At 41.7% G+C, this 463,999-nt stretch overlaps 24 protein-coding genes and 3 long non-coding RNA genes across 42 annotated transcripts; 12 read left to right on the forward strand and 15 right to left on the reverse strand.

The window, feature by feature from the left end:
- The first annotated feature begins 7,583 nt into the window (after positions 1-7,583).
- On the forward strand, positions 7,584-16,497 carry LOC146691575 (galectin-9). Of its 2 annotated transcripts, XM_085431436.1 has the most exons (6): positions 7,584-7,970; positions 8,961-9,007; positions 9,227-9,763; positions 9,843-9,931; positions 10,046-10,217; positions 15,510-16,497. In XM_085431436.1, the coding sequence occupies exons 2-6, from the start codon at positions 8,966-8,968 to the stop codon at positions 15,666-15,668; spliced, it is 999 nt and encodes a 332-aa protein (XP_085287562.1). In that variant the 5' UTR covers positions 7,584-7,970; positions 8,961-8,965; the 3' UTR covers positions 15,669-16,497. The 2 variants fall into 2 exon arrangements, with proteins under 2 accessions (XP_085287562.1, XP_085287563.1); XM_085431437.1 differs by lacking the exon at positions 7,584-7,970 and having other exon boundaries at positions 8,923-9,007.
- A 618-nt stretch (positions 16,498-17,115) lies between these two features.
- On the reverse strand, positions 17,116-41,747 carry LOC146691576 (mitogen-activated protein kinase-binding protein 1-like). Of its 2 annotated transcripts, none has more exons than XM_085431438.1 (33): positions 41,532-41,747; positions 40,173-40,264; positions 38,072-38,134; positions 37,927-37,984; positions 36,505-36,675; positions 36,092-36,229; positions 35,674-35,856; positions 34,483-34,643; positions 34,096-34,285; positions 33,557-33,694; positions 33,274-33,464; positions 33,106-33,197; positions 32,869-32,994; positions 30,578-30,648; positions 29,371-29,492; positions 29,201-29,276; positions 28,974-29,085; positions 28,817-28,880; positions 28,556-28,666; positions 28,231-28,388; positions 27,959-27,996; positions 27,521-27,721; positions 27,301-27,434; positions 27,019-27,140; positions 25,659-25,853; positions 25,280-25,346; positions 24,630-24,785; positions 24,221-24,372; positions 23,290-23,892; positions 23,099-23,186; positions 22,814-22,896; positions 18,852-18,937; positions 17,116-17,390 (listed from the first exon to the last, which is right to left on the reverse strand). In XM_085431438.1, exons 1-33 carry the CDS (start codon positions 41,625-41,627, stop codon positions 17,157-17,159), a joined length of 4,572 nt encoding a protein of 1,523 aa, XP_085287564.1. In that variant the 5' UTR covers positions 41,628-41,747; the 3' UTR covers positions 17,116-17,156. The 2 variants fall into 2 exon arrangements, with proteins under 2 accessions (XP_085287564.1, XP_085287565.1); XM_085431439.1 differs by having other exon boundaries at positions 24,221-24,375; positions 41,532-41,680.
- Positions 41,748-43,002: 1,255 nt separating this feature from the next.
- mgab (MAX dimerization protein MGA b) lies at positions 43,003-68,702 on the reverse strand. Its single transcript, XM_085431441.1, has 22 exons — positions 68,504-68,702; positions 65,420-66,621; positions 62,882-63,335; positions 62,622-62,727; positions 62,266-62,379; positions 62,037-62,153; positions 59,587-59,700; positions 59,005-59,410; positions 57,222-57,399; positions 56,800-57,028; positions 56,487-56,659; positions 56,108-56,303; positions 55,793-56,022; positions 54,797-55,045; positions 54,270-54,531; positions 49,390-50,009; positions 48,976-49,073; positions 48,842-48,887; positions 48,551-48,709; positions 46,240-46,351; positions 45,348-46,031; positions 43,003-45,248 (listed from the first exon to the last, which is right to left on the reverse strand). The coding sequence occupies exons 2-22, from the start codon at positions 66,583-66,585 to the stop codon at positions 44,380-44,382; spliced, it is 6,582 nt and encodes a 2,193-aa protein (XP_085287567.1). The 5' UTR covers positions 66,586-66,621; positions 68,504-68,702; the 3' UTR covers positions 43,003-44,379.
- A 4,143-nt stretch (positions 68,703-72,845) lies between these two features.
- Positions 72,846-73,772, reverse strand: ora6 (olfactory receptor class A related 6). Its single transcript, XM_085433486.1, has one exon. It carries the CDS (start codon positions 73,770-73,772, stop codon positions 72,846-72,848), a length of 927 nt encoding a protein of 308 aa, XP_085289612.1.
- Positions 73,773-77,556: 3,784 nt separating this feature from the next.
- Positions 77,557-106,556, forward strand: LOC146691579 (bromo adjacent homology domain-containing 1 protein). 2 transcript variants are annotated; one of them, XM_085431443.1, is made up of 7 exons: positions 77,557-77,659; positions 95,266-97,059; positions 99,287-99,645; positions 99,920-100,079; positions 100,219-100,298; positions 101,981-102,072; positions 102,322-106,556. In XM_085431443.1, exons 2-7 carry the CDS (start codon positions 95,286-95,288, stop codon positions 102,509-102,511), a joined length of 2,655 nt encoding a protein of 884 aa, XP_085287569.1. In that variant the 5' UTR covers positions 77,557-77,659; positions 95,266-95,285; the 3' UTR covers positions 102,512-106,556. The 2 variants fall into 2 exon arrangements, with proteins under 2 accessions (XP_085287569.1, XP_085287568.1); XM_085431442.1 differs by lacking the exon at positions 77,557-77,659 and adding an exon at positions 86,431-86,662.
- A 3,449-nt stretch (positions 106,557-110,005) lies between these two features.
- Positions 110,006-119,228, forward strand: LOC146691580 (uncharacterized). Of its 2 annotated transcripts, none has more exons than XM_085431445.1 (7): positions 110,006-110,273; positions 115,262-115,456; positions 116,021-116,150; positions 116,903-117,004; positions 117,444-117,475; positions 117,575-117,601; positions 117,899-119,228. In XM_085431445.1, the coding sequence occupies exons 1-7, from the start codon at positions 110,114-110,116 to the stop codon at positions 118,171-118,173; spliced, it is 921 nt and encodes a 306-aa protein (XP_085287571.1). In that variant the 5' UTR covers positions 110,006-110,113; the 3' UTR covers positions 118,174-119,228. The 2 variants fall into 2 exon arrangements, with proteins under 2 accessions (XP_085287571.1, XP_085287570.1); XM_085431444.1 differs by lacking the exon at positions 110,006-110,273 and adding an exon at positions 113,483-114,880.
- A 3,578-nt stretch (positions 119,229-122,806) lies between these two features.
- Positions 122,807-171,129, forward strand: evlb (Enah/Vasp-like b). 3 transcript variants are annotated; one of them, XM_085431448.1, is made up of 13 exons: positions 122,807-123,290; positions 153,920-154,088; positions 155,988-156,165; positions 163,169-163,235; positions 165,760-165,830; positions 166,009-166,256; positions 166,421-166,518; positions 166,672-166,711; positions 167,075-167,126; positions 168,033-168,090; positions 168,175-168,235; positions 168,354-168,411; positions 170,049-171,129. In XM_085431448.1, exons 1-13 carry the CDS (start codon positions 123,286-123,288, stop codon positions 170,084-170,086), a joined length of 1,143 nt encoding a protein of 380 aa, XP_085287574.1. In that variant the 5' UTR covers positions 122,807-123,285; the 3' UTR covers positions 170,087-171,129. The 3 variants fall into 3 exon arrangements, with proteins under 3 accessions (XP_085287574.1, XP_085287573.1, XP_085287572.1); XM_085431447.1 differs by lacking the exon at positions 122,807-123,290 and adding an exon at positions 135,143-135,983 and having other exon boundaries at positions 166,675-166,711; XM_085431446.1 differs by lacking the exon at positions 122,807-123,290 and adding an exon at positions 135,145-135,983.
- A 1,357-nt stretch (positions 171,130-172,486) lies between these two features.
- Positions 172,487-177,732, forward strand: yy1b (YY1 transcription factor b). Of its 2 annotated transcripts, none has more exons than XM_085431450.1 (5): positions 172,487-173,215; positions 174,393-174,555; positions 175,621-175,681; positions 176,105-176,263; positions 176,593-177,732. In XM_085431450.1, exons 1-5 carry the CDS (start codon positions 172,669-172,671, stop codon positions 176,773-176,775), a joined length of 1,113 nt encoding a protein of 370 aa, XP_085287576.1. In that variant the 5' UTR covers positions 172,487-172,668; the 3' UTR covers positions 176,776-177,732. The 2 variants fall into 2 exon arrangements, with proteins under 2 accessions (XP_085287576.1, XP_085287577.1); XM_085431451.1 differs by having other exon boundaries at positions 174,405-174,555.
- A 13,801-nt stretch (positions 177,733-191,533) lies between these two features.
- Positions 191,534-209,642, reverse strand: lrfn5b (leucine rich repeat and fibronectin type III domain containing 5b). 2 transcript variants are annotated; one of them, XM_085431452.1, is made up of 6 exons: positions 209,577-209,642; positions 201,713-202,628; positions 200,762-200,936; positions 195,103-195,436; positions 193,847-194,147; positions 191,534-193,719 (listed from the first exon to the last, which is right to left on the reverse strand). In XM_085431452.1, coding segments are annotated over exons 1-6 (2,418 nt in total). In that variant the 5' UTR covers positions 209,579-209,642; the 3' UTR covers positions 191,534-193,029. The 2 variants fall into 2 exon arrangements, with proteins under 2 accessions (XP_085287578.1, XP_085287579.1); XM_085431453.1 differs by lacking the exon at positions 209,577-209,642 and adding an exon at positions 207,835-208,449.
- LOC146691584 (sterile alpha motif domain-containing protein 15-like) lies at positions 209,581-212,690 on the reverse strand. The gene is made up of 3 exons (XM_085431456.1): positions 212,150-212,690; positions 211,928-212,026; positions 209,581-209,826 (listed from the first exon to the last, which is right to left on the reverse strand). Exons 1-3 carry the CDS (start codon positions 212,261-212,263, stop codon positions 209,653-209,655), a joined length of 387 nt encoding a protein of 128 aa, XP_085287582.1. The 5' UTR covers positions 212,264-212,690; the 3' UTR covers positions 209,581-209,652.
- An 82-nt stretch (positions 212,691-212,772) lies between these two features.
- LOC146691585 (methylmalonate-semialdehyde/malonate-semialdehyde dehydrogenase [acylating], mitochondrial) lies at positions 212,773-223,181 on the forward strand. Of its 2 annotated transcripts, XM_085431455.1 has the most exons (12): positions 212,773-212,832; positions 213,134-213,178; positions 215,051-215,125; positions 215,560-215,721; positions 215,808-215,886; positions 216,730-217,032; positions 217,311-217,432; positions 218,151-218,340; positions 218,445-218,626; positions 219,207-219,386; positions 222,104-222,202; positions 222,339-223,181. In XM_085431455.1, exons 1-12 carry the CDS (start codon positions 212,797-212,799, stop codon positions 222,441-222,443), a joined length of 1,578 nt encoding a protein of 525 aa, XP_085287581.1. In that variant the 5' UTR covers positions 212,773-212,796; the 3' UTR covers positions 222,444-223,181. The 2 variants fall into 2 exon arrangements, with proteins under 2 accessions (XP_085287581.1, XP_085287580.1); XM_085431454.1 differs by lacking the exons at positions 212,773-212,832; positions 213,134-213,178 and adding an exon at positions 214,135-214,174.
- LOC146691586 (uncharacterized) lies at positions 216,973-218,477 on the reverse strand. The gene is made up of 2 exons (XR_014915076.1): positions 218,424-218,477; positions 216,973-217,071 (listed from the first exon to the last, which is right to left on the reverse strand). It is a non-coding gene; the product is annotated as an uncharacterized LOC146691586 (long non-coding RNA).
- A 120-nt stretch (positions 223,182-223,301) lies between the features above and the next one.
- On the forward strand, positions 223,302-233,209 carry entpd5b (ectonucleoside triphosphate diphosphohydrolase 5b). 2 transcript variants are annotated; one of them, XM_085431460.1, is made up of 15 exons: positions 223,302-223,549; positions 224,159-224,304; positions 225,679-225,899; positions 226,360-226,439; positions 226,648-226,791; positions 227,290-227,365; positions 227,807-227,842; positions 228,152-228,240; positions 228,329-228,411; positions 230,106-230,167; positions 230,533-230,634; positions 230,907-231,050; positions 231,359-231,415; positions 231,599-231,714; positions 232,976-233,209. In XM_085431460.1, the coding sequence occupies exons 3-15, from the start codon at positions 225,680-225,682 to the stop codon at positions 233,057-233,059; spliced, it is 1,293 nt and encodes a 430-aa protein (XP_085287586.1). In that variant the 5' UTR covers positions 223,302-223,549; positions 224,159-224,304; position 225,679; the 3' UTR covers positions 233,060-233,209. The 2 variants fall into 2 exon arrangements, with proteins under 2 accessions (XP_085287586.1, XP_085287585.1); XM_085431459.1 differs by lacking the exon at positions 224,159-224,304.
- znf410 (zinc finger protein 410) lies at positions 232,890-249,834 on the reverse strand. The gene is made up of 12 exons (XM_085431458.1): positions 249,725-249,834; positions 249,349-249,435; positions 249,211-249,262; positions 248,954-249,086; positions 245,821-246,003; positions 240,874-241,095; positions 238,211-238,367; positions 237,101-237,282; positions 236,511-236,600; positions 236,235-236,354; positions 234,981-235,100; positions 232,890-234,033 (listed from the first exon to the last, which is right to left on the reverse strand). The coding sequence occupies exons 3-12, from the start codon at positions 249,241-249,243 to the stop codon at positions 233,933-233,935; spliced, it is 1,341 nt and encodes a 446-aa protein (XP_085287584.1). The 5' UTR covers positions 249,244-249,262; positions 249,349-249,435; positions 249,725-249,834; the 3' UTR covers positions 232,890-233,932.
- A 3,512-nt stretch (positions 249,835-253,346) lies between these two features.
- On the reverse strand, positions 253,347-258,759 carry cipcb (CLOCK-interacting pacemaker b). The gene is given in 5 exon segments (XM_085431462.1): positions 253,347-255,163; positions 255,165-255,994; positions 257,219-257,391; positions 257,491-257,651; positions 258,364-258,759. Coding segments are annotated over 4 exon segments (1,161 nt in total). The 5' UTR covers positions 257,600-257,651; positions 258,364-258,759; the 3' UTR covers positions 253,347-255,114.
- A 5,277-nt stretch (positions 258,760-264,036) lies between these two features.
- On the reverse strand, positions 264,037-270,863 carry LOC146691590 (vascular endothelial growth factor A-A-like). Of its 2 annotated transcripts, XM_085433489.1 has the most exons (8): positions 270,768-270,863; positions 270,528-270,621; positions 268,367-268,394; positions 268,079-268,275; positions 267,218-267,285; positions 267,067-267,112; positions 266,918-266,987; positions 264,037-264,553 (listed from the first exon to the last, which is right to left on the reverse strand). In XM_085433489.1, exons 2-7 carry the CDS (start codon positions 270,585-270,587, stop codon positions 266,964-266,966), a joined length of 423 nt encoding a protein of 140 aa, XP_085289615.1. In that variant the 5' UTR covers positions 270,588-270,621; positions 270,768-270,863; the 3' UTR covers positions 264,037-264,553; positions 266,918-266,963. The 2 variants fall into 2 exon arrangements, with proteins under 2 accessions (XP_085289615.1, XP_085289613.1); XM_085433487.1 differs by lacking the exon at positions 270,768-270,863 and having other exon boundaries at positions 270,528-270,725.
- A 3,707-nt stretch (positions 270,864-274,570) lies between these two features.
- actr10 (actin related protein 10) lies at positions 274,571-290,324 on the reverse strand. The gene is made up of 13 exons (XM_085431463.1): positions 290,111-290,324; positions 289,055-289,127; positions 288,879-288,961; positions 288,674-288,782; positions 287,699-287,806; positions 287,453-287,520; positions 287,198-287,277; positions 284,391-284,426; positions 283,730-283,809; positions 283,549-283,622; positions 283,294-283,375; positions 275,716-275,917; positions 274,571-275,543 (listed from the first exon to the last, which is right to left on the reverse strand). The coding sequence occupies exons 1-13, from the start codon at positions 290,185-290,187 to the stop codon at positions 275,362-275,364; spliced, it is 1,254 nt and encodes a 417-aa protein (XP_085287589.1). The 5' UTR covers positions 290,188-290,324; the 3' UTR covers positions 274,571-275,361.
- A 2,534-nt stretch (positions 290,325-292,858) lies between these two features.
- armh4 (armadillo like helical domain containing 4) lies at positions 292,859-302,007 on the forward strand. 3 transcript variants are annotated; one of them, XM_085431466.1, is made up of 8 exons: positions 292,859-293,215; positions 294,323-295,227; positions 296,476-296,847; positions 297,385-297,537; positions 297,665-297,817; positions 297,997-298,028; positions 298,473-298,607; positions 298,737-302,007. In XM_085431466.1, the coding sequence occupies exons 2-8, from the start codon at positions 294,345-294,347 to the stop codon at positions 298,809-298,811; spliced, it is 1,803 nt and encodes a 600-aa protein (XP_085287592.1). In that variant the 5' UTR covers positions 292,859-293,215; positions 294,323-294,344; the 3' UTR covers positions 298,812-302,007. The 3 variants fall into 3 exon arrangements, with proteins under 3 accessions (XP_085287592.1, XP_085287590.1, XP_085287591.1); XM_085431464.1 differs by having other exon boundaries at positions 292,860-293,215; positions 298,473-298,622; XM_085431465.1 differs by having other exon boundaries at positions 292,860-293,215; positions 294,326-295,227; positions 298,473-298,622.
- A 1,992-nt stretch (positions 302,008-303,999) lies between these two features.
- Positions 304,000-309,587, reverse strand: naa30 (N-alpha-acetyltransferase 30, NatC catalytic subunit). Its single transcript, XM_085431467.1, has 4 exons — positions 308,530-309,587; positions 307,723-307,846; positions 307,458-307,513; positions 304,000-305,681 (listed from the first exon to the last, which is right to left on the reverse strand). The coding sequence occupies exons 1-4, from the start codon at positions 309,358-309,360 to the stop codon at positions 305,544-305,546; spliced, it is 1,149 nt and encodes a 382-aa protein (XP_085287593.1). The 5' UTR covers positions 309,361-309,587; the 3' UTR covers positions 304,000-305,543.
- A 7,405-nt stretch (positions 309,588-316,992) lies between these two features.
- LOC146691594 (uncharacterized) lies at positions 316,993-345,815 on the reverse strand. The gene is made up of 3 exons (XR_014915073.1): positions 345,761-345,815; positions 345,535-345,606; positions 316,993-317,328 (listed from the first exon to the last, which is right to left on the reverse strand). It is a non-coding gene; the product is annotated as an uncharacterized LOC146691594 (long non-coding RNA).
- LOC146691595 (homeobox protein OTX2-like) lies at positions 323,794-328,516 on the forward strand. Of its 2 annotated transcripts, XM_085431469.1 has the most exons (4): positions 323,794-323,854; positions 326,202-326,299; positions 326,549-326,700; positions 327,106-328,516. In XM_085431469.1, the coding sequence occupies exons 2-4, from the start codon at positions 326,203-326,205 to the stop codon at positions 327,730-327,732; spliced, it is 876 nt and encodes a 291-aa protein (XP_085287595.1). In that variant the 5' UTR covers positions 323,794-323,854; position 326,202; the 3' UTR covers positions 327,733-328,516. The 2 variants fall into 2 exon arrangements, with proteins under 2 accessions (XP_085287595.1, XP_085287594.1); XM_085431468.1 differs by lacking the exon at positions 323,794-323,854 and having other exon boundaries at positions 325,881-326,299.
- A 6,338-nt stretch (positions 345,816-352,153) lies between the features above and the next one.
- On the reverse strand, positions 352,154-361,666 carry LOC146691596 (E3 ubiquitin-protein ligase pellino homolog 2). Its single transcript, XM_085431470.1, has 7 exons — positions 361,316-361,666; positions 357,510-357,639; positions 354,848-354,949; positions 354,230-354,424; positions 353,442-353,627; positions 353,129-353,334; positions 352,154-352,959 (listed from the first exon to the last, which is right to left on the reverse strand). The coding sequence occupies exons 1-7, from the start codon at positions 361,393-361,395 to the stop codon at positions 352,575-352,577; spliced, it is 1,284 nt and encodes a 427-aa protein (XP_085287596.1). The 5' UTR covers positions 361,396-361,666; the 3' UTR covers positions 352,154-352,574.
- Positions 361,667-371,015: 9,349 nt separating this feature from the next.
- arf6a (ADP-ribosylation factor 6a) lies at positions 371,016-373,985 on the reverse strand. The gene is made up of 2 exons (XM_085431471.1): positions 373,707-373,985; positions 371,016-373,571 (listed from the first exon to the last, which is right to left on the reverse strand). The coding sequence occupies exon 2, from the start codon at positions 372,880-372,882 to the stop codon at positions 372,355-372,357; it is 528 nt and encodes a 175-aa protein (XP_085287597.1). The 5' UTR covers positions 372,883-373,571; positions 373,707-373,985; the 3' UTR covers positions 371,016-372,354.
- A 1,954-nt stretch (positions 373,986-375,939) lies between these two features.
- prpf39 (PRP39 pre-mRNA processing factor 39 homolog (yeast)) lies at positions 375,940-383,164 on the forward strand. 2 transcript variants are annotated; one of them, XM_085431472.1, is made up of 15 exons: positions 375,940-376,050; positions 377,334-377,774; positions 378,074-378,267; positions 378,403-378,528; positions 378,711-378,829; positions 378,978-379,145; positions 379,529-379,709; positions 380,131-380,238; positions 380,329-380,493; positions 380,962-381,088; positions 381,228-381,496; positions 381,639-381,823; positions 381,938-382,021; positions 382,311-382,422; positions 382,534-383,164. In XM_085431472.1, the coding sequence occupies exons 2-15, from the start codon at positions 377,366-377,368 to the stop codon at positions 382,621-382,623; spliced, it is 2,337 nt and encodes a 778-aa protein (XP_085287598.1). In that variant the 5' UTR covers positions 375,940-376,050; positions 377,334-377,365; the 3' UTR covers positions 382,624-383,164. The 2 variants fall into 2 exon arrangements, with proteins under 2 accessions (XP_085287598.1, XP_085287599.1); XM_085431473.1 differs by having other exon boundaries at positions 381,938-382,012.
- A 1,487-nt stretch (positions 383,165-384,651) lies between these two features.
- On the forward strand, positions 384,652-386,302 carry faua (FAU ubiquitin like and ribosomal protein S30 fusion a). The gene is made up of 5 exons (XM_085431476.1): positions 384,652-384,735; positions 385,423-385,504; positions 385,593-385,737; positions 385,892-385,947; positions 386,080-386,302. Exons 2-5 carry the CDS (start codon positions 385,430-385,432, stop codon positions 386,203-386,205), a joined length of 402 nt encoding a protein of 133 aa, XP_085287602.1. The 5' UTR covers positions 384,652-384,735; positions 385,423-385,429; the 3' UTR covers positions 386,206-386,302.
- Positions 386,303-386,754: 452 nt separating this feature from the next.
- On the reverse strand, positions 386,755-388,884 carry fkbp3 (FKBP prolyl isomerase 3). The gene is made up of 7 exons (XM_085431475.1): positions 388,753-388,884; positions 388,384-388,485; positions 388,206-388,307; positions 387,703-387,838; positions 387,479-387,546; positions 387,308-387,405; positions 386,755-387,079 (listed from the first exon to the last, which is right to left on the reverse strand). The coding sequence occupies exons 1-7, from the start codon at positions 388,855-388,857 to the stop codon at positions 387,025-387,027; spliced, it is 666 nt and encodes a 221-aa protein (XP_085287601.1). The 5' UTR covers positions 388,858-388,884; the 3' UTR covers positions 386,755-387,024.
- A 54,395-nt stretch (positions 388,885-443,279) lies between these two features.
- On the forward strand, positions 443,280-447,605 carry LOC146691601 (uncharacterized). The gene is made up of 2 exons (XR_014915077.1): positions 443,280-447,183; positions 447,258-447,605. It is a non-coding gene; the product is annotated as an uncharacterized LOC146691601 (long non-coding RNA).
- Positions 447,606-463,999: the final 16,394 nt, after the last annotated feature.

A 463,999-nucleotide genomic window follows, 5' to 3' on the forward strand; every position in this document is an offset into this window, starting at 1 on the left:
ATTGCTAGTAGAGTATATTAGTGTTGTGATACTGCAGAAATTGCTATTGATGCAATACCAAGTAAATAAAGGGCCAGTATCAGTACCGATATTGATCCTTTTACCCTATAAAGGCAGCACACAACAAAACACACCTTTTAGATTTTCATGTGTTTTGAAACTGGGTTTGTTGGAGACCTGGAATGTAAATGTGTCTGTCTCCAAAGCATTTTGGGTCACACTCTGTTGTTTGAATGTGCTGTAGGCTATTAAAAATAGACCTAGTAGTCAACACAAGAAGGTTCAAACATTTTAGTGCATTTTTGAAGTATATTTTTTAAATTTCCAATAATAATAATAATAATTATTTCTTTAACACAGTTCATTGGGTTACATACTGAACTTGGAGGATAGAAAAAAGCATCGATGCTATCACACTAGTATTGATTCAATACCAGTACCAGTGGTTGGTATCAGTACTATCAATATTTGAATTGATCCCCTCACCTCTGGACTATATACCTGATAAGAAGATAAGCTAAAGTACTGGCTAAATAACATTAGACAAATAATGTTGAAAGTCAGTTAAAAGTAACGGTTAAAATCATAATTTTAAATATTATACAGAAGCTAAAAAAATAAATATAGCAGAGTGTAATGGTTGAAATATATAAAAGTGATGGTAAACAACTGAAATTTGCAGTGATTGATAAAATGCTAGTAATAAACAAATAGCTGAAATAGTTAAATAAAGTAATGACTGATAAGTTTCTGCCACCAGGTAATGCATGGAAGCTAACTTGGTTACATTACATTTCAACATTTCATTTGATTGCAAATGTCCTCTTGGCCTACATAATATCAGCTTTTAGTCCACAGGGTTGTGGATTACAAGAAATTTAAAAAAAAAAAAGAATGACAATATCAACACAATTAATCCTTTGAAAACAGACAAACAAATACAGGAAAAGGAAAACAGTGAAGCTATGTCAGAGGTCCTTTACTAATAGCAAGCACTGTAAAAACAAAATGTAATGAAAAATGAAGCAATGAAGTTTCATACACTTTAAGAAAATTCTCTTTTAAGTTGTAATTTTAGGAAGCTGATTTAGGCAGGATGATAGAAGCAAATATATCAGTACAGATGTTCTTCCAGTGAAAGCTTTAAGGACACACACAGTGTGACAGCCTCTGCCAGCTCCCACTGTGTCACAGCCCTCATTGATCTTCCATCTCTTTTTCTGACATGTTGTTTGTAGCACGGGGCTCTTCCCTAGACTATGGTAAGCGAATATGGAAGGGCAACAGCCACTTTCTGCCACTCACAGCACATTCCTTATGTCTGCTCTGCTCTTTTAAACTGAGTACTAGAAGGATAGTGGAGGGAGAAAGCATCCATAATGCAAGATCTGCCTCTTTGTATTGCTGTTAAACACTTGGATCAATGAAACAGTTGCCAGCACATGTGTTTTATCACCATCTTTCTTCTTCTTCTCCTTCTTCTGTACAGATGAAGACTTTAAAACTGTCCATCTTTCAAATATATGGTGTTGGAGGTGCATTCCTGTCCTCACTACACACGTGTGCAACATATGTCAAAACCATGCTTACAAACGTAAGCAAACCCTTCAAAAACAGTTCCTCAGTATTAACTGATTTCCTGTCCCACTGATTTGGCCTTTTGTGATCAGATCATACTGCGCTTGCCTGCTCTGTCTCCCACGGAGATTGCCACCATCCATAAATCTCTTTGGGGACATGCGAGCTCAGGTTCTCAGCCGGGGAAACACCCTTTCAGAAGACTATTCCAGGATATGCGACACTTATTATGGGGTTTACAGACAGCCACATCTGTCAAAGGAGGGGCGGTGGTGTTTTTGGATGGTAATTGAGCTTTCAATCATAATAAAATTGAATTGTGGACAGAGCTGCATCCAGGATGGAACAGCTGATTTACCATCTCTGGAAAAAAAAAACACACACACACACACAGACACACTACAGCTTTGAAGTGTGGTTAAAATTTGAGGGTGATAGCAAGATTTGGGAACTATGCCATACTTGGATGGTGAGGCTGATGAACTGGATTACACTGCTGGGGAGTTTAATAAATTGTACTGATATTTTGACACGACTGGACTAAGTTGTCCAGAAGTGGACTATAGTAGTTCTGGAAGAAAACTCCAGAACTACTATGTTTACTGTGATTTCCACAAAGGAATCAGCTGACCTGAAAAAATGAGCCGATCCAATGGCCTTTTTGAGATCAGGGGTTTGCCCACCACATGACTGCAACCTCCCCAGTGAATATTTGACACCTCCATCTAGTGGTGGATTGAGGGAGTACGCAGGTCACGACAGTGCAGCTGCAGGAGTTCTAATGTGGGTTTTTGTTATTCTTGGAACATCAGCCCAGGCATCTCTGTTTGAATAATGTGATTTTTTCTGATACTAAACTCATTTCACAGTGGCCCAGATATGATGTTTGGAATTTCAATGCACATACATAAACATACTCAGGTTTACACACACACACACACACACAAACATGCTACTGTCCCCATGGCAACTGAAGCAATAACCGTGTATTTGAAACCATCTCCCTCACTCTTACTCCACTCTTACACACTCTTTGATTTACTCTCTCTTCTTCACTCAGTGTTTGAAGGCACAACACCATCTTTAGCTCTTGGTGAGAGCCACAGGTTATTGCTACCGGATGGAAAACTACTCCTCTGACTAAACACTCCAAACCATTACCCGTTGTAGGATTACCACGAAGAGGTGTCTCATTCCACACATTCAGTTTTTTTTTCTTGCACATGTAGTTGGAAAGAAGGGGCAAAGAGACAAAAGTATAAAGTTGAGGGCAGTACTCATCTGACAAGCGTTGAACCCACACTTGGAACAAAGCCCAGAGCTTATCAGAGACTAATGCCACCGTTGTTGCTTTGGAAAACCCTGCTCCTGCCAGTATGCTCTCTTCTGCCTAACAGCAGCACGCCTCACGGTTTCCTCCTTTTTCTCTCAGCTACCCCATTGGCTGAAACTACAACAAGAGATCTCCTGCAAGTGACATCATTACTCCCTCTCCCGCTGAGCAGCATATGTCATGACCACATGGTAAACTTAAATGAAGAGATGTAGTTTGCTTTCTTATTCAAATATAGCTATATCTGTTACAGTTGCATTATATGTGAGCTGCAGCTTTTGTTTTCAGACTTGATTGAGGAAGCAAATGTCAGTTCATGCCCTGGAGAGGCCAACCAGGAGAGGAGACATAAACTAAATGTTATTGATTGTTTCTTTGGAAGTATCCTATCCTCTCACTATGCAGCCCAAGCAACAACAAAAAAGAAGAAGTCTTCTGATCCTTACAGGAATACCCTTTTTATATAGCTATAAGGTGGTAGTAAGTATATGAAACTTCTCCTTTTGCCCAGCTGCTTCGAGTTTGAGCTTCACTTTTAACAGCAAGTGTTCACCCCTCAAAGGTTATCGTGGCTTATTCAAGCACAACGGCGCTTCGCTTTAGCCAGTTAGCACATTTAGAACATTGCTTTAGCTTAGCATTAGTTAACATCTGACCTTCAGAAGGCATCTCAAACTGTAAGGTGTCATTTTTAAACCAGTTTTCCCACCTGGGAGCAACAAAACTAGGCCTAAATCTTAAAAATATAAAAAATCTTGTTACAGCAGACAAACAAGGTCTGGCCATCTGATGAATGAAAATCTACTTTTGTGTTCACTTTTGTTTCTGTTTTGGTCTCCACCAACTCATAAGACAGGCAGTGTGAATTCTATAGAGCTTTTTTTTCATTGTTTGGTAGTCATGCTTGACAGAGGAAAAGTGAATCATCGAAAAGAAAATCAGCCAGTAAAAACTAGAACTTTAAATTTTACTAACAAAAATCATATTCTGCTTTAAATGTCACCATTTGATTTAAGTGTGATAAATATATAATTTAATCAAGATGCTGATAACTATAAAATTACTATTCAGTATGTTTTGCCTTGTTCACTGTTTGTTGTAATGAGCTGAGCAACAATCCTGTTGGGCAAATGGCAAACATTCATCTATTTGTTATCTAATTGTGGAAACTATTAAAAATCAATTTTTAAAAAAAAGCTACACAATTTGCCTTGTAACAGCTTAAATGAGATGACGAGACATTAGGATTTAATCAGCCCAGATGCTCAATTTAACAAATTCTAGTGCTGCCACACACACATACACTGCCAGAGGCTGCAACTTCCCCAGACTGTCCAACGTGACACTGTAGAGCCGCTGGGCTCCTGGGGTTGGCTGCTCTCAAACACTCATGAAGAATTAATGATTGTAAATGCAAGTTAACACGTGTGCCCGAGTGCATGAAGGCAGAACACAAAATGATGCAGAATCAGCCAGTTAGTGTTGTTTCTATGCAATTTATGATGTGAACTCGTCAAACAACATAATAAACATTTCAGAGATTAGCATGTCACTTTAACAGCATATAGCATAAGCATGAGATAAAGCGTTAAAGTGTGTAGTTCAAAAGTGTTAAACTCTTTGAAGTTTGGAGTCCGGTTAAAACCAGCACAAAGTGCAGGCTTTTGTTATTTGTTATTAATATTCTTGACGTAGTTTGGAGCACAATTATTATTTTTATACATGTGTATTATTTGTTTCATTGTTTAGTAAACTGGTGTAAATGTTGGGTAGGAAATATCAAGTGAAAAATGTGTTTGATTGCAAGTTTATTTTGTTTTCTGGAAAAAAAATTATAATATAATTAAGTAACATTATATTGAAAATCCCCATATATGATTCCCTATATGCTTATACATGGTCAAGCAAGAGGCATAGTGTTAAATAGCTCTACATAGTTTTATTATCACTTTGACCTTCACGTCATTCTGTTGATCTTGAAGGAGAGATCAAAGGTCAAATGTGACAAGACATTTAAAATCCTTATGTCAACAACACACACCATTAGTGTATTAGCGTAAGTATCATCGATTATTAAGTTATAAGGCTTTTGGTGGATGTTGGGCAAATTGACATGCAAACACTACCAAAAACATAACCTCCTTGGTGGAGGTATAAATGACGCCTTCAAATGTATTCCTTTAATTTACTTTATTACAAGTATGCACATGTTCCCTTTTAATGAACCATTAGTTTGCAAACAGATGATCAACAGCGACGTCTTTGTACCATTAAGTCTTTTTTTCTAAGTTGAGTTTGCATTCATGCACATGCAAATATTAATTAGACTGATTGGATTTGCATAAGCACAATTTAAAATACTTTCAAATTCCATGACTGTCTCACTTTGTAACCCTCACAGCAGAAGGAGCACCGCATGGAAAAATCAGAGCAATTGTTGAGCATTTTTATACATAGTAAGCCATCCAGTTGGCCAGATTGAATCTTAGGTGGGTCAGTTTATGTTTGACACCCCTGGTGTTGGTGTTTAATGAGTAAGTATAAGAACTATGATTATAACTTTTAACCTTGGAGTCCACACACAGGTTGAATATGCAATAACCTGCACACAGGAAACACTTAAATACTGCTGCAAGCCCTGAGAAATGCAGTAGACAAATAATGCACTGTGTGAAAGACATGGACTGTAGCTGAACTTAGTTCGTTGCAGTGGTGAGTGCACTCATTTGCATGAGGGTCAACCTTTCCCTGCATAAAGGAAACACTTTGTGATAATACTTAATGTTACCGACTGCCCGTGTTTCAACAATAACTTTTACTTGCTAATATTTCACAAGTACCTCGGCTGCTTACCTGAAACAAAAACGTAACCTTTTGACAGTCAAAGTTAAAGAAAGTTAAACATTTTCACTGCGTATCGCTAGATAGAGTTTGAAATCGCACACCCAACCACAGAATCTCAGAGGTTTAAGTGTCTGCATTCTAAGAGTTTCTGCAATTTCTGACATTTTTCAGCTCAGATGATTGGTAATCTAATAAGGTTGCGGGGACAGCTATAGCGATTGTGTGAAGCCACATGTTCAAGTGTTATTTGTCATGCTGCTGATGATTAAGTGGAGATTTATTTAGCTGGGTGTGAACCTGAAATCTCTTAATATTTATAAATGCTGAAAGATGTCAAACAGTTGGTTTGTCCACTGTAAATGTAAAAAAAATGTGAGACTGGAAGAAGGGATCACTCAGTCAAAGCCGAACTGAAACCAGCAAACTATGCGAGGGCCAAACCAAAGCAGCACTTTGTGACTTTAGTCGTAAATGCCCGAATCAACTAGACGTACAAAAAAACAGCACTAAGTTTTGACTCATTTCTCTTTGCCCTGTAATTGTGTTCTGTGTTGCCTACAGTGGTATGGCATGAGTGGTTTTCTCACCAGTTCTTTCCCTGACACTGTTAGGAATCTGGGTGTGCTACTTGACAGCTCATTTAAACTTGACAAACAAGTATCTGCTGTCGTTAGATCTAGTTTCTACCAACTTCGCCTTATTTCCAGGGCCAAACATTACATCCCGCACAATGACTTGGAAAAGCTTATCCATGCCTTTGTTACGTCACGACTAGATTACTGTAATTCACTTTATTATGGTCTCCACTCTACCCTTTTACATAGATTACAGACAGTCCAGAATGCCGCTGCACGCATTCTAACTAAAACTAGGAAGTTTGCTCACATCACTCCCGTCCTTGCTGATCTGCACTGGTTGCCTGTGAAATTTCGTATTCAATTTAAAATTCTGTTGTTTACTTTTAAAATTACTAATAACACAGGGCCAAGTTATCTTAAGGAACTCTTAAATTCATATCTTCCTACGAGGGCCTTAAGATCCTCCTCACAGTCATTGTTGGTTCAGCCCAGATCTCGCTTGAAGTCTAGAGGTGATCGAGCGTTCGCTCTAGCTGCACCTGAGCTGTGGAACAGTCTCCCGATTGGCATCCGGGCGTCTGATTCTATTCAATCTTTTAAATCACGGCTTAAAACATATCTGTTTGAACTTGCTTTTCCTACCAGTTAATTTCTCGCCTTGCTTCTAGTGTGTTGTTCTAATGTTCTAATGTGTCTGGTTGTTTTGCGTTGTCCTGTGCTGTCAATGTTTTCCATCACTGTGTTTGATGGTTCAGCTTTACAGCTTTACTCTGCTATAGCTCTGTGCTATAGTTTATTCTTATTAGTGGTTTTTACCTGTGAACATAATCTCACACTTATATGACTCTGACGTTATAGTCTTAATTATTTTATTATTTTATTGTTGCGTTGCCTATGTCCTCTATCACTGTGTATGACGGTACAGTTCTCTTTGCTACAGCTGTGTGCTATTGACTGTTCCTATTAGTGGTTTTTACCTGTGAACATAATCCCACACCTATATGATTCTGATGTTTTAGTGTAAATCATTTTATTGTTTTATTGTTTCATGTAAAGCACTTTGGCATGCCCCGGGCTTTTAATGTGCTCTATAAATAAAGATTGTTGTTGTTGTTGTTGTTGTGTGTTACACAGTCCCATGACTGCAAAAAACAGGCCATTGTGCTGCCATTGGACCTAGTTTGAGTAAATAAAGTGGACACAACATTTGTCATAGGCTGTACATTTCACTGTTTTGTAATGCCTGAAACTTTAAGACACGATTCAGTTTTGTCTGATTCCCCTTTGCTTTATGTTAAATTGCAGTTTTAACATCCTCTTAAGATCACCACACCTTTCCTTTTAACAGCTTGCGACTTTTTAACCCTTAAGTTTAGTTGACACTTAGTTTAATGAAATGGCATTGATTAAAACTCGTAAAATGGTAATTGAGCTGCAATATATTTTTTCCGCACATAGTTTTGACACGCAGGGAGGGGCTTTATTCTGAAAGTGGAGTGATAGAACGAGGAGGGGCCAAACGAAGAGAGGATTTAAGGCTATAAAAGACTGTTTCTGTGTGCTCCAAGTCAACGTTTTGCCTTAAACCACAGCACATCCTGCTCCTGTGTGCACCTGAGGACTAGAGCAAAGTTGAGGTAACTTCCATTCTTATTTTTTTTTATCTGCTGCAGTGTCTTTTTATGTAATGGATCAGAAACGGCACACTCTAACAGGTAAAAGGTGAAGTGAAAAATTCTTTCCTGGTCTGGGTCCTGGGAGAGCTTTGCAAATGCTGCTCAAAATCTTCTTCTCTAAGACAAATAGGCCATAAAATGTGCTCTAAATTTAAGAACACAACAAATTTTAATAATAAAGATATCATTTAACTGTAACTCATCAGACTGATTAATGTTGATTGGTTATGATAAAGGTGGCAGGAGTGGACAGGAAGTCCAAATCAAGGACATTTTTAACTTCCTGTCTGAAATTTTACATTTTATGACAACTTGTGCACTATTATCCATATCTGACTTATTGACTGTAGATTAAATGAAATGTTGTTATTATTTCATAGCAACAGGAAACATTAAGAAGCAAACAGAAAGTATAGTTAGTTTCAATCTGCATTGAAAAAAGCTGTAAGGTTAACAACGGAGAGTTATTGTTACTGTGCATTCCTTCTTAAGTGCATATAAGTCACCGTGTTGACCCAAATCAATGTGCCACTATGTTTCTCCATGACTCAAGATGTTTACTGTGGTCATCAGCCAATTACTATGTCTCGTGGTAATGGGTAAGCCTTAATTATCTGCGTATAGGAAGTTGGACAATCTTCCTGTTCTACCGTGTGCTGACATCTTGAAAAGCTGTAGAGTCCTCTGGTGGTCACCTTGTGAACTCTGCTGTCAAAGCACAGTGTGACTACAGAGCATGTTCCCAGCTTGTAAAATAATAATGATAATATTTAAAAAAGCTTTCTTTTCATGTCTCTCTCATTTGATATCAGTGTTTGCAACTGCACACTAAGATTTAGCTTCTTTCTATCTCTATAAAGTCCTGTTAGGTTGTTTTTTTTGGGTTTTTTTTTTAAATTGTGGTTTAAAAGGCTAAAATCAATAAAAGCTCCATTAATTTTTTTCTGACAGGCAGCATGGATGTAAGTACTTCATCAAATTCTCAGATCTCTACTCTGGTAAGAATGAGTGCATTGCATTCTCCTCTGTTATCCAACCTTAATGTAAATGTATAACTTTTTGCTTATGTTTGCAACTTCAAGTTGGTGTCCTCCATCGTGTCCACCTTCTCCCTCCCACGTATTTCCATCTTGGCTCCTGACCCTTCTCTTTCTCCATCCTCCTCCTCCTCTCCTCCTCCTCCGCCTCCTCCTCCTCCGCCTCCTCCTCTGTCTCAGCATTCTGATCCTCTGTGTGGCAGCTGCCCGTCCTCTGGTTCTGCCCCACAGGCTAACAGCCTTTGGCCCAGCCTGTCACCTTCTGGAGCTGGATTCCCCACTTGGCCAGGACAGGCCACTCAACCCGCACCGTGCTGGACAGGCCAGCCAAACACACCCTGCTGGCCTGGGATGCAACCAGCTCCAGTCTCTGTCCCCACTTCAATTCCACTCCAATCTCCCACTCAAGTCATAACACCACCTCCTGCGCCAACCACAACTGTAGTTCCAGCTCCAACTGCAGTGCAGCCCTGTCAGCCTTGCTGGCCAGGCATCCAGTACCAGCCTCCTCAGCCACCAGCTCCAATTCAAGTTCAAGTCCCAAATCCAACTCCAACTCCAGTTCCAGTGCCTGCACCTGCTCCCAGCATCCATCCAAATGTACCAGGCTGGCCTGCAAATCCCGGCTGGCCCTATAACCCGGGACAATCAGGATGGCCTAGGCAGAATCCATCCATCATGCCTCCCCACTGGCTCCCACCCACATCTGGACCTCTAGTGAGTCAAATGCAAGGAACCGGGTGTGTTAGTTTGCTGCCAGGCTGTTTTACTGTGCTCCTCTCTCTTTGCTGTTTAGAGCGTGCCATACAACTTGAACCTGGCCCGAGGGGTGTATGACAAAATGATGATGACGATCTTGGGCTATGTGAAACCTAACGCTAAAATGTAAGCCTGCGTCTGTGTGCCCTCAGTGTCTTTGAAAAACGAGGTGGATTTCATGTTGCATTAGGTTCTTGAGAGCATGTTTTCTTTAGTCTGAATCAGTCTGGTCTCCCGCAGGTTCACAGTGAACTTCCTGAGAGGCAACGACATCGCCTTTCACATCAACCCCCGCTTCAACGAGGCGGGCAAGCAGGTGCTTGTCCGCAACCACAAACTGGGTGAACGCTGGGGTGCCGAAGAGAGAGACCTGAAGGGTCCCTTCCCTTTTGCGCTTGGGAGCCCTTTTGAGGTGAGTGGCAGTGACCGAAATTAGATCAGGGCAGTGGGCTGAAGCACCCATGAGAGGCTATATTGTGTTGTATTAATCGTTGGATCGCTTCAGAGCACAAAACAAACTGAAGATCACTTTTTAAATCATTAATCTCAATTTTCAGAAGTTTAAAACAATTCTTACATTATTAATACTTTTAAAAACTAATAACTAATTAGATGAAACTAAACTAAAACTACTAACGTGCAATAAAATGAGTTTTACTGCTGATCCTTGTGCGTTTAACTGACTCTAGGTCACTTTCTCATGGGAAACGTTAGGCCTCGAAAAAATGGAAAGGGTTGGAAAGTCGTTTGTGCAGGCGGGTCCTAGATAAGGGAGCTGCTATGCTGCAGGGAGGCTCCTGGAGGTCAGTGGGGGTCTCATGTTGCTCAGTAACATCAATAACACTTATGTTTAACAGGCATCGTAAAGAGGAGACTAATCTGTGGAGCTGATTCTGTCTTTGTGTCCAACGGTCCTGGGTTTGTGTTCACTCACATCAATAACACAATGTGTTAACAGGCACTCGTTACTGCTACTTCTTCTAATAACTGATTTGGTGACATTATAATGTGTACTATACAGTACATACAGCAGAAGTGAGCTTTGATCTGTGCAGCATCACTTACATGTCAAATTGTAATACTTTGTGTTGAAAAGACCAATTTTACTTTACTTCTGTTAAACAGTAAGTCTCATTTTTTGTTCTTGTAAAATTAAAAACAGTTATCACGGGTATCACAGCCATGAGGCAGATGCAGATAAAAGGAGCCAGGAGGTCAAAAGCTGGGAAATCTGTGGCACTCACGGGTCATTCTATAACCATGTTTTTGCAATTAGGCTAATTAATAATTGTGTGCTCAATTAATTTTCAGTGATCGCAGATTTTTTTTTTTTTAACTTGAAACCAGTGATTGCATGAGAATTCACTTTTGCTGCTCCTCCTCCTGGGCCTGCACTTTCAATGAGTTTTCTCTAAAGTATTTGTTTTACAATGAGCATAAGTGGAAATAACACTGCACTTTTCAACTTGACATTAATTTAATTAATGAGAGGTAACATATTCTAACTGAACAATTCATTAGGTACACCTTGCTAGTATCTTGTTGGACCCCTTTTGGCTAGGGTTAGGGTCTTTGTGGCAACTAATACAAGAAGGTGCTGGAAACATTCCTCAGAGATGCTGGTCCATGTTGACACAACAGCATCAAACTGCTGCTGAAGATTTGTTGGCTGAACATCTATGATGCAACTATGAACACAACATCACAAACATGCTCTATTGGACTCAGATTTGGTGTAGAGGCTATTTGAGTACAGTGAACTTGCTGACAGGTTCAGGAAAGCATATTTGTGACATGATCTGAGTTTTGTGACATGATGGGTTATCCAGCTGAAACCAGCCATTAGAAGATGAGTAGAAGATAACAGTAACAAAACTCAGGTAGACTGTGGTGTTTAAATGATGCTCCGGTGGTGTAAATAAAATATCCCCATCACCATTACACTACCCTCAGCCTGAACAGTTGATGCAAGGCAGGATGGATCCATGTTTTCATGTTGTTTACACCAGATTCTGGTACGATGCTCACATCTGAATGCCACAGCAGTAATTGAGACTCATCAGCCCAACCCTTTATTGTGTAATATTGATGACCTTGTGCAAATTGTAGCCTCATTATCCTGGTCTTAGCTGACCGGAGTGTTATCCAGTGTGGTCTTCTGCTGCTGTAGCCCATCTGCATCGAGCTTCAATGTGTTGTGCAGTCAGAGAAGCTCTTCTTCGTATTTTAGTTGTAATAAGTGCTTATTGCCTTCCTATCAGCTCGAAGCAGTCTGGCCATTCTCCTCTGACGTCTGGCATCAGCAAGACATTTTCACCGAGAAAAATGGAGCTCAAGCTTGTGTGGGGAAAATCCTAATAGATCAGCAGTTTGTAAATACTCAGACTAGCTTTTCTGGCACCAACAACCATATGCATTCAAAGTCACTTAAACCGCCTTTCTTTCTCACTCTGATGCTTGGATTAACTTAAGCAGGTCGTCTTGACTATGTCTACACGCCTAAATGCTAGGGGTGCAACGATACACAAAATTCACGGTTCGGTTCGGTTCGATACTTTGGTGTCACGGTTCGATATTTTTTTGATACAAAAAAAAATGTTCATGTCTTTTTAATTTGTCATTTATTAAAATTATAAATATATATTTTAACTCAAAAGTACAGTTTTTAAATGTAATGTTGTTGAAACAAAAGTAATTAAAAAAATAAATATATCTCAGGGCTCTCAAAATTTCAAAATCCCTGGTAGCCCTTCGGGCAGGGACTCTTCAGTTTTTGGTAGCCCAAAATAAATGTAAGCAGCCCGAATAAAAAAGAGAGCAATTTTTTGATTGATGTTTTGTTTCCTGTTTTGTTTCCTTTACAATATTATACATTAAAGTATAATATTGTAAAGGAAACAAAACATTAATCAAAAAATTGTTGAAAAACAAATTAGAACATTGTATAAAAATTACAATCATCAACTCAAATACTTGGTTCTAATTGAACAGAAATTTCTATGAACTTGTAAGAACTGTGTAGGACATGAATCAGTCTGTGTCAGATCCTGAATTTGAAATTTCCGCTGAAGTCACGGGTAAGAGACAAGTGGAACCAAGATCGAGGCCATTTGCTTTTTGAACCTTGCAAAGACTGCTAAATTTTGCCAGTGGTAGTTCACTCTTTGCAACATAGTACGCTGTTCTAAACAGATTTTTCAGGTTTATTTTTAGTATGTTATTTGCAATTGGTGTTTGTTCTGGGAAAGATATTGCAGACTGAGCAATAATGCATTTCTTGCATTTCTCATGGATTCTAATGGGGGCCTTTCTTAAAATGACTGGTCCCAGTAACAAAGGCGCTTGTCGACTCAGAAATCGAGAGAAAACCAACAACACACCCGGCAGAACATTATGTTATTTACACGGGTGCACATAAGTGGTCGCATGTGCGCATTCGCTGTCAAAATAAAAGACGCGCACCAGATAAGAAGTTGCAACGCGCGTTTGCGTCCATATAAAAAGCACTGTTTTTGTCCGCTAGAGTGGGATTTTCACGGCACATTCCGCACCACACCTCTGTGCGTTCATCATTTGTTTGAAGCCAGCTCACCTCCTGCAACCACTTTTCCGAGAATACGCGCTTCTTTTGTGGTTCGGACTCCTTCTGACATTTCTTTGGAGGTAGAGGAACACCAAAGTAATTGCTTAAAGGAGCTTCTTCGACATCTTTAAGAGTTTTAAACAAATTTCTGTCCTCCTCCAGAAAATCGTATGTATGCAAACACGCGTTGCAACTTCATATCTTGTGCGCGTTTTTTTGTTTTTTGTTTTGACAGCGAATGCGCACCTGCGGACCACTTATGTGCAGCCCCGGTTATATAGCTCGTCATATTGCAGCCACAGAAATTCTTTTGTCCATGAAACCATAAAGCTGCACTTTCTTTTTGCCTTATAGTCTGATTTGTCATTACTTTTCCGTTTTGTGGTGAGCTTTTCTTTGGCTGGCATCTTTGGAAAAGAGAGTTTATTACAGAGAAATGGCTCTTTCCAAAATAAAAGCTATACTATACACTTCTTCTGGGCTATATTCTCAGCAGCATATTGTAGCGGGTCAGGGCTGTTCGGGGTTCTGTTTGTACAGTTATGTTTTGTTTATGTTGCCATAGTGACGGGTGACGCCCTCTCGCTGCGACGGTGTGTCCTTCCGGGGTCAGAGGGCGCCCTGTGTGTTGTTGTTGTTGCTGTGCGGTTGCCGCGCTGAGCAGTTAGCTAGCGGCAGTGTTCTTCTGCAGGTGTCAATAAACGGCTGTGCTCCCTGGCTAGCTCACGGGAAGCAAGACCAAACGACACCTCCGTCTCCTCGTTGTCTGAGCTCGCCACATTGGTGTCAGAAGTGGGATGATGGTGGCACCCCATGTTCTGACCCGAGTGACTTTCCCCCCGCCGGTCGTGACCGGCCGGTGCGCCAAAAGAAGGCACCTGGACATTTGCAGGACTTTGTGTGGGGTAGTTGGGGACGACTGACCCCTTTGGTGGGGGCTATGTAGCGGGTCAGGGCTGTTCGGGGTTCTGTTTGTACAGTTATGTTTTGTTTATGTTGCCATAGTGACGGGTGACGCCTTCTCGCTGCGACGGTGTGTCCTTCCGGGGTCAGAGGGCGCTCTGTGTGTTGTCGTTGCTGTGCGGTTGCCGCGCTGAGCAGTTAGCTAGCGGCAGTGTTCTTCTGCAGATGTCAATAAACGGCTGTGCTCCCTGGCTAGCTCACGGGAAGCAAGACCAAACGACACCTACGTCTCCTCCTTGTCTGAGCTCGCCACAATATTAAACATATCAGGTCCCCATAAGGAGAATCATGTGCTAACGGCTGTCTAAATCACTCGGGTAAAGTTTGTAGCATGCATGCTTGTTGTTTTTGTCTGCTTCCACTTGTCTTTGCACTAGGATGATGTAGGAGTAAATGTGCAGTCATATTCGTTGTGTTCCCACTAGTGCTGTCAGCGTTAATCTCGTTGAAATGACGTTAACGCCACAACACGGCAAATCTCCGTTAACGAGCTACCCCTGCATGGGGCTAGACGGCCAACACGTTAACGAGCGCTAACACACTAGTTCCCACCCATGTAATTGAGCATTGCGTGGCACATCCAACATACTGTTTTACTTTAGTCCATGACGCGCTTACCTTCAGGGTCATACGTCACATGAAAACCAAAATAGTTCCAAACGCCAGATCTGAATGAGGGTGGGGGAGGTTCAATTTGCCATGTTGCAAGGAGAGCTTAACTTCTGTCTCGCTAGCTTGCCCTGCGCTCTTCCTTCTGACGATGCTGTCTGTGTTGAACGCTCAGTGGATCTGCGCTCGACAGTGCAGCCTAGGCGGAGTAGTCGAACGCAGATACACTGAGCGCTCAACACAGACAGCATCGTCAGAAGGAAAGTTGATAAAATAAATTACAAATTTTGTATTGTTCGATACATATGCGTACCGAACCGAAAGCACTGTATCGAACGGTTCAATATCGATACGAGTATCGTTGCACCCCTAATATATATGTATGTATGTATATATATATATATATATATATATATATATATATATATATATATATATATTTTTTTTTTTTTTTATTTAGTAATACCTGGTGAAGAACTTTCTTACCTGTACACATAAGATGTCATAGTCTCAATGTAAGGATGTCACTGGTGGTGTGTTCTCTTGCAGATGAAGATCCTGTGCACGCCTGAGACGTTCAGGGTGGCAGTGAACAACATCCCCCTGTTTGAGTTCCGTCACCGCATCAGAGAGCTCAACCAGATCGACAGAATCAACATCTTGCATGATGTCGTCCTCACATACGTCAATGTGGAGACACTTCCTTAAGAAATTCAGCTTTAGCCACACAGATGAACGCATATATACGACTGTGTGTTTATGCAGCAGAGATACATATACGTAGATTAATGGTGTGACACATACTCTTACGGTATTTACAGGCTACATCTTGGGGGTAACGTTTCAGTTAATGTTTAGCATTATGCTCTAAAATGGGATAAATAAGCATGTTAGTTGGTCCTGTGATGTGTAAGGTAATGAGCTGAGCTCATTGTTTAACAATAAGGAATACGTCCTGTGCCACAGCACTAATCACTTCATGCACAGAGGCATTTGATTTTCTGTATAGATGCTACTGCTACTATTTTTATTGTAGACAATAACATAATCTATAATATGAAAGTCCTACTAACTAATAGATAACTGAGAACTATGTATGCACCGATGTTGGAAAAAAACGGCAACACTGGTTCATGATTATTACCTCTCGATTAGTATTAATTGTAGAAATCCTTTAATAATAAATGTACAAGGGTCCTAGTGTAATCAAGTCCATGTTTTTATTGTGTTTTGTTTTAACAGATCAACACTATGAAACTGTATAACAGTAAAATAAGAGAAATTCTCTTTCAGAGAAATAAAAAATCAGCACAAACGTATAAAAGGAACTAACTGGATGATCGACTGTGTGATACATGTCGACAAGCAATCGTTTCACCAAAGTTACAGTGAGTTTTACAAGGAAAACACCATCAGCTACCTCTGTCAACGACTGACAGAGGTAGCCTGAAAAGCTCTTTCCTACAGTAAAAACTCAGTGAAACCATTTCTGTCCTCACTCCTTTAAGCCCAAACGTTAGCATTTTTACCTCAAGAGCAGCATATTGTTAAATTATAGATATTGTACCAGACCCTTAAGCTAACATCACATTTGGGTCAAGGCTTCAACTTCCACAAAACAGAACAGCTACACAGACGACGAGGCGGAATTTTGAGCCTGGATATTTATACTGGGAACAAATAATGATTAGCTTCATCTTATGGACATAATTTGTTTTTAAATTCAGTAAAAACTAAAAACATCTCAGTACGTTTCTATCCACATATATTTACTTTGCTTAAAAAATATTACTCTCATCCAATTACTAACAGTTTAATAGCAGAAAAAAATAAATAAACAAAAGTTGTGTGTATAATTAACAAAAACTGTGGCATATTTTTTAAACCCATGTGGTCTTCTAGTTTTGGACTACCTCTGCTCTTCACGTGACTTCATCACCTTTGTACCTCCAGTGTTTCCCTTTGTAACATTCACTTAGAAAAATTCAATTAGATAGTTTAAAAAATGCTCCACAGAGAAAGGAGAGCAACAGCAATGTGAAAGTAAGGCAATTAAAAAAAAAAAAAATATATATATATATATATATATATATATATATATATATATATATATATTCTAGACAATAATACTCAACATCCATTTTCCAAATCTTTCTCCTCCTGGTTTATGGGCCCTGCAAACATTAGTCTATCTCTTCAGGTCTTGGTGTCTAGTCTCTTTTCTACAGACTTCACCAGCAGCTCAGCGTACTGCTCCAGCAGAGCCAGGGCCTTCTCTCTGTCACAGTTTACCCCTGGGGGCCCTTCAGATTGGGGTGAGGAAGGATGAGGCAGAGAGTCCAGCTCATCCTTAACTGTAAGCAGCGCCTTGGACAGGATGCTCCTCATCTCATGTTGATCTTCACTGGTCTGTTGGCTATGTTGTAGTACCTGTTGTTAATGAACACATGCATATATAAAGTAAGTCAGCCATCCAAACTTCCAGAAATTAAAAGGAAAGCCAATGATGGAGTGAAAGTTGTAGTACCCTGAACGACCACTTGAGGCTTGCCCAAAAGCAGAGTCAAGTCTCCATGCCGTTTCATGTTAAAATACTCAACTTTACAGAAGAAATAAACATGTTTTCCACCAGATAGAAAATGATTGTAGTTCTTATAGAGCACTTTCCCTTTCATAACAAAGTGTGAATGTTTTTATAATTCACCCATTTAAAATCTGTTAAGCATTTAATATGGGCTACTTTGTAGCTACTTTGAATGGCAAAAGTAGCTACACCCATCCTGTTCACCATTTAATGTACTAAAACATACACTTTATTTGGTAAGTATATATTTTTTTAAATCTTTTTTTTTTCACTAGGCCACCTACACATTACACCAACAGGAGCTGCTCCACCCTGGAAACCCATGAGCTATGAAGCTCCCGGCACACAGTTTTTGATGATAATGACACAGGAGTTACTGAGTCAGCAAAGTGCTTGTGGTGACTTTAACAAAATATGTGCCTCAGTACTCAGCAACCCCGCTCTATAACGCTTCCACTTTACAGTAATATCACATCATGTAGTATCTGGGAGGGAAGAAATTTCACAAGCTAACTTTTTGCATAGTGGCATCCTATTACACTACAGCATCTCGTTTAAATTTAGTAAACTCTTGAAAACTAATTTTTTTCTCACAAATGTTTGTAAAAGCAGACTGCATGGCTAGGTGTTTGATTATATACACATGTGGCAGTGGGATTGAAAACACGTGAATTCAAAAATTAAGGGTTGTGACCAATGTTATCTATATAGTGTACCTTCCAGTGTGGCTTGCTGTGTAGTTTACTGTACTAGCGTCCCATCCAAAAAGTCCCTGCTAAGATTTTGGTGAGTTAAATTCTACAATTTCCTGTGTTCATTACTCAACCCTAATCAGCAGGTATCTGGATCCATGCGTGCACACATACACTTTATTGATACTTTATTGATACCCTAACCCTTGGTTGGATAATAGATTGGGTAGCAGGCTAACCAAGCTAGCATGCTAACCAAGCTAGCTAGCATTAGCTGATAACAGTTAACCCTCTTGTTTAAATGTAGTCACTTCTGACTATATTTAAAAAACAAAAACAAAGCAAAAACAACAAGGTGAAAGCCATGTTGAGAATTTTAAAATGGGTGGCTTTAAAATGCCCAGACACACATGTCTTTTATGCAGTTCATGCAGTCAACAGGCAGCCAGGGGCACACACAGATGGGCAGTGCCTTTATCTCTTCTTTCGCTTCATCAGATTATAGATGTTTGCTTTTCCCCTTTGTCTTATTCTCTCTCTGTTTCCTGCTTTCTATCAAGTTCTCCATCCACCCACCATTTTCACGCATTCATATACACAGACGCACACACTGACCGTAGTGTATAACATGACAGTTTTCCGCAGACTGCTGTGAAGGTCGGTAACAACCTGCCTACAAGTTTCCAAGGTGACTGAGCGATCTGCAGAGAGAGATAGAGAGAATGAATTTCAAGTATGGCACAGCATGCAGAAAATCAGCACCAAACCCAGAAGCACAAATAGCACAAACACAAGCGTGCGCTGTTATCGAGCGAAGTAGGAGAGCGGTAAACGTTGTGCAAAAGGTTGAAGAGCATATAAGAAAGAAAGAGGGAAAAGTTGGTATCAGAAAAGAAACAAACAGTTGAGGAGGTTGCTGCAAAAAGCTGCAGAGCTGTAACAGTGTAAACTAAGAAAACTGATTTCACAGTTTATATCATCCAGCAAAACACAGTTTCAGGTACAGAGCTGCTATCACTTAATGCCATTTAAGGTTTCTGTGTTTTTCAAATTGAAATGAAGCGAAAAGAAATTCCTGGCCTTTGAAAGGCGCTTATCATTCAGGGAACAGCCGGGAGGGAAGTATGACGAAGGGGATGGCGTTATTGTAAGATTCACCAGAGCACTTTAAAACTATTAGATACCTTTTATTTACTGAGCGAGTGAGCAATGTGAGGAAAACTCTGCACTGCCCATTAACTGAGGCTTTGTATTTGACGTCACAGCAGAGTCTAAGTAATATTCAAATTCACCTGCAAATTTCCCCAGATAATGGAAAACAGTACCTGGTGTGCAAACATGAGGCCATAACGGAAAATGTTCATCCTTTTCAGGAAGTACAAATGTGCAAATTTTATGAAAATCATCCATATTTTGATATTAGAGGGAGGCGAGAAGAGGGCTGAAGACAAAGAAGCTAAAGGAATGAAAGTAACAAAATGTAACAAATATAAATGTAACAAATGTAACAAAAAAAGCAGATATTTAAAACTTGTTGTTCTGTCATGTGTCGTCCTTGTAAAGGTCTAACTGGAAGCAGGCAGATAATATGAGACAGATAAGACTGACAGGCAGTACTGAAAAACATCAGGGGACGTAGCAACAACTAGAAAAAATTGCATTTCCTGCGAAAATGCTGTGTGGATGCCTTACGCTGAAGATTTCTGCTGAAAAAAGCAGAAAAAGTTGAAAAAACAAAAAACATTGCCCTGAGCGAGATTCGAACCTGGCCTTTCTGATCTATAGGCGGCGTCTCACCTTACTGGACCAAACTGATTCTTACAAAGAAGAGGTGGAGAGACTGACAATTCTGGTGAAATTAGCAGAAGCTGCTTAGTATTGTGCTAATAAGAGGTGAAAAGGCTAAACATTTAGCAGAAAAGAGGTGAATCAGAAGAAGTTCTGCTGAAAAGAGGTAAAGAAGCAAAAAGATGAGTTGAAAAGAGGTGTAGAAGTGCTTGCTGAAGATGGCTGTATGTGTAATGACACACTGGAGAGTGTCAAGAAAGCAGAGCGCATGCAAGCAGGGAACATGTGTAGCAACTGTCACAGGTAGGATTCGAAACTCTGCCCCCGGGTCTCACGGCAGCTGCCCTACCCTCTGAGCCAAATGAGTTCTGGTCTCAAGCAAATATATGATGAGAGAGAAAATGTGCACTGTGGAGCAGAAGCTCAAATTAGCAGAAAAGAGGTGAAGAGGAAGAACTTTGTTGTGAAATGAGGTAAAGAAACTGAAATTTGTGCTTAAAACAAGTGAAAAAGCTGAACTCTGAAATCCTGCTAAAACAGCAGAAGAGGCTGATATTTTTCAGCTACTCACTGAGCCAAACTGGTTCTCACGTAACTGAAAAAAGGTGGAAAAGCTTAAAATTCTAATGAAAACAGCAGAAGAGGCTAAGTGCACTGTGGAGCAGGAGCTCTAATTAGCAGAAAAGAGGTGAAGAGGAATAATTTCTGCTGAAAAGAGGTAAAGAAGCAAAAAGCCGAGTTGAAAAGAAGTGTAGAAGCAGAAGTGCTTGCTGAAGATGGCTGTATGTGTAATGACACACTGGAGAGTGTCAAGAAAGCAGAGCGCATGCAAGCAGTGAACATGTGTAGCAGCTGTCACAGGTAGGATTCGAACCTCTGCCACCGGGTCTCACGACAGATGCCCTACCCTCTGAGCCAAATGAGTTCTGGTCACAAGCAAAGATATGATGAGAGGGAAAATGTGCACTGTGGAGCAGCAGCTCAAATTAGCAGAAAAGAGGTGAAGAGGAAGAACTTTGTTGTGAAATGAGGTAAAGAAACTGAAATTTGTGCTTAAAACAAGTGAAAAAGCTGAACTCTGAAATCCTGCTAAAACAGCAGAAGAGGCTGATATTTTTCAGCTACTCATTGAGCCAAACTGGTTCTCACGTAACTGAAAAAAGGTGGAAAAGCTTAAAATTCTAATGAAAACAGCAGAAGAGGCTGAGTGCACTGTGGAACAGAAGCTCAAATTAGCAGAAAAGAGGTGAAAACAGCAGAAGAGGGTGAGATTTGTGCTGATAAGAGGTGAAACTGCGGAACCAATCAGAGGTACTGCTTCTGTCTGCTTCATCAGGCTGTGTACTTGTATGTATTTCTGCCATAGACTGTTAACCAGAATCTGAGGTCCATATTAGAAAAGCTGCTAAAATCATTAAACTTTGCAGAATTGTAATAAATTATCAATATGAATTACCGGTCTGTGATAGTGTATAAATTTGTAGTTAAAAAAAAAACATGTGGGCCAAGGTGGAATCGAACCCACGACCTCTGGTCTGAAGAGCGGTGTCATTACCAATCGCGCCACCTCTAAGGGGGCGGGCGCTTTGAAAAAAAGGGTGATGAGGAGTCAGAATTAGATCGCGGTGAGACGCGAAAAACGCCGTTTTTTGGAGTTACAAAACGTCGTGTAACTCAAAAACTAGGTGGGATAGAAGCATAATTCTTGCACTGGGTGAATCAGCGGACTTTGGTGTACTTTGACTGCGATTTACATAGCTCTTTGTATCTCCGTCGCGGAGATATGACGAGAGAAGAAACGGCTTCATTTTCGGAATTTGAAAAATGAGAGGAGGACAGATTTCCACCCCTCAAACAAGTCTAACTCATCTCAGAACGGTAATAGGTGAGAAAATAATTCTTGAATTGTGAGTGTCAGGAGTGTCTGAAGATATACAGGGACAAGCCTCATGTCTTAACTTTGCTTCGTTAAGGAGATATGACGATTTGAAAATGCCTTCAGTTTCAGTATTTCAGCTCTGAGTTTCACAACCTCCCCATAGACTTTGAATGGGGAGTTTTTAGACCATGTGTCACTTCGAGGCAAATTGTGAAAAAAACGTAACTCTCACAATAATTATAGTGACACTGTCTTAAAGCCAGCAAAAATACCTACGTTTTGATGTATAATTTGTGGAAGTTGAGTGGAAATTGAGCGAGTAGCAAGGAGTTGTTCAGACATGAAGAGAAAATTCAGAACGGACGAGTGTGCAGTGGGAGTTAATTGCATAGCAACCATAGCAACACATGTATTTTCTGAAAAATCACAAAGTTGTAACTGAAAACTTAAAGAGTCATTACATGAAAACGGTAACAGATATGAAAAAGCTGAATCACACAGGAATAGCCCAATCATCTGAGAACGTTTTAAAGTTTGAATGGAGTTTCTAGGTGAAAGTATGAGGAAGTAGTTAAGTTTCAAAGACAAGCAAGTTTTAGCAGAATTGTAGAAGTTTCCCATTCATTTCAATGGGACAAATTAAAGGAAAAAAGTGTAATATTTTAAAAAGTATAATAGTAATAAGTACCAAAAGATATAGCAGTCGAAAGCAGAAATAGCAGAACAGTTTAGAGTTTGAATGGTAAAAATCGGCTGAAAACTGAGGGAGTAGTTAAGCGGCAAAGAAACGGAGCAACTAGAATAATAAAGGATAAAGAATAAAGAGAAACAGGATCTCAATAGTGTGGATGCCTACGGCATCCACCCAAATAAGAGGAGGGTTGGTTAAAGAAGTCGTGGGAGGACAAACCTGGCTGTGGGCTTGATGTGTGGGCCTGTTCAGGCACCAGAGGGCACTCTTTAGCTACAGCCACCTGACCTGGCTCCTTGGCACTGGGAATAAAAGCCAGAAATGTAAGTCAGTTGCAGTGGCAGTACTAATTCTTGTATATAAGATACCCAGAACTGAACAGATACAATGAACAAATACCACTGCAGCCAACTCATATTGTGTATGAAGCAAATAACTAGCAATTTGATGTGCGACTGTTAAAAAACATCTAGCAAAGTCTTCACAAGTGATATAAAACTTCACCTCTCAGAAACTGAGTCCCTTTTCTGCTTCACAGGCATGGAACATGACAAAGAGGAATCCAAACTTAGAGACAGGTGCCTGCCTAATGCTGAAAATAACAAGATAAAATCACGTTCAAGCACACAGTTAGCCGATCGGCTCCTTAGCTCTGTGGAGACATCAAAAAGTACACGACTGGCCGGCGTTCTGACCTTGTTTGTTTAGGGGAGTAGCTCTATGGTGACATCCGGGGTCTGTTGTAGGAGTAGAAGCCCTGCGGATATTTCCAGACCAACTTGAGCTTGGCTTCACCTCCAGGCACAGGCTGCGTCGAGGGCTGAGCGGCTGCTTAGGAAGTGGGATGCGAGAAGGAGGGACGTTCTGGCTGGCTGTAGGATGAGGTGGAGTCAAGGAGGGAATGTTTGATAGTGGAAGGGAATCTTTTGACGACGCAGACGATGGGAAAATCAGGACAGGACATGAGGCGAGCACGGGAGGCTCAGTTTCTACCTCCACAGACGACCTCCTCCTCTTGGAGAAAAAGGGGGATCCTGGCGGGGTCATTATATGGATGGCATCTCCAAAAGAGGAGGACCAGTTTTTTGCCACAGAGCTAGCAGTGGCGTTCATGTAAGAGTGCTGGGGCTTGAGTTTAGGGCTCTCCCATGGAAGTGGGGACTGGGATGACTGTGGGGACCCAGAGGAGTGTGAAGAAAAGCACGAGGAAGGTCTGGGAGAGGGTTCATTGAGGAAAAGCTGCTGAGGTCTCTTGTGCAACTCCCTCTGGTCACTAGAGGGCAGAGGGGAGGAAAGAGCTGCAGAAAAAGACAGTGAGAAGATTAATATGACTAATTCTAAGAAAGTAGAATTAAATTACACGTGCTAAAGTGTTATGAACTGATTCAGAAGACTACAAAGCAGTTACTTTCAACTCATGTGGGAAAATACACTGATTAATTTGGCAAATTTCAAAGAAACTGTAAGTCGGCAATGCAAATTATGTTTAAATACACTCTTGAGGCAGATTAACTTTCTCACAGTTGCCAGCGGATGGAATTACTGTAGTTCACTGAAAAATCAGACACAAACATTACAGGAACCACAGACAAATAAATGAGTGAATTGAAACCGGATCAAACGTACAGCGCGTGGCCAAGTCCTGGGCAGAGCGCGATTTTTGGATGCACGTCGTCCTGTCCAGCAGCAGCGAAGCTTTGGGGGGAGGATTAGAAAACCTCCAGAGGTGGGACCCTGTGGTCGTCGTCTTCTGGGGTGGACTGCTTCTCTCCTGAGCCCTGCTGAGACGCGATACAGCAACTTTACCATCTGTTCACGGCACACGTGAGTATTTTAGTCACATGACTGGCAGGAATAAAGCACAGTGAAATGTCTGCTGTTGTGCTGACATAGCCTTGTGACACAGCATCTATCCCCCCATGTTGTTCATACTGATCTTTTAGAATCATTTAGTGACTTTACGTTTCGCAGATCCGGTTTTGCCTCAAAAATGAAACCCCCATGACGCCTCTTAATGTATGTGCTTTCTTCTTACTTTGGCCCTTGAGCTTTCCCAGGGGACACGGGACTCTTATTTTCTGCGTTCCCGCTTACGCCATCTTCCATCAAGGGCCGCACTTTTGACACCGGGGGCTTAATGGAGCGGCCGCCTTGTTCCTTCCCGTTCGCTTTGGCAAACAGAAGCACGTCTCTGCGCAGAAAGGTAATACCGGGTAAGAGAAGCAGATAAGTGAGACACACATTATTCCCCTAACGTATGTGCAGATTGATATTACTCTCAGGTTTGTAAAGTCAATATGAAGCCTCATCCAGCAGTCAGTTAGCGTAAACTTTAAACAGGAGGGGGTTGCACTGCTTAAACAAGATATACCATGTGAATTAGCAAGCTTTAGATGTGCTGGTAGGTGGATTTGGAGACTTCTGCAGAGAGCCGCCTCTTTAACAGTAGCTTAGACATCATTTAGCCCCCAAAATATGAAGCTGTTTACACTTATATATCTCCACCTCCAAGAATAAAAAAAGAAAACAATTTCCTGCACAAAATCACCCGTAGAGGGTTAACAATGTGACTTTAAACTGACAGCTTGACTAGACAGGGAAAGTACACAGCGGCGTGTGAGAGTCCGCATGGGTTTGTAATTATAGCTGTTGAATCCACATTGGTCTGAAGTGGTCAGGCAGTACCGGTTATTATGTCCTCCGGCCAGGAAGCGTGAAGACATACTGAGCCTCGGGACTCTGCTCTGCTCAGCTGTGGATGGACATCAAGAAAAAACAAAAAGGAAGACAATTGAGACAGAGGCAGGAAGTAGAAGTGAGACTGAGAGGATAATAAGTGTTGACTGTGTCTGAATTTGCACGTGAGGTCATTTAAAGACGTCTGGGAAATAAAGCAATAATTCTTTTCTCCATGTCTGGAGGTGTTAGCCACAAACAGGCTATACATTAGTCATAACTAGACATCAAAAGGGTATCAATCTTCTGCCCCTGGCTCCCAACAACAAAGAGAATAAGGTTATTTCCCTAAAGCTCAAAGCACGCCTGCCTGTGTGTTCTGTGTTACCTGTAGTGCAGCCCTCCGACAGCGTCTCAAAGTTCTGCTTGAGGAAATCCGCTCGATCGCATCCGCCACTGTCCGTTATTGTCCTGAGAGCCTCGTCCATGCTCGTCACCCCTTCCCTTCGCTCCTCGTCCACCTCCTTCTCGTCGTTCTCCTCATCCGAGTTGTTCTCACTCAGATACTCTGCCTCTGCAGGATCTGAAAGCGAAAGCAAAATTAGACGCAGCAGAGACACAAGTATGACAGAGAAACCAAAGTCTTCAGTGGCCTTGATACAGCTTTTACACACAGGGAGGGGGGCAGCAGGTACTCTGTAATCCTTAAGAAATAACCAGCCTGGTAGTTTTATCTGACATTTCTCTTATCGAGCCTCGAAATAAAATAAAAATAAATAAATAAATAAAATCCATGTCTCTCTGCACGCCCAAATCCCTCTCTGCAGGTATGAGCTTCACTGTACATTGAAGAGATATTTTAAAGCTCCCCTGGACATTTTAAATCGTGATTTTAAATCCTGCGTTTGGCACACTTCAGAAAGAAAACCTGAGACTGAGCACAGGCAGGCAGAGAGTACTGCAACATGAAAAAACCTCACAACGTGAAGAAAGCTCACATTTTTTTTAGCATTATAAATATACAAAGACCTCTCAGTTATGCTGCAGTATCTGGTCTGGCCTTATGGACTGAAAAGGACGAAAGGCGATTATGAGGGCGGTCAGGAAGCCCGTTCTCTCACTCCCTTCACATTCCTGTGACTGCAGCAGCAGTTTGAGTGGTTTATGCTCATGTTATGCATTTTTCTTTTTTAGTTTTGTTACATTTAGTTTTGATGTTGGATTAGCTTAGATCAGATGTGGGGAATTAATCTCCCCAAGGGGGCGATGTGAGAAACTGGGACTGTTTTTGAGGGCTGTAACAGGGATGTACACCAGGCTGGTCAGAGTGGCAGCAGTTTAGTGTTGCTGATGGTTTATGGTTAGACTTTTCCTAGTTTTCTTTTGCTTCTTGTTCCTAATTAGTTATTAAAATTTGTGGGAACTGTGTGGCTTATTTCAGTTATGTAGAATCTCTTACAGCGTGGAGATAGACATACTGGGGGTTGTAACATATTTTTAAGGTGTTTAGACTTCTTGTGTTAGTTTTTGTGTTGAAAAACTGCAAAATCTTGATGAAAGTATGTAAATAATGTATGTATGTTCTCACCAGGGCATAAGCATGAATGCATCTAAAGCAGACAGTCTCCTGTCATGTGCTACTTGCTGAAAAAGTGCAACTGTGCTTTACACCATTTTTTGGAGTTCAGAGCTTTTGCACAAAAGACTCTTTTTTTTTAATGCTGCATGCATTCAGAGTAAGACCTTACCATCCAAAATATGATCTGGGCTGGACTCGCTGCTGTCATAATCCAAAGAGCAAGCGCTGTCTGGGCTGCGGCTGTCCTGGCTCTCGATACGGATCCCTCGTCCTTGCATCCTGCAGTAATCGCTGATGTAATGGAATCACCGACGTGGGAGCAACGAGGAATGGGGAGGGGGGGGTGCAGAAAGAGAGAAACAGCAAACTGAGAATAGAAAAGGACTTTTGTTGTCTTGCAGTGGCATTGCAATCAGTCGGGCAAAACAGTGCGTAGCAGGCAGAGGTTTACCTGTCCAGAGGACTTGTGTCGTCCTCCTTTTCCTCAGGATAGAGCACATCTGTCCCCTTGGTGTCCCTGGAAGTGTGCGAGGACAGCCAGTCGGCGTCCGGCCAGGGTTGATGTCTCCTGGGTCTCTCTCCCATCTGCAGAAAACGGGCAGTGCAATTATACACTCACGGATCCACACAAGCAGCTTCCTATATCTCCCTTATAGACAAACAGAACGTACCACAGGCTCCTGGAGGCCGAGCGAGCTCTGCCTCTCTCTGTCATGTGGGGGGCAGCTGGGGTTTTTCTTCGGAGCAAAGGTTTCCAGTTGCGTCAGGTCCAGCATGGATTTAACCATCACTTCCAATGAGCCCATACGATGAGACCAACGCCTCCGGGGACGCTTTGAGGACTCAGGGATGACTTGGCTGACGACTCCATGCTGGGAATATACATTATACACAGCACAGTACAATTATTCACCCTTTCCATCACATTTGTTGCTATGGAAGAAACTGTATGGCATCATTAACACACAGGGATGCGGGGTTTTTTTTTTCATTTTTGTTTTCTTTAATGGAACAAAAAGCAAATACTGCATGTTAGGATGCTTTAAGTTGTGCTTTCTTAGAATAGTCCAAAATGATTTATTTTATTTAAAGTCATAACAAACATCTACCTTTGTCAGCTCCCAGTCCTGTCCTTCATCTGAGCCTCCTGTTGCAGGAAGGAGCACAATGATTACAAAGTTAATAGAGGAAGTCAGTTTAAAACAATTTTGGTTGTTTTCCAGATTCTGCTGCACTCTGCAAAGAAGCCGAATGTCAGGGCAGTGCACCAGTGGAGGATTGTCTACCTATTACTAAACCCTTTTGACCTCATTGATGTAAAAAAAAAAACCAAAAGCAGTTACCGCTATGTTTATTCATGTCATCAATTATCACACAGTACCTGTGTCCTCCTCTTCGTGGCTGCTGGCGGAAGAAGAATGGGTCGCGTTGTCTTCGGGGTCATTGGCATCGTCGTTCGCCGCTCTGTCGTCCTCCTCGTGTTCACGGTCGCTGTCAGAGGACAGACCCCCCAGAGCAGGAGCGCTGTACACCTCACGCCTGGGTAACACAGCGAAAGAGTCAACAAGATGAATATTCTATCTGTGTTGCCATGTCATTATACGCGAAGGGAATACATTCGCTTGAGGTGGGCTCTTTATCATCGGCGCTGGGTTCGCGGAAAGAATGTACTCAATTAACAGGTGGAGGTGTGCTGGTGTCGTCACCTGAGACTGGAGGTTTTGCTGGGTGGTGTGTTTGGGTTTTCTCTGAGCTGGTGCAGCCTCTCTCTCATGGTGATTGTCAGCTCCGGGGACAGCCTCCACACAAAGATGCAGCTGGGGGAGATAAAAGCATTAAATATTCAAGATTTCATTTCAGCTCGGAAGCATCTGCAAACACATTTCCACAGCCATTTCCTACAGCTGCAGCGGCAGAAGATTGCCTCGGCCTGGGTGCAAGGACATCTCTGAGAGGCGGTTTCTCACCTATCTCCAGATACAGAAATCAAATGCCGGCAATCGCTGGTAAACTTAATCCCAGTGACGATTTCTGCCAAACAAAAACAAGAAAAAAAAAGGCTTGTTAGCGCTCATTATGTTCTCTGTCATTGTGGTTAGATTTATTCTGTGATAGCTGCGTTACCAGAATGTCCAAACATAGTGGCCACACACTCCCCGGTGTAGAAGTCAAAGATGCTGATGGTTTTATCGGAGCAGCTGGTGGCCACGTATTGACCAGAGGGATCGATCTGAACCTGCCACACCCAACACAAAAGAGCCTTTTAGTATCTCTCTCTATATATGTGTGTGTATATATATATATACAGACAGAAAGAAAAAAGGTGTTTCAACTGTGGAGAAAAATGTTACCCTGAGCAGACTTCCATCTTCACTCAAAGATCCTTTATAGAGTTTTTTCTGTTTGCCGCTGCTGATGTTGAAAATCCTGCAGAGAGAAGGAAGAGATAAGCCCCGGCGCCTTTAAAGAACACGTTCCTAGCGAAGCTCGTGTATCTTTGAAGCCGCGTGCCCTCGCTTACCTGATGCAGCGGTCCTGACAGCCAACAGCGGCGTACTTGCAGGTGGCGTCTACGTCCATGTCGTAAAGCGTGGTCTTCCTCACCATGTGGTGAGAACGCCTGAACTCTGTTCCTTTGTCGGTCTGTGAAACAGAACAAGACAGTGTCAGGCCTGCGCTGGAGGAGGGTAGGGAAAATATCAGGGGTATTTTAGCAGAATGCATGATGTGACTTTTATTCTGAGCGTGCTGAACTCAATATAACCTGCAAAGAGAAATATGCGCAGCTTTACAGTCATTGAGCCAAGTCTCCAAAGGCTGCAGAGATCAGCTTGACTCAGGATCAATATCTGCATATTAAAAGGTGGGTATACAGCTAGTTGTTGCGTACAATAATGGAGTTGGGAAAATAGACTGAACATGTTTGGCAGTTAGAATAGGTCAAGGTTTAGACCACAGAGAATCAGCTTTTGTGCATCACTACCATCATCATCATCATCATCATATAGACATAGTCAGAAAAGGGTACTCTTTGCAGCTCATCCTTGAAAACGGCACAGAAGAAGCTCATTTCTGCTCTGCCGGAGCACAAACCTGTCACAACAACTTTCTAAAATGAGCACTCCATAAATGTCTGTACGCCAAAGAGAAGGTTCACTTTAGACTAACAAGCCCTTGTTTACTGCGCTCCGGAAAAAACAAAACAAAAAAACAACTTAATGTTCTGAGTCACTGCAGTGGCCTAAATCCCGTCTCAAGTTTATGAAAAATGCTGTAAGTGGCCTGCTAACCCAGAAGCAATTCCAGAGCAAAAGAATGTCGCCTCCTTTTTTTTCCTCTCTTTTTTTGTATTTCATAGTTATACAACTTGTAGCACAAACGCTCCTTTTGTGGTCTGTGCTCTAGAATTGCTAAACAGATTGTGTTACCATTGTGCCAATAAGTGTGACCTAAATGAGAGGAATTAATGAAAAAAAATAAGTCAAATGCAATGAAGCTCTTTGTGGCCAGAATTAGTTATTCAGAAGAATATCGCAGGCAGTACTTTGATGAAGTCAGAATAGCTGGTTCACTGTTTCCAGTCTACAATGAGGTGGCTGTTTCCTACCTTGTTAGCATTTAGCAGCCTGCATATACATTAGCTTTAACATTGGCGTTTGGCAGGAGTTTTTTGTGTCACTCATGCTTTTGCGTGTGTTTGTTGGGTAATATCCAACATCTGATGTTACCTTGTGGGCTGTGCGGAAATAGATGCTCTTGTCTGCCCCACAGCTGATCATTCTCACCTTGTTGTCATTGGCTAAAGAACAAAAAACAAAAGCATTTAGTCATCGTGTCTTCATGCACGTTCAATCATCCAGGCAAGGAAATCCCAGAAAGTGGATTCTGTTCATCTAGACGGAACGTTTTCAGTAGGAGAAATGATTTGTGTGAGAGGATTACCCTGCCCTCAACACCGACCAAGTGTGTCATTGTTGAGGGCAGAAACATGGTGGCGCCGTGGGTTCCCCAGTTTCACCCACTGTGGCCGATTTGTATATGGAGGAAGCAGAAAAGAGGACTCTACCATCCTACCCTGGGACACCACCGAGTAATCGGTTCACATATGTGGATAACACCTGGGTGAAAATCAAATCTCAGGATGTCCCACAATTCAGTGATCACATTAACTCAGTGAACAAACACATCCAGTTCACCATGGAGGGTGTAAAAAATGACAGGTTAGCTTTCCTAGACTGTGAAATTCCTATCAGTAATGGACAACATTTGAAAGTCAATGGAAACAACCTCTAGCCAGGCGGATGGCAGAACACAGGCCAGGACTCCACAGTCTATTTACATCTACAGGCCAGTGGCCGCTCTGTCAGTGGACAGGGAGGAACAGTAGTGGGGAGTCAAGGAGGCTATTTACGTGAAAAAGGAACGGCCATCTGTGAACTGAGGGGGCCTAAGGGTACATTGTTCACTATTTTACAGTGCTGTGATTACAGCTATACCCCAACTCTCTGTGAATAGCACTCATGGAGATTGATCAATGGTCGTGACAATTTGCATGTTAATGATCATGAAACTGACCTCACAGCCCATTGTTAGTCAGTGGTGCTGGTGTCAGTCATTATGCAAATGTAGTGTTTATGAGGTTGGAGAAGCCTGCAGACAGCTGAGACTGAGAAGCCACATGAGCGATGCAACGTTTCTGCCACTGAAAATGCGACATCCAGATGAACATTCCAGGATTTAGTCATCTTTTCATTCAAAAAATTGAAACCTGACCACAGAGACACCCCAATATTATACAGCAGCTTATTATACAATTACACTTTGACCTTTTTAGTATGAAACTTACTTTTATGTTACCAAGATAAGGTTTTGCATGTTGTTTAAGAAGTTAGCTGGTTAGCTGAGCAATCTTGTCTGTTGCAAAATGGATACAAAGCTAAAGCTGATATCCCTGCACTTCCACGTAAATAATGCAGAACTAGAGACGGAAATTTAAGCGATATGGACAAAATCACCTAAACATTACACCCACAGGAGCTGCTCCACCATGGAGACCCATGTCATAAAGCTCGGAGCACACAGTTCTTGTGCTGATGTTAATGCCAGAAGAGGTTTGGAGCTCTGCAGTTATTGAGTTAGCTTAGTGTTCTGGCATCTTCTATGCAATACGTGCTGCTACACTGGGCAACCCCGCTCTGTATCTTTAAGTGGTGTTTAGGGGTGAGAGCCGCTGTGGTTTCTAAACCACTTTGTAGTAATACCACTAATACACACATTTTTTTGACTTGCTGCAGTGGTGGCATCCCATTAAAGTACCAGTTTAAAATGACCCGCTCTTTCATAAATGTTTTTGAAAGCAGGTTAATGGGACTGAAAAAAAATCTTTGAATTTCAAAGATGAGGAGGTGTGGCCCAGTACTTTTTGTCCATACGGTGCATAACTCGTCATTTCTTTCTCTACATGGAAAACAGCTGTAGGCCAAATACTTATCCTTTTTCTGCCCACTGACTCATCATTTGCAGACATGACCACCATGCAGAAATACACCAGAGGAACTCAAACCCAGCTAGACTCATCCCTAGGGCAGCATTTCTGCAGTTCAGCTTCTTCCAGCATGAAGTAATTGGTAGCTTAAAAGCTAAGCTTTCAAAGTAGTTTGCCCCAAACTGCCTATTTTATATTAACCCACTATTATCAGTAAAAGAATTTTACAGTTCATGAAAAAGTCCAGAGACAGTAGATTAGTGCCTCTTCAAAAATCTACATTTGAAACCGTGACAGTAAGTGGTGCAAACATTTCATATCGGCTGAAGAAGAGAAAGCAAAGTGCAACTGAAAGGCTTTGCTCAAGCAACCAAAACTCCACCTGAATACACACGTAACCGTCATTTATTATTGAAACAAGTCGTGCGGCGTGTGAAATAAAAGAGGGACTTTGTGTGGGGCTGAGCGGAGATGAAAGCGTCGGATTAAGGAAAGATTAGCCGTCAGATGTTGACAGCTTCTCAAGTGTCTCACCAGCAAAGCGGACGGCTGTTATGGATGAAGAGTGTTCGTCGAGTGTTTGCACCAGACTGTAGTCGTCTTCTGCATCCAAGACGTGGATCAGACGATCCCTGCTGGCTGTGGCCAGCAGCTTCAGCCCTGAGAGAAATCAGACCACATAATCACCTACTGTATTCACAGCCAATGTGCAAATATTCTCCAAGCGTGTCATCATTATAGTAACTAATACAGTCTCACACACACACTGACCTGTTTCTGGTTTACTGTATTCGAGGCTGAGGATCTCAGCATCATGGGCTTCCACCTTAAGAATCTCCTTCATGCTGCTGAGGTCATGAACCCTGCAGAATATCACAGTTTTAGGACAGAGGTCACGTCAGTCTGTCATCAGCCTCAGCCTTAGTCTTCTAGTCCTACCTCAGCATGCCATTGCGATCTCCAGATGCCAGGTGTTTGCCGTCTGGGCTGACACAGATGGTCCTGATGCCCGTCCTGGTTTCCGCTGTCTGTCCATCCCCCGACTTGACCTCTGAATTCGCACTTGTTGAACACTCTGAATCCAGCAAGGTGCTGGTGTTCCCGTCGATGTAGATTATATTCAAAAGATCCTTTATAGAAATGAGGGAGACAGAAAGTAACTCTTCACAGCTGTACTTGAAACACAGCTGAAGAGAATACGGATCTTGGAAGTCAACCTCACTTGGCTCAGGATGTTTGGAGAATGAGTTTGTGTCCAGTCGTCCATGCGCCACACTCTCACGGTGTTATCAGCTGAACTAGTGAGGAATGCGCCTGATGACAAACCAGAAGCCACTTCTTCTGGAACATCTGGAAACACCTGGGGAGTAGTGACAAAAGGAGGAGGTTCAGTTAATAATAAACTAGATGAGGGTAAAAAAAAGCACGATTTTAAGAAACAATTAATGCTGTAAGTTAGATTTCTAGAAATGCAGTTTCACTATGCTGTGAATTGTCTTACATCGACTGTTATCACCAGTTTCAAGCTGCCAAATTCTGATGCACAATGTTCAGTACAACAGCACAACAGCTCCAAGTTTCCCAGTTTTGTTCGTGTAATGATCCCCAATGTGCCGCAAATTACTAACCGAATCAATAGGTAGAATCCAATCTGTTGTACTGCTGTAATCCTATTGAGCCAGGAGGCTTGAGGAAACACACTGAACATCTCACAGCTTTTAAAGAGGTTATATAAATTCACTTCCTCCTGCATGCATTTACCTCCAGGTCCCAGACACAGGCGGGATGAAAGAGGGCAGAGTGCACCTTCCCCACCCGCTGCACATCTCTCACGTCCCACACATACAGGCTGTGGTCATTATATACACAGCTGAGCCGGCAGCTGACGGGGTCATAGGTAACGGCAACGGTGTCTGGGTAACGGGCATCCGCTGTGGCGTTGAACAGATGACTGTGGGAATGAAAGGTTGGGACAACAGGAATAGATGTTTTCTTTGTAAAAATCCGACATCCTCGAGAATAAAAAACATTTAGACGAGACTCGGGCTTGCACTGCTTGAGACAGAAAGCTCTATTAATAGAGCTCACTTGATCCTGCAGTGGATCAGTGCTAAAGAAAGGCCGAGTTACTCCTGAGCTCTTCCTCACCTGGCCTCAGTCATGGAGGAGACGTCAGAGCCGAGGGGGTGCGGCCACGGCAGCGTGCACACAAAGTGCAAGTCAGCGGGTCTGAAGGCTCGCACCGTTCCATCGGCACAGCCGCAGAAGATCATGTGTTCAGACAGAGAGAGCGACTGAGCCAGCCCGGTCTGCACGGAAAGACACATGCCAGATAATCAGCTCACAAGTCATAGCTTCATAGTCTTTCTGAGAAAATGGTAAACATTCGTATTCATTCAAGTCTGAAAAATTAAGCTAATTATGCTCCTGCAGATAATATTACATCATTGCTTTGGCTGAGTCCTCTGCAAAGGTTACGGAGGAGTAGAAAAGCAGCCCCGTTGGAGCTTTTCCAAACACATCCTGTACCTGTCCTTGCTTCTAAATCTTCTAAGATCCTCTTCACCCGTTCAATAAACACGTATGGTTACTGACCTAAGGCATTTGTGCCTGTACTGTACTCAAATAATAACTAAATGAACATGCATGTTAGTGCTGAATGAGGCCAATACCACATAAAGAACAAATATGTTACATTCAGCTACCATTTAATAAAAATGAACAGTAGTGGCAGTTAAGAGTAGAGCATTGTTTCACAATATTTTGCTTGGCGATACTGTAAAGATTCAGGAGAGCAAATATCATCATTTTTATTAAGTAAGTTAAAATACTCGAACAAGAGGGCTCATGTCCTACACCACTGACTGACTGCAACAACTCTCAGAGAGGCTGTCGGAGGTCTGCAAGTAACTGCTGTCTAATCTATAAATGCAGGTTGCAGATTGCCAACATGCTGGCATCAGTCTGAACGAGTCTTTGTTAATAAACACAACATGAGGGAAGTCGACTCAACAGATTTGAATTCGGTGATTTATCACAGCTTGACCCCGTTCAATTCATCTTGTGGCAGGTTTTAGTCAAAGTGTTGGTACTTGACAATATAATTTTGCAGCAAAAAATTACATAAATCCAAATAATTTAAGTATGATTACTTTATCTTATTAGATAAAACAAATACTGACAAAATTTTAATTTGAGATTTATGAATATCTCATTCATTTTGTTTTGTTTTCTTATATGTCACAAAATGTTAAAAATCACATTGATCATATAGTGGGGGTGTCTGGTTAGTCCCACCTCTACCTTTCACCTGCAGACAGCCCCTCCCCTCTCACTCACCCGAAGGTCCACCCACTTGTCCAGCATCCTCTTGCTGTTAAACTCACACAGCAGGCCAGAGGAAGTAATGCAGAAAGTGGAGTCTGATTTAGAGCCACGTCCACAAGCTACATCACAGAAGAAATTGTTCCTCAGCTCTCCCAGCAGCCCGGAGCGGCCCAGCAGAGGCACAGGAGCGCTGGCCTACATAGCACAGAGAGGTGATGGTTAGCCGATAAAGCTCCAACTGAAGGAGTTAAAGCGCTTCCCTGAAATGTTGCATGTGTGCTGCTGAAAATTAATAATCCCTGGGTCTCACAAATGTATTTGCATAATGTAAGAGTGCACTAAAGTTATTCAGTTATGCAAAAATAAAGCAGAAGTAAAAGGTAGGGAAATAACTCCAGGCAGTAATAAAAGATAGGAAAGCCTCTCATACCTTGTTGGCCTTGCAGTGATCCAGATACCAGAACTTGACATGCCTGTTCCCCACTGTGACAAAGTAGGAGCTGTCCTCGGAGAAAGACACACCTTTCACCTTACTGGACACCTTGTTAGCGGCCACTATTACATCTTTCTGCAAAGAACAACACATTCGAAAGAGATCACACAACTAAAACACAATAGGACTCGCTGCTCAACAGTGTAACATCACATTCACTACGTGGTTTTAGACATTTTCACTACTTTAAAGTTATTTTTTCATTTAGAGTTTGAAAAAATTGAGCTTAAAAATTGCCAGTCATCAGACATTAAACCATCATTGTCCTGATTAAAGCAGTCAGGAGAACGGAAGAAGGTGTAAAAGCACAAGTAGGATTTGAGCTTTAGAAACTTTCAAGGGAGACAAACCTTCCACGCCCAGACGTTGACCATCATGTCATGTTGATTTCCTACACTGACTATGTATTTGCCATTGGGGGAGAAAGCCACACAGGAGACGCCGTACTTGTGCTTCTGGAGCTCGGCCACTTGCTTCCGTTCTGCCACGTCCCATACCCTCACCGCCGGTAGGTGACCGCTCTGATGAGAAAAAAAAATGGTAAGGGGGGGAGGAGTCGACGTTTAAAAACAATGTTAGGTTGTTAGTAAGATGGCGAACACTCCTCCATTCATACACTAAAGGGTCTTAATGTTTTCGTCGACTGAAACAGGCTCCGCTCAGGAGTCACCTGTCATTCCTGTCTGTCCATCTCTCTAGAAGATCATCCTCTCTCTGTCCTCTGATTGTCTACTTGTCCCTTGACCTGCTCACATTATTCCCTCCTGGGGATCGAAAGTTCAGCAGACTATTTGTGTAGTCTCCTATTATAATATGGTAAAAGGACCTTTCAAAGGTCAGAGTTATTAGGTCCAAAAGAAATAGTGTGACATTCAACTGAAGACAGAGCTGCATACAAAAGACACACAAGAAGAGGAGGACAAAACAGCCTGCACATCCGCTGTCAGCCTGCCCCTGTATGTAAATGAGCTACTGTTTGATGAATGAGTGTGTGTGTGTGAGGGACATTTCTTATCAGATCACTCACTCGGGCATATCTTTTACTCCTCCTTTTAAAGGGCCTGTGGGAAAACATCTAATACAGCTGTGATGCGCTCAGCTTTGATCACCGAGCACAGCGGGTTAAAAAGAGGGCTCTAATATTTCTCCACCACATCCACTACGATCTCTAACCAGTTTTAATTACTCAAAGTATTCTAACGTTGGGAATTTAGCACATGGTTCCCTTTGAATTCCAGGAGAATCCAGGAGAACAGCCTATCCTCAAGTCTATTTGGGCTTTTGAACTTTGGTCTTTGTCGTCATGGCAACTGCTGCCTGCCCATCCACTTATGCAGAGAAGTCTTTAATCGGCTTTGATTGGCCGGGGAGGATTAAGATAGCGTGTTGTGTCGAGGCCCGCGTTGTAACTACAACAAAACCGATTCAAGATGCTTGACTGAAAAGACACATTACGCTGTGACACGACAGAACAAGGCCCTCTAAAGAGGAGAGGCTGCAAACACAGAGCTCTGCAGCAAGCCTCCATCCTGCTGGGGTGTCCGCAGCACAGCGCGCTAACTCCTTCTTATACTGTGGATAACTGAAGACGCGAACAAGCTAATTCTCTGGATTCTGCAGTAAATCTGAATTACTACAAACACCAGTCCTACTGTGATGTTCACTTGACACAGCAAAAACCGAAGAAAGCTAAACAGAAGACGAGAGGACAGACGCAAGTTTGAGTTTACCCGCAGAGACAAAGTGAGAAAAGTGAGGGTGATGAAACTCACCTCTCCTGTCACCAAGTGTTTGCCGTCAGGGGAAAAAGACAGAGCTGTGATGGTTTTCCTGTGAGAGGGACAGAGGATAACATCACAGCATGATTAGTTCAGTGCTGCTCTGCTTCAGTGAAGACTGTACTCGTGGGTGACTCACCTTGAAGTGTTGATAATGTGGTGCTGCCTGTTCTTTTTGGGGTTCAGTAAGACTACCACACACCTACAAAAGGAAACCAAGAAATGCAGTAATGCATATTAATGTCTGATATGGAAACAGGTCGAGAAACGATGCACATACTTAAGGAAAATGGCCATTTTATGTTAATAAATTAATGACAGAGTTTATAGGTGCAAATGTTTAAACATTCAAACTGTGCAACTCCAAAGAAAGCCTGATGCTAATGGCTGAATTTTATCTGGAAGTTTTTCCTTGGTGGTAACAGCGAGAAGTAGAAACACACTGTAAACATTGGTGCTGTTAATGTTCTAGGAAAGCATTAAATAATTGACATGTGTAGTGATTGCGAAAAAACAACTAATCATGTGCAGAAATGAATTTATGAAACTTACAAATGACCAAAAGATCAGCTGGATAACTTCTAATTCCTCTTTATTTTTATTTAATTTTACCCCACAACACAAAAATAACCCCAATAAATCATCAATATTTTCTGGTTTAAATCAGCTGTGTGTGTTGTGGTCAAAACTCTGCATTCATGATTTGTGTGAAACATACAGATGAAGTCAGGAGCTTGCGCACCCTCATCGTGGGCATGGACGAATGATGATTTTAGGCTTTTAATGATTCCTTTGAACTGTAAATACAAGTTGTTTCGATGTGTCACCACTTTGCAGAGTGAAGTGAGTTTTACATTACTCCAAAATCGACACCTTCAAGCTCGGCTGAAGTTTGCAGCTGCCAACATGCATGACCAAAAAGCCTTGGAGTAATATTTTACAGTCAGAAGAGACAAAAATTGAGCCATTTGGCAACAATGACAAGGGGTATGCCTTTCCGGAGTAAAGGTCAAACCTAAGCACAATGCACCTCCTGTGAAGCAGGGTGGTGGTAGCATCATGCTCTGGGGTCGTTTTGTAGTTGTACATTGCACCAGTTGGATATATTAATGAAGAAGGAGAACTACCTCCAAAATTTTCAGCTTCACCATAAATCAAAAGCTAGACGACTGAAACTTGGAGATGACTGGGTGTTCCTACAAAAACGAAATGAATAGGAACACAAGCGCGCACACACATTTTAAAACTTGGGTTGGGAAAGTGCACAAGATTTTCCGTCCTTAGTCTAGTTTTCAAAATACAGAATAACTTCCTTAGAGGGAACATTCAGAAAGAAGATTACACTACATTACATGAAAAATGAAAGCACGACTAGACATAACGTGAGTCATTTTTAGTCTATACTATATATTTCATCATATACTTTTCCATATTGAAATAACGGACGCATAATATTGTTACCTATTAATTCAAAATCCTTTTTGCATCCTAGCTCGTGAGCAGAACTTAGATCAGCATTGGACCTGCTAGTGAACTGCACCGTGCCAGGAAACCTGGTACAGAGCAGCTTGCACAGATTTAAACTGAGATAGCAGGTGGGTTGCCAGATTGTGCACCATTTAGTACAACGATGAGCAGAACCATTTGTGCAAAGACGTGCCCATGCATGCCTCACACAGACACACACACACACACACCCTTACACTCCTTTACACGTTGTTGCAATACTGCTCTAATTCTCCTCGTTTTTCCCCTTTGACCGCTGGCCTTCTTAATATTAATACAGCTTTGTTGGAAGGTTCCAGAACAAAATCAGCTCAAGTGCACAGATTTTGTTGCGACCTGGCAGGACCCTCTCTGCTTGTTTTTAAACACTGCTTTCACCCACTCCGAGGCCAACCCCCCCAGTATCACCACTGCAGATCTAAACCATCCAGCATAACCATCCTCATTTTTATATTCTATGCTGATTAAAGCTATAGCAGCAAGAATTAATAATACTGCACAACAAGCTATCACTGTGCCAGAGACAGCCTCCCCAAGGATGGGATAAAGAAAAAAAACCAACACAGAGCTCCAGTCCTCTGAGATGATGCAGAGATAACACACACGCAGAAATTTGCACACTAAACATCCGCATGAGGTAGATATGATAAGGCAGCTGGGAGCGAGCAAAGTGCTGATAAGTCAAAGGTCAGATTAGGAAGATAACAACGCATAAACAGTCTCTCTCATCTCACCCTGCAGGATAGGCCACAAGTCCAGATCGAGGGTCGCAGGCCAGAGCGCTGTTTCCTGAAGAGGTGATGCCCAACACTTTTTCCAGAGTCACCTGTAGAGAGACAACACAGGGCGGGTTTGGTTTTCAGGAATTCATCATAATTAGAAAAGAAAAATAAAATAGTGGAGGCTGACAGAAGAATAGAGAGAGAAGTCAGTAAAGACACAAGTAAATGTGCTGTTTGTGTACAACATTCTGGCATCTTATGTATTAAAAAGCAGCCTTTCCTGGCAGTTTCAAGATTCAGGCTGTCAAATCTGAAAAGTATTGATCACCGTTATTGTCTTTATTGCACACCTGCACAAACTCTGTGATAAACGAGCAGACTCTGAGCTGCTGATGTGCAGCACCAAGCGTGTCTTTGATTGATACGTGTCCAACAACAGGCTCGAGACAGAAAACTGTCGTCGTTTTATCTTTTGGGTGTTTGAGGCGTAAAAAAAAAAGAAAAAAGAAAAAGATCTCAAAGACAAAGTGAGGATGTGACAGCTGGCTTGGCTGCCTGTCTGTGTCTGCCTTGGGAATTAGAAACCAACTGCTGGCATCATTGATTAGTCTGAGTGAACATATGAATGTAGCCGAGCCTCAGTGTCCTACTAACAAAAGTGCAATAATAACATCAGCAAACAATAAAAAGAATCATAACAAATGCTTTCTAAGAACTCTAAATTAAAATTTTTTGTTTTTTTTAACTGACCAGTGTTAATAGATCATTTATAAGCAATTAATAAGCCAACCTTTTGGGTTGCCAGGTTATCAAAATGTCAATTTTGCCACTGTTTAAACATCACATTTGGCAGTAAATCAGCTATTAAATCGTGAATGCTTGCTTAATATAGGTGTTCCCAGTCCAGACACTGCAATATCTTCATTTTAATAAACAACGCCAGCTGTTCTCATAATGATTTATCACTACTCTGCCAACAGGTCGCAATAGCTGTTTTAATAATAATAAATGAGCGCCTATCTCTCAGTTTTCCACCCTGTAACGCGTGACTTGTTACAACCTGTGCATCAATAAATTGCACAAAAATACAGGATGCGGTAAAAACAATAAAACCGACAGCTCATATATGGAGGCTGATGTTTAATTTCTTTTTTGGTGAATACAATAAACATGAATTTTATGGCAGTTGTTTCATGGTTCAGGTTTTACAGGGTTAAGCAGGTGAAACGTTTGTACCTTAGATTTCCAATAATTACAGTAAAGTATCTCAGATCAGATTTTAGCTCCAGGTAAGCCTGCAGCACTAACAGGTCTGCAGCGGGACGCTTCTTCTGTCCGGCTGTTCTACTCACACATCAGAAGTTTTCGTACCTTGCTGGTGAGATTTTCTTTGCAGTTCTTTCCGGTGGATGGAGAACGCAGAAACTTCCTAATGCGACTTTTAATGGTGAATCCATCGCCCGGCATTTTTCTTAGCTTGGCAGCCCGGAGGCACGGCTCTGAGGGCTGCTGACCATCCACTGTGGCAATCCACGGACTGACGGAGTGTGGCGCGCACACGGGCTGGAGAAGAAGAAGCGAAGGGGAGCGCGTAATGATCCTGCTCCCAGGACTAAAACCTTCCGGCTGCAGAGCTTTACAAAGTGTGACAGAACTCCTGCAGCAGCCGGTGGGACATGTGGAGGCTAATCTCTCGAGTAAGTTCGCTGTTCTCTTCTTCTGTCGTTGCAGGGTCTCGTCTGAGCGCTGCGTTTGCAATGACAGGAGGAGACGGAGTCGCCGCTCAGCTCTTCGCTTGTTCCCGTGTGCCAGTGTGACATCACTGGTTTAATCCGAACCTGAACTGGTCCCATTCAGTGATTACATCAGCTTTTGCGCCTGATTTAATGGGATTAGAGAGACCGGTGCAGGGGACGTTTTGGGGAGCCACCAAAGAATTTATTAGGCTGCTGATTAGCAGACAGAGGTTCACTTATCTGGAAGTTCACTCGTAGTGAATGGGACTGTTTGCTTAAGTTAAAGCAATTTAGGTTTTGATTGTGTCTTTTTTTGAACACATTGACTCACGTTGTCTTGCACAAAGGCGATAATTAGATTACCATAACCTGGATGACTGAGATGTATACTGGTCACACTCCATAAAAAGAATACCCGATTAGTTTGCCAGAAAACATGAAAGATCCTGGACAGAACCAGGAATAATTCATTAAAGCGCGGAGGAGAGGGACAGCTCATGAGCAAAAACAAACCACACTAACACAGTGGAGGTGATGTTAAGGGCCTGTTTGGGTGCCTGTGGAACAGTTCAGTCAGTGTTCATTGATGATGTGACTGCTGATAGAAGCAGCAGGATGGATTGTGACATGTACAGGGCAACAATTTCTCCTCGGATTTAGACAAATGCTGCAAAACTGATCAGACAGACTTTCACAAGGCAAACAAATTAGATATTCTTCAATGGCCAAGTCAGTCACCTGATCTCAACCTAACAGAGCAGGTTTGCAGTTCTTACAAAAACTGAATGCAGAGACCCACAAATGAGCAATAAGTGAAGGTGGCTACGGTAAAGGGCTGACAGGGCATCTCGAGAGAGGAACCACAACAGTACTTGGTGATCTCCAGAGATTGTACCTCAGGTGGTTGTTGACAGTTTGAACGTTTATTCATAAAGATCTCAAAAAATACTTTTTAATCCTCTTGAATTTAAGCTTAAAGTCTGCACTTCAATCACATCTGATTTGATTTAAATCCAAGGTGTTGGTGTACAGACAGGATTAGTTCATAATATGTAAAGACAAGATGAAATCCCCCCCCCAAAAAAAAAAGTTATTTGTGACAGATGTCTGAAAACAAGGAACACAAACGGTTTTATTTCCAAGAAGAGATGCCGTTACATCACCATTCACATGAAATCAGCCACATTTTGGCTTGAAGACATCAAACAAAGCAAAAATGGTGGTATTTTAAGTGAAGGATGGGACAATAAATGCATTGAATTCACTCAGACTGAGATAAGATAACCAGTGTTTCGATATCATCCAAAGACAAACTGTTATGCAATTAAAAAAAAACCCCCACAATATTCACAGAATCTATTTACATTAGGTACACGTCTACCACAGCTACACGTCTTGCATCGCTTCCAAAACATCAGGTTTATGTGTACTGACTTATTCAAAGATGACTTTATAATGCTGATTTAATGTGTTACGTTACAGGTTAATGCAAACAGGAGACAACACGGGTGATTTCTACCAAAAAAAAACATTTAAAGTGCAACTACTGATGAGCTTTACTGCATTAGTAACAGATTAGTAACACATTATCTAGCACCCATTGAAAAATTACACCTTTTAAGACGTGATAGAGTTAAAGCTGTGCATCATCCAGCTGGGAACAGACACTCAGCTTACATTGTAAGGCTTAAAATGCTGGATCGCAGAACATATCTGTATAGTTTTATTTTGCATAAGAGAGTTCAGTGAAGAATCGCTCAAAGTTAAACATAATTCAAATACATCTCGATACTCCACCTAAAAGTTGGTCATATTTAAAGATCATTCATTGCTGGAAAATATTGATATCAAAACTGATTCATTTCATGAATACATTCAGCAGGTCTCTTAATGCCGTTTTATCATTTATACAAAAAAAAATAAATCAGCCTTTCTCTACATTATGAAAGAAGTCCACTGAGTTCAGAAAAGAGCAGCAGTTATTATCCGTGGCCCTGATCCTTTGGCTTTTTCAGACAGGCACATTTGGTGACACTTTCATTGACACACGTGACTCGAGCTGCCAATATCAGCAGAAAGCAGAGAAACTTCAAGTAAGACTGTGAAGATGATGTTAGAAAAAGATGCTGCATCCTTAGTTCATTTACACACAAATTAGTCTTTTACAACCAGCTTCCCAGAACAAAAACTCCTGCTTCAATCAACTGTGCCCATGTGAGAATAGCATAGAGGGCAGGTGGATGCACCCTTACCTGCTTGGTCCCAGGCAGCGCCTTCACTTAAACCTAACAATGAGAAGGTGTCTGAAGCAAACCGCCTCCTGCCGTGTTGTACATGTGAGAAGAGACGACTTTCACAAAGGCTCCGATGTGATTCGGAGTCCAGAGTTCACATGTGAAGACATCTTTAGTCATGAGTGAGATTTCAGTGTGAGACTCTCAGAGCGTAGATTCGTTTTTGTAGTGAAAGGACGTTTGTTACAACTATGCAAATTCTAGGTCAGGTTCCAGTTCTTTTTCTACGTCTATCCAGGACCGTTTCTTTGCGCTGGGGAAGTCTTTTCCTAAAGCACCGCGTGTTAAAGGCCTCGACGTCTTGGTGGTAGGGCTTTCAGTTGCCTTAGCGGAGGGATTGCATTTAAGTTTCTTAGAGCTGGATCTGAGGGGACTACTTGCAGGACGCTTAACTGGTGCCGACTTTCTTTTCGGAGGCCTTCCTCTGGGTCGTTTGACTGGCACAGGAATATCTGCTACTTTACCGACATTGCCTGCGAGGCCCTCAGCTTCCTTCTTGGTCTCTTCCAAAGTAATTTTTTTACTTTGTTTCTCTTCAAGCAGCACAGATATTTCACCTTTGCTGACACATTTATTGGTCTCTTCTATCACACTACACTTTTCCTTTTCACCCACAGCAGTACTTGCAGGGTTCCTTCGAGGCCTGCCCCTTCCTCGACGGGCTTCTGGAAGGCTTGGATCGGCCTCGGACTTGACAGAACACACACGATTAAACCTCAAGTGGGCAGCTGGAAGAGTTGTGCTCATGCCTGCACCTGTGCTGCCCTCACTGTTGTTTTCTGTAGCTTTAAGATCCACTGAAGGCACAAACATTGATTTGTTAAGGGTGGCAAGCTCAGCCTGGGGGGAAATTACACCCGAAACTTTCGAATCGGAATCTGAAGATGCCGTTTTGCTCTTGAGGTTATGCCCAGTTTCCGAATCCAAAGGCAGGTCTGATGCAGATATGGTAGCGTCTGATGGCTCAAATAGCTTCATCTTAGCTGAAGAGCTAGCATCACCTTCCTCTTCATTCTTCCTGGGTTTCATGACCATGAGTGTATAGAAGCCTTGGCCAACTGTAAGATAAAAACACAAACATATGCAATAATATTATAGTAACACATTTAAATGGAAGATAATTTAAATTTGGTGTATTAACTGATCAAAGTGCTTACTTGGTTTCAGACATGAGGGAAGTATGAGCCTGCCAGTCTTGGAGCGAATAAGAGGAAGAGCCAGAGGCTTTGGAGTGTGAACCTTGGTGCTGGTGCAGTTAGCTGTTGGGGATACAGGTGAGGCTCCTTCTTTGGCTGTGGGGGCCTGAGGTGAAGCTTTACCGGGCGGGTCTTGAGACTGCTGATCTGTTTGGGAACTGGAAATGTGGGAACCAGTAGCCTGGTCTGGCTCTCCAGAAACTTTCTGTTTGACTTCTAAGTTTGATGGAGACTTTTTCTCTTGGACTGAGGCCACATGGTCACCTTGCTCAATTTTCACCTGGGACCGGGGTGCAGCGTTCGCAACCTGAGCTGGAGAGGATACCAGCAGAGGCACAAGTTTAGATACAGGTGTCTTTGGACAGGATTCAGTTGGAGCTTTTCGCATGAGAGGCTGGAGCAGGGTTATCATCGTTTTTAAATTGTGTGGAGTTGTGGCTGTGTTAGCCTGAGAAGGAGCCCCGACGTCAGGCTGTACTGAAGATGAGGGCGTGGGGTTAGGCTTGGGAGCACTGGCTTGTAGTAAAGCGGCTCTGGACTGTAGCAGGTGGGAAAAGAAAGGCGTCCACTTCACCGTCTTCTCTTTCCTTTTCTGTTTTTCGCACACCTCCTTTAGTTTGTGCCTGATCACATTTTGAGACTTTCCTAAAAATGTTATATTTGAAAAAACAGAAAGTTAGTGACAAGCAGATCTGCTGGCGATCAAGTCTCTATGTTGACACAAGAGCAGGATGTCGTACACAAGTGCTGGATAGCAAGCTTCGAGTTATTCTCCATGCAAACTCAGTGCATTCAAACAGTACAAAAACCAATACAGGGCAAGAAAAGGTGCATTAACACAGAGTGTACATACCAGACAACTGAGAGAGTGTCTCTACATAGCCCGACTGTATCTGCGTCAGCATCTTCTTTGCCTGTTCTAGATGTTTGGAGGTCCTAACCAGGCTCTGAATTTCTTTCTGGGCCTAAAAAACACAAAATGGCAAAAACGAGTGTTGACGGTGAGGCCAAAAACTCACACCTACAGATCTGCGAAAAAGTGTTTGCCCCCTTCCTGATTTCCTATGTTTTCATCAAACAAACTTAAATAGTTGACAAAGACAACACAAGTAAACACAAAATGCAGTTTCTAAATGAAGGTGTTTATTATTAAGGGGGAAAAAAATCAAAACCTACATGACCTGGTGTGAAAAAGTGATTGCCCTCTAGACCTAATAACTGGTTGGCCCAGCCTTAGCACAACAACTACAATCAAGCGTTTGCAGTAATTGGCAATGAGTCTTTTACAGCGCTGTGGAGAAATTTTGGCCCACTCATCTTTGCAGAATTGTTGCAATTCAAGCACATCGGAGGGGTTTTGAGCATGAGTTGCCTTTTTAGGGTCATGCCACAGGATCTCAGTCGGATTCAGGTCAGGACTTTGGCCCGGCCACTCCACAGTCTTCATTTTGTTTTTCTTAAGCCAATCAGAGGTGGTATTGCTGCTGTGTTTTGGGTCACTGTCCTACTGCAGAACCCGTGTGTGCTTCAGCTTGAGGTCACGAACAGCTGCTCGGACATTCTCTTTCAGGATGTTTTGGTAGATGGCATTTTGCTGAGGCAGCTAAACACCCCCAGACCATTACACAACCACCACCATATTTTACTGTTTGTATGTTCCTTTTCTTAAAACACCTTCATGTTAGTTTGACACCAGATATAATTGGATACACACCTTCCAAAAAGTTCACCTGTTGTCTCATCAGTCCAGAGTTTGTTTGTTTTTTTCCAAAAGAGGCAAAACTAAGATGATCCTTTATGTTCTCTTTGCTCAGCAAGAGCTTGGATGAGGCGTCCCTGGGCTCTTGTGTAATCTTGGTTGATTGGTAATTCCAGGGTAGGTTTACCATTTGTGTGCTTCGCTGGAGTCCCACAGCTTTAGAAATGTCTTTCTAACCTTTTCCAGACTGCGAGATCTCAATTACCATGTTTCTCATTTGTTCCTGAATTTCCTCGGATCATGGCATGATGTCTGGCTTTTGAGGATCTTTTGGTCTTCTCCGCTTTGTCACACAGGCTCTATTTAAGTGATTTCTTGATTAACTCATTCACTGCCATTGACGTCTATAGCCGTCAATTGCAGTGAATGAGTCAATGGGTTTAACTCATTCACTGCCAATGGCTGGCAGTGAATGAGTTAAGAACAGTTATCAGGCCTGGGTGTGGCGAGAGAAATTGAACGCAGCCTTCCAAAGATGTGATTACCACAGTTATTTCTTGGGCCATGTAAGTTTACATTTTTCCCCCCTTAATAATAAACACCTTTATTTAGAAATGGCATCCTGTGTTTATTTGTGTTATCTTTGTCTAATATTTAAATTTATTTTGTGATCTAAAACATTTAAGTTTGAAAAACATACAAAAACATAGAAAATCCGGAAGGGGGCAACCAAACAAATGTTTAAACAAGTCTGAGTAAAGATTAAAAAAGAGAACTTTCTTTTGCTGAATATGGGCCCATAAAACCAACCAACCAACCAACCAACCAAACAAACAAACAAACAAACAAACAAACAAAAAAAAAACAACCCTAAACTAAAAAGACTTCACTGTAAAACTGATTTTTTAAAACGTTTAAAAAAATGTAAAAACTAAACCACAAGTGTGTCATATTTAAGGAGAATTTGACCCAGTAAAATTAATTAACTATCACCATATAATTTTTCCTCTGCAAGCTTCCTTTACTCTTATTTTTATTTGTGCTCTGTGACCACATGTGCGGCCCATGTATTCCTTTCAGTGTAGTGGCTTCTGAATCTAAACGTGACAGTTGTGGGATTCGTTTTCTCATGTTGGTGGCATAAGATGAAGGGGACAACCTGAGGGGGGGGGGAGACGGTGCTACATATATATGCAAAGGTCTGTACGTGCTAGCAACAATTTACAAGTTTACAAACTCAAACTGATTCGGACCAGAGGAAACTCCCACATGTTTTTCCATTGACAGGAACTCAAATCTACGTTTATCTTTCTGGACAACTTAATGAGAACATGACCTTGTTATTGTGATAAAAAGTATTAAAAAGTAGTAGAAAGTGCACACAACCTTCAGTGGAATTACATTTTCCCATTAGTTGTCTTGCAGTTTCCACTTTAGAAGGAAAAATGCAGCATGCAGAACTAACCAATGACAGGAGGCGGAGCCTGGGAGCTCTTGGGTCACTCCGTAGGACAGCCTGGAGTTTATCGAAGAGGTTTCGCTGTTCCGATCTTCTCAGCCGTTCTAGCACTGTGTGGTTCTCGCGCCTCTTTTTGGTTTTTGTCTCACCACAATCAATGAGATCCTGGAGGAGATGCAGTGAAAACTCAAAACACACTATACATACTGCCTTATAATACAAAGAACTGTGTTCCTACTATAGCTATATAAAGTGAGGGCAATTAAATATGGCGGTCTAAGCTGGCGCTTGTCTTACCTGGGAGTCGAGTTCCAAAAATGATCCCAAATCTTCTCTGGAATCTCTAAATGATGATAAACAAATTTCAGCTGTGACGGTAAATAACAATTTTATGCTTTAATTTCAACATCCAGATGTTCATTTTTTATTACCGTGATTGCAGTACTCCCTTGGAAAGAGCTTTCTTCAGTTTAGCGATGGCCATCTGTTGTTTCACTTCTTCTACAGTCTCAACATCCACCGTCTCATCCTGAAGACAACATCATTCATGATGAGCTTTTTCAAACAACGTCAGGATTAGGCCGACTACTTTTTCATATTTTCTAAAGCAATTTAGTGTTTTTATAATTAGAGTTAAAGATGAACCAATTTGAATTTTTGCACCCAGTTTAAATTTTACATGTATTTAAAGTTGGACTGATTTGTTTCTATGAGCTGACAGCTGATTTTTTTATCTTTACATTTATAATAAACCATTGTCCACTTACAGTTTAGAGGGCCTTCCATTAAAATAAATCACTAAGCACTCAAAGAAAATAAAAAACAAGTGTAATTCTCAAACTTACATCTTCGTCTCCCTCTCCTTCACTGTCTGATGAGTAGGAACTTGTGTCTGAAGCGATGTCTAGGTTTGATTCTGCCTGCTTGCCGTTGGCCTCATCGCCCTCGTCTGACGGGATCTTCCCATCACAAACCAGCTCAGGGGAGGAGCCGGGCTCTGCTAATTTGCTGCTTAAAGAGCTCTTGACTGCGTTCACTGTGTCCACAGCAGGACACCCAGCTGCACCGTCTTTTTGTAACAGGACATCATTGTTCGCCATGTTTGATGCTTTTAGATGTCCTGACTGTTGTGCTGCATCATCAGCTCCGGGCGCTGGGAGCTGAATGAGGGTAAAGCCCCCGGGCAGGGAGACACCAGGTAGCTTCTGTCCTCCGGTGCCCTGGTTGGACGGAGGGCAGATCCTGAAAGAATAGGTTCCACTCTGTCCTAAAAAGCTGGGGCTTTTCAGTGATTGTGAGACGGTGAGCGAGACAGGCGAGGAGGAGGAGCTGCTCTGGAAGGAAGAGTCTGAGTTGTGTTGGCCTGAGGAAAGTGATTGGACAGAGCTGATGTTGGATGATTTCTGTGACTGTTGCCCCAATGAGATGCGTCCCTTGCTCTGGAGGCATGGAGGGAATAAGAAAACTGAAAAAAAGAAAAAACTAGTTCAGCATGATGAGATGATAATATTTGCATTATTTTAACAAAACTGTGTTTTTAGCGATACATGTTTACTTCTATTCTATTTGATTAAGCTGATGTCACTTCTTGAGGTTCATCTACCCTCTATCAATTCTAATGCTTTAACAAATCATCTGGTCCTTACCACAACTTAATGTTATATAAATACAACCCCAGCTGACATCTTACACTGTCCTATTATTTATTCAACAAAAATTAAGCTAAGAAGGAAAAGCAAACTAAAAAAGCGTAAGTACTCTTTTACTGCTTCGATCAAAACTAAGAGAAGAAGCCATTTGCTGATAACCAAAGGCACTTTATTAACAGATCATCAGTAAGGTTGAGCACCTCTATAAAAGCAGAAGGTTTGGTAGTTTGCAGGTCTAGCGCATTCACAATTCCAAGGAGGAGAGACATCAGCAATCACCTTAGAGAACCAACTGTTCCCCATCAGTCTCTGATGGCTTAAAAGACCATGATTCTACAGTAAGAATGATTATTTACAAGTAGAAAACATCAAAGACAGCTGTCAATCTTTCCAGGGGCCTGTTCTTCGTACGTCGCTTACTACATCCAAGATCAAATGACACATCCAAGACCAAACTATCGCGCTAACCGTGAGCTCGCTAATCCGGTTCCCCGAACACACCTGCTGTTGACGATTACTACAGCTGGACGCAGTAATGTGACATCACTGGGTGTCGTAAAAGGGGCTACGCATCGATAGTAGAAACATTGATCGGCAACCCGCTGATTGGTCGGCGAAAATGTCGAAGGAGCGCGCTCGGTATTTTCCGGCAGCAGAGCAAGAACTCTTGAGTGAGGGATTTCAGGAGTTTCAGAGTTTAATTAAAACGCAAGAGAACACTGCAAAGGCTGCAAAAGCAAGGAGAGAGGGCTGGCAGAAAGTTGCTGACAAATCAAACTCGTAGGTAATTTAATAATAATAATAATAATGGATTGGGTTTATATAGCGCTTTCCAAGGCACCCAAAGCGCTGTACGATACCACTATTCATTCACTCCCACATTCACACACTGGTGGAGGCAGCTACGGTTGTAGCCAGGCTGCCATATCGCGCCATCGGCCCCTCTGGCCAACACCAGTAGGCGGTAGGGTAGATCTATCATATGACACTATATTGTCCAATATCATATGGCATTATATTATATTATAATATGTTATATTATATCCCCTTTCACATTAGAGCCACAACAGGACCCACAAGAACATGGGAACAAGTAAAAGTGAAATACAGGAGTATTCTACAGAATGGTAATATATTGCTCTTATATTGCTTTTCGTCTCTTGGCAAGGGACCCTGTAATAGTCTGTTAGTTTGTTCATAACAGCAACCAAGAAAAGGGCAGAGCAAAAAAAGACAGGTGGTGGTCCTGCACCCCCTCGTCAACAAGTTGGTTAAGTGAATAATACCCTCACGGGAATATCGATATCTCTCAATGAGCACACTGTCGCGCTGAGCTAAAGGATCCTGTCTGTCCCGCAATATACGCTGAATTCTGAGGACTCTCCTTATCAATCTTGCACCTTCCGCAATGGGTGGCTCACGTATACGGACAGGACATGGCTGCGACAGGCTTCCCAAATCCACCTTCGCTTTTATAGCCGTGGTCTCCCATCTTGATTACACGAAGTAATTTACAATTACTACTCTGAAATATGAATTACATCTGTAATAATCACATACATGTAATAGAATGTTAATAGTACATTTCCCTTTTTTAGGGAATGACCTGTATGTATCTGTGTGACATCAATAAAAGGATCAAGTGCTGCATTATCTTTAGTTACATTGATGTTATTTATTTATGGTGAAACAGTGGTGGAATATCGCTGTTGCTTTCGTATAAATGAAGCGGACATACCTGCGTGGCCGCGATCTAATCCTGTTTACATAAAGTAAGCCTGCTCCCGAGCAGGTTTACGCTTACGGCTCTGTTGCTATGACAGCAAGTCCCGGATGAGCTTCGGGGAACCGAACGATCCAGGATCACGCGAAATCGTCAACAATCTAATCCAGCTAACTTACTTAGCGCGGTACGAAGAACAGGCCCCAGGAGTAGATATCTCAGAAAATTCACCCTAAGGTCAGACTGTGCAATGATCGGAGAAACTGCAAGTAGTTCATGACAGTACAACAAATACTGTCATGGCTTGTTTGGGAGGGTTGTGGTGAAAAAGGATTTTCTCTCTAAAAAGAACATGGCAGCACAGCTCAAGTTTGTGAAGTTGCATCTGAACAAACCACAAGGAACAATGGGAATGGAAAGATCAAAGTGGAGATGCTGATTGTCATAAACCACAGCACCATGTTTAGCCTAAACCAAATACCAACTGACAAGCATGGTGGTGTAGGGGTGGTAATTTGGTATTGTTTTGCAGGAATTGGAATTGAGAATCGGTTCTTGTAGAGAACTGGAAAATAGTGGATATGGACATTATTTTATTTTCATTGCACAAAAGGCTGAGAGTGCGATTGTAAAGTGGAGACTGCTCTAGGACAGAAACAAGCCACTGCTGAACTTCAACAGGTAACAAACTGATGACCTCAGTTTCTACCGGCTCATGTTTCTACAGTAGAATCACCATGACAACCGCTTTAAAATCTGTACTGGTTTTCATCTTTGACTTGTGCTGTCGGCTTTGTGTACGTACCTAAATACTAAGAGAAAGATCACACTTGTCCTCATCGGGATAGGTATTTGTGTTGGTGTGTGGGGTTGTAGCCTGTATTTTTAAATGGCAGTTATGAGACAGTGTGTTTCAGATCATTTTAGAGAGTAACATGAAAGCAACGTAACGAGTAGTATAACGACTGTTTTTATCGTGGGTGTAATTAACTACCGTACTGCATTAGTTTTAAGAAAAGTGTTCTGCATATATGCAATAATTACTTTAAAAAAAAAAAGAACACTGATCACAACAAAAATCTCCAAAATTCACAAAGATTTGAACACTCAGCATGTAATTAATTTGCATAAATGTAATGTCTTTGATACGCTGCTTAGAGGTGGTGGTGACTCAAAGTGGAGCCAATGAGAATCAATAAGGAATCGGAATTGCTAAATTCTTATCAATTCCCATCTCTACACAGGACCTGAGTGCTTTGGAGTCACTAAGTCAACCCTGAACTTCTCTGTATACCAAAGTATTCCAGAGTCAAACGTGAGGCCATCTGTCTAACAGCTAAAACTCGGCCAAAACTGAGTCATGCAACAGGACAATGATCCCCAGCACTGTCATTTACAGCAGAATGACTGAAAACAAAAAAATCAGGGTGTTGCACTAACCCAGTCAAAGTCTAGACCTCAACATGATTGGATCGCTGTGATGGGAACTTAAGAGAGCTGTGCATAAATGAATGCTCAATGAACTGAAGCAACACTGTAAAAACGAGTGGGGCAAAATTCCTCCACAGCAACGTGGGATACTGGTAAAGACACACAGAGATCAATTACTTCAAGTTACTGTATGATTGGGTGTACTTAGCTTTTCACACATATTTCTGCTATTCATGTGAGGCGGTATTTCAGAATTTTATAGCCTGGTAAGAATCAAATGTTTTATTATGCACTAAATCTCGGACATAAAAGTGGTGGACTTTTTTCACATGACTATACTAAAAACAGTTTTAGCTTCTGCTCAGCTAGAACACGTGAAAAACCACATTTACTAAGAGCCTTTCCAAACACACTGTCCTGTTTTTCAGCATCACGTCCTTTAAGACGATGATAAAGACAGCGAATATCTTAAGCACGCAGTTACAAATTGCTTCACAGTTTGAATAAAAACAAACCTCGTGCATAGTATCTCTATTGGTTTATATGCACACACACTTACATGCAAGTATTCTGTGTGAATTACAGGAATGGGTGATGAACCAAGGAAAAGCTAAAATGAGTTTTCAGCAGTCAAAAGGCAAACCGCTGATTTAACCGACGTGATGGGCTGAGGAAGTGAGTTTCAAAATTTAGCCGCTACAACCTCAAAAGCACAGTCAGCTCTAGCACTGCTGCAGAAAAAGGACCTGAACCATTTAAGGCTTTGTATGTGATTTTTAAATGAATTCTGATTTTCACTAGAAAGCCAGAGAAAGGGAAGAACAGGCAGCACATTTAGGAGGTGGTAGTTTTGAATAAAGCAGATCAGGTATGTAAAACAAAGTGCCTCTGCTGTGGTCTAGCAACAGAGAGACAAGCTTACCTGGTGACGGCGTTAGTGTCTTCAGATCAGTAGTTTTCCTTGCAGCGATACTTGGACTGACTAATGAGCTTGCAACTTTTACGGTGCCAGTTTTTGGAGTGCTGGTTTTATGTGTAGAGTCTGATTTCTGAGAATTTTTCTGAGGAACATCAACTGAAGCATTTAGTCGTCCTGTGACGTAGGCAGCAAGGCGGTTAGCTGGATGCAAAGATCCCATCTTTCCAAGCTGCAGTCTGGCCTGATTGTAGGATTTGCCATTTACCTGCAGTGGAAGGAATGCATATGTATATTTTAGAAAGTACCTGTATATTTCAGCTGGTGTAGCTGTGTGTTTGTTAGTCCTTAAATAGCCACACACTGTTATCTTTTCCAAAGGATAAATCCAATTACTGAATGCAAATCACATTTTTTCCCCCCTTCAACATCCAAACCTCAGTGCAAATTTTTTCCAGTGACAATCTGTAACGGAGAATTTAAAAATTCCCAGGCACATGGATGTATTTGATCCAACTTTACAAAGCCCTTACCTGTATAAGTCCAGGTGCTTGGTAACCAGCAGGTTTTCTCTCGGCTCTCAGCGTTCCTGCAGGCATCACTCCACTCAGAAAGGGTGTCACTCCAAACCACATCTGCGGCTCTTCGATTTGGCCATCTTCCTCCTCTGCATCAGTGTTCTCATCAAGGCCGTTACTGGTATGCATTTCCTCATCACTGTCACATTCATCATCATCATCATCATCACAATCACTGGCTTTTGATGGTTTGCTAATTTGCACCTATAGAAAAAAAAAAAGTACAGAACTGTAGAGAACGCCGTACATCACGTCATCACACGAAAAAGCAACAAAGCAAAGAAAGTGAGGACAAATGTTCCAACAGTCAAAAGCAGGATTATTAGGCACCCAACAGATAGCAGCCACTGAGGAAGCCACTGCAACATGGGAAGTGCCCAAACAGTAGTAACCACAAGGACCATCTGAGGCCATCTTCCAAAGCTGGTCAAACTCAATAGATGCCGATGTTAAAATGTCAGACTTTAAAGCAGAATCAGTTTAATTTTCTTTATATTGCATCAAATCACAACAACAGTCGCCCACTTAGCTCAGCGGAATTAGCAGGCAACCATATGCCGCATGGCTGAGAGCGACCGGCCCGGGTTCGAATCCGACATGCAGCCCTTTGCATGTTTTCCCGTCTCTCTCGCCTTCTGCTTTCCTGTCACTCTTCACTGTACCCTTTCAAATAAAACCGTAAAAAGGCCCAAAAAATAAATACATTTTTGGTTCTGTAGCTAACTACACCCAAACTGTAAAGAGTGATTTTTTTTCAAAAACCCATCCATTTAAACAGCATTAAGGGTTATTATAGGCATGGTAAGGTGTGAGCACACATAGCCTGCACATATTGTTTGTACTGCCTAATACAACTAAATACAACTGCTCCTGAGTTTAGGCATCAAAACATGATTTCACAATCCAGTGGGTAACTCTTTCTAATATAGTCTATACCCAAATCTTCAGTACCTGGTAGGTGACGATGGAGCCGCTGGGCTTCCGCATAATGATCTTGCTGATTGGCCAGATGCGGTAAGGACCAATGTAGAAACGCTGGGAAAGCTGATCACGATTCATCCGCTGACATAAAGCCTCCAGGATCATCCTCTGGTCGTTCTGCCACCGACACACTGACTGGATCTGTATTTGCTTCCTTGCTCCTACTTCACTACATGCAGTTTCCTGAGATGCGTTTTCACCTGGAGGTTACAGGGAAATATGTTTTTAAACAACTACAAACACCTTTAATATCCCACTTCACTACAGTGCAGCTATTTTTCTTACCTGCTTTGTTGACAGTTGGTAAAGTGCTGTAGTACTTGTCAGTGGTTTTTTGTGGTTTTGTTGGGGCGTTTGGTGCAAAGATCTTAGGCTCTATGGTGACTTGAGGAGGCGGCTTGCTATTGAACTCTCTTACACGAGCACATGTCATCATGCTCTCCAAATATTTATACACTGGATCCTTGTCTTCTTCACGTATCTGCAATGAAGATTTTAGTCTCTTTTTAATGAGATTACAGGACAAATTGTAAACAAATACAAAGAAAAACTTATTTGCTTTGTTTTTTGCAATTGACAAACTTAGCAATTATCAATATGGCAAAATAACAATCTTCAGCATCAGCATTTAATTAAAAAAAAAAAAAAAGCAATTTTATTTTACCGGTTGTGGAAATACACTGTTGCGTCTTTGGACCTTTGGTGTAACCACATGGAGGGGTGCAATTTTTGGAACAAAAACTGCTTCTGGATCCTCATCACTGCCATTACGCTTCCACAGTTTATTAGCATGTGAGCCTTGGCGAGGCTGGACCACATGTTCCATATTAGTCATCGCTGGGGAGGGCAAAAAGTATCTCATTAACACTTGTGACCAAACTGAGCAAAGAAAGACTCTGAAAGACTGCGGTCAGAATCAGGGAAAAAATCGTCAACAACACACAAATGATACTGAAATAACTTGAACTCGATCTTACAGTAAACAGGATGTTCTTGGCTCTCCCCTGTGGACGTCTGCTTAGTGATCTTGCGTTTGAAACAGGCACAGCCAAACATGCATTCAGGCCGCCTGCAGTGGAGATGGCCTCTGTTCAGGTGCTGCAGACTGGAACACACACAGCCGAGTCTGCAGAACTCTTGACCACATTCAGGTCCAGCAACTTTATTTGGAGAAGGGGGCACTTTCAAGATCTGGCTGGGCTGCGTCTGGTTAAAATGAGAAGTGAGAGTCATCAAAAGAGTTTGAAAAATCACTTTGTGTGCTTTTCTTTAATGTACCTCCTTTACATTTGATATTATAAAAGCCAGGGAGACTTTGAAAAACATCACTACAGAATGAAACAATGAAGTCGTCACTGACATTCCTACACTTCCTGCAGAGGACAAACATGCTACATACCTGTTTTGTCAGTAACACAGTCAGAGCAGCTGACAGCCTCTCTGTAGTCAGCTGTGTTCTGCTGAGGCCCTGGTTCAAAGCTGCCGTCTCCATTTCCAGCAGCTTGTGCTGGAACTTGGTGAGCCCCGAAGGTTTGGACATCGGCCCCTGGTTCTGACCAAAGCTCATCTCTGACAACCTGGGGAAGAAACATGAAATGAGAAGAATTGTTCATTGAAAAGATGTACTGATGTGAAGCAAAACTACAGCTACAGGACTAATTACAAAGCAAGGAAGCCTATGTATATGCCCGCCAATGTAGTGGTGAAAAGGGGGGTTGCACGATCAATAACTGCAGTCATTTTCACTGGATGTGGCTGGATTTGGATAACCCAAAAACTACAGTATGGGTGAGAAGAAAATGGATGGATATTATAACCTTTGATTAAAAAAATAAATAAAGATGTATAACCACCCAAACAAACTGATAAAAAAAAAAGTGAATGGACTTAAAAAGTGCAAAATAGTTCATGACTCAAAATGTAACATTTTGTTTTTTTCCCCTCTTTCTAATAATTTTATTAATTATATTTCTATAAATACAATTCTAATATCAATTTAATAGATACTATGGATTCTACATTGTTCGAAAACAGTCTACTATAACGCCGTAGTTTTGTGAAACTCATAAACAACTAGTGGAAAAAATACTGATGGCTGTCAGTGTTACCTCTCTGTTGTTGTTGCTACCACTCCTAATAAGCCCCTTTCCATTAGTTCCTACTCAGATCGACTCACGAGTTCGCCATGGTTTTCCATTAGGTCATAGCACCTGGTACCAAGTACTAAAATAGTACCTGCTCGGCCGGAGTTCCAAGTGATCCAAGCAGGTACTAAAATGTGACATCGTCAGACTGCATGCCACCGATTGCCTGGTCAGTGGCATCATTCGATGAGTCATGAGAGTGTCGACCATACAAATTAGGTGCTATTTGATTGTCAAGTCAAGTTGTGGCGAGTCGATCTTAGTAGGTACTAATGGAAAAGTCCCAATCCTAGGTGACTTCCTGCTTTTTTTTCTTTCTTTTTTTTAAATAGAAAAATTGACCTCTAACTGTGACCTTCAGACCAAGGTCAAACTGAGATTCAAACTCCTCTGGGACTTTTAGCAGATTCACCTATGGTATGGTTTTAAAATCCTACGTAGACAAGTTCTTGAGTTATCCCTTTCACAAACCTGGGTGTCCACACCACCCACCCAACCGTCAGGGTGACGACAATATCCCATCGGCCTTTTATGGCTGAGGGGTAAAAAGCTTTTGGTGGATAAATTGAAGAATAATTTAAAGTGCATTAAAGTCACAAAAGAAAGAAAGTCCTGAGAGTGCAGGTGGAGAGTTGAAATTCACTTTAAGCTGGTAAATGACAAATGATAAAACTTGCATAAAACTTGCAGCTGGGTTTTGAAAAGCATCAACTAATACTAAACCTGTACTGTAGTTACCTACAAAACAATGTAGGTAACTACAGTAAATCAGTATATTTAGAGGGCTTTCATAAATACAAATACAAAAAGTCAGTATCAGTGATCATCGTGGCATTTTTCCCATTTTGAAATGAAAAATCTTTGGTTTTGTTGCATCTATTTTATGAGAAATGTCACCTTAGAGGAATTATAAATTCTTACTATTGCAACAAAGTATCGATTCTCAACTCAAATAACCTTTAGCCACATCAGTAGCCAATCAAATTCAGAACACAAAACATGTGATCAAATGTGACTAAATTTAAAATATATCCTTACCTCTGTGAAACTCCCTGATTCTGGGTATTACTAGAACCACAAGCATCACTCGGCTGCCTCAGCGAGGACGCAGCCTGGAATGTGAATTTAGCTCCTGCTTGATGGGGGGCTGCTGGCGTGGCCAGCGGAGGAGCAGGTGACGTCAGAGCAGAATAGAGCAGTGGTTTGTGGGATAGGGGACAAGGCCTGTTGGCCCCCACCGGGAATTTCGAAGGAGCCTTTCGATGCTTGAGAACGCTGTCCAGGGTCTTTACATAGCTGGAGCTTTTAGCGGGCAGCTGATAGGACACCGAGCCTTCTGGGTTTGTAGAGAAAGCAGCGGCGCGCTCGCTGATTTGCTGAGCTTCGCTTTCCAAGTACTCATCCAACATGTTGCTGCAGAAGGCAGAGAGGTTCTTTTGTAATCCTTTTAGAGAGAAAGAAGAAAGGGACTTTAATTTATTGAGGAAGAATAATGAATCAGACACAAGTACTTTCAGCTGGTTTCAGCTCAGTTAATCTTTTGGTAATTAGAATGACTACACTAATCCCACGGCATGATAAAAGGAACATTGCAGCAACAATATGACGAGCAGCCCTTACCTTCACCGTTGGAAGACGATGTTTCCTTGGCTTTTACGAACTTGTTTTTCCACCCCTTTATTTTCGTCATGTCACTTGTCTTTCCCGTTCTGGAGATGAAGGGTAGTGCCTCATCTGTGCAGCAAACATAATGCCTTTAGTTACAGGTCACAGCACACTATTATGTTTTAACAATGCCAGCCTGAGTTCTGCAGCAGAAACACAAATTTTAATCAGAATTTGATGCCAATTTTATTCTCTTTGCTGAAGAGAAAATTGTACTCCTTCAAGTTCAGCTGTTCTTTTCTTATCTGATCGCCCAAGAGCCATCACCTAATCACTTCTGTCTTGACATTATGCAAAGGTTTAATGTGGCATGACTGACAAACTCATCAAGAAAGATCTGCAACCTCATATGACACACACCCTTTGAAAACCCACACAACAAATCTCAACTTCTAAAAAAGAATCTGAGATTTCCAACTAGCTTTTCGGTCTCTGCGTCATAGCAGCCGATGTCAGCAGTGATGGCTGTCATCACTTTGGCTTGAATGTTTGAAGCTGGTGAAGGGTACAGAGGATGTTTAAAATTCCAGTCAGTACCCGACTCCTTATTACAGGAGTACCGATAAGCACCCGGGGAAATGGTGCTTTTTGTACTTTTGTGAGTTTAATTCATTCCAATAAAGCTGTTAAAACATCTTCTTACAATGCCGCTGCATGTGATCATGTATGAAGTTCTTTACTTTACTGGAAAGAAACAGAAAAGCAGCTAAATTCAACACACCGAATCTTAGGGCCACACTCAGTACTTTAAAAATAGATCTCTAGTTAAGACTGGGAGACTTTCCATGCTTCGGTTTTCAATAATTTGCTAAATTCTCCTAATAAGTGACCAGCAGCACTAAGCGCTTCACCAGTATATTGCAATCAGACACATGAATCAAACTTGCTTTAAATCGAAGAATAAACCATCCATGGCACACCAATTCCCCAAGTTAGTCAATATGAACTGAGTTAGTCTGCTTTGAAGCTAGTGCAAGCTTTCCTAAAAGGCATAAAGAATTAAAAAGTTGTGATAACTAATTCACTGCTCACAGCAGTTATCGTGCCAAATCACAACAACAGTCACCTCGAGATACTTTATATTAGAAGCTAAAGATTCTATAATAAAAGAGAGAAACCTGGAACAATTAGGTGTCGTCTTATGAGCAAGCACTTGGTGAGAGTGGGAAGGAAAAACTCCCTTTAAACAGGAAGAAACTCCCCCAGAACTAGGCTCAGAGAGGGATAGCTGTCTGCCGTAACCAGTTCAGGGGTGAGGAGAGGGGCACGGCACATTTATAAATTTAAAATCCCTTTAAAAGCCTGCTTTACACTAAAATAAATGGGTTCCTGAAAACATCCTGCTGTATTCAGAGTTTTTACATGAAATAACCCAAAAGCAACTAATCGTCCAATCACAGTTCCAGAAATCAGCAGTTTCCAAAAGTTTGACAGAAGACTTAAAAACAGCTGGAGTAATAACATCTCTCTTTTTCCAGTCAAGAATCTGGCTGCAGCATTTTGGACTAATTGTAAATGAGCAAGAGATGATTGACTAAGTCCGGCATACATTGCATTACAGTAGTTCAGTTAAGATGCAACAAAGGAATGTATAACTGTTACAATATCAGAAGATTTTAAAAAAAAATGTGTCTGGAGGAAACTGCACTTGTCACATTACTATCAGAGACACCTTACCAAACATGCACAAACCTGCTGAGCATGAAGTTTAGATGAAATATTATTAGTGCGCTTATAACTGCGCCAAATGTAGATATAACCACTTGCTGTGTAGCTTTGTGACTGCACCAAGCAGTTGTTAAAAAACGCAGAAAAACTTGTTTTATATAGTATTGATCATATCGATCGTGGCTCAAGGGTTGGGAGTTCGCTTTGTAATCGGAAGGTTGCCGGTTTGAGCCCCGGCTTGGACAGTCTCGGTCGTTGTGTCCTTGGGCAAGACACTTCACCCGTTGCCTACTGGTGGTGGTCAGAGGGCCCGGTGGCGCCAGTGTCCGGCAGCCTCGCCTCTGTCAGTGCGCCCCAGGGTGGCTGTGGCTACAATGTAGCTGCCATCACCAGTGTGTGAATGTGTGTGTGGATGACTGAATGTGTAAAGCGCTTTGGGGTCCTTAGGGACTAGTAATGCGCTATACAAATACAGGCCATTTACCATATTCAAGAAGTCTAATGTGACTCGCTCTAATTTGCCACTGACATCTCCACCTACTGCATAGGTCACTGTACCATTTAAAGGACTTTTCCGACAAGTCTCGCGTTGATTAGTTTTCTGCAATACTTGTCCGCCTATTTTCTTACTATGACAACAGCATACGACAAATTACTCATAAGATATTGTGCAAAAGAAGCAATCGAAGGACCTCGATCAAACATGCACAAACTGTCAAAGATTCAGCCCAACTTACCACCAGGAGACACAGTGGTGGTCTTGCTGTGTTCTGGAGGTGGTAGTGGGAGGGAAACACCCAAATACTGCAGGTCAATGGACATAGTGAGGTCTAAGGAACTCAACTTCAAGCCCACTGAGAGAAACGGTAAAAACAGTGAGAGTGTTTTGGGTTGTTTTCTTGTGCTTTAGTTTATTTTATAAAACTTAGGTAACAACTTGAAAGACTATGCCCGTTGTATACTCACCCTCCTGCAAGACGGGATGGATAACTTGTCTGTGTTTGTGGACTCTGAGCTCATTCAGCAGCGCAGTCTCGAAACGAGCCATCTTCGCCTCATCGGTCTCTGGATTCACGTTCACTGTCAACACCACAGATACAATTTCAGATTCGGGCAAACAACATTAAAAATGTATATTAAAGATTCCACAATAATATTTAAAGAAAAACAGGGTTTTAATTAAAAAAAGGCACAAATATTTATTCCATAGTTTAATTAACTGAAGAGAAAGAAAGAAAGAAAGAAAGAAAGAAAGAAAGAAAGAAAGAAAGAAAGAAAGAAAGAAAGAAAGAAAGAAAGAAAGAAAGAAAGAAAATCCTCACGTTGGTCGCTTGTTTGTGTCGGTGGTGCTGGGGTTGTTAGGGAAGCCGGAGATGCTGACGATGAGGTACTGACCATCTTGTTCCTGACATGAACCTCAAGAGCTTGCTGTGACATAAAAGAGCATTAAAGCTTAAAGATTTATTTGATATCAGGTGGAATGTTGAAGGAACCACTCCTCCCTTTATTAAATGAAACTACACCTTCTGGAAACATGCCGATGTGCTCTGAGCATCCAATGCGATCACTTTCAGTGTTTTACCTTTGAGGTGAACGACACAAACAGCAGGCCTTCTATATCATCCATCTCCGGTTGCATAGCGCCTGTCAGTGATGGGCTGTGGACGACTGTGGAGGAGGCTGCTGCAGTTTTACACTCTCTTCCCCGGGAATTTGACCAACGTCTGTTCATCTTCTTCCTCCTCTTACAGAATCGAGGTGATGATCCAGGGGTAGACGTTAAGGAATTAGCAGTCACAGATCTTGCTTTAGGCGACATCCATACTTTTAAGTCCTGCTGCACCTCAGGGGCTACACTGGTGGCAGCGCTTTCTTGCTTGGGTGCAACAAGCACAAGATCACCAAGAGCATGTTTGCCTCTTATGCAGGGGACATATGGTTCATCTTTTCTAGCAGGTTTAGACATTATGGGCTTCAGTACCAATCGGGTCTCTTGCACATTTGATAGAGAAGCAGAGTCATTTTGACTGTTTGCACTGTAAGACACATAAAAGTTAATATTGGTTATTGATACCAAACAAGTGGATTTAATCATGATCTCAGTGCAAAATCCTTTCATTTGAGGTGGAGCAGCATGTGGCAGTGGCATTTTAATAAGCTGTTTCCAGCTGTTTATCTGGCAATTTCACAAATTCCTACACCTAATGAGGCAGTCAAGTAAGAAATTAATAATGCATGCAATCCAATACAAACAGCTTGCAAAAATGTTCTGATTATTATACTTTTATATTGCATTCAAGACAACTGCAATATTTGTATTATTATATAAAGTATTTCCTCAATTAAATTTGAAGAGTTGCAAAATAAATGAATCAGAACTTGTGCAAATATTCTGAGTTTATACGCTGCAGACGTTTTTTGCAGCGATTCACCGCGTGCTGTTCCACTGTGGTGTATTCTATGTAACACACACACACACTATGAGTTTATAGACTCATCGGCCACTTCATTGGGGAAACCTGTTCACTTGCTCAGTAAAACAAACATCTAAACAGCCAATCGCATGATAGCTACTCAATGCATTTAGGCATGTGGAAATGGTCAAGTCTACCCACTGGAAGTTCAAACCAAGCGTCAGAATGGGGAAGAAAAGTGACTTTGACTTTGAATGATGCATGGTTGTTGGTGCCAGAATGGCTGGTCTGAGTATTCCAGAAAATACTGACCTATAGAGAATTTTCCCACACACCTATCTCTAGGATTTACAGAGAATGGCCCAAAAAAATTGAAAATAATCCAGTGAGTGCAAGCTCTCTGGGTGGAAAATGCCTCAATGATGTCAAAGGTCAGAGGAGAATGGAAAGACTGCTTTAAGCTGACAGGAAGCCAAACACATGAAGAAGAGCATCTCTGAATGCACGACATGTCAAACCTTGAAGCACAACACACTGACTGCCAAGTGCCAATTGGACACTAGAAGCCTGGAAAAACACTACCTGGTCTGATAATTGTCACTGCTCCTGATGGTGGTGTAACGGTCTGGGGATTTTTTTTCTGAGCAGACCAGGGCCGCCGTATTTCACAAATCATCTCAGACTAGTTTCTTGAACATGGCAATGACCAGATCGCAATCCAGCAGAGCAAATTTGGGTGGACGTGCAGCAGACACATCTGCAGCAACTATTACCCCTTTTCCACTAGCACCTACTAGGCTTCGCAAGGCTCGACTCGACTCTGTTTTGGTTGTTTTCCATTACATTTGAGTACAATCTAATGTGCATGTGGTCGTTACAGCAATGCGGCCAAAAGTCCCACGATGTCATTTGTATGCTACACGAATGCCACTACAAAGGAGGACGTTGAAGCAATGGTATACTCGCTGTTTGTATGTCTTTTTGGCAGACTTAGGAAACAAGGTGTTTTTTGTGTAGCCATTTCCCTCATTGTCAAGTTTAAAAAAAATAGTGGTTTGGATTTTCGTAAGGAGACACCCTCATGACTCACTGAACGATGTCACTGAAGGGCCAGTTGGTTGCATGCAGTTTGTTGACGTCATATTTTTAATCACCCAAGACTGCTCGGATCCCCGGCAGAGTAGGTACTAAAAAAATATACCTGGTACTAGATGCTAGCACCTAATGAAAAACCCCAAAAAACAAGTTGAGGTGTGCCAAGCCAAACCAACCAGAGTAGGTACAGTAGAAAGGGGCTATACGTGATACCATCATGCCAATATAGACCAAAATTTCTGAGGAATGTTTCCAGCACCTTGCTGCCATGAAGAATTAAGGCAGTTCTGAAGGATAAGGGGAGTCCAACCCAGTACTAACGAAGTGTAACTAACAAAGTGGTTGGTCAGTTTAGTTGTCTTTAAGTGATCCGTTTGATCATGTAGGATTTTTAGGTCAATTAAATGCATAGAATATAAATGTTCAGTTACTCGTGCACTTATAATTACCTAGACTCCATCACAACAACACAAAAGTATAGCACTCACATAAAAGTATAATAGTTAGTAACAGTGTGTCAATACAAAAAACGCATTTCTCGATTTTTTTTGCTGTGACAACACAGCAATTTGCCAATGTTAAAACAAAGGAAGAAACAACACAAAACCCACCTCAGATCCAGTACCTCCTCCTGGTTTTCACTGGGTTCGGCAGGTTCGATCACTGTGGGCTGGTATTCCGTCTTCACAATAGCTTGAGCCTCTCTAGCGATTCTGTTCAGACGGGGGTTGTTCCCGTCCTCCCTAAATCCCTTTGCAAACGGGTTGTGATTAATTTTCAGCTGGGTAATCCGAAAGTTCTGATACGTCGTCACAGCCATAAATTCAGTTTGTGGAAAAGTAAAAGTCATGCTTTCATGTCCCATAACTACAGGCTTGTCAGCTGTGGGCATGCCTCCATCTGGAACAGGTATTATGTGAAGCCTAGGAATGTAGCGATGCATGGAGTGTAAGATTATATGACCATCCTGGTCTTGGGAGTTATTGGTCAGTTTGAGCTTGTAGAAGGACACCAAGCTGTTCATCCAATCTGAGCCGCGACAGGGTGAGTAATGGTGTGAAAATGCCCGGATCAGACCTTGGTTTTGATGTTCTGCTCGCCCGGTGACTTCCCATCTGGATGCACTCCAGCGGTACCTGTACTGACCCGATGGGACTATGGACAGGACCAGACTGTACTGCTGATTGGGATCCAGGCCAGTCAAGCGGTATCGGCAGTACGGGAACATGCGTCGGCCCTGCTTAGTGAGAATCATCTCGGTCCCACACTTGTAGAACTGCTTCCACACGTTGTTGTTTTCCAAAACAACACTGACACCTTTGAAGGTCAGCACCGCAGGAAAGTCTTTTTCCATGTCCGTGTTGCCAAATGTGGTCGCGGGCAACGCAGATGACCATGATGTTGATTCAGGCATATTGACGATGCTCGTTTCCGTGCACGTTAGGGAGTCTGATGCGGATGTTATATGCAAGGCTTCTGGGCTTTTTTCAACAGTTCCTTCTAAGGTAGAAGCTGATGTTACTGCAGATTTAGCTGGGCTAGCTTCAGCAGGTGAAGAAACAGCAGCACTGGAATCATTACTCGCCATGGAGACAGCTTTGCTCTCATTCACTGTATCACTAGTGAAATTAGGTCTTGTCAAGGTTGGGAACGGAGGAGCTGAAGAAGCAATGGAAGCAGGAGGAGCGGAGAAGGGCGCATTGAGCATGGTGCCCTTCTCACCTTCCACTGCCTGGTTTTCCTCCATGAGTGGGAGCTCAGAGTCTAAGGCGGACATCACCGGTGGCTCTGATCATCACACTGCATGAGACACCTGACACACAAACAAAAAAAGACAGCGTTATTTGTACGCTATAACAGCATTCACAGGTACAACATGTATTACATTGATACAATCTAACCAGCAGAATTTCATTTTAAAGACAGAAAAACAAAATGAAGAACAAATATAATATAAACAATGATCAGAGAGGATGCAATTAGAACTCATCCAAGCAGAACAAACTGTGGCAGGAAGGAAAGAGGAGCCTGGAAAGCTGCACCCAGAAATGTAAAGACTTTGCATTCAGAAATGATTACAACCAAAATGTGCCAATCAACTCAGAGACCGCTGAAAATGTGTGTTTACTTAAAGAAGCCAAACAGGGATGCACCGATGCATCTAAAGAGCAGTGGTTTTTGCTCTTGCTGACTGATATCTGACTGATACTTGAAAAAAGAAGACATTAACCAATGGCGGTTGCCGATGTTTATCTGCTGTACCTCATCAGTTTGTCCCTAAAAATGTTCAAAGATGGCCTGATGGAGAGATAAAAGACTCGTAAACTGTTCAGCTACTTTATTATTGTGAAGATGTGTTTGTTTACCATACACGAAATGGTGAAGTAAACAATAATAACAACAACAAAATATACTGATGTTCACCTCAGCAGATCTCTGTTCAGCACTACTGAGAATTGGCTAACCGCTATAGGGTGTTGCAACAGTAAGTGTTACAAATGACAAGTCCAGCATATACTGGGCTGCTTAAAGACACAGGCATTATTCAAGGCGCTGACACAAGTACTGTGAAATCAAATGAAGACTCGAGATGAATGTAGCTCATCTTAGGTGTAAAGACTTGATATCGTGTCAAAATTAAATGATCTCCGGCCACTAGTTTCTGTGACTGCCGGCTGTTTGAATGTTTTGTAAGCAAACCAGACCAAATTTCAAGACATCTGATCTGCACGAATCATAAAAACGTCCCTTTGTGTTCATCAGGACCATACTGTAAAAATAACAAAATCACTAATCAAGGGGTGTTTTTTTGTTTTGTTTTTCAGAAAGGCACATCCTGTCCCCAAATACCCTGAAAAATAAATTAGAAACTTAATTGGGGACGGAACATAATTTATTTACAACCTTGGGTTATGTGTGCTCCTCTGATGATCTCTAGGTTTTTTATTTATTTATTTATTTTGGTTAAAAATGTAAAACTACATTTAAAAGACCTGCTCTGTCTCTAAAACTGAAGTAAAACTCATATATTTCTAAATTTTTAACAGACTAATAAGATTATTTTAAACTACATGTTAAATGCTCCTACGCAAGAACTCCTGAAGCCACCATCACACCATTCAAGACGAATACTACAAATATAAACAATCAAAAAGCGCTCAGATCATTTGAACAATTTCTCGTGGCCCTGTGGGGAAAAGTGGACTTTGCATTGCAGGAGACCACTTCAGTATGACTGACCAATGGGCTTCCAGCTCAGGACACGGACGGAAAAACAGCCCTACATTTTAAACAAGGATGAACCACTAACACCGTTTGTACCTTGAAAGCCAAGAGAAATGATCTTGGTCAACGGCACACCAGAAACTATAAAGGTAACCCCTTTTTGTTGTTGTCCTAACCCCCCTCCTCTAATTTCCTAATCACATTGTCACGCCGGCACACGGATGCTTCAAGTCTAAAGGTGTTAAACACCACAACGAGAGCCTAAAACGGCTTATCACCTCCATGTTTACAATATAAACTCCCAGCGTCACTCCCGTATAACTATTTCACTCCCTGCAATAAGAAGCGGCGTTAAGAATTTAAGTTGTTAAACCAGCAGCTCTTTCTTCCTCACACACCGCGGAGAAGGAAGGCCGCCCGCTCCACCACTCACCAAGTTGGAAAAGTTGCAGGTTTCACTAAAGCCTCACCTTTCAGCGTCGCTTCGGTACCTCGTGGCCGACCGCAGCGAGGCAACAGTATTGTTCAGCGGCGAAGCTCCAACTGTTGCACGTCGCCGTCGCCGTTAAAAGGGCCTCGGAGAATCCCTCGAACATAAACACAAACTGGCAAATGGAGGCCGAGAGCCACGCCACTGTGCTCACATCGACCGACCCGAGTGTGCACGCAGTGGAGCCAAAGCGCATGCACACTATCACCCCCCACCTCCACCCACCACCCCCCTCTTCAATGGCGCGTGATTCCCGGCCCGCCAGCTCGAGGGAAGCGGGAGTCCGCCATCCAGGAGATATACATAAATATTTCTTTTCTCTCTCGCTCGTTCTCACCTCGAGCGCGGTCCGCGCGCCGGTAAGGACAACTCTCTGCAAGTTTGCGCGAAAATGTTTAGGATGTGTGATTCGCGCACTGAGAGCAAAGGCGTGACACTTTCTCTCTCTTCCTGTCTGTTTCCTTGACTTCTTCTACCTTTTTCGATCACACTTCCATTCTCACCCTCTCTTAGCCCACACATACACACACACACTGTCCTCTCTGCTCCCCCCCTCTCTCTCTCTCTCTCACTCTCACACACACACATCCGTGCTCTCGAGCTGTGACGTAACACGTTCACCATGGTGGTAGAGATCCAGTAGCCAATGCGCAAGCTCCCAATGGACGACCGGCCAGTTGTTTCATCACGGTGGCAAACGTACGAAAAAAACAAATGAACACTGAAAGTAATTTTGTATCTTTGTAGTATTATGTATCAACATTAATATGTGCAACTGAAATCAGTGGCTCATAAACTATTAACTGATTGACCTTGTCTACAAAAAAGAGCAAGGCTGATTGGCTTTGTTTACGGGACAAGATGGTGGCCAGGAGTTGAAGTTAAGAATAAATATTTGGACAAAAAATAGCATATTGAATTTGCACATATTGAATTGTAAAAAATAATTAAAAAAAGCTGGAAGAATACCGTTAGACCCTATTGGGTCGCTAATATTTTTAGCAAAACGCTCTTGATCTAAGCATAAAGTAATCTAATTTACAGGCTAGGCCTACGCTACCATACCGGAAGTGTAGTCATAGCTTATCCGGAAACCCCAGTAATAAAAATGTAATAAAAAGCTCCATAATAATAGCGAGATGGCATTCAATGTTTGAATTTTAGCCACGTGAAAATCTCAAAAACCTCCACAGTTCCTCCACTTTATCTTTGGGCAGCTGGGCTATATAGGCTACACTCTAGCCTACTGTGCTTTGCATATGTTGTCTATATGCGCATTTTGTGTAAATTGCACGCCCTAAATTAAGTGCTGTTAAGCCATTTTACCTTAGAAAGACATAGACATGGGAAACCAAAGGCAACCCTTTGGCCCAACAAAATCAACATGAAGACAACTGAATTGGCACACAATGCTTATGTGAGTTGTGTACTTCTGTTTAGTACCAAAAGGGAAAAACAAAAACATATGCAAAGGTGTTTTGATACCTGCCACAGTTTTTGATCAGCAGGAGGTGTGAGAGCCAGTAAATCTAGTGATGTATGTGACTGAATAAATAAATAAAAGTGTTCAGTATATTTCTGCGTTGTTATGCCTTATCGTTGCGGTAATAACACTTGTATAAACATATAATAGATAATAGCACATAACAATGAAGGAAAAAGCCGTTCATTTTTCCTCATTCTGATATTTTTCTAAATTGATATTACATAAGTTTCATTAAAGATGAACCATACAAAACTTACCTCTGCTCTACAGATGTTAACACTGCGGATAGCTAAGTATAAAATTAGTACTAAATCACATTTTCAGTCGGGCTCTGCAGGATCTCTGCTTTTCACAACAACCTAATAGCACAACAACACAAAACAAAAGAACGACTCTCATTCAGATCATCGGCCACGCAATCTTGTGATTTAAAACCCCGTGTGGGTTAAAAGAAGAAGAAGAGAAGAATCAACGATTTATGGTATGAGAAGTATTGAGCGAACGGGGCGGTCAAACAAGGAAGTGGGTGAAAAACGGCTCACAGGCGACGACCCATCTTTTGTGTTCCACGTGGAACTCTCGTGGTGATGTTCCGCGTGTCCAGTCAAATCGAAATCACGTGCACTTATTTTGTGTGCGACAAATGGATACTAAAGGTACTTGCAAAAATGAGACTGTATTCACTAATAGTCCACACAGAGACACAACTTAGAGCGAAATCTCCCACGCGAGGTCGTGCACGGACTCGTGAAATGACTTTAACATTGCAAAGTGCTTCGCCACCAACCACAAGTGCCCTGCAATTATACAGTTTATTACACATTAAACGTAAGGCAGGGGGTTGATCAGTGGGGGGAAATCGAATCAAAGGTTCATAATAAGTGCACATGTAGAGATGCCTCCGTGTATCGGGCACGTTTAAAGGGGGCGACATTCATATTTTTATTTTAATTATCGGTTAAGTATTTTCCACATTGTGCATAAAAAATGCCCACGTTGCTCTAATCTCGTAACACCTGAAAAACAAGCATCAAGTGGGTCTTTTTTTAAAAAAATAGTAAATCAGCACGCACCGTTTGCCTCCAAATTTCAGTGCAAGTCACTGATGTGTAATCAGCAGTGGCAGCACAGACAATTACCAGAGCACAGATTCGTACGGCTTTTGTCAGTTCTGTCACGACTATCAAAGCCATATTAAAATCACTTTGAAACGGCAAAATATTTACGTCTAAATCAAGATTGCAGACCTGGTGATCCATAGTTTGTCAGGATTACGTTAAAGGTCCAAATGAAGTCAAGGGGTTGAAGTGGGGGGTTGGAAAATGGTCACATATGTTGTATAGTCCTATTCTATAATAATAAAATTAGAGTACAGTATTAGTGTCATTTCACAACTAGGTTAAATTGGTCACTATGAGTAATATGTGACCTTGTACTATGTATAACAACTTTCACTTTCACTGGGAGACTGATTTTTATTTTTTTTAAACTGATATCACAAATCAAGCTATGGTCATAGTGTAGTATTTACGGTTTATAAACATGAAATGACAGGTTGGGCTGACTGCAGCTGTTTTTGTGCAAGATGGTGAATTGCACAGAATTGCTTTTTCACTCAACCTATTGTACTGTAAATACAGGCCATGCTGCTTTGAGTACAAGACTAATGGCTATATACAAACACAGCTGCCATGTGCTCAATTGCACTGAAAAATAAGACAGTTTATCAGCTAGCATTTTTCCAAGGAATGATGGTCCTTTTGTACTTTTACCATAAAAAAACATTTGCTGTGAAGACAATTCAAAGTATGCATCACTGAGAAAGATAAGTACTCTTTTGATCTACATCACACTGAAATGACAAAACATAACAAAGGAATGCTTTCATTTTTATATTAGATGTAAATGCAGACTCTAAGACAATGCTCTATGGATTTAGTGATACAAGTTTCTAAATTATCACCCTCTTCTTCCTGTGAACTTGCAAAGTTTGTTAGCCTAATATTGTCACATTGTCACATTTATAACATTCTTACACTTATAACATTCTTACAGAAAAAGAAGACCTCAATTTCAACAAGTCAGAAACAAGTGTGGTGTAAAGAAAAGCTTTAAAGGTAAATCGTGTAAAATCCCACCACTAGATGTCAGTAGACTGCAGATTGCGGTCAATTGGGTACTGTTTTCTTGCCCCTTCCAATTCAAGTGCATAATCCTAACTATGGTGGCCAAAGTAGGACAAATACTCAAATATACATATATTGTTAGATTCAAACTGTTTATCAGAGGGAAAGTGTGATTTTTAGCACACTCGAGCCTAACATTAGCTGGCACAGTGTTAGCTTTTGTTGTTGTTTAGCTGGCTCGTGTGGATATGGGAGGGTCACATGTCTGATTTGCTGACAATAAGTAATAAGTGACAATATCAGGAATAAATAAGGATTTTCATTTTGTTAGAGCCCTGATTTCAGTTTAGGAGACAAGGCTTCAGGTGAGGAGGAAGGAGGAGGAGAGAGAGAGCAGTGGCGGAAGAGGAGAAAGACATAACGACAAAGAGATGATGAAAAATATATGTACACAAATGTTAAATGTCCATATATAGTTTAATCTATAAACTAAAAGTATCTATGGCATACTATATATTTGGCCAGTCTCTAGCCACATATATAAAACGCACTGCGGTGGAGCACTGATATCCATCATAATTCTAAGTTTATGAGAAGGCTTTAAACTTTTACAAGAAGTAATTACACAGGATCAATGTACTATATTCAAGAGTACAACATTTTTTCTTCTCTTAAATAACTTCAACAAAATCACTTGCTGTATCTTTAAATTATCCTTTTTTACAGCTGTGGGGAGGGATCATGTTATGCCCTATCATGTACATGTATGGAGAGATGGATGTATAAGATATTGTGATAAAGAACTGAGCTTCAGACCAGAAAGGGAATTCATATGGGTTAAAAGCCAACTGAAAAATCAGGTAGGTAGTCCAGTCCACCTGGAACAATCCCATGGCTCCCAGTACAGCTATCATACTCCACTGGATCTTTGTATCTTTACTCTCCCTGCTGAACTGACTTGATCCAGTCTCGTTAACCGCTGGTGTCACTGTCTTCCTTTGGCTCAGCAGCACTGTGAGGATGAGGCAGCTGGTGACTGTGACGATAATCAGAGGCAGCAGGTGACACGAGACGATGAACAGGTATTTGTATATGCGGTTGAACACTGGACAATGATTTTGAGTGCAGTGAAAGAAGTCTGGAGGGCACATGCTGCTGTTTCTTGTGACGTTTTCCGCTTTGCTCTCCTGGTCGATGACAAACATCGGAACACTGAGCAGAACGGAGAGCATCACAGAAATGCCGCTCACCGTCCAGGCTGATCTGATATTATCCAGGAAGAGTGGGAAGTTGACCCTCGTGTTTACATCTCTCAGCTTCTGGTAGCGAAAGATACAGATGAGGACAGTGAAGAAGATGCTGTTAATTTCACCAATAACAGTTACGAACTCCAGTAAATAACACGACCAAGTGCCCGTGGCGGTGGAGGGAGTCTGAAGGATGATTATGTCATAGATATTTATGATGACAATCTCCCACAAGTTGGCTGCAGCAAGTCCGAAGAGAAATATCTCAAAAGATTTAATGTGGAAGAAATTAATCTTAATGATGGAAGCGATGAGAATTGTGTTACCCATAAGACCAATGGAAGAAAACACCAGTCTCAAGCCCAGGAGGTTGACAGAAAGCTCAGCCATTGTGGGTAAAAATCAGACTTTCCAGAATGGTTGTAAAAGTGTCTCTGCTTTGCTGCATCACTGACCAAACCCAGGTGTCATTACATTCTCAGAGATGGTATGAATCCAGAAAGGTGATTGGCTGCGCTCATTACACAGTAAGGGGGAAAAAATAAGGTGGGGTCCTGGATAACAATGAAGGCTGGGAGTCATTAAAGTTTTACCTCTGAGCCTTTCAAAGCTTCATCTTGAGACCGCATACTGTGTGCATGTGACGTTTTATTTGTTTCCACTGGCTGACATCATCCACTGCGGATGCAAGAGTTCATTTACAGCTTTTGACAACACGTTTTCCCACTTTGCATTTGTTGTTTTATTCTGTGGTTTAACTGGCGCACTGTACACCAACTTAATCACAACTTAATAAGAGGATTATTTAGAAAATGCTGAAGGATATAACCATTTTATAGGAATAATCTCAGTGGGCTCTTCACTTAAAGAAAACCAGTAGATATAATATCAGACCACAGGTTGAAGTATAAATAGTTTTACTCTGATCGACACAGCAACTGCCTCATAGCTAATAATATGCACCTTACTGATTATATGTCTGGGTGTAACAGTCATCTCACATTTGAGTCTCTAAACACACGTACTTCTGCACACTTCCTGTTTCAGAGTTAAAGAATCGGTGCATGAACACGGTTTGAGAGAAGAACTGCAGATTCTTGCAAATGTGGTCAGTCAGACACAACAATATGATGAATTTTGGATAAATACATGTTTTACCAACTAATTTGTTTCTCATAAGTTAGACACTTGACTTTAAGCTATAATGGAGCAGGGGCTACTGGACCCTGCTGTTTTCACAGGATCGGTTCATGTTCCAGCTTGTCTCCTTTTGTCTTTAGTGCTCTCACTCTCTCTCTAGTTAGTCGTTCTATTTAACCATGCCCTGCATCCTGATTCAGCTTAATTGTGAATCCCACAGTGTGTCTATGTGTGTGTAATTAAGGATAAGCCCTACGCTGGAAGTAAATTGGTAAACTTAAGTGTACCGTAATGAGCTTGGACAGCTTAGGAAGCTGCAGTCTTTTATCACAATCGAGCAATTATCAACTAGAGACCTGATCAAACGGAATTACATGAATCATTTCATCCTAATAAACCAGAAGTTTGACTGCCTTTGAACTTGTTGAATGTAAATTAAAATGCACTTTACTGAATTGTGTATTTTGTTTAAAATGTAAGTGCAATGCAATACCAGTGCCAGTACACATATACTGACATACAATGACAGCAGAAAGCAGGTAAAGCCTTGAGCATTTTTTGCATTGATCCCAATGTTACTAAAAAAACTTTTTCTTGAAAACTTGACATTAATATAACAAAAATCTCTTAAGCACATGAACAAAGTTTGTCCTTGTACAACTGTACCCATAGGCAGAACAATTATTTTTGCATAATACCAATACCGGCACACACACACACACACACACACACTGACATATAATGACAGCATACAGTGGGAGCAGTTAACATGTTGACATCGTACCATTTTTCATAATTTCCACTAACAGTACATTTGCTTAGGTAAGTACATTTAAAACAAATTAGAAATGAATCAAAAAAACAAAACATACTATATTGGACTCTGTTTGATTTGCACCATAAAATTTTATTCAAATCTTAATATGCAGTGGCTGTGGCAGTCAAAATGCATTACTTGCCAATCATTTTTTTAAGGTGCTGTACAAAACGCAATTGCTCATTGGAGGAATCGCATCTGTTTACCAGTTAGTGAAAATAAAAGATGTGTTTGACACTTGTGGTGAACTCTTAGCTGCCAAAAAACACCCCCCTCCCGCCCCACTTATCTGTGAAGTTAATTAAGGTTTTGGAATAGCTTTATAGAAGAGACAAACATTAAAACGAAGAGGTAAAGCATGGAGTCTTCCATTTTGCGTTTTCACTTGCTTACATAGGTGATATATATATAGGTTTTAACAAAGCAAGATTTGTACACAGTGCCTCGGCAGGCCAAAGGCAAAATTACAGGGGAATAATCAAACAGCCTCTTCTGTTATTTATTAATAAATTTATTTTTTATGCTGCATATGCCCCTTTTCTGTTAATGGAATTAAATTAGCTTCTTTTCATTGGATCCCTGTTAAATCCAAAATGTAATTTCCATAAAAAGTCTTGAATGACCAGGCCCCATCATAACTCAAAGACCTCTACAGTATCATTTTATACTAACAGAGCTATTTTCTCTCAGATTGCAGGCTTTCTTCAGGGTCCTGGAGTAGAATGGGAGATTGGGTAATTGTTGCAAAACATATTTTTTAAATAAATGGTTACTACTGGATTATTATCATGTAGTTCAGTCAGTATGCAACAATAATTTGAAGTTATTTGCCTTTTTTTACTTGTTAAGGAATCAATGCTCTTCTTGTCAAATGTACAGCAAGTACTCCACCTTCCTTCACTCGTTTAACCATCTCCTCATGGGCACCCTCTGGAGTTGTCCTGCGGTGCCCGTGCCACCAGGGAATTGGCAGCAGATCATCTGGGTTCTGTGGGGTGCGTGTGGGCCTGGATAAGGCTTGTTTAAGTGCATGTTCACAATTAGACTGGGATCCTGGGAGTTCAGAGACAAGGTCACTGCCTTGCGCGCTGTTCTATAAACTACTCCTAAACAGTTCTTGTTTTCTGTTGTGTGTGGCACACTGTCCTGCTGAGTGGGGAAGACTGCTGGCTGCAAGTGGGGAGTCCCCATTGCCATGAGGGCTGTGTGCTTGGGTCTGCCCTCCAATAATGTTTATGTGGGAGGAGCATGTTAGTGCAAGACCACATAACAAGAAGAACAGTGCATCAACACTTCACCTGTCCGCGGTTTGAACGCCGTGGCTCACATTAAACATGCTGAGGTTCATCAGGAGTTTCACTTAGACCGAATGTTTGCAACCGTTCAGGTGGAGCCAATGCAAGCAACAGGAAGTTTTTTCTTTTGTTTTTTTCGTTTTTACTTCTGTTTTCTGCCCTGAACCCCACTCTGTAGCACAGTGGCTTGTGTGCAGGTGCTTTCATGCACACTGTGACGCCCATCATCGCGTCCAATTAACCCCACAGCGCATCCTTCCAAGAAAGTTAAGGGGCGGATCCAGCGAGACAGCCGCGTGGATACCTCTTTAAAAGGCATGTTGCTATCACATGCTTCGGCACGGAAAGTAGGATGAGGATGTTCTTGTGGTCGTTATGTAAACCATATTTGTCACTTACGATTTAAACGAACGCGGGGAGACTTTTTTTTTGTTGCTGAGGATTTCTTCAATTTGCGCGGAGGGAGGGGAGAGGACGGAGAAAGGGGGGTGCAGCCCACCCAGTCTGTCAGCGCTGCAGTCAATCTATGGTGTGGTGTTGTGTTTTGTGCTGCTAGTTGTTGTTCGGGCTGTGCGCGTTGTTAACGCCAAAGGGACGGACACAGACGACGTGTGTGCGGGCTGTTGAAACGCCAATTCTCGAGGTTTGCTGCCGTGCTGCCGTCGGGAGAGTGAATGGGATAAGAAAAACAGCCAGAGCAAAGCCAGCTAGTCTCTCGGAAAAGAGTGCAGTCTCTTCTTGCGAGAAGAGAGTTGTTTGCCTCGTTCTCCCCTCTTATTTTCTCTCTTCTCGCCGTATTTTTTTTAAGGAGTTCCTTCGAGTGGAGAAACATCGGCGATATTCGTGCTCATTTCCTCCACTTGATCTGCATCGGTTCGCCACTCGGATGAGGCTGACTTGTCTTACCTAGCGATTTGGGGGGGGAAAGAAAAAGAGGAAGAAGAAGTGGTCCTCACACCAGCGAATCTTTTTAAAATTTTGTTTTTTAGACGAGGTAGTCCCTGCTACAGAGGACCTAGGTTACGGTAAGTGACGGCTGCTCCGTACTATCGTTTCTCTTTCTCTGTGTGTGTGTGTGTGTGTGTTTTTATTCAGGCAGAGTAGAGGTTACATGGACAGCTTTGCTCTTTTTGTGAGTCCCCCGTTTTTTAAAGTCATGTCTGGAGGACGTTGCAGAGGTAGATAATGGCCATGATGATGGAGGAGATATTCACAGGGAGTGGTACTCGGTCGGTACTGGCCGTGTATAATGTGTGTTAGCGTAGCCCCCCCCCCAACTCCCAATTTTCTCCCCCATCAAAAGGTTAACACCGACTGGTAATAGTGCTGTTGTGAACACGTTGAAACAAGGTCAGAGAGAGGGACACGGCGGCCCGCGAGCTCGCTAATATTGTGATCATGTGGAAGGATGCGCAGATGGACACACCTGGCCGTCACTCGGTGTGGCTGCGCGCGCACGACTGCTTGCAAACTTTAAGTCTCGAGGCTTTTTTTTTTCATCTCGCTCTCTCTTATTGCGACGTGCTCTCGCGTGCGCGTGATTCACGCTGGACCTGTTTTTAACGAGCTTCTCGAAGTAAACAGTTCATCAGCTGCAATCAAAATCAAGAGAAAAATAAAAATAAAATAATAGTAATAATTTCGTTTTTAATGACGAGGGGTCGTAATTGCTCCGACAATTAACCCACATCACAGTTTGCCAGTTAGGGCAATGGGCTCATAATAAATTATGTCACAGACGAAACCCCCCTCCGGAGGCTCATGCTGTCGGTGATTGATCTCCAGCAGTGTTGGGGACCGTTTGGGATAAGAAGAATAAGAAAGAACACTGATTGACTGGGTTTAAGCAAATTCTAGTATTTAACCAAACAATCTAGAAACTGCTTTGTGTAATGATGATGTACTAGAACTCCAAATCCTCCTCAGTATTGATTATACAGCTCACAAGCATATTTGAGTGGTGCCTAACACGTCCTTATTCAGTCACCTGAGCACCAGAACTACATGTAAAAAGACAACTTTATTGCTTTCAAGCTTCCACTTCTATTAAAAACATACAGAAGTGTTTACTGTTTGCAAGTTAATACTGTGGCTGTGTGAGGTGGAGCTACTTTAAAAATCCAGCTTGTGCATTCACCAACCAAGGGCTCCACTGAGATGAATGCAGTTAAACTTATTTAAAAGAAATAAAAAATAAAGCTGTGTAAATGAAATCATCTGAGAAGTTTAAAGGTGAATTGCCTTTTGCTGGAGCTGCTGAGACAAATAAGCAAAATAAGTCACAAAACCAAGTAAATGAGTATATTTTACAAGCTCGTTATGGAGTAAGAGTGTAGCTAAGTTTAGCTGAGGTAATCACTTTTTATCTCTGTTGGTCACTTACTAATCTAAATAATACCACGTCGGCTTGTCAGAGGAAGTGCAGGTTTTATTGAATCAGTCGGTGGAGAAGTTTCTCCACTGCTTGCGCGTTTAGGCTTGGTGTACACCACGAGTGACCTTTAGCCTCTGTGTTTCTTTCCCTTGTTCACACCATCATAAATGCATCCTGTTTTCTGCCGGGTCTAATTTTTTTCAGGTTCGTCTGTGAGCCTGTCCTGCAGTGTGCTGTGCTGCCAGGCCACACTGGTTTATTGTAGTTGATCATTAATCTATTGGAGTTTCCTCAGCACTCATTCTTCAGCCTGCCGGATCACTTTACCACTCTTTCCCTTTGATCCAGCAGACAGTGCCCCACGCTTCACTTAGCAATCATAAATGTCATGAAATTTAATAAGGAAGTCTTTTTAATGACTCGCACCTAGACCTGTCATTAAATAGCCATGCAGGACTAATAACTGAGCCATAAAGGCAATCCGCTGTGAATTAGCAATGGATTTCTGCCAGCATACAAATCTATTGCTTTAATTATCAATAAAATACTCACTGTTGGAATCGTTTTGGAGTAGCACTATATATTATTTTTTGGATAATTAAACCATCTGTGCTTGTTTCTATTGATTTTTATTCCTGCGCTGTGTGTCATCAATCAGTCGTTCTAATCGTTTCAAATACTTTGGGCATTATTTTTATTTTCCTGCGCTGTTCAACAGAGTTGTCTCAAGCCGTTGTTTATTTATTAATTGATTTCAGAGAGACTAAAGATTCTGTCCATGTGTAATGATAATTTATCTAATTACTGCAACTCGTGATACTCTAAAAGCTTCATTGTTTCTAGGCTACCTGTTGATACATTTTATCAGATAAAAAGGCATAAAAATATTAAAGAAATTAAATCAAGCTTGACAAGAATAATATATTTTTCTTTCTGTTTTTACTGAAACGACCAGACTTTACACGTAGAATAAGAAATGTTCAGACAGCTGTGATGGAGCTCAGGCTCAAAGGCCAGCCGGTGTGTAACAGCTGATTGAACTGTGAAACTGTGACCCCGGTGTGAAGGCTCAGCTGTGTGAGGTGGTGAAAAGAACAGGCTGTGACTTACTGTTAGTTCCTGAGCGATCCCATCTCTGTGATAAGTAATAACTGCAGTGAAGTCTCCTCTGTTGAAACTCGCACTCTGTGGATGCACGTACTGACCCTGTTGCTGTGGAGCTGCAGGTATTTAATGAACTCAGAACCCTACAAACACCTGTAAGCAACAACTTCAGGTCCAGTTAAAGGAGCTGAAGTCAAATCTGGATTGGATTAACGGTGTTCCTCAGTAATAACCTCCTATAGACAGGTCTGTGTGTGCATCGTAGCAGCAGAGCAGCCACAAAACATAAGGAAGTTTAAAACTTGTTTCAGCTGCTCCCTTGTTCACAAGAGGTCGAAAAGCAGGTCTGACACAACCCTCCCATGGATTTGCGTGTCCACCTAGTCTCAAATCTGGGATCTTTTGGATGTTAGGCAAGCGTGTTAATCACTACATTCATTTCTGCTGATTTATGTCTATATTTTGAGCCAAAGCATGTATCCTCCATGGCTTATAATAGTGTGATTTGGACATTATCTGCAATAAAACAAGTGACCATTGTGAGTATGGTTACTGATGATCATGTGCCTTTTATGGTGACCCTCGGGCATTTATGATACCCACATAATGTGGTGTGTGTATGTGTGCGCATAGACGTGGCACTGGTTCAACATCAAAAAGCATGAATCCACAAATCTTTACATAGTTCCAGTTAGTTACATTACACTGTGGTAGAAAGTAACTAAATACAGTTTTAAACAATTAAAAAAGGTTTATGTAAAAAGAAAAACAATTTTGTAATCTTAACATTTTTAACACAAAAGCTCGCATCCTGTTAAAGTGTCTGACGACTGATGACTGTGAGTAACAAAAGCCTCTCGGGTGGTTTTATTTAAATGACTGTTTGAGGCCAGAGAAGAAAAACGATCGAACGTTTTAGACGTAAACAAAGGTTATGGGGGGGAAACAAAATCAAATTTGCGTCACAGAACACACACCTTCTCCCATGAATCATGTGATGACTCATCACTCTTTTCACTTATAACCCTTTCAAAGGAGGATATTCTGTAAAAATAAATAAATAATACTAATAATAATAAAAATACCTGCCTGTGTATACAACTGCAAAACAGTAGCTCCACCTTGACCGGCTATAACAGGAAAAACTAGAACTGTGATAATAGCCACAGGGACCGAGTACTTTTACTTTGCATGTACTACTTATGTGCCTTTTACTTTTTATATAGAGGACCTCAGCTTTTTATGTCATTTGTTTACAATATCCAGTTCTTACTTGCACTGATGTGTGATTGGACTCGACTAGGGAAGTGTAAACTGTGATACTGCAAAAACAGAGGGCTCAAACAGTCTCTGAAAAATCCCTCTGTGTATCTTTTTTCTTTTGTTTTGTTTTTTTGGTCCTGACCTTTGTTAATGGCTGTAAATTGAATTTCATTTGAGTGTGACAGTCAAATACTTTGTGTGCCCATATGTGTTTACACTGGCTGCCGTCTGAGTAGTTATACACAGGAGCGCCTTCCAATGACAAGCCAGATTACTGTCACGGTTGCTCGGTTTCATTGGGAGAGGCTTGTTTATGCTCGTTTGCTGTCGTTGTCCTGAAGGAACCCTTTTACCTATATGCTGTGTTAGATTAATCGCATCTGCTGGACTCTTTTCTACCCCATTAATGCCCATTATTGCAAGTGTTAATATGCGTGGCGCCACCCTTTTACGGTTAGTGCTTAATTTAATAATTAACCCATGTTGGCGTTTTTACGACAGAAGCCCTGCCCTAATCGTTGAATTCATTTTCAGTGCCCCGCCACTCTCTGTGTCCAGTCATTCTGACACTTTTATGCCTGCCATCTGTATGAAATTTTAATGACCCAACAAGTTGAATTGTGTATGTGTGTGTTTATCATTAGGCTTAAAATGTTTCTTTTTTTTTTTAGGACGGGATCAGGTGACCCTGAACCCTCCCTCGGTTATAGGGAGTAGTTCTAGGCTGCTGGGGCCTTCCCAGTGTTTTTTTTTTTATTTATTTTTTTTATGTTTGGTGTTTATACACCAGCCTGCATTTAATCGTTAGGTATTACTAATATCTGTGTCTTTTGTCCTGTCTCCCATCCCTCACCCCCAAACTGGCAACACTGCCCCTCACTGTGCCTGGTTTTCCTGGAAGTTTCTTTCTGTTTAAAGGGAGTTTTTCCTTCCCACTGTCACCAAGTGCTTGCTCATAGAGGGTTGTCTGATTGTTGGGGTTTTCGCTGTATCATTGTGTGTTCTTACGATATAAAACACCTTGAGGGGACTGCTGTTGTGATTTGGCGCTACATAAAACAAATTGAATTGAATTGTGTGCAGGCCTTTGGAGTAGCTAACACTTAGATCCACGTTGGACCGTAAGGACTGGGGTTTGTTTCCTCCTGCGTCTGACCAGCTTTGCTTTTCTTCATGAGAAAAAAACAAAACAAAAAAACCAACAGAACAAAAATCACCACCCACTGTTCTTACAGTCAGAGTAAAAAGATGAAGTAGTTTGCTGGGTTGGCTCAATAATTGGCCTCCATCTCTGTACTTGAGGCTCACCAATACAATGAAAAGAACCGCAGTGAAACGGACTCAAACGAGCTCTTTTGATTCTGTTTACTGAACCACCGAGGACCGACTAAATCTGCTTTCTGCACTCGGCTGTAAGGGTAACTGACGTTGAACCAGTGTGCATAATAAAACATTAAGTCTGATGGTTTTAAACTAAAATTTTTATTTTTTTCGCCAAGTGTTTTGACAAAAGGATGTGTCTGTTTACAGTTTCAGGTACATTTGTAATAGCTGCCGGTAGTGCAGCTTGCTATGTCTTCATAAGCCACTCTGACTGGTAGATATTATATGTTCAAAGGAACGAGAGAGCGAGCAAACCAAAACTGTAACTTTGAAGTGACACTCTTCACAAATTCTGCCTTTTCAGCTTCTTCATCTTTGAACTCTACTTGATTTGAGCCTTAACATCTAAGACAATTTTAACATTTGATCTGGAGAAGTGCTGTCGCCATGGTAAAAGCAGCATCCGATCGTTATTTGGTCCATTTGTTCATCATTGTTAATAAATAGTCCTAAATGGCTTTTTTGGCTATATTGTGTCCATCTATTAATTTTCTTAACTGCATACTCAAATTGGGGTCACATATTTGGAGTGAGCTTTTCTTTTTGAAGTAATAATGGGTGCAAGGATCAGTGTGTGCAGCTGTCTGCCTCTATGAGATCCGTGATTCAATTGGGTGCCTGATTTAAAAAGTTTTTCAACTTGGTTAATTCATAATGTAAGACGTATCTGGCCACCTGTTGGATGTCCAGTACTGACTTTTCTTTTTAGCTCTGCTCTGCTCTCCCACAGTCCCTTAAAGACATGTCCAGCTAATATTATCAATTGCTCTAGCTAGTGGTTAAATCCTTCATGGTGCGTTCTCATTTGCTGCTCTGGAGGATGCATTTGATTCATTGCTATAAAAATGGTGAAATTAAATGGCACCCAACTAGAACACATACCTGCACGCTGTTCTTGCAGAATGCCGGCCTTGGGTATTGAATCCTTCCGCTGCTTCCAATTCCTGTGGATATGATTATGCAGTAAAGGAGCTGCAGGTTTCTCTTGGCATTTTCCTGCTTTATTGTTTGCTGAAAAAAACCACCCAGTTAGAATTTAGTTGATTTTTAGTAAACCTAAGGTGACCACAGCTTCCATTTTCCAAAAGGAGACCAATAACTAACCTTTTCTGCTTCTTTGTGTTTACTTTCTTTATTCGATTTACCCCTGTAAAGCACTTAGTGACTGTTTCTTGACTCTAAAAGTGCTTTAAAAATAACTCAAAGTTACTTTACTCACTTTTAAACAGAAAGTGTTTGAATATAGTCTCCAGTGGATGATCGTGCTGTTTTTTCCCTCTGGTGAACCAATCAATACCAACCTTCTTAGGTTTTACTTCTGTGTCCGAGCGGTATTTCCAAATCAAATCTTCACTCTCCACAAGTGGCTTTTAGAAAATGCAAATTGTCTTCCTGACAAATGATACCTGATTAGTTTTTTAAAGAACAATGCATCTGATTGGATAAGCCTCTCTTGAAAAGTTGAGGTATTGATTATCTGATGTTGCGCAATGTGACGGCCACTTGACTCGACTTTTCTACAGCAATGGAAAGACTGGCCTGTGACAGGCTTCCTGTAGAGGGTTTCAATTGATGTAATAACTTTGTATTCAGCTCTTGCTGTGTGTGTGTGTGTGTGTGTGTGTGTGTGTGTGTGTGTGTGTGTGTGTGTGTGTGTGTGTGTGTGTGTGTGTGTGTGTGTGTGTGTGTGTGTGTGATTCAGCCTCTTTCAGCCTTTCATTACCATTTCTTGCCATTAAATAAGTATGTTGTTTGTAATAAGTAGCAAAGCAGGTGCTCTTATGTCAGGTTCTGATTCTTTCAGATTGCATAACCAAAAATAAAAAAAAAAATTCAACAGTTTTTTAAGCTTTCTGGAGCCTCAGTGGAAGGAGAAAAACACACCAGCAGACACTCTGTACAGACAGATAAAATAACAATAGATGAACTATGTTTTTAAGCAGTCAAACACTCGTTAAATTAATAGAAAAATGAAGAGTCTGCTTTTTTAATAAAAGTGTGTCGTGATAATTGAAATATCTGAAAGGGGCTAGGGAGCAGCAGATATAATTTTTGAGGCTGTGATGAAAGGAAAAATAATTTAAAAACATTTTAATTGTGTAGTTTAATTCCCAGCTATAGTTTAATTATTTAAATTTACACATAAAGTATAAGCTCATCAGCAGACAAGCTTACTTTAAATGTAGCAACTAATTAATTAATTAATTATTATTATTAATTTTTTTAAATAAGTATTTACACTACTAGAGATTAGCTTTATGTGAAAACCTGCTGCTGCACTTTTTAAAAATGCACTAGCTCACGTGTTCATGTGATGACCTTGGTTTGATCTAACAGTTTAGCTTACACTGGTAACACATATACATATCAGTCAGTTCAAATATAAATGTCTCAGTTTTGAATGCAGGAGTCTAGTGAGATAGATTTTAGAGTATTCCAGTAATTTGTCTGCAAATGACAGTATATGTGCTTATAGTTGGATCCGTAACTGTGCATGGTGGAGTTTGCTTAAATTTTCCTAGAAGTGAAGAAACATGTGGGTGGAACATTTAGCACCGTTTGAGCTTCGGACCTCCCGTTTGGAGCATGCCTGATTTTCCCCCTGCAGTTTTAAAGACATACACATCAGGGTGAGTGTAAAGAGGCTATATCGGTGCACCAGATGCAGACTGATCAGGTGTTGTACTTTTATATTATTTAACCCTTGTGCCACCATTTCAACTGCTGAGTTTCACAAAGGACTGCAGAAGAGATGTGTTTGCTCTATGGATGCTTACTAAAAAAACAAATTTGATAACCAGGGAGAAAAGTAGCTGAAAAAGGTGGAAAAACAGATAAAAACAAACAAACATCCTCAATCACCCAGATTTGTGTTGTTAGGATTCAGGTGTGTGTTTGGTGCCTTGGTTGTTTGGTTCTCTGTTTTTGCACTTTCCCCCATGACAGCAGGGACAGAGATGGGGCAAAAAAGCAGAGAGGGTACCCCTTACTTTTTGAAGTTTTCAAACTTATGGAGAAGGTAGATGGGTGTTACCCACTGCAGTCTAATTGGCTTCTCTGGTCTCAGCTCTTTATGGACAATTAAATGAAAAATGAAGGTCCTGCATGAGCTTGATTTAAAGATGTATTTTTGTGTAGACAAAGTGGAGTTTAACTTTGAACCTTATAAGCCTGCATGTTAATAAAAACTGCTTTAATACAAAAAAGTCGGGAATTAAAGTGAGCTTTAGACGGGTTTAATCCCCTTTACATCTCCATAACTTAAAGAACCTCAGTTAAACCTCATATCTCACATCCACCACACGGAACACTGTTGACTCATGGCCACGTCCTTGTTCAATCTTAATGAGAAATGTCTCTGGACGTATTTTAACAGTCTGGCGTGTTTTGGTCACGATAAGATGACAGGGGTGAGGCTCCGCGCGGTGGTATAGTGGGGAGGAAGGAGGGGGGCGGCAGTAGCCTAACGTCCATCGCTTTTCATTGTGTGTTTTATGTAATGGACCCAAGTTACCTCGCGTACTGCAGTTATTTAGTTTTCTGCATGTTTGTCCGACATGGGAGAAGAAGGGGGGGGTGGCGAGCGAGGCTGGTCCGTATGGGAACTGGTTCAGATTAACTTTCTGCCAATCGGTGGAAACCCAACCAGGAAGAGCACGCACACATCTCACAGGCAGCGCCACTGAACGTCCCCTCTCTCTTCTCTTCGCTTCACTCCTACCCAGCTCTCCCAGTTACGGAGCTCTGCCATCGCACCAGTCCGGCTCCGTCTCTCCTCCCCTCCCCAGCCCTCCCACACCCCCACCCGCTCGCTCTTCCCCGACTATCCGTCCGTTTGTCCGTCCTTCCCCGCAGATTTGTTCGACGGTTCCCGGCTCTGCTGGAGGAAGCGTGGCGGCGAGCCGTAAGTTACCACCTCGATCTTTTTTTTAAACACACATGTATTTTTTGGGGAGGGGGTGCTATCTGGCTGTGAATGTTTGAAGTTGTGTTCCGACTGCCCAGCCGTCCAGAGAAGGAGCGCAGAAGCCTTTTTTTATTATTATTTTTTCGCTTCGTGCACCAGAAGCGACACACGGGGCTGCTGCTACGTGCCATAACCTCACAGCTCTCAGCTAGGACTGGGATCGGGAACAGCCACCGCGTCGCTGATCGGGAATCCGGTCAGAAAATGTGATCAGGAGGGGTGACTGCCCTTTATTTTTGCTTGGTGTGTGTGTTTGTGTGTTCTGGTAGCAACCCCCCCTCCACTCCCCTCCCTTCCTCAACCCGTATTTAGAGCCTGGCTGGCTACTTCAGATGGGCAGCTACGTCAGGCTGTACTGTATCCCATCATACTGTATTCCACGGCCACTGTATATAAATTTATATATATATATATATTAACGCACTTATTACAAATCTATCCAGGCATGCATATCTAGCAATCCGCCCTCGACATCCCTGCCAATGGTGTTAAAGCTCCGACTGTCTCGGAAGAAAGCCAAAACAGTAACGCAATGTTTCAGATTCTCTCAGGCTTTTATCTCTTCTTGAAACAACAACCCCCAACCTCCCCCCTAAAAAAACCCCCATCATGTCAGCGCCTCGTGTTGAACCTGCCCGTCACCACCGGCCCCGACACGGAAAATGTAAAATAAGAAGCTCTCAGTCTGATCCCAGCAGCCACCTTACCCAGCTGGTTATTTATTTTTGATGGATGCTCTGTGGGGTTTTGTGGCTCTGCCTAAAAGTTCAAGGCAAGAGCATTTTTTTTAAAATAAAAGAGAGCGGTGTAATTACAGGTTTTGATGCAGGCTGATGAGCCCTTTATGAACGTGCCCAGCACAACTGTGGTAACCAAGTGATCTGCAAGGTGTGTCCTATCTGGTGTTGCCTTATTGGGCGGCTGTAATGCAATGTTTCTTTGACCGTTTTAGTGTCCTTGTTTTGACTTGAGCTTTGAGTTGCTCATCCAAAACGAGGTGATTTCTTTCCCCTGAATTTGAAGAGGCGAGAATTTTGAAGTATTTCATTGCAAAGGTGGAAAAAAGGGGGACTGTCGGAAATGTTTGGAGCGTGAATTTTAAGAGGAGTGTAATTTTTTTAAAATTTAATTTATCCAAGAGTTAGTTTCAGGGGAAGAAGGGAAGAGTGCTTGAACTTTTCTCCTTTCCAGAATCCGGTTCTTTCATTTATTGTGCTGCAAAAATATTATTGTGCTAAAGTTAATCACTAACTGGTCTTAAAAGCTTGATTATTTAGCTTTCTTTCTTTTTTATTTAGTGCTGTATTTCTTCTGTTATGTTTGTGGTGTGTTTTTTCCAGCAGAAATTTCAGGGCATCCCCCAAAGAAGGTTTTGCTACAGCTAAGGGTGGGAAAAAAATTCTAGAACTGAAATAAAATGACTTTTTTAACAGTTTTAACAATGGGCAGATTTTCAAGTGGCTGGAAATAGATTTGTGTAACACAGCGTGAACTGCCTTTAGTGCAAAAGGGTCAGTCACACTTTTTCTGGGCCAGAAAAAACAAAGATTTTTCAAGATATTGCAGGATAGTTAAATAGATGGTCACTCAAGGTTTCATTAGTTTTTTTGTTTTTGCTTTTGCCAAGGTAACGGATACAATTTCCTCCACACACACCAATAATAAGCCAAACTGAGCTCAGCTGAATATTATTTTTATGCCTTTGCAAGCTTTTTGGTGTGGACCTCCACAACAGTCCCAGTTTGTTATGTGGCCCCTTGGGGAAAATTAATTGCCCACCCCTGTCTCAGGCCCTTAGGGATAAAAAAGTGATGCTTTGGCTAGCTTTCATAGCGCATGACAGTTATTCTCAAGTGTACACTTGAAGGGCACACTTCAGAGGCTTTTAGCATTGCCACTAACACATAAAATGCCATGTAATCCAACTATAAATATTATTCATTTATTTACACGTATAGCTAATTTGGATTTTCTATTTTAAATGCCGTAATTACTCCCAGCGCTGCTGAATTTCTGTCTGAGTTGCTTGGCAACATCAAGCCGCACAGGCTGGGGTTTGTAAGGCTGGACTAGTTGTTATAATCCTGACAAGTTTAAAGATTTTCATGAAGAGATTTTCTTAGATTGCTGTCAGTCTGTAGAACAGAACAGCGAGGCTTTCTGCTGTCCTTTTTACACTTGTACAGACTGCCCCCCCCCCCTCACAGAAGAGATGTCTCTCTCTTCTTCTCTCACTTCCTCACTTTTACACTCTCAACTTTGGTTGTAGTTCCTCTGCCTGCGGTCTTCTCTCTCTCTCTCTCTTTTTTTTTTTTACCCCTTCACAGCTCAGATCCTTAGACTCGAGCTACCGGCCTCACAGCTGTAATTATTATTTAAGTCATTATTAAGGCATTTGACTTGTCAAATAATATACACAGAGAAAAGAAGGTGTTTAGTTAAACTGGTTGCTAAAAGTTAATGTTCCCAGCCAATCAGACTCCTCAGAAATCTGCTCAACATGCTCATGAATACTTTATAGCAAGCTGTGAAGCAGCAATAACCCAACATATAAATATCCTATAATAGTTATTTATTAATGATCTTATACTGTTATTGCTCTTGAAACATTTATTAACTGTTTATGCCCAGCTGTATGTATCACAGGAGCTTATACTAACAGACACTTGTATCTGTTTACAATTGCATCATATTGTTTTAGTAGTATTTAACTATTTAGTCATTGATAGTTTATGTTTACATCGAGGGTAAAGAATGGTGTTACTCCCACAGATGAGCTCCTTTTTTCTGGTCTTTCATCACACTGAGATCCACTTTGATTTTAACCTTGAGTCAGGTTGGTGTGATCTTGTGGCGAGTTATCAGATTTCACGTCGTATTCTGAAAGCTGGTCTCAGCTTTTCACCTGTGATTGGGTTTGTGTTAGGATTAACAAAGTCATACGGCGAGGCAGTTGCACTGCTTCGCATTTGTGCTCCAGGAAATTGAGAAGTGAACTTTAATGCTCAGCGTTAACACGCTTTGCTGTTTGTCGTTTAGCCTTTTGTCTGCTTTGTGTTTATTAATAACGGTTGACGTTGGAGGCCGACGCATATCTCACACTTATTGACTCGATATCAGTTGTGTAGCTTGATGCTGTTTAATCATCATTACAAAAAAAGCCATCTGGTTTGCTCTTTTACACCCAGAGTCACAAGAGTCCTGAGAAATCATGCATGTCTCATCATTAAACGAAAAAAAAAAAAAGATCCTGGTGTGTTCTCTGTATAATTGCTGAGAGGATCTTATGATCTGTTTATAACCAATTAGAGATGGAGTGCCGGGTCATTGATCTCCCAGCAGATGTGAAATTACTTCCTGCGGATCACCGGACCTAACTGTGTTTAAAGAACCAAATTGCCGTTCTGCCAGAAGGCTGCTGCACAAGATAATATGAAGCAGGTTATTCCTTGCAGCGTCTCCACACCTACAACTCTCAGCAGTGACCCCACATCTGATGGAAAAATTGCAGAATCAGGATAAATGCTTTGCTTTTAATCTGGACTCCGACAGATCGTTCATTCTAACAGGTTTAGTGACACTTAACAATTTTTTAAAATCTTGAAAGCAAATCAAATATGAAGTAACAGCACCACCAAATTTTAGATTTGAAGTTTGTCTTTCAGGTATTGAATTTCTGGTTCAGCCAGCAAGGTAACACCATTAAACCGATTACATCTTGTCTGATAAGCTCAGCCTGAAGTAAAGCAACCTTTGCCACAGCAAAGACTGGGAAGACACGCAAACACAAGCCATATCTGAGCTTATCGCGCCCATGGTTTTTAACTTTTATCAAGACAAAAGCTCTTTGTGAGGAGTGTAACATGGAAATGTTTTAAACTCCTCTAATGTCACATTAATCACTGAGTCAGAAAGTTGTCTTCAGTTTTCATTAGCCCTTGAGCTAAAATCGGATTTGATACTGCCAGGATCTCTTGCACGCTGGAGTGTTGGACCGCCTTGAGGCTGCGCAAGCCCAGTCAGATTGTGGCCGACAAAATCCAACATGTTAGAAGAATCTTGTCGGGTTTCTACTGTTAGCGAGTCATCTATTGGGATAGAAGTTTCTGGCCTCGAACGTTTTCGCACCGCAGAGAAATCTGCATCAACCATCAGGCCTCTCGCCGCCGAGCGCAGGCACACTCATCTGAACAGATGCCTGTTTGGCTCCATGTAGAATAAACTGGGGAAAACATTAAAAAGCTTAACTCTGATAATACTGCGGGTAACCAATAGAATCATTCTGATCTAAAGCTCATTTGGGGAAATGTTTAAACTTTAAAGCCAGTATCCTTGCACCTTTTAAAGCGAGGAGAATGGAGAGACGAGCAGCAGCTGTAAATATGCGTATCAATCGTCATTAAGGAGGATTTCATTATCCGATTATAGCTAATTATGGAAAATATGGTGTAGGACAAGAAGCTCCTGTGGGTCGGGAAAAAGAAAACCTTTATTTGATTAACAAAAAAGAACGCCCAATGATGGAAAACTTCTAATTGTGTCTTGGTTTCTTTTCCTCGCGGTGCAGAATGTGTCTGCAGGGTTATTAAATGGAGATATTGGTCTTTAAAAGTTTAACCCGGCTCATTAGCTGGTACACGATCGTGCATCTTTACCTTTTCCCCAAACACTAAAAAGGAAAAGTAATGATCTCTGTACGGGCATTATTTTAAAACGCAAACATACAGTGTGTGAGTCACTCTCTGCTTGTTTGTGTTGCAGTTTTACGCTGAGCGCAGGGAGAGTTTTCCGCAAACACTTTCTGGCTGATGCTAATTAGGTTTAATTGTTAAATGATTTCATGGTGGGCTTTGGGAATCATCACATATTGTGTTGTATTGCAGATGGAAAGATTCTCTTTCTTTACATAACACGGGCGCTTAGAAAAGTAATGGGAAGCTGGACACCATCCAATTTAAAACGGCTAAAAGTGTCACATTTAAATGGGCTTCAATTTATTTGCCTTATTTTTCTCTCACTTGCACTTATTGTGGTCAAAGATGATTTTTTTGACATTTTCCTGCCAGACTAAACACTGCAGACTAAACAATTGGCCTTAACAAGCTGCTGCTTGCCTGCTGTGTGTACATGTGGTGATAAGGCAATGAGCACAGTGAATGAATGGCACAGTGCATCAGTTTCTCCAGTGCGACACAAACCCGTCATAATGAGAAGATCCCAGGCACACGCACAAAAGCTGCAGCTTGCCATATGATCTGATTACAAAACCGTTCAGCTGAATCTATTCATCATTAAGTTTCTTTATGTATTGAATCAGATGTTGGATTTAAATCTAAGCTGAGGGCTTATGCAAGATAGTCGGTATCTTTGTTTTGTGTGTGGCTTGTTGACTTCTGCTGGGTTTTTTGGTTCTTTTTTTTATATCCTGTCTAGCTTTGTCTCGTCTTAAGTTATGACTGTTGAAAACATTTGAAGTAATCTTTGGTCTCAGTGTCATCCCTACTACACAGCATAACACTGCCTGGTCTGACCGCGCAATGTGGCAGAACTCAAGGGCTGAAATAGATCTCTATGGATCCAGTTAAAGTTTTTTTGGTAAATGATTTGAATTACTGTTGACAGGGAAGTCTTTTTTATATTGTGAGCTACCTCCCAATATCCACCATGTCACTAGTAACCTCTATATTGTTGGGCAAAGATAGCCTCGTGGTAGCACTCGCCCTTTTGTATGGATTTTTTGCCGAAATGGAAAAGCCTAACTAAGAACTACAAGGTAAAGGTTCATGTAAAGTACTGTAGAAAAGTCTTGGGCTGCCCTTAAAGGAGAGCCAGACTTCCTTGTCATTTTTTTTTAAAACCTGGCCTTTCGCAAGTTTTTTTTTTTGGACATTGACTGTTTCACCACTCATTTTCAGTCCAGTCCTGACCATTTTCAGAGAAAGTTTTGTTAGCCTCTTAACACTGACCTATGAATCATTCAAGCTTAAAAAAGACACCCTAACCCGTGTTGTGTCTACACATAACAACTTGGCAAAGAACCAGTTTTAAATTGTACTTTTAGGCACTTTGTTACTAGCCGCCTATTGCAGAAATGCATAATTTGTTCCCAGTAGCTGAAGTGCCAAAGATATCACAGTTTGACAGGCATAAAATTGTATTTTCAAATCAACAAGGTGATTCCCAAAGAACTATTGGCTAAAAAGTGCAGTGTGTTTGAGGAAACTGGACAAGTGGTGGGCAAAATAAAAAGTGGCAAATGTGTCTACAGTAGATGGAGGTCGTGCCCTTAAGAAGCAGGAAAGAAAGAGCTGACACAGGACCTGAGAGGTGCTTCAGTGGCCCTTCAGTTTATCCCATCTACTGTTCACTGAAGCCTCATCAGAAATGATGTCAGTGCAAGGGTAGCTGTCAAGATGCTGTTCTTAAAGGAGGGAAACAGAGAGAAGACTAAAGTTCTTGTGTCATGTTATCCAAGTGGTAACAGGTCTTACAGAGTGAGGAATCCAAATGTAAAACTTTTGGCCCAAATCAATATGTACAGAGGAGTTCAGGAGAGAGGTACAGCAGTGAGTTAACTAAAACCAGATGTGAAAAACATTTGCTAACTAAAATTTAAAAAAAAAAATAGACATTTGAAAATAATTAAAACGAACTGAATTTATTTAGTGAAAAGTAACTAAAAAAAAAAGGAAAATAAAATAGAAATATCCCTAGTTTTGGTATTTGTTAGGTTGGTCAAGCTTTAATCAAAACTTGCCTTATGAGGCTTTGATGGATGTATTTATTGGAACTTTGGATTTCTGCGAAGACTGTGAGGCTTGTTTTTATTCAGTGTTTTTAATATAATAGTGTTTCTGAGTTTCCTAAATCTTGCCTTTACCATATACCCTCAATACAATAATAATAACACTAAAATTAACACTGAAACTAATAGAAACTAAGCTAAAACGAAACATTGTAACACAACGAAAATTAAACTCAAATGAGGAAACTCACTTTTGGAACTAGCTGAAACTAAACCGAATTAAAAGCAAAAATCAAAACTAAATAAAAATCAAACCTAATTAGAAAATACAAACTATAATAACTCTGGTGTCTACAGGCATCAGTACACAGTGGAGTCTCTGTCATGGTTTGGGGCTGAATTTCAGCCAGTGGTTTGGGGAATTTTGTGAAAAATTTCAAAAGGAATTATGAATGTAGAAGAAGTATCATCAGATTTGAATCCACCATGCAATACCATCTGATTGGAAATGGCTTTTTTTTCAGCATGACAATGATCCCAAACACACTGCCAGTGAAGTTAAAGCATACCTGGATTGAAAAGCACATGGAACGCAGCCAAACAAGAGTTTTGAACGTCCTTCAAGAAGAAGTCTGAAGAAACCATAAGAAAGCTTGCCTAAGAGAGTTTAGCTTATGTTGAAGAATAAAGGTGTTTGTACCAGATTTGTTCATGTTCGTATAAATTGTTTCACCTATTTCCAATTCTCCTGCATAATCAGAATCAGAATCAGAATCAGAATACTTTATTGATCCCTGGAGGAAATTATTTTTTGTTACAGTGCTCCATTTTAAACCAACATTAAGACAAGACAGACAATACGCTAACTAAGAATAGTACAATATATACATATATATACATACATACATACATACATACATACATACATACATACATACATACATAAGTCACTTATAAATAAATATTTGGAAAAGAAACATGTGTAGTTGTAGCAGCAAACAGTGTGTTAAGTGGATGCGTTGTACAGGGAGATGGCCACAGGCAGGAATGACTTCCTGTGTCGTTCAGTGGTGCTTTTCGGTAATCTCAGTCTCTCACTGAACGAGCTCCTGTGACTGACCAACATGTCATGGAGTGGGTGGGAGGTGTTATCCAACATTGTCTTTATCTTGGACAGCATCCGCCTCTCCGACACCACCTTGAGGGAGTCCAGCTCCATCCCCACAACATTGCTGGCCTTACGGATCAGTTTATTAAGTCTGTTGGCATCTGCGACCCTCAGCCTGCTCCCCCAGCATGCAACAGCATAGAGGATCGCACTGGCCACCACAGACTCATAGAAAATCCTCAGCATTTTCTGGCAGATGTTGAAGGACCTCAGTCGCCTCAAAAAATAGAGACGACTCTGGCCCTTCCTGTAAAGTGCTGTGGTGTTTTTAGCCCAGTCCAGTTTATTGTCAATGTGTACTCCAAGGTATTTATAGTCCTCCACAATGTCAACACTGACCCCCTGGATTGAAACAGGGGTCAAGTGTTTCCTGGTCTTCCTGAAGTCCACGATCAGTTCCTTGGTCTTTGCCAATAATATAACAGAGGAAAGGCTTAAGACTTGCACAATACTTTATAAGACTTTGTTTAAAATATATTCTTGTTTAGAAAGTGGTTAAAATACTACGACACCCTACGACTAACCCTTACTGAGTTAAGGCCAGGGATTGGTTGAGATCTGTTGTGTAAGAGTAGAAAATCAGCACAAAAGTGGAGTTTTGACCACTTGTTCATCTCTTCTCTCTAGGCCACATAGACAAGCATGTGATGACTCACGCAAGGCAGAAGGGTTCCCTTGGGCACAACCAAAGTCCAGAGTGGTGGGACAACAGCTGCCTTTGGCCACATGGTGGTGCCATGGACGGCGCCTGGCCTGAGCGCACACTGCGATTTGGCAGGACAAAGAAGATAAGCGAGGTCACTAAAAAAGACAGAAACATGGCCAAGAGGATGAATGACAAGAGGGAAAGAACAGAAAGATCAGAGCAGAAAAGAAAGGTGGACCGGAGGCACGTCAAGAAACGGGACAGGAAAATGTACCCTTTGCGAGGGAGGGCTGGGAATTCAGAAAGTGAAGGACTCAGTTGCCATGTCCTCCTGACCCGACTGGAGGAAAACATTCGTGAAAAGCAGAGGTCTAAGGAAAGTAAAGGAAAGGATGGCCGCAGACGATTATCTCACAAATCCAAGTCCAAAAAAAGGAAAAGCAGTGACGGAAAAGAGGAGAAGTCGTCACCAAAAAACAAATTAAAATCATGCAGTGGAAGTTATAGCAAGAGTATTCGGTTGGGAGTCTTTCAGCCACGCAAGCGGAGACTGGCTTCTCTCAATGCTGAGGCGGTAAACAGCCTGCTACTAGAAAGAGCCACTGATCCCCAACCAGCAGCCAAACAGGCCAAGAGACAGGAGGAACCCATAAATGCAGGGGCTTTCCTGGATGCAGATCCAGTGAGAGGTGGTGTCTGCGGAGGTCTTAAGGCTTTGCGAGGGACCAACACTAAAGGCTCCACATCTCATGAACTTGAAGCGTACCAAAGCTCTAAGCCTGCCAAGAGGGCCAAAGTTAGCCGAGGGGATGAAAGTTTGGGGATGAGTCAGGAGTGCCTTGACGCTCCTGCACCCAGACGGTTGGCTGGACTTAATGCCGCAGCCCTGCTGAAGCTAACCAGTTCCTCTGCTACCAGTAAACAAAGAGCAAAGGCTGCACCCACAGCTACTGTTACTTCAGACTGCAAGGCTCCCGTCGTGGGCCCGACCCAAAAGTCGCACTCGAGGGCCAAACTTCAGCACAAGGGACGCACACAAAAGCAGAAGGGGAAAAAGATCCCTCCCCTGCACAGTGGCTGCACAGCTTGCAAGAAGGCAGGCTTTGAGCCAAAGGTGGAGTGGGAAACGGGTGGCTGCACCCATCGACTGACAAAACCGGGCTACCAGTCACGCAGTATGCTAGCATACCCACTGAAGAAAGTGAAAGAGGAACAGCTGGAGACTGAGCTGAGCCCGTACTACTGCTTTCCTGCAGAGCGCTCAATGGACTACTGTCACGGCTTGGCCTTCTTTTTAGGCCAGCAACCCTATGGAGAATCAGACGATCAGCCACTTAACTCAGCCATGAGCCCTGTGAAGCGCGAGTGCCTAGTAACCTCACCATCGCTGACACATTCCCTACCACACACAGCGCTCACCCTGAGCCCTCACCCCTGCCTCTGCACCGCCGACCATTGCTTCTCCAGCTATTACGTACACATCGCCCACCCCACACACACTGGAACAACTTCAGCCACCATGGCCCCGCGACCTCTTAACTTGCCCCCATCTAGTTTGTGCCCTAGCCGAATGAGCGGCTCCAAGCTGCTGGGGCAGCAGGTGTCACATACATCGGGACTAGCCCACCCCGCCTACTGCAATTCTGTGGCTTCACCCTGTTACGGTGACGCCTGCGGGATTAGTGGGTATACCTACAGAGCGATGGCTCCTGTCACCAGCAGGGGTTGCTCTTTTAGCACAGGATGCAGTGGATGCACGCACAATATCAAAACAGGTGAGTGGATTGACCCCCATGCCCCAAGATTTGGTTTCATAAATGTTCAGTATTAATTGCTGATTATTAATTATCACCGTCTTAAGTGGTTTTCTGAGGCCACTTGAGGATTTGCTCACAATGATGGCAAGTTCTTTTGTGATAACACTTCTTTGATTTAGCTGTTTTTTAGCTGTTTTTTAGCCTTCTTTGCCAGTATTATAAAATAAACCTTTATTCCAATAGTTAGACATAAAGCTATTACTTAAAGACTCTGAAGAGTCCTTTGTTGATAAATGATATGCCTCAAGCCAATTGTGAAATCAAGCAAGTGGAGCCTTTCTGTTTTATGTAGTCCTTTTTTGTCTTTTGCCATGAGCTTTTAAATTGCCTGCAGAATGAGGTAACTGCTTTAGATGTGTGTGGCTAAGGAGCTTTAGGCTTATTGTAAAGTTTTCGGTTACAATGTGTCATGTGTCATGTACGTAGCTAGACTGATAAAAGAAGCAGGTTACTTTTAAGCAGAAAAAAAAAAAAAATTATATATATATATATATATATATATATATATACACACACACACAGTGGAACCGCGCGACTTACGAAATTAATTTGTTCCTGAAGATCTTTCGTAAATCGAAGCACCCATTGCGCGTTTTGAGTGAGGCGATGCTGAACGATAGGCTATAGGCTAATTGCTAACTAGAACAACAATACGTCGTTCAAGTGAAACAGCGAAGCGCTAGTACGGAAGCCGAGGGGTTGTCACATGATTCGGAAGGCTTTGTGGGCATTGTAGGCTCAGCCAATCAGAGCCAGCGGATTTCGTTACTACAGAAATATTGCCGTTCAGTCCCTTTGTAATTTGAATTTTTCGTGAAACGGGGTATTCGTAAGTCGGGGTTCCACTGTATATATCTATCTATCTAGCATGAGCCACATGAACCTTAAATTATGTGTGTGTATATATAATTTAAGGTTCATGTGGCTTATGCTAAAGATAAGTAGCCAGCTGTGTCATCTTTGCTGACGATACAAACATTTTTTGCTCTGGTGATGATCTGCAGAATTTATTGGAGGATATGACTAATGAAATAAGTAAAGTGAAGTTCTGGCTTGGTAAAAACAAATTATCATTAAATTTGAATAAATCTAAACTTATGTTATTTGGAAATAGTAGTTTAAATACAAATGCAAAGATTCAAATAAATGGTGTTGATATTGAAAGAGTCAGTGAGAATAAATTTCTGGGGGTAATAACAGATGAAAAACTTAACTGGAGAGCTCACGTAAGATATATTCATTCCAAAGTATCACGAAGCATTGCAGTACTAAACAAGGCAAAACAGGTATTCGACAGAACATCACTTCATATTCTCTACTGTTCACTGGTTTCACCATACTTAAGCTATTGTGCAGAGGTCTGGGGCAATAACTATAAAACCACATTACATTCACTTTTTACTCTTCAAAAGAAAGCAATTCGAATCATCCACAATGCAGGTTATAGGGAACATACAAACTCACTATTTTTGCAGTCTGAAATATTGAAAATTGACGATATAGTGAAATTCCAAACAGCACAAATTCTATTCAAAGCAAAAAATAAAGAACTGCCAGGTAATATTCAGAGTATGTTTTTTTTGAAAGAAGGAAGTTATAATTTAAGGGGTTTTTGTAACTTCAAAACAATGAAGGTACGTACTACAAGAAAAGGCTTTTGTGTTTCTGTTCAAGGAGTGAAACTATGGAACAAACTGAATATGGAATTAAAGCAATGTCCAAACATAAAACTGTTCAAAAAGAGTTATAAAAATATGATCTTCTCGATCTATAAAGAAAAGGAAAATATTTAAATTAAGTGAATGTCTCTATTTAAAAACAAACAAACAAAAAATTCATGATGTGATATTATAGTATATAGTATATCAGAAATCTGTTCACTATTTTTATTACAAATTATATCAGTAAGGAAGCTGACTAAATATTCACTGATAATTTATGGGACAGGGGTGGGATTAAATAAGTGTATACTTCTTCCCACTCCCTTTCAACATGTAAATTAATCAGAATGTTTTCTTGTATGTAATTTGTATAGTATATTTTTTTTCTCTCATTTCTTTTCTAAATGTACTTGTATATTGTTCACATGTTGAAATAAATTACCAATCAATCAATCAATCAATCTACCATTTGATGGGGTTCAGAAGTTCCTTTGCTTATTGTTACTGTCACCTTTTTGTTTCAGAGGGTTACCCCTCCCCTCAGGGTGATCACAACCCTTCCCTTCTGGTTCCCCCCACCATGCCCATGTCCAGCTGCCCTCTGTCCAGCGTGCCCACTTCCACGCAGACTAAACCCCACCTACTGAACCACCTGTCTGGACGAGACCAGCCCCAGGCTAGGCTAAAGCTAGCCAAGGAGTGCCCAAAGAGCACCAAGCCCTCCGGTGACTCTCTGTCCGTGGGCCGCGCACAGCTATCGACAAAGGAGTCGCCATCTGTGCCAAGCCTCAGCAGCACCAAACAAAAGAGGGTCAGCCGCAGACGTGCCACTAATGGCTGGCTACCTGTTGGAATGCCCACAGAGAGGGAGGTCTTCATCGCGGTAGGTTTTTTGAGAGTCCATCTCTGTACGATGAAGATGATCAGCATATTAGAGAGCTTCTTGAACGAAGGAAAACCTTCTCTATTCCAAATACCTGACCAGTGGAAACCTTAGCATCAACACAACTGCCTTCCACAAGGACAAAGAAATTGTCTCTTGAGGGAAAAGTTAATTGTGTTTTGACCATACAGCTTTGTGTGACAGATTCCTTTTTGTCTTTATAATGAGAATTATATCTTTCCTTATTGTGTTTGCGCGCTCGTGTGTGTCTCAGGGAGAGGATGAGACGGCCCTGCGGCAATGTTACGAAGGAGTCGAGAGGGACGGTGAAGTGATACGTGTGAGAGACTCTGTGCTGCTACGATCAGGCCCCAGGAAGAAATCCCTCCCATATGTTGCCAAGATATCAGCGCTGTGGGAGGACCCCAAAACAGGTAAAAAAAGATCAGGAGAAGGGGGGAGATTATGATGCGATACAGTGGTGCATGTGTATTGATGGATGACCGGAGGAACATATGGCCAAGCTTGTTTACCTCTGTGTGTGTGTGTGTGTGTCTTAATGTGATCCCTCAGGAGAGCTGATGATGAGTCTTTTCTGGTACTACCGACCTGAGCACACACAGGGAGGCAGAGATCCCAGCACACACTGTGAGGTGAGGCAGAGATTTGGAGCCAAGATGTTTGTGCAGACAAACAGTAACAGCACAGATCTGTGTGTATGTTAGACAAGAGAAGGTACAATCAACATTCATCAAATAAAAACACTTTATTTGATTTACTCCATTAGCGAAGGATTACGTAATCAGTATCCTCTAAGGAAAAAAATGACACCATGAAGTGTGTGTGTGTGCGCTTATGTGTTGTGTGTAAGAATAGATGAAGTCAAAATATATAAAGTATAGCACTGTGCAAAAGTCTTGAGCCACTATTCGTTTCTATATATTAAGCTAAGAAAATGGGACATTGGTGCAGCAGTTTATTGAAATATTTGCAAGGATAATAGTTCAGGTTTCTTGAAGGACATTCAGAGTTCTTCTTTGGATGTTGGCTGATTTTATTCTCTGTACTCTGTTACAGTGATCCCACACTGCTTCAGTAATGTTTAGCTCTGGGCTCTGGGGAGGCCAATCCATGACTGACAGTGTTCCACTGTGTATGGTTTTACTGCATTAGCAGCGTGTTTGGGATCATTTCATGGAAAAAAGAAACAGTTACCAATCCAGATAGTATTGTATGGTAGATTTCTGTTCATAATTCCATCATTTATGACAAGATCCCCAAAACCGAAGGGCCAGATGTATCTCTCGGGTCCTGAGTCTGGTCTTTTTCCAGTTTTTAAGGACATGGCTTTCAGATACATGTCCAGTTTCCTCAAATCTTTTAAAGGCATACTACACACCATGCTGACATGTGTCACATGTTCAGCTAATAGCTCTTTGGGAATAATCTTGTTGGTGCAAAAATACAGTTTTACAGCTGTCTTATCTTTGGCGTCTTTTGATTCAGCTAAAGAAATTGAAGCAAATGATGTTTTTTTGCAGCAGGCTGATAGTAAAAGAGGTGCTTCTCTAAGTTGTCTGCTATGTGCAGACTCGAGACAGGCTCATCCCTTGAGTTAGGTGTCTTTTTTATGCTTGAATCATTCACAGGTCAGTGTGAACAAACAAAAAAACCTTAATCATTTACTGAAAATGGTCAGGTACAAGGACTGGACTGAAAGTGAGTGAAAAAGCAAAGAAAACTTTGAAAGATCCTTAGAAAGCCTCGAACTGTTGCTCAAGACCACTTTAAAAGATGATAAGAAAGTCTGTCTCTTCTTGAAGGGTGACCCAAGACTTTTGCACACCACCGCAGCCATGAAATTTATTCTTTATTTAATTTTTATCACTTTGTTTAAAGATAATGCAGTTTTTATCGATGGAACAGTTTGTGCTCGTGCAACATGTGTAAGAAAATTATGTGCAATGAGGAGGCTACTGTCGCTGCTCTGCCCTGAAACTGTGGATAGTTAGTTTGCTCTTCAGTCTGACCATAAAGCCCAAAAATGATATCTCTCTGACCTCAGACGTGCACAAGCCAAGAACAGGAAAGATAAACGATTTTACTTCTAGAAATGTTCTTTTTACAATGGCACGTGTTGAACAGAGCAGGATTTTGTGTGTGTGTCTTTGGCAGTACATAAGGTAGAAACAAAAAGGCAAAATCCTGTTGCTAATGAACAATTATAGTTCCCACTGTGCTCTTAGTACAAAAGTGTAATTTTGTCATTATTCGCCGAGCACAATAGGAAACGCTTAACAGAGATGTGACTCTTCACACCTGCTGTTGATTTCAGAATGAGATTTTCGCCTCTCGGCATCAGGATGAAAATAGCGTGGCCTGCATAGAAGACAGATGCTATGTTCTCCCACTAGCCCAGTACTGTAGGTAAGTAACGAACACGGTAATTGTTGCTAGAAGAAAAAGTCTTTTCACAAGGTTTGAAGTTTGAAATGAACAGCTCAGCTTTGACGACACGTGGAAGCTTTTTTTTAAATCACACACTGGTGACACTACAACTGTTAATGAATTTGCAGGAACATGAACACTTACCGTGACAACCTTTGTGAAAAGAAGAAAATGAAGGCAGAGAAGCAGGAAAGTTGCCTTTTAATTCATTTTCCTCTCCCTTCCTAGATTTTGTGCCTTGGTGAAGCGGCGTGCTGAAGGTGCCCCGCCTGGCAGTGCCAGTATGGTGCCCTGCCGCCCCGAATTTGCCCCTCCTTCCCACCGCTGTGTGCCCACAGACGTCGACCCCGAGTTGGTGTATCTCTGCCGGCACGTCTACGATTTTCGTTACGGTCGCATCTTGAAGAATCTGCAGTAGAGGGTGGAGGGCTGTTGCACCTTTTGAATTAATCGTCAATGAAGCACCGCCCCATCCCGCACAAAGAAGAGGGAGTGAAGGGGCTGAGGGACTTTTTTTGTTTTGTTTTGTTTTTATCCAGTGAGCACCTCACAATCAGAGGGAAGGGGGTGGTGATGGGGTGAGGTTGTCTATTGGGCCAATACGAAGCACAGATCCCTTTAGCTGGAATGTGGTAGACAGAGCACCAATGTTTTCTGGTTTTGGTTTTGGAAGAGAAAGGAGTGATAATTCATTCTTCAGATCAGATTTTGTTTTTAATTTTTAAAAGCTTCCACCACACTCTGAGGTTTCAGCCTCCAATCGCTTCCCTGCCAGAATTGCTGAACGCCAGGCCGAGCTGGGCTGCTGTCAGGACTGTGTTTCCCCTCAAGCGTCTTAGCACAACAATCATGTTTGTTCCATTTGTAAGCCAGTGGCTCAGGGATGGTCCGGCACAGAGGCGCTGCTGGGGAACACAGGCCTGCGCTGTCCGCTCGGCGTTAACGGTGCTCAAGCAGCGAGAGTGAAGGAGCAGCTAATAGAGAGTGTCGTCTCATTTCTCCCGATTTCGAACCCGCATGAGTCTGCGCGTGCGTGTCAGAGAGAATGGAGAGCAAGTGTGACTCCGGGGTGAATGGATAACTGTCGCCATGTGTGATGTTTTTTTTTTTTTGTTTAGTTTTTTTAAGGAAGCTTTCAGGCAATCAAAACCAAAACAAGCAGCTTCTCTTCTCCTGACACTGACCGAAACCTTTTCATCTCAAGTGATGAGCTGCGCAAAACTAAAATGATTGCACCTGAACGGGGTTCGTGAGACAGTCCTTTCCCTACTAGACTCGAGCAAACTAGAGCAGGGCTCTTTTAACTTTGTTTAGTACGGACCAGTGACACTAAAATGTCTCGCGATAGATTCGAACCAGTAAAAAAATAAACACACGTGGTGAAAGATGTCGAAGCAAACTGTAATCTCAGCTACTTGAAGAAGAGGCTCCCTTATGGGTTTTTGGTGGTGTCGTGTATACTTTTTCACATTTACTCCTGTGACTTGCCTTATGACTTGCAGGGAGAGCTTCAGGCAGCTACGTCTCGCCACATCAAACACTGAAGCGGTAGAACAGGGTGCACCTGCAGTCCTTGGAAGTAGGGTTTGGTTCAGTCTACGTGGCTCTCTTACAAACAGTAAAAGGTCTGAAAATAGTGGAGAACATCTTTTGTACATTTTTACAGCAAAAAGTTTCGTTGGCTGTTCGCTCGGCAAAGAGAAAAGCATGAATTTGTCAGCTTAGATGTGATGCGCTTGGCATTTGTGCACCCTCTCTCCAAAAGAAAGGCGGATGACATTAGCTCCCGATTGTTTTTCTGATCGCCGATACAGCTCAATACCCCCTCTCTGCCAAGATAAACCAAAGGATGTCTCACGCAAGCCAGAATTCCCGTCTCCACCCTCACTCCTCTCCGTCAGCGCTTCTAGTCCTCACTTCCTTGTTCTATTGCACTAATCCATTCCTTAATTACTACACATGCGTTCAACTTCCAGCTACTTAATATTGACGCCGGGTGAGGTGGGGCTCACTGTATATCATTTCTTTGTGTGTGTGTGTCTTTTTTGTACCTTTGTAGAAGGAAACCGTGAGGATGTCGTGGCTGCTTTTGTCAGTGCAAACTGTGTATTTCTATTACTTAACCAGTAGAGGAGTCAAGTCAGCCAGCCAGCGTGTTTGTCATATAACCCGATGCTCGACATGTTGAATCATGGGATATCGCTCGAGTCATTCCATCCGATTTGTCAGTCAGCTCTAACGTACCTATATAATTATACAGTATATATATATATACATGTATGTATCCACACTGTCAATGTGATTAGAGTTCAAATAGGCATCTGGATGGAGGCCTGACCCACTGTGCGGGCAGACGTAGCACCAAGCTGGAGGGCGTTTGGGTGGAGGTTTGGAGGGGCAGGTGGGCTATTTTGATACTTGTAAGTTGTGGCAGGTTTCTCACCACACTCTTCTATCGCCTTAACCTCGCAAGCGTTTTTTTTTTACTTGTGAGTGGTGTCGGAGTGCGTGATCGTGTACCTTTAACGGCATCAAGAGTAACCAGCTGCTTTCCCACGCAGCAAACGCCCCGTCCTTCAACGTTGGGTAAAGCCTGCAAAAGTTTTGACACACTAAAGCCATCCTGAACTTTTTTTCTCTATTTGAGCCGCACGAATCGTGACCCAAGACAAAAATCAAATCCTGATTATTGGGAGGTTTTTGCTTTTAAGTTGTTATTATTTCTATTAATCCCCAGATTCTTCAAAGAGGTAATATAAATAGATATATTCTCCTACTTTACGATTTCTCCTTATTAGGGATATTTTATTATGTCAGTTTCCTAAGATGGTGTATGCAGTATATTTTTAGACTTGCTATTTTTGGAAAATGAACGTAACTAATCGAGAGGATATGCATTATTTTTCTGTTTATTTCAGGTGAGTTTCAAAAACAATGAAATGTTAATTGAAATTTGACCAAATGGGGGAAAAAAAACAATTAATGGGGACTGATGTATGACCTGAGGTTGGAGATAATAGGCCAATGGAAATCTCCCATCCAGCCAACTTCTAATGAAGTGTAGATATTTGAATCCAGGAAGCACCGGGCACTCTTTAAACAGACAGCCAATGCACAGTGTAGTATTTTTGCAAGATCTGTAATGATTATATTTAAAGTAAGAAAAAAATATTTAAATCTAGTAAAACATATTAAGATTTAATTTTAACTTATTTGGAAATACTGTGTCTAATTGATGAACTATATCCTGTTTTCTTTGTGCTCCAGGATAGAAAAGATTTCTGTTCATTTGTAACAATAGAAATATTATTTAGAATTTTTTTTTCTTTAAATTATATCATTTTTAATTGGGTGGAGACCACAGTGAAGCTCACGCGAGCAGGCAGGGGAGAAAGCGCTCGCATGAAAACACGGGCTCGTGTTTTATCAGAATTCCCGTCTTTACATGCTGGAAAGAAAAAAAGTCCAACCTGACCTCAAGAATGGGGGGGGGGGGCAACTCTTCCAGGTCACATGCCGTGTGGAAGAATGTGGCAAGGTGGTCACCTGAGCTTTTATTGATTGGTCCTATTAGGGGAGAGACTGATGGGACACCTGAGACAGGACAGAATGCCCCCTGGGTTTCAAGGAGAAGATCCCCCTCGGATGCTGAAGTGGGACCAGTTTTCATCCTCTGAAACAAAAGTCACTGAGGGTCAGGAATTAGGCACTGTGTGAAAATTATTAGATTAAATGAAGTTTCTCCCTCCTGCATCAGATGACCACTCTTGCCCTTCTCCCAGATGTGCTGTTACATATTTGGCCCCTAGAGGGCATGAATCAGGTGTTGGAGAAGCATGTAGAGGAGTCACAAGGCCACATCCTAAACCCTTTCAGCAGCTTTTCCTTCTTTTCCTGCCCCCATTTTTTTTTGAGTACTAGGAGAGATGCAGAGACTTCCTGGAAAATTAGATCAAGAAAGCTCAGCAAGGAGGCTGCCCCACGTTTTCCAGCCAGATTGTGTGTAGCTATCCACTCAAGTGAATTTCCTCCAAGCACCCCACAGGCACAGTCGCATCCTTCTTTAACATGGCAACAAGGCAGGGCAGGAAGTTTGTACGTGGCGTCCACAGTGGCGGGGTCACACACTGAGTAACCTGTGCTGATGCCTCACAGGAAGCGTGTCCACAGAAAGAAAAGTACCCAGAGCAACCCCTGAGATTCTGCTTTCTGTGTGGTCTGTATTGATGCTTATTGTTGGCGTATATTTTGGGTGGGGGGGTTACAAATTATAGTGAAAGGTCTAGATATTTTTGGAGTAGAGAAGCAATGTGTGTATCAGATTATTGTCACTTTGTCTTGCTCTCTGAAAAATCTCTTGGAATTTTTTTGTTAGTTTGTTTTTCTGAAGAATTCTATAACATCCCGACTGATTTAATGTTCGATTCAGAGAATATTTATAAATTTTAAGTCCTTTGTGAAAATTCTGTGTTTGTGTTTTTATTTCAGAGCTTTTAGTTTGTAAACTAATTGCAGGTTAATTGCGGTCACCTGACAGGTGTAGAGGTCATCTTGAAAGTTTATTTGGGTTAGATTCCTACCATTACAGGATTATGTGTTTCTCTTCAAGGTTATCTAATTTTGCCTGTGTGCAAACCTTAGAGGACGTTAGAGATTAGTTCACTGTATGCGATCAATACCGAGTTGATCAAAATTCCTCCACCAATGAGCCGTAGTGATGAACAGTGTCCACAGGAGGTCAGTGGTGTGACACCAGTGTTCAGGTCAGACAGGGTCGAATCCTACTCTGACCTCTACATTTAAGTATTAATAAGGGCACTGATTAGACAGTACGTGGTCATCTGTTAGTTTGAAAACAACAGGCGAAAGGTTTCAACCTTCCCCTGCCCGTTTTCCACGTCTCCGATTTCCCTCCCTTCATGTCCTCTGTCAACAAAGTCATTATCTGCCTTTGCCCTTCATCCCTGTTCAGGCCTCAGGGCATTAGGAGCGTTCAGCACACACACACACACCACACTGCAGGGCCTTAGTGTCCTGTTACGCGGGGATAACAGCAGCCAGACCACAGGACGATTAGTGTGTCATAATAACATAACTAGCAGCACACTTTGACCTGAGAGGCCTCTCAAGTGCACCAGCCTGCTTAAAGACTAGTGGCTGCGTGGTAATGGAGCCGAGAGAGTATATTAAAAACTCACTGTGGGTGGAATAAATGGTGACCTCTTGTGAATAAGATAGCAGTGGAAAGCAGTTTAGGGTGGAATAAATGGCACTGATGTCAGTGTATTGAAATTGTGATGCCTTCATCTTAAACAAAGAAAAATGTGAGGGATCAGGGTCAATTCATTGTTTTTATTTCTTCATGCAAAAATAACAAAACAAAATGTAAAACAGAAAAAATTCTTGTAGGCTAATCTTATTATTTTTATTTCTAAAACACATCCGCAGTCAGATAGGTCAGTTCCAAGTTTAACCCTTGTATGGTGTTCGGGTCTGTGAGACCCGTGTTCAGTTTTTTTCAAAAGAAAAATTAAACAATTAATTATTTTTTCACGTGTAAATGTGTTGTGTCTTTCCACTCACTCCACTTGATTATAACTGATTTATTTATAACATTTTATATAAAAGAAAAACGAGAAGCACATTAATTCATAAATGTGATCTAACAAAGGTAAAGGGAAAAAATTAACCATGTTTGCTGTTCATATGTCTTGTAATTGGGATGAAGTAAACATCTGTTGAGTAATTTAACATAAAATTGTTTGATAGTGTTAATTTGGAAAGCCAAAACTCTAGCGGGTCCACCAGACCCATGAACACTGGCTGAGTAACAAAAATACGAACACCACACAAGGGTTAAAAGGAAATGTTGCCGCCTGTCTTTTCCAAATCAAAAATTAGCTTACAACATTTTAAGTAATGAAACATTTTTTTTACAGGATGCACTATTTATCAAACGTATCCATCTTTTAAAGGCCACCTTTTGCATTTTTCCATACTATTATATAATTAATTTCAATTCATTTTATTTATACAGCACCAAATGACAACAACAGTCGCCTCAAGGCGCTTTATATTGTAAGGTAGACCCTACAATAATACATACAGAGAAAAACCCAACAATCATATGACCCCCTATGAGCAAGCACTTTGGTGACAGTGGGAAGGAAAAACTCCCTTTTAACAGGAAGAAACCTCCAACAGAACCAGGCTCAGGGAGGGGCGGGGCCATCTGCTGCCACCAGTTGGGGAAATTGTAACATTATTACAAAGAAGTCAGGCATGTAAATCTTCACCAGAACCCTACTGATAATGTAGCAGGTGATCACTGGTCAATTGAAATGAATATTGAAATGAATTTACAATATTCAGATAAAAAACATGCATGGGTATGTCACATACCGAAATATATTTATAGGTTATATATACAGATAAACTATAGAAATCCATTTAATTGATAATAGTAATTATAACCAAAAGTAACACCAAACCTTATTTAAACTTTTGAATAATACTTCAAATGTGAGTTTCTTTGTCTCTTATGTTTTATTTACTTTTCCCCTTTGTTTTCTGTAATGGTTTTGTCATCATTAGAAAGCTCCCATCCTTCATAACAGTCTCAGAGTTCTGATAATTGAAGCACAAGTTAATTCATACACAGAAACATGAAGTCACAGCCTGTTGTCCTCTATATTTCTTTGTTTAATACATTTATACTAAAACTAGCCTCTCGAATACTGTACTGAAGTACAAAACATTATGTGCTTAATGATTAATCAAGCAGGTACAATATTAAAATACTGGTGAATCACATAATACATGGGTAAAAATAAGACAATAATGTGATGTGATAGAATATGTAGAGAAAAACAAATATTTTTTGATTTCCTATGTAAGTATATAGTTCGGCTACAACAGCATCGATCCACCAGAGATGCACCTCGCCATGGCAGCAAGTCTGATGGGCAAGAAGCAAAATAGTTTTCCATGTATTAACATTCACATACTGCATTCCCCATTTATGCTTGATCACAGTCAAACTGTTTCATGATTTTCATTTCAATTATTTCAACAGCAGTAAGCATAGGGCACAAAAAATGGCATTAAGAATTAACTTAAGATATTAGATAACCAAATATTAAAAATAAAACATTCTGCAGACTCAAGGTTGTCCTTTATGTATGAAGCCAGAAAGCTGCTTTGACAGATCAGCAAATGGAAGCATCTGCTAGAGAAAGAATCAATCCAGCAAATGCAAAATAGACAAAAAGCCAGCTTACACCGGGGGAGACCCTGACACAATTGCCTAACTAGCTTTTCATCTGCTCTTCTTTCTTTCTCTGTTGGTCTAATTACCACGTCCGGCTTATTGTCCTCCTGATGACTGTAATTAATCAAGTTCTGCTGCCTAATCTCTGAATCTCATCATCCTTACAGTACACCAGAGCCGGCCACTCCGGATGGTATCCTGATGTAAGCTGTTTTGGGGAGTGCAATTGTGTGCGTCTCTGCAACTTTGCATGCAACAGCAAATTGCATGGTTCCACCCTGCTGTTTCTTTTCTTTTCTTTCTTTTTTTGTTGGCAGTGTTTATCCTCTGCATACAGGTCAGTAATTGTTACTCATCTTCTCCTCCTCCTTAGAGCAGTAGGTGGATGTTTGCAGACAGGAGTTGAGCTATTTATCTTCCAAGAAGGTTTATTTAGCATCAAAGTGTTCTCCCTAACTGAGGCCTCCTTGGCTCCTGTCTACAGAGAGAGAGAGAGACTCCTACTGTCACAGCCTTGTCCTCTCTTGAGCTTCAGATGGCTTACCGGCTCCTTAATCTGTCCTATGAGTGACATCACCCTCTGCCAGCACGCTCCACTTATTTCTTACAGGACAGCAGGCGAGAGGGAGGGAGGGAAAGCATTAGGTGGTGTCCACTGGTTTGTTAGGAAAGGTGAATTAGCTCAGCAGCAAAGCTTTGGAGAGTAAGTAAGAGTAAGGTGGGATCCTGCTTGCACACTTTGTCTGGGCTATGGCAGAAGGCACAGCGGAGGGAGACAGTCACATGGAGGAGCTGCTGGATCACGGTCTAGGCATGGAGGAGACAGCCCACGGCCTCCTGAGGAGGCCCTCATTGAAGGAGAGCTACCACAGCGACTCCCTGCTGGCACCAGACACTGACTTCATGACAGGTATACGGCCACAGCAGCTCGTTCTCTCACGTACATCACTTCCATGTAGTTTTGGTCTGACATCTGCTTGCACACAGATGCATGGAGGAGGACGCTAAGCCCAAAGTAAATGAGCTGGTATGTGAAAGAACAATTACACAGCTATTTTCACTATTATTGCTGTGCATTCCTCATATACAGTGGCAGAGTGTGTGTTGGATGCAACACGTAATGCAATACACACAGTTCTCACTACACAGGCCACTTTATTAGTTACAGCTGTGAAATCTCCTCTGAGACAAGTTTGGCATTTTAACATTTTACTCCTTAAAACCTCAAAGCTAAACCAACATTAAAGATAAAAGAACAGTTAGCTTTTTGACGTAAAAAAAAACTGACCAAAAAAGCAGAGCTGATGCACAACTGTTGTTTTGCATTGCACAGAATTTTGCAGGTGGTTCTAAGGTAAAGGGTCTGTGTGGCGTATGAATAAATCTTACAATGAAGAGAAAGAGAACTCGTGCATGCATGATTTCCAATATGACAGATTTATTCAAATCAGTTTGTTATTTGTGTCCAGAAAACAAAATGAAAACAAATCTGAGCTGGAAACTTTGTTTGAAGAAGAATGTGACTCAACAGGTGTGTCTGACAGAACCTTTTAAGAACCTGATCGCTCTCTTTTCAGGCATAAATTATTGTTGTTACGATTGCTTTTAATGACACGTTTTGTTTTTGTTCTGTTTCTTTCACATTCTCATAAATACACTGGCTAAAAAACAACAACAAAACCAATAAAAAAAAGATCTTCCCAGGCTGCTAGATTGCTGTTGCTGGACCCTATTGGTTGTCAAACAAGAAAAAGCCAAACACTAATCCTAAACATCTCTCTTACTTCTCACATGTGACATAGTCATAGTCAAGCTGTGGGTGTTGTGGGATGTGTCTTATCTGAGAAGATTTGGGGAAATGCCCTGTCCCTGCTGGGATATTAGCATCAGTGGACTAACATGTGAAGGACTGCGTGCGCACACGTGGCCTGTGTGTGTGTCAGGCTGCTGACTGCTGATACGAGCAGACGGTTGCCGTTCCTCCATTCAAGAGGCGCCAGCTGCAAACCGAGATTAAAACGCTCCATTGGCTCTCCGTGCTGCAGTTATAGCTCAACGTATTTGCATTTTGCTTAAATGTATATAAGTTTGTGAAGTTTGGAAGCCTTCACTGCGATAACTTGGCAGTGCGTGCGTGTGACTGTGTTTGAGAAACAGCAGATATACTTAATGCACGGGGCTGCATGTGTGTTTACATTTGCCTGAGCAGCGCTGAGGGTGCCTGCCTGTTCTTTGTAGGGCCGAGTTAGTGCAGAGACTGAGCTCTGGGCTGCTAATTCCATTTTACAGCACTGGGATTATGTGCTATTCTAATCTCAGTCCCATATGGGCTGCGTGGAGGTAGCACGAGGATGATGTCATGGTCAGGACAGGAGGAGAAACAGAAGATCACATGCCTACACAAAAATCACAACTCTCCATGAGAGGCGGATTACTGCCTGAATAATTACACTGAAAATCGTCATCCTGGACAGGTCAGCGCTTAGACTCGATTCTCAAAGGAACTACGGCAACAAGTGAGAGTTAAAAATAGTTTGAACGTGCACTTTATGCACTTCACAGACGCTACATTCTGAAAACATTGAAAGCATTCAAACAACAGTGTAAGTTCCAAACCTGTCCACGTGATTGGAGTTTAAACTGCATATTATATAATAGTGGTCAATGCAGTTGAGATTATTATTATTATTATTGTTATTATTATTATTTCCATCTGATTCATCGTTTGGTATGAGTGTATTCATTTAAATGCATTATCAGGGATTGTTACATTTAGTCCTCTTACTGAATCTGGAAAATTGTAAAATATTCAAAGTAAAATCCCCCATCAGTATGAAATAGTGTAATATTACTGCTGTATTTAAGACTGGGCTCATTTTAAAACTTTATGCTCAGCATCATATATTCTATAAATTGCTGTCCTGTGAGTGCCACATATCTATGAAAGAAAATCAATTGTTCATGAGCTCAGAAAAACAGTTTTCAGAAAGAATTTAAAAATAAAATAATGAAGAAAAATCAGCTGAATTAAAAGGCTTGAGCAGTGTGCTGGTTAATTGTTAACTGTCAACAGGGAGGGATTCAAATGAAAAATCAGTGTGAAGTGTTGGCAAAACAGCTGATTAAACATGGTAGACTGAGATATTCTCATAAATGCTAATCTGAAAGTGCTGTGAGGTGCACCTGCTTAACTTGGCTGTTTTATTCGATTGGACATGGTCACAGCTGCTGTCCTCTCTCCATCATTGTCAGCACTTTTCTTGAGTGCACTGAATGAGTTATTAACAGCTTTTTCAAACTCAATCTTTTCTACATCACACATGTTGACCGTGGGTGGTTGGCAAGAGGGAACTCATCTGGTACGATGCTAAATCACTGAAGCTCATTTACTTGCTAATCCTAGCTGTGTTTCTATATGAAGCCTCATGACAACTCAGTCTGAGACTAAAGGAGAGAGATCATTATACTTTAATTTAAGTTTATTTTTATATTTCATAAGCTGAGCAATGTTGCCTTGCTTGTCTTGAACTCCGCTGCTCGTGACTGACAAGTCACAATGATATCAGTGTTCTTGGGTTACTGTTTACATTCCCTTTTGGTTCTTCACACGTGGTTTTAAAAGATTAAGATTATGGTCAAAAATTCTAACTTGAGTCATCAAGAAAAAAGTAGGAGAGATCACAGTGGTTATTATCCATATTTTATATACAAATGGCAGCTTTTACATTAGCCCTAAGCTATTTGTTTATGTGTTACTTGTTACCTTTTTATCCACCAGTTCTTAACGCTAACTTTTTAAAACGTTGTAGCATTACTTTAGTTTTTCTGCCTTTTGTCCGTTTGAGGTATTCTTAACTACTGTTTGTTATACTCTTGCCCACTTTTAAGATATTCTTTAGTAATTTTATACTTTTAACCCCCCCCCCCCCCTTTTTTTTTTTAGCTATTCTTAGCTACTCTTTAGCTATTTTATACTTTTAGCCTTTTTAAGCTTTTCTTGACTCACCTTTAGCTATTTTATACTGTAGTTCGGTTAAAATTCCAGATATTTATGCATTTTTTGCACTTTTAGTCACTTAACCATTTTTTGTTACTTTTCTATTACTATTTATATTTATATCTGTATCTATTACTCTTACCTATTACCATTATTAGTATATTCAGTTTAATTAATTAAACCCGAGAGCCTGTTCAGCTAAACGGATCTAGCAAGCAACCCATATGCTGTAAGTTTAAAGCCGCGGCTGTGCTTTACTGTGTGTCTTTTCCCCTTAGCTGAGCTATCGCTCAGCTTTCTTGTCTCCACTCTTTTATCACAATAAAGTACAAGGTGCAACAATTGTTACAAAATAAATCTACTGAGGCTAACACGTTTTCATGCAACAGTGATATTATGGTTTGGACAGCTAACTCATTATGCTGATGTACTTTTTAATCAAACCAAAATGCTTACTTAATCAAATTAGTTGAGCTTCTTCACGATTTATCCTCACAGCCCCTGGCAAACTGGATAAGTACCCCCTCGGGTAAAAGCACCCCTGGTTGGGAATCAGAGTTTTTGTTGACTTAAGGAAGCAGATTATGCAACTGATCCCTGATCCTTCTTGTATATTCTGGCTGAGCACGACTGGGAAATGATGCCGCTCAGCCGACTCCTGTTTCACTGGGTTTTTTTCTTCTTAAATCCTGTGCAACCACAAAGATGCATTAGTTTTTATTTGTCTCTGCCTCATCCTCCCCGTTACTCAGAGTGACATCCACTGTAAACTGTAACTCTGTGGATGTGCAAGATGTTTACAGCTTCACGGCACAAGAACAAGCAGTGTCTCAGGTTTATCTCTGCTGCTTCCTCTCTGTGTCTCCAGCGCTGTTAGTGACAGGGGGCTTACGTGTGGGGGCGGGGTCAAAGAGGCTCAGGCTGTGGGATTAACATTGTAGTCTGCACACACGCACACACACATATACACACAGAGACACACATGCAAGTACACTTACACGTACACACAATTTAGGCTGGATTGGACGACTGCAGAGTTTTTAAGCATTATCAGCCCCGCCCCCACCTTCATACACTCTCATCCTGAGTAAAGGGCTTTAAGCTCTGTCATACACAACTGCACATCACAGATTGTACCCGGCGACCACCAAGGAAACGTGAGAGGATCTAAACACCAAGACCCTCATCTCCTGCTGCAGATGCTGTAATACCATTTGGATGCTCTAAAAAAAACAAAAGGCGGCTAAAATACCAGAAAGGCTGATCTTGTGTGTGTGTGTCTGTGTGCGACATAAGTGGAGCAAAAGAGATGAAATCTTAGTGGACGTCAACGCCAGCGGATCAAAATTAGATGGAGGGAGAGCAGGCCCGTCTGATAGGAGCAAGAGGAGGAACAAGCACTGAAAAAGTATGCTCGCGAGAGGAGAGGAAGAGGAGGAAGAAGTCTGGAGGGGTGGAGGAAGGCCCTGCTGGCCTGCAGAAGCACCCTGACTGCTCCTCAGCTTCCAGCATCTCCCATGGTAGCCACCTTTGACCCATTGTGACCGTGTTGGATTACAGATTGCCTGCAGTTAAAGATGAAGCAGAAATCACTTGAAGAGAAATGATGGTGGCAGAGGTGTTTTGGATGTGTGCTTTGACGCCATTGTTTACACGCTGCTGCATGGTGTCTGCGGGGATGATCTATGTCCAGCTGTGTGATGACCTCATTAGATTTCTACAGTGCAGCCATGAAAAAGGGAACGCTAAAGAGCTTGCCCCTCTCTCTGATTACACCTTCTATAGATCTTGATGTCAAGTCAGCTGCTTGCATCTATTTCAGGCAGGCAGTTGTTTAAAGGAAGCATTTTTTTCTAATGATAATGCAAAACATGTCATGCTATCTGTCCTCATATCCGCAGACGACCGCAGCTCGGCCAGCGGCCTGGATGTGGCCGATCGGCTGACATATCTCGAGCAGCGAATGCAGATGCAAGAAGATGAAATCCAGCTTCTGAAGATGGCTCTGGCTGACGTCCTGAAGAGACTCAACATTTCTGAGGAGCACCAAGCAGCTGCTTCTGCTGCTGCTGGCAGGAGAGCACCGGGGGCCAAAGGTGAGCAAAGATCTACTGTCATATCTACAAGCCAGTGGAAGGATTTCAGGTGTGTCGATACATAAAGTGCTTTAATCCCTCAGCCTGCTGTACACGAGAAGACATCGACTTTTTTATAGATTGTACATGATGTGCTTGATTCAGTCATTCTTCCTCAGGTGCATTTGCTAGAATGGGACTATATTATTAAAAATGTGCATAATGGAGAAAATAAAAGATGTTTTAAAGAGACGGGTTTTGTTTTGTTGATTAGGTCTATATGTAGTCACAGAGTAAATTGAATATCACAGTTTATCAAATCCAAGCATGTGTGCTCAAATTTTAGAGATAAATCTCACAAAGCAGAGTAAAGTATCGTGTTTGAGAAGCTGAATCAAATCATTTTTGTTTTGCTTAATCCCAGAGTCGTGCAAACCCAGTTATGTGCTCAGTGTTTAACGACAGAAATGCTAATAAAAATCCAGTCATGGCTTTTTCTCAAAAGGGACTTTGTGCAGGCAACAAAAAGAGCATTCACAACAAACACAGTTCACAGAATATGCGTGTGTGTGTTTGCTCCCACAGCCAGGCCAGTGTCTCTGGCTCTGCCCTCCAGAGCCCCCATGGTGACCCCCAGCACAGCTTCTCTGAAGAAGAGCACCACGCTGCCCTCCAGCACCACAACCAGGAACTACAGCCCAACACCACCCCGAAGGTACCCTGTCCTCTGGGAGGGAGCTGGAGATTATTTTCACTTTTTGAATATGTGCAGGAGATCACGTTGTGTATTTTCCAAGCCGACTTAAATGTCTGCCGTTAAACGAGGCATTAAATTTCTTTACTGCTCACTGTGGAACGATCTCACACAGCAGACCTTCTCACCCCACCTCACCCAGAAGAGAAGTCTAACGTATACGAGCGTGTGCTAATCAAGCAGCTTCAGTCTTCATTAGCGAGCTTCGCTTCTCATTATTTAACATGCAAAGGCAATCAGAAAGACAGCCTCCGGTATCTAAGAAACTGCACACGGATGCTCCGTAACGATCCCCAACATCAACCTCTTCTTTTTCAAAGCAATAAAGCGCCGCTCCATTTTCTGCACATCTCTTCCTCTCAATTACATTTCAAATGATACTGCTATTAGATAGCATTAGTTAGAGAGCATGATAAGCTATGTCTGTGGCACCTTAATGTGCTGGTGCTACATCTGGGCTACTCTGATATAATTGCACTGAGAGTGGTAAATCTCCATTCACTTAAAACCGGCCGCTCAGTATGAGGAAAAAGCAAGACGGAGAATCACCCTCATCATCGCGCTCATCTTTATTAAAGCGGGTTCATTTCTTTCCACTCTTATTTCACCTTTCTAATTAATCTCTCCTTACCTTCTGGCTCTTTCCTCTTTCTCTTCTGTGCTGTCCATTTCTTCTTTTTTTCTGACCCCACTCGCTCTTTTCGTCTTTCCAGCGGTGTGAAGAGCCCACCTGGTAGCGTGAAAGACAGCCCGTGTAAGACCGCTAGAACACGACCCGCCTCTGCAGCCTCGAGCAGCAAGAAAGTTCAGGACAGGTGAGAAGCTGTTATTGAATTTCTAAATTTACACACAAACAACAAACTTAGGCGTCTGTCAAATTTACAGCACAGTTGTGTAACAGTGTTTCAGATTTCTTTGCCCACGTACACACTTCTCACAAACCAGATCATGTGTGGATCTCTGCTGATTTCGAGGTGACTTACGGCCGATTTTGTTTCTAAATTTAAATCAAACTTATTTCCGCCCCAGACATCCTGTTTCAAGAGCAAACGCGGGGCACGAGCACATGAAACCTTTAATTAGGCCTACTCAACCGGAAACTGATGTGTCAAGATTTCAGCCTTTTATAGTCGGATGAAATCTCCCTTCGGATCTGCTAACTCTCTCTTTCTGTCCCTGCATCTCTTTGTTTCTCTCTCCCACTCGTGTCCTCTGGCATCTCTGTATCATTTTCTCTCTCCGTCAACATAACAGCGGCAAACCCAGAGAGGATGCAGTGAATGTAGGTAAGTTGACTGGTTCCCGCCGGCAGCATTCAGAACAAGACTGTTAAAGAAACCCGGCGTTGTTTAACTCTGAATTGCATGTGTGTTGCTTTGCTGCAGGAACCAGGCGTGTGACACACTGCAAAGGTAGGCTTCTTCCCTGTCTGACACCTCCAGTAACGCAAAACGGCCACTGTTTACATTTATAATGAAGCGAATCGTGCTTGAGCTCCTGTTTTATCGTCATCTTTTCATATTTCCACATCTCACCATGACTTGTGTGCCTTCCCTCGCCCCTTCCACCCTTATTTTTTGTCTTTCTTTCATCCCATCCACACCCACAATCCGCCCTTCACGCTCTCTTCATCGCTCTCCTTTCCTGTCACTCCTCCACTCTTACCTCCTTCTCTCTCCGTCCTCACCTCACTTCACCGCTTCACTTAGTGACTATGCAGATCTATCTGAGCCCCCTCACAAGAAAGACTGGGTCTTCTGAAGCTGCCAAGTCCGCTTCTGCGGTGCCCGCCCACAGCGGGCCCGCGCCCACTCCTAATCGCCCTCAGGCGAAGAGGGGCGGCAAGCCAGAGGCGAGGAAAGCAACCCCATCCTTCACCTTAAACTTCCAGAAGACCTCAAGCGGCCAGAGCGCACCGCATGACACGTCGAGCTACAAGAGCCCCATCAAATCACCCAGCCAGTACTTTCAGATTTGTTACTGACACGCAGGTGGACCACAGAGGACAAGAGCTGCACTCTTCTGCTTCACTTTTAATGCACAAATAGGGAAAAGTGTGGACAATTTATTTTTTCCATCCCTGCTACTGAGCGTACTAAAACCCCAAAACAAATATGTGAAAGCCTCAACGAACCACTTGAAACCTACAAATACAGGTTTTGTTGCAATTCAGCAATTGGGACTTATTTCTGAGGATAGAGTGAAAGCTTTGATGCATTCGTAGCCACACCGCACAGCATAGCAATAGCTCAATTTGTCACACGCTGGTACCTGCACAGCACTTCACCGAAGGCCTGTGTTCACCGCTAATGTTTGTCTCCATCACGCTGCGTGAGAAGTTGCCGAGTGCGTGGGCACCGAGTGTGCGATGTAAGAGAGAGGCTGGGTTTTTTTTTTTTGTTGTTGTTGTTGTAACTCAATGTGTGCCAGCGAGTCTGTTTGATGTGATGTTTTCGTAGCTGATGTCCCACCTTAGATCCCACCTTAGATTATTTACAGTGTGTACCCAGAAAGTCTCATTTTAAATCAGGAGAAACAATAAAAACAAACACTGTGAAAACACTTGTTGTGGTTCAGTTTAATGTGTGTGAGTGTGTGCATGTGGTGGTGGCTGGTACCATAATAAAAGAAAGAGGTGGTTTACAGCTGTGCTCCAGCTATCAGCTGCTCATAGCAACAAACATGGGGCCACTTTAATATGATGACAGCAACAGGCTTTTATGAGGTAGCTAAAAAGAACTAATGGCTGCTGAACACTTTGATGAGCAGTAAATTGTTGAAAATCACGTACTGTGACCTTTTTTTTTAGCATTCAAGTGGAGATTTAAGAGAATTACAAGAGCAACAGTTTCTGGTTCTACAGTTTCCACAGCCTGCAATACTGGAACTCTGAACGCTCCAGTATTAGCTTTCGCAGATTTGATTGTTCCAAGCATATGAACTGTGAAAGATCTTGGAATTTTCCTTTCTCAGAAGAAAGCTGAGGATGAGGAGCCTCATGGAGTAAGCACACACAGCCAAACATTAGCTGGCCTGTTAACTTCAGCTATTACTCACACTGGCCCAAAGCAAATAGACTTTGTAATAGAGAGCCGGAAGGTTACAGGCTCTTTAACTCACACGCACTTTCCTTTGGCAAAGCCTTGAAAAGTCTAGGTGTGCAGTGAATGTGTCTATGAGCAGGTGCGTCACAATTGTTCAGGTGTCCTGTGATTCGTCTGCAATGTTCCCATGACTTTATCACATTGAACTTTTAGAGTAAGTGACAAACCAAAATGTTTCAGTCTAACCTCAAGATCAGTCAAACTAAAGCTTTCTGCTGAAATGCTGCCCCCCCCCCCGTGGTGTTAGCAAGATCAGAGGTCATGAACTTTAAATACATGTACCATTTAAAAAAAAAAAAAAAAAAGTGTCATTAATCAGTTAAAATTGGAAATAAATAAGTCAATACATTTCTTGTGTATTTAAATAAATAAACTGAATTTTAATTTGAAGTAACTTATATATTAAATCAGTTACTTCCAGTTTTAATGTATTAATGACACATTTAATTAATTATTTAATGATGTATTTAATTAATTCATTTGGCATTTGTGGCCTTCGATACAGAGAGTGAGCACATTTTTCTTTTAGTATTTAGAAATCAAATGTGTTAGACTTGAAATGGAAGCAAAAGGTGATTTTTGGCCATAAATATTTAGCATTTTGTCAGACTATGTTTATGGATGAACTGAAGATTTATAAATGACTGTGATAGGACACCCTCCCTCGATGGCACTCACTTCCAAATGATAACTAGACTGATGGTTAAATCAAAAGCAAAATGTACATGTCTGTACTGGAAGCATTAGATTGCAGCTGTGGCAGGTGCTATCCTGTGGCTACTCACCATTTATTTTTTGTAATTCAGTTTAGTTTCAATTAATTCCAGAGTTTCAAAAGTCAGTTGCTTTTTGTAGGTTAGTTTTTTGGTTTGAAAATGTTTAGTTTTAGTTTAGTTTTTACTCATTTCTGTGTCAGTTTTAGTCTTTTTTTATATATATTTATATTGAATGGAGGGCATATGTTAGAGGCACAATTTAGGAAAATCAGTACAGGTGTTATAGGTGTTAAAACACTGAACTTTTTGAAATCAGCTAACTCACAGTGATGTAGAGAAGAAAAGTCTCATGCATCGAAACCTCGTCGAGCAAGTTAATTAAAAACAACAACAACAACAACAAAAAACAAGACGAAAACAAGCAAAGACAAAAACTGAGGAGGTCGAATGCTGGTGACCTTGAGCTTAAGGTCAGAGGTCAACTTCTTTAATAATCACCTGGGATATAAAAAGTGATCTATCTACAGGATAATGAGGGGCTGCGAGTATCTTTTAACAATATATATATTTTTAATTTTAGTCAACAAAAGTATTTTTAATATCTTATATTAATATTTTAGCTGACTATAATAACCTTGGTACTCACCCATCAGAACTTCATTTGGGGCTTGCGCTTTTCAAAGTCACTGCCTGAATCCAAAGACATGGAAGTCTTTTCTCTTTTGATCATAAAACACTTGCCAAAAAAAGCCTAGCTCTTGCATTAGCTGACATCAACAGGTTTGCACACATTATCCACAAATGACAGAGAGCAAGGAAAGGATGTATAAGTAATATATTTCCCAGCATGCTAGCTGGACCTCCTTCATGTTCTGGGGCCTGGGACACTGCCTCAAATGTTTAAAATATCACATATTCTAACATCGTAAGTTACAACACATTTAGAATGTGTGCAGCATCTGACACACATAGTTTCAGTGTTTCAACAGAAAAATCTGCACCCAAAAAAGATTTAACACAGAAAAAGCTGTGCAGGAAATTTGTGACCTCAAAGTGCATCCTCCACGTGCTCTTTGGGAGTTAATAGGACCTCTGCTGTTGAAAAGGAGAACTACTAAAGGCTTGATTGGGATTTTATGATGGAAACATTTGTCAAGTTTTATTTTGATTCTTTAAAATGTTTTAGTTCAATTTATGCTGCTTACAGCAACCCCCCCCCCCACACACACACACACACACCTTTTTTTAAATTCAGTGTGGGGGTATTTGTTATTGACAAGATTTTAAAATATAGAATGGCTGTTCCAGGGCGTTCCAGTCATAACATACACACATGACCCCAAAGGCTCCTCGTTTTTTCTGTGCTGAAAAGTTTTATAATAAAATATTTTTTCAGCTTTTTCCTCTTTTATATTAACTTTTAAGTTCCCCCAAAAAGTTTCAGATTGTTTAATTTTTCTAGGATGTAGTTTTTATTTTTAATTCATTTCAGGGCACAAAAATTCACGTGCTTAAAAATGGTTTAGAGCAGAGGTGAAAAATTTCTCAGAGGGCCACATAAGAAACTGGGACTGTTGTGGACGGTCGGACCAATCAAAGCTATTTGCTCCCTCCTATAGAGCCTTCCAATATTAATTAAGGTTACCAAGAGAATGTGAAGAAAAAGGCTGCAGTGACTTTATGTCAAGCAGTTGTCCAAAATATTGCACGCGTTGTGTTGAAGAGATCCAAGATTCAGTTGAAGCTAAAACGTCTGTATTTTTCATGTAATACCAATTTCTACCACAAGATGGTGTAAGGAGTCAATGTGACCTTTATTCAGTCATTTAAAAAACTAAATAACAAAAACGGCAAGTATCCAAAGCCTCTGCAGGAAGTTGGTAGGACTTAAAATAAAGTAAAAAAACCAAAAAACAAACAAACAAACAACCCCCCCAGAAAAAACCCGCACAGTCACTGGTTTTAGCACACCTTCAGTGAAACAGCGCCCCCAAGTGGTGATAGTTTTAGTTACAGTTTGATAAAGTACATTTAACTGTTATTTCTGGACACCTAGATTTTACATATATGATAAAACGTGAATTTTATTCATTATAGAAATTGGCAGTGGTTTTGTCTCATACTAGCTTTCATCAGACCCATTAGATTTATGAAAAAACAAAAAACCCCAGATCAGACCTGACTTTCATGTACAATCAACAGCATACCAGTGTGAACATAAATCGCACCATACAACCCAACGATCCCATTTTCCTGAAAAGCAGAGCCACAGTTCTGGAGCTTTGATCGAGTCTGTCTGTCCTCCACGTGAGGAGACAGATGTTACAGATGTTACAGTGCCATTTTTCTACATGCAGTGATGATATGAGTTGGTCCCATCAGCCAATGAAAGAAAATACAAATTTGAAATAAGATGCACACACACACACACACACACACACACACACACACACACACACACACACACACACACACACACACAGTCATCGACATCATACAGTAATATAATACTAGCCTATTTCTCCAGGGTCTTAAAGGCTTAAAGTATTTGTGGTAATCGTGGGTTTCTCTCCAATCACTGTAAAAACTATTTCCAGGTCTACTGCGTAATAAAACGACTCTGATAATATATTTTTCTCTAAAAGGATTGCGCATAATTCATGTGGTCCAACTTTATGTGCTCAGAAAAACACAGGGAGTTTAGTTTACCTACCTGCCCTCATCAGCTGCACAGTTGCAACCTCGCCGGGATGAGGGCGCTGCCGTGCAGCAAAACCAGCCACACTTGAATATTCCAGCAGCCTGCTCTCTCTCACTCTCTCCCTGTACCCCCTCCTCTTTGCCTCTCCATCCATCCAGCCTCCCAGTGGTTGGAGGCAGGAAAAGATGGCACCTCAAAAGCCGCTGTCAGCCACTCCGCCCGGCTTCTCGTCTTTAGGAAAGGGGCGTGCTGCCCTCTGAAGTGGCCCCGACCGAACCAGTCGCCGCCTGAAACACAACGGAGGAGGATCTTTTTTAAATTATTATTATTTTCTATTAATATTATTTTTTTAAAGACAGACCCGAAAACTGTGGGCATCCGTGTAGCATTTTTCCACACCCTCTCGCCTTTTCCACCCTCAGCATCTGCACGTCCAGCCCGCTGCAGGCTTCGCAGTTGTTTTCTTCTTCTTCCTATCAAAACCATACAGATCTGCTGCTATTGCTGGACCTGGATCGTTTCTATTAGAGCCGAACTTGAAGACGAAGGACTCACTGATTTCATTCAGAAGGACGATGAGGTAAGGAGAAGCATGCGTTGGTCTTTCCCTGCACATAAAAGCGCAGACTTCTGCACTGGTTGTGGTGGTGGGTTTCCTTTTTTAGGGACATTAAGGGGATGTGGGGCTGATTCACAGGGAATCTGGACAATTTATGGGATGCAGCTGAATTTAGAGGCCACAGTAGGTGTATCACAGCCCGGGATTCACGGCAGCACGCGCTTTTATTGACCGGTAGGTCACCTGTTGGCCGACAGAATATGAACCTTTAAGAGAAGCACACTGAGGTCAGCCTTTGATTTAAAATAATAAGAATTTTAAAAAAAATAGCCGACTCCAGTTCGCTCGGTGATGTTTCACGTGGAGGTACTCTGCACAGGCGGAAAAAAAGGTCTTGTCACGGGAACCAGACTACACGTGCAGTAGTGTGGCGTTACGGTGCACTTAATTAACAACACTTGCTGCGATTGCAGTTTTTAAACATCACCTGAAAAAAAGGTGAAACCTGCGCAGCGTGCACGCTCGCACACACCTCTCCGCACGGGAACCAATCAGCTGTGAGCATTCGATACAGCGATCCAGACGCGGCTCGGAGATGAGGGCGCTGGGTTGACTAGACCAGTGTGAGTGCCTATCAGGTAAAACGTTACTGGCAGGCCCGGGTTTGTCGTCACAGCCTCCCTCCAATCAGCTGCGAGGCTGCCGCTTCACAGTAGTGGGTGAGGCAGCAGAAGCAGCAGCGTTTGGCACAGGTTCACCATGAACAGGAGGAAAAATCAGCTGAGTCTAATTGCTGTTGGCTTAGAAAGTAGAGTGGGTGACGGAGTGTGCGTGCTAGTGTGGTGTTACTCATGGTGTGTGACAATCTGCCTCCCTGCTAGGGACACAAAAAATGTGGCTCGTTGTTGGTTTTTGATCCTGTGTGCTTTGATAAATGCAAGGCGTCCAGAGGTTACACTGCATGAATATATATGGGGTATTTCGTTGTGAAGCGAAATACGAGCTCTGGGATGCCTCAACTTCCAGACCTACTCCCAAATTATACACTCATGTGTTCCTCGTAGTTAGTCCCAGGCTCTAATTCCAGCACAGCAAGCGCCTTTTTCAGGGAATGTCTTGTGAGACAATCAGAGGATGAAAAATAACTGATATATAGAGGGATGCCAGCACTACCTATTCCCTGCAAACCTCCCCATAGTATAAATCAATAAAGGGGTCCTGTTGTTGCTCGACAGCTCAACATTCATATTCTTGGGCTCTACTAGTCTGTCTTTTCTTGATTCCGGGTTAAAATAATTCATACTTATTTCACTATAGTGAGGCCCCTCAGTCCATTTCATGAGAGATACAGGGAGCATTTAGGGCAACCTCCCTTTAAGCCAGGAATGTCAAATATAAGGAATGGGGAACAGAAGGACTCCAACATCATGTGTCCTATGATGTAAAATGAGTATAACATCCCTGCTTTGAACCAGCTTTCCTCTGATTAGCTCCCCATCACAAACAGAAGGTGGAACGTGTGGATGGGGACTCAATGTCTGCTTTTAGGCTTTTGGGGTGCTCTGAAACCTGAGATTTTGGCTCAGGAAACACTTGCACATACTCTGACCTTCCTTTTTGAAACTGCGTGCTTGTGTCATGTGAACATCCACCGTTGAAAGTAAGTAAAATTTATTTGTATAGAACCTTTCAAGATAAAAATCACAAAGTGCTTCACAGAAGCTAAAACATAAAAACAAAAATGAACCAAAAGCAAGTTTAAAAAGATAAGTTTTTAGCTGTTTTTTACAATACAATACAATACAATACAATTTTATTTATATAGCACATTTAAAAATCCAAAGGGACACCAAAGTGCTTCACAGTAATATGGAGAGTCAACATAAGTCGACAAAAAAGTCAACAATTTTTAAAAGAGACCACCGAGTCCACAGATCTCAAGCTCAAAGGGAGAGAGTTCCAGAGTCTGGGCACCAGTGTATATATGGCAGAAATAAGGAATAGCAAACCTGGCACACTTAAACCCAGGTTTAGGGGGTAGGATTAGTGTTAAGCAGTAGTAGCTGTCAGTAACTCAGAAAATGTAACTCAGTGTAGTGTCCTGATAAAGGTATTACTGTGTGTGTCTGTGTGTGCATGTGATCCAAGGTCAATGTGAGGCTGTAAATAAATTATTCCTGTTCTGTGGTGATAATAAAACAGCTTTTATTTTGTTAACACATACGTATCAACCGCTTCCTGTGAAAGTTTGCATTGTACACTAGGCAAACTTACTTTTTTGTCGTTTTTCACACAAAAAAAAGCTGTGCACACTGTGATCACATTATCCAAACTTTACCAGCACGAGTCCAAACTATGTGTAACACTCTGCTGTCACTTAAACAGCCAGTTAAACATACAGCTGTGATTTAGGAGGACAGATTGTGTGCTTTGTGGAGGTGCTCTGTAGGTGGCAACACAGACTATGGTTCACAAGCCTCTGCTTCAGCAGAGTTTGCTGTGGTTCCTGCGTCTCGCCTGATCACTGTGTGGACTTCATTTATCTTTCTCCTTAAATGACTGCGTGGCTTTAAATCTGCAAGCGCGATGGAGCGGGCATGTTGTTTCTGCTCATCATGACCGAGAGGTCCTTTGGTCCGAGCGTCCGAGTCGCTCGCGTTTGTGTCTTCTCTGTGCTGCTGTGCTGCGAATGTCAGTAGGACACCCACAGTTGTTTTGTGCTGTGATCTAATGAGCATTGATCTCAGTGAGCTCCTGTGGGCTGCAGTTTTTCATCCAGTATTTTTCTATAATGAGGCAAACTGCAGTATTTTGGAGAATTCGTATTATAGTCCCTGCATCCGCCTATTTTTTAAGCCAGGTTTTAAGGAACTGGCACATGCACACATCAGGCATATTTTAATAGTGGTTGTAGTAGTTATGTTTAGAACATTTTTGTTGGTAACTGTCATTTTTAATGGTGAGATTTCTCGACACTGGCTGTAAGGCATGATGGTGAGAACACAAGAGATACAACCAAATGGCAAAGGTCCCCTGGTCTCCCTCTGTGCTCTATTGGCACAATTCGGCCTGCACATCGAGAACCCTGGCTATAAACACAAGAGATTAATGAAGGAATCCAATGCTTGTACCACTGTATTTGCTCTTCATTTGTTATGATTAGCCACACTAGTTTTAGTTATCTCCAACTGCAGAAAGGGGGAAGGTGCTGATCTCTGGAGGAGACAGTAAAGCCTTGCTTGGCACTTGTTTTCTGGAATTGTGGGCTAAAGGGTTGATTCCTGGCTTGTTTCCCCTTCTGGAAGTCGGTTATTTCTCTTCTTTTTTCTTCTTCACCCTCCCATCCATCTTTTTGATTAATTTGCTGTCCTTCACAAATGCAGCAACCTGTTTTTTCTTGTATTAAATCACTTCCTTTCCTTTCTGAACACTCGTATTGTGAACCTTTAAAACGGGACTACGCTTGACTGAGTTGCTCAGTTTTTTTTTTAGCATGATTTGCTGCTTCACTTTGTTTTCTGCAGCTGAATGCTATGAATAGTTTAGGATTTTCAGTGTTATTCCTTCAAAGATAAGGTATGTGAAGCCCTCTGCTGGCGCCTTAGAGATACTGTAATGAATAGCAAGAAAAGTCCAATAATAGGTCATTTGACTATACTGATCACCGTTATTTTTCTAGTCTTAATCATTCGAGCCTCAGTAACTGAGAAGCTTTAAGGACCTGTTTTTGTTTTGCTTCACTTCATGTTACTACACATTACTCAGAGCTATTATTACCTTTTAAAAAGGTCTCCAGTAAGCTTTGTGTGCCCGTTAACTACATGTTAAAGAGCACATACAGTTGATGTGCGGTCTAGCCTGTGACCTGAGCCTGCCCATTGCAGCCTGTCGTCATCACCACTGCCTCCATTTGAGTGGATGGTTTTTCATTATGGTCTGAAAGTGAAGTGTAGACCCTATTAATCTGATTCGTGGCCTGATGTGTATTGACAGGATCAGTTGGTGGTATGCGTGTGACCCATATGAATACTAGCATTAATAGTGAGCTGAATTGATGCATGACAAGGACAAACAGGGTTATACTGAGTTTATCTCTCTATGTCAAGGTAATGCAAATGTACCGTATGAGAGGCTACTTTTGGGAGAAAACAAAGCACATTTCCATTCTACACCCACAGTCGGTGCTGCGAGTGTCTGAGCTAAAATAAATCATGGAAATGTCATGGTTTATGCCCCGCTGTTCCAGGGAGTGATACACACCAGTGGAGGTCAAATTTCCCCCTCGGTCCATTGCTCCCAGATCTCACAGCTGTGTGCTTTGAAGCTGTTACAGGTGTGCGTTCTTGATGACACATTTGTTGTTGGTCCAGTGTTAAAACTGTGGCATTTTCACCTTTTGTTCCAGACATGTTGCAAGTTTAGTCATCTTATGTTCCCACACTTCGGTAGGAACACACATGTGCTCCCTTAAAAATAATCTTGTGTGAATCATTAAAGACAAAGCGCTGATTAGTTAAAGCTGCTTAAATAATATTTTCATATGAGCCATGGGTCAGGAAGCAGTGCGTATGTGAGGGGTCACTCTTTGGAGCAGTCATAGATAATTATCAACCAGTTTCCCTCATATTTGGAAATGATGTCATTTGGTTCAGTTGCACAGCTCACATCAAACTCATGAGCAGAAAGGACTGCTGCTGCTGTGCTGAACTCCAAACAGCAGAAAGTTAAGTCTTCTTCATGCATGAGCTCAGCAGAACATCAGAAGAATCAGTTTGTCCAGAGGTAGCATACAGCAGCAGACAGTTCCCGTCATTTGCACCCTCACTGCCTGAAATGCTCAGTTTGGTTTAGCTGCGTGCTGGAGGCAGAACACGTGATGTGCAAACTGCTGGTTGTGAATTCCCTTGTTACCTGTGCTGTTCTCACACTGGAGCATCACGTGGGCTTTGTACTAGGGTCTTGTCAGCTTTGATGACTGTCCAAGTCTGTACTGGCCTTCTCATGCGCACCTCTGTCGGGTAATGTCGACAAAAGTTCAAGGCTGCAGTTCATGGCTGAAAATGGCTGAAAATAATGTCTAAAAACCATGATCATATATATAAATTTAAATATAGTGGCACTGAGACATTAGCAATGGATCTTTTGGACTCTGTGTGCTATTGGATGCATTACAATTGTAGGGTCTACCTTGCAATATAAAGCCCCCTGAGGTGACTGTTGTTGTGATTTGGCGCTGTGCAAATAAAATTGAGTTGAATTGAATGGAATTAAGCAGATTGGAGTTTGGAGACCAACTCAATATGTTCAGTTCTTTACTGTGTTCCTTGAGGCACTGCTGAGCAGTTTTTGATCTGTGGTGGAGGAGATCCATGTGAGGACTCAAGGTTTTCCAGCTCCACACTGCATTGTGCATGGTTGTGCGTTGGTCTTATTTGGAGCCTACATACATACATACTTTTAGTCTTGATGTAACTTTTATTGTGAATTGTTGCTATAAAAATAAAACGGAATTGAATTCAATCCTGCATTGTTTTTGCACAAGTCATTGCAAAACCTAAAGCTTGTTGGGAAAAATCATATAACCAACTGCTTTTGGATTGTGTCAGTGGATTGATTTTTTTCCAATACAAATATAAAGTTTAATACTTAATATTATAGCATTTTAAGGATTACGCAATCCTTGGATGCAAATCTGCAGAGCTGTAAAAGGCTGATGGGGTATTGCTGTTACGCAGCAGGGTGGGCAGGCGGTGTGGACACTCAAGTTTGTGAATGTGATAACTCGAGAACGAAGCGACGTAGGATTTTGGAATTCACAGCATGGGAGCATCGACTGAAAATCTTTGACAATTTCGAATCTCAGTGACCTTGAGCTCAAGGTCAAAGTTAAAGGTCAATGTTTCTGAAAATCACCTCGGATTTTCAAATTTACACCATAGGTCCCTGTACTAGGAGGCTGAGGGGGATGTGTCTTGTACTTTCTTTTCACTGTGAAATGTTTGTATGCAACATGATCCACTTTTTAATGATTCATAGTGCATGGCACAGGAAAAGATTGTAGCTTTGGTTTAATGTTGGTGTAAGTCTTGGTATGCAAACTATGGGACACACATTTAGTTTTGTTCTGTTCTTTGTGTCACCCACCTCTCTGCAATACAAGAATGTTTTACTTTAAGGACTGGAAAAAGGCCACAGACCACAATTCAGGCATCAGTTATTTTAAACTAACAAAGGCAATGTAATTTTGTAGCATGTAAATTAAGAGTTAACTTCCTACTAAAAGCTGCAAGCAATGATGCTTTTATTGCTTGCTATCAGTGCACCATTTAGTCACAGCTCAGCTGCTGTTGTGCTTTGTTTGTCTCCTTGGTTAGGGTAAATGGATGAACTCTTAGTGGCTTGTATATCTTCATATGTTGGAGATGCTGGTGCTAACAGGTTGTGTAATGATGTCTGTGCTGAATGCTGCTGTAATAACCCCATTTGTCTAAATGCAGTATGACACACACAGCTCAAAATGGAGAATGATGTTGCACATTACGATGCCTCCAGAGTCAGGTGTGTGGTCATGTGTCTGAGTGTGAATGATAACATTTTCATTTTAGGTGACAGTAGTGCTGTTTATGAGTCACAATGATGCACACGGAGGCGTCAAGAGGCAGAGTGGGAAGGCTGATCTGCACAGACGGGCGTGTGTGTTTAAGAGTGGGATCTTTGTGAATGAGAGGGAAATCACTCCCCGCCCGCCCTCCGTGTCTCCTCTGCCATCTCCCATTGGTGTGCGGTGTAATTAGAATTAAAATGTGCAGCTCATATGAGTCAGACGTCGTGCTCACGCTGCTGGTGCACGTGTGAGTATTTGTTTGCAGCTAAAAAAAAAGATTCAATCCCCGGGCCTGAGAGGATGAAATCGACTGAGAGCACAGGAAACGTCAAAGAGCCGTTTAACGTCGTCTCTGTCACACCGCTCACACTCGTTTAATCCCTTTTCTTTCTCCACCTTGCTGCGGGTCGAATAGCGTGACTGCACACAGGTGGGTGCTGATGGGATGACGGAAGCAAGAAATTAGATTGGATTTTACAGAATATAATGTGACTGGATGGGGAAAAAACATGCACACTGTAAATGATATGAGAATAAAATATAAAAATACTTTAAATTTGCATTCAAAGTCACATTGCATCATTCATTTAAATTTTATTTACATTTACACCGCGCTCCAAATTATTATGCAAATTGTGTTTAAGTGTCATAAAGATTAAATAAGTTGTTTTTCAATTAAACCCATGGATGGAATTGTGTCTCAGGGCTCTTTGGATGATTGAAATCTATCTCGGACACCTGTGATCATTAGTTTGCCAATTAAAGGAAAAACTACTAAAGAAGGATGTTCCACATTATTAAGCAGACCACCATTTTCAAGCAATATAGGAAGGAAAAATGATCTCTCCGTTCCTGAAAAGCGTGAAATAGTTGAGTGCATTGGACACGTAATGAAAACCTTAGACATTTCACGAAAACTTAAGCGTGATCACCATAATGTAGGAGATTTGTGGCTGAGTCAGAGCACACATGGGTTCGTGCAGATAAAGGCACAATGAGGAAGGTTTCTGCCAGACAAATACATCAGATTAAGAGAGCAGCTGCTAAAAGGCCATTACAAAGCAGCAAACAGATATTGGAAGCTGCTGGTGCCTCTGGAGCCCTGCGAACCTCAAGGTGTAGGATTCTCCAGAGACTTGCAGTTGTGCATAAACCTTATATTTGGCCACCCCTAACCAATGCTCACAAGCCCAGAACTACAAGAAGACTAATTTTCAAACAGTCCTGTTCGCTGATGAGTGCATTGCAACCCTGGATGGTCCAGATAAATGCAGTGGTGGATGGTTGGTGGACAGCCACCATGTCTCAACAGGGCTGCAACGTCAGCAAGGAGGTGGTGGACTCATGTTTTGAGCTGGAATCACGGGGAGAGAGCTGGTCGGCCCCTTTAGGGTCCCTGAAGGTGTGACAGTGACCTCTGCAAAGTATGTGGAGTTTCTGACTGACCACTTTCTTCCATGGTAGAATGAACAGAACTGTGCCTTCTGCAACACAACCATCTTCATGCAAGACAATGCGCCATCTTATGCTACAAGGAGTATTATATCGAACCGCCCTAATAGTTGGATATCTCTTACATACAGTCTGTGAGTACTCTAATCTTTTTTATTGATCTATGCTTTAAAAACCCATTTGTAAAGGTCTAATGAGATTTCATGGTTTCTCTCTCTTTTTATTTTATTTCTGTTGATGTCCTGATCTAAAGTGTAACCTGTGAGCTGAATACAAAGGTTTCCGCTTTTTTGAATTATGCCCAGTGAGTCATTTTGCCAGGTGGACACGATAATGTTGCAGACGTGTTTCAAGCACCAACAAAGTAAAACAGGAAACAGGATATAGCATAATTTCAACTGACCGCAAGTTGGAGTGCCACAGCAAAGATATTATTAAGCTTGAATAGTTTAATAACAAACATATTGCAGAGTTTGATTTGAAACATGTTTATACTTCATCATTATCATTCCACTTGGGTTACTGATCATCTACAGTGGAACAAAGTATGTTCTTTATCCTTTTGTTCTTTCTCCAGCATTGCTTTACTATAGGTCATCGGTTTTACCACAAAGCTCAATTACACTCTCTCCCTCCCTCCCTCCCCCTCTCTCGCTGTGCCACACACATGCATGCTCACACACACACACACACAGTCATGCTATGTGTTACACTGAAGGCCAAACCTCCTGCTGGATGCTAAAAATCAGGTTGCCAGGACTTAAACCTCGCTTTATCGCACTCTATTGTTCGCTGTCTCACTCACTTGCTCACACACTCACTCACTCATTCACCCACCTAACAGGATGACGGTGGGGTTTGGTGGGGCGTGTATGACAAGACTGTACAGTGTAAGTGCTGACTGGTTGTCCTTTCACCCTTGCTATCCTGGCTCTCCCTCCCTCCCTTTCACCCAGGCATTTGACTCTCTCGCTCCCTTTCTCCGTCTGTCTCCTCCTCTTTGCTCTCCACCAAATTGTTTTTTTTTAACCCAACCTCCTCCTGTATTTTTGATAAGCAGAATATGATTGCTTTATAAAGAAAAGAAAACAATGAATGACTTCAACTGGAGTCACTATTCAGCCATCTACTGCTGCCATTTCAAAGAAAAGAAAAAGATTCACACGAATGCTTTATTGCAAACAAGAGAGTGTCTGTTTGCTTCAGTCTCTTCCTCTGCCTGTGCTCTCAGTGAGTCACAGTAAGATTGTAAGATAAAAATGATGGTGCAGATGGTGTGCTGCGACTCAATTGCAATATAATGTCCTTTATTGATTTGACACTAGCCACTGTAGTGAGTTAGTCTCATATTCAGATACTGGGAGTTGCTTTCAGAAAATAATGCTGCCATTGTGTTGAAAAGAAAAAACCCACGATGGGCTTTTCTCTTGTTTTAATGAGTTTTTGGGAATTATTGCTGGTATAATGCACACGACAATGAAAAGCAGATGCACTTGAGGAAATTGTGTAAAAAGTGAATTTAAATGAAAAAACACAAATCCACTTTTATTTTAGCTTCTAACAGCTTTAAACAGAAACACAATTTTCTTTTTACGTGTCTTAACAAATCAGCTCTGGATCGCCTTCAGTCTGTACAGAATGCAGCGGCAAGACTTTTAACTGGTATAAACAAGAGGTCACACATTACTCCAGTTTTGGCTTCTCTTCATTGGTTGCCTGTAAATTTTAGGGTTCATTTTAAAATTTTAGTTGTAACTTTTAGAGCTCTGCATGGTGAAGCTCCCCAGTATATCTCTGACCTGCTGAAACCTCATGCTTCATCCCGAGCACTTAGGTCTTCAGGTCAGAGGCTACTGGTGGTCCCACGTACTAGGTTTAAAACACGTGGGGATCGGGCTTTTCAGGCACTGGCACCTAGGCTGTGGAACTCTCTGCCGTTGTCTTTACGCTGTCTAGACTCTACTGACTCCTTTAAAAAGCAGCTGAAGACATTTTTATACAAACGGGCTTTTAACTAATTTAATTAATTTTAACTTGTATGTCTGATCTTACTGTAAAGCACTTTGTGATTTTTATCTGTGAAATGTGCTATATAAATAAATTTTACTTACTTACTTTACTTACAATTTCTGGGCCCAGTACTGTGGTGCATTATTCCATATAGGGATCTATTGAAAGTTAAGAGGTTCGTGTACATATTCAACTCCTCCATTCAGTTTCTGCATGAGAAAGACTTAGGGGTAAGCTTGGGTTAGAAATAAAGGGCTAAAATTAAAAACAGTAAAAACAGTTTTATGGGTTTGTGTAATAGTCATGATTAAAAAGATTGACTTTTGGTTTGAAAGGAGAAACTAACACGTAAAAGTCAGTTAATTTCATGACCCATTAATACACCCCAGCCTCCTCCTTACAAAGGCTTCAAAGCCAAATACAGACTAAATATAAAAGACACAGGCAACGTATTGGAACATAATTTTAAAGCCTCAAATTTAGTGGCCATATCTGAACTAGGTTTAGGTAGCTGTCAGCTAACCCAAGACTCAGACAGCTAGCTTGGTTAACAAGTTGCATTTATTACTTGTTGCAAGATTAAATGGTATGCTGATGTTTATTAGCAAAAATGCAGCTTAAAGAAAAGTGTTACTAACAGAGAAACTGAGCAGCTAAAAAAGAAATCTTTAAATAAATGCCAGCGTTGAACAAGAGTGAACATCACCTCTAAATCCACGCTAAAGTAGTGCATAACTTAAAGGGTCAATGTCATTTAATTTATTGAGTTATAATAGAAAAAAATCACCCCTTTCAGGTTTTTTTGCCCTCTTGTTGCCTGCTTGCTTCCTTTGACGACCACTCCACTCAAAATACACCTTACCCCCACCTTTCACATCGGTGCAACAGTAAAAGAAACAAATTCCTGTACATTTTTACCAAATGATAATGTATCACAAACACCAAAACTCATGATTTCATAGAGGCAACAGAAGTTTGAAGAAGGCTGTTTGATGCAACTCACTGCAAGCAGACATTTGCTTCTAACTTAAGGTAATATTTTTTTCTCATAAACTAACAAATATGAAATTATTATCAAACAAGTAATAAAAGGACATGGCTGAAATTTCATTGGCATGACGATTTCTAGCCAAATGGCACTTTCAGCAGGCCCTAAACTGTGATTTTCCGGTGCCGTCTGCATCCAGCAGTTCTACAGCCAGTTCAATCAATGAAATTGCCTGCTGGCAAAACACAGCAGGACAGATGTGGGTGGTGTGTGCAGGTTGAACTGTACTAGAAAGAGACCACGGGTGTGTCTATTTTTGTGGCATGTCAGAGGATGCACAGTAAATGTGGCAGGGATTTATTGATGTTGAACTCACCCACCCAGCCAGGAGATTAGTTTGTGGCTGCACGCCGCTTACTGTACTTTGCTTGTAATCTATATGTGCTGAGATAAATGGAGCACGGGACATTAAAGAGGCAAACATGGGGCCTCGCATGCTCGAATTTGTGTGTCCACATTTCGTATGTTGTTGTATCCGAAGCCCCACCCAAGCCTGGCACTCCACCTCAGATCATCTGCGAGAAAAGATGGGAGCCATCAGATGAATTAAAATCTGTTGCTCCTCCTCTTTTTTTCCCCCCTCGTTCTCGTTCTCTCCCTCCATGCGGACTTACGCATCCTCGTCTCGGCCAATCCGGCGGCTGGCGGAGGAGAGCTGCATGGTGAGGAGGAGGAGGAGGGGCAGGACCAGCAGCCTCCGGGGCTGGCAGCCCGCTGCTCTTCTCACAGCTGGGAGGGGAGAAGGGGAGTGATGGAGAGAAGAGGAGGAGGGAAGGTGGGGTGTGGGGAGGGAGTATGGAGAGGGAGGAGGTAATCCAATGAGACACAGAGAGGAGAGGCAGCGTGAGGGCAACGCCTCACAGCACCGGGAATCTCTCTCTATCTCCATCTTGCTCACCCCCCACCCCGCCTTTCCTCTGTGTCTGAAGCGTAAAAAACCAAAGGACTCTCATCTCCCATTCAGTCTTCTCTGTACGCTGAGGAGTGCCCTCATATTGAAAACACCTTTTTTCCCACCAAATGCTTCAATTTCACCTTTATTTTTACCGATTTTTACTTCTTTACCTGCTGCCAAAGGATGATTTGATGACCAAAAGTGACATTTTTTTCTGTTGACCTGCCGGGAGCCTGTATCTTTTACACGAGTCATCTTTGTTCTAGAGCTCACAGTTGCTGACTGTACACTGGCAGTGGGGAAATAGGTTAGTGTGCCTATCTGGTGCTGGGCAGGAGAGCTGATTGAACGTTCAGTCTGCCAGAGGAGGTAAAGAGGAGGGAGATGCCTTCCTGGTGGTAGCCTTCTGTAGCTCTGCGACTATTCGGGGAGAAGGTGACTAGAATGCTCCCGCTGAACTCCAACCTCTAGCGGAAGTATCAGCGACGGGATTTCAGGGGAGACAAAGGAAGGGAAAAAAAGCAACTGAGGCAACAGACAGACATTTGTTTTCAGTTTCTGGAGTCACTGAACAGGGTTGACCTGTGTGCACCTGCTGTCCGCGGACACCATGGATATCAACCTTCAGTCTCACCGATTTTACTTCCCTCAGATATACTGTGCTGAACCGGGGGCACAGCCACAGCTCACTGAGTTCAAAGTCAGGTAGGCATCCAATGCATGGTGGTGGGGGCGGTGTTTAGGGTGGCATCCATCAGTAGATCAGATCCATCACTCACTGGTAAACGATGGAGTCATCCGAGGCTGATACCTCTAATTGCTTTTTCCATGCAAATTTTACTTACAGCATCATGATTGCATCTTTCACCAGACCCCCAGCTGCTGCTGCTGCTGCTGCTGCTGCATATGAAACGCTTTCTGTGTATGATGAGTGCTGCTGTGAGTGGCTCATTGCCCTTGCAGGGGGATGGGGCTGCATGCTAATGTGTTTGCTAGCTGTGCAGAAAAGTGTCAGGCTCCTTGGAGAAGCAGAGGGCATTGACAGCCTATGAAGGAGATTGCCAAGTTTGGACAGTGCCACAGTTGTGCTGCATTTGCCATCCAGGAATCTATCGCCTTCTTATCGGGCGCCTCTGTGGCTTCTTTTGTTCTCTTCCTGCTGCTCTCTTTTTCTTTTTTGCTACTCTCTCCTCTCCAATCGCAGCTGAAAGTGCTCAGGGTGGCTTGTTGCACATCCACAGTCGACGCCTGCCGTCGCGCTCACAGACGCATGCTCAGACGTGCAACAGCTTTCCTCCTCTTTGTCTTGTTGAGATGTAATTGTGCTCGGACGGAGCTATTGCACTCGGGCGTGCAAGATCTGAGACCTGATGCTTTGTGACATACATGAAAAGAAATAGAAAATAATCTTCAAGCTCTCCTTATGATCTTTGCCTCTCTCATCCATCATCAATCTTTGCATGCACAGCTTGAGATGTCGTTATAATCTCGTGTGTGATACATTTGACAATTCCTCTGCTAACAGCTCTGATCAGTGCAGCTTTATGGGACTCAGAGCCAGAGTTTTGCCCCACTAAGCAGCTTTGACCTTGGCCTGGTCCAGGCTGGTGGACCAGCAGCTTTATTGGGCTGGAGCGTGTCACTGTCACAGCCTGGCCGTGCTCCCTGATGGCGCCACGGGAGTCTGAGGTCATTCGCAGCTCGGTAGCATCAGCGCGAGGAGGGAGAGGACAGAAAAGTGCAAAGTGAGAGCATCTGTTTCTGAAAGACAGAAAAGGAATAGCTCTGCTTCATCCACTTTACTCGAGCTGTCGTTGGGCATGATGTCATTATTAGATTTTCGACTCTAACATATTGGCTCACATTTCATATCTGCTGCATTTAGCCAGGTTAGTGTTTGTAGTTTTATTGTTATTATTAATGTTATTTTCACAGTGGTTTAAGCCCAGTAGACAGTTAAAGAGATTTCATCGACAGCGTTCCCACCCCTGTGAAATGTCCACATCAGCAAACCCCAGGAAATGTCAGTAAATATCAGCGTTTTTATGCAAACTGTAGCCTTAATGAAAAAAAAAGTAGTCTCACACATTTCTGGCTGTGCCTCACATCTCTATTACACGAGGGACGCACGCACACACACACACACACACACACACACACACACACACACACACACACACACACACACACACACACACACACACACAAACCCTGTGTGCATTTGCAGAGATTAACGAGGTTTAAAAGTGTAATGTGTTTTCACAAAACCAATTCAAGCCCATAAGCAATATTAATGTTTCACAAATCAGATTTTATGCAATGAATACTCGCTTAGAAAAGCTGAGCGTGGATTTGATGCACATTCATACTAAGACACTGCCGTATCTGTTCCTGTGTACACTAATCACTTTCACTCATTTTCTGGTAGTCTCCATGTTGAACCCCGCAAACAATAAAATCAGTAATGGGCAGCTTTACAAAGCAGCATCTCTAACTATATTCCTAAAAGGGTGGGCTTAAGCGATAATGAAACCAAGAGGAGCAGAGAGAAAAGAGAGGGAGAGAAAATATTAGACCAGTGGGGGGTGGAAGGGGGAGCACTGGTAAGCAGAAGGAAGAGAGAGTGGAAGCGTGAGGCAGATGGATGGAGGTGAAATTAGAGGAGAAAGGAGAAACCAGTGTGAAGGAGTAAATATGTGGCTGTTTGATCATAGACTTTGATGTGGCATACACCCTGAAAGAAAAACATGTGCAATGGATGCTGGGATATTAGCACCAGCTTCATAGTGGCCAAGCTGGGTAACTAGAGTATAGCCAGATAACCATGACAACCAATGCTGGCCAACGCATGAGAGCATAGATACGTATACAGTGCATGTATACATAGCAATGCACACAGGCTATGCATACGAAGAGCAAGAGCGCTTCTGTTTCAGTGCCTCCTGCAACTACAAAAAACCCTTCTTATTTATTGTGCAGACCCAGTGCACTGATATTTATTAAAGAATAATAAATCATAGTTTCAGTTTTGGATCGCCCACTTAGTATAGTCAATATGCCAAGTCTGTATATTTTAAGCAACGTCCACATATAAATTGTTTGTCTGTCTTCCACTGCAACCAGTTCTGACTCTCAGCTGACCCCAGGCCTGGCCAGAAGCTCCTTCTTGTCTTTTTATAATGTAATGTTTCTAATGTTAGTGCTGATGCACTTTAGCAATCATTTTCAATGTGAGGAAGACAAAAACCAACAAAAGTCATTAAAATCATTAAAAGCTATTTGGCTAGGTTTAGAAGGAAAATCAAGGTTTGAGTAAAATATATATTAAATACACATTAAAGGATAAACTTGGATGACTTTTCCCCCAGTTTAAAACTTCTGATAAAACTGTGATTTTTCCTGTTTTGGCCTCGCTCTTGATAGAAATGGGCCTTGATGGCCAACTCTCCCCTTCAGCTCTCTCTCTTCGTTCACCTTGAAAGCCTCAGACTTAAATCCAAGAGCTGCTGTAATGTAAGTTATTGCTTGAGGATTAAGTCATGGGATGAGGGAAGAGGCTTTCTGTTTTTCAGGATTCTCCGAGGAGACTAAATGTCTGCGTTGTTCCGCACCGTGGCCTGACAGATTAGTGATGGAGTCTACCACACATGCATGTCAAACATAAGAAAGCTCCAATGGAAATCTGTGAAATATTCTAGGTCAGTGACTCTGGTGACTGATGATCTTTGACACAAACATGTAGGATGCTACGGCTTGTTCACAGGATTGAGTCGCCCAATTACAGACACTTGCGAGTATGTTTTATGCAGACTGTTAGGATTTTCCATGGAGAGCACTTAACCTAATGGCCTTTAGCTAATGCTCAACTATAAAAGGGATCATATGTAAACATGTCTGTGCTGACTGTAGTCCTTGTGTGTCGGGGGGTGGGTGGGTGCACAGTAGGCAGTTAAATGGCATCATGGGTGAGAAGGAGCACACCCTCTGGGCACAGCTACAGCTTTCTTTTTTTCCTTTGAGGGATGGGAAGGTACATATTTTAGACGTTGCCAGTCTTTATGCTCCAGCTATGCTCTCACCTTCAACCTCCTCCCTGTTGGGAATTTTTTTTCCCTATGTCAAATGGAGACGCATGCATTTTTTAAAGCTGCTCCCACTTCTCGCTCTATTTCCTGTCTTCCGTATCTCTCTGCCTCCTCGATTTATCTTTTTTGTTTCCATCTTAATTTCTGATTCTCTTCTGTGATCCTCCTCTTTTCTCTTCCCTTCATTTATTCTTCATATTCTTGCCTTTGTCCTCTTCTTCCTCCTCTCAGCATGAGGTCCATCCATTTGAGCCCCTGGGTTGATCTGCAGCTTGACTGACCTCCCTAAATGCATGCACGCGCTTACCAATGGCAGACAACCAAGTTTTGCTCCTCCAATATGTTTACAGCAGTGCACAGCTTCACTTGGATAGAGACAAGGGCAGCCTCGGGCTCTTTGCTGAGTATTAAAGATTCCAGCAAATGCTCATTAGAGTAAAATCAAGGTTCCCACGAACAACTAGCTAGACAGGAAAGTCTGGCTTCTTGCTGCAGCCTTTAAATCCACACCTGCAATAAAGATGAAATGCTTTTTAAATCTGGGCTTTAGCATTTGGGAAATATGCTTATTTGCTTAATTGAAAATTGATAGCACTCTTGCACGAATAAAGAATAAATAGATCCACAGCCAGCACTCTGCATAGCATGAGAAATGTCATATCTTTAGCTTTACAGGTACTGACATGTCATAGCTATAAAGTTCTCCATACAAGCAAATATGTTTCCCTAAAGTGTCCCTGCAGGTCTCACATTTCATCTTAATGTATCTAATCTCAAATCCCATAGTTTGTTTCGGGCTGCCATCCACTCATTGGGGATCTGTTGACTGTGTGCTGTCTCTGTCAGTGCTGTTATGTCAGAGGATTATCGAAAGGTTGTTCAATCCCCGGCTTGGACAGTCTCAGTCGTTGTGTCCTTGGGCAAGACACTTCACCTGTTGCCTACTGGTGGTGGTCAGAGGGCCCGGTGGCGCCAGTGTCCGGCAGCCTCGCCTCTGTCAGTGCGCCCCAGGGTGGCTGTGGCTACAATGTAGCTGCCATCACCAGTGTGTGAATGAATGGGTGGATGATTGAATGTGTAAAGTGCTTTGGGGGCCTTAGTAAAGCGCTATACAAATACAGGCCATTTACCATTGTGCCTTGCAGAGACATAAAGGACCATCCGAAGTCTTAAATCCTCTGTCGCTGACATTATTTTTCAACTTTCTTCTGTCACTATAATGTAATCCAAGCAGGGTCAGACGGAGACAATCCTCAGTTTAATTCCGTTGTTCCACCTGGTGTCTCGTCTCTCTGATGGGAAGATAAGTCAGAAGTGTGCAGGATGGTGTAAAGGCAGCGGTTTTGCTGACTGGAAGTCCTTACAGCTACAGACGGGAATGAAAACCACTGTTAATATCAAGGCAAGAGTTTCTCATCCGCTATGCTGAAAAATGCATGCAGGTGTTGGCCAAACATGAAAGTTGAGAGCACCTAATCTTAAATTAAACCTCCTGCCCTGCCCAGCATGATTTCCCACTGCCTTTTCAGAGACTCAGCATTAGCTCTCAGGGGTAAGGAAACTCTTAAATGCTTTATGCAATCATGCGGCACAGCCGTAAAAGAAACCTTGTGCTCTCTTCGCAGGCTTTCAGCTGGTATTAAACCATAAATTCAGACCTCTTTCTTGGCACCACATCGTCGTGTTATTCCTTTCGGCTGTCCCAGCTGACCTCTGCGGACTGCCGGAGGCGTTCAAGGCATTATTTGGTGTTGGGAAAGCGAACAACAAAACCTTCACAGCAATGAATCATGAACACTAGGCACATCACGTAGTTGGATGTAGTTATAGTTTATAGGTCTGCATTTACCGTCTTTTAGAGACAGAGATTAGAACTCACACAATATTTCACAGCGGCACATACACAAACTTCCACTTACTCAAATGGATGCACCCTCAGATGCACAGTTGCAGCACTGAGAGACAGTCATTTGATGAGACGGGGCATTGTGCGCGCTGTAATTACAGAGTACGCTGTCTGTGGGCTTATGTTGCTGTTTTTTTAATTCATCTCTCACTGCTCATTCATCTTTTCTTCCCAGCCATATTTTCTAGGCCAAGCGAAGATTCCACTCCAGTTGTCATGCCAACAGATTAGCGTGCTCTTGCGTGGTCTCAGCAGTAGACTCTAGGAGTGCATGCGTGTGCACGTGATCTTCTGAGTGTGTGTGTGTGTGTTTGTATGCATCTTCTCTGTGGGGTTGCCGGCTCTGACATGCATTCAGATACACACGAGCTGAATATAATCAACTGTGTGTTCACATAGTCGTACACACAGTGTTTGAATAAAAAGCTTTTCATTATCTAGTCTATCACACATCATGTAGTTATTTAAACTCATTTTCCTGAGCATACCAGCATCGCCTCTTGTCTTGGAAAAATGGAACGGTTAATATTTGGGCTAAAAGCACAGACTATATAGACACAAAACACCACAATGTTACCTTGTGGTTTGTGGACCTCTATTAAATATTGTGCCTGTTGCCATCTTAAATTTTTTTTATGTTTTTTTGCACGGCACAGTTTTTAAAAGTACTACTCTATCTGCTGATACTAATTAGCTTGGCGAGCATTGTAAATTCATAACAAATAGTATGGAAGTGGTCTGGCTACAAGTAGTCAGACCTTTAAAAGTACTTACAAGAAAACTGTTCCCACTAAACGTGGAAACAACAAACTGGTTTCACCATTTGAGACAAAAACACACTATTGAGACAACCTGGATATGCAGGCACATGAGGAGGAGCAGCTGGTTATATGTGACCCAAAAGTTAAAAAAGAAACAAACAATGATTATAGCATCACTGGAGAAAACAGTGGATGGAAATTAGTTATGCAGTTATGTTTTATGGCCAGAAATATGATGAAAACACACAAGTGGAAAAGGAGGTCTTTAAGCAAGTGGTTAAAAAGCTCTTGCCAAGATACAACATCCCAGGGAGACCTTATTTGTTAAGCAGTTATGTTATACTTGAACTTTTTTGTCCTTAGGTTTGTCTTGTGCTTTGTTACTACTGTTGCAATATGATGCTGCTGGCACTTTGTGGCAGTAGATTCACACTTTGAATTAGGTAGCCTGTCATCAGTGACAACAGCTCATTAGAAAAGAAGGATGGAAAATACCCTTTGTTTTGTTTGTACTATCGGTGACTGCTGTCTGCAAACTACAGTAAAATATTTTCTCTATATAGTCAGAAATATTATTGCAAGTTTGCTTAAAATATCATGAGGCTATATAATCCACCTTTATACCACAGTGCATCGATACGCACCTCACCCAAAACATAAGGAAAAGGTTTAAAGTTTATTACAATCAAAACAATATCCAGATCAAGACTTTCTGGGTACCAAACTACAAACTTTTTAAAATCTGATGTGATTTTGGGCATTTTAAACATGGATATAATTTTTGGAACCAGTCGCAAGTGGCCACATGTCACAGTTACCTGCAGAAATCGGGCCAGAAAGAGAGATAATTTTAAACTCTGTCTCCTCAGAGATGAACTTTAAAATCCGCTGCTCTATTTTGGTTCTAATATGCCGTGTCATATCCAACAATAACAACTATTACTGAGTCACATACAGCAGTTTTTTCTTGAAACCCAGCTTAATAGCCAGTCTGTTTGTAAAGAGTCATAAGATGTTAACCATGACATTTACAAAGCCTGAATTTCACACATGAAATTTGTAACCCATGTCAGTCAGGGGTTATTTTTAGGCTTTTCCTTTGCAAGTTGAGCACTTTGGTTTGTTTTATTGCTGTTTGTATTAGAGCGGCAGGCTGTTTGACAGTCTGCTGTCTGCTCAGGCCCATGTTTCTCTCTTCTGAGTCTTCACTTTTCGGCCAGCCCCCACCACCACAGCACCACCAAAACCTCAAATACGCAGGCAAGCGAGCTGCTTATGTAAGCGGCCTGCATACCGGGCTGAGAGTTTACTTTTCTGTAGCCCATTTTTCACAGATATATACAAAAGCACGCTTCAATGGATAAACATGAAGTGATTTATACCATGGGGCGGTAGACACACTCACATGCACACACACATGCTCACAGAAAACAAGAGAGGTGTTCTTTTAGAATTTAAAAAGAGCCAGAATAAAATTTAATTCGCTGATACCTTGAAGCTGAAGGACGTGTATCACAGACATCTTCACCATTTCATTTCCTGACGTCATATCAAGTGTGCACAGGCATAAATAACAATTCATTTTTATTTCAGATCTGTTTTCAAACCTGCCAAACATGATACGACTAATCCTTCAACACACGATCACATAAACGTAACTTTACTAATCATATAATGGGTTTTTATTTAAAAAAAAAAAACTATGGCAAGCTAACTCTGTCTTACTGATTTCTTTCACAGTACTATGCAAAAGTCTTGAGCCGCCTCTCATTTCTTGAAATTTTGCTTACTTTTGTCATTTTTGAGAATTGGTCTTAATAGAGTAAAGAAGGCATGTCAGACCTAAAAAACTATCTACATTTCATGAACACTATCTGTCCTGTTCCTTTAGAAATAGGGGGAAAAAATAATCTAAAACAGGACCTGAGAGATCCATTTGTGATTCACTGAAGCTTTATCAGAAATGATATCAATAGATGGAAGTGAAATGGGTAGAAAAGGTAATTCAAAACTGAATTGTATTGAAGCGGTGCGAGATCACCTTGACAGAGAACTGAACAAAAGGCAGCGAGAGTTTTGCACTGTACTCTATATTAGTTGGCTTATTAGCTGATTGCTATCAGAAAAACAGCCAAAGAAAATGGAATCATTTTGTTATTGTAACTTTAATATAATCTAAATGACATTTCATTTTTTTTCTAGTTCAGCATTTTAGAATATGGCTTACTCCCATTAAAATGTTGCCCATGAGTGTTGAGGTCCTTTAGCAGATTTGTTTTCAAACACAGAGAATAATGCATGTCAAAGCTTTTTGATTAAAAGAAAAAAGTTTTAGGAGAAGCGCAGACATGTTCTGGCATCCAGTACAGCAGACTCTAGCTTCACTAAAACTGCAGAAGCAACTGGGAGAAACTCCTCGAGCCACTGATTGTGCATATTCGCCGTGTAAATGGGTGCTTGCCGAGACGCTGGGATAGATGCAGAACACTTAACCAAAGTGGCTCCTCATTGTGCCAACTGGCCCCAGTGGTTGGATTGCAGTAGAACACAGTTTATCCTATTTTCTATGAAAGCTGAGCTTTAGTTCAGGCTCGCTTTGCTCTGACACGCTTATAAATCTTTAAGCTGTCAGCTGTTCTTCTCTCTGCCTTATGCAGCTTTGATGTTTCATGCAGCGGACGCTCACATGTGCAGAAATACACGCGCATGCTTGTTTGCACTCTACAAGAACTTCCATTGTGCACCATTTTTGGCCACTTCGCAGGCAGAGGATTCTGCATCATTCTCCTGTCTAGGAGAACAGAGAGCATTTTGTAAAGGAGTTAGACAAAAAAAAAAAGACAAACAATTTGTGGTGCCGATTGTTCTGCCAGCTAACTCTCGGGATTTGGCTGTTCCCCCTAAGCAGCTGCCTGCGGGACAAAAAGACACTTTCTGAAAGCTGCCTTTCTCCTCTTCTACTTAACCAGAAATAGAAAGAAAACAAAAACTTTAGTACCATAATTTATCCAGTAATCGAGTATAATAAATCTTAAAAACCAGTAAGGCAGTGGGAGAAATGGGGAAGAGTCACCAGAGCAGCAGACAGTAATATTAGCCAGGAATGTTGGAGGGATTTAAACCTTAGTCTGGAAATAATGGAGCTGCTTTCCTGGCTGTGTTTTCCTCAAGGTTGCTTCTGCAGCATGTTCTGGGGCTACGTGAACACAACTGCTGTTTTTGGATATAAGGAGCAGCACAGCAAATTGGAGAAGCAATATTTGCTTTTAAACGCCTAAGATTGTGTGTTTGAGCCAATTTCTACACCATGATGTACTGTAACCCTCACCTCACCTGAACACACAGATACACACTGATATTTGATACTAAAGTCATCCTCTGTGATGACTAAGCACAGTCAATTACAGTATGTGTATGTACCTTTTTACTGCACTTAAAAAAGATTGCATCAATAGTGTATGGTGTGCAGTGTTTTGAGTGGCCTGTTTACTGGAAAACAGCACTGAGTCTGTGTCAGTGGTGGCGTGTTATCAGGATGTTTATTATGCGTGTATTAACCTCTTGGTCTGCTTCAGCAGCATCACTGGACAAGCTAATCCATCAAATCAGTTTAGAACTTCTTGATCCCCGAATGACAGTCACTGCTGCCGGACAGCACATTTCCATTCATGGACTATAGTGTCATCCAGTTTGTTTGATTGTGTTCTGTAGCTATCGTTTTCAAAACTCGGTGAATTGCAAGGAAAAGAGTGCAGAAAATCCTCAGCGAGCAAGAGGAGTGAAAAGAATTTACAGTTTTGATGGGATTAACTGCTGTTACATGCAGAAGACATAGAGAGAGCGCATTCATCAAAAGTTTGAATGCACAGAAGAAAATTAGACAAATTTGTTATTACATTTTTTTTTTGTATCATACATAGACACTCAAAAAACTTAAAATATCTTCCACGTAATGTCAGATATTTTACTTATATATAGTTTGTTTGAAGCTGAAGAAATACTTTATTTTATTACAATATATCATAATTAAGTAGCATTTTCCCTTGTTTGCCTCCATTTATCTCCTTATATCATCCTGGTATTCCTATTTATCCATATTATATATTCTGTATTTATATATGTGTGTATATATGGTATATTTATGCTTTTATCCTTACTCTCATTCCCCTTTATTGTATCTGTAACATGCAACTTCTGTCGGTGCTGTGCTACTGGAAACTGGATTTCTCAGAGGAACTCACCCGAGGGATTAATAAAGTTTAATCTAATCTAATTTATCTCCTTATAATCTGTATATGAAGCTACGTTTAAATTAGAAGTTTATGGGTGAATATGCCAATAATTAAAAGTCAGTCAATAATTTTTCCAACATTGAGATCTCTAATGCAGTTTACAAAACAGCTGTTCTGTTTTGTTCAGTTAGTGTGCGATTTCTCATTTCTCACATACAATGCAAAGTTAAAATTTCGATTTTGCTAGACGAGTGAGCACAACTTTAATCATACTAGGGCATGCAGTACTTGGAGATTGTGGCACAACCAAAATGCAATAAACTTGTGATCTTTGAATGCTGGCTTGGAAGACAGCGACCAGGTCTGCAATGACTCGGAGTCGTTAAAAGCGAGGTTTAAAGAGGGATATTGTGGGTTTGGGGAGCTCTAAGTTCTTGTCTAGCAGAGCAGTGTGGGGAAATGACTTACTTGGAAAAAAGTCAAACTACACTTTTTGTTGTAGATTTTTCTGTTGTGTACAGTCAGCTGACTTGTGCTTCTGCTGCTGCTGCTGTTTCTGAGGTTTCCTCTCTTTGTGAATTCACCAAACTACATTCTACAACACGTACCCCAACATGAGCCATCTTCTCCAAGCAGGTCCTGTTACTCTGGAAGTTATACTTCCATCATTAAACCCTCTGTTGCAGAATTCTCTCATCTCATCTCTCATCGTTACATCCAAGAGTTTACATTTCAAGTTCATCAGATTCCACTGGCAGTCCTAAACTTGGAAAAGAAACTCTCATCTTCCTCTCCTGTCCTCTCTTTCTTACATCTTCCTGATCACATATTATCATTTATTCTTCCCTGGGAAAGCTAGCACAAAAACAGTTGTGTCACATTTGTCCAGCCATTTGAAAGGCTGAATTTCAAATTAACTGTCACTTGTAAAAAGAAAAAAAAGTTTCTGTTTATGCTTCCTCTTCATCTCCAAGGCTAGATAGATAATCAAGTACTGCGAACACAGATGTATTGACATCTGGATCATGCACACTTCTCAGTGATGAGACAGAAAACAGGATGTGTGCAGGTGGGCTCATTTAGTAGCTGAAACATCAGAGCCATTGAATTAGTTAGTTTATTACTCTAGTGTGAATGAGTCATCACGTTAAAGATTAGTTTTCACTTTTTGTCAGATTTGATCACTATCAACTCAAATTTGCCCAAAGTATGACATGATTATTGCTTTCACAGTAAACATCAAACATTACTTTAACTGTTTGTTCATCAGTCCTCTGTGCAAAGGCCTATGACCTGAATGAGGAAGTGAATCTAATCATCTTTGCACAATATGAAAGGAACTTAAAAGTTGCAGGGCTGCGGCCAGTGTTTGAGCCACTTTGAAAATGTAACTTCACTGCAGTCTTCATACAGCCATAGAGGGGTTTAGATAGGAATCTGTACTGTGCGCACACACAAATTTGCATACAGCTACAGCTATTTTAGGCAGATTCTTCTTTGTTGTTAGCGCACCGCTGCCTTGAGCAGCAAGGCCCCAGAAAGTGGAGCAGCACAATAGCTTTGATGTTGTGATGTCTGCAGGGTGTTGTACTGTAAGAGCTGCAGCCAGTATACTGAGAGAGACAGGGACACATATATGTATGTGTGTGTATATATATGTATATATATATATGTGTGTTTATGTGTATAAGACTTTCCAACAGCACAGATTACTGCTGAAGACAAAACCTGAACTGACACACTGCAAATGCTCAGAGCTAAACGTGTCGACGGCAGTTCACACAGGGAGAGTGGCACAAAAGTTAAAGACAGAGTGGACTGACAGTAATACTGCAGATATACTATATTGTTAGCACCAGCTATAAGAGATGTTGTTTCCCTTCTTGGGTTGCTGACTCATAGCATGGAAAATTCATTCCAGTGGTAAAAAAGGTCTGATGAAATCCTGAATGCATATTTTATTCATCTCAGAAAGAAAAACCAGCTCGCACAGCAGTGATTCAATCTCTGCTCTTATGCAAAATGCCATTACCGAGCAGTTATTGTGCTAAATTTAAATTCCACCTCCCTCTGGTTTGCCAATTTATCAGCAAAAGAGAGGATCAAAGTGCTAATTATGTTTCATGCCTCATCTTTATTTATTTATTTTTAATGTGTATCGCATCTAAAACACTTCCCTCTCCTCTGCATATGTGTTTTTTTTTTAAATACCTGTGTTTCCTCTCGTCTGACAGCTTTGCTGTTCTGCTGTTCATGACAGATCAGACGAGTCACGCCAGAAGAGTAAATCTTGCGCGAGCACACAGGAAGCTTGGCACTTGGAACGTAACGCTTTGACTTTGCAGGTTAGGGTGCACAAATGTGACGGAGCCAGGTGCCAGTTAATTGAAGGATCACTGCAAAACGCTTATGAACAGCAATCACTGGCTCACACGCTGAGCAGATCTTCAAGAAACAGATAAATCTGTGTGGGAGAGAGGCGAGGTAAGAAAAGCCAAAGATCAAAGTGAAAGACTTTGAGTTGGACAAGCATCTTATTAACCCTTAGCTGACCTGAGACCCAGAGGAAAAGCGCCTAATGGGCACATTCTCTGTGCTTTTAAGAGAAGAAAATAAATAGGAGGCATACACGGGTGTTTCTGGGGCATAATTAGTCTTCACTCCTGCAAACATTTAGCAGCATGAATGAATAATTCATGTGTTTATCATTACACACTCATTAATCTGACCTTAGACACTCAAGATGACTCATTAACTCAATCCCAAAAAAGCATGCGCAAAAGCTAACTTTATAGTTTCTGTGATGCAATTTTATGTTAAAGTCATTTAGACTATCAGGGTTACATCATTCAGCTTTCTGCTGTGCGTAAAGATCGGGACTCTTTCTGCTGCATGCCTCGTTTTGAGTTCAGCATCAGAGGATTCTGGGAGAAAAGATGCAGCAATAATGCACCAGAGCCGGTCGCTGTCAGTGTTTATGTTGCATCCTGTCGCCTATGGGTGCAGTCATCATTGTCAAGGTTACATTACTCAAAGTCACTGAGGGGTGAAAGCATTTCTGACCTTGGCCTGTTTACAGCTTCAGCTTCAGAGCCCGGCCAGAGCTGTTATAACGCTAAAGAAAATCATCTTTGTACGCAGAGGCAAGGCTGAAATGAGTGAGCGCCCTTTGCACTTGTATATAATCCCCATACACCAATCACTGTGCTCTGCAAATTGCACCATTTCTGTGGAAGCGACAGAAGGACAGGATTCCCGAGCAGCTCTCCGAGATTTCTCTGTCTGTCCCTGTCAGCTTGAATTTGCCGTAGCTCTGGCTGGGTGCATTCAGACCCAGGACGATGGCGTGACAATGTGTGCAAGTGTGTGTGTGTCAGTCAGGAAAAACTTGTTTTCATGTCACCCACTCCATCTTCTTCTCCCCGTCTCTTCCGCTTTTCTGCTCAAGCCTCCTTTAGCTCAAGAGCCTCATTTATTCATGCTTCTGGGCCCTTGATGCCATTTTCAGCTGGCAGCCGAGCACTCCTTTTTAAAAATTAACAGAAGTCAGTCGAGTTAACCGAAATAAATTCAACACGTCATTGTCCTGCTGGGTCCGGTGCGGAATTCAAGCGTGCACCAAAATGCAAGACAGCATTGGTGTGGATAACAAGCTATAACCTGAGAGAACGTCATTAAAACATGGGCAGCAGAGCAGGGTGTGTATGGTCTTTGAAGTCTTGGTCTTCATCTTGTTTGAATAGATTCTAGTCCTGCAGGTTTTTAGTTTCTTCCCACTGCCTCGCTCTGTCACTTTGAAGTAAGGAGAAGAGTTGGTATTGTTTCCGTTATTCCAGTGTTATCCTGGTGCTTTTATTTTCACAGATACTTTTCTCTTTACTGGATCAAAGTGTTTGCTCTTTGATGCTGTTTTTTTGTTCGAGTCAGGCACATTGTCTCGCAACGAGCATCCCTTATCCCGAGGGTTTAAGTGAGGGATACCACGGCGGTGACTGGTGACTCACAAAAACCCCAAAACAACAAAAAAACTTGCTGTTTGACACTATTTGATGACTTATCAATATTTTGTTCTGCTCAAAAAAGAATTAAAGACTGTGGATGGCGGGGAACCCCGTGTTTGCAGAGTGTGCTGCTGGCAGGCTGTCCGTCCAGTGACAGGTGATGCGGCATCTGGTAATTTACATGTGGGGATATCGTCTTCAGTTAGCTTCAGTAAGGAAGGGGGAGTAGCAGGCTGTGTTCATTGGATTTGTTAAGAAAAAGCCTGGACAGTAAAATATCAACACAAATCAAGAATTGCCAATTTACAATTCATACATGCTGCTACTGTTATTACTGATTATTTGGAAAATTGTCTGTTTAGCCCATCAGACTGTGGTCAGGTTAGTCCCTGCCCAGGTAACCTTTATATAGGAAACACAGGTAACAAATTCTTCAAAAACCACCTACGACACTCATATTTGAAACAAGCCACTTTAAGCCATCTTCTTCTCTGATTGGCTGCCCCCCTTGAAAGGAAGGCTTAAGGAAGTGGTAGGAGGTTGCTGTACACCCAGCCAGAGGTTTCCTGACAGAGATGACCATATTGGGGATAAAGAACTGTCTGAAACAGTGTTCAGGAGCACTCTTATGACTAAACTTTTGGCTAACAGGAATTATTTGCACATATTGTGTTCATTATTTAAAGCTATAGCCATAATATCTTGATGCACGCGCAATCATCCAGTTAAGGAAATCCCCCAAAACTGATTCCTTTCTTCTGGACACAGTATTTTCAGTGGAACAGTTTGTCCCTCATCAAAGAGACTCCTTCAGTCATAGCTGACTGCAGGTTTCCCCAATCTTATAAACAGTACATCTGCATAATGACTGAAACCAGCACTACTAACAATGGGCTGTGAGTTCAGTTTCTTTATGGTGAAAGATGTAGCCTTGATTCAGAGATGGTCTTTCCCTTTTAAATGGCCTCCCTGACTCCAAACCAGCGTTCCTCCCTTCCAGGATATGCACATCCTCATCAAGGAAAGCGTGGCCACTAGGGTGGAATTGATAAGGATTTAACGATTCTGATTCCATTATCGATTCTCATTGGCTCCACTTTCAGAGTCACCACCATCTCTAAGCAGCGTATCAAAGACGTTACATTCATGCAAATTAATTTCATGCTGAGTGTTCAAATGTTTGTGAATTTTGTTGGTTTCCTCTCTTTGTTGTGATTAGTGACGGGGTCATTACACAAAAAAGTAATTATTGCACATATTACACAGAACACTTTTCTTAAAAGTAATGCAGCACATTCCCAAAAGTTGATTCTGATCATCTGGATGTAGCGTTTTTAGTGGGAGAAATGTTTTGTCGCTCATCTAAGTGACTACTTCAGTCTCAGCTGACTGTAGGTTTCCCCAATCTTATAAACACATGGCAAACATATGTTTCTACCTGTAGTACTCACACTTTTATGTGAAATAAGTCAAATAAAGACACACACAGCTTCAAGATCAAACACACTTGGTCAGTGTTGTCAGTGAGATTGGTCTATTGTTGAGGTTGGGTTCGTCCTGTAATCTCTTATGAACTACCTTCACTGCTTCAGCGACTGGAACACAAGTAAAGATAGATGTAACATAATATGAGACCATTGTTTCCTCCATAATTGCATCTCTCATCTTCTCAACAAAATCCAAAGTGTTGTGGATGTGGTGTTCAGAGCTGCCTACCAACAGGTTGAGGATCGAAGCCAGAGACTTTGAGGTGTTATAGGTAACTGAGTTGATCGTAGAGACAAATGGTCTTAAAGGTGCACCCTGTTTATGTATCTTCGGTAAACCATACAGACTTGGTGTAGCTTCCCCTGTGGTATGAGATCTGGTCATTGTCTGAAAAAGCCATTTGAATGAGTGACAAAACATTTCTCCCACTGAAAAATCCCACTGAATTTTTGCTATAGCCATAATGTAACTGTAATTTTTTTCTAAACTGTTTAATATCTGTCTTTATGCTAAGCTGTTATAATAACCTCCAGGCTGCAATGCTGCACTTAGACTTGAGATAATCTATCGTCTCATCTATTATCAACAGGGCAAATAAGCCAAATGTCAGCCTATTCCTTCATATAATATCCCATCAGCATTTCCCCCACCATCATGTATGATACACGCTTATCTGCACCATATGCTGCCTCCACTCACACACTCTAAAAGCCAAGACTTTTCCCTCTTTTCTCCACTGCTCCTCTTTTCTGACGCAGCTCTTTCACAAGGGCCTTAAGGCCTGATCCACTAATTTTAGCTTGGCGAGGAGGCAAAGACACAGATGGGACTCTTCTTGTTAATCTCATTTGCAAGTCTAAATTGTTTCTGTTTCTCTCCTGTGTTTTTCCATTTATCGCCTTTTACCGGCACCTTGATTGATATTGTGCAGATACGGAGCACGTGACCTGGAAATGATCGTAAACAGTGCATCATCACGCTCAGTGCTATTTACAGTGTGCATGTGTTTCTGTGCATGTGTGTGCGTGTGCGTGTGTGTGTGTGTGCGTGTGTGTGTGTGTGTGTGTGTGTGTTTGAGGAAAAGAGGGAAAGAAGGACGACCTAGGGGGCTGTGATAACACGATCAGATAGGAGAGCAGGCAAACCCAACCTAACACTGGAGGCCACACACACACACACACACACACACACACACACACGTATTACAGTCCTGCCTCATTAAGAACATGGGCAGATGCTGGACTAGTGCTTGATTACATTTGGATTAGACCATTAGTGAAATGCAGGATTAGAAGACAGAGTTGTTGTCTTGTTCACCATAATTATCTCACTTAAATCCTCCGATTTTACAGTTAAAGGAAAGTTTGACATTAGACGTCCAAATTGCTTGAAAATGACTTTCTTCTTCCTGCGCTGACAATATTTTCACCCTCCTGACCCACTGAGTGTTTTACATGATAAAGACTCAGCCGCTGTCATCAGTGGTTCAATTTTTTTTGCTTGTGACTAATGAAACATAAAGCCTCTTGAATTTATTTCCTCAGGACAAATCCATTCATATAATGGATTTCATTCATATCATTAACGCAGAAATATTTTTCAATGTGCTCGTGTGCAATGCTGTCCTTTGTCGACTATAGAGCTGACGCCTAAACATGTGATGTGGACACATTATTTGTTACAGTGTCATCATCGAGTTTCTTACTGGAGAAACTTATTATGTTGCACATCTAAACAAGTAATCACATAATGTGAAAAATATGTTCAGAAAAAAGGCAAGAGTGTTTTTATTACATGTTTATTACAGAATTAATTATTTTATGGGTGTATATATAATATTTATTGCCGGTTTTTGGATGTGATTGAGGATGTTGCACACATCAAATACTTCTAGTTATTGTTTTATAACGTCTCTGTCTGATGGTGGCAGTTTATGATAGATGTTTTTGCTCTGATTTTTAGTGGTTTCTGATATCTAGATTAGAGGGGTTAAGAAGGGAAATGTCTACGTCCAGTCACAAGCTAAAGCAATGACACCACAAACTAGAAAGAAGAGAAAGAGGGGCGAAGCTGCTTTGGGATTAACTCTGGAGCTGATAAACTCTCTGCTCCCCACATATGACCAACTCACCCTGTTTCTCTCTTCTTTGTTTTAATGTCTCCTCCAGTGAGCAGAGTATCTGCCAGGCGCGGGCCTCTGTCATGGTCTACGATGACACCAGCAAGAAGTGGGTGCCCATCAAGCCTGGCCAGCAGGGATTCAGCCGCATCAACATCTACCACAACACTGCCAACAATACCTTCAGAGTGGTGGGAGTCAAACTGCAGGACCAGCAGGTAAGAAGTGCAGATGCTGGAGGTAAACTTGTTGCTGTGGGAGGATTGCAAATAGTCTGGATTGTGACTTGACTATACTGAAGGAGAGTGAGTGAACCAATGAAGTCTTAAAAATTTCTTCAGTCAAAGTCTGTGTGTGTGCGTGCTTCAAACCTCGTGAAATCTTAAAGCTCACCCGCCTCCGCTGTGACTTGAGTGAAATCTTCTTCACCGTCTGTCAGCCTCTCCAACGGCAACAGCTCATTAGCACTCGGCTCTTTTGCACCGCCGCAGACGTGTTTGGCGATAAGACGCGGAACACATGTAAACAGCGGGGTTATCAAGCACAGCAGTAATCAAAAACTGACAACTACAAAGATGTCTGAAAGTGGCAGAAAACCTACAAAGATTCAGAAAATGAAAATGGTGATTAAATAGCCAAAGGGATAACTTTTTCTTTTTTGGGGGGTGGTGGAATCTGGAGGATCGGAGCCTAAACCAGCTGCCATAGGACGAGAGGCTGGGGTATACCCTGGACAGGTTGTCAGGCTTTTGCAGGGCTATCAAGTATCATTTCAAAAGTTAAATATTAAACAACTCATTTAAAAAAAGGTTAACTAACAGAACCTACGCCAGCCAGCTGATTGCATTAAGACACTAAGACTTTGACTGCTGAAGTTCAAACTGAATCAGTGTGCAACATAATGGTGACGAAAGGTAATTTAAGTGATTCTGAATATGACATGGCTATTGGTGCCAGATGGGCTGGTCTGTGTATTTCAGAAACGGCTGATTTACTCTGACAATTATCTCTAGTTCACAGTGAATGATCAGGAAGAGGAAAGAGGAAAAAAAATGGCGGTTCTCTGGGTGAAATGTGTTGTTGATGCCGCAGGTCAGACCAGAGTGGTCACTGTTTTGAGCTGAATGAAGCAAACTAAGATGACAAACTAGTGAAGGAAATAAAAACACCTGAGGAAATAACCTACAAAATAAAACAGGAAATAACACGACAAACAATACACCTTTTTCCCTCGCTGTGTGTTTATACACCTCTCTGCATTTAATTATTAGTTATTATTAATCTCTGGCTCTCTTCCACAGCACGTCTTTGTGCCGTATTCTTCCCCACGCTCCCAACTGGCTGCCCCTCCCTGAGCCTGGTTCTGCTGGAGGTTTCTTCCTGTTAAAAGGGAGTTTTTCTTTTCCACTGTTGCCAAAGCACGTGCTCATTGGGGGTCATATGATAGTTGGGGTTTTCTTTATTTTCTTTGTATTTTTTTAGGGTTGAGACTTTACAATATAAAGTGCCTTAAGGCAGTTGTCGCTGTGATTTTGCGCTATAGAAATAAAACTTAATCGAATAAACTCACTCAGTTGGATATAAAATCACACAGCAGGGACTAAGTATTAAAGAGAACACGATACAGATGTCTTCTCTTCAGATGTTACTGTTACTGTGAATTTTGGAATTAAACTCAAAAGAATTGCCCAGAGCTCGAAGAGTTAAGTAGATGTCAGTGGGTAGCTGTGGAAAAACAAGATATAAACGACAGCATTTTTTCACAGCTGTGTTTCTTCTAAGTTACAGCTCATGATGTAAGCAACATAAAAATGAGAAACACAATGACTATTACAAGCTGTGCTGCTCTCAGACACAAAAATTTTTATCTTTACAGTGGCACAAAACACAGCGCACTCAGAATCCACAAATCCTTCCAAACAATGCAAGTTATGACCGTGTTGTATGTCTATGGGCGCGCTGCCATCTGTGGATTTAAATCATTTTTCAGATAAAAAAAAAAGAAGAAGAGAGAAATAACCTTGAAAAATAAAAACTCTCCGATAAAAGCGAAATACTTTCCAGTTTTTTCCTAACTGATGACTGCCTTTCCTGCATTCTCCTCTTGTCCTTCAAAGGTGGTCATCAACTACTCAATAGTGAAGGGTCTCAAGTACAACCAGGCCACACCAACCTTCCACCAGTGGAGGGACGCCAGGCAGGTCTATGGCCTCAACTTCGCCAGCAAGGAGGAGGCCACCACCTTCTCCAATGCTATGCTCTTTGCCCTCAATGTCCTCAGTGCTCAGGATGGAGGTGCGTTTTCCCACAGTACAAGACGCACACATGCACACACACTTGAGAAATGGAGGATGTCTTCTTATTTCATTTTATTACTCGATAGTTAGCTCCACTTTATTTCTTTCAGATAAGCACTCGGCACTTTTAATTCACAAAACTGGGCTGAACATGTGTGACTTAACACGGCGGGCAAAATGGTTAAAATGGGTTCAAATGTCATGTCATCATGGGTATGTGAGATTAGCTCTCTCTGAACTTTCCATGAACCAGCAGAGATGATAACCACTCCCTTACATTCTTTATGTACACGTGTAGAGTGATAGTGTGATGCAAATTAGTGTCAAGCAAAATTCAGAGTGTAGCTCTGAACAGTGGGCTGCTTAACTGCTGAAAGCTGCTGGATCATAGCCCATAAGAGTGGGCGATATAGTGGCAAAGTCATATCACAATATTTCAAGAAAATGTGTGACATTTCAGAAGATATAGGAAAGAAATACTGAATGCTTTATTGATGTTTGTAGTAATTTTAAAAAGAGCAACTTTTTCACTAAGTTGCTGCATATTTCCTTATTTTAAGTGTGAATCTATTGAAATGTGAACACAAAAGTAGCCTAGGTTGTGTTTACCCTTGAAATTTCAAAGTAAAAGTGTAAAATGACTGCTTAACACTTTAACAATAATAATAACTAAAGTTAACCTTGTAACTCTTCAGGAGCCTGTATGATTGGGTTGGGCTTTTTAATCAGCTGCTTAAAGCCTTGTTTGGCGGGCGTGGTTTGTGGCGCGGCTGAGGTGGAGGCTGACACACCTGAGGTGCATCAGCTCGTCACGCCTCCCCTGCATATAAGAGTGAAATGGGTCCTGAATGAATGTTTTTCCATTACATGTGGCTGCGAACTGAAAAGCTGCAGCCGGGAACCGTAAGAAACAAGCAACTGAGAATAAAGAAAGAAGTATGCTGAAAAGCATTGAAGTGTGGTCTTTACTGCCACGCCTTGCTTTTCTATCACATTGATAGAAAAGCAAGTATTGATACTTTGTATCTATCCTCTAAGTTCAGTATGTAGCCCACTCAACTGTGTTAAATAAATTGTTTTTTCATGAAATTAAAAAATATACCTCAAACATGCCCCTTTTTGTATTCACTTTTATTTATTGCCTAAAGCACATTTAAACAACAGAAACTGGCCTGAAGTGATTCCAGGTCTCCTACAAACCCAGTTTCAAAATACATTAAAAGTTCAAAGGTGTGTTTTGTTGTGTTAGCTAATTATTTTTGAAATTAAAAGTCACACTGATATAGTGGTCATTAAATGAGAAGCTGCTTTCCTCTTATATAAGCTGCCTTTATAGGTTGAAAGTATTAGTATTGGTATTGGCAATACTGACCCTGTATTCACTTGGTCACATATCATCAGCTGTTCCTATTATCTCCTCCTTTGTACCCTCCTTGCATTCAGGGTGTTTTTGCCTCGTGTGCTGAAACACTCTTTCCATTTCCATCTTTAACAGATTTCCCTGAAATATTTTGCAGAGCACTGCGATTCACTGGAAGTTGTTGAAGTAGCTCCCTTTTATGTAATAAATTGTCATCCGAGCTCTCAGATACACTTCGGCACTTCGGATATTGCAGTATATTTTTATTTCACATAGAAATTTCCACCTGTATCATTGCAGAGAATGCGATATAGCACAGACCTAACAACCGTAGACTCAGCAACGGACAGTTCAGTCAAGCTGAAATAAAAGATTTGCAGGTCTGAGACTCATGGTGAAATTACAGAAGAGGCAGGAAAGGTTTCCTGCGGGAAGTGATCTAAAAATAGTAGCCATACTTGAAGTTGTCTGGATATCACAGAAGGTTGACTCTGTTCATCTGGATGCAGAGTCTTCAGCAGGAGAAACGACAGTTTGCATATTAGCGATCATGAAGCTGACCCCGTGGCTCATTGATAGTTTTGGTTGGAATGCAGCTGCACTGTTTATAAGGTTGGGGCTGAGCCTAAATTAGTCACTTGGAGCATTGATAAAATATTTGTCACACTGAAAACTTTCTCAGTGTCTTTCAAGGGGCAATAGAGACTCTAACATCACCACATCAATCTGTCATGACATCACTTCACTGGGGGCTTAGCAATAAGATTAATTCTTTAATCTATTATAGATCAAAGATAGAGCTATCTGACATGCAGACAGACACAAATGTAATTATTTAATTAATATAAGCTGCATTTCATTGTGATCCCCACCAGGGCTTGCTGGGACACATCAGTGGAAACAGAGCTGTCGTCAGTGTTATTGGTTCCATCTGTGTTTTTCCTGCTGTAAGCCAAAACGTCTGCAAAAGGTTCTATTTAAAGACTTCAGCAGCGAGTATACATACAAGACAGGCAACCTCAATCCTCCAGAGTTCTGTGTATATGTGTGTGAGAAGAGAGACAGACAAATGTAAACTGAGGAGCGACTGAGAGGCAGAGTGACTGTCACAGCTTGCCAGTTATTACTCCAGCAGCAGCAGCGGCAGCGGCGTGCTTCCCCCTCCAGTCCCCTCCAGCGTCATTAGAGTGAGTCATTGAGAAGATCTCCCTCGGGCCCCGTTCTAGAGAGCAGATCTTTTCATCTGCCTAATAACATGGGATGGGGAACAAAGAGGCTCGAGTGACAGCAGCCAAACGCAAGTGCACAAACACGTTGGGGAAGCATGTGCACATCTGACAGATAGAGAGACTGATAGCATCTCAGTGCTACCAGCTTGCCATGATACAGCGCTCACAAAGGTTGTATCATAACACACACAGATCAACTTTTATATTTACGCACAAGTGCGTGATCAAGGGGGAGAATTAGGAAATTAGTTTATTCCGGTATGTTGTTTCCTATTTTTATTTCTCAGCATGGCACAGGACCTGATTTTTGCATATCCATGCTCTCCAGCTGATTACATAAGACACGTTCACACTTTGTAAAGCTGAAACCAGAACATGGGTGTTCCTTGCTTGTGCCTAACACCCTCTAGTGGTAAGGAAGTCAAAACCTGACCTTTTGTCCTTAAAATTGCTTTCACCTTTAGAGAGGAAATATTACATGATGTAGGATATAAAACTGAGGAGAGGATCAAAAAGGAACATATGAAACAGCGGAGCACTGTTTATTCTTATTGCTTTGAAGGCCTATTTTCTCTGGGTTTTACAGAAAGATGTAACCTGTCACTTGTAAAAAGTGATCACTGTGTAAAAGTGATAACCAAAAGTGCCAAATGAACTCATATTTTGGAAGTAAGATAGGTCATTAATGGAATAAAACAAAAATATGATTGTTTAACATTTCATAAAATGGTATTAGCCAAAATAAGCCATTTTTAAGACCTACATGTAAGACCTGACAGGTGACAAAATAAAGGGAATATTTAAACTCTCGACTCTCTATAAATAGGAGTCGTCTATTCCAGGAAGACATACAGAAAAGGATGCGAGTCATATGCTGTGGTCAGCATCCAGCCACCCAACTGAACACCTGCATTAACACTGTAAACTTTGGGGGTCACTGACCTCTCAGGCCCACCAGAGAAATCCTTGTATGATATGAAACTATTGATTGATCAACTATTGATTAAAGGGAATCACTGGAGGATGGTTTTGCACTCATCCACTAGACCTTCAGAGACTTAGCAAATCAATGCTGGGAAGTGCTGACGATGTTCTGGTGGCAGGTGGGGACGCAACTGCTTACAGAGGGCACTGGCACTGTTGTTGTTCTGGAGCTTATTAGAGCACCGGCCATTTGCTATCTTGTCACATGACACCCAAACACCAACTAAAGAATAAACTTTTGTTACTTATGTGACAAAAAAAACACTTTTGTTACTTAGTAACTCTTTATCCCCGCCCCCCACATGTTTGAGCCTTGATGTAAACCTGGAGTGCACGTGGATCATCTCGCTGTAATATTTGTGTGGCTAAGCAGCACTAGGCTGTGTAGCCTAGAGACAAAGTCGACCTTTTGAAACATTAAGCAGATATTCTCGCTGTGCTGCTGCCGCTCCTGGTGTTAGTTTCAAGAAGATGACAGATGATACTGTTGGTGAGGTAGGATGGGAGGAGGAGGGAAAGGCAGGCAGGTGAGGTGTGTGAGAGAGAGAGAGATAGTGAGGGAGATGATGAATGGAGAAGAAAAGGAGGAGGGAGAGGAGCTGAAGGCAAGAGATGGTTAGGAGGGAGTGGGTCTGTCAGTGCCTCTGTGTTTGCTGCAGCCGGTTTCTCTTCTTCAGCATGTCGTGTAGGTAAAAAAAACTGTGTGTGCAAACATCTGCATGACAATTCTGATTTTGAGTTTGTGTGTGTAGTTTTTGTGTGTTAATGGCTATTATTGTGTTATTATAATCCAGTAAATGGCAGAGTCAGTCAGGAATCATTAGCTGAATAGGGTAAACAAACTCAAATGGAACATATATTGGAATATTTAAACCAGTTAAAGCAGTGCAATACTCTGTTGTAGAGCGTGGCCTTTTTCAAACATGTAGAATAGCTTTTGTGTTAGTAACCCCTCCCTAAACCTGGTTCTGCTGGAGGTTTCTTCCTGTTAAAAGGGGGTTTTCCTTCCCACTGTCACCAAGTGCTTGCTCACAGGGTGTTGTCTGATTGTTGGGTTTTTTCTGTATGTAGGGTCTTTGCGTTACAATATAAAGCACATTAAGGCAACTGTTGTTGTGATTTGCTGCTGTATAAATAAAATTGAATTGAATTGAACTTGGCAGGCTCTGTTACTCACTCATCTAGTAGAAATAAATCCAACTAAACATCTCTTTTGAGTCCTCTATCCTCTATCAGTCGATAGGGTCGTTTTTCTCTTCAATACATTCTGAAATCAACATTTTACTTTTGCAGTGATAGTGTCATGGCACTTGGCCCACGACCCAGTTTTTTATGTATTTTAGTTTTATTCTTGGATTATTGTATGTTCTCAGTGTCATCATCACCAGTGTGTGAATGTGTGTGTGAATGGGTGGATGACTGGATATGTAAAGCGCTTTGGGGTCCTTAGGGACTAGTAAAGCGCTATATAAATACAGGCCATTTGCCAATTTGTCAACCAAAAACTGCTGGTTTGAGGTTCAGTTCAATTCAATGCTGTAAAGGTCCAAAGCTCTCGATTTACATATTGATCTACGTCCCTACCCTTACCTATGGTCATTAACTCTGGGTAGTGACCAAAAGAACGAGATCGCAGAAATGAACTGCATCTGAAGGGCAGCTGGCCTCTCTTTTAGAGGACATCGAAAGGAGTTCAGCAGGTCACTATAATACACATAAAGCTCTGTCTGTGTGCTGGTTTGGTTGTCTGCCAGCTCCTTCCCTGAAGGTTCTTATCTACATCAGATATTGTGATGTCTTCATGTTGCCTAGCAACTACATAGCAGTCAGCTAAAGTAACCTGTTTTTAGCATTTATGAACCTGTAACACCTTATAGAAGCACCATATGATTTTTATATCATTACAGTAACATCTCACTTATAGCTTTAAAACTTCAGGTATATATTATGATGCCGTCAGGTTGCCCATCAGCCACTTAGCATTGGGCTAAAATTGTTTACATTGTTTGCTTATATGACACGTGATAAAAATGCATTTTAATTTCACATGCAACACCACAAACAGGCCAAGCATGCACGGGCATTTATTAGTAAATTAAATTTTGTTGGGTCTAAACCTGTTCTGGACAAAACCTGGATTCTAAAAATATAACATTAGGATCTAAGATGAAACACCATGCATGTGTGTAGGACAGGTGTCTGATAGCAGCCATGACTCAAAGCTTTTGCCATCGTTGTATTTTTGGGTTTCTGTTACTTGATCAATAGCAGCCATTAGCACCATCAGCCAGAGTCTATTCCATTAGAGGTGTGAGCAGTGGAGAGAATCGTCAGTGAGCAGTGACCCTGAAAACAGGCTGACTATGTAGAGCCATAAAACTGTTATGTAAGGGACATCTTTACGTAGACAAAAGGGAACATGGTCTATAGAGTTTTATGCCTATTTCAAACACTTTTACAACTCTTGATTAGATTTAAAGGGAAGTGATCATAAATCAACCAAAAAGTAACCAAAAAAACACCACAAGATTCCTCCTTACTTACTTCCTTAATCCAGAGGAATTCAGTCATGAGAACATCCTTGACATTGACATCTGATTTAATTGTAAACCCCAAGTTGAAGTCTTATCATGTGTTCAATTAATTGCATTTCCTTTCTGGCTCTATCTGCAGATCTCACTTATGGTAGTAAAAGGATTAGATACCAAAAGCCTTGTAGCTCAGACAATAATGACTCTCGCATACAGTATATTTGATTTTGAGCCTCATCCACCAAAGGAGATGCCACAATGGTTTGTTTTTACTGAGTTTGTAACCACAGCTGACAGAATTTCCTCTGTTCTCAGTTAGGTTCATCTGTTTAGAAAGAGCAGCTCAGACACTCTCCAGACCTCGCTCAGCCGCTCTGTTTCTAGTTTTGGTGATTCATAAACCCGTCGGCAAGTTGTATTTCACCCCAGAAGTACTCGTGGGGCTCTGGCTGACATTTGTTTGTGCGCTTGCATGTGTTTGTGCTCATATTGACATTTGTGTGAATTTAAAAATTTAAGAGAAGGCCGCTCTCAGATGTCGCCTCACTGCAGCATTACGAATCAAATGACTTGTCTCTAAAAGAGCGCAGGAGTAAACAGAAGGACAGCGTTGCAGCAGGACATCTTCTGCTCCCCTTCAACAGTAAAAGTGCATGAATGAGTTTAAGCTCATTTACATGAAGTCGGGGATTATCATGCTTTTCACTGCACATTACTTATTATGGAAATGAGACAACATAATGATCAGTCGCTGTTACGTTCCTTGTGATTTTATAGTTAATTATCTTGACTGGCACTAATTTTAACTGACATAATAGTGCTGATAATGAAACATTAAGGTCAACTTCACTCTATTTGTGTCTTTTTCTTTCTTTCTGTTTTCGTTTGCATCTTTAGGTCCAGCTCTCCAGCGCCAAGTCCAGAATGGACCGACTTCAGATGAGATAGAAGCTCAGAGAGCAAGGTATCATTTAAAAAAGACGTTTTCTCCTTCTTTGCAAGGCAGTCTATGTAACATGAACCCCTGTTAGCAGATTATTTATTTGTTTATTTTTAAGCCCACCTTGTCTGGCAGCTTTTGCAATCAGAAAAATGATCTGAATGAACTGTGGTGCCAAAAAAGTGGGAGAAAATTAGTATCTTGTCATCCATGAGAAGAATATTTTTAGTGAAGGATCACAGGCTCTTGTGAACTGAAGCAAAACTCATCCCTCCCCTCCTCTTACTGTCCTCTGTATCCCTCCTACCTTCCAGTGGGTCACAATGATAAAGACTGAAAGTTTTACAGTAATGGCTAAAACACAAGTAGTCCCCGTTTTCTAAATCATAGTGGCAGATTAAAATATACAAAGTAGTGGATAAGCAGTATTCAAAATGACCCTTAAGGCCATTTCCACGGTTTACACTGTGGCTTGCCTTTCTTCCACTGCACCTGCTGTTCCTCTCTCCACTTCAGAGACGGACTCGGACACAACGAGGTCTTTGTTGCTGTTTTTAAACTTATTTCAGCTCCGCCTGCTGGTTCATCTAAATGCCGAATGCCAGTACTTAAGAGAACAAATATGAAGGGAATTATGGCTCTGTCTGATCCCCATGTCGGATGAACTGTTCCTCTGCCACAAAGGATTATGTCTGCGATTGTGAGGGGAGATTGCGTGCGTTGGCGTCCTGGTCAGCGGAAGCAAATTAATTTCAGAGAACCGTTGTTTACTAAGCACCTCTGCTCCTGCTGTGCGCACGCTGCTGTCACATCAGACAGGTTGCTGCCTCAGATGTCACATCGCATATCTCCTCAAATCAAAGACAGAGATGTAATGAGATAGGTGGGATAAAGATCGAAGAGAAAAGTGATGTTGGCTTGGATGAATGAGGAGCAGGAGATGGGCACACTGCATGATATAAGACACAAAAACTTGTTTACTTACTAAAACGCAGGTGAAGAACAAATCAGGAATGATCTGATAGTTCAGGAGGCATTCATCAGCACCTTCATAATTAGCCCTAATCAAGGGCTGTACAGTAGATGATTATTTATTAAAGACCCAGCTGGAAGATAATTCTGGCTCATTGGGTAATAATTATTTAATAATTATCTGTCAATATAATATAGCTCTTCACTTTCTTTATGAGTCATTAATTAATAACTAATACAAAGCCATTCATGTGTCTTATTAAGCAGATCTCAGTGGATCCTCATTACCTCGCTATTACCTCAAATAAGGTGAATGCTTAGTAGTAATTCATTTGTTCCTCTGGAAAGTGCAGAGCAATTAAGTTATTGGGGGATTATTTGTGAAATCAGGTATTTCTGAGTCGATTTTTTTAGTAAGCAAGCAGGTTTTTGTGTCCATCTTTGTTAAGTGTTACCATGTTGGGATGTGAATTCAAACCTCTGACTCACGGTGACAGCATGCGAGAAAAACTCACCATCTGCTAGAGCTTGAGTGCAGTTCGTACAGTGGTCTCATTAGACTTTATACTAAACAACAGCAATTAAGGTAGTGACTTTTAGTTAAAACTCCAAAGAAAAACATGTTTCAAATAATTACACTATTTTTTGTGTTGTTTTGCCTCATTTCCGATGTGATTCCAAAGAGCTCACCTGGGCCACGCACTGTTTCCTATGCCCAGAGTTACCAAATGAAAACAGACAGACACTAACAAAGACTCAATGGCAGGGAAGGACTATTTATACACACATTATGTAATCATAGGAAGCGGACACATCAGGTTAATGAGACACGGCTGGAACCAATCAAGGTAATTACACATGAGAAGTAAAAGAGACACAAACTAACAAAGTAAACCAGGAAGAAACTAACTAAATATTGAGCCACTAACTAACTCATACACACACACACAGCAATACTGGGGGTGGTGGGAGAAATAAACCAAAATACAGGGAATCAGATATAAGCAACAAACTCTAAACGCTAACAGAAACTACCTTTCCAGTTTAACAATAGCTAAACACCAAGTATCCTTAAAAACTAAACATCATCATATAGAAACCAACAAGAAAATGCATATTATGTAGATGAGAATACAAAACTTAATAGGAACTCAAAATCCTGGAATGATAATGAAACAAACATGAAACTAAACTATAAATAAATTTTAAAAAAAGAAACTATAGTAGAACCCATCCCATAATCTAAATGTTATAGAAGAATACCAAACTCCAAACCCAGGGGCTGTGACAGAAACTACCTGACACAAACGATGATTATGACTTAAGAAGAAATATCCCAAAAGAACGTGTGGAGCTTTAATATCTGATAAATATTGGATCAAGCAGTTGGAACATTTGAAATCAAAACCTAATGCCGATCCTAGCGCATCTTTGAGGCAAGTGGACATTTCTCTGTCTATTACTGTGCGATGGTTTTCTGAACTTTTCCTGTAGGTGGGTAAATTGTCAGATTTTAGGACAAGATTTGACATGTTTGATATTAAGTGAGCAGCTGTGATCCTTCTTGTCTCTGCAGGCAAATGATGGAGCAACAGCAGCAGCAGATGCAGGCGCACATGGAGCGGGAGCGACGGTCCTCCAACTCAGGTACTCACACGAAGTGCACAGGTCAGCTAAAGTTCAGCTGGTAAAAATAGTTCTTTCATTCAATTTAAAAATGGTCCGCGTCTTCGCCTAAGTGCATCTGAACCAACACAGGTGTAAGTGCGGATAAATATTGCACAAAGCGACTGAGTTTCAATCACTCGCTGCACTTTTCCTCTAGGTTCTCCTTTCCAAGGCCATCCTGCTGTGCTCTCCGTTGCCCCACCAGTAGTACCTCCACCGGTGATCATGGGCGGCCCACCTCCTCCTCCACCACCGCCAGGCCCGCCGCCACCGTCAGCAGGGGCGCCGCAACCTCCTCTCCCTCCTCCACTGCCCTTAGGCGGAGGAAGCCACGGGGATGAGACCTCTGCGCCGACAGGTCTTGCGGCTATGATTGCTGGAGCCAAACTACGCCGTGTTCAAAGAGTGAGGCAACACTTTATGATGTTTGGGTGAAATTTCTGTAAACCATGCGGGATATAGCTGGATTATCTCCTTCAGATTTGACTGACATACTTTAAAATGTTCATGATTTGCACATATCAGGGAGTAACCCACAGTTGTCGTTTTTTTTCCTCTGCTTTCTTCAGCCTGATGACAGCTCTTCAGGTGCCAAAAATGAAGCTAACCGAACAAGTGGGGGGAGTGGAGGACTGATGGAGGAGATGAATGCTCTGTTGGCACGAAGGTCAGATCAATACAGGCCGAAGGTCTTTTTCTCTCACATACTGTTGCTATATTAGATACAACTGGTCACTGAAATCTTTAGTTTTTTGTTTAGTTCATTCTGGAATTTCAATGAAATTCCTTTTTCTCACTTGAGGCTTCTTCTTTCCTCCAGAAGGAAAGCAGCTTCAGAGAAGCCCGAGGACAGCCAAAATGTAAGTGCGTGCGAAACGGAGATGGTTTGCAATTCATGAAGCTGAGCACTGCTCGCTCTGTGATTTACGGTGATAATTAGGGTAACGGTTTAGGCAGGGATCAGGATAATGTTGATGCTGATTATATAAGGGTGATAATGATCATTGTTATCATTTGTGTTGTGATGGAAACATCGAGAAATGATGATAAAAGCTCAGTAATAATCATTAATCACAAGGAAATCAGATTAAAGAAGCCTGGTTTCACACAGGTGAGACTGATATTTGCAGAATATTCTGCATCAAACTGCTGGCTCGCTAACGAGGATAATAGCATTTGTGGTATTGTGAGTGATGCTTACCGATTTCATTGTGCTTCTCTAGGATGACCCAAATTCTCCGTCGCCCAGCACTCGGAGTGGACAGAACGCAACGGGTGAGAAAACTAAACGCAGTTACGTCTGTGAAGGTTCTCAGTCATCCAGGTCATTGTAGTCAAAGGAGCTTGCAAAGAAAAGCGTCTGGACTTCTTTAACCCTGGAGAAACCATGGGGTCAAATTTGACCCCATGGTTTCCCTAGTAAACCAATGGGGTCGGATCTGACCCCATGGGTTCTCCAGGGTTAAGTTGCTTGAAGACGTTTCACCTCTCATCCGAGAAGCTTCTTCAGTTCTAAGGTCATATGGTGGGGAGTCCCAGATTTAAACCTAGTGGGAGTGTCCCCCCACAGAGGGACGAAAGGACCCCCTGATGATCCTCTAATCGCCTGAGCCTAGGTGAAGAAGCTTCTCGGATGAGAGGTGAAACGTCTTCAAGCAACTTAAAGAAGTCCAGACGCTTTTCTTTGCAAGCTCCTTTGACTAAACACAGTTACAAACCACGTTTGAAACACATGAAAAAGGTGTGGGATGGAAAAGTAAAAATATTAGAAGCAGATCCACAAACATTTCTAAGAGAAAGAAAAAAATAACTTTTAACATGTACAGAAGTTTGGAATTAAGTTTTTTTTGTTTTTAAATAGACACTCACCACTTCATTAGTTACACCAGTACTGGGTTTGATCTCCTTTTGCCTTCAGAACTGAAGGTGCTGAACACGGTGCTGATATCGACATGATACTAACAAATCATTACAGCATGTTTAACATCGCTTTATTGTCACGGAGCTATTTTGGTTTTATTTAGGTGTGGTATCATCGTTTCTCATGATAGTAGAACTATTACAAGTTTTTAAAAATCCTGATAGCAAATGGGATTTCAGAGCAATGATAAATCCAGAAATGCATGTATGACTTTTTTTCTCTCTCGTTTTTTTATCTGATCTTTTTCCTTTGTCGTCTAGACGGAGCAAAGAAGCCCTGGGACCGAGCAAACTCTGCAGACAGGGCAATGGCGTCGAGGTGAGAAAGGGAATCCCGCTGCTTGTCACTGTGAAGCAATACAGTAACAGCTAGTGTGACAGAGAATTATTTTGTGTTACGCAGAGCACGACCTGCGGGGAGTGGTGGCGACACAGACTCGTTAGACCTCGATAGAATGAAACAGGTAAAGAAAGCATTACCCAGCAAAATGTTTTGCTATTTTGTTAAAAGTATAAGCTCGTTTCCACGGTAAAGCAATCAATTGGTGATGTTTTACGAGTTACCCGTTTGTGCTTCAACAGGAAATATTGGAAGAGGTGTTTCGTGAATTGCACAAAGTGAAGGACGAAATCATCGATGGTAGGTTGGTTTAATCTTCTCTTGAAAACCTGAGGAGGATCATTTTCTCTCTCCTAATTCATGTTAATGAATATTTAAAAGGAAGCCTATCCAGCGGAATTGTGGGAGTTTGATAGTTATACACATGTGTAACCACTAGGTTGCACTAGATTCACAGAAAAGTACAAATGGATTTAAAACATCAAACTCTACAAAAGCAGTATCATGAATATTTGAATTTGTTACTTTCACAAGAAAAAGATGAATCCCTTTAAGACATAATAATAATAATAATAATAATAATAATAATAACTATTAGTACTATTTTTGTTGTCGTTATGTGCTAATCTGTTTAATATTATCCCAATAAGTTTACCATTGCTCACCAAGAGGATATACATTGCTAAATTGCACATCAACTCTTAAATAGCCTACATGCATAATATTTAACATTTGACATTTAGTGACATCAGCACGTTTATTAAATAATATCTAGAGAATGTTATAATAAAAGTCTCAGTGTTGATTAACTAAAAGGTTTTCTAAGTACAATGTAAGAACACATGCATGACAGATTGAAGGTATGTTGGCTATAAGATTATTATAGTATACTAAGATTAAGTGAAAATTTAAACTGGAGGCAAAGAAAATTTATTTTAGTTAAGTGGGGAAAAATTAGCTGAAATCATATTCTGTACTTACAAAACTACTTATGAACTACTACTGTACTTACAAAATAAAATAAGATACAGAGGAAAAATAAAATAGTTTTAGTATCAGGAGACTTTGCGGCAATTTTTTTTCACAGCTTTGATGTGTCCGTGGTAAACAAAAAAGAAAAAAAACTTCTTGTGTCTGTATAGCAGAATCTATTCTGCAACTTCTTAATTAACTTCTTCATTTTTCTCATGAATTACAAACAAAATTAAGACTAAAACTAATAAGCAGATTATCAATACATTAACATACCAAAAACAATTCTATACAAGTACCATATCATTGTATATCATATAAAGCATTGTAATAAAAACCTAGCAAAAATACAACATAATAATGGTAATTGAATAAACACTGGCTTCTGTGTTTTTAGGAATAAAAGAGCAGCTGAGAGCAGCTTCTTCTGTTAGTTTAACTATCTAAAAATCCACTACATATGGCATTCAGTACACAAATAGGCCAAAGTATTCACAATAATAACAATGGTGAAATATCCCACAGAATAATTACATTCAAAAAATATATTGATGTAAGTAAAATCACTAAGTAACTTTTTATGTTTTACTTTGTTTGGCAATGTTAAAGTGTTAAAGTCTGTAGTGTAGCTGTGCAAGAGCAACAACACAGGATGAGTAGAAAATGATCAGATTTACTCAAAGATGTGTAAAGGTGTCCAGTGGTGAAGATGTGTTGGGAAATGTAACCTGTACTAATATTTTAAGCTTAACAAATTAAAAAACTAATTTAAAAAGGTAGAAATGAAATTAATGCACATATGAGTTTTGAATTGTATCAGTTTTGCTATTTTTGTGCAGGTTATTGCTCACAGTAGCGCTGCATGTGTCTGACAGTATACATCAGTTTTGTCAGGAAGCAAAAATAAACCACACTGATGATGTAGAGCTCTCAAATATGACACACTTTTTTCTCTCTCCTTACAGCCATTAGACATGAACTCAGTCGAGTTAGCACAACATAATCTTTCAGCGCGACCCCCCCCCCTCCCAGACGTGAGCCACCTTTTTTTCAAACCATTGCTCCTGCAGCAGCTGCTGGGGCCCTAAAGAAGAAGAGGAGGAGGAGGAGGCGGAGTCAGGACGGGAGGCCCAAACTGTGACATCTACTCATCACGTTCAGCTGCGGTGTTGAAGCACTGGTGCAAACGTTGCTGTAACACCTCAGACGTGTCTGTGTAACATTTGATTTGTTTGTTTCTGAGAGGAATACGTGAATGGGGCGCACTCTCGCACCAGTTGCTCTCATTTCTTTGTCTGTTTGTTTGCCCAGTTCTCTCCTCTGTCTTTGGTCCAAAGGATATTTGATGCTATGATTTTAATTGCTTTACTTTTTCACAGATTTTTTAAATCGTCATTACTGTCACTTTCATTATTATTCCTATCATTCTTATGATTGTAAGCGTGATGTCAGTAATGAGTAATAGTAGTAGGGTAGTAGGGGCAATGGTAATAATGAGGAAATAATAATGAGAATATGATAGTAATGATAATGTGGATATAATATTGCACATCACTTTATGTCAGTGTTTTAAATTTTATATCGGTTGTTTTCATTTTGTTGTTTTCTTTGTTTTTTTTAGATGCATTTGCGAGATCATCCTCTTTTTTCTCTTCACCTGATATAAAATATTTTTTAAAGATTTTTTATCCTTTTCACAGTTATGTGTGGAACCATGGCAGAAAAAAAACAAGACAAAACATAAAAAACAGACCTTGAACTGAAACCAATGTTGGAGTAAACACAAATTTTGGATATTGCAATCTTATGAAATCCAAAAAAATAAACACTAAAAAAAGAGAAAATAATAAAAATAATTAAATACACCCGAGTATTTGTGATCATGTTGTTAATGAAATGTTTATTGGCTGCAAGGATATGGTGAAGTATTGTTCATTTTATTTTCTCCTTTTACGACAAAGTGCTTCCTGGTTTGAGAACAACGACAAAAAACAAAAAAAAAATAACGGAAGTTTAAAATGAATTGAAATAAACTGTAAAACACGTCTTGGATAAATGAGGTGGTCTCTTTCCTTTTGTGTGTTTGTTTTGCTTCTTTGCAGTTTTTGTCTCCGCAACACAGAAATCTGCTGTCATTGAAACAGGTGCCATAAATTACTGCTGCTGAAACACATGTGAGCGCTTTTGTGCAGTCTCAGTGTGTTTTTAAAGTGCACATTTGTGTAGCCTGTTTGTGTAATGAATGCCCCTGCAGAGATATTCAGTCAACGATCAGTTATGTGATACAGTTTTTACATATGATTTGGTGATGAGACCATTCACAATTCAACCACTGGAGTGTGACGTGTTCCTTAAAGACCACATTTACAAAATACAGTATTCACTAAATATTATTACTATCATTATATGAAGATTGCTTTTTAAAACCTTTCATAGTGAGCTGTGTAGTTATTTTCACATCTTTGTTTATATTGCTGTGTTTTCAAAAGAATGAATCAACCCACATAAAAAGCCCATCAAGACACAACATGAACTGCAGGGTTGTTGTTCACTGATAAAACTTCATATAACTTCTGAGTGCAAACACCGCACCAGCTGCTACACCACGGCTGTCCAAGCCGCTGTACTCGACACGTTCTGATTAGTGAGGCCAGCAGGTGTGAAGGACCACTTTGTTCTCATCGCTCAAACATATACACTCACCCGCTTGTTACAGCCACGGTGCACAAAAGAGCATCTCTGAACACACAATGCATCAAGCCTTGAAGAAGATGGGCCAGAGCAGCATATAAAGACACCTGATGTCACTAGTCAGATACAAACAGGAAACTTAGACTACGGTTTGCAAAGGCTCAAGACTGGATGTATGCTTGAGGTCACAGGTTACAGAGCTAGAAATCTCAATATATCTTATATTTTTATATTTTATTTTGTTGGGTTATTTTTTATACTTAAAAAAAACAAACAAACAAAATTCATTTGTGATGTATAGTTGATAAAGTTAAACCAGGAAAAAATATAAATATCACCTATGCCCATCAAAAACACATTTTTTTTAAGTTGCCTATTTTGTTTGTTGCCCTTTTTAAAGTACATTTGGGATCTCCTCGCTCTACCCAGTGATTTGCTGTATTTTAGAAGCAATTATCATTTGATTAATGTTGCATAAATCAGGTGAGGTTCAGAGATATTTGCAGTAATATTAGCACAAGTGAAACTATGCATTTGTCATAGTATTAATAACAACACAAATTATTATTATTATTAATAATGATAATAAATTGTCACCCTGTTTGTGCAACTAAACCAGAAACTGTGTATAACCTCATGTTTACGAACTTTGGGAACCCCCACTATCGCTAGTAGCACTGTTATCGCTGGGTTCAGTGAAGTCTCGCGATGTTTCCTTGTGACAGAGGATAGTGGCGACGAGAACTGGCGTGGGACGGAGTGAAGAGAGTTGTTATCGAAGAGGGAGAAGAGACAGCGGCAGGAGCAGAGCAGGGGGTGTGTGAGTGTGTTTGTGAGGTCCTAAAAGGAGCACAACACGGCGTGAATGAGAGAGACAAGCTGGCGAATTTCAACATGGCATCCGGAGATACGCTGTACATTGAGACAGACGGCTCGGAGATGCCGGCCGAGATTGTGGAGCTCCACGAGATAGAGGTAGAGACGATACCGGTGGAAACTATCGAGACCACGGTGGTCGGCGGGGATGACGACGACGACGACGACGACGGGCAACCCATGATCGCGCTCCAGCCACTGGTCACGGACGACCCCAGCTCGATCCACCACCACCAGGAGGTTATCCTAGTCCAGACCCGGGAGGAGGTGGTCGGTGGGGATGACTCGGATCTGCATACGGACGGCGGTGGAGGGTTTGAGGACCAGATCCTCATCCCGGTGCCGGCTCCTGGGGTGGAGGACGAGTATATTGAGCAGACTTTAGTGACTGTGGCTGGGAAGAGCTCAGTGGGTCGGGTGAAACGAGGAGGCGGCACTGGTGGGAAGAAAGCGGGCAAAAAGAGCTATTTAAGCGGCGCTGAGGCCGGCGGAAGAAAATGGGAACAGAAGCAGGTGCAAATAAAGACACTGGAGGGGGAATTTTCTGTTACAATGTGGGCATCGGGTAAGTAACCTTAGCCTAGCTGTGTTTTAACAGCTCCGTTGTTAGCCGTTGCATGAGGCCTCATTACCAGGGCGTTGTCCTGCTGCACCAGACTAGTTCCTGGAGTGCTCCGCCGCACCTCCATGAGAAGCGACGTGTAACACAATTTTTCGATCCAAACCCCCGCTGTAGTATATCGAAATGTTTTTGTTTTGAAGGGAGGCCATGTTTTAGGTGTTGCTGGGCGCCGCCATATTCCCCGAGACGAGTAAGTATGGCGGCGGCCCCGAAAAAATGGCGATAGTCGTGGCCAGGCAGAGATGGCGGCGGTGCTCGGGGGAGTGAGAGAGAAGCAGCTGGGTTTCGGGGGGTTTTCTTCTCTTCAGGCCGCGAAATTGTGGCACTTTAAATGCACAAAAGCAACTGATACAGTACCTAAGTGTCTACTGTGTGATATTCGCTTATATTATGAGTCGGGAGCTGTTTAGCAGTTAGCTCTGGCTGCTGTTGCTGCTAGTTAACCAGACAGCTCTGCTTCTGCATAAGGCTAGCTCCATTAGGCTAGGTGCAGAGTGATACTGAGCAGGTGGGAATTTATAATCGCATAAAAGGCTTTTATGGGCTAAACGAGAGGTCATATTATCTGTGCCTGTGATTTATATTACACAAACTATATAAAGAACTGTTTATCAGAATAACTTTTAGCAATATACTTGTCTACATGTTTTCTGAGTGGACACCGCAGTCATCTATTTTTAGTGCTCTCTGCTGGTTGGTAGTGAGTAGGAGTCATTTACACACATGCACATCTTATTTGCACGCTTATCTTGTTATGTGTTTGTGTGTTAGTGTCTCTTTGTGTTTGTGTGTTTTATGTCATTTGAATTATTTTTGTTTAACATATTTCAAACATGGAATTAATTCCCAGTTTGCATAATCTCTTGAAAACAAAACTATTGTAAACAAGATACTTATTTGAATTAAGAAAAAAATAACAAGTTAAAGTTTGCAAAGTAAAGGTAGCCATATGGTGAATAACAGGTAAACACCCTAATGTGAATATGTGCTTTTATATTCATTTCTCCTGGGTAATTATATTAAAAAAAAACCCAGGGGGCACATGTTTCCAGCCTCCTGAGGCTTGTAGCCAGGGTAACACCAATATGTTATCGGTTCAGTCTCTGTAATGTGTTTCTAGATGATAATAAAGACATTGACCATGAATCGGTGGTGGAGGAGCAGATTGTTGGGGAGAACTCTCCTCCGGATTACTCCGAGTACATGACGGGGAAGAAGCTGCCCCCTGGTGGTATCCCGGGGATCGACCTTTCAGACCCAAAACAGCTGGCTGAGTTTGCCAGGTGAGTGTGTGTGTGCCAGCACCCCTGCGTCAGTCATCCCCAGCTGTAAACAGACCTGTTTACACTGTCCACACAGTTCTGATGAATATGCACAACAATACCGCTGCTGCTCACGAATGCCATGAGTCTGAAAGGTCAAAAACACACAGGGTAAATTTTAGCTGCACTCTGCTAAACTCTGGAGTTTTTTTCCTTAGTTTTCCTCCCAAGAATTAAAATGTCAAGGTTTGGTTACAAAATGTAATTAGGATTTAATAACTGTGTCAGGTATTACACAAACATGCCTTGTGATTATTTTCTCTGTTTAATGTTTGTGCACAAGTGGATTAGGCCATGTGTAGAGTGTTTACTGGAGAAGCTAGGATGTTGTTACTAAATCAGACCAAAGAGAGGCTTTCTGTTTACCCTTATTATATTGTGTTTTATTATGAATTGACGATTAATTGATCACAAAAGCCCGTGGTGCACTATTCAGTGTCCAGTGGGTCATTTTGTGAGGTTTTTCTTTTTTTAAATTAATTGTTTGTTATTGCCTAACAATGTCTAGTTGATTTTCTTATTCTATCAAAACAGTGCAACAGTTAACACTGAAGGAGTTGTTTCTTTTTTGTGTTTAGTTTAGTTACTTATTTGCAAAGAACAATGATAATGCTGTGGTATATTATTTACCAGGTCTAAGAAGTTTATAATGGTGAGACTAATTGCTGTGAAATCAGTGCGCTGACGTTTACTTAACTGTTGATATCAGTCTGTTTTAATCTCTGTTGATGTTTCAGTTGTCCCTTTTAGTTGAGTTTTTTGTTGTTTTTTTGACTCTGTGTCTCAAAAACCATGATAAGGTGTTTAAAAGGCCTGTAAATATTACATTAGTTGGATTTTACTTTAAGCGTACCAGTGTTTATTTGTAAATAGATGTATACCTGTAATTGGTCTTGCTGTTTTCGTTATGTGTGTCTTTTAAATGCGTTTAAATGTCCTTTAGGAGTCAAGTTAATCAATAATCTGGTGTAACCTGGACCTGTAGATAACACAGGAGCTTATTTCTTTATTTTTTTTTATTTGCAGAATGAAACCCAGGAAAGTCAAAGAGGACGATGCCCCCCGCACGATAGCTTGCCCTCATAAAGTGAGTTCATTGATGTGTCCCTCCTTGTCACTGTTCTGGCCATCACTCCTGATGGGTTTAAAAGTCTTGCACTTTGTTGCTTTCCGTGTAATTGGAAATTTCACTGAAGGTTATTTAAAAGCACTTGAGTGTATTGATTTTTATGCGTGCACTAGAACAATCAGGCCTTATCTGAATTAGCTAATGTAAATGGGTTTTGTTCGCTCCGTGAGCTGCTTGCTACTTCAGTGTGAGGCTTTTAAGAGTACATTATCACTTCAGGAGAGAATAGGGGCACTCTTACTCTATCCCACTGTTTTTCACAATTTAAAGATGTGTCAGAGAAACTGCAGAAAATGCTGAGCTCCCTTTAAGCATGCATTAGCAGAGAAAACCTGAACCTTGCTGCAAAGCACCTTACTAACTGCTTCTTCGCTCCTTCAGGGCTGCACAAAGATGTTCAGGGATAACTCGGCCATGAGGAAGCATCTCCACACCCACGGACCCCGTGTGCACGTTTGCGCCGAGTGCGGCAAGGCCTTTGTTGAGAGCTCCAAGCTCAAGCGCCATCAACTCGTTCACACAGGGGAGAAACCCTTCCAGGTTGTCCACACACACACACACACACGCACAGACTTTCCATATAAAGCTTATAAACTCAGCACTGCAGGGTGCTTAATTCAAGTGAAGGAAAATGGGCTAAGTAATTTCTCCCTGATGAGATTCACCCACCAAATGTCAGTAAAAGTTTATCTTTGGTGGGTAAATGACACCGGCTGGAATTGTTTAGTCTTTTCAGACAATTTCTGCTCGAGCGATTTTAACAAGTGATTCTGGATAAACACTGGCATATTTTCATTGAAATGAGACCATTGCTGTGGAAGGTTTTAAAGACGCACTGTTTAATCATTCCTCTGCTCCTCTCCCCTCAGTGCACCTTCGAAGGCTGCGGGAAAAGGTTTTCTCTGGACTTCAACCTGCGCACGCACGTGCGGATCCACACTGGAGACCGGCCCTACGTCTGCCCTTTCGACGGCTGCAATAAGAAATTTGCCCAGTCAACCAACCTAAAGTCTCACATTCTCACACACGCCAAAGCCAAAAATAACCAATGAGAACGTATCCGTCAGCGTCGAGTCACGAAGACGAAAAAAGAAGAAAGGAAAAAAAAGAGCATTCTAGCGACACACGTGAGACCTCGTTTGAAGATGGAATGAGAAGCTTGAGACTTATTGATTTATATTAAAAATCTGACAGATTAAAAGACTTAGAACACTGAAATTCAGCTGGTTTTTCCTGAGCCCCCTTTCTTCTTCTTCTGCTGTCATATTGGATGAGGAACGCAGTGACTATTCCCTAAAGCTCCAGCCAGCACAGTCCCTTCGTTTCTCCAGTGGCACTCAGCTGCCAGAAGATGGAACCCATGGACAAACATCAGAGACTTATTTTTACCGGAGTGATCAGAGAAGCAGCGGGCTATTAGTATTTTTATTTGGTCGCATTGCTTTTATTTCCCTCAAGTGTGCATATTGTACACTTGACTCAGGCTGTGTTTAGTATAATTGTGTTTTGTTTTGGTTTTTTTTCTCCTGCATTAAGAGATCGTACCTATGATACAAAAGAAGAGGCCTCAAGACTTGTTTGACCTGTTTCACATGTATACAAAGTTTAAAAAACAAAACGGCTGTATCTTTGCATTTTCACACCTTCTTCGGTTGTATTTTTCTCTAACCACAGAATAACCTTGTATACTTGTATTGTATGGCTGTATTAAAATTCAGTAGACATAGATAGAGGTGTGATTTAAAGTGTTAACCGATTAAACTTTAGTCATGAGTTGCTTTATATTTTCTAAGAACCGTCTTTACACAGATGAACAAGTAATATGATCTCACTCAGAGCCTGTCACAGTCAAATTACCTGAAGCGTGCTTTGAATTGACTGCGAGACCATCACTTTCTTTGTTAGAATGTAATGTACAGACGTCAACCATGAACTTCCTTTGTTCATATTTACACACATGTATCTCACCTGCCCACCAATAAAATGGGTCATTCCAACTCTGAACTTCACAGTTAGTTTTTACTAAAGTGGGTCTTCTTTGAGAGTGACAAACTTTGTGTGACTGTCAGTCTGCTGCTGCGCAGCATCTCCTCTGGCACCGTGCGCCATGTTAATAACCGAGAGGGAGCCAGAAGGAAAAAGGAGGAGACGGTGCAATGTTATAAATGATTTTTCTCCAAAAGTGTGGAAAACAAGTTGTGATTAAGTCCTAAAATACTGATACGCTTATCTGACACTGTTCCAACTGCTCCTTTGTGTGACTACCTAATCAGCCAATCACATCACTCATTGCATTTAGGTATATAGACATGGTGGCCTTGTTGAGTCTGTGCAATGAAAGTTAAGGCAGTGCTGAAGGCAAAAGGGAGCCCAACCCAGTACTAGTAGTATGAATGTGCGTAAATGTTTGACAGAAAGCACTTAAGCATAGAAAAAAGTTAATGGGTGAATGAGACACGTAGTATAAAGTGCTCTAAGTGAAATTTATGTAGTTTACTCCCCCAAACAAAAGACAACAAAGTAGCCTGATGTTAGCCCGTTCCCAGTTGTCAGCTCTGATTCTTATGTCTTAAACTGTCCATCATCAGTTTTCTCAAAGGTGGAAGGTGTGTTACGCCCGGGACAGGTGATGGACAGGTGTAGGCATCAAGCACAAAGAAAGGTTCCAGTCGACCAGGACGGGAGGTTCACATTCAGAGTCTTATTGGTTTACAAGACCTGTGCTGGCAAATGGTATGGGCACTGTAATATAATTTTAGATCTCTTTAATAGTTAATTGCCTGGGTGACCTCTCTTTTGGGGCTCTCAGCTCTTCCCAGGAGGGTGGCACGGTTGCCCCTTTGGTGGTCCTCCTCGGGTCCTCGTAGTCTGGGGCCTCTGGATGTCTGGGGCCTGGATCTCCTCCATACCTGCTTCATGCCCTGGGGGACGGGGCTACGGCTCCCCACACTCCCAGGCAGATTGTTACATGGAGAAACCTTTTGAATACAAGCGTGCTGATCCACACAGGTGTGCACACAGGTGTACACACGAGTGTTCACAGACACGAACTACACCTTTCTTAGCTGCTACCTCAAAGCACATTATGCGCTGTCGATCTTGCGTGCTGCACAATAACATTTAATATTTAGTATCTACTGTTATCTACTGTTAGCTAGTTTATTGCGATGGTGTTGTATTTATTATGTTGCTCTTTTTTGTTTGTTTTCTCTTCTGTTTTTCTTTCTCTCCCTCTCTTTCTTTCATTCTTTCTCCCTGTCCTATCCCCTAGTCAAAAAAACAAAAAAGTTAATTGCACTACTGAGCATTCAAAATAAATTAAGTAGAAAAGTTTTAGATTCACAAGATGCAGGGTTCTTTGTGCAGGCTTGGTGGAAGGCTGTGTGCAGAAATGCAGGATTGAACCAGCGCAAGGTCAAGAAACAATAGCCCTCACAGATAGATGATGCCTCAGATGCATGAAACTAGGTAAGAGGTCAGGCTGCATGCATATGTGTGTGTGTGTGTGTGTGTGTGTGTGTGTGTGTGTGTGTGTGTGTCCATCACTAGGTGAAGCTGCAACTGAGGAAGGAGAAGAAGAGCACAACCTGTCCGCCAATAAGGGGGGCTAAAGGTCTAAACCACGGCCCTTTTGACCAATCAGATAGATGCACATTCTCTTTTATAAATATGTGTATGGCTAAGTTCTCTCTTCCGGGAGTTGGCTACAGAAAACTGTTGCAGACTGTGGTTTTCTAACCGGAAGGAGATCTGTGTACATGAATTATTCTTTGAACTGGTTGAGGCAATAAATCTGTTTAACTTGAACTGGACCGAAGCTCTCTTTATCTTAGAAAAAAGAGAACATGTGTTGACTCAGGATAACATAACAGACACATATGTATACACTTGCCAAAATGCACAAAATAAAGTGTCTTATGACCCACCTTTCCCCACTTCTCTCCGTTAAACCAGTGGTTTGGCTTCATGCCTCTACATGTCGTTTTTATTCTACCATAAAAAATGAATAAATACTAATATAAACATAGGATAAAACATTAGTGGGGTGGATATAACAGCAAGAAGGTCCTTCCCATGTTTGTGTGAATCCTCTCCTGGTGGTGCACCCCACCTCTCGCTCTATGACAGCTGGGTTAGGTTCCAGCCTCCCACGACCCTGAAATGGATAAGTGAAAGAAAAATGATGGAAAATATTAGTATGTGGGAAGAAAATCAATAAAATCTTGAAGCACCTCTTTGACTTACTGGGCTTTAAGTGATTTGTGACTCTTAATATTTAGCAACCACATGATCCTCTATGCAGATGACTCAAAATCTGAAAGGTGTGTAACAGATAGTTCCAAAGTAGGTAAACCTATAAAAAGATATCAACACAAAATGTCATTGCAGGTAGGATTAGCTGATGCAGAAAGTGGTTTTACTTGCACAAGCAGGCTTCATGTAGAAGTGTTCGAGTCAACGGCTGAATATTTCAGAGTCATTCTTAAAGCAACACGCCATGGACACATAAAGTTTATACTGGTTTTTGTGGCCTCAATCATCAAAGATTCGTTGGAAGGAAAAAAAATGGAGCAGCATTTGATGGGAAAAATAATAATTTTTTTGAGTTAAGCATGGAGGTGGAAATCTCCTGCAGTGGAGTCAGTGGCATGGGAAAGATTGCACAAATAGAGGGATGAATGGATTCAACACAAATGGTGAGGAAAATGTCACGCAGTCAGTCATGACAATGGAACGTGAAACGAGTCTGACTTCTACAATAAGACAATGATCCAAAGGAGCTGTCAAGCAGCCTGCTCAGCCTAAAAATATCTTTCATATTGTGTGAAACGGAGCACCAACATTTGAAGAATAATTCTGTTCAAATAAAAAAAGTGTGGCTGTGTTTTTTAAATAACTGCAGACTTTTGCATACAGGTCCACCTAATCTACCAGATACCTGTCTATTAATAATAATTATGTGGTTATTAAACTAGAGGTGGGCAGATCGATTCAAATAACGATAGTATTGATCAATACTCTGTATTTAACCTTTTCTTGTTGGCTGTCACATGTATTTGATTTATAGCCAACAACAGATTTAAACAGAGTAAGCTTCAAGTTTCAAAATACATGAAAAGCTGAAAGTTGTGTTTTATTGTGTTAACTTATTATTGTGGAAGGTCAAAATCACTACAGTGATTTAGTGGTTGCAAATGAATGATTATTAATGATTAAGTTGTGACACATTGCCCTACACGAGCTGCCTTTATGGGTTAAAAGTATCAGTACTGGTAGCAGCAATACTGCCCCTGTATTTATTTGGTAGTTAAAAAATACCACCATTTACAGTATTGGAGACCACTACATTAAACATGACTAGTTTTACTTTACACTTTATGCAGAGGTCCTTTTGATTTCTTGTTATCAACAAGTGCTAGTAGTCATATGACTCACACCACCCAAGACTGCAGGGTTTATGCCTGTAGGCCCGTTCAGCCTTTCAAAAATCACCCCTTGAGTCTCATTTCTTGCAGCTAGCAAACACACTGCAGGATTTCCAAAGCATATGTGCATTTCCCCCCTAAAAGATACAAAGAAAACAATATTTAATCCTCCACAAAGGCAACATGTGTCCACCTCCATTCATATTAAATTCAAGGATAACAGGCATTCTAAAAGCTGCATAAGCTCAGTGGGATTTCCTTCCTCCCTTGTCGGCTATCCACTTGCAATTTTCAAGTTTACACATAAGTCCAATTCCGCTTTCCGCTCAGCCAGCAGGATTAGCACAACTGTCTACCTCAGCATCCTGCTAAGATCCTGCTCTTTGCCCTGATCCTAGTCATCCTGCTGCAGATTCCAAACCGGCTCCCACCGCCCTCTGCAGGCAACACACTTCAGTGATCTCACCCAGGCAGCAGTGCTATCCGTGGTGCTGATCCCCAGGCAGAGGCTCCATCACCCAGCAGCCTCCGAGGAGGAAGAAATTCTCTGAGTTTCCTACAGTGAAAAACTCCCGTCCTCTCTCTGTCACGTAAAATCATTCAAAAGAAGGAAAGGAAAACAAAAAGGAACCCGAGCTGGTCTGCATCTCTGTTGAGGAAATACATTGATTTAACTTCAGTGCATTCCTGGTGTTTCATTCCTCCGTACACACCTGCTTTAAATTCAGTACCAGGCTCAATTTTTCCCCCATCTCTACCTGAGACCAGCTTTGACTGATGTGCAAGCCCATCTTTGTGTGGAGCATTTATTTACTGGATTGGTTGTTTTGATTGACAAAGGCAGGGGAGAGTAAATGCACTACTTGTTATGCAGCCGAAGTCTGTCAAGCCTCCAACACCTGCTCTCTTTCAGATGCTTATTTCATTATGGCTCCTCTCTCCCAGGAGTCAAGACACTTGTGTGTTTGTGTGTTCTTTTTTCTTTTTATTTCTTTCGCTCTCTGTTTTTTGTTAATCCTGTGCTCGATGTTTACCTGGATCTTATCCTCTTTCTCTCTCCCTCTCCCTCACTGCCTCGGACTAGTCTCGGCTTATTTGCAGCTGAGCGTGGTCTCACCTAGTATCTCGATCTTTCTTCCATTAGTTTGCCCGTTCCTCTCCTCTCTCTCCCCCTCTGTGCGTGTGCTCCTCTGACAGGCAAGCAAGCAAACGGCTTACAACACTGAAGCACACCAGGCAGCCTCAGCTGTACGGTACACACACCCCTCACACCCCAATTGCTGCACCACTGAAGCCCCCCTCTTTCATCTGTGAACAGAGACTAAATCGGGAAATCCGAGCAGATCAACTCTCAGCCCCATGTGGTTTATTATTTATTTTAAATTTCTTAATAACACTTGCTCTTGCATACAGTCCTGTGCTGGATGCAAACATGCAGAGACACTCAGATAAGCAAACATCGATTTAGCGATTTGTTTGATATATTTATGCATCATTTGCGTGTTTCCACCTATTAAAGGTGACTGCAAATCTATCCAAATTGGCTCTCATGTGGGCTCCACTTTCACCTCCACTACATCCTTATAATGAAAGCCTGTCAGCGACTATTATGCTTAACTGGTCCACTGCTCGATCACACAGTCAATTTGGTGGTAAGACATGCAGAACAGTAATAACTCAATCTCATCTGAACTGTAGGTCAAATCTCCCAACTTAAATCCACAGTTACACACACACACACGTTTCAATCACTTCAAGTGGCGTTTTTTTTTTCTTCTTTCTTTTTCGCGGTGAGCACAGCAAGAGATGCTATTTCCATGCAGAAAATATGTTACCAAGGTAACAGAGGAGAGGGAGAGGGAGCATGTATGTGTGCGTGCGTGAGAGAGAGAGAGAGGGAGAGTGAGAAAAAGGCTGAGATGTAGCCCCTGAATACCAGGACTGCTGCTGCTGCTGCTGCAGACGTAGAGCACAGCATCCCACCCCTGCCAGCATCAGTGCAGCAGCTTTACAACCCAGCATACAGCACGCACATGAAGGCTGGTTTTGAATGCTTTCAAATGTCGAGACAGCTCGGTTTTCACTTCCCACTTCATTTGCCGAAGTCTCACAAAGTAACAGAATCACATTGGCTGTATTTCACCCTTCAGTTTTCGTCGGCACTTCATCTCTCGTCACTTCTCTTCCTTTCCAAGTCTGTCTCTATATATAGACAGCCTTTCTATCTTTTCTCTGCTCCCTCCCTCCCTCCCTCCCCACCACACCACCTCTCTCTCTCAGTCTGTTTACACCTGTCTCCTCTCCCTCGTCTCGCTGTGTCCTTCAAGCTCAAATTTACTTCACAGATACCATAATTAACTGCACTACACTGTTGCCAAAGCAGGCTGTACAAGGTTTATAATTTATAATGTGGAGTGCAATCTGTCCCAATTTAAGAGAGAGACAGCAACCCAGCACTTCACTGCACTCTCTCTCTATATAAAACATCTACAGTAAAATGATAAAATACTAATAAAAAGCAGGTTTTACTAAAATATGTTGGTTTCTAGTTCTCGAGCAAGAATATTTATTTCTTTTTTTTATTCTTTATATATTGTGTTGTGCAAAAATCTTGAGCCACCCTGCATTTTTTATATTTAGCTTCCAAAGAGCCTGACTTTTCATGGTTTTTGGGTTTTTTTTTAAGTGGTCCATAATTCCAGGCTTTTCTTTGGACATTGGCTGCTTTTTCACTTACTTTCAGTCCAGTCCTTGTACCTGAACATTTTCAAAGAAATGCTTTCTTTGTTAACAGTGACCTATGAATCATTCACACATACAGTGGCTTGCAAAAGTATTCGCCCCCTTGAACTTTCCCCCATTTTGTCACATTACAGCCACAAACATGAATCAATTTTATTGAACCAACACAAAGTGGTGTACACGTGAGAAGTGGAATGAAAATCATACATGATTCCAAACATTTTTTACAAATAAATAACTGAAAAGTGGGGTGTGCGTAATTACTCAGCCCCCTTTGGTCTGAGTGCAGTCAGTTGCCCATAGACATTGCTTGATGAGTGCTAATGACTAAATAGAGTGCACCTGTGTGTAATCTAATGTCAGTACAAATACAGCTGCTCTGTGACGACCTCAGAGGTTGTCTAAGAGAATATTGGGAGCAACAACACCATGAAGTCCAAAGAACACACCAGACAGGTCAGGGATAAAGTTATTGAGAAATTTAAAGCAGGCTTAGGCTACAAAAAGAGTTCCCAAGCCTTGAACATCCCACGGAGCACTGATCAAGCGATCATTCAGAAATGGAAGGAGTGTGGCACAACTGTAAACCTACCAAGACAAGGCCGTCCACCTAAACTCACAGGCCGAACAAGGAGAGCGCTGATCAGAAATGCAGCCAAGAGGCCCATGGTGACTCTGGACGAGCTGCAGAGATCTACAGCTCAGGTGGGGGAATCTATTAGTCGTGCACTGCACAAAGTTGGCCTTTATGGAAGAGTGGCAAGAAAAAAGCCATTGTTAACAGAAAACCATGAGAAGTCCCGTTTGCAGTTTGCCACAAGCCATGTGGGGGACACAGCAAACATGTGGAAGAAGGTGCTCTGGTCAGATGAGACCAAAATGGAACTTTTTGGCCACAAAGCAAAACACTATGTGTGGCGGAAAACTAACACTGCACATCACTCTGAACACACCATCCCCACTGTCAGATATGGTGGTGGCAGCATCAAGCTCTGGGGGTGCTTCTCTTCAGCAGGGACAGGGAAGCTGGTCAGAGTTGATGGGAAGATGGAGCCAAATACAGGGCAATCTTGGAAGAAAACCTCTTGGAGTCTGCAAAAGACTTGAGACTGGGGCGGAGGTTCACCTTCCAGCAGGACAACGACCCTAAACATAAAGCCAGGGCAACAATGGAATGGTTTAAAACAAAACATGTCCATGTGTTTGAATGACCCAGTCAAAGTCCAGATCTAAATCCAATCGAGAATCTGTGGCAAGCTCTGAAAACTGCTGTTCACAAACGCTGTCCATCTAATCTGACTGAGCTGGAGCTGTTTTGCAAAGAAGAATGGGCAAAGATTTCAGTCTCTAGATGTGCAAAGCTGGTAGAGACAGACCCTAAAAGACTGGCAGCTGTAATTGCAGCAAAAGGTGGTTCTACAAAGTATCGACTCAGGGGGCTGAATAATTATGAACACCCCACTTTGTAGTTATTTATTTGTAAAAAAAATGTTTGGAATCATGTATGATTTTCGTTCCACTTCTCACGTGTACACCACTTTGTGTTGGTCTTTCACGTGGAATTCAATTTATTCATGTTTGTGGCTGTAATGTGACAAAATGTGGAAAAGTTCAAGGGGGCTGAATACTTTTGCAAGCCACTGTAAAAAGGCACCTAACTGAAGAGATGGACAAGTGGAAGACAAATAAAGTTAGGATATGTAGTACATACAGCTGATGAACAGTATCTGAAAGTTATTCCCTGGAGAAAGAGGAAAAACACAGCAGCGACCTGACACAGGACGTGAGAGACCTTAAACCAGCTGATCCATGTACTGGTCACTGAAGCCTCCACAGAGAAGGTCTAACTTGAAGGATGTCTGTCAAGAAGCTTTTCTTATACCAGTAAAACCAGATTTTTTGAACTTTGAGTTTTTGAGACCTACGCTACATTATTAGTAAGAATTTTTATTCTTACTGATGCATATTATCAGAAACGTGTAGTGCTGCTGTGAGGGATAAATTATACAAAAATGCCAGGTGTAGCAAAAATGATACAAACTAAAACTCATATATGCAAATTGATATTAAATTTTTCCTTCTCTTTTTTTAATTGTCAGAATATTTAATAAACACTCCAGTTTAAAAATAATTGAATTTTCTGACAATTATTTCATGGTTCAGGCTCCACAGAGTTAAGGAAGGGAAACGGGGAAAAGAAGCTGACGTATGCCAAATGAACAGCAGGTTTGATGGAGTGATGAATCAAAGTTGACATTTCAACATTATTGAAGCAGTGTGGGATCATTTTGACAAAACAGAACAAAAGGCATCCAACAGCCAAGAGAAGAGCTTTGAATGTCCTCCATGCACCCTTCAGAACTATTCCTAAAGACTACTTAAAGAAATGACAAAAAGCTGCATTAGCTGCCATGTATGCTTGAATAACATTTTCCTTGCAACATATAAAGGAATGAGGTGCAGCACAAGACTTTTGCACAGTTCTGTATTAATAATGTTAGCATCTGTGGGGTTTCATCTGAATGAATGAAACGATCTAATTAAAACAGATGGTGGCTATTCCCTCACACCTAACAGATAAAACAAATAGCCTAAAATCAAACACAACTATCAGCCGCTACATTAGAGTCACATTCAAAACATTTAATGTATGGACCCAACACCTGTTTGTGTGCTGTACTGTCAGGCACCTGGACTGGCAGCAAATCCTGGGTGGATCTGGTTTGTTGTGAGGTGTGCAATCCATGCTTGATTGCGTCAGGCTCTGGGGAGTTTTGAGGTCAGTGTGATGCCTTTGACCTTTTGTCTCATTTAAACAATTCCAGAGCAGTTTTAGCAGGGTGGCGGGGTGCATTGGTCCCCCCCCCCCCCAACCAACTGGCTGTTCCTTCTTGAGCCAGCAAGCAGCTGCAGGTCTCTAATTGAAGTCTGTCTTCCTACTGAAGGGAGTTCTTCTCCTGTCACCAAGCGGTTGCTCATAGGGAATGGTCGGATTGGTTTTTTTTCTCTATTATTGTAGAGTCTTTATTAAATAAGTAATTAAATTAAACAAGTAATTAAGTTACTGCTTAGTTTTCAGACTGAGGCTTTAAAAGACACAATATTATTATTTAAAAACCAGTATTACAGCAGAAAGACTGTCTAATTGAGGTGAAATTTCTGATGTTTCTGAGTTGTTGTCAGAGCCACAAACCAAACATTTCCTCACTGAAAGTCTCCAGTGGTTTAATTTAAATAACCGATTGAAGCCCAAAGATGTAAATGCATCAATATTTCACAGCAAATTAAAAAAGAGACACAAAACCACGATAAATCTGTGTAGCAGAACCTCATTAATCATCTCTGCAACCCCTTATGGCTAGAAACACTGGACTAAAGTCTTTAAGTCTTTTTTAAAACAAGTCCACTGCAATCTGTTAATAGTAAAATTCTGGCAGTGCAGTGGTGCATCAGTAGTACAGGTGTAATTATGTACAACTACCACTGTAATTCAGTGTTTTGACATTTTTAAAACTGTCTAAACCTTTGTGGGTTTCCCCACCAGTGATGGGCTTGATCCAGCTAAGCTCAGCTAGCAGGATCAAAAAAGAAGTGTTGCTGTCTCTCTGCCTCTTGTTTCTCTGTGTTGTTTGCAGCATCATAACGAGATGCACGCACACACTCTTTGGGGGGTGGTGGGGGGTTCTTGGTACGATCAGCTTTCACTTGAAATGTTGTGTTGCAGACCTGCAGAAAAAGAAAATCATTACACACTGTGGTTTTTGCCCCCATCCCCCCAGTCTCTCCCATCACGTCAATTACAAATCGACCTTTATGTATCTACGTCATTTATTTCAGCACCCTCATCACGTCCTCCCGTCGCCGGGTCACTGAGGGTGACTCCTTCAAAAAGAGCGTAGCCGTCGCATCTACATTTCAGATCACTGACTGTATCTGCCCTGCAGATTTGATCAGCCTGCAAAGTCCTTGCAGAGCAGATCAAAAGCCCTATAAAGACTTGTTTATGAAGCGCTACCTGACATATTCAATTTCACCAGCTGTGGCTCTGGCCTGTCAGCTGCACTGGATGATGGCTGATCAAACAACAGCTGTGGAGGCCATTAAAAAAAAAAAATGTCCATCGCCACCTATGCCTGCATTTATATTTTACGAGGCCAGTTAGCGTGAAAATCCTGCCTAATGCTACACCCCGCTTTTGATATCTCAACTTAACAAGCGCACTCTGAGCAATAAATAAGATTAGCGCGCAGAAACACAGTCAATTCATAATCCTGGTGTGAGCTGGTTAGGAGAGACCTAGAGCCACGCAGATCTCCGTGTAGGATGGAGAAATGACTCAACAATACCCAAAGTGAAAAGAAAGAAGCAGATGGAGGAACGTGTAAATATTTGGGACCTGTTTGGTAAAAAATAATGTTGCCCCTGACCTCCCAGCAGCTTCCCATCCTCTGTTACCACGAGGCCAGGAGCGATAACGAGATTAGCATAAGCACTTTTAGTAAGTCACTGTGAATAGGATCCTTAAGAAGGCTTAAACTGTCCCCTTTCACCAGCGGTTGACAGATAGTTGAGAGCTGACTGGCACAGCTTGGTCGCCGCTCTGTTCTCTTAGAGATCTTCAGCGCTGGCAAATCAATGGTAGATCCATCACTTGAAGGGACGCAGGGTGCAGGGAAGGAGAGCAAATCACTTCTATAAGTGATAGCAGCTATCAGGCAAATGGGCAGAAAATGGTTCCTAATGGTGCCTGGTATGTCTGGTGTAAACTGCACCCAGACTCTTTGTCGTCCATCACCCCGGAGCATATGTAACCGAAAGTAGGGAGGAGGCAGGAAGAGGAGAAGAGGGAAGCATCTGCTCGTTCAGCGTGGGAACCCCTCAGGGGGTGACACGGTAATCTGGGTTCACGTCAAACCGAATCTGGCGCCTGTGCGGATGATGCTGTGTCAGTGGCTAAGTCTGTGTGTCAAGCAGCTGAAAGTCACTAAATGTGCACCGTACCCCCCCCCTCCCGCGGTGTGCGACCTTCACTCGGCCTTTCAAAAAAAAACAAGAAGAAGAAGAAAAACCCTCTCATTCTCTCTCCTGGCTTTGTTAAAATCCTGTTGGTAATTGAGGTATAGTTGACTCAAAGCTGAGATAATTAAAAATGAATGACTCCGACCCTTCTCTACACCCCCCCCCCCCCCCCTCCCCCAATTCCGACAGAGAGCGAGAGAAGGAGAGGAGAGGCTTTCCAGGGCGACAAGCTCGGCAGGATTAGTTCTAAACTTCAGTCACCAGACAGTAGCAGTTGGTGCTGAGTAAACAAATAAGTCTTTAGATTCGACCACTTCAATTACCCCCCACCACCCAACACCACCACTACCAGCCACCCAGACTGCTGTTTTCCCGGAAACAGTAATCACATTCACTATTAATGAGCCATGATGTTCATTCTGGACCCATCCACTCCTCTCAGTAATGCATGCTTTTCGGAACTGCGTGTGCATATTTTACACCTTGCCACACCAGATGGATACCTGCGGTGTCCTGGTTGCGCTCGCTGTCTGACCCCCGGGGCTCCTCTTTACATGCTCAACCATGAATGATGCTCGCTCATCGGGAGAAATTGTCTGATGTGCGATTTTGACTAAAACACTGCCTGCAGAGCGGAGATAATGAAACGCCGGGCTGCAGCCCGGAGAGCGAAGGACGCCAACACACCTGTTCAAAGACCTCAGTTTTCCTTATTACTCTAACTGCGACGCCAACAGGCTCTTCATTTTGTTAAAACACACACGACAATCTCTTTAAATGAGACATTTGACCTCGAGCTGCACACATCAGTGTCCCAGTGTCATTTTTTCCCCTTCTTGCCCACCACATGATCTTCATTAAACGCGCGCAACTGTGGCATCAGAGGTTTTACGTATAGGTTTAAGTGCTCATGCAGAGGAATGAAAAGCCCATTTAGCAGTTAACAGCAGTAATTTCAGATGTTTCTGTGTGTTGTTATGTCTAATATATTTGCTTATATTGGCAAATAGTTTGCAGTCCACAATAGATACAAAAGGTTAAGAAATTTTGTAAGTATCTTTCTGCGTTATTGTACATGTTCTGTGTTTCACATTCTAATCAATCCAGTCCCTTTTGGCCACTTATAATATTTTTACAGAAGTGTTGTGTTATATTTTTGTCATTTCTGCTACACTCTTGGCTCGCTCTTGAAAAAGAGATTTTTTTTTAACGCCAGTGAGAGTTTTACATTCATAATTAAACAATATATAAAAGCCTCTTTGACAGAATCTGATTGCAGCTTCTACCTCATGACAGGAATCTTTCTTTCTAGCTTTATATCATTCACGAAAGAAGTTTCTGACGTATGTTTCACAGATTATTTGCCAACAAGTCATTTACAACCGTTACAAATACAGACACTTCTTTTTATTTATTATTGGGGAAACAGCGGAAATCATTTTTGGCAGGCTGGCAGTTCCAGTTGTGAAGGATGCTGGTGGCTGGTGGTGATGGTAGGGGGTTTGGATGGCTGTTCGGGAGTATGACAGGACTCCCGCATTTGAGATTCGAGAGGAGTGAGTCAGCATGATCTAAGACTGGGGGGGTCAGAGGATGTTGAGGGTAGGAGGCAGACTAGACGCGAGCATGGAAACTCATAATAAGCGTTTGCAAAGCGGGTCAGAGCTGTGCAGCGTGCAGTCTTGTGAATGAGGAAGTGTTTGTGCTCTGGCCGCAGGGCTCGAACTGCTCCTATATCTGCCAGACCTCCACCACCCAAAGGTCTATCACCCAGGCTCACCTCCTTGCTGCCCCTTCTTCATCCAGCCCCCGCCACCCACCCCCTCACACAGTCCCCTCCCTTGCCATCTTTGTGGAGGTGCGCTGAATATCGAAGAGCCAGAAGCTGCATGGCTGGCTTACAAAGGATGCTCTCTTCCCTGTCTCCCGCACTCCGCGTCCTGTTCTGCTCTACATTCTCCCTTTACGCCAGGCTCCCCGTGCCCTCCTCCTCCTCCTCTTTTCTCGTCTCCCTCTCAGTCTACGAGCTGCTTCGCTTTCTTCTCTGCACCTCTCGCTCTCCTCTCCGTTTCTTCACCGTCACCCCCGTGACTCTCAGCCTCCAAACCCTCCTCGCCGTATTTGTTTCACAAAACCTTCCATCTTCTCCTCACTGCACCGCCTCCCCTCCTTTCTCTCCGTCTCTTTCTCTTTCCAGAAAAGCATCTATTATTAACACACACCTCTGGCTCTCGCCAAAGACTGAACCGAGGTTCAGGCCAAGCTTCTCAGCATTTTTAATCACCCGTAATGAGCGAGAAATAATTTAAAAATATATAAATCAGTGCCTGAATGCAGTGTGTTTGGGTGATAGCGGTTCACTTATGTCTTACACAGTCTCCGTGCGGCTCTTTCTTAACAGGTTTTCCCTACGCAAGGCTTTATTATTAGAGGCACACCAGCACATTCATGTATAGCAAGTATGAAGAAAAAAAATCAATCAGGCAGCATGAAACCACCAAAATACACCGTGAATCAGAGCTCGTATTGCAAGGGGGATAATGCACTTCATGTCAGTCCTGATATCACGGAGTCGTTACTGTAACTGTAGAAATTAGTCATGCGCAAGTTCCCACTGCGGAGGTTGTGTTTAACCTCTCCTGCCGCAGGATTTTTTTCTTTTTTTTTTGCAGAGGCTGCTGTCGGAGGGCACAGGCACGGCGCTGCTGTCAGATGACTGAGGAGATACGCAGGCGAGGGGCGTCCCGGGTGACAAACGTGGCCTCTTTTCATCATCCGCTTCCCTCCTCTCTTTGAACAAATACAAAGGCTCAGAGCCAACTACTACTTTGAGTTGCAGAGCTCGAAGAGAACTAAGGGATTCAGCTATTATTTTGTCCGGAAACAGGGCTCTAATTGCAGGGGAAGATGAACCAGAGAAGCTGAAAATGAGATGAATCTAGCCCCTCCTTTTATTTTTGTGGTGTTTTTGGTTTTTAAATCACTGGTTTATTTATACTGGTAAACATCAAACAGAAACAACAGCAAAAAACCAAGAGCAGACGTCCTCCCAGTCACCGTTTCTCTTACATTTCATTTGATTTACAATGGTTGTCATCGGCATGACACGATCACTTCAGTAAGTTAGGGGGGGAAAAACACAAACAAAGCAAAAACATGAAAATGAATCATTCCCCTGGATCCACGCGTAACATCAGATTACTTCCCGCACCTTGTCACGCTGTGGGTGTTGGCTCAATCGTCGCTCAAATCAGTCATGACAGGAATCCTATCAGAGTTGAGTCTTCGTGTAATTACGTGATAAAAATGTATCGATTCAAACCGGAGGGCAGTATTAGGCTGAGTCGACTTGTGCCACACACACACACACACACACACACACACACACACACACACACACACACACACACACACACACACACACACACACAAAGAAATGCTGCATTGTGCTGTGTCTGGGGGTGGGCTGGGTGGGGATGAAAAGATAGAGGGCTGTCAGTCTACTACATTCTTTTCCTACACCTCTGGGATGTAAAGCACATTCGTAATCTCTCCAAAACCACATCCAAAGTAATTAAGACATGTCACTGTCTGCAGAGCTGGAGACAAGAATCGTGTAGTCTACAGAGATTGTATCACTTTAAGTAACAGGCAATGAGATTGTTAAGTATAATAACCCCATCCCCTGTGCGATGCTTCTGTTATAATACAGTATTGTCCAGGTTACTGCATTCGATACCACATGAACACTTACGGTTGTACTGAGATATATAGTATCTCACACAACTAAAACATGTTTTGTTTTGTACATGAAGTTTGATTTATACATTGTTGTGCCTTTCATCAAAGTTTGATCAAACTCTGTTATAAAGAAGACTTTGATAGGTTATAAGGTAGAAAACAAATGTGAAACTTTTCCCGTAAACCCTGTGTCGCCTGCCTTCTCCCAGATATACGAGAGAAGCCTACAGGTCCTTCAACAAAGAGCACAAAAGCTCCAAAACAACAACACAAAAAACAAAACAAAAAAAACCCCATGGCATAAAATCCTGTCTGCTCACCACGGGCCACAAATCCAATCCAGCAATCCAAGAGAGCGCAGGTAGCAAAACTTCAAAATCATAAAGTGCTCTCCAGAAGCCACTCAGACCTCGAGAGCTTGTCCCTGGCCCGGCGAATGTTTGTTGTGCTCTCGAGCTGCGGCAGCTCTCCACTCATTGACAGGCTGCGTTTGGAGCGCAGGCTGGCCCCGGTTTTTGGGTAGGCCACGTAGCAGCGCTCCGCGTACGACTCTGCGTTGAACGAGTGCCTGCGGTTCACCCTCACCCCTCCTGCGGGAACAGTCATGTATTGTCGAGCAACTTGATGGGGCCGCGGAGCCCTGGGGATGGCAGTCAACTTGGTGGGCTGGCCCGGTACAGCGAGAGTGATGGCTTGGGCCGTTTTCACATCCGACGAGTTATTCCGGTTCATGTTGTCGAGCTCGACATCTGCTTCGGCTCGGCGAGCCTCAGAGGGTTTTGTCGGAGCGGTCGAATGCTTGGGTCTCGGAGTGCCCGGGGAGGCTGGGTGCCAGCTGTGACTTCCAGCTGAGGTAGAGACCGTGCAGTCAGGGACAGACGGTTTCGTGGATGCCACCACGACAGGCGGTCGCTGCTTGGCTGGCTCCGGGGCAGGCAGGGCGACACGGAGGCAGTCCTTGTCATTCTTCTCTGGCCGCAGAACCTGCTTAGAGAGGGACTTGGGAATCCCACAGCCCTGTAGCTGTCCATCACTGCTCAGTGACCTAATATCCCCCATCTCTAGTGCCTGACAGGAGACAGGGAGAAGGCAAGAGCGAGAGGAATGAAAGCAAATCTATGAGACACACATTTCAATACAGACAGAACTAATAAGGATTAAAAGAACAAAATGCAAGGAATCGTCGCCCACTGACCTTATCTGTATCCCCTTGGTTACACACCCGATAACGCACAATGAGGAAGATGATAAAAGCGAGCACAGACGCCACGATAATCCCTCCGATGATAACCACAATGGTACCACCGAGAAACTGGGACTGCATGAAATGGCATCTCAGGTACTGCGGCTCAGTGGTAAAGTGGATGCAACCAATCACCCTGGTGGCGGTCAGCGAGGTCACCTGGTCGTCATAGATGGCCAACACGCACAAGTCGTAGTGCGTACCAGCCGCCAGGTTGTTTACTAAGATGCTCTTACTGGTCGGGGGTATCATCCTGTAAAAAAAACAAGAAGAAGAAGAAGAAGAAGAAAAAGAAGAAAAGGCTTTGTGACTGTTCCGACATACTTTAGATTAGAGAAGGCTGAATGAAAGGAGACAGAGCAAATCAGATTATCAGCCTTATTGTTTTGTAGGGATAAAAATGACATGACAATCATTTATCTCTCAGGGGGCTATTTACGATCTGTCTAGGCGTAATCTTTTGTGACATTTGATTTATTCTCTCAAACATCATTACAGATAAAAGGTTGCTTCGGTAGCTGGGGACACGCGGATCCCCCGTTTGTTCACAACATCAAGATTACAGGACGGGACACAACTCTTTAATGTCTCTTTAATTCTGTGGCCGCGGCTGAAACACCATATGTGTTACTGACTTTGAAGTTCATTTAGGGAGAAAAAAAAGGGTGGTGGTGGGGGGCAGTGGGGTATCTTGCGAAATGATCCTATCATATCACAGTGATTAGCACAAAATATGCAGTGAAAGGGTGCAGAGATGAAAGTATCCTGTGTACGCCAGTTCCTCAGATGGGCATGTGTGAAGCCTCTGATGCTTTTTTTGTAAAAACTGTGGAAGACTAGTCTTTCATCTTCCTATGAGTCCTCAGCTTAGTGCTGACATTCTGTTTTGATTTTGTTGATTAAGCATTATCAAGCTTCTGCACGTCGTAAATGACACACTCCAGCAAAGGGAGATTACGAGTCGAAGAATGAGAAGTCAGATACAGTGCATTAGTCTGTCTTCCTGATAGGATTAATAGACGCCACAAATAATCGCGTTGACAGCCAGGTCCATTTCTTAATGACTAAACATCCAAAGTGATTTAGAGATTCAAAGAACACCGTGAAGGTAAAACAAGGGCCGTGGAACGCATACATATGCTTAGATTCAGCTTTAAAGTTTGTTGGGCAGTAAGAAAAGGAGCTTTTTCTTCTTCACATCTGCTCACCTGTATACCAATGAATCATCGTACGTCCCATTATATTGGATCTGAAACATGCGGATTCCAGGAATACTCCTGTGGAAGTTGAACTTGACCAGAGCTGAGGTCGAGGTGGCCTCAGCAATTACTACTTTCTTCTCCTGGCTCGTCTTTGCATTCCCCAGAGGCACCCCTCCTGCCTCTGCCCCCGTCTTGGTCACTGTGGCGATATCTGATGAGCCGGGGTCACGCTCCTGCTCCTCGACTGTGTTATTGGTGATGTGAGGGAGTTTGGTAATGACCAGCTTTACTGCACTGTGGGCCTCTCCGGCTGGGTTGGAAGCCACACAGGTAAAGGAACCTGAAACAAAAACCAAACAGATTAACTTTCTCCTGCCTTAAATTCATCACAATGTACAAATAAGCCCTGTGGGTCAGAAATGTGTAATAGAGAGCTTGGCAAAGAACCAATTATATATATTATTAGTTCCAATTTCTTCCGCTGAATCTATCAGAAAATGCCAAAGATGATACTTATTTGTGCAACAACAACATCTACAGAAGATGAACAGTTTCTGAAAGTCATAATCTTAAGAAATAACAGGAAAAAAAATCAGCAAAGACCTGTTAGATGCATCTGGATGTTCAGCTAATCCATTTACTGTCCAAGCCATTTCTGATATACTTCAGTGGAAATGTGACTGTCAATAAGCCCTTCTTAAGGAAGGGAAACAGGGAGAAAAGTCTGAGGTATGCCAAATTACACAAGAACCGGACTGAAAGTCAGTGGCAACAGGTCTTATGGAGTGCCAAATCCAAATTTGAAAAATTTGGCTCAAATTTTTGACAATATAGAGGAGGTCAGGAGAGAAGTACAACAGTAACCGTCTACAGCCATCTATAAAACATCTCTAAAACATGGTGGAGGCTCTGCATTTAGCCACTTTTGTGGATCTTCTAAACATGTGTGGATATATAAATGCAGAAAGGTACCCTAACATTTTGATCCATCATGCAATACATGAGCCGGTGCAGTAAAAGCATAGCTAAACAGAGAAATACACACAATAGAACACTATCAGTCATGGATTGACCTCTCTGGAGCAAGGACCTCAACATTACTGAAGCAGTGTGAGATAATCTTGACAGAGAACAGAATAAAAGGGAAAAACATCCAAAGAAGAGCTTTGAATGTCCTTCAAGAAGCCCAGAGAACTATTCATGAAGACTACTTGAAGAAATGACAAGAAGTCGCCTAAGAGAGTTCAGGCTGTGTTGAAGAATAAAGGTGACCATATCAAACATTGGCTTTCAACTTTGTTACAATTGTAAAAACTCTATTTGTTCCTCATAGTCTGTATTTCCATATATAATTACACTTGCTTCACTAAGTCACTGCACCTGTTTCCAATTTTCCTAACCAAATATAAAGAAATGAGGAGTGGCTCAAGACATTTGCACAGTACTGTATATTCTCTTGTGCACTGTGATCATTGTACAACTTCCTCGTCTGCTTGGTGTAACGGTTGTGCAGACAAATCAGAGTGGTTACAAACAAAGCACAGAGCCATGCATACTCTCTGTGTTTCTGAATTATACATTACTCTGACCTTAGAGGATCCTCCGGCTCTGCTGATGTGAATTATAACACCAGAATAAACTGAAATGAACTGAAATGGAGGTAGTGGGATATTTTTCACCTGCTTTTTTGTCCGTTCTTTCCATCCTGTACAAATTTATGCTTGACTACATTTGTTTTTACTGACTTTGTGTGAAAATTTCTTTGGATACAAGGCAAAAACTGCAGTTTTTCAAATGGTCCCCTGAGGCTGACTCCAAAAGGCTAGTCAGTGATAAACTCCCATGCTGAAATGCGACTATTTCCAGCAAAAACACATCAAATAAATTGAATTTAAAAAAAAAAACCCCAAAGGTTACAAAAACAGTTTCAGTCCTTCTAGCTGATTTCCCCATTCATGACAACTGTGCAGTTTTCAAATTGTGCATTTTTAGGGGTCATTCTGTGCAGACAGATGGTTGCCAAGACAGGCGGATATAGCCAGTAGCTCTCTACGAGGCTTCACCGTAAACAATTTAAATGAGTGAACTGGACCAGACTTGATGTTTATGGTGTTGGTGCTTTTCACTGCACTCTTAATGCAAATATCTGACAAATAAAAGTGCTTTCTGTGTGCCTAATTGGACTAACAGATCGTCCAAGAAGTCTGTGCTCTGCGAGTCAAATTCTGGTATTTCATTTTTATGTTACTTAGCACTAATTACCAGATATGCGATCTGTGCAAAACACCCATCCAGTCTGTTCTTTCAACAGTAGCTTTTACTTAGCACCCCCCTCCCCTCTTATTTATGGTCACTTCTGGCTTCAGACTGGAAACATTGGAAAAACATCACCTAGCTCTCTCCAAAGGAAAACAAGCTCAGCCTTCCAGCACTTATGGACTAATTAATACAAAATATCTAATCTTTCTAGTGTTGTACTTGAAAAGCTTCTGCTTTGAATCAGGACAGTTCTAAGGACTACCTCGGGATAAGTACCCACTGTGGAAGCCCTGAGCAACTAGATATCAAATTCCAAGTTTTTTACCTAAGCAGCACTAACAGAAACTCTAAAATGATGTAATAGTCACTTGCCCCTCCCTTCCTTCCCTCCCCATCTCCAGCTGCCTCCCTCTTCCCGCTCCACCACAACCACCCACACATGCAGGGCCTTGGAGTAGGGGTATGTCACCAGGGTGCAGAGGAGGCTACCCCCCCCTCTGTCCCCTTCTGGCTGCCTCTGCCTCAATTTTATCCCACAACTTAGACATTCACATTACTCACACTCTCATTACACATACATATAGGATCTTGGGGGTGGGCACAATCACGGAGTCCAAAGTACCATCAGGGTGTACACCCCACCCCTGGCATCGTTGCCCACCTCTCAATTTTAAATACACGTAGACATTGAGGGCTAGCAGGAGGGACCATGCGCTTACCTGCTGCTCTCTGGCAGGTAGCTCCAAGCCCTCCTGGGTTTTAAATGCACCTTAGAACACACATGCATCAACATTACAATGAGCGGGTGGAGGGAGGTTCGGAGTCTTCTCTCACCCCCGTTCTCTGCGACCTGCTGGAGCAGGGGGGCTAGGACTAGGAGGAGGAGTTGGCCGTCCAACTGCGGTCTGGAGTGTGGAGCCTTCCTGCTGCTGCGGAGTCGGGGCGGTCTGCCTCCCCCCACCGCAGGGAAAAGGGTAACACCACCTGGGTCTGGGTGCAGTTCCCCCCTCCAGGGGCGGGGGCACCTAGACCCGGTTTGTAGAGTACGCTTGGGGAGTGTGATCGTGTGTACAGCGTCTCTTTATGTCTGTCTCCACGTTGGTTGAGTGTGGAGTAAGTGCATATGAGAGCATGAGGGTGGGAATGGATGTTTGTATCTGTGTGTGCCTGTATGTCTGTGTCTATATGTCAGGTTGGGTGTCAGGCGCCACCTCTCTGGGGACATCTCAGGCCCTCCAAGGTTTGGAGGCCTATCTCCCCCTACCACCACTTCCCCTGCCAGTGGCGGACCCCCTCAGACATCGGTGCGTTGGTGGTTCTTTGTGTCCGGGGATGGGCGTCCAGGTACACACCGGCTCACTCCTTGGCGGCCGCTTATCGGGGCCTGGAGCCTGGGGCTCGCTCGGGCCACTTCGGAGGTGGGGTGCCCCCAGCCTCTCGGCCTGGGGCTCGGTCACTCAGGCGCAGCTGGCTGCCGGCGGAGCTCACGGGCGCGTCACTGCAACTCCCCCTGGCTTCTGCTCCGCGGCTGCTGAGTGAGCCCTCATCTGGGACTCTCCTCAGCTCTTTCCGGGACAGTGGCGCAGCTGCCCCTCTGTTGGTCTTTCTTGGTCTCTTGTGTTCTGGGGGCCTCTGGATGTCTGGAGTTTTGATCTCCTCCACACCTGCTTCACGCCCTGGAGGACAGGGCTGTGGCCCCCCCACACCCTCTAGCAGATTATTACATGAAGGAACCTTTTAAAAAAACAAAAAACAAGCGCGTCCATGCTCACAGGTGTACACACGGGTGATCACACCCACAAACTACACCCTTTTTGGCTCCTACCTCAAAGCACACTGTGTTCTGTTGATCTTATGTGCTGCACAATAATGTTTAACATTTAGTATTTACTGTCATATTCCCATATATCATTGTGATGTTGTTTATTCTATTACTCTTGTTCTCTTCTGCTTGCTTTCTTTTTTCTTTCTCAGCAGGTGATCCAGGTGATTGATATATGCATTTTTTTTTCTCTGCCCGTTCTGTTGGTTTTTGTTTTTTGCCCTTCTCCCCCGTCCCTCTTCTCAGCTGTTTCTCTTTCCCTCTTTCTTTCTCCCCTTCTTTCCCCCAGTCAAGTCTGTCCCGTATTCAGTAAGTGAAAATAAAATAAACAATAAAAGGTGAATCAAATGGACCATTACGGCAAGGCTGGGATGGTCAGTTTGGTAAAGTAAATCCGTTGGGCATCTTTCTTTGCCTTTAGACAACAATTCTGATGGCAAAAGAGCCAAACGGGACAGGCCAAAAAAAAAAACAAAAAAAAAACCCAGTAGCTTTTACTTAGCACCCCCCTCCCCTCTTATTTATGGTCACTTCTGGCTTCAGACTGGAAACATTGGAAAAACATCACCTAGCTCTCTCCAAAGGAAAACAAGCTCAGCCTTCCAGCACTTATGGACTAATTAATACAAAATATCTAATCTTTCTAGTGTTGTACTTGAAAAGCTTCTGCTTTGAATCAGGACAGTTCTAAGGACTACCTCGGGATAAGTACCCACTGTGGAAGTCCTGAGCAACTAGATATCAAATTCCAAGTTTTTTACCTAAGCAGCACTAACAGAAACTCTAAAATGATGTAATAGTCAGCCAGCGGATGGTAATACAGCATCACCTCTTGCTGTGGTCTTTTATTTTTCTTTCTAATCCTGTTTCGGTCTCTGCACGTTCTGTCCACATAGCTTCACTGTGGTCGACACCTCGTATCAAACTGATGAACATTGCTAGTGAAGATTTTTTAACATTTCGCTTTGATGAGTCCAAATCACATCATGTAGCTTGTGTTGTACATAAGCTCAATACAGCCTGGAGTCCACTATCAGTTCACCTCTCTGAGCTTTCGTGCCATTTTAAAGGCTAGCATGGGGAGGTCTGTGTTTCCTGCCAAATGTTTCACCAGCTGGAGCTTATAATGGCAGTAGCTTTTGATAGTTTTGCTTGTGTGTTTGATCAGTCAACACTTACATCTAGACTAGTCACACAGCACGTCCCGTCACTCCAACTTCCTTCAAAGCTAAAGCAGAAACAGTACTTACACCGGCACAAGGAGCTTAAAAAGGACCTTTAGCTTCGGCTGCTGGCGATAGTGAATACGAATGTGTTTCAAGATGTTAGACACTGTTTCTGGAAAATTTCAGGTATCTAAAATGTTAATTGTTAACAAGTAAAAGTGTCAAAACACATTTCTTTGCAAACAGATGCATATGACAGGAACTTTGCCACGAATAAGCACACAGGCACGTCTCCACACTCAAAACTTTATCACCCGGTGTAGGTAAATACTACAGCCTTCCATGCTTATGTGCAAGCAAACAACTAATTCCGCTCCGTCAACAACATAAAAGCCCAGTCAGTGCAGTGTAAACAGACCGGAGTCCTTGACAGTGCTGATTAGGATGTCCAGCGTGCCGTCGGTGTGGACTACAGCCCTGGAGGAGTTGGACATAAGGCGTCCATCAGGTGCAATCCAGTGGATAATGGGGTCAGGGTCGCCCCTAGCCTTGCAGCGCAGAGTCACACTCTGACCCTCCAAAGCTCGCAGCTCCTGAGGCAAAGGGAGGAACAGGCAATCAGAGCGAGAGCTTCTTTTAACACCAATTAGATAAAGACCCTGATCAAAACTGAAAAACACAAATTACACACAGAAGTACTTTTGTGCTGCACGGTGTGGCTTAGATATTATTATTAATGCCGTTACTGATGATGTTGCGTTTCACAATCTCATTCCCTGTGAATGTAACCAGCAATTGATCATTGTCACGTTACTGAATTAGCATTATTATAACGGGAAGATCATCAATGAGACAGTACATCGCAGTTCATACGCTTGAGTCCAAATATAAGTTCATTTTCTCTGCAATTATGCAAAATAGGTCTGCTGAATGTAAATGAGATGATATATCTGTAGTTCTTTGGCAAGGATTTGATCAGATAATTTTGTTTGGATGCAAGGATAGAATCAGTCCGAGCTTCCACTGTGTATTGAGAGCTGCACTGCGGTTCCATCGCTAAACTGCAAATAGCTTTATTAAAACTGAAAATTTGACCAAAGAACTCCTCTAAAAACACCATCAGGTGCTGCAGTTTGATTTCATTTTTCAAGCACTTTATTTTTTATGATTTGCGAGCTGAGTGGCCCAGATGATTCCCACAACTCTTGTAAGAGTTCTCTGAATCACAAAGCTAATATTTGGTGTGACAGTCAAAGGCAGCAAATAGTGCAACCTTGGATTAACTAAGGCAAAATCCGATGTGTGGCTCAGAGTGAAGCAGTACAGAATATTGCGTCTTAACGGTCCACAGCTTAACTCGAAGACGTACCTGAGAGTACCTGGTGATGAGAGGAGGCTCGCACAGGAACTCCTCTTCCGAAACAGTCCAGAAATAGCGTCCGGCGAGGTGTTGCGGTGAAGCACAGGTCTCCAGATCATCCTCCCTCTGCAACCTCCGCAGCCAAAGAAGCTCACAGTTACACCTCAGTGGGTTGCCCCCAAAGCTCAGTGCGAACGATGTAGGCCCCATTTTCCCAGATGTTGCCAGGACCCCAGCTCTCTGGAAAATAGGATCAGGAGGAAGCTTCTGGAGCTTGTTGGAGGTCACATCCAATCGCTTAAGCTTCTGCAACCCAGAGAAGGTGCCCTCTGGGATGTAGCTGAGCATGTTGTGATCCAAATTGAGCGTATGGAGATTGGACATCCTCTGAATGGCCACCCAGGGGGCGCTTTCCAAGTTGTTGTAAGACAGGTCCAGCTCCTCCAGTGCTGTCAGGTCATTAAAGGCCCCGCTTTGGATGTGGGTGAGCTGGTTGTTGTTGAGGATGAGGTGGTGCAGCTTGGACATGCCGCTGAAGGTGTCGTTGTTGATGCGGGTAAGCCGGTTGCTGTCGAGGTGAAGAGCACGTAGGTTCTCCAGATCTCTGAACGCGTGAGGCGCGATGGAGCCAATAGTGTTCCGAGACAGAGTCAGATCCACCAGCTTGGTCATGTTTGCAAAGTCTTTGCGTTTGATGCTGGTTACAAAGTTATCCCCAAGACGCATCTCCACCGTGTGCCTGTCAATGTTAGGGGGCACAAACAGAAGCCCCTTTTTGTCACACAGTGTGGCCAAATTAGGGTTAAGCACCTGGCAGACGCAGCGTTTGGGACAGATTTGAACTTTGTGGGCCTTCACAGCCACACCGAGGATGATCAGATACACCAGGAGAGACTCCATTTGGCTTGTCATCAGGTTGATGCGCCTAAAAAATAAACGAATGAGAGACAGAGATGATCAAGCTGTTTGTGAAAATGGCAACAAGTGCAAACCCTGAGATCTATAATTCAAGCTGGGCAAAGTCACATTTAAAAAAGGAAAGAAAAATGGGCAATTCTGCTCTGCAAAGTTAAAGATTTTCCACTAGGCTGCAAACACTATTACTGTCAGCTCACAGCTCTCGTTTTTATAGCGCAAAGTCTGAGCAAGAAGCTAAGCAGATCGATGCCTGAACAAACAATAAATGCTGCACCATTAGACATGAAACTAATTAGTCACCTGCCGACTTGAGAGTGAAACATCCCTGGTAGTCTTGTAAGGTTTTTGTGACAGCTCTCCTTCTAAGCCCCTACTCCTCTGATCATACTTTTTTAAATATATGATCATGCCAGTCCTTTTATGTTTGTGTACAGAAGGATGAAAGTCTAGACTGGCAGTCCAGGGTCTCATCAGAATTATCCTGATATCTCCCAGGATCATATCGCCAATAGGAAGGGATGATTGGGCCCTGTGCCTCAGCGAAGATGTGCTATGCCTTGTTATTGATTTTCTCTCTTCTCTCCCTGATGCTGCTCTTACTTATGACACAGCTGAGATGTGGGGGGAATAAGGAGGGATCCATTTGATGCATCCTGAGACATTGTCAGGGATATAGCATCTCATAAAAGTAAGACTTTGGAGATCAGATGTACCAGAGCAAGAGTGACAGAAGTCGAGATTATATTTACTCTTTTTCTTTCTCCTTTTTTTGGTTGAACATGCAATATTCAGCCCTCTGGGTGTCCAATTACAGCACACAGAAAAGGACACCAATCAAATCAAACACAGAGAACAGGAGATCCAATCCCACAACCTGGGTGAAAATCCAAAGGCCGACCTTTAAATACAGACGAGAACGGCTGATTTATGATTACAGCTTCCTGTGGTTTGCCGGTAATGCCTCTATTGTCCGTGTTGGGACTCTAAGAGTGTGCAGAAGAAAAAAAAACAGTTAAAAAAAATCCAGCCTTAGCAGAGAGGCCTGTCAACTGAGTGCCTTCATGTTTCAAAAGATTCTGTTGCACTGGAGCGGTGACACACAACTCCCGGTGTAATAACCTTGATAGAGTGAGAATGAAGAAAATATCATAGAGTAAAGAAAACAGCAGACAGGACAGGTGTGATACCCTGCCATGCGAGGGAATGCGGTGCCATTCGCTGACAGCTGGGTAAAACGTATTACAGCCCTAACGAGGAGGCAGGAACCATTCCTTTTAAAATGGGCCATAATAGGAAGGGGAGGAATGATATTGTTGGAGACAGAGAGAGAGAGAGAGCACGCTGGGTATGACATTTTCATGAACGCTGCTGATGAAGCAGCGGAGAATAAATGTCTTTTTCTGACCCATTTTTACACGGGACAACGTTACCAAATCCCACAAGATGTGTGCGGGGAGCCGCGGTGCACCGATCTGAGCTGGCGAGAAATGGACCGTGGGATCATTATTTAATGTTGTCATGACTCTCTTTAAAGAGAGCAGATGACTTCACCGTGAAGCAGTGCTGCAAAGCCGTGTGTAGTGCTTTCCAAGTATGCGTGCAAACTATCGACTTTTTATGTGCGCGCACAAAGCGTGAGAGGACAGCCTGCCTAAGTGTGTTCACGTTGGTGTGCCAACCACCTTCTGCTCTGACTCTGAATGGTACGGCCTCTGGTTGTGCAATGAGGCAGAGAGGACCTGCTACTTCCAGACTCGAATGGCGCTGAAGACACGATATTGATTCACTCTGTGGAGATGAGGCTTCTTCTTTCTATTTTTTTTTTCATGGCTGAAAACTCAGCCAAACGTGAAGAGAATGGTTGCAACAGTAATCTCTACAAAATTTGTTCTGTGAGGACAAAAGGACAACCGCTCGCTGCTTAGATGGGCCAGGAAATATCTCTTACTGTCTCCTCAATTTGCATTTAATTACTGGTCTTCCACAGAGATTTGCATAACAGGTTGCACTCATCAGGTACATGAACAAATAAGTAGATGATCAATCAATGTATTCATCAATCACACACTTCATCTTCAAATGTCAACCTCACCCCCAAAACCTCACAGAAAATCATTATCCACTAGGTCGGCCTGTTCATTATAGTGGAGCGACTTGGGAGGGCCACAAATAAACAAGAAAACAGATAATGATGCATTAACCATACTCTCCTTCTTAGTCAATCAAGTGTTCGTTTACTACCTCCGAGCAGGTCTTTTCACCCTCGGAGAAAAGAACAGACTGACAGCACACTCCCACACATAAGCACACACACCAGTGGGTGGGGATTTGTGCCTAATAGAGCCAGATCACTACACAACAACCCCCCTTCCTCATCCCCAGCTACAGAGACACATTCATGTGCAGCAGCAGCAGCAGCAGTAGCAGTTAACAGTAGGAGAGGGTATCTATAGCCTCCCTGGGGTGGCATTGGCCAAGAAAAACCTTATGCAGCATGCTGCATGCCAATCCGGCCGGTGAGGTCATGGGGGATATGTTTTCAGATGGTCTAACTTATGCTGGAGCTCATGTGAGAAAGCCTCTGCAATCCGCGTCTGGGCAGGAAATCAGGGAAAGCATCCCTGCGAGGAGGGGAAGATAATGAGATGAAGCCTGCCAGCGTCTCCACGCAGGTCGGCACAACGGCAGCGGTGGCATCTCGGTTTGCGTCTCACCTGAGTTGGCCGGTGGGAGGTGGTGGAGGGTGGAGAGGCCGGACATTTGCTACACTGCCATATATATATATATATATATATATATATATATATATATATATATATATATATATATATATATATATATATATATATATATATAAGCTGTGTTGTGTCAAGGAGGTAAACTGATGCTGCAACGTGACGGTAAAACGGTATCGACAAAACAGTGAAACAGCTCCTCATCCTGCCTGCTTTTATGAGAGCAAATGGAGCCGCAGCATCTGCTGAAGTGGATCATATTTTGACTGAGCTGGTAGAAATTCTATGTTGTCGGGTAAACGCTTGTGTAGGTAAGAGCAGCAGACCAAACATCGATGCTGTGAAGCACCATCCAACTCACTAACACATGTGAATGTGGCCATGTGCTGTGACACCCTGGCTTCCTTTCGTTTTTCTTTTTTCTTCTTACAAAGTCTGCAAATGTTAGAACGTGATAGCTCTTTGGGTGACAGCCTTGATGCCATGGCAACACCGCAAACGTCAGTTTTAGGGTGAGATGTAATCAGTGGCTGATTTTTTTTCTTCTTCAGATAACCTAATATTATTTAGAACAAAGAGTCCTCTCCGAAGGAAAAGGACCTTGACAACTCTTTTGCTCGAAGGCCAGAGCAGACCCACTGTAGCATTTCTGATGAGGAGATTGTGCACTCAGCTAATTCTGGATTGAATTGGATTTTTTTTCCCAGTCTTGCACGTAATAAAAGCCAAAATGACTTGATGGGGAAATCTGATGCAGATTAAATGATTTCTCAGCCCGTGAGTGCATGTCTACCCATCCACATGCGTGCCAGACGGACGGCATACTAAGCAGACCCAGCTGCATCAACAGAAGTGCAGTTCATCAGCATTTACATCGCCTTCTTGTAATTTTTCCCCCTTCATCACAAGAAATTCACCTTGATACACTAGACACCTCGTGACCGGGGGCGTATAAGCACTTTGCATATTCTTCTTTGAGCATTTCACTGAAGCAGGTGACAGATTTTAAATTCTGATCACCGATTTGTGATCTTAATTCTTGCACCGTTGCGACGTGCCCTGAAGTGATGGGCTTATGACCTGGGATTGTCTTCTGGTAGAAAGGGGACACAGAATCCTCAAACACTAAGTCTGAATATCAATGTGGCCTCCTCAAGTTGAATATTCTGCATGATACATACCAGCAGGTGTGCAGATACTCACATCTGTCAGTTCCAAAGTGAATTTCGGGTAAAGGAAGTGCAAAAACACTTCTATTGGTGACAGCACGACTCCCTCATGTTATCATTTACATGTGTGTGAGGGGAAGGGGGGCAGCCATCAGCCATAATGAGATCTCCGCACCTTCTGACTCATTTTCCTTCTTTCAAAGACCCCCAGGATACTGGATTTCTACCTCATGTAGCAGCACTAGCCAAATTGTCTTTTTAAAAAAAAAAAGCTTAATAATGCATAAATCTCCTTTACCTTATTAAGTTGTGTAACCATAAGGCATCTCTCACATACTACACGTGTGAAGCAGGTGTGCAAGTTTGTGTGAGCCATATCTCAGTTTCAGATCTGGATGCAAGCACTTCTCCAGTGGGGGAAAAAAGCTACACAAAACCTAATTTGTGGGGAGACAAATTTGGGTCAGCGAGTGTGGAGCTGGTCTGCAGAAAAGCCCGGGTGCTGAGGAGCCACACATCACTCCTCCTCCGTCAGTGAAAGGAAGCAGCACATAAGCACCAACATTTGAGTGCATTCACAGAGCACAGAGAGCAAATAGAAGCAGCAAAATGAGGCGTGGGCCTTGTTTCACTGGTGTAGCAGTTACAATCATGCCTCGGGCACTCATGAATAATAAGATACGTGATAACTAACACTCCTCAGACAGGACCATTATACCTCATCCTTTATAAAAATAAAAAAAAATCACTAGGACCATTTCCCCCATACCACCTCCTCCTCATCCCACAGACTTACAATCCTGTTATCAGTTTAGGCTCATTTAGACTTCCTCACAGCTTAATTACTGATGAGGAATTTGCATATCAGTTATGGGTTTGACCAGAACACACCAGAGACAAATCTCTCTAAAACACACAAGAAAACACAAAACACATGCAATAAATCAGCCTTTTCCTGCACATGAATCACAGCCACCACGGCCATTATTCTCAGTTTCACCTATATCAGGGGGGAGGAAAAAAGCAGCACCAAACACATACAAATGGATACTAAAAATAAATTTAAAAAAAAATGTTCCTTGGCGTGTGAGATTTTTTTTGACCTTGCGGTACAGGTCCTGGGCTGGTGGGGTTACAGCCACAACCCATGTCACAAGGGAAAATCTGAGCGCATTCAGACGGGTCCTAAGAGAACTACTTCAAGTCAATATTTCGCTTCTTGAAAGACAGACTCCGCAAAAGAGTTCACACGCTCCAATTCACACCAAAGGCAGCCTGTAAAATACTGATTTTTTTTTAATTATTTTACCTTGTAGCTGAAACATGGAGCCAAGTCACAGGAGGGTGGGTTTGAGCTTATTTCCTCCCAAGGGGGCTGGCGGCATACCGAGAGTGGCTTGCCTTAAAAAAGAAATGTGCTGCCTGGAGATAATTCAGGTGTCCCGAAACACGCGTCTTGATTCCTACAGCATGTGACGGCCTGCGAAACCAGCGATGCCCTTCAAGAAATCCATAACCAGCAGATAAAGGACGGCTCCTTTGCGATCCTGTGTGAGCGGTAAAATGTTACTCTAATTCCCCCTATCGAAAAAAAGGACTAGACAACAGGCAACCCCCCAAACAAACAGGAAAAAAAAACCACACACAAACTGAAGGGTCCCGGCGTGGCTCTGAAGCTGCAGCTGTATAGGGATCGTCTCTACTGCGCATCCGCCTGGATGCAGCTCCAGAAGAGAAAACGCCTCTGTAGCTTTGTAGCGACGGGCAGCTTTAACATCTACAGCAGCGCTGTGAGCGACTGCTGCTTCCGCTGCTGCTGCCGCTACTGTGCTCAATCCGGCCAGATGTTCGTATCGCTTTCACGGGCTTTCGCTGGCGACGCAGGGTTCAGTGTGAGTTAATCCAGATTGACTGAAGGGTTGCTGCCGTAATATATCCCCTCCCCTTCCCCTCCTTACTGCCCCCGGACTACTGTCAACCACCGACCCGGCTCCATTTCTGACCAGAGGTGTTGTGCTCGGAATGGTAATCGGTGCGCTCTGAGCTGCACAGAGACCATTTGTGTGCACAGACAGATGCAGTGCCTCCCAGCCTATCTCACAGGCAGGCATCATCATTTATTCATGGAGACTGAACTCTGCTGCACGAACGTTGAGTAGATTGAGCTTATGATATTCTCTAAGAATTCAATTTGATTAAATGAAGAAGAAAAAAAATATGGGGCTGAGATGCTGATGCAGATTCAGACATGCAGGACATGAAGGCTAAGAAAGCCAGGCAACAACAAGCAGCCCGTAGGCTTAAGCAAGACTGGTATTGAAAAATCCATCCATTCTCTTGGATCAAACCTCTGCTGCTGCAGGTGCTTCTAGTGGGTGAACGCCAAAAATAGGCTATAGCTGAACAATGCTGCATGTATTACATAGATTATTGGCAAGAAAGTGTTGAGTTGGCTGAAAGAGAAAGGCCTGGCTCCCCCGTGGGTCTGCTTGGCGCTGGACCCATCCCTATCTGATGCAATGATCCTATGGCCTTTTGTGCAAGTTGGCAAAGTAGCCTATATGTGCACAAGTGTATTCAAGTGCAGCAGCACTGTAGTTTTCTTGGACTTGCTGGGTTTTTTTGTTGTTTTTTTTGCTCCTGTAACAACAATGACCTATACCACCCCAGGGCCTTACAGCACTTTGAAATAGGTGTTTGTTGTCATCCAAAAGAATTACCCTGAGGATCTCTACTCTAGATCAATAACTCCATCCAGTTACAACACACCCACTTGAGATCAATATGAATAGCCTAAGTGGTTTAAGCATTCACTGTTATCCAGAACTGGAAGGGCATGAGCTTTTTGTGCACGAACTGTACATGTATGAAAACATGTCACACTATGACTTTATTGTCTCAAAAGATTTGCAGAATCAATGCATCCTTGTGAGCATGATTTTTTTTTTTAAACCAGCCACATCAAGAACATGTTAGCATTTTGCTGGTGGGAAGTGTTAATGTCAAGCTTGCATCATGAGCTCACAGTTGGTGATATGAAATGACACTGACATGTCTTAGGCTTTTTGTGATGCGTTCCTTTACTGTTGTGATTCAGACTTTCCTGCTTTGCTTTTCTTTCTTTCTTTCACCGGTGCATGTCCCTCAGGAACCGCTGGTATGTGAGGCTGTCTGCTCGCTCGCCGCTCCGGCTCTTTTTCTCCAAAAACAGGCTCACGGTGTCCCGTGGAGGGTCAGTGATGCTGCGACTCCACAGGGTCTCTGTGATCCCCAGCAGCTCATGCACGCATGCAGAGATGACCTGCGGGGTACACAGTGGGATTTAAGAAAGCACGCTTAATGTTTACATTATCTAACCTTATTTAATAAAGTCGTCCCACTGAGAGGGAGAGGAGAATCTTGTATAACAGGGAGAAAGGTTACAGGGTTACACTCATAAAAACTGATGTATCAAATGACTTACAGGTTAAACCAAAAAATAATTATGACTTAACAGCGTGTACACGCTTCTTTGCTGAGACTGTTTTTCTCCATACCACTCATACCACAGTTTATGCTTCCTGGGAGTTTAGCAGAGTTGAATGGCACATTTAGCCAATTTAGTTATGACCCCAGAAATACAGATTAGAAAAAACAGTCACTGTAACTGTAAACAGCCTATATTGGATAGAGCTGATCTGAGTGTGTTTTCTGGCAGTGATGTTTACAGCACACGCTTTAATTGGATGTCGTGCTGCTCTGAGAAAAAAAAAGAAAGAAAGCCAAACATGTGCTGTTATTTTGTGGTGCTTCCAGTCAACTTGTAGTAGTGCATACTGCAGAGACATCTAACACAACTGAAGGTGGTTATAACAGTTATTTTTAACACTGTTTTCTGGCTTTTTATGTGTTATATCGTCAAAGAAAGATATAACGCCTTTATAACCTCCCACCATATCTTAAGGGGGATCAATTACACCTTTACCCATGTTTTGACCTTTATAAAGGGGATAATATATGTATGAGTAATCCCTATGAACCTTTAGAGTGCTCTAGACTTTCTGCTCTTGGCTCTGTACAATGGCAGTGGGACAGGATGTTCTCAGTATGGCCATCCGAGGCCTTGGATGATAGGAAAGATGGATGCAGTCACTGTGATGTCAACTAGAACATTTTCAGCCTCATCATGTTGGTGTTTTGAAGCCAGCTGTGACTGGAGAGGGATTTGTTTGACTGAGAAACCAATTTATCACTGACAATTTGTCAGGCAACTTCCTCGAAAATCCTCCTTTCTTACTTTTACACAGAATCTTTTTTACAAACTGGATGTCATGGTTTATTCAAAATGATCTGAAACAAGGGACTGCGTCCTAAAACTCATCAGGAAAGAACTGCTACATTCTATTTTCCCATAGACTTCTATACAACTAAAACCTTTTTTGAAGCTGCCCCCTTTTACTGGTCATTAGCTGGTCATTAAAATATATAAGATTAATTGCATTAAATAGTCCACTTTTTAGACTCAGAAGCTGTCTCAATCTTTGATACTATCTACACTCAATCAATCAGCCAATTAAGTGGCAGCAATTTAATGCATTTTAGGCATATAGACATGGTAAAGATGACCTGCAGAAGTTGTTGGTGCCAGAAGAGGTTGGTCTAACTTTTTCAGAAACTGCTGATCTAATGGGTTTTTTCCTGGACAACCAGAGAATGGTTCAAAAAAGAGAAAATATGGACGAAAATGTTTTGCTGATATAAGAGGTCAGAGGAGAAGGGCCAGGCTACTATGAAGCTATGAAGGTAACAGTAATACCAAACTCATTACAATAGGCTGCAGAAGAGCATCTCTAAATGCACACCATGTTGAACCTTGAAGTAGACTGGTTACAGCAGCAGAAGACCGCACCAGGTGCCACTCCTGTCAGCTAGGACCAGTAAACTGAGGCTACAATTCCCATGGGGTTACCAGAATAGGACAACAGAAAACTGAAATTTAAGTCTTAGGCAAACAGATCTGGCTTCCGAGCTAGGCAGCCCTAACCACCTGCTGCTCATACCATTTGTTTACAAGTGCCAGCAATTCAGAAGAAAGATGGCTGTTTCAGAGAGAGGGTGACCTTAAAGACTGTACTAATACGCAGTATAAGATAAATACGAATTTGCGTAATCCGCGAATGCTTTCGAAGTATCTAACAATAAAATTATGGAGCGTTAACTTAGCATGACAGATCCCCTTTAAGTGATGTGTCACCAACCCTTTGTGTTTTTAAATGCATAACCTGACTCTATTAAGCCATACATCAAATTTTTTATATATAAATAGGGCAAGGTGATAAAAATGGTGTTGCTTATTTAGCATCTCATATTACTTACTTGGCAAGTTCTAGCCAACAACTAGAACTAATGCCTCTTTTTAATACCTGCATGTGTTTAAAATCTGTGACTCCCAGTCTTGGCAAGTAGATGCAATTCACGTAAATAAGCTTTCTTCCACTTATGAGGTTGTCCGTGAAACATGCCTGCGACAGAAAGACGTAATAAAGTGAGAAGTTTAAGGAGTGAACTGATTCAATGGAGGCTAACTAGCTTCTTTTTTCACCTTGTCAATGTTGTCACCTAAGGTCAGGTCAGGTTTAACTTACTTTATATTGTGGAAATCCTAAAGACTCAATCCATCTCGCAACATCATGACAATCCCACTGTAGGAACTCCATGTTGCCTTTAAGCATGTTGCCATGGAAACTGTTACCTGGCATTAGGCGTTAATAAGCGTTTACTTCGAAACGTTTTTATAAAATCACTTTTATTTTTATTTTGTCCTAAGAAAGTACCGGGCCTTGTATTTACGGCAAGGGACATCTTTAACACAGAAGTTTGAAAACAGTTTTTTCCTTATCCTTTTTTTTCCAGGATCAATCAAGTGTCACCGACGACTCAACTGCTATGGCTTTGTTTTCCTCGCCACAGCCAATCAGTGTCTCGTCATTTAGGGTGGCTGGTATACCGCGCAGAACGATTGGCTTTTAAGTTAAGTATATCCCGCCCACACTGAAAGGAATCAACGAATGGTTGCGTGCGCAGTTTTCGTTGATCCACACATTATCCGCATTGGTTCTCCTCGTTCACATCCACACCAGGGACAGGTTGTAGATCGGCGAAAAGCGCAGCTTCGTATTCACCGCTCTGCCCTCTGGAACCTTTCTCAAGCTCAAGTTCTCTTTGCACTCCAACGTCTCCTGGGTCGGTTGAAGGGCTTCGGAGCAGGAAAAAAAGCACTGCACTCTCCACAATGGCGGCAATTCTCCGATCCCTTTTAAATAAGAAGGTAGAGTAAGATAATGAACGTGCAATATACAACTGTTTGTTTGGTTCAGTGTTTATGCACCAAACTCGGCTAACAACCTGCGCTGTTAGCTAGCAAAGTCACACGTTGTACACAGTCCACTACTCCTTTTTGCAAGTACATGACAATATATTAAGTGATTGGTCAGCTAACAACAGGCTTTATTTACATCACGTGGACAGATATGATACGTCAGTGGATCATTCAGACGTGCCTCTTGAGACCTTGCACAGACAGTGATTTAAAAGCTCTAAATAATGGTCTGATATGTCATTTCTCACAGGCCCCCCTCCAGCTGGGTCGTATGTGCTACTCATCCTCCTCAGTGGTAAGAGCCATCACTCAGGACCTTTTATAGCTTAGTAGTGGTGCCGTGTTATGCGCTAAGGGCCGTCTCTTCTGATTGTCAGAAGAGTATGCTTGTTTACTTTTGTCAGATTGTGTTACAGCATGACATTTGTTTATAACAGAGTAATATTTGCGTTATTGGAAAAACATATATGTGTGTGTGTATTTTGGTTAAGTTTTTGAATTAGCATAATTTCTAAATGATTTTATTTATCACTTCGAAGTGAGTCTTGGCTAAGAAAGCACAGGATGTCAGACTAAATTCCGAAGCCTTCCACCAAAACCTCAAAAGAGGCAATTTCTTTGCTCATTACAACATTAATTTCTTTGATTATGTTTATTGTGCATGTTTTCAATATTTTTTTGGCTAGTGTTTGAAATCTCAGTCAAAAGTATATCCATCACATCCAGTCAGAGACATCAATTTTTACAGTTGTTTGCACTGCAGCTTTGAATATTAAGATAAGATAAGATAAGATAACCTTTATTAGTCCCACACGTGGGAAATTTGTTTTGTCACAGCAGGAAGTGGACAGTGCAAAAGTTATGACGCAAAAATTAGAATACAATAAGAATAAATACAGTACACAACTGTACAGAATAGAATAAAATAAAATACTATATACAGTAGAATAAAATAGAATAAAAATATACAATAAGATAAAAATAGAATACGAATGCTATATACAACTGAGTAAAAATACAACGATGCCAGAAAAGATTATTGCACTTAGTGTTATTGCACATGTGTGGATGTGTGTGTTTGTTCAGTTAAAGTCTTTGTTGTGGAGTCTGACAGCAGTGGGGAGGAAAGACCTGCGAAATCTCTCCGTCCCACACCGTGGGTGCCGCAGTCTCCCACTGAAGGAGCTGCTCAGTGCTGTCACAGTCTGCTGCATGGGGTGGGAGACGTTGTCCAACAGGCTTTTGCCAATCCAAAGCTTTCCAGTGTTGAATAGTGGAACAAACCCTGATGGTACTTTTCCTGTTTCTTAAGGACATGACTTTCAGATACTGTTCATCTACTGCTGTAGATAATGTTTAGGCCTGCCACTTATTCTTTTGTCTTTCAGTTGTTGAGTTTCCTCTAATTTTTTCAAGGGAACAGTGCACAACATGCCAAGATATGAGACGTTTTGGGCTAATGGCTCTTTAAGAATCACCTTGTAGGTGCAAAACTACTATTTGATGCCAGTTTTTAGCATTTTTTCATTGACTCAACTACAGAAGTAGGAACAAATGATGTGTTTTTGCTACGAGTAACATTCTTCTGGAAGGACTGGACTGTAGCCAGTGTATAAAGAAAAACTTTGTAAGAGTTTCAAAAAGCCTGGAGAACTATTTCTCAAGACTATTCTAAAAAAATCCAATAAAATGAATAAATAAATAAATATGTCTCTTCGGTAGCAAAATATAAAGAAAAGTGGCTCAGGACTCTTGCACATTTTATATATGTTAAAGTTTAATAGATTCCCGGTGTTCTTTTTTCTTTTTTTTTTCTCAAACTGAAGCTGTCTATTTTTCTGTCAGTCGACTGCTGCAGTGCTAATGGATATAGACCTTGACTTTTCCAGTGCATACGCACTGTATACTAAAAATCTATCTTGAGTTAGGAGGAGGAATGGGATTGGAACACGGGTAATGTAGCATGGAAGATGTACAGCTTTGCTTGGAAATGTCTGAGGCAAACTTAAATTAAACAATTCAAAATGAACCTGTAACACAGCTGAGTGCATGCAAAGTGAAGTAGAGCAAAATGCCTTGGAAAATAACTGCATATGTTGTGGTGATGAATGGATGCGATGGCGACTGATGCATCCAGATTGAATCATATGCTTCTTTGATCTTCTAGCCCACCACCAAGCTGTTCATCGATGGCAAGTTTGTCGAGTCCAACACGTCTGAGTGGCTTGACATCCACAACCCTGTAAGTATTCATAGATGAACTGTGCCCAACCTGCACAGAGGCTGGAGTAATGCGATCTGGCTGCAAGTATACAGTATAAAATTTGTTGTAGTAACTTGTGAATATTGGATGGAATAAATAAGTCCTGATTTGTCAAATTTTAATTGCCTAATATGTAAAACGACAGAAATCTGAGCCCAGTCTACACAACCCGTCATGCTTTATATCCTCCAAGAGACGAGACTAGTGCATAGCTTGTCAGATACTAGCCTCTTGCAAAACAGTGATGAGTGATTGTAGCATGAAAAGATATTCATCTACTTCCACCGCATAAGGATAAAAATAAATGTTTTTTGTTATTAATATTAATGAAATGATGCACATGCAAATAATGACTTCCCCTGCTCTCAGTTTGCTTGTCTGATTGTCTTTATGGACCGTGTCCTGTTCTGCAGGCCACTAATGAAGTGGTGGGACGTGTTCCTAAAGCTACACAGGAGGAGATGCTGGCAGCTGTGGACTCCTGCTCCAGAGCCTTTCGCTCCTGGTCCGAGACCTCCATCCTCAGCCGGCAGCAGATCTTCCTGCGCTACCAACAGCTCATCAAGGACAACATTGTAGGGAGATGGGTCACATATATGTCAAAATAATTTATTGATTTTGTTGAAATAATTCTCTCTAAATTCTTCTTCTAACATTTCAGAAAGAGCTGGCTAAGATCATCACTTTGGAACAGGGCAAAACTCTGGCTGATGCAGAGGGAGACGTATTTAGAGGACTGCGTAAGTAACGCATTGACTCGACTTTTAGTCTTCCTTTTAGTCTTTGGCGTCCTGATTAGATTAGTCCTGCTGTAGATATAGATAAGATCAAATTCCTCAAGTGAAGCAGTTTATACAACAGTCAACACTCTATGCAAAAAGGGACATTGAGCTTTAATTTAAAAGTGGACAGTAGTAATAGTTGGGCCATATTAGAGGCTTTAACCGCTTTTAATAAGGCTTTAGTTCCAAGAAGAAAAAGGCTGCAATGCTTTTGCAGCAGTACAATAATAACTCCTGATGTTAAAGTGTGTTCCTGTCTTCTGTAAAACACTTTTCACACTATGCTTTTAGCTGCACTCTATTTAAAGATAATTACGCAGCTTCCTTTGCTGAGGTGCACTCGTTCATTCTGGCAGCCTTGCATCAACGGGAATCATGTTTGGAAATTAAGGGCTGTGTGCGGTTGCAGACGAAGGAATTAATTTTTGTTTATTACAACACGCAGCTGCCAAGTAATTTTTTTTTGTTTCCTTTTTTTGTTCTTGGTGTTGATCCCAGTTTCAGGATGCCTAAATTATTCTGGCAGGCTAACTTTTCTGTTATCAGCTGAAAGACAGGCTACATGTGGAGGTGCGCTGCAAGTACCGGGGCTAATGGTGCTTGAAATACTTACAAGTTTTATTACAGTTTTTTCATGGGAAATGGAGCTGGCAGGCTTGTCTTTTTTTAATCTTAAGAGGCAAATGTGTAAATTTCAATAATGGACTCATCAGTTAACTGTGTATGTGTTATTTCAGATTGCTTATCTAGGCACTTTGTTATTGGCTGACTTCCTAAATCCTTTTCTTGCTCATTCCTCAGAGGTGGTTGAACACGCCTGCAGCATTACATCCCTCATGCTGGGGGAAACCTTACCCTCCATCACCAAGGACATGGACACCTACACCTACCGCCTGCCCATCGGAGTGTGTGCCGGCATCGCCCCTTTCAACTTCCCCGCCATGATTCCTCTGTGGATGTTCCCTGTCGGGATGGTGTGCGGAAACACCTACCTGATGAAGCCCTCTGAGCGAGTCCCAGGCTGCACCATGCTTTTGGCCAAAATGCTCCAGGATGCCGGAGCACCAGATGGTACACTCAACATAATCCACGGACAGCATGCAGGTGAGTGCGTAATTCCCTGCTCATTGAGGAGCTCACAGTCTGTGTGTGTCATAAACAATAGAGAAAGGTCCAAGGATGAGTCAAACATTAATCATATACCCTTCTGGCAATATGTAGATAAGATATTTCCATAAACTGTGCAGCCTATATCTGTAAGTAATCTACAGGCATTGTTGAAGCAGGAGAATTTGAATCTCCGTATCAGTGCTCGTATATTGTGCCCTGAGGGTGTGACACAGAAGAACAGAAAATATTGACTTTTTTCCTTGTTTGTGCAGCGGTAAACTTCATCTGTGACCACCCGGCCATCAAAGCCATCAGTTTTGTGGGCTCCAACCAGGCTGGAGAGTACATCTACGAGCGGGGCTCAAAGAATGGCAAGAGAGTGCAGTCCAACATGGTATTCACAGACCGAATATGCTCTTCTTACACTGGCAGTGTTTAGATGGCACATGGTGACAGTAAATAATGGGGCAAGAATCAGCTGCCTCTCCAGTCAGGTCTTTGTCCTTGGTTGAAGTCCAACTCTTAATTGCTTTGGACAGCAGCTGGCAGCTGTAGTCCTTGTCCTGCTCTGAAGCTGGGTGACTTTGGTGTAACAAGATACAAACCAGCTTCTTGTGCTGGTTAGAGTGGCGCTTGAGTATGTAGAGCGACGCCTGTGAATCAAGTCCTTGACTGACACAAGAGCAGCAAAATAAGAGCAAAAAGCGCACCTAATAGTAAGTCTGTTGTGCTATCTGGGAAGAAAAATGAACAATTATTTGCAAAAATAAAGAAATAGTCGGGTGGATTGCAGGTATGTTGGTCTTGAGCTGGGAAACATACCTGCCAGATCTCATCTATAGTAAGTCCGTGTCTGGGAAATCCTGATGGAACTTAGTTTTATTTATTCATTTATTTTTTAGACTATTTTTAAAAATTGTTATTACTAATATGAATGAAAATGGGTAGTGGTCTATTTCCTGTTGCTGTTACCAAGACAGTGATTAAATCCTCTGCTGTCAGTCACTGGGATTTGTAGCATATGTGATTAGCGCTCTTATGTCTCTGTTTGATGTTCTGCACTCTTTTGGAGTGAAATCATACAGATTTTGTATCCTACATATTGCATTTAGGGTGCCAAGAACCATGGTGTGGTGATGCCTGATGCCAACAAAGAGAACACCATCAACCAGCTAGTGGGCGCTGCTTTTGGAGCAGCTGGCCAGCGCTGCATGGCTCTCTCCACTGCTATTTTTGTTGGGGAGTCTCGTGAATGGCTCCCAGAGCTGGTGCAGCGCTCTAAATCGCTCCGCGTAAACTCAGGTAACTTGTTGTGTAACCGTATCGCCATGAAAAATAAATAAATAAATTACGTCAGTTGGCATGCATACTGCCGTTTTTCTTACACGTCAAAATGTGTGTTTTAGGTGATCAGCCTGGGGCAGATGTGGGTCCCTTGATCACCCCAGAAGCCAAAGCCAGGGTAGAGTCTCTGATCCAGAGTGGGGTTGATGAAGGTGCCAAGCTGCTGCTGGACGGGAGAAATGTTAAAGTCAAAGGATATGAAAATGGAAACTTTGTAGGACCTACCATCTTAGCTGGTGTTATGGTGAGCTGAGAACTTTTAATTTGGGTCAGATGCTATTAAAGTAATGTTAAACTAAACTGTCTAGAATGTTTTAATGTAATAACTTTTTTTGTTTTTGGTAGGTGCTGTAATTATCTGAGGAAAAAATAAATGATCGCTTCAATCAGTTCAGTGTCTTTGATTAGGGTTGTTGGAAATGAAACAAAATCAGTCCTCATCTCCTTGAATGTGACCACAGATTTTGATTTTCCCCTCCTGCTGAGAATATCTTTAGAACAGACCTCTGTGAAAATTCAGATTTTTGGCTTTAAAAGTAGATTTAAAAATGCTTTTATTCGTAAGCCTGAACGTTTGAATCTTCAACAAGCAGCCCTCTCAGCATGAGAGTCCCCCCCCGATCCGTTCTGGTTTCTGGTTATAAGTGTTGAGTGTCACACAAAGCTGACTTTAAAATAGAAAGTAGCTGTAAGTGCTGTGAAATGCATTTAAAGCAGTTTTTCACCTTTCTTCCCCGACACAAACCTGCTCGTGCTTTGTTCTGTTAAGAATTCCTTTGTAGAGTTTGAAGTCCTGATCGTTTTCCCTCTGCTGTTCTTTTCAGCCCAACATGAAATGTTACAAAGAAGAGATCTTTGGACCGGTCCTTGTTGTCCTGGAGGCCGACAGCCTGGACGAAGCCATTTCTTTAATCAACCGAAACCCTTACGGTAACGGCACGGCCATCTTTACCACCAATGGAGCCACAGCTCGCAAATACACACACGAGGTGGACGTCGGCCAGGTGAGAGACTTTAAAACATGAAGCTCTTTGTTTGCTGAAGATATAGTTTCAAACAAGCGTGTTAACCGGCCACCTTTGTGGTATTTCAGGTAGGGCTGAACGATATATCGCATTTGCGATAATATCGCGACATGATCAAGTGCAATTTTCTAACCGCAAAGGCTGCGATTATACTGCGATTATATTATACAATTCATGGGCTGCATCCTCCTGAGGCCGCATTTGTAGACCGATTACGTCACAGCGACGCGCCGAAGGCTGTCCAAATTACTACCATATCCCAGAATTCATAGCGCGGCCCAGCCAAACTCCAGTTTCCAGCAATGGCGGCCGCTACTAAGTTTTAAAATTACTCATACTAATCTTTCTGGGTCACAAAATAAACTTTTAACATATTTTCAGGCGAGAAAGTAGTTGTGTAAACATCAAATATCTGCTCGGTTTATCAAGATATCCCATATTTGCAAAAGTGCTTCGACGTTTTCAGAGGCGTCTGCTACCCACCAGCTCGACAGCTAGCCGGGAGCTCGAGGGTTACTGATGCGGCCGAGAACGGCACAACTCCCGGCACATCATTTTCAGATCACCGCGGAGTTTCGCTGCTCGGGTTAAACGTAATATATAAGTCACTTAGACAACCTAAAAATGTTATTGTTGGGCTTTTTTCAGTGTTTTGTTTGTTCGTGAGTAAATCGGTTTGGCTGAGATTAAAGTTATTAGATTAGATAAAATAAAACTTTATTAATCCCCCGGGTGGGTTCCTCCTTGGTTTTCACACAGCTGACTAAACGTCAAACAGAAAACTTATTAAACAGAAGTATGAGACAGTCGAGAATTTACACCAGTGTCTGGTTATATTTTAGATAGCAAGAAGCAGACGGCCGAGTTTATTAAACTCCACCGAGACAGCGGTGACGCTAATCAGAACTAGACCGTCCAATTTCACGCCTTTAAATTTTAAAGGCGTGTTTGTGTGTGTGTTTATACAATTGCTATTATGTTTGCACTTTATGTGTAATGTTACTGACTGCAGAGATCAGTAAGATGTGTGTATTTTTTATTTATTAGTTTTATTTATTTAATATTATTTTTTAATTGAATGACTGTCTAGTAGTTCACAGATGTCGAAAAACTGAGTGTGGTAAAGCCACTGATTTTTTTTATGTATATTTCTGCAATCTGCACATTGTACTGACTTTCATTTTAATGTTTACACTAGGGCTGAACGATTATGGAAAATAATCTAATTGCGATTTTTTGCCCCAATATTGCGATTGCGATGCGATATGCGATTATTTTTTAAGGTATTTGTCTTCTGTATTATTAAACAAAGACAAGCAATACATCATATAGTATGGCCAATACTATATTAAATTAATTTTAAACTGTTCTTTCCTGGAAGACAGACCTCTGTTATGATGACATGAGGTGATGCATGAATTGATGACTGACATTTTTATTTAACTTCTTCAATCACAACAGTATATTTGAACATACACAATAGTTTATTTTTAGCTTACAAACATCTGAGCATAAAGTGCTGACAAGGAACCCTGGTGTAAACATATTTGATGTTTACACAACTACTTTCTCGCCTGAAAATATGTTAAAAGTTTATTTTGTGACCCAGAAAGATTAGTATGAGTAATTTTAAAACTTAGTAGCGGCCGCCATTGCTGGAAACTGGAGTTTGGCTGGGCCGCGCTATGAATTCTGGGATATGGTAGTAATTTGGACAGCCTTCGGCGCGTCGCTGTGACGTAATCGGTCTACAAATGCGGCCTCAGGAGGATGCAGCCCATGAATTGTATAATATAATCGCAGTATAATCGCAGCCTTTGCGGTTAGAAAATTGCACTTGATCATGTCGCGATATTATCGCAAATGCGATATATCGTTCAGTTTACACCAGGGTTCCTTGTCAGCACTTTATGCTCAGATGTTTGTAAGCTAAAAATAAACTATTGTGTATGTTCAAATATACTGTTGTGATTGAAGAAGTTAAATAAAAATGTCAGTCATCAATTCATGCATCACCTCATGTCATCATAACAGAGGTCTGTCTTCCAGGAAAGAACAGTTTAAAATTAATGTAATATAGTATTGGCCATACTATATGATGTATTGCTTGTCTTTGTTTAATAATACAGAAGACAAAGACCTTAAAAAATAATCGCATATCGCATCGCAATCGCAATATTGGGGCAAAAAATCGCAATTAGATTATTTTCCATAATCGTTCAGCCCTAATTTCAGGCCACGGTGAGTCACCTGTTTGAGCCTTGGATGAGTAAGCGGGTTTGCGTGGGAGGCGCTTTATTTCTGAAAAAGTAAAGCAGACATGTGAAGTGGGAATGTTTTTATTGGAGTGAAGCTGGTTTTACACTGCCAGCTGAAACTATGTCATATATTACCTGCCAATGCATTAAAACATGGACGAATCCCAAATGTGTGGATTAGTGCAGCAGGAGCCAAGTTGTAGTTCATTTTTGGACTGGCTGATAATTGAATGCTGGTCCAGTGGTGCTGATAGGCTCCTTAAATGTATATTCACGGGTCTGTTTTTATTGAAACTGTATGTTGATCTTGGATTTTAAACACCAGGCCTTACTCCCTTTGTAAGCTGGCCAAATTAAACAAATTATGCTTTGATCATTGTTGTATTTCTAGCCTGCATTAGATTTGTGTTTTCATAATCCACACATGCGTTTTTATAGATTGGTGTGAATGTGCCCATCCCCGTCCCACTCCCCATGTTCTCCTTCACTGGTTCCAGAGGTTCATTCAGGGGAGATACCAACTTCTATGGCAAGCAGGTAAATAGCAGAAGTAGTTTATTATCCCCTCAGATCATTGCTGTTCCCTCCACTGAAGTATTGAAAGAGCACAATGCAGACACTTTGTCATGTGCTAGATAGCTCACTGACATATCTGTTATCACTTTACCACTAGGGCATCCAATTCTACACTCAGATCAAGACTATTACGTCGCAGTGGAAGGCTGAGGATGCCACTCTGACAAGCCCGGCTGTCACAATGCCAACCATGGGACGCTAAGCTAAACTGACAGTGCATCTAACCTTCAGAGACTTCTTACATGCCTTAAGAAGCCCAACGAGGGATTGGAAGTGGTTACGATATCTTTTGATTGGTCAAATGTTCATACTGAGGATGATTACTTAGTGACTGGGCAGCAAAGAAAACGAATGTCAGGATTTACAAAGTTAAAACAAATACCGGTCACAATTTACATCTTTAGAAGTGAAGATAAAAAATGGACTTAATCAGTGATGCTGTGAATCTGTACATTGGTTTATTGCGTATTTTTTTGAACCCATTTTTCTCCTCACTTCCTGTACAGAGCAGTGGGATCATGACTTCATAGTGGCTAGTCCTTTTTCATGATCCGTTGAGTGCCGTGAAAGCACAAAGATCAGCGATTCTGACGCCGAGTAGTTACAGCAAATGTCTTCCACTGTTATCCCCTGTGTGTTTCATTAGCTTCATCGGTTCAATATGTGAATAGGCAAAAGCCTACATGAGAACATGGACACAGACATTTCCTCACTTCAGTGAAACTGACATAACCCTGCTGTATACTGTCCAATGTGGAGATTAGTGTGCGTGTCAAATTAAAGTTCACAGTTTTATACTGTACTGTCATAGTATTGGTCATGGGTTAAATATATTTCATGTCAAATATATTCTTTATTAACCATTACGATGGCATTTATAGTATGAAACTGTGCTGCAGTTAGTGTGGCTACTTGACTGAATAAAGCCACTATAACAGGACTCAGTTGTGGTGTGATTTCTGTTGAAATAATTCCGTTTTTGTTCATGTATTCATATAATGATAATAATAATACTAATAATGAGCTCCGAAGATGAAAAGCAGGTTGCAACTTTGAACTTGCGGTAATTTTGCCACTCAATGCGATCCTGTTGTTTTGAATCCCTGTCAAAGGTTAGCATTAGAGAGGATGCTTCCACAAGCACAAAATTAAGCACCGGGCGTCCTCCCATTCACAGGACTGAGCAAACAAGCTGTTTATTGTTCTTGACACCAGTGTGTTATGCGAGCTCAGCACGAGACCAAAAACACTGCCGCTGACGTCACTGGGAGTCAGCTGTGAGCAGCGTGCTGCTAGCCGGACATCATGGTGAGCCTCTGTGGTGTTTTCGCGTTTAGTAAGGCATAATTAGGGCAGCTGCTAATTCTCTGTGGTGCAATTAGCTGTCATGTGTTTTTTTAAAGAATTCCCTGTTCAAGTTTTAATATTATTTTATGATTCCGCAGTGCCGTCTGCTTGGCATTAGCTTGTTCTCAAACTTCACTGGCTAGCTTTCTGCAACACTTCAGTCATGCGAGTTATCCGATAGCTGGCGAAAACTAATACAACAGGGATGTTAAATAAGAGTCAGCGCTGTTAACTTTCAGCCTAACTTCAGTTATCAGTCGTACGCAGGGTAGTGTTAACAAGTAAGATAAGAAAACTGGAAAGTTGGGATAACGTTATCGCTACATGTTCAAACGAAAGACAGTAAATGTTAATGCAGGCTATTTAAAACATTAGCGGCCATCACACATGCACGTTATTACTTTTGTTTGCTAGCTTAACCAGCCTAATTGATACCCTTCCAAATTGAATTTGATTTCTTGAAACACTGATGTGCTGTGTGTAGCAAGCCAGTAAATATTAATATGGACTATATACACTTACCGGCCACTTCACTTACTAGTACCGGATTGGACTCCCTTTTGTCTTTAGATCTGCCTTAATTCTTCATGGCGTGGATTCATCAAGGTGCTGGAAACATTCCTAATAGATGTTTGTCCATATTGACATGACATCATCCCACTGTTGCGGTTCCTGTTCCACCACATCCTAAATGTGCTTTATTAAATTGAAGTCTGGTGAGTGTGAAAGCCGTTTGAGTACAGGGAACTCACTGTCTTGGCATGTTCAAGAAACCAGATGAGTACACTGTGGTCACAAAGGAGTGGGTTTAGTCAGTGACAATACTAAGGTAGGCTGTGGTGTTTAAATGATGCTGGTTTGGTGCAAAGGTGCCCCCACACCATTCTTTGGTTGTTTCATGTCTGATTCTTGGTGAGTCTGTGTGAGATGTTGCTTCAGTTTTCCACTCTTGACTGACAGGAGTGGCATCTGGTGTGGTCTTCTCCTGCTGTTGCCCGTCTGCTTGAAGGTTTGATGAGTTGTAACGAGTGGGCATTTGAGTTGACTGTTGCCTTCCTATCAGCTCCAAGCAGTTTGGCAATTCTCTGACATTTTTGTCCGGAGAACTGCCATTCATTGGATATTTCCTCTTATTCGGATCATTCTCTGTAACTCTTAAATATGATCATATGGGAAAATACCAGTAGACAGACAGACAGACACACACACATTCATTTGTATGCTCCTCTTACAATCTGAAATTGCATATAACATTCTATACATTTGTCTTTCCTGTTTTATTTTTTATCACAATTTCAGGGCAACTTTAAAACAAAAATGAGTTTTGGATTATTTTTTAGCCTTTATTCCCATTGAAGTGTAACATCAAAAACCAAGTTGTGATTGCAAATGATTACACCAAATTTGCAAGCACACTGGTTGTGATGTTTAATCTATGCAGATTGGTCTGATTTTTTTTTCCCCATATTCAGAGCAGATATTGAGACTACAAATAAAAATTGCCTCACCCTGTTTTTTTGAAAGACTCACAGACGAGCATTTCTTTTTACTGTGTTCATTTTGGTAACTTGCTCCAAATCATAGCACATGTACAATCGCTGAAATTAAAAAGTGAAATTTGCATTTAGAAGAACATTTCTGATGTTAAATATCTGTTAAATTTCTTTGCAATCATTGCGACATTGTCTCAGCAGTGTTTCTAATAGGAGCACTTGACTTGAGTTTTTAAGGTTTCATAATTGTGCACTTCTGTAAAAAGATGTTGAGACTTGCTCCAGTTGCCAGGCATGTATCGATTGAACATCAAGATCAAAGTCAACCAATTTAAGTTCAAAAGGGTGAAATGTTTATGTTTCTTAAATGTTCTGCTGGAGTTGACTAAGCAGGTAAGGAAGTTGAGATATATTATCTCTGGGGTTGGTTGAAAGGTATGATGGGGTGTGGTCAAACACAGTAGGTGTAAATCACTTAATTGCTTCCTACCACTCTGTAGCTTGTCACGCTGTAATTTAACATCTCCCAGTACTAGCCAGGAGCAGTTCTGGAGCACTTCAAAACAATTTAAGCTCTGTTTGTTTTTCATCCTCCAGAATGAAGATGAAGCCTGCCGTGCCACTTCTCCTCCTGGCCCTGCTCGCTGTCACAGGGCTGAGCCAAGCCCAACTCGGGAACTCTTTCCTGGATTTCTCCTGGATCCTTCCCAGTCTCAGTCGGCCGGCGAACCACAGCCGCATCTTCTACGCGGTGATGTTTGATGCAGGGAGCACGGGGACACGCATTCATGTCTACACCTTCATCCAGAGCGACTCAGGTAATACAGGCCAGAGGTGTCTCTTTAAGCCTGTTCTCTTCCCTATATTTACTTATTTCCTTAGGTTAGCGGCGTTATGTGCTCAATACAGAAACAGTGACATGTAATGAATGCAGGCTGCCTGCAGAAAGCCTAGCATAAATATTCTAAGGGTTTTTCTCACAATGTAAAGAGTAGCAGGGAGACCTCTGGTGCTGTACAAAAAAAACTGAAGTGCTGTGCAGCTTAAGTAGCACGCTTCAGGTGAACTGAAGTGAATATCTATACTTGCAGTTCTTTTAAATCCATAAATGCTCACTTCAAGGTGCGTAGGTAATTCCATTAATAATCCTTTTTGGTCAGATTTAAGTCGGAGTGTCTCATCTTAAACATGGCTATATGTACACTAAGCAGATTTATACCTCCCTAAATTAATTTAAGAGGTTCTATATGTGACGTGGGTGGCTCTTGTGTCTTTCAGAGCAGCTCCCCATGTTGGACAATGAGATGTTTCATTCCATAAAGCCTGGCTTGTCGGCATATGTCGACGTCCCTGAAATGGTGAGTTCAGCGTTTCCTCTGATCAGTTGCATTGAGTTGGAGGGTGCACTCATTCAGACATTCCTGCTGCCAGAAATGAAAGTGAGAAATGCAAAATGACAAACAAGTCAGGCCCAGCTGACATAACACTAAGTGTCATCTCAGCTCTCAGCAGTCACTCAGTAGACTTTTCGGCTGCTCTGCGGTGATTGTTGTTTCTGTTTAAAAGGCTGGACAAACAGTGAGGATGCTGTTAAAGGTAGCCAAGAGGACGGTGCCTCGTGTGGAGTGGAAGAGAACTCCTTTGGTCCTCAGAGCCACGGCTGGACTTCGGCTGCTGCCCACACAGAAAGCTCAGGCTCTTCTGGACCAGGTAAGAGTGCACTGTCTCGTACTGAGACCTTATTGAGAGGCCTGAGACGGCAATTACACAATACAAGCATTGTGTAGAGTGCAGTTCTTTATCATATGGGAGTTGTTTGGCGCTACAATGTCTGACACCATCGTGAAAAAAACAACAACCCCACAACCTATTATCCAACAAAGCAGCAGGGAGAAAAGGAAAGTGCTGTGGCAGGTATTACAGAGACAGGAGGGGAAGTATTGTTATCAGAGAGCAGGAGATTAGTGTGGAAGGCTCTTGTGGAGGGGATAAGATAGTAACGGATAGCCCTGGGGCACCTTGAATGATAAATGATACTTTATTAATCCCCCCCCAAGGGAAATAATTAATCCCTTCAAGCGGAGGGCACCTCTGGATGAGCTACCATTACACTAGATAACATTAAGGCCATCTCACTGTTGCTTTCCTTTGCTCCTAGTTGCACTTAAATCTCCCTTTCTCTCGCCCGTCTCTCCCTCTTTTCCTCAGGTTCAACACGTGTTTGACGAATCTCCTTTTTTGGTGTCAGACGACGGCGTCAGCATAATGAACGGCAAAAACGAAGGTAACGTCTGCCCACCCTCTGCTCCGACAAGCAACACATCCGTCAGATATCACGGCAGCTGTTGTCCTCTCTGAGGTGTTTTGCAGGTGGCATCAGTGATCTGTCTGCCCGCTTTTAGCGTGCTGTGCAGTTTCTGTAAAGAATCGTTGTTTACTGCAGGCATGAACCTAAATTGCTGAAGATTACAGCAGTGTTTTGTGATGACACTTAAGAAAACGAAATGGCATATTACCACAAAGATGAGTCAGTAATTATGCGGTGCAAAAATACTATTGTCTGTTGTGCCGTTGTGTAATTGATTAGTCAGCGTTTCAGCCTCGTTTATAGGACTACATGCCTTTTATATATGCAAAATTAATTTCTTAAATGGTCTTTGTTTTCACCTGAAATGACAGGTTTCTGTTTTCTTGCTTTTCTTTTGTGCTAATTTTGTAAATGTAGGACTCCTGGCTTGGATATCGCTGAACTTTCTAACAGGCAAGTACACTGCATTAAACAGTAAAATATTTGTACCTCTTTTTCGTACTTTATATCCAGGTTTAACTTTGTATCTAAAGGTGCCGTCGCGTTATCACACCTCATGTTCACAAATAGAGGCTAAATGTGTCCGACTATGAATTTCCTGCCTACAGGAGTGCTCTGATCTTTATCAGATAGGATCCAGCGATTTTATACTTTGGCTTGTACATGTTTGCCAAATAGGCCTTTTGAAGATAACATCGCAGGTGTAACTGATTCGGTCCTTTGTGTTGTGGTTTCTGGATTAAAGTGTGACTTTTTTTTTAGGTCACCTGAAAGCGCGAAGCAAGAAGACAGTGGGAATATTGGATCTGGGAGGAGGATCAACGCAAATCACTTTCCTGCCCAAACTGAGGGTCAGTTGTTTGAACACTTGAGAGAAATCTGTCTGATCTCTAACCTTTGGTGATAGTAACCCTCTGTGCTCTCTGTATTCCACTGTAGAAAACCACTGAAAGTGCTCCTGCTGCTGACTACACTGCTAAGTTTGATGTCTTAAACTCAACATTTGAATTGTACACTCATAGGTAACTGTTTCAGAAACGACTGTATGCTTCATGAGACATAATACAGTCCATTTTAATTCAGTGTGAATGAATAAGAAATTGCTTCTTGATTTCACATCAAGATCATTTCCATATTTTCCTTTTTCACATTTAAAATTAGCCTCAAGTTCTGACACTGACTCTGTGACTTCACTCGGATCTGTGTTTAATTAGGAAAACGTCTAGTATCTGTTTAGGCAAGGCAAGTTTATTTGTATAGCACAATTCAACAACAAGGTGATTCAAAGTGCTTTACAGAGACATTAGAAACAGGAACAAATAAAAAGCATGATTTAAAATTGAATAAAACAAGCAAATAAACTAACTAACTAATTAACAAACAAACAAACAAACAACAGTATATAAAATCAAAACAGATAAAATCAGAACAGTAGATAAAATCAGTAGTTAAATGTAAGTTTTGAAATTTAAGCTTAAAGTGTGGATTTGGTGCTTTATTCAAATGCAGCTGAGAACAGGTGAGTCTTCAACCTGGATTTAAATAAACTGAGTGTTTCAGCTGATCTGAGGCTTTCTGGGAGTTTGTTCCAGATATAAGGAGCATAAAAGCTGAATGCAGCTTCTCCATGTCTGGTTCTGACTCTGGGAACTGATAAAAGACCGGATCCAGATGACCTGAGGGATCTGGATGGTTCATACTGGGTCAGGAGGTCATTGATGTATTTTGGTCCTAAACCATTCAGAGCTTTATAGGCCAGCATCAGAACTTTAAAGTCTATCCTCTGATGGACAGGCAGCCAGTGTAAGGACCTCAGAGCTGGACTGATGTGGTCCACTTTTTTGGTCTTAGTGAGGACTCGAGCAGCAGAGTTCTGAATGAGCTGTAGTTGTCTGACTGATTTTTTTTAGGTAGACCTGTAAAGATGCTGTTACAGTAATCAAGCCTACTAAAGATGAATGCATGGACTAGTTTTTCCAGGTCCTGTTGAGACATCAGATCTTTTATCCTTGATATATTCTTGAGGTGATAGTAAGCTGACTTTGTTATTGTCTTAATGTGTTTTTCTAAGTTTAGGTCTGCATCCATCACTACACCCAAATTTCTCGCCTGGTTTGTGGTTTTTAGATGTATAGATTGAAGTTCTCTGGTGACCTGTAATCGTTTTTCTTTGGCGCCAAAGACTATTACCTCAGTTTTGTTTTTGTTTAGCTGGAGAAAATTGTGGCACAACCAGTCATTAATTTCCTCAATGCATTTACCAAGAGCCTGTACAGGGCCTCGGTCTCCTGGTGACATTGTGATATATATTTGTGTGTCATCTGCATAGCTGTGATAGTTTATTTTGTTGTTGTTTATAATCTGTGCCAGTGGGAGCATGTAGATGTTAAACAGAAGGGGTCCCAAGATGGAACCTTGGGGAACTCCACATGTGATACTTGTCTGCTCAGATGTGAAGTTACCTATTGATACAAAGTATTTCCTGTTTTCTACGTATGTTTTGAACCAGTTTAGTACAGTTCCTGAAAGACCTGTCCAGTTCTCCAGTCGTTTGAGTAATATGTTGTGGTCAACTGTATCAAATGCTGCACTGAGGATGTGTATTATAGGCAAACACCACTTGTTTGCCTTCTTTTGAGGATTACTTATTTGTCACATGCACAGTCTGTTTCTGCTTGGTTTTCTAAGTGTGTAACAATTCTTCAACTTCATGCAGCTATCTTGGAAATGGACTGATGGCGGCACGGTTGGCCACACTGGGAGCTCTGGGTGCAGAAGGTACTGTGCTGTACATGAACTAAATGTGTTTCTTTGCCATTATTCATGTCAGTGTCATCATTGCACGTCACTGATGGATACTGAGAAGAAGGTGGGTCAGTTCAAATGGTTTCTTTTTTAGATTTTCCAAATCTCGAGAAGGAAAAGTAAAGAAAGATATTTTTGTGAGATGTAGTTTTCTGTTATAAATGATTCTAGCCCTGAGATACACTGAGATGAATCACTGAAGTGCTTCAGAGAAAATTGTGTTAGTGACTGCCTGAGTTTTTTTTTTTTTTTTTTTTTTTTTTGAGTCATTCTATGACCTTGTGTGAAGCTGTTGAACCAGTCACGAGTTTAAACAAGTGGTGTCTGCGCTGTCACAGGGTTGGAGTGGCAGGTTTTTAAAAGTTCCTGTCTGCCAAAGAAGTTCAGGGATGAATGGAGCTTTGGAGGTCTAACCTATCAAGTGAGCGGGGACCCAGATGGTATGATCCCATTTACTTATAACAAGCTGTAAGCAGATGAAACCCAAAGCTAAGGTTTGCAAGGAAGAACTCAAAAAATGTCCATTGATTTTTTTTTTTTTCTTGGGTTTTACAAAAGATCTTATCTGTTACCAGATGCGAGCAAAATGCATGATACGAAATTTAAATATTAGCAGCAATATGAGCAAAAATATGAGGGCATACTTGGATTACTTGAATGAACATAAGATGCTGACTTTATTCTGCCGTCTCTGTTTTTCTTTCCCCTCCAGGTTACACAGGATACAAGCTTTGTTATCAGGAAGTACTTAAGGTGGTGAAGGGGATTATTCATCAGCCGTACGAGCTTGAAGACTCCAATGTTTTTTATGCATTCTCCTATTACTTTGACAGAGCTGTGGATGCGGGCCTTATCGGTTAGTGAACACACACACACCCCCTTGTACACACCTTATATAATTATACAGACCCAGTAGGGTGTCATTACCCATTCCAGCACTAGACATAGGCAGGGAAATGTGAGTCACTTGCACCTGTCTCAGGGGATTTGATGAGCTATAGGTGTGTAGGTATTAAAGAAATTGCTATTCTCTGCCAGTCCAAGCTGAAAGGCCACAAGCTCTATTACTAGTATTATGGAAATGTACATGTAGACCTGTTCTTGTAATGAATGGTGTAGCATTTTTAAATGTGAGTAAGATGACCTCAGTCACCTCCGTTGCAGATGAGGTCCACGGAGGGATGCTGGAGGTCAGAGACTTCAAGAAGAGAGCCAAGGAGGGTGAGATGGGCGAAGGAATGCATCATTACTATGACAGATCTGCAGCTCCCTGTACTTGAGACACAGTGTGCATCTCAATGGAGCTCATTTCTATCTGAAATCTTGCCCTCATCCACAGCAGAATACAGATGACTGATTATTCTTAACACCTAACAGCCCTTATTTATCCTTTTCTCTGCTTAGTGTGCAATAAGATGACCAAGTACCCTCCCATCCACCCTTTCCTGTGTATGGACATGACTTACATCACTTGTCTACTGAAGGATGGGTTTGGCTTTAAAGAGAACACAGTTTTGCAGGTGAGGCAGCATTGTGTAATAAAATTAACAGGGTTCTGGCCTTGGTTATAAGAATGCAAACGAAGCAGTACACCCAACGCAACAATTTTTCACAAGGCTGCGCGGCTTTATGAATTCAGCTATTTATGTTTCGAGCTGTTTAGTTCAAACTTGCAGATGAATCATAAGATGGAAACCTATCAAAAGACACAAGCAATGTTTCAAATGAAAAGGTTTAAAATAGCTCCTCACACTTCATAGCATTTTCACAGGCCTTCTTCAAAGAGGCCCTGACACATTAGTCAAAGAAGAGATGGTAATATCTCATCCTACCTTTTTATGTTTGAAAATTCACTATGTACACTGAAAACAGCAGATAAGTGTGCTACCAGAAATTGCAGGGTGAGTTGCATTTCAGAAACCCTCCCCAGGGACTGGGAACCTTTGGAGGGGCTCTGTGCATTTCCACAGTAGGGAACTGGGCCAAAAATGTTATTTTCTGATAGTTTCATGGCACTTACATTCTAAAGCATATATTAACACCCAACACCTCCACACAGCCATGCAGGAAAAATGAAGCACAGACAGATTTAGTGCGGATATAAGAAACACTGGTTGCAGCCAGTGGTACCCGTCAGCAGAGTGATAACAATATTCAATCTGCCTTTTTCGGCTGAGAGGTAAAAACTGCAGGCTTAATCTTGCTTGGGGCACCAGCTATAGGCCAGACCTTTTCAAGAAAACTACTGGGTCCAGAAATGGCATCAAAAATGATTGGGCTGCTGTAAGAAACTGACCAATGAGATTCTGTCTGCTTTGATCATTTTTCTTATTTACCCAACTTTCACTATATAATGCTATCAGATGTAACACCAAAAGAAAAGTGTCTCTGCACTAGTATTGCATCAGTGGAAATGAGATAAAAGACCTTCAGCTCTGACGCACAGAGGAAGCCAGTGTAACCTGCAGGTTGTAAAAACAGTGGTTGCTTTTATATCTGTCAGTGGGATAACCTTCCCAGTCTCTGAGGGCCTTTAGACTGCAGAGGAAACACAAGCAACCGATGATTTGAAGGGATCTGTGGACTCCTTGGAAAGAAAAAATTGTAAAAAGTTGGGAGTACTTTGAGTAGAAACTTGTCTGTGTCAATTCTCTTTTAATAAAACAAAGGAAAAGAGGCACTTTTACACAAAAAATTCCATTACCTTTTTTATTTCAGTAAATACAAAAATCCTTTGAGTGATTTGGTGGTTTTTTTTTTTTGTTTTTTTTCCATCCTTAGCTAACCAAGAAAGTGAATAACGTGGAGGCTAGCTGGGCACTGGGTGCTACATTGGATCACTTCCACTACCTGAAGATTCACTGAGAAGTGAGGAGCGTACACTGACAACGAGAAGCTGATTTTAGGTGGCGCTCACTAACCACACTCAAGTAATGTGCACTACCTTATCTAAGAGCAGCAGACAGCTGGTGTTGGTTTTATAAGGGCAGAACTAACCTCATGAGTAATTCTTAATTTCTTTTAAAAAGCAATTATTCTCAAGTGTTAATATATTGAGCTATATATGAGCAATGCATTGCCCCACTCGGAGAACAAGTGAAGCACAAGAGGCTGAATGAAACATTTTACCAATAACACACTCTGTTAATGCACCTCTGGGGATTAGTGGATATAGAATTTATTCGAGATAGATGTTTTCTATTTTACTAAGTCTGATAAACAGAGAGGCCTGGCTTGTTAAGTCATGTAATACCAGCATTTACATGCAGCATTTGATTAACTGCTTGAGTGGTTTTTAATGTTAAGTGTTTCGTTATTAGTCAAAAGAATAATGGCTATAATGGGTGTCTGGTACATTTAAATTTAACTTATCAGCCGTTGAGGTTTTGGGGTACTTGTTTTTCATTAACAACCATCACTGCATTTCAGTGTCTACAATGATGAAGCACATAAGCATTCCTGGTCATTATAGTTTCATAAACTAGCAAAACCCGTCTCAGTATTTCTTTGGGAGTCTTTGTTCTCAAAAACACGAGGAAAAAAAAATGTTTGTACAAACTTTGCCATTTCACGCTTATTAAAATAAAATCATCACTGGTTGCTAATTACAAATATCTACAAGGGTCTACAGGTCTGAAAGTCATCTTTTTACAGATACATATCTATATGTAGTCCACTGTGGCAGTCAGCCCAGTGCTGCTGCAACACGCAGTGTGCGATGTTTGTTGTGAAGGTGGACTACAGCAGAGCAACTACATCTTCTCCATATGCATGGCCCTCCGTTGTCATGGTCACCAGTTCATGCGGTTGAGAGAGAACTACCACAGAGTCTGCAGAGCCTACACAAACACAAAGGAAAGTTCAAAGAGGATGTTATTCACCCTGTATGTATTTAAAATAACATGAAGGTGCAGACATTGTAAAATCAAACCAAGCACTTTCAGCCTTTGTGCTGATGAAGCCGTTCTTGAATTTCTGCAATACATACAAGTTGTATGCAGCTGGGATGTTTCCAGGCTTCCCAGCCACACGTCTGAACTACATCACCTGGCTCTTCAGTGTTCAAATAATTTTAATTTTATTTATATCGCACCAAATCACAACAACAGTCACCTCAAGGCACGTTATATAGTAAGATAAAGAGCCTTCACTAATAGAAAAACCCAAAAATCAGACCGTGAGAATGGAAAACTCCCTTTTAGTAAAGAGAGTAAAAAAAAACAAACAACCCCACAAGTAGAACCAGACTCAGGGAGGGGGGAGTCATCTGTTGTGACTGGCTGGGGATCAGCATCAGCATCAGCATTTTATGACTGATTGGTTAAAAAAACAAAACCTTGAGAGGTGGGCGAACACTCAAAACAAAAATAATATGCAAGCAGCAGTGCTACACTAGTGAATTTATTATTACCAGCATGAGGTTATCAATGTTATTTACAAATTTGTTTTTAATCTTATTTATTTAACAGGTACAATGCAAAGAGTGCCAGCTGAACTGCTGGAAACAGCCTAAATGTGAAATTTCAGAGACATGAAAACTCGAGCAAACACAAGTCTACACAGCCTGAGTGTAGCCGCCGTTATCAAAAGACTCATTCCCTGAAAAACACTTAATGGGACATTAGTGACACCACAAGTTGACTCAGCATCCCTGACATTAACAGAACATTATGAGCTTCACCAAATGAGAGTTTACTGCAGGGCTACAGCATTGTCAGATGTGTTAGGTGTTTTTTAAATCTTATGAACTGCCTTTTTTTCCTGTCATACTTGTTCAAACGCCTACCTGGTGATCTCAGCATGGCATGGTGGAGATTCATGGGTTCCACAGTTGTTGTCATGGTGACCATATTGTCTCCATTCTCACCGTCTGCCTCCAGCAGGCTGCTTTGTGTCAGAGCCTCTCCTGTCAGTTGCACACAGACATCAAACTTTTTGTTTTTCCCAAACCTCAACACAAGAGAGAGCACATTTAGAGTAATCCGTCATCTTTATAGAAACCAGGACTCAACCTGCAGCCTCGGTGTGATCACCACAGGCCAGTGCTGGTTAGAAAATGATGCTCTGAAGTTAAAAAATAATTGATAAAAACTGGAATCTAGATTTCTAGAATGCGTTCTGTATAAATGTTGATTTTTGTTTGCTTATTCTAGTTATTCACAATCAATTTAATAATTAATCCAGTACCTCTTGTCATGTATAAATAACAGAAACTACCAGGCTGTTGTGCAACTGCATCTTCCTTTGCACTGCTTTTACAAAAGACTGGCCTCTTTGGGGAGGCTGACCCGAATAAATCTGCTGTTTATAATTAGAGCTTTGGCAGCGTTTCCTCTGCGGTGATTCAGCTGCTGTGCTTCCCTGCTGCTACAGAGATGTGACAAGGAGGCAAATGTGCTGTCTGCTGTCATTGTATCATGCTAAAAATGAATTTAAGCTTATTTTGTTCAATTGTTCCAGATGCTGGAATGTGAAAAGCTCAATGAACGATCCTTTTAATCTGAAAGGTACTGAAAATGATACCGAGAATAGAGACAGGAGTGACTGTGTAAATTTGCCTCAGCTGTATTGGAAGATTAACCGTATATATTCACTCAATTATCTCAGCAGGTGAATGCATTTCAATAAAGCAAGATGATGTTATTTTAACTTGGTGATTAAAGACTTCTTAGAGGATCTGACCCCATCACAAAAAGCCCAACAGGCTTCGTTTTTTTTTTCCCCTGCAGCAGCGTTTTGCTGTCTCTGCTTTTTCTTTTTTGAAGCTATGTGCATTCTAAAACAATTCAGCTACTGGGCCTGAAGAATAAAAATGTGAATGATACATTTTTAAGTGCTAGAAGTCATTAACAATTCAAGAAATGTTCCTAAATGTAAATTAAAGCAACACCATCTCTATGCAGACTTTAAAATGTATGGGCAGCTTGAAGCTACATAATCCAAGGATTAGCATATCCACCCACCACACTGGGTGGGTGGGTGGGTGGGTGGGTGTGTGTGTGTGTGTGTGTGTGAGTAAGACAGACAAAGGGAGAAAGACCTGTTTCTCTGCTTTCACTACTGAGTCCTTCCTCTCCGTGTCTCTTCCTCATGTGGACGTTTCTGCTGCCCGACTGAGAAAAAGTCTTCCCACAGATCCCACACACATGAGGCTTCTCACCTGGGAAGTACGCACACAGACACCAAGCAAAACTTTATTCTTCTTCTGAACTGCTGCAGGACGCCGTCTACAAGGCGCACTACTTTACACTTTATCTGTAGCTTACTAATTACAAAGGAGCGCACTGCTGCGCAGCTGTGAACTTGTCCCACTCACCAGAATGCACGAGCATGTGTTTTCGTAGACTGGAATACTCTGCAAAGGATCGCCCACAGCCATCTGCTTCACACAGAAAAGGCTTCTCTCCTGAAAGCAGCCACCCACCACAAATATACATATTGTTTACCTCCGCATTACAAAGCCCCAATTAAACTCTTATTTTTGCAGAAAGTATCAGATGCGGATGCGTTCAAAGGGATGCGTTGAATGGCCCCGACGCACTGGAAATTACAATAAACTGCAGCTTTGTTGTTGTCGTTTCTGAAAGCCGCGATGACCAAAATAACCCAGATAAGTCAGCTACGGCTCATTCTTCCAGATATACAGGCGGAAACTAAGCACAGGTCACCTAACTGACTGTGGAGCACGCCATCAGAAACCTTAATGCCACCCTAAATAAAATATGACAGAGTAGTGTTACTGATTGCAGCAGTAAAATGGAGGGGCCAGTGCTGCTGACTCTTCAAATCTCCAGCATTAACTCTGCCAAGGAAGCATTAAATGAGCAGAGTCAAATGGCCTTAGTTAGTTATTGCTTCCAGGACATTTGGGCTTTTAAATGCAGGGGTCCGTCCTGCTTTCCCCACCTGTGTGTGTGCGTCTGTGGTTCTTCAAGTTTCCAGCAGTGGTGAACCTCTTGCCACAGTTCGTCTCCTTGCAAATGAAGGGCTTCTCGCCGTTGTGAGTCCTCATGTGAACCTGCAGCCTCTGCAGCACGTAGAAACTCTTCCCGCAGCCTTCTGCGCTGCACCTGAACATCCGGTCATTCCTGCGAGCCGAGATAAGATGACAAACAAACCTCGACGTCTCTCGTGCACATGCTTCGTTGGTTAAAGCCCGCCACGAGGTCAGACGGGGTAGCCTCAAACAGATCTGCTACGCTGGTATTAACAGAGCTCCTGCCATACAGCTGGAGAAACTCCTGTTGCACAGCAGTGCTTTCTGCTCCCTGCACAGTCTTTCTGCCTCCCCAACAAATAAAGCAGGAACCTTTTCCTGAGCTGCCATTACTCCTTTCATTGTAGCTGTAAAACACCTGTGCAGTTTAAAGCCAACACCTCCAGCTTACATTTTACAACTGCTGAACAAACCTAGTGCCTTTTGTACTTGAAAAACATCACACAGAATAGCTTGAAGATCGAGCTCACCCTGCCCTTGAGGGTACTTCAGGAGGGCAGAACGTGTCTGGAGAGCAGCCTGTTACACATCTTACACCAAATCTTATACTAGAACATGAAGATTAAAGTTGCAGGAACCAAAGACATTCAGGAGGACTTGATTGCTCACCATTACAACTTAAAAATGACACTAATTTCTGGCATTACACAGCTCAACAAATAACCAAGATACCATGATACACACAAATTTGTTCTTTTCTGCACTTTTGTTGCATATTGGGCTCTAGCTTACAGAGTATGACTTTGTGGTGTCTACATTAGCTGCTTGAATCTTTTTGTCTGACTTGTATCTATACTTTACAGACATTACAGGCATGTAATTTTCTATTAACACATTTCACAGTTGGTGCACGCGTTCCTGTGTGTAATGAAATGTGTACATCAACAACGCTGTATTATTTTCTAATTTGAAAAATGCGTCCACATTATCAGAATTTGCACACTTGAGCAACATCCCCTATGCTTGAACCACTGCTGGACAAGGCACAATCCCCCCGTGCTGTCTGTGCGATGCGTTACCTGTGTGTTTTGAGGTGATATTTGAAATGAGCGGGCCAGGTGAACGTCTTGCAGCAGCCCTCAAACGAGCAGCGCATCTGCTTGGAGAGGGGGCGGCTCGTTCTGGCAGAAAGGTCTCGTTTGTCTCCGTCTGCTATCAGACTGTGTGTGTGGTCACCTAGGCAACCGGAAGAGGAAAGTGAGCGAGGTGATGCAGTAAACAATCCAGCAGCGAGAGTGTCCCCGGCCTCTGGAGCATACCTCTATAAAAGCTAATCACTGGTTACTGACTGAGACTTGCAACCAAAACAAAACTCAGAGATGAATGAAATCAGTCCCATTTAACCCGACCACACTCCACGCTTATCTGCTACAGTTTAGTTTGTGCTGGTGTCTGCTGTAAAGCACCTGTAACTGATATCCTGCTGCTGAAAGAAACTAATCTAATCTGATGGAAGTTAGATTTAGATGCAGTAGGTTCAGAGCCCCTGTGCTGCCTTCCTGCATCACAAACCTCCACTATACTCAGTGATTTTGCACTTCTCCCCTCCCAAGTGAGTACTGTGGATCAAACTACCCCCATATGTCTGATAAACCCCCCGCTTGACTTTGACTTCTGCCCAGGAGACAGCTGGAGAAACTCCTGTTGCTATCAGCCTCAAAGATCCGAGGACATGCGCTAGCCAGCTGTCCCTGATCCTGAGTCACATTTACAGCCAGAATCTGAAGCAGAAGAAGAAACCAGTGCTGTGCAACACGCTGCCTGCTTCCTGTACTGATCAATTAGCAGCTTAAAGACCCTGGCATTAGGTGATGAAGGTGCCAAAGCAATTAATCTTGCTGAGGATCTGTCAATCCAAAGAAGGGGAGGGTGGCCTTGAAGGGCTTGTTTCACACGGCTGAATTACTAGCTGCTCTAGCTGCTCTTGATACAAATACAACAAAGTCAAAGATAACTGTGCTGAAAAATATCAGCTGTATTAAAAGAGTGTATCTGAACCTAAACTGGACTATGTGAAAACCTGTAAGTAAAGAAGAATGCACAGAGTAACATAACCACTTTTAAGAGACAAATTGCAGATTTTAAGACACTTGACAGCTTTTCCATTTTACCTGAAAATCTATTTTCAACACACACAAAAAAAAACAGCACAAACAATAATGCCTTCTAGTTACCACTTGATTTGTTTGTGCACATCATCACAAACATGTCAAATAAATCCCAGTCAGGTCAAGATGGGAGGAAACAAACCCAGGGCTGGGCAGAGATATGAAGTAAACTTCTTACACTCCCATATCACTTTTCAACATGGACCTCCAGCTGCAATTCGACTCAGAAGTGGGGGGTTCAAAGATCAGAGATGTAGCTAGGAGTCATGGAGCCTTAAATGTCATGGGTAAATGCTTTATCTAACAGGCAGCCTGTGGAGGCAACTTAAAATGGTTTGCGATGTAGTCCTGACTCCTGGTGCGGGTCAGCAGCACTGTGGAGCGTCTGTTTCAGATCAGAGCAGAGGCTTTACAGTAAGATAAGATAAACGTGTGGACAGACGTTTAAATAAGCAACAGGTCGAGACGCAATGCGGGAGAGGACGGTAAACAAGTCAACGATCAAAGGAGTTTGAGTTTGCGAGACCCGGACGAGCGTTTAATAGCCATTTAGAGATTTTTCTAAGTGTAGCGTCGGCATTACTTTCAAATAGATGGTAGAAAGTTGAAAAGAAGAGGGGAAACATGAGGCTACAGCCAGCAGCTGTTGTCACACTGGATTCTGTGACCGCTGAGACTCAAAGGCCACCACAGCCTTTTTTTATTACAGCTTAATGAATGCTGTATTGAAAAGGAGTTGATGAATATACAGTAACAGGTTTTGGTTAACAGCTATTAAACAATTTCCTGGCTATAACCGCACTTGCTGGCAGATTTACACTTTGGTTTCTGAACAAGGTTCAACAAATAAGATATAATCTGTGAAGCATCGAGCCTCTGTCCCTCCCACTTCTTCTCTTTGTGCACATCTAAGTGGCTCCTGTTCTTCGCTTATATTTACTGTGCAGACATGAGTGATATTGATTTACTTATATAACTCTTGGCAATAAAGCAAACACAATATTTCAGAACCATCAGCTAATTTTATTTTCTGCAATATAACATCTTCCTAATGGCTTGATCGCATGTGTGTCCCCAGGCCTGACCTCCTGCCACCCCACATTTTTACTAAATCATCAGCGACATAAAATAACCACGGGAGCTGGATTCTGATCACTGCTTCGTTATATTGTGACATTTACAGCTCTACTAAATATCTGCCGTCGCACTTGTACATCAGTCAAAGACAAAGCTACAAATTCCTTTTGATTGGGAGACTCGAGACGAGAATTTTGGGACCCAGTTTTAGTCAGAGCTGATTACACCACGTTTTCATCTCTTCACTGACCTCATTTCTCTTCTGTCTTTGATGCCTGCTACCAAAATATACGCCGCTTCCTCTACACAGCCGTTACTTCTTGGTTTTTTCCCCCCAGTTTTATTCTCAAACTTGATATTAAATCCCAAATAGCTGCCTACAGAGCACACACCACTAGCAGCGCTCACATCCAATGAGTGTTGTTTTAATATTGTTTCAAAAAGAGCATATTTGACATAACTTTAAGGTGTATAAGATCCCTGGAAGAATTCTTTACCGTTCGTGACACTTGCAGCTCTGGCGTCCTGGCTGGCCTTGGCATCCTTCGCTAGCTGAGCCCGTGTGGCGGCGATCAAGCTGTCATGTGCCAGCTCTTGTACCCGCAGATACCAGGGAGCGCTGCCATCTATTCCGTAGTCCCCCGATGGGACCCCCTCATCTTCATCATCCCCGGCGCCATCTGCGGCGAAGATCAGGGACTCTGAGGAGGCTGTAATGCCTGACGGGGGGGAAAAAAGAAAAAGGTCAGGATGAGAGTTACTGAAATAGAAGACAGCTGCAGTATATCTCTGAGGCGCTCTAGGTCACTTCTATTTATTTATTATTGTTCTTCCAATGCTGCTCTATTCTAAGCAAGCGGGAGGAAGTTTTCAACAGACACCCAAATAGAAATATAAGAAAACATGACAATCCTTTCTTCAGGGACTGAGTACATTTAATAAACAAGTAATTCTGTCCAGTGAAACGTCTCTCCATCACGTCTCACTGAATCACAGACAGAACACAGCGCGCTGCACAAAAGGTGTATGTGAGGAGACCAAAATTAATTTTTTGACTCTCTTGCCAAGGCCTGATGAACCAAGAGAATGTGCTTGCCAAGGCTCATTTCTTCAAGCCAAAATATTTTTTCTTTTTTGAATGGAAATGTGTCACCCCATTTCTTTTTGGCGCTGTGTGTGGAATTTGGAAGACAGAAAGTGCAGACACAAGACGGGATTTAGACTTTTTATATGAAACTTTGCTTGTCAGTTAACAGTAATATTACTTTTTTTTTTATATAGAAAGCAAATGTTAGAAGATACACACTGATTGGACACTTTATTAGGTACACCTTGTTGGACCAACTTTTTGATTCAGATCTGTCTTAATTCTTCATGGCACAGATTCATTAAATCGTTGGAAACGTTCCTCAGAGATTTTGGTCCATATTGACATGACAGCATCGCACAGCTTCTGCAGATTACAATTCTCCTGTTCGACCACATCCCAGCGATGCTCTGCTGGTTTGAGAGATGGTGACTGTGGAGGTCATTCGAGTACAGTGAACTCATCGTCAGGTTCAAGAAAGCTGTTTGAGATGATCTGAGCTTTGTGACACGGTGCGTTATCCTCCTGGAATCAGATGATGGCTACACTGTGGTCATAAAGGGATGGACATGATTAGCAACAATACTCAGGCGGGCTGTGGAGCTTAAATGATACTTAAATAGTACTAAGGGGCTAAAAGTGCGCCAAGAAAATATCCCCCACTCCATTACACCAGCACTACTAGCCTGAACCACTGTTACAAGGCAGGATGGACACATGCTTTCATGTTATTTTCTCCAAATTCTCACCCTACCATTTGAATGTCGCTGCAGAAATCAAGACTCATATGACCAAGCAACACTTTTCTAATCTTCTATTGTCTAATTTTGGTAAGGCTGTGTGAACTGCAAACTTGTTTTCCTGTTCTTAGCTGACAAGCGTGATACCTAGTGCGGTCTTCTGCTGCTGTAGCCCATCTGATTCAAGGTTCAACAGGTTTTGCTTTCAGAGATGCTCTTCTGCTCTTGGCTGCAGCGAGTGGTTATTTAAGCTATTGATACCTTCCTATCTGCTTGAAGCAGTCTGGACATTCTTCTCTGACCTTTGACATCAACAAGGCATTTTCACCCAGAGAATTCCTGCTTGCTGGATATTTTCAGACCATTCTCTATAGAGATCGAAAATGTTACGTCAAAACCGCAAAGGATTGTAGGTACGAGTGGCAAGCGGTACTAGCGCACGCAGGCTTTCACAAGAAAACAGTCACACAGCAATAAAAAGAAACACAAAGAATGGCAAGAAGCTGTTGTATTATTAACTGCAATAGCCGGTCACATGACAGCCACGGGAAGCTGACGGGTAAAGAGATCGTTTTTTATCGGATTCTGTAGTGGAAGAAAAATTGTTCAAGCCATGTTTCCGAAGTAACAAAGAGCCAACGGATGGCCTGGATTGCAGCCATTCGAAGACCAAATATGACGTTTCAGAACACTGCAGCTCACATGTTAGTCTGCTCCAAGCATTTCCACAAAGGCAAGTCTTCTGTTGCAGTTATTACGTAATTTATCGTAACATAATTGTTGATGTAGGTTACAAATAAGTCTATATTGATTTGAATTTAATTTGTTGTGCTATGCTGCTTTGTTCACTGTGGCTTTGCGGGCTAATGTTTGTTGTGCTTTGTAGGAAAACCAGCCTACAAAATGCTGGAATGTGATCCAGACTGGGCCCCCTCTATCAACCTGGGTCAGACCGAGTGTAAAGCTGCTACCACAGCGAGATTTGATCGGTTAAGAGAGAGAGAGCGAGATCAAAACAGCCACGAAAAGTCTGCATATATGTGTCCAAGTGTTGTATTGAAGGAATCAAGTGATGAATAACTGTTTTCCAGTATGTTGTTTTGATCTGGTTATTTTTTATTATTTTTTTTGCATTGTTGATTTGTTTTTCACTGAAGCAGCTAATAAAGCACGATGGAATACAATTTTGCCTCTTTCTTATAAGACTCTATAATAGAATGAAACAATAATGCCAGTTATAAATAAAGACAATCAATTGAATGAATTAAGAAACACTTGTTTTGTATCTATTGGATCCGAAAATGTTGTGAAATGACAAATAGATTATCTCCTGTACAGGCCAACGCAAAGAAAAAACAAAATTACAACAGTAAAAGTAAACTGGACCTGGGCTTGTTGCAGGGATCTGAAGTTACTAAACATTTTGTGAGTGTTGCACTCACACTTAGGACCATATAATTATAAATATGTGCATGATGAAAGTTGGGCAGCACGCTAACGTCTTTAGTCCACTCTGTATTAGAGATGGACCGATCCGATATTACGTATCGGTATCGGTCCGATACTGACCTAAATTACTGGATCGGATATCGGCGAAAAATAAAAAATGTAATCCGATCCATTAAATATCACGAAAGCACCTCACAAAACTTGCAACACGCCGTAACTCACCTCAGAACGTTAGCACGTCAGAGCAGTATGCATCACGTGATAGAGCGGCTGTGGCATGCGGGACCTGTCGTGGTCTGGATAGCATTTGGAGCTTCGCTAGCAACCCGGCATTTCATCTCCGACAAAGTTATCCCGAGAGAAGTAAAGCAAGTGTGTAAGTCCATCTCTGAATGTTTGTAAAGCATTCCTGCGTTAAGCTTAACAAACGATATATGGAGCGACTGCCTCTTCCTGCTGCTACTTCAATCATGAAACTGCTCAATGATCAGCTGATCGGCTTTTCTGTCGCGAGTCCGTGTCTCTAGTTTGCTTTTGGCCCACTTTGCACCAGAAAGAGGAAACCAGCGGCTGAACAACAGCAGCACGTTTAAGCTTGATAAGCTGTTGTTTGAATGTATTTAATATTACTTTCTACTCGAGGATCTTTTTCTACGTAGCTGACGCTGGTAACTGTGCAGGGGCGGATCTAGCAAAGTTTAGCCAGGGGGGCCGATAGGGCATGAACAGGGAAAAGGGGGCACAAAGACATACTTTTCTTTCTTATTCTCATTTAAAATGTCGAGCTTTTAATAAATAATTATCTGACACCCAAAGTTTTAATTTGATGTAAAATGAATAGAAGTCAATTACTGTATATAGTAACTATTAAGTCTAATATATATACCCTAGTAAGCTATAGTACTTTTTCCTTTGGGAAGGTACCATCTGTGCAGTCTGCAATTTTGTTGAAGAAAGATGTTGAATCTATTTAATATTTCTTGAAAAATAATTGATTTCTGTGCATTTTTTTTCACACTGCATCAAATTAAGGTTGATTACGTCGATTAAGCATCATAAGGTGGAGCGTGAGGGGTGGTTCCCTATTTTTTATTTATTTATTTTTGTTGTTGCTGGGAGTTTGAACCCTATTAGTTAGGTTGCTTAATATTTATGCTAAGTACTCTTTAAAATACCAGAATAGGGAGGATGGTGTAGGTTTAAGTTTATTAGATTGATCAGTATTGCTGAACTATGAAATATTTTTTTTTGCATACAGGTATAACAGAATAGCTTTAGTGTAGTTGTTGTTTTAAACTTGAGTATGAACTTATACAAAATGCAGCAAGATATTTAAAAAACAGTTTTGTTGATTAAAAAACATTATATCGGATTCATATCGGTATCGGCAGATATCCAAATTTATGATATCGGTATCGGTATCAGACATAAAAAAGTGGTATCGTGCCATCTCTACTCTGTATGCTCGTATGGGTCTGACGCTTTCACTCCTTTGATTTTTTGCTTGTGCTTTTTTTTTTGCCTTTTCGTCAAGTCTGTCTTTGTACGGACCTGCCGTGTTCTCGTTTTGTACATAACTGTTTTTGGGGCAAATAAAATGCAAGTATGGATTAATGCAGAATTAATGGTTACCAGTGCTGGAAATGCTAGTGTTTGATGCAGTGTTTTGATTTTGCTGCCACTCGTACCTACAATGCAACGCGCGAAAGTCACGTAGTCTGTCGATCTCAATACACACTAGAGAAGGTTTTGTGGGAAAAATCCCAGCAAATCAGCAGGTTCTGAAATACTGAGATCAGCCTGGCTGGCACTAACAACCATGCCACATTCAAAGTCGCTTATCCTTTCTTCTCCATTCTGTTGCTCTGTTTGAACACCAGCAGGTCGTCTTGATCATGTCCACATGCCCAAATGCACTGAGGTACTGCCATGTGATTGGATGATTAAATATTTGTGTTAACAAGCAGTAGAACAGGTGTTCCTAACAAAGTGGCCAGTGAGTGTAGAACCAAAGGATTAACGTTACTTTGCTGGCCTGCAAAGGAAGAAATCGTGAGTCACAAAAATAAATTCAAGCATTTGAACTAAAGAACATGGATGCCAAGTGTGGCAAAAACATAATTCAGACTTTGGCAGAGACAAACGACGTCCCTTTAATGTTCGTTTACCTTTTGCAAGGTTCAGCAGGACATAGGAAGTGTTGTCTGACTGCTGTAAGTCATGGAGGATGGGCGGGGGGCTTGAAGCCCGTGGGTGAGAGTGCGTCTGGACTACTAATGAGCTTTGCTCTGACACGCCTCCAAACTCTGTCAGGGAGGGGGAACTCTCAGGCTCGTGGCTTAGGCCTCCATCTGGGGGAGGAAATCAGTTATTGTGTCAAATTGAAAACACATTTACTGTAAAGTAATATCAAACAGTAAATAATCAGTGAGCTGTTTACGCAGATATGACAAGTGCACTGTACTGATTTAATAGCACGAATATAAACTAGCAGACATGAACATACTATAAAAAAGGCACATCTCAAATACTGATTTAAAATAACTAAATGTATTCAGTGTGTGTATGAGACTTCAAGAAGGCACAAAATAGAACTTGATAAGCAACACTGAATGCAAATATAGCCTTCATTTACAATCAGTGCTGTCTGCTCTTTTAGATCTGCCCCTCTTATTCAAAGTAGATTAATAAAAAATAGAAATAAATCGTAGACACATTGTGTCACAAAGAATATCTGTCCTTCCAAATTGAAGCATCTCTAGCAAGCGCTTTTCTTTCTTTTCGTAGAGATGATTTACCGTCTTTTTCAACAGCCGTGGAAGGCTTTCCAGGTTTCAAATATAGACGGTTAAATGCACCAGTGCAAATCTGAAGGGATAGAGATATTATGAAAACAATCAGAATGCTGTGAAGAACTGTTCTTATTGCCAAGGGTCTTCTAAATGCTTATTTTCATGTGACAAAAATTTTAATTAGCAACAAATTTCATGTATTTCAGACCCAGCAACACGCTCAGACAGAAACTGGTTCACCCGAAAGACAAAACGCCAAAACACAAACTTAACAATGTGGTGTATGCTGTACAGTGCAGCGAGGAATGCTCAGACCTCTACATTGGAGAGACACAAACAGCCACTTCACAAGCGCATGGCACAACACAGAAGAGCCACCTCCACAGGACAAGACTCAGCAGTCCATCTGCATCTTAAGGATAAAGGACACTCTTTCGAGGATGCCAATGTTCACATTTTGGACAGAGAGGACAGATGGTTTGAAAGAGGAGTGAAAGAAGCCATCTATGTCCACTGTGAGCGACCATCTTTGAACAGAGGCGGTGGTTTACGACACCAACTCTCTGCCATCTATAATCCAGTTTTGAGATCCCTTCCCAGACGCCTTAACGCCCACTCACATCCTGGGCCATCTGACCTCAGGAATTCGCATGATAAGGTGGGGCCAGGTTTCACAATGAACACACCCGAAACTCTGGCTGATTGGGACCCACACCCAGTTTCACACCTTGGCTCAGGCAATTAGAGGATCATCAGGGGGTCCTTTTGTCCCTCTGTGGGGGAAACTCCCACTAGGTTTATATCTGGGACTCTCCACCATTTGACCTTAGAACTGAAGAAGCTTCTCGGATGAGAGGTGAAACGTCTTCAAGCAACTTAAAGAAGTCCAGACGCTTTTCTTTGCAAGCTCCTTTGACTACGATGACCTGGATGACTGAGAACCTTCACAGACAACAAATTTCATGTTTTCTCACAAACTAGTGCATTTGAATTTAACAATGTGGCACACGTATTTATGTGACTATTCCACACACAAAGGCCGGCTGTAGCTAGTGCCACTCATATACACTCGTATATGATTCAGTCAGTGCTCAGCGCCGCAACCATCACTCACTACAGACAATTACACCTACATTTTCTTTCTAAATGACACAGACAGGAAATGGCAGAGATTGTTGGTTAGGTATCTTTTGTCCTCTATTCTTCTTCATCATTATCATCATCATCATCTTCTATTAAAGAACAAGAATCTATGATTAAAGCTGTGATTGGTGTATCAGTTTAACAGAAATTGTGCAGGTACATGTATCAATGTTGGTGTGAATATACACTGCTAAAAAAACATAATATAAAAACAAAATAACACTTGGAAAACACATCAGTGGAGGGAAAAAAAATGCTGGATATCTATACTGGTGTTGACTGGGTAATGTGTCAAGCGGTCAAGGCGATGGACTAAAAATCCATTGGGATCTTCCCGCACAGGTTCGAATCCTGTCGACAATGGTCAGCTATTTTTTTTTTAGTGCAGGGATAGCTCAGTAGGTAGCAGGGTCACCCCATGATCGGAAGGTCGGGAATTTGAATCCACTGAACAGCTACCCTGAGGTACCGTCCCCACACACTGCTCCCCGGGCGCCTGATCAGTGGCTCACCACTGCTTCACTGAGTGAATGGTTAAATGCAGAGAGAGTAATTTCCCCACAGGGATCAATAAAGTATACATTATTATTATTATTATCATTATCATTATTGTTATTATTATGTGCTTGTATGTATGCCTGACAACGTTGGGGTATGCTCCCAATGAGATGACAGGATGTGTCTTGGGGGAGACCTCCTCCCAGTTTAGGACCAGGGCATCACTGAGCTTTAGGACAGTCTGAGGTGAAACCAGAGGTATTCTATTGGATTTTGGTCCAGTTAAAGGAATGAGACTGCCTGCATATCTTCACCACATAAAGCCAGGCATTGTTGTGCACCAGGAGGATCTCAGGACCCACTGCACTAGCATAGGGTCTGAAAATCCAATGATTTCATCCCAATACCTAATGGCAGTCAGGGTGTCATTGGCTAAGCTCTAGAGGTCTGTGTGTCCTTCCAGAGACACGTTAATGATATATCAATGGTGCCAGGCAGTGAGCACAGGGCCTACTAGAGCACATCAGGCCCTCAGGCCACCCTCATGAAGTCTGTTTCTGATTGTCTGGTCAGAGACATTCACACCAGTGGCCTGCTGGAGGTCAATTTGTAGCTCTGGCAGTACTCATCCTGTTCCTTCCACAAAGGAGCAGATACCAATCCTGCTGATGGGTTAGGGACCTTCTACGCCTGTCCAGCTTTCCTAGAGTAAACGCCTGTCTCCATAACAAGGTACGGCTCTGGTAGTAATATTACTAGACAATGAAAAAAAACCCAAAACGATTGGATGTAGTAATGAAAGATGTGGCACGAATATCACTACTCTGCCCAATAGTGGACAAGACAACAGAAGTGAGCATGTGCTCACCTGTGAGCTCCAGCGGGGTGCACAGGGAGCTCTCAGCAGGGGCCAGCAGAGGCAGGCAGCAGTGTTTGGACTCCGAGTCCTCCAGACCCTGCACCAATGGGATGGACGCGTTCTGCACAAACTGCACCAGCAGCTGAGTGATGGGGAAGGAGAAGAGGCACAGCATGGAAAAAAAGATGAACCTCGTGTGTTATTTAACAGATCCCTGCACCACAAAGTGGTCTCCCTTCGGAGGGCGAAAATGATGGCAAGCTTACCTCTGGTTTGGAGTCAAGCTCATCAGAAAGCATGGGTCACCCTGTGTGGAACCTGCAGGGCGAAATAACACCACTGAGCTAATAAACGAAAATACTCGTCAGTATAAGTGGCTCGAGCACAATGACAATAATACACACCTCAAATGTGACCTGGTGAACGGCAGAATCTGTCAGTCATAAGCTCGGGCTGCAGGTCATCTTCCAGTCAAATCCATGGTACGAGCTCTGCGGTCAACAACAAGACAAAGCTGTCAGGTAAACCTCCGGAGGTTTTTGGTAAACACAAAGAGCCACTGTATGCTCGGCAACTGCAGCTAAGTGTAGCCAAACCTCAATAAAATCCATCTAAACTGTTCTGGATAAAAACAGGCATATGGCACACTGCCTGTTTACCTAGCTAGCATAGCTAGCACCTAGCCACCGGAGCTATTTTCCCAAATGATGGATCCCCGCTGACGACACACTAGACAGCTATACAATTCCGTTAATTCTCCGGTGATATTAAACAGTTTACCTTGCAATAGATGTGTATGCAGGACACAGCGTAAGAGTAACTTAATGTATATTTATCTCCAAAGAGCAGGTTTGGGCTACGGAGGCTCAGATACATCAATTTTAAGACACTTCCGCGTTTTCAGTAAGAACCATTCTGTGTCATCGACGCCATCTAGCGGTAGAGATGTGTAATTGAATGTAAAAACTGACCTCTCAGTCAGTTCAATAGCTTATTGGCTTCCTTGTTCCCTTTTACAAATAAATATATCAGAGGTAAAAAGCTTAAGTTGAACGGTTTGGAGTAAAAGTTAGAGGGCCGTGGATATGTGCAGAGGAAGAATACTGGGTATGCTGGACAAAGGATGTTGAAGATAGAGCTGCCAGGCAAGAGGAAAAGAGGAAGATCAAGTAGTGAAGGAAGACATGGAGAGGTATGGTGTGATAGAGCAGGATGCTATAGGGATAGGGTGAGATGGAGAATGTTGACCCGTGAAGACTGCAGCTGAATGACGAAGATTCCCTGGTGGTGACATGCAGTACATTTTACATAAAAATAAATAAGATATTAGCATACAGTTAGTTTTAGACTACCGTGGAGCAAGTATTAATGGCAACAGGGTCTACAGGATCTAAAGCTTGAAAAAAAGTGACTGTTTTACTGGGATATACTGATCACATTTGTTTGGCACTGGATTATTAACATTTAAAAACAGTGTTCATGTTCATTACATATCAAGTAAAAAGGCCACCTTTAAAAGAAGTAGGTGTAAAGCCTGAGTTCCAACTAAAATTAAAGAAACTACAGCTACCCTCTGTTCGTGTCTTATTTTTATGTCATGAAAGCAGAGATTTATTTTTAACCACTTCCTTTTTCCACACTCAGCTCTTGTGATGAGAGAGGTGTGCTGAAAGAAACGCAACACGTTTCATTGTTTCTAATCTTGTTTCCAGCTGAGATTATACAATTCAATGTTTTCCTCACTATGTGACCTCTGAGTGCTGTTTTAAATGTCAACCAAGCAGCACTACCATTCAAATGGACATGTTTAATTGTAGAAAGGAAAAAAAGAAAGAAACCACAGCAGCTTCTTTGGAAAGACATTTATTACACAAACAATGAGTCTCTAACTTAAAATGTACAAAAAAAGAGCCCTAAAGCATGTAACATCAAACCTTTTCAGTCTTAGTTTATAAGATCTTTGAATGATATAGCTGAAGTGTTTTATAACAAGTTACTTATAACAAGTCTCATGTCCTCAGAGGTTTTAAGACGTAAAACTCAAAAATTTCCCACTTTGGAAAGTATCATGAGGACTTCAACAACTTCCTCTATTTACATTTTATAAAGGAAAAAAAAAGACAGCGAGCTAGGCACATTACATTCAGTCTGCATGATCCTAAAAATATATATTTGAGCTGATATTTAAATATATTTTTGTCCATCGTTGTTGCTGGTGTACTACTGAAACTGAAACCAGCATCTTTAAAGTGACAAGGCAGACTGAAATGCACTGAGGAACCAAAGCTGCCAGTACTCAACTCAAAATCCAGTGTTACCAAACTGTACTGCTCTACAAGCTGACCGTTTAACAAAGAAAAAAAACTGCAGTCACACAACATGATCAGGAACACAGCATGTGGCATACACACTAGTATCATCAGAAACATAAATAGTCCATTACATAAGCACATCTGCACAAAAAGGAACTTCATCCACACAAAGAAACCTGGACAGCGACATGATAATGGCAACGATTACGCACGAGCAGGTAGCAACAAGTACATGTAAAGAAAGCACAGAGCGTTTTTGTGCTATTTTCAGTCGAAAGTTCAGTGACCTTTTCATACGTGATTTATTCCACTGGCAGTGAACCAGCCTCAAAACAGCTAGAACTTCAGAAGAAGGCCGTCCCGACATTTTTAAGATTTTTTTCTTTCTTGTTTTTGAACTGTGCAGTGAACCGTTAAGAAAACAAACTCAAAATTTATCCTAGAATCATTTACAGCCGAGGACAAATCGGTCAAGAGTGTTTTAAACAATTTCATAAACTCGGGTAAAAGTGCGAGGTGGAAACCTGGTCCAAGGAAAAATAAAGGGAATTCTGCAAAGACAGCACCTGAAAGTACAGAAGAAAGTGAGACAGTTGTAAAATGATAGTATTTGCTGTTGGCTGAGGGGAGTTAAAAAAACAAAGAGCAAAATCGTAGCGGCCATCCTGCTGCTCGAGTATCTCAATAAGGCTTTCACCAAGAACATAGGGTAGACAAATTACTCATCTAGCATTACAAAGCCATATGAAAAGTTAGATATATAGGCTACGGCATGGAAGAATTTAGTTTTCTTCCATTTATTAAAAAAATGAATTCATAACTGAATGGTGGGTCTGTTAACATCTACTGATTTTAGACCATATAATCCAGTCATCATATTTAGCTTGTTATTGTAGAAAAGTTTAGAATGTCACTGTGACACTGCCTCGACATCTCATCTGTGGTTATTGCAGAAAGTCAGTGGAAACTTATGAGCCAAATGCATCAAACAAGGCGACACATGGAGCTTATTTGAGATAAAGTGGGAGTAAATAACTGATTACAAGTCAGGAATTTCATTTAGAGCCAAAGCGACTTCGAAACAACTTATTCTCAATACAGCTGTCTCGAGTACAAAGGATCTGAAAGAGCAGACTCAAAGGTCAGGAAAATACTCCAAACTGTTGCATGCTGGACGATAAGGTCACAAACAATCGCAGAAGGATCAGAGGGAGTGGGGTGGGAAGCTGTGTTATGTATTACAAAGTCGACTTTTACAAATTGTTTTACAAGGCCATGAGCTGAAGAGTTTCAAAACTCATCTGAACTTTGTTGCAGATTATATGGAAAATATGATTTCTGAGGGTCAAGCAGTCATTTATCCAGCCACAATAACCACAGCACTCTCAGTAGGAGAGACGCTAAGCCACTAAATCCTTCCAAGATTGTTGATGCAGATGCATCTGTATCTGTGTTGCTGACAGTGAAATTGGTGCACTGCAGTAAGAAAGTGGGTGGAGTAAGTTGGATGACCTCAAAGTCTTGAGTGCAACCTAAAAGGCTGGATGTCAGATAGCGCAACCTCCCTAAACTCACATTATAAATTTGGTTTGGGAGTAGCTTAAGAAGGAAGCAAATCAAAGAATTTACTGTGTTCACTTTAGAAACTTGTAATCTGCAGCTGGCACTTCCCCCAGAGTCAAAATATTTGCGATGTTGAGAGTTGAGGACAGAAGTGTTTACATGTTTGCCTACTGATAAAACACAAGATGTAGGCTGAGAGCACTCCAAATAAGCAAATACATGACAAATGCGCAACAATACAGACGTCATGTTTTTTTGTTTTGCAGAGTACCAACAATTCATTCAAGAAAGAAACCAAACCTCTGAGTTTTTGTTTGTGTGACAGACACCTCCACGTTTTATGGTAACATTTTAAATAAACCGTATTCATGCTTAGATGGCAAGTTTAAACAGAAGGTATATAAAAGTATCCCTCTGCACTAAGAGACCATTTTAAGTCAACGTAAGCACTGTAGGAACAGAACCGTCACATCAAATATTACACAATCACATGCACAATGTACAAAAACACTTAACACTGCAGAAACTATCAGTAATAGAAAAGATGAAAATGTTATTTATTGTTATACTACATAAGTCATATGTATAGATTAGTAGTGTGCTTATGTGTTGTAATACACTTCATGTAAAAAACAAAACAAAACAAAAAAAGCTACAGTATCATAGCTGCCATTAATTTCTGTCCAGAAATTGCTTCAGAGCTACTTTTACATTTCTTAGTGCAAATGCAAAGTTATCTGACATACACTGGGTTTGGATTTTAAGGCCATGATTACAAAAGAGAAACTTAAACTTAACTGTACATTAAAAATATCTGGATTTTGAAAGGCCATTTATGCACAACGACTGGTCTTCATCAAGAGTTCTAAAAGATGGGGTTTTTATTAGTGGACTAAAAAAAAATTACAATAAAAAGTTGGAAAAAAGTAGCTCTATAAACACATGTAAACATACAGGAAAAACTCTGCTCTTGAAGGCAGTCAATATTGAAATATTAATATTACGGCCATGTGTTGTTTACACTCAAACAGGCCTTAACTACAAGTGGAAAAAGCCAAAAACAAAAACATTTACAAAGGGATGTCAGGGAAGCATTTAAATGGCCATGAAGACAGTTCACACAGGAACATCTGCCATCAACATGATGGGAAAGACAAAGTTTAACTGTCAACTGGCCACACCATAACTTTCAACTCACATTTTCCAAATTGAGCTTCAACAAAAGACACTGTGTAGGCACATGTAAGTCTGACTACGCTGACAGGCGAAGAAGCCCTGAACACATTCAGTGTGACACAAGAAACCGTCAGAGTTTTTGTTGCAACTGTAACTGCTGCATGAACTCAATTGGACTTGAATTTCACTGTCAACTTCGTGTCTGTCAAGCAACGCAAAAGACAACTACCATGAATGATGCAAGTAATTTTTGCTACAAGACATATGATCAGACTGATTTATACATAGATTCTCTTTTCAAACACCTTCTCATGTTGTATCCAGATTTAAATGACCAGTGTCAGGATTTAAATTAAGCTTTGTTGTACTACAACTACACTGAGAGAAGAAATTCTTAGAGCTTCTGAGTTTTGATTGCTAAAATTGTCACCAGCACGGACACAGCTTCAGTGGAAGAGATCTAGTCCGGCTCAGTGAGGAAGAACATTGAGCTGCGTCTGCCTTATTTGGTCCCCAACACAACAAGCCAATAGTAGTCCAGCAGTCAGCACTTGAAGTATGTGGCTGTCCAAAGCTGTCATTTTTGCAGCGTGTCCTTCGCAGACAGGCTGTTGACCCATACATTGCGTTTTTCACCTTTTTTTTTTAAAGATTTCTAAAAAAAAAACCCAGAAACTACAGGCTGACAGCAAAGTGTACAATGTCCACCGAAAAATTTATAAGGGTGTTTTTGTATTTTCAATTTATAATCTTAGCACACCGACTGTTTCTTTCAATAAATATTTCCCCTCATACAGGTGCACAACACATGTGCACGTTGGTGGCCAGCTGGCCGCCTCCTATAATGTTACAATGAGTGCGACTCTTAAATGAGAGACAATAAAAAGTCAACACCAACTTTTTTTTTTTAGGTTAGCTTGGTGTGTCAGGGCCCTAAGGCAGCCGGCAGCCTAAATGTAGGCCACAGCATGCTGCCTATCTGAGAGTCCGGGGGGTGGGTGTGTATTGTGGGGCACGCATTACTTTCGGTCCATCTGTCTCTGTATGCAACCAACCACCAATCCTTGTCTTCCTTCCCATCTCAAGTCTATAGGATTACTATGAAGGCCTAGTTCAGGTCTAATCTGCTTTTAAACTGGACTGAACAGATCGCTCTTTCTCATTCTCTGTCTTCTTCCAAAAGAGTGGCCTGCAGTTTAACACAGATGCTGGTGTCTCCGCTCCGCAGAGCCTGAAGAAAGAGGTCTGTTTGTTTTTTCAGCCGGTCTATGTCGTTCTGCGTGCGCTGGTTCTGCTTGAGGAGCTCCTTGGTACGGAGTGTGATGTCTAGCAGGCCAGATTTGCTCAGGATGTTGTAAGTGTTGCAGAAGCGCTTCCTTCTTGTGTCAGCATCACCGTCACTGTCGTTACCTTCACTCAGTGAGACGACCGCTGGGGAAACAGGGAGTGTAAAGTTTTTGGATCCAGTAGCATGACTGAAAGACAGCAAAGTCGTACAGTCTGCCTGGCTGACAGCCGATGAAGGCCTCTCCCTCACAGGAGTGGTGTTGGTTTCTCCTGTTAAGAGACATGATCTGCTCTGGAGCAAAGGAGACATTGTGGTGGGGGTTGCAGGAAGACCAGGAGTGGTTGGGCCAGAGTTACCAGCACTATTACATAAACTTCTCTGTGGCTTCTCTCGCTGACAGTGTTCCCGAGTGATGGAGGTCAAAGTACTACATTTCTCTGACCCTGAAGAAGAAGAGGAGGAGTAAGTTGAGGGGGCAGTTCCTCTTCCTGAGGAGCTAGAGCTGTCCCCGGGATGTGGGGCAATCTTTGGGTAGGATTTTAGGATTGGAAAATACTTCTTAGGGCGTCTGTGTTTAGAGTTGGCCTCTTTGGTGCCTGAGGAAGCTTGACGAGAAACCACAGGCTGGATAAAGACCACCTGAGGCTGCTGAACCACCTCCACAGTTGGACTAAACCCCCAGGGCTTCAGAGCAGGAGGATTCTCTCCAGGCTGCAAACAACAAGAGGGATATTGAAAGCTCTGAAAATCAGGTCAGCATCACAGCTCATACAGTCCCTTAAGGAGCTCCTGGGTGCTCACATAGCAACCAGTTGTTGTGTGATCATCTCATTTCTTTCTGAAGAGTACCCACACAGTACAAGTCTACATACCACACTTTAACCCAAAAAGGACATATTTATGAGACAGCTGTCATTCTCCACTTGCCATCACTAGCAGAATCTCCAGTCTTCAGTGGGTTTAAGCAGTTTTCACACACAACCTTGGGACAATGTTGGAAGAATCAGGTCAAAACATCATCCTAAGTTACCCTTTCTCATACAACACATACAGACCCAAGTCCATTTCAGATGTGCTCTCATTACAGGAAATACAATGATACAGTGTTATAGGTGTAGGCGCCGGAGCTAATACACATGACACCCACTCGCTGAGGTTACACCATGCAAATACCTGTGCACAATCAAGCATCACACAGTGCTCTACTAGGTTACCAATCATTTAATGTTTGACCTGACCACTTCTGACTTTGTGTTCTCACATGTGTCCCCGTCTGCTAATGTCTAGAAAAGCTCAAAGCTACAGAACATGTGTGAAAATGGTTTTAGAAACCACAGAATTACAGTTAGCAAATAAGGTTTTCGTTTCGCTTTTCTCAGTAGCTCCCCCATATTCTCTGTCACACATTTTCACACATCCAGTTACTTGCCATCTCTGGGGGCACTGAAATAAATCTTTTGCACACAAATATCGCTAAATCAACTTCCTTGTCAATATAGATGGCCTGGCCCACCAATTTCTGACTTTAATGTCAGGCCCTGACATGTGGCTCATTCCTTAGGAGAAAAACAAGTGTGACCCAATCAGTGCACCCGAATTTATTATTTCTGCTAAAATAAACTGGAAAAACAAGGCAAAAAAAAATAAGCTTGAGATGCACACAGTTACATTTTATGAAGACAAATCCTTGAAAGCTGTACTTTATCAAAACACCATGTTGGTATCACCGAAACACAATTAAGAGCAACACCACTATTCCTAATGAAATTCTTCAGATGCCATAAGAAAAAAAAGGCATAATTAAGACAACGTAGTTCTTGGTTTGATACTGTGAATGGAATTCAAGAGATTATTTATTTTGGGGGTTTTTTGTTTGGCTTTTTTTTTTCTCGTTGGAATATTGTGGTTTTATAATGAAGTCTTTCCCCAAATTACCTGCTTGAGCAGGACATTGTTCATGATGATCATGGGAGAGAGCCCACCCACCACTGCAAGTCCAGAAGGGTGGGTCCCTGAGCCAGTGGTCCGTGGTCCCTGCTGTACAACAGGGTGTGGTGAATCCTCAGAATCTGTGGTGTCCATCGTGCTCATGTGCTCTGAGCTCGCATCTATAGATCAGATGAAAGGGGTTAATTGGGGTTCAATTCAAATTAAATGTCATCTTCAGAAACACTTCAATATTTTGATATGAAGGAGTGTAACTAAACCTGAAAAGCCAGAGTCTCTCTCTGAATCAGCTTGGGAGCGTCCAGGCTTCATGATGACAGGAAGGTTTCCTGCCCTGGTGTGATTCTCTGCCTTCCTCTTTGTGGTCATCGCTCTTCCCGCAGCACTGACAAGGTCCAGCTCTCCGGAAGCTTTCACAAAACTACATCAGCACATCAAAGGCGAAAGCTGAGACAACACTAAGTAGGCCCTCTTTACATAGCAATGGCAGGACATAAAGTTGTAAAGTCAGAAATAGACACTGTTGGTCATCTTTTTAGCTGACGCGACCAGTTACATAGACATAAAGTTTTTTAAGACTGTAATAAACAACTCCCTCTTCTTGGTGTGGGTGCTTTAGATTCATTTGACCTCATTAAACAATTCCAGCTGAATTTATAAGAACACAAACCCACAATATTAGCCATTGGGTCATCTTTTATTTATATTTCACCCAAAACGTGTGTGATTAACGTAACTAAATGGAAATACAAGAAAACTTCGCCTGCATAAAATATAAATGTCAAATTATTCAGCTGTACCCAATCTACATAGATAAATACAGTCACTAAATAAAGCTATTACAGTGCATGCGATGAAGGGTAGTTCTTTGGGATAAATAACTACCGTTTAAAGTAACTTACAATAAGACAAAGAACACTTGTGAAACGCAAAATAGACGACCTCATTATTACAGTCAGGATTAGCTACGTTAAGCTAACCAACTAGCTAACCATTGTTTACGCTAACCAAAGGTTGATAGCCAAGCTAACGTCAGAGCGTCAACTCGCACTAGTACTATACTGTCACTATTAGTAGTGACAGTATACACACACAAAAAACCGCAAAACGTTTAAAACTTCGAATACACCTACTTCGTCCTTGGTGCTGCTTAAACGTCGTAGTCCTTAAAGCCGACGTATACGACCGTATATCCGGGTAGAGGCTATAGCTGCAACTCAACAACTTCTCTTCGGTGGGGTCGCTGGTGCTGCTGCCCAGATACGTTGACTAGAACTCGCTGGTCCACGGTACCGTACACGAGACAGACCGCCCCTCCCTGCCCTGTCTGCTCGGTCACATGTGGAGCACGGTGGCAGCCGCCTATAGCAGATAGGTTTAATTATCCCCTTTGAGGTTCAAAGTCAAAAGCTGGTAACCGATGGTGGATGAGTTTCTGGTCACCTCATATAGCAGCCATTGTTCAAATACGTCGAAATGCAAAGGACGGTATATTCGTTAGAGCCACTGTGCCATATTTGGTAGTTAAAGGCGTGCCCTTGTCTGGAGTGTCAGCCACGTCACGTTCTCTTAGCTACAGTGCCCGCCCACCTAGACTTCTCCTGCCTCTGATTGGACAGTGGCGCCAGCAGCTGAAAAACGTGACCGCTGCCAAATGTGTGGCAAGTTAAAGGACATTGTGTTCGCTGTGCAGTTAGAGGTGTACTGTACAGCGTAGGCATCTCAAATGCACCGTTGGGGAATCCAGTGACGTGAGAGTGATCTGTTAGGCTATATTACATAATATCGTGGCTGGCCTGCAGCTAACCCAAGGAGCTCAAGTCTCCTCTGCAGCATGTCTGAAGAAATAAACAAAAGACGAGAACCTCGGAACGAACTAGAGGCCTTAAGTGTGCCGTATATGAGTAGACAAAGCCACACAATCTCATAAGAGAAGGAAAATGCTCATGTGTAAACATTTAAAATAATCAGTACCTATTTCGTTTAAAATAATTTAATAGAAAAACATGTAAAACAACAGCCAAAAACAAAACGTGGTTTATTCTTGCGTACAATTGTGACCAAAAGGATAACATGAAAAGTTAAAACTACTTTTATAATCTTAATTTGAATACAATTTGTGTAGAGTAATGGCTATAAGGTGCTTGTTTGCATTGCACGTGACCCCAGAAAGAAAAGGGGGCAGTCAAGCTGAAGAATGAATCCTATGAAACTTGGTATAGCTTAGGAGGCAGCGGAGACTTGGGAGGGAGCTGACAAGTACCAGCAAGCCAAGCAGAGTACATTCATGGGAGTGGCTGAAGAAAAACCCGGGTGTGGAAGGAGTTCAGTGAGACCATGGAGCTGGATTTTCATTCAGAGGACAAAGAGGCTTCCCATGTACATTGTATACTGTGCTGCTGACTACACATGGCATCATCCAGACATTGCTCAAGTGTTGTCCATCATATTTGACAACCACCAGTCTTTAGGCCTGTGTAGCTGGGGACTTATTCACTTGGTCCCATATCGTCACCATGGTTGTCACAAAGTGGCGGATAAGATATTGCCACGGTCACATGTCTTCAATACCTCAATAGCCAGGTCGTGGAGTACTTCGAAGATCTCCTCAATTCAACTGACACACCTGCAGTGGAAGCTGAGACTGAGGACAAAGAGGACAACTTCCCACGTCCCTGTGGCTGAGGTCACTGACATAGTTAAACAACTCCTTAATGGCAGGGTTTCCAGGGTGGATGAGATTCACCCTGAGTTTCTCAAGGCTGTAAATATTGTGGAGTTGTTGACATTAGGTGGACGTCAGGAGCCGTCACACTGAACTAGCAGATTGGGGTGGTGGTTCTTGCAGACGTTCTTCTCATTACGAAAGGGGGCTGGTACATGTGTTCCAACCTTTGGGGATCACCCTTCTTAGCTTTGCTTGGAAGGAGGAAGGAGGAAAGATGTGGTTTTTGTTCTTGTCGTGGAATACTGGACCAGCTCTTTGTCCTCTGAAGGATATTCAAAGGTGCGTGGGAGTTTGCTCAGTCTACATGTGGTAGACTTGGGGAAGGGATTCAGCTGCATCCCCCTGCATGTTCTGTAAAGAGTATGGGGTACCAGGAATGATTTTATATATTCTGGTTATCTGTTCCATGTATAACTCTGGTGAGAGCTTGGGTCACATTACCAGTCATGAGTCAGAGTTTTTCTCTGTGGATGTGGGACTGCACAACACTGGCTGCCATTTGACACCATTTCTGTTTATGGACAGAATTTCAATGTACGGCCAAGGCATGGAAGGTGTTGTCAGAATGTCATCTCTGCTTTTTGCAGATGATGTGATTCTGTTGGCTTAAATGTGCAGAAACCTTCAGCTCACACGGAGGCAGGTTGCAGCCAAATGTGAAGCAGCTGGGAGGAGAATTAGATCCAGAAAAGGGTTGAGTGCTCACTCCAGGTGACGTCCTTTCCTATGTTAACATGTTTTAATAACTTTTCGTTTGGGGACTTGTGACACTGAATGTGACACTACACATTCTGTTTCAATATTTGCTTAAAATGCATTTAAACATAATTCAGAAACATTTTTGAAACTTCTAACTACTCAATTTTTGTTTGTTTTTTTGTTTTTGTTTTTATTGTTGTTGTTGTTGTTTGTTTTTTTTTTGGGGGGGGGGCATAAAGAGAGTAATACATGGTACTTATTTCTCATCTATGAATTCAGAATTCAGTGATGACTGATTTAATTCATTAAATGCTTGCTCCTTGTCTAGTGAGCTTGATAATCCACATTTGTGAAATACTATATAAGGAAGCGTTGCTTTCAACCACACTCTTATCTCACATGAACCTGAAAGGCCCTGTATGCAATACAAATAAGTGAATAACAGTACGGTGGCATGGTGGTTAGCACTGTTGCCGCACAGCAAGGAGGTCCTGAGTTCAATTCCGCCATCAGGCCGGGGTCTTTCTGTGTGGAGTTTGCATGTTCTCCCCGTGTTTGCGTGGGGTCCCTCTGGGTACTCTAGCTTCCTCCCACCGTCCAAAGACATGCACTTAGTAGGGATAGGTTAATTGATTAATGCAAATTGCCCATAGGTGTGAATGGTTGTCTTTCTGTGTGTGTTAGCTCTGCGACAGACTGGCAACCTGTGCAGGGTGTACCCTGCCTCTTGCCCTAGGACAGCTGGGATAGGCTCCAGTGCCCCCCGCGACCCTGAGAAGGATAAGCGAATGGATGGACAGTACTCGCCTGTTCTTTGCACACTGTTTTCTGCAGATAAAGGTCTTATAGTGTCCTCACATTACAGACCCTAATCGTCTGCAAATCTAGATAACAGAGAGGGGGTTTAGGTTTTTTTTTTTAAGAATTGGAGTGGGTTTTATTTCATGACCTTACTATGTTTCACAGTAAACCACCATTCGTGTATTCGGTGTTCATGACAAAAAAACAAAAATACTGCATGTAAAGAATTATCCTAAGTTTGCTGACTCTTTGTTAAATTATGCAATAGTTTTCTTGTGATTCTTAGCCATTTTGTGCATTTTCTGTCCCTGCATGGTTGATTTTGGTCAGAGAATAACTAGAAAATCAGTACTTTAAAAAAATGACTACGTGCTAATGTACTAATACATTCTACACTAACCGGAAACAACATTAAAACCACCAGGTGAAGAAGACATGAAAAGTAGCTAATACTGATTGTCTTATTTTAGTGGAAACTTTGAGTATTGGACTTTTCCAGGAACCACTTAGGTACATGGCAATCACATGCCTCGCAGTTTCACTCCAAAAACATAATTTTCATGGGATTGGTTCAAGAAATGCACACAAAAAATATTATAAAAGATACGAAGAATTTCCCCCATGTTTAAACTCTTTAGATCCAATCTTGTGGAATACCTACCAGATGGACTGATCAAGCCTGTGTCACTGAAGTCCCACCGTGCAACCCAGAGATTCGTGGATCCCTGGGAAGCATCAGTCGGACCTACACATTACAATTTCGTGCCTGAAAACTGGGGACCGGAAAAGACTTCTATCCTATTCTTTAAGTGATGAAACTCACCGGCATGTTGCAGTGAGCATTTACCAGTCAGTCAGGCACAGCAGTAATTTCGTCTTTGACAGCCTAATACAACTTCCTAAATTGCCTAGAGGTGCAGCATGCACACACAGACGTGTGCAATATTTCTTTTTTAAACATGCAATACACTATACGAAAAGAAAACAAGCATCATTTTTGATTTTTTGGTTTGCCTAGCTTCTCCAACACATGAATTATGTCTTTTTCATCCCAGCAAATATGTTTTATTTTATATTCCCTGAAATCTTAGCCTGATGATGTTACTGTCAGTTATTGTTAAATTTACAAAACAATTCACGATACAGAATGTTTTTTAAACAAGCGATTTATTCAATTTTTTATTCTGAGCAAACAACAAGTTAATTTTCATACAAACACTTCATCCAACAGCCAAACTGTGTGTTTGTGTGCGTTCATTCAGCATGGGTTAGTCTGTTGGCCAGTGTGTTTGTTTGTGTCTGACATTATATATACTATGTGGAACTTTCTGAATCTGTTCCTCAAAACTGTTCCTAAAACCTGATGCTGGGGACTTTTACTCGCTCTCACTCTGGGTAAGTTCACTGTCCTCACTGAGAGAATAACCCTAACTGTCCAATCACAGTTCTTGTGCCCAGTGACAGCACTGACAGGAACTCCCCTCTTTTCACTCTCTGTGCAGAGCAGTTTATACACCACTCTGCATTTAATCCTTATTTATTCAAATCTGTCTGTCTTCCAGAATGTGTCTTTCGTCCCCTCCCCTCCCCTCCAGCAGGTCACCCCTACCTGAGTCTGGTTCTCCTTTTAAAATGGAGTTTTTCCTTCCCACTGTCTCCAAGCGCTTGCTCATAAAGATTCGTCTGATGTTTGGGATTTTCTCTATTTTTTGTAGGGTCTTTACCTCACAATATAAAGCATGTTGAAGTGGCTGCTGTTGTGATTTGGTGTTATATAAGTAAAACTGAATTGATCCGAAGTTAGTATAAGTTCATATTAGTGGTTGGTTTGACTATGTATACACACCACCACCCAGTGCTCTCGAAACATTAACACAGAGGTTCTCATGAGGACTCCAGTTCCTGTTCCAACACGCCTGATTCAAAAGATCACCTGGGTATTATATGCTGTAACAGCTTGTTAGCAAGACAATCATCGGATCAATGGTAGCAGGGTGGCGCCTAAAGCAATCAGTTTCCATAACAACAGAACCTCTGCTTTAGTTTTTGCCCCAAGAAAAGTGATCTAACTGCATAATGTTTCCCTGAGGTAAGAAACCCCTAAACAAATGCTGTTTTAGGAAACTAATTATATCAAAATCTATTTACAAACAACCAAATATACTTCTTTATATATTTGTGTACATGCTCATAGGTTTTAATTTAAACTTGTAAAAATAATATTAGTCTTGGCAGTAGCTGGCACCACATCCAATGTGGATTTTGTTCCTGACAAGAGTGCTTCGCCACCAGGTCAAAGGTCAGTCCCTCATCTCCTCCTCATTTTACTGAACAATAGGTTGCCTTCAGTCATTAAATTAAATGGACACTGCAATAACCCAAAAAATTCTGGTTTGTTGTTTGAGGTTAACACCACGCCACAGAGGGATAAACATGCGACCTATCCAGAGTGTTCCCCACCTTTCCTCCTATCACCGCTGGGATAGACTCCGATCAGAAAAAGATCATTTTCCATGATAAAAACATGATATAGGATTAAAATAATAATAATAATAATGACTTGGCTGGGGGGGGGGGTTCTCACTTTTTATATTTTTATTTTTATTTTTAGTCATTGTGAACAAAATAGATACATATATAAATATTCTTTTATATACAAATGGCACAAAAATGCAGACAGCAGAATAAAAATCACAAAGACACCACATGCCATTAAGCTGACAAGTTAATAAACACTTAAGGGATGGATTTAGGCTTTAAACCTGGTTGAAAAGCTCAAAGCATTCCAGCCATTATCTCTGATCCTATTCTGTATGTGTTCTGTATACTGTGTCTGTTTTGAAAACGTAACACAGCAGCAAGCTTAAAGTGAAAAGATAAATAGATGAAAACGGAAAAATGGAGGCCATGGCCAAAGGAACTGTACACATCCAGGGTTAGGGTTGCTTTGGTGATTACTCAGCAAAAACCCCCAAAACAAAACAGTATATAAGTTATAAAATATATGGGAATGGATGGAGATATGTGATGTTCACCACTCCATATTCACCAGGTGCAAATCAGCGAAGAGTGATCTTCTTGTCTGGAACTGGCACCTAAAAAGACAGAAACATACGAATGAAGGGGTTAAATTATTATTTTAAATAAAGATGTTCCGAATTGCTTGTGTCCAATCCCGCTCTATCTATAAAACTCTGGACGTTAAAGTCAATATGAGACTGGAGAGTATAAAAAGCTTCCTCAGATGACAAAATGGAAGGTTTTCACCTTGTTTTGTGTCCACTTGTGAAGAAAAATAGTCCTGAAGTTTTACAGGTGTTTAGTTAACATTAAAAAGCAGAAACCACCCAAACACTGCATCCAATGCTTGCCCCTTTCAAGATAACTTGAGCATATGTAGAGCCATTCCCTCCTATATAGTTAGATGTCTATGAGGTTGAGTGTTTTTTTTAATGTCACATCCCAAACTAATCCTCAAATTTCAAATGGGATTTGAATGCTATGATACCCACTGATGTGCTAAATTCAATCTCAGCCCTGCACATCACCACTAAGTTGGCAGTTCTGATATTTTACGATTGATTACAAAACAAGCCGACAGCGCCTGCGAGGTCAGACAGCGCCACGGTCTAAAGTGAAGTTTCTTAGAAATTAAAGGTAAATCATCCTCCTGGACAAACAAAGTCAACACTCAAACGTTCGCTAAACGTTCACATGACGACATCAAAGAGAATATTTATGTCCCTCAAGTTGCAAATATAGTTCAGCCTTCTGAATCTGATGGAAAAAATTAAAGCTGTGCTGCAACTGTGTGGTCCCCGGACCACTAAACAGTGGGTTGCGAGACAGCAGCTCTCCAGGCCTGAGTTACGGCGTACAAATCATGACCAGAACAGGCAGAACACCGAGACCACACGTGTTCCTCGGCTGCTTTTGTTTGAAAAACCTGCAGACCACCACCAAGCAGACAAACTGAAGTCCAAAGGGTGGTTTAGTAGGGGAATTTTGGTAATGGTAAGACCAGGAAACCACAACTTCAAACTTAAAACCCCCCGAAACAACCTAAGTTATTTTCAAGCCAGTACTTAAAAGACCCAACTCAGTCACTGCAGATCCTACTGGCTCTGATGATATGATCACCGTGCTCAGCTGAAGCTAGTATCAAGTTTAAAAACTCATATCCTCTTGAGGCTTCTAAATTGAAATTCCCTTCTTGTGTTACCACAGTTCAGACAGTGACAAAATGAATTTCTCCTTTACTAAGGAGGCTGTGACTTTGGAAGACATCCAAGTGATTCACCCAGCGGAGACTGCTCAGACTACATTTGCACACCTCACCTCTTATGTTAGTTTCACCCAATGCAATTTTGCCCTAAAAAGAAAAAAAAGACTGTGGATTTCATCTTTCACTGCATGAATTTATTTGATAATAAGAGTTCCTTTCAGGAGGTGATGAAAAGACGAGCCTATTATGGGAGCGATTTCTGCGTGCAACAGTTGCAGAGAGCTACTTAGTGGCATCGTTTCTTTTGTTTACCTGCAGTACAGACACAGACTTCTTTCCAAATCTCACACCGGCCATTAGCAACCAAGGTTTTCTGTTATAAATTTGAAGCATCAAGCTCATGTTCGGAGGCACATTTTTGAAAAATCTGAATGTATGAGGAGGCCATTATGCAGAGCAACTTCATAAGGTGCCACCTGATGCTGTTGGTTACAATGTACCCATTTCACTCTTTGAGGCAAAGTTGTAATTGTGCATTAATTTACTGCTCATTACATAATAATTCCCCTTGTAAAAAAAATCAATAATAAAAGAAAAAAAGCACATTAGAGAGAGAGAGAGCTGGTAGTGTCTCTGATCTGTCTGTAAAATGATGGCTCTGCTGTTGCTCTGGGACTGAACTGCTTGGATTTATTGAAATCCTGATAAATAAAATGTATCTTCCCCTGCGTAGAGGTTAGATTTGAACATGTTGTCAGATGCGATTTCAAAGTCAGAGTGGAACCGTTATCCCCAAATGCCAGAAAAAAAACAAAAACCTATGAGTTAGTGCAAACATAGTGAAGAGTTGTGCGCTCAGAGGCTCGGCTGCCTGCTGTAACTAAGAATGTAGATATAGAAGCCTCGGCGCTTCCTCATGCATGATATTTTTTTCTCTCCGATAAAAGATTTTTAAACTTAACCTTCAGACTATCAGTAACCCTGGACTATTGCAAATACTTCGCGACCTTACAGAAGCACAGACTCATCAGAAGTACTTGTTGAATTTATCCAGGGTCATCAAAGGGAAGAGCAACACAGCAGCACCCAGACTATTATGATATTGCTTAGCTTTGCTGCCCTTGGTGGTCTGGCAAAGGGGAGGAAACACTGATGAATGTAGCTGTAAATGCCCAAACATCATTTAAAAAGAAAAGTGTGTGTGAGTGCCACAGGGGAGCAATCAGTCTCTTACTTTCTACAGCCATTTCTTGGTATGTTTCCTCCTCCGAGGTCTGCTCTCAGTGGACTTGCTGCTGCTGCTGCTGCAGGAGAAAGACATCAGAAATATTGATGTTTTCAACTCTGATAGACAAAACACTCATTACTCACTGTGTTACTTACTGACTTAATTACTGATCTTTCATAGTACGGAAGATTCTCAGGGTCTCTAAGAGAAGAAACAAACCACAGACACATTTAGAAGTCAGCTGTGGCATAACTAATAATCTTGGATCTAGTGTTTAATAGAAAGATGAGGTTTTCAGTAAAGGACCTGCATTGACACTGCTGATGTTCTAGAAATGTGAGCTCCACGGGCTGTTCTTGGGAAGAAATCTTCAGCTGAGAAAATAAAAAAGAAGAAGCTGAAACTCTACATGAAGGTAAACACTGAATCTAAACAGAAAATATTTCTCCAATACTGGCTTCACTTCATTGGATTCCCATTAAATCTGGAATCAAATTTAAACTCTTTCTCAAGGTCTTGAATAATATCGCTATCATATCTTGAAGACCTCATCATACCATATCAACCCCAACAGAACACTTCACTCTCACACTGCTGGCCTACTTAAGGTTTCTAGGGTATTTAAAGTAGAATGGGACGCAGAGCCTTCAGCTTTCAGGCCACTCTGTAGAACCAGTTTGGAGGCAGGAGACAAACACCCTCTCTATTTTTAATATTAAGCTTAAAACTTTCCTTTTTGATAAACCTTATAGTTTGGGCTGGATCAGGTGATCCTTAACCCTCCCTTAGTTATGTTGCAATAGGTCTAATCAGCTGGGGCTTCCCATGATTCAGTTTTTCTTTGTCACTCACCTTTTTTGACTATTATACACTGCTCTGCATATCATCATTACTTGTTTTTAATCTCTGACTCTCTGCTACATGGTCACACAACCGATCACAGCAGATGGCTAACCCTCCCTGAGCCTGGTTTGGCAGAGGTTTCTTTCTGTTAAAAGGGATTTTTTCCCTCCCACTGTCACCAATTGTTTGCTCACAGGGGGTCGTCTGAATGTTGGGGTTTTCTTGCTAATATTGTCGGGTCTTTTTCTAACAATAAAGTGCTTTGAGGCGACTGTTGTTGTAGTGTTACATAAATACAATTGATGTGAACAGAACTTGATTCACCTGCAGAGTGGCGTTGCGTTCGAGGGTAGGAAGGCACTTGAATTCCTCACCCGAACAGTAACCAGAGCATCGGCGAACCACCACACAATGAGGTATGTAGTTGTTCTCCACCGACTGGGGGTACTCATCGTACACATACACCAGCTGGTCCATGACCTGACACGAGCACTTTGCCATCACCTCAGACAACTGAATTACTACATAAGAGGTTGGATCTTAATCTTTAAGTCATTTGCAGCAGGTAGGAGAGCCTTTTCAGTGGGCCATGATAAAGGGCATCACTCTTACCTGTATTGGGACCCCCTTCATCTGATATCTGCAAATAATAAAAATAATTCAATTTGTTTGTTTTGTTTTTTTGTTTTTTTAAAAAGAGCCAAACATTGTTGGAGATAATACAGGACCAGCAAATAGCCAGGAGCCTAGAAGTTGGTAGATCAATACAGACACTGATAACACCTATAATAATACCTATACCATCTATCTATCTATGAATGTCAGTATGTAGCCCACTGAATTGTGTTAAATTAAAAGATCTTGGGGGGGATGAAACGAATAGACATGAGACATGCACTTTGAAAAATGTTGTGTTGAATATCCCATCTGTTTGATTAATAGTCTATGGCAGATCATGTCAAGTTACAGTACAAAATGAAACGAGAAACCGTTCCTCCAAGACCATGGTGCTACATGTAAGATATAACAGACCATCAACACAGGACTACATAAAGCATGTTTGTATGAGATTTAAACTACATAATGTGACCTAAAGTCCTGGCCATGTATTTACTTGGTATCAGATCATTATCAATATTTGCAGCATTGCACAGCACTTGAGGAGACTTTCTCTAGTCAGAACCAGGCATGGTGGAAATGGTTTTCATTGCAGCTACGGAGCACCCTCTGGTGTAAAAATAAAACTAGTGCAGGCACATTGATGAGATAATAAAAAAGGATGACGCAATATGGTGTGAGGAGCGCACTGCTGTGCGGCTGAAAAGCGGCAGGGGAAAAAAAGCTGTAAAATGAGCCAGCAAACAACAGCAGTGCTTCTGATTTCTCAATTGGTTTATTATCACGCGGTCAAAAAGCCTTGAAAACATGCAAAGAATAACAGTGAAGAATAGCTGCTGCGAATAGCTGAGCATTCTCTCATGGGACTGTTACACACTAACCACAGCCAAAGTAAAAGCGATGCTGAAAAAGTGAAAAGTAAAATGTGACACAGCATGAATTTTCTGAAGTTCTCACAGCCCGGCCTGCAGACTCAGGACTGGCAAAGTTCCCGATTTTTTTGAACCACAAATTGGGGCGTGCACAGTTGATCTTGGCTCTCTTCTGCCTTTTGAATGTAAGAGATCTCTTTCTCTTTTTTAAAATTCTCTCTTGGCCTCATAACCCTGCGAACACGGATGGGAACGGAGGCTTCCTAATCTCACACACAGACACTGCTTCTATAGCTCAGGCAGTATAAAAGAGCATAATTTAACGAGTTGGCTTCTGCCAAGAGTTGTTAAATGTGCCGCAGCATCCACCAGTTGGACCAGCTGCATACAACAGCTGTATTCAGCCATGACGTGCTGTGAACAACACAGTGCATTGATTAGGTTTGTAATTTATGAGGAAAGGAAGGGGGGCAGATTCATAAATGGCCTCCGGTCAGACTAAATCTGTGACCCATAGTGGAAATTCATAATAATGGTACTAACCAGTGGTTCTGTCTCACGCAGTCTGCATAGCACAAAGGAGATCTTCGTTAGTCTGATGCAATATTTTTGAAGGTGACTCTAAAGTCTTCTTCAACTCACATATCCCAGAAGCTTTTGGGAATGGATACTAAAACTATTCTGCAGTGTGTTAAAAAAAACCAACAAACCCTACACCTTATCACTGTAACCGATACTCGTTGTACGCTTAGCGCCCTGCTGGGTGATACTAAATGTGCCCGTGTGGCCTCGGGTATGAAGCTGCACACCAAGAAGAAGCGCCCAAGGGAAAATCACGCAGAAAATGTCACGATCTCCCTCATAACAGCCAGGAAACATGCAAATCGCATGCAAAATTACAGCTTGTGAGCGCGGTTTCAGCCACATTACAGCCTCTAGCTGAGCTCTGGGGCCCGTTAAATCTCTGTGTGCATGAGCAACACACATCTGACGCTATAGTTACGTCTACACAGATTATTGGTAACCCACTATGAATGCAGATAGCGCATTCACTGTGGGGGTACAGCTGTTTTATGCTGTCACGCGTGGAATCAAGTGAAAAGTCGGGGAAAAGGACAAGGTTAATTCTCTTTAACTTCACTAAACTCCAGCCAGAGAGATTCAGTCTTAAGTTTAGCCCGCTTTAACTTTGATAAGTAATGCAGTGATGGGTCTTAAACCCTTACCTTAAAAGGAAAATGAAAAGAAAAAAAAAGAGAAAATCCAATTGGTGGTGGAGTTACCTGCGCAGGTACCCGCTGAAGGACCAGCAGAAGCAGCAGGATTCCGAGGAAAGTTTGCATGCTGCTGCTGCCGGGAATGAGTTCCTGCTATCCCCTAGTCGGCCAGAAAGAAATGAAAATGTTGAAGGGAGAGCGGAGAAGCGGCTGGAGCTTTTATAACGAGCACAGTCCCGCTGGGCGAGGAAGGCTGCGATGAAAAGCGCGCGCCAGCATGGCTGAATGTATACTATATACGCTTACCATTAACCGGTGACTGTTGCAGAAAAGAATTCAAGGGAAGTGGTGATGTAAAATCAGTCCGTCCTGTCGCTCACGTACACCAACACCAGTCCCTGGGGAAATGATCCTAATGAAGCCTCGTGACTGTCTAAACCTGAGCTTAACGTTTCAGAAGTCAGTCGAATACATTTATACAAGTTTCCAACCTTCTCTCATTTCTTTATATTTTGTTCCAAACCTTTTTCTCCATTCTGGCTGCTTTTTCACTCGTTTTCAGTCCAGTTCTTGCACCTGACCATTTTCAGTGGAAAGTTTTGGTTGTTTGTTAAACCACTTAACGCTGACCTGTGAATCATTAAACCATAAAAAATAAAAAAAACAACTTGATAAAGAACCAGCTTTAAATTGTATCCTTAGGCTCTTTCGTATTTATTGTATAAATATTTCTAGTTTCTTTTAGAAATCCATTAATTCTCTTTCGCTTATCCTTTGCTTTCATAATTAAATAAAATATGCTTGTGTATTTTGATGTAGGCTGTCGCAGGGCTAGAGGCGGGGTGCACCTAAATTGCATAAACTCCGTTTCTGTTTTATATTTTTCATTGTATGTTTGCACATGTTTTAATAAAATCACTGCATCCATTACCTTTTTGAGGAGCAACATCTAAACAAATGAGGGGTGACTCAACTTTTGCATAGTATTGTACATACAAAAATAATAATCATCTTATGCAATTTATCAGCCTACATCAGAACACACAAGCATATTTTATTTAATTATGAAAGCAAATAAAAGTCAGTGAAGTGTCATCTGTAAATTATGATAAATTCTTCAGATATCCCAAAGCTGTTTCAGCTGCTGACCACAACAAATATTGAAGTTAATCACCCAGAGTTCATAGCATCATATAAGCAGCGCTTTATATGCTGTGTTTAATAAAATAAAATAAAAATACATGTCAGAATCAGAAACTTTATTGTCATTGTCACGAGAACAACGAAATTAAGAATGGTCCCCGATCACAGCATGTGCTGTGTCAACAGATTTTTTTTATGTTAGTAGGCAGCCATCAATAACAACAGAGGAATACACTCAGTCATGTCAGCGGTTCAATGAAATTTACAGATTTCAATGAAAATCTACAGAAGTTCAAACCTTGCTTCAGAATGAGGAAGGAAAGTGAATGAGTCAGTTGCTGATGCCAGACTGGTTCTGGTGAGTATTTGAAAAACTGATGATATTTTTTTGATTTTCCCACACAACCAAATCTAGGGTTTACAGAGAATGAGGCGAAAATAAAAAAAAAATACAGCATTTGTTTTCTGAGTGAAAGGTCTTGTCGAGGTCTGAGGGGAATTAACAGTGTTTGAGCTGTTAGAAAGCTAACAGTAACTCAAATAACCACTTCTTGCCATCTGCATACAAGGAGAAGAGCATATCTGAATGCACAGCACGTTGAGCTTTGAAGCAGACGAGCTACAGCAGCAGAAGACCAATACAAGCTAAGAACAGGAAAGGCTCAACAAAATTAGGCCAAAAAAGCCTGGGCATTGATTGCGTGATCCGTTTCTGCTGCAACATTTTGATGGCAACAACCGAATAATGCAGTTATGCAATTTACTTTGAGTGACAACTACAATGACGTCTGCAGAGAACAAATCTGTTAATAGATTTTTCACATTACATATATTTTAAACCAAGAACTCAGACTTGATGCTGCCTTGTGTAGTGGATTAAATGCTCAATGAAAATAAATTCATGTCAGTTTCATTTATATAGCGCCAAAGTACAACAGTTATATTAGTTTTACAATAGTTTTTATTTCAATGTTCCAGATTTCTGGAACATTGAAATACAAACTGGATGGATTTCCAAGCATGACATTCCTGTGATTTGATGTTAAAGAGCTAAAATAAAGAGATCTAATGCTTTATTCAGGCTCGATTACAATACTGAAATACTAACTGGCACAGCACAGGGAGCACAAGGTGCATCTCTACTGATGTGGCTCCACTTCTGGATCTGGTTGTTAGTTTGAGAAGTTTATGGCTCCCAAACATTGTTTTTGCACTCGGGACCTTCGAGTGTTGCGTGTTTAGTCTCGGCACACATGCAGCAGACCTCAGGTTATCAGAACTGATGTGACAGGAATGAGCAGAATGTCTCAGAGCTACCCTTTTGCCACGTGTATGTGCACTCATGTGTGGCTGTTATCAGGACGTCTACTTTAGCTGATATATAAATGTCTCGTTTTACTTTACACAACACCTGCTCTCTTGCAGTTTGCTGATCCTCCTACTTACAGTTGACGTTGATTTCCTGATTACACGCATGTCCGCAAGTGCTGCGAGCTAGCCAAATCACACTTCTTGTTCTCGGATTCTGCAGGGCATGGCCTTACATTTATAAGGCGGGCTCAGATGTGCTTTCACAGCCACTGTGATTTATGGGATACTTAGTCTGGTGCGTTCTGAAAAATAGCCTCTGTGGAGGCGATACCAAAGACGGAGGATGTGTTCCCTCTCACCACAAAACTGATGTTGGTCTTGTTTGGTGCTCTTCAGAGAAAAATTACATTCAAATCTTAAATCTTAAATGAACAATGATAATCTTGTTATTTTAAAAAGAAAGCAAATATAGTGTACTCACCAAGCCTAGCACAGGCCTACAATGCAAGTTCCAACTTCATATATTTGTGGATTCTTCAAGGCAGCTTTGCACGACTTCTTATTTGTCTCTTATACCAAGTCCTTTTGAAGCCCTTCAATTCATCCACTGTATGAAATAGGCTGTTTTAGTGTAGTTTCCCTTCCTTACCTTTTAAACCAACTTTCTTTTGACTGGCTGCCTCTTACAAACAGAAGGTTTGAATGGCTTCCATGCTGACAGCCACAGCTCTATGGCTAAAATGACTGCATAAGGGCTGTCTGATCTCATTAACGTCAAAGATTTTGAGTATAGAAAAAAGTGAAGCCTGAGCTTTTGGCTCACATTACTTGCACATATGGTGAATTCATATGGTTAAAATTATAAAAAGTCATAACCGATCCTTTTTGATCAAATAAAGATTTTGTGTAATGACCGCTTATTGCAATCTAAAAGGAAGGGCTGAACCAATATCTGGGGAGTCCCCTTTCCAAGTTCCCACCTAGGCTTCCAAATCAGATAGACAAGAGGTCAGACAGAGAGACGGACAGCTGCCGTTTCCTGTCTCTGGGAACCACGCTGATACTCCAGTCCCACTTCTATTCAGGGGAACGTGGGGTTTCCCTCAGCTGCAGCAGAGGGAGCAGGTGGGACAGCGCTGCTCTGTATGTGCAGATGTGGGCAAGTCTGTTTTTAGTTGATGTTCAGTAAAGGATCATTCATGTACGATCAAACTTCTGCCTGTGCCTGAGCATTCACCAAAGCTTTCACTTTACACTCCAAATTGAAATGACGGCTTACTGCCGTCACTAAAGAAAATGAAAAAGAAACAAATGCACACCTTCGTTTCATCTGCATCACTCAGTGTTTATTCCTGTCACTGAAATCCAAACATTTGATTTCCCACTATTTTGTTTGCCAGTCTTGATATACAGGTGCATTGTGGGTAAATGCTACTGGTTCCCAAGCCGTCAGACAGAGCAGCACTGAGTGATTAATGTGACCCAAAAGGCCAAACAGATGTGACTCGGTTCCAGGACATGCAGGCATTAACAGTGTGTCGGGGCAGGGATGACACCGTCATCTAAACACAGTGCAGCACGAGTGCAGAGGCAGTGGATAGAACTCAATTTCTTCATTTTTCTTTTTTAATCCCAGAACTACACAAACATCCTCCTGTCAGTCTGGATATTTATTTATAAAACATTACAGTTACCACTTTTCATGGGAGAAAAATCACTGAAAGCATGTTTGACTGTGTATTTCCACAGGGTTTGAGGACTACAGAACAACACGATAAAACACCACACACACACACACAAATCTTCTCAGTTACTCAGCCTGATTACACTTCATCAATATTGCGTACGTGTGGGCAAACACTTTGCATCACGCTGACCCACTAAATAGAAGCAGGAAGCGTAGCTTGTGACCAAAATAAATGACTTACACAGCAGCATTTTCTGTAAGTCTGCTGACAAATCAATGACTAAGTTTACCTTGGTAGTGACTAGAAACTTTTCAGTGGATTGTGCGACTCACTTTAAGTGCAAAAACAGTACAGGAAAATAAAAAACAAAACAAAAAAACCAACCAAAAAAAAAATAAAACAGGAGGTGTGGATCAGAGTGAGAGAAGTACATACAGATTTAGCATCTCGCTAAATGAGGCTTTAACAGAAGACGCAGCTTCGTGGAGCTCAGACAATATTCCAGATTTAATAGAGCGAGAATTCATGTGCAAAAATATTCCAAATGCTGAAAAATCCAAACATCTGCTCTTTTCTTTTGATATTCTTTCCAAAACTCTGCTTGCCTGATCAAACAGTCAAAATAAAAACACATACAATAACTGTAAGGTTGATGACCTGACATTAAAAACACGTTGAGCTGTTTGTGTCGTTAAGAGTGAACTTCAAGTGTTGTGATGTTATGTTACAGATTACTGAAATGTTGGAATTAATATATTCTACTTCTCTGTAGAGAAGGCTCTCTTCATCAGTGGAGGAGGGGTCTTTCCTGCTTCATACAAAGACTCGGGAGGAGGGGCGCTCAAGCAGCACCAGTCTGGGATTCGCCCCATCTGGTTGTAGTAGTCCCGTGACACAGACCTGCTGCCTAGGATGTCCTGAAGGGCTCCAAAGATGGCACCTGGTGAGGAGTTTACAAATGTTACAAGAGGAGCCACAAACTTTTTTTTCTTCTTACTTAAAAGTAGAAAAATGCTGGCAGTGTGTTTTATCAGAAGTGATGATTGTGATGGATTTTTTAATCCACAAGCCTTCACTTCAGCATGAATATTCAATTTAATTTCATATCTGACCTCCAAGCCACGCAGTGCAGTTGGGCTTTGCAGGGGGAGAATGAATACGGAAGCTCTTGCTGGCCAGCACGTTACTGTATTTGGGTTTCTCCACCAGGAGGCGAATCTCTGCCAGCAGGCGGTGCAGGAAGCCGGGCAGCATGGCGGTGCCTCCGATCACCACCAGGTTCTCAGAGAGCACTTTACGGGTGTCGATGGGGCACTAAAACAAACACAAACAGATATTTTGGGAAAAAAAACAAAAAAAAACAAACAAAAAAAAAACAACAACGGTGGAAAACATCTGTTCTTCACTATCCGACTGCTGCTATGGGGAAAAAGAGGCAGGAGGTGGGAGTCATCCCAGCATTACAGAAGGATTCTGGTAAAATGGGCTAAAACAACATGATACATAACAGGGACTGTGACGTTATTGTGAGTGGTCTCAGGGGAGCTGCAATACATCAGAACATTATGAGCAGTTCACTATTGTGTAACATCCGACTTAAACGTTTACATCATTACAGTAAAAGTGTGAAGTTGTGTGAAGTCGGCTGTTTGGGTTTATGAGTTTAAATAGGCTGTTCTGGACTGACTGGATCCCCGTAGTGAAGAGCAACAATGCTTTTAGTTGCATTGAATGGTTGCATCACAGCAGCCAAACAAAGTCAAACTGCACAGCCCGTTTAACTGCTGGATAATGTGCAGAACGACGCTGCGGGGGTTGCTAACTTCCTCCAGCCAGAGATGCTAAAGGTTCAGTAAAGGAGAGCAAGGAACAAACTGAAATCCACCACTAGGAAAGATCAATGAAGCAAAAATCAAAGGAATTATGAAGCCTGCATTATAGTACATAACACACTGAGCTGAAGCACACCAAATAGTGTGAACAAACGTTGTAGAATCGACGGGCGGGACTGTATGCATTAGATTAGGCTGACAGAGATCACTCCCACCTTCACTATTCCCAATCTAACAGAAGTTCTATCAAAATCTGGTCATGTTGGTCACGGGTGGTGCTAATACTCAGTTTAACTCAATTTTAAACTATATCAAATGAGTTACTAGTAATAACAAGAGCACGCAGAGTGCAACTCCCCCAAACTTTGATGTCTGATAATGCCTCTATCACAACATACTTTTAAAACTTTTATAAAAGCTTGCTTTTTGTAACCACATGCTGATGTATGACCTCTGCCTGACAACCTCGAGTAACAACCTAAAATGGTATTTTTTATGATTTTTACCCAAATGATTCAAAAAGCTGTAAACACTTGAGATTTCAAAATGCTCCATGCTGTTTGACCTTGCCCTAACACTGAAGGTCAAGGTCAAACGCTCAGCCAAACTAGGTACTCATGTTCCCCAAGTAAGAAGGAGAGTGAGAATGGCATCATGCTATGATACAGAGCTGACAGTGATGGTACAGGGGTCTGGAATTAAATGGGATTTGCTAACAGGCTCAGAATCAGTAAATGCCTGGACAAACTGCGATGCTCCTCGTATTTAGGAAAAATTCAATCTGAGAGAGCTGACAGAACCTTCCTCTTATAAAAACAAGGCTAGCAGGGGCAAGCAAACACATTTTAAGTTGCCCCGTGTTTACAGTCAGTGCACTCCAGTCATGGCTCATAGAGCAGGATCTTTAAAAGTGTTGGCTCACTTTAATGTGTTTAATGCAAATGCATCCAAATCCAAAACATTAGATGTAATAAGGCAGCGTTGTGTAAGTAGTGACACCGGCAACCTCTGGAAAGCTTATCAACGCCTTTTTTTCCCTTTTGTTTTACAGGAGCAGTGCAGCAAGTATGAGTATTTTGCTTTGGTGGGAGTTTCCAGTGCGGATGGGTTTTACAAAACAAAAAATGCCACCGTTTCCACTTCAAGTCAATTATCACTAGAAAAATATACATTTCCTGCGAAAATGCTGTGTGGATGCCTTAACGCTGAAGATGTCTGCTGAAAAAAGCTGAAAAAGTTGGAAAAAAAAAACAAAAAACGTTGCCCTGAGCAGGATTCGAACCTGGCCCTTCTGGTCTCAAGGCAGCTACTCATCTCACTGCGCCAAACTCTCTCACACAAAGAAGAGGTGGAGAGACTGATAATTCTGCTGAAATGAGCAGAAGCTGCAGAGAATTGTGGTGATAAGAGGTGAAAAGGCTAAAACTTTGCAGAAAAGAGTTGAAAAAGCAGAATTTCTGCTGAAAAGAGTTAAAAAAGTTTAACTGTTAACCGAAAGAAATGTTGCCATAAGCGGGATTTGAACCCGGGCCTCCCAGTCTGAGAACGGAAGCTCATCTCACTGAGCTAAAACACAGCTCAACCCGGCATGCAAAATCAGTGACCACATTGATAATGTGTTCCATTCATTTCAATAACACACATTAGCAGAAATAGCAGAATTTTTTAAAGTTTAAACATAGTATTTCTGCTAAAACTTAGTATTTATACTAAATAATATTTTTTTCCTGCCAAATCATAGCATTTGTGCTGAAACACAGAAAATTCTGCCAAATCATAGTATTTGAGCCAAATCATACAATTTGTGCTAAAACATTATTTATGATTTAGCAGAAACACTGGGAGTTGGTAGAAATACTATGATTTACATGAAATACTTTGACTTAGCAGAAGTACTACAATCTAGCAAAAAAGTACTACAGCACAGCAGAAATTCTATCATTGAGCAGAATTACTAGGATTTAGAAGAAATACTAAGATTTGGCACAAATACTATGTTTTAGCACAAACACTGATGTAAATGGTAAATGGTAAATGGCCTGCATTTGTATAGCGCTTTTCTAATCCATAGGACCCCAAAGCGCTTTACACTACATTCAGTCATTCACCCATTCACACACACATTCACACACTGGCGATGGCAAGCTACATTGTAGCCACAGCTGCCCTGGGGCGCACTGACAGAGGCGAGTAGTGGCTCAAGAACCTTTATTGTGCAATTATACTGTGATTTGGAAGAAATACTATGTTTTAGCACAAATACTATGATTTACCAGTAATACTATGTTTTGGTACAAATACTAAACTTTGTCACAAATACTATAATTGAGTACAAGTACTATAAGATTACAGAAATACTATGATTTAGCAGAAATGCAATATTTTTGCACAAATACCATGATTTGGCACAAATGCTATGATTTAGCAGAAATACTATGATTGGGTACAGATACTATGATTTGGCAATAATACTGCGTTTTAACAACAACTACTGAGATTTGATTGAAATACTATGATTTAGAAGAAATACTATGACTCCATACAAATACGATGCTTTGGCACAAATACTATGATTTGGCACAAGTACTATCATTTAGTACAAATACTATGATTGGGCAGAAGTACTATGTTTCAGTACAAATACTATGATTGGGCAGAAGTACTATGTTTCAGTACAAATACTATGATTTGGCAGGAATACTCTGATTTAGCAGAAATACTATCTTTTGGCAGAAATTCCTGCTAAAAGGTACTATTTCTGCTTTTTAGCAGAAATACTGTAATTTGGCATAAATACTATAATTTGGGATAAATACTATGATTTGGCACATATAATATATTCAGCACATATACTATAACATAACAGAAATTCCTCCACTTAGTAGTAATACTATAACATAACGGAAATATTATGATTTGGCCCCAAAACCATGATTTTGCACAAATACCATGATTTTGCAAAAATACTATGATTTAGCAGAAATACTATGATGTAGCAGAAGTACTGTGCTTTAGCAGAAATACTATGATTGAGGAGCAGTGTTGGTCAAGTTACTTGAAAAAAGTAATCTGTAACTAATTACTGATTACTTCCCCCAAAAAGTAATCCCGTTACTTTACTGATTACTTATTTTCAAAGTAATTAATTACATAGTTACTTTTTAAAAACACGATTTACAACCTGAAGAGGTGATAAAGCGATAGATCTTTCAGCCCAATTCTACTTTTTCTACATAATCCATCATACAAAATGTAATCAAATGGAAAAGTCTCTTTTTTTAACTTGTTTTATCAGTTTTAATATTTTAACTTTATGCATCAAGCAAAAATTTAATTATATGCAACATTCTCTGACTTGAATAAATTAGTTTAACATTTAAACCTATTTTCTGCACATTCCAGCACATAAAATAAAATATTTTTTGTGTTTACACTCAGTCTTTCAAATAAATGCAAGTAAAACACAGCAGAAAATAAATAAAGTCAAAGACTCAGCGGTCCTGTTGCTCTATTTTCACCTGTAAAGCAGGACTGCGGTAGGCGGAGGTTTACCCTGGTGCAGAAGTGCCGCGGTCAGTGGAAGAATCCGCGAGTTTCTCTGTGAATTTCCCATTACGTCGTTGCGCACTCGGTGCTTGCTCGGAAGTTTAGGGGTTTTTTCGCTGTAAAAAGAAGTTTTCTTCCCACGCACGATGGACGCTAATGTTTTTGTCACTTTTTATGGAATCAAAATCAAAGTAAGGTCAGTACTTCCACGCTTTAAACGCTGCACGCTCATACTCTCTCCCACAATCGATATGTGATCCATTGTTGATCTGCACACAGCTGTTGTCACTAACGGCGCACTCGCTTACGTCACTGTCGTGAGACATTCTCGCAAAAAAAAAAATCACGGTTTTAGTAACGCAGTAACGCAGCGTTCCTACGGGAAAGTAACGGTAATCTAATTACCGTTTTTGCAATAGTAATCCCTTACTTTACTAGTTACTTGAAAAAAGTAATCAGATTACAGTAACTGACATTCAGGATTTCCCTTGAACAAATGGCCATAATTTCCTAACCGTAGAGGCTAGAACGGTCATTCAGGTATTGTTTTGTTCAGAAGAGATGGGGGAATCTTCAGGTCTTCATAATTCAGAGATAAAATATAAATTATTAAAGATATATGACTTGTAATACACTGTAACTGAGTAGAGGCGAACCAAAAACTGCCTTGACTTGCTCTCAAACAACCTTTGGTAACTCTAAATCTATATGGAGCATCAAAATCATTCTTTCACCGTAAGAAACAGCAGGCTTTGGTGAATAGTCATGGAAATTTTCAGGGATCTGTGGAAATCCATCAAAAAGATATGACAAGAGAAAAAAAGTGCCTCATTTCCAGAGTTTGAAATCTGAAGAAATCTGAGCGGGGGACAAATTTCCTACCCTCAAACAAGTCTAACTCATCTCAGAACGGTAATAGGTGAGAAAAAAATTCTTGAATTGTGAGCATCAGGAGTGTCTGAAGATATATCGGGACAAGCCTTAAGTCTTGCTTAAAGCATCCACACAATTATCATTTTTAAAACACGTCTGTAGTCATCAAGTTGGAACAGCATTAGTTTCTGTTCTCCAGTAAGTGACAAACGGCTGCCACGGGTTGTTAGAGGACTGCACTAAACACACTTAAAGAAAACCTGTTCACGAATGGTAGACAAGGGAAAGTGATACAGGACAAAACAAGCATGACATGACTTTCACCAAGTTCACTGGGGAAAAGATTTCAGTGCTGGACAATGTGAGTACTTGTGTGCAAAGAGTATTTGGAGCTGTGTTTACACCTACAGGCCAGTGGTTCTTGTTACTAAACAGGGAATCAAGGAAGCCTTTTAGGTGAAAAGGGAAAGACCATCTCTGAACCGAGGAGGGCGCCTAGGGTACATTATTCAATATTTTACAATGCTGTGATTACAGTCACTCCCCAACTCTCCAAGAGTGAATGGCACTCTTGGAGACTGATCAGTGGTTATGATAATTTGCATATTGACGATCATGAAACTGAGCTCATTGATAGTGGTGCTGGTTTCACTCATTATGCAAATATACTGTTTATAAAGTTGGAGAAACCTGCAGACAGCTGAGACTGAAGGAGTCACTTGGATGAGTGAAAAACTGCTTCCCCTAGAGATGGAAATCACCAGACAGCTGACGATACAACATTAACACAATACTTCACCCGTGATAATATATTGCCGCAATTTTTAACATTTCGCAATAAGCTGAGTAATTCAGTGACACCATCATCTTTTTCAACTGCAAATTATTTCCTCCACGTTTAACTTCCCAGTATCCGTTTTATCCAATAAGATAATGTTAGCTCACTTAGGTTATGTCTTGCTGCATAATGCGACTGTAAAGCACACCAACACAGAGTAAAACCTGCCATAAATGTTGCCATAAGACAGAGTAGGTTTGCTATTCGTCTACAATTGAAAGGGGTCAAGTTGGCAATTACATGCAATCTGTTTCTGATAATACACCAATTACATCTGTTGCTGCCTACATACGCAGAAATCACATTTAACAGCAGTTCACTTTTAAAATATAAATTTTTCCTTAGTAACCTTTGTGCTCTTCAGGAATAACAAGAATGCAACCAGCTGAAAGCCAGCTGAGTTGAGTTGAGTTCCCTCGAGATGTGGTCACTGATAAAGACTTAGTGAGAACTGTAAAATAGATTTGTGATGTAAAGTGGTTGTGAGTGTGCGACACTGTCAAGTTTACAAAACCGTGTAGTCACCACAAGTTGTGGGGGGGAAAAAAAAAATGTAGTAAAATCTGGAAGCAACCACCAATTCATTTATTTATTTTTAAATGCAAGGGGTTTTAGTGTGTGACTGAGCCATTAGCTTGTTCTGAATTTTAGGTGGTAAATGTGTCCAGTGTTGGATGTTTTGTTCAGTAGAGGGAATTTAATGCGAGTTAGCTGTCTTGTTTGTAGTATTCCCAGAGTATTTTAATTTATTAAATAAAATGTCTACATTCTGACCCTCTGTATCGATACAATATCACCACACAAAATATCACGACACTGTGCTGTATTGATTTTCCCCCAACCCCGAGTTTATCCAACTGAGAACACTATGTCCAAAATCCCAAAAGGTTGATTCTGTTCATCTGGATGAAGCGTTTTCAATGGGAGAAACGTTTCGTCACTCATCCAAATGACTTCTTCAGTCTCACCTGACTGCAAGTTTCCCCAAACTTATAAACACTACATTTGCAAAATGACTGAAACCAGCACCACTAACAATGGGCTGGGAGGTCAGTTCCTTGATCATTAATATGCAAATTGTCATGACCATTGATCAACAACCACTGATCAAAGACCATTGATCAATGTTCATGAGTACCATTTCCAGACAGATGGGCAACGGTTGCAATCACAGCATTCTAAGATGGTGAAAGATGGACCCTTAGGCCTCCTCCTCGATTCACAGATGGTCTTTCCCTTTTAATGTAAATGGCCTCCTTGACTCCACGCTCAAACCAGCGTTCCTCCCTGTCCAGGATGGATGTTTTTCAGTAGAGGCTACGTCCAGAAACAACTTTCAAAGATTGCCTTACCTGGATGATTGATCATGCATCAAAACATGTGGAGTGAAAGCTTTTCTTAAAACGACTAGCCCAAGCTAGTATGATCTCTGCTGTTAGTGGTCCTCATGACCACAATAGCTTGCCAATGTCTCAAAAGTAGCCAAAAACCATATAACATATATTTATACCAAGGTATAAATAGTACTTTCAGTAAGTATCAGCACAGATAACATATTAACGATACACATTACTATGACTAAATGAGAAACTTGTCTTTACCTTAACCAGAGTATCGAGTATCAGAGTGGCCACACTCTTCTCCTCGTTGTCCTGTTCAAACAGAATCTCCATCACTGAGTCCCTGGAAAAAAGGAGAAAATGGCTTTATGATAATTATAACAGCAAGCTGAGGGTGATTACACAGTCATTTTAATTATAAGAACACGTGGAAATACCTGAAGCTGTATAACGTTACAGGAAAATAGAAGGCTCTCTCTGTCCAACTCTTTCTTTAAGCAGACTATGACAGCATACCTGATGGATCCTTTGATATGCAGGATTTTCTCTCCATCAAGCGGGTAATCGACATCTGGAGGAGGGGCGGGCCGCTATGAACACATTTAAAAGTGTTTCATTAAAAAGTGCAGCATTTGTCATTTACTCAGCACAAATGTTTGGGCAGTTGTGGTAAGCAGCATACAAAGAGCTGACTTACCTCTGCTGTGCCATCCAAGTTAAATTTGGCTTCTTGGATTTTGAGGCCTCTTTGCAGGTCACTGACAAAGCAAGTTCTCACTGCAGGAAACAAAACAGCACTGGCGGTCACATAACCAAACTTGTAGACAAGAATGTTTGCGACCAAGCATAAGGAGTTGAAGTATTTTCCTTTCACTCCTTCCATAACTGTGGTTTTTGTTCATGACTTACAATGAATTAAAAAGACATAAAGACCCAAATAAGCCTAAATGAAACATTTATTACATAGCTGACAACCCCATTTTGCAGCACAGTCTCAGTAAATTATACTTTTGCATCATTATAAAAATAAGTGGATGGGTGTTTCGCCTATTCTTAATCGTTCATTGTTCCAGAAAAAAGCCACACAAAAGGCAAAGGAATTTTTTACTTGTAAAAAAATTTAAAGACACACTTTTGTCTATCAACAAAAAGGCTGTAGCCTCCACATCCTAGAAACACAGACAGGTCTCAAACTGTTCTCAGAGTAAAAACAAGGAATTCTGTTGATTAGAAAATGTAGGTCAACCTCGCTGCAAGAATATTCCAGGGGATGAAGGATGGACAGACAGATTTGTTTGTGTATAGACTGTCCATGGTGCTCAAGGATGGCATAAATAAGGAATGTCAGTCAAACCTACCCTTGATGTCTTCCACTGTTTCTTCTGGGATAGTCCCTGGTTAAGAGATTAAAAATGGAATATAAGAAATGAACATTCAGTTCCTTGAATTTACTTATGCATCAATCAGCCAATTTTCCTATTTCTCTTTCCCGTTTGATTTATGATGCTGAATCAGCACTTAGAGAAGCCGATACTGCAGCAGAGGACAAGTGTGACTGCTGGGTCTGAAACGAATCCAGCTATGAAAAACTTCAGGAAAAGCCACCACTGCTGAAACAGAGACTTTTTTGGTGTTTGGCACTACTATCATTACACAGTTTTGGGGAAATACAGTTTCAAAGTCAGTGGTAGAGAGTTAATTACAGAGATCTTAGTGGCTTTGTGCTCACTGCAGAGATGTTTTATGACCCATCTAGACAGACACCCTGTTGTCTTTTAAAATTTATATATATATATATATATATATATATATATATATATATATATATATATATAAACACCCAGCACGCCCCTGCGGGCGGTTTATCCTTCAAGCTCGGGTCCTCTACCAGAGGCCTGGGAGCTTGAGGGTCCTGCGCAGTATCTTAGCTGTTCCCAGGACTGCGCTCTTCTGGACAGAGATTTCCGATGTTGTTCCCGGGATCTGCTGGAGCCACTCGCCTAGCTTGGGAGTCACCGCACCTAGTGCTCCGATTACCACGGGGACCACCGTTACCTTCACCCTCCACATCCTCTCGAGCTCTTCTCTGAGCCCTTGGTATTTCTCCAGCTTCTCGTGTTCCTTCTTCCTGATATTGCTGTCATTCGGAACCGCTACATCGATCACTACGGCCGCCTTCTTCTGTTTGTCTACCACCACTATGTCCGGTTGGTTAGCCACCACCATTTTGTCCGTCTGTATCTGGAAGTCCCACAGGATCTTAGCTCGGTCATTCTCCACCACCCTTGGGGGCATCTCCCATTTTGACCTCGGGACTTCCAGGTTGTACTCAGCACAGATGTTCCTGTACACTATGCCGGCTACTTGGTTATGGCGTTCCATGTATGCCTTGCCTGCTAGCATCTTGCACCCTGCTGTTATGTGCTGGATTGTCTCTGGGGCATCTTTACACAGCCTGCACCTGGGGTCTTGCCTGGTGTGATAGACCCCAGCCTCTATGGATCTTGTGCTCAGAGCTTGTTCTTGTGCTGCCATGATTAGTGCCTCTGTGCTGTCTTTCAGTCCAGCTTTGTCCAGCCACTGGTAGGATTTCTGGATATCAGCCACCTCCTCTATCTGCCGGTGGTACATACCGTGCAGGGGCCTGTCCTTCCATGATGGTTCCTCGTCTCCATCCTCTTTCTTGGGTTTCTGCTGCCTGAGGTATTCACTGAGCACTCGGTCAGTTGGGGCCATCTTCCCAATGTATTCTTGGATGTTCGTTGTCTCATCCTGGACTGTGGTGCTGACACTCACCAGTCCCCGGCCCCCTTCCTTCCGCTTAGCGTACAGCCTCAGGGTGCTGGACTTGGGGTGAAACCCTCCATGCATGGTAAGGAGCTTTCTTGTCTTTATGTCAGTGGCTTCTATCTCCTCCTTTGGCCAGCCTATTACCCCAGCAGGGTACCTGATCACGGGCAGGGCGTACGTGTTGATGGCCCGGATCTTGTTCTTACCATTCAGCTGACTCCTCAGGACTTGCCTGACCCTCTGCAGGTACTTGGTGGTTGCAGCCTTTCTAGCGGCCTCTTCATGGTTCCCATTTGCCTGCGGGATCCCCAGGTACTTGTAACTGTCCTCTATGTCTGCAATGTTGCCTTCTGGTAGTTCAATCCCCTCAGTTCTGACTACCTTGCCTCTCTTTGATACCATCCGACTACACTTCTCCAGTCCGAACGACATTCCAATGTCATTGCTGTATAGCCTGGTAGTGTGGATCAGTGAATCGATGTCTCGTTCACTCTTGGCATACAGCTTGATGTCATCCATGTACAGGAGGTGGCTGACAACTGCTCCGTTCCGTAGTCGGTATCCGTAGCCAGTCTTGTTAATGTCGCCGTCATTGTGGATGTTGGGTATCGAAGAATCCATAGGTCCCTCATCCTATTCATGTAGCCCCTTCCGCCGGGGTTACTTGCGTAGTAGCATTCCAACAACGCCCTGTTTTCGTCCCTTGCCCACCGATGCCTTCTTGTTCCAGTAGCCCACTTTTCGTCAGGGTGCCCTGGTTCCTCAACACCTGACGCGGACCTTGTTGATCCGGGCGACGTCCGAGCCGGCATGCCTTCATATTTATCTGTCTCGCTCATGTCTGCGGTAGGCTTGCTTAGCATAGGGGGTCTAGCCTTAGGACCCTTACTGGATACAGACGCCCCAGGCAGGAATCGAACTTGCGATCCTCTGTTCCAAAGGCGTGTAGTTTAACCACTACGCTATCCAGCTATATATATATATATATATATATATATATATATATATATATATATATTTTTTTTTTTTTTTTTTTTTTTTTTTTCTCATTCTGCTGCAGCTGTAGATCTCACAGCTCAACTCAATATACTCAGTCTGGTTCCCTCCATCAAGAAAAAGTGTGGAGAGAATCTCTAAAATAGACTGTATGCATAATGCATAATTCACAAACTGAAAAAGCGATTCACTCAAATGTCACACAGAAACAAGTTCTTCCTATGAATAGTAAATGCTACATAATGGGTCACAGCCATTAAATTCTTCTATTCTTGGCACTGTAAAAACCAATCAGCAGTCCATAACAGAGTTATGCCTTCACAAGTGTCCCCATTTAAAAGAAGAAGACAGACGGTATGTGCTGACTTTCTGTATTTACCAATGGCGGCTTGTACGCTCTGCCCTGTGGTTGTGTCTGTGTCCACGGTGCACTGTTCCACGAGAAAGCTGTCTAACTCCCTACAATAAACAAACACATGCATTTTATGCAACGAAACAAGAGATTGAAATGATTCAATTCAACAGTCAGAGATTTTCAATCATGATGCAGGAAAGAGAGACTCAGATGGATTATTTTCTCAGTTAAATGTGTACAAATCACTACACTGATGCTGTTAGAACCTTTAGTACTTACTTATGGATGCCTTTTCCTCCCAGAGGCAAAGCTTCCCAGGCTGGCAAAATAGGAGTACACTCACAAACCTGATTTCCAGAGTTAAGATCAGCATCATAAATGTCCTAGACCTGAAGCTAACAGTACAATAATGCCTGCCAAATATTAAATTTGTGTAAGATGCATCAATTAAAACATATAGCATGTATATAGCAGACCATATTGTTCACTGTTCTAGAGACCACGCTCATGATGGGAAAAGGATACGGGCAGCACCAGCGTCTCTGTGTAACCACAGTCCATCACAAGTGCAGAGTTGATGCCTAAAGTCATGATGGCCATGAGGTGACTGGGAGCAAATAGCACAGATGGCACCTAGAAAATGAAATCATTCATGGAGTAAAACTTTAGAAATTCCTCTACTAACTAAAATTTCCTTGTTAACATAATCATTTTGTTTATCAGTTATTAGATTGTTCTAGTTTATTATAAAGTTTAGGTGGAAATCATGTAAAATTTGAATAACAGGTTGTTAAAGTGTTGAACATGATATGTAGATTAGGCTACTATCTATTACCCATCTGACAATGCAATTGCCACTGATAACAGTCATTTATGAGTCAGGCATCTAATTACACTGACTATTATTTCCTATTATCCATTACATAGAGCATACTCAATGATGCCATGACTTTCATACACAACCTTGAGCATGAACTACAAAAAACAAACAAACAAACAAACAAAACTTAAATATGAGGCACCCATAGGCAAAATAATTTGTCTGCATCAAGTAACAGTAGTTATCATAATAAATGCATTAGTTACCTCTTCTAAATCAGGTCAAATTAATTAAATATAAGGAGGGATTTACACAAGAGCTAATTTTAAGTGGATTACACTGTGATCATCAAGTGTGGTTTTAGCTCAGCTGCAGGAGGAGAGAAGAAGCGCAGCAGTTCAGGGAACTAGGGCAGGTAGAATGACGGGGACACCTGCTGTTCTCTGCTAATCAACTTTTGTGCACTCGTGTGCCAAGAACTTGATGACACACATCACAACCTCAAAGCTTATGCTTCCATGACAGCTGTGCACCAAACTGAGAAAAGAAATCTTTCCTGACTTGTTGTTTAGAGTTGATGGTGCTCTGTCGTGTTGGGTTTTTGTTTTTTGTGCACAGAGTTGCAAACAGATACTTTATATTAACTGGTCTGATCCCAGCACGTGTCTCTGCTTTCGTACCTCAAACTGTTTGAAGAAAACCTTTGTGAGTGTCTCCCTGAAGTGGGATGGGCAGAGGATGGACTCGATGATGACCACTCTTCTGTCGCGAGGGTTCACCAGAAGGTGCCTAATGAGGCAAATGGGAAAACAAACTCTGATGTGATGTAGCCGCAAGAAAAAAAGAACTTCAATAACCTAGTCATTTATTGGAGAAGAATCTCACCTGAAGTACAGTATGTGGATAAACTCTTTGAGAATGACATAAAGCTCTTCTGTATTGATGTTGTACTGAACCACTTTGACTGCCTGAATATGAGAAATCAAATACCAAATATTTTTGTTTATTCCATTTCCACAAATAATTCTACATAATTCCACTGCAGAACACGGCAGACTCACCTGCTGCTGTCCCGGTTTGCGGATCTCGCTCGGAATTATGAACCTGGGCCCCGTTTCCCCTGCAAAGCCACATCTGTGAGAAAAGGAAGCTGTCAGCTAGCATAATAGGAGATGCTGAAAATATAAATATTTATATAATAATCATTACCAGTAACTGTTTTAAATACTATAATTTTAGTTCCCTCAAACTTTATGAAAACCAAAAACGTATTTCTAAAAGACACAGTCATTTAATAAAAAGGGCAAAAGCACCACAGTTTAGTTGTAAATAAAACAACAGTGCATATTTGTGTTGGATGTTCTGTGGCAGTAACTGCAAACAAAGACGACAGTATTTGAGAAGATAATAACAGTCCTCTTGATCTTCACATGACTTAATGTCTGTTTGCCTTCCAGCAAAATATAACAAAAATGACACTGAAATGCTTTCAGTAAATAAAGATCCATTTGCTCACTATAAATACCCGTTAATATACAACACATGTGAGGACTGTGACTGTGAAGTTACAGAGGCAACGTTTAGATTGTTTAGACATATGCAGAGGAGGGATGGTGGACAAAGGATGTTGATAATGGAGCTGCCAGGGAAGATGTAGTGAAGGAGGACACGCAGAGAGTTGGTGTGACAGCGATAGGCAGTCCTAGAAATAGGGTATGAGAGACGGCAGGTGATCTGCTTTGGCGAGCTCTAAAAGAAGCAGCCGAAAGAAGAATGTTTAAGGTCTAATGAGAGAGCTTTTAAAATTATTAAATTAGCATTGATAGCACTTGGCATTAACTTAAAAAAATGCTAGCTGAATGCTGACAGTTACTTAACCTAGCCTAGCATTGGCTACGTGGCTAACAAGCTAGCCCACATCAGCATTCACTACCAAAACTGTAGTAGGTTTTTTGGGGTCAAATTTAACGATGTGTTAGACTTTAAGTCTTCAGTTCCCTAAAATAAACCTATAGTTGAGAGGCGGGCGAGTTATTTCAGAAAACAAAGATGCATTTTAGCATATTTTGCTAGCTGAGTGGCTCTATTAGCAGGGCGGGCTAACGGTTAATACTCACTTTGTGTATGCTGCTCCTAAGTCAATAACAATCGCAGTCTTCTCTCCTCCGCTTCCGAGCCCATCAAATAATGGCATTTTAAAAGCTGCGTCGGCTTTGGACGAAAACTGTACGTATAATTAGCGCCAGCAGCCTCAAATTAGCATCCCACTACAGGTCTGTTGTCTTCCTGTTGGACTGGGCGGGGCCTTCAGAAAGTAGTGACATCACGCGAGGAGGGTGCCTGATTAAAATGCGCTTAACTCAGTAAAATTTAAGAATAACGCCAAAATAATGTTTTGCTTGCAGAGCACTTATTGAAACCAGTGTTAAAATTGATGTACATTCGATTTTAAGAAAATTAAACACGATTTTTTTAAATTCTGTGAGACTCAAGTGTAGCGATAAAATGAAATAAAATACAATAAAAAAACTATTTGATAAAAATAATTTGAAATAAACTCTGTTTAGGTGGAGGTAGCCTGTAAGAGGAACATGCAGAGAGAAAGCAGACTTCTTGCAACTAAATCTACTCCCGAAACTGTCAAAATCAGTTGTAACTCCTTTTTACTCCTGCACCATCGAGAGCGTCCTGACGGCAAACATCTGCACCTGGTTTGGGAACAGCACCAAGCAGGACAGACGAGATCTGCAAAGAGTGGTGCGCTCGGCCGAACGCGTCATTCAATCAGAGCTCCCTGACCTGCTGTCCATCTACACCAAGCGGTGCAAGATCAAAGCTAGGAAGATTATGATGGACCTCTCCCATCCCAACTATGGACTCTTCTCACTGTTGAGGTCTGGGAAGCGCTTCCGCTCCCTTAAGGCCAAAACAGAGAGAATGAGGAGGAGCTTCTTCCCCCAGGCTATTCGGGCCCTGAACCAGGTGTAGGACTGGACTCTCCCACACACATCACTATAAGACTGGACTCTCACACACATCACATCACCACACGCACTCTGGTTTTTCTTTTTCTTTATGCACACTTCCTATAATTTATAATCTTAACAGCAGGGTGCAAGATGCTAGCAGGCAAGGCATACATGGAACGCCATAACCAAGTGGCCGGCATAGTGTACAGGAACATCTGTGCCGAGTATAACCTGGAAGTCCCGAGGTCAAAATGGGAGATGCCCCCAAGGGTGGTGGAGAATGACCGAGCTAAGATCCTGTGGGACTTCCAGATACAGACGGACAAAATGGTGGTGGCTAACCAACCGGACATAGTGGTGGTAGACAAACAGAAGAAGACGGCCGTAGTGATCGATGTAGCGGTTCCGAATGACAGCAATATCAGGAAGAAGGAACACGAGAAGCTGGAGAAATACCAAGGGCTCAGAGAAGAGCTCGAGAGGATGTGGAGGGTGAAGGTAACGGTGGTCCCCGTGGTAATCGGAGCACTAGGTGCGGTGACTCCCAAGCTAGGCGAGTGGCTCCAGCAGATCCCGGGAATAACATCGGAGATCTCTGTCCAGAAGAGCGCAGTCCTGGGAACAGCTAAGATACTGCGCAGGACCCTCAAGCTCCCAGGCCTCTGGTAGAGGACCCGAGCTTGAAGGATAAACCGCCCGCAGGGGCGCGCTGGGTGTTTTTTGTTTTGTTTTGTTTTTAATAAAATTTACCACATACTAGGCACGACATCTCAGTTCATTCATGTCTGAAATAAGCCGTTTTAGTTCTCTATATACCTTTAAACCACATTATTCTGATTGGCTGCTCCTTGCAAACACAAGTTTTGAGCAACAGGTGAGATGTGCTTCTGTAAATGGTAAATGGCCTGTATTTATATAGCGCCTTACTAGTCCCTAAGGACCCCAAAGCGCTTTACATATCCAGTCATCCACCCATTCACACACACATTCACACACTGGTGATGGCAAGCTACATTGTAGCCACAGCCACCCTGGGGCGCACTGACAGAGGCGAGGCTGCCGGACACTGGCGCCACCGGGCCCTCTGACCACCACCAGTAGGCAACGGGTGAAGTGTCTTGCCCAAGGACACAACGACCGAGACTGTCCAAGCCAGGGCTCGAACCGGCAACCTTCCGATTACAAGACGAACTCCCAACTCTTGAGCCACGATCGCCCACGATCGCACATACCTCTGTATTCACAGCCAGAGGTATGTGACTGAAATGATCACTAGATCCGTGCCATAGATCCAATAGCAAGTAAATACAGGGCCACGACTGCTGAACCTGAGACTTTTACCCTATAAAGGCACATTGTAGGCAAGAGCAGTCTGTCATGATTTATGAAATGAGACATAATCAATTTGAAAATTCTGAACACATCTTAATGATCACCCAATCACTGTCATTTTTTATTCTTTACAATAATTAGTTAACCCAACAAAACACACCGAAGTACCGATCGTATGAGGCTAGTATCGATCCAATTCCAGTGTTGGAATTGGTATTGGTGATACTATAGATATTTGGATCGAACATCTCAAATGATCACATTAAGGATATCTTCTTCTACTAAGAGAGAAACCTTTAGTGATCAACTTATATGTCAGGAGTATCGGAACAGCTGAGACGCATTTTTTCTAAACACGCTGCGCCAAAAAATGGACCACCCCATAAGTACAGGCCCATAAGTGCTGCTTTTAATCTAATGTAGCCCAATGCATCTGGCTTCTGTGACAATTAAAGTGAATTCATAAATATTTTTATTAAGAACTCGAGAACTTGTCCACTCTCCTCTTTTCACACAGAGGAGCAGCCGAGCAGTTTTAAGTGGGGGGAGCTGTCTATTCAGCACCACCACCAGCATGAAGTGACCCTTTGGGAACAACTGCACAAGTCTGCATTAGAGACGAAACAGAAAAAAAGAAAGAAGTGACAGAAGCATCTGAACATTTGAATCAGAGCACTGGCTGTCAGTTCATGATAAATCTTGCAGCTTTGGAGCATTTGGTGGCAGCACTTCAGAAGCAGGCGGAGGTACGTAGGCTGACTTTGAGTCAGTGACGCTGAGCTGCACAACAACAAGCCTCTCCAACATCTTGCCTTCCACAGCGCTGAATTTGTGTGCGTGTCCGACTCTCGTTTTTCTTCGCGCACTGCGAGAGAAGCTCCGCGTCCTCCGAGCAAAGAAACCCGTCATGAACTCCACAAGGTAACACTCTATTTTTAGCTCTGCGCGACTTTAATTCTTGCCTAATGCAAAATCTCGCTTTCGACACCCGAATGTGATGGGTGATGCGCCTTGGGGGAATGCATCGGTGCCTGTGAGCCTGTGCATCGCTCCTTTCTGTGCAGACTCGAGAAGTATGATTCAACACCGCAGTGTGAATTTTGTTTACAACCCAAATTCTCGGGTGATCGTGTTGTCATGTGGGGGACTGCATGAGCGTACCGGCTGAGTGTATCAACTGTATTGATTCCGTGGAAGGCAGGATAGTGGTTTATCCTGTAACATGCAGTTCTGTGCATCATCACTGCTGAAAGAATTTCACTCAGACGCTCGTCTGACTCAGGCAATAAGAAGGGTGTCAACCCTGCATGCACTAGCCATCTCTCTCATTTTGACAGCAGTGATTGATCATTAGTTGGCCTTTGTTATCACATCAAATGAAGCAGCAAACATGGTACGTGATTTTCTTTAAATGTCTTTAAATCCAGTGTGCAATTGGACCGTGAGCACACACACATCCTTTCTGAGGAACGCTCTGTTTTGAGCTGGATGCAGTTGAGTGGAAATGTACAAATTCTTCATGGAGCCATCTGAAGAGGATCCTAGAGGATAGAAAACCTGGTGCTATTTATAGGTGAAGTGTGGAGGGGTGCTGAGGATTGCTGTGTCAGGTTCCCTCTCTTTCTCTCTCTGCTTCTCTCTCCCACTGAGCAGCTCCTTCTGTTTATACAAAAACGAACAAAAGAGTCAGAGATGAAAGGGAATTTCATCCGCATTAAGAAAAGAAAAAAAATGCAAGCGCAACATCAAAGCAGAGGGAGGCAGAAATGCTCTGTTAATCCTCTTCTCTGTGGTTATCAATGGCGATCTCAAATTAAACACAGTTTGCATTCTGACCCTTTAATCTATAGTTGAAAAACTTTCTAACTTGGCCCTGCTGGGTGTCCGTCTCCATTCTCAAGCACCGCCACCGTTGCTTTGTCCATGTCTGTATATGTCAGCTGGGAGACAAGGCGTAGAAGTTGTAGGTAGGGATTGGTTACACCTCTGTTAAGCCTGTTAGCATGTGTCATTTCTGTTCACTGTCAGCAGGCACTGAGAAGAGCCAGAGATGCTGATGCTTGGGATGCTCCATCACCTCCTACTGACTGGGACGTGTCTCTGTGTCTACGGAGCCCCGTTAAATCTCCCACACTTCAGCCCTACGCACGCCGGCTCCTGTGAAGGACTGTGTGCCAGCTCGATAACAACCACCGGGTCAACACATGCTACAGATTTAAAACCTACACCATCAGATTCCAGACATGAGAGTGACCTGACAGTGAATGTAGGTGGAGGAGGAGGGACTGGCCCACATGAACGACCCAGGGGGACTGATGCAGTGACGCAGACAGAAAATGGGGACAGTCTTGATGGAAGATCTAGGCTGAGTGAGGCTGGTGGAGAGGCATGGAGCCAAAGCGCCGAGATAGAGAAGATCGGGAGCACATCTGAGATGAGAGACTCTGAAAAGCAGTCAGAGTCTGTGGATTCAGAGAGCAAAAAGGAGGATGCACCAGTTCACGGTGAGCATTTAATTCCAACAGGTGGGACAGAGCAGTCGGAAATGGACACCAGTACCCGAAAACGGACTCCAAGTAGATTACTGACCTCCACTTCAGCACCATCACACCTGCAGACTTCGTACAGCCAAAAGAGTAACCCCGCTGGAGCATATGGGACAAAAAGCTTTGATTCTCACTGGGATAAAGACACAGAAAGAAGTTTGCCAGAACCTCCAAATCCTTCTGTTTCCCTCTGGACCCAGACCTCCCACAGTCCCACCCCTCATGTTTTTACCCATCAGACCTCTTCACCTTTGGGAATTTGGGGCCATGACAGCACAACTATGTCCTCACTACCAGACCCATTTTTACCTGAAATCGGACCAAGCCTGATACCCAGAGAGGATGGCCCGGAAAGTCTGTGGACTGAAGCAGCAAGACTCGGCGGAGGTAAGGCAGGACAGTTATGCAATTAATGTTAGCATAAAATAGGCATGCACAGTTTCATTTTATTGGGGTGGCACTCCCTCTACTCCCTGATTGTTCATCAGTTGCACATGTGCACACTAAAAAGTCACAGTATGCCTTCAAAGTGTGCGAGGTATTGCTCCACAGTAATCGTCACCCCAGTAAGAATTCGTTCCAACAACATTCCAGCTTGCTAGATTTCGCAGGGTTTCATAGGGCTTCATTAAAAAGTATGGCAGAAATAGGAATGGCATATCCAGCAGCGGATTTTGCCTTTGATGATTGGCAAAGAAGGCGCCTCCTTTTGCAGACTCCACTTTGAACCCCAGCTGGGACCCATGGCAGTCTAATTACTTTCTATTCTTGACTCGAGTCTGAAAAAAAAGAACACACACACACAAAAGCCTGGAAAAGGCTGGTGGCAAGGTACGTTATACAGCTCCGTGGAGGAGTCAGCCCCCTCCTCTCTCTCTCTCTCTCTCTATATATATATATATCCATATATATAAATATATATGGATATATATGTTTAGCCCCGAATGTCCTCTCACTCCTTCTCACCCTTCATACTCTCCATTCAGGCTATTGTGAAAGGGCCAAGCTGGTTATTATTCAGTGAGTCAGGACAGGGAATTGGATTAAAGACGTCTGTCTGAGCCAGTGTGCGTCCATGTGAGGATTGTCTGTTTGATGAGACTTTCTCCCAATGGCAAAGGAAACTCAACTCCCAAAATAGTCTTATGTAAAAGGATTGCAGCGTTCAGAAGCATTTTTCCACCTCCTTCAGAATGCTTTGGACTAAAGGTAGTAACAGTTTCTCTTGTGACAGCCCCCCTTCCTGTGTGCTAGCCTCTTATCTCAAAAGAACATTTTTTCCAAACCATCTTCTTTTCATTGTGCCTTTGCTGCATTGTTTTGAAGCAGTTTATAATGAGAAAGCTGCGTGAGCAAAGAAGCTGTTTCAAAGGGCCGCTTTCTGTCATAAATACTACATAAGCTACAGTATGTGCTGAATACAGCTGCTGCTTCTCTGTAGAAAACATACATTTTTAATTTTAGCAGTCAGCTGAATTGTGTGTAGAGAGACAGCGAGACGCCTGTCTCATCGTCATTTGTCTTCGTTCAGTCAATAAATAAAAGCCAGCTGATCGGAAACGTTCCAATTAGATTGTGATGCTACACACAGTGATTCTCCATGTGACTCTGAGCTTGTCTTGGCACCACCTGCAGCGGAAACTGCCCTCCCAATGCCCCAGGATGAATCCACAGAGGCCACAATGTCATCGGAGGCTCTCCCTCTCATCTTTGAGCCTTTTGAAGACATCACATCTGAGAGTGCGACGGCGGCAGCAGCAGCGGTCACCCACGTGTCAGGCAGCAGCCGGCCCAGAGGGCTTCCTCGGTCAGAGGCAGGTCTGGACCAGCTGGTCACCGTAGAGAGTGACAGAGACGGTCCATCACATGCCTCACCCGTCCTTATTCCAGACTGGACGTCACCTTGGCAGACATCTGGCAGCGAGCTCCTAGAGCCATTCAGTTCCTCGGGTCCATCTGCTTCTCAGCAGCAAGTCAGAACTGAGCCGGACGACCATTCGGTGAAAGGTGAGACAGATGATGTGGCACGACCCGAATGTGGATATTAGATCATATGGAATCATGATATAAAATCATACATATAGTCTGTGTGTAATGTGTAAATGTGCCATATAAATAAAATCAACATTGCCATTCAGTTTTTTTTCAAGATTTAGTCAATTTCCTACAAATTAAAAGTATTTCACGGTGGTGCCAAAGTAGAACTATAATAGGGATCAGAAATTTTAACTGTTCAACAACACTGAACATTTTCTCTGTGTGAAGTCGCCTCGGTGGGTGGAGGTGACGTTTTTTGGCCTTTATTGGTAGGTTTCACGTTTACATTTACCTTTTCTAAGTTTGCTTCTTGCCAGACTCCGTCTGACACTGACAAAGTGGTTGAATCTTTCATCACTACCACTTCATTGTGGCATGAATTGACCCAACAGCTGCAGAGACAGCAGTATTGTATACTGTGCATGGCTTTTGAAGTTGCGCTCTTGCAAACACGTACAGCTGTGCTCACACTGCTTCTGCTGTCCTCTTATTCTGTTTTTCATTTAGCAAACGTAGTCTCTGCGAGGACACTAAACCTGGAAGACAACGTGTCCTCGGCCGGCCCCTCCCTCTCATCTTTCCAGCAAGCAATGACAATGGTAACCATGACAACCCATCAGCCAGCACACAAATCCACATCAGAGGAGATGGACTCTGAGGGTAGGACAATTTTTTAAATGCCACCTACAAGCCACTCCATTTGCGAAAATGTTCATGTTCAGTCATAACACGTGTCCCTCTGTACATCCTCCAACGCTCCTGGATGATTTTTCATTATTCTCCACAGAGGACCTGGAAGATGACTTTGAGAACTCTGAGGAATCGGTGGAAGAAGACAGTGAAGAAGACCAAACAGAAACATCTAAAACATCCTCGACGCAGCCTCCATACAGTCTCATCCCACCACCTCCCGTCTGGGTTCAACGCAACCAGGGGCTGAGTATGAGAACACAATTTCTAACCCATATTTTTAATCAGCAGTGGGACATAACTTTGAGTATTAGCACTTCTGCAAACATGTGTTGCCCTCTTATAAAAGACCTACAAAAATAAAGAAATTTTCAGCTTATCAATTTTCAGATCTGTTGCTCTGATAAACGAATGTCTCTTTTCTCCCAGTGCGTAGCTGGGTGGAGCTAATCAGAGAAAAGGTAAGCCTACCCTCTGCTGTCTGTAAAAAAGGTCAATTTTTCTTTTACCTTGCCATGAGGCGACGGATGACTCACTGATATATCTTTTTCTTTTGAGCTGCCAGGGTTTTCTTTAAGGTGCATAGTGTAAATATTTGTTACATGTTCATAGTTTTCAGTGGGTTGCACAGTTAAAATAGTTTGATGACGATCAAAATATAGATTCGTGCCAGGTATACTTAATAAAGAATGCTTAGGTCATTTTTCATAATCAACTACAGTATGTTAGCTAATCTGTATAGGGTTGGGGGTGGATAAGCGGGAGGTGGCGGCTGGGGAGAGGGAGGTCTGGCCTTCTCTGCTGAGAATGCTGCCCCCATGAACCAGCCCCGGATAAGTGGAAGATGGTGAAAGATGATGGATGGATAGGTTTGGGTTTGACCTCTATGCCATCACCCTCTACAGGCGGGTTACGTGTCCGGGATGTTGGCCCCTGTGGGTATCGGTATCACAGGGGCCCTGCTAATTGTTGGCGCCCTCTACAGCATCAGGATGATTCACCGCAAGAGGAGGAACAGCTTTAAACACCAGAGGAGGAAGGTCAGACAGCAGGAGGTCAATAACTTACTTTCTTGTTTTCACTCGTTATTGTTGACCAGTCACATGGAGCAGGTCTCTGTGGATCTTAAATGCATAAGCTCAACCTTAAAATGATTTTTCCCTCTCCAGCAACCCCGAGAACCCGGCACCAGCCGTCAGGACCAAGCCATGCTGCTGGCCGACAGCTCTGAGGACGAATTCTGATGAGAACCTTTTGGGCCTCTTTTGTTGGTGACCAGCCGCTATTGCTCCTAAACTGGATGTTTAGCAAACACCCCCATCACTACTGCATCTCCACTTACCCTGGGGCTGTTTGGGTATGACTCCTCTGATCCACTGAAAGGGACTGAGCATAGGGCAGTATTTGCATAGGTGGCGCACAGGTCAACCAGGCACCCACCTCCCTTTCTGAAATTATCTGAGCACTTGTCTAAATGTTGTCAGATGCTGCTGAGTCTAAGAGTGTGGTAGGATTGGTGTTTTCCACCTTTTTTGACAACAAAAATAACTAAATAAATAAAAATAATAATGCATTGAGGGAGCGGTATTCGTAGGATGGAAGTGTTGCTGGCAAATTAAAAGGGGGGGATGTGAAAGCCAGCATGTTTTCCGTCAAGTTATACATTGAATGAAAAGTGACGTGACACAAATAATGTAAATACATTACATGTAGTACATGTAGCTGACTGGGGGTCAGTTGTGTTAGTGTAAATAAAGTCTTATGTATTCCTAGACTTCAATAATTTTGGGAAAACTGCTAATTTACAGGAAGCTGGATTAGATCACTGGAAGCATATCTGTCTGTAAACTGAAACTAACAGCTAGCCTAGCTTGGTCCAACGATAACAAACATGTTGGCTAACATTTCCAGAACTCACTACGAAATCAATCTTTAAAAAAAACAATAGAAGAAATTTAAAGTATTAGTGTCCTCTTAATTATTTTCTAACCATCAGACAGAGTTAGGCAAGCTTCAGGCAAAGGTAAGCTAAAAGCTACTGAGCTAAAAAAAAGCTACAGGACTGTGCAAAAGTCTTGATACGCCCTGCATTTCTTACTATTTTGCAATTAATTTGGTAAACAGGTAGTGTTTTATTTAAAGCTGCAAACAGCTTGAACTCTCTTAAGCAGCTTTCTTGTTATTTAAGTTTTCAGGAACAGTTCTCCAGGCTTCTTGAAGGACATTCAACACTCTTCTTTGGATGTTGGCTGCCTTTTGTTCTGTTCAATAATGCTGCTTCAATAATGTTGACGTCCAGGCTGTGAGAAGCCCAATCCACAACTGATAGTATTACTCTGTCAGGTATGCTTTTACTGCATTGCTAAAAAAAATAATAATTAAGCTGTGGCTCTGACAGTACTTTGGCATTCCATCAATTTTGACAAGATCCCCAAAACTACTGGCTGAAACGCTGCCTCAAACCATGACAGAACGCAGTTAAGTGATTGTTGGACACTTATTTTTGCATCTTTCTTCTGACCTCCATGGTATTTATTGATAATTAACCAAAATCTGAAGATTTTCATTCATCACTCCGTAAGACCTCTTGCCAATGATTTTCAGTCCAGCTCTTGCATACCTCGGTCTTTTCTCCATTTCCCCCCTTCCTTAAAAATAGCTTCTCGATAGCTACAGAGAGCACTAAGATCATTTCTGATGAGGCTTCAGTGAAGACGGATCAACTGAAGGGCCAGGTCTTTGCTGGATTTTTCCAATTTCTTAAGGACAGGACTTTCAAATACTGTTCATCTGCTGTAGTTTTACGTCTGCCACTTCTTTTTTCCTCAAATATTTTAAGGCCACACTGAACACCATGCCAAGACATGCCAGTATTTTTTGCTAATAGCTCTTTAGGAGTCACCTTGTTGGTCTAAAAATACGGTTTCATATCTGTCAAACTGGAAATGGAAACAAATCAAGTGACAGGCTGCTATTAACAAACTGCCTAAAGGTACAATTTAAATTGGTTCTTCACCAAGTTGTCTATTACACTGGTTAATCTCTTGAGTTAGGTGCCTTTTTTATTCTTGAATGATTCATAGGTCAGTATTACAAAATGAACATTCCTCTGAAAATGGTCAGGTAGAAGGACTGGACTGAAATTAAGTGAAAAAGCAGCCAATTTCATGCCAAAGAAAAGCCTGGAGAACTTTTGAAGTTACACCTCTAAAAAAATAAAGTCTGTCTGTATTTATTTCCAAGCAGCCAGACAAAGAAATGAAGCGCAGCTCAAGAGCTTTGCAAAGTACTAGAAGTCTCTACCATCTATATTATCTTCACACACACTTGACAGACATCATAGTAGTATTAAACTCTTTTCCAACTCTTCTTAACCTCCTAGGACCTGGCATCCACATATGTGGACATCACATTTTTGGTTATTTAGACCCAAATACTCAATTTTGCTCTACAAGGGCCTGATATCCACTTACGAGGACATTATACTGCTACTCTTCTGTCGAAATTTTAAACGAATATCCTCATTTGTGGCCCTCATTTTTCTTAGAAACAAAAATCAGGTAACCCCCCCCCCACAAAAAAAAAATCTGGTATTTCTTTGTTTTTACATTCATCGGGCCCCGATATGCCCAAATATCAAAGAGGAATTAAAGATGCATGCTGTGGAAGAGTTTGGGTCTTAGAAGGTTAAGGAAGTAAATAAGCATTTTCTCCCAAAATGTCAAACTATTCCCGATAGAACCTGTCACATTTGCTTGGTTTAAAGTGTGAAATTTGTGCAAATGCAAACGTTTTATTGAAAGGCATCTGTTCATATTAGTTACTGTGAGAAACACGTGCAAAATACCACCATCCTATAAAAGTATGTAGCATAATGCGATATGAACTCACTGCCACTTACAACTCCATTTTTGTCCCTAAGTGCATGACTGAGCTTCAGTCGATACATACGCCGACTTGCTGCAGAGATTTCCCATAAATTAAGTGTTCCTATTGGCTGGAAGAGCACAAACACGAGACAAGAAAGCAGATTCATATTTCCGTGTGTGCTGATCTGCTGCTGACGTGAAGGGTTTTGTCGGACGCTCTCGAACCAGAATTGTACCTTGCTTGGATAAAATGAGCAGAAGTCAGGTTAAGTTTAAAATCTCGTTTTTGAAAGATAAATTCAAGAAACTTCTCTGCTGCAGTCCAGACAGAAAAGAGGCACAAAGCAGTTCTAGGTATTTGATGCACATTTGTTATCCCAATGTTAATAAAGTGTCTTTTGTTTGGGAAAAAAAAAACATTTTCTGTAACTTCATGAACCATCTGACATGCTTAATGAACAAATGCCTGTTTATACAATATAATACTGTTTTAGGGTATGTGTGATGTAAAATGGTAGACTCTTTTCCCCCCTCTTGATGTGGATGTGATCAAATAAACAGCTCTTTTTGATGTCTGATTGTGACTTCTTTTTTTTGACACACAGATACAGCCGCTTCAGACAGCAGACAAGACAACCCAGTTTTACAGCATTAAAAAAAAGAAAAGAAAAAAAATCTAATAATTTATTTCTGTGTTCTTTTTCCACATTAAATAAAAGCTATTGGACATTTCCGGATCAAAAATAAATCAAGAGGGGACAGGAAGAGGAACAGAGAAAAACAGACATGCAAAGAAAAGGAAAACAAAACTTGTGCTCTCCTCTTTTCACACTTCGTAGATGGTAGAAAGGCTGCAGAAAGCCCCTGTGGACCAGCTGCTCGCTTGTGTGGTTTTGTGTCACACATCGACTGCCAAAACAAATGCTAATAATAATTATCTGATCAATGAACTTACATCAACTGAGAAATTAAGGGTTATAAATTTAGGATTTCAGTCACCCGAGGTCATGACAGCACAGTGGATGATCAGGATGAGGGGAGGGGGAAAAAAAACAACTGTTTCTGATGTCATTTCAGGGCAAAACTGAGTCTCTGAGAGAAAACTGGGTAATGGATGCAACGCCACAAGGCACAGCTCCAAACTGATTATTGATGACGAAGCCCTTCGGTCTGTGAGCGTGATCTGAACACAGCCACTGTGGCAGGCTGTAATGCCCATATATACCCTAATGGAACCGCGACAGTTTGGCATGACTGAGGCAAAGAGACCCAGTTCCTTCAAAACTGAAAACACCTCTGTTTGAATGAGGAAGATGGGTGGGACCTCCAGAGTAAACCACAAGTAGTTTGATAAAAATCTAAACAGTGTCTGATGAGCAGCAAAGGTAATAGTTGGCATTCGGGGATCTATAGATTGTTTTTGTACTTTCACATCATCTCTGGATGGGGTTAAAGTAGCACAGAAATTAAAGATAAAAATCAAATCTGATAAATCAACACAATTCGCCCCAAACCCAACAGATGACCAAAAAACAAAAAAAAAACATGCTTTCAATATATTCAACGTAAAGAACACTCGTATACAAATCTGAAAAAACAAAAGTTGTCCATTGTTCCAAATGCATACAGACACAAACTTACATAGACAGACCATTATGTGGGTGGCGACTCTGTAAACATCTACTCTCCCTTCCAGTCCTCGGCTCCTGGGGGTGTACCAGCTCAGCTCAGTGGTTGAAAAAGGGGGAATAAACCCTAATACATTAAAACTCCCTGTGAATGTTTGCTGAAAGCATGTGTCTGTTCTGGTGCAGCAGATTTTAAAAGAAAGAAAGAATTGAAATAGTGCCACATGGCAGCCCGCTGTGGTGCTTTCTACTTTCAATATTGTGGAGAAAAAGCACACAGATGCCCAATTGCATAATTTGTTCTTGCATTTGCAACCTGTGAAAAAAAGAGGTTTTTTCGCCCATCAACAACCACTGCAATCCGTCTTTCTGCCTTCGCTACAACACCAAGCACTAACCCTACTCCTGAAAAATAAAGGTCCACTTTTTTTGTTCCTTCCTGTATCTAACAAGGAGTTCTTGTTGTCCTTATAAGGCCAGAACAAAATGGCAGCACCTTTTAGAGGCTCGATTTTCCTGTACGGGGCAGGGACAGGGTGGGGTGGGGGACTCTGAAAGTAGAGATGTAAAGGTCTAACAGAACATGATCCATACCATTGTCAAAAACAGCAGGAGACACACATTCATACTCACGCATACACACTGCAGCAAATTTCCAAAGAAGTGCATCTGACCTTTGTTCAAGCGAGCTTTCTTTGCCGCTTTAGTGTGTCGTCGGACTGCCCGGGCGCATCCGTTCGCAGGAAAGGAGATCTTAGAATGTTATAGCGAGGTTGGCGGTGCGTCGGGTTAACGCGCCCGGGAAGTGCATTGTGGACTCGGCCGCTTGAGAGCGGCATGAGGTTATACAGGTGTCAAGTAGACAAATGGAAACAAAGTTAAAGTGAACAAAAGAATAAAATATAATCTGGTAAGAATACTTCTCAATTTTTCGCTTTTTTTTTTTTTTTTTTTTTTAATTTAAATTGCACGCACACAGCACACTCATCCAGGAATCCAGCATACGTAACACTTTGACTCGGATCTCGCGCTTTGGTGGACCGGAAGCGGCTGCAGAGGTTTGCCCACTCAGCGGGCAGATCGCTGTGGCCGCGGCTGTCGGCGCTGATAGGTTTGAGTGGCACTCACGACGAGGAGATTCAGGCTAATATTGCAAATTAGTAGGAGAGGAGAGGTCGGACCACACCATCATTGGTGAGGAGTCTCTTTTAAACATGCTGTATTCTCCTTTTTGTTTTGAGAGGGGGGGGATTTTCCAGTAGCTGTCAGTGCATTTGGGGAGAAAAAATAAGTTATGATCTGCAAAAAAACAAGCAAACAGAAAAAAAACTCCTCACCCACGTCCTGTCTAGGTTTGACGATGAAGACACCGAAGCTTAAAACGGTCCACGAGTCGGGCAAAGCTTGAGGTGCTAATGGAGTGATTTGTTCCAATCAGCTGCTCTGCGCCAACATGCGTACACAAACACAGGATGGGCTTCTTGGAGAGGGAGTTGGGGATTGGCCTCAGTCTGAGTTAGTCGACAAGCTCTTATTCCCGCACTCACATTGAAACAAAAAGCATGCATATCTTTACAGGCTTCAGTCCTGGGGGCTGAGGCAGGTGATGGAAGCAGCGGCAGCAGCAGCAGCAACGGGGGAGGGGGTGCTGCACCTGCTGGACAGGATGGGGAGACAAAAACATACCAAGCACGCGCAGTCATACAAACGTGTTCTTCACTCGCTCACAGTGAAACCAACGGCAAATGACAAAAACAAAAAACAAAAGCCACTTGCTTTCTGAAAAACACCAGGCGGTACAAACACACAAACTATAGCTTTTTCTGTCCCCCTGCCCAACATATAAGGTTAAAAAAGAGAAAACAAAACAAAAATGAACTCCACAAATATCTTCCCAGTCTGTGTTTACCGCTCCACTTCCTTGTTTCATGTGGTGATGATTTTTTTTTTTTAAAGTTTTTTCCTTGTGTTTTTTAAAAGTCTGCTTTGTCCCAGGTTCTGCAGGATTTTGGTGTGGTGCCTTGTCCTTTTTGTTTTGTTATTTTTTTGTAGGGGGTGGAGTCTGGATGCACATCCTCACTTGAGCTGCCTCACACCTGGTCGAACAGGCGCCCCCGAGCTTCCAAGGTTGCAATGTCCCCCATTCAATGAGGTCACCCTCACTCGCCCCGCCCTTGTCACAGAAGGCAGCGGGAGACCCCCCCGTCGTGTAACACCTGGTGGGATTTCAGTCCATTTCTGCCTAAACGCTTGTTCAGAGGTCAAGGATAAAAGGAGGGTGTGTCTGCTTGTTTTATGCATACTTATGTGCATACTCCTTGGACACAGGTATATGTGTAAGTGTGTGTGTGTGTAGGTGTCTGTATGTGTGACTATAAGAGTGAAATGACCAGGGCAGAGCTGAGGCCGTCAAGCTGATAAGTGTTCGAGGTGAACAGCACCTGCTGTCCCGTCCTCCTCCCATCCCTTCTGTTTTCTGCTAGCGGAGCCACAGTTTGAGCCGCAGCGCGTCCACTCCGTTCAGGTAGTATCTGAAGAGCCGCTTGTCTCTGACAAAACCCAAGTTTTCGTAGAGCTTCAGGGCTGATTTGTTGGTGATCTCAGTCTCCAAAACAACCTGGGAACACACAAATGAGTGCGTGAGTGAGCTGACTGAATTTTGGAGCCTGTACTCGTTATTTGGTCGTTCGTGATTGTTTGGACTTGAACTCTTTACCTGAAGAATAAAAAAAAAAGTTAACAATACTGAAAATGAACTCGTTTGCCATCATGGGATCAACATAAATTTCCTCTCTTTTTCACCATACACTGCCTTTACTTGTCCCCATTTTTCAGCCATTCGAGACTGATTTTCTGTTAAACAAACCTCACTCCCTTGCTCCTAACCTGCTAGCTCCAGGCCTTTTCTAGACAGGAGGGCTGTTCAGTCACCACTGTGGTGGTCCTCAATATTAGCCACTCTAACCAGAACAGATGAAAAGCTGGTACATCTGCTACTAATTTGAGAAACAGCCCAGTCCAAGACAGTGGAGGTCCAGCAAATCCACAGGATAAGACCCCTATAAACATTGCAAAGAGCATTTTTCTCCCATATTGGCTTCTCTTTATTGGGCCCCTGTCAAATCCAGAATTAAATTTCAAATCCATCTCCTCACATACAAGGTCCTGAAAAATCAGGCCCCATCTTATCTTAAAGACTCTCAATAGAGCACTTCACTTCGCTCTCAGGCTTACTTGTGGTTCCTAGGATATTTAAAAGTAGAATGGGAGGCAGAGCCTTCAGCTCTCAGCCCCTCTTCTGTGAAACCAGCTCCCAATTTGGATTCAGGAGACAGTCTCTACTTTTAAGTTTAACATTTCCTTCTTGATAAAGCATATATAGTTAGGGTTTCTTCCTGTTAAAGGGGAGTTTTTCTTTCCCACTGACTGTCACCAAGTGCTTGCTCATAAGAGGCTGTTGGAGTATTTTCTGCATTATCGCGGGGTCTCTGAGGTGACTCTTGCTGTGATTTAACGTTATACAAATGAAATGAAATTAACAGCTGAAATATTTTCAGGGGACAGCAAACACTTTAGACATCAATATGCACTTGTACAGTATATAGTGACAGCGTTTCCTCACCTTAGAAACCTTCAACTGCAACTGTGACCAATAAATACTCAAACTCTAAACCTACCTTACTTGTGTGTTATATCTTGGTAGCTAACAAGCTGTAGGTGCAATATTTAAGTTGCTATTGCAAATCACTGCTTTTATAAGAAAAGATATTTGGATAGAAAGCACGAGCACAGGACACTAAAGACCCACCCACACATTTGCTTGTTCTTTTTCTTTTTTTAAATAAGTAAAAACATATCCTATAAAAACATGTACCGTTTGTGTGTACACATTCAAAGCACTGGATATTGCTGGGTTGTATCAGAGTGTCAGCTCTTTGGTCTCAACCAGCAAAGAGACTGAAGAAATCGTAACGCTGTATCACGTTTCATCTTCTAGAGGAATTCAAAGTCTGCAAAGGAAGCAGCGTGCATGTTTGGCTTTTCAGGGAGAGGCAGAGCATATGAAATAGTTTATGGTAGAGGATCAAGGTTACCAGCTAGTTTAGATAAGTGAAGGACAGCCCAGGAGAACTGGACCTTGAAATAAAAACGGCTTTAAACAGCTATAAATGTTCTCTCTTTCGGTTTGTGTTCCTTTCAGAAAACCTACAACTTAGAATGGAATGCCAACAGTGTAACATGTGCTTATACTATTGATTTTATGTAGGATGCATATTTTCACAGTATGACTGAATATGCTGGCACTCTGGCTTGAATAACGGCTCTTATGTAATGTGTGCAAATGTGTTAAAGTTTGGTTCATAAACAGCGCCACTGGGTCTAGCTCACTTACCTCGTCGCAGTCGCCCTCCACCATGGCATAGATGGCCTTTTTCACCAGATTAGTACCTGAAACAAAACAGTGGACTCTAAGTAAGAAGCTAAACCCATGTATGACCTCCATCTCCAATATATTAAAGTATAATGTTACTCATCACTCTGAGTGCAGAGTCTATCTAAACGGTGCATTTGCATAAAGAGATTTGGTTGCCCGGGACAGCAGAGAAGACGGTGAAGGGAGAGACTGAATATTCTGAAGAGGAGCGCCGAGATCTCACCGATGCTTTTCCTTCTGTGTTTCGAATCCACGGCCAGCATGGCAATGTAGCCTCGACGAAACATCTTCTTATGCATGTCAAGCTTACATACAATGGCTCCGACACACTCCTGCTCCACCATGGCCTGCGAGAAATGCACACAGCAAAAAATACACGCTCAGTGGTTACGAGTGTCCACTGGGGTGGCCACTGACAGCCTAGCAACCGTTCCTCTGAAGTTCCTGTCATCCTGCCAGTTCAGCTGGTTCCACGTGCTGACCTCTGACCTTTTTATCTTTTTTTTTTTTAAATAGCACTTCCTCTTCTGTCACATGTGGTGATCCAGCCAAAACTGGAAATGGGATGTTTTGGACCTTGATGGCCACAGAATGAAAAGAAGGCAGGCCAGTGTTTTCAAAGCAGAAAATGCTACCATGACACAGCACATGCAGAAGGAAACCTAAGGCACATTACTCTCTGCTAATACTGACGATTAGGATTTTATAATTTCTTTATGCTACAAATCTGTACATATGAGTGGGCTGGCACATTTCTTGATTCATTAATAACCTAAAAAACTGAATCAATGTTGGATCTGTAGCAGCAGAAGACAGGTTGTTTACTGCCTGCCAGCAGTAAAATGGAAACAAAGCTTATGAGCTGAAATGTTATTGACATGTGTGTGCTTTAGCTTCAGTGGAGGTCAGCTGTGACAGGCTTGGATGTGAAAAACAAAGCTGTCACACCCAACTCCTATAATGCTCCTGCAACTCAGAGTAACCAGTCAGACTTCATAACTGTGAGCGGTGCGTTCAATCTACTACTTACCAGAAAGCAGAGCTGCGGCCAGTTGTGGATGAAGTACCTGTACGTGTAAATTGAATAAGGCTCAGATAAGTCCTTGGTGATCAGTCTCATGATCCACGGCATCTGAAGTTCAGACTCGTAGCGGACATAGCGGATGCCGTGGTTATCCCCGGGGGAATCGCTCAAGTCGAGCCGGGCGAGCTCCTCGGCCGGCGGCTGCTGCAGGTCAGCCTGGCTCTCCTCACCGCCGGGCCCAGCAGCGTCCGGCTGCTCGTCACTCGAAGGTCTAGAGGGCGGCGTGTGGTCCAACTCTTTTCCCACTACGCAGGCCGCCTCAGCTGTAGTGAAACCCGGCATCCCGTTCACGCTATTGTTACCATGAGGAGAGTGACTGCCGTTTTTGGAACAGGGGCTGTGGCCTTCGTGTTGGCAGTGCTCACTATTGTTCCTAGCGGCAGGAGCCTCCTCGTTGCTGCCAATGCTGTTGTCACAGTTGTCTACGGACGATCTGGGATTGTCAGGCCGGTTTCCTACGTGCTGGTGACTGTCAGGGTCCTCTGAGGGGCTTGCCAAGCCGTTCAACTGCTGCTGCTCTCGGGCTTGCATTTTGAGGTGAAGCGCCGCCGGGCTAGCTCGCGCTAGCATGTTTTTCTGCTTCTTCTTGACCGACCTTTTGACTTCGTTTACCGACTGAGACTTCGTCCCTGTACCGGCAGGCACACACTGCTCCCCGTGGCACGCCGGCACGCCGTCTTCCACCGCCGGTTCCGCGCTCCCAGCCGCGGGGAAAAGAGGAATTTCAGCCGGGGATGCAGGCAGTGCGCTACTAGGCCCAGGCGGCACTGTGGCCATCCCACTGCATTAAGGTGGTGATTGACACTTGGAAAACGTTGAACACAATTTCATCCACAAGGCGAAGGCATATACAACCAATGTACGAGCTAGTTCATCGAATATTGCATAAATCCAGGGTTTTCTGGGGCGATAACGTTTCCGCTGGCGATGGTTGTCGCTGCTTTCTCCTCGATTTCCCTGCTGCCGCAAAGTGCCGTCGCAGCAAACGCCATTGCAACGGCATTCATACACGTTTTACGACAGTAGTGTAAAGCATGGCTGTTGTACGGTTTTTCCCCACTTCCATTGCCCCCTGCCCCCCGAGCCTCTTTTTGGTCATCCTTGTGAAACTTTTTATATTGTTTGTCAAATTTATCTAACCAGTCAATATTGATATTTACCTCCTTCTGTTCGCCTTTATGTTCTGTCTGCTTTAAATAATACATATGTTTGTGTCGTACCCTGCATTGCCACACTGTACTCACAACATTGTGGTAATGCAGACCTCTTCAACACTGGATAAGTCAAAGGTGACTGAAGAAGTCCTTTTGCTGCCCCGTTAAACCCAAGAACATATCATTCCTTACCAGCAGAGGGCGCCAAACCGAAGCTTTAGCAATAGTTTTGTAAGCGCAACAACAGCAACACTGCATTTTCTCCACAAGATGTCGCCATTCGACCAGTTTGTCGCTTCATCCTGCAAAGATGGTGCAAGCTTGTGCGTGTATGTCCAGTAGTATCCAATCATGGCCTACTGTCCTTTCCAGAAGCATACTGTAGGCTGCTGTTAATTCATCATTCCCAGGATGCTGTGAAGCAGGAAAACCACAACTCTGCAGCGGTTCATATTACACTCAACATGATAATAATACAAAATAATTTGTTTTCTGTTTATATTTACATTTAACCATTTCCCTTAGTCTACTAAGGAACATATTCATATTCTTCTTTCACTTTTATTACGTTTATTTCCTTTTAAGGTTTCATTTTTCCTTAACCTTTATTAGACACAAAAGTACAGAGAGCTGACAGAGAAGCATGGAAAGAGTGGAGGGAATGACATGCAGGAAATGGTCTGGGGCAAGCCTCAGTAGCAGCCTTTGGCATACGGATCACCTGCTCAGCCACAAAACCTATATACATTTGTCTTTGTAATCAAAATAGTCTAGGCTCACATTAGAGGAATAATCTCCAGATAAAATTTGCCAGGTGCACAAGTCATGAGTTTGAGTATTGGAACAGAGTTTGTGATATCATGTGCCAAGAAACCCCCCCAGAAAATAACAACCAAAAACAAAAATTTTACAGGAGGCAGCAGCCTGCCTGTGGAGAGCGAGAGGAGAGAGATTGTGTGCCAGCATAGGAAGGAGAAGACAACAACACAGAAGACTGCACAGGGGTCCTTCCCCTGTTACACTGTGAGGGTGAACACAAAGTGTGAGGTCACTGAAACTCAAATGTAGCGACAGGAAGTCAAGTGATTCTGAAAAATGTTGTTACTGTACTATTCTGTTGCACACAATGGGCCATGTTTTATTACCACAGTACCTGTTTCTGAGTATCGATGCTCCTCATGCCCTGGTAACTGTGTTACACATCTTTGTGTCACCACGTGCTTTTCCCCTCACAAAACACACACATTTAGGTAAGCCTGAAATCAGCATGACATTACAGAGTATTAACTTTGATATTTTTAAAATAGCAGTACAGTGCTCTAATTATTCAGTGTCAGCAGGAATTCATAGGACAAGAACTTCAGGAAACGAGAAGATAAATTATGCATTTCTAGTATCCACACAGATTCTGACCAAATATTTATATATGTTGACTCCCCTTATCTGTAAGCTTGTTTTTGGTGGTGATGACTTATTTATTTGAATCAAAGGTTTTGGGTGAGTTCATTCTAAGAGCTGTAAAAACTGTAATGCTTAGCTCTTGTCAAAGACATAAAGCTTATCCTTTTCACAAGGTGTTCTTTAACAAGATAAATGAGATGTGTCTTTTAATCTCAAAACAGACAAAATGGGTGAAATCAACCATCAGTGTATGTGTTACATCTTCATCCTTTGGCTGCTACTTTTTAGGGGTCGCCACAGCAGATCATCTTCCTCCAACTCACCATATCCCTACCACACTCCTCTGTAACACCAACCCTCTGCATGTCTTCCTTCACTACATCCATGAGCCTCCTCTGTGGTCTTCCTCTTTTCCTTCTGCCTGGCAGCTCCATCTTCAGCATCATATTTGTCTTGCCTGCCAGCACGAAAGTTTGCTTTCTTTTCCTTAACCCTGGAGAACCCATGGGGTCAGAGCCGACCCCAATGGTTTTCTAGGGAAACCATGGGGTCAAATTTGACCCCATGGTTTCTCCAGGGTTAAAGTCCTGCTTTTTCTGTAATCGATGGTCAACATTTTGGATGTTTCTTCTTGCTCTACGTCTCTTCCTTACCTCAGGGTAGACCTTGACAGATACTCCAGCTTTTTCTCAGTTTTTCTGGCAGATTTCTTGCAACATTTATACTCATCTTAAGTGGAGGGAATTTCAAATGAATTCAAATCTGCAGCAAAAACACTGTGACCTGCCGTACCTTTCCAAAAACCCTTTAAATCACGCATCAAAATTCAGCTTCTGTGTTGATGACTAAATAGTTTCCACAAGACACATATAGGTGTCTTTCCTCTGCATCCATATATCCTTACTCTTGTTCCTCTCAACTTCCATAAATATGTTTTCCAAAATTAAAATTATTGGCTTGCACCTGTGGCCACAGAACACAATTTAAACTATACTGCACATTTTGTTCACAAAGACGTGCCCGACTAATATTTGCTCAAACTGTGGACAGTTTTACCAAAACGAGGCAAGGATTTGAAAATCGTCTAGCAGTATCGCTCTGTAGCGCCCTCCAGCTGTAGCTCCAGGTACTCTGAAGTGGATCGCTTTCTCACAAAGACACAGTTGAGTCCAGTCCGCCTGCCACAACCAGACCATGACACAAAAGGTCTAAGTGGGAGCGCTAGATGCTAGAGAGCCTGACTTTGCTCTTTCATGCTAACACGGATTGATCTTTCAGTCGTTGTCCGTCCTACACAGCTGCCATGAACATACGCGAGTTTTGAAAGGGAGTCATATTTTACGTATAAATATACATTACAGAGAAAGAGGCCGAGATAGGAGGGAGAGAGAGAGACGTCTCTTTTAAAGCTAAGCCTTGGGGCTGAGAACTCTCTGAAGAGCTGGAATCAGACATGCACAATCAGTTCCCCTCTTCAAATCTCCTTTGCAGGCCTATCTACTTGAACAGGCTTCTCTTAATTACTTTCTCTATCACTTAGGCGAGCCGTGGCTGGGACGAGGAGCAGCAGCGTCTCTGCCAGAGACATTTGGCTGGTTTGAACCCATATTTTTATAGGCCTATCTTCTTTCTCACAAGCCTGTCCCACACCTTCTCCCCGCACCACCACCACAACCGCCGCAGCCACCGCCACCTTTCTTCCCTCCTTGCCTTGCTTTCATTGCACGCTGCTCTTGTCTTTCCGTGGCTCTCCCCTATTCCAAATATCTCCAGGGTGTCAGTTGCGTCATGTGACTGGTGCGCTTGTGATTACAGCAGTTGGCAGACGTGCTAATCTATGAGGAAGAACCCAAAATATCTGGAGAAAAAAATGACAGCATGTAAAAGAAGCATAAGGTCAGTATGGAGATCAGCGTAGAGCGAGAACACGGTAAAGACAACTCAGGGTTGACACTGAAACCCGAATTCCCTCCTCTTTCAAATCTCTCCGCCTGTCTTCCTGTCTGTCTGAACCGCTCTCAGGGGCTTGAGGCCAAACTTTGGACCCCCTCCTCTCTTCCTCTCTCATGCTCCTGCCTGTCACATTGGCTTGCTCCCCTCACTCTGCTCACTTCCCTGTGTCCTCCTTCTTCTTCTTCTCCTCCTTCTTCGATTTTTTTTCCCTTCTCTTTTTGTCTGGCGTCTGGTCCACTAGAGCTGTATTTAATTAGTTTCTGTTGGGTTAATTAGGGGCTAAAGTTAGGGGGTCGGACCAGAACAAAAGCGGGTCAGGCTGGACGGATGCAGGTGCTCAGGAGTGGTTGCCAGATTCCACCGTTCAGATTAAGATGGCCTTGAATTGTCTGGAGTATTGGAGAGCAGGCGAGCCACTAGTAAATCGCAAGGAGGGGAGGTTTTCCACCTCACACGGGACGGTGGGCTCCATATGTACCCACGGCAGCATCACCGTTCTTGTTTATATGAATTTCAGCATCATTTCTACGCGTGTGCCACGCCGGCATTCATCACAGAGTTGGTCCAATGTATGGCGCGTGCAAATGATGTCCTCGCCAGTCTGTTGTATGTTCTCATTCATATCACTGCCCGCCACCATGTGCCCCCCACCCCCAACCCTTTTTTCCCCCAGCAGTGCCAGCTATACCCTGCTCCTTTGGCTTGCGTGGAATTAGAAGAAAAATATGTGAGGAGGACATCAAATGACCAAACCAAGCAAGTGAAGCATACATAAAATGGGCAGCAGCAGCCTTTGAAGTGTACATCAGTGGCCCGAGTGAAGTGATCACATAAATTAAACGCATAAAGACAGCAGTGTGGATGTGAGTATAGACTGCTGCGCTTTCATCTCACCTGTTTACTAACTGTTCTTTTTGGCACACTGTTTGAAACTCACACATGCTGTATGCAACTCATACATTGCAAAAGTAAAAGAAAGACACCATTCGACTTTTTTGAAAGGGAAGGAGAGGAGAAACGAGAGGAGAGGGATCTCTGGCATGGCTGGAGCCCCCTCAGTGTGTGAGGGTCCTGGGGCCCTTTAGACAGGCGCCAGCCCAGCAGGGAAGCAGAGACAATCACGCAGCACCAGATTCAATGCACAGAGATTGAGGGATGGGAGAGAGATGAGGAGTCACAGAGGGGTAGATTGAAGGGGGAGCGGGACAAAGAGGACAGCTGAGAAAGGTGGAGGACACGACAAGGAGATGAGTGGGAAGAGTCCAGGTAGAAATCGAAGGAGCGCAGAGCAAACAAGCTAAAAAGAATTGGATGGAGAGGGGGAGAATGACAGCGCAGATCAAGAGGAGAAGTAAAAGGAAGAAAGAGCGAGCCTGACAGAGATAGCATATATTCCCTCTGTAACAGTCTTTATCACCAGCCCAGATCGTGGCGTATGAACAGTGATCCAAGTCAACCATCTGCTGAGGCTAGATAAGCCTGGGAGAGCTGGGTATTGAGCTGTCACTCAGGGAGGAGTGCAGAAAAGGAAAGAAAGGAGGGGAGAGAGAGAAACAGAAGAGAAATAAAGACGGGACAGGAGAGAGATGGAGAAGAAGGAGGGAGGGAGGGAGGTGTCTGCGCAAGGTAGGAAAAATGAAAGGAGAAGATTTGTGCGGAGTGGAGAGCACCCGTCTTGTTAGAGAAAGACTTAACGTCAACTAGATGTCCAGCCCCGTCCCGTCTGATCTCGAATAATCCTTCAGTTAATAAGAGGAACAATAAAAGTGTTTTCTTTCTCGCCAGCCTACACGTCCCACACGCACACATATATCACACTGTGAGACGCATCGACTCACATCACTCCTCATCACGCTAATGATGACAGGATGTTTGTTTGTTTTCTGTCACTGGCAGCATGTGCATATTCACATTTGTCACGTTGTAAAGTTCTAATCACGAAACAGGGCTTCTTGCCATTTCAAACAAATCTGCAATTCGCTTATATTAATGTGCAAAAATGCGTGGGGGGAGCTGTGTCCCCGTGAACATCACCTCCATTGGTCGGGAAGATCCCAACACTGGTTTAAAAAATTAATTCTGTCCTCATTTACCTGATGTTTGTTTGATTTCCTTCAAGTGAATCAATCCCAGTTTTATATGCATGGATCTGTGCATTTATAGTGTGATACCCTGGTAGATATAGGGGGGTGAATTAAGGCCAGGAGGGGGGTCAGGCCCGGGAGTGGGGGTTAGGAGGGGATTAGCTGAGGCCGGTTGGATCATTTTACAGCCGGAGGACCCCCCCTTCACCCTCTGCAGTCTCCTGGACAATAAGGATTAAACTCCTCTTGTTCCTCAACTCTGGAAAACGGCAGGGCGACAAAGACACTATTCCTCCTGGGTCCCCTGGCTGTGGCTGGGAGCTAAGGAAAGGAGAGGAGGGTGGGAGGGAAGAAGTGATGGAGTGAAGGGAAGGAGGAAGGGAGGGAGGAAGAGGCAGGGGGTCCGTCATAAAATTAATCCCTTCACAATTTCCTCTGGGTGCAAAGTGAGATATGAGGCAGACATGTCTAATGAAATGCTACAGTCATCGAAGGACACAGTGATAAAAGCATATATTAAACTAATGGAGCCCGTCATTAGTGGCTCTATTAAGCGGATCGAGATAGTGCGCTCTCTTTTGGTGATCTGCGTGGAAGATTAATCAATTCTAAGAAAAGCCCACCTTCTCACAGTTTCCTATTTTAATGCTCTTGGCATTTATGTGGCAATATTTTAGTTACGTTACCCATAATCCTCAGAGCTGGGACTATTCTCTATCTGTTGTTTTTATTACTTTTTTGCTCACTTTCATGCTTAGCTTGGGACACAGACTGGAATCATAGGTAAACAGCCAGCCAGGCTCCAGATGAACATAACATTCATATTAACACACTTATAAAGCTCAGTCAGTAATGTATTAAATCCACAGAGTGTATATAAACAGTGGGCATAGCCAGGTCACGTGGTTTGCCCCATCCTGATTGCCGCTTTTTGAAACCAGATCTCCAGCATGGGATGGATCTAATCTGACAGCATGCTCATATATTAGCCGCTTCTTGATCACAGTGAAAGTTTATTATTGTTGCCCTTCTGGAGACTCACGGAGATCGTAATATACAAAATGAACATCATGCTGTCGTTCATATGACGTCAGAGTAGCGATTGAAGTGCGTCATGAATGTCTTTTACTGGTACTTACATCTTATTTCTTAAATCTGCACAAAAACTTCAGTCTAAAAAATTTTCTGCGCTGTTAGTACCTCAACAGGTCATTTCTATGCTTCAGTTTTTCTACAGATGGAACAAATACAGCATAAAGTGATGATCAGCTGTGTCTTATAACAATGCCTTAACTTTAAATTAACAGTACAATGTTCAGCAACTTAATGGTAACAAATCCCAAAATGTCTACACATGCTGTCAGATTAATACACATTTCCAGTCTTTTTTCTGAGCTAAGCTGGCTTCCAAAATGTCAAAGCTATTGATTCCAAATTAAATCGCTGGACATAAATCCCAGGTGCAATATATCATTTGGGTCCTCTGCGAATAAAAAAAGTATCCCGAGCTAAATAAGTCAAAGGATAAATCCTGTGTAAAGGCCCAGTGTTGAGCACAGTGCGATCATAGCCTGAGGCATGGCGATTAGGAAAGCTTAGATGTCAAAGAGTCCACCCAAGGACGTACTACTGGGCTCAGTTTGTGGCACGGTGCCCTCCTTGTTTGCACTTACAATTACTGTTTCGTCTGCTTTGGGGATGAAGGACAAAAGTAATTCTGTGATGTTGTGATGCAGAGTATCCAATTTACTGGTCAACGACCAAGTGAGAGGAACATAAAAGAGAAAGACAAAAGAAACAGAAGTCCATGGGTTTTAATCTGAGAATAAAAAAAACGAAAAGAAAAAGAAAGAAATGAGGGAGTCATAGAAATGAAAAGAGAAAAAGGCTGAGGAGGAGGGCAAGCAGCACAACAGAACCAGGGGGAGTAAGAGGAGAGGAGGGGCATTTCTTACAAAAAGGGGTTTCTTTTTTTTTTTACTTATAGGGAAAAAGAGCAAAAGAAAAGCCTCTTCTTGCCTCCTGGATGCAGTGTCAAACCCAATCAGTGTCTGGTCTGGCAGTGCTGCTTGTCTCCCAGGCACCAGCTCACAATGGAGGAGAGCCTGGGCCGCCACACCTCTCACTTCCAATCTGCCTCCTCCAGGACAGGCCTGAAAGCGGGGAGGGACAACAATGCACCTCAAATGTTCAAATTCTCATAAAAAAAGTGCCTATGTGGTGAGAATTGGATTAGCTAGTAAAAGAAAGAAGGAAAAAAAAGCACTCTGGTAGCTTTAGATCAGTTCATGCTGACTTGGACAGTTAATATCAGTTTTTATTGTTAAAAAGCTGGAATAAGTGGGGCTTAGGATAAATGTCTGGGTGTAGGTAGGGGTATTGTTCTTAAAGATTTTCCGAGCAAGAACGGGGTCTTAGTGTCACGGTGTATATACGTAAAAGCCAAACACAAACATGGATAAACCGCAACGACGATTACAACCACCAACAATCCCTGAGCTGCGGAGTCCTGTGCTAATAAACGTGAGCAGCAAGGTCTGATCCTTAAAAACCTCGCCACTCAAAAAAAAATGTCTGTCTTGAATAGACACCCCCTTAAATGGTATTGTTGAGCAAATCCGGTATTAAAAGGAAAGGGTTACTCTGCGTTTAGACTCTTGAAGACTTTAGTTAAGCCAGTGCCGCTGCCACTTTTGCAGGGCCCGAGTAAACCTGTCTCTCGGTGGCGATTGGCTGAAGGCGAAGGGGCCATCTTTTTCACACGCTTCATCCCTCGCCACCACACCAACCCCAAAGCCCCCCCTTTCCTCCCAACACCCCCGGCTAGTGTTTACCCGTCATCAAACAATGGCTGGTTACTGGCAATTAAACAGCATTTTCTGAGGAATCCGCTGCTCTGGTCTAATGGCATTACTGTTGGATGATTCAATCCTTGAATAGTCAACAGGATTTTGCCTCTCACCAGGAAAAATACTGCTTCATCGAATTACCCGTATTACATAGATTTACCCAAAGCTTATGATTCAGGGTTCACAGATTACCGCTTTTCTAAAGATGGCTGGAGAAAGGCGCGATAGGCTGGGAGAGTGATGACTCCAGTGCCTCCAAGCTGGCCCCTGCCTTTCACTGGCACACTTTTCCCCAGAAGGCTGCTTATCCAGAATGCTTTGCAGATTTGGAGAGATTATTAATTTATGTGAATGCAAACACTTTTCTTTTGTGCTTCGTTCGTCTTGCTTGAACTTTATCATCTTAGACGATGCGAGCACCAGTAGCACACGCGCACAACATACACACAAGTACAGGCTAGACACAAAGATATAGGAGCCAAGCTGCACATTGTGCCCTTTGACCTTCCGTGGGTCGAGTCGAGCCGGGCAGCTCGAGGAACCGGGAAGATTGGCCAAGTCCATTATCTCACAATGAAGGGCTAATTACCAGGCCTGCAAGCCTCAAATCACACGGCAGCAGACTGCCTGTCTCTGTCCTCTGCTCACCCAACATCTTAATTGCTCTTTTATTCTTTCTCTGTTTTTTACTGTGCCTCTCTCCCCGACTCACTCCTTCGTCGCCTCAGCCATTTCACACATAAAAGCAAGATGCTAATTGCCTGCTATGGAAATATTGGGCCTGTGATTAGCCAGGCAGAAGGTTTGGCTGGCCTGTCTCTGTGTGAAACAGTGTCGAGCCAGCATGCCCGATGCAAAAAAAATTTAAAAAATAGAAAAGTGCGGTAGTCAGCGGTGAAATGAAATTCATTTTTCCCATCACTCGCATGCGGAGCAGGGTTGAAAGCAGGAGGATTGTTATTGTGCTCCAGTGGCAATTTGTCAGACTGCTATGTTGGCAATAAGTTGACAGAAAATCAGCTTGAGCAAAATTACAGAGAAGTTATTTCAATTACTTTTAGGCTAAGTTGGTGTTTTGCTGTGACAATGACATTATAAGGTTTAAATATTTGGACTACATTCAGTTAATAAAGAGGTGGGGTTTGGGAGTGGGAGGGCACCAGGTTGATACACATGATTAATCGTGTTCAGGTAAAGTGTTGTTATCGCCAATGATTAATTCACCCGAGGCCTTTATTAAGTTCTCCCCCTTGTGACCCTCTGATTTATTATCTCATTCACTAAGTAGTTTGCTGATAATGGCCACACATAATCATCTAACAAGACAACAGGGGTTTGTTAATGGACTCCATCTAGAGACCCATATACATATGGAAATGAGACCCAGTGGGGGAATTTGCAGGACCCACTTCCAGCTTCTGTGCCATCTAACGGCTTATTTTCAAAATATTTTCTCCAATTAAACCTCAACATGGCGAGGAAAATGCGTTTTGTAAGCGTGCGTGTATGTGCTTTGTCATATTGTATCCGTAAACTAGCTAAACACAGCTTCCTTGGGAACCTCGAGCTCTTTTCTGCGCACTTCAAATTGTGCTTGGTTATTTTGATAACTCATTCAAAGAAAGTCACCTGCCATTTGACCTTGGTTTTTGTCCCAACCAGCGCTCTTTGAAAACCTTGGCGGATATTGAAATGCTCTTTCAGACAAGTTCTCTTTGCAGTGGCTCCTCAAGAGCTTTGTCCAAGATGTTGGAAAAGCTGGAGATGGTGGTGAGGGGGGAAGGCTGCTTTTTTTCCCAACAGTGGCAGCAGTGGAGTGGCAGCGGTAGTGCAATGATTGGTGGTGACGGCGGCAGTGGTGGTGGTGGTGGTGGGGAATTTGGGGACAGAGAGGGGTGCAGGTCGGCTGTTCAAAGGCTGGCTTTTTACATTGTTGGTCAGTTGGGGATTAAGGTCCTCTGTGCAGCAGAATAGCCCCTCTAATTAAAAAGGATAAGAAGGCAGAAAAATAGCGAGAGGCACGGGAGGAAGCAAAGAAAGAGGGAGAGGGGAGAGCAAATTTGCAGAGAAAAGAAAGAAAAGAAAAACTGTTTTCAGTGTCACTCCCGCAGCCGGGCCCATCAATTCAGACTGGATTAACTTTACACTCCTCCTCCTCATTTCTCTCTGCCACTCTCTCTCCCCAGTCTCTTTCTATCGAGCAGTTTCCGAACTTTGCTCTCCACATGCACTTTAATCTTTTGAATGCATGCTTTCAAAGCATTTAGTTGACCTCATAAAGAGCTTCACCTGTATATTTCTGGGACAATCTTACAGGAAAACTTCACGTGTCATAGCTAAAGATGATGTAACAGTTTACCAATTATAGAAGCAAAACAAACCAAAACCATAGCCAGGAGCTAAACCCAATTACCAGCACCAGTTTCATTCTGCTAAAGGCTTGAATTTGTGTGTTAGGCTGCATTGTGTGTTTGCTGCTCACTATTTGCCATCATCAGAATGTGAATAGAGAAGGCTGTGTGCTGTGCCCCAGATGCTGGCTGTCAGTAGGTGGGCTGTTTGCCGTGGGGATGCCAGGTTGTGTTTTTGTTTGGCCCTCCTCTGTCCCGCCTGCCTCCCTCCCCTCAACTGGTGGGGGGTCCTGGGCTCCTGGGGCCAGTCCCTGCTGACCAATACCCAGGTATGAGGCCTCTCAGTTTGGCTAACACTATAGCCACAGGCCGTGGGAGGTTAACGAGGTACCAGCAGGCACTAGGCATTCAACTCTCCCATGGGGAAACCACAAGTGGTGGATGTATCTCAATGAAGGGCATGAATATGATGTGATATTAGCTATGACAGCCATGAGGCAGTGGACTATAATGGGAAAATTGTAATACTGTGCTGCAGGTGCAATATGAAGTACAGCACTGACACCAAACTATCAAAGAAGAATCTCCAAAATGTCATTTCACCGGAAAAGTACATGTAGCCGAACCACGCTAGCATTTAAAGGTGTTAAAATTTGCTATTTTATTTAATGTGTTGTTGCAATAATTGGATTTTGTCATGTAAATCTGAGCATGGCAATAAGTCCCCAGCCACACAGGCCTGGAGACTGGTTCTCTACCATCTATCAACCACTGTTTGCTAGGGGAAAATGTGTGCTCCCTGACAAGCTGGCAAGTGCTTGTTAGAGGTTGATGGTAGTTTCTGGGAAATCAGCTGCCTAAAACACAGTCCCAAAGGCCTATGGTCTGATCAGTGGCTATGTGTATTCTCTTACTGGGGGGGCAAATGTCTAATTGCAATTCCTTTGGTCACTAGTACCTAGCTGTAGTCACTCTGCTAATTTTTTGCTAACTACTAGCTGAGCAGTAGTAAAGTTTGTCTCTGGTTTGCATCCTGTAAGTCGTACAACCACTCGGCTAGCAGTTGGCCAATGTTTGCAGACAACCCAGCATCTTCCATGCAAACTACGAGTGACCTCAGCAAAGCAATCATAAGGAGGTTTTTGATGTAGCACCATCTTTGGTGCCAATTTTACCTGGCAACAGCCAGCAACCTCTAGCAACTATTTACCAACCAGTTGGGGAGCAAACATTTTTCTCTCCCAACCAATAAGACACAAAAAGCTCTATACACTTTTTTTTGCCAGTGTGACTTCACATTTGAGTTGCTGGAAAACAGCTCCCCCTCACAGGATAAGAAGGTTTTTGTCTCCGTTGTTCAGCTGCTGCCCAGAGCCTTCTGTTAGTACAATAGTTAAATATCGAGGGACGCTCGGTTTGTCTTCTTGTAATCATCAATACATGTATGGCTTCTTCCACAATGTCTATCAATAAAGTTATCATTGTCAGGTGCAGATGGCAAAAGAAAAAAAAAAATCACGATAATGTCCAATATAGTTTCCCCCCCATCAGCGTGTAACAGATGGGATTGACAGAGTGGGCCAAGTCATTGATTTGACCTTGATTTAGGCCTAGACCACTGAAGTGAGAGGTAGTCAGAGGAAATAAAGATTAAGAATATTAATCCATGAAGCGATACAATTTGGTATATTGTGTTTACATCATGTAAATGTTACATTTACCCCCATTTATACCCCATGAATTAAGAGAACAAACTCTTTCATTAGATTGTGATTATGATATCTTTAAACAAATGTTTAATATTTAAAGTCTGTCACCCTGATGTACAAGGAACAAACAAATGGGTGCTGGAAAAGAGAAGTGGCAGCAGCTCAACATACTTCCCTCATGCCAGCATTATCCAGTACACTCTGAGAGAGAGCAGCGTTGCAGTCCCACGATTCTTAGCCTTCAATTCGTCTCCCTAACAGCAGGAGAAACCGTGACTGCGTCGATTCGCCGGGAGACAGGGGGAGGGCATATTGCCACAGACATTAACAAGCGACTTCACCTTTTAACAACCACGGCTCCGTTTAGCTGAAACGCTCCCCAGGGCTGTTAGATATTTTCCGATGAATTATATATCAGAGCTGAAGATGAAAGGACTCTGCGTGAGCCAAGAACATCGCTGTGGGACAACAAGGAGACCAGATATTTAAGCCCGGTGAGGCTGTTTGTTTTAGCGTGCATCCATGAAGGCAGAAAATGGGAAAACTCCACGGCCTGCAGTGAAACTGTAAAGGCTATAGGCCTATAGAGATTTGGAAAGATCCAGAAATGACCAAAGTAGGCACTTTTTAAAAAAAAGAAGAAGAAAAAATAAGGGTAAAATCACAGTTTTATTTATTTATTTATTGATTGATTTTAAAGCCTTTATGCAAGGAATTGACACGAATGGTGCTGAGATTTGCTGTAGCAGCACACAGAGTGCAGGCCTTATTGATTTCAGGCTTGTCTAACAACCCAGCAGCCTCGCAGTCTGTTCATCTGGCACATAGACTCCTAATTAGTTGTCTAACCTGCTGTTTGTTTGGGAGCATCAATCAAAGCCTTCATTTAGGGATGAGGAGGCCAAAGTTTTGTCGGAAACTGATGATTTTTTTTTAAATCCAAACCGACCTGGGATCCAGGATTAAGCCCGAGCACAACAGATGAGCGAAAAGAAAAGAGCATAGAGGGATTAGCTTTAGTGGTAATCTAATCCCGAAATGCAACCTGCACCTCCTTCCTACAACCACAGAATTTTTTTAAGCACACACATTGCTCAGGATTTGACTGTAGGGAGTGGGGGCGCAAAGTTTCAACCAACATTTACATTTATTTTTTCTTCATATGTTCTTCATGGAGTTACACAGAATCAAACCACAACAGATCTCTCCGAAATTATTATTATTATCATTATTATTATTATTATTATTATATTATTATTTTATTTTATTTTTTTTCTTATTTTTTAATATTTTGTCTTCAGCCTCCATGTCAATCCATCTACTATAATTATGTTATAATAGCACAGCTGGTTTATTGTAATATTTGATGGTCACAGCACTGATGGCAACACACCTTAGCCCATAAATACCATGCCATATTTTACCTGTGTCAAAATATATCAACGTATATGTAATTACATTATTTTTTAATTCCCTTTGCTGGGCATCAGCGATGCTTCGGAGCCAGCAATAGGCCACTTTTCTCCAACTGCATCTTTTGATACCCCCCTGCCCATCATATTTTGTCTCATTTCCATTGGCTGCTAAAATTCTTCGCCCCCTCCATCTCTTCCTTCCTTCCTTCCTTCCTTCCTCTCTCTCTCCTCTCACACACGTTCTTTCAGCATAAATACCGAGCATCTCTCGGTATTATCCACATCCAAAGGTTTACCGCAGGCACATAAATCCTTCACAGGCCCATGACCAAAAACCGAGCGCCTAACAACTGAAGTAAGTGGCCCATTTAACTTCCGCCGTTAATTTAGATTGACTCTATTTTTTTTTAATTATTATTATTTTTTTTTTTTTTAATTGACAATGAAAGCCACTGGGAGCTGCTTGCCATGAAGCTAGCCTACAGGGAGATAATTGAGGAGGCGTGCTCAGGGGGAAACTTTTTTCCCTGTCTTGCCTCTGCCGGGCTGCACGCCTGAAGCAAAGACGCAGTGAGCCGAGGAATAGCGGGACTGTGGAGCAGTCCGCAACTTGTGGACGTTTCAGTAGAAGCCTTGGATAGAATTAAGCTTAAACACATCGAAATCAGTTCGTTTTTTGTATCTTATTCAGGGGGAAAGCCCCTCAGATTATTTATAATAATAACAACAACAACAACAACAATAATAATAATAATAATATAATACAGCTTTAATTACAACCTGCCTGATTTGTTTTTTTAAATGTGATAGCAGTGCATTAAAAAACTTTGTTTAATAATAATAATAATAATAATAATAATAATAATAATAATAACAGAGGCCCACATGAGCGTTTGTCAGTTTGGGAAAGTGAGTTGTGCGGCTGGTTGTGATGGGGCTTGGGGGTAATGGGGGGGGGGGGGGGGGGGGTCTGGCAGTCAGCTGGTCTGATAAATACAATGCCAGTCTTTGTTTTATTTTCGTGACGCAGAAAATTAAGGAAGCCTGAATGCGGAGTCGTGGCTGGCGTCCTGTAATCAGGCCAGCGCGTGCCGTCCGGATTATCTCGTTAATTTCTTACAGAAGGAAGAAAAAGGGGAGGAAAAAAATATACCAGCCAATAATAATTAAATATCCAGGCAGGGTATTTATTATTGAACGGGGTTGAAATAAAGCGACAGATTGAGCACAGGAGTGGCCGTTATGTTGGCTGTATAAAAACGAGGGGTCCGGCTCGGAGCGCCCCGAGTCCTTGTAAAACTTGTAAAACTTATTCTACAGGTAGGTGTAAGTGGAAACGAGAGGCCTCGGACCGGCTGCAGATGTCTGCGGAAGTTAGCCCAATATATTAGCAATTAATAAAATATTAAGGTGTGCTTATCATCTGATCAAAGAGTAAGTATGTCTTTAACAGGACCCTCGAAGTAAAACTGTCACATAATGCAAAATGTTTTTTCTTTTTTTTCTTTATTCGATTTTTAATTTAATGTATTTTTATGTTTGTATTTATTTGTGCAATTTAAGAGTTTGTTTTTGAATGCCTAAATTTTTTTTTAAAAATAGCTTCCACGTGAGGTTGAAATTAAAATGCTATTTTTTTTTGGGGGGGGGGGGGGGGGGTGTTGTTGTTGTTGTTTTGCTCGTAAAATTGACCTCCTCTAAAATGATTGACCATCAACAGAGAAGGCTATCTCTTTGTTTGTTTAGATTAAGTCCTCCTCTCTAATCAACACGTTTCGATAGTCTCACCTTTCCAAATCTAATTCATTAAGGAAAGAGGGTGTGTGTGTGTGCGTGTCCATACTTCAAGGAGGAGTTTCAACCTTCACTTTGGGGTAAATGTCTCCGTGTTTCAAATTATCTGTTCTTCGTATTTTAATGTCGTTACATTTGAATGCTCAGGGAGGTTTTTAATGGAAACAAACAAAGGGCCGGTATAAAGAAGTAAAGGTGCTCGGTTGTGTTTGAATGAGCTGCTCAGTTTGCAGCGCTGGCTTCTTTTGTTTGTTCCCTGAAGGCTTTTGTTATCAGCATTACTTATCGGTCAACACTGGGCTTTGTCTCTGCAAATGTCCCCCAATCAGCTGTCTATTTAGCTTCGCCCAACCTGTGGGTCTATGCTAATTGTGAGCCCGGTTGGGGCCCAGTGTGTGCGCGCATTTTAACGACAATGTTTTGTTTTCGGTGGGTACTAGTAGAGGAGGAGCGGAGTGTGTTTCAGGGGTGGGGAGTTGGAGGGAGGTGTGTGGGGCGGGGCTATAGTAGCAGTGTGTGTGTGTGTGTGAGGAGAGGGGAGGCACTGTGTATGGGGGGGGTTGATGGCGTAAACGCCTGTCAGCCAGACAGAGCATCTTCAGTCTGGTACGGACAGCTGGGGGTCTCCACTTGGCTTTAAGAGCACTGCCAGTTTAAGAGGACGCCCACTTCTTTAAACCCGGAGCTCTGCGCACGGAGCGCGTAAAAATTAGCGGACTGATTTCAAGAACTCACTTTAAAAAGAAAGAAAGAGGGCGAAAAATGGTTATGTCTCACTTCAGATTCGCCTGGACGACTTGACTCAGTAAACAGAGACGCGACCGGATTTTTAAAAAATAAAAACAACCCTCTCTTCTGAGATATTTTTCTTATTTCTTTCCATTGGTGCTCCTTTGACCGACACTCAGCATGATGTCCTATTTGAAGCAACCGCCCTACACGATGAACGGACTGAGCTTATCTACCTCAGGAGTGGACCTGCTGCATCCTTCCGTGGGATACCAAGGTAATATACCCTGTAAGCCCGCAACCACTTCACGATAGAAAAAAAAACTGTCTCTTAAGGTGTCCAGCAGGTTTAAAACATTTAACGGAATGCTGAGTTATCTCAGCTGAAAACGCTGATAGTTGTATTTAATGCTCAGGTGAGGATACGGAACAGGCAACATTTCTAGGTGAGAAGTTGCTGGATTCAAATCGTGCTAAAAGTCAGGATGTGCCAATAATCGCTGTTTTTCTCCCCATTTCTTATCAGCAACCCCCCGCAAACAGAGAAGGGAGAGGACGACCTTCACTCGGGCCCAGCTCGACGTGCTGGAGAATCTGTTCGCCAAGACTCGGTACCCGGACATCTTCATGAGAGAGGAGGTGGCCTTAAAGATCAACCTGCCTGAATCCAGAGTGCAAGTAAGTCGTGAGCATAACTGATAGCGCGAGCCTGCCGAAGGAGGTCGATATTTGGTAATTGTGTCAGTGAGAGGTGAGAGAGGCTCCCCATTCACAGGAGAGGTTGACAACAACACCTCTGAGACTGTATTGTTACTTCCTCATTTATTCCCATTGGGAATGTGCTCACTTGTAATTCTAAAATAGGCTATATTTTTTTCCTCGCATTTCTATTTAATTATGGCCCATACTACTCCTACAGGGAAGTGAGATGATGAGAAAAACAGCTAATTTTTGTATTTACCCCACTGCGGTTACGTGTTCAATATTTTAATGTGTGAATTCTTTATTTATTTTAACATTATTTTTCATTATTGCATTTAAAAGAAAATGATACCTATAATAATCCCAGTAATTCTCTCTCAGGTGTGGTTTAAAAACCGACGGGCCAAACATCGCCAGCAGGCCCAGCAAACCCAGACTGGCGTGCAGAACAAGGCTGTCAGCAGGCCGGTGAAAAAGAAAGGCTCGCCAGTCCGAGAGGCCAGCTCAGAGAGCGGAGCCAGCGGCCAGTTCACGCCGCCTTCGAGCACATCAGTCCCGGCTGTGAGCAGCAGTGCTGCTCCCGTGTCCATCTGGAGCCCTGCTTCCATCTCCCCGCTCTCAGACCCACTGTCTACCTCCTCCTCCTCCTGCATGCAGCGCTCGTACCCCATGACTTACACCCAGGCGACGGGCTACAACCAGGGTTACACGGGCTCCTCGTCCTACTTCACGGGGATGGACTGCAGCTCCTACCTTTCGCCCATGCACCACCAGCTCTCCGCCGCAGGCTCTGCCATGAGCCCCATGAGCAGCAACGGGGTGTCTAGCCACCTGAGCCCGGCGTCGTCCCTCTCCTCCTCGGCGTATGGACCAGCGGGGCTCGGGTTCAGTGGCTCTGCAGACTGCCTGGACTACAAGGACCAAACAGCCTCCTCGTGGAAGCTCAATTTCAACGCGGACTGTCTGGATTACAAAGACCAATCAGCGTGGAAATTCCAAGTGTTGTGAGGGGTACGAAATAAATGGACAGCTGTCGTTAACTGCAGACTGTACAGGCAAATTAAAGCCCAAGGTTTGGAGAGGCAAGTGTGGCGTTTCCCCCCCCTCACACACCACCACGACCACAGGCCCTAACTTCTACCTCGGGGCAAAGCATAGACGAGGACTGGCGGGCGGCTGTCTCGCGTGTTGGGCTAACTTATTAAAAATACACTGACTTCTTAACTTTGATCAAGGGAACGGAACAAATTTGTTAACCAAAAGTGAGGAAAAGGATCAAGAGATCGAAAGATCCGAATCCTAACTTGGTTGAGTTTGAGGGACATGGTCATGTTTTCTCCTTAGCTACTTAAAGACTCCCTTCTTGTCTTTTTTTTGTTTTGTTTTTATTATTAATTTTGCTGGATCGCTGAAGAGCCCCTTTGATGAAAACGCTGCGCAGGAGAACGTGTGCTTGCGCTGTGAGTGAGTGAGAGCAGCTCTGAACATAAACCTGGATGCACTATTTAATTTATGAGAAAATATGTGGAAGTTACGAGACAATCAGTCCATGTGCGTGTGAGCATAAAATCCCTGATGTGTTTATTTTGCCCTTGTGTCTGTATTTTTTTTGTACAACCTGTATGCAATTGCGCTTTGCGCAAAACCCGTGTGCCACGAGCCAGCTGTGAATTTGATAGTTTTTTTAATGTCTCGGGTGTTGTTGATAAATTATTATAAGGAGATATTAGTTAAAATAGGGAGTGCACGATGAATGAAGCAAGCAGTGAGGAATTTCACTCGAGCTGTAAAGGGCGGGGGGTGGGGTGGGGGGCAACAAACGAACACACTAAAATCCCAATAAAAACAACTTCAACTGATCCACCTCGGCTGCACTTGTGCATCCATCTGATCCATTTCTTGTGTTTCTTTCTTCTTTTATCACGTGTTTCATCGGGGGAAAAACACAGTATTCTATCGCCTCCGTTTATTCAGTTCAGACATGAATGCCATCGTTTGCGGTTAATTATCTGAATTGTGGTTTCTTACTGCTGATCACAGCTGCCTACACAGTTCACCGTGTCTGTCACAACTACCCGGGCAAGGAGGAATTTGAATTATGACAGAGCTATGTTAATCCCGTCTCGTGAAAGCGGGTAATCCCAACATTTTCATTCACGCGCGCCACTGGCCCGTTCACACGGAGAAATGTGACACGGCTGTGCTTGCTCAAGAGTCCAGGGGCAAACACGAGCTTAAAGACAGGTTGTGCGCAAAATGTTCCGTTAAACATCAGTTTGGTTCGGAGGGTGTGTGTGTGATCATCCGCTGAAACGCCAGTGCAAAAACAAATAACACAATAAAACGCTCCCCTTCCTTAGAAATGAAGAAAAAGGGGAAAAGTAGTTTTCTCTAATTGAATATGTTGTAGGCCCAAACTCTGGAGGCTTTTCTTTAAAGACTATTTAGAGAGCACACATGACTCATTTCGAAAATCATATTTACCCACAAACGCTTTTACGCTTTCCTTGGTCCCTGATGAAGTATTCACTCTCAGTACGGTGTTATCACAGCCAGCATCATGTGCAGTTGCTGACATATGGGTTTGTGTATAGTGGTCTTAAACCTATGGCCAGCCGCTTTGGGGTTTAAGGAAGAGAGAGCCCGTGCGTGGATTAAATCATAGGAAGGCTGATGTCACTCCTCTAATTAGGATGTGACATGAGATGTCAGAACGTTCATTGAAATCTGTGGCTTTTTGCTGCCACTGAAGGGTTTTGTATTATTCAGTTGACCCCCAATTAGCACTAATTGATGCGCAATTATGCTTCCGCAGAGGAACAAATGTGACTGCAGCCTTTTGAGCGCTCTTATCTATTTATTTTAAATACCTGTAACACTTTAAAGCTTCTGTGTTTTAATCAGATCGTTTGTAAAGAGAAAAGGCTTGAAATTAGCACAGGCTCTAAAACCTAAATGCAGACGACATTCGTAAGATAAATAATAGATATTATTAAAAATGTAGAACAGCTGGGAAATGATGAGTTGAGGAAGAATAAAATTATTTATATGAATAGGGACAAATCATAATATGAGAAATGTTGACTATAATTGATGGAGAAAAAACCCGAAACTGAGGTCTCAATATAATTCAATCCACGTATCTATAGAGTTGAGCTCCTGATCAGTTCTCGGATAAAAACAAACAAACAATACAAATCAGTGCAAAAACCTGTTCCTAATAAATTGCAGTCTGGATTTTTATTTTTATCGGTCACAACAGTGTCAAAACTCCAACAGGTTTTATAATAAATGTTAGCAAAAAAGCAGTAAGTCGGTCTTCCTGCAGCGAGGGGGGCAACCGGGAGGGGGGGCAGAGTATCCATTCGGTTTTAATTACGCACAAACGGCACTAAAGAGGACGTATGGGCCAGGCAGACGCGCTTCATTAATCCTCTCATCGCATTTGAGGATGTTCAAGAATAATAATAATAAAAAGAGCCTCTTCTTGGCTGAGAAGCCCGCACATTTTGTCGACCCTCGCCCCGAGGCAGGGCTTTCCCCAAGCGGCACCACTTCCTCTCGGCCAGGGATTTCCGGGTTTCCCCGCCGGCGAAGAGAAGATCCGAGTGGACGTGCGTCTCGATCCTACTTCACAGCGGCGACGGAGCGGGCACACAAACAACAATTAACTCCTGTTGATGGTGACAAAGCGTAACGAGAGAAGGACACAAAAGTAGCCTGAAGTGCCACAACACACTTTTAGGAATACGGGCTTATTTAACAGGATATCACATAAATTTCACATGGGAGGAAAAAAGTTCCAATTTCATTAGCTTTCTGAGACACTGACGTCATTACAGACTTTTATTTATTTTTTTAATTGACCAATAACGTAGCCTATTTGGTACTATATCAGTTTACTTTAGGTTAAGTAAAGAGCAGAGTGGATATTATTTTATTATAACAGTGTAATTACACACACTGTAAAAAAAAGAAAGAAGACACCGATGATGATGATGATGATGATGATGATGATATAAAGGTGGTCTATCTATGTATCCATCTGGTCATGACAGAGTCTGTATCAGTTCATTAGCACATGCATAAAAAAGATGTGCTATTTTGATTGACCCCTCTTGGTAACAGACCTAAATGCCCCTTGCAGACTGTAAAGAGAAATATCATAACACTAAATATTAAAAAACGATGTTCAGTTTATCAAAAGTGGCCTGTCTGATTGATTTTAAACCTCCAGTGCAGCTGCAGGGTGTTCCTGGCAGACGTATGACATACAACAATAAAGTAGCCAGTAAAGATATTGGGGCGACCCTCCTCTACATTTGAATACAGTAACCGTCTGTTTTGAGATATGGACCTGCTTCCTTCTACGACAAATAATGTAAGCACACGATGAACTGAACAGACTTTCTCGTAAAAAGAAAAGAATATTTTTCGAGATGAACGGCCAGTCGGTGAGAACATAACCGAAAACTATTGTTATGCATAAGTATGTGTCCTACATTCCCAGGGAGGCAATGTCTATCACATATGAGCACAGCAACACATACATAATTCATCCGCAACAACAGCACTCATGGAATCTCATTTAAATGAATGAAACAATAGTGTCTCTGTGCTGTCGTCAGACTGGCGGTTGAGAAATATGCTAAATGGTTCAAAAAGTACTAAAAGAGTGTTAACACTTCATGACCTTTTCTATCCACGTTAATCCATGTAACGTTTAGAGTGATTTCATCTCATGGATTACACAATTTGATAAGATTAGACTAAATTCTATCGGATGCACACACGCTAAATGTCGCCATGTGTTGCTTTAATGGGACTTAAAGCGTGGCAGAACACTCAACTAGGAGCTCACTTTAAAGCAGACCTCGTTTTAAATTTGCTTTCATTTGCACCTCGTGTCATTCTGGTGTAAATGCTCGCTGCTACTGTCTCATGAGCTGCTTTAACTGTAAATGCCGCTGTTGTTCCTGCTAGAAAAAAGCTCAGCAGTGGTGCTTTGACTCTGCACTTCAGCCATCATACTGCCACAACAATAAAAAGACTTTACCAGAAGAGCGTTAAAGAACATTATAAGTGTTTTGAGCAAAATGTGAGCTTATTCTGCAGAATGTGACCTCTATGATTGTTAATTTACCATGATTAGACAGTTAATACTGCTGTTTAACACTATAGAGGGCTAAAGTAGAGATAGGTTACAGCACACTATATATATACAGTTTAGATTTAATCTAGAATAAATCCAAGAAGCGATTTAAGGGTCAGAGAAAAATAAAACTGGACAGTTTTTAACTCTTTAAGCTGCCTATAAAAGCACAGAAGAAGAAAAAGGAGAAAGGCTGCTCTTAAAGGCATCATAAGTTTGACAATGGTTGTCAGCTGAAAGCCAAAAAGGTGTTTAATGCACTCACTGTATTTTTTTTAGTTTAAAATCTTAATCTTAAAAGTAACTTGTAACCATAGCTGTTAAATAAATATAATACGGATTGACAGCTCCCCCTTAAAAAAGGCTGAAGTAGAAGCACAAAGCAGCCTTAAATGGAATTCGTCAGCAACTTCACATCAAGCAACTTTATTTAAATACATTCAGTGGATTTCACATTGGTGTAACATCCTTGTTTTTGCCCTCATTTTAGTTTACTTAACACATTTTTCTATATGTTTTCTGAAGATGCCATTCATGTTCCTCACAGTTAACAGGGACACGAGCAGATGCTGCCAATAACACACTGCTGCCCACCTACGCATAAGTGCCCTCCCTCATAATCAGTATGCTTATTTGGCTTTTTTCCAGTTTATGACAAAATTTGCTGGATAAAATGCACGCCTACCGGACCTCCTGAGTGTCGTTCTAATATTAATAGCTGCTTTCACCTTCTGTTGATGCTGTTTTGGTATTTTAATCGGGGCCCTCTCTGTGCAGGTTTCTAATTTGACGCCGTCTCCTTGAATTACTTTTACAAACAAGCATTTATTTTCACTGCTTTGTGAGCAGCGGTGTTGTCCACTGTCATACTGAAATCTATGTATTTCTGCATGCAAACAGGCTTTTTTTTTTGATGATTTTTTTCATCTTTTCAAACCATCCAGAGTAAGAAACTCATTTTAAAGGAATCCTGTAAAATAAATAAATAAAAAACAGAAATCTATCAGATACATCTGTACATCAATCTGACCCTATGATAACTCAATTTATGCAGAATTAACTGATTTTCGAGACCTGAGTCTGATACAAAATGCAAAAAAATGTTAGCAAAATATGTAGTGTTGGCATTTGGCCTGAGCTGGGAGTCTCCACCATATGGCCAGTGTTACACATGTGAGCCAGAAACATTCATAACGCTGCGACATGTCATTCCATGAAACACAGCACCATAAAAACACACATAAAACACAAAGCTGATTACAGGTTTAAAGAAAATCCAGCATATGTAAAGGAATGAATTGCCATTAGAGATTTAGTGCTATACATTAAAGTAATGCCGAGCTAATGTTTCGTTCTTTCTTTCTTTTTTTTGTTTGTTTGTTTTCAAAGCATCCATGTGGCTTTAGCACACACCACCATGGATTATGTCCACCGTGGACATCCAGCCAACAAAGCACTTCTGCGCTCATGGACACAGACCATTAGCTGGAAAAAAACATAAATCTCCTTATAAGAGGAAAAAAGAGATGTTTTAATGACAGATTATATGCATTTAATGGACAAATTTACATCCATGAGCTGCAGCTAAAAGCGTTTGATGCAAACAGATGAATGAATGAAGCTCCGTCAAGGAAGTTACTGTAGAGCACACGGAAATGCCAGTGAAGAGGAGGCCAGGTGAGTGCATACGCAAAAAGTTCGATGGAAACTGGCATCCATCCATCCATCCATCCATCCATCCATCCATCCATCCATCTTCCTAACTGCATTCCCAATTTGGGGTTGTGGGGAGGCTGTCATATACTGGTATACCATGATATGTTTACCAGTCCTTTGCAGTATTCCATTTATGAATGCACATCATTTTGATTATATCAGTTAACTCGAATAAATTAGTTTAAAGCAAACTTGTGACTGAAATACACCTCAAAGAGATTTCATGTTACCAGTTAAAAATACAACAGTTAAACATGAGGTGATGAATGAACCAACTTATTTAAACAAACCGTTTAAGACAAACTTCATTTGACAAATAAATAAAAAAAGGTCCTGCTGATATCAGTAAAAGTCATCTCAACAAAGTGGCACACTATGACAGTAAAGGAGGAAGGATGCACAGTTTGCTGACAGATGCCTCACTCCCTGCCCCGCCCTGACTCGGCTCACCTGTTCAGGGCGTCAAGAGAGCTCCTGGAGATGAGCGTGTCTGTTCTCCCTACACAAGCAGGAGGTGGCCAGGGAGGGCTCGACAGGAAATGCTGGCACGTGCTTTCCCACAGAGGTCTCTCACCCCTTAAAAAACATCCAATGGGGTGTGTGTGTGTGTGTGGATGTATTTGTGGCCACTAGGTATAAGGTGACCGATGCAGGTGTGTTTCTATAGGTTTCCTCTACCCTGAGGTAATATAAAAAGCACACAGTACAGAGCGACTGTATATGTGTTACGTTTGTGGATCGTTCGTGTGTGTGTTTGTGTGTGTGAGAGAGAGCAGGAGGAGCGTGCCCCCTGCGTGCCCCCACGGCCGCCAAACGCCTGGCCACCTGCTCTGGATTTGAGAGCATTCGGATTACACGCGTCACAATGGAGATACGCAAACACAAATATGCCTCCAGCTAACAAAGGACACACACACACACACCAGACAGTATCACTGCTAATTGCTTTCAGCAACTTCAATATTTTCATCGTTTGTGGTATGGTAATGCTGAACGTGATATGGAAGATAACATTTACAGCATGAATACGTTGACTGATGCCTACTGATTCATTTATTCTATGTGTCTGTTGGAGGCTTATGGCGCCAACTGCTGAACTTTGGTGGCTTTTAACAATGTTTTACCACATCTGTTATGACCCACAGTATATCGACTGTCCTGCTTTTCTTTGCAGGGTCAACAAGGAGAAACCATCAGACAATCCCAGCCAAGAAAAGTGCCCAAACACAACATCACTGTGAATAACAACACATAAGCACCATAAGCAGTTTATCCGTGTTGTCTGAGGACCGCATACATCAAAAAAGCCACTGAAAGTTTACTCAGAAGGCCTTTTCCCATATGAACAATGCCTTTTTAGTTGTAGCCTGATGCGTTCACTACCAGCTCTTTCACATCTTCAGTGCTTAACGAGACCAAAGGAATTTGTTGGCAGTGTTTCTCGGGTCTCTCTAAAGTTTTGTCAGCAACCTTAGAATAGCTAAACCTCTGCTGTATCAAATTTAAACGTTCTGTCAAATCTGAGTCCTGCAATACCATGCAAGTGCAACATAAAATAACCAACAACTTGCCCAGTAACGAAGACAGAATCTCAAAAAAGTTTGAGCTTTATTGCATCATGACAGACATATTATGATGGCTTATTAAAGATGGTTGGTGTTAAGGTACTTTCAGCGTTATGATTTAGAAAAACGTGCACATGAATGAAAAACTGTCACTAGTGACGTAATAAAGAGAAACCAAACTGCAAAAATCAGCCAGAAGCCCAGAAGTGGCCATCAGTTGCTTGCATGTAAATTCAACTGCCATCACTTGCTTTTGTATGCATGATGTAATTCACTGCTTTAGTGGCATTTAAGTATATTTTAATGACATGTGTGGACTAAACCTATCACACAAATTACTGGAAGGTGATGTAAATGGATGCCAAGATCCTGACATGCAGCCAAAAAGATGAACTGCGCAAAAATTATCGGTACCCCGAGCGCTCAAGGACATTTAACAAAATTGACCTTGTCGCTCTTTTTTTTATGGCGGTAAAAAAGAAGAGGCGGGCTATTAAAGCGCCACTGGGCTCGTGCTTGTGTGCAAATTCAATCACGGTGGGATTGAAGGGGGGGTGCTCTTCCACTGTCTTCCCTCTCTGCCTTGCCTCTTGTTTCCCCCATGGGGGTGGCTGGTTTGTTTTGCTAATGACCCCATCCTGTTATGACCTCATTCAGTTTGTGCTCAGTAATTGGTGGCACACTGACATACTGGGGTGCCGGAGGAGGGGATCTCATTGTAAACATTTCTCCCCGACAAATAAGGTATTGTTATTAATGATTAACGGCAATGAAGGGGAAGTGTGTGTGTGTGTCCGTGACAGAGAGAAAGAGAAGAAGAAAGAAGATGATGTAGATGATGAATGATTATGACTCGAGGTTTTACTACAGATTAGGGAGGTGGCAGTGATGAAGCATTTTACTTCAAACTTCAAACAGCGGTTTGAAAGCAGACTGCTGTTCATACAGCATAAATATGGTTTAGTCTACTTCAGCACAAGAAACCACACTCGTGGGAGAAGACTGCTGGCTTGACTGTTGTCCAAATGACGATCATCGTCAACCTTCACAAGGAGGCTAAGGCACAGAACATCATGCGCAAACAGCAGGAAGGGCCGCAGCCTTAAGTAGAAAACTAGATTCAAGGAGTGGACCGAGTGCATTTAATGCACTGACAACCGAGTGCATTGTGCCACCATGCACAGGAAAGGGGTTACTAACTATCACAGTCCTAATGTGAAGCCACTCCTGAACCTAAGTGTCTTACTTAGGCTAATGAGAAAAAGAAATGAGCTGTTGCTCAGTGGTCCGAGGTTTTTTAGATTTAAGTAAATTTGTTTATTTCTTTCAGAAATCAACATCCTGGAGTCTGGAAGGTGTGAAGTGTGACGTTTCTGCAGTCTGTGATGATTTGTGATGCTATGTTATCTGCTTGCGTTGATAGTGGTTGGCCCACCATTCTTTTATGTTATTGTTAAGAGGAGGATGAGAAACACCCAACCCCAAAATACAGCAACCCTAACGCCTTTATCGCAGCATCCAGGGCTTCAGTAACACCTCAGCAGAGCCACAACCTGACTGGCTTCATGCCACACTGCACTGATGCAGTAATTCATTCTAAAGGATCACCAGCCAAATACTGAGCACATAAATGGCCATACTTTGAGAAGTGAAATGTTTCTGTAATGTAAATCCTTTTAAAAATTGTTCTAAAGAAATATCCTAATAATAAGAGATACTGGATTTATGATTTTCAGCTATTATCATCAAAAATAAAGCAAAATTTCATTTTATGTGTAACGAACATACAACCAATGAAATTTAACTAATTTTCAACCACATTATGAAACAATTAATATTTTCAAGATATGCAATATTTTTTTGAAGGGGTCTTGTTGGCATAACTGATTCACTACTGTTTTTCTTTGGAAATGGTAAGAAGATAGGCAAAACACATGTGTTAATGTGGGGTCCTGCTGATGTTTGACAGTGACTAGTAGCTCTAGTATGCGTCTACGTTATTTTCAAGAATGGGAAAATGCACTTTGATGACACTGCAGATTGTTCTATAAAATTAAAAAAAAAAATGGTTAAAAAAAAGGCCATAGCTATGCTGAAATTCAATTCAAGTTCATATTTTTCCGAGAAAAAAATCCCCCAAACTCACGAGACCTATTCTGGTGATTTCCCGAGGACCGACACTATGAACAGCAATATTCACTAGGGGTGTAACCTGATCTATTTTTACCTAAATGTTATAAAATGCTGTCATTCTCTGGAATTTCATTTATTTCAGCCAAAGCCCACAAAGAATGGAGCCAATTAATGTGAAAATTAACGATGTCTGACTAATTAAAACTATCATAAAAGCTCCATTTTTAAGAACCAACTGCAATAAAAGTTGGTTCCCCTTCACTGGTTAGATTCCATTATAATAATGTATTTTTCTACTTATAATTTTGCTTGACCGTGCTTGCAAGCATACCAGTATTTGCAAACAGGTTGTCCCATTCTTCTCAGATGATCGTTTGCATTACAGATTTTTGTTTCTCTGACTTCCTCTTTAGAAAACTGGTAAGGTGTTCCAGCAGATTAAAGACAGGAGACATAAGGCCGCTCCTAGTTTTCTTTTGTTTTTTTCTAGCCTTATTGAGCCAGGTAATATCTTTCCTCATTTACCATTCCCGGATACAAACTCAATTAATCAGGGGTATCAAACATAAAGTGCGGGGACCATAATAAGCCAAGCAAAGACTCCAATCCAGCTCACAGGGTCGTTTTGGAAACATGAAAGAGGGCGTAGTGAAAAGGTGAGGATGTTCACGTGTTTCTTTCATAACATCGTTCATGTAATTGATCTGGAAATTACAAGAAGACTTTTTTCTACATTGAGCTACATTTTTAATTTGATCAGTTCTATTACAATCATGTCTTCATGTGCTGACTATTTGGTTAAATTGTATACAATAAGCAGACAATTGTGAATATTCCTTTACTTCTGCTACAATGATTCTGACTGGTTACTTGTGGATATTTACAGTGAGGAATCGCAGCTTCTGCCCAAATACATCACAATGCTGTTTCACCACTTCATAAAGTGAGCATCTGAATTTGCTGCAATAAAGTGGTGGATATAGTTGTTATCTGCATAAGAGGTGAAAAAGTTCCCGTCTCATCCTCCAACTCTTTCCCCAAATTCTTCATTTGACTAAGGGATGGAGGCTCGGTCGTGCACAGATGGGTGGTATACTATTCAAGTCATAATCCATCATAAAATTGTACCCTTAAGGATTATGTGTGTGCGTGTGTGTGTGTGTGTGTGTGTTACATGGTTGCATGTGTCCTGGGCCATTTGTGCATTTCTCTAATGTGGCTGTCTACATGCCATTATTGAAATGAGTTAAATGAGACGTATATCATTATAATGTGCTTGTGTATGTGTGTGTGTCTGTGCATGTATGAAACATCAAATGCACATCAAAAAAGTCGCATGTCTGCTTATCAGTATTACACTAATTATCATTGATGTTTAGCGTGCAATTACACCATATTATTCCCAATAATTATAGAGCACGTATTAATCAATTAACATGTACTGAGAGCGTGCCCTTGCATGCTCTGCTGGCATTACATTGTGCTTGCGAGTTCCACAGGACAACCACACACACACACACACACACACACACACACACACACACACACACACACACACACACACACACACACACACACACAAAACCCCAACAATCAAAAAGAACAACAACAAAAAAAACCAAAACGTAATCTCCGGCTTGAGTGTGGTTTGTATTTGGAAGAACAAAAACGCTCCACGTGTGCACGTGTCCCTGCAAATACATCCGTAAAGGCAAGAACACACTTACACAGTATTGCTTTTTACTTTCAGTGGGTGGCAGAAAAAGTAATTTCTCCAGCCCTCCCTTCCTCCTCCTCACCTCTCCTCTCCATCCTCACCCCACTATCACATCAGGCAGGGTCTACTTATAGTACCAGCCAGAGAGAAGAGAATAGGGAGAGAAAGGGTATTATGACAGTGAGGAGAGAAAAGAGAGGGAGCGAGAGAAAAGAAGGGCAGACAGGGTATTATGAGAGAGAGGGATGAGAGCAGTGAAGGCATTTGGAGTCTTTATTCGCCTTCCTAAGCCTCGGGCTCTTCTCCCAATCCGATTGGTCGATACGGCCAGCCATGTAAATGAAATGCAAAGCAGAGAGAGACCCTGACTTCCCTTTGCCAATTTGTGGGGCCCTTTCTCTCTTCCTCTGCCGATGGCTCCGTTCTTTTATCAGTCTGTCTTCCTCTCAACGTGACGCCTTTCTTCCTCAGTATCACAGTTTGCCGCCTTCAACCTCTGATTCTCCCTCTCTCGCTCTGGCAGATAATGATTTGCCTTTTTTCTCTGAGAGCTGAACTTTGCACTTCTCTAATGTTCGGCTCGAAAAGGATTTAATCCGCCAAGGCTTCTTCTTTTTTTTTTTATTTCCTGGGAAACGCTAGTGGTGATTAAGCATATGCTCTTTTGCATGCGTGCAACAATGCTTGTGTATGTGCAGAAGCATATATGTCCTGTTGTGCTCTTTGTGCGACTCTCTACTGGAGTCCATTAGACATTTTTAGCTTTGCAGTCGCATGAGGAAAAACTGCAAAGGTCTGAAAAGTGTTTGGCTCAAAATAATCTAAATATGCACTGGACATTTCATAGAACTGAAACGGTCTTCCATCACTGGAGAAGGAGAGTCTGCTGGCACTAAACTCTTAGGCCAGAGTTTCAGTAATGGGGGCCCTCGCTGTGTAAAGCTCTGGCTGTGAGATTTAGGTTGCTGCTTATTTATTTTACAGAGTCTAATCAGCTCCAGCAGTGTGTGTGTGAGAGTGTGTTTTTAAACTGCATGGGACTGGGTGACAGGCCAATAGATGAAGACTGGACTGATGGCAGTTTTAAGTGCAGAGAAATGCTACAGTCTGTCCCAGATTAAAGATGCCCTCCACCGCTGTAATCCCTGAAATGCTGTCAAATTGGTATTTCCTTTCCTTCCCTCCCCTTCACTGAACATACCAACACTGAGAGTGAGCATCACAGCATGACGTGCATGGCCTGGACCGAATGAACTCTAACTTAATCTAATTAATTTCTTTGCCTTAATTTCAGGCCTCGCTTCAGTTGGCGCACTTCATCAGAAAAGTGAGTAATGTAACTCCGACAGAGCAGAGACGAGGGAAGAGAGCAGCACATCCGAACATCAGAAAACAAATATTTTGAAACTGGAAGCCAAAATGAACATGAGAGAGATGTTTTAGTAAATGATATGGTGAGGCAGAAAAGTGAGAAGCATCACCCGAATTGCAGCCAGAGATGAGAACTGGTCAGTGTGCACTGGACAGTTCATCAGGCAAACGCTGCCATCTGCAGGCTGTTGTTTGAAGCACATCGAGATTTCGATAATTCTTGGACATCTGTGGTATCAATCAAAATATCCACTGCTGGTGTCACGGCTAACAGATGGATCCAAGTGCAGACTGCGTGCTGGTAAGCAAAAGGTTGACAATTTTTTAACACAGAAGGAAAACCACAGTGATGTGTATATTCAGTGAATGAGGCAGGGGTTCAGGGCTCCAGGGGAGGGAATCCACACTCGCTCTCCACTCAGCCCAAACTCCTCACGCTCGCTCGCTTCTCCAAGGCCACTCTCGCTCAAATTTCCACTTATGTTAACACACACACACACACGGGGATCACAGGTCTGGGTCCGCCACAAGTTCCAGAGAGACCGATTAGATCAAAACACCACACAGCACCGAGAGAGTTTCTTTCAGAAAGAGAGCTGAGAGCACGAACACGGGAGGTTCAACGTTCCAGCGCCGACTACTCTGTGCCGCAGCGTTAAATAGGCCAGAGGGACGCTGCCTGATCAGCAACAGGTGTTGTAATCACTGCTGGCGCGTGGGCCAAGGGTGAGAGCCCACAATGAGCTCCACCCAGGCAAGCAGGAGAAAAAACAGAACAAACTTGTGGCCAACATGAGCAAGCCAGAGAGGCACAGGGACCATGACAGCTGGGAAATTTGTGGTCAAGAATAAAACTAATAATGAATAATTCTGTGTCATTTTTTTTCTTTTTTATAAATAAATAAATGAACAAATAATTTAAAAAAAAATCTTACTATAGATTTTTTCCCCAGGTACTATTTTTTAAAACCATGCTGCTTGTAAACATTGCCATTTTTTTTCTTATTTTCAAAGTGTGTATAATGAAGCCAACCCACACTCAGTAGCCAGTTCAAACGTATTTTCTCGCTCATCTCTCACAGTGTTTAACCATTCAGAGAGATCAGGTTTCAGTTTGGGCTGCATTTATCTGAAATTTCTGCTTCCTGCAGTGCAATGAGTGGAATTTCTTTTGAAGTGAATTTTGATCTGTATGAAAGGGGCAAGAGCTTTGGCTACAGAAGCTTTTTCATTCCTAAGAGAGGTAGAGTGGGTTGTATACTAATGGAGAGGTCACAGGTTTGATTCCATTTATCCTAGTCAAAGTGTCCTTGGGCAACATATGGAGTACAAGGGCAGAGTTTGAGTGTGTGTGTCATTGAACATTATAGTGTTTGAAGGTACAGTTTACTTCTTGATGTATTCTCAATCATCCAGGAAAGTAAATCTCCAAAAGTTGATTCTGTTCATCTGGACGTCACCAGGGAGGATATGAAAAGTGGCAGGTTAGCCTTCTTAGACTGTGAGATTTCCATCAGTATGGGGGACATCTAAAAGCTGACGTGTGCCATAAACCTACACATACGGATCAGTATTTAAGATTTGACTCTCATCATCCACTGGAGCACAAACTGGGTGTCATCAGGACGCTACAACACAGAGCGAACACCATCCCCACTGACACAGCGGCCAGGGAGGCAGAAGAACAGCACATCAAGAAGGCCCTGAGTAAATGTGGTTATCCCAGCTGGACGTTTGTCAAAGCTGGAAAGGCACCTAAAGAAAGCTCCAGCCAATCCAGGAGAGAAGGACAACCGCTGCCCAAGCGAAAACCTCTAGTGATCCCATATGTGTCAGGAGTATCGGAGCAGTTGAGATGCATTTTTTCTAAACACCGGGTCTCTGTGGCTTTTAAACCCCAAAACACGCTGCGCCAAAAATTGGTCCACCCCAAGGATCGGGTCCCCCGACACAAACAGAGCAACATAGTGTACGCTGTGCCAGGAGGATTGCCAGGATTTATACATCGGGGAAACCAAACAACCTCTGGCGAAGCGGATGGCACAACACAGAAGAGCTACCTCGTCAGGCCAGGACTCGGCAGTCTATTTACACCTACAGGCCAGTGGATACTCTTTCAAGGATGAGGATGTATACATCCTGGACAGGGAGGAACGCTGGTTTGAGCACGGAGTCAAGGAGGCCATTTACGTGAAAAGGGAAAGACCATCTCTGAATCGAGGAGGGGGCCTAAGGGTACATCTTTCGCCATCTTACAATGCTGTGATTGCAGCCATTCCCCAACTCTCTGTGAATGGGACTCATGGCCATTGATCAGTGGTCTTTGATCAGTGGGTTTTGGTCAGCGGTTGTTGATCAGTGGTCATGAGAATTTGCATAATTACGATTAAGGAACTGACCTCCCAGCCCATTGTTCCTTCAGTGGGCTCGTTTCAGTCATTATGCAAATGTAGTGTTTATAAGATTTGGGGAAACCTGCAGTCAGCTGAGACTGAAGACGTCGCTTGGATGAGTGACAAAACGTTTCTCCCACAAAACGCTACGTCCAGATGAACAGAATCAACTTTTGGAGGTACAGTTTACTTATTACTTATTGTCTGCAGATTAGACATGCAACCGTCCTGTCTCCAGACAGCTGGCAAGAACCAACTACAACAGCGGGTTATAAGCCAACATTATGCTAGCTAATGTTGGCTTGAGTGTCTCTGATACATAGTTAGATTACATTCTCACATCATATGAGAGCTTATTCACTAAGTGTGTGTCCAACACTGTCAGATCCATTTCAAAGACACTCTTACTAATACTGGTTAACATCAGCTAATCGAGGCTAGGAGTGGCTAACGGAAGCTAACAGCAGCAAAAACGGCAAAGCTTACTGAGAGAAAAATTCAGGATATCCTCAACAACCCACCTCACTATCAAGTCAGACTCTTTTCACAAATCTCCTCCAGAGTCAATAGATGGGGACACGTAATAACAGTGGACTGGCAGCTAGTAGTGAGATGTTATACGCTATAACTTTAAAAGGCATAGAACAAACCACTGCATGGACATGTGACTGAATTTATTTAACATGTGTATGAATTGCTGAATATGGGGGTTGTTTGTAGTCTAAAAGCACTTTGAGTGCTAAGTAAGATTAGCGTGCAAGTAACTGGTTCACATGGAAAGCAACAGAAGTGGAAAGTAATTAAGTATAAATACTTTGTTACTGTACTTAGGTAGAATTTTCAGTTTTTTCTTCTGATAACTTTTTACTTAAACAAATATCTGTACTTTCTATTCCTTACATTTTCAGACTTGCTTCTTTAAGCTGTAGGAAGGCAGACGAGACAGGAGAGAAAGAAGACAGGTTATAATTAAATTTAAGGACTGCTCAGCGACACCTGATAAACTGCAGATTTAAAGGTTACATGAAATGTCATCATATGACATATTGGATTTGTACACGATGTGTTTTGATAAATTATGTATTTCCATTTTGTGAAACATCCTGCAAAACAAACTAAGTATATCAACTTTGTGTTATTCAAGTGTTGCATGAAAGTACTGGGTAGTTTTGTCCAGGATAAACAGGTTAGTTTGCAGTACATAATCTAGTGTAATACTCTCCAAAGACGTCTCTGTGAATACTTTTCATGGGAAATACTTACAGCAAAGTAATGTCTCTAAAATTTCTCCACTTTCCCGGGATCCCATTTTTGGTGTTCCATAATGCTAGAAAAGCATTAAGTGAACACCCATTTTAGCAACTTGCAATTTAACCAAAAAACACCTAAATCACAAGACGTTAATCTGGAAATGTGTGTCTTTGTGTGTATAGGCATGCACCATAATGAGTAGCGTGGGGGAAGCTAGACAACAGCTTTTTGACAAGAAGGAAGAGGCCTACCAAAACACATGTCAGCCACACACACACACACACACACACACACACACACACTCTCCTCATCATCCTCTCCTTCCTCATCCTCCCATCAGCCCTCTCACTTCCTTGGTTCTCCCTTCCTCCTTCCCAACATCCCCTCCTCTTCACTGTCCTGCCAAGCTGACAGCTCCAAGCTCCGTGGAAAATGAGTCTCACTCGCATTACAATCGCGCGGGACAGATTCCATTAGCACTATCTGAAATTGAGCACGGGGAGCAGGGAGCGGGCGGCAGCGGCGCACGCCCCTTATCAGAGGGAGAGGGTGAGCTCCTCTGACGTCACTAATCCACTGGGTGGGATTGAGCAGACACACACACACGCACATACACAGCGTGGGGAAGACAGGATTCTCACACACACATTTTTTTATATACTAAAAGACACCAGGCACAAACAGGTAGAGGAACAAATCCACACACATGCATGCACAAACACTAAAAAACCCACACACGTGCAGGCGTGTGGCAAACAAAAGGAAAAACAGACATTAAAACATTTGTGCTGCAAATGCAACACCAGAGGAGCTTCAGTGAGTCTCTGCACTCACTTTACACGTCCCTGGAACTTATATTTAACGGGGTAATGAAAAGCTGACGTACATGATGAAACTGGAAGAAAACAAGCAACACATCAGTTCTCCGCCTCTGCGTGTGTTTGTGTGTGTGTGTGTGTGTGTGTGTGTCAGTGGTTTCCTGAGGAGTGCTGGCAGGTCTGTTTGGTGGTGCTACTGGTGGGATTTGTAGCACGTCAGTCTCTTGGTCTAAGATGAAACTGAGCCTCTCTCGCACTCACTGTGCGATCCCAACCTCTGCTGCCCGCTTCTTGTCCCGTCTCCCCCGCTCCAATAATTCATACAAATGCAGATTCCACATATAAGTGAACACACACGTGCATCTGCAGGAACGCCCCACACATACCCCCCAGTGTCCTCATCCCCGTAGTTATTAACCCTTGACACATAAATCCAAGGGTATGTGGGTGTGAGATATTAGCCCCGTGTGTGTGTGTGTGGGAGGGAGGATGGGGTTAATCTTTATGTAGTGGGGATCTTTCACACAAGATCACTCAATTTAAATAGAGTGGGAACACTTTGATGTCTCCAGCCCTCCCTTCTTCCTTCGTTCTCCAACTCTCATTCACCCCTCTAATTTGCTTCATGTTGCCCCCCTCTGTGCCCCTGCGATAAGGTGTAATGAGAAATGTTTTCGAAATGGCTCTCACCTACCATGCGACGCTAATTGAGCATGTGCTTGATACAGCCAAAAAGGAGAGCGCTCGTCTCTGACCGCTGACGTCGCTGAGGAGAAGAAAATGAGAAAAGGAGCATTTAGTTTTCCCCAGTTTCCCCAGCCATGAGGCGACTGAATAAAACAAAACTGATGCATATGTTTGCATTAACTGAACCGAACAACCCTTCCCCCTCAAAGACACAAAGCAATGAGAGTACGTACCATCTTCATTAGTTGTCATTTACAGGGAATTACGGAGATGCCTCCTCAGGGCTGTATCAGGGAGGAAGAGAAGGAACTTTGGGAATATTTGAAAACAGAAATGTTTGGCCTATATTCATTTAGCATCAGAGGGAAGGCGCTACACATAAAAAAAAACAACATAACATAAAATACAAAAAAGATTCAACAGCAAACTGAGCAGAACAGAAACTAAAAGATGAAAAAAGCTAGTGTCACGACACATTTCGTTTAGGTTCCTTTCTCTGTCATATGTCAACACGTTCATCCACCCACATCCAGTCTGGGCCTCCCTCTCTCAAACTGGGATGTGTGAGGATTGCGTCCGTGGTGGTAGAGCGGGAGACCGCTTGGTGAGACTAAAACTGTGTGGATTACCAATCCACTGCCACAGCGTCACCTCCCTAACAGGATAACACCGCATAATAAACTCCATAAAATAATCAAACTTATTACAACTCTTAACCCCTGTTTAATACAGTCAGCTCAGCTTACGTGTGTTGGTATTCACCACTAGTCGAGCCACAAAAGAGAATAGTCTTATAAGACCAGAGAACACAGGACAGCATATTGTGATGCCTTAATATTGGCTTTAATTGGATTTGTAAATTATGTGGCTAAATTAGCACTTTTTGCTGCTTGGGGATTTAGTGAAATGTGTAGCAGGAAAGGAAAAAAAAGGGGAAAGTCTTAAAGTTAATTAATCATCTGTGGCTCCAGATTAATTAAAGTTTCCCAGTGTTTGTAGTTAATGGGGAGATTGATGGAACAATGGCTTGAACGCCCCCTGCCTCCTCGAGAGCAGAGAGCTGAGTCCACAGAGACGTACTTCAGAGCCTTTGATTATCACACATCCTCCACACACACATATGTACACATGCATGAAAACACACACACACACACACACACACACACACACACACACACACACACACACACACATATATATATATATATAAATACACAGAGACCGGAGAGTCCCCTTCAAACTTCCTAGTCACAGATATCATTACTCCCATTGAGGGATTCACATTAATTAGCTGGGATCAAAACCTACAAATCCCCCCACTGAGAATTCCTCTGTTCGCCTAAACTATACCACCATCATTTATGCCACATCCCCTGACACACAACCACATACAGAATACAGCCAGATATCCCTGTTAGTGGGCCAGGGGTAAAAACAAGCTGTTGGGCACCCTTTCGCTGTCCCTATCCTTCCTTGTTCAGCTGTTTTAAACTTATTCAAATCCATTACAAGTTTAACCTGTACCATACACATTACCAGCAAACAGCTTTCTCCACCTAATAGCCAGCTCAGTACGCATTTAATGTATTCAAAGGTTGTAGTTGAGCAAAAATAAGGGACAGTAGACTTAACTATGGAGAGAAAAGCATTATGGGAATTCTGCAGAGGCTTAGGAGGATGCATGTGAGTGCATTCTAGGAAGCCATCAGTGCACTGCCCAGTGATAACGATGCTATGTTTAGGATACTTGCTGGTTGAAAAGTTAGCTACATGAAAGGATCTGCAAGCTATATGTATGCATACTGACAGACTGTATGTTTGTGTATCTTTTATATAAAATCTGTAGCTGTTTCACATATTTTTGATAGTGCCCCCAAAGTGGTACTAGACAGCTAGATAACATATTAGCACCTACATGCAGAACATACATACTACCATGCAGTAGTATGCTGGGACCTTCACAGTGATCAGGTCACAAATTCAGGTCCCAACTTTCCAATATGAAATATTTTGCTTACTATTTGTTAAGCACTAAGTTATGGTTAATCAAAAAAAAATAAAAAAAAAATGAAAGGATAAATAAATCTTGGCTACATTCATAGGATCATGTTTGGTTTAAAAGGCGCCGTTTGACAACTTGAAGCACATGTTATGTAGCTCCTTTTTACAGCTTACCACATTTACCAGTCATAGTGCAAAAGATAGATGCAGCTCCTGTGATGTCACCCATTGGTTTGTGAAGTTCTGGTCTCAGACGAGAGTTGAGCATTTTCACCATCACCATCTTGATGTTTTTGAAGCCATATATGATAGTGGCGGGTCAGAGGGCAGTTTCTATATGCGTTACAGTCTTTTTGCAACCACGTGTATCGCCCCCTGGTGGTTGCAAAAAAGAATCCAGGTTACAGGTTCTTATGCACAGATCACTTTTCAGACCCAAAGGTAACGTCCATCGTTTAATGATTTTATATGCTTTTTGTCACATGACCACCAGAGGTCTTACACATAGTTTGGCTTGTTTTCTTTTCATCGGTGGTTACTGTTTGGATAAAAACTTCCAAATGAGGCTGTAGAGTGGATTACTTACTGGTTATACAGTAATAGCAGCAACCAGCCTGCTGAATGGGTCATCTGATGTGTCTTAGGCTGGGATATCATCTAGATGCCAGATCCCTCAAGCACATCTCTTACTTTGACTATTTTTTATGTCATTACAGTGCATCTGGTGCAAGCATCGAACATTAAATGCATCACATTGATGTTCTAAAGTGAACTGCACTCAAACCAATGGACAAAGAGAACTGGTAGTGAATTTTCTCTTTCTGCAAAGTTGGCGTTTTTGAGTGTACGGAAATTTTCTTCTAAAAAATGTGCCTATGATTAAAATTAAGAACATATTGCCGCTCATGAGATGAAAATTGTAGTGCATGCACCCAAATTAAAACTGTGCATACCGTCTCTCGAGTTTTAGCAGTCTTTGGGTTTTCTCTTTTCCTGCTTTGAAAGACTTTAAATGTAGCGTGTCGGCACGACACCCGTGAAAAACGCTTATTCAAAAGCAGAAAGCCTCCTCCTCATGGTTGAAGTGACATAATTTCTGTACAAACTCCTGAATAACACCACTCCACGCAGGGCTTCGGGAGCCTTTCACCAGGCACCCTGAATTCTTTGCAAAGTCTTTTATATTTCTGCTTGAAATCAAGCCGCCTGTAATTTTGCCGGCATTTGCAGCTCGTTATCACATTTGCGCGGTGATGTACCGTACTCGACTGCCAAAAGTGCTCATAAAACAGATGATTATTTAAAACAGGTGATGCAACTCAAAGCAACCCTGCTCATGGTGTGGAAACCTCGGAGCTGGTAGAGGGCGCCCTCTGCTGGAGCCTTCTTGTTTCCCTTGTTAAACAGAAAGGACAGCACGGCAAACTTTGAACTGGTTTATTGACATGTGTATAGCGATTGTCTGTGCACCGGACGATTACAGAAGAATATGTTATAAAATAATACAAAATAGCTGTACACAACACAGATTATAGTTAAAGGAATGCATTGTTAACTGTGAGGTTTTATGCTGTATTATACATATCAGCTACTCACTCGCCTACGATGAGACGAGCTCATAAGTTGAGGAAGTTGAGGTTTGGCCATCTGGTTATGAAGGTCAATTAATAGATATGATAACAAACGAAGTTAGGGAAGAGCTGATGATGTTACTGGTGGTATCAAACAACCTGATGCTGAGCTAAAATACTTAGTCTCTAATTTTTTAACTAATACTAAAATCTAAAACTCAAAAAAAGTTACATATGGATGTCCATAACCCAAAGTGAGTCATAGAATAAAACAAAAAGAAAACTCAAACAAATATTGTACGTTAGCTCATAAACTAGAACCCAGTGGGGGTGCTGCAACTGTTCTCCATCCACATGCCAATGGTGTTACATGTTGTACTGTATATATGCATATCTCTCTCTCTATATATATTTTGTCAAAAGCAAGATTCACTGGATTTGGTGTGATTTGCGAAGGCCAGCTAATACACATGATTTCATTGCCTGTTTCATGCGACCCGTAAGTGGTTGACCTGTGGTGATCTACCCGACTGTTTGCCCTCTAGAATTTGGACATAAGATGTGGCTGCTCTCACATCGAACGCCTTAATCTGGAACTTTTTTTCACTCAAAGTGCCTTTTATCAGGCATCTTTCAGCTGTGACTCTAAAATCCTTAATCCTGAGCAACAGTAACACAACCCTCATCCACCACACTACAAATCTTATATTTAGACTTTAAAGGAGACCTATTATGCCTTTCCTCTTGTTCTGTCATACACATGCTTATACAAAAGTGGATGTTGATATTAATAATGGTCGACCTTTCAAATAACGAGGTAAAGCTTCAAACGACCCAAAAGGCTCTGTTTTCTTCTACATCTGCGCCCATATGATTACGGTCATCTCAGGAATTCAGCTCTAACAATGAGACCAGGAGCCCCACCCACCCTCTGTTTAAACAGTCTTTGAGTGAGGGGCAGCCAATCAGAATAAAGTTAAAAGCGTGGGCGGGGAGCCAAAATGGCTTTTATTCACACAATAAATGAACTGAGTGGGCTGTCAAGGTAAATAAGGATTATTCTGAACTGTGAACCATGCAAAGCTACTGAAGAAGCATAAGAGGTCCCCTTCAAATGGAAAACATGCTGTCTTTCATTAGCTTTAAATGCTCCATGACGGGTCCAAATACAAAATGTAAACAAGTATCGATGTGAATGTCTTTCTGTGATGAATTGGTTTGGTGGAAAATATTAGCATAGTAGTACAAAGTGGGATTCAAGAGGTCTCATTCACAAAGATCGTGGATCTATCAAGTATGAGGATCTATTTAGGCGCTCGTTCTTTTTTCCTCTTGCTTTAAAGCCCACCTCCCCCAAAAAACAACAAAAACAAAACAGAAATGCTGCAGTTTTTAACCAACGAAGGACTCGGAAGACAGCTCAAACGTTCTCAGCATGAATTGCAAGTTGGCGCTCCACCGTGCAAAGTTTTCGAGTACGTGTACGTGTAGTGTACATACTGTATGTGTACGTTCAGCACATGCAAGCTAGACACAATTTTTTCACGTGAGTGTATTTCTTTCTTTTTTTCCTGTTTTTTAAATCAGTTATGTCTTTCATACTTGAGGCTATTATTGAATTTACTTGTTGAGCTAGTTCACCAAGCTACACCTAATATTCAGTTACAAAAATAGTATCACAATATAGACCATTCAATATGAGCACCAGGGAAGGCTAAATATAGCCCAAAGTATTTTGGCTACATTCATTGTCTGGGCAATGTTTTACGGTAGCAGAGTGTGTGTGAAAGTGTGTGTGTTCGTTAGACACAGTGTTGGCAATGTTTTCTCACTCACAAGCTCCCCTACATCTACCGCACGATTATATCTCGTAACATACACAACTTGCGTACGTACACTGAGTAACAACAGTTAACTAAAACCAATTGTCAGATAGAAAAATAGTTGCTGTATAATTTTTTTAAACACTGAACATCTAAAAGAATTCCTCCCACTTCCCCAAATAAAACCCTCCCCGTTTCCTAACAAAATAGTTTTCTTTGAAACAATAACCCAAAAAAAATGTTTTGAGGTTACACAAGGTCAAGCCTACTGACACTCCATCACACTACCATACACCCTGTTTAACATAATTCAGAAACCAGAAGTGTGTTCAAATTAACAAAGAACAAGCTGGATAGTTTTGCAGCATTACCAGCACAGTAAAGAAATGATAGAATTAGTAATTAAATATGGATCAGGCATTAAGTCTTTCAAATCTGCAGCTTGTGGTATCACTCATATTCTCTGGTCTATGACCCCCAATTTGGAAATAAGTCACGGGATTGAACACGCCTCTGGTTGAGCCCTTTACCTGGAAACCATTTCAGCCACATTTGAATTGGACTGCTGACCTAACACTTGGCTAAACATAGCATAACATCTAGCTTATCTATGGGAGTGCTATTATTGCTTCAGAGTTGGGAAGTGGAGTTCATACCCGGTTTTCATTCCAAGCCTTTGTTTATCCTTACCCTGCTTCATAATTAGGAAAAGATCTGCTGTAAAAGTACTGCAGTGTTCCCTCTGGCCCTTCGGAGCTAATCCAACAATCTGCAGGTTACTGTCCAAAGAATTACAACACATAGGGGTCTGTCATTAATGGGCAGTCTGTGCATAGATCTTACTCTACAGTGATATGTAAAGGACTCCAACAACATATGCTTCTAATTCCTTAACTTCAGAAATAGTTGTGAAGTTTTCCTTCATGGATCAGGAAGAGTGTTAAATGCTGTATGGAAGCACGAGCCACTGATCCCACATTATAATCATCAACCATCCGCAGTTAACAAAGCCCACTGAGAACACAGCTAGAAATATAAAACGGTTGCTAGTTCAGAAAGGAAAACCATTAATTATAATGCTGATGTCAGATAAGATATTTTCTTATGGAAGTTGATGCCAGAAGCATTAAGTTTTTTTGTGATGAAAGTCCTGCCGCAGCCAATGAACTAATTTAAAAAAAAATGTATATATATATATATATATATATATATATATTCCACAGCAGAAAGTCATGTGGCTATCATTTGATAATATAGTTAAAATGCAGCATCATAGTTTAAGCTGTGAACGTGCAGCATCACTTCTGAGAGCTGTGTCTCGCTGAAAGACGAGTAATGACTGAAATCAACTGCCACTGTGTTCAGCTGGAATTAAAACCCTCTGACTCGAGGGGGGCGGGAAATGGTTTAAAATTTAGAAAACACTTTGAATTGACAGCACTGATAATTCTGTCCTATTTTCTTGATCTTACACTAATCAGCAAGCCCTAAAGGATAAACAAAGGGAAGGATTTGTCAGCACTGAGCTACATTCAGTAACAGAGAGTGTTATTGTACAGAACACACACGCTTATCATACTGATCAACATTTGAACGCATGAACGCAGCTCAGGTAGCTTCCTGCTATTGTGGTTGTTGCTGAGAAGTGGTGATTAGTCGATGGGGCCCTGGAAGATGAGCCGTGTCCAGCCGGGGGAGCTCAGGGCAGTGGAGCAGAAGGGGCAGACAGGTCTGAAGGCATGCGTCCCATGGGGCAGAGGAGTCTCAGCCCAGTACTTGGCTGTCCTCTCTGAGCAGACGTGGCCACATGGCACAAAACCGTGAGTGGGGGCTCCGGCATCCACATACACCGCAGGCTCACAGCCCAGCCACAGCGGCACGTAGGGACCCACGCTCCTGCACAGGGGACATTCTCGCCGGGTGGTGGAGCCTTCACCCTCTCCTGGATCTTCCTCTCTCTCCGATCTCTGGCCCCAATCGTGGCGTCCGTGGACGTGGCCACAGGCGAGGTAGACCCAGGGTTGACGCTCTTCAAGGCTGAAGTTAAATAAAGTGTACCGATATTTTAAAGAAAATTTTTTAATGCATGCGTGTGTAACAAAATAGAAAAACCTGTGAAGAATTTTCTCCTAAAATTAGTAATTGGAAATAATCCGTTTTTAAATAAATAACAAGACCTTAATTTAACCATCAGTGTGGCCCTGACCTATGACTGCGTGGAAGGCTGGGGAACGCCAGTGTGCTGAGGCCGACGGGACACTGGGGCCGGGATGCGTTAAGCTCCTGACGAAGCGCCTCCAGGTGACGCAGAGTGGGAGAGCGCATGAGCCCCTCACCGGTGCGCCACAGCAGAGTAGCACCACAGAGATCGACGAGCGACCCGTCACGTAGTGCGCTGCTCTCCCCCTCCGCCTGAAGTGACGCACAAACAGATATTTGTGTACAATAAAAGGCAAACACAGACCCCGAAAGTTCACTGAAGAAATGTAGATATGGTAACCAAACCTGCGGCAACTCACCAGCGTCCCCCTGCTGGGTCCAGACCGTGTCTCCCGCAGCGCATAAACATCTCCACAGACGGAGATCTCCCTCCACAGGCCTTGCTTGGGATCCTCTGGGAAGCCCTGTGGGTGCATCACTAGCACCCCATTAGTGGTGAGGCCATCCATATGCCCATCAGGATTTTTCCATTTGGTTGCTTTCTCCTGTGGCAGCAAAGACATTAAAACATAATATTGATATGTTTCAGAAAGTATTTTTATTGTGTCAATCATACTGTTATTCCCAGCATGAAGAGTGCTGCTCTCGTCTTACTTTCAAATACAGGCAGTCCAAAAACACAGGGAAAAAAGACTTTGCAGTTAGATCTTCAGTGCATCACTTTCTACAACAGAAGTCCCACAGCACTGTGCAAAAGTCTTTGGCCACCGCACCATTTTGCAAGGAAAATGGGTACAGCAATTTATTGAGATGTGCAAATACACATGGAAACACATGGACAACGCACCCATCCCTTGCAGGCAGGTGCTTTTCTATGCTTGAATGATTCATAGGTCAGTGTTAAGTGGCGTAACATACAAAGCAACACTCTCAAAATGGTCAGGTACAAGGAATGGACTGAAAATGAGTGAAAGCTAGTCAAACACTGCAATTTTTATCAGATCGTTTCATGGAAAGTTAAGCTCTCTTAAATCATCAGGATGTGTACAGTAGACAAGAAACTGGGACTCAGTTAGATTTTTCAATAACTTAAAATCTAAAATATTCTGTTATTAGAAACCTGTTGCTGGAGTATGAGTCTACTCACCCCTAAGAAAATATTTTTGGAGGAGTCAAAGCCTGCAGCATAGATGCGTGCAGTGTAAGGCGGGTTGCGCTCGCACACTATTCTGCAGGCAAAACGGGAAATGGTGCTGGGAGCAATGGAAGGATCTTCGCCTTCCTTTCCTCCAGAGGTGTCTGTTACCACAAAGTCAATAGGACTCTCTGTGGAGCGTCCAATCTGCAGGGCACAGCACAGAAAAATACTATTTATTAACTGAAACAAATGTCTCATTAAAATGTTATTGGTAAGCAGAGCTATTTCTTTTAAAGCATCAGTGCTCATAATTTTATGGCTTTGAGCTATCTGGGCAAGATGGTTCATTTTTATGTTTAAAAAGATCTGTAAGAGCAATAGAAAAGCACAAGCGTGTGCATAAAAATAGACTTTCTTGGAGCTATGACGTAAATCTCTTTATTTTTAACACTTAATGGTCCCAGTTCTGAACCAAAATAATCTACCCTCCTGTAGAAATGACTTTGATGGGATTACATAACAGTTGGAAACTTGCACATGATCGCACTTCTTGGAGTACATTTTGCTGTGAATCCTCTCATCACTCAAAAGAAAATAAAAGTTGACTTTGTTTGCTTGCTGTGTTACCTGGAACATGTCTGTGTTGTTGTCATGGCAGTACTCCACCACCACGGTCTGGTTTCGGGACAGGGTGAAAGAGATGCTGTGCTGCCCCCTGCTGTGCACCGCCTGCAACAACAACAACAGCAACAACTTGTCATTTTCTGGAAGCTTCTTTCTTTTCATTTAACCACCCATATTCTTAAGTAAAACACACAGTTATAAGCAAATAAAGTATATCTACATTTTTGTTTTTAAAGGCGCCTTTAAATTCAAACAGTTTGTGCAAAGGGACTGGCATTTATACAACACTTTTCCAGTCTTACCACTCCAAGCATTTTAAACCAACAGTCCCCAACCCCCGGGCCACGGACCGGTACTGGCCGTGAGTCATTGGAACCGGGCCGTGAGAGTTGTGAAATTGATCGGTTTTAGGGTTTTTATCGTCAACTCGGTTTTCCTGGGTCTTTTCCCCATGTGTTATGAATAAATCTTCTTTTTTTGCTACCGGTACTGGTTTTATTTTGTTGCGGCACCTTAAAGGCCGGTCAGTGAAAATATTGTTGGACATAAACCGGTCGTGGCACAAAAAAGGTTGGGGACTGCATTTTAGACTACAAGCCACATTTACCCATATAATCATACAACCTAACTTATGTCTTTGGATTGTGGGTAAAAGTCAGAGAACTCTCGCAGACCCAGGAAGAACACGCAAACTCCACCTCACCATGATTCGGGAACCTTGTTGTGAAGCCAAAGTGCTAACCACGGTACCATCATCCAACATTAAGAGCAGCATTTAGCAATGACGTGCTGGTCTTCTACTAAGCGCCAGACAAACAGATCAGCCGGTGGATGTTGATCTAATATAGATACTGGATGACGTGTCTGCTGATATAAAAGCCTTTCTTTGTTGTGTTGGAAATTGCTGAATAAGATGCTTGGAAGAGTCTAGACATGGTGTCATCACACAGATTCTCTTACAGAGTCAGCTCTCAGCAAAGCACATGTAACAACACAGCAGAACAGATGGTGGTGTGGTGTGGGTTTCATGGTAAGTTGTTAACCAGTTTGTGTAATACAATCCCACAAATCTGATCACTCTCATGTTCAGCTTCATTAAGTACACCACTGAAATCAAATATAATACGACAGCTCTGACACAAATTTGACACTGTCAAAAATTCCCAGGTTTTGAGATAGTTCTATGTTTTTTCAGATCACATTAGGTGGTGGTGATGAACATGACAGCATTACTTTTAGGTGGTCCTGAATGTTTGCCTCGCTCCATGGGGATATTATTTAGTGTGGCTCTGCGGCTTATAGCAGACTTCCAAAAAACAGCAAGGAATACTGCTTTCAGTGGCAGTCTAAGACTGCTGGGCCAGGAACTTTCTGGTGGACAGCTGAATGGTGTCAAGGAGAGCCAAAAAACCAACTCTGCCAGTGAGCCAGGTTGGCCCTGCCACATGGTTTTGGCCCCAGTATACTCGCCACATTGGTGCACTGTTGGTAACATTATCACACAGCCTCTTCCATTTATGGTCCCTGTTACAGTGCAGATACCTGCTGCAATATTCTCCTGAACAACAGGTGTCACCATTCAGACAAAACCTCATATAGGAGGAGAAGAAGTCAAAACAAGAACCAAGAACCAAAGAACAGCCAAGTTTTTCTCCACAAGGTCTCATCTTTTCGTGGCTCAAGAGTTGGGAGTTCGCCTTGTTCGAGCCCCGGCTTGGACAGTCTCGGTCGTTGTGTCTTTGGGCAAGACACTTTACCCGTTGCCTACTGGTGGTGGTCAGAGGGCCCGGTGGCGCCAGTGTCCGACAGCCTCGCCTCTGTCAGTGCGCCCCAGGGTGGCTGTGGCTACAATGTAGCTGCCATCACCAGTGTGTGAATGGATGGATGACTGGTTGTGTAAAGCGCTTTGGGGTCCTTAGGGACTAGTAAAGCACTATACAAATACAGGCCATTTACCATTTCAGATTGTTGCAACTTCTTCCTCTGTAAACTCTGTGAATCTCTGAGCTTCTGTGCTAATGTATGATAAAAATGGCGGTACAACCAACACAATCTTACACTTGTCTCTTCAATTAAGCTGCAGCAACTGCAGCTGCGAATCTGAAGTTTAATGTTAATAATTTGTCATACAGTGCTTTTTGTCAGGTACTGCACAGACGTTATAATGGGACCTTAACAGTGACTGAACTTTCAAAATAAAAGTAAGTGGCTTTTCAACTGGTATTCTGATCATAGGTGGTACTGTTATCTTAAATTAAATAAATAAATAAACAATACTGTTGGTTATTGTTCATATACTTGAAAGACCACCCAAGCAAAGTCTCTGTGTGGGAAAAAAATATCCATCCAAAATAATATAAATGTTGGCCGATTTATTGATACCTGAATTTTGTACTAGCTAAAAACAGTATCCAAGCAGTAATCAGTATCAGTCATCTCCAGATTAAAATCTTAATTCAGCTCAAGTTTTTTACATGCAGCATCTTTCAGTACATCAAACAGCCTTATGTAGGATGACACACACACACACAGACAGACCACATAAACCTGTCTTCATGATTAGTCATCCTTCCTCTGGCACACAACAGGGGTTACAGGAAGGAAACTCATGTTACACAATGATGAAAACTATAGCACACACACACACATGCGCATGGACACGTACCTTGCTGTCCTGTGGTGTATTGAGGATGTGCACAGCACTGGGCTTGACACCGTTGGCCTTGGCCCTTCGGTACAGAGCAAAGCGGCTCTTTCTGCGCCCACGGTCTCCGTTTGGAAGGGAGCCATTGTAGCTGGAGGAAGATAAACAAACACAAGAACATGACGAAAAATATCTACTGAAACCAACAAATGATGTTTAAGTAATCTAATTTGGGCTGGAATACAGGCGACATCTAGCTTTATTGAGAAAGCCTAATTGTGTTAAAAACACAGTTATCTTGTTTGCATACTTATCATAAGTCATCACTTAAATGACACTGAAGCTGCCAAGATGTCAGGAAAATAACGGCAATTAAAGTGCAAGCTCAATTAATTATGTGCATCTTTACAGCAATACCGCTGCTCGCTCGTTTGAAATGAATTAGAGCAGCACATTCAGGCCACTCGTGATTCATGTTAAACTGCTGAACCTCAATGAGAAAGACAACCTGCACTTGATCTGACTCACTCGGCTTGTCCTTAAGGCCCACGTTCACTAAAGAAGAGCTCGCTCTTCATCTAACCTCTTACAATATAAAGCATCTTCAGCAAGACAGATTTATTTTCATCACACCATTGCCCAATTACATTAACCATAAAGAGTTGAGTAAGTGGTCTGGAGAGGATACTGAATAATACTTTGAAGCTTTGTGTTCATTAATAGCAAGCAGATATGATAGGTTCTTTCAGAGGGTGGTAAATAACATAGTCCAGCCCATTACTGTTTTATAACTCAATATAAGGCTTTTAAATGAAAATCCTTCTGACACCTTAACTAAGATATTGAATTTGTCCTCAATGTTTTCTGTAGCTGGGTCAATGTAATTTCTTTCACAGCTTGAGTTCACAAAAAAGGCAGTATGTAAGGCTTGTGACTAATGAGCAGGACATGTTTCTTATTAAAAGCATTCAGAGGAAGTCCTGCAGGCAAGACTCACAATTTTGATAATAACCATCTTCACTGCTCCCCACAGTTGATGGGATGAAAAGCCATCTGGTCTGGTTTTCTTCTGACTTTTGGTCTTGATTTGAGTACAAAAGGAAGCACTGCCTACTTTTTGAGTGTCAGTAAAGTGTAGCTCTGACACTGCGATGAATTTACAAAAGGAATGAAGAAAGATGATTTAAGTGACTTTGCAAGTGGCATGTTCTAGACGGGTGGTCTGAGTATTTCAGAAACTGTTGATCTGCTTGGATGTTCCCACACAGCCATCTTTGATGGTTCAATCTGTGAGCTTGTCTAAGAGCAAGTTGATATTGTGCATTTTCAATTCCATGAATCTCAGAACATAGATTTTCTGTGGTTGACAATCCTCAGGATAGAGCGGGAAAGGAAGGTGGGATGATGATGCTGAACAGATCAAGTATGTCACCTGGAAATACTACAAACAGGGCACATTCAACTTTGATTTTTTTTTATGTGAAATCCAATTAAAGAGCATGACTCAATGCAAACCTGTACCCTTCCTGGCCTGCTCTGACAGTTCAAACTAAACTGTGACTAACAAGGAAAAGACTGGTGCAGGAATCACGGACACACAAGCACAGAGCTTTCAGGGCTTTGGCCAAAAGTCAGAGCACATAAAATAGGGCAAAGGATAAGAGGCTGCAGGAGATAGAGAAAAGGGTAGCAGGTTGGTCGAAATGGAGGCAGAAAAACAGTCAGAAGCTATCACAAGTTTTAGAGAAATAAGTGAATAAAATGAAGGACGGGAGATGGAGAACAGGGACTGAAAGATCACGCAAAGCAGAGGATTGAGGGGGAAAGGCCAGAAGGACAGCAGCTCTTTAAGATGCGTTTGTGGGCAGTTCAGCCTGCATCACAAATGTGCACACATCATAAGGCGCTATATGAAATATTCACTCCTTCTGCCCCTCAACACGAGGTTTATTTTCGTTGAGGGCAAGTCACCAAGGAGGCCTGCCTCTGTGAAAGTCAGCACTCAGCAAAACACTGAATGGTCGGCTAGAGAAAGGGCTGGGTGATAGACAGAGGAATGAGACAGAGACCATATTGAGATAAGTTATGGAGGAGAATAGAAAGGTGTGAGAAGACAAGAGGGTGTTCGCATAGCGAATAGAGGGGGTTGCTGGACGGGGCATGGTGGTGGTACATGGGGTCCAGAATAACTAAGGTGACGAGAGATAGCAGGCAAGCAGCCTCTGCAAAGATCACATGGCCAGCAGTGAAGTAGACATTGACCACAAGGGGCATGGGATCATCAAAGCTGACAGATGCAAAGCCAAACCACAGTTGCATAAAACATGGCCAGAAAATTATGAAATCTGACAGGAAGCAGTAAAAGATACAACCTGTTCTTACACTGCCTGCCTCCAGGCAAAATTACCTGCTGTATGTTTGAGAGCAATAAATTCCACAAATCCAAATGTAATATACCTGTGATCACCCATATAATAAAACAATTATTCACAATATTACTGTACCGTGTACTACTACAACCAGGCTGTGGCACTGGAAGATAGTTAATCAGCTTTATCTCTTTATCCTTGTCTGTCAGCTCTTTTTCAAAACCACAGACAGGTTACCAGTCTGGCAGGGCACAATCAAAACCGACTCTCAATCACCACAGCTTTGAAAGTGAGGTTGTACAAAATGCATTTTTTTAGCCATCGAGGAGGCGCATTTCGGCACACACTGCAGAGCACACTGGTGTTCAAGTTCCACAGCCAAAAAAAGGAAAAAAATTCTCAAAATAGGCATTCAGTTCTCACATCCTTACTCTGATGTGAGCGTGTAAAGGGCTGCTGTGTTCAAACGGACGTTAATCAGTATTCTAATGCAGGCGGGCTACAGCCTCCTCACTCTGTGTTCAGCTGGAGGGGAAGAGATAGGCCATTAGGTCAGTTATCTTTGGCATACACAGGAAGCTCTGCAGGGCAAAAGGGAGGCCTGTGTAAGGCTGTGTATATGATTGTGTATGTGTATATGTGTGTTGTAATTTCCTGGTCCTTGCAAACTGTGCATAGAGTGGAGCTGCAGGGCTGGAAGTGCTGTGGAAGCTGGTGGCTGTCATCAGCACATCCTGCCCACTCCTGTACTTGCGTGCGCTGGTGATGTAGAAGGGCTTTTCTCCTCCTCCGCCTCCTCCTCCTCCTTCCTCCCTCACTCCCTCCCTCCCTCCCGCCCTGGCATGGACGGTCATCTGGCTGAGACGTTTTATTAATTAGTAATACCAAACGAGAGCGCGACTATGACTATGAATATAAGCAAAACGCATTTTTCAGACGACGCTGTTCTCCTCCCTGCTACTTTTAGCGAGCACCGATCCAGCAAAGTATGACATCATTGGGATTTTCAGGTCTGAGCAATCCAGCGCTGCCACTACAACCATTGATGAAAAACCGGCTACATCCGTAGTAGCCTTATGTACTATGGCCAAGGCAGATGTTGCACCTTTACACTTAAACATGATGGAGAAACTATGCTGGGCTGTAGTTTGAGATAAAATGCCTTAAAAACTTACTTTTTAACATTACTACACAGCTACACCGGTGAGGGAAAACGACGACAATGTAACATAAATGAGAAATAAGCTAGAATCCCTTACTACGATTGATTTAATAACCCTAAAACAACCGTAAGCGCGATATATTTTGTAAGAGCAGTGGATTAAAGCTGAACTCGAACGTCATTTGCTGGGTTATTTGTGCTGGTGAAACCGCTACATATTTAAAGGTTAATTTGCCACTGGAGCTGTTCACCAAACGATATAATTTCACTCTAGCTTAAGGTTTTAAAAGACTTACCCCAAAATGACCAATTCGCCGTATTTTACCGGGTCTTTAACGGGCACATCATCATCTCCGTCTTTTTTCGGTGAATTCATCAGACTGGACTGGTCCAGATGGGGCAAAAAACGCGTCCAATTGCAATAGTGGTGAGATAAAACAATGCTAACACACTCGAAACTGTAGGGAAGTGGTTTTGGTTGTAGTCTACCAAAGTTTGGGCACTGTTGGGCAAAGTTTTTCCAGACTTCTAGGTGTTTTTTTCATTGTTTTAATCCGGTGAAGGAGCATCTTTTCGTGGCTTTAATGCCAGTGTGTAGCTAGTTTGTATCGCGACAAATCTGTTCAGTAGCAGGGGATACAACAACGGCTAACGGTAGGGAGTGGGCTGTACCATAAATTGGGGGAAGAGGATGCCATTCACAGCATATGTCGAAAAATTTGATAAAATTTACGCCCGTTGGGAAAAACGTGCAACTTCTCGATTGAAAATGCTGATAAAAACTTCACGTGCGATTATTAGATAAATAAATGCAGTTCAGCATTTAGAACGTAAAAGCGCCATGAACGTATCCACCCGCGGAATACGAATGGATGCATCCGTGATGTGAAGCTGGCTCCCCCCGATAGAATAAAATGAGCCATTTCGAAATCCACAGGAAGTACCCGCATCCCCCTGCCATACCGAGGGATTCTACTATATTTAAAGTAAAATACTACCTCACTGGATTTTTTTATTTATTTATTGGTATGGTCATAAGTGATGCTGATCTAACGGGCCATTATTCAGTCTGACGTAAGGAGGAGCTCCGGGGGGTGTGGTGGTGGAGCTAAGATGTGGGTCACCACTGCGCCCCAGACTACACCTTCCCCCCCGCTCCCTGGATTTCATGTGGGAGTCGGGAGACGGATATAGGACGGCTGGAACCCACGCGTGCATCCCTCTCTCGCTCTTTTCTCTCACACTGTAGTAAGGCATCATGTTGTGACCGCATGAGGGCAGTGCACTTGCTAAGTACAACTTTCCAGCCAGTAAAGTCTGAATGGTTTTTTTTGTGACTAATTTTCCAGTTTAAATATCACTTCTATTTACACGCACTGTCCAGTAATATAAACGAATGAACAGCTAAGCTTAGATATGACACCTCCACCCCACACCAACACATGAAAGCAAAACCTTTGCTGCAGGGGTTTTGAACAGAAGCCAGAGACACACTGATCAGCATCGTTGTCTTCATGTGGAGCAGTCCCCTTTTTCATGTTTGGCTTACTGGTGTAACATGTAGTAGCTTGCAGATAGAGTTGCAAGGCGAAACGGTATAGCACTCTGCATGACTCTGCAGTGTGTGGCAGTGTCGGGCCTCTTTTTACTGGATATATGGGACAGCAGTAAAACATTTGCATGTGCAAATTTACAGATGTTAACCTAATTGCTATGATAATAGTTTCAAAAGGTAATGACTGTGCCCTCAGTAACACATTTGCAGTGCTACAGAGCAGTGATGACACTGTATGTGGGTAATGACTCATGAATCAGCTTCAGAATTAACCAAAGCAAACAGCCACACCCTTATTTCATAATTGACAGCCCACAGCAGTCACAGAGTAACTGATCAACCAGCGTGAGCACTAAGTAATCTTTTGTATACTGGATATCAGAAGGTTAACCTCCAACATACTTTTCTTCTGAGATACAAAGTAGAAACTGGATGGACCAGATGTGCATGCTTCTCTGTGTGTTTGTGTTTGTGCATGTTTCAGTGTGAGTTTCTTCCTTTTCCACTGTGAGATTAAGGTCACACCCTCCTCAGTCTCTCCTGCCATCTCTCCCATATTCCCTGCTTTTTTCCTTCTGCTTCTTTATTTTTGTCTGCCTGTCCTTGTTCGGCTTCAGTTTCAGTATTAAACTAGAAAATATTTTTGTACTAATCCTCACTGTTCCTTTTAATTTACATAGTTTGTGGCCATAATAATCCATCAGCAGGACAAGGATCCAGTTTTCGCTGTCGGGATTATTTACCTGTCATGTCTAACCAGGAATTTAAGGAATGTTCTGAATGAATACAACCCCACTCCATGTCTGGTAATTGGCTGACTATGTTTAATGATCATGTAGTAATCCCCATCTGAGTGTTTTATCATTTTTACTGACGTCGCTGAACGATTGCAGCAACAGAACAGTAGGAGGGATTCATCTGCGTTTTAAAGGATACCGCAGAATAGATGTTTGTTGTCACGTAGAGAGCTGAAAAGGCACTCTATTAGTAAAGTGTCTCATTCACAGCATCATCCTGCTGCCACAAATAGAAGAGGAAACAGCAGAGGCCATGTTTCCATGACCTCATAGCCCCGTCATATTCGCCGAAGACAAACTGAACTCGTTTGACAGATTGGACGTGGCACTTTGATTGGCAGCCACTTTGCATTGTCAGTCAAACACATTGCCATGGGCTTATCACAGTATGCAGTCTTTTTTATATTCACAGCATAGAAAATGTACATTAGAAGTCAATATTACAAAATCGTTTGTGTCACCTACATTGGGGCTATTTATCTGTATCACGTGCGTAACAGGGTTAGTGGGCAAGTTATCCAGACACCATATTTGGTAAGCAAATTTCAGGTCAGCCTAATTGTGAACATGTGAAGTGCATTACTTCTGCTATCATTCTTCAGCTTTTGGCAGGCTGTATTTTCAAGTAAAGCAAAAAATAGAAATGGGGTGGTAGCTGAATATTTTAGAAGTGGATGTTTGAATAGAAGACACACCAGCATGAACCATTTTGGAATAGCTCTACGTTACTGTGTTCCAAATATCAGTGACTCTCCTGTTATACGCATATACCTCTAAAGTCAACAGAGCTCAATCCAATAGAACACCTGATACTGACACCGCTGTCGGTGTTTCGAATTAGGAGCCTAACTCTCATAGCTCAGAATGTGACTTATGTTTCCATGATTTATAGCCAGAGTCGTGTTCTGATTTCAACAATCTGCATTCAGTTTGTGCTGATCTAAAAAGTAAACATGTAAGTAGAAGAATGGTAAGTAAGAGATGGGATTCAAGACAATCAATTTGGACCACTTAGATGTGTTCCAGCCATCTGCTGCCAAGTCTTTGTCAATGTTGCCGTATCTGTGTGTGTGAGAGAGAGAGACTGCACTCCCTTTACTTGATGAGGAGGCCATCTTCAGCACAGGGCTGACACGATATTGCAGATGGCTCAGCATATTCTTATTCTGTATGACAGGACAAATACACACCAGGCAGGGCTGGTGATTTTGTTCCCCCCCCCCCCCGGAGCTGGACTAATTGCACACACAAGCAGGTTTGTTGCAAAATACTAAAAACTAACGTAATTATAAAGTGTGATATACTGTGTATGAAATAGCTTTAACAAGCTGTTATAGTTTGTTTACAAATGCTTTTTTTTTAGGCCAGCTGGTTCAAAGCAAGACAAAGAAAGATTATATAGGATCATGTGATTAACAAGAGATAAGGAAGTCACTGAAGATCTCACAGAAACAAATCATAGATGGACCAAATAAACCTGCTGTGCATGTGACAGGATTAACCTTTGAAATCAGTGGGTTAGGCAATCTGCACTTCAGCATTTTAGTCTGAGAACTGTATTAAATCCCAACGTGCAAAAGGGATTAAATAAATGCAACATTTTCGAGAAAAACCATAAGGTTAACCTAAGTGAACAGAGCAGTTGTACACATGCAAATTGCACAGTCAGCCACAACAATCAAACCACTGCCTAATATTGCGTGAGACCCCGTGTCCCTCACCGATCTGTTGTTTCTGGTTCAATTTGTGTCTAAACCGTCGACAGTAAAATATTTGCATAGCTCTTTTTAACTCTGAATTGTACTTCAGTTGCAACAAAACTATTTTGGGAAACCAACTGTATCAGGTGCTAATCCGACACCTGATGTGTCCTTCCAACTTCACCGCGATTGTCTTGTTGCACTTCCTCTCATTTGAGTATGTGGTCCAGATGTTTCATTTGACTAAAAAAGCAGAGATAACATCTGGTCACGTGTTGTGCCAACAGACACAGCGGGCATGTGAACAGGAATTTTGACACAAATGGAAGCTCACCTGCCAGTGTTGGACCTAAACCTTTGGAGTTACCTTGTGTTGCCTGTCTGTAGGACATTTGCAACAGTTCTTTGCAGGTTGTACGTCATGGCCTAGTGTGCACATTGCATGCATGGTTGATCTAGAAGGTTTAGATGCAAGAAGGTATATCTAAACCTGTGTAAAGCACTTTCAGTGCTCAGTTAGAGTAAAAAAAAGTGCTATATAAGAATCAGTCCATTTACCATTTGCAGTGATATTGCTATGTGGGGTGTGCTTTGGCCACCACCTTGTTTAGATGCATGGTCATACCCATCTGACAGTGATCAATGGCGCTCACTTACCTGTAAGCGGTTTTAATGTCGTGGCTGATCAGTGTGCACACTCAGTGTGTCAAGGATCTATGACAATGCACTTGTGCTCCAGCTTAAACACTGACAGGTGAGCTGAGACAGCAGCCTTTCGCACAGCGTCTCACCAACACCTCTCAGCAACCTGCCATACATGTACATTAGGGCTGCCACGATTTGTCGACTAGTCACGATTACGTCGACTATCAAAATCGTCGACGACTGATTTAATAGTCGAGGCGTCGTTTGAAACTTTGTACGATCACAAAAGACGCAGGAATAAGTGGCAGGATTTAAGAGTGTAATAACGGACTGAAACAGAAGATGGCAGCATTGCATGTACAAGGATGTCAGCTACCGTTAAACCCCGAAGAAGAAGAAGAAGAAGCAGCTGTGTCCCAGAATTCATAGCGCGGCCCAGCGCAGTTTCCAACAATGGCGGTAGCTAGTTAGTTTTAATGTTACTCTTATTATTCTTTCTGGGTCACAAAATAAACGTTTAACATATTTTCAGGCGAGAATGTGGCTGTGTAAACCTCAAATATCTGCTCAGTTTATCAGGACACCACATATTTTCAAAAGCGCTCCGACGTTTTCGGAGACATCTTTTACCCACTAGCTCGTTAGCGAGCCGGGGGCTAGGCTCACTAGCGCCCTGAGAACACCGGACTCCCCGCAAATCGTTTTCAAACCCACCGCCGTCTTTCGCTACTCAGGTTAAATATATATGAGTCACTTAGATAACTTAAAATGTTATTGTTTGGCTTTTTTTTTTAGTATTTTATTTGTTCCTGAGTAAATCAGTTTGTCTGAGATTAAAGTTATAGTTTTTACACAGCTGAATAAACTTCAAGCAGACAGCTGATTATCAGAAGTGTGAGATGCTCCAGAATATACTCCAGTGTCCTGTTATATTTTAGATAGCAAGGAGTTTATTAAACTTCACCGAAACAATCTGCAAATTTCATTAAAATTTAATAAACTATCATCTTGTCTTTATTTTTAGTTAGCACAGACCTTAAACACTTAAAGCTGTAAGCTAATGATAGTTATATAAGAGCAGATGCTGCTGGTGCAATAAGCTGTAGTTTTACGTCTAATGGATGATGATCTGATTAGTTGACTAATCGCAAAAATAATCGGTGACTGGTCGACTATCAAAATAATCGTTTGTGGCAGCCCTAATGTACATGACCCGAGTACACAGACTAAACACACAGCTGCTGGTGTGTGAAGCTATATGCTCTGTGTCCTACATAAAAGAAGGTGGCTCGCCAAATTGGACATTAGTAAGAGCCAGTGGGGAGGCTGTGTGTGGTGAGTTTATTTTGGGATTTAGTGCTGTGTGTTATTTAGGGATGAACATTGTATTGGTGACTCTGCTTCTGTGTTTGTGTAAGTGGGAGGTTGACAACAGTCCCCAGAGAGAGAGAGGGGGACATTTAGCTTAATTGTCTCCCCCTTCAGAGTGCGACAGTGTAAATGGCAGCCTGTAACCTATGATTATTATGTTTTATTAGCACAGTTTTTAGAGGACGTGTGAAGGCATAGTAACACTTGTTGACTGTTTTAGCAAAAAAAAAGCAGGGGAGATTTGAGTCAGAGGGAAACTAACATATGTTGGTTACGTTTCAGTGTCCAAACCCATATTCAAAACAATCAGGGTTTCACAATAGAAAACACAGCAGCAAGACAGTCAAGGTAATTACAGTGCTGTTTAGCAGACACATCATTTAGTCCATAATAACAATAATTTGACTCTGCTATTGTTATTGTCTCCACACTATTCTGCTAATCTTCTTTTGGTTATCTGAATTTGTCCATATGCTGCTGTGGTGTGCCATGTGTCACACAGGAAGGTTGCAGCATATGTCAGTTCCTGTCACAAACGAAAGCGCAACATTGCTTTTACCCATCAGTTTGTCTGTCTTAATCTATAAAGGAAACGTTTGTTCTCTCTCTCTCTCTGTAATTAGAAAATCGTCTCGCTTCCTGTTATGTATTTGATAAAGTTTCTTCTGCTGACAAAAGACAAGAGGTCATAATTCTCTTTGTGCTAATCGTTTAGTTATCAGATTTTCACTGACGTAGAAAAGACTGAGCACAATTCCAACAGTGACAGTTTTTTTCTTAAATTTATTTAAAAAAAAAGACCTCAGAGTTGGTTAGTTAGGCTTTGGCATTTCATAGTTTTAGTAAAAAATAGTAGTAAAATTAAATTAAAGTAATTAAAATAATTTCATTAAGTAATTAAAAGTAAAATTTGTAAAAAAAATAATTTTTCTCTCGTTTACAGGCTTCAGTTAGAAAAAAAAAAGCCTCCATTAATTACATATTTGAGTCTGAATCTTTGCTGCAGCGTGGGGTTTGTAGCAGCTCACATCCCTCCCACTGCAAAGCTTCTTTGCCAAATGCAAACACAGGCCCTGGGCTCCCTATAATTATTAGCACATTGTCCAAGGAGGAGGGAAATGCAATGTGCAACAGACTCTGAAGAGCTTACAACTGCCTGGAAGCTGAATGTCACTCTGCATGCTGCTTTAACGGGGCTATTGAAACAGGCCCCATGACAACCAAGACGCTGTAACCTTCTGAGCTGGATCTCTGGCTGATGCAGCTTGGTGTGTCAGGAGTGTTCTGCTAAATAGAAGTGCAGGTAAGGATTCAATCAGAAGACAAAGAAGACAAGTATCCGAGCTTGATACTTATCCCTGACACGCTAACAATCACTGGGTGGTAAAGTCGAAGAGACATGGGGACATGACTGAATATAATGTCCTTGTTTAAGAGGGAAGCTTAAGGCTGAAAGCTCAAGCCTCAAAGGGTAGGACTGTTGCAGCAGTGAATTGAAAAGATGCATCATATTGTTTTTTAATGTAAAACCTGATTTTTATTTGTTTTGTTTACATACATTAAAGTATAATTACCTCCTTTACACCCTACTTTCAAATCTATTCCCACACCAGCAAAGCACCACCTAAACATATTTGTATGAACATGAGGAGAAAACGGTGGAGTTCTTTACTTGGCCTCTGACTCTTTCAGCAAAGTGAGCACACTCTGTGGAAACGGCTGTGGGAGGATTCAGACAGCAAGTGCCTGAGGTGTGAGAGGCAACGTGTCGGCTTGCGTAGCCGCTGAGTGTGTGTGTGTCACATGAAGTTAACTTAAACATAACCCCAGCCGGTGCTGCAGTTAGGAAGCAGAGCAAGGATTACAGCGGCACGTAAAACACAGAATGCCGAATCAGCGCTGAACAAGCAGGTGAATGCTTCTTAGAAAGCGCGAGACGCTTCGTTGATTGTGCAAGTTCACGAGCTACAGACCTGTTATTGATGACACGTGCACGAGAATGGTTTCCTGCCCTGCTGAATGAAGAACTGAAGACAGACTGAAATCAAAGAGGAACGCCTGAATAAACAAAACGAGGACGGAGGAACTGCCAATGAGCTCGGTTTTAAAGTATTGTTTGAAACCACCCCCTTCTCAGGCGTACAATGGTCTAAGTCAACCCCCACCCTGAGACATACAATGGCAGTGCTTCAGATGAAAAAAAAAAAAAAATACTGAATGCATATAAAAATGAAACAGGGTTGAGTGTAGGAAGGCTGTGTGAGTGCAGCTGTTCTCACTGACACAGGTATTTCCTAATAAAAACATGAAATTATATAATCTATTAAAATAACAGTCTTAAATCCTGCCCTTTAAGTGAGGGCCACAGGTGAGCCTGACAGCATTTGACACCAGCCAATATGTGCAGTGCATCTGCTGCCGAACGCAGTGACAGCTGTACAAAAGGCCAACGACATGTGCAGCACAATGAACTGGCTCGGCGCTGATGTAACATCAGGAACGGTTTCAAAATGCTCTCCCTTGCCACATTTCCTCTCATTGAACCCTCTTGAGAAAGGCATTCTGTGGGTTTCACTTTGATTGCATCCACAATGAGAGTCATGAATGGAAAGTCATAAGCAAACAAGATCACGCCTGAGAGCGCCGGGGCACGGCCCCTCGGACGTTCTGTTAAAGTGGTTTCAGTACGAGAGAAAAATCCAGAGCACAGCGGCGGTTTCAGGAGAGATAGCCCGTCTCATTTGTGTGTCTATCTCAGTGTCCTTCGTCACATGTGTGCTTTCCACACAGCAACAGGTCAAACTTCAAACCGACACACACTCACAGAGCAAACAGCTCGCGAGCAAACGGAGCAAATGCAGAGATAAACAGCAAGAATTCCTGCGCAGGAATTCCTGGACTGACTCCTCTGAATATTTTTACATTAACATAGCTGGGGACACTGTCATACCTTCAGCTATGTCAGCTTTTAAGGAAGCTCTTTCCTCCTTAAGTTTAGAAAGTGTCAAAAGCGTTAGGACTTCACCTGTCTGTTGATGTAGTTCAACCTGTTTTCATTCAGGCATTCACTCCTCAACCACCAATTTCCATGACAACTATCTTCTTCCTTCAAAGCATTTCCTGACTACACAGTGATGTCACTCCCCGCAATTCACACCCTCCTCTTTTTGGTACAGAGAGAGGAACCTGACCTTCCAAACGCAGCCATGTCCCTACTTTTGTTATGCAGTGGAAACACACACGAAGGTCTGTGCTGCTCTGCGCGGCGCGGAGGTGAAAGCATGGCTTTGAAACGGTGGCCTGATCTCAAATGCGTGCTTCGGGGCAGCTCGCTTACTCAGGGCAAAATGCCAGGGCGGTAAAGATCTTTTGTGATGCTGACTAACCTCAGATGTTGCGCAAAGGCAAAGAAAGGCACTGCCCAATTACTCAAAAGAGAATAAATTCATTGTACTTGTATTTTAGGCAGAATCTTCAGCAGAAAAATGTGTAATTTCCTCATTAAAGTTATGATTCAGGCTCAGTATTACTCACCATTACCAAGACAGTGAATTACGGTCCTGTTCCCTCTGGCTTTTAACCTACCATGGCTTACAGATTAGCAAAACTTGCTTTCTTTAAGAATCCGGCACTCTGATGACCAGAGTGAAACTTTAAGACTTGAGGCAAAGTAGTTTACCTGACAATCACTTCTCTGAAACTAGAGATCTCATCATTTATTCACAGCAAATGACTCAGACACACACACACACACACACTCAACAGCAGAAAGGAAACAGGCTGAGGCTCACTTCACTTCGTGTTCGTTCGAGTTTCTTTCAGTCATTATAACGCCCTGAAGCTCTCGTTTCCTCTTTTGGGAACTTTTTGTGAAATATGACTTTTGCTACGGTAGCAGCTGCTCATTGAAAAGGCATCACTTCCGTACTGATCTGGATATATAATTTTTTTTATTATTTTATCAGCAATAGCAAAAGAAAAAAAAAGAAAAAGAGAAGAAATAAAACAGCGGCATCTATAAAGCGTTAACAGAATAGCCGGTTTGGTGTTTGCAGGACCATACAGGCTGATGATTTTAAAAATAATAATAATTAAAGAAAAGAGAAGGGGGTTGAAGTCACTGGAGCACCTGCATTGGAGGTGGAGGAGGTGGTGGTGGTGAATGGGGAGGGTTGGGTATTTGGTTAACATTTGCTGGGGTCCAAAAGTCAGTCACAGAGAGTAAAAATGTGCACAGCCACCTTGTTGCTAACCAACCCCTCTCCCTCCCTCCCTCGCTCTGTCCTGCAGTGCAAACTCAGCGACTAAGAATACCTTCTGCTGTCTTGATTTTGGGGAGGGGGGTGTGGGGACACCTGTAACTCAGGTCCCTCTTAAGGCAGCCGAAACTACAAACACTCAACAGTAACGGAAGCTCGAGAGGAAACGATAAGACTGGTTGTAACAGATTCAAACCCTGAAACAACAAAATGTATAGATATATCCATATCACAGTGTGTACGTGTGTGTGTGTCAGAATATCAAGCGTCCACATAGTGTCTTTCGAACAAACCGCCACAGTAGACATTATGGATGGAATCACTGCACATGAAATAACTAACACGTCCTCATTCATCCCAGTACAATCGAATACAAAAGGAAGGTCCTAACATATTCATAAACACGCATTCTAACAAATTACAGCGGCAACTTCGACCAGTGAAGGTGATATGCGGTTGTGCTAGGCAATGGGCTTTTTTTTTTTTCATTTGTTTTTTGTCTTTTTGGACTTTCCCCATCCTTTGGATATGTAGCTGGGTGATGACTGAGAATACTGAATGAGGGTTAAGCATGGGGTGGAAATATAAACGTGTCCCCCATAGTCCCCTGAAAAAAAAAAATTACACAAAAAAACAAAAAACAGGGAGTTAAAAAAATAAAGAATTTGCTGTAAAAGAAAGCGTACTGTATATTTAAACAGTGCTGGTTATACAGAGTGTGAACCAAAGCAAGCTACAAAGAAAAAAAAAAGCCAAGAAATATGTTGGTTTTTTGCTTAAATGAAATCTGTGATTATAGTGATGTCAACATTATCCAAAAAAAGAGAAAGAAAGAAAACTAGAAGTAAATGCTACCCTCTTTGATACACACTCAGCAGAGGGGTCGTGGTATTAATTGCTTCAGATTGCATCTTTTTTTCTTTTTACTTATTATTTTTCATTCTCAGCTACTTCTTTTGCCTCCAAGTGTCCAGGCTGGTGAGAAAGGAGGAGGAAGGGAGGGAAACATTAAGACTTATAATTTGAGGTAAGCCAGGTCAGGCCCTCGTAGAGTCCGTCCCCTGTCGTCGCACACGAAGGCTGAACGTACCAATTCCTATCTCTGATCCGCGTCAGGCCCAGCTTCTCCTGGATCTCGTGTGGTTTCATGGCATCTGGGAGGTCCTGCTTGTTGGCGAAGATGAGGATGATGGCGTCCCGCATCTCCCGGTCGTTGATGATGCGGTGGAGCTCCTGCCTCGCCTCGTCGATCCTATCCCTGTCGGCACAGTCCACCACAAAAATGAGCCCCTGGGTGCCCGTGTAGTAATGTCTCCAGAGCGGCCTGATCTTATCTTGTCCCCCCACGTCCCACACATTGAACTTCACATTCTTATAGGTGACAGTCTCCACATTGAAACCAACAGTGGGGATGGTGGTGACTGACTGTCCCAGCTTCAGCTTGTACAGGATGGTAGTTTTCCCAGCAGCATCAAGTCCAAGCATCAATATTCTCATCTCCTTGTTGCCAAAGATCTTTGAAAGCATTTTCCCCATCTTGTTTTCTGTTCATAAATACTTCTTTAGAAGATATAATGAAGCTTCTCCAATGAGAAGAAAATAGGGGGAGATATATCACTGAGAAGTTACAGTTTCACTGTGTTGCTACTGAAAGTCCTCCACGTGATGGCAGCGGTGGGCTGACACAAGTGTCAATGTTCAAAAGGTGGTGGCTTGCAAGTTTGTACAGTACAGTTAGCTGGTCTGTGGTGATCTGACCTGAGCATTCAGTAGAAGCAGTGTGTATGGAGCCCTCACAGACTTGAGTGGGGGTCTGTTTTCATGATCCAATGGATTCCGAAGTAAGAAGAAGAAAAAAGCCCGATATGTTTCAAAGTCGCCTATGAGCACTGACTTCCGTCAAAAGCCACATTTCAAGTTTTTTTTCCGTTCGAAATCCTGTTGCTCTCAGCGGAGCTGGAAACTGACACAAAGTAGTGCCTTCTCACCAGAAGCGGACTATACAAAAATCAGGCCCAGTTCAAGCCCGGGGGTTCCCACTTCCTCCTTGGCTGCCGGGTATCCACAATTGGCCTTAGCTAATTCCAGTCGGTGAATTTTCAAAGCTCGGTAATTTTCTTGTTAAAAAGCCTAAATTAAACCTCTCCGGTCCGTTTCTGCGCCGGGACATCCAGAGGAAGAGCGCTCAAAAGGTCATTGATTCATCCGACTTTCTTCTCTTCCCCCTGTGACACAGGAGCGGTCCAGAGAAGGGAGGGGTGTTAGTACAGAGGACAACTTTGGATCCGAAAAAAATACTCTTTTCACACACAGAAAAGCAACACGGTACAGATAAAACGAAGACCGCGGTAAATACTTACGTCTGCGGCAATCATCCCCCTGTCCCCGGACCGTTTCTCCCCGCTCTTGCCGCTCTCTGTCTCTCTTCCTCCCTCTCTCTCTCTCTCCAGCCGTTCAGTCACAGCGGTGGCGGTGCTGTGTTACCGGAAAAGGTGCGGACCCAGATCAGCCGCCACTTCCTCTATACCGCTCACACACACTACTGATACATTCAGGGGCTACCTCGGAGCTCAGAAATTTGGCTACATTGAAAACAAAAGACTAGAAGGATGGTGCACAGAAACTCTCTACAAATCAATCTTCATGTCCGTATTCCTCCTTAAACATAACAGCTAGAGAATTAGTAAATTAGGTAATTAACACTCAAATAATCTTTAATTCGATTTATTAGACAGCCCAAAATCAAATCGTTCAACGAAATAAACAATCGTTTAAATCTGCACCAGATTATTGATTTAATAAAGTTATGCACTGACGTTGTAATTGTTTCAAAATCCACGCTCCGTAGAAACCACCGTGGACGTTGGGAAAACACACCCTTCATTTAGATTTTAAAAAACGCGACTGCCCCTAAACGCACTGCACGCCATTTCGCATGCGCGCCCAGAAAAAAAGAACTGCAGACCGGTCCATTAGGCACTATTGCTGACGCCATTTGGGCGTTCATTATGGATGTAATCGCCTCTGGTTTAACGTACCGCAATGAAAACACACAAGACCGCACACATGAAACACATGCCATGATTTAGTTGGCCCGGTGGTCTCAGGAGACGGTTTACTTTCGGGTCTTTCTGGCATGTCTTATCATCCATTCAAACAGTTCCTGTATTATTAGTCTGTGACGTGGAGAATGTGAGTGAATAGGGCGGGAGGAACTACAGTATTTCATTGGTGAAAGCATTACCTGACACCAGCTTATTAATTTAGGCTGCCTAAAGAAAGACACGGTCAGTATAAATATAAGTGAACTCGTGTTTATTGCCATAATAAATTATGAGAGGTGATTCTAATATCATAAAACAGTCATGCACTCATAAGCCTTATTCAAAAATAAGGCTATGAGAATAACCGTCCCAACTTTACTTTTGAAATGGGTTTAAATGTGAGATTTTACAAAGGGGCCTCACCCTGTTTTTCATTCTGTTGTGCCTGCCAGTTTAACATCTAACTATTATTACTGTTCTTAGAAGTTTCTTAAAGTAAAAAAAGTTGTCAATGACTTTATAAAAGCAAAAAGACATAATTTTCATAGATTTAGTCAAATCTAGGATCTCAAATACCGCTCCACATTTTCAGGCACAAACATTCATGATAAGGATCTCTGAAATTGTTGTCTACTTGCAACTGAGGCGAGGCAGCTGAATAACAAACATGCCAGTGTGGTGCATAAACTTGCAACACATGTTGATCTGCCACAGTAATATAACCACTGAGATATTAAATTGGTAATATTGTATTGTAACAGTAGCACTCAACAAAGTGTGGAATATATTAGGAAGCAAGTAAACAAGTTCTTGAAGTCGATATGGTGGAGAAATGTCAGGATTGTGACGAAGTGATGCTGACTAGGGACAAAGTCTAAATGAAAATATAGTAATAAAACTAATAACACCTTTACTGGCACATAGCTGGGTTAGGTTAACTAGAAAGCTCCCACACAACAGTACCAGACCTACCTGACTTTACCTGCTTGCTGCAGCTTGCTGAGTCCCAAGTGATTAATTAGATCAATAGTGGTTTGTTTAATAAAACGAAATGCTTTAATAAATATAATAAAAGTGAAATACAAAATGTAATTCTATACCTAGAGAAGTTGTTTGGGGGATTTATTGTATGGAAGTATAAAGTGGTATAAAGCTTGGTTGATTGTAAATGTTTGTTTTTTTATTAATAAAAGTAAAGAGTGTTACTTTCAAAAAAATTCAATGCAGTGTAACGTATTGTACAAAAGCCACAGAAGATTTAGAGCTCACGTTTAATATTGCGTCATGCGGTTTAAAAGCGGTTGAATTCTTGTGTCAGTGTGTGTACACTAAAATATGTAGGGTTTATATGCAGCACTTTTAACAAACACTGCAACTGCAGGAAATGTATTTATTTATTTCATTACTTCTGGAGGAATTCACAAAAGCTATGGGCTAACTTCAAAATATTGTTTCTGCATTTTAATTTCATCATAAAATGTAAATTGGCAAGACATCAAGAACAACGAATAGCGCGCCGTCGCTGGTGGGTGGTAGTTCGACTGGGCATGCGTACACTGTCCCTCTCATCTTCCTCCAACTTAAGAATGGTACGCGAAACGCGGCCGGTCGCAATAGTGTAGATAAAGTGAATTCAAAAGCTGCACTCAAGTCCACGGGGGTAAGTAAATTGACGCAACAGATACGGATAAGATTCTTAAACGTATTTTTATTTGTTGATTTGGTTTTATCTGGTTAGTAACGAATTTAACAATCGCTAGTGGCGAAATGGGTAACATTAGCCTGTTAGCTAACGTGCTGCTGTTAGCTAACTGCTACCGACTATTTCCTGGAGGCCTAAGCAAAGGCTGTACATGTAAATGTCCTAGTTACGATGTATGTAACAGTTTCCTATTCGCTATTCTGTAAACGTTGCTATCAACGTAAAGAATCGATGAAAAATGTAGATACTTAATTAAAGACGAATAGTTTGTGTTGGACCGTACTAAGCAAGCGCGTACACGAAACATGCCTCGACCTCTACTATTATACTTATTTGAGATAGACGGGCGCCAGGCCTAACTTCTGATTGAACTTTGATCATGGAAAAGACCTCCCGGAAACAACAAGGCCTCGAGGAGCAAACAAAGCTAAAGCTACTCGTTTTTTAAAGGAAATATTGCATTTAAAAAACAAAAAAAAAAAAAAATCCCCAAAGTAAAATTAAAAAAGAAAACAACTTTAGTATTAAGGTAGCTAAGCGAGAAGCTAAGAGTAAGCAACCGAGTACGCGGAATTATTTTTAGTAGTTAAATTAGGGCTGAAGCTTAAACTGGCACTGGTTTAATGTTAGAACAAGGAAGTATCCTGTTGCTTTAGCGGCTGTTTTTACTAGGGTTGGCCCCTTTAGGCGTAAAGGAAGTAAAATAAAAAAAAAATAGTTTGAAACGAAAAACATGCGTCGTGTTGCGTCAGATTTATAAGTATAATTTTAAGTAGTGAAGGTTCATGGCAAGTTTAAAATGCAGCACGTTGTCAATAGTTGTGGAAAATTCTTTGTCAGAACTAAACTGGCTTAAATTGTGAGTTGAAAGTAATTTCTTGTTTGTAGATATTTTACCTATAACTGCAGTTCACACTTGGATATTTCTTACTTGTTTATTTTAGGCACCAAGTTCCTTATTATAATTGTACTTGACATTGTTTTTGTGCTGTCCTGACTAGTATCATTAAGTGCGTATTTTTAAAGAAATGATTGGAAACTCAGTGGATGTTTTTATTTATTGATTTATTTAAATGGTGGGAATACTTTAGCTTATTTCAGAGCTAGTTTTCTTAGTTTTTTTTTTTTTGTTAAGTTGTACAAACCATTAATATTTCAGTAAACTGTAATAGTATTCGGTGTGTGGAAAAATCTATTTTCTTTTTCCTGAGTTTGTCTTTACTTTTTTTCTGTCCCAACAGACCTGAAAATCTCAGAGGGTACATTTCCTGGAATGCTGGATACTGAGTCCCCTGCCATGGAGAGCAATGGGGATGCCTTTCTTCCAGACCTTCCTGTCGTAGGCCAAGCGACTGACTGGTCAGTAGACCAGGTTGCTCCAGAGCCTCTCTCCAATGTCTTGCCTGAGGATTCAGATGTGTCTCAGGATGCCATGGGACAAGAGCAACAACCGGGTCAGCAAATGAATTCCACAGATCTGGGATCTGTGGAGAAGGCTGTGGAACAATTTCAACTTGCCAATGCTCAGCTCTTCCAAGAACACCCACCTCCACCACCGCCACCTCCTCCCCCTCCACAGCCCACAGAAGATGCACAGCAAGCAACAGAACCTGTAGGGTCTGAGCCTTGCAGCCAGGACATGAATATTGAGTCTGAATCCATTGGACAGACTGACAGTCAAGGTAACTTAAAACTTGTTTTTCAGTTGGCTCAATTGATTTAATAATAAATGCTTAGTCATGAAGTTGACTCTGGTCCAATTGTTAGTGTAACGTCGTAAGATTTAGCTAGTTTTCAACAAGCAACCAAGAAAGGTACTGTGTAGAATCAGCATAGTGTCTCTCTCTATTTTTTTCTGTCGGTGCTTACAGTAACTAATTTATTGAAAAGAAAACTGTCAACAAATGACACATTATGCACAAATCATAAACTGTAATTTTGTGGTTAAACTCACTTGATGATTCCTTGTCAACTTCTCTAGATGGGACAGAGGCTACACAGGTGGCAGAGGATGGCATGGAGCTAGAAGACCCATCCAAAGAAACAACAGAAGAAGCAGCTGTTCCTACAGATCCTGAACTGCCCTCAGAGTTTGAAAAGCTTTTTAAGGGAGTTGAGGAAAACCCAGAAGATTTCAATGCGTGGGTCTATCTGCTGCAGTATGTAGAACAAGAGGTAAACAGAAGGCACACACATTTACAAAACTGAGTGAAAATATATTCTTGTCCAATAAATTTGAACAGAAATTACTTGTAATGCTAAAAAGAGGTGGTTAAATTGTTGCAATTTGGTCTTTCTGCTTCTTTACAGAATGTCCTTACAGCAGTGAGGAAGGCATTTGATGTGTTTTTCCTACGTTACCCCTACTGCTATGGCTACTGGAAGAAGTATGCAGATATTGAGAAAAAGCATGGCAATGTACAAGTTGCAGAAGAAGTAAGTATGCCTCTTGTACTTTTGTACACGTGTTGCTTTTTTTTTTTTTTTTAAACTTGGTGTGCCTGCTTTTCTGTGTCATCAATAACTGACCAGCTAGAATAATCTGTTAAGAACCAAAATTTGGGGCATAAAAACTCAGACTTTTATGAACAAACTCATTTTATTTATTTTTTTCCAAGGTGTACAGAAGAGGTTTGCAGGTCATCCCTCTCAGTGTCGACCTGTGGATCCACTATTTGACCTTCATCAAAGAGAATTCTGATCCTAATGACCCAGAGACTGAGGGGCGCATTCGAGCGTGAGTAAAGTCTTTATTTATATATATATAGACACACACACACACACACACACACACACACACACACTCTGTTTTACTTTCTTCTCAAATGTTAATGAGTTAATGAGACATTTCATGAATCTTTTTTCCTTTTTTGTTTTCCTATTAGCTCCTATGAGCATGCAGTGCTTGCAGCAGGCACTGACTTTCGCTCAGACCGTTTGTGGGAATCCTTCATAAACTGGGAGACAGAGCAGCAGAAGTTGGGTAACGTCACCGCCATCTATGACCGCATCTTGGGCATTCCAACCCAGCTGTATTCCCAGCACTTCCAGAGGTACAGTAAAAGAACAGTTTCCAGATTTGTTTGAAAGTTTGCATTCACTTGAGGAGTGTGTTATTAAAATCATCATAAAAGGCAAATATAAAGTTTTTAAAATTATAAAGTTTTTAAAATTACAAAGCCCCAAACCCAGTGATGGACATATCCTGTTCTGCAGTCTTGAAATGTTTGTTTTGGAACTGCACAAATAATAGTTTCTACCTCTGCCCATGGTCTGCTTGGTTGGTTTTGCTTAATCTTCCATCTTGAACAGCTTAACTGAAAGTTGATTTCATGCTTTGGTAAAGGAATAAATAGTCATGGTGCAAATCATTTTGAAAATTATAACGTCATTGTATGAAAGAGCTGTGCACTGACATTTTCTTTTCTCTCTGCAGGTTCAAAGACCATGTGCAGACTAATCACCCCAGGCACTTCTTGTCAGAAGAGGAGTTTGTCCAGCTAAGGCTCGAGCTCTCTAAAGCCAGCCTGTCGGGAATGGTTGGTGACAGTGGAGAGTCACAAGTTGCTCAGGAGGAGCTTCCACCTGGTACAGAGGATCTTGCGGATCCTGCTAAGGTAAAACCTTCTCTGCCAATCCCGTAGGGGAAAAAAATTTATAAAATTGCTGCTTGCAGGGTTAGCAGGAGCTTGGATGTTATCCATGATGAAAGGGAAAAGATAATTTGCCTAGGTTTGAAGAGGTGTCTTTATGTCAGCAGCCAGGCCAATCAATGCCAGGTGGGATTCACGTTGGTATCCAGTCAGGGACTCGCCCTAAAACTTACAGGATCACCCGGGGCCCGTTGATCCCAGCACCTATACCCAGTGGCTGATATGCAGGGTGCATAAATACTTCTCCCCTCTGCAGGCTTCTTATCTCTGGTGATGTAAATCGTTGGCTGCAGGAATAGAAGTTTTTACATCAAGTGGAGAATGTGATACGGAGAAGCACAAATAAGGGTGCTAACCTTGTTTTTGTCTGTGTGTTTGTATGTAGAGAGTGACGGAGATTGAGAACATGCGCCACAAGGTGATTGAGGTGCGGCAGGAAGTTTTCAACCACAATGAACACGAAGTCAGCAAGCGCTGGGCCTTTGAAGAAGGGGTGGGTCTTGTTTTTTTTTCCCTTACTGATGTTTTATTCTTTCAGTCCCCCCCTCATTACTATCAAACTAATCAATTTGTGTTTCTTTAGATTAAGAGACCGTACTTCCACGTCAAAGCCTTGGAGAAGACTCAACTGAACAACTGGAAGGAGTACTTGGAGTTCGAAATTGAGAATGGGACTCCGGAGCGTGTGGTGGTTCTCTTCGAAAGATGCCTCATCGCCTGCGCTCTCTATGAGGAGTTTTGGATCAAGGTAAAGTGACCTTGAGCCTTTCCGACACTCCTGCTACCTCCCTGCACTTCCCCCATCAACGATGATATCACATCGACACAGTCCTGCACTCTTTGCGTGTAACGTTGATATGTGACTGTATCTGTTGTATTAGGGGATGGCCAGCTTGCCACACAAGATTTGACTGCAGCATATGCCAACTACTACGTTGCATCTTCTTCGTCTCCCACTACCTTACAGAAACTTATCTAATTGGTTCCATGAAGGTGCTGATGGGTTTACACAGAAAATTTCTAAAAACGATCTTGTCAATGAAGAAATTGCCTGTCTGTGAACTCAAAATGTAGTTTAAAAATGTCTTGTCTCTTTTGCCTTTCTTTCTTTTCTTTCTTTCTTTCTTTCTTTCTTTCTTTTTTTTTTTTTTTTTTTTTTTTTCCTCTGTCCTCTCCTGGCTTTCTTCCAACTTGCTTTCTCTTTTTCACTCTGAAGTATGCAAAATATCTAGAGGGATACAGCACTGAGGGTGTGAGACATGTCTACAAGAAGGCGTGTACCGTCCATCTGCCCAAGAAACCAGCCATCCACCTGCTGTGGGCAGCCTTTGAGGAGCAGCAGGGTGAGTACCTTAGTCAGTCAAAGCAGCATGCAAATTAAATGCAAAAGCAACATAAAGCATGGAGATCATGAATAAGAAACAAATGTGGAAAACTGCTCAGCTGACATTCCTCTTTCTTTTTTCTTCTTTTTTAACCCAGGCAGCATAGAGGAGGCTCAGAGCATCCTGAAGTCCCTGGAGGCATCGATCCCAGGTCTCGCCATGGTGCGCCTTCGGAGGGTCAGCCTGGAGCGTCGCCACGGAAACTTGGAGGAAGCTGAGGCGCTGTTGAGGGAGGCGATGGAGTCTGCGAAGAATGCTACTGAGACATCGTTCTATGCTGTGAAGCTGGCCAGGCAGCTGATGAAGGTGCAGAGGAGTCTGGGCAAGGCGAGGAAGGTGCTTCTGGATGCTATTGAAAAAGACCAGGTGAGAGAGGGTTGACTATATCAGATGGTCAACACATTATAGCATTGGTTGTGTTTCTCTTGCAATGAATTCTGTTCACATGATAAATATAACTGTGTTGCACTAGTTGTCAACTAAATTGTGTGTTTTGTGGTTTTTGTAGACGAGTCCAAAACTGTATCTAAACCTGCTTGAGCTGGAATACAATCGAGATGTGACCCAGAATGAGGCAGAGATCTTGGCTTGTTTTGACCGAGCCCTGAATAGCCCAATGCCTCTTGAATCACGACTCCTCTTTGCCCAGCGCAAAGTTGAGTTTCTTGAAGACTTTGGCAGCGATATTAATGCGTAAGTTGTTTTTAGTGGTAAAGGGAGAAATGAATACATTCATTCTTTGTTTTGTTTGTTTTTTTTTTTGTTTTTTTTTGTAAAGAGTCATGTTTATTCTTTTACATCTTTCAGCCTTGTTGCTGCCTATGAAGAACAACAGAAACTACAAAAAGAAAATGAATCGACAAAGAGGAAGGCCGAGAACGGGTATGACAGGTGGTTAATGAAACGCAGCGTCCATCACATCCCCACAAACACTTTCAGAAAATTTTCACACCCCCTTCTAACAAGGTGTTAGAAAGACACATGTGACGACTACTACTAGTCTATTTTCTAGAGTGTCTTGTATTTCTTGATATCTCAGTGAAGGGCAGATGCATATTCTACATATTGAAAATCTACAAATTGGTTAGAACAACAGTAAAAACAACAAACTTGGCTGTAACTGCTGTTTCATTTGTCAGCTATAAGCTGGATCTTACTAATTTAAACTTTACCTCTCCAGCTCTCAGGAACCTGATGCTAAGAGGCAGCGTGTGGATGACGGCTCTGGTGCTGTAGCAAACATGACTGACATGCAGGCAAATGCCTCTGCCTACAACTATAACTGGTACCAGGTGGGTTACAGATCAGTTACATTTACAGCACTTAGAAATTAGTTTGTCACAAGAAGTATGTGTGGTCAGTTACAGCCCTTCTAACCCCCTCCCCCCCACTTTTCTCTTTAGCAACAGTACGGTGGTTGGGGACAAAACTCCTGGGGGCAATACAACCAGTATGCCCAGTATAACCAGTACTACCCCCCTCCTTCTACATGATGGACAACATAGTGGCCTGACCATCCATTTGACCTTCTTACATCTTGGGACGGGGCTTCTTACCAAGACGTCATGGAGATTTCAAAAAGCTTTGTTCTTTTGTTTTATTTCTTCCCCTTTTCGCTGGTTCACAGTGTGCTAATCAACTTTACCACATATTGTAGCTCTTGATAGAAGTATATTTGGCCCTCTTTAGCAGTTATCAGTTCTTTAATTGCTACAGTCATTCTCTCCAGCACTGGCTTCTTTTTGGGGTTCTTGAATGCATGTTATTTGTTAAGGCAGATTTATTTTTTCCCTGTGTGACAAAGGCTTTTTCTTTTTGAAATTTCTAGGCCAGATGACTTAGTTTGCTCTCTGTCTTTGTGTTAAAGAACTTGTAAGGGGAAGCTTTCATTAATGTATCTGTCATCATTCTTCCCCCCCCCCCAATCACAAAGATTTGTAATAACTCATGGTTATGTTTCCCTAAAGAGCAACAAAGAGTTCCTTGTTTTTTATTTTGACTTGATTTCATAATAAAGAGATTGATATCCTTAAATGTTTTTTGTTTTGTTTTAAATAATTCACAAAGGGCTAGAATGAATATTGTCATTAGCTGTTTAGTTTACACTTTTACTGTCATTCAAAGTAAAACAACTTTTCCTTTCCAATATTCAATAGGCGGGAATGTAATTAAAATATGAAATATATTTGAATAATGGGTTTCCACAAAAGCTGAAATCCCTGACAAGCATTTCTAGATGCTGCACTGAGCCACGGTAACTGAATATAACAGTATACACGGTAACTGCCTTTAAAAACAACAAAAAAACCTTAATTTACATTTTGTTGTTCATTGGCAACTCATTCAATAATTACACTTTACGACAATAATTATGAGTACATTTTATATGAAAACATTTTCACCCACAACATACCCCAATAATGTGCAAAAAGCATTGCTAGTCAAGCTGAAGCTCGAGTGGTTTTTGAAGGATTGAAATTAAACTTTTTTTCCAGCTGTGTTTCAGGCAAAAACTGTCATAGAAGACAAAAATAAAGTTCAGGGGTTTTGAGGTTTGATATGAACATACAAAGTAAGCATAATAGATTTTCTCAAAGATAAATACACATTACATCTAGATATATGACAAAGTTAACATGTAGAACAGTTACAATGTAGTAGGATGAAGAATCTTTTGTGGTAAATATGAGCTCAAAGATAAATGAGATGTTCTCATGCCACTTTTGTGTTTCTGTAAAAATGAAGCTCTAATCTCAGCATCACATGAGCTCTGTACTGGTGCTGCTTCACAGCAAAAAACAAAAAAACCCAAAACCTTCTCAAAAAGTATATCACTGTTTAGCAGTTGGCTGAAATTATACAAATGAACTATCGTTTTGATCCTTATGTGAAAATGAGCCACACTTAAACCACTGAAATCATTGCTGAAGGTAACAGAATATTGTTATTGCCATGGGAGTCACATGCTGACATGCCACCCCAGGACTATTATCCACTCATATTCAAACAAACTTTTTAGTATTTTTTGTAAAGAAATAAACACAAGAATATGACGAGTATATAACCCTCTCCATGTGCAGTCAGTAATACTGAAGTGTAGGAGAAAAAAATAATTAAATGAAACATAATACATAAGACATAATTTGATGTTGGTTGTGGGACATTGGTATAAACCACAAGGACCAGGATTTCGTGAATAATTTAGTGTATATTAATTATATTAATGAGTCAAACAGTTTTAAAAACTTACCCCCCCTCTCCCCCATATTTGTTAATGTTAATTTCAAGAACAAAACTTAACACAACCTTAACAAACAGGACACCGTGAGAATAAACAAACAAAATTTAATAAAATAAAATACAAATATCAGTAGAGCAGGCATTTCTGCAAAACATCAAAGAAAATAGATAAATACAACCTATGAAGATCACATGAACCCGTAAATATAACTGCTATACTAGAACAGATAAATCTGCGACACTACCAAAGTACAAGAGGCGTGGCCACCGCGTCCGACGAGCGTTACGTAAATCCGCACATGCGCTGTGTAGACCCTTAAACAGTCCTTTTTATGCCTAGCGTTGCACGACTAGCATCAAACGAGGTGAGAGCTGTGCACTTTTAATAAAAATTTCCCAGTTTGGCTTTGTCGTCACATGTTTTATCTTGCGATTGATGCACATATGTCATCCGTAACCATAAGTTTGGCTTTTTATTGACGAGTGAAGGTGTATTTCATATGTTTTTACTGGACTTTTACCATACGCGTGCCCCATGTGGCTAGCTAAGTTAGCATAGCTTTGGCTAGGACCCGGGAGAAGCTTCAGTTCAGCTCCCGGCGGCTGGTAGTGCATTATTTCTCCACAGTTTTAATAAGTTTCAGGTTACCACCGGAGATATTTACTTTGAGGATCATATGTGGGTTTCATATTCTATGAGTATGAAGTATGAAGGCAAAGTGAAGGTTTGGTAGTCGGGATTTGTTATAATAAATTTTAATGCCGCAAGTATGTTTCCGCAATGATCGTCACGGTAGACATTTTTACTTGTCACACCAAGTAAAGCACACAGCATTTTCAAGGGATGCCAGCGTTTTATCAGATGTCCTAATTAGCAGTTATTGTAATTGATGTCAAAGTCCTTGTTATATAGTCAAGTCCAGTAAACATAAAATAGCTATGTTGGTAGTTGGACGTTACAGTTATGCTTTTATATGAAAACTAATAAGTTTTATCCATGACTAAAGATGCTTGGCCCTACCTTTTTTTTTCTTTTTCTTTTTTTCCCCCAGCATCAAGATGCAGCTTTTCTTACGTGGCCAGAACACTCACACCCTTGAGGTGACTGGAGAGGAGACTGTCGGCCAGATCAAGGTAAAACTTGTACTAGTGTAAAAATTGTACCTTATTAATGGCAATATTGAATAAAGGATTATTATGAGAAAACCTGTTTGTGTCCCAGGCTCATGTCCAGGCTCTGGAAGGTCTCCTGGTTGAGGATCAGGTGCTACTGCTTGCTGGGTGCCCTCTGGAGAATGATGCCTCTCTGGTGTCTTGCGGTGTCTCCGAGCACTGCACCCTGGAGGTAGCTGGCAGACTTCTGGGAGGTATGTGTGCATGACATGTAGCTATTCACATATTTGAATGTTTGTTTTCTTCGGGACTTCAAAACTTGGCACACCGAGGATGGCACTAATATAGTTTGTCTTAACAAAACCACCTTGATAGCATGATCTTTGTTTCTCTCTTTCACTTTACCAGGTAAGGTTCACGGCTCTCTGGCCCGTGCTGGAAAAGTGCGGGGACAGACTCCCAAAGTAAGTGTAACCTCACCTCTTCTTCTTCAAAAAAAAAAAATTCTGGGGGGACTCTGCCTTCAGCTATACTACAGACTACATCTGCTTTTACTTCACTTTTACAATGATGCCAATCCACTTATTTTTCTTCAGGTTGATAAGCAGGAGAAGAAGAAGAAGAAGACTGGCCGTGCTAAGCGCCGCATCCAGTACAACAGGCGCTTTGTGAATGTCGTTCCCACCTTCGGAAAGAAGAAGGGACCCAATGCCAACTCTTAAGTGGTTCACTGCCCCAAAGGAGAAACCGCATCATCACCTGTCAGTTTTTACCAAGTTAAATGTCATCCTGTACAAAATAAAAACAATTTTGACTTGGTCTAGATGAGTGATTTGTCCTGCAATGTAAATCTAGATCTTTAGCAAATAATCTTTGCGGTTTCTTAATAAAGACAATTGTCCTGTATTTGAGCCAAAGTTCATCTGTCTCTAGGAATTAATGCTAGCTAAAATTGGCAAATTTAGCTTTGAAGCTAAACTTCAGACACTGGATGCTTAGACCCTAAAGACGTGCATCACTGTACATGGAATACCTTAGTTTACATATTTAGAATGGTCTCGCACCTTATGGGTGCGACACAAAGTCTTGTATTTACAACTTATTAAAATCTTCCAGGAACAACAATTAGTAGTTGGCATAAAACTACTGGGAGGTTTTAGTACTTCGTACACCACACAAACTAGTTCTCTTAATACAGTTGACTTCAGGCTAAAGAACATGATGTAGACAGGTGCAATCTGTACAGTGACCGGTTAACTGAAATGAACAAATTTGGGGAAAATGATTTATTTCTGACATTGTACATGCAAAAGAACAAAAAGATAACATTTCACAGTCTCTTATATGTACATTATTAACAAGCCATTCCATGTTGTCCAAATCAAACTTTTTTTTTTTAAATCCAATTGGTATATGTGTAATGCTATGCTAAAGCACAGGCATCCCAGGAATATTGCAATCCAAGACGCATGCTGATATCCCCCTCTACCTCAAGGCCTTTAATTAGGTGGGAATTCTTGAAATGTAGTGCATGCTTTGGGCTAATCCACAGACACCAGCTCGACCTCGAAAATCAGCTTTGCGTTGGGTGGAATTCTGGGAGAGGTAGAGTTAAGGAAAATTGGCTTTCATTTAATTATGTTAGTGTAAAACAATAAAGGAGGACAGTTATAAGCAAGAATCAAGCCACATTACAAGCTGAGCTCTGACCTTACGTGCAGACAGCTCGTGTAGTTTCATCACATCCCTTTAGAAATATTTCGATATTTATGAAACATGCACGCAGGGTACAAAATACCAAAGAGGGGAGGGAAAAAAGGATACTTGGACTCAGGGACGCCCTTCTTTCCATAAGCCCATTCAGGGTCAATCTCCAATCGAGCAGTTTCACCCTTGCTCATTGTCAGTAGGGCCTCATCCCACTGTGATGATTACAGACATTAGACATAGAAATAAAAGTTCAGAAAACTAAATGACAACAGCAGAGCAACTTACTCCTCTGATGACTTTGCCCAAGCCGACTTTGAAGCTGAGTGGTTTGGCCTGTTTCTTCTTTTTCGCCCCTGCAGATCGAAGACAACAAGGACAGATTCTTCATCGCTACATAGAGATTTGATCTACATAACTAAAAAGTACAAATTACTTAGTTTAACATTTTCAATAATGCAAAAGCACGACTAGCGACAGAGCATCACCTTACGAGTGCGATGCGGTCATACCTGTGGGAACATTGGTGTCAAAGACAGTCCCATCCTCTAAGGTTCCGGTGTACCAGCAGCTCACAGTGTCGCCCTTCTTTGGGAAGTTTGTCTTGTCGCCTTTTTTCAGCACTGATTTGGTGTACTTTGGAGGACCCTGAGAGACGTAATGAAGCAGTAGTCAATAAATGTGAATAATCGCTGAGTGCTCACCAGAATCGGCCTTTTGTACTTTAGCATACAATGAAAAAATATTTCCCAATTCACATTATTATTACAGCATTTTTGAGTCTTCATGAGTACACCTGAATTTTTCACTCCAGTAACCATAATCTACACAACCAAAATCTGCACGCCCCCCCATTAACCAACATTGAGCATCAGTATCATGCACGTGGTTATAATACACTTATCCCCATGTGGGATATGCGAATGGACAAAAGAAATTACAACATATTATAGGTCTCCTTCTTTATATAAATGATGATATTAAAAAGTTGATATTTGATGGTGTGGATCAGTACCTCATCCACAACTTCTGTCTTGACATCTTTGGGTTTTTCTTCGACTTTCACAGCTTTAACCTTCTCCGTCACTTCTTCCACTGCTTCTGTGCCTTTAAACCTCTGCAAATCACACGTTTACACATTTTATGTTCGTTATCAAGGTTCATCATCGAGGCGGATGACAATCGTGACTTACTTTGCTCTCGAAGAGCTGATCGTAGGCGATAATCAGTTGCTCTTTCTTTGCAGTTTTGGCAACATTTTTGATGTTTCCGAGCAGCTTGTGTTCGTTGAGGAACTGAAATAACAACAAACGAACAGAAGGAGAAAGTTTAACTCGTTTGCGCTCAAGCCACGAGGAGCTGCGCAGGTCAAAGCCTAAGAGAAGCTGTTTGCATTCGTATTAATGTGCAGATAGTGCTGAACATTGTGCTCTGCTGTGCTGAAGCAAAGCATCCCATCGGAGCTAGCCGTGCTGCATGCTGCACTTCACAGTGAGAATTCAAACCGGTAACCTGCAGATATCCCAACCGGAATCCCGAGGAGACTAAAGGGAGAAACATACCGAGTGGGCCGCATTGTCCTGCAGGAACTTTATTATGTCTTTTTTGGACAAATCATCACTTTTGAGCTGCTCATCGCTCCATTCCCGTGTGGGCTCAGCCGCCATTTTGAGAGGCGAACTAGTGAACTTTGACCTCCGTGCGCAATATAAAACCGCGTTTTAACGTTTTCACACCAAATTACAATGAAAAAATTTTAATTCTATTTTTAAATGTATTTTTATTTTTTCCCGGATGACCTTTATTGCGAGTGCACGATAAGAAATGCGTTTCTGCACATTTTGCCGTGAAACGCGGAATAAAAGTTTAATGAAGAAATATAAGATACATTTGTATTGCTTATATTATCATCATATATATTAATATATATATTATATAGCCTCTCGCCCTGTGACAGCTGGGATAGGCTCCAGCGCCCCCCGCGACCCTGAAAAGGAGAAGCGGAAGCGAATGGATGGATGGATATATTATATAGCGCAATATTGAAATAACTGCCTGATGTGTATACCGCCGTCTAGTGGACAACTAACTGTCCAATAGATATGACAGCAGTTACACACGTGACTTCTATCAAGAGAACTAAAGCACTTATCTAATATATCCAGTTACACCGAGAACAAACTGTGTCTCCTCCACACAATAACATTAACAAGAGAATGCACACAGATCACTTCCTGCATGCATAGTTCATTTGGGCGTGTTAAGCATTTCTTTTTTAAATCTTTTGACCGTCTGCAGTGGAAGAGATGCAACACAGTCTACAGAGCAACACATCTATTGAATACCCCACTTAAACTTCCTGTGCATTGGGACTCTTCTTCCTCCGTATTTTTCAGGGGGATTGATGTCATTTGCTTCCATTTTCAAAGTAGCTCCCCCCGAATAGCCGGAGCCACTAAATGTAGGCTTGTGGGAAACAGGTTTCCTTTATCTGTTTATCTGTCTCCATATTGGCTACTTTAAAGACAACAACTGCTCTTCCTGCTGTCTCATTACAGTGTTATGCTCCTGGGAGCATTTTACCGGCATGGTTCAGGTCACCTGTCCCTGTAGAGAGAATGGCCACTACAAGTCAATGTAAAGTTGTTCTGAATGGTCCCTGTTATCCTCTAATGATGGAAGTGTTCTTTCATTTCAGGATGACCAGTTTGATAAGTATGAAAATGATGTATATTTCATACTGTGGTCATCCATGGTTGGACAGCACTCTGCTTCGCCATGAAAACATCAAAAGAGGAGTGTTCTGTTTTTTGGAAGACTGGTGCTCCTTATCTTATGTGCTCACGTTTCACAGGTTAAACCAATGTAATTAAGACGAGTGCAGCAATATAGACAAGTAGCCACAAGTAAAGAACATTTGATATGTTCTGGTTATGGTCTTTATCTTGTAGGTGCTCTCGGTCTAACTGCACACTTCCCAATCAGTCACAGGGTTATCCCACATAAGGACTTAGATGTGGATGACTTACAGCAAAGACCCCCCTCTCGCGTTTGTGATGTCTCTCTCAGAGCGAACACGCCGACCTCATCTATTACACCCTGTCCGTACGCCTCGAAATCACCTTCACCGACAGTGAGAGCGCAGCTTCAAAAGGCCTCACACGTGTCCCGTGACTGTCCTCGCTATCTCCTATTTATCAACAGCCTCGAAAAGCAGCGAGATGATAACGATTTTCCACCGCTACATTCAGCTGGAGAGCAGGGTTGCGAAGAGTCTTTACCCTGGTTGGTTTCCTGGCAACAAGAGGGACACTGGATGAAAAGCTCACAAGGAAGAGGAGAGGGATAATTATCTCTTTAGAGGAAATCTCTCAGGTCTCATTCCTTCTCCTTTATTGCCCGGGAGGGAAGGATTGTTACAATAGTGCAAACTGCAGAGATAAGTTGGCATAAAGAAAAAGAAAGGAAATCTGTAAAAAAGGGGGAAAATCCAGAATAAATTGAGCTTACTTGCCTCCTGATACTGTGTGTTTAAAAAATAAATACATTTTTATTTCATTTTACAGGTGACATCCTGAATCTGTCATGTGCACGTCTCACTTGGCCACTCTCGGTTTTTCATCTTCAGATACGGTTTATTTTTTATTCAGTAATCTTTTCTCTAAGAGTTCAGAAGTGTGTGGATGAAACTTTTATTGCAGGAAGTTTGGGGAGAAAAAAAGAAAGAAAAAACACCTGAGGTTCACGTCTGGCGCGTTGCTTTGCGATAAAGTTTTTTAAATTATTTATTTATTTCATTTTTTTTGCACAAGCAAAGCCGAGAAGCTTAAATGAGCTCACATATCAAGTGAGGGAGGAATTTAATTTGATGCAGCTCCTGAGAGCTCTTCACATCTACAGGTTATAGAGACAAGCGATACACATTCTCTTAGATGTGCCCCTCAGCACGGAGATTACAAACAATATAATCCTGCAGTAATATTTGCAGAAGTGTGTCCTTAGTTAAACTCCCTCTAACACTTGTTCTGTCAGATTTGGAACAGCTTTATCTTTGAATGTCGCTTCTTTTCTTTTCTATTTTCTTTTGTCTATTATGACATGAAATTGATTAGAAATGCTGCCAACAATGATTGATTAATGAATTATTTTCATGATTTTGAATGTAAGAGCTACATAAGCTTAAAGGCCCATTTTCAGGATCCACTACCATCCTGTAATGGCTACACAGCAGTGGCATGGTGTGCAATGCCAGTTAGTCACGTTACAAGGTGCACTACTCAGTGAAGCCTTTGTGAGCTCAGTTATATCCTAAAAAAACATGCTTTTTTTTCTGAACTTGTCAAGTGTTCTTGTTTTAAGAAATAAAAGCTTTTCGATGCTGGAAATTGCTGAAAAATGGAAGATGTCATTCAACTGTGCGTTATATTCCCTTACAGAACAGCGCGAACCGGCTCGTACAGGTGTTATTTAATAAAGGTGACAGCTGGGGACCTGTGAGATGTCTGTTTCCTAAGCTAGAGATTAATATATGCTTGTCCTCCTGCTCAGGTTTTGTTCCAGGGTCTAACATTTTCCGTTTGAGTCTGAACTGGAGCAAGTTTACACTTGTTCTCCTAGAGGGAGTAGAACACACTATTGCGTGAATTTCTTTCCCTTTTTTGACAGTTTCCTACAGAGAAAAGCCTTTGTTTCTGGGAACAAGTACATTCTGACGAGTTTTAGAAGGAAGTTCCTTTTTTGTTGGTTTTATTGAGAGTACAACCCAAACCATAAAGACTGCAGCAGAATTTTTGCTTCTTTCATCAGACCAGTTTTCAGCTCTCGTAATTTTTTTAAAAGGATGTCACATGGGATGCTTTCTTTCACATTAGTTAACACAAAAAATCTATTATGCCAACAGAGCACTTCACTCTAAGACTGCAGGCTTACTTGGAGTTGCAAGAGTTTCCAAAAGTGGAATGAGAGCCAGAGTGTTGAGTTATTAGTCAAACAATCCAAAACTGTACCTTTATTTTGCAAATAAAGGTACAGTTTTGGATTGTTTTGGGGGCAGCTGTGGGTCAGGAGGTGGAGCAGTCTGTCCGTCCATTATCTTCCACTCATATAATTCAGGGTCACTTGAGGGCTGGAGCCTGTCCTAGCTACTATAGGGCGAGAGAGAGGTACAGCAGGTTAAAAGTTTGGTGGTTTGATCACTGGCTGCTCTAGTATGCACTCCCAAAACATCTTTGGTCATGGTGGTGAACCCTGAGTCGCTCCCTAAGCATTCACTGGAGTGTGAATGTTAGATAGAAAGCTTGTATAAAGTGCTTAGAGTGCTTGTTAGTTATTACTAATCCCTGGCTCTCTTTCACAGTGTATCCTCTGTCCTTCCCTCACCCCCAACTGCTTGTGGCAGATGGCCACCATTCCTTGAGCCTGGTTCTGCTGCAGGTTTCTTCCTATTAAAAAAGGGAGTTTTTCCTTCCCACTGTTGCCAAGTGCTTGCTTGAGGGTACTATTGATGTAATTTGGGACTATATGAATAAAACTGAACTAAATTGATTGAATTGCTCAAGCAGAGTAGTAAAGCTATATAAGAACCAGCCCATTTACCAAAATTATTACATATGACAGAGAGCCCAGGAGTTTGAAGGCATTTTAAAAAGTAATGAGATTCAGACATATTGTAGGTTCAAATTTTAAATACAATTATAGCAGAGTTACGTTAACTCTTTGGCCACAGAGACACTTAAATGGATGGGTGACACATGTATCTTATCTGCTAGGACAAGATGCAAAACACCAAATCTGTCTAACGGTTCAGTCTGACTGTAGTTCCAGCATTGAACCTCAAGGGGTCACTATGGGCATAGTGTTGATATGGCGAGGCAGATTTATCTCCACATTTACAAAAAATAAATAAATAAAAAGGTAGTTTCTGGATATAAGGTTTATAATGAGTCTTGGCAGGAGGGAAAACGATTCAGCCAGTTGAAAAGCACAACAATAATAAGTGCCATAAAAAAGTGTAAATAAGTAACATAGTGAGGGGAAAACAGTGCAACAGGGTCAACAAATCACTGTCTGGCTGGATGGTGTTCATTCTCTGTTTGTGTTCTAAATGCCTGATGTTGATGTTTTGCTTGTTTTTGTTTTATCACGGGGTCAGTTTAATATGTGGAATTTCTTTCAGTAATAATGCGATGAGAGAGAGACGAGAGGAGTTAGGTCGAGCAGGGAGTCATTTGTTTGTATCTACAGTGTAATAACTTACATAAGTGCGCTCAGATAATTAATCACACTTCACCTTCGCTGCCAGTCATCCATCCCTGCACGAGCCAAGCGGCCAGAGTGCAGCTCCTCTGCTAAAGTATTACTTTTCTCTCCCCCCCTTTTCTCCTACTTATACCAACAGAATTAAAGGCTTTCGTAATGGAAATCATCCCTAGGTGGCCTTGGTCCACTGTGGATAATGTGTTTTTTGCCTCAGAGCCTAATAAGCTCCCTCTAAGCCATATGGCGAGCTGAGTTCACCTGCCTCACTCAGGACTGCGAGAGCATGTCTTTAAGCTTCATATAGAACATGATTCATATGCTGCTCCTGCTGCTGCAGCTCGCAGTGCTTGTGAGGTCGGCGGTGCTCCTCTGGGGTGCTCTAGGTTAGCAGTCAAAACTTCCACCAACATCTGGTGGCGAGAAAGTTGAACCAGTAAAACAAACAAACAGAAAAAACCCCTCTAAAAACAATAACTGCATCTCTTGGGAGATGAGTAAAAAAGTATAAGGGCTTTCTCCTAGTCATGCTCCTGGTATCATCATGCAACAGAGAGCTCTCCATTCAACTGGCTGCTCCATGCTTTGGAACATTTCCAATCCAGAGCTTAGGCTGCAGATCTGTAGTCTCAGGACTAACCCACGCCTGCCCTGTCAGATCTAATCTCTTGGCCGCATGCCGTGAAATGGGTCTTATTAAGAGTTTAACTGAGATTAGCCCAACCCTGATCTGAGCCATGCAAAAAGAAAGGGAGGGGGTGGGGGGTGAGGGGGAGGATCACTCACCTAAAAACAATCCCCCCAAATCACAAGAACCGGGTGGCATAAGAGGTTGATAGCAGTCACCAGAAGCTTTGGTGCATACCACAGCGCGTGCTCTCCCTTCTGTCTCCGGGATACATCATCTGTTCTTCCGCTAATTAGAAACCAAAGAGAAAAGATGGATTTGAAGTTTTAGTTGGAACCCATCCCGATATGATATCACACCGGGCTTAAAGGGACAGACTTCTGAGCCACATGGTCTCCCGACAACTCTTGTCTCCTCACATTACTCTCACGCTGTGCGTTTGCATCGAAACAAAGAGATTCATGACTGCATGCTCGGTGCAAATTCTGCCATTAAAAACACTGCGTTTCTGGGACAACACGAGGCTCATACTTTCCCTTTTTGCATCTCAAGAAATGGGGTTTATTATAACTGCTGTGTAAGTGGAAGGTTGGCCGTGACATTTTTTCCCCCCTCTTTTTGTCCAGCTTTAGACGAACACTTGCACGATGGAGCTATTAAACTCTACCCTCTACAAAATCACACTTTTATAGTTTTAGTTTGCAAAAAGGCAGCACAGGGGTTCTGTGGTTGGCAGTGTGGTCTCACAAACAGGAGGTTCTGGTTATTTGTGGCCTTTCTGTGTGGATTTCCGGAGTTGGTTTCCTCTGGGTACTCTGGCTGATATTCCAACAGCCCAAAGACATGCAGGTGGGGTTATTGACAATTCTAATCAGTTTTGTTGTTATTTCCAGAATCCCATCTTGCGTTGTTGGTACCTACAGCACTGATAAATGTTGTGTGGGCCAGATGTGGCCCACGACTGACTGATTAGGTGGACCTGTGGCCGAGCTGGAGCGGCAGGACTCACTTGGAGATGTAGTCGAGGAGAACTGCAGATGTGCACCAAACATTCGTTGCTCTGTGGGTCCACCGTTCCTGCTTTCAAAATGCCTGCAGTAAAAATGCCTGCTGTGAAACAGGTCTGTGTTGTGCTCTTTGTGTATTTCCAGTCATTTTGCCAGTGTAGATAAACACTCGCTTGACAAAAGGAAAAGAAAAATACAGGGAATACCTGTACCTGCACATCCCAACATAATATAAGCGCACAAACTTACATTTGAAACTATGTTTCCATCCAATTCAAACAAGCCCCCTGCTCTCATGATAACAAATACACTGCTCGAAAAATTAAAGGAACACTTTGGAAATGCATCAGATCTTAATGGGGAAAAATTAGGCTGGATATTTATACTGATGTGGACTGGGTAATGTGTTAGGAAGGAAATGATGCCACAACGTTTAGGGGCTGAATCTTTGCCAACATTTCATGGCAGCAACTGAAAATGATTTTAGGCCAGGTGAGTGTCTTCAATCTTCATCTTCTATCCTGCCTGCAGACATTCATCACATGCAGCCGAGCTTTGTTGTACACTTGCAGGAGCCCAGAACTCACTGCACCAGTGCAGGGTCTGAGAATCCAAGGATTTCATCCAGATTCCTAATGGCAGACAGAGTGCAGTTGCCTAAGCTGCAGAGGCCTCTGTGTCCTGTGGTTTGATCCCTGGCTGCTCCAGTCTGCATGCCAAATACCCTTGGGTAAGATACTAACCCCAAGTTGTGGTCGGGTGCAGCTATTGGAGTATGAATGTGTGTGATCAGTAGACAGAAAGCACTTAAGCATAGAAGAAAGCACTTGTGTGAAAGGGTGAATGTGGGATGTTGTATAAAGCGCTTTGAGTGCTCTGGGGAAGGAGAAAAGCACTATATAAGAATCAGTCTATTTATCATCTAGTAGCATTCATTCTGCTCATCCTTGCACAAAGGAGGAGATACCGGTCCTGCTGATGCGCTAAGGACCTTCTATGACCCTGTCCAGCTCTCCTAGCATAACTGTTTCCTGGATCTCCTCCATGCTTTTGAGACTGTGCTGGAAGAAACAGCCAACCTTCTGGCAATGGCATGTACTGCTGTGCCGTCCTGAAGTGCTACCGGTAGTGATTTTGACCCTATCCTAACCCTTCCTGTTTTGGGGCTTGCCTCATACTGCACCTGTTGTTAATTTCATTAACACCAAAGCAGCTAAAACGGATTAACAACCCCCTCTGATACTTAACTGACCAGATCAATATCTCAGAAGTAATACTCCATATATACTCTGATTAAAAAGTATCCTTTTAAGTTTTTTTGAGCAGTGTACATTAAACACACCATCATGTTTATCACGGGGTTTTGCTTTTTCACTCAGCTGGGTGAAAAAGCCTGACATCAAGGACCTGTCTTATCCAGACACACATCATCCAGTCTCTCCGCCTTTGCCCTAAACACCCATCAATAAACAGAGCTTTAATATCTATTTACCAACCTTGAGATGAGGTACGTAGCCTGTGTGTGCGTTTCATGCTGAAATTCTCAATACAAATCCACACAGTGGAGACGTTCGATGGATCGTGATGGTGAAGGGAATGCTGATTGCAGAAGGATTTTGAGTCAGAAGCAGAACTAAGTGACAGTGAAAGGCATATGTCAAGACCGTGGGGTTTGCATGATAAGCTTTATTTTCCACAGCTTAATTCAATTTCAGTGTGACGTGTGCGCATCATGAAAGCAGCTGGTTTTTGTTTTGTTTTGTTTTTTCTGGCTTTTAATTTCAGGAAACATGAAATGAGGAGCACCATTCATCACAGTGAGTCACAACACTGAAATCATTGCCTGATTTTCAATAACAGTTATGTGGCTAACTATATTTTTAAAGATAGAGACCGACTCATTGGCAACACCCGGTTTGTTCTAGAGGTGTTTGTCCAAAAGTGATTCATTGCCTGTATCAGCCTCTATTAAATCCATGCGCGGGTACTCAGCTTGGCCTGGCGCTAACCTCCTGTTGCACTCATAAAACATTCAAACCTTGAGATAACGTTCGAACAAAATATATATTTTCCCACTCTCTGTTTTAAAAACAGATGGTATACCTTTCCTTATCACGACGTCGAGTAAAACACACAGCGATTTTACTCGACTTACTAAGTGGATTGTGCTCCCAAACTTGGGATGCAGCAACTTCTTTTTCTCATTTGTTCAAAGATTGGATTGCATTTTAGAACAATCCCTTTCTTTTAATGCGAACACACTTACAGACACACACAGACACACACTGAGGGTTTTTATTGTGTAATTGAAAATGGGTTTGCGTTCAGTAGATGGAATTCCATCTTCCTCCTTTCAGCTCCATCACCAGGACGAAGCAGGTCTCACTGCGCCTGCCATGTAAAATGCATCATGCCTGTGGAGACGAGACGACTTACTGATAGAGAACACGTTTCCAGCGCTTAGTATGTATGAAACACCTCCTATGGGTTATTTTCCGAGGCTGATCTTTTCTCTTTTAGGACCGAGCATAAATAGGAAAGATGGGTGAACATGAGACAAAAGCTATTACAGTGTTTGCAAATAAAATCACTACCCTCCACGGGCGGCTCGGTCCTTCGAACATCACCTCTTCTTTCTGTTTTTTTTTTTAACCTCACGCTTCCATCCACGGGCTCCAGCACACTTGGAGGAAGATAAGACGATGTGGGGCAGAAAGGGCATGTGACATATGAAGTGCTGTATGCCAAATCCACCGCATGGTCAGGGTTTGCACCTGCAGCAGAAAAAAAAGGACATTAAAGCACAAAAGCAATAAAAGCGGTGACCAGTCTTTTTTTTATGTGCAGCTTTCCTGCTCTGTCCCTGCAGCCAGCTGAGCCACTCAGGCTCAGAGTTTGATCAGTATGTGGAGCCTGACATGGACAAGGGACCACGCAGTGAACATGAAAGGCTATGCAAACACCCAGGCACTCTCTCATGTACGCTCCATTTTGTCCAAAAAAAGGGCTCGAAACACAAAAACTAACAATCCGCACGCCGCAGCTCCCTCCCACTCCGCACTCCTTCTCTGCTCTAAGAATTCAATTCATCTCAATAATGGAGAAGAGGAAAAGTGCCAGCACTAGGATTGTCTGTGGTACCTCTACCAACTCCCCCCTTCTTTTTTTTTTTTTTTTTTGCTGAAGGTGCCAACCAGACTGCCTGTCTGACAAAATTCATGCAGGTACCACTTTTGAAGAGGAAGAGGAAGAAGAAAGGTCATGTTTGAATAATGAATCTGTGCTGGGAATGAACTTCAGTCTCGGTGTCTCTCTCGATCTTTTTTTTTTTTTTTAAAGTAAGATTATTCTTTTTGCAGGCAGTGACCATGGGATCAGCGCCTGTCAGGGATAGCTTAAAATGTCCATCTTAGAAAATACTTTGCTGAAACAAGGGCGAGGTAGAGTCCGAATCAAAAAACGAAACACAGCACAAACCTAAAAAACACACTATTTATGTCCTCCCGATGCTGATGTGATGCTAAATAAAGAGATGGGAGTAATGATAATGATGATGACGATGATGACTGTGATATTACAGCATTGTTCTCCTGCATGAGCAGAAGGTCAGATTCTGTTCTGACAAAAAAAAGCCATTATCGGGAAGGGTGAGGTGGTCCACTGGGGTTTTGGGCTCATAATTGTAAAGGACAGAGGGAGGCTGCAGACAGCAGATACAGTAGGCACAGCAAGGCAGCCAAGGATGGTAATAATAACCCATACAGGTGGAAATAAATGTCATTAGGAGCCGGGAGTGCTATCTGGCATCCTGTTTTCCGACACTGAGTGGGACCATACTATTAAATAAGTCCTGTCAGACGTTGGCCCTTAAAATCTTTGACTGAAGCAACAGCGAAGTGTGTTTAATGGTATATAACCCATTTGCAAACTTTAAGTAACTTTAAAAGTACTGAATTATACTTGTGCTTAGGAAAAATTCAGCCATTTTTTCTTCTTTGGTGTTTTCTTTCTTTCCAGAAAACACTACTGGGTAGTTACAAAATAAATAAATATAATAGTGACTCAGCAGAGCTCCTTTAAACCAGCTTCGCCCCTTTAAGTTTTCTTTCAGCGCTCTGTGCCTCTTGTTCGTGAGCCACACAGGTATGTTGGACTTTAATAAACAGCGAACGCTTGAGGGATATAAGTATGGAAATGGATTTAATCAGCAATCTGCAGAATTGAGTGCTGGCCTCCAGTGGACAAGAGCATCTGCCGATGAGTGAGCGATTCTCCGCAAAATGAATGAAAGAGGGAAGCGGAGGGAAGGTGAAAATGTGTATGTTATGACGCCTTCAGGCTTAAAACTGAACACGGTGACAGGTGTTATATATTGTGTGGATTTTCTGTGGTGTTGTGTTTGATCAAGATAATGGCTGAACGCCAATTTAGCTGGAAATGACTGCTTAATACAGTTTCTGTGAAGCAGAAGCAGGTTAAAAGCAGGTTTTTGACTTGAACTGCTTGTCTTCGCCTGCGCAGAGGTATCAGAGAAATAAAGTAGAGTGACACAATTGAATGCACGTACCCCCCACCACCACCACCACACTTAGGAATATAAAGTAAAAGCTGGTTGGAGTTCTGCTTTTAAGGCTTGACCCTGCTCGCTTGTAATACTGCATTCAGCAAGACAAGACTACAGCTCATCCTAATTATTTCTAACTGATGGGCTAATCCATCAAGAGAGACAGCCTGAAAGAGTGGAGGAGGAGGTGGAGGGAAAAAGGGAAGGACGGTAAGTACTCATGCTGAGTACTATTCCCATGTAGGATGTCTCCTTTGTGTGTGTGTGTGTGTGTGTGTGTGTGTGTGTGTGTGTGTGTGTGTGTGTGTGTGTGCGTGCATGCATAATTGTGTGTTTTTCCCTCTCGTTCTTCCGTTTTAAACCTTTCACATCTCTCATATCACTCCTTGCTCTTTCCTGCTTTGGCACAAGCAAAAAGCGCCCTTCCTTTATTTGGCAGACTTGGGTGCAGGGTAAGTCAATAACACAAGTACACGGGGCTGTCATAGTCATAGTTTATAATGCACAAGCAAACAATCTCCTGTCAGAATGAGTCAATGCGAATTCAGGGAACCTATTTAGCTTGATTCCTCATATGAGGAATGCATGACAAATGTCTGCAGTCCAGGCACATCAGGTCATTAAATTCAGATTTATAAGATTGATATCAATACTTATCAAAACACTAACCCCCCCTTCCCCCCCACCCCCTGACGCCATCAAAGGCCCCAGGCACCTATTCTGCACTCATGAAGAGAGGGAGATGGATAGGCAGAGAGAATGGGGCAAGAGAGCAAGAAACCGAGAGGGGAGAGATAGAGAGAAACATTTCCTCAGCCACAGCAGCAGCAGCAGCAGCAGCAGCAGCAGCGGCGGCGCGATTCACCATCACAGCATTAGCTGACACCTCCTGATAACAATAGTAAGGGATTAATCAGTATTCTGTGCATAGCTTAGGGCTGCACTAGTCCTTTATCACAGCGGTAACTGCGGCCTTCCTCTAAAGGTAAGGTTAAAATGGAGATTACGCTTTGTTCCCGCGCACCTCCTCTAATGAACCTTATCTCCCTTCACTACCCATCTCTTCATTCTGTCTCACTCACACAGAATAACACACCTTCTGCCCTCTTTTCTCCTCTCTGGAGGAAATTGGTGGGAGAAAAAAAAAGAAGAAAAAGACGCTCTCTGTTTTCTGTCTCTTTTCAAGTGCAATGGGCCAGTCACCCTGTTGTCTACTTCATTTCTGCACTGAGTCATTCACGAGGTGGTGTTTATCCTCCCTGACTGCATGTCCACGGAAATAAGTCTGAATTCTGTTTAAGTACTCAATGGGGAAAAATGCAATGAAATGTGCATGTGCACAGCAATAAAAAAAGTTTTTTAAAAAAGTTTTTTTTTAAACCCAACATACTTATGCAATGTAGCAGTCATACCGCATGATATGAAAAAATCACACAGGAACGCTTGAAGGTGAGGATGTATTAAACTCAGGTCTAAAAGAAGAAATCTGATATTCCTCTGAGCTGATGTGGTTTTGACAAATATTGAGTGTGCACGTTTTACACATTAAAATGTACATATATTATTTTATTAGCGGCAGCTGAGCTGAAAGATGCATGAAAACTTATGTGAACTTCAGATGCTTGTGAGGTTTGAGGTCTGTTTTTGGTGTGCACCTCTACTGTTTTTCCTTTGTAGCTACATTTCCCAGTTAGCAGACGGCAGACGAGGAAGAAGACAGATTATTTTTAAGTGTAAATGACATTTGATAAACCAGAAGATGTTTAAAGCTTGCAGGCATCATATTATGTATTTAAAAAAAAAAGAAGAAGACATGGATTAGTACGTGACGTGTCTTTGAAGTTATATGAATAATTCATCATTTAAACTGTCTTTAACTGTGATAAAATAACCTTATTTTTTGTGCTAAACAGCTGGAAACATTTATAGAAGGTTGAAACAATTGCAGGCTATGGAGCAGGAAAGCTTGTGGTATTGGTCTGCCTCAAGGTTAGGGACAGCAGTCATCAGTCTGAGTTTAAGATGATGATTTTCAGTATACCAAATTTCACTTTCATAGCATACTGTGGCTCGATAGTTGGAAAGCTGCTACAGTATATGATAGAGTGTGTGTCATGTGTTGTAGAACACAGCTGGAAAACTCCACTCAGAAGTAGCACAGGTCAGCTGATCACATGGCGTACGCACAAAGAAAACGGTCCCGGACCTCACTGTCTGAATCAATCCTTGGATGTATTTCAAAGTGAGTCTCCTCGGTGGTCTGTTTCTTTGGATTCGCTCCCCTGACAAATCCCATTTGAACTGCTGTTTTTGTTGTTGTCTTTAACATGTTTTTATTCAACTTAGCATAATGGCCGTTTAACCATTCGGTCATGGAACTTTACAGAAGTGTAACCGAGATAGAAATGGAAGCTGAGTCTGATGATTAGCATCATCTTAGGCCTGTACTATGAAGTGAGGTCAACATACCCATGGTATCTTTCAGTTATCTGGATTCACATACACTGACAATCTAGATAAGCGGTCACACAAACTTGAAAAGCTAACCCTTGTGTGTTGACACGAAAGGTGACGCACAGGAAGCATCAGACCAAATAGTGTGTAATGGCAACGGAGCGACTGATTTTACAAAAGAAGAAAAAGCTACTATGTTAATTAAGTCTACTTGAAACCGGAAAAAGGCTGACTGTGTAAGTTAAGAGGGTTATCAATATCATAACTTTATCATTAAGACAGAGGAGACTCTAAAAGATTATGATCGAGTATTTTATTAAATTAGTAATTAAAAGACAGTTTTAGCTTTTATTGGTTCAGCTGCAGACTTGGTGTTGAAGGGTCTGAGAGTCCGTAAAGACGAACCAAATGTGAACTCACAATTTAAACAAGGCTTTGACGTGATATAAGGTCAGCTGGTAGAAATGGGTGTATTTTTCAGTACGATATATTAATGCTTTGCTATTAATTCCTTGCAGCCAAGAGGAAAAAAAAATAAATCAATGAATAAAGTTGCATTTAAGAGCCTATATTTATCACTGATGTTCATCAGGTAATCACAAAGGCATTAGATGCTATATCTATGCTGTATCTATGCACAGAAGTCTGAGGGAAATTGAGTGCAGATTCAGTTTTTTTGAGAATTGTTTGGTCATTAGGTGGATAATCTATAATCTGGAAAATAACTTGTTCCAGAGCAGGTTAGGTCGGCAGCATAAGTTACTCTGGTGATTTCACTCACTAAGAAGCGGTCCTCTGCATAGTACAGAAAACCAAAGATTAACTCTGAAGTTACCTGGATAAGACAAAATCCTGCTTTGTAGTACGGGCCTTCTTATTGGGGTAAATCACCATGGTAACATACCTATCCTGGAGCAGGATAGGGTATGGATTAGAGATCAACAGGTATGAAATCAGCATGTATATATCAAGACTCTTGGAATATCCAAACAATTTGACAGCAATTTTATTTCATAAGCATTACTAGAATTAATCGTAAAAAAGGAGACGCCCAATTTGAAATGTGTACATACGCTAAGCCTTCGTTTGAAATCTACTTTTCTATTTGTTCCTTGCTCCCTCTCTTACCCTTAAACAACACCAGGGTTGCAGCTGAAAGAATAAAAACTGAAACTGTTCTTTGAACGTGAAATAAGCTAAACATTATTAATATACTTTTCTAGTCTTACTGACTAAAGCGTTTAAAGTGCACACACGTCCATACAGAGCTTTTAATACTGAACTGCTGTACAGTGCTTTTCCTCTCTCTCACACACACAGCGCTGCTTTATCTGCCGTAGCTGTTTTGCTTTCAGCCTGTAATATTTGTTTAACCGCTTCATTTTTTTTTTACTAGTATAGTTTTCAATTCCTTTATATTTTATTTCTCCTCTGCTGCCAGTACACTTGCAAATATTTGTGATTGTTCAGATGCTGCCAAAGCCACCTCTTGCTGAATGAGCAGGGGAAACCCTGGGTTAGCTTTTCGAGTTGATGGGGAGCTTTGTGCGATCGCTTTTCCTGATTGAAGACATTAAGGTAAGTGAATCGAGATAATGGAAAGATGCTGAACTTGCTAGTATAGGGCCCAGGCATGACGAGATCCTGAATAAGGGGAATATCATAATGTAAACATGTCAAGATTGAATGTGGAGATATTTTGTTTGGCAATGACAAAAATGTAAAATAAACAAGAATCTAAAAAAGAACCCACAGGAGACCATGGAGGATCACACATGGGGAAACATAACAGAACATTACATTTACATTTACCTTTACAATAAAACAAGAAATAAACAAGAGATATTATAATATATTATTATTACTATGTTATAATTAGAATATGACTATAAATACCTTACATGAAGTCAAATTAGGGAAGCAACGTAAAGACACTGAAGCTCAATATGAATCAGGAATTCAAAATACTAGCCATCTTAACAGGAATGCAAAACTCCATAAAAAACAGAACTCAGACAACACAAGAAAAATAAAATGTAGCATACTCAGATAACAATAAAACCATACACCAGAACACAAGCTTATAAATATTACTAGAAGCTATGACCTCACAAAACCATTGCTAGTCAGTTACAGTCAAAGAATTGGAGCAACACTCATTGTGATGTTGTAGGAACAACATTAAGTAATATTAAATTGCCTGAACTGGAATATCCAAAGTTAATTTCCTGGGTTTGCTGGATACAATGATCTCTCTTTTTCATCATCTTAAATATCACTGCCTTTGCCAACATTGTTCAAAAGAAATTTGAAATCACAGTGGCTATTAAAAGTGTTCCCTGTTGAACCACGTGCTGGAGAGACAGCGGCAGCTTCTACAAAACAGCAAGAGGTAGAAAAATGGTGAAGGCACATCATGTCATTCAACTAGAAGAGCTTCACAGCGCTGTTTGCACATAAAATTGGCAACATTCAGCACATCACCTCTGATCCTCTCTACCATTCACAGTCTGATGATCACTCTGAAGCTGTTTTTCAGGGTTCCCTTTGAGAGGAACAGTGACAAGCCGAGGCGCCACCGAATATACAGACAAAATCCCATCTGTGTTAACAGGTTCCTCCTCTGAATTCTTTGCCATGTAAGTGCCCTCTTTCAGAATGCGCAAGTCATTTGAGTGACAGGTGCACTTATTGTAATTATTTGACCTTGTGTGCGTATCTCCCCACACAAACTACCTATCTTGATGAGGCAGGCTTTAAACTGACAAAGTGAGAAGAAACAACCTGCAGCCCAATATTAGACAAATGTTGCAATTTCCCTAATTTCTGTCATTGGGCTCTACAAGACAAACCTCACCTTTTTCTTTTTTCTCACAATGAGAGTGCCGGTGCTGACACTTAATGGCTGATTTGGCAGGCTGGGACAATTTCAGCTTTTACCTGTCTGCTTTTAAGAGGCAGTGATTTCTGGTACAAGAGCTCCATCCCCATGCATTCGCTGTTTCTCCTCATTTGAGGAGGAATTTTCTTCACTAGGCCCTAAAGTGCATAAATGTCGTTACTGGGTACCTGAGAGTCTAATTTTAGGGAATAACTGTAGTGTCTGTACATGTGATGTTAACAAGAAGAGCAAAGGAAAGATGGGAGTACTCTTTTCTTTATTACTAGCCTTTTGTATTATGTTTATTGAAATGTCTCTGCAGGACCAATTCTTCTGATGAGCTTTAAATCAGGGACACTTTCTCTGTGTTAATTACTTTGGTGTAACATTTGTAGGAACCTGTCACAGTGGCTGTTCCTACAAACACACAGAGAAGAGAGGACCCAAGCGCAGGTCTCATGGGTTTATTGAGGATGTGGATGGTGTTTATTATTAAGACTGAATGAACAGAATATGAAAAACTGACTTAATGAATGGCTGAATTGAACTGGACTGAAAACACTGGACTGATTTATGATGAGAAGACAAGGAACTGAGGGAAACTGAGGGTTTAAATACACTAGATAATGAAGATGTTAGAAACAAGTGAGAACACAGCTGAACTAAATCTAAATAATGAGACATGGGAAATAGAACTGAACATAATGCACAGAACCAAAAGTCTAACAAAATAAAACAGGAAACACAGGGAAAATAAACAGTGACACAGTAGAGACTGAAAACACTGTATGTTTTCTTGGGGCATTCTCTCAATGATCCAGAAAACCTGACAGAAACACATTAGACCTATGAAAAATCCAAATCTATGCCATCTTTCACATTTTCCAAAACTGTCCAGTGGGCTCGATTAGGGTCTTTGCTGGGCCAATTCTGGCCCCCAGGTCTTGTGTTTGACACCCCTGACCTACAGTATAAAAGCAGATATTACATGACCACTATGACTGTTCTCTGGTGTCTGACCAGTATAAAGCTGGTATGATGGTGAAAACTGGGTGAAAAAAAGCGTCACTCTCCATCACTCTAAGTGACATTTCCTTCTTGAAGCAAATCCTGTAACTCAGCAGTTACATGCTGAAACATATTTGGAAGACTTATATTAATAAATTATCTAAATAGTATACGTGTATAACATGATCAAATCTGCTGCAAATCACCAAAATTATTGCTCACAAATATCCATCCATCCATCCATTCGCTTCCGCTTATCCTTTTCAGGGTCGCGGGGGGCGCTGGAGCCTATCCCAGCTGTCATAGGGCGAAAGGCGGGGTACACCCTGGACAGGTCGCCAGTCTGTCGCAGGGCCAACACACAGGGACAGACAACCATTCACACTCACATTCACTCGCACATTCACACCTAGTGGCAATTTGGATTATCCAATTAACCTATCCCCACAAGCTGCATGTCTTTGGACGGTGGGAGGAAGCCAGAGTACCCGGAGAGAACCCACGCAAACACGGGGAGAACATGCAAACTCCACACAGAAAGACCCCGGCCTGATGGTGGAATTGAACTCAGGACCTTCTTGCTGTGCGGCAACAGTGCTAACCACTGTGCCTGCTCACAAATAAATAAAGTTTCAAAACTTTTTTTGCTCACAAATAAAGTTTCAAAAAGCTTTTGATTTTATTTTGTTGCTTTTTCTTTTTCCTCCTGGATGTTATTCCACTAGAACTCTATTTCTCAGATAAATTCCAACTCAGAATTCTTTGAGTGACTTGTCTCACTCTCATAAGGTCTCTGCTGCCATCCAGGACATAAACTAGCAGTAACCGTGGATACCACAGTCTGTGCTGCATCGATGCAACACGGTCCTTTAGTGCAAAGCTGATTGTGGAGCTGTTTGAAACTTTAATAACACAAAATCACGATCATTATTCGCAATCTGAAGTCAGCACATCATGGACAGACTTATTTAAAAAAAGAAAAAAAAATCTAACACGAATTAAGACATTATAGTTAAGCTTAAATCTCACTCAGCAGTCCTTACCTTTGAAAAATAATCATGAAATCTTCCTCTTCTGTCCTCTCAAACATCTTTCTCCATCTCTGAGTGAACTTGTCACATTAACATTTTTTTTTTGTTCACTGGGAAGTACTGCAGTGCTGTTTTTATCTAGGAGACAGATTGTGTATGCGGAGCTGTTTGAAACATTGCATCTGAAATTATCTGCCACTTCAGAAATGTTCCTTCAGCTTTTAGCACTAGCTAGATGGTGGAGTAACTCTAGCATATTATAAAGCCTTACCCAGAAAGTTGTTCAATTGGTGCAACCAAAATCAGCAATAACTGACATTTTGAGAATAGAAACACTGATTAATGGTGCATTAACTGATATTCAAGACATTTAACTTCTTATATCATCTATCTGTCCAGCTAGCAGTTGATATCTTAGATGAAGCATGTTACTTTAGTCACTCAGGCAAAGTAATGCTGCACTGAACCTGCTTCAAAGTTTCCTACATACTCATTTTGCAGATACTGAGAAGCACAATGAAGTTCCATATTCAGTAAATCCTAAAGTAAACATTTCTCTTTAGCAACTAAAAGCTAATCCATGTTCAGCAGCATATAAGCAGGATTATCAGAACTTTTACAATGAGAACAGCTGTCTTTTCTCAATGTAAGCTAAGCGACGTTAAGACACTTTGTCAGCCTGAAGGGAACTGCAGAGCTGGTGATAGCTCTCAGCTGGTTTGTCACTAAGAATGACCCCTTCACATTACACAAAGTCATTTGATCTAATATCATTATAAAAATAAATCAGTGCAGCTTTACAGAGTAGAGAAGGGTGGGAGAAGGACAATCAATTTAAAGGGGGATTGCACAGATTTTACACACCACAGTCTATTTAATAGCCTTTTTTGGCTCCAGAATCATCTGTGTGAAGCTGCTTCATGTGAGGGCACTCGGGTCAGTTCTAGCTGAGACTGAGGGTCTGACAATGAAAATTAAAAAAGGATCTGCAGAGTGTAGAAATAACTGAGATTACTAGAATTCTATATCTTTCTTCTTAGCTCTGTGTGAGGCTAGCAGCTTTAGTCAGTCATGAGTTCAGCAGTATTATTGGAGTTCAGTTCTAAATTAGCAATGCAGTTTGGAAATCTGCAGTGGAGGTGGTAGTAAATGGCTAAACTCTTTTCCCTCCAACTCCGTCTGTTCTGCTGTTGCGGTCACCATTTTCACTGCCAGACTGGTGTGCCATCATAAAACAGTTGAAATGTGGAGCTCAGCATGGCATTTGCATAAAAAAAACAGCACAAAAATTGTTGCTTCAGCTTCAAAGGACACATCTGTCATACATGCGCTATTGTTCATTTCGAATCTCTGCGATAAAAAAAACGCTCGAGCCATTTCTCTGCATGACTGCCCTTTCTAAACCAACAGGCTTTATATGAATTCTAAATCACTGTATGTGCTCTATTTTTCACTTTCTCTCTGGCATGATAAATCTGTATGCACATTTGCCAAACCATCAGTGTCTCCCCTCCACCTCTCTCCCCATCCCCGTTCTAACCCAGCTCGCCCCCACCCGATCTCTCAGTCCCAGACTCATTTGATTTGGGGTGTAATCACGGGTGCAGATCTGTGGAAGGGTGTGGAGAGGAGCGATTGCCGCGCTCCACTGAGTACTGAGGATGAGATAGAAGAGAACAGTGCCCAAGAGACACCATACTGTTATAGATGGTTACCTAGAGTCGTACCTAGCTCCAAGTGCACAACGGTGCCAACGGGAAGCTGAGGTTGGCGTTAGCAGTTTAACTGTCTCCGTCTTTGCTTCTCTCTCTTGCTCCGTCTCTTCCACACTTGATTTTCACCCCACGGTAGCTTCTTTTTCTTATCTCTTGTCACATCTCTCTCATTGTCTCTTGCTTTCTATTTGACTACTGACTAACCAAATGGCTAAATCTGTTTGTATATGCCTATATAATATACAAATACACCATTCTCACTGTTTTTGTTCTTACACGTTTCGAGTTACTGATTACTGCGCCAGCTGCTTTCATGTTTTCGGTTTTACAATCACTTAGAAAGACAATTGACCCCAAATATGTGCGAATACACCCTGCAAACTAATGGCGGGATGATGCGTCTACCACGTGCCGCCATGTAGAGCCTTTGTGCGGCCATCGGGGAGCAGCGTGACCTCAAAACACAGGAACAAAGTTCACAGGTCCACTTGGCAAAGCTGACATGGTTTTTGAATGGCCAGATGTGCAGCTTGTTTGTATTACACAAGGTTTTGCCATCAACATTCGTGACAGGGTGTGAAATGATATTTGCTTTTACTAGCAGTGCTCAAAACTGTAACAGTCTCCGTGGTGCAAGGTAGTAATCAAGTCCCTCAAACTGCATAATTACACCAACAGCCGACTGTTAAAACCTATCAGCCTCCTGTGGATCCATGCCAATGTATTAAATAGAGGTATAATTATAGTGAAGGCACATAGACTAAAAAAAGAGGTGCCTATGGACAGAGGAAAATATAAAAACACTTCCATTGTGTGCTTAGGCCTTAACAATTAAATCCCAACACGCTACAGTACATAGCAATCAGATACACTACAAGGCTTAATTGCACGACATTGACATGCAACGCTTCCTTCAAATTGGCTCCCAGCAGAAAATAACTGGAGCTATGTGTGATAAATATTCGAGTGAATCTTTTGGCGAGGTGTCCCTGCTCCTCTGTCATGGCCTTGAGATGGAAAGATTCAGGAGGGAAAAGATTGGGAGTGGTTCCTCTGCAGGACACTCCAGCCCTTCACAGAAAATGATTTATTCAGGAAGTAAGTGTATAGCAGCAGGCCATCGGGGGCCTCCCCTCGCCATCATTTAGGTGCAAACGGTTGCTTCATTTATCCTCCTCCTTTTATTGATTAATTCATGGCCCTGATTAAAGTTTCACAAGTTGCCAATTGTCCTTCACAACGTCTGACTCCCCTGTTGATCCTGAGCCAGCAGGGATGGCTACCCTCCTGGTAATGGGAGAAAAAGACCCCACTGCTAAGGAACGATCACGCCCTCATCATAGATGGAGCTGGTCCAAGAGATCCCGTCTGTGAATATTTTACCAATTACAGCCCATTATATTCTTCCTTTTTTTGGTTACCCAGCATGAGGTTACTTAAATATAGATGATATGGTAATTCATCAATAATTGTGGGTTGCTGGGATAACAGACCACATATAGGCAAAGGGGAGTATCAATTAAGCAGTCAATCATTTCTCACTTAGGCTGTGCAATGATTCTACATTTGTCAAAGGGGGTTTTGCCTTAAGTTGGGCTTTGAACAAAGTGCTATATGGAAAAATGTCCAATCTCCACTGAACTGAGATTTATCTCATTATTCATAAGGCCTTGAAGAAACTCAAGGGGAGGAAAAATAATTTAAAGGTAGAAGCAAATGACAAGATTTCTTAAACTAATTATGCGGCTAGCAGCCAGACAGCAGCCTCGCGGCACAGAAACCTCCAAGAAAAGTTGGGGATTTAAGATGTAAATTACAACTGGATGGCAGTGGGAGTCGCCTTTATATGTTAAATGACCATATTCAAGACAAAAATATTGCAGAAAAATAAAAATGGAGCAGTGTGAGCTAACAAAACTCATCCAACAGCTGTTTGCTGAGCATTTCTCTTAAAGCTAATGCAAAAAGTCTCCCAGACTGTGAGGAATCACTTTAATTTCTTTGAAACAATAGAGACAAAATGTACAATTTATGTTTACTCTTTCATACCGGATTGTCTGATATGCACAATTACTTTGCTGTTGGGAAGGAATTTGTATCTCTAGAGTCACTTGGCAAACTCAAACAACTCTGAGCAGCAGTTTCTACCCACTCAGATTTGGATGTGCGTAAGGACGGTCACATAGATGTATGCGCATGTGTGTGTGTGGTTCACCAGTTTGTTTGGAGATTGGTCATGTTTTCGCTCAAGTCTCAAAACCAGTAGAGCAGCAACATGTATTATAGGATCTGTGTGACAGCTGGGTTTGTTGTGTTGTTGCTTTTTTTCCCACTGGATGCAAAGCAATTGGATGTCCACTACCGGAAACTGCACACAAGCACAAGCCTCACACATCAACTATGCAGTCAACGATGTCTGAGTGGACCAGTGGGCTGCTGTGCATTTACCCAAGCACAGACATAAATACTCTCATCAAAATGAGCAGCCATCAGATAGATAGCTTCTTATAGGGTGAATAGAGCTGTGAGTGTTATTCAGATCATGACAAACAGGCCTTAGATAATACACCAAATATATCTCGCAAAACTAAAAGAAGTCCCCATATTTTCTTGTGACAGAGACATTGCTAAAAATAGCCACAAAACTTCATCATGGCTATGAGGTAAATGCCCAGAGGTGATGCCTTTTCCACATTCAACAGTAGTCCAGTTTCCATAATGATCCTCATAATAAAAAAAGCAAATGCATATTTCTTTACATTTAAGTATAACAGCTGATTGGCTGTTTATTTAGATGGTCCTTGTGTATAATGTTATTAGGCATCCCGTTTTTAAATTTAAAACATATTTATACCATTTTTGTATATCTGCATTTACACTGTATTTCTACCACATTGTGTTTTGCATGCTGAGATTGTTTGCAAGGGCCTCATAAGGACTATGAGGACTTTGAATGTGCTTAACTTAATTGTCCCATTACACAGTACAAGCATACAAGTGAGTTATAAAGTGCAATGATGACACACACAGAAGTAGGACGGCACAGTTCCATTTGTTTTGTTTTGCTAACTGAGGAAGGGCTAACAGTACAATCACAACTTTTAAACCCTTTCCAACTTCACTACATCAGCATACATCATATCCTGTCACCTGCCAATCTGTTGGACACACCCAGGAGTACCACCTTGCATGTTAAAAAGACTGTTTAAACTTTAATTGACTGATTAGGATACAATGTAAAGGAATACTTCCTCATTTAAGTGTATATTTTGTGCTACACTTGATCCTTGTATTATTGTCTTTAAAGAAAATAGAAGTAATAAAATTGTGGACGCATTCGTGATCCTACAATAAGGATTATTCCAATTCATTGAATCCTTTCAGTACCACAACAGTACTGTGATTTACTTTGATTAATCTTTTTGTTTAGTTCTTATATATGGATGTATAGAAAGAAAATCATCCATCAATCCATCCATCCCCCCATTAAGTCTGCAAAATCATCAGTAACTGTCATTGTTAAAAACTTTGGGGCCTTCTGGATGTTTAAATGTGCACACGGCATCATATATATAGAAATTATAGTACAGACTCTCCAACAGTATTCAAACATTGTTTGAAACAAGTCAATCAATATTTACTGAAGGGCAGACATGAATGGCACAGGGTGGAGTTGTTGGTGAAACTTAGGACACTAAATACTTAAAGGATAGTGATTTGTAAATCACAACGTGAGCCTGAAGCCTGGTGAAAACTCATTAATCCTTCATTTTAATGTAACTGAGGCCATGATTTAAAAAATGAATGACTCACACTCATGTGCATCTTATACTAATAAAAATCAAGCTGATTCAAACTCATCAAGAATGTTTATAGGGCTCCAATCTGACTTATACTACAATCTGACTTTTGTTTGCAATCGAGGGAACTGGACCAAGAATCAAGGTTTAAAGTAGAGATGGCACGATACCACTTTTTTATGTCCGATACCGATACCGATATCATAAATTTGGATATCTGCCGATACCGATATGAATCCGATATAATGTTTTTTAATCAACAAAACTGTTTTTTAAAATATCTTGCTGCATTTTGCAAGTCTGCAAGTTCATACTCAAGTTTAAAACAACAACTACACTAAAGCTATTCTGTTATACCTGTATACAAAAAAAATATTTCATAGTTCAGCAATACTGATCAATCTAATAAACTTAAACCTACACCATCCTCACTATTCTGGTATTTTAAAGAGTACTTAGCGTAAATATTATTCTCAGTGTTCTCCTTTTATTCTCAAATAAATAAGGCAAAAAAGGAAGGAAACAAAGACACACATGGACTGCCAATGCTGAAAGAAAACAGAGATTTAAGTTACTCAGTACCTTAAACAATACATAAAATAAAAACCCAAACAGAACCTCACCTCAGCTGCCGCCCCGTGTGGAAGTGCGGAAAGAGTGAGCCAAAAGTGAATGCAGTCCTTATATACTGTGTGACATATAATGTGTGACAGGTGAGTGCAATCAAGGACAAGCACCACACCCAATCAAAGGTGAGAGAACTAAACAAGGTGCATCTGGTGAAGTGAGTGGGTGTGCTGGGATGTGCTAAAAGGTGGGTCTCTACAACAGCCGCCCCCATATTTCTAGTGAGAAATATGTTGATATGATCAGGATCAGTCTTCGTCAGGAAGCGAGGGCAGGGGGATCAGACAGGAGACAGGGCGGATATAGGTTTTATCCTGTACTAAGACCTCCACAGTTCTGATGTGGTCATCTGGGCTTTTCAGCAAGCGCGTCACTCTTCCTACAGGCCAAAGGGCTCGTGGAAGGTGTGAATCCATAATCATGACGACAGAGTTCAATGTGAGATCTGGTTTTTCCTTCTGCCATTTGGGTCTTCTTTGGAGGGATGGTAGATAGTCTCTTATGAAGTGTCGCCAGAAGTGATCTGCCAATATTTGTGCATGTCTCCATCGTCGTCGGCCTAGGAGGTCAGAATCAGAATAGGATACCAGGGGGAGTGATGAATCATGTCGGCCCATAAGGAGAAGGTTTGGGGTTATGGGATCAATATCCGCAATGTCTGAGGATACATAGCCTAGGGGTTTTGAGTTAAGAATGCCTTCAATCTCAATTAGGACTGTTCTTAAGACCTCTTCAGTGACCATCTGTGCACCAATGGTTCTCTTCAGAGCATTCTTCACAGAACGTATCTCCCTCTCCCAGGCTCCACCGAAATGGGGTGCATGCGGGGGATTGAATTTGAAATGGATTCTTTTAGTCATCAGGACCGGCTGTAGAGTCGGAGCAAGGTTGTTAAAAGCTGCCCGTAGTTCCTTATCTCCTCCTTTGAAGTTAGTTCCTTGATCACATATAATTTCCAGGGGTGTTCCTCGTCGAGAAATGAATCGTTGGAGGGCCATGAGGAAGGAGTCTGTATCCATACTGTTTAGGAGGTCAAGATGTATACACCGAGTGGTGAGACATTTGAATATTATTCCCCACCTGGGTCTGGGTGCAATTCCCCCCTCCAGGGGCAAGGGTACCTAGACCCGGTTTGTAGAGTACGCTTGGGGAGTGTGATTGTGTGTACAGCGTCTCTTTATGTCTGTCTCCACGTTGGTTGAGTGTGGAGTGAGTGCATATGAGAGCATGAGGGTGGGAATGGATGTTTGTGTCTGTGTGTGCCTGTATGTCTGTGTCTATATGTCAGGTTGGGTATCAGACGCCACCTCTCTGGGGACACCTCAGGCCCTCCAAGGTTTGGAGGCCTATCTCCACCCACCACCACTTCCCCTGCCGGTGGCGGACTCCCTCAGGTGTCGGTGTGTTGGTGGTTCTTTGTGTCTGGGGGTGGGCGTCCGGGTACACACCGGCTCACTCCTTGGCGGCCGCTTGTCGGGGCCTGGGGCCTGGGGCTCGCTCGGGCCCCTTTGGAGGTGGGGTGCCCCCGGCCTCTCGGCCTGGGGCTCGGTCACTCAGGCGCGGCTGGGGGCCGGCGGAGCTCACGGGCGCGTCACTGCAACTCCCCCTGACTTCTGCTCCGCGGCTGCTGGGCGAGCCCTCATCTGGGACTCTCCTCAGCTCTTACTGGGACAGTGGCGCGGCTGCCCCTCTGTTGGTCTTCCATGGTCTCTTGTGTTCTGGGGGCCTCTGGATGTCTGGAGTTTTGATCTCCTCCATACCCGCTTCACACCCTGGAGGACGGGGCTGTGGCCCCCCCACACTCCCTAGCAGATCATTACATGGAGAAACCTTTGGAATGCAAGCATGCTGATCCACACAGGTATGCACACATGGGTATTCACAGACGCGGACTAAAGCTTTCTTGGCTGCTGCCTCAAAGCACACTGTGCGCTGTCTATCTTGCGTGCTGCACAATATCGTTTATTACTTAGTAAATACTGATATCTATGACTAGCTAGTTTATTGTGATGGTGCTTTGTTTTCTCTATTATTATGTTGCTCTTTGTTGTTTGCTGTCTCCTCTGTTTGTTTTTGTTTGTTTGTTTTTTTTTTTTTTCTCCATACAGGTGACCCAGGAGTTCTTTTTTTTTTTCTCTCTCTTCCCCCCCCTTCTCACCGTCTCTTCTCCCCTTTGGTTTTCTTTCTTTCTCTCCCCCTCTCTCTCTCATTCATTCCCCCTGTCCTATTTATTAAAAAAAAAAAAAAAAAAAAAAAATGACAAAGGATGAACTGAAGCTCTGCCATCACGTAATGTCGCATACTGCTGTTTCTGATGTCATTTAGAAAAAAAAAAAAAAAAAAAAAAAAAAAAAATACAGGTATAACAGAATAGCTTTAGTGTAGTTGTTGTTTTAAACTTGAGTATGAACTTGCAGACTTGCAAAATGCAGCAAGATATTTTAAAAAACAGTTTTGTTGATTAAAAAACATTATATCGGATTCATATCGGTATCGGCAGATATCCAAATTTATGATATCGGTATCGGTATCGGACATAAAAAAGTGGTATCGTGCCATCTCTACCAAAGATAGCTGTGAATTATGAAAAAAAGTCCCCCCTTTAGAACAGCTCCACAGACCTAAGGAAAAGAGATGCATGGGCTTTCATCTTTCCCATTACACAACATCTTCCATATGAAAGATATAAGGAATTTTGATTTGTCCAGGTTTGTTGTTGTTGTTGTTGTTGTCTAATGCATTTACATAAAAAAAATCCCAGAACAAATGATGCGCTCGTGGTGAAAGAATTATGTCACAGTATGTCAAACAACCTCTTTCCTGTTCAGGAAAGGCACAGCACGGAAGCTGTCGGACGGGTATTTAATAACTGAAGTGTTATCCAAACCGCAACCCTAAAATTAGTCACCACATGCAGTTGCCATGGAGAGTATCAGACGGGGCTTTGTCTGTGTGTCAGGGAGAAGCATAAATCTCACAGCCCACCGATAAAAGCTGCTAGATTAGTTACACGGGAATGTGCTGGATGCATCTTTCTGTCTCTATCTCTTCTTTGTTCTTTGCTTACGGTGTTGTTGGTTTTTCTTTTTTGTCCGTTCTCGCTCCTCTCATTCCTGCCTAAAGGGGTAAACGGACTCTTCATCATTTTTCTCTCCTGTGACACTGCATCCTCGAGTGTGAACATTATTTCCACACGCTTGTCTTTAACTCCGTTTCTCATCTCCTCTCCGTTTCATCGGCACTCTGTCCACACTTTCTTCCCTTTCTTTTTCTTCCCCTTTCTCTTCCAGTCCCTCTCAGACTAAGGGTTGAGCAGCTTTGCCCCTCCTGAAGGCACCATCCCACTGTAAACGAATGAGTCTGTCACACTGCAAACAATCTGCATTCATCATGTCTTATCTGCCCAGGCCTCCACAGCAGCAGTCATGATACGAGGGCAGAGCGAGTGTGTTTGGGCCTTTTGCATGCAGGGTCAAGGTCTACAGCTCAGGGAAATAGCACTCAGGCTCAAGGCTTACTTGGCGAGCTGGTGTTGGATTTAAGCATCAGGCTGTGTAGGAGGGGAACAGGCGGCTTGACTTAGCCTTGATCCAGGGTAACGGTCTTTCTCTCTCTCACTCTTTTTAAAAAAAATGTATCTGGGGATGGTTTGCTGACCATGCATGCTCTTTTTTCCAGCAGTGCCAGGCTCCAAACAGCATACATATCAACACAGAACAGGAAAACAGAATGGTCAAAGTCATAAGCATTAACAGATTCAGACACATCTTTGAGCGCTTATTAGGAAAGTGCTGCTTTATCATTTCCCAACCCTGAATTTCTCATCCATTTCATTCGCATCTACTGCAAAATCATCACTAAGAAGTTTGTTTGAATAGTATGGTCTCACCCTGAGAAACAGAATGTGTGTGGGGAAAAATATCTACCATTTTTAAGGTGAAACATTTCTCCAGTGAGGCATAATAAGTCCAAAAGTATTTATGTGTGGGCTCTTAGTTATCAAAGTAATTACATGAGATAGGAACATGCAAGCTATTCCGGTAAACAAAAACAACACCGTGGAGCTTGTATTGATGGATACTTTGATAAATATACATTTCAACTGTCAGAAATACTTGTCATTTTCAGTGGGGTAGCTGATGGAGTTAGAAGCAAAGTATATTGGGTTCAGTAAAGCTCTGGGACCTAATGTGACGTATCTCATGCCATGTTATAATGGTGCTCAGCGGCCCAAAGGGCAACAAAAGAGAAATATGTCGAAAAACGCTGAGCAGCAAAGACGTTTTTTCCTAATCTTTAATGACTCTGATAAAGTTTTGGGAGCTGCTAAGGCTCGAAAGTTTATATTTTTAGCATCTAACTAATCCTGAAACAGCACTGACAACATTAGAAGGTGTTTATGAGCCCAGTGGTTGGAAACAAGATTGAAGGATGGCGCAGGTTTGAAGGTCAGCGCTGCCGTGCTGACCGAGCAACAGAGCCACCGACTCCACCTGCTGCCTGACAGACCTGTGGGCTACCTATCACTCACCCAAGTGGCGGATGGTCACACCCAGGTTGACTGGACTACATCGCCCAACAAGCCACTCTATCACCAAAGACAGTGCTCACAGGAGCGTATGGAGAGGGCACGTTGGAGGTCGTACTAGAGTGCACGACCCAAATGTTCCATCTGGGGGCTGAAGCCGGGGGAAGCATTGAAGTCAAAGGTCATGTAGACATTGTGAATGACTGACTGCATGTGAGACGGGATCCTTTGGTGCTACCAAAGACGTAGCATGGTGGAGGAAATCATTCTTACATAGCACTTTTCTATTCTCCCGGAGCACTCAAAGCACTTCTGCCATGGATGTCCATGCAGAACACACACATGTACAAACACATATGTTTATATTTATCTCATACTATTAAACTGAGCAGACAACAGTTGGAGCTGCAAGCTGTCTAATTAAAACCCCATTCCAGTTTCCCTTCTTCACCCGGCCCGTCACTGAAACAAAGAAAAGGGCAGATGTGTTTTTGAGAGGAGATGATGAAAAAAGAAAAACCTTCTACTACAGTACACTCTGCAAATCAATTTTTCATTTTCCCCACTTCTGTTCTGAGTGTATTACATATAATATCCTTGGAACACTAAGCAGGAGTTGATATAAGTACACTGGATGCACTGTGATAAGTTTTTTTGTTGCATGTTTGTTTCTTTTCTCATTATTCAAATTGCTGAAAAGGAAGTTTGTCACTGCAGGGGTGAGGTGAGTCACGTGGCACCACACCACACCAGGAGACTGATCTTTCAGTTTGTGAGGACAGGCACAAGTTAATGAGCAGCTTGAACGATGTTCTTCTAAACAAATTGAGTTAACCTGCATTTTTTGTCTTTAATTCAATTTGGCCTTTGATTGAGCTGTTAGTGGCGGCTTTTTACTCGGCTGCTTATGCTTATCTGCGAAAGAGGTAGAGCTGGAAATGCCTAATTTTTGCCTCGTTTTGCTCCCCGTTGCAATAGAATCACTGATGGACCCAACATGAATAACAATTAGGACAGCTAATAGAGTTACTCGCTGCACTTACCGTGGCATTTGAATGTTTTTGTATCAGCTCACGAGCATTTGCATCTGTAATTAGGAAAAGCACTACGCTGGACAGTACCTAAAAGCAGTAGGTAAAACTCATTTTCATTTCAGCCCCCAAAACAAGCTCCTGTGATGCAGCTGTGGCTACTGACAGTGAAATACACTTCTCTTGACTGATAGGGATTCTGCTCTGCTAATGCATTCTTAATTGTGTAAGCCATTGCGATGCTGGAATATTTCAATTACATGCATTATACTTTCCTTGGAGGAACAGCCCCGTGTTTAATTTGATTCTGTATAATTACTGTAAAATGAATTCCAATTGTTATAACCAATCTTAAAATAAATTGGCATACATTTTCTGCTCCCCGCACTGAGGTGACTTTTCATTTGGAATCGAAGCATTGCAGTCAGACTATATCTGGCTAAATGAAGAAAACGGGAGTCCATCTAGATGATTTTGTTAAGGGAAATCAGGAAGACAGTAAGTGCTCTATTAACCCACTTTACAGAGGCAGAATCAAGCCCAGTGGAAATCTCATCAGAGGGGTGAAGTCACACTGTACAGCGTGTGGATGTGAATGTTAATATGAGGTTCTTAATCTTTTGTTACGGCAACATCAGCTAGCAGTTTTAGGGCAGCTCTAATTGGACAGGTTGTTTCTCACCATGTAGACCTTGCTGAGAATATTGTGGGTGTCACAGCAACCTGAACATGTGCCACACTCTTCTTTTCCTTTTTACAGCTGGCTGCCTGTTTCTGTTTTAAAATGACACTGGCACCTGGGTCTTGTTGCTCCGCATGACATTCTTTCCTGTTAGATGATGAAAAATGCATCACTCTGTCTGCATCTCTCACTCTGCTCCGTCTCTCCTGCTCCATTGAGCGGCGTCTGTTGTCCGAGTGGGATCCAGCAGGTTCTGCTTGGTAGAGATGAGCTTCCCCCCCTATTCTAAAATCAGGAGACAGAGCCGCCTCATAATTAGATTTGCTTTCTGTGTGGCACCAGTCCCTTCAATCTAATCTATTTATGCATTCCCTCTTTCAGGCCTCATTGAGATTCTATCGCCTCGTATTTGTACCCTGCCTGTCAAAACGGCCTTCTTTTCTTCACAATTTTGGGCTCATTTCACTGGTGGATATGGGCGATGATTGCCCGCTGGTCTCGTCGCAAATGCAATGTGCTGGAACTTAAGAGGCTTCTCTTCTGTCTTTAAAAGAGTGGGTTGTGTGTCTGTGTGCGTTTTTGTTTAGCAGGATAAGACATGTGCTCGTCTACGGGATGTGTTGGCGTCTTTTTTTCTGTGTGTGTGTGTGAGTACGTGTGCTCACGTCCGTCTGTCTCAATAGTATTGATGTGGACATCAATAAAAAGTCTGCTGAGTGTGTGAGTGGAAGAGGTGTAGGGTTGTGGTGCCAGTAGGGAGGGGAAGCAGGGGGTGGAGTGCTAAAGTAAGATTAACTTTATTGATTCCTGACAGGGAGAACTGGTTATTATAGGCACAAAGAATAGGCTATGGATGAAAATGCAATAAGCCAAACATGAGGATATGGGCCATCGTTCCAAAATAGATCTCTTCTTGGCTTAAATCAGTTCTCAAATTCACAGAGTTCTGTAGTTCTCAGAGTGGTGATGTGCAGTTGTCTCCTTCATTTTGTGAACCAAAGTATTCACAGTATTTTCACACTTTGCATGGTATTTAAAATTAAAGTTTGGCTATGTAATGTGCAAAACAGAGGGTAAAGATACAAGCTTAAAACGGCTGCCAGGATTCGTGAAGTCAGCAAACGGAAATGGTGATGTCTAAACTTTCACAATAAGAATTATAATGGATTTACAACCACTGATTCCTGGTCATACCAGCTCATATACGTGCTTGTTTGTGTTTTCTATCCATTAGCATCAGGTACACAGAGCGAGATCATTTAAATGAAGCGTTACATAAACTTGCAAACCTATGTATCTTAAGTTGTCAGTGCAAACCTTTTTGTGTGTCTGCTCAACTAGCTACGCACATGCTATTTGTTCATGTGAAAAGGAGAACGCCTCAAAGTAAATAGGATCTAGGTGACTTGACGCCGTTACGGGTGTCTCAAGTGTTTCAATCTGTCAGCAATGAGACCTGTCGCAGTTTGTTGCCAATCCTATCAGTGTGAATGGCAATGTCCCCAGAAGGGCAAGGCAAAGCTTCGGTACAGCCGAACAATAAATTACGGCGGTAACAACAGTGAGCGCTGTTTCTGACAAGTTGCTTTCTATTTTGTAACTGTCCAGCCGACCGACTCTGGTGCCAAGTTGACATTGGCAAATACTCAAACCAAATCAGTCTTCTTTTGTAGTAAAGCCGTCTGCATTGGAGGACAAAGAAAATGTGACTGAAGGTTGTGGAACAATAGCAACAAACAGGTTGCATAAATGCTTGTAATACAAAGGCGAGTGGAAGCTAATGACGGATTACTCTGAGAGAACGAATAGAAAAAAGAGACCAGTAACTGCTAATTGGTAAACAAAGTGATAAACAAAGTGACTAGCAGATATTTCAAAAATGACTGTGCATTTAAAGATATATAACTCTGATGACCCCTATTAGTTATCTCTGTAAATACTCTGTATATATGTCTGCCCTGGAGACAACTTAAACCCACTGAAAGCACTACAGAGACAAAGATATAAAGATAATCAGAATATAGTTTGAGCTGAAACATGCTAATCACACTAATCATCATGAAAACGGTACTGCTGACTGTGACAAAGACATACTGCTCATGCTAAATATGTTTGTGAGCCAAAAGTTTACTTAGACTTACACTGCTCTGTTGAAAAATAGATAGATCCTTTTAGAAATTTAAAATAACCAGAAATAGTCGTAATACACAGATTCAGTTGAACTATAAAGGTTAGTTTGTGAACTTAGACCATAGCAGAAATACTTACTTGCTATCTTAATGCTAAGCTAAATTAAGCTAACTACCTGGCGTCATGAGCGTAGCAGCTTACTTGTTATGCACTAGAATAGAATTACTTGGCTCATCTAACTCCTATAAGTCTATAGGCACCTCTACATGGACTTTGTCCCATTCCTTTAACACACATATGCATTAGCAAAAAAAACTAAACAAAATTTAGTTCATATCTATTTTTTATTGTTTTGCTACCTTGGATAAAACTGATATATCAAAACTGTATGGCTGCATATGTTTCATGTTGCTTGGAAGAAATTATTGCAATATATCAAAAAATAAATATATACATAGATTAAATAAACTCTACACATTAAGACATATAATCTAAAACTAAAGTACAAGCACATGGTGGAAAACCAGCGGTGGAGTAGCGGTGTGGGTGCAAAAAATACTGTTAGAAGTAGAGTGATTGGATGTGCATGCCCTAATGCACATACTGTAGCTGCATTGCCAAAACTGTTCTGAAGCATTAAGAGTTCGTTTCACTGGAATGAAAAGGTTGAGCCCAACCCCTGAAAAATAACCCCACAACACATTCCTTCTGCCACCAAAGTTTACTTGACACAATGCAGTCAGAAAAGTACTGTTCTCCTGGTAACTGCCAAACCCAAACTCATCCATCAGATTACCAGATTGACAATAATGACTCGTTACTCCAGAGAATACATCACCACTGCTTTAAATTCCAGTGGCGGCATGCTTTCCACCACTGCATCCAGTGCTTTTCATTGTACTTGGTGATGTGATGATATACAGTCCTGATCAAAAGGTTAAGACCACTTAAAAAAGGGCAAAAAATCCTATTTTGCATGGTTGTCTCTTAACAAGGTTCCAAGTATAGCTTTAAGATACAACAAGAAGAAATGGGAGATTTTTTAAAGTGATTATTGTTGATCACTTTAAAAAAATATGTTGCGGCATAGTTGATGCAAGTGAGTGGGAACATTTCTCCAAGTGAAGACGGATGCACGAAGTGCATCTACTGTCAGAAACTGTTGTCGATTTTTATAAACTTTCTTTGCCATCCACCCCCAAAGGTTCTCATGTGGATTTAGATCATGGGACAAGTCCCCTGTCCTGTACTGTAGTGTTGTCCTGTTGAAAAACCCAGTCGTTACCACACAGACAAGGTCCCTCAGTCATGATAGATTCTCTTGGCAAAATCTGGACACTGCCAGCGGCTGCACCTCCTGAAGCTCCATTGTTCCACTGAAGGAAAAAGTACCTCAGACCATCATGGCGCCTCTTCCACTGTGGTGTGTAGAAAACATCTCAAGTGGGATGTGCTTGTCATGACAGTAATGTTGGAAACCATCAGCACCATCAAAGCAAAATTTTTTCTCATCAGAGAATAAAACTTTCTTCTACCTTTTAGTGTCCCATGTTTGGTGCTCTCCTGCCAAACGGTCACTTCTGTGGTGTTCATGGAAACGAGGCCTTTGAAGACGTATTTTGTTTTTGAAGCCCTTCAGTATCAGATGCCGTCTGATGGTTATGGGGCTGCAGTGGGCACCAGGAAGGGCCTTAATTTGGGTCGAGGATTGTCCAGTGTCTTAACAGACAGCCAACTGGATCCTCCAGCTCAGTGCTGATTACATTTTTTTTGGGTCTTCCACTTGCCTTTTTTGTTCCATAACCGTCAGGACCATTTCAACAACAATGGCGCACTGCAAGAGATCCCGCTTATGCAGTTCAACGACCCGACCAACAAAAATGGAACGTTGTTTGGCCTTTGCCACCAGAACATCATGACAGTGACAGGACAGAAGATGAAAATGAATCCACATTTTTGCACAGATTTGGCCTTTTAAAGGCACGGGGTCCTAAACTTTGATCAGCTGTAAAACAGCCTGTTTCAGTTTAAGGTTTGTTTTCAATAAATTGCATGCTCCTGTTTTGCCTTACTCCCATTTCTTCTTGTTGCATGTTAAAGCTCTACTTGGAACCTTGTTAAGAGCCAACCGTGCAAAAAATGTTTTTCAAATGGTCTTAAACTTTTGATCAGGACTGTACTTGGATTGGATGCAGCTGCTTGGTTACGTAAATTCATTCCATGAAGCTGTCTACACATTGTTCTTGAGCTAAGACTACATTAAATTGGTCTGTAGGGATAAACTCTGCAGAAAATTAGTGACCTCTGCACACTATGAGCCTCAGCATCCTCTGACCCCACTCTATGATTTTGTGTGACCTAATAAAAATTTCACAACAGGACTTGATCCACAGGTGACATCCTGTCATGGTACCACACAGGAATTCACTGAGCTGCTGAGAGTGACTTATTCATTCACAAATGCTTGATTTTATACACCTATAGCCATGGAAGTTATTAGAACACCTGAATTCAATCATTTGAATAGGCAAGTGAATACTCTTCAAATATAATGTACCAACACTGATAATATAGAGATGTTTTCATGTTCCCCCTGCAGTTGTGTATATGTCTCCGCCAGGTACTCTAGTTTCCAGTCACAATCCAAGGATACACATGTTAGGTTAATTAGTGATTCAGTACTGGCCATGGAGTGAGGTAAAGTGTATAGAATACAGAGCTATATGAATATGACTTTGCTTTTAGTGGCCAGATTGTGCATATTCTCTCATGGATATATATTTAACAGCACAGCCATTCAGTTAACGGCCTGTGGCAACCACGCCCACATAAGAAAATGATTCTAATGAGTGACCAAATTAATATACAGTATATTAGTTTTATCATAGTGTAAGTACTAGTCTCAGCCTGGCAACCCCTATCAAAGATGTCAGACATTGGCTCTGTGGAGACAAACGCAGGACTGTTATGAAACTGCAAGCACCCTGAGTGCATAAAACCTAAAAAAAAGTCACATGTTGCTCTAAATGCTCACTCTGCCTTCCCAGGCAAATTCAAATGGTGGAGAAAACAGAGCATCCTATAGCAGTTATGCTAATCAACTGCACTGAGGAAAAGCAAGTCAGTATGACAGCCTGTGTCTGTGATGTTTGTTTCTTCTGTGCATTCAGATCTCTTGGGCATGTAATGCAGCTATGCTTCCTGAGAGCTCCAAACAGCAGCACTGTTCAGCTGGTGACACCATTACAGTGAGTGATGGTCTGTCTGACAGGGGCGTCTGTCACCACATGCAGGAGGAGTCAGCGAACTGAACAGTCTCTCAGCAACTGAGGAGTTCTGTCTGTTGCCAGAGGGATAAATACTGTCACTAGTGTTTTTTTTTTAATTTTACTCTGTCTATTGTAGCATTTGTCAGCTGAACCACTTGATTATAGTCCACTATTTCACAAGCACTCACTTGCTGTTATTGAACTGTTAGAGCGTCTGAAGTGATCTCTTGGTTGTTGTCTCTCACGCAAGTGTCATCTGGACTTTATGTAGAGTTTAGCTCTCCCGTTTTATAAAGACGTCCCACCTGGCAGAATGATTATGTTTGACATTGAATACAAGCTTGCATATGTGTAGATTGTGAGTGTGCATGTCTTACCACTGTGACAAGCCCGAAGCTCATGGGAGCACCTTGAACTTGCACCTTTCAATACCTTGCAAATAAGATTAGAGCAATTTAATTAGGCAGAAAGCCACAGTAATAAAGCCATTAAATTAGTCACTGGTGCAGGGCAACAGTAGCAAGGAATCCCACTAATTAACCTGTGTCTCTTAGACTGTTACAGCCCAGCTTGTCATAATGACGACTTGATTCTCCACTGACCCCAGTATCCTGACCTTGTCCAAAGCAGTTAAATCTCATCTAGTGGTAAAATTGGCAGAGTTCATTATTATAAACACGAAAAGTGTGCAATGCTTTTGTTTTTTCCCCACTTAATGGTTATTGTAAAGGGTTGTAAATGTGACGGCGTATCTACAACACAGGCTTAGATAGCTGATCAGAGCTGAACTCTTCAAAATCTGTTTAGGTTTAAATGTAAAGTGGCTTTAAAGTTATATTTAACCTTGCTTCAAATGATGACTGTTACAACATTTTTCTGCATAATGCACAATCTTGTCATGTGCTTTATGAACAAAATCTATATATAAAACACAAACAAACAAAACATCAAGCAGTTTGTTGGCGTTTGTTCCTGAACATAGGGATACATTCTTGTTTTCTATGCCGCTTTCACACTACTTGCGGATCAAGCACCCGCTCTTCTTCCAAATCTGCTTTTAGTTCTTGACCTTAGCCTTTCTCATAGCAGTGCACATTCATAAACAGGAAAGTATAAAAATAAATATCAGCTCAAAATCAAAGTTGCGCTTGATTGCAGAAATAACAGCACCTTCTGAGTCCTTGTTCTACCCAGTCAAAAATAATTTAACACCCAACTATCCTAGATGTGTTTTTGTAATTTCTAAGGCAAGAAACAAACAAACAAGACATTATATTAATTACTTAAACTGCTCACATTTTCCTAAGATTGCAGCTAGGGGGCAAGCTAGCATAGAAAACGATCTCACTGAATGCCTCCCTGGGATGAAGGTTAAAAAACTCGGCTTTCATTGGTGGTACTGAGGGCTGGCATGTTAATGTATGAACATCATACGTTATTAAAATGGCTGATGGTCAGCATGAAGATGCCCTGCACATTACTGTAGTGCAATAAAGGTACAGGATGACATTTTTCTCCTCTATTTTCTTATAATGAGCATGTGCAGCCTTCAGTTTATCCGAGCCCTCATGCTGATGTCTCATTGTCTGGCTTACATTCTCAGAAACCCACTGAGGATCAGTAAGACATAAAACATGACATCTTAAAGATTTAACATGAAGGTCTGAGCAGCTCTCATGTTTTCTGCTGGTCTTTGACGCCGTATCCGTTTTGGGTGGGTAGTGCTTTTGGCATGTGTCGGCTGACTGCGGCACCCATGGGACTGTGCCTAGCCCCTGGCATTATCATTCTTCATTGATCAGAGGGGAGAGGCTAACAAGGTCTCCAGGCTACATGCTGCTTTTTGCCTGCTGTTAGAAACCTGCTTCTATTGCTCAATCTCGGCTGGGGTCCTGTGCAGTCTTACTTCAAACATGCTAAATAGACCATCTTGTTCAAGACTTAAAAATAACAAAATAACAGCTTATGGAAACTTTGGCCCTCTTCCCACAGTTAAGTGAGGCGTGTCTAGAAATGTGAATTTCTGCCTCAACTTTCAAACCTATGACCCTTGACCTGGAAAGTGACCAAATGGCCCCACTGAAAAACTTTGCAAAAAGTTGAGAAAGTAAAGAGGAGAACATAATGTTTGACTTTTCATTGTGCCTCGCCCCAGGAAGCATTACCGCAAGCTGTTAAGAATGGATCAGATCACAAGAGTTGTCATAGGGAGCCAGAAGTCTGAATCCTCATCAGTTTTACAGCCGTCTTCCTTACAAAGACATTACCCATATGCTCTGCCATACCACACAGAAATAAGACGATTAAGCCAAAGAGCCGTGCTGACGCATATTTTTGAGTTATGACAGTCGACTATCTTATTATTCCCCAAGACATCCCGAGTTGTGGGTGACGTGCTGGTGCAGTAGTTAGTTGCTGTCACTTCACAGCAAAAAGACTCTGCGTTCAAAGCTCCTGGTTGATTGGGGCCTTTGTGTGTGCAGTTCACATGTTCTCCCTGTGGCTGTGTGGAGTCATGCCTGTTAGGCTAATTGGCGATTGCTCCTAGGTGTCCATGTGTGTGTGATTGTGTGTTTGGCGACCTGTACAGGTTGTATCCTGCCTTGTGTCCTATGTTAGTTGGGGTAGGTTCTGGTGACTCTAAGTTAGGTAAGTCAGAAAATCTGAATCTCAGCTTGTCTGAATGTCAGGTTGTCCCATGAGAAAATACTGACCAATAGATTAAAAGCTCAAAGCACTGACTTTGATTAATGGATTGGTACACTGTATCACCTGCCAGCTATCTAAAAAAAATGTTGGTTGCTGTTTTTTTGACAACGCGCAATTGCACAAATGATTCCTGCAGAGATGAAAGAAAAATCAAATGTTAACCAAATGTTAACTACAAAGCTAATTATACTGACTGCTTGCCAGGTTGCAAAGGTCGTCAGGCTGTGTACCTTTCTTTTTAAAATCATCGGCAAGCTTTATGTCTGACAGTTACTGATTGGTTAAAGTTAGCCCGCTATAGGCAGTGATAGACAGATGGTTTATCCAATCACCTGGTAAGTATTTCTTTATTTTTTTAATGTGCTGGCCTTTTCCAAACACTTTACAGAGACAGCCTTCCAGATGGCCTTGTGTATCAAACCATCTGGCACCTCAGGTTAGGTAAGTTGGCAACAGTTCAGTAAATAATTATGTGTAAAAAGAGCAGCAAAAACAGCAACTAGGGGTAGTAAAAATTTGCAAAATTACAGATAAATCTCAAAGGACAAGGCTGACAATCAATATGTAATGGGCGTGTTCTTTAAGTTCTTAGGCAGGATTGTATTAGAAGAATAAACAACCCCCCCAAAAAGTGGTAAGCATGGCATGGGCTTCTGAAAACCATGACTAGTGAAGGTGTTTAGTGGCTGCATCTACAAATACAAGTAAAACTCTACCTTACAAAGAAATATAACCACCTTTCGGTCCTGTAGTCAGATGATTTAAAATTTGAAATTCCTTTTGGAAATAACTGACGCTGTTTTTAGCTTGTTGAAGCCACCAGTAATGCTGATTAATGCAAAAGGTTTGAGAACAACATAGGCCCCCATTAATACATGGTTATCTTTTTCATATAGGGTTTTTCTCATTTCAGCAAGATAATGACATTAGCACCGAGAAAACTGGAGTCCAAAATGTCCGCAAGCAACCAGCTGGCAGCTCCATAGTGATGCACAACGAGTGAATAACTGCCTGTGTGTACATTGCTTCAATATTGAAGCAGCTGTCAGCCTTCCATGTGCATTAGCTTCCCACTGTTTCTGAAAAACCCCAAAAAACATGAAGAAGAACCCCAAAGTGTGGCGCAGCAGAAGAGAAGAGAAAACATTTTGCTTTGAAACTACAGCAAAGTTCCCAAACACTCCAAAGGGATGGTAAGAATCACGCAATGCACCTCATTAGGAAACATGACCCTGTCCCAGCTTTTACAAAATTTGTTGCTGGCTTAAAATTCAAGATGATTACATATTTAAATAGCAAAAACAATTACACAAGCAGAAACAATATTATTTTAGGTTTTGATATCTTGCCTTTATGAAGTTGTCAATTAAATATCACATTGAACTAATTTGCAAATGCTAAATAGTCTGACTTTCTTTGTAAAGGGTGTTGTATAAAACATGAATGGAGGTACTGGAGGTACTGAGTTGGAGTTAAAAGGAACTGTGTGTAAAATCTCACTGCTAGATGTTAGTAGATTACAGATTTTAGTCAACTAAATTCTGTTTTCTTACCTCTTTTGATTCAAGTGCATAGCCACCTAGCCTTGTTAGCTTTTGTAGGATAAATACTTTTTATTCAGTCAAGAGAGAGGAAATTGAATTTTAGACTATTACCATAATGACTGTAGCTGGCAGCAGTGCTACTACTGTCTGTGTATAAAATATTTTTTGTACACACTATATTTTAAGATATTTGAATAATATCAACACTTAGCATTAAAAAAGATGTTGTTTACCTCAGCTGTCAATATGCCAGGTGTCCATATCTATTTACTTCAGAGGAGGCTTTAAAACTTTGCAAAAGGAGTCCAGTACAAGTTGATGAGTTAGTGAACCACATGTCTGATGACAGCGACACTGAGGTGTGGTGTTGAACATTTCTGGGCTCCTGTTAGCTGGCATTGGTGAAACTTTCTCTGAAGTGAGAATGCAATTAAACTGTTTTTAGCCATGTTTGTTGAGGTTTTCGTATGTTAGAACCCTGACTTTAGTTCAGGAAATGAGGCTTGAGGTGAGGAGGAAGAGGATAAAGTGGAAATCAGGGAGGAAAGAGAGCAGTGGTGGAGGACGAGAAAAATATCATGAGAAGGAGATGATGAAAATATACATGGACAAATTTTAAATGTTCATATATAGTTGGAAAGTTCTTTTTTGTGATCTTTAAATTTAAACTAAAAGTGCCCACTGCTGTGTACTTTTAATGGATTCCTTCTAAATTAATGCGAATGCATCAGTTTGTTGGAAGATGTAATTACACACTAATCGATATTTCTTTTTTCTATAAATATCCTAAAAAATGGCTGTATTTTTAAGGAAAAAATTATTTTTAAGGCCTCTTTACTTAATAATGACATAAAAATGTCATTTATCAATTATATTCCTTCCTTATATGGTTAGGAAGAGAACTGCTGCTCAGCCTGCACTCTAAAAACTATTGTTTAAGCTCAACAAAAAAAATTAACGCAACAGTTTCCATTACTCTTTTTGAGTTATGATAACTTATGTTGAAATTAGATTGAACCAACAAACTATATTGAGTTACGGGAATTAAATTATCCTCCATAATCAAAGGTGATTTTAATTACCATTTACGTAATATTTGGTAGCTTAAAAACATATTTTTAAGTTGTTTACTCATAAAAATTATGTTCCTCCAATTACTTTTTCCACATTATTTGAAATGATTTTTAAGTGTTATGTAATCAATTACAGCAATTACAAAAACAATTTTTTAAAGTTCATTACTTAAAATATTAAGTTGCTGATTTTCATCATTATTATCATCATTTTAGCTTTCTCTTTTTTTATTGTAATAGCTTTTAAGAAAGGAATTCATTCAACATTTTTTTAATCAAATAACTTTTTTATTTTTTAACAGTAGGCATTTCAACACTTTGTATTTAAAAAGTGAAAATAAACCAGAAATTTAGATTTATACCATCACAGCCAAGTTATAGAATATGCCTTTATGTATTTAACACCACAGAAACAAATGTGTTCAATTGGTAAAAAAAATCTACTTAGAAAACATTTTGTTGCAGTAATACTTCCATGCAAGTGTTCAGTAAATGTTAACTTTCAATGCCTACCAAACTTTACAAGATCTTGCATCTTTCTATTACACAATGCAGCAAACACCTTTAAGATCAATTTAACACATACAGGATTCAAAACAGCTAACAATTTGAAACAGAGTCAACATCTTTAACATAATGATGGTTCCATCAAGGTCAAGGAACAGCTTCTGAACAACTTCAAAAGTATATTTCAGATCCTTGCATTAGCTCAGATTGAGAGCATATATTATGCCCATGAGCAAAACACAGCACCTTGGGAAATTCTGGCCCTCCATGATTTTTGTTTCCTCCACCACAATGGTTGCAGTCTTATGGTTAGATCCAGGGGTGTACCGGTTACTGATGATGGCAGTTTTCATCACCTGCCTTAAGTTCTTCGGTGTCCTTGTAAAGCAAATTTTAAAAAATAGGTTAGTGAATTATAGAATCTTAATGAATTCAGATGATCAATGGAACGAACACACACACACACACACACACACACACACACACACACACACACACACACACACACACACACAATGCTGAATTACTTACACCAAACTCCATGAAAAGGTCCTCGTCCTTCTCTCCAAGGAAAGTGATAAGGCAGCAGATGGCTACTTCTCTGCTTGTTTCAATTGTCTTGTGCTATTTAAGAAAAAATAAAATATGAGTATAAAATACATGGGTGACTGACAACAAAGTGCATTTCAAAGCTACCCAAAGTCTAAAGGTTGTCCTACCTCAAGAAGCATGTCCTTGATCTGCCTGATTCTCACTCCCTTAGCTCCTCCCCTTGATAAAATGACATCCATCAGTTTTGGGGTGCAATTGTCAAGTGTAGCCATTCAAGGCTTACAGTGGTTATTCTCTTGAACTCCTCCTTTATCTGTAGACCACACAAACAGAAGAATTAAACCTTGCAGACTATTAGCTACACTGCATTAATGAATGCTCTAATACATTATTTAAAGAGGATAGAAGTGATCTAAGGCTACCCCAAGTTTTGAGGGAAGAAAAACAATCTTGGTGAAGACGAGGGAGACTTCCCCACCATAACCGTGGTGTAATCTCTAATGTTTTAGCAACCCTGTTTTTGCAGAGGTTTCGAATTTACACATTGTTCACTCCCAGCCCATTTTGTAAAAAATGTATAGGTCATGCAAGTTTTATAAAGACATAAAATAGGTGAGCCAGATGGAAAAAAGAAGCCTCTAGGTTATCCCTCTGACAAAACTATTCACAGTTTAAAGGCTTCTAATTTTGGTAAAAAGAAAAACAAAATTAGCCTAAGATCGAAATTAGATTGCACTGTGTAGCAGAACTTTAACCACGCTTTTCCTAGCCACAGTTGCACTCTCTAGCTGAAGCTGAAGACTCAAATGAAACTTTATAAGTCTTATCCTCTGCTGTGCTAAAGTTTAGAATGGCTAGCATTAGCTACATGTGGTAGTGCAAAGTATTTCCTTATCTGTATGAGCATCACATCATACACAAATCCACTACAGGTGACTAGCACAAATGCTTTGCTTTGGTAGAACTGTTATTTGTAAATGAAATGTTACTTACCTTGAAATGTCTTTTACAAAAGCTTGCACCATGCAACCCAACATGTGTGAATTTGCCTGGGCTAGTTAAGTCGGTAGGGGAGGGAATTTGAAATCAGAAGAAAAAAAATAAGTTATCTATTCAATTTCTTTAAGTAATTACAACTTGAATTTTATTTTGAACCCACTAACATTGGGATTTAATTTCAAATTACATATAAAATTAATTTAATGTAATTACCAACATTATTAATTCAACACAACCCAAAAAATAAAGTTTGCAACTTAGAAGGTCTATCTTAATCAATAAATTAGAATTTTTATGTTGCAGCTATGGATTTAATCAAGTGGTGGTAAAAGGCCTGATGAATTACTTTTTAGAGTGTGGTCATCTTGACCTCAGCTAAAATGAGAAAGCAGTATCAACATGTTGCACTGACTACTGAGAATGCATACTCAGGATAACATGATCTGAGGGAAATTCTACTGGACGTGGTTCATTTGGTCAAAACAGTCAGATCGGTTTGGGTATTTATGCCTCCAGTATGCCTCCAGTCTTCAGTTTTGTCTTCCTGATAGCTCATGCCTTGCTCCTCTGTAATAAAATCCTTTTGCTCAGAAGCTCACTCTTCTGCAGTGTCTTTCCGCTACAGTGTGCACTATCTGGATGTCAAGACAACAATAACTCTGAGGTGTATAATCAATGCAGAACATATTTTTCAGGGGCTAAATTGCTTCTATGAAAAAGATGAAATCTGAGGGTGAACCGTATTAAAAACCCACCTTGTAGGCATAGTGATTACCACTAAAATCCTTGCGCCCATCCAGCTTTCCTCCTGTTTCCCCCTCTTGTTCCATCTTTGTCTTTATGCATGTAAAGTGATCCCTTCTACTAGAGTTCTCTGCCATCATGAATTTAAGTGAAATTATGTACAGAGCATAGCTAATTAGATTGCCTCCGAATCGTCAAATCCAGTGTGGTAATCCTGGCCCTCGTACCTGCAACCTGCATAGCAATCATCTCTGCCTGTGACCTACTCCGCCGACCCGCTGCTTGCCCTCTCTCTCCCTGCTTCCTCATTAGCGGCTGGTTCTCAATGAGGAAAATCCATTAGTAATCCTACTATCTTGCACAGCGTGAATCTGGATTTTTCCACTCTTCTGCATACGCTCAGTTACGCTCTGCAGTTTGCATGCACACGCAGGCGTAAGCGCACTTTTCAGGCTGACATATTTTAATTTTTGCTGTCACTATTCTTACTCCTGGCATTCTGCTCATGTCTCTCAGGGGCTTCACGCGCGTCACTCTCTCTCTTCCTCCACATGTCTGTGAAATACCCAGAGAGCAGCACATACACGCTCCCCTCCCACGCGCTCCTCCTCTGGCACACAGTGCATCTATGCTGGGTGAAACCGTGGTCAGAAGATGTCTCTGCTGCTTGGATCTAAATTGGCCAGCCCTGAACTCCACATGCTTCAGAGGATGGCCTGTGGTAACAAGTAGAAAGAGGTGAAGCCCCAACATTGCGCAATTCCAATTGCTCATTGAGTTTGTGGGGCGACTTTGCTGCTCACAGGGCGGCGGAGGCGGGGTTGGTACAATCAAACAAATCGTGAATATTTTTCTGTACATATGTCTCACGTGAATATTTATGTCATCCGTCTACGAAGCTAGTGGAGTAATTGCAGTATCAGAGTACACAGATGCCTCAGAGGCATAACTCAGGGAGGCCTGAGTTAGAGCATTTTCAGTATGAGGAAAACAGACTCCTTAAATAAAATGCTACAAAAGTAAGAGAATAAAAGCAGTGGCAGCCTGAAGCCATTGTATACATTAAGCACTGGGTTATTAAACATATAATAAAGTAATTCTGCCAACACACAGTACTGAAACCTGATGGGGTAATAACACAATTAATCTATTTTTTTTAAACTGTAAGCAATATGACACAAACTAGACTAAATGACACCCATTAGGTTGCTGTGATAAAGCCACGTTCTCTTCATCTTCATCCCCTAATGACTTATTTTTTGTGCTGTTTTTCTTCCTAATTGAAAACGTCAGGAAAATGTGTTTAGCACAAACAAAGCATAGCTAATTGTGGCTGAAACAATGGCAGGTGTGAGAAATCAATTACCCTGCGTGACATGCTTGTGTGACTACAGTGTCAGTGCATATACGATCGGGTCCATAAGTATTTGGACAATGACCCGGTTTTTGTAGTTTGGCTTCTGTACGGCACTGCTGTGCATTTAAATCAATCAACGTGATTGAAGTGCAGACTTTCAGCCTCAATTTAAGGGGTTTAACAAACATTTACATTATCCGCACGTGAGACTTGCTCCTTCATCACTCAGTGACAATTTAAGCAAGCGCTGAAGATGCATTTGGCAGCTTTTCACTGGAAATCTCAATATGATGTTCAAAGAGATGTGGATGCAAGTGACTAAGGTTGAAAAACCTAAAAGAAATCCTATCAGAGAGACGGCAAAAACTTATATATATTATGTTCTTAAAAACCAAAGAAAACATCTAAATTGGATGATCTGAAATTCTGAATTATTTCAGCTGTTAAGAAAAACAATTTCACAACATCTGTTCAAAGTCAAGAGCACTCTTGAGAAGATCGGTGTACCACTGTGAGACTTGTTCATGACTGTAAATACAGCTACCAAGCCTTTACAACAAGGTGCAAGCCACTGGTTACACTCAAAGAACAAGAATGCCAGATCAGATTTAGTCAGAAAACATCTAAAAGAGCCACCACAGATCTGAAAAACAAATCTTTGGATCAACCCTGACTAGAATGATTGGAGGAGGAAAGTATGGAGAGAGAGAGAGAGAGAGAAATGGCTCGTTGCTCATGAGCAGGATGAATTGTGACGTGTACAGGGCCACACTATCTGCTCAGATTCATCCAAATTCTGCAAAACTAATTGGACAGTTTCATAATGAAAACAGATTTAAAGAATGATTGTAATTGTAACAGCTGTTAAACCCATTGAATAATTGAAGCTGAAAGTCTGTGCATCAATCAAAACATCATAATCTTATCCTAATCATGTTTTCCAAACCTGAACATGACTTCTACAGAGCATCCTTCTGTCACAGCTCAGCAGGGAAACTACTAGAGATGAATGTGAGCCTCAGCTGAAACTATGCACTGAACAGAGGTTCTGCATTTTCTTTCCCATTCATGTGTTGGTGAAAGTTCAAAAACATTGCATAGATCAAGACGTATATAGGCGCCTCAGTATCTGTCAGGTTTTGACTTTGGGGGTTGATTACTTGGCTTGGTTTGGTATTTATCTCTCTGTTACTTCTTAGTGGTTATCGGTTTATTTCAATATTTTAAATGAGTTCCTTTTGTTGTATTTCATGCCTTTGGTTCTCTGTTTTAGTTGACAACTTGTTAATCCCCTTTTCTATTTCCCATTGTGTTCCTCTCATCTCTATGTTTATATTCTCTCTCTCCATCAAGTTTGCATGTCCTGAGAGGGTCATTCAATACTTCCTGTTTTAGTTTGGTGGTCTTTGGTCTCTTGTGTGTCATGTCTAGCTCAGTTTCATCTGTCTTGTCATTAGTGTCAGCCTTGTTCCCACTTGTTCCGCCATCATCCTGAGTGTGTATACATAGGGTGTGTTCCAATAGTCTATTTTGTTTAGGAAGGATAGGAAGGTTCCCATCTGAAAGACATGACCCAGAAATATCTGTGTGGCGGCCGTAATAATTGCGGTTCCAATTCTCAGTGTGCAGCTCTTTTCTTTTCCTAAGTTTTTAGCAATCCTCCTACCCACTTTTCACACACCGATGATGTTTTCATCAAGGTCAAGGAATAGGACTAGGACATAGGAGGTACTTTTGAAATGCACCCATTGTCTTTCCTTCCCCTTTGCTGTGTTCTCCGTCAAACTGTGTGTCCCAGCTCCTCTTTCTCCCATAAAATACTGTTAATTGGAGTATTTTCTCCTGGCTTATATTACGTTATTTTGTATGTTCTCAGCAATAAAGCTGCTTTTGAGTCCTCCTCTGCCACACAGTCGGCCTTGTCACTATGAATTTAAGATAAATTGTCCTAAACAGATTTACAAAAAGACAGAATAAAAGCAATAATAGGCAATAATAGGCAATAGGCAAACTCTCCAGGTACCAAAATTAAATGATTTGAACAGTAACAGATTTAATTGCCAAATCCTATGTTGCTACGTCTATTTGTATTTAGACTTAGCCTTTTTGCTTATCTATGTAACCACTGCTGATTGAAATGCTTGTTTTGGACAGGGAACATTTGCAGATGAGATTTTTAGTCTAAAGAAAAATATTTTCCTGCTTAAATAAAGAATATCTGCCTTTGCTTTTCTAATTTCCTTTTCTAATGACGGTGGTTTTAAAAGCTTCCCAACCTTGGATTAAAGGAGCGTCCTTCAATGCACCACCAAGAAGAATGTTCCTAATTGCAACACATGAATATGATACACATGTGGAGCACACAGGAAAACTAAGGTCGCTCTAATGTTCTTTTTGATAAATAGCATATTTTTAGAACATTTCAAACCTCTGTTAGTTGGACTTCAAATTACCTTGAAATGAACCAAGACTTAAAGGCTTAGTTCTCCTGATTTTTCCAGTCTGTGCACTTAGAGATATAAAATGTCAGTATTTTAGTGGGAAATTAGCAGGAAGATATGAAATTCACCAAGGTTATAGTGAATTTGCTGCTGAATTAATGTATTTTTCTCATATGGGCAAAGGCCAAATGAGGCTAAATGGAAGTTCCAACCGGCACTTAAACATGCTAGCCCGCAGCCCTAACCTTGACCTAACCTTGACATTCCTTCATTGCACCCACCACAGTGGGCCCTTCTGCCATTTTACACTTTCAAGTGAGAATTGCATGTGGCCTTTATTCCGTCTAGCCCTTGATCATGCAGATAATGACTTTAGGCAGTTAGACTGATGGACTTGGGAAGCTTCTGCATGCATGTCAGCCAGCAGATGGGATAAAGAGATCATTTGCCTCGTCAGGATGAGAAGCTAATGCAGGAAGTGTTTTATGATGTAATGTAACAGGCTTCAATTAAAGGAGTACATATAGGTAGGGCAAGGTTATGCCTGGATGCATGGAGTTATACTTTGATATATACGTCACACATACTTGAGCTTTCAAACACAAGCTGCGTCAAGTATGCAAAGCAGGAAATGCATGTAGGCAGCAGGAAGAAAGTGGAGATCTGCTGATGTCTAACTGTGTAATGAGTCGTTTTTTCACATTCACAGCGACAGGCAGGGTCAGACCAGCTTTTATATGATTAAAAAACACACAAACCTCAACATACTGTAAAGTACAGTATTGCTGCAGATGTCCCTGACTCTGCAAACTGTACTTGTGGAAGTAGATTTAGTCCATGAATAGTAGTGGAGGTCACCTCCTGTAAAGTCACAACGATGCAGAACTGTTCTGACACACGTTGTATTAACTCTAAAATGTCAGAGCAAATTATCCTCTTTTTGTCTCCCTATATTTCATGCCCTCTTTCTTTCCCGTGCTCTCTTTCTTGCTTGCACAGGAAATTTAGTGGGATGCTTACTCTCCGGAGGCGATTTCTCTTCTTCTCACACTCGAATCCTCCAGCACAACATGTCTCACGCTAGATCATAGCTGGGTTATGTTAGACTTCACTCATTTGCAATCATGGAGTGCGAAGACTGGCTAACATATAAAGTAGCCAGGGAAGAAGTGTGCAATGCATAGAAATTCAGGCCTGATCTTCACCTGAAAGTCTAAACTAGAGCCTGGCTTTTTCCTAAGCACGAAATTAAGCATAAAGCCACGTGACCCATGTGAATAGGTGAATCAGTTCACATTAAGAACATATATTACATAACCCCCACCCCCTATTCAGCTTTGTTCTCAAAGATGAGTATATTTTAAGCACAAGGATAGAATGAAAATAATATGTAGTGAAGCACAATACAGCTCCAGCTATTGAAAAAATATACATCATATGCACCACTGTTACGCTTGCAGACATATTCTTTTATTACCAATGGACACGGGTATCTTTTTTCTTTATTTAACCACCTTACTGCTGTAGCTGAGATGTAACGCATTGAGTGAGTTGCAGTAAACTTTCTCAAAACTGCATTGCATTTATTTATTTATTTTTTCATTAACCTCCTAAGACCTGAACTCTTCCAATGGCATGCATTTTTAACTTCTCTTTGATATTTGGGCATATTGGGACCTGATGAATGTAAAAACAAAGAATTGCCAGATTTCTTTTTTTTTTCTTTTTTTTTTTACCTGTTTTTTGTTTCTGACAGAAATGAGATCCACACATCCACAGTGGCAGTATATCAGGCCCCTGTAGAGCAAAATTTAGTATTTTGGTCTAGACAACCCAAAATGTGATGTCGACATATGTGGACGCCAGGTCCTAGGAGGTTAAATTGAATTTCTGTAATACTAAGGTCCTATATGTCACTGTTTTAGTGGAGCAATAATCAGTGGGACACCACTAGCGAGCATGTTGCATGGACTCCACACTAGTAAGGCCCATTCCTCTATAGCTCTTTTCCCTGTGCTGAATTATATGTTTTAATATATTATATTTTGCTTTGCTACGTATTCATTCATAAGGTTAAAGGTCCAAATCATGGTTTTGATTACTTTGAACAAGAAAAAGAGTAATTTAAGCTGCCTTTTTATCAGTTATACCACACATGAATGTGTTTTCACTTGGTAAACAGGGATGGAAAATGCACTTTTGTAAGAATACGTGTTTTGTAATTGATAATTTATCTCTCGTAGTGGGGATTTAAATATTATAAGTGGTTATCAGTTCGGTTTATTTTTAAGCATACCTGGCTTCATACTCATCTCAGTTTTATCCCGCTGTTACATTTGATTTTGAAGTGGCAGTCGAGGGAAACCTCATCATTGTTTTTATACTTTTATGTTGTTATAAATTGTGAACGAGAGTTGCATGGACTCCGCACTAGGATGGAAGAGTGGCCCACTGCTGTGTGTGTTCACTGATTTTGCTGCTACATCTTACAGAAAATAAAGCCAGTTTTTGCAAGCAGTCCCACGACTGCGTTGTTGACACTACACAGTCTATCAATTCATAAAGGCTACACTGCCACAACTACAGACTAGTTTACCAAACAGTAACTGAAAATAGACCCCTTTAGTTTTTAGATTTACTCTTGCTTAAGCATGTTTTGCAGCAGACTTGGGTTTCCAGCTACTTTAGTACATATCTTTTTACAAAAAAAATACTGATACTGAAATATGTTTTGATTTATTGTTTCAGATACTGAAATGTAAGGTCAGAGGCAGAGGGGGTGTGAAAGGCACCACAGGTCCTTCACTGACATGGAATCAGAGGGTATTACGGCATGCGCTGCAGCCATTTGGCATCCAGCTCTCCAAGGTGACCTATATTTAGAGGTTAAGTGCATTCAAAATGGACTTGAGACAGAGATGAATTACCAAAGGATTGGATTTTACCTTTTTAAGGGTTTGTCTAAAATTAGAAAACTATAGACCCAAGTCAAGAGACCCTTAGCGCCCACTTGTGTTCCTAATCCAAGACACAAAATGCAGTCATGAATGATTGACACAGATATGTGACATCCCATATGTGGTTCGAGAGCACACTCTCTTGTTCCCAGAGAGAAGGCCAGTTCACCGTGCAGATGGCCTCAGCTGTGGCACATTGGCTTACGCTCTGTTCTGCTTTTGGTGACCCTGCTCTGTGCCGACTTGGGTAACCGCTGCAGCTGTGGTGAACCTCTGCCACACACTCCCGAGCAGTTTCCCTCAATATCCGACTCTCTTTCCCTCAAAAAAATACACACAAGCAAACAAGCTCTTAGTCTCCTGGGATTTTCATCGTCATCTGTGAATTCAAAGTGCCACTGGAAACATATGGCTCTCTTCTACTGGAACACCTCTCCGGGGTTTTAACCGGTACAGTAACACAAAGGACCCCTTGACTTCAGTGTTTAGCACCACCATTTGAGCTTTATTCATAAAAAATATGTATGATAATTTATTCCTGCACATTTTTATTTTTCAGTCATATTATTATTGTTTATTAATTTATTTTTTAACCAAGGATGATATGGTTCTTGTCTTTGCCAGCTTTGAATCCCAAGGACAACTGAAAGATTCCTTTGGCAGCATGGAGACTCACAAAAACTCAATTTGTTTATGCATGTAGGTCGATGAAAAAGAAACTCTTATTTACAAGCATAACCTTGGAGGAGAGAGATTTTTCTCTTGAGTGGGAATGGGAGGGGATAAAGAATAACGTTCACGCAGTAATGGGAAAAAAACAACACCACTCTGAGGGACCATATAAGACAGTGATAAATACAAGCATAAATATTCCCCCCAAAAAAGTGCAGAGTTGCAGCCCAACACGTTGTCAAAATAAAATGAAAGAAGGAGGAACAATGAAAATGGATTAGGCAATAAATAATAGAAAGCATGAAGTGAGGTGACACAACAGAACTGAAACAACAGAACAGCAGGACGGCAAAATCGAGAGAAGCTGGGAAAAACAGCCACAGTCATCAGACCAATAATATATATATATATATATATATATAAATGTTTTTTTCTTGCAGTACACCCAGTAACTTATGCAAATAATGAGGCAGAGTAATATTAATAAATCTGCATTCAGCCTTAAAAAATTCAATAAACCTTAACAACAACAAAAAACCTCTCTCTTCTCCTCATGCAAAATACCACTGGTATAAAAACACTTAGAGCTGTGATAGACACAAAGCTTTGGATGCCAATGCCGCCTTTAGGCTTTTCACTACATCTGCTCCACACTCACAAAGTGATAAATCCAATTTCTGAATTTACAAGCAAGAGAAGATTGTGTCATGACAGAGGGCTAAAGGCGCTATATCGCGCAGATAGGGTGTCTTGTAGGGCACACGCTGCAAACTCTCAATACTTGTTGACTACAGCAGTTTGTTTTGAACCCAGCAACGCTGACAAAAGTTACAATACAAGGTCCACTACCTTTATAAATACACTCTATGGCCAAATGTATGTAAACACATAAGATATTACATTCATATCATACTATTGACTCACCGTGGCCGCGTGCCCGCTGCTTTAAAAGCCTCCACTTTTCTGTGAGGGCTTTAATACAGGCAGTCAGAACTTGGCTGTATAGAGATTTGCCCTCTATACAAGACCATTTTTTCATTAATGGGGACGATGATGACAATAGTATTTTTCTCTATAGTATTTACAGCAATAATAGAAAAATCTACCTTAACAAAATAAAAAATTAAATAGGCTGATTTTTCCTTTTCTTTTGGCAAACCTTGCTATCAAGTAGAAACACAATGTTACCTTCAGAAACAACCTAATTCGTTCTTCAGGGTATTGTTGTGTGTGTTGCCTGTTTACAAAAGATGAACTTAGCTTTCCGCACTGACAAGTGAAACCAGCTGGGTAATTGCTTGAAGCGTTGAAAACAGAAATGTGGTTGCATAGACTATGAGAGGTTTTTTTATCTACCTATTCGGAACCATGATAACAGGGTTCTTGCTGATCGGAGCTGGCTTGGCCCTGGCTTATCGGAGAATTAAGAAAGTGGAACCGGCTGTTCAACCCCCCCCCGAGGCTGCCCGCTGGGATTGAAACGATGGGACGAGGCGCGACTTCTTAGAATGGGCTCACTGAGTGCAGCATGGTTAAGACCTTGGAGAAGCTTACGGCTGCCGTGAATACTCAGAATAAGACCTCTGAGCGAAAGTTGGATTACATCGCGGAACAGCTCACTGCAGTCGTGAGTCGATTCGGCTCTCTGAACACAAGAATGACAAGACCACGGAGCGCAAGTTTGATACCATCAAAAAGAAGCTCGCGGCTCTCCAACGGGAGATTGAGAGACCAGTGTTGGAGTGTTAAAGAACAGTTTTGAAATTCTCATGAGCTGCTCGCATAAAAGAAAAATCAACATCAACAACATCAACATCATAATGCGGATATCCCCTCGGTGCCAGCTGTGGGCTCAAGGCTGGAGCCGAACAAAAACTCCCTGATAACTTAGCCTGATAGGGCGAAGGACACTGTCTCAGCTGAACTATGGACACGCACACACATACACTTACACTGATAAGCACTCACACATCCCCCCCTCCCCTTCCAATGCCTTCAATGCTTGTTGCCTCCTGGGAACACGAGGCGGGTCTGGGCCCGCGCTGGAGAGACGGCACAGTGGCAGGATGGCTGCTGTGTTGCCTGGGATTACTCCTCACCCCCTACCCAACCCTGTTGCTGGTCACGTGCTCTATAATGTTGTGCTGTGGACATTTATGTGCTTTCTGTGCAGAGGAGTTTTTTTGTTTCCTGTTCTCATGCTGTCCTCCTATAGCCCAGCATGAGTAGAGGTCTCTTTTTTTCCTCTTGTACTTTCCCATTGTAGTGTACATTTCAGTGTTTTTTTCTGTAATGCAACCGTTCTCTGACTTGTATCCCCATGTGATGTCTGTGTTGTGTGTGTAAGGTCGGGGGGCGGGTTCATTCCACTGCAGGGCAACCTGCCACTGCATGTGGCGAATAAAATTTGAACTTGAACTTGATATGATGTGAAATGATATGCAGATACATAGATTTGCGTGATTTGTGTAGCAGCGAGATGGCAGGGACAGACTGGAAGCCTGGACCTCACGTACCAAAAGGGTGACAACACAGTGGCCATGTCTATCTTTTATTTACAGTCTATAGATGCTAATGGACATTTTTTTATCTTAGAGAAAATGTTCAGTTAGTGATATCTATCTATCTATCTATCTATCTATCTAGTGAATGGACACTTTTGTTATGAGCATGCAACTTTTAAAAAACAATGTACCATACGTTTCTCTGTATAGTTATTTTGAATATCAAGAAATATCACAACCACTGAGACTACATGTACATGCATATATAATATATTACAGCCTACAAGTGCAGTTTTTAGGCTGGGTAAGCCTTTTAAAAATTATTTATGATGTTTTATATTCAAATTCTAATCTCATAATATTCTTTGAAGCTAAATGTTGGTTGCTTGTTTAAAATAGTCCACCTGAATTATTAATACAATTTAATCTTTAGTGTTACACGCTTGTATTACCTTTTAAGTAAGTCATACTGTAACTTTTTCTGGACAGAAAGTCAACACACTTAAACCTGAAGAGATGTGGAGGGAAGGTAACAGTTCTGACTTATTGCTCCAGACTTTCAGACTGGAATTATGCAGCCATTGGGAAAAACACCTATTAGTCTACGGTAACACACTCGCCCAACTCCGGTCTCTCTGCTCATGGGTCCACTTAGTGAGTCCATGAGGACTTAAAGCTGTTTCACAATCATCAAGTGCGTTGCGATCTTTCACGGGCATCTTTTCTCTTTATTCACATATTTCTGGAGACTTTGCCATTGGGAATTACCCCTAGTTCATAGTGTTGTAACATTAATCATGGGGTTACGAAGGGAGGTCTTAGAATAAAAAGTTAACAAACAATCATAACTCTCTAAACACAGAGACAACAGCTGGTTTATTCTTTATGTTGCAGTTATTTTCAATTTGTTTTCACTTGTTGTGTAGTTTTGTAGAAAATCAAGGTTTGGATTAAAATATGCCAGGTCACAACATTAACCCTGAAAACATTAAGCTTAAGAGTATCCAGAGTGTCTGAACCGAAGTCTCATTATGGCTCCAATAACAATAATTATGGTTAAAAATAATAATTATTTTTAGGGTGGTAAGATAAAATTCTGGCGTGATTAAACGATGCCTAAAAATCACCTTTTGGATCTTGGCTCTGTGGAGGGCAGTGAGTTTAACATACCAAACTCATAAAAAGAAGGCCTGGTTCTTCTCCTTTTCTTTCCTTTTCACTCTCTCCCACTCGTCCTTCTTCTTTCTCTCGTCAGGTGGTGAGAAGGGCAGGCTTCAGTCACAGGAGGCACCTCGCTGTATACAAGGAACGGCTTGACACTCCATTCTCCACAAGATCGCTGTGACCAGTCGTGGTGGTCGTTAAAGTTTGCTCCTTGTACCTTCCTTGTACCTTCCTGTCAGCTTTTGACATTGCTTTTCTCACCTGGGAAACAACTAAAGGATCTTCTAACCTCCAGACGTTCCTGTTTGTGAATAAAACTCACCTGTTGCTCGTCGTCACCGTTACCTGCAAACTGATGGAAAGAATTCATTACTCGTTTTCTCCAGTCTGGCAGCGTTCCTGAAAAGAGACTTAACTGTTTCGCAGTCGCCTGCTCCTAAGCTCCAGCTCCTGAAAAACTTATTTTATATTATAAAAACAACTGGTCATTAGGGGTTAGGGTCTTTGCTATTATGGCAAATACCTTATATCACTCAGTAGTTTTATGAAAACATTCAAAAAGGCTTTTCCCAAACAGCTAAAAAGTTAGTTTAATAACAGCATTTCTCCAGAAACTGAGACTCATTATAGTTTAGCTTGAATGCCAGCATTCATTGTTAGGAATAAGCAATGTGCCCCTGTTTTCTAAGGTAGAAAGTAAGGATGGGTGTGTAGAACTTCTGACATCTAAACATAACTTTGGCATGAGCTGGAGGTTTGCATCCAATCACAGACCTGCAAGCATCACTGTTAGAATATATTTCTATCAACTATAATATAAAATCTATAGTTTATTTATTTGCCATTCAAATGATGTTTCATTTCAACAATTCTGTAGGTCAAACTTTCCAGTGTGGAGTAACAATGACTCTGTCCTTGCTTTTAAAGTTACTGTTTTAGTCTTTTTTCATAATTTCTACCCACGCAACACCGCCATCACTATTTGCTGCCAGTTACGGCTCTAAATCAATAACCTCAACTGCCTTTAAATGCCTCTCAATCTAAAGGACCGTGCAGAAAAGCTAAATAAAAGCCAAACAAAGAATGTTGGTTTATGTAACATCGAAATGTGAGAAAGGACAGCATCAAGGAACAAAAAAAAAAAAAAAAGAGGAGATTTTGCCATGGAAACAAGCTCATGTCAAGCAGTCTCATTTTTTTCCCCAAGTACAGACCTAGCATTACTGTTTTCAAAGTAATGCTGCTTCAATACTGTGGTATGTAGCCTACATACTGCGTTTCATCTGGTATAAAAAATTCAGAACATGCGTTATATCACCACCAGACCCACAGAGACATGAATATCAAAGCACATTCTCTTGGTTTTATTTCATAACATCCATACAATTCTCTTTCTACCTCTCCTTTGCTACCCGGCCGCTCACTGACACAACATATGTCTGCAGATTCTGCACATGGACCCTGCACTCCCATAAAAACAAACACTAGTCAGTGTTGAAACAATGGCGTCAGATGAGCACTCACTCCTCCTCTTTTCCCCTTCAACTCCTCCCAGCTTGCAAATGAACACAGTTGCCTCGTATGAGATGCTGCTAACTCAAAGACCATCGCTGCCGTAGCCAAGACAACACAGCATATGATATATTCCCTCCTGATATTAAAAACAAGTGGGATGAGCAGAGGGTTCGTCTGGGCTCTCTTATCTGACTTCTGAGAACCTTCCTCTTCCTCCCACCCTGCATCCCCGATGCTCCCTCTTGCCTCTCTTCTTCTTCCTGCTCTCGTGATCATCGCAGTGATAACGCCGAGTGATGAAGGGGGAGGTATGAATTCTGGAGGGATAACGATGTGTGCTAAAGTCACCCAACTCACCCATCCGTAGTCCCCCCTAGATGCTGTTCTTAGATCGACATATTTGATATACACAGTTATTTCTTTTTTCTTGGGCACAGCAGGCAGTGAAAGATACATGATTATTATCTGACTATAGCCAGTTTATATCGTATTTTCTCATATACAATCAATACCTACATGTATATGTGTGGAATTTCTTTATTTACACTACATCTACAGTGCTATAAAAATGATTTCCTCCCTTCCTGACTTGTCACACTAACATGATTTAGGTCATCAAACAAATGTTAATACTGTCCAGAGATAACCTGTGTAAATACAAAATCTAGTTTTTAAATAATGATTTCAGGTTTTAAGACATAAAGCTATCCAAACCTATCCTGTGTGTAAAAGTAATTGTTCCCTGTGCCACCCTTGAAAGCAAGAACTCTGATAAAGTGTTTGAGATAACCGCAATGAGTCTTTTATATCACAGTGGAGGAATTTTGGCCGAAAGCGCTCTGCAGAATTGTTTTAATATAGCAGTACTGGAGGGTTTTCAGACATGAACAGCCTGTTTAAGGTCATGCCAAAGCATCTCAATCAGACGTTGACTAGGTCACTCCAAAACCTTCATTTTGGGTTTTTGTTCTTTTTTCTTTTTGAGCCATTCAGAGATGGATTGCTGTCGGGGTTTGATCACTATCTCTTGTCTGTTTACAAACTATTTTTCCAAAGGTCTTGGGAATGATCAAAATGTTTTTGGCAAATGTGAGATGTGCCTTGTGTGTTCTCTTTAGTCACAAATGGTTTTCCTCTGAACTCTCCCATGGAAGACATTTTTGCTCAGTCTTTTTCTTATTGCATGAACACTCACCTTAACTGTGACATGTGAGGCCTGCAGTTCTTTAGATGTTGTTCTTCTTGGTTCTTCTGCAGCCTCTTGGATGAGTCATTGTTCCAACCTTTCTGTGGAGGATTTGTGTATAATGGCTCTCTCTGTGGTTTGCTGGGAGAACCACACAGTCCCAAAGCCTTAGAAGTCCTGAAACCTCAGAGATACCTTTGTAACCCTTTCAAGACTGGCAGATTTCAATGACTTCTCAGCTATTCTTCAGATTGTGACATGATGTGTTGCTTTTTGAGATCTTTTAACCTGTCATGGTCCGTGGTCCTGTGTCTGTGGAATGCGTGATGCTCGGGTAGCCACACCCCCGGGCTGGGCCATCACCAGCACACCTGCTCTCCATCCCGGTGATTACACGGAGATCCACTTAATCCGGCGCTGACGGATGCTCCACGCCAGTCCGTAGTCATCCCCACAGTGGTAACCAGACTTCCACGAAAAGTGTGCATTCTCTTCTGCTTGGAACTTTGTTTAACCTGCCTACTTCTGTCCAGGTTTCTACTCGGCGTCTGCTACCTGCCTGTCCTCCGGCTCAACTGGATCTCGCGGTGCTCACCTGGCCCACTCGCCATTCCACGGACTTCCTGCCCCCACGGACTGCCACACTTCCCTCCCGAGCTCCCACGGTCCCGTTCTATCGTAAGCCCCTACTCTAACTCAGTCCTGATATGTTCTCCCCGCTTCCTGGCTCCCTAGTAATCATCTCCCCTTTCTATTGCAACCCCCCGCCGTCCCGATCCCGGCTTCCTCGTGTCATTGTTTCCCCGGATTTTTAGTTTCTGTTTTGCTCTCTACTTTCCCCGGGTCGCCTTTCGTTGTTTTATTAAAGTGTCTTTTTGTTAGCTCGGAGTCTGCGCCTGGATCCTTTCGTGCCCGCGCACCACGGCGCATGACATTAACCGACTTCATTTTGTCAGGCAGGTCCGACTGAAGTGATTTCTTGATTCAACAGGTTTAAATCAGGCCTGGGCGTGACTGGTGAAACTGAACTCAGATAAAAAAAGAAAAAGAAAAAAAAAAAGGTTAATCACGGTTAATTTATGATTTTAAAAATGGGGCAGGTTACTTTTTCAAGTTGCTATTTCCTCTATAAATAAAATGTTTTTTCAAAAACCACATTTTTATTCATTCTGATTATCTTTGTCTAATATAATAATGTGTTTTATAATATAAAAACACCCCCCACAAAGAAAGAAAGGAAAAAACAACAACCACGAAATCAAGAAGAGGGCAAATACTTTTTCACTGCACTGTATTTACAAATGGTAAATTTGTAAATACAGTGGTAACGTTAAGGAAAGCTTGATGATCTCGGCCTACACTACAATTAAGTTAAAATACCTTAACTTAAAGGTAAGGTAAGAAAAACAAGAGTGACCTAATACAGAGAGTAGAAGTAGAAGACTTCCATCAGCTTGTGTGTTGGTCCTTTTAACATGTAGGTGAAAGTTTTCTTTAATTCCGTTAAGACACACCATAGACATGGACATGCGTACTCTGTCAAGATGCCAGATTTCTTTAGCTGTGCAACATGTTATCTGGCTGTAGATGGGAACGCTGTTGTGTCTAACAGCTCAGACTTATATCATCCTGACTTCCAAATGTTGTTTCATCAGTGACTGGTAATTTAATCAGTGAGGGTCACATTTTTCTAACCCCCTGAACCAGACAACGAGACAGCTCACTCTTTGCAGCAGTGTCTATTGCTGATAAACTTCCATCCTTATGATCTCGAAAAATCAATAGTCATTCCGTGTCTTCCGGTGACTGTTGTATATCTACTTTACATACGTAACTGCAAGCAGGAGGAGAAGCACGGCATCTAAAGGAAATCGTGAGGCTCAGAGGACCAAGATCATTTTGACATTGCAAGCCAAGTGACACAGATTTTATAAACTTGGGCATCTAGTTTGCATGTAGACTACTCGACTGAGTACCTGCTGAGTCCCTGATTTGTTCCCATGGTATGTCAGGGAATCATAGCCACCCTAAATTTGTGACTCTATCAGAATTTGGTTCGGCTGTCTTTGATTACAAAAATATGACAATGGCCAGCGGAACTTCTCTCACTTAATTTAGTTTAATAATACACACATAAAAAATACTGTATTGTTGCATCTTTCTTTGCTTCATCTGCTGCTTGCACCAGTAAAAGAGAGTTGCAGGACATATGCCAAAACAGTACAGCGAGTCCCACATAACGGAAAATGTCTCTTTAAAATTTGGTTAAATTGACTAACAGCCACAAAGCATGGTAGCAAATCGCTACCACCACCAGGTCAATCTGGGAATGAATGAGCTAGTATAATGACTCCTGTTGATAACAGGCAATTTTCAGACCTTCTCATGCAGCTATCTGTACCAAAATCTGTCTTTTTTTTCCAAATGCATATTGATTTAAAAAGAAAATGTACAAAAAAAAGCTTATTCACTGTGATACAATAGCTGATGTTTTTGTGACTGTATCTCAGCAAATGCAATTCCTTTTTCTTTTGCCACACAGGCTGTTTACATGCATGCAACAAACTGGAATCAGATGGCAATCAGGACGCTCATCTCTCAGCCTACAGATTCAAAGCTTAACCTAATTAATTGTCTAATTTAATAACTTTCAGTTTGAACGTTGGATTTATTCAAAATTGTCCATAAATCAAGCATTAGTTCAAGCAGGTCAAAGTAAACCTTAACACCAGTCAGATCAGCTGTTTGCAGCTTCTTCTTTTTCTTCCTCCAGCTGCTCCTTTTACGGCTCACCACACCAGATCAACGCAACCTATTCTCTGCATCCTCCTTTGCCACACCAATCCTCTTCATGTTCTTCTTCACTACATTCATGAATTTTCTCTGTCCTCTTTCTCTTTTCCACTTGCTTATCAGCTCAATCTTCATCATCCATTGTCCAATATATGCACCATAACCTCCTCTGCACATGTCCAAGCCATCTCAGCCTGGCCTGTCAACCCTTTTCTCCAAACTGCTCAACCTGAGCTGTCCGTCTGATAAACCCATTTCTAACCCTGTCCATCCTGGTTACTCCTAATGAGAATCTGAGCATCTTCATCTCCTCTACCTCCAGCTTGGCCTCCTGTGTTCTGTCAGTGCCACCATCTTCAGTCCGTACTTCATAGCAGGTCTCACTACCGTCTTGTAATCCTTCCCTTTCACTCTTACTGCTATCCTTCTGTCACATATCATGGGTATCTCTTATAAGGAAGCTGTTCTTTTTTCTTTTTTTACTGGTTTAGTACCTCACCTCACCCTGATCTGAGGGCCTTCTTTGTGCTGAATCTGGCTTGATCATTACTGCGGGCCTTGCTGCTTCTCTCTGACACCTGCATTCAAGGAAATCACATAAAAGTGTGGGGAGGTCCGGAAGAGAGTCATGCCACCAAATATAAACTACTCTAGATGGAAATAGAAGTCTTCTTCTGGCTATAATGGTTCTGACTGAAAGACAATTTTCTTACTCTTTATTATTAACAGCAAAAACAGTAAAAAAAAAAAAAAAAGGTTTTAACATTATTTTTTATTGCATTTTATTTCATAAAATTTATGATGCAAAAACACTTCCATTTCCGTAGAGATGCAAAATTAGTTATTATACACCCAGGCTGTTGCAATCACACAGGAGCCTCACAAACACTAAAGAGACAAATTGGAAAATTATGTAATATTACGTTGTGTGAAAACACTCTGAAGCACCAAACAGAAATCTTAAATCAGGAAGTCACATGACTCCTGTGAGAAGTTTATCTCCGACTCGTTATTTTACTTTAATTTTAACATAACAGGACAAATCTTTACTCCATCTACAAATAACACACATTTGAATGAATCAAAGCCATAGACAGAAAGCCCTTCACTGCTTAACCCCAAACACACGTGCACAACGCCGCTCACACAAACACACTGATGCACATTCACTTCCCAGCAGCCAGTTGTTCCCTATTTTGCATAAACCAATATTGTAATGGATAGAAAGCAATTCCCTGATGAACATTGGTATGAATAATTTAAAATAATCTCGCTGAAAACGATCACAAACTTTTAAACTCGCTCCAATCACACACACGAAAAGTCCATAAAGAAATGTAATGGCAGTCAATAGATGTAATGTTGCGGAATCATTGTACAAATGAGATGAGTTGCTTGCATTTATATCCACTTGAATTCAACAAGACCTGAGACTGAGCTGGTTTGATTTTTGCTGTGATAGATGGCTGTGGAGCCTGCTAAGCTACTCAGTGAGCTCAGTACTCTACACTGTGGGTTGTAACAGTTGAAAGGTGCCTTTGTTTTGGAAAATAACTTCCTCTTATCCCTCAGGGCTGAGATAAGATAGACATGTATATGTATTGATAATGACTGTAGATAAAGATGTAGATAAATAGTTTAGCATGGGCCTTTCAAGCTCTGGTTGAAAGGAATACTACATACCTATATAGTCACTGTCAGGTTGTTGGTGGTTTTGTTTCTTACTACGGTGCCTAGCTGTAAATTATGATGCCATGCAATGCTGAATAGTAAACAGCGAGGAGATAACATTATCTCTTTAAAGATTTTCTCAATTTTTGGCAAATCACTGTATTAAAAGCACAGTTAGAAATGGCTGTTAGGTACATCTTGATAGTACCAGGCTAGACCACCTCTTGTCATCAGAACTGCCTTAATTCTTTGTGGCATAGATTCAACAGGGTGCTGGAAACATTCCTCAGAGAGAAAGAGAGGAGAGACTGCACATCCACCATGTGAATCTCCCAAAGCTGCTCTGTTGGATTGAGATGTGGTGATTGCCTATTGATCATTTGAGTATCTTGAACTCACTGTCATGTTCAAGAAACTAGAACTGTGTGACATGGACAGTCTTTTGCTGGAAGCAGCTGCCAGAGGATGAATACACTGTAGTATGAATATAAACGAATGGAAATTGTCAGCAACAATACTCAGGTAGGCTGTGGTGTTTAAACGATGCTCATTTTGTACTAATTGTAACACAATTACACCACCAACAGCAGCCTGAACCATTGAAAAGGTAGGATGGATCCATGTTTTCATGTTATTTACGCCAAATGTTGCCCCCCTTAACTGAATAGTGCAGCAGAAATTAAGTCAGCAGTTAATGTTGTTCTGATCTTCTATTGTCCAGTTGTGGTGAACTTGTGTAAAAATAGTCACATTTTCCTGCTATTAGCTGACAGGAGAGCCACTTGGTGTGGTCTTCTGTTGCTGATTCAACCCATCTGATTTGTTCAGAGTGATGTGAGTTCAGAGATGCTCTTCTGCATACTTTGGCTGTAACAAGCGGTTACTTTCCTATCAGACTGAAGCAGTCTGGACATTCTCCTCTGACTGCTCATATCAACAAGGCATTTTAACCCGGTGAACTGCTGCTCACTGGATATTTTATCTTTTTGGACCATTCTCTATAAACCCAAGATATGGTTGGGATGGAAAATCGCTAATACTCAGACAAGCCTGTCTGACCCTTCAACCATGCCACTATCAAAGTCAGTTAAAAACTGGACCAGTTCATTTGACCAGTAAAAGCATAATCATTAAAAATTACGCTTTTACTGGGGTTCAAATATCTCGGAGTCTTGTTCGAGAGTGATGGGAGAACGGAGCTGGAGATCGACAGACGGATTGGTGCTGCGGCTGCAGTGATGCGGACGTCCGTCAAGGTGAAGGGAGAGCTGAGTGTAAAAGCAAAGCTCTCAATTTACTGGTCGATCTACGCCCCTATCCTCACCCATGGCCATGAGCTGTGGGTAGTGACCGAAAGAACGAGATCGCGGATACAAGCGGCGGAAATGAGCTTCCTCCGAAGGAGGGGCTCAGAGTAGAGCCGCTGCTCCTCCACATCGAAAGGAGACAGCTGAGGTGGTTCGGGCATCTGATAAAGATGCCTCCTGGGGCCTCCTGGTTGAGGTGTATGTCCCACCTGGAGGAGGCCCCGGGGCAGACCCAGGACACGCTGGAGAGATTATATCTCTCGGCTGGCCTGGGAACATCTTGGTGTTCCCCTGGATAAGCTAGAGGAGGTGGCTGGGGATAGGAAGGTCTGGGCTTCTCTGCTTAGGCTGCTGCCCCCGCGACCCGGCCGCGGATAAAGCGGAAGAAGATGGATGTATGGATGGATTAAAAATCCAGTTTTCCACAAACCACTCCCTACAGTGTAAGGACCCCAGACCTGATTTCTTCTTCATAATAAAGAGCACTCTGATTGTTGAAGGGCTCTAAAAACACAAGCCGTATTATTACAATCTGGCCAACAAGAAATTATACATCCACCTCTTTCAAAAGCATCATCCAGCCCTTTTTTTGACTGGCTGCCCTGCTGCACAGTGGGCTAGTCCCCTTGGACACAATGGAGGTCACATTTGGAAGAGGACAGTACATCAGCTGGACGCTAATCGGCTGACTCACCTTCACGATGCTCCCTTTTGGGATGGGCCAGAGGACTAACGAAGGGGAAAGGCAGAGGGAAATCAGACTGTGAGCGATTAGGTTAATGAAAGAGGAAAATAGAGTGAAAGGACAGGGAAAGGTGGCCCTAAGGCAAATAAGTTTAGAGGAGAGTTGAACCAATTGCACTGACAGCCTCAGAGCACTGCATCGAGACACTGAGTGGCAGCGAAGAAATAAGAGCAAAGATACACTGTCAGTGGGTGAAAGAAACACTTTAAACATCCTATTTTAGAAACTTCCAGTTATATCAACGGCTGGAAGGTTAATGAAAGCAATGCTGTCACACAAAAGTTTTACAGCACTCTGCTTTAAAAGGTGTAACCTAACTAAAAATCTCCAACAAAGTCTTCTTTTGAAGCTGAGCTTGGAAGAATTTTATGTTGAAATGCAACTCTTGTTGCCAAAACCCTGAAACAGAGGCAAGCATTCAAACATGCTTTCTGATATTGACTGTAATCACCATGTGAAAATATTGAGCTATTCTCATCATCTCCTTTCAAATTCTCCATTAAGTATAAATATTATTAGCAAAATGTCCTTCAAATGACTCTGTGACTCGTTTTAATCAAGATAGTTTTTTAAATAAATGAATATGGAGGGCCTATGGAGGTCCAAAACTGGCAAAACAAACAAATCAGCAAAATACAAGAACAACAAAAAAACAATAGAAGTGCAGAAGCATAGAACACATAATTTTTTTTTTTTTTTAAGTGCTTCATGAAAAGAATCTCAAGTGACATTGAAAGTAATTATAGTAAATACTGTAAGGTTTTAACAAAATAACATGATGCTGAATGAAAAAAACGACACTCAACTATGTAATAAACTATGTAATAAAAAAATAAAAAAATTCCTTCAAACACTGCCATTAGAATAAAGTAGAGATCCAAGTACCACATCAATATACAGTAAATTAACCATTAATACTAATACTACTACTACTGATAAATAAATAAATAAATAAATAAATATAACCATGGCAGCCATCTATTTCTGTTACTGGCAGTTATAAAAATCAGCTGTTGATGTGATCTCTTCAGGTATTGATAATCACGTTGGCATTAACTGGCGACTACAGTAACTACTGATTATCTTGATGAAGGAACTGTGACACATACATGCATGTACGGTGGTCCCTTGTTTATCGCGGGAGTTACGTTCCAAAAATAACCTGTGATAGGTGAAATCCACAAAGTAGCTAACTTTTTATAATTATTATAGATGTTTTAAGGCTGTAAAACCCGTCACTACACACTTTATACACTTCTCTCAGACAAGCATGAACATTTTCACACTTTTCCCTCTTGTTTAAACGCTCTCAAAGTTCAAACCTTTGCAGACAAAAAAAAAATCAGTATTACAGAATGAAACCAAAGGCACCCGCAGATGCCTCTGACAGTGCAAAGCGATTTGTCAACATTGTTGTGTTTGTTGGTGAGAAAACTTACAAACATACAGGACAGCATTTCAGAGTCACACTGCTAACGATCAAACATTTATGCAAATTTGACAAGCTGAACGCATTCTGTACTGTACAGGAGATGCGGCACGAGATTGACTGACAATGGTCTAGAGCCAATCAGGAAGCAGAACACAATGCAAACTTGCACACACAAAAACAAATCTGCAAAACAGCGAGGCCCCGAAAAGTGAACCGCATTATAGCGAGGGGCCACTGTATAGGTTGTTTTGGTATGACTACATGTTCAGGTAATAGCAATTTCACTCTGACCTGTGTCTTTACCACAAAGGAGTGTAGCTTGATGGAAACTGAATTTTAAAAAGGTTCCAGACTCTCAGCGGCAATTTACATGTAATTTCAGGGCTAATGAGAAGTGACAGTAATCATTATCTAAATTTGCACCTTTGCATGATTGTGTGAGTTTGGCCTGAGGACATGCTAATGGACATTGCGGTCTCTGTGTATTTTTCTTTTTAATGTGTCTGTTTCAAGATCTTGCCTGTTTGTGGAAGTGAATGTTGAAGCGAAAGAATTGTACATGTGGATTTGGAGACTGTTTGTATTAAAGTGTTTCTTAGACACTAAAACAGAAAAAATCAATAAATGCTTAATATAAATCCTTGATCGTTTAACAAAAAAGATGTGTTAGCCTGTTTCTCGTAATTTTTTGTGTAGAATATGTAAAAGGTGAAGACAAAATCAAACACAGAAAAATTAAGAAAGCGACTACAAAGCAAACTTTCTGCTTAGCATGATCTGCATGAATGAATGACTGAATTCAACGCGTCAGTGGATGAAAGAAACACCCACTGACATGTATTGAAATCTCCAATTCACGCATGAAACAAACAAAAAAAAAAAACCCCAAACACAAAACGCTTTCTGAAAGTCTTTCAAAGTTATTTCTTTGTTCATTGGCTGTTCTTTCACTCAGTTTCATTCCAGTCCTTGTACCTGACCATTTTCATAGGAATACTTTTTGCGTCTTTATACTTATAACCATCAAGAGGCACCTAACTCAAGGAATGAACCAGCATTGTGTCTACATGTAAGAGAGAACTTTGGAAAGAAAACGTATATACAAATTACATTTTTATTCAATTTACAGCACTTTGCTACTTTGTCACAAAAACATCCTATTTATCTGTTTATTGTTGAGCTCACAAAAAATGCCAAAGATAACACAGTTTGACAGACATTAAATAGTAATTTTTTGCACCAACAAGGTGATTCTCAAAGAGCAACTAGCTGCATTTCAGCTGAGGGTGATGGAGATCTTGTCAAAATTGATGGAATTATGAACACAGAAAAATACCATTGCATTTTAATGTACCATGCATACTGTCTGGAAAACACCTGATTGGCAGTGGCTTCATTTGTCAGCACGACAATGATCACAAACACACTGCTAATGCAGCAAAAGCATGCTTGGATAGAAAAAATCCCTCACAGGGGAACAGTCATGGATTGGCCTCGCCAAAGCCCGGGCTTCTGCGTTACTGAAGCAGTTTGGGATCACTTTGACAGACAATGAAATATCCAAAAAATAGGTTTAAATGTCCTTCAAGAAGCCTGGAGAACTATTCCTCATGACTGCTCAAAGAGTTCAGGCTGTGTTGAAGAATAAAGATGCTCATATCAAATATTGAAGTTCGAAATACTTTTTTTTTTTAATGCATTCACCTTGTCCAGTTGAAAAAATATAAGTACAGACCTCTGATGAGCACACCTGCACTATTTGAACGACTATCTTTCTCTCTGTTTTGTCTGTGTGCTTTATGTTTGTCGATTTCTATCGATTTCTTTCTCACTCTCAGCATAAAAACATTAGCTAGGAGATCTATACCCAACTTGTAATGTGGTAAACAGGTGGTGAAGTCTACAAATGTATTGAGTGCATATAATATTTATCTCTATGCCCTCTCTGTGCCTCTACCAGGGGTGCAACCATTTACCTGCCACTTAAATTTGCCATATTAATTTTAGGAATTCGGGAGCTTTTCTTTGAATATGTGATAGAATTTCTTGTTTCTGTCACATCCTGTTTGTTTTTACACAGTGGATAAAAGCTTCCCACTAGGTGTCCAGAAAAGGACAATTCAGTTTGAATCCTGTGTAGGTGATGGGGTGCGTTTGATTGCCACTCTTGTCACCTTTGCTGGAGGCTCAGAAGCACTGTTGGGATTGGGGCTGTCACTGTGCTGGAGAAGCATTTATTTTGGTGATACACTCCCAGCATTTATCCACATGCACCAATTTTTCTGAAGGGCTACTCCCCCAACACCACCACCCCTACACAGAATTATATTGGGCTCCTCAGGATATCCCAGAATTCAGCTGTGAGAGTAAACAACACAAAAGCATGGCTCAATTTTCCTCTGTGTGCTAATGTGTTCTGCAGAGAAACAAACAAGAAAATACCTCTGGAACAAGAGGAGCCATACACTGGCAGATGTGCTTATTGATTTTAAGAAATCTCTTCCTGTAGAATGTGCGGCACGTTTAAGAACCTGCAGGAACAAAACCTCTGAAATCCTCTCTCCACCCACCACCAGCATCTCCCTTCTCAGCAAGACCAAGAAAAAAAAAAGGACAACTAAACAAGCGCTGCTGCAATAAATCCCAAAGGATGTGAAACCATTTGGACTGGAAAATGTGCACAAGCTGTAAACAAATGGCCTCAGTGAGCTCAAAAATTCACCTCACGCTTCAGAGCTGACCTGGCTCTGACCTAGGCTCCCCATCTCCTCATAACCCACTCGCAAACACTTCCCCCTGTTGTCCCGGAGATGGCAAATTGTCTCAGCAATGGCCTTTTGATCAGTGAAGAAAAACACAGGTGTTCACAAGCCAAACGGAACGTGCTTTGGTCGGGGTTAAAGGTGACGGCCAACGGCGAGGCGCTTGCTGGTTAATGTCAAAGATGTTGATTTGATCCCAGCTGTGGGTGCGTGGGCATTTGTGTATGATGAGAGAGAAAGAGAGTGAATTATGTTTTGATAGAGACAGAGAGAAAGAGAAAGAGTGGCAGGAAAATTGAAAGAGTAAAGAAGAGAGGAAGTTGAGTTTCACTCTTGCTTTTCCTTCTTAAATTCCCCTTTTCCTTATTTGTCTGCCAGGCTCCACAGAGGGGCAGTAAAGTGAACCACTGCCAGTCACTCCCCCTCCAGCAGCCTCTCAGTGCACCTTCACAATAGTGTGAAATATAATTGGACACCTGCACTCACGGAGCAACCAAAAATAGCTCTCTGTGTTTGCACTAGAGCTCAGAGGAGAGTGCGTAGTGCAGCCAGAGTATCATTGTTACCCTTTGTTAGACTGTTGGGGTGTTTCATTACTCTAGTCTGATTGTCCAGCGCCCCCCCCCCCCCCCATGTTTTGAAGGTAAAATTGGCATTTCAAGAGCTTTTCTGTGTCTTTGTAAATTCTCAAGCACATCAGACTGCTTGGCCTGAATCTGGTTTTAGCGCAGCTCATTCAGGAGGAATTTTCAGTACAATACAAGGATTAATTCCTTTAGAGGAGAAATGTGTTTTTTTTTAAGTGAGAGAGCCTGCCATGGTGTGCAGCCTTCCTCCCACTCACTTTAAAAACAAAAAAATATACCATTTCCCCCTTCTTCCATCCTTGATTTTAAATGATCCCTAGTTTTTTCTCGTGGTGAACCATGCCTTTCAATAATCAAAATCCATCTAAGCACTCTCAAAGGGAGGAGGGAAAGAGGAAGACTTTATCTTTTGAGAAGTCAGGCAGTGTGTGCTGAAGGCAGCAAAGTAAAGGGTTGCCGAATGTGTCCACATGCCCCACTATTTACAGTTCTATCCTGATCAATACGCACTCCAGGCACCGAAAACCTCACTGAACCAGATCTACATCTACACCTCTTACCCCGGGGACCTGGAGATGGCCCTCAGCACACAATTAAAATTTCACACTTGACTGCCTTCCACAGACTGTCAATATTAGGAAAATAAATAACAGCTAAGTTTAAAGCAAACATAAAGTTAAAGGGGACTAATAAATAAGTTGTAGAAGTAATGCATACAAGAAAAAGGTAGAAATGTTTGTAGAAATGCTATAAGTCTGCAGTGTGTTCTGTGAAGCCTGGTGTTGTTTCACCGTGTGTAGCAGAATTCCTTCACCCTCCTATGAATGCATGCACCAACTTTAAAAAAAAAAAATAAATCATTAGATTCTACTAAAATAGCATTTCATGATTCACAAAATTAAAAATAATCCCTTTTCATCTTAGCCTTGCTGCAGCCCTCTGACCATCTGTCTAAAACAAGTTGCATTAGCTCCCTTCTGCCATCTCTTTAAATCAACTTTCTTGTGATTGGCCGCCCTTTGCAAACAGCAGGTTTGACAGCGGGTGGGTCTTCTGTCCTCGAAGCCAAAGCTGTGTGTCTGAGATGATGACTCTTATCAACATCATACAGGGCCAAGAGCAGAAAAAGCTCTCTAATATTGAGTTTCTACAGCAGCCTGAAGCCTGAGCGTTTGCTAAGATTGCTCACATATAGACTGACTTCATGATTTGAAACTTTGCCCTTTGGTGACTTGATAATTCACCACAACTGCAAATAACAGCGCATCTATTAACTGAGTGTGAGCACTGCTATAAAAGCAGAGATTTTGGTAGGTTGCTGGCCTGGAGCTTTTAGGTGTTAATGCCATGCCACGCCACAATCTTATTCACATCTTCTCCTTTTTATTATTATTATTATTATTAATAGTATTATCTTTCATGTCTTCATTGTCAGTGTATCTGTTGTCTTCCCTTGTTCGCTCCTCACAGCCTCTTTGTATATATTCTGCATTTGCTGTTCACTTCCCAGTGGTCAGCCTTAGACCCCAGTTACACAGGCCTAGGTTGGCGACCACCTGGAGACCACCAGTCGTTCAAGGAAAATGAGTATTCCCAGATAAACTGTGAAATCAACTGCTAAAGCCCCAGGCATGCAGGATTAGAGACCAGTCGGTGACTCAGCTGAGTCCTTATCTCACAATTTATAACAAAACAAACTTCAAGGAAGGCAAAATAGAAGTTGGAGTAAGATGTGTCACGCTGGAGAGGCAAGTCGGCATGTTAAAGGTGAGGGAGAAAGAAGCCAAGAGGACTGACTGAGCTGCAGGAGTTGGAGTGTGGAGATCACGGTGATACCATCAACGTCTTTCTAGGATCCTGAAGTAATTGAAGTCAAATGCTGACTATAAATGTCAAAAAGAGAGGGGAGGTGAGCTGCTGGCCTGTTGCAGTTTCACAGTTTGCTGAATTTCTCTTGAAATTCCTCTCTTGGTACTTTTTACTGTCACTGATTGATTTTTCTTTCTATACTCTATCTATTTTTTAAATATCTTTTTTTTTTCTGTACTAAAACTTATTTCTGTGAAATACTATTTTTAGCTGCCTATCTCTGTGGCTGTCTCTCTGTTCCCTCTGGTTTGGAGTCGCTAGAATTTCACTTAAATGGCCTGAAACCAGAATGAAAACACATAGATGATAAGTCAAACACATCAGTTTTACTTTTCTCACATGAGGTATTTGTGTTCTTCTCTGTGTTGCTCTTAGTGGTTAAAAAGCTGTATATTTGATATTACATTCAAATACTTCTAGAAGTCATGTAAAAAGACTGTAGGAATTAAGAGGGCAAATAGTTCTCAATTAACTGATCATCAGCAAATAAAAGCAGCTGTTTTAACAGTTTTCAGGTTTGGGGCGTTCAGGTGTGTGTTAACAAAATGCCACAGTCCTCCCAGGAGTGGACATCCAAGCAAATTCACCCAAAGGTCAGACTGTGCAATACTCAGAGAAATTACAGCAAACCCAGCAGCTACATCTCAGTTAGCACATTAAATATTTAAGTTCATGATAGTACAATTAGAAAAAGACTGAACAAGTATGTCCTGTTTGGAAAACTTCACAGGAGAAAGCTTTTTATTTTTAAGAAGAACATTACAGCACAGCTTAGGTTTGCAAAGTTTGATATGAACAAACCACAAAATTTCCAGAACAATATCTTTTGGACAGACAAGACCAAAGTGTAAATTTGCACTTCACAATGTTTGATGAGCAGCAAACACAGCACAAACACAAACTGTCAAGTACAGTGGCGAATGGGGTGAGCTGAAAGACCTGGGCACCTTGCAGTCACTGAGTCAGCCGTGAACTCCTCTTTATAGAATCGCATGTGAAGACACCTGTATGGCAGTTAAAGCTCGACTAAATCTGGGTCATGCAACAGGACAATGATCCCAAGCACAGCAGCAAATCTACAACAGAATGGCTGGAAAAGAAAAAGTGTTCCAGACCTCAGCTCAATTTGAATCCTGCTGCTCTGCGTAAATAAATGGCCTGAAACCTTATTGAACTGAAGCAATGTTGCAAAGAAGAGTTTGCTGTATAACTAACCAAGTGATACAGGAAACAATTTCTTCAAGTTATTGTTGCTAAAAGTGGTTCCACAAGCCACTGAATCACAGAATGTGCTTACTTTTTCACATGACTGTAACACTTTAAAAATGCATTACGAGCACTGATTTAAAAAATTCTGAACTGTGAATAGTATGAATTGACCAAATCTGTGCATCAGGATGACCAAAGGTATCACAGTTTATACTGATTATTATGTAAAAAAAATTGGCAGCTCTTGGGATGTTTAATACTACAAATATGACTCTTATGGTGATGCTAGACTAGCATCAGTCTATGATCCGGTCTGTGACAGGGGTGGTCAACTCCAGGCCTCAACAGCTGGTGTCCTGCAGGTTTTGGATATCACCCGGGGTCAACACACTTGAATCAAATGATTACTTCATTACCAGGCCTCTGGAGAACTTCAAGAAATGTTGAGGAGGTAATTTAGCCATTCAAATCAGCTGGGATGGATCGAGGACACATCTGAAACCGGCAGGACACCGGCTCTTGAGGCATGGAGTTGGCCACCCCTGGTCTATGAGCTGTGAATGACTGCATCAGGTTTTATAGCCATTGTATATTCAGCAGAAGCACCGTGGGAAAGTTCTATCTGCTGAGCAATATCGTTCATGGCATTTCAATAAAAAACAAAAAAATTTGGAGGTTCAAAGTCACTTTATTTATTCATCTTTTGTGCAGCATACATTCACAAAAGTTCAACATAATCTATTCAAAACAGTGCACTGACCCACCAACAGACAGACAGGCATTGTCAGCGTTACATTCATACTTGCTTGTCAAAAAGAAAAAGAAAATCATGAGCACTGATACTTTATGACAACTCTGGATCAACATATTGTCAGTGTCTGTGTACCAAAGAAATGTCAGGCAGAGGTTTGACTACAGCACTGAATTCTGGGATACTCTACTCCAAGTTGTTTTCGCTTCACCCAGCAGAAGGTTCAGTCCTTTGGGAGAAAAGCTGGCACAGGATGGCTGCTTTGTTCTCTGTAAGACATGACAAAAGTAAAGGCGCTGCAGCTGCAGTGTGCTAATTTGTGACTTCCTGGCCAAACATCTCTACATTGTAAGATTTTAAAACCTATTTGACCGCCATGATAAATGCATCTTTTCAGCTAAGCCACTTCCCACGGAGTTAGAGCTCCAGCACAGTTCCACAGCAAACCATGACGGAAACAAACAGAATGAGACCGATTGAATTTGCAGTGTTGTCAGCTTTAGGTGAGGTAAAAAGTAGTTTTCTAAGGTGTGGGGTAAATTTAAGCGGAATTTGAAATCTGCAGAGCTTGTCAAAGACTTGGAAACAATCCATTTTTCAAATGATTTCCAGCCAACTGAAACACAGACGGGGCTCAGCTACACGACAGAAAAAGTAAATAAAAAAAAAAAATGTGAGCAGTGGAAAGGTATCTTGTCTGTGATAGATGGGGGATTTTTCTCGTCTATCTTCCTCCCTGTCTGCCTGTTTTGGTAGAAGCAAAAACAGAAGGAGATAATTGCTTGGTCTAACTTGTCATCTTCATGCCGAGAGGTGCTCTGTGACTGTGTTGTGTCCTTCAAAGGACACTTGAGCGACATCAAAACTACAAGTGGTGAGTGCAGATGAAACACATACTGGAATTTATGGGTTGGAGTTTCAGCATTTGTCTTTTAGACCCACTTTGGAAAAAACATTTCAAAAAATATTTCAGTCATCCTTGAAATTAAAATCAACCTGCAGCACTGCCGCTACTGATGGTCATCAGATGTTTTTCTTTTGATGATAAAACTTAAAGCTGTTCTAATCTAGAGATTAAGCACAGTCATATGAAACTGCACACCCCATGATTTGCCTTGTAAAAGCAGCAATAACTTGAAGTAATCATTTGCTGTACGACTTTGTCAGTCTCTCGCATCACTGTGGAAACATTTTCACCCTCAGATTTGCTGATGATCAGTTCATCAAGTGCATTTGATTATCAGCACCTGGCTGCTACCTGCCTTCTTAATTTCTGGAGTTACTGTAATAGTGTACTTAGTTTTCACAGGACTCCACACATACCTGTGAAAAGCTTTTTTTTAATGTTTGAATTGTTAAAGTGAAGAGAGAAGAGAATTATTACCTTTAGCTGTTCTGCACAGTCGTGATGCAACATTATCACTAACTTGCACTGATATAACACACATGAAACGTAATCTTTTATCAAGGCTATTTGTGAGATAGCATTGCTTTTTTTCATGCCGACTCAAGAAGTGTAAACTGACGACTGTTTCCAGGCTCTGTTTCGTGTTTTATGACCTACATTTATTTAACAGGCATGTGACTGCAAAGTGAGTCTCTGCTCAGTATCTCCACGACTTTGGTTTTGCCTCTTTCAATTAAAGACTACAATTATGTTTAAAAAAAGAAAAAATCTAATTTGCAACCACTTGATGCGGTTCACCACACAGGGCATTTGAATTTGTTCTAAATTATAATTATCGGGCTCATATTTAATGGCGTGACTGCTCGTGAGAGCAGCGAGCTAAGAGAGCAGTGGGGGTGGATCCTCGTGGCATTGTGCAATCAGGACATGGTGATGAGAAAAGGTCATTTGTGCTAATGCAACATTGTTTTTTTTATTATGAGAAAGACGTCAGCGTTGATAGATGATCCAAAGGTCGCCGGTGTCGCCACGCCCCTTCTGTCCTGTAGGGTGATGCAGAACAGATCTGATGACTGCCCTCCACATTCCGCACTCCATCAGGGAACAAGCGAGGGAGCAGCTCATCCGGTGGGCGGATAAGGACCTGGGTGGAGCTCACTCACTTTGATGATGAACAACCTTGTCTGCAACCTAATGCAAACTCACCGACTTTAGCGCAGCGGCTTAAAGTTTTTCTTAATT

Source organism: Copadichromis virginalis, linkage group LG15 (genome assembly GCF_057382275.1).
Source record: "Copadichromis virginalis isolate Kocher_CV1m ecotype Utaka linkage group LG15, C_Virginalis_male_GT1.1, whole genome shotgun sequence".
Classification (NCBI taxonomy): Eukaryota; Metazoa; Chordata; class Actinopteri; order Cichliformes; family Cichlidae; genus Copadichromis; species Copadichromis virginalis.

Excerpts from the sequence above, each read along its gene's own strand:
- LOC146691575 (XM_085431436.1), top strand. The coding sequence starts at position 8,966 with ATGGATGTAAGTACTTCATCAAATTCTCAGATCTCTACTCTG. Across the intron at positions 9,932-10,045 it reads GTGAAACCTAACGCTAAAAT|GTTCACAGTGAACTTCCTGA; the intron begins GTAAGCCTGCGT and ends GGTCTCCCGCAG. Across the intron at positions 10,218-15,509 it reads CGCTTGGGAGCCCTTTTGAG|ATGAAGATCCTGTGCACGCC; the intron begins GTGAGTGGCAGT and ends GTTCTCTTGCAG.
- LOC146691576 (XM_085431439.1), bottom strand. The coding sequence starts at position 41,627 with ATGCCGGGCGATGGATTCACCATTAAAAGTCGCATTAGGAAGTTTCTG. Across the intron at positions 32,995-33,105 it reads ATACAGTAAACCAGAAACAG|GGCTGAAGCTGCTGGCCACA; the intron begins GTCAGTGTGTGT and ends GATTTCTCTCAG. Across the intron at positions 22,897-23,098 it reads AGGGACTCAGTTTCTGAGAG|TGCCAAGGAGCCAGGTCAGG; the intron begins GTGAAGTTTTAT and ends TTTTATTCCCAG.
- mgab (XM_085431441.1), bottom strand. The coding sequence starts at position 66,585 with ATGTCCGCCTTAGACTCTGAGCTCCCACTCATGGAGGAAAACCAGGCA. Across the intron at positions 62,154-62,265 it reads CCATCCCGTCTTGCAGGAGG|TGGGCTTGAAGTTGAGTTCC; the intron begins GTGAGTATACAA and ends CGTTTCTCTCAG. Across the intron at positions 59,701-62,036 it reads CACCACTGTGTCTCCTGGTG|ATGAGGCACTACCCTTCATC; the intron begins GTAAGTTGGGCT and ends TTTGCTGCACAG.
- ora6 (XM_085433486.1), bottom strand. The coding sequence starts at position 73,772 with ATGGCTGAGCTTTCTGTCAACCTCCTGGGCTTGAGACTGGTGTTTTCT.
- LOC146691579 (XM_085431443.1), top strand. The coding sequence starts at position 95,286 with ATGACTCACGCAAGGCAGAAGGGTTCCCTTGGGCACAACCAAAGTCCA. Across the intron at positions 97,060-99,286 it reads CACGCACAATATCAAAACAG|AGGGTTACCCCTCCCCTCAG; the intron begins GTGAGTGGATTG and ends TTTTTGTTTCAG. Across the intron at positions 100,299-101,980 it reads ATCCCAGCACACACTGTGAG|AATGAGATTTTCGCCTCTCG; the intron begins GTGAGGCAGAGA and ends TGTTGATTTCAG.
- LOC146691580 (XM_085431444.1), top strand. The coding sequence starts at position 114,712 with ATGGAGGGAGAGCAGGCCCGTCTGATAGGAGCAAGAGGAGGAACAAGC. Across the intron at positions 116,151-116,902 it reads AGCCCAACACCACCCCGAAG|CGGTGTGAAGAGCCCACCTG; the intron begins GTACCCTGTCCT and ends TCGTCTTTCCAG. Across the intron at positions 117,476-117,574 it reads AGAGGATGCAGTGAATGTAG|GAACCAGGCGTGTGACACAC; the intron begins GTAAGTTGACTG and ends GCTTTGCTGCAG.
- evlb (XM_085431446.1), top strand. The coding sequence starts at position 135,889 with ATGGATATCAACCTTCAGTCTCACCGATTTTACTTCCCTCAGATATAC. Across the intron at positions 166,257-166,420 it reads AACTACGCCGTGTTCAAAGA|CCTGATGACAGCTCTTCAGG; the intron begins GTGAGGCAACAC and ends TGCTTTCTTCAG. Across the intron at positions 168,412-170,048 it reads GAAGGACGAAATCATCGATG|CCATTAGACATGAACTCAGT; the intron begins GTAGGTTGGTTT and ends CTCTCCTTACAG.
- yy1b (XM_085431450.1), top strand. The coding sequence starts at position 172,669 with ATGGCATCCGGAGATACGCTGTACATTGAGACAGACGGCTCGGAGATG. Across the intron at positions 175,682-176,104 it reads CGATAGCTTGCCCTCATAAA|GGCTGCACAAAGATGTTCAG; the intron begins GTGAGTTCATTG and ends TCGCTCCTTCAG. Across the intron at positions 176,264-176,592 it reads CAGGGGAGAAACCCTTCCAG|TGCACCTTCGAAGGCTGCGG; the intron begins GTTGTCCACACA and ends CTCTCCCCTCAG.
- lrfn5b (XM_085431452.1), bottom strand. Across the intron at positions 200,937-201,712 it reads TCATCACCAGGTACTCTCAG|GAGCTGCGAGCTTTGGAGGG; the intron begins GTACGTCTTCGA and ends CCTTTGCCTCAG. Across the intron at positions 195,437-200,761 it reads CAGCACTGTCAAGGACTCCG|GTTCCTTTACCTGTGTGGCT; the intron begins GTCTGTTTACAC and ends TTTTTGTTTCAG.
- LOC146691584 (XM_085431456.1), bottom strand. The coding sequence starts at position 212,263 with ATGCCAGGTAACAGTTTCCATGGCAACATGCTTAAAGGCAACATGGAG. Across the intron at positions 212,027-212,149 it reads TAGGATTTCCACAATATAAA|GCATGTTTCACGGACAACCT; the intron begins GTAAGTTAAACC and ends TTTCTGTCGCAG. Across the intron at positions 209,827-211,927 it reads CAGATTTTAAACACATGCAG|GTCATCTCTGCATGCGTGCA; the intron begins GTATTAAAAAGA and ends TGTACCCCGCAG.
- LOC146691585 (XM_085431455.1), top strand. The coding sequence starts at position 212,797 with ATGGCGGCAATTCTCCGATCCCTTTTAAATAAGAAG. Across the intron at positions 215,722-215,807 it reads AGCTCATCAAGGACAACATT|AAAGAGCTGGCTAAGATCAT; the intron begins GTAGGGAGATGG and ends CTAACATTTCAG. Across the intron at positions 217,033-217,310 it reads AATCCACGGACAGCATGCAG|CGGTAAACTTCATCTGTGAC; the intron begins GTGAGTGCGTAA and ends TTGTTTGTGCAG.
- entpd5b (XM_085431460.1), top strand. The coding sequence starts at position 225,680 with ATGAAGATGAAGCCTGCCGTGCCACTTCTCCTCCTGGCCCTGCTCGCT. Across the intron at positions 226,440-226,647 it reads ATGTCGACGTCCCTGAAATG|GCTGGACAAACAGTGAGGAT; the intron begins GTGAGTTCAGCG and ends TCTGTTTAAAAG. Across the intron at positions 231,416-231,598 it reads CAAGAAGAGAGCCAAGGAGG|TGTGCAATAAGATGACCAAG; the intron begins GTGAGATGGGCG and ends TTCTCTGCTTAG.
- znf410 (XM_085431458.1), bottom strand. The coding sequence starts at position 249,243 with ATGCTTTCTGATGAGCTTGACTCCAAACCAGAG. Across the intron at positions 246,004-248,953 it reads CACCCCGCTGGAGCTCACAG|ATGGAGGCCTAAGCCACGAG; the intron begins GTGAGCACATGC and ends TTCCTCCCCCAG. Across the intron at positions 236,601-237,100 it reads CCACAGACGCACACACACAG|GAGAGAAGCCTTTTCTGTGT; the intron begins GTGGGGAAAGCA and ends GGCTGCTTTCAG.
- LOC146691590 (XM_085433489.1), bottom strand. The coding sequence starts at position 270,587 with ATGCAAACTTTCCTCGGAATCCTGCTGCTTCTGCTGGTCCTTCAGCGG. Across the intron at positions 267,113-267,217 it reads CATCAGCAGTGTCAATGCAG|AGACCCTGAGAATCTTCCGT; the intron begins GTCCTTTACTGA and ends TTCTTCTCTTAG. Across the intron at positions 266,988-267,066 it reads AAAGATCAGTAATTAAGTCA|CAGCAGCAGCAGCAAGTCCA; the intron begins GTAAGTAACACA and ends TTTCTCCTGCAG.
- actr10 (XM_085431463.1), bottom strand. The coding sequence starts at position 290,187 with ATGCCATTATTTGATGGGCTCGGAAGCGGAGGAGAGAAGACTGCGATT. Across the intron at positions 283,376-283,548 it reads CATATCAAAGGATCCATCAG|GGACTCAGTGATGGAGATTC; the intron begins GTATGCTGTCAT and ends CCTTTTTTCCAG. Across the intron at positions 275,544-275,715 it reads CTGCACTGCGTGGCTTGGAG|GTGCCATCTTTGGAGCCCTT; the intron begins GTCAGATATGAA and ends ACTCCTCACCAG.
- armh4 (XM_085431464.1), top strand. The coding sequence starts at position 294,345 with ATGCTGATGCTTGGGATGCTCCATCACCTCCTACTGACTGGGACGTGT. Across the intron at positions 296,848-297,384 it reads GGACGACCATTCGGTGAAAG|CAAACGTAGTCTCTGCGAGG; the intron begins GTGAGACAGATG and ends TTTTTCATTTAG. Across the intron at positions 297,818-297,996 it reads TCAACGCAACCAGGGGCTGA|TGCGTAGCTGGGTGGAGCTA; the intron begins GTATGAGAACAC and ends CTTTTCTCCCAG.
- naa30 (XM_085431467.1), bottom strand. The coding sequence starts at position 309,360 with ATGGCCACAGTGCCGCCTGGGCCTAGTAGCGCACTGCCTGCATCCCCG. Across the intron at positions 307,847-308,529 it reads GGCCGCAGCTCTGCTTTCTG|GCCATGGTGGAGCAGGAGTG; the intron begins GTAAGTAGTAGA and ends CATTTCTCGCAG. Across the intron at positions 307,514-307,722 it reads ACACAGAAGGAAAAGCATCG|GTACTAATCTGGTGAAAAAG; the intron begins GTGAGATCTCGG and ends GTTTTGTTTCAG.
- LOC146691595 (XM_085431469.1), top strand. The coding sequence starts at position 326,203 with ATGATGTCCTATTTGAAGCAACCGCCCTACACGATGAACGGACTGAGC. Across the intron at positions 326,300-326,548 it reads TCCTTCCGTGGGATACCAAG|CAACCCCCCGCAAACAGAGA; the intron begins GTAATATACCCT and ends ATTTCTTATCAG. Across the intron at positions 326,701-327,105 it reads TGCCTGAATCCAGAGTGCAA|GTGTGGTTTAAAAACCGACG; the intron begins GTAAGTCGTGAG and ends ATTCTCTCTCAG.
- LOC146691596 (XM_085431470.1), bottom strand. The coding sequence starts at position 361,395 with ATGAATTCACCGAAAAAAGACGGAGATGATGATGTGCCCGTTAAAGAC. Across the intron at positions 354,425-354,847 it reads ACAACACAGACATGTTCCAG|ATTGGACGCTCCACAGAGAG; the intron begins GTAACACAGCAA and ends TGTGCCCTGCAG. Across the intron at positions 352,960-353,128 it reads AGCCTTCCACGCAGTCATAG|CCTTGAAGAGCGTCAACCCT; the intron begins GTCAGGGCCACA and ends ATTTAACTTCAG.
- arf6a (XM_085431471.1), bottom strand. The coding sequence starts at position 372,882 with ATGGGGAAAATGCTTTCAAAGATCTTTGGCAACAAGGAGATGAGAATA.
- prpf39 (XM_085431472.1), top strand. The coding sequence starts at position 377,366 with ATGCTGGATACTGAGTCCCCTGCCATGGAGAGCAATGGGGATGCCTTT. Across the intron at positions 381,089-381,227 it reads AGCCTTTGAGGAGCAGCAGG|GCAGCATAGAGGAGGCTCAG; the intron begins GTGAGTACCTTA and ends TTTTTAACCCAG. Across the intron at positions 381,497-381,638 it reads ATGCTATTGAAAAAGACCAG|ACGAGTCCAAAACTGTATCT; the intron begins GTGAGAGAGGGT and ends TGGTTTTTGTAG.
- faua (XM_085431476.1), top strand. The coding sequence starts at position 385,430 with ATGCAGCTTTTCTTACGTGGCCAGAACACTCACACCCTTGAGGTGACT. Across the intron at positions 385,505-385,592 it reads AGACTGTCGGCCAGATCAAG|GCTCATGTCCAGGCTCTGGA; the intron begins GTAAAACTTGTA and ends TTTGTGTCCCAG. Across the intron at positions 385,738-385,891 it reads AGCTGGCAGACTTCTGGGAG|GTAAGGTTCACGGCTCTCTG; the intron begins GTATGTGTGCAT and ends TCACTTTACCAG.
- fkbp3 (XM_085431475.1), bottom strand. The coding sequence starts at position 388,857 with ATGGCGGCTGAGCCCACACGGGAATGGAGCGATGAGCAGCTCAAAAGT. Across the intron at positions 388,486-388,752 it reads AGGACAATGCGGCCCACTCG|TTCCTCAACGAACACAAGCT; the intron begins GTATGTTTCTCC and ends TTGTTATTTCAG. Across the intron at positions 387,406-387,478 it reads TGGGCAAAGTCATCAGAGGA|TGGGATGAGGCCCTACTGAC; the intron begins GTAAGTTGCTCT and ends TAATCATCACAG.